Source organism: Pagrus major, chromosome 23, assembly GCF_040436345.1.
Source record: "Pagrus major chromosome 23, Pma_NU_1.0".
NCBI classification, from domain to species: Eukaryota; Metazoa; Chordata; class Actinopteri; order Spariformes; family Sparidae; genus Pagrus; species Pagrus major.
In genome coordinates, this window is record NC_133237.1 from 2169456 (window position 1) to 2739455 (window position 570000).

At 40.2% G+C, this 570000-nt stretch overlaps 28 protein-coding genes, 1 long non-coding RNA gene and 2 other non-coding genes across 48 annotated transcripts in view; 19 read left to right on the forward strand and 12 right to left on the reverse strand.

Moving 5' to 3' along the window:
- Positions 1-7626, forward strand: part of cog1 (component of oligomeric golgi complex 1) — a 14317-nt gene extending 6691 nt beyond the window's left edge. For 2 of the 5 annotated variants that reach the window (XM_073494122.1, XM_073494124.1), the window contains exons 9-15: positions 1432-1578; positions 1672-1833; positions 2322-2446; positions 3870-3978; positions 4151-4260; positions 5425-5506; positions 7400-7626. In XM_073494122.1, the coding sequence (XP_073350223.1) occupies positions 1432-1578; positions 1672-1833; positions 2322-2446; positions 3870-3978; positions 4151-4260; positions 5425-5506; positions 7400-7540 (876 nt within the window). In that variant the 3' untranslated portion in view covers positions 7541-7626. Of the gene's footprint in view, positions 1-1431; positions 1579-1671; positions 1834-2321; positions 2447-3869; positions 3979-4150; positions 4261-5424; positions 5507-5640; positions 5665-7399 lie in introns of all 5 variants that reach the window. The other 3 variants (XM_073494123.1, XM_073494125.1, XM_073494126.1) reach the window with 2 other exon arrangements.
- Positions 7627-10481: 2855 nt separating this feature from the next.
- On the reverse strand, positions 10482-29514 carry rgs9a (regulator of G protein signaling 9a). Its single transcript, XM_073494129.1, has 17 exons — positions 29446-29514; positions 26277-26364; positions 25089-25139; positions 24849-24955; positions 23287-23338; positions 22837-22895; positions 21021-21097; positions 19864-19945; positions 19291-19353; positions 16769-16798; positions 16503-16564; positions 16158-16271; positions 14423-14538; positions 13861-13948; positions 12798-12936; positions 12476-12558; positions 10482-10638 (listed from the first exon to the last, which is right to left on the reverse strand). The coding sequence occupies exons 1-17, from the start codon at positions 29512-29514 to the stop codon at positions 10482-10484; spliced, it is 1437 nt and encodes a 478-aa protein (XP_073350230.1).
- A 2771-nt stretch (positions 29515-32285) lies between these two features.
- On the forward strand, positions 32286-57659 carry gna13b (guanine nucleotide binding protein (G protein), alpha 13b). Its single transcript, XM_073493917.1, has 5 exons — positions 32286-32568; positions 41609-41838; positions 45290-45340; positions 47770-47970; positions 49841-57659. The coding sequence occupies exons 1-5, from the start codon at positions 32286-32288 to the stop codon at positions 50210-50212; spliced, it is 1137 nt and encodes a 378-aa protein (XP_073350018.1). The 3' UTR covers positions 50213-57659.
- Positions 57660-61285: 3626 nt separating this feature from the next.
- slc16a6b (solute carrier family 16 member 6b) lies at positions 61286-72786 on the reverse strand. The gene is made up of 6 exons (XM_073495354.1): positions 72480-72786; positions 67752-67999; positions 66163-66306; positions 65268-65396; positions 63039-63959; positions 61286-62952 (listed from the first exon to the last, which is right to left on the reverse strand). Exons 2-6 carry the CDS (start codon positions 67981-67983, stop codon positions 62678-62680), a joined length of 1701 nt encoding a protein of 566 aa, XP_073351455.1. The 5' UTR covers positions 67984-67999; positions 72480-72786; the 3' UTR covers positions 61286-62677.
- A 3897-nt stretch (positions 72787-76683) lies between these two features.
- wipi1 (WD repeat domain, phosphoinositide interacting 1) lies at positions 76684-102589 on the reverse strand. Of its 2 annotated transcripts, none has more exons than XM_073494119.1 (13): positions 102243-102589; positions 97644-97726; positions 94131-94297; positions 92586-92682; positions 90503-90600; positions 86847-86939; positions 85704-85774; positions 85243-85350; positions 83962-84126; positions 83655-83762; positions 82573-82709; positions 81974-82074; positions 76684-77505 (listed from the first exon to the last, which is right to left on the reverse strand). In XM_073494119.1, the coding sequence occupies exons 1-13, from the start codon at positions 102329-102331 to the stop codon at positions 77455-77457; spliced, it is 1368 nt and encodes a 455-aa protein (XP_073350220.1). In that variant the 5' UTR covers positions 102332-102589; the 3' UTR covers positions 76684-77454. The 2 variants fall into 2 exon arrangements, with proteins under 2 accessions (XP_073350220.1, XP_073350219.1); XM_073494118.1 differs by having other exon boundaries at positions 94131-94300.
- A 1452-nt stretch (positions 102590-104041) lies between these two features.
- On the reverse strand, positions 104042-113072 carry LOC141019694 (actin-related protein 2/3 complex subunit 1A-A). The gene is made up of 10 exons (XM_073494680.1): positions 113005-113072; positions 112074-112213; positions 111367-111471; positions 110733-110955; positions 110394-110501; positions 108821-109027; positions 108510-108585; positions 107685-107875; positions 106556-106646; positions 104042-104252 (listed from the first exon to the last, which is right to left on the reverse strand). Exons 2-10 carry the CDS (start codon positions 112135-112137, stop codon positions 104247-104249), a joined length of 1071 nt encoding a protein of 356 aa, XP_073350781.1. The 5' UTR covers positions 112138-112213; positions 113005-113072; the 3' UTR covers positions 104042-104246.
- A 1662-nt stretch (positions 113073-114734) lies between these two features.
- prkar1aa (protein kinase, cAMP-dependent, regulatory, type I, alpha (tissue specific extinguisher 1) a) lies at positions 114735-124232 on the forward strand. The gene is made up of 11 exons (XM_073494172.1): positions 114735-114801; positions 118138-118325; positions 119086-119253; positions 119690-119781; positions 119864-119925; positions 120013-120059; positions 120708-120866; positions 120984-121044; positions 121160-121281; positions 122597-122678; positions 122821-124232. The coding sequence occupies exons 2-11, from the start codon at positions 118152-118154 to the stop codon at positions 122991-122993; spliced, it is 1140 nt and encodes a 379-aa protein (XP_073350273.1). The 5' UTR covers positions 114735-114801; positions 118138-118151; the 3' UTR covers positions 122994-124232.
- A 6588-nt stretch (positions 124233-130820) lies between these two features.
- rac3a (Rac family small GTPase 3a) lies at positions 130821-140933 on the forward strand. The gene is made up of 6 exons (XM_073494228.1): positions 130821-130908; positions 132450-132521; positions 132776-132893; positions 133850-133912; positions 135716-135875; positions 139604-140933. The coding sequence occupies exons 1-6, from the start codon at positions 130874-130876 to the stop codon at positions 139732-139734; spliced, it is 579 nt and encodes a 192-aa protein (XP_073350329.1). The 5' UTR covers positions 130821-130873; the 3' UTR covers positions 139735-140933.
- A 5751-nt stretch (positions 140934-146684) lies between these two features.
- coil (coilin p80) lies at positions 146685-152296 on the reverse strand. Its single transcript, XM_073494529.1, has 7 exons — positions 152029-152296; positions 149986-150985; positions 149495-149584; positions 149184-149231; positions 148944-149013; positions 148544-148632; positions 146685-147129 (listed from the first exon to the last, which is right to left on the reverse strand). Exons 1-7 carry the CDS (start codon positions 152289-152291, stop codon positions 147082-147084), a joined length of 1608 nt encoding a protein of 535 aa, XP_073350630.1. The 5' UTR covers positions 152292-152296; the 3' UTR covers positions 146685-147081.
- Positions 152297-154116: 1820 nt separating this feature from the next.
- Positions 154117-164072, forward strand: scpep1 (serine carboxypeptidase 1). The gene is made up of 13 exons (XM_073494645.1): positions 154117-154223; positions 154455-154594; positions 155975-156064; positions 156291-156446; positions 157714-157788; positions 158233-158305; positions 159198-159235; positions 159343-159471; positions 159909-159993; positions 160150-160263; positions 160404-160541; positions 160660-160823; positions 163838-164072. The coding sequence occupies exons 1-13, from the start codon at positions 154169-154171 to the stop codon at positions 163898-163900; spliced, it is 1320 nt and encodes a 439-aa protein (XP_073350746.1). The 5' UTR covers positions 154117-154168; the 3' UTR covers positions 163901-164072.
- A 1593-nt stretch (positions 164073-165665) lies between these two features.
- engase (endo-beta-N-acetylglucosaminidase) lies at positions 165666-177755 on the reverse strand. The gene is made up of 14 exons (XM_073494644.1): positions 177554-177755; positions 177154-177233; positions 176824-177025; positions 174682-174830; positions 174352-174506; positions 173375-173523; positions 173078-173249; positions 172879-172982; positions 172625-172736; positions 169891-170078; positions 169582-169724; positions 168490-168589; positions 168287-168398; positions 165666-167925 (listed from the first exon to the last, which is right to left on the reverse strand). Exons 1-14 carry the CDS (start codon positions 177658-177660, stop codon positions 167527-167529), a joined length of 2172 nt encoding a protein of 723 aa, XP_073350745.1. The 5' UTR covers positions 177661-177755; the 3' UTR covers positions 165666-167526.
- Positions 177756-180456: 2701 nt separating this feature from the next.
- Positions 180457-201594, forward strand: csnk1da (casein kinase 1, delta a). The gene is made up of 9 exons (XM_073494647.1): positions 180457-180939; positions 190500-190610; positions 193218-193366; positions 193586-193814; positions 193900-194070; positions 194257-194405; positions 195218-195386; positions 195558-195670; positions 198732-201594. Exons 1-9 carry the CDS (start codon positions 180864-180866, stop codon positions 198780-198782), a joined length of 1218 nt encoding a protein of 405 aa, XP_073350748.1. The 5' UTR covers positions 180457-180863; the 3' UTR covers positions 198783-201594.
- Positions 201595-209420: 7826 nt separating this feature from the next.
- On the forward strand, positions 209421-213748 carry slc16a3a (solute carrier family 16 member 3a). 4 transcript variants are annotated; one of them, XM_073494822.1, is made up of 6 exons: positions 209421-209643; positions 210653-210796; positions 210969-211588; positions 211695-211875; positions 213336-213487; positions 213602-213748. In XM_073494822.1, exons 1-6 carry the CDS (start codon positions 209421-209423, stop codon positions 213746-213748), a joined length of 1467 nt encoding a protein of 488 aa, XP_073350923.1. The 4 variants fall into 4 exon arrangements, with proteins under 4 accessions (XP_073350923.1, XP_073350924.1, XP_073350922.1 ...); XM_073494823.1 differs by having other exon boundaries at positions 213632-213748; XM_073494821.1 differs by having other exon boundaries at positions 213336-213463; positions 213548-213748.
- A 6570-nt stretch (positions 213749-220318) lies between these two features.
- dus1l (dihydrouridine synthase 1-like (S. cerevisiae)) lies at positions 220319-229403 on the forward strand. The gene is made up of 14 exons (XM_073495336.1): positions 220319-220397; positions 221280-221521; positions 221710-221818; positions 221946-221996; positions 222168-222280; positions 222490-222572; positions 222796-222899; positions 223044-223191; positions 223988-224084; positions 225414-225502; positions 225780-225949; positions 226057-226094; positions 227123-227198; positions 227570-229403. The coding sequence occupies exons 2-14, from the start codon at positions 221285-221287 to the stop codon at positions 227734-227736; spliced, it is 1482 nt and encodes a 493-aa protein (XP_073351437.1). The 5' UTR covers positions 220319-220397; positions 221280-221284; the 3' UTR covers positions 227737-229403.
- A 1796-nt stretch (positions 229404-231199) lies between these two features.
- On the reverse strand, positions 231200-238949 carry LOC141019191 (tryptase-like). Its single transcript, XM_073494044.1, has 6 exons — positions 238896-238949; positions 237223-237307; positions 236232-236409; positions 234516-234793; positions 233020-233153; positions 231200-231542 (listed from the first exon to the last, which is right to left on the reverse strand). The coding sequence occupies exons 1-6, from the start codon at positions 238914-238916 to the stop codon at positions 231354-231356; spliced, it is 885 nt and encodes a 294-aa protein (XP_073350145.1). The 5' UTR covers positions 238917-238949; the 3' UTR covers positions 231200-231353.
- Positions 238732-259135, forward strand: cln3 (CLN3 lysosomal/endosomal transmembrane protein, battenin). The gene is made up of 15 exons (XM_073494043.1): positions 238732-238969; positions 239077-239113; positions 240340-240436; positions 240550-240633; positions 240868-240947; positions 241408-241493; positions 245575-245647; positions 246663-246806; positions 247147-247283; positions 253285-253337; positions 253423-253491; positions 253653-253708; positions 253810-253903; positions 255219-255359; positions 257106-259135. Exons 1-15 carry the CDS (start codon positions 238915-238917, stop codon positions 257220-257222), a joined length of 1323 nt encoding a protein of 440 aa, XP_073350144.1. The 5' UTR covers positions 238732-238914; the 3' UTR covers positions 257223-259135.
- Positions 259136-260566: 1431 nt separating this feature from the next.
- On the forward strand, positions 260567-268776 carry LOC141019235 (serine/threonine-protein phosphatase 4 catalytic subunit B). The gene is made up of 9 exons (XM_073494091.1): positions 260567-260811; positions 261448-261738; positions 263414-263465; positions 263556-263606; positions 265099-265200; positions 265394-265567; positions 265732-265858; positions 266074-266263; positions 267821-268776. The coding sequence occupies exons 2-9, from the start codon at positions 261629-261631 to the stop codon at positions 267948-267950; spliced, it is 936 nt and encodes a 311-aa protein (XP_073350192.1). The 5' UTR covers positions 260567-260811; positions 261448-261628; the 3' UTR covers positions 267951-268776.
- A 982-nt stretch (positions 268777-269758) lies between these two features.
- Positions 269759-281369, forward strand: aldh3b1 (aldehyde dehydrogenase 3 family, member B1). 2 transcript variants are annotated; one of them, XM_073494092.1, is made up of 10 exons: positions 269759-269829; positions 270857-271026; positions 272754-272864; positions 273631-273751; positions 276111-276196; positions 276307-276388; positions 277008-277400; positions 279052-279218; positions 279306-279405; positions 280598-281369. In XM_073494092.1, the coding sequence occupies exons 2-10, from the start codon at positions 270865-270867 to the stop codon at positions 280780-280782; spliced, it is 1407 nt and encodes a 468-aa protein (XP_073350193.1). In that variant the 5' UTR covers positions 269759-269829; positions 270857-270864; the 3' UTR covers positions 280783-281369. The 2 variants fall into 2 exon arrangements, with proteins under 2 accessions (XP_073350193.1, XP_073350194.1); XM_073494093.1 differs by lacking the exon at positions 269759-269829 and adding an exon at positions 269991-270073.
- Positions 281370-287563: 6194 nt separating this feature from the next.
- Positions 287564-316878, forward strand: rab11fip4a (RAB11 family interacting protein 4 (class II) a). 2 transcript variants are annotated; one of them, XM_073493734.1, is made up of 15 exons: positions 287564-287716; positions 299635-299722; positions 300567-300655; positions 304589-304752; positions 304956-305117; positions 307553-307687; positions 308344-308379; positions 308633-308741; positions 311317-311420; positions 311862-312002; positions 312738-312819; positions 313233-313370; positions 313448-313594; positions 315220-315363; positions 315489-316878. In XM_073493734.1, the coding sequence occupies exons 1-15, from the start codon at positions 287564-287566 to the stop codon at positions 315603-315605; spliced, it is 1809 nt and encodes a 602-aa protein (XP_073349835.1). In that variant the 3' UTR covers positions 315606-316878. The 2 variants fall into 2 exon arrangements, with proteins under 2 accessions (XP_073349835.1, XP_073349834.1); XM_073493733.1 differs by lacking the exons at positions 287564-287716; positions 299635-299722; positions 300567-300655 and adding an exon at positions 302347-302552.
- Positions 316879-321738: 4860 nt separating this feature from the next.
- LOC141019447 (NLR family CARD domain-containing protein 3-like) lies at positions 321739-326397 on the reverse strand. The gene is made up of 5 exons (XM_073494367.1): positions 324698-326397; positions 324427-324600; positions 324072-324245; positions 322430-322476; positions 321739-322277 (listed from the first exon to the last, which is right to left on the reverse strand). The coding sequence occupies exons 1-5, from the start codon at positions 326395-326397 to the stop codon at positions 321739-321741; spliced, it is 2634 nt and encodes an 877-aa protein (XP_073350468.1).
- A 5354-nt stretch (positions 326398-331751) lies between these two features.
- LOC141020081 (uncharacterized) lies at positions 331752-346947 on the forward strand. 5 transcript variants are annotated; one of them, XM_073495129.1, is made up of 7 exons: positions 331772-331953; positions 334227-334486; positions 334690-334936; positions 340848-340937; positions 342386-342595; positions 342679-342861; positions 345047-346947. In XM_073495129.1, exons 1-7 carry the CDS (start codon positions 331819-331821, stop codon positions 345212-345214), a joined length of 1293 nt encoding a protein of 430 aa, XP_073351230.1. In that variant the 5' UTR covers positions 331772-331818; the 3' UTR covers positions 345215-346947. The 5 variants fall into 5 exon arrangements, with proteins under 5 accessions (XP_073351234.1, XP_073351230.1, XP_073351232.1 ...); XM_073495131.1 differs by having other exon boundaries at positions 342679-342813; XM_073495130.1 differs by having other exon boundaries at positions 342682-342861.
- Positions 346948-350267: 3320 nt separating this feature from the next.
- On the forward strand, positions 350268-356803 carry LOC141018978 (uncharacterized). The gene is made up of 3 exons (XR_012180757.1): positions 350268-350411; positions 352895-352990; positions 356364-356803. It is a non-coding gene; the product is annotated as an uncharacterized lncRNA (long non-coding RNA).
- Positions 356804-362982: 6179 nt separating this feature from the next.
- Positions 362983-419822, forward strand: igf2bp1 (insulin-like growth factor 2 mRNA binding protein 1). Its single transcript, XM_073494733.1, has 15 exons — positions 362983-363207; positions 364365-364425; positions 404317-404365; positions 411082-411133; positions 413905-413968; positions 415272-415565; positions 416388-416522; positions 416673-416795; positions 417021-417156; positions 417241-417363; positions 417698-417814; positions 418216-418290; positions 418436-418567; positions 418766-418879; positions 419655-419822. The coding sequence occupies exons 1-15, from the start codon at positions 363033-363035 to the stop codon at positions 419820-419822; spliced, it is 1818 nt and encodes a 605-aa protein (XP_073350834.1). The 5' UTR covers positions 362983-363032.
- Positions 419823-431526: 11704 nt separating this feature from the next.
- LOC141018884 (uncharacterized) lies at positions 431527-443324 on the forward strand. Its single transcript, XM_073493622.1, has 13 exons — positions 431527-431655; positions 431774-431890; positions 431974-432087; positions 432171-432296; positions 432540-432618; positions 436416-436644; positions 436979-438785; positions 438897-439070; positions 440079-440252; positions 440901-441074; positions 441342-441515; positions 441606-441646; positions 442316-443324. The coding sequence occupies exons 1-13, from the start codon at positions 431573-431575 to the stop codon at positions 442885-442887; spliced, it is 3864 nt and encodes a 1287-aa protein (XP_073349723.1). The 5' UTR covers positions 431527-431572; the 3' UTR covers positions 442888-443324.
- A 1876-nt stretch (positions 443325-445200) lies between these two features.
- Positions 445201-446889, reverse strand: LOC141018888 (tripartite motif-containing protein 16-like). The gene has a single exon (XM_073493626.1). The coding sequence runs from the start codon at positions 446887-446889 to the stop codon at positions 445216-445218; it is 1674 nt and encodes a 557-aa protein (XP_073349727.1). The 3' UTR covers positions 445201-445215.
- Positions 446890-449556: 2667 nt separating this feature from the next.
- On the reverse strand, positions 449557-459058 carry LOC141018891 (proline-rich protein 15-like protein A). 2 transcript variants are annotated; one of them, XM_073493632.1, is made up of 3 exons: positions 458845-459058; positions 458559-458689; positions 449557-453051 (listed from the first exon to the last, which is right to left on the reverse strand). In XM_073493632.1, exon 3 carries the CDS (start codon positions 453020-453022, stop codon positions 452660-452662), a length of 363 nt encoding a protein of 120 aa, XP_073349733.1. In that variant the 5' UTR covers positions 453023-453051; positions 458559-458689; positions 458845-459058; the 3' UTR covers positions 449557-452659. The 2 variants fall into 2 exon arrangements, with proteins under 2 accessions (XP_073349733.1, XP_073349732.1); XM_073493631.1 differs by having other exon boundaries at positions 458559-459058.
- Positions 459059-526408: 67350 nt separating this feature from the next.
- trnak-cuu (transfer RNA lysine (anticodon CUU)) lies at positions 526409-526481 on the reverse strand. The gene has a single exon. It is a non-coding gene; the product is annotated as a tRNA-Lys (tRNA).
- A 572-nt stretch (positions 526482-527053) lies between these two features.
- Positions 527054-527126, forward strand: trnak-cuu (transfer RNA lysine (anticodon CUU)). The gene has a single exon. It is a non-coding gene; the product is annotated as a tRNA-Lys (tRNA).
- A 1429-nt stretch (positions 527127-528555) lies between these two features.
- On the reverse strand, positions 528556-550107 carry copz2 (COPI coat complex subunit zeta 2). Of its 2 annotated transcripts, XM_073493627.1 has the most exons (10): positions 550014-550107; positions 544081-544149; positions 542183-542267; positions 541132-541223; positions 538920-538975; positions 536804-536881; positions 536470-536521; positions 535512-535550; positions 533388-533420; positions 528556-529891 (listed from the first exon to the last, which is right to left on the reverse strand). In XM_073493627.1, the coding sequence occupies exons 1-10, from the start codon at positions 550029-550031 to the stop codon at positions 529844-529846; spliced, it is 570 nt and encodes a 189-aa protein (XP_073349728.1). In that variant the 5' UTR covers positions 550032-550107; the 3' UTR covers positions 528556-529843. The 2 variants fall into 2 exon arrangements, with proteins under 2 accessions (XP_073349728.1, XP_073349729.1); XM_073493628.1 differs by lacking the exon at positions 533388-533420.
- A 4866-nt stretch (positions 550108-554973) lies between these two features.
- Positions 554974-562461, forward strand: praf2 (PRA1 domain family, member 2). Its single transcript, XM_073493630.1, has 3 exons — positions 554974-555179; positions 556873-557090; positions 558333-562461. Exons 1-3 carry the CDS (start codon positions 555001-555003, stop codon positions 558470-558472), a joined length of 537 nt encoding a protein of 178 aa, XP_073349731.1. The 5' UTR covers positions 554974-555000; the 3' UTR covers positions 558473-562461.
- Positions 562462-566235: 3774 nt separating this feature from the next.
- The window catches only part of nfe2l1a (nfe2 like bZIP transcription factor 1a), a 19363-nt gene continuing 15598 nt past the window's right edge, over positions 566236-570000 (forward strand). Inside the window, exons 1-3 of one of the 2 annotated variants that reach the window (XM_073493624.1) lie at positions 566236-566316; positions 568384-568861; positions 569169-569360. In XM_073493624.1, coding sequence (XP_073349725.1) covers positions 568580-568861; positions 569169-569360 — 474 coding nt within the window. In that variant the 5' untranslated portion in view covers positions 566236-566316; positions 568384-568579. The remainder of the gene's footprint in view (positions 566317-568383; positions 568862-569168; positions 569361-570000) is intronic. The other variant, XM_073493625.1, reaches the window with a different exon arrangement.

The window sequence follows — 570000 nt, forward strand, 5'->3', positions numbered from 1 at the left end:
CCCAAACAGCATGAAACAATCTGTGGATCATATTTTAGTTGGTGAACAAAAGGCTGCCAGCTGTGATCTTGTCCTTACTGTCCAGTCTGCTGTTACTATTACCCCTGTTGCACTGGACAAAAAAAAACAAAACACTAACAGCTGCGAATATTTGTCTTTAAACTTCAGTGTGAGTGTGTACAATTAGCATTTATTCCCACCTCAGATGACTCTGCAGTAGTCATGGGCTTCTACCAGCTGTGTCCAAGTTAAGGCCGTTGGCTTGTTAATACTTTTCCATCCGTCTCTGTTCAAGCAGTGCTGGAATAACGTTCAGTCAGTGCTGACAATTTCACTGGCTTGTGTGACACTAACTGAGCCTTGCCAGCTGCCTAATCAGTGCTGTGCATGTGCAACTCTCAACAGAGATGAGAAAGAAGCAAGATGTCTCATTCTTTAGCCACTTCTGTTATCAGCTCCTGACAAAAACATTGTGTCTAATATTGTTTTAAGCCTAACAAGAAAAGGTTAAGGAAACGATTGGAACAGAGCATGGTTAGCTATGCAGCTGTTAAAGGGGCACTGTGTAGTTTTGCGGAATAAATTCAAACTCAGAATTTTAATATAAGTGAATAAACAAGCTGTTCTCAGAGGAAAATAAGGTCCCAGAACACTGTTTGAAGCTAGAAAGGTGGCAGGGTCCGCCACATATAAACAAAGTGAAACAGTATATATTGTGTTGTTCTTTAAGGTCAGTTTGTTTATTCACTTTATTCAGTCATGAAAACAAAGAGAGTTTGTTTATTTAGTTTGTTTAGGCAGAGAAAAAAATAGTCAATGAAGATCTTTCTCTTCTCATTAACATTTCTGCCCCAAAACTATGAAGTGCACCTTTAACCATTACAACTGGTTTCGTAAAAACAGCGTTTTTAATGTTAGTTATGGTATGTCCTGAGCTGATACAGCTCCAGGCATTGTTCCTCCTACTGTCAAAATAGTAAGGACTTGACAGGATGTACAGCTCTGGGTTTTCCAAAGAGTATAATCAGCCCCTCTTCTGTCTTCTGGCAGTTTGAATGACCTGTTGTGATGTCCTTGGATGGAAAGAGTTAGGCATGTCCTGTAAAGCTGATTGGTTAATTCACATGACCTGTGGTGTTCTCGCTTCATTTGAAAAAGTTGAGATTCTTCCATTTCGCTGTATCCACACACATCCACCCGAAAAAAAAACAGGCCCTCCTAGTTTCGAGTGTGCTCGTCCACGTCTTTGAAGGAAAATAAAGAAATTGTTTAAATACAAAAAAATTCCCCTTAATTTGCAATTAACAAAATAGCAGTGTAAGTTGTGTGTTATGTTCTGCTGCCCCTAAGTGGCCAAAAAAGAAAAAACAGTGAATGCAGCTTTAAATGCTGGATTGACCTGCCTAGTAATACTGTGTGCTGTTGTGACAGGTGCTGCTGGATAAGTTTGGCACAGTGCTGCATGCTGAGTCTGCTGGTGACATCTTAACGACAGCAACCAACTGGGAGGATCTGGAGATCCAAGAAGAAGCAGAGTCTGGGAGCAGCGTCACATCTAAGATCCGTCTTCCAGTCCAGGTCAGCTGCTGAACACAACCTCCAACACAGACAGGAAGCACCATGATTTCTCATTCCACCATTAATCTAATGTGAAACGTCTGTCTTCTGCAGCCATCTTGGTTTGTGCAGTCGCTTCTGTTCCAGCTGTGTGTGGAGGTGAACAGGGTGGGGGGCCACGCTCTGCCCCGGCCCACCCTGCAGGAGCTGCTGCAGGCCTGTCTGGCTCAGGCCCTGCAACACTACCACAGCCTCACACAGCAGGCCAGCAACAGGGTAACACACGCACACACACACACACACACACACACACACACACACACACACACACACACACACACACACACACACACACACAGTATTATGATCAAGGAAGTTAGGTATTTTAGGGTGTAAACCTTCTAACTCCATGTAGCAGGGTCATGGATGTAACATTTGTCTCTTTAGATCACTGACGGGACATTTAAAGCCTGGATGTGGGTACACTGGGATAATCTTGCTGATGAACACACTTTTGCATATCTGACATTGTGCTAGTCTGTTTTAAGAGACACTAAAGACAGTCAGGCTAGTTTGTGTCATCATGACTTTACAGCCTTTGTTGTTAATTTGTCCTCAGAGTCTGTAATCTCTGAAAGTCTTGGGGAGAGGCATTAAAAAGAGGACAGGAGAGGAAGGTGGACTATCTGTTCATTTAGGAGTATCAAAGTATGAACTTACTGAATTTCACTGCTTTGTTTTTACTCTCTTCCACCATCCTCCAGGAAGGTGTATTCCCCGTGACTCAGAACAGAGCCCTGCAGCTGCTGTTTGATCTTCGTTACCTCAACACCACACTGGGCAGCAGACTGGAGGAGGGCAAGAGCTCCCGGTCCCACCAAGACCCCAGGTAACATCCTCATTTACAAATTCATCACATGCAGCCTTTTCTGTGTGTTTGCGAGGGTAAATGACCAACCGGGCAAAGCAGGAAACTGCTCATGGTGCCATGAAAGCTCCAGGCCAAGTGCAACACACACTGTGTTCTACAGATCTTTAGAGGTCCAAAGTATTGGATCTGATCCAAAAAGGCACCATTGGAAACCCAACCAAACCCATATAAATGTTTTTTTCTTAATTAACACCCAGTCCATAATTAGACCTAATGTAAAGCCACAGACTCTAATTCTAAAAATGATTTGTTTACATGCTGCAGAGACTAATGTGTTGACTTACACAACAATATAACATTCTGTAGTCAACTGGGTTAGATATACAGATTAACCGTTTTAATATCTGTGAATCAAATCCAAAAAAATAAATGTCATTACAGCATGAATCTTTTACATTAGGGCTCCACTTACTTTCGTTACCGATTCATCTACAGATTATTTGCATGATTAATCGATTAATAGTTTAGTCCATAGAGTCTTAAAAAATTGTGAAAAAATTGCCCATCACACTTTGCAGAGCACAAAGTGATGTCTTTTGTCCAAAATCCCCCAAATCTTCATCTACTGTCATAAATGAAAATGAAAAGCAACAAATCCTCACATGTAAGAAGCTGGAACCAGAACATTTTTGCTTGAAAAATGACTGAAACTATTAATGGATTATCATTGTAGCTCTGTTTTACATAGGCATTTGCTTCTCCTGTGCAGGAATTAGTAGCTGCGAGACCAGTGGCAGTAGAACTAAACTCAACCCAATCCAATTACACTAAGCATAATTTGGACGTGGTCCAACTCAGTCCATGGGTCATGGGTCAGGTCTTAGGTCCTCTCTGCCTTGTCTGCTTGTTGAGTGAGCTGCATAATTTGCTTTGACAGATTTTTCACTCTGCTGTTGTTCTCAGCTGTGTTCCCTGACATACCAGGCTGACTGTCAGCCAATGGTGAACAAATGTCAGTGAGCGCCCGCGCCCCAAGTTTTTGCGGTGTGCCGCAACATTGGCACTAGTCGGACCTTGTCAACGGCTTTTTGGCCGACTGAGCTTCTTGAACCGACCGGTAAACCCATCAGTGAGACACAGAAAAAGAGAGAGAAATCTCATTGAGCCTGTTGCTGTTATATCTGAGATTTCATCTATTTAGTGCAGTTTCTTCTTATTTGAAAATGAGTTTGAGCAGATTCTGGCTGGAATTCCAGGAAAATATCTGATTTAAGCTCACACCTCACACACCTGATTTCCTAAAGTTATGTTGAATGATAGGAGTAAGCAGAAATGGGCAGTTTTAAAATGATATTGTAGCTGAAATGTAATCGAATTCTGCAACTTTTCATTCATATTTTTTTCCTGGCTCTGTGTTTATATTGTGCTGTGTGTCTTTCAGATTTCACGAGGTCTGTGATTGGCTGGAGAGCTTCATTGACCCGTTCGACCTGGACGTATTCACTCCTCCACTGAACTCCAACCTCAACCGTCTTTCCCAGAGGACCTCGGTACTTTCAGCCTCTTGCCTTTATCAAAACAGACACACGAACATTGAACCACCATTCACATTTGTCCTGAGATGAGCCGATGATGCCTCTATTCTCCAGATGTAACAGCAAACACAATACAGTATATAGGGCTGAAGAGTTGTTCAGAGGTTGATGTGAGCTTGTGTTTCAGGTGCTGCTCGGGCTGCTGACGGGCTCAGAGAAGCAGTTTGTGTCGCGGAGCAGCACAATGAACTCCCAGGAGCCTTACAACATCCTGCCACTGGCCAGCAGCCAGATCAGGTCAGATGTTTACACCAGCTTATAGTGACACAAGGGTACTCTGTTAAATATTAAGAACATCGGCATAATTAGCATAAACAAACCATACCTTTCCATCTGCTGGCCCCTCCATGTCATTCTACTACCAGAGAGGACATGGGAGGAGACCTGCTGTAGTCATTAGGGCTGGGTATTGTTTGAAATTTTTATGTACTGGTTCTCTTGGGGTTTCTAGTAACCCAGGACCTGACCTCTTTGTGAACTGTTCCAGCATTGTATCCAGTATCTGAGTCCTTTCAGATGCCTCACTGGATCCGTTTAGGTTTGGCCTTCATCATTTGCAAGGAACCAGGGTTCAACGTTAATGTTATTGTTCAGGGGTCAGAAATGTACCTGCCCAAAATCTACTTTTACTTTCCCCTATACAGATTGATTGTTTGTTTTAAGCAGTTCTCAAATAACAACTAAGACTTAAGTTAATTGTCATGTTTAATCTGAGTCACAACAAGTAAACATTGTGTCACAGATGGAAAGCACCAAACATTCCTGCACATTAAAAATGGTATGACAGTCCCTTTCCTTCCCCGAGAGATGGACTCAACATGTCTAAAATCCTAATGCTGTCCAGCTCACTTAGAAATGAGTTTTTTTCAGGTTCTAAATTGGTTCCGCCAATGTTGTGTGTCCACCTTGGAGCTGTGCTGATTGTAGAGATCTTCTGTGCTGCCGGGTTGAATATGTGTGTGAAGCATCCACTTTTAGAGTTTGAAGGTTTTTTTGCACCAGCATCATTATTTGAAGCATTGTAGTCCGCCACAAACTCAGTGGTTCGGCTGATATTGATCTTGATATAGATCTATTGATCTATAGTGATAACTTCCATTTCACCTGGAAAAAAAATAAGAGTCTGGACATTTGACTGGTTGGTGGAGGCATACAACGACAAGGTGGAAATTCTAGTTTCTATAAAATCTACTACAGATGTGTCCAGAACATTGACAGTACATGTGTACAGTAAATTTGCATTATAAGTAAATCAAATGTCTGAAATTGAGAAGTAGTAGGCTATACTTTGATTTAAATCTAAAATTGTCTGATCAAACAAATAAGTCCAGGAGCGTTTGAATCTGACCAAGGAACAGTATTTCAACCACATTCCCACCACGACCCTTGTGTCCTCTGCAGGTTCGGGCTGCTGCCTCTCAGCATGTCCAATGTGCGTAAATCTAAGTCGGCCTCCAGGAGCTCCGATGCTGCTCACCAACTGGTGAGTATCTGACGCTGATCTGTTTCACTTTTGTTCTTTCATATGTTGTCCACCACAGTGTGTCGTCATTTCTGTTTCATTGCTCTGTTCCATCCTGGGTTAATGTTTGTCTGTTACATCCTCTGCCTTCCCAGCGTTTTTGAGTGCGAGAAACCCAGGCAAGTTCATCAGTGTGGGTTTATCTTGTGTGCGTGTGTGTGTGTGTGTGTGTGTGTGTTTTGGTTGTATTGTCTGTAGTGCTTTGGTTTGCCTTTGGTGCACTTGCAGTGTGTACATTACGTTATTTATTGATGAAATGATTCTTGAGTCCGTTGAGCTGAAACCAAAGAATGCTGCTCTGCTCTCACTAACCTCCCACACACTGCTTGGACTCATAATGCAGCTCAGGGTCAGGCTATTGACGGGGGAATTTCAATGAATTTCAGCACAGCTACAGTGATTCTGGGGTATACTTACCTGTTTAAGTGAACCAATCCCACCTTGAGATTCACACATTATGACTGAAATTTGTGTTGGCAGAAATAAAAAAAGCAGATGTCTCAGTGGAGCTCAAGTTGGGATTTCTCCAAAATCAGTCCGCTTCCCTATCAAAGAAACACTCTGGGAAATAGTCTTGTTTACTGTTTGCTTTGGAGCTAGTAGATGCTGACTTTTTTTTTTTTTTTACTTAGGGCTGTGCATGGCCAACAGGTTAGCCTGAACATGTCTCATCTCTTACTTGGTGCACAGAGGTCAAATCTGTTCATGTTCTTTTACTTGACTCTTGATGAGACGGCACATTTCCAGGTGTTTCTAAATCATCAGACTGTTCAGTGGTGAGCCGAGAATGATCCAGGTTTCAAGGTTGCTAACACACACTACTATGTCTTGCTTGGGAAACGGTGTAGGTAGTCCCAAATTTAGAACAGCTTTAGAGCTGTTATACTATTTACATGTACTCTGTAGCTGTAGAACGTTTAGGCTCAATCCCATTTCCAGTTTTTACCCCTACCCCTAGTATCCGAATGCCCCCTTGCCCATTAGAACAGAGTTTACAGGGGTAGAGGTTAAAACTGTCAACACTTCAAGATGCCTGTACATCACCAGTTGTCCTCGATGACATGCATGGCACTACTGTCTGAGTGTTACTGTTTTCAAAATGCCCATCTCTACTAATGCAGAACAAGTTCCCCCAGACACTATTTTGCAGGAGCACTTTTGCTGCATCCTGGGTTTAACACCACCCATGACGACTGTGATTGGTTTAAAGAAATACAAACAAGCCAGAGCGTTTTTTTCCCCCTTACCTGAATGATAATTGGTGCAGCCAGACCTTTGTCTGCCACTAACACAGCACTATGGAGATGGGTCTATGGATACAGAGAACACATACATTTGACATGACTGACAGAGAGAAAACTTGTTCAAGGGCTTGTGAAATTCACACCTGATGGGTGGTCTTCATGATCTTTTTAGTGACTTTAAAGGTACAAAATAATGATGTCAGGCAACTTTAAAAAAAGTCTCCTCCGTTAAAATTAATGCCAAGCTTGTAAAGATGGTGGAGGATTATTCCTTTGCGCACAAAGGTGACTGGAAAAGTACTGCAGAGTGACACTCTAGTCTCCTTATACTCCTTATATCTTTCGGTGACCATGGTAGAGGCCTTTCTTATTCAGAACAAATCTTGTTTTTTGTTACTTTGCACCTGTCTGATGATATTTTTAACATCCTTTCCCTGAATACATTTTAAAAGCCCTTGAGTGACTGAAATGTCCAGACTCAAACAGATGGCAATCCAGGTCTTGATACTTTGTGATAGTCCTGCATCAGAGTTTGCATCTCTTAAGAAGTAGGGGGGCCAGGACAATCCACCAAAACCTCAGCAAACACAATGTTTTCTGCTTCCTCCAGCAGGCACCTCCATCCTCCACAGTAGACAGTGGGGACAGCTTCCGGCCAGGCAGCCTGTTCAGACAGCTCGCTGATCAGGACGAAGACACAGCCGCTCCTTCTCTATTCAAACTCAGTTGGCTGTCTGGCATGGCCAAATAACTCTTCATTGCTCCAGACTTTTTATTTGCCTTTGCAGAAACTTTGTAAAAATGACATGTATAGTAAATATAATTTTTGTCTTTTGAGGAATGTGTCCGGTGTGATTTTATTCACTTTACTTGATTAACTGATGATCTGACTAATGAGACTAAACAAAAGTGCTTGCATGGGAATGTGTTATTCATGAGTGCCAGTTGGCGAGCACTGTATTGTTAATGTGTTCATTGTAAAGATTCATGATACACCAATGCTTAAAACACAGATCATGGCTGAGTTATCTCTGGCTAAAGACCAAATATCTTCTTTGAGAACTTCTGATTTTACGTACAACATAAATATAAGTTAGTGGCATGGCTCTGTGGATAGATATGTTGTTCTGCTGGTTGGTGGGTTGATCCACCACTTAAGTCCACACTGAAATATCACAGCATTGACTGTGATCCCCTGACTGTTCTTCTAGTGCCACCATGAGATTTGGATTTTAGTTAAATGCCTCAACAGCTATCGGATGGATTATCTTTAAATTTGGTTGGCAAATGAATGTCCCAATCAGGATGATTATGATAACTTCATCCTCTTAACTTGTCATCCAGCACCATCATCCGTTCAAAATTGTAATTAGTCCAATTCCTCAGTTTATGATGAAACACCTGCAAAACTAATGACATCCCTGTCAGTCTCAGCTGGACACATATTAGAAGGCTAACACACTAGACTAAGACAGTGAACATGATGAGCATGATACCAGCTAAACATCAGCATGTTGCATTGTCCCTGTAAGCATGTTAATATGTTAACAATAGCATTTAGTTCAAAGCACTGCTGCTCCTAATCCTCACATAGCTGCTGGCATGGATGGCAGTTTTGTTGGTTCAGTGTGCTGCTAATTTGACTTCTTATACAGATGCTGAAGCCCTCACTGTTCATGGGCTTAAATACATCTTGAAACATGTAGCATTTATTTCTGAAGATGCTCACAACCAACTTTCCAAAGGAACAAATGATGAGAGATAGTTATAATGTCAAAGCCAATGCATGGTTAAAATCATATTAATATTGTGATTTAGTGTTTTCTTAAATCTAATAAGATAAATCTGGATACAGCAGCATCAGAGGCAGAGTCTCATTCATTCCTATGAGAGCAAAAAAAGTTTGACTTCTTGGGTTAAAAAGACCTGGATCTGCAGCATAGCCTTCACATTGTGGACCCCTTAAAGCAGTCGCACTAGAGACTTCCATCGGCTGACAGCTAACTTCTGGTTCAGAAGTGAGACATGATAACTGTTTTCACAGTACAGTCAACATATCTTTATGTGAAAGATTGGTGAAAATCCTAGTGTTTTGGAAATCTTAGTTTAACTTGGTGTAATTAGGTTTAGATTAATATGTCCTGTGTGAAGAAAATCATGTTAAATGTATGTAAAGGGACGGTATTATTAGTCATATGTACGTGTGAGAAATCTCCCAACATGTTTTATTCTTTAAAAAATCCCCATTTGAAAAGTCCCAGAAATAATGGGAGCAATGGTTGGATGAGACCAGGCCTGGGCATGCGCAGGCATGACACCATTAGGAAAGCCCCTCAAATCCCAGGCTAGAAAAGACACCAATAGAAAAACATCTCAGGAGTGTTTTAAGAAAAAAGCCAGAGACACAACAAGATTTCCAAGAGTATAAAACCAGGAGCCCTGAAAGCTCCAGTTCAGTCTGGTGCTGGGATCAGCTCCAGTTCATCGAGGTTGCTGTCTGAGAGAACACAATAAACGCTTTTGCAACAGACTCTGCACAACTCCAGTGGATTTCTTGAGCAAGAAGCAATTTTTGGAAAGGTGTTGGAGCAGGATCCAGATTGTTCTGGCCTATTTTCTGGTCTCCCACGACCCAACATTAATCAACATTATCAGTTTGATAAGCTGTGGTGGTGATTACCATCGTGTGACATCTCTGTAAAAAGAACATTAACAGAAACAATTGTTACTGTAAACCAACAGTCTAATATTACAATTACTCTTAAACATATTGCACACACATAAACACAATGATCTGAAGTCTGAAGTTTTATCGTGATCTCATTTATTAAATGTGGGTTTACATACTATACAAATCATCCAATGAGACATCATCTCTCTTTAACTTCAGTATACTGACACACTGTTCTGACTATGACTGGTTCAGTATTTTGCAGCATACAGACAATTTAGTGAAATTAAAGCTTAAATCTGATTAAACGTGTTTTGTAGAAAGCACCACACACAGCCACAAGTATTCTATTTTCATACACACTCAACAACACCAACCAGTGTCTCCAATGTACACAATAGTGAGATATCAGTATCTCTGTTACTTATATGATGTAATATACTTAAATAATAATATCTTTAATTTCAAGTAAGTGTCATGTTTGTATTTATAAATACATTTGATTTGTTGATACTAATTTATACATTAACATGATTGGTATAGAAATTCAACCTACTTGGAGCAGGTCACTGGAGGCATCAGTCTCTGTGGCATGTTATATGTGACTTCTGATATTTACAAACTAATTCTGACAATGCCTTTAACTGTGTATGTGTCCAAAAAATGAGAGAATGGACCAAACCTCTCTTACATAGAAGTGAGATACTGGTTTTGTTTCTGTTTGTAGTTGTTTGGTGGAATTTCCGACAAGAAATGTTACCAGTGTCTTCAAACACAGGCGTTTCCCAGGGGCCCCTTGACAGCTTGGGCCCCTAGGCCTGTCCCTATTTGGTCCGTTCAGTAATACCTCCATGACAAAAGCTGGGTTTTCCTCATTTGATAATTTGCTAACACAGAACAACATTTATTGGCATGACACTGAAGAGCAAATCCAATTCTTAAGTGTCCTTATGTGTATACACCCTAATAGAGGGATGGTTTCTGTGTTGGTACTGACATGTCGAACACTGCACACACATCTCTACTTATTCCTGTCTATTTTGCTCATCATGGCCTTGACATCAACAGGAGCGGAGGCGGCGGCCGCCTTGGCCTTCTCTTCCTCCTCCTGCTGCCAGAGGATGATGGGATGGATGCCCGGGCTTCGGTTCTGAGCATTTTGCTCCAGCTGGGCTGGACTAGGGTGGAGAACGAAACGTGATTGTTAAACCTCATGCTCAGACATGAAGTAAAGATTCATTTTGTCTCCAGGCCCTAATGCAAAGTTCCTATTGCTCCTCCAAACTATTTTCTGATATCCAGCCTTAGCCATAGAGACGTCTCTGAGATGTTTGCCTCCACACCACACCACACCACACCACACCACACCGGGAGGGATGAATGAAATCACATTGTTCATGTGGTGCTCACAACCTTATAATGACATCTAAAAAATATTTACACATGACCTAGAACAGTATTTATTAACCATTTACAAAGTTTCATAAATACCAGTTGTAACTTTACAATAAACAATTGTTTAATAAATGGTTTATAAAGCATTTCATCATTAGTTAGCAGTGAAATAACTATTAACTAAAGTTTAACAAACTCTAAATTTACCATTAATTAATTTACCAATAAAATGTTACCGTGTTTTCTCTTATTTTATCACTTGACTACAGTACTTTTTACTCCACTACATTTATTTGATAACTTTAGTCACTAGTTGCTCTGCAGATTGCGTGCTGCATTACAGCCAATCTCTTCTGCATTTTAGAGTATAACTTTAAATGAAAAGATTTTTTAACTTTAATCGAAATTAAGGAAATGATTTCAATAATTAGAAAAATGCCGAATATCAGATCCGATAATCGTATTTCAACAAGATATCTTTACTTTTACTCAAGATTGACTTTTGGGTACATTTTACAACACTTGAAAGGCAACAAATTCAACCTTTCAATCCAGAAGCACTGTGCATGTTACTGTCAATAATCCACACAGACTCTGTCAGCCTCTTTCTGGGCTGCAAATTCCATTGACATGTGATTGTATTTGGGAGCTTTTTTCTACAGTATAGCCCTCCAGTTACAGCTGAGACTTTCTTGTTTAACCTATCAGCATTCTTCCATTCATACTTCCTGTCTGACCTTATTAAAAGGTGCTGTAATGACCCTTTAAGTTACAATATCATGAATCTGTCATAAAACCCAACCAGTGACAGCAAAATAACATTTGTATACAAGAGTCAACCGTAGGGGAGAGATGTCATGGTGAGAAACAACGAGTACAATTATAGTCTGGTTTGAGTTACGTGTGAGCCAATGGGAGGTAGGGTCTGAGCTCCCATGAAAGCAATTAAAACATAAATCTTTCGAGGTTACTGATACATTACCAGCAACCATTTTTTAATCACAAATAGCCAAATGAATTTTTCAGTGTAATGAGTATTTTTTACATTAATGATATAAATAGGTTAAAAGAAACATGTTTTCCAGAGGACCACACCATATTCTCTCATATTCGCTGCATCACAGTAAAATTCTGTCTGTTTTTTGTGTTTAAAGTTCATCCAGTCTGTGTCTGTGTCTGAAGTGCATCTTCATCCCAGCAGTTGTGTGAACACACTGTTTCAACTGATTTCACCATTTACATCAGATTTGTTAAAGAATATAACATATTGATATATTCCCTTGAAAAAATTCTCAATTTTGAGACTTGTTGCATTAGGAGAAACTGTATAAACTCTGTGAAACACTCTACACTACACATTCCTAACTATTTATGCCTACCTGTTTATTCGGCAAATGTTATGCATGAAGATATTTCTTTCTTTGTTTAAAAACATTGTATCCATTTGTCCCAGTGATGTATGTAGGTGCGAGGTACATCACTGGGACTCTATCTCTCAGAACGCACCAGTTCCACTATTATCCGCTATAACTCCAACCCTGATTACCTTTTTGTACATGTACCGGGATGCCAAAATGAACAAACAATGAAGGTATGGCATGAATGAGTTAAGCCACCTACCTGAAGTTATGAGCCTCAGGGGCTATCGCCTTCTTCTGGATTTCTTTGTACACTGGTGACTTGAGGTAACGGAAGAAAGTATCCTGTAGCGAAATAAAACACAGATGACCTCAGTTTCACTACACAAAAGTACCTTTAATCTCAGTCTAAAAATGTGTATTTGTAGCACAGATTCACAAATTAATCATTAATCACTTACTGGTATAAATTAACCACCCTGTTAGATTAATTATAGACATTATCATCTACAGGGTTAGAAAATGGGACTTTCTTTCTTTCTGTCTTTCTTTCTTTTTATTTTTGCATTTCTAACAGTACACACCTTCTTCATGAGCAGGAAGACGTGTGTCTGGGCTGCTTCCAGCACGTAGCGGTGAGGATGCTCCAGGCCTTTCACTGTCAGACCCATTGTCCTGCCATCAATGTTGATCCAGCGGGGGGCACCGGGAGCCAGGAAGGTCCTGAACGCGCACGCACACACACACACACACACACACACACACACACACACACACACACACACACACACACACACACACACACACACACACAGAGAGAGAGACAGAGAGAGAGAGAGTCCAGATCAATATTACACTGCATGACTGGCATCCTATTTTCTCAATCAGCTTCTTACTATTAGGGATACGGTCTCATGTGATCGCACTAGTTTCAACCAAAGGTAAAGCAGTTTGGGTTATTTCACACATTTTTTTCTCTCTTTGTCTCACTAGATTATTGCACTTGTGGCTCTGTTGGGAAAAGGTAATCAACAGCTACTACCATGTACCAATCATAGTTCAGCAACGTTCAGCAAAGATTTTATTTACATCCTTTTTAAAGCCGAAATCTTCACTGTAGCTGCTAAGCTAAAAGTGTCAACACGTACCCTGTTGACAGTGGGTGCACAAAATAGACTGCATGTTAAGTGTATAAATGACGTCTTTCAATTAATTTATTTTTTTTTTCAGTTGTTTTTCAGTACCCAGCTACTTCAGTTGGTTTGGAGAAGGCTATGATGCTGTTTTGCTCCAGAAATATTTTGTGGACGTCAAGACTTCCTCCAACTTTCCACTGGAATGGTTGTGAGTAGATCATCACTGAATTTTCATTTTTGGGTGAACTGATCCTTGAAGCAGTGGCGAAACTCACTGTTCTTTAGTTTGTTCAAGCAGTGGTGTCTGACATATTTTGAAAGATGAGAGGACAAAAAGACCAGAACCAGTGTGTAAAAAAAAAAGCAAGAACATGCAAGCAAGAGCACAATCAGCATACAGTATGTATACAGAACATTTGTACACATGAGGCCTGTTTAACGTGGTATGTGACAATAGGATCCCCACATATATTCTCATACACAGATAAACAGTTCAGTTTATTTGTCTTACTTGAAGATGCTCTCAGCTTTTGTTGTCATGGAAGATGCCGTGCCCAATTTCAGCTCTTCAGCTGCCTCCCAAAAAGCCAAGTTTTCCCCTGAGGACACACGCGCGCACACACACACACACACACACACAAACATAATGTAATTCTGAAATGCTGCTCATATCTGATGTTTTGGATGGCAGATGGTATATCAAACACATTGTCCCAAGTGCTTAGCTTATTGACTTGGAAAAATTAATTTGTGTATCCAAATACATTTTTTTAATGCAAGCTGCATGTGCTGAGATCCTGTATTTGTACCTCATATACATATTGTGATATTGATCTCTAACGTGGTAGGAGCAACTTTATTACAATTTAAAATCTGCACTGCTAGCCCATTACCTGTACTATGAGAAAACAAAATAAAGTCTTGTACATATGTACTACTGCCTAAAACAGAGAGATGTTTCCACATAAAGTAATGGGGATGCTTGTGCTGAGAGCTGTAAACACGCACCATCCCTCAACACAAGAGATTCATGAACAACACAAAAATGCGTTTAATGACATTTTGCAACATACCGCTGAACTCTTTCTTGAGGAAGACCTTGAAGTCGTCTCGGCCTCGCAGGTCGCTCAGCAGCTCGAAAAAGCTGAAGGACCAGCGCTCTACTCGACTCTTAGTGGGAACATCAACTCTGGACACAAACATAAAAATCCACATTTTATTTGCACAATTAAATGCATACATTGGTTATGAATTGTACAGATGAAATAAACGGTTCACAGAAGTTTTTTTGTATTTTTTGTAAAGTCACACAGCAAAAACCTTTTTTTTTACCTGAACACCAACAGATTGGAAGACTTGTACTTTCATACAGAGGCCATATATGATTTGCATGTTTTCTCAGTAGACATTTCTATACACACTTGGTAGAGAAAAACTTTTAGATATTAAAAAAAGGGAAAGCGATCCAGGTTCAATGAGGATGAAAGCAATGGAAAAAGCTAAAAGTGGAGCTTAAGATGGTTTCTACTTTTTTCCTTTCTGTTGCCAAGGTAAAATGAGAACTTTCCCACTCTACTTTTAGATCAATTTGCAAAAAGCAAAGTTAACCCTCATAAAGTGCATAGTTAACTGCCAGTAAATGCATAATAAGGTAAAGTATGCATTGATCTTCTTAAAGCAACAAATAAAGCTTAAAGCTAACAGTGACATAATAGTTAAGTTAGTTAAACTCAATAAATGTTTGTAATGCTATTATAAGGAATTATATTTAAAAAAAACTCATAAGGCTTTTATTAATGTTCTTAAAGGTGTAAATAAAATATGGCCAAAAACATAGGGGGGCAGCATATCACCAGGGTAACCGAACACTGCTTCTCTAACCTATCCCTGTAGCTAGCTACTGTTTGCTAATTAGCTCTTGGCTCAGTCTATAGACTCTTAACAAGTTTCTCAAAGGTTGTCAAAAATGTCTTATAATCTAACAATAAATGTGTTAATGTTGCTATCATTAACACTCATACAGTCTTATTAACACATGAATGTTACTTATAGGACGTATAAGGGCCTTAACTAACACTTATTACAAAGACCTTAATATAAAGTGTTGCAGTTTTTGCGTTACTATGCAATAACTTTTTGCATTCCCCCTGATCCATAGAAACAGTTGGTATGTTAGAGAGAGAGAGCTATAATACAAATCCAGTTTAGACACTTTATGTGATGCATTTGTTGCTCATTACTGAAAGGCAGAGACAGTATACTGCCACTGGCTGCGACCACAGTAGCCGGAGCTGCTTTGTCAGGCCTGGCTATGGCTGCTGGTGTGGTTACTGCTATGATGCTATGGTTGTAGCTATGACAGATGTGTTATCACAGAACACAGGAGTTCAGGAATAGCTTCACCTGCCCAGCACAGTGATGTCACTCTACAGACACAAAAACAAAGCCATAATTACAGGAACTGCAGCGGCCAAGGCTATAGCCCCCACCAGCAGCTGTAACCAATAACACAGACCAGTCTTCCTCTGTGGGTCAGAGGGAACACTAAACATATTGCAAGGTAACACAAAATATTGTGAGGGACCACAACACTCCAGCATGCGCTACCTGTTTGTGCTTTTCAACTGAGCTCACAATGTAAAGTCAGTGGAGAGGTCTGAAGAGGCTCACACCATCAGTGCTGGTTTTACAGTGATCATACCAGTGTGTCATCATCAGTGTGATCATTTTTTGATTCAAATATGGATAGCTTTAAGTAAGTTGATGATGAAGCCCAAGAGGCAAACAGAGAAAATGCAGCAGTCTCACCTTCTCGTGTTCAGAGTCCAGTATGTGTCGTTGTCTGTTTGCCAGGGGTTGCTGGGTAGACTGGGAGCCAGGAACGGGTCGTGGTTTTTGAAGGTTGTGACGTACTTGACCAGTCTGCAGAACCACAACTATTATGAGACTGATGAAATCCACAGAGCCTCTATGTTGCTTTAGTGTTTCTACACTGTTTTAATTGATCACTGAATCCTGATAACTGAAAGATCCAACATGATAATCTAATTAAGAGAGCTGTACATCCACTAGTTTTTAGATAGTTTGAATGTTATTACAAAATGAAAAGTCATGATTACAAGAAAATGCTTCAAAGAAACCAGAGGAACTTACGCTCCAAGGGACACGCTAGATTTGACCTTTGACCTCATGATGGCTTGTTGATAGAAAATGTTCTGGGATACAAGAGGAATACAAACGAAAACGTTATCTTTTGTGAAATTGTAATTGAAATTTTGCAAAACTTTGATAAATGAAAGAATATCAAATTATCCACTTTCAAATCTGTAGACAGACATCTGCATGAGAAAATGTTTTCCTCACTGTCCATGTTTCCCAGCTCAATAAAGGTTACCACTTCGTTAAAAACTATGACATACCTGGCGTCTGTACTGGTCGAAGCTCATTTTCTAAGAGACAGGAAGATAAAAATGTTTGTTTCAATGGGAACACTTTGTTTGGCTCATATCACTTTGGAAAGCACAATGTATAAAGGGAAGTATCAGCAACATCCTGATGCTATCCATGTGCTTACACGTAGAGAAACAACCACTGTTAATACTACACAGAGAGGTTGAAAATAAAAAAAACAGCCAGTCCCTCCAGGGTAAAGGATACTTGATTTGGTAGTTTTTCTGTGATTATTGCAGCCAAAAATATATACATGAATACATTTGCAGCAGATTTTCACACATATTGACTCAGTGTTTTTATTATCCTGTGTAAGACACACCTAAAGCTTGTAACTGAATTATGTGTAAAGTGTAATTGAAATTGAAATAAACCTGGTATTGTAAAGGTGCATTTTAAACAGGAAAGTAGAATTTGTGAGCATTTTCCCCCACGTGACCAATTAGATTGAATTGCAAGCTTTTGAAAATAATGCACTGTCTCAATTACTTTACATTGTTACAGTGGCAAAATCACTATTTCCCAGAAAGGCTGTCTGAAGACTACATGGAACACATGTTTACATGAAGTTTACACACAAGAATGACAATCTGGGTAAAACACTGAATACTATGATACTACTCTTATCTTCATCAGTGCAAGAAAACCTGTTTGAAAAGAGAAAAAGACAGGACAAAGAAAAATGTAATAAATGAAACAACGTTGACATGTCATTTCCTGACTCCAAAACAAATCCACTTGTGCACAGGTGGGTGGAGTGGTGCTGCTGAGGCTGAAGTTATTCAAATTAGGCCATTTAATTTTTTAAGCCAAAAATGATCTCAGTTGACTGAAAGCTTAGCTGCTGAGCTTTGAACAAATGCAAGAAGACAAGCTCAAATCACTCCTGTTAACCAGTCAGTTTCAGAGTTGTTTTAAGATTCCACTGATAACTTTTAGAGCACTTCATGGCTCAGCTGAATTTCTGCTCCCCAGTGAGCCAGACTGCAGCCTGCTCAGGCAGGCCTCTGCTGGCTGTTCCTAAGTCCTGGTTCAAGACTGAAGTTCACAGAGCTTTAACAGTCAGAGCCCTCAGCTCTGGAACTCCCAACTCCCATAATCACTGATGTCTATAAAATCATTTCTCAAAACAAATGTTTTCAAAACAGCTTTTTTATTAATGCAACCACACTGTTTTCTTTGCAACATGTATTATCTGTTCTACTACTACTACTATTATTATTATTATTATCATTATTATTATTATTATCATTATTTAACATTGGTACATTATGATGTCCAGCAGGTGTCAGCTCAGTTTAAGGAAATTTAAACAATAAAACAATGTTCTGTGTCAGCAAACAGACTGAGTAAATTATAACTGAGAAGAAGAGAGCATTTCATGATTTCATGATCATGATTTCGTTATCACATCATGTGATCCTGCAAATCCAGCTGTCTCACAAGGTAAACTAATGTTTGCATTTGTTTTGAAAGCCAGGAAAAGAAAGAGGCAACATTTTTAATACTATTTAATACTCCTGTTCACAGGATGCATGATGATGAGTTTATTTATCTTTTTGTAGCTATGTAAGATTAATAAATATAATGTGATGATGGTGAAACAAAGAAAATGTTGTTTTAGTGCTCTGGCACCAGACTACAGAGCAGCTTCTTTCCTCAGCTGTGAGACTTAACCATAAAAAGAAGTTTAAACTTGATTACTTATCCAACGTGGATAAGTCAGAATCCGACCTGCTGACAGACATTTAGAATGACTAACTATGTAAAAAATAAGGTATTACTATTAAGTGATTGAATTGTTAAACCTTTTTAAGCTTTCTTGCATTTGATAAGTATCTTAAGTCACAATAGTGCTTCTTAGAAAGAGTAAGCAAGGTTTAATAAACGTCTTCCAAGGAAAGTGGACACAGTAGAAGTTGTTCAAACCTTAAACTGCAGAAGCAAGGTTCCACTATTTCACATATACTATGAACAATAAGCTTAGTGTTACCCTCAAACAGCAGCACAGGAATGTCATCAACAATTTTAGAAACATATCTCAGAGACATTTTTCCATCAGTTTATAAATTAATACCACAGGACGACTGAGCTTTTGTTGTGGAGGACATGTCAATGAGAGCAGTGTAATCAAAACGTTCATCATATTTATCTCAAATGTAATCCTGATAATAAATGTGAATTATGTGGATTTTGCCAATTCTACAAAGCTCAACCTCAAATTTTACCGGCTATTAATAATACAGCAAATAGTTTTTAAAATTCAGTTCAGCTAAATGGAAAGGAAAAGGAAAGGGGAGGGAAGAAGAGGAGAGAGCAAGTGAGGAAGGTTCTAGTCTCTAAGTGGATCTACAGCGATCAGTCCAGCAGTACTACTCTCTAAGCTCCAGTAAGTTTCTTAAAAGACCAGCTGACCTCAATCTCTCCACTCTGTGTGTGCGTGTGTGTGTGCGTGTGTGTGTGTGTGTGTGTGTGTGTACTGACCTGTTACCTCATCTGTGTTGGGATCCATCAGACGCTCTGGACCGCTGTCCAAAGCACTGTGAGTACGACGCTGGACACACACAGGACAGGTTCATAAGAAATACACATTAAGTATAACCACTGATCACATTTCTTCCTGGAAGATGATGGTTCACCACTATCCTTCCAGGTTTTAATAATGCATTGGACAGTTCTTGACCCAGTTTTAGTAGTTTCAGTAATCTGCTTAGGTGTTTTCGTTGCTTGATGCAGGCCAATAATTTGACCCTTCTGAAACAGAGTAACATATTTTCCATGACCACAGGATATGTCTTCTCACATGGTTGTTTAAGAAATGGGAAGCTCCTCACTGCATCAGTTAGGGTTTAATAACTTGTTGGCAACTGAAAAATATTAATCACTGCAGTAATTGGCTCTTACCTCATACCTATTTGCTTAGTTAAATCTACAACAGTGCTGGGATAACATGAGTCATCAGGATATAGTTGATGTGATGATGTGAATTTATTTGGATCACGGCCTTTTGTTCATCTCTCTCTGTATATACACATAAAACAAACACAATGTCACACACACTGACCGGTGGCCTGTTCACTATCCAGTAAGCCCTCTCCTGGCAGTCGAACACCACACGATCCGGCTTCTTCCTCTCCTTACCAGCCCTGACAAACACACACACACACACACACACACACACACACACACACAAAGGGGAAGTTAAAGTTGTGTTAAGAGGAGCAAATTAACCAAAATACAAGTACTCCCCCCCATTCTGATGCAGAGTTTCATAGTCCATAAAACATTTCTGGAGCTTCACAACCAAACAGAGCATGCAGCATTCTCCTAAACAACTGAAGTAGCTGGGAACTTGTTTTAAAACGTAAAAAAACAACCAATGTCCCCACAAAAAAATGGCTCCATGCAGCTCGTGCAGCATAATCGAAGTCTCCAGAGGCCCTGAGATCCCAAATTGATTCGAATGGACGTTATTTACACCCTAGCTGCTAAGGTAAAAGTGTTGGCACACCTTGTCTGAAGCAGGTGCACAAGCTTGAACATGCATACTGGGTTATGCTGGATGGAGCCATATGCTTTTTTCCAGTTGTTTTTTTAGCATTCTGAAACAAGTCCCTACCTACTTCAGTTGTTTAGGAGAATGCTGTAACGCTGTTTTGCTGTAAGGGGATGGGGATGAGGAGATAATGACTGAATTTTCATATTAGAGTGAATTGTTCCTTTAAAATGATTATACTGGTCTCCAAGTACAGGTAGGCTGTCAAAAATGTCTAACTTCTTAACCATATAATTCTAGGTAAATACATATTTACATATGTAAATAAGAAAATATACACGAGACTAAGAATCTGACCAAGTCTTTGGCGCCGACAAGTTTTACAAACCTATCTAGAGGGTATTGAGCCTCAATACTTTTTTGGCACCAACCAAAATCTGTCCACAGCACAGAGTCTCAAAATCTGTCAAGTACTGAGGGTTGGCATCAAACGTCTCATCAAATTTAATAAGCTTGTTAATTGTCCTGTTTGACTTTGCCAGTTTGAGACGATTTGATTTTGGGAAAGTTCTGTGCAAGGTTCTGCTCTTTACTTTATTGCATGCTAGCCCTATCTCTTCCTCTTTCTCTACGGTTCCTGTTAATCTTCTCTGTGAACTCTTAAATGAAGGTACCAAAATAAACTGTGCTGAGGTTAAATACCAAGCTGGAATGCTTTCACCTACTTGTACTGCTCAGTGGCTTGCATCACAATAAAGTCCCACTTGTGGTTCAGCCATTCATGGAGGTGGTTGTAATGCATCTGTTTAAAACACAAATACAGTGACAGCATGAAGCAGCGCTCTCTGTCTGTTCATGAAGAACCAAACAGATGTTACAGTGAGAAGAAACAGTGAAAAGAGACATGAGATGTTAGATTCTAGTAAAAACATTTAACCTTTAGCTTCATGTGAAAGTCATCGTTGTCCACTGCATTGTTTAAATATGTAAGAATAGCTACACATTAAAGGATTAAGGGATACTCGATTTTACACGTGAAGATCTGGAGTCATAAACAGCACTCAGTGCTATAAAACAGAGTAATGTCTTCTGTGGCTCTGTTCAGTTTTGTGAAGTCTGAAAAAATGACCCTGATGATGTCAGCATGTTTAGCTCAGAGACCATATATTTTACCAAAAGTCTCCATTGCAAACTAGGGACTGTGAGTTTAAAAATGTTTTTTTAAAAGTCTGACTCTTCTAAGTCCCCCAAATCACTGGAGTGCCCTCAGACTACATTTAGCAATTTAGGTTGAAATAATCACAGACTATTATTGCTTTTTGGTAAACACTTTTACCAAATAAATGGATTCATTTGCCTTTAGCTTTGATTGCGGCATGCATTTGCCGTGGCATCGTTTTGATAAGCTTATGCAATGTCACAACATTTTCTTTCCGTCCATTTTCTTTTCACCAAGCTCTTATATTGATGATGGGAGAGTTGGGTCCTGCATAAAGTCCTCTTCAGCACATCCCAAAGATTCTCAATGGGGTTTAAATCATTACAAATCACACAGTCGTGGCCAATCCATGTGTGAAAATGATGTCTCATGCTCCCTGAACCACTCTTTCACAATTTGAGCCCGATGAATCGTGGTACTGTTATCTTGGAACATGCCCGTGCCATCAGGGAAGAAAAAATCAATTGATGGAAAAACCTGGTCATTCAGTATATTCAGGTAGTCAGGTGACCTTGTTGACTGTTGATTTTTTACGATTTGATTTCACCAGATTTCTCCGATCACATTTCTTCCTGGAAGATGATGGTTCACCACTATCCTTCCAGGTTTTAATAATGCGTTGGATAGTTCTTAACCAAATTTTAGTAGTTACAGTAATCGCCTTAGTTGTTTTCAGGCCAATAATTCGACCTTCCTGAAACAGAGTAACCACAGGATATGTCTTCATATCAGATTGTGAGAAAAGAAATGGGAAGCTACTCACTGCATCAGTTTGGGTTAAATAACTTGTTGGCAGCTGAAAAATATTAATCACTGCAGTAATTGGCTCTTACCTCTTACTTATTTGCTTAGTTAAATCTATAACAGTGCTGGGATAACATGAGTCATCAGGTAATGCACAAACGTGTGGAGTCCATGCCAAAGGGGGACATATCAAATACCAAGATATTCTGAAATTCATGGACATTTTCAAAGATTCAACCTTTCACTTTTAACACTGTTAAGCTGTAATGAAAATTATAGTGTTACATTCTAAACAAATGCAAAATAGATGTATTATGAATAGTGGTCTCAGACTTTTAGACCCTGCTTTCTGTGATTCCGCTGGAATAATTATTACAACCTGTTTTTGGTCAAATGCTTGTTGTCACATTGAAGTCATGTCGCTATCCAAATTCAATATGTGTCAGACTCTTGAGCACTCTTGTCAGTACTGCTAAAAGCTTTGAACATAATGTAGAATGAAAGTAGCTCATGCACACACATACACTCACATTCAAACACAATTACTTTTATACTTTGAACTATGAACTACAACAAACCTGTTCATAGGGTTCTAGCATGCCTTTCTTGCGGATGTTCCTCTTTGCCAGGTAAATGGCTACAGTCAGAGCAAAATAAAATCATTACAAATCACACATCACACATGGTGCATTATTGCAAACAATTGTATAAGTGAACATCTGGGAAATCTGCTTGTTTGTAATCTTACAAGAAGTCAAAGAAAATTGATCAATTTCATATGAGTCCAGACAGGATGCAGAAAAAGATCTTTCAAAACTGATTAATGCGCATGTTTGGCTAGACTGGACCTTGTATTTAAGTGCCTTGGTAGTACGCAGTTTAACTAAAGGAGGGGAAAGTGTCTCTCATTCTAGTTTTGTCAAGCTTTGGGGATAAAAAAAGCATGTCCAATTTTTTAAAAACAATCAAAGTTGTTGACGCAACAGTCTGCAGGGTTCATCCTAAAAACGCTGACATACTGTACCCACCATAGTCAGAGTCTTCTGCAACCCATTTCTGTGTAGGCCAGAAGTATGGAGTCTGAAAAGGTTGAGATCGGAAAGACAGTATTAATTATTCAATTGTGTCTAAAGATGTATGAATGATAATGGCATTTTCACCCAACATCTGACAAAATGTTGCATACACACTCCATTTGCAAAAGACAACATAGTGTCAGGTTCTGGACATTCTGCCACATAAAGCTTCAGGCTCTGGTCACATTTGGGTTTTGTTACTTTCCTAATCTTCTGTTGAAGGGTCCTGCAGACCCAAGGTTCTCTTTATCAGCTAAAAAACACATGTAACGTTGTTTTAGCTTTATACTTGATGACTTACAGTATCCTGACTTTAGGAGACTTACCTATAAACATGATTTTGTTTAAGAAGTTCACTACAGAAAATTTCACATTACTTCTGTTTTTGAATCCAGAGACCCAGTTTAAAACTGGGCCTCCATATGCAGTAGCTTACCAGAGTAGCTTTATGTAACTGTCCATGCACAGCAGAGCATAATAAAAGTCAGTAACCAATGAAATAACGCGAGACTTTTTCACATTTGAATAAGCTGGTGGCAGACAATAAGTTTTCTCTGATGAAATCTCTCTTGCAGGAGTACCAAACCATCAGCACACCATGAGGTGTTGAGCCATGATCTTAGAGAGAATGAATGCAGTGAATGTGATTGGACATTATTGTCACAGTCTCTGACATGCCCATTTATAATATATGATAACGCATTCTTTTTGATCTCACTCTAATGTTTTGCTAACCATGACCAAGTGTTTTTTGTGCCTAAACGTAACCAGGGCTTAAGCACAGCGTTATCATACAGGAAATTGGGGAGAGAGGAGAGAGTGGGTGACATGAAGCAAATAGCGCAGGGTTGGAATCGAACCCAGACCACTGTGGTAAGGACACAGCAGCAGGGAGCTACTGGGCGCACCTATAGACTCCATGTTAACCAAAGACAGCCATCTTGGCTTGGTTGGACAATATTTCTTTGTCTAAAATTCAGTGACCATTTTAAAATGTTGAGACATGAATTGATTAAAAAAGCATTACTCTTGCCCCATTTAAAGTCACAGAAACAACTGAAAGGAAAAGTCTGAAATGTCAATAAGTTTTAATATCATCATCCACTATCAAAAACAAAAACATAAGAAAGGAGAGAATTTGAAATACTCCTGTCCCTGTCCCATTAAATATAACAATTAAAACTTCATCTCAAAAACCGATATCAGGTTGTTATAAACATCTGAATCATGTAATTTATTAGTATCTTACTTTGGAATAGGTCATGTCCTACAATACTGTTGTAATGGGAAATATATCACAAACTCCCTGATTTCATTATAGAAGACCACAGTGATCCAAAATGTCCTCCTAGTTCACATCAAAACATCAGCAGTGAGCTGCACAGGAACAGGTGATGCTGCTGTTTGAACAACATCAGTGAGGCTTTAGTGAAGAAAAATACTTCAAACTCTGTTTATTGAAAGTGCAACACTGATTCCAATTATAGGAAGCAAAGAAGAAGATTTAGTTTTACCTGGAAGCGGTAGAGGCTGGCGTCGTTGCACATGACCAGCTTCTTGTGGTTCTGCAGGGGGTAGATGTAGCCATAGGCTACTAACATGGTGCCAAAGGCCTGAGCCTCTGGAACACAGACATGGACAGAAAATGAATGGAGGAGACAGTAAACAACATGTGGATATATCAGCTTTTATATAACTGACATGTGAAAATGTCATGTTTTATTAAACAAATTTTTGATTTCATAGTATTGTACCTTCTGCAGTGGTCTTCATTTTGTTGGCGATCCATGCAATGATGTCATTACCTGTATGGAAACACACATTACAGCTGTAGCACCACACAGACAACACACATACAGTTAACGACTCCAGTCTCTGGAGGGCTGTGTATCAGTATTCTGCCAGTAAAAGTCAATTAATCCTTAAGTGCAAACATCAGGTCTTTAGAGACTCGAGACTAAATTACACTGTCTAAATCATTTTATTCATATAAGCCATAAATTCTAAGTGCTGTATCATAGGCAACTGGACGTGTTTCAGTTTCTTGAAGATGTTTCACCTCTCATCCAAGAGGCTTCTTCAGTTCTAACTACTGTAATTGTATTATTTCATTTGTAGCCATTATGTCATGGTGACCCATTACTAATTTTCCATAAGTAATGGGTCACTAATGACCCTCTGAGAGTCTCTGAGTCAAGTGTAATAATGTGTTTCCAGCAGTTTTCATTTAAAAGCAAAGTGAAATCACATCCAAAGTAAATTGCAGAGAAGATGGAGGGACAAAATAACAGGCAGTATCATCCAGGAGACATGACAACACAAACTATTAACTACAGGCAACAATCATTCTGGATGAATCACACTGCTTGGCTTCTGCTCTGACTGATCACATTGTTAACAGCAAGAGGTGCTTATACTCAGAGCACCAGTTCACATGAGGGGGTTGGGCCCATGTATCCATGCTGACCTTTACCTCGCCGGTCTTAGACCAGATTAAAAAGCTACTTTTGCTCCTAAAGGACTGTTCAGATCTCATCCAATTGTGGACTGCCTTATTTAGCCTGCGTTAGTAGCTTAGACAGCAAGGCGGCCTGTCAGTGTCACCTGTCTGTCTGTGCAGAGGGTTGTAAGTGCTGTACTTTGTCACGTGAATTTATTCTAGAGTTGTAATGCTCAATGCACTGTGATCTTTTGTCTTCAGTCTAGAAACTGAAGATAACATCTATCTACCTAATCTTGTCTCCACTGTGTGTTCCTCACTACATAGTAATTTAGACCCTGCACTGATTTTGTTTCTCCATAAAACTGATAGCATGTAAAATATTTACTTTTAAATGATATGATATATGAAATGATATAGGCCTATGAACTTTAAACAATTCAAGACTTTTAGGAACCCCCTCAGTCTTTTGTCAATGTGTGTATATGCGTCTGAGTCTCACCAGCGACAACATGTGGGATGGTAGTGACGTTGAGTTTCTGCTCAGATCCCTTGACCCCACTCTGCATCTCCACCACAATGGCCTCCAGCTGAAAGCAGAAGGACAGCAACATAGCCACTACATAAACACTAGTAAATTCATACTTTCTATCCGTTTCTTTATATATAAATCATTTCACAACATCAATCAGTCACTGGTGTTATAAGACCATTTGTGCAGGTAGGATGAATTAGGGGAATCTCAATTAGGCTTGGCTGTTAAACTATTACTTTATTTGATTACCTTCACTGTAATGTGATCAAAATGCCATGAAGCCATGACTATTTTCATTCAAATCTGACATATGAGTGATCATCAAGTTTTCAATGTATTGTGTATACAATCCCAAAATGTTCAATATCAAATAATTAAAAAAGACATTGTTGAGCACTTATAACCTTGGTAAGAAAGCTGCTATATATAATTATACATTTTAATATTAATAATACATTTTATTAAAAAATATATAGATAAATGTATGACTCAGCAATTTGTAAAATAATTGAGGAAATTGAAAATGAAATCTTAGTTCCTTTCTCATTTCCTAAAAACTGGATTTTATTGAATATCACTTTTATTTGATTATAGACATATTATTGAAAAATACCATTTTTCATAAGTCTGTTTTTATTTCATGCCAAGTTTTACTTTATAATGGCACTTTTCTTAATGATACATTTTTTGTCAATTCACTTTTCATGACAGCGGTTGTGTCATTGCACTTTGACCTTTCAGCCAACCCATCTCGTCACCCTGGTGTCTCTTAAAATAGCAAGCAACAACTGCTGCCAGATTTAGCCAGTTAGCTCCTGCTACAGTAACTAGAGCAACACCAATGCCAACATTATTCATAATCAAAAGACTTCTGCTGTGAAGAAACACAGTGCACAAACACAGTTAGTAAACATCTGTGGCCTATCTGAGCTAAGCGTAGCTTATCATACTGCCATCTACACTGTGTCTTTGCTTTGATGCTGTTCATGAGTGAGTTAGCAAGGTAGTTAAGTAAGGTGGATTTCCTGCCCTAAGTTAAGTACTATGTGCTGCGTTGTTAAACTAATATTTTTTTCACCTTAATCTGTGAATTGAGGATTTATTTCAACCAAACCAGAGATGATTGTGGAAAGACAAACTCAGGCTGTTTTGGTGAGTTTTATTTAGTTTATGTCGCGTTCAAATTAAGTCTGTTTAACGATGACTTAACGAGGCAATTTAGCTCATCTTAGTTCAGTAAAGGAGAGAAATTTTAATTCAGAAGGTGTCGACATTTCCAGATGTTTTTTGTGGCAACAAATCCAGGTGTTTTTTTGATTTTTTCAGAAGACCTGGAGACTTTTCCAGTGGTGAACAGAACAGGTAGGCTATTTTAAGCCAAACCATGATGTTTTCCTAATGGTAACCAAGTGGGTTTTGTGCCTTAACCTAACCACACCATAAGCACAGCATTGTGACGAGGGAAAAATAGACAATTGAGCCCAAACAGACGTGAAGTAGTAACATAAAGAAATGTTAAGTTTCAACTTATCTGTGTTTTAGCAGAAATGTACTAGCTAACATTTATTCTGGCTATTGGGATGCATTAAACACAATACCATTCCTAATACTATGCCTTATCAAAAGTTCCTGTCAATGTTTCTCAGTAAGTCAAAGGTCATGCGACTTCAAAAGTTTGTTTGAAACTTGAGGATACTTACTGTTGCATATATACACACCCATCTACCACCTCATCCTCCACACCTTAACACTACAGTGATGTCACACTACTTCCTGTATTCGCTCTCGATACGCAGAACACTTGCATATGAATGAATCAGGTCTTCCAAAAAAGCACTGGATTGAGAAAGAGCTGCTTTCTCATCCCCTCTGACAACATCTGATTACACTTAACTATCTTCTGAGTATTTCCATTTTTTGTGCAACTTAATACTTGTATCTCACTACAATCCAGTGTGAAAGATTGCTATCTTTACTATTTGACAGCAATAATTACAAGATACATTGGAGGTGAAGATTTCACATACAATACAAACATATGATCAGTTTCTTAAATATGATTCTTTGTTTAATTATGAGTGCAGGACTCTTATTTGTAATGGAGCAGATTTTTAAATCGTGCTATTGTTTCCTGCACTTCTGTCAGGTTTGTTTGGGGGTTTTTTCCAGTAAAAAACACCTATTTATCCCACCGCTGTGAGGCAGTTGTGGCACATGATTTACACGTTTTAACTCACCACTGACATTTGATAAACCCACTTTCACTTTACAAACAACATACATCCTGGACATGCTTCCTCAAAGGGTAAAGCCTCTCACTCAGTGACGTCAGTTATTTAGATTAAATTAACAATCTTATATCAGGTGCTACAGCATGCAGGTTGTCCATTATTGTAATGTTCGTGTTTTGACTGATCCTGTCAATGTGTTCAGGTCTTTGAGAAAGACATTGAGGTCATATGTGCTCTCAGTTTGGAGCAAAAGAGTCTACCAAAGGACACAAATCTAATGTATCTTTACCAAAATAGTTTTTGTTTAATTAATCTGTTCCACGTGTAATTTGTAATATTTTCTATCTGTCTGCTTTCTTTTGCAGTGTAATCAAATAACCTTTATATTTCTTTCTGTTATTGACTCATTCTTGTCCGTCTGCCCTTTTGTCTCAATTTGCCAGTGTGTTTGAAGTTAACATCTTCATCTGAGTAGCTACCAGATGAGGTCAGGATATGCTGCTGAACTGCTCAGTATATTTGGATGGCAGCAGGGCAGCAAAGCTAATTGGCTTTAAGGTGGAATTAGAGCTGATCTTTAACCAGCCCCTGCTCTTCTGAGGGCAAACAATTCATGTGTAAAACTCTCCTGTAACTGGAAAAAATAAAAAAATAGATCTATTTCCAGAAATGTATTGTTGCTCTTCATATTTTTTGAATGAAATAAAAGGAAACACCAGTGTAATCCAGAAATGTTAACTCTAATTAAACTTTAGAATAACTTCAACAATTAATATATCTGTAATGTTTAAAACTTGTCCACACTTCTAATTAAATTTAGGATAAAATATTACGAATAAAATGACATGAGTTTATACATTGAAGAACTAAATAAATCAATAATAGTGATGATGATATCCACCCACCTTTTTCAAGCAGTGCATACGGGGCTGATAATGTTGTCCCCGGTTTGGACGGGCTGTTCTTATGGTCATATTTGCAGATAGATGAAAACCAAATCAGATGTAAAAACAAAAAGAATAAAAATCCTTGTGTGAAATATTCCAGTTATAATATCGATAGTAGCTGACAGATAAGTGAGTGCATGCAGTGGACTTGAACACACTCCTCCTGTGTGGGGATTGTAAAACAGGATGGGAAGGATGGATTTGTCCACCAATCAGCTGTAAGAAGCCTGTGTTCTCATCCCACAGTTGCAGAGAAGCCTGTCTGGGGGGATTTGAAATTAACTTGTGTGAAGGCAGACTAATTGTCAGAGCTGGAACAGGTAGTTTAGCTGGCTTTATGACTGCTTTGATATATCAGAAGCAATTTGGGTAAAATAATAAAGTTAAAAAAGTAAAACAGTCATCAATCGACTCAACATTTTGGAAAATACGCTTGTTATATTCTGAGTCTTGCCCAGAGCTAGATGTTCAGATTGACACCGCTCTTATGTCTGTACGATATGAAGCTACAGTCAGAAGCGGACCAAAGACTGTAAAAAAGCCAGGCTCGGTCCTTAGGTAACAAAATCCCCCTACCAGCACCTCTAAAGCTCACTAATTAATGCAATTAATCTGCATTAAAAACACAAGTTGCAGTTTTAATTTGGGGTTATTGTAACTTCCAGAAGTCTACAGGAATCTGTAAAACTGTAAAACTTAAATTTGTAGTTTTTATAATTTTTGTACAATATAAACCAACAAGAATAAACTTGTCATACAATGTGAAAAATAACGTATGTAGTGAGCGTTAGAGCTGCTGGTAGGTGGATTTTGTTATCTTTGGATAGAGAGAGGCTAATTAGGCTAAATTTTCCTCAGTCTCCAGCCTTTATACTAAAAAAAGCTAACCAGCTGCCAGCTATAGCTTTGTAGGCCTATTTACTGTACAGACATGACAGTGGTAACCTATTAATCATCTAATTCTCCACAAGAAAGAGAGTAAGCATATTTCCCAAAATGTCAAACTGCATTTAATAATTTCCTTACTATTTTGTTAAAGCTGCTATATGTAAGAATAAGCTTGGCTATTTCTATTCTTAATGGCTGCATCAGGTCAGATTCCAATTTATCCCGGTAGGATAAGACTAAAATTAAAACTCTTTTCCTGACAGAGTGCTGAGGATGACTTGAGGAGTCTCACAACATGAGGAAAGAAGCTGCTCTGTAGTCTGGTGGTACAGCACTAAAACAAACTTTACTTTGTTTCACTATCATCATAGTACAGTTATTCATTTTACATATCCACAAATAGATACATTACCTCATCACCATGCATCCTGCAAACATCTGTGTTTAAAAAAGGGGGAAAAATGCATTGCCTCCTTCTTTCACTTGCTTTCAAACAAATGCACACCCTACCCAGATCAAGATCTTTATGACAAGAGGTGTTGGTGTTCATAGCTACTGTTTTTGCCCACAGGGGCCTCCGGAATCAAAACAAAAGTATAGTTCCTTATAGCTGCTTTAATTGAAATCTGTTTGCGCAGGAATTCTTGATACTGAGTGGTTGTTCTTAGCCCTGATGTCCACATAAGTGTTGCTGCGTTTCATGCAAAACCTTATTCATAAAACATCTGTGGATATAGAAATTGACCTCACGTTGTGGATTTGGGTAATGCAGGTGAAATGACATCAGCATTAGTTGCAATCTGATGTCACTTCAACTTTAATTTGGTTAGCCCTATATATTTCAACCTTCTGATGTAGGCCTATATGTTTAAAACATCTGCTGAGATTATGATAAATCACAATAGCTTAAATATGCCTTTCTAGTCATGATTCTGACAAACAAAGTCAGAATTTCATACGTGCTTAGAGCATCACTGAATTAAAACAAGCCCAGTGCCCAGGGGCCCCAGAACTCCAGGGGCCCCTAAAAATATTATGTCTCACACGGTTTATGCAAGTTAATGAATTAAATTTCTTCTAATATTAAAACCACAAAGTAAACCTGGGTCTAGGTAGCAGCCTAGCATTGGTCCTAACAGGTTCATCTGGCCGTGAAGTCATGAGCTACTATCCTAACTTTTTATCTAGGCTGTATATGCAGGCTATTTACCTTCATTATAGAGTCTAGTGCAGATGTTGTTACGGGAATGAATCTGTCTGACCCGCCCAAACATTGATGCATGGGCGCGTTCACGTACTTTGTCTTGTGCGCGCCTTGCCCGCCACTGTACCTCTCATTCGTGCTCCGTTCACGTGTATTGGAAAAACTGTCATTTTAATTGGGGGCACATAACGTAGCCTATGCTTTCTAACCATGCACGTGACAGACATAAAAAGGCTCATGTGAACCTCATTCGAAGTTTTCCATACATTCTGACATGCTAAACACACAATATTTTATGATAATTTTTAAATAGATAAATAAACAAAACATGAAATTTCCAGGAAGGGGTAGTCCTGATTTTTATTAATTCCTATAATTATATTGGGAGTTTAGACAGTGTGCTTTTTCACATGCTATGTACAAATGTGTACATTTTTTGTTTAGAGAAACGAATGTATTTTGTTCAAAAGTACATGCCCACTCACTTGTCAGTGGAATCTAGAGATTAATATTATTTTTGCCAAACCTTAGAATCTATTCAGTCTCAGTTCAGTATTAAAGGATTGGATTTCGATGGTTAACCTACAATAATGAAAGTTGAGGTGAAAGTTACATTTTAGTGGATTCCTACGACACATGAACGCAGCGGCGGACAGGGGTGAGCTCAGCCCTCCTCGCTGTCTGTATCGATGAAGTTGTTTCAAAGATGGCGGATTTCCTGCCGTCCCGCTCCGTCTTATCTGTATGTTTCCCTAACTGTCTCCTCACAAGCGGCGAGGTAGAACAGTTGCGGAAATCTAAAGAGATAGATAAGTGTATTAATCGAGATAAGACCTATGTGAAAAGGCTAGTAAAGATCTTGTTACTTGGAGCAGGCGAGAGCGGCAAGTCCACTTTCCTCAAGCAGATGCGCATTATCCATGGGCAGGACTTCGATCAGAAGGCCAAAGAAGAATTCAGAGCCATAATATTTAGTAATGTTATAAAAGGTAAGGCTTCACTGAGCACACATTGTTTTTCATATGTTGGAGCTGTCTTGTTTTGACCTCTTTATCGGCCACCGACTTTAGTGTGTAGAGGGTATCGTTATGGAGTGGGAAGTTGGTAGCCATGCTAGCTGCAGCTGAACCGATTGAGGGCACTTTTCTGTGCTCCACAAAGCTAGTGTGGTTAGCAGGGTGAGCGACCAAGAAACGCCCATGTTATTTGTGTTTGTCTTCACGGTGGGACTGAAGGGGACGGCGGTGCGTGCAGTGTGGTCGTGTGTGTTTATTCAGAGCTTCCAACAAATTATTAATTTTCTTTTTTATCAACATTAAGTCATACAGAACGTATACAATGGGTTGACAGTGTCCTAGTGTTTTCCCCATGGCTGCTGTTAGCGTCGAAGCATGCCACTCTGTCTTGTATGGAGAGAACATGACACCAAAATCCTTTGAAAAATGTGCCTGTTTACTGTAAACTTGCCTATCATCAAATACGACCATGGGCAGTAGTCCTTTCTAGCTGAACTACAACATGACTGAACACTGCGAACATCCTCGGAAAGTACACACTAGGACAAATTAAATCGCACCCTTTGTCAGTCTGGTACCAAATTTATATGAAGGGCCATGCATCCTCTTACAAGTGATGTTTTTCAAGATATTTGTCTGTGTTTGGGGCTGGCCAGTGATGAACTATAAAGAGTTACAGCTTTTTGAATGAAGATTGGTTTAAATTCAGTATTATGGCTTAGTGTATGAAAATGTGTGACCTTTTATGTTATAGTACAAATGGACAGGTTGTTTTAGCTGTCATTGAAGACTTACAGAATTACTTCACTGTGCAACTTTCTGTTCTTTATCAACATTTAACAGTCGGCTGTGTCAACAGACTTCATTAATGAGCCAGTGAAGTTGCATATTGCTTCAAGATGCTACCTTAACAACAGACATGTTGACTTTTTTTTTAAAACCCCATTGTGGAGGGAAACCCCATTGAGATAGTTGAGCTGTTGCCCTAAAGTGAGTCACAGACCACAGAGGATATCTAAGTAAACCTGCTTGGTGACTCAGATCAAGTAGGATGTTCTGCTGGGCAAACCTGATGATTTTGAATTTTGATGTTTCCCAATATTGAGCTGTATCACAGAAATTACTGTTGGCTTAATATATGTTGTCATGCAATTTTTTTTTTCTGTCACTGTCTTCCACTGCTTGGATGACTTGACAACACCAATTCTTCAGCAACACAGCAAACACCATTGCTTACTTTAGTTATGTGTGTGGTTGCTGCTGCTCAACCTGTTCACCCTGTAGGCAAAATGTCAAAAGTGTCTAAAATTTAGACTTACTCCCAGCTTCAAGTGGCCACTCGGCACAAAAGTATGTACAAAGTTGTCATTGCAGAAAAGCTTTACTTCGAAAATCAACTACAGGAAGTGTTGAGTTTGCATTATAACTTGCTGCAATGCTTGTTTTTGTGTTTTTGCTTATTTTTCAGTTAAAATGTATCTCCATATTTCAGGCAATTAAACAAAAAGCACTGTGGTGACCTTTGATTTGAAGTGGTTCATAGTATATTCTATATCAATAGATTCTAGCATTAGTTCAGTCCACTATAGATGCTGATATCTGTGACTAATGTCAGGTCCACATTAGGAATAATCTGCTGTTATCAAAATCATAGCTACAAACTTATTAGCTTTCTCTGAAATTTGCTGCGCTTTAAATTAGGCTTTTCCCCGTAGTTGGTGTTAGTTGTTGATGGTGTATACACGGATTACATTGCTTGCCCATCATCACTACTTGATCAGACAACAGACATTACAATTAAAAAGACAGTGTATGCTCAGTGCAGGAGCAGAGACGCAGCAGGTCAGGAGTCAGATCGCGAGAGTTGATCAAGAAAGATGATGGTGGAGGATTGTTGTCAAAGCAAAATGCTAAACCAGCTATTTTACAATTTTTTTAGATGTAAGCCATTAACATTAAAGGTTCAGTTTGTGAGATACTTGAATGTTGAGCCTCATTCTTAACACATCAAATACTGAAGCTGTGGCTTGGTGGGTGGGGCTGTTCCATTGCTCCAATACACTGTATAAAACTACTCTCTGACATATTTCAAACTGATCCGCTTTCCACAAATGCTGAAAATGTCTTGTTTTGTAGACACATTTTAGATGAAGATAGCAGTCACTGCTAAGCTCACTGAGAAACACTGTAGGTTTGAATTTTTAAACTCTAGAACTCAACTTTGAGGGAGTGCAGCACCTGGACAATCTACAGTTGGCACATGCTAGAGTTATCTTGTAATTCATCTTCAAAAGGCAAATGGTTGCAATCATGTTTTGATTTATTGACTCAATGATTACCTTTGAGAGACGAACGTGAAGTGTATTATTAACTTTCGTCACTGAGATACTTTGTAGCAGTAACAAATGTGACTTGCTAACCAACACATACTGCAGAAAAAAACTCAGTGCTCAGACTGTTTCTGCACCCGTTCAGCTGCCTGGACAGCAATGGCTTTTCCTGGAGACATGTCGTTATGAAAATACAACAGCACATTCTGCCTCTCCTCATTGTATTCTCATACAGGCAGAAGACTGTTAAATTTGCTTTTAAAATAATCTATTCATTAATGTGTAACCAAGTTAACTTTAAAAATAAAAAGACTGATGACCATCGTATCTGGTCTCGAAAAAATTGTGCCCCCTTTTTATTTTAGTTTAGGGATGCACGATATTTTTTAACTGATAACTTGCAACCGTTAACCAATCAATTTTTGGTTTACATTTTTGTATTTTAAAAAGTTCCATCTTTAGAAAACTTCCTGCAGTTTTCAAATGCCTGTTGAATAGGCACTAGTGTCAATGGTGGAACACTTGTCTTTTTTACCAAAGCAAGCTGCTGCTGCTTCGTATTCCTTTAATACACTTTCATAGTGACCGACTATTTTGGCTGTCACAGTTCCTCCTGACCGACCTGCTGTTGCTCTTCTTCGGAGCAGCTCTTTGCTGCCAGAGTGTCTCTGGGCTAGAAAGAGCAGACAGACTAGGTGTCTGAGGGGCGGGCTGCTCCTCCACAAGTAGCCCAGTGGCAAAAGCGCCTTGCCAAAACCAGATAAAATGTGTCCATGGTCGGTGCGGGTGGAGGGGCAGTCCGCCATGCATATACCCAGCCTGTCCGCTCTGCCTAGCCCAGAGATGGCTAAATGAGGATGGTTTGTTATGTTGGGAAAGTACAACTGGCAATCCGATGTATCACCACCACTGCTGGCTTTTTGTAATATGAACCACCTGCCACACAAATACAGACACAACCAGAAAATATTTTATTTATGTGCAGTGTGTCCCCTAGGATGAAGTTGTAGCAGCGGAGGTGTCACGTGCACAAATGTTTTTTTGTTTTTTTTGTACATTTGCAAAGTCTTTTCAACTCATTTGAAAAATCAAACCTGCAGGGGTGAAAATCTAATATCAACTCAATATCACAACTACATGAATTCCTGAATTGGACAGTAGAATTAATGATGTATCTCTGCTAACGAACCCCTGTCACCCTGCCAGCTAAGGAGAACTATATTGCTCCTGCAAACACTGCTAGTTGTGTTTACAGTAGGCATTTTTTCACTGGACAGCAAGCCGCCAATTTGGCTGTCCTTTTTGCGGCTAAGTCCGCGCATTTAGACAGAGCGCGGCATATTGGGTCTGTTTTGGTCTGCCAATATGACGCCTCGGAGGGTACACTTTTTGCCGCCTCCATTGCTATGTAAATCCAAGGCGTCAATGTGCCGGCAATTGTGTGACATGGGCGGAGGGGTCGATGATGTGTACTGTTGTGCGAGCCACAGCCGGGAGTTTTAAAAGCAGGAAACAGCTGATCACAGCAGTCAGTTCATCACTTCATCCGCGGACATCAAGATGAGCAACTGGAAAGCCGCTGAGATCCGGGAGATGCTAACCATCACAGCCGAGAGAATCGTCAATAACCAGATCACGGGGACTGTGAAAGATGGCATTTTGTATGAAAAGGTCGCCGAGGAGCTTAGCCGACATGGCTTTCGCCGGGAGAAGAAGCAGCGCAACTTCGTGCTTCACGTCACGTCACATGTTTACGCCTACCCCGTGCCGGCTTTTTTGAAAAGGAGGAGTATTACGCCTCCGTTTCACAAAGACAAGGTGGCAAATTGCAGCCTTTACCTGGCCGCAAATGTGGCACATTTTATATCTAAAAGGGGCTAGTGATATGCTGGGGATGGTGGAGAATGGGATGGGAGATGAAAGATATGGTGAATTCAGCTGCATTAAAACACAAAAGGCAGGAGGAGAGTGAAAGTTTAACAGGTTGTCCCTTCCCTCCATCAATTTGCCCCATACGTCTTATTATAAACTTGTTTTAACTCTGTTTTAAGCTCTGGGTGGGGTTGGTCTCAATTTTCCCTATTTATTCATCTGGGGGGAACTTGTTGGTGGAGATTACTCATCAAAGATATAGTTGTTCATTTTGGTAATGATAATAAATTAATGTAATCTATATTTACACTGGACAGTCACATTAACCATTCCCATTCAATTTTGAACATGTATTTTGAGTAAGCTGCAAGCTGGAAGTCTGTTGGTGGGAACAAAACAAATCCTCATTAAGTGTCATCAAGTTTATAGACTTTATGGGACTGAGTCAGTCTTGCAGTTTGACTTAGTTTTAAAATGTTGAGGGAGAGATCAGTGCAGAGTCACTCTGCTCCCATCATCTGTACCAGCCTGAGCTCAAAGCTGATTGGTTGTGCACAGTGTGATGTGAATAACAATAAGGCACACACTTACCAGAGAGAGGAGCTCTATTTGCACTTCCATGATGTCACTGAGGTTGTGGGGGGCAGTTAGACGTAAACCCCCTCTGAATGAGTGCAAACCAGGAAGTGTGATGTTTGAGGCTGGAAAAGCTTGCTCAGCTTCATTCACAGGGAAGTGACTGACGCTTGACGTGGTTAAACGTCAAAGGGAAACTGTTAGCGCCGTGTCATTTCAGTACAAGTGTAAAACTATTCAGAGTCGAGGGGAGTTTTGTTAACATGCAGGGGAAGCAGCAGTAGGATCTTTCTGTGACGCACTGTTGACATCATGGTGCCACATGTTGTTCTGTCTGTGTAGCAGAGGAGTTAAAAGAAGGAACAGGCTTTTCATTAGATGAAACCTTGATTTGCTATGCTGAGGTGAGATCATCCAGTATGATAAGAGGGAATAGAAACCCTGTGATTGATGCCACTGTTACAGGTGTCTGTTCCACGTGTGAGCATGTGAACACAAAAGACAAAACTTTTGCTGGTAAATGAGAAACTCTGCTTGAAGATGGAAAAAAGGCAGGTGGCAAGTGATTTAGCTTTAGAGACCTCTGCAGCATTGACTCTTCTGGCTTGTAGCTTTCAACCAGTATTTGGTGACTTTGGATCAAAATAGTACTTATGTAGTCTTGAAGTTGTCTGTTGACAATAATGATTGATGAGACAATCACCAATTTTCTGATGCTGTGTCAGTTTTTTATTGTTTGTTGTTGAGACATATCTATTTCTGAAATGTATAAAAAAAAATATTGTAATCCAGCCTTATTCTGCTCCTCCAGTGGCTATATATTGGTACCTTGCCACATTTGACAGCTGTCACTCAGGTCCCTCTGCAGTGAAGTCATGTTTTGAGAAGGGGACAGCTAAAGAGGCTGAAAACATGATAAACTTGAAAATAATAATTGGTAATCAGAATGAGCCACTCCACTTCTTGTTAGGGTGTACTGACATATTGCTCATTTGGATCAGTTGTTTCAAAGCTGAGCGTAGAGTGTGAAAACAGCAATCGTGGGCCGAGTTGTCCTTGCCGTTAGAATCAACTAAAGGAGTAATATATATAGTTTAATAAGAATAACGTTTTTATTTATTTTTACACCAAACCTTCCTTCCCCTCCGCAGCAGAGGAGCTAGAAGCATCCCTGCCCTTGGTTCCAGGTTCAGGTTCGGTAGTAGTAGGTTGGGTGAGGGAATTTGGAGTTGCAACGCCACACACTCAGTAGGGACACGAGAGAAGAGCAGTTACGGCTCAGGAGTGAAACGCATATAAGACTCATGCTTTGTGCCTTTCTTTTGCGGGGGGCAGGGGGTTGCGTTGAACCAATTCAATGGTAGGGGACACACTGCTGTGCTTGTTAAGTAAATGAAAGCTATTTAGTTTTGTATTACGTATATATATATATATATATATATATATATATATATATATATATATATATATATATATATATATATATATATATATATATATATATATATACACACACACACACATATTGGTTCACAACAGGAGTAGAAACTTAATGTTTTGACATTTAACAGGGCCCCAAACTAACTTCTCCATTGGTCACTCCAATGAAAATATAAAATGTAGAAGATAATCAGATATAACACTAAGCTTTTGCTCGGCTGCTGGATGATTAGTCCTGTCCTCACAATTTACTCTACTACACACCTCTGGCTATACAAGCCTATGAGCTACAGTCAATAGTCAGTATTAATCTATTGCTTTAAATCTTGTAGCCTGGTCCTGACTTGTAACTAAACGTTGTCTGAGAGACCAGATAATCTAGATAAAACCAGATAATCCAGATAACACTAGATAATCACTGTCTTGTTTTAAAATTATGAGCGCCCATGAGTGCCATCTTAACTATATATTGTCTGGTCTGTGTGGTTTAGGTTGATGCTGGAAAACGTGATAGTTATTTCGTGTGCCCACATGTGAACGCGTGTACATACGCAACATGGTCATCTTTCCCAGATATAGGCTTGTACTGCCTGGCTAGGTTAACAAGATGGACTGACTGAGAGTTAAAGACGCTGTGCTGAAGCAACGGCGCAAAACATTAATTAATGGGAAACACTGCATGTGAACAGCTTTGTAATCCAGCCTTGAACTGCAGTGTGTTTTTGGAGATTTATAAATCAATAGTAATTAATCCTCCACTGAATGTCTTGTGTAATTATTTAGCCATTTTTCCATCTTGAAAACTGTTTATATTGTTAGCATGGTAGTTAGTAGGGCTGGGCAATCTAATGATTATTATATGGTCATCATGGTATGACATTATATATTGTCTTAGATTTTGGATGTCGTTCTATGGTGATATGACAGAAGTCTTGCTGGTTTCAAAGGCTGCATTACAGTAAACTTTAGAGACACGCTGAAGCCACCTGTGTTTGTATGAGTCTGTATTTCGATTAGGCTTGTTCCGATGCTGTATTATGTACATACATTATACAGTATATGTCAAGTTTGACTGCTCATGTGTTGTCAAGTCCAAAGCAAAGCCAGGAAAGTGCATGAAAGCTGCATTTCTCACACCGCTTTTCCACCAAAATTAGCAAGTCTACACAGGTTTTTCACGTTTCACATCACAAATGCGCCAGAAATGGTAAAGTTGCTACCAGAAGTTGCCGGTTCGGTCAGTGATTTAGGTGCTTTCATAGCTGGGAAGTCGGCAGCTTTCACAGATATGAACAAGGCTCCGCCTCCAACACTGTGTCCAGTAATACGTACTCCAGTAAAACATCCTTGATAGACCACACCCCAAATTCCTTCCGTATTTATGTGCCACCACTGGATGTTGATAACGCGACATGACTTTGCGCGGCAAAATTTTACATGTTCACCCAGGTCTTACATTTAGATCAAAGCCGAGCCCACTGCACACAAAAGCCCGATCTTAGCAGGTTTAAGTGGGATTTCTGACTGGTGGAAAAGGGGTATCAGCAGAGGAACTAAAGATTTGTAGACAGACTCAATCCTTGAGCTGTCAGCACTCTCTCTCACACACACACACACACACACACACACACACACACACACACACACACACGCCCTGCAGACAGCTGGATTAACCCGCGTGTTGGGGACAGCCAAGGAACATAGCGCATTGTCAGAGCAGGCTTGTTTGAAGGGTTGAAGCAGAGTTCACAGTGCCGCAATGTAAACTCACAGTCTCAGCTCACTGCTCATCTCTGCAAACTGAACTGCCTGGGTCACACACAACTTCAACTGAAATGAGCTTTTTGTTGGGGTTGATCAGTATTTGACTAGATTTAAGGTGTGGTTTCAATGTTGGTGATACAGAAAGTTTATATTTTGATATCGGCATGGCTTTGTCTTTGAGAAAAAAGTGTTCAGTGTTCCTTCAACACACCTCAGGACAGAAAAGAAAGTTTCACACTACATTTAGATTATCAGTCAATGCAGGGGTTTACCTGGTTAACTGGTATCCATGAGGTGAGATCCTAATAAAAACAGGCTGAAAAGACTTGTGTGGATGCACATCAAGTACAAAATGAAAGAGCCTTTTCAAATTTAGCTGCATTGGTGGGAGCATTTTCTTTTGCCTCTATGCATATTTTTAGTCTTAAACCACTATTTTTTATTTATCAGGACTGATTATAATTGTCTATGATACTTTCACTGCACACAGGTATGATATCACTGTGTTCACCTGCTTTCTTCTACAGTGTCATTGTCTCTCTCCACCACCATATACAATGAATGTTCATCCCAATAATTGTTGCACATGCCTAAAGAAGGCTTATCTGCATTGTTGTTGTTAGTGGTGTGATTATTTTAGAATGCATTTTTATATGCATGTATTTCTTCCTTAATTTACTTACTGTATATATGCCCTTAGCAAGAAACATTATGTTTATGTATTCAATTTTTAATTCTCTCACATGACTACTGTGCTGTTGTCTAATTGCCAGGGTCATGAGAATTTTAGATTGAAAGGCATGTAAAATGTTTGGTCTCTGTGCATAAGAAGATAACTTTGTTTGCATGTGATGCTGCTATGTCCAGTTATTTGCTATAATTACACAGATTGTTGGTAATTTTACTCTCATGTTAATCAACCACCATCAGGATACCACTGAATCAGTATAATTCAGCATCATTTTGTAATGACAGAGCTTCTCCAGTGACATACAATACAATTCTGACATGTGTCTCTCTCCTACTTTTAGGTATTCGAGTGTTAGTGGATGCTCGAGAGAAGCTACACATCCCATGGGGCAAACCGTCCAACCAGCAGCACGGAGACACCATGATGGCTTTTGACACCCGGTCGGCAATGTCCCATGGTCACGGCATGGTGGAACATAAAGTTTTCCAGCACTACCTGCCATCCATCCGGGCCCTGTGGGCTGACGAGGGCATCCAGAATGCATATGACCGCCGGCGAGAGTTCCAGCTGGTGAGTGAGAGTGTTACTTGTTTGATATCTCCTAGGGCTACAGAATGAATTGAAACATTATCAAAATCATTATATGCCTAAGTGCAATATTTAAATCGCAGAAAATGCAGTTTTGATAAAGTTACAATGTGTGACCAAATGCGATTATAAGAAGTCCTGTAGTGCTGCAAAGATACCCTGGCCTACAAATCTTGGTCTCGAGATGTAAGAAAATGTGTTTGTCTGGTACAGACCCCAACAACTTTCACCATTTAATATTTTTTTTGTTTTAGTCGAAATGAAAATTATCATTCGTACTAATAGTTCAAGGATCATTTAATTGTCATTACACTACAACACAGGAATGTACAACAAAATGTAAGTTGTAGTTCCTTTATGCTACACAAGAAAAAAATATAGGGTGTAGAGGATGAGTTCAGGAGTCTCACAGCCTGAGGAAAGAAGCTGCTCTGTAGTCTGTTGCTATGACAGCGGATACTGCTGTATCTTTTGCCAGACAACAGCAGTGTGAACAGACTGTGGCTAACATACTATTTTTTTCCTTCCCAATACCGATTGCGATACCTGGGCTTTGGGTATTGGCTGATACCGAGTACCGATCTGATACCAGTGTGTGTTTTTAAAAAATAAAAAAACGAAGATTTTTTTTTTTCCTCAGCGGTTTATACTACTAACTCTGTATGGATGTGATATGATTGCTATCATTGTTGTATGGCCTGGCTCAGGTTAAACCTTGCAGAGAATGATTGCCATACAACATTCTTTTATTATCTATTTTGACAGTCGGTCATAACTGAAAAAGAACAAATAAAGAAATCTAGGAAAAGATAATTCATTTAAAAACTGTTAAAGTGCCGCTACTTTTTAAATAGAACAGTTTAAACCAGCAGTGCAACAGCAACTTAGGTAAATCTTGACAGTGATACTGTGTCCACCCAGTGTGCAGACTCAGCAAAGACATGGGACACACGTCGGAGGTCCAAATGTCAGTAGTAAAGCTGACTGCCTGCACGTCTTTCAGCCTACATAAAATGTGTTCCCTCACTGTCTCATAAAGTTTGGGGAGAGCAGTTTCGTCACACTCGTGCCCCCCTCCAAATTACAGCCTTGTATACTGAACATGTTGTCGTTTTACTGATGGGGTAATCCAGAGTAAAATATTGCCAGATAGCTGACATGTTGCTATAACACTCACCTGAAATCAACTTCTTCTTCGTCGCTCTAAAAACAGTAGTTGCCAGGGGCAGCACAGCGCAACTTCCTGTGTTGGCTTTTAGAGCAGCGAAGAAGAATTGTTTTCTGGTGTGTAACATTAAGCAGAGCTAACGGAGCTAACTGGGAAGTAGCAGGGTCCAGTTTCTAAATTACATTGTATTGGATCGGTACTGGCCAATACCTGCATTTTAGGCAGTATTGGCAGCATTCCCGATACTGGCATTGGAATTGGAATAACTCTACTCTTGATGTCTGGGAGTGCAGTCATGGTTGTTTAGTGTGAACAGGAGGGGGCTGAGCATACTGCCCTGGGGAGCTACGGAGTTGAGCAGTAAAGTAGAGGAAAAGAGTGAATCTGATCACAGTTGTAATATCTAAGAATAGTAATGGTGTTATGATTATTTTACCACATTATGTAGCCCTAATTTTGTCATATCTCTGACCCATGGATAATGTTTGGTCTTCAACTCCTGCTTCAATGTTTGGTGCATTGTTTGACAGCCATGAAGCTTATTTTGCCTCTATTTGCATGTGACTGTGGCATGTCCAGTGATCACTTGTGAGTGGGCTGAGGTGGCACTGAGTGTACAGAAGAGCATTGACAGTAACAGATAAAGGCTCCTCCTCACAGTTGATGGAGCAGAGCTGCAGCTGCAGAGTGCACACAGACAGACACATACAAGCTAATGAAGGGATGCTTCTCTCCCTGCTGTCTGTCTCTCTGCCTGCCCACACCCTTCCTTCCTCCATCTCTCCCTCACTGCTCTCCACAAGTTTAGATTGTAGTCTGATAGCGTCTTGCTCACAGGAAAATGATCTGTAACCGTCCTGCAGGGAAATTAGCTTGTGAAGCATCTGTTTGGAACAGCTCAGATTCTGTTAGCCTTTCCAATGTTATTCTTTTATAACAGATAATAACATGCTATGCTGTTGTTTAATAAGCCTTCCTATAGATTCCACTTCACCTACTGATGCTCTATGTTTCCTAAACAAACAAGTCATATTATGGTCTGTAGAGGGAAGACATTTGATGTCATCAAAGTCACTATGAATTCTTCCCCAACAAGAAAACACGCAATTGTCCGCATCTGTCAGCATGTATTTCACTAGGGTTGTCATCTGGAATGCCACTCTCAGGGTGCAGACCTTGACCAAGGCCAATATTCCCAAAACTATGTGTTTCTGAATTTTAGGTAGTGTCCCCTCAGAGTTGTCGTGAGGCAGGATTTCCTCATTAGAACCCCACTGTAGTCACTGCTAGCACTGTTTCCCATTGTTGCTCTGACCCACTGATCTCACTCAGCCGATCCCCATCCCTGCCTGGCGAGCATCTGACATACATGGGTGTCAGTTGTTGTCACCAGAGCTGAAATTTTTTGCCCTGTCTCATGATTAGTTTGGATGCTAGTTGACAGCACATGTGGCTTTGTTGTTTGATGTACCTCGATTGCCTAGCCCCCTTTGTTATGTTAAAGTTAATGTTGTTAACCCAAAATCAATCTTCTTAGTAGGGAACTCCTCTAAAATGGAGCCAGCAGCAATGTTGCTTTCACTTTCCACAACATTGCTTTTTAAAATGGTCAGTTGTTTATCTGTCAACATGTGGCAAATTCGTGATTTAACAATTTTTTATCACATGAACATATTAATTGTATTATCATGAAAAATGGCTAAATTTTTCTGTCTTAAAGCTTCTCAACTGTAAATGTTTTTACTCTTCTAATCTACAGTAAGATGATTATCTTTGGGTTTTGGAGTGCTGGTCAGAAAAAACAAGACATTCAAAGATGTCAAGATGGCCCCTTTACCAAACGATTAAGTAACTAATCAAGACAACTATACTTAAATTAATTGATAATGAAAAAGTAGATGTGACCCCAGTCTACAGACGAGCAGAAAAAATGTTGAGGTCTGATCAGGCTGCTGTTGGGTATCATAACAAACTTCACACCTGATTGTGACTGACAGGTGTCCAGCTGTACAGTATTTACTGTATCACAGCTCTGCACATTTAGAGCAGTCATAGTGAGTTTGTTTTCCCACTCAGTGATGGTGAGGAGGTGTTATCATATTGAAAAGGGACACTGATATAACTCACTTCCATATTGAGATGGAAGTGAGAGAGGGACATGTGAAATATGTTGACATAATATGTACAGGTATATCATATCATATGGCATTGTAGGGATATAACTCTGAATTCTGAGGAAAGTCATCATCTCTCTCTTTCTCTCAGGGGGAGTCAGTCAAGTATTTCCTGGACAATTTGGGAAAGCTCGGACAGTCGGTAAGTCCCACCCACACTGCAGAAGCTCCACCAATCACAGATTTCCAGCAGGCAGGATGGCAGATGGCAGATTGGTGTGATAGCACTCAGCTAGTTTGTTGAATACAGAAGTGAAACCGTTGTCTTCCTGTCCTCAGTCAGATCTCCACACTGGTTTGTTCCTGTGTACACTCACTATATTAAGCACTAAGCAAAGCAGAAGTTTCCCTGCTCACTCTGCATCATCCCCCACCCAGGTTCATATTGGCCAGTCAGAGCCTTTTCCAAGAAACAAGGGAGATATTTCTACACGGAGGAAACAATTGTCTGTCAATTTTTCGCCAGTTATCTATATTGCAATACACAGTTAGAAGTGTCTGGTCCAGTGCTACCTGACACACTCTTAAATGGCTTAGATGTGTCTGAAAATTGGTTTAAAAAAAAACTGAAGCCTAAAACATCAGAAATAAAACATTTACATTTACATTTACATTTAAGGTATTTAGCAGACACTTTTGTCCAAAGTGACTTACAATAAGTACATTTGTCACAAGAAAGAAACCACGACATATCACCGTCGATAAAGTAGAAAAGAAAAGAGAAACAATTTTCAAGAACAAGTGAGTCTTGAGTCTTTTGTGGAAGATGGCGAGTGATTCTGCTGTCCTGACATTGGTCGGGAGTTCATTCCACCACTGGGGCGCCAGAACAGAGAAGAGTCGCGACTTTGCTGAGTGGCCTTTGTTTGCTCTCAGCGATGGCGGTAAAAAATATACTTGAAGGACCAATTTTCAAAGATATGGCCAGATTTTAAGTTTAGTTTAGTTTAAAAGACTCAAAAAATACACATTATCAACAGAGTGTGAAGAAACAACAGTGTTGACGTTATGTCAAAGACGTCTGTTTACTGTGTTGAAGAGATGTCTACTGAATTTAGCATGCTAACAAGCTAGCTGCAGCCCATCCTCTTTCTTAATACCGCTGGACCAATAGATCCACCAGCTCCATGGCTAACTGAGCCATGAGCTAATTAGCTACAGCCAAGGATAGCTAGCAAATTGCATCAGCAGCCAGCAGTTGTTGGTTACTCTGCTGATATGCTGCCCCTATGTCTGTGGAGCAAAAAACAACCAATGATTTATCTAGTCAACTAGTTGTAGTTAGTTTAAGCAATTAGATGACTAGTTATTGCACATTTATAATATTCATTTAATCATTTAATTTGATATTTTTTGGGGGCATCAGAAAATGGTTTGGGTTCCAAGGCTGAGAAAGAATCTTATTAGTAACTCATTAATATGAAAAATGGTTATTTTGTCATCCATTTGTGTGTAGAACCCAAAATACTAACACACAGCTCATAGATGCTTTGGTACAATTACGATACGATTTGGTTGTTAAATGGTTTCAAATGGATCTTAGAGTGTATATAATATTATTTAAAAACAATGCTTAAAAATGTAATTGGTCTCAGTTTTGATTGTTTTCAATGTTTTAGTGTGCTTGATTTGACATCAGTTGACTAATCTAAGGATAAATTGTTGTTTAAACGTCAGGTAAATTGGTCATTAGGAAGGTCCCTAGTTGTTAGTGCTTCACAGTAGAAGTCACTAAGGAAACATTATTGGTATGTCCTCTCTGTACTGGATTTCCTACTTATGATGTTTCTGTAGCTGATGCTCTTTTCCTGTTGTGTATGAACGCAAGCTGTGTGTGCGTGTGTTTGAAAAAAGGTGGACCTTTGGGAAAATATCTGTTGTTTGTGTGAGCACACACACACACACACCAGCATGGTCTGTGTCAGCGATGAGTCATCACTTCTGGAATGTTATGAATTTCGATCTGGCGTAGTCGGAGCACAGTGACCCCCACACACAGTTAAACATGTTGGGGAATATTGTGACATCATGATTGGTTGAAGATGCACTTGCTTTATTTGCCCTGTTTTGATTGGCCTTATTATTGAAAGAAGAGTGAACCAGTCTCTCTCTCTCTCTCTCTCTCTCTCTCTCTCTCTCTCTCTCACTCACTCACTCACTCACTCACACACACACTCTCTCTCTCTCTCTCTCTCTCTCTCTCTCTCTCTCTCTCTCTCTCACTCTCACACACACACACACACACACACACACCAGTCCTGAAGCCCTACATTTGTTTATGCACTGTGGTATTTCAAGAATGCAGTGTTAAACAGGGATGTTCCCAAAGCAGTGGCGTGTGCACTGTTCTCATGAGGAACACAGAGATATGCATTACTTCCCTCTACTCTTCAAGTTTCACAGATTTTTGTGTGTGTTACAACGTGTCAAAATTAAAAATACTTTACTTAAAGTGTACCAATGCATCTTAAACTCATTAATATCACTGCACACTTTGATGTAGATCTTGGATAAAATCTGTAAATACCTGTCAATAATAATAATATGATTAACCTAATAATCTGCTTGCAGGACTACCTCCCCAGCCAACAGGACATCCTCTTAGCCAGAAAGCCAACTAAAGGCATCCACGAGTACGACTTTGAGATCAAGAATGTGCCCTTCAAGATGGTGGACGTGGGCGGTCAGCGCTCCGAGAGGCGGCGCTGGTTCGAATGCTTTGACTCAGTCACTTCCATCCTCTTTCTCGTCTCCTCTTCCGAATATGACCAGGTGGGTCAGCTGGAAGCCACACAGAGGCCATGCAGACACACATCTCATGAATGTCACAGAATTGACAATGGTGTATTCCACTCAAACATAACAAAATTTGTGGAATAAGATAATTGAAATCAAGGGCATAACATCACAGATCTAGAGAAAGTCAACATCATCTCACTTTAGTACTGTAGCAACCTCCCCAGGAACATTTATAAGAACTCAGGAGCCTTAACTGGAGTTCAACCAGAGGAAAAAGGATCCAACTTAAATGTGAAATATACAACATTCACTGCCACTAGATCTGCACTAGAGCGACCTGCACCTGAGACCTAAAAAAATGTGCATGTTGTTCACTCAATAAAATGTAACTGTCAAACTAGGCAGCGCCGATCAAATATGAATCAAGATTCTGTTAAAGCATAGCCTATGTATCGCCTCACATGTTTTCAGAAACATATGTTGGTGTACTGTTTAGCTGTAATATGAGAAAGTTTGTGACCCAGCTGCCATGTTGAAAATGGATGGACAAGGACAGGGAGGGACCTCACATGCGCTTACACTCATGCTTACATGCACTAACATGCATGCATGGCCACTCCGGCTACCAGAACTGAACAGAGAAGCTGAGATTATTGTTCAGGATGCCATTACTCCATCTTTACATAGCAAATTGTTGTTTGCTGCTATATTAATGTTCTAAATCTCATATATTTAACTTTTACATTCTGAAACAAAGCCATTGTGGTTTCTAAGGTACAGTGGAAAATGCAAGGAAACCCCCTGGTAAGAAAGCACCAGAAGGCTCTATAAAGTTTAAGTTGTGGAAAGCACCATATAAATCATTACCTTCACCGAGGAGGTTGTGTTTTGTGTTTTTCTCACTTTCTTAAACATTGTAAGATACAGCATTTTATCAACATGTTCATTCATTTCTCTTGTTGAAGGATAGGTTCACCATTTAAAGCCAAAGTATTTTTGACATTTTTGTTTCACTAGAAAAAATAGAGTCAGAACTGTGGGTTATAGTGATGTCAGTTAGATGGTTAGAGCTTTAAAATATTAAAACACAGTTCCAGAATTCAACCTATTTTGAGGCACTTCAAGCACATGGCCAGGTGAGCTGAAAGAACGTTCACTGAATGTGCTTTTTGCTGGACCGCTCAGCACCACTTGAGCCAGCATGGAGAGGAGAGGGTATGTGTAACGGTGATCTCGCCAAAAGACAAGGACATCCTCCTTGTGCAAGTGACTCTGCAGGTAATGCTGCTATGTCTTTCATTGTTCGTCCGCCCGCACACGTGATTATTTTCTTGTAAGCTGACCTAAACCTACCAGACCCAGGGGTCAGTTGGTGAGTGCATCACTACCGCCTAGGTATATAAATGGCCAGCCAAGTGTGTCTGGCAACCAATATTTTACTGATTATTATATTTTTTTTTACACGTCTGACACCGCCGTCAATTAACTAGTGGACAGTCTGCCCTGGCTCTACCCCTCCCATACTGGAAGAAAGTAACAGAAAGGCAAGGCAGTGTGTATGCATTAAGGGGGACAGTTAAAGGATCACTATGTAGGTGAACATTTTTGAAAACGATACTTGATTCAAGCAGTTGTCTTTCCAAGTTAAATTCCCTCTTTGGGTTTCCTTGTTTAGCTGCAGTGGGGGGATAGTAACAGAGAAAAGAGGGATTTACTTGATTTGTCTAACACGGACTACTAAAGCATCATATTAACTTTCTCTACATCTGTGAGAAGACAGTTTTGAAGTTGGTGAACAGCAATGTGCTTAGTACAGTTTAATGAACCTGCTGCTCATACCAGACATACACTGTCATAATCACCTTTGACCCCAGCACAGACATCTGTACTATCACACCTCCAGGTGCTGATGGAGGACCGGCAGACCAACCGGCTGAGCGAGTCCCTCAACATCTTTGAGACCATTGTCAACAACCGGGTTTTCAGCAACGTCTCCATCATCCTGTTCCTGAACAAGACGGACCTGCTGGAGGAGAAGGTGAAGCAAGTATCCATCAAAGACTACTTCCCCGAGTTCTCGGGTGATCCCACAAGCCTGGCGGATGTCCAACGCTTCCTGGTGGAATGCTTTCGCAAAAAGCGCCGCGAGCAGCAGCAGAAGCCACTGTACCACCACTTCACCACAGCCATCAACACTGAGAACATCCGGCTGGTGTTCCGCGATGTCAAGGACACCATCCTGCACGATAACCTCAAGCAGCTGATGCTGCAGTAAGAGGACTGACCAGGAGGAGGAGAAGGAGGAGGAAGAGGAGGAGGAGGAATGGATGGATGGATGGGTGGAGGCAGACAGAAAGTGGGTGACAAGGTGCCTTACCCCCCACCACAACCACCGCCAGCCTTTAAAGGGATCGGTTAGTGTCCCTCCACCCATGCATCCTCCTTCCTTGACTTTGACCCGCTCCTCACTTTTGAACTCTGACTGTGTTTTGAAGCCACCACTACTACCGCCATTCCCCCCACGCTTGCTCTCTACCTTATTGAGCTTGTTCACTGTGACTCGTAACAGCCACCTTTGGCTCAGAGCCCAACCACCCTCTTACCCTTGAAACCACTGTAAATGACCTCTAACCCCCACTCTCTGCCCCGTCCACACTGTGCAGTGGACCTCCTCGACATCTTTTATGGTATTTCCTCCCTATGTGTCGCTCTAATTCACATCTACACACTGTTTTTTTTCTATGCTGCTCTGACCACTGTTGCTAGGGTGGGAGAGGGGGAGGGGCTCATTTTAAATCGTTATTACTGAGTAGCTGTCAAAGCCGGCGATATCAGTGACTGCTGCCAGGTGTTGCCTTCCTTTTCACCACTGCTTTTATTTTGTGTCTGGTTTTACATCTGCTCTCCACTGGCGCTTAGTGATGACATCACTGGGCTGGAGTGGGGATTTCCTCTTAAGGCAGTGGAACAGGAAAGAACAGGGCTAACACACACACACACACACACACACACACACACAGATAGGAATTCCTGTTCCAAAGTCCACTTAATTCTAGCTTTCTAATCATTTTGCTTCTATTTCTAATATATGAATATACTGTATGTACCTATGCATTTTTCTTTAACTTATATTTTAGAGGGGTTTACACTTTTGTGGATTTGTGACTGCTGATGGACTCTGTTACAGTTAATTATAAAAGAGGCGGGGAAGCACAAACACACAGACCACTTGTAGAATTAAACACCGTGTTGCACTAGCTAGTGCAGGGTTTAGAGTTACACGTTGTATTAAGCTGTTTCTCAGGGCACATTGTGAACCACTTCTTTGTGATTTGAAGCCAACCAGAACTTCCACATAAGTCAAATGACAGATTCCATGGTGTCTTTTCCCTGTAAAACAAAGTCTGGCCATCTTTAACCAGGACCATATTTTATCATCGAGACCAACAAGACTTCATGACCCCATTTCCACTCGGTATTGACATGTGATTTGTATGTTCATGTGTTATCTGCAAATGACCTCTGCTGAGTCAGAGCATCTAGGAGGCCCTGACCAACCCTCGGAGGAAACACAGTTGGTGCTTGGATCCTCAGAGGAGTCCCACCTCCACAGACCACAAGCATGGTGTGTTGTCTCACACGGTCCAATTATGTGTGCAATGAATGTGTTCTCAAGATTCAGATAACCTAATACAGATACAGATCAAATGTTAAAGCAACATTATGCAAGAATTGGCCATTTTTACAACATTTACTTTTTTTTCTTATCTGACCTGCTCAGTCAATCCATGCTTTCCCCTTCTTGGCTCCCTCCGTTAATGTCCTTCATGGTGTTTTTGCCTCTGTTATGATGTCCGTAGATGCTGCTGACTCCATTTCTTTATCCATTTTGGCATCGTTCCCCACCAGCATTCACTGCTGGTTCCCTCCCGCTCTGGGCCTTAAAACATCCGGTCCTCTTGGTGGTTCAAAGCTCCTGTGTAGCGTTACAAACCATCCCGCTGGTACTCCAAGTGCCCAGTCTTGTCCAAGCCGAGTCAGCTAGCTGCATGGCTAACAGCAACTTCAATTATCAACTAGCGTTTACTTTGACAACAAATAAAGCTTTCTGTTCATCAGGCAGAGGTGGAGGAAGTACTCTGGTTTTTAACTTAAGTAAATTCACAGTGCATAAGTACTCGGTTTCAAGTAAAAGATCTGCGTTACAATAACAAGTAAATGTACAAAAGTATTAGCATCAAAACCATGACGTACCAAAAGAAAAAGTACTTATCGTGAAGCTTATTTTAATTACTTTATACACTGCTGGGTAGTTTAATGTGCATCATCATTTGTTAGTCAATTTATACTTTGCGTTAATCATTTCAATTTGCAAAGTAACCAAAGCTGTCAGACAAATGTAGTTGAGTTAAAAGTACAATACTTGCTTCTGAAATGTAATGAAGTAAAAGCAGAAAATAGCACAAAATGAAAATACTTAAGTATAGTACAAGTACCTCAAATTTGTACTGAGGTACAGTACCTGAGTAAATGTACTTGGTTACATTTCATTAATGCCATCAGGTAACTCCATAATTCAGAGAGAGTTAAGGCAGAGCAGTCGGAGGACATCAGAGAGAAAACCAGAAAACATTTTCTCCATAAAATATGATCCAGTGTGTGACGTAGTGAAGTGAAGCATTACTCACTTCTTGCAGGAAATCATACCCGCCTGCTGAAGTTACATAACGATGGAGCAGGCGTTTGGGACACAGAGCTAGAATGACATGCATCATTCTCCTCATTTTAAGTCGGTGTAGCTACCATCACAATGATTTTGAAGCTAGTTAAATAGTTCCATTATGTTGCTTTATTAACAAAGCCATGGAATCCTTTTGTTGTGTTTTTGTTATCATGCTTGCTCTACAGGGTAACACAAACTCAAGTGCTTGAGTCTGGTTCAGATGTGAAAAACAGAGTTCCTGTCGAGTTGGGGTCGGGCCTGGTTACTGCTCTCTTGGACAGAAAAATGGGGCAGCTTGTCTCTTCAACTTTGCTGAATCGATCGTACCAAAAAATAGTCAACATTAACAGAGATCCAGAATTTTCTAAAAATACCAGATGTGTCAGGCTGAATTTTGAGATAATGCCTATAAATGTAGCACAAGATGGAGCCTGAATAACTGTGTGTTGGGTTTGAAAATGTCCTCCAGTGGTACCCTCATGCAGCTTGTATGTGGGAACTGTTGGGACAGTCGACAGTGAAACAAAGCTCCTCAAGGGGAGACACTAGAGAAATGGTTAACTAACGTTAGCGAAACGCTTTGTAGAACTTTGATGAATGATGTGGTCCAGGTTGAAAATGGCCAAATTTATATGAAAGCCCTGTGGAAGCTCACATCCAAGCCTGTAGATTTCATCTATACCCATGAAACAAGGAAGCAGGAAAACTTTTTTCCTGCTTCCTCTCAGTACCACCAGAAGTGTATGCCACATACTTAATTATACGGCAAGTAATGAGGTGGCTCAGTCTTTGTTTTGCTGTGTCGGATCATTTTTATTTTCTCAAAGGTACCTGTTGATGCTGTCCGTCTCCCCCTTCCATGCATCCTCACTAAAAAAACAAAAGGGATAAAGCCAGCCTGTGTGTCACTAAAGAACCTAAGCAGTCATCGTAATTACAGGTTATGTACAGTTCTCATGTCCTCTGAACCCCTTTTTTAATGTCTAATGTATCAGTATGTATCCCTCCACCAACCTCGTTCTCCTTTCTAACAGCTGATGTAACTTCCCACACACATTTGTATGTATGACTGAGTGTTATTTTTTTATTTTATTTTCATGTTTATTTAAATCTAAAGGCCTGTCTTGAGGTGTTTCAGAGTCAGGCTCCCATTACTCATCTTCTTCCAGATCAGTGAACACCAAAGTCCTCCATGTACCCCAGCAGATAACTGGCTCCACTGGTCCATGCTAGCACTTCAGCATATGTTGAAAAATAATCATCAAGATGATCAAAATATATAACACATGAAGGTGGCCTCTTATTCAGCTGTTACAGTTGTATTGTTTTCAGTTTAAAGGTGCAATATGTAAGAATCTTAGTTTAAAAACATTCCAGATTTAACAAATGATCAACAGAATATGAAGAAATGACAGTTTTGGCATTATTTCAAAGACATCTATGTATTGCAGAGATATCTAGTGAAGTTAGCATGCTAACCCTGGGCCTGAAAAGCTCTTTCTCCCAGTGGTCCAAGGCTCCTGTGCACACGGTGTAAGCACCGACACTCCTCCTGTAGGCTGGTTAGCTGCACAGCTAACTTAGCCGACAAGCTAACAGTAGCTACAGTGATGGGTGTATAAACAGAATACAGTTGGCAGTAGTTAGCAGTTACTCTGGTGATATGCTGCCCCCACTTGTTGGGAGTATGAATTCATACAGTTGGCCGATTCTTACATATTGTGCCTTTAACAGAAAGGGCATAGTCTTGTGTTTGTATGGGAACACAGACATTCTACATACATTGGTATAGCTATCATTTTTTTTACCCTTGTCTCTGTAGTAAGGGTTATATTTGCTAATGGCAGCTAATCACTAAAAAAAGACTGAATAATAGCCTGTTTTAGCTTGAATTTGCCCCAGTTACCACACAAGTGACACTCCCTTACTCCTCATTTCACTGGACCCCTTTCGCTTTGGATTTTGGTCCCCTGTCTCAATTCTAACCAGTTGTGGTGCTGCAGCTGAAGGCAGAAAGCTGTTTGTCACCCAGCTCGCTTTACTGTAGAGTAGACTTCCTGCGGTTTTGATATTTCTGCAACAGTTGCGTTCAGTTTTGAATGAATTAAATTGACATCTTGAGAAACAAATCAGACCCTCAGAGTCCCTGATAGCTTGGTGAGTGTAGTACTTCATTTCCCCCAGACCAACAAGTAGCCTACTGTCACTGTTAGCATGGAGCAGTGAAGTCACATGGCTGATTTTGATGTGTGTGTGTTCCCAACTCTAAAAGAGGAAGATGACCAACAGGGCGGTCTACCAGAAACTCTGAATTCCTCAAACTGTACAGTGCCTCTGTCAGACTGTCTGCATCTGGATAAAGCAGCCTCTATGTGTTTGTGACAAACACAGTGCCCTGTCTGCTCAGACAGCCTAAAGCTAAAGCCCAGCAGAGAACTATCTGTCTAGATTCAGACTGTTGTGTCATGTAATCACTTCAAGCCAGAAGAAAGCCTGTTGTTGCACAGATACACACATCATGAAGTCACAGCAGAACGGGCCTGTACCCTGAGATGGCCTTTGTCCACGCTGAACAAACTTGGTTTTGATTATTAGAGCACAGACGGTATATTGTCACACAGGGGCATGAGCAGATGTTTGAGCGATGATGCCCCACATGCTGTCAGGGGCCTCATTTATAAAAATGTTTTTACTTTTATACTTGAACTTTATCTTAAGATCTTTTTTTCCGACAGTGTACTTAGGTTCGTTTTATGAATGATGCTGAGCATAAAAAAACTTTGCAGGTTCTAAGAATCCTATTTGTAACTTTAAACACCTGTACTCGATGAATGTCAAATCAACTTAAATTGACGACACATCTGCTTTGTGATTTCCCCTTATACAATGCAGCACAAATGAAGGTTTAGTCAGGAATAACCATGGACAAAAAGAGAAAATCTAGCTTTATTGAAGACAAGATTGGTGATGGTGAGATTAAAGCCAGGCAATGTATTATTGAATGGACTGAACACGCTCATGTCAATCACTTATGTCAAGTTTAAACTTTGCTTAAAGATAAAATCATATCCAGGTCAAAGCAAGGTTTTATAAATAACTACATTTAAATGCTTTTCAGTTTCAGTGTTACTTAAGAGCAAAGTTGATGGAATGTTTTATAAATGAGGCCCTGGGGCTCCACAGTCTGATGGGCTTTCATAGCTGACTTGGAGCCTGCAGCAAAAAGGAGCCACATCCTTCCAAAGCACTTTTTTAACCGTCATACAGAGAATGATAGGGGCTCAGTGGGGAAAAAAGAAGAAATCATGTGTGTGATTTAAATGAAGAAGCAATTTAGATTAGGAAAGAGGAAACATTCAACAGTCTAAGGCGACATCTCATGGCCGCCTTTAGCGAGTGGGGCTAGCTCAGGATGACACTCAGGTCCACACCAAATACCATCTTTTGACAGGGAGAAACTGCTGTCATGGGACCAGAGTCACACCTGAGCCAGCTCCAATCACTGACTAATATCATGTAAAACCACTAAAAGCTCCTAAGTGTTCATTTGTTATTTGTAGATAACTTTGTTTGAATCATTCTTAATTGATTAAACTCTGGGTTTTTAAATCTGAACCTCAGACCTGAGAACTTTTCAGAAGTCTTAAAGCTCAAACTGTTTATTTTAATGTGGCTCCAATTCTCTTGCTAAGACAAACCATGATGGCTCTGCTGTGACGCCAGTTAAAGGGTTCACTATGCTTCAGACAAGTTTGTGCCATGTCAAAAAGCAAAAGTCTGCTAAAACCCACACTGGAAGGTAGAATGAAAAGCCTTATTCAGACTTCATCACACTTCTTTTCATCTGGGAGACTTGACACCATGATTCATACAAACAGTGCACACTGTTGGACAGTCACTCGCTGAAAGCATTCACATTGTTGCACTTAGATATCCACACAAAGTGCCGGAAGTATTTGTGTGAAGAATGAAAAAAAGAGACCTCTGACATAAGTTCAAACTCCACCTACTTTCACACCTCTAAACACCTGACCAATCACTGCGGAGAGTGGAAATGATTGTCTCATTGTCTTCGGACAGTCCCCAACTGTGTTGGCTGCAGCCACTGTGGTCACTCTGGGAGTCGTATGTGTCCCGTTCTGTTGAACTGTGGTCCAGGCTGTGTGATGGGTGACACTCACTGTGCTGTATGTGAGTCAGTGCAGTCACATGTTCACCATCTGTCTTCCAGCACCCACATGGATTTGTCACCAGATCCCGGGGGTATGCCATCACGCCTGAGACGGGATGGTGATCCGTGTTTCTGATCTGGGAACAGGGAGAAACTGGTTTAAGCCAGGCCTCGTTTGATTTCTGCTTCCTGTTTTACTCGTGATGAACAGAGAGACTCTGCCTTTGACTTTGCCTTCTAACATTTCTGGTTTTGTACACTGCACCCTGTGTATGTTCTGTGAATCTGACATTACTTTCATGACTGTAACAGTATAAATCAAATATTCAGATAGAGTTTTTCTGGTTGAATATTGAGTGTTTGGTTGTAAATACCTGTGAGAGGAAACCAGTGTCACCTTACATAGTCTAAACTATGCAACAGCACTGCTCCACAGCCGTGACTTGATGTTATGTAGTGTTAGAAATAATCATGATGGGACTGACTAGTGATTCTCTTAATGCCAGTGTCTTATACAAATCTGTCTTTAATCAAGTCAGGAAATAATCTGCAAATGATCTGCCAAATATACTGATGTTTAGTGCCTCTTTTTCCAAGCTCTGCCTCGACTGTTCATTCATCGAACAAAAGTTTTATACTGTGTTTTAGGTTTTTTTAATGATGCCACACAAACAGATTGGTGTCCTGTGATACAAAGCATCTCTCCTCCCGGTTTTTTTTTTGTTTGTTTGTTTTTTTCAGATAGACAAGCTTTCAGTGTACAGTCTAACTTATGCTGTCTTACCTTCTACTCTCATAAATAAATCCAACTGTTTTTTAAAAAAGTCAGTGTGTGTGCTTTCATTGAAATCGCTGCTTTGCAGAGAGTCAAGTCATATTTTATTATAGCCCAATATCCCAAAGCACGCCTCAAATGCTTCCGAGTCAGTTTTCCTAACTTCCAATCTAATGCATCTATAGCATCTGCTTTGGAAAACATGGACGCCTGCAGCAAACAGATGTTTGACTGATAAGTGTGTGAACTTTACAAGCAACTACAGCTGATGACAGCTACTGATTTAACGGGTCAGCACACTTAAAAGAGTCGGGAGCAGCAGGCTTGTACTGTATCCCATGCTCACAACGACTTATCAAGCATGACTTAACTGAATGCAAATAAAAATGGCGACTACAAAGTTGTTGTTGCAGCACCTTTATAAAGAGTGATGAAAAGGTACCTGGTAATTGTTCAGTGTGTGCACCGCCATACTGCTGTGATGTCATCTGTTTTCATGTCTTCTTCTCTGTGTTTATTGGCAGATCACAAACCAGCTGCAATTGGAGTGTGCAGATGCTGCATTTGTTCAGACAAAAGAATCATGTCATCTAAATCAGTCTAGTGTATTCTCAGTAATGCTGGTCTCGGGACAGGAACTGTTCCCTCTGTATTTACATTATTGAGTGTATTCATATGCACACTAGTATTCTAAGTACGATCAGGTTGCACATGTAGACATATTGTGTCATGTAACACAATATCTCATTTTGTGATCATTCTCTCATTCTTCTCTCTCTCCCTGTTACAGGAGCGTCTGTGACTCAACCTACATTGTAGTTAGTCACTTTAACTGTTTAAATGTTATGACCATTCATTTCATGTTTGGTAACACAGATTATAAAGCGTCTTGTTTTCCATTATCAGTGAGTAGATGGAGAAGCGAAACTCCTAGGGCTGCATGATATGGTTAAATTATTGTGATTATTTTGACTGATACTGTGATTGCAATATGATTCATGATTAGTGGGAAAGATGTATTGTGGACAATTTTAATTTTCACAGGCAAAATATTTTTAAATCATGACGGTGTGACATTTATTGGTCTGTACCAAACAAACATGTTTTCCTACATCTGGAGAACAGGTTTTGTAGACCAGGGCATCTCTGCAGCACTACAGGACTTCATTAAAATGCTGTTTGTCACACAGTTTGCCTTTATTAAAAAAAAAAAAAGCCAAATTCTGTGATTTGGATATTGCACTTGTTACATATTGTGAATTCACAGACAGAAACCAAACTGTGTTCCTCAACAAGCACTAAAGTACATGTAGACAATGCTGGTTTAATCTGCTTTAAGAGCTGTAGTGTGTTTACACATGATGTTTCTGAAGCTTAAGTCTCTGAAGAGTTACATTAATTGTTTAAAAAATGTTTAAATGCACCAGGAGTGAGGAAGAAGAAAGGCTTTGGTTGTAGTCAGTAAATCCTTTGAATTGTTTTACAAATGCAACAAAAGTTGCCACTTCCCATTATCACGTAACTTGTTTTAGATGACCATAGTGGTTTGTGTCTGCCATCATGTGTCATGTTGTGTCAACTGTGACAAAATGAGCCCATTGTTTCAGATGCATCAGTGACATTATTAAGACAAATTAGTCTCTGAGTTTACTAGATGCCCATTCTCTGTTGCTCATGGAAAGACTGAGACACAACTGCTGTTCAGCCAGTAGAGAACACTGTTCTACTACTGTTAGTAGCATTGAATGAATGGCTGGGATGATTGTGTCAAATAGTTAAAGTCTCAAGGCGGAGTCATCAGGGTTATTTTCTCAGAATGCCACAGAAGGCATTACACAGCAGTTCCCATGACAGCTTAACTAACATTATGTGTAAAATTGGTGGAGTGCCCCTTTAAAGAACCAGTCCGTTAAGTTTGAGCTGACTGGGATTTCAACAAAATGTTTTTGATTTGTTGTTAGACACAACTCTTTTGGTTATGGTTGATCTTGGTGGGATCCCTCCTCATCACCCCTCCAATCTCTTAGCGACCTCCACATGGTTTCCATTTGCTTGTGGGACCCCAAGGTACTTGTAGCTCTCTACATCTGATATATATGTGTATATATATATTTATAGACAGTATATATATATCATATATCTGTATGCCTGAAGTGAGCGAGACTCACTGATTCACATCACCAGGATCTACGGCAATGATATCAGATGTCATTCGGACTAGATAAGTGTGGTCGGATGGTATCGAAGAGAGGAAAGAGGATCCAAAATGAAGGGGTTTAACTACCAGAAGGCAGCAGACGTAGACAGCTACAAGTACCTTGGGGTCCCTCAAGCAAATGAAATTTTCCCGATTTTCCCGTGGCTGGGAAAAGCTGGACTGAAAAAGACAGCACAGGCACTGATCATGGCAGCACAAGGCCAGGCGCTCAGCACAAGATCGATTAAGGCCAGGGTCTACCACACCAGAAATGACCCCAAATGTTGGCTGTGCAAAGATTTTCCTGAGACAATCCAGCACATAACAGGGGGTTGTAAGATGCAGGCAGGCAGGGCGCCATAACCAAGTTGCTGGCCCCTAGGTTAAAATGGGAGACACCTCCAAAGGTGGTGGAGAATGACCAGGCCAAGATCCTGTGGGACTTCCAGATGCAGACCAACAAACTGGTGATGGCTAACCAAACGGACATAGTTGTGGTGGACAAACATCCGAAGAAGGCAGTGGTGATAGATGTAGCAATCCCAAGTGACAGCAACATCCAGAAGAAGGAACACAAGAAGCTTGAGAAATACCAAGGGCTGAAAGAAGAGCTGGAGAAGATGTGGAGAGTGAATGCAACAGTGGTCCCTGTGGTGATTGGAGCACTTAGGACTGTGAAACCAAAACTGGGAGATTGGCTCCAGCAGATTCCAGGAACAACTTCAGAGATTCCTGTCCAGAAGAGTGCAGGCCTAGGAACAGCTGAGATACTGCCCTCAAGCTCCCAGGCCTCTGGTCGAAGACCCGAGCTTGGATGAGGGAGGAAGAACACAAGACCGCCTGCAGGGGTGAGTGTCATTTTTTACATCTCAGTTCACTCATGCACCACTGTAGTGCCTATATAGCCCTGCCTCCCCTAGAAGTAATTTTGAGTATTTTAATTTTTTTCTTTATTGATAGTGACAGCCTTGGAAAGACAGGAAACAGGGAGAGAGAGGGAGGATGACATGAAGCTAAGCGCCCAGGCTGGTATCAAACCCATGGGTAAGGACTCAGCCTCAGTATATGTCACATTCAACCATTCACACACACATTCATACACTGATGGCAGAGGCTGCCATGCAAGATCAGCTTGTCAATTTTTCCCTGTGGTATCGAACATGGTATTGAGTGTTAAATCTTTTTAAAGGTATTGCATCAAAGTTTCAGCATCGTGACAAATGAATGAATGAAATGAATGTATGTATGAGTCACTTTCCTAAATGTGATAAATTATTTGTATAAGTACTTATTTATGTAGTAGTTCAGATAACTGAAATGGTAAGTAAGAATTTAAAGAGTTATGTTAGCTGAATGAGAATTCCCTTCATCTGCCTAAAATCATGTTAGTCTCAAGTGTCAAAGTGACAGGGGAATAAACAGTTTGTTTATGGACATCAGCATCATCAGTTGAGAACTTGAACAACAGATACAAAACTGATCCAAGTTTGGAGGAGATTTTATTTAGAAAATACAAAATGAAAGAAGTACAGAACTCAAAAGGCAGGGACCTGCCCATGACGCAATTAAATAAAAAAAAAAAATGAAAAAGTTTTATTAAAAAGGGACATAAAATCATCGTATAAACAGTTTAAATAAAGGTGATACAGTGATTATTAAGGAAAGGTTGTCATGTTGTGGTGGGTGTGGAGACGATCTGAGGCTGCAGGAGGGGCTCTGGGAGGAGATACTTCCTGTCAAATCTGTCTTTCACACCTTTGCATACATATAAGTGTATATGACCATCTTTAGTCCCACACTTTCTTTAGTTAGCCATAGAAAGAAATCACTGTAAACCAGGCTCTTCTATTGCATCATGACTGCTTTTCAGTTTTGTTGCTTGTCACAAGGCCATTCTACAGTCTGTCAACAGGATCATGACAACATGGCAATAGATATACAGTCAAGACTTTTACCTAAAGCAGTACAGGATTGAGGAAGGGTAAGTTTCTGAGGTTCATGCAGAGTTAATCCCACAAACCCCGGTATCATAGAACACAGGCTCCATGTACAGAGACCATGCTGGAGCTCTTTCATTCATTCTAAAGGATCAGTGAACACTGCTGCAGTATTGCTTTAGTTTCCATAGTGCTCGAAATTAAATTCAATTACATGTGCATAAGACCATCAGACAGGAGACAAAGTGTATGTACAAACTGCAGCTTTAGCGGTAGTGAAACCATTCTCCATGCTTCAGATGTATACAGGTAGATTGTCTGCTGTTCCTTTAGCAAGGGTAGTTACATTTTTAAAGCCACGAGGTGTGTGTTTCACTCTTTAGACATTGCTGCAGAAGTGACTGTTACATGGTTGTTGAGTGTGACAAAACACAAGGTGCAGGTGTTCCACACGAGTGAACAAGCTGTTGAAAAGCTTCGATGCATGAGCCACTACCAACGAGCACATCACAGTCATGATGTCGCAGAGTCTCCAGGCAGATATCATGACTGTCTTATCAAACTGGTGCTCATGATGTTTCAGTATTCATGACAACAACACTTCTTTCCTGAGATAGAGGTAATCCAGCTGAAAATGAAATCAAACAATAACAAAGTACGTTTTTGTCCTCAGCAGATGGAACAGAAATCTGTGTAAATGTGTTAAATGGCGAAGGGGAGACATCATGTGCTCAGCATGGATGTGCCTTTGGGAGAGACTGCTACCTTTCCGGGTAGTAGTGAACTTCAAGCTTGTCAAAATGTGAGAGTGACACCTGAGATTTGGAACCAGCAGCAGCTGTGAAGACAGTCCTTCAGCCTCTCGCAGTGCATCTGTATTTGTTGTTGGGCCTGGTGGTGAGTCATTGGGTGTGAGGTGATGTCATGCTGTGGTATATTATATTACATTAACAGCATTTTCCTGTTCCACAGCCCGTCTCACTGGACTGTCATCCAAGTCCACCTCCAAAAAGTCTTGCTGGTCGTTGTCCTGAGAGATGTTCTCCTCCACGTTCTCTGTTCCCTTGCCTTTCTCTTTGTTTCTGCTTTGTCTTTGGCACATGCCGGACTTGGCAGGGCCAACCAGAGCCAGGCAGATGGCACTGAGGCCCATGCCCACCGCACAGGAGTAGAAGGCTGCACCATAGTTCTGTGTGACATCCACCAACACACCTGGAGGGACAGATGAGATAGCTGTTAGGATTTGCAGAGAGGTTCACTGATGAGTGAAAACAGAGATTAGTTATACAGTAAAGTACCTGCGAGTGGGGGCCCTGCAAGCCCAGCAAAGCTCTGGATGAAGACGTACACTCCCGCAGATGACGCCATCTTCTCGATGCCCACCACGTCCTCCTCAGCAAGCATGGGGAGGTGAGTGGAGCCTACGGTGCCCATGAAGTAGCCATAGAGGGCGCTGCACACCACAAGGCCCCAGAACTCCCATACGATAGTGAAGGCCACCAGCACCAGGCACAGCAGAACCACACAGGCCAACAGCACCAAGGTTTTCCTGCAGCGGACTTTGTTCAACACCATCCCAATAGACAAACGGCCAAAGATCTCAGCCACAGCCATCACAGAGAGCATGTAGGAGGCCATGCTGGGTTCCACTCCCCGGCTCTTGCTCAATTCGATGATGTAGAGCTGCGGGGCAAAGAAGCCCAGCGTGGCGAACAAGCCAAAGAGGGAATACCAGATGAAAGCACTGTCTTTAAGCACAGAGAAGTCCAGGAGTTTGGGGCTGCAGGGCTGGAGAGGACCCGCCTCTACCTTTGCTAGTTCGCCCTCATCCTTCTCCTCAACCGGGATGGGAGGTGTGGACAGTGACGGCTCCTGGCCCTCTATGTCCTGTGCTCCAAACTCCATTAGAGCCTTAGCTTCAGCTCCTGCAGTCCGGAGGTCTCCGTTTGAAGCAGAGAGGGAGACACCTGAGTCCTCAGAGCCCTGGGACGCTCCTGAGCTGATGGAAGTCTTGGTTTGTTCGTTCTCCAGCTTGTAAATGGCCTCCAGCTGCTTTAAAGACAGAGGCTCTCTATCTGATTCATTGTCCTCAATTACAGGCTTTGGCCTTATAATGACTGGACTAAGGAGAAGCCCACAGCCAATTACAGAAGCCTGTAAGATGCCAAAGACAACCAGACAGTAGCGCCAGCCGATGTGTCCCTTCAGTGTAGTGAAGGCTGTGGAGAGAGGACAGCTGAGGTCATTATTTTATACTGAAGGTCCACTTACTAGTTTTTTCTGCTTTTCAACCACATCTCACTGTCTCCCTCAGCAAATAGAGTCTGCTCTGTCATCATCATACCCACATTGGCCAGTAGTCACGACTACACAAAAATGAATACGCATACATAGTTTCTGATACATTAAAGCAGGTGTGGCACCACAGAGCTGCATTATGCAGATTACAGTGAAACAACCAATAAGTATAGACAATGCTAGCAAGATTAGCTGATTAATGCTCGACTCCTCACTCCATACAGTTCATCTTTAAAGGGGCGCACTGTAGTTTTGTTCTTTTGTTGAAGAACTTCAACCTTAGAATTTTAATATTTACAATATTAATGAGGTAGTAATACAAACTCAGCAATGTGTTTTTTTTTTCACAAGTGAATAAACAAGCTAATGCTAATGGTAACCCGACAGCATGATGCGCACACAGCAAAGATTATTTTTGCACTAAAAATGTGGAACAACCTGCTCGTTCTGTGGTTCAGCAAGGATTTACTGTTACACAGTGAAACAGAGCGCTGCTGTAGATAACAGCAGAGCAGAGAGGGAGAATGGGGAGGAGTGTCTGCTCTCATTAGCTGGAGCTCGTACCTGGTTTCATGACCTATCTGCGACTCAACCAGGTATTTAACCAGCTGGATATCCTGTGGACTTGGATTGGGTCTTTAAACAGTTCACACATGTTGTTATTGCTTCTTTTTGTAAGCAGCCTCCAAAGATCAGGGATAAAAATCTTGTTGTGTAAACTTGCCATAACCAATTCTACCATGTCTACCAACATCTGCTGATGTTATATTATCACATGACCAAACTTTGAAATGATAACCAAACCATCCCTATGACAACTGAGCAAACTCCATCCACCGACGAGATACGGTTGAACGCCCTGGAAAAAACTGGTAGGTGGAGCGTGAGTTACGACTTTAGTAATACTTCATAATCACCATTATTAATGAATGGTAAATTTATATTTAATCAAGCTTTAGTTAATAGTGTTAATGAACAATTAAATGCTTTATAAACCATTTATTAAGCAGTTGTACAGGTTTATTAACATTAGAAATAACTATTAATGTTTAAGTACTATAAAGGTACCATTTATTAATGATGGTTATTATCGTATAGCCTATATTACATAAGGCTTTCACAGTCAATATTATTATTATTCCCCATAATAGTTCCACTTCATAATGGCAGCAATAAGTAATTACTATGCTTATTTCTTAGCTAACTGTCCTCTGTTACTGAACACTCACCAGGAGCAAATGCACATATGGCAAAGGCTTCTCCGGACGAAGCAGCGGAGGTGACGAGGGCTCGTCGTCTGGAGAAGTACTGGGAGAGGATGGTGATGGTAGGGAGGAAGGTGAGGCAGTAGCCGAGGCCTGTAAACAAAGAAAACGGGGGACATGACAGCGACTGGCCCGCATGGTAGGAAAGCTGGCTAGGAGGGTGGGTCAAAATCAAGGTGTCAGGTGACTTCTTTGTCAAAGGTGGCAGGCTGTGTGAGATGATTCAGCTCTGTTACAGCTGCTGCTGAAAGACAAAATGCATGTAAAGACAAAAAAAGAGAGACAGGGGGAGAGAGAAGAAGGGAGCGTCAAGTTAGCTGTGGTCCATTTCAGGCAGGAGGCAGACATGGTAATCACAGTAGGAGAGCTACAAAAGTCATTCACAAATTTGTTCATCATTCAATCCATTATTTTCATTCAGTCAATTTATTCCATCCTCCTCAGCCTCCTGTTCCATCAATACTCATCTGAAAGGGAATTTAGTGTTTTTGGAAAAGGTTTGCTGCTTCAGTTTTTCGTGCTCTGGTTGTTCTGCCAGTCATTCCTAGAGAGTTAAGACAGTGGGGTAGACCTCACTGCATGTTGTTTAGAAGAGGTTCATCACCTCTCATTCAATGGACAGTTCTGGAAGAAATAGATTGGTTCACACTTTGTTGTTCACACTGCTAGGAATCCCTTTAGTTATTTCATTACAGGCTGTTAGACAAGACAAGCACATCTGCGGGAGCACACTGTAAATGGTATATTACAATGATACACAAAGACACACACAAACGGATACATCAGTAGATATTTACATACACATATAGATAGATGAGGAGTGGATGAGCTGATGGATACTGGCTAGTTTGAGAAGTACCTGAAACAATGCCGATGGTAATGTACATCTCCTTGATGGAGCTGGTGAAGGCGGAGGTGATGGTTCCCAGGCTGATGAGGAAGCCTCCCATCATCACCACTGGACGATGACCAAAGCGGTTGCTCAGCAAGGTGGACAGGGGGGCTGGGGTGAGGGTGGAAGATAGTACAGTCACTACAGTGTTGAACTCATCAGGTGTGTTATTACTGTGCAGACTGGATGCAGACATTAATATGTCTGCACTGGTGACTGTACATGTTTATGGATGATGCACAGTTATTGTAGGCAGTTTATTCATACTAAGATTGAGGATGATTAGTCCACGTTTTGCTGCTTTGCAACAAATGGGTAATAGTAAGTTTCAGGGCTGCAAGTAATGACTATTGTTATTATGGATTAATCTGCCAAACATTTTCACGAGGAATTGATTAATCATCGACTCGAAAAATTGTCATAACTTTCCAGAGTGATGTCCAACCAACAGCCATTTTGGTCATCAATTAAAGTAACATTACTGGGTGGCTGGATAAAACAAACACCATGAGGTCATCACTTTAGACTACAGAACACTGCAATGTAAATTTTCGGCAATTTCTCACATTTTATATTATTCATAATTTAACTGAGAAAATAATCAGCAGATTAAGCAGTAATGACAGTAATCCTTAGTTGTAGCCCTACAAGGACGTATTGCTATGTGTAATGATCTCTTCATTTCTGCTATCACAGTAAACTTTCAGTGTTTGCTGTCTGCCTGAAGATCTCTAATAATTGTCACATTATTCAGACTGATGACTCTGCTTATTGGACTTACATGGCATGCATACAATGCAAACATCATGAATTGCCAATAGGACAGAAATCTGTGCAGTATAACACTATTTACTCTTGCTTAATCTAATTTGGGTAGTTAATCAGATGTGCTTGTGTAAGGCTGCAGTGATACACCATTTCAGTTTTAATACTGTGGTATGGAAATTGAGGGTTAACATACCACTGGTATTTGCTTGGTTTTGAATTCTACCATATTACTGTTATTTAAAATGTATATATTTCAAGTTTATTTTCAACAATGTCTGTCTGGACATAATATTTTGTGAAATTATAATCAAGCATTTGTTCAACCAAAAAAACCTTGAGTTTTTATTCCTTTAAGGGCCATTGTTACTAATACTAATAATAATAATAATAATAATAATAATAATAACATAAACAACAACAATATAACAATAATAATAATAGTAATAACATAAACAAGAACAATAACAATAATGATAGTAATAACATAAACAACAACAATAACAACAATAATGATAATAATGATAATAATGTAATAACGTATACTCTGAAATTGTGATCTTTTCTGGGATGGTTATCGTACCATAAAAATCTCATACCGTTGCAACCCTATGCATGAGTGAAAGTTACTGCAATATACTTACTAATGCTTTGTAACAATATTTTCTGCTTTAATTTATCCTACAGTTGCTTTTACTGTTTGTTATGTAGACTCTGACATGAAATGCCTTTTGTTTTTGGTACACAAAGGTGGTACTGAGAGTGTACAGGGCAGGAAGAAAGTGACTGACCAGTGAAGGTAAAAATGAAGACACAGATGGAGATGACCCATGACACTCGGCTGTTGCTCTCCCCAAACTCCTCCATTATATCCTGAAGGAAGACACCAAGGCTCTTGATGGTCCCATAGGTGCAGACCTCCACCAAGAAGAAGGCCACAGCCACAACCCAGCCCCAGCCGCCATCAGGCACCTCTGGGTAAACATTTGGACCCAAACAATGATGGGACTTCAGCATCCTCATGGCTACAGCAGGTCACCTGGAGGGAGGCACAGAGATGACATCAGTGTGTTCATTGTTTTGTCCACTTGGGGGCAGAAGTACTCCGTCACAGACTGACAAACACAGACAAACACAGCTGCTGCTGCTGCTGCTGCTGCTGTAAACATAGCTGTCAGGAGCACTTAGACTGGACTAAACACTAAATGTGCTCTAAAAGCAAAACAATGAGCTAAACGAGGCTAAAAACGCCCTGATGGCTGCAATGTATGTGTCAATTCACTTCATTGTCTTTCATTGTTTTTTTCCATTTTGCATTTGATTCATTGTTAAATATTCTGTACATACTATGAACACTGCACCTCCTCAAGGACTAAACAGGACCTGGAACCATTAGTTGATAATTCAATCGGTCATTGATCGTCATTATTGAGACAAAAATTCCAAACATTTGGTAGTTTAAGCTTTTCCATCGTAAGGATTTGGTACTTTTATCTGTTTATATCACAGTAAACTGAAACTCTGAGTTTTGGACCTGTTAGTGAGACAAAACTAGACATCTGAAAACATCACCTTGGGCTCTGAAAGCTTGCAAGGGGCATTGTTTTTTCCAAATCTTGTCTGTCCTCCACTATGTTTGACTCGTTCATTGATGAAAATCATTAGTGCACATTGGAGATTTGATTGCTCGTGTACTAACATTTTTCAACTTCATTGGTGAATAATGGCAAAGTCCTCTTTTTGTGGAAGCTTTTAATCACTATTTTACCATGTGTGCAGATACAGTATACTGATGTGTTGGATCACATTGTATTGATATGTTCTTGTTGTAAATAATTCAATAATAGGGCTTGTTCTGGAACCCACACCAGTGTTTATCAGGTGAGGTCTATATATGGACCTTATTGGTCACATGCTGAGTAACTCATGGAGTTTTTGGAAGCATTAATTCAGTGTGCATGCACCTTTATCTGGATCAAAATGTGGACATGGAAATGTGATCAAGATGTTGCATATTGGTCTGAAATCTCAGTGATCAGTGTTCTCAACTTTAAAGGTCTCAGCATCAGATTTAGAATAATGTTTTCTCAAGGCTATGAAACTTCTCTAGAATTGGTCCACAACTGTCCTGTACTGCAATGGACACAGTACTCAATATTACACTAAACAATAGAATACTGTTACATGGTGGTGTTGCCACAATAAATCAAACAGGAGTGTTGGTGGTTCAAGTCATTTTTGTCCCACATGAAGATGTTCTCAGTCTGTTTTGAGCTGTCTGATTAGACAAAGGGCGATATGAAAAATTCATTTTAGATAAAATAAGATTATAGATAAAATAAGATAAGATTCATGATTTAACATGACATTTATCGCAATAATGCTTAAATCCAATATACTTTCACACATCAGATTGAACTTTTTTGTTGAAGACACAATGGGCAAGCAGAGCCTGTAGCCATGGTGACCGGTTTAGGATTTTGGACTCACTGGAAAGATGTGGCTCCCCCACGTGGCCATTCAAAATAAATCAGAAAATCAAACGGACTGTAAGTTATCGAGCTAGACAGCTTTTCAAAAGTCACTCATCCTGATATCCTGATGATGAAAATTCACCACAATTAACTTAACCTGAGTGTTTTTATCCCAATCCATGATAAAATCTTATATTGACACATTCTTAGTCTTGTTAGACTTTTGTTTCTGGCCACCTTTTCTTCCTCATTTCAGAATGTGCTCTGGACTGTGACATACAGTTTGTGTGACTGAGCAATGAGCAGTAAAAAGAGGAAACGTGTGTTCTCTAATGATTCAGCGTCCATGTAAATGAAAGGTGTGGTGAATGCGTAACGTGTTAAGTATTCAGAATGATTTCTCAAAATATTTTGAAACCCTTGACTCATTCCACTTCCACTAGGATCTAATGACTGTGTGGCTGTGAGAACATAGGTTATATCACTAAGACAACAGCAGCACAATGTAAGGCAGTGCTGATGTTTCATCATTGAAGGTGTGGCTGCTGTGTCAAGCTGAAAAGCCGCAGAGACACATAGCTGAGGCCACAGGACTGACGAGGAATGTCAAACTAAATCTGAAGTGCCACCCTGTGCCTACTCAGGCATTCAGCTTTGACTGATGTGGGTGTTGCAAAGTCCATATTGATTCTTTGAGACAATGTTTCATGTTTTGAACTATTTGAATACCAGATACAGTTACTTGTTACAGCAACAGTGCTGTGGATGTGCTTGTGTGTTGTCCTCTCCTCTCCAGGTTTGGCCCCCTTGCCCCTCCTGCCAGTAGTGAGTGATGGATCCCACCTGATCCCCCTCACCAATCTAGGACTGGGGCTTTTAAGCCTGACTCACACTGACGCTAGTGGCAGCAGTTGCTGCGTGTTAGTAGTTTCCTTGTACTCGTGTTGTGCACTGTGTGATCTGTTGATGCTATCTTCTTTGGAGAGAGGGCAGTGATCTTTAATTTTGAGTTTCCTCTAAAATATATTTTCACTTAAATATAAATAAATTATATTCTTTTGCTACAGGCTTTGTTTCCCTCATCTCTCTCGTCAGGTCATCTCTGAACTCCTCCGAACAAGAAAAAAACTTTCACCATGGGAATTCTCACTGAGTGAAAGTCACCAGCTGGGACCAGGAAGAACAACATGAGCTAATTAGACACACAAAATTACAAGGCTATAAGAGCCTAAAACACTTGGCTCTCCACACACAAACACCTGTGAGATCCCAAACACAATGTGTCAAGCTTTTATCTGATATTGTCTGATACTATTTCTCCTTTACCTCAGACTACTTGAACTTGTTTAGTGACATTTATGTCATGGCCCACAGACGTGTGCAGCTTATGCTACCCGCCTTAAAGGGGAAGAAATTCAAACTCAGAATTTTAATATTTACAAAATTAATGTGTTAATAACACAAACTCAGAAATATGTATTTTTCCGTAAGTGAATAAACAAGCTATTCTCAGATGGAAATAAGGTCCCAGAACACTGTTTGAAGCTAGAAAGATGGCAGGGTCCGCCACATATAAACAAAGTAAAACAGTATGAAATTGTGTTGTCCTTTAAGGTCAATTTGTTTATTCAGTCATGGAAACAAATAGGGTTTGATTATTTAGTTTGTTTAGTAGGGGTGGGCGGATCGATCCAAATATCGATAGTATCAATACCAAGGTGAGTATTGGTATCGGATCGATACTAGCGTGATGAGATCGATATTTTTGTTGTAGTTTCTCTTCTATAAGTTCAGCAAATCACTCGTATTTCTTCAGAGTTTGGTGGGCGCAGCATCTAGTCCTTATGCGCACAGTCCTCTCCACCTCTCTCACTCCGCTCACTCAGGTTCACTAGGCCCAGACCCCTGGCACAGAGACAGACGTCACTGACAGAGGCCTTTCAACAAAAACCTCAACAATATCCAGGTAGCAATTTCTAGAAGTGAAAGTTATTTCCAGCATTAATTACTGTTGTTTTTCAAAGTGTAATTGGTGGTCAGAGATGTAATTTTAGCAGAGTGATTAAACTATTATCATATATTCAGACAGTTGAAATAAATCTTAATTGTTTTACTGGAACTCAAAAATATATACTTATATTAAGATATATAGCCTACCTCAAACCTGAAGTATGAATATGGCAGAATATAATAACCATTTTGTGTATCTGTTGAAGGAACATTAGTATTCCTATTTAGGCTACATGCAGATTTTCAAGTGAAAAGTATCGGTATCGGCATCGGCAATACTGGCCCTGTAATTACTTGGTATCGGATCGATGCCAAAATTTGCAGTATCGCCCACCCCTATTGTTTAGGCATTAAAAAAAATCTGTCAGTGAAGATCTTTCTCTTCTCATTAACAGTTCTTCACCAAAACTACAGAGTGCACCTTTGAAATACTGCTTGACTCAGATTTCCAATGAAAAGATGTCACACTTTGCCAGAAACTGACATCATGGAACTGCCTCATTCCAAATTACCATTATGTAGGAATTCAAACTCAATAGGTTATATGAGAAGCTAGCAACGAGCACCATGGCTGGAACTTAAGGAGCCCAAAGACAAAATAAAGGAAACCCCTCTGTGAGGGAGGGCACACCGCAGTGCAGAGGAGGAGGGATGATGTCAGTGTACTGCAGCCCAGGAGTGTCCTACCCACCGACACAGGCAGCGGGACAGCCAGCACTAACAGCTACTTATCATGACTGCTGGGTTAACTCTGATCCCAGATCTTACTTCATACAGACATGAAGAGAGAACCCATATTTCTCACGGTGGACAATTTATCTGCGTGCCTGCCTTCCTGTCTGGCTAACAACTGGTTTATTCATGTGTCAGTAACATAATTAATCATTCAATATGTATTCTGGCTAACTGTCAGACACCACAGAATTAGCAGACGTTAGTTTTCATGTTACAAAGCGCAGCAGCTGACGCGGCCCCACATGAGCTCAGGCTGACAGCATCCTCCGGCTTGAGCCGCCAGGTTGACATCTGACTTACCGACAGCAGAGGTTGGAGAAGCCGCCTCCAGCAGTAGCAAAGCCGCTTTTATTAGCTCGTCTTTATTGCATTGTGGCTTTAATGTAATACAGGCCTATTGACGAGGCTGGAGGAAGCAACAATTTACGTAGAAAAGCTTTCTTTCTTTAAAATGTTAATATCCGAGCCACTTCCTGCTTCTGCTAAATGAACAAGCTGTCAGTAAAGCCGCTGTTGCGTCGTTCTATTTTCCTTCCATCACAGCCGGCTGCATCTTTTGTCTTCACTCAATTATTTCCTGTCTCTCCTGGCAGCTCTTTACCGGCTCAAGCCGGTATTCAAACGCGCGCAAATCCCGCGGCCTCATGAACGCGCAGGGGCGTCCCTCGTGAGTCTCTCTCTCTCTCTCTCTCTCTCTCTCTCCCTCTCTCTCTCTCTCCCTCTCTCTCTCCATCTCTCCGTCCCTCTCTCGCTCTTTCTCTCTCCCCTATCTCCCTCCCTGTCTCTTTCATTCTCTCTCCCTCTCTCCCTCTCTCGCTCTTTCTCTCTCCCCTATCTCTCTCTCTGTCTCTTTCATTCTCTCTCCCTCTCTCCCTCTCTCGCTCTTTCTCTCTCCCCTATCTCTCTCTCTGTCTCTTTCTTTCTCTTTCCCTCTCTCGCTCTTTCTCGCTCCCTCTCTCTCCCTCTCTCTGCCCCCTACCCCCCGCCCCCTCTCTGATGTTGCGTTTCCGTACAGATCGTAAAAACCGCGCCTGAATAGGCCTGTAACCTGTGTCAGCTGAGGTTTTTGCTTATAAAGAGTTGCTCCAAAAGGCTAAATATTTCTAATAATTTACACCAATAACTCCTCTGCCAAGTGAAAGCTGCTATGAATGCTGAATGATGTGAACACACAAAGCTACCGTTAACAACATTTTCACGCGAGCAGAAGTCTACTTTTACTCATTTTATCGTAGGACGTGAATGCAGCCACAGCGCGTCGCCGTCTTCTAGAAGCACATGTGTATACCGGGCGCGCGGCTGGGATGAACGGGTTTATTCCAGTCAAGAGGAAGCGTCCACCCTGAAGTGTCAGCGTGTGTGTGTGTGTGTGTGTGTGTGTGTGTGTGTGTGTGTGTGTGTGTGTGTGTGTGTGTGTGTGTCCTCTGAGAACAGGTTGTTTATTCACTTATGGAAAAAATACATATTTCTGAGTTTGAATTTCAACACACCTGTGCCTTTCCCGTACACAGCTACTAGAATGCAGATGGGCTGATTGTGAAAAGTTTTTCACATCTGCTCGTGAAAACTGTCATAAATAGTTTCTACAAACACAATGTTGATAACTCCCACCAACACCACAGAAAGCATTTAAAACAATCTAATTCTGTCAACTCGTGACTTGGCCTTAACAATGAAGCCAGGAATAATCTGTCTCTTTACTTACTCTGGCAGCAGAATACGTATTAATATATCGTAGATATTTAAAATGATGCGATCTCTGTGCCACACTTCCACACAGTACTGTGCTGTGGCCACAGAGCATGTAAAAGCACTCCCAGAGCAGTGTTCAAGAGTCAAACATCATGAGATGATTTAGGTGTCTCTTAGTTGAACTATTTATGTTCTTACATGAGTGGAATTTGACCAAAAATGTTAAATAATTTCATGAGCAAACTGCCTGACCCTTTCAGAATAAATACCCTGGATTTTGATGTCATTTTATGTTTGTGCATCTGTCATAATATTGACGAATGTCTTGATTAATTTAGCCAGTGAGGTTTGTATAATTTATAAATGACTCACCTGTCTCTCAGCTGAGCTGGGACTGATCCTTTGACTAATGTGGACTGTATAGACTGCCCTGACCTGGAGTAGGCTACTATTCACTTTGATAGGGGTGTGTCTAAGGGGTGGCCATACAAGGTCCAGCCCTGAAATCTGATTGGACTCCTGTTGCAACGTGAAAAATCAGGCATCATAATTAGTTATGGAGCATGTAAGAACTTGGGGAAAATGTTGACTGCATCTCCATCTGTCTTGCAGACAGTTTCTATAAAAATACCTTCATTTCCAAATGGGTGTCTGTTCATGGTAGCAATTTTCCATTAAAATCCAAGATGTAAAAATATTTTAATCAATCAATATTTGACAATCAACACTGGCATGCTGATGTCAGAACAAAAAAGCTGTATAGGATATAATTGTTTTACATGTGATAGTCATTGTAGAGAGGTGTTAACACTCCAAATGTTTTTATGTACTCTTGATTGTTACAAAACCAGTAAAAAAATTTTTTAAATAATATCTGGTCAGGTCTGCAGAAGTAGCATCACTTTTCTGCTATTTTTTTCCTTTTCATACACATTTGCTCCAGCAGCTTTCAATTTTTCATTCAAGAAGATTAGAAGACTACTGAGACGATATTTACAGACCCTGATATTCCACTAATAATCAGAATATGATGGACCCACATTGTATTTTTTTCAATAAAGTCTGAAAAAAAAACTTATATTTCTGGCAGATTAGACACTTCACAGTGGGTGGAACCACTGTAAACCATACAAATATTGAAGTCAGAATCTCTTATCAGAATTATTTCAATTGGATTGAAGACATATTAACTTTAGCTAATGACTTTTTTCTTTTATGCTCTTTTCTCCTAACTAAGGGGCAAGCCAAGTACCCCCTCATGAGGCTGAATCATAAAGTTTGTAAAATTACTGTTTGCTCTTCCTTGTATTGAGGTCACTGGGAGGCTCGGTGCCACACCATATCTTTGCTATCCTATTCAAGATGGCACTGACATGCCACCTGTTTGCTGTGTACTCACTGGTAATGATGTAACCAAAGTCCCAAGTCCAACATACAAGAGGTGTGTAATGGGCAAAAGAAATTTCAATGAAAGTCAGTCAGCATGTCAGTAACTGTCCTGACTGATAGGACAGTCAAATGAAAGATGTTTTCATGTTTGTCTGTCCACTCTCTACTACAGTGCCCCTTTTGAGTTCAAAATTACATTTTGACTATTTCCTCTCACTTCTTCAACTTAGATCCTGTTGACTCACAAGACCCAAGATTTTGTGATGGATTTGTTTCCTCACAGTGTCTTTTTTTAATCAGCTGTATATTTTGAGATCCCTGTAAAATCCAAAAATAAACTTTTTTGTATTACAATTGAGATGTCACTATATTAGATATTTACGTCAGTGATCTAGGTGAAAAAAAAAAAATCCTTGTACGCAATTGAAACTATGTGGTTTCTTACATTTGCCCATCAACACAGAGACCTGTGGTCCTTTCTTCTACCTTTTGGGTTTAACTGTCAAGAGATATTTTTCTATTGTTTGTCTTCTGCATTTCTTCTTCTTTTCTCTCCCCTGGGATCATATACCTTTCGTCCCTCAGCATTGTATTGTCCCTCTAGGTGTGATGTTACAGCTGGTTATAATGGTGTTGCTAACTACTGAGTTATGTAATGTTTGGAGCAACCAGAAGAAAGTGCTGATAAAAGAAATACATAGTGAAAAGACCAGCTACAGACCAGTAACTGGTAACAGTGATATTTGCTGTGTACAGTGGTCTTTTCAGGTTTGATTACACAATGGAGTCATGACGTTTGATGAAATAATAGTTTGCGGTTGAAAGCAAGAAGTAGAAATGAGAACATGTAAGCCATGGAAGTGTTGAGCTAATGGACTTTAGAGTGGTGGAAGTACTGCTGAAAGGATAAGAAGCCATAATCTTACAGCTACATACTCCAAACAGCTTAACAGTAAATAGGCCTACAGTGGCAACAGACTTGGCTTCACTGTAACAATGCTTTGGGATTGATGCCTTTGCTCAGGTTGCAAATTTCCATGTTAATAATTTGAAAAAACACAAAGGATCCCGCAACTAAACTCTACTCTCTACTAACTGGGATCACTCCACCCACACTCCACATCATTTTTGATTCGCCAATTACAGCTTATAACAATCAGAATATTGAATAGATCACTGAGTACTGACAGCTAAACAAACTTATGCAACATTATTATCTCCTATGAATACGCTTACTGGCTGTAAATGTTGTGAAATGTTGACCTGTGTTCAACTTGTAACTGACCTCTCATATACATATAGCTATAAACTCCCATAGCAACCTGTGTCAATCATTAAAAGCCTATCTATAAGCTTTTTATCAATGGCAAAATGAAAAACCGAAAATAAAATTAAACAAGACAAATTCTTTGCTTTGCATAGCTTCATTTTCACTCCACTTCATGGGTTTATTTCTCTGTTTCTTTCAGTTGTTTTGGTCTTGTGCAATTAGCAAAATACTTTGCTCTTTTACAAATGATAATAGGCACAAACAAACATACAGTACGTACACACCTCCTGGAATGTATCCAGGAGGCATACACAGAAATATTTAATACATGTCAATGCAGTAAAATACAATACAGAATAAAAATGAAAACAATACAATTCTTATCATGGACATAAACTAAGATATTAATGAGAAAAATAAAAATGTTGCTACAATAATGCAACTTAATAAAATATTTGTCAAGTAATAAAGCTATGAGATTGCGGTTATATTTCTGCTCCAGCATGCACCTCGGATTTTCACGAAACACTTCTTAAAGATAAACTCCCTGATTTTTTTTTTTTAGAAGTAGCCAACAGCATCTAGAAGGTCAGAAGTGTCCTCTCAGTTCACAGTGGATGTTTTGAAACTCAACAGTGAGCTCAGAGGAAGTTTAGAGGTACTACTGGTGCTGTGACAAAATCAGAAGTGTACCTTTAACACAATCATTATGTAACATGAGGACCAGATTGTGGTTCTCTGATATTACTACATGACATCTACTTCTTGCTCAGTGTTTTGTTTCCCACGTCAATTGAATGTTAATCGGTGTTACTTTCTCTGGAACTGAAAAAATAACTTGGCACCCTGAAAGACTTTTGTTTTGCTGTTCCTCTCACTTGCCAGTGCCTGTCTGTCTGTTAGTCCATCTGTCCTTCTACCCACTCATGAGCGCCTCGCCTGGCCACCTCCAGTCCCGTCGCGGCACCAATTAATCTATCAAAACACATGGATAGACCCGTTAGTTTCGCCTACAGGATTTGTCAAATACGTCCCAGTTTTTGGTACACAGTTAAAGGGAAATTCCGGTACAAAACACACAACTCAATCGATGGTTAGGCAGCAGCTTACTCTGCAAGCAAACATTGTCAGCTATAATGGCCAGTGAAATTTGAAAGCTTTAGAAGGCCATTGCTATTTTCCCCTATGCACATTTTTTGCCGTAATTGTCATTTTCTGAATCTCTAAACGATGGTGTTGAGAGTAAAGTTAGCAGGAGCCACAGGGGATATCTGATATAACTGTGTTGGTGTTGTTCCTGGAACATCAGGATCAACAAAGAAGCAACAACGCATTTGGTGCCAGCCGACATGGCTGGATGGGTTACGTATAGGACCCACTCCGGAGACCTGCATTCACATCCCATTTGTAACATTTAAAAATGTTTATTATTATTTTTATACGAAGTTCGCTTATTATTTTCCGTATCTTTTCAAGTTTTCTGTTGCAGTTTGGTTAGGTTTAGGGAGCAAATGTCAGTGTTTCCCACTGGATTTTGTGAGTCTATGGAGGGCTGACCTCAGACCGTCTTGGGGTCCTGGGAATGCTCCCCTGCAAGAAAATTTTGAACATTTTGAAGTTAAATTGCATTGTATTTAATTGGAATCACTCAAAGTAGTATTTGGTCAGGTTGAGGGAACCTTGGTTAGGTTTGGGGAACAAGGACACTTGGTTAGGTTTAGGAAACTAAAATATTTTGTTAGGTTTAGGGAAGGAAAACACTTGTTTAGTTTTAGGGAATACAAGTATTTTGTTAGGTTTAGGGAACAAGAACACTTGGTTAGGTTTAGGGAACTAAAATATTTCGTTAGGTTTAGGGAACAAGAACACTTGGTTAGGTTTAGGGAACAAACATATTTGGCTAGATTTAGGAAACAACTGTTTGGGTTAAAATAGACCCTTTGACAACTAAAACACATTTGACAGGATAACGTCTCCATTATGCTTATTCTTCCAGCCTTTTTACCCCAGAGTCGCAAAGCTATGACATCTCGACAACGTGATTGTTGCAATGATGTTCTGAAGCAACATTAATCATGATGTACGAGGAACAACACCAACCTGAAGATATCAGAACATGCGGGCCCAAAGACGGGAGGGCCACATTTATGAGAGCATAACCCAGGTTGAAAATACCGGAATTTCCCAGTAATACAAGGATATATAACCTGGTAAAGCCCACAGTATTCATTGGTAAGGTAAGGTATCAGGTAAGGTAGTTACCCAAGTGTTTAAAATGGCTGATAAATCTACATGATCACACAGGAGGCCTTTTCTTTCCTGCAGATGGCAAACAATCAGAGTGCTACATGACTGGAATTTCTACACAGCCTCAAAATGATGCCCTTTTCCTACATGGAATATGTAACATTGATGCCTTCATCTGTCTGTTAAAGTGTTTTTTGTCATTCAGACATAGGTGTCTCTTATGTAAATGCTCAATTAATGACAGTTGTGAGGGACACTTGCCTCCTTTACTCACATCATTTCTTTAATTGTGATTATTGTGTAATGCTTACTATAATACCAGTATAGAATTATTGTTCCCCCAAAAAATTAAAATCCATATTTTTCCCTCTTACCTGTAGTGCTATTTATCCATCTAGATTGTTTTGGTGTGAGTTTTGGATATATCGACCATAGAGATGTCTGCCTTCTCTCCAATATAATGGAACTAAATGGCACTCAGCCTGTGGTGCTCAAAGCACCAAAAAATACACTTAAGAGGAAAATGATGTATTTTTGATGTTGGGTTAAACTATCCCTTTAAGTATGGACGTCATTCTTTTTGCTCACATTCTGTATGTAAAACATTTTGCTGGATATTCATGAACACATTCATGCGGCTGAATGAAATTCAGATATATAGAGAAGGAGACTGCTGATCGGATTATTATTGTGGTTGTATGAGGTTGTCCTCAACAACTTAAAATTGGCTCATTCACAGTGTTTCCTGGTTTAATAACTGATTTTATTTTTCTTTGTACATAATTAGGTAAAATAACAAGTACTTTAAGTATGTACTACTTAAAGAAAACACAACAGGCATTTAATCTGTCTCTACATGTTTTACTTGTGCTGCTGAAGAGTTTGGGTCCTCTTTAAACAGTCTGTGGTAAATGGTCTTAAGTCCATTGTGCAACTGAATTTAGGGTGGTGAATAATCTGGGCCTAGTAAGCTGTACGGCACAAAGGGTCTCTTTAGCTATTTAGTCTTTTATTTAGTCCGGCACATCTTACTATCTGAATAATACGCCCATTAAATAGCAGGAAAAATAGTGTGCTGTTGACTTTAGACCAGCTTTTTGGTTTATCACTTTCTGCAGCCTAAATATAGCAATGCACCATCAATGCGCCAGACCACACCTCATTAAGACCAACCTGCCCAACCTGCCAACAGATGAGCGCAAGTTTTTACACAAAGTGGGTGCCAGGGGTGTGGAAATTTCTCGATGAGAAGATGCATTGCGATGCGGATGTGGAAGATTCTGCATCGATGCAGAGACAGAGCATAATCGAGAATCTGCAGCTTGAGTTGATTGTTGATTGTCCAGCCTCAGCTGGACAATAAAATTACGTTGCGATGTTGCTCCCATGCTTTGAATTGTGGGCGGACATTACGCTAACGTTACTTATGTAGGAGGGATGTAATATAATAATATTACTAAATATTATTATGTATATATATATATATATATATATATATATATATATATATATATATATATATATATATATATATATATATACATACACATATACATATATACATATACATATATACATATATATGTATATATATATATATATGTATATTTTTAAATTCTTTTTAAACGGACATCTTGGGACACATGTCGGACCTTACGAACTGGATGAGACCCACGCTGAGCATGACTTCTGCCTCACAACAATTACTTATCACCATTTTCAATTGCAGCTAACATCTGCAGCCATAAATAATAACAGCAAGCCCAGCTAATCAGCCAAGATCTGAGGAGGCGCTGTCAACTTTTGCTGTCCAACTCTGAGAGAGGTGTGTGCAGCAGAGTCAATAAATACCTTATCTTAAAGCTGCTATGAGAAAACAATATTTTGTAGATCACAACAAATGTGAAAGGCACTGCAGATAGATAATTGTCTTGTTTTTGTACTGTGGTACATATATTGAAAAGATGTAGCTTTTATTTTATAGACTGCTGTAGTCTGATTATTGGAAGGACTTTCTGAATAAAAGGGGAATTTAAATGATGAAAAAGTAGCCATGTGCAGTAATGGAGATCACTGAGAATGCCATACACTGAGATGCATCGAGAATCGTTTTGCATTCGAATCGTAGACGGCTGAATCGTAATCGAATCGTGAGGCCCACACCTCTAGTGGGCGCTGGACATGAAATGACACTTACACGTTGACACGTTGACACGTTGACACACAATGACACGTTATGCACCACTTTGCGTTGGGCATAAGTAAGGGCCCTTAATATTAACTTATTTTGAATATATTTTTTTGTTTTTCAAACACAGTTGTTCGCAGGATGCACAGTGATGAGATAATGTATCTATTGGTGGCTATGTAAGATTAATAACTGTAATATGATGATGGCGATGCAAAGTAAACTTTGCTTTAGTGCCGCACCACAGGGCTACAGAGCAGCTTCTTACCTCAGCACACTGCCATAAAAGGTAAATAAAAGGTAAATAAATATATGATTTATATGACCCATATAAACTGGACTCTGATCGGTGTCAGGCATTAAGAATAACTATATACAAATATCCAATCATCTCACTGATGGTCTGGTTTGCTTATGTAGGTCATATAGAGGCATCAGTAATAAACTGAGACTGTTTCATAACCAGTTAAAGATTACTTTTAGTACATTTAATCTGATGGGATTAGGCTCAGGCTTAAACCGTGTTGAAACTGAGTCAGAAATGTTACAGATCTGACCACTTCAGGTGACTTTTATGTAAAACTGACTCAGTTGCTTGTTCAGACACAATATCAAATTACCATCAGATCAATGTGAAGAGGTGCATGTCTGAATGAATCTTATTTGGGGTTGTGAATTTTATGGGTGTTGTTGTGTTGTCATCTCCTTTGAGTATTTGGTTGACTATTTAAATCAATGACATTAGACTACATATGAGAAACACCTTGATGTTCCTCCAATATGATCATCATGTCTAATGTGGATTACACCCAGACAGCTGTGTCCTCAGTTAAGTCCAAAGACTGGTATTTGATAATAATGTAATAATGTTGATACTGAGGGAAGTGGTCATCTTTTTTTAACTGTGCCAGAGAGTCAGTAAGCCTGCAATCTCAGTCTTTCTGTTAAATTAGACCTGTTGTAGGAGAAGCTAGCTATAGCTGACAGTTAGCACTTCTGGATGCTCACAGGAGGAAACTCGTTCTCGTCGTCCAGACACACAGGTCCTGCAGCGAACTCGTGTTCCGGGATGACTTCCCCCTTCTTTGCCCCACCATCTTCAGAGTAACCTGGGCAGAAACAGGTGAAGGAGGCCAACAAATGATTAGATTCTGATCTTTACTTTACACAAACAGACTTCGTGATCTCTTCAAACCATGTCCACTTTCATACCTCCACACACCTGGAAAATTCAGTAAGCTGTCACACGTAGCCCCCTACACCCAATTCCACTGTTGGAAAAGACAGTTGCTCACATGCTCTTGAGTGATTCAAGTAATGTTTTAATGAAGTAATTGTTTTTCACATTCATAAGTTCTACCATGTCACGTTTGTATTGCAATGAAGTCCGGTGAAGTCCACACCCCAAGTGGACTCTCTTGAAGTCTGCTGAAAGTCATCCTGAGGGCCCTTATGGACTGGATGAATTTGGACAGCCCTCAGCACTTGCAGACTTCCCGCAAATGTGCCCACAAAGTCTGTTCAGTCTGCAGGAGCGGTGAGGTCGGGACATTTGGATTCAGAAAAACCCTCCATGTTACACACAGATGGAGAACGTGTCTACTAACCAGTGAGGGTCGCAGTGACGGGACCAGAGGCTGGCAAGGCAGCGGTCGCAGCATAGGATGGACAAGCCTGTGGCCCTGTGACCTCTGACCCTTCTGACTCTGTTTCTTCACCCTGGTCATCATCAACCCCAAAAAGTCTAAGAGAGGAGGAGAAAGAGGAAAGCAGGAGGACAGGAGGAAAAACAGGAAATCAACTTTACACTTGCTGTTTGTTGTCTTGAGTTTTTCACACAGCTGTCAAACATTGTGAATTTTTGTGTTGAAGTCAAGTTTTTACAACACATCCTCTAACACATCATGATGTTCAGGCTCTACCCACAAGTGTTTAATGTAGATGTAAAACACCTTAAGCTGTGCTGGTTCCACAGACACTGTAAAGCAGGTATGGGGCCAATCAATCATGATTTCTTATTTTATTGGAAAGTAAAAAACTAGGCCTACTTCTATTCAACTAAAGATTCTGCTGTTTGGGCAAACAGAGCTTTGGATTTGTTCATGTATCTTTAAAAAGGCAGTATGTGTTGAAACCCCGCTTTATGAATGAACAGGTTGAATCAGACTGCAGGGCTTTCTCCTCCCTTCATCCTGTTAAACCTAATGCTCAACATCCACCCACCAGTGTCAGGACGGTTACTTTAAAAATGTATTCTGATACAGTGACTACTTACCTGTTTAAAAATTTAGTCAGCAACCTAATCCAAATATAACAATATCAAAGTAATGTAACCTGATTACTTTCCCTTACTTTTGGATACAAATGAAGCCTAGAAAAGAATTTTTAATAAAAATGCCTCCTTTAATCTTAATTGTGCATTCAGTTTCACTCGAGACCAGAGTGATGCTGTGTGAGACTTGTGAAGTGTTGTCATGTGTTCACATGTGCATGGTTACAGACTAGTATATCATTCTTTATTTTGAAATTGTAATCCTGTTAGAAAACCCCATCTTTACTAAATATTTTTTCTGTAACCGTAACTGAATACAGTTACCTTTCTTTTTGTATCCTCATCATGAAATTCAGTTGCATGTCTTCCTTTACTCCCCAAGCCTGCCTATCACTCTGAAGTCAACTGCAACCTCACCTGTGCTTGTGGGCCAACATGCACTCTCCTCCATCCAGTGGATCTATGTTATAGATGAACAGCTGGCCGTCTGCTGTGGCCACCAGCAGTCGTGGAAGCTTCTGGATCCTGAAAAATCACAATGAGTATCCATTTCATGTTTAGGAACAATCACAGCCATTCAACCCAGCCAAGAGAGGCTCAAACAGGTCAAAATCTCTCCTCTCCCTCAAGGTATTAAAACACAACTGTTTCAGTAAAGGATCCACTTACAAGAAGACATACACAGAATAAATGGGTGTAATGTAAAGAGCACAGAGATGCTCACATAGCCAGGGTGCAGACGTTCCTCTGGCCAGATGTGAGGAGGTGAACAGTGGCAAAGGCCCGGTCCTGGCTCATCATGCCCGATACCTGAGCAGGGAAGTAGCTGCTGGCTGCTGAGAACATCTTCCCCACGTAGGCTGTCCAGGTGGCAGCCTCATCCCCTCCACTAAAGACAGGGTCACAAGCATTCTTTAGAAAAGCCATTGGTGGTGTCAAATTACAGTTAATTATTTTTTTTATATCTGAATGTGCTCAAGAATTCACATAAATAAAAAAAAGTCAAATTAAAGTGTTTGAATCCTGTTACGAACTACCTTATTTTTTCTTCTTTCCGTCAGAGAGACAGGGGGCAGCATATCACCAGAGTAACCATCAACCGCTGCTCTTTGCTAGCTATTACAGACTCTTGTCTACCTGCCTGCTCCTTGTCGGATTTGTTTGCTTGATTGGACTGATTAACTGGTTTGAACCTTGCCTGTTTTCTTGAGACTCAGTAAACTGAACTTTCCTGCATCTGACTGTTTTTGTGTCGTGCTTTTGGGTTCAATTCTGCTATGTGCCTGACACAAACTGACACAAACAAACACAAAGACAGAAACTTGTATTAACTTGAACCGTGTACAGTTTATTTTCATGTTTAGTAAGGAAAACAGAGAGTTTTTAAAAGAGTATTTAATTTCTTGATATTTCGTGAGTTTATTTTGTTCATTTCTTACACTAAAAGCCAAGAAAGCTTGTAAACAAATGGCATAAATCTGCCAGCTGACACTACAGGGGCTAACCAGGCTGCTGAGGGTGCCACTCAGGCTTGCTTCCAATCTGGCCTGGTGGCCACTCACAGTTTAGCAGCAAAAAAATTCCTCTGCGGCCCAAAAAGCATTATAAACCACCATTATAAAAGAGACATCTGTAATCCATGGAGGTTTTATATTTGTAAAACTTCCAATAAACTGAGAAAAGCGTTGCATCTGGTATCTGATTCTTCTATATAAATCTACGTGGGCTAACGGACTACCGCCTCTTGTGGTACAAAACGGTTCATGTTAGTTCATTTTGGCCATATCTTACAAGTTGCTGAGAGTTTGAGAACCCCTGCTTTAGAACACGTTCATCCTACAACTTGATTTACACGGGTGGGTGTACAGGTCCTTGCAACACAGTTATATTATCTTGTTGTGTTTACATTGTGTGTGTGTGTGTGTGTGTGTGTGTGTGTGTGTGTGTGTGTGTGTGTGTGTGTGTGTGTGTGTGTGTGTGTGTGTGTGTGTGTGTGTGTGCGTACCTTGGTCCCACTTGCTCCAGTTTAAAGATATGCACCGTCTCTGTGTTGCTGGATGCACAGAGGAACTGGCCATCATGGCTGAAGGATAAAGAGCTTATATTGACGTACCTACAGACAGACATAAATAATAATAATCAATCATTTAAAGTGCACGATTAACTTGGACTATTAGTAGCCTATTAGCTGAAACCTCTGACTTCATCAGTCTAGTCTTGAGTATCTAAGCCAACACAGATTAAGTGTGACTGTAATAACTATAAATCAGTGATGTAATACATTCTCCAGTGAATTCATGTCAATGTTCCTGCAGAACAGCGCTGCAAGAATGACTCCATATTTATTTGATGCATCATTTGAATCATTTTCTAGGTTCTTTAGTGAGGTTTATATCATTAGCTGTGCTCACATGTTGGACACTGTCTATCCTTATGTTGCAGTGCAGATCTAATATGAACTCTGACCTCTTCATGCCTCTGCGGAACTCAAACAGACGCAGGCCCTCAGGAATGGAGAACACTCGGATGACGGTGCCCTGTAGAGACAACAGCCAGTGAGGTGCTAGCTTTACAATGGCTTACCACAGTGACATGTTTTCTAGCAAATGCTTCCTTGACATCCAAAAAAATAGATAAATAAATAATAAATGTTAGGAACTTGGTGGTGTAGAGCAGCTGTTCTTCCCTCCTGACGATCTTCAGCATCTGTCCATTTATAGTCTTTCATGTAATGTATACAAATCTAAAGCCCTGCTATCAGCATGTGAGACTACAACGCTCTTGTATCCAATAATAGAAAAGCTTTGACAGAAACAATGTACTGATGATTTTCTTATTACTAACAGAGCCATAGAAGTAGTTTGGCTAAAGGTGAAAAGTCTGACGTCAAGGTGACTAGAGGAAAGAAAGGATGAATTCACTTGGGAGCAAGAATGTGATGTGTGGTTGAGTTTGTGCACCCACTTCAGATGGGGTGCATGCTAATGCCTTTAGCCTGGCAGCTACATTGATGATTTCAGCCTAAATAAAAGAGTGAATAATATTTTGGGATCTCTGGACGTCTGGAGACTTGGATGACGCCACACAAGCTGTATGGTGCCATTTTATTTTATTGGGTTTTTTTCTGTGAAGCCCCATAAATGTTTTGTGGACTACACAACTTCACCTTACTTTCAAGCAGCATGGGGTGAGTAGATAATGACTGAATTTTCATTTTTGGGTGAACTGTTAAACTTTTAAAGATGGAGATGAATGAAAAAGTGCACGTTTCATGGTAATCTGCCTATTAGAATATGGAATTTCCCTGGTAAAGGTGAATGTAAGGCCTGGTGGAGGTGGCACTGGAGGAAAAGAATGAATCTTATGGGGAACTTGAAAATGCAGAGTAAACTGACTGGAGATTCAACCTTAGCTTTTGAACTCTCTTGCAATGGTTGAAAGTGCTGGTTCAAGAAAATCTATGGTCTGATGGTGCTGTAAAAGGAAAATGTTAAGAAGTCATCACAATAACAGGGAATCATCCTCTGAGGACCATGAACATCCATCACAGGAAGAGTTGGATGGACAGATGGTCTCTCTGGGACTAACTAAATGCACTGCATGTCGTACCCTCTCTGAGGCGCTGGCCAGTTTGGTGGCCGAGGAGTTGAAGGTGAGAGCTGCCAGAGGACTGTCATGAGCCGGGATCATGGTTACTGTGTTCTGAAACAAGGAAGAGGACAATACAGGACACAGGGAGAAAGAGTGTTAATCCACACTGATATAATGGTCGTGTCATTAAGACTAGCTGTGGTATATACATCACCATGAAGAGGAATCAAATTAAAACAAGGTGATCGAAAAAATCTAGAAGCTCTAAATATCCCAATAATTAACATATCTACAACAAGTATTGTGTTTGTTTTAAAGGCTGCTAATTTAAATCTTTTTTTTCTTATTCTAAGCAGTTTAAAAACTGAGTCATGACAAAGACAAGTAAAACTTGCTGTGCTGTGTGAAGCAACAGACTGGAGGGATGTGTTCTCTGTCTAGCTGAGTTCACATGAACTGCCAGCATGTGGCAGAGATCAGCTAATACATTTCCAGGAATGATAAGTAACCTGAGGTAGTCTGAATCCGAGTAAATCAAAAACATGACACGGTTTCACCTGGCAGTGGAGGAACAATAAGAGCTGGTTGCTGTGAGAAAACAACACACACTGGAACAGACTGAGAAATTTAACACTTCTGTATACAAAGAAAAGATTGTTATGAAAGATTAACCTTTCCTGGTATTGCATGTCCTACTCCATAGTATCACAGCTACTCAATGTCCAAATAAGTCCCTTCCCACCTGAGTCACATGTCTAGCTCAAAGATACCCTCCTTGGGATGTGCTCAGTAGTGCCACCAAATCTCTAATCCTCCTTCCAGCTCACTGATCCTGAAACCCTGAAACCACAGCATCAGTTCTTAAACATCTTACAAAATGGCATCATTCCCAAGAATAAAAAGGCTTCAGATTTAAAAAAAATATGTTGAAGTCTAAGGTGTAGTCCAAAAAGACAGCAGGGAAGGTGCCATCAGAGCTGCAGATAAACAAGTATGAGAAAACAGGAGGAGACAGGAGAAGTTGACCTGAGATAAAACTTCTTCAGAAAGTATCACACTGCGTCCCCATTTTCATTTATGTTTAGGTAACAAGTTCAGTTTCAGGTGTGAGACCTTCAATTTAAAAGTGTAAACAAGTGTTGAAAGAGTTTTGACCCACTGTTTTTCTATTTAAAAAGAGGAGAACAGTTTATTACAACCTTTTAAATTAAATAACTAGAACTCACCTACAACTTAACTCTTCCATAACGGCATACTGCATACGTCAGCAAGTGAGGATTTGGCTTTCTTAGGAAAATATCTATGTGTACACAATTATTGCAACTATTAGTGTGCAGAATTATTATGCAACTAAATGAAAAACGTTTCAAAAAAAAAAAAATCGGTGATCAATATATCCACCCTTCTTATCAATAACAGTCATACGCCTTCCATTCATGTTCTGTCAGTCTGTCAGTTTCTTGATCTGTTGACGATCTGTTGATGATCAACTGGTTGTGCAGCAGCAACCACAGCCTCCCAGACACTGTTCAGGGAGGTGTACTGTTGTCCTTCACTGTAAATCGACTGTTTAAGAAGGGACCGCAAGTTCTCAATAGGGTTTAGGTCAGGTTTCATCTTTAAGGCCTTCACTGGCTAGCCACGCAGTGGAGTACCTTCGATGCATGCGATGGAGCATTGTCCTGCATAAAAATCATGGTCTTCTTGAAAGATGCAGACTTTTTCCAGTACCACTGCTTGAAGAAAGTGTCTCCTAAAAACTGTCAGTAGGTTTGGGAGATGAGTTTGAGTCCATCTTCAACCTGAAAAGGTCCAACTAGCTCATCTTTAATAATACCAGCCCATACCAGTACCCCACCTCCACCTTGCTGGCGTCCGATTCGAAGTGGAGCTCTGTGCCCGTTACTGATCCAGCCAGGGGCCCATCCATCTGGTCCGTCAAGAGTCACTCTCATCTCATCAGTCCATAAAATCTGTCTTCAGATATTTCTTGGCCCAGCCTTGACGTTTCAACTTATGTGGTGGTCGGATTTCAGCCTTCCTTACCATGGCCATGTCTCTGAGCACTGAACACCTTGTACTTCTGGGCACTCCAGGTAGGTTGCAGTTCTGGAATATGACAGCACTGGAGGATAATGGGTTCCTGGTAGCTTCACGTTTCTCAAATCTTTGGCAGTTAATTTGCGTCTTTTTTTCTCAACACATTTCTTGCGACCCTGTTGACTATTTGCAACAAAACGTTTGATGGTTCTGTGATCATGCCCCAATATCTTAGCAATTTCAAGAGTGCTGCATCCCTCTGACAGAGTTTTTACGATGTTTGACTTTTCAGAGTCAGTTAAATCTCTTTTTTGGCCCATTTTGCCCAAGGAAAAGAAGCTGCGTAATAATTATGCACACCTTGATATAGGGTGTTGATCTCCTTAGGCCACACCCTCCCTCATTACACAAATCCACACCACCTGATATGCTTAAATCCAATAAGCATTCCAGTTTATACAGCTTGGAGTTGGAAAGTATGCATAATAATGATGATATGGTCAAAATACTGACTTGCCTAATAATTGTGCACACAGTGTATATGTAACCTATACATTAACCTTAATGTAAAAATGAACTGTATTATATGTGAAACGGCAAGTAAAACCAAACGATATTAAACCATATGTAAAACTACATGTTAATTATGTATAACATAATACGCAAAATTAAACTGCATGCAACTAAAAAACCAACATCTAAAACAATGTAAACCTATATAACTATATGTAACTATAAATACAATAAAATTGGTGAATGGAAAATGGAACAACTCAGATTATGATACTTCAACTCATCTCATCCCAAATGATACTGTGTCTCAATGAGTCAATGAGTACTTTTAACTGTTTTAATTGTTTGTTTTGATGAGATAAGTTTTAAGATAAGTTTGTCATTTTGGCTGCAACTAATGATTATTTTCATTGTTGATTTATCTTAATCAATTAGTTGTTTGGTTTAAAAAGGTAAATATATACATATATATATATTTACCTTTTTAGACCAAACAACTAATTTATATATTGTGTGTATTCTGTGTTTCCTAGAACCCAAGATGACCTCATCAAATGTCTTGTTTTGTCCACAACCCAGAGATATTCAGTTTACTGTCATAGATGAGTAAAGAAATCAGTAAGTATTCATACTTAAGAAGCCTGAATCAGAGAATTTTGACTATTTTTTTTTTTTAAATGTACTCAAAATGATGAATTGATTAGGTGGTTGCAGAGTAATTTAAAAGCTGACAGATAATCGATAAATTGATTAATCGTTGAAGCCGTAACGTGATTGTAACAATGTTTCTTCAAAATCTAAGATTGTTTTCGGATTGTGTTATAGCAAAAATATTTTGTGAAATAGTGTATGTTTGGAGCTTTTTTTTATGTCAGTACTGTGAAAGAGTGAGACACTATATTGGCATAAAAAGTAAAAAGTGTTATTTGTCTTGCCTTAAGACAATACCAAGAGAGTTTATTGATACATTATATGTATCGGATCCTACTGTATGTGCCAGGCTAACAGACACTTCAGATACATTAAACAATGTAACTGCAATAAAAGATGGAGCGAGGGAGAGAGAGGATGACAGATATTATATGCTATTTGACGTGTTCTGTAATGACCTGTTCTCTTACCAAACTGTTGGCATCATACACTATGATCTCCCCAATGGTGGCACTGCCGGGGTACGCCAGGTAGGAGTTGGAATGGTTGATAGAAAGAGCACAGAGACCTGCAAGAGGAGAGTAAGGAGAAAGAGTCAATTTTACCCTGAATAGTGGCTCATAGCACTGTCAGCCAGGAAACTCAACCATCAATTTATGGACAGGGGACTAAGACTGCTACACCACTCCAAACAAGTGAAACGTGAAGTTGGACTCAGGGATGGATTCATAATTTTACAGACAGGTTAGGGTTGTGAGTCTATATGATTATCAGGCTCCAAGTGAAAGAACACAAAAGTCATGTGGCTGATGAAATTCAACTTTAGTAAATCAAATCAAAATCAATTCTAATTTATTTATATAGCCCAAAATCACAATCACATTGCCTCAATGGGCTTTACAATCTGTACAGTGAACGACATCCTCTGTCCTTAGACCCTCATCAACCACTGGTGACGTACAATGAATGTTATGCTACACTTTGTTATTGGTTTGCCACTGCTGTTCTCTTTATAAATGGTACACCACTGCTGTTCTCTTTATAAATGGTACACCACTGCTGTTCTCTTTATAAATGGTACACCACTGCTGTTCTCTTTATAAATGGTACACCACTGCTGTTCTCTTTATAAATGGTACACCACTGCTGTTCTCTTTATAAATGGTACACCCCTGCTGTTCTCTTTATAAATGGTACACCACTGCTGTTCTGTTTATAAATGGTACACCACTGCTGTTCTCTTTATAAATGGTACACCACTGCTGTTCTCTTTATAAATGGTACACCCCTGCTTCTCTGTTTATAAATGGTACACCACTGCTGTTCTCTTTATAAATGGTACACCACTGCTGTTCTCTTTATAAATGGTACACCACTGCTGTTCTCTTTATAAATGGTACACCCCTGCTTCTCTGTTTATAAATGGTACACCACTGCTGTTCTCTTTATAAATGGTACACCACTGCTGTTCTCTTTATAAATGGTACACCACTGCTGTTCTCTTTATAAATGGTACACCCCTGCTTCTCTGTTTATAAATGGTACACCATTGCTGTTCTCTTTATAAATGGTACACCACTGCTGTTCTCTTTATAAATGGTACACCACTGCTGTTCTCTTTATAAATGGTACACCCCTGCTGTTCTCTTTATAAATGGTACACCCCTGCTGTTCTCTTTATAAATGGTACACCCCTGCTGTTCTCTTTATAAATGGTACACCACTGCTGTTCTCTTTATAAATGGTACACCCCTGCTGTTCTCTTTATAAATGTTACGCCACTGCTGCTTTCTTTATAAATGGTACGCCACTGCTTTTCTCTTTATAAATGGTACGCCACTGCTTCTCTGTTTATAAATGGAACGCCACTGCTTTTCTCTTTATAAATGGTCTGCCACTTCTGTTCTCATTATAAACGGTACGCCATCACTATATATTAGCCCTGTATGACCCCAGAAGTCATTTTCCACTGTAGGGTACAGCTCCACTCGACTTAACTCGCTTTAGGTATTGCAGGGATGGTGTTGTTGTTACATCTGCACTTTGTTAATTGACCGCAGCGGACTGCATTCTTTAAAAATCTGGGTTGAATGAATAAAAGATTGCTATTAAGGGTGGGACAAAATATCAATATGGCAATATATCACAACACTTACTATGGGAATACAATAATCAATACACTTGCACCATCTCAGTTTATGTCAAATTCTGTGAAACTGACATCACAATGCACTGAATAAATACATAATTCCTGCACTTTGCCTTTTAGGGTTTTTTTGTCTTCTTCAGTGGACAGATATTGTGATGTATTGTAATTCTGTGATTTCCCCAACCCCAAAGTTGCTATTGATGGTTGTAGCTTGGGAATAAAAAATGGCAGATGTCCTGTGTCGCTAAAATGACGACTGATACCAAAATGTGATACCAAAAAAAGTACCAGGTACAATTCACAATGGAGAAAGAAAAAAGAGCGAGTTGAGTCAGTTAACAAAAATATTAATTTTTGCTGGTTTAATACCAGCCATGTGTTAATGGCCAGTTCCCGTCTCTTACCTGAGGGGTTGGACGGAGTGTTGAGAAGAGTCTTGAGCAGCTTCATGTCTTTGATGTTGTGAATATAAATCGACTCTTCAAGGCACACCACAAGCCTCTGCAAGACACAAACATTACAGGTTATTATTATCTGATATAATGCAATCAGCATTGGCCTCTGTGGCTTACATCACAACCACACCTCAACTGTTCACAATCAATTCCATGAAAGAAACTCAAAGCTGCAGTTCCACTTGCTGCTCCCAGTGACATGAAACACTTGTTCACTTCATCAGAACATGCAGAGATCATATTTCTGTTAACAGGCTGCCTATTATGTCATGACAGTGAGCTTACAGGTCCTTTCAGTAACAAAGCACATTACCTCCTCACCTTCACCGTCCAATATGAGTGACATGAAACAGACTGTCCTGTAACCTATACATTTAGTTGGAAAAGCCAAAATTATGGAAAAAAGGAAAAAACGTTATATTGGTTGGCCGATATTATAGGCTGATATTGGTCAATCACAGATAATATCGCATCAGCTCCAACGTTGTGTGATATGCAGAGATATAAAAAAACGTAAAAGTTAAGTAAAATAATAATGCAGAAAAAGATGCTTGGGGTAATTCATAATTATTAAATTCTGAGTCAAGTTTACTGTTTCAGTGCACTGTAGTAGTTTTAGACAAAGTTAATTGTTAAACTGTAAAATATCCTGCTTCCTTTACATATCTTTGTCACAAGTGTTTGATGAGCACATTTGAGGGATCATTTCAAAACAGTGGATAGATACTCCCAAAAAGCATTTACAGATTAACTGATTTTGTTATAGCACTCAATAGTGCCATCACACCAGCAACAACAAGCTTTGGTTTCTTCTTGGTGGTCTCACAAAGTTAGGGTGGCCATCTTAAACAATAAAAGATTTAAAGCTATTAAACATTGAAGATCATTCTGAATTAGGGGCTGGAACTTGTCTCTCTGGGAGAGCAAACATACATAGGTGTCATTCAGAGATGTTGTCATAACTTCTTTAATATGATAATCGGCTATGACATGAGTATTTTACTTTTCTGTTTTTGAAACTACCTGCCAACAAGGAACCCATAAAAAAGGCAAGGGTCTTTACATCACTGGTGCCAGAGAAGTTTTCTGTCGCCACAGTTATCTTTATCTCACCTGTCTCAATTTCACAGGTTAACAATCTGGATGATAGCGGCATCTGTATTTTGGTGCGTTCTTATAATCTTTGCCAAGGAGGTTTTGTTTTCACCCGTGTTGGTTGGTTGGATTTACGTGAAACTTGGATGGAGGACAGGTCTCGGCCCAGAATAGACCCCATTAACTTTTGGACAGATCCAGGAATTTATTCTCACTTTCTTTAACATTGTGAGATGGGCGTTTCTCAACATTTAGTTTAATTTCTCAGGGAATAAGGCATTATTAAGGCAAAAAAGTCAGGTATATTTAGGTGGCTGGTATATATGAGTGAGTACTTCTTACTTGCTGCAGGTGCTGAATTATATGGATACACTGTTATACTTAAGCAGGGTGCCTCACCTGTCTGTTGAGCTTGACAGCCAGGATGTCGTTGGGGTAGCTGTAGTTGCAGATCTCCGTGCCCTTCTTGAAGTGGTAGATGTTCATGCGCTGTGGCATGTTGGTGCTCACCACGACTACCAGACTGCTAGAGAACAGACGCTCCACGATGTAGACATCTGGAGTCTCTGCTGGGGGAAAACAGGGAGCAGACAGAGAGGCAGAGACAGGGACAGCGCTTTAACCAGACTATGACTTACTGTACAGCCAAGAGGCAGATAAACCCTATTTGACCCTATTGTATATCAGCCGAGCAATATATTAGTCAGGCTCTACAGCTGATTTTGGTTTATTACAGATATATCAGTATATCAGGCAATAAGTAACACATAAACTCTTCAATCACAAGAAAACACATTTGCATTATCCAACATTAACCCAACAGATAGTCCCTTATTATTCCTATAATCATAATCATCTTAAATAATGAACCAGGCCATGATACAAATGTTCAACAAAGTTAAATTGTCACAGATAATCTTCCCAACACAATTTATTCCAGGTTATATCATACAGCACACCAGACTAGACCTGACGCTGCAGACTACAGACCAAACATGCCTGTTCTGAGGAAACTCCCTTCTTCTTCATTGCCGTGGGAGGCTGCTGTAAAAAGCCATGAGCACTGTGTAATTACAGCAAGCTCGGCCTCGTCTGAGAATACCAGTCACAAAAAACCCCAAATGAGCCATTGAGAGCTGTGATGTGGAGTGGCAGAATTGTTGAAGGTCTCATAGCTGAGCTAATCACTGCTTGTGTTTACATGCACAGAGAATTCCCTTCCTCACCCAGTTATTCATGGAGCCAACATGCATACATCATAATTATACTGAGTTTAGATTCTGGTGAGGTCATACTCTGATTTAGCAGAAACTGGGTAAAATGTCTGGTATATCTGGATAAAGGGACGGATCCGTGAAGTTTTCTCACTTTCTTTAACATTGTGAGGTAGGGATTATTTCAACATTTTCATTCATTTCTCAGGGAACAATGCATGGATCCTGATGCAAAAAGTCAGGCATAATTAGGTGGCTGGTATCTATGAGTGATTCTGATTCAGATCCTGATAAAAATCTGGAACTAGTGGATTTAAATATATTTTTTTTGATGTTGGATTAGGCTAGAATGAATTAAAGAGGACATTTGGGCCTTGGCAGAGGTATGCATAGTGCTACTCTAGTTAACCATGCTTCTGGCCTGGGTCATTCATGTTCCCCTCAAAATGAATTGTAATCATTTTGGTGATCCTCTGACTGGTCACCTAGTGCCATGATCGCATCAAAATTGTCATTTGTCCAATACAGCAAAGTCTAAGTGCTGTATCATAGGCAACTGGACGTGTTTCAATTTCTTGAAGACGTTTCACCGCTCATCCAAGAGACTTCTTCAGTTCTAACTAACTGGAGGGGAGTTGCAGGCTTTTAAACTCTGTGTGGGAGTGTCCTTACAGAGTCGTTAAGGACACGTGTGAGCTCTGAGTTTCAGAGTCATTAGGGCCAACCGGCCTTCATGTAGGTTGCTACGGCTAGGTGAGCCAGGTGTGAATGGTTGTTAAGCTGCCTGGGGAGGGAACTCAGTACTGCACTGTAGGTGGGTGATAAGTAATGACATAGATGGATTCTTTTACTCCTCTTTCAAACCATCTGTCTTCTCTGGCCAAGATGTTTTCATTGTTGTCCTCAAAGGAATGATATTTCTCCTTCAGATGTAAGTGGACAGCAGAGTCTTGACCTGAGGAGTTGGCCCTCCTCTGTTGTGCCATTCTTTTATGGAGAGGTTGTTTTGTCTCCCCAATGTACAAATCTGTGTAGTCCTGGCTGCACTGAACAGCATAAATTACATTACTCTGCTTGTGCCTGGGTGTTTTGTCCTCAGGATGGACAAGTTTCTGCCTCAGCGTTTTGGTAGGTTTGAAGTGAACCAGGATATGATGACATTACTTATCACCCACCTACAATGCAGTACTGAGCTCCCTCCCCAGACAGCTTAACAACCATTCACACCTGGCCTCACCTAGCCGTAGCAACCCACATGAAGGCCGGTTGGGCTAACGACCCACAAGTAGCCCTAACGACTCTGAAACTCAGAGCTCACACGTGTCCTTAACGACTCTGTAAGGACACTCCCACACAGAGTTTAAAAGCCTGCAACTCCCCTCCAGTTAGTTAGAACTGAAGAAGCCTCTTGTATGAGGATCTTAGTCATCCATGACCTGGATGACTGAATACCTTCATCAACATGTCTGATTAGCAAATCTTTGCCTGTAAACACATCAAACTAAGATGGTGAACACAGTGAATATTATACCTTCTAAAATCTTGTTATTGTAATAATGCTATGGTAAGCACTTAGCTTAGGCTGCTAGCATGGCTGTAGATGGATGGTTTACACAGTCAGAACAAAATGGTTTTTTTTTATTTAAAACTGTTAGTGTATTCTTAAAGCATATATGGACAAATTATGTGCATATAAGCATATAAGTACTGATTAAGAACATTATTTATCAAGACTGTAATGGACTGTAATGCCATAAATACTGTTGGATGGGAGAGACAGGACAGTATGATATGATGAGTGGTAGATATGGTTTGGCTGCTACATTCCACTCACTTTTATTGAAGTTAAAATAATAAGACAAAACACCCCTACATCCAACTCCCTTGCACTTTAATGCATAATTATAAACATGCTTACCGAATGCTCTTACATAGCTGGCTTTTACAGAACACTTTGAGATTTAAACACTCAGTTAAGTTTGTTTTTTTGTGGTTTTCTTTTGGCAGCTTTTAATGACACCTCTGTATCTTTTGACTCATCACTATATGGGTATAATTTGATTTCACTAAAACAATGTGACTCGGAGTGGTATCTTGTATTGTCATGGAGATCATTTATTTCCATTGCATTATCAGTTTGCTACACTTGTGTAGTCAAAGACTGAGGAGGAACAAACAGTTGGAAAGTTAACTCTTAACCTTAATAAGAGCTCAACCTGTGTATGAACAATAGACAGCTTATGTTCTGTGGGTAAGTGGAACCAGTGTTTGTCTGTCTTCCACAAACTCAGCGTTCCTTTTATGGAAAACCTGAGGAGACATGATGTGGCCTTAAGTGAGCTCATCCACAGCAGAGGGGTTAGTCCGGGACACATCAACCACAACAGCTCACAAGGTTTTCATCCTGTCTGGCACTAAAAAGAATGAAACTCAGTGATCCATCAGGGACACGAGGATGATTCTGGAGTCCCTGCTGCCATCATACAATGGGTAAGAAGGCAGATTACGAGATAAGCTCAGTGAACTGTCATTGTAACAGTGCCAGCATGGAATGGACCGTGTTGTATGATTAGCCAGTTTTCGAGAGAAATCATGAGCATGTGTTTAATAACTCTTACACTGAAATGTAATTTTTAACTACATGTGGATGGATGTTCAGCCCACACTGGTGCAACATGCAGTCAGAGCTCATACTGACCACTCTCATGGATACAGTCCAGTTTTTCCACCATGGTCAGAGAAAACAGCTTGTAGCCAGTCTTTGTTCCCAAGGCCAGTGACCTACAACACACACACACAATCACACACACACACACACACACACACACAAACAGTACATACCGTCAGTACAACTGGAAAGCATCCAACTTGAAATACAGCTTAAATTTGCCATCATATGATGGAAAGTAAATTTGGGTGACTTCACTTCGACATCACAGCATTGTTTTCCTAGGTCCTTCCTGCAGGGAGCCCCCTAGAGGTGAACAATGTCACTCATAAGAAGTGTGATCAGCTGAAGTTGAAGTCAAACAGCTCCCACAACAAATAAAAGTGGTTTGACAAAAAACAACCAACATTTTTTTCTGGGGCTTTCAACTTCATGTAACAGGCCTTCACGGATGGTTGAGTTCTTATCAAGTGCCCTAAGTATGGAATATCTTTCATGTGATCAGAGGTAATAAATAACTCTATCACACCCTGGGATGTAGTTAAAAGCTACACGTACATATGATAGACAGTTAAAGAGGCACTCCACAGTTGTTACACATTAGGTTCTGTTTACTGATGTAAAGGAGTACCACACAGCCTATGAGTTGTATAATGTCTTTTGTAGCTCCAGAGGAGCTTTGTTAAAGTATAAGTTCACCCAAAATATGAAATTCTATCATTATTTACTCACCCCCACGCTGATGGAAAGTCGGGGGAAATTTCTTTGGCTTCTTTGGCTTCTGGAGACTTAGCCAGACGAGCTGTATGGCGCTGTACGGAGTTATTTAAAAAAAGAAAATTCAATTGCTGTTTAACTTTTTTACAACAAGTCCCCATCTACTTTGGTTGTTAAGGAGAATGCTGCAACACTGTTTTGCTGTAAAGCTCCAGAAATGTTTGGTGGACTATGAAACTTCACCAGACTTTCCATCAGCAAGGGGTTGAGTCAAAAATAACTGAATTTTCACTTTTGGGAGAAGTTTTCACACACACCAAAACATCATCAAAGAACTAGTGACAATGAAGATTGACTTTTGCGTCTCCTCGTGTCACCTAAGTCTCTGCAAAAAAACTGTACTTGATCACACCACAAAGACTACAATCAACAGCCAACTGTGTGAGAGGAGATAACTCTTCATACCCCCAGGTGGCAGTAGTCCGTATTCGTCAGTCAAAAACTAACCAGAAGACTCAGATTTACAAACCGTTGCTATGATAAGGCATAACAACCACTCTCACTAATATAGCTACTTCTGTCGATAATAAAGTTGCAAATGACACTGGTAAAGAGGAGAATGTGGAGATTGGAGATGGGTCTGCAGGAGTAGTGTTTTTGGACCCTGACCCACAGAGGGACTGAAAGTCGGGATATCTCAGTCACTGGTGCACAGATTTTGACCATTCATTTGTTGATCTGTCCCTTCTGGGTCCCCTACCTTTATGACATTGCCAAATGAAATTGGTGGTGTACACCTTTAAGATTTGTTTTGTCAAACTACTGTTTCGAAGGCTTAAAATGAACTTTCAAACACAATCTGAAGTGGTGTTGAGCAGATAAAATAAAACATATTTCCAATCATTCATGTCAAGTGCTCTTCACTGTCTTTATGATCGGGGCTGATGTGTCCTTATGTGACCCTTATTCTAATAATGAAAAATACTTCAGTTATCTCTTTCCTTGACTCCAACCTGTCCACATAAGGTTTAAGGTCAAAGAACTGACAATGAAAGCATGTTAATGCCAGGGGTAAACAGCCTCTAAGAAAAGGATGTTCAGTGGTTTAGAATACATGACAAAAACCAGAAGAAATGGACTCTTCTTTAACGCTTCTCCTGTCTACTGACTGCCAAGTGCCTTACACTTGTCACATTCACTCACACATTCATATGCTGATGGCAGAGGCTTCAATGCAAGGTACCAGCCTGCTCATCAGGAGCGATTTGGGGTTCAGTATTTTGCTCAAGGGTACTTTGACATGCAACTGGGAGAGCCAGGGAATCAAACCAGTGACCTTCTGATTGCTGGACGATCAGCTCTACCTCCTGAGCCACAGATGCCCTCATAACATACATGTGATGTTTGTTAATACGTACCTGTTGTCATAGCCCTCAGGACCACTCATTAAATACTTTATATTAGTTATCTTGTCAAACACGCTAACCAACTTTCTGTCACTTCCCGTCTCATGTTAGCTTATATTTTGCCTAACACTGTATGTGCAGCTTCAACTAACACTGCAGTCCAGACAGACGGCTAAACCTGTTTGAGAGAGACATCAGTTCACTTTTACGCCAGTCAATTTTTTTTAATGGCCACCCGTGTCTTCATTCCCCTCCATGAGATCTGTACATTCCTGCTCTGTTTCATCCTGTTTCTGAGCAGGAGGAAACCTGCAGAACCCCTCAGAAATATACAGCACTACCAAACCGATTGTGTGGCATATGCAGCTTTCTCTCTGATCTTCTCCCTTTATGTAAATACGAGTTGATTGCAATTTAGGGTGCGGAAATGTGACATTATACCGCGGGAACAAGTAATTATCTCTGGAGACAAAGTGTAAAAACCATGAGTCTGCATTCTTCTGTTGTCTGAACACTGAAGCTTTGCACATACCCAGACATATACAACTGAGTACCAGCAAGCCTTTCCTTCACACTATAACGCTCTTATCTTGGAGTACTCAGCACTTAAATGTGTTATTGGCAGGTCTGTGCCTGACATCCTGTTTATTGTGCAATGAGTGGAGCGTACTATACATAAAGCTACCTTATGGACTGTATGTACATACTATTGCCTAACAAGGGGGGTGTGGCTTGACTGTCACGGGTTTGAATCCTGAGCAACTTTCTGAAGCAGACCGGTACTCAGCACTTGTTGTTCACAGTGAAATATTCTGTGAAATATGAATTGCTAGGGAACTTTTTCCCTTGGAGGGCAAAACTGAATCTTAATGTTGGGCCATAAGCTAAGAGCAGGCACCCATTGTAGTTTATTGTTATGGTGCAAAATGGTACTGGGATCCTTAAAGGAACAGTTCACCCAAAAATGGAAATGGATGGATCATTTACTCCTCCCCATGCCGATGGAAAATCTGGTAAGGTTTCGTACGGTGGCCGACTGGTGCAAATCACAACAGCAAGTCAGAAAACAACTTGCCATTGTGTTTTCTGACTTGCTGTTGTGTTTTCTGACTGGCTGTTGTGATTTGCACCTGCTGGCCACCGTAGTTTCGTACTCCACAAAACATTTCTGGAGCTTCACAGCAAACAGGGTTGCAGCATTCTCCTAAAAAAATGAAGCAGCTGGGGGCGGGAAAAAAAACCCATAATTGGCTCCACGCTCATCCAGCGTATTCCAAGTCTCCAGCAGCCCAAAGATTCCAAATTTATTTGAAAAGACATTATTTACACCCTCACCATGTGGTCGAGCTTGCCCACTTCAGACAGGATGCCCATTAAAGCTTTTAGCATAGCAACTACATGAAGATTTTGGCTTTTCGAAGGTTTTTTTTCTGTTGTTATTCTACATTTAAAAACAACCAAAGCTACTTCAGTTGCTGCAACACTGTTTTGCTGTGAAGCTCTTTTGACGCTGTTTTGTGGACACACAACTTTCCATCAGCATGGGGGTGAGGAGATAATGACTGAATCTTTTTTTTTTTCTTTTTTTCTGGGGAGTGAATCCTTTAATTGATTGACTTCCTGTGCAAAGTGTCACTGTGCCCAAGCTTGCTTAGATTATATAAAATAATAATTAATTAGAGATCCTTTTAACCTCACACAATAAAATTGTGTTTTAAAATTATTTTATCTTTTTTTAAATTCATTTTTAAATTTTGTTTAGCTAGAAATATCTGGCAGGCCAAATTGAATCTTATGACAGGCCAACTTTGGCATGCAGGCCCCATTTGGGCAGCCCTGCCCTAGAAACAACTGGTAGATACTACCATTGAGCAAGGCACTGAGAACACCCTACTGATCCAGTGGAACAAATGATACTGTGGTTACACTGGGCAGCTCCCAGGGGAGCTGTGACAATCTAAACCTAATTCCATAAAACCAGAGGACCCTAGTTTGGGTCTGGTTCAAAAATATTAGGCCTTGTTAACTCCAAGGGCATGGTTTGTATGTTGTCTGTTAGGTCCTACATTTCCCATAGTGCAACACCAACCCAACTGCAACCTGTTTATAGTTTGTAGTCTTAAAGTCAAAGTAACCCCAAGCACGTGACTATGACATCATCCATGTTATTTTCTCAAACTTTCTGAAGCTTCTCCTGATCCACAGAAGACATTATGGGCTACAGCTGCTTTGACTGGCTGAATGCTACTGCCCATCAGTAAACTGACGATATGTAAAATTGGTGGAGTGCCCCTTTAACTGTATGTTTGAGCATAAGGCAGGGTGTAGCATATATGGGAAAGAGCTGGCTCCATTAATCTGGCAACAACTGAATTACCTTCAAACACTGGCCTGTTTGAAATGTCTGAATTCATATGTTGAAGGCAGAGCCGTGTGCATGTGTCTAATTTCAGGGAGAAATCAACAGGATGAGTCTGGTCTGTCTTTGACTCATCTGTTTGCTTACGTGGAGTCTTGGTTGAAAGAGGCGCAGCCAAACCGGATCCCCGGTCCGCCCGGTCCGCCAGGCCCGTCTGCACCCTCTCCGCTCTCCATCCCGATTCCCAGCGACCTCCTTCCCTCCCTCCGCCCTGGATTGGAGGCCTGGGATCGGCTGCACCTCTTCGCTCGATGTCGGCGGCAGACGGCTCCAATTTGGGAGAAATGTGGACCGAGTGATGTGTAAAGTGAGCGCTCGAGGCAGAGCTAGCCGTTTTCTCGCTGGAAATTAATTTAAATTCCGTTTTAGTGCCGTTATTTTAGAGGACGGTTATCCGGAGCCTGGAGAAAAAGAAGGGGAAAAGAAGCAAAACAAGAACAGCTGACGGCGTTACGTCGCCTGTCCGCCTCTTCCAATTGGTTCGTAGTGAAACCATGTTGCCGTTGTTCGCTATTTTGATTGGTCAGGCGTGCAGGAGTGTGTTTGTTATTGGCTGTTAGGGTGGAGTTGGCTTTGTTTGTGTCCGTCCATTCATGTTATGTAGTCTAGTTAAATCCAAACAGTCTCTTCTGTGGCCAAACACTTTAAATAAAAAAAAGAAGAAAAAAGAAAGAAAGAATTTTCATGTATTTTGTTACCGTTAATGTACTAACTGTTTGCACATAGCTTAAATACAAATTCCATAACTTTTGTTTAATTAAATGTCAACTTACACAGCTGAATAGGAATTCAGTCCGGAGACTTGCAACGAACAGACGGCGGGGTAGCTTGAGGAGCGGCCTGATGCAGTACTAATTTTATACTTTAATTAAATTCAACGCAGTTTTAAGCCTAACTGAGTATGCCGAATTTATTAGAACATCCTATTCATCCCAGAAAATTCATTTCTCCCTGTTGTTCACATGCACTTATCAGCTCACTCAAGAAAATTAAACTTACTCAAACATTGTCAAGATAAAGCAACTGCTATGACCATATACCTTACCATATATATATATATATATATATATATATATATATATATATATATATATATATATATATATATATATATATATATATATATACATACATACATACATACATACATATATATATATGTATATATATATATATACCATACCATACCTTATAAGAATGTATTATGTCTGTCTTGAAGAAGTCGAGAGATCCCAAGTCCTGCTGTCCAATCTACAAATCCCCCTAACAACACTGTTGGGCTTTTCCCTGAAGAGGGCAGTAGCTACAGGAGTGAGCAGAAGTTACATCCCTAAAACCTTGTGACATCAAAATACTGCAACCCTCCTTTGACCCCTAGTCCAACCTTAAACCCTGGAGTTGTACACAGGCTACCACAACATGTGCTACAAGAAAATATTTACAAGGCGATCTATATTGGGGTTTTTTGTTAGTCTTGTATGTTGTTTTTGCAATAATTCATTACATTTCAGCTTATTAAGCTTTGTCTTCTTATATTATGACAAAACATAATTAAAAAATACAGAATTTTGCTTATGTCGTAACCATGATGACATCGTCAGGGTTATTTTCCCAGAATTTGGAAAACTCCTCCAGAGCTACGGAAGACATCATACATCAGTTTTCATAGGCTGAGTTCCATTAATAACCAGCAATGATGACAATGATGTGTTAGTTCAACGAACTAGCCCTTTAAGAAGAAGTAAACTAAAGCAGAAGAGGCAGCAGGTAATGACAAAAATAAAATAATAATCTACAGACAGACATCAAACATATGCAGTAAAGTATTTACAAATGAGAAGAACGTCAATACAGTGAATACACAGCATGGAAATATGAACAACATGTCACCACATTGTGTGGCCTGTAAATATCCTCTTTATTTATTTATTTGACAAATATCACAATGTGTTGATTGTTTTCCAGTTACTCAAAAGCACATCATATTTACGCACATGGCTTTACTGGCAGTTATATTCCACAGAGGAGTGGTTGATACAAGGATGTGTTGGCCGGTTCAGCTTCTGACACCTCAAGGACTGCTGTGGTGTCTCAGTGCTGTAGAATAAGAGGACAAACATGTTAGAATTGATTTCAGCAGATAGCAGTAGATTATGTACCTACAGTATATGTTTGTGTTGCAGCTGATAATAGATATTCAAGACTTAACATGTAATCAGTGCTCTCTTCAGAATGTTGTCATCATGAAAAAGCCTCAGTCATGGGTCTCTTGAATGGCATTATTCATAAAAGACATTTCACTACCATCACCCAAAAATAATTTTGATCTATAAGTGTGACTACTTGAATTCTGTTCATGTAAGTGACATAACCATTACTATGATAAGAACTTCATGACAAAATTGAAGGTATACTATTTGTGCTTACAATGTCAGTGTGTGTGAAAGCTTTATTCTTGACCTTGGAAACAGTAGTAACCAATATTACCAGTGCTAAATTACCTCAGCATATGTAAAAAGTTCGGAGCCACCTGTTACATTGACGTTTTCTGCTTTCCTTCAGCAATGGCTATTGTAATATGGATAAAAACTGTACGATTCAGATGCCAAATGTATTATTTACATTTGAAGTTCCTCAAACCTCCATTTTTCACCCCATTTGTTTTCCAGACCAGAAAAGTGTACATGACCCCACATCATTATTGAACAGTGCAATTGAGCTCTAAATATTTTGGGCCTGTTGCAGTCTCCTCAGTGCTTGGATTGAATAGGTTATAAACTGTGATTTGTCAGTCAATAGCAGACTTGTGACTCAAATCATTAGTCCAAGTCTCAAGCAAGTCCCAAGTAAATTTTTCTTTGGCAGGTAAAGTCGAGTCACAGGTTGTGTCAAGTCAAGTCGAGTCGAGTAGATAATTAGGCAAGTCAAGTCCCAAGATACTGCAGTATCCAGTCTGTATAAAGAGAAAAGACAAGGTATTAGGACTTGTCTAATAATGATATTATTGGCTAATTTATCAAAGCTCATAAAATGTGACAATGAATTGAATTTGTAGCATAATTGTTGATATTCATTGAAATAAATGTAATCAAACAAAAAACAAATTACTTTTTAAAAGCTTATTTACTTCTTGATTTCTTTACGTTCCAAAAAGAAAACATCCCCTCCCCATCACTTGTGAACAATGAAATTCTGACAGCAGGACAAAAAAAAAAAATAGACTGATGACGGATCTCTCTTTGTCTGACCAGACTCTTACAAAATGCAGAACTACAATCTGTAGATGATACAACACTCCTAAAATCCTCCAGATAATATGTTATAGTCAGGGTTGTTTAATAACCTGTGTGTGTGTGTGTGTGTGTGTGTGTGTGTGTGTGTGTGTGTGTGTGTGTGTGTGTGTGTGTGTGTGTGTGTGTGTGTGTGTGTGTGTGTATTCAGTTTCATTCAAGACCAGAGTGATGTTGTGTGAGACTCGTGAAGTGTTGTCATGTGTGCACATGTACGTGGTTACAGATTATTATATTATTCTTTATTCAAAAATTGTAATCCCCTTATTTTTACAGAATGTGTCAGTAATAACATCTTTTTTCCTGTAACTTTACAGAAATACAGTTGCCTTTTCTTTTTATCCTAATTACGTAATTCCGTTACATGTATGTATCCATTACTCCCTAATTGTGGTTATGGTCATCTGTCTGACTTTTGGCAGCATAAGCGTGGGGGGCTCTGGGTGCAGGCAGAAAGGAGAGAAGTTTATCTGCAATGTTTCCATTTAACCTACTGAACTATGCTGTCTCTTTCTGCACCTTCAGGTGTCACTCTGGATGAACCATTCTACAGCATTTTCTTCTCCATATACAAAACAATGCTTTTCTGAAAACCCTTCATACAAAATCTTCTACATCTACATTACATCTATTTGTAAAGAAGAGTTTCAACAACCGAAAAGCATGAAAGACCATTCCCAAAATATAGAGATGTCCTCTCAGCCATCGGACTGCACCGAATGAAGCTTCTGTGGCACGTGATTCCAAACTTTTCCACTTCAGTGGATCTGTGGCATTTTAGTTCAGTCTTAGTTCAAGGTCCATGGGCTTTTATCCTGATGTTTCAACTATATCTTATGGTCTTAATCAGCATGTGAATTTATGATAGTTGTCTCAGAGTTGAGTCAAGATATTTTGTCAAATTTTCTACTATATATCAAATGGCTAATTTCCAGTATCAAATTTGCAGAAAATCCACCTTCAGCAGTAGTAAATAACCTCCAATTAAACTACCATAAAGGGTCAATCATTAAAATGTGTGCACTAAAATACAATTGAATAATAATGTTTACAGTCAAGTTATACAATCACAGCTTCATGTTTGTATTAAAGACAGTTTGACACATGTACCTTAAAATCCCAGATCACCATGGCTCCATCCAGACCCACACTGCTGTACTTCTCCACTTTGGCTTTCTCCCCAGACACAACACACAGCTGTCTGCAGGACACAACACAACACACATAGCTAATCCAGTGCAGAACTGTGTATTGTTGAGCAACAACTATTAAAGGAAAAATTGGATAGCTTAGAGCACAATGTAGTGTGGCTGTAAATGCACAGACAGATGTTCACATGTTGCTACAGAGACAAAGAATTCCAATATGGCCACTAAAGGGACAATAGTCTTATGCTAGTGTAACCTATTTTATTGAGTGACTTGTACTATAATTGTCTGGATATATTAAAGTTCCACTTATAAGCTTTTACACAGTTGTATATCTGGGACTCTTATTTTTGAAAGGCAAAAGACCGGTGTTCTGTCTGTTATGCGCTGCACTTGTCATGTGAGCGGAATATTAAAGACTGACCCCACACATGTTCCCACAATGGAGCCTCTGTGTGGTTATTTCATATTTTCTGTAAAGTATATGCGCCCTCCATAACCTTCGGCTACACTAGTATATAGGCAGAAATATGCTGATAGATGTCCTCTTAAGAGAGAAGCTGTAACATTTAGGTATTGTGACAGTGGTTCACACAGTTTAACAAAGCAACAGCACAAGCAACAAAAAATCCTATACTTATATGTACTTATAAGTACATCCGGATTGCACAAATGTACAAACCTAAGAGTCCCTGACATTTTGTAGGATCATTGAGTCAGATTCTGTCAACACTACAGACGACATGAAAGCAGTCAGAGAACACATATCTCCAGTAAGGCCATACACTCCTGTAAAGCTATAATGCAATTCTGCTTTTAAACCAGATGGTTCAAGAGACATGAACTGAACCATACAGACCACCTGGTGGTGATATCCACATTCACAATGAATGTTTACACTTGATCTTCAGTCCATGGCCTTTTCACCGTGACAGTGGTGAGATTACAAGGGGAAAGTGGAGTGGCCTGCAACAAAGGTCTCTGACCGGACCTGAACCAGGAGCTTTGTGGTTTATGGTCAGTGCCTTAATCTCAGTCAAATCTCTATTAATCTCTAATATTCTTTTTAGAATAGGATCAGTGGCCCTTACGTGATGCTGTTTTGATGAAGGGTCTTCAGCTCAATGCTGTCGTCCTCAGAGGCCTTCTTGTCCAGGTTTTGGAAGAGTTGCATAGCTGAAAGACCACCCTTTGAGCTCTGCTTGGGGATGTCAAGCTTCTTCACAAACTCCAGAGCACCTGGACCCTTATAGGTGAACTGGTAGGGGCAACAGTCATGACCCTGACAGAAGAGAGAACAAGGATACAGTATAAGTAAAAAGAATTCTCGATGATGTGTAAACATCAACACTTCCCTCGGAATCTGAGATCTTGGTCCAGGTAAATTTCAGTCAGGTAAAAAGGCTACTAGCTGCACATCTATTTGAGCTAGGTAGCTAATGGCTGCTAGTAGCTACAGCTAAAGATAGCTACAGGAAGTCTATAGAGTGCTGCAGGGATGACGTATTTTTTGTAGGCTAAAAGTTAACTTCACGCAGATTCCCTGAACAAAACTTTCTTAAACTAAAACAATGCTAAAGCTCTGTAGAGTTGAGTGGAACTGCAGAGATGGTGATATTTCTCCTCAGGGTTCATCCACTGTGTACATCGTCATTTGATCCATTGTTCCATTGTTGGATTAAGGATTAGGATCATTGTAATTATCAATATTAATCAATGTATTATGCACATATGCATGTTTATACATATAAATAACTTTTACTACATACTATTTGTATGTGTGACTTTCACTATTACCAAAGTAATATTTTAAGATGATGTTATTACTTTTACTCAAGTGTGACTTTTGGGTACTTGATACAACACTGGTTGCTGAACACACTTATAAACACACAAAGAGACCAGGTGGTAATTACCGCAGCAACAATCTCAGTGGGGCTGACATAGAGCACACTCAGCAGCGGCAGACGGTCGAAAGTCAGTTGGGTTACCCTGGATGGACAGAGGTTAGAGAGGTGGTGGTGATATAATGTCAACAGACACCCACATAAAGAACATGAACTCATATGGAACAAAAGTTTTAGCTAGTGAAAAATGAAGAGAAAAAACAGAGGCATAGATGGAAAACACTTTTTTAACATTAAGTAGACACTTCATCACTTTCATATTAGCTGAATATTGATACTGATCATAATGATGGAATAAATGGCTCAGCAGCAGTACTCACTCCTTCCCCTGTGTGGCATCAGCCACGGTGATGCTGCTGTTGTGGGCCACCCAGGCCAGCTGGTCTCCACTGGGGGAGAAGGAGACGCTGTGCACCCAGCCTCCACAGTCTTTATGCTCCAGCAGCACCTCACCAAAAGGCATTTTGGCCCCCCAGGCAGTGGGTCCAGGCCTGTCCTCAATGTCCTTGATGTAGGCTGAGAACACCCTGAGAAGCACAGAGATCTGTTGTAGTTTGATGGCTCTGGGACCAAACATTGAATTGCTTGAAGTGCAGTTGGTCTTGCTGCTTAGACTGATATACTGATGTTGTTTAAATTGTTTGAAAAGGTCTTCAAATGTATCATAATTTCTATTCAATAATTCTGGACCTGCCTTTTCTGTCATAGTCTGATTATATTATTCATCTGGAGTGAGCAGTAACAAGTTACATTTACTTTGTTACATGAGTTGTACTTTTGTACTCAGAGTAGTTTTCATTCAGCATACTTTCATACTTAGTTAAGTTGATTTTTTGTGAAAAAATAATTACTTTTACTCTGTTACATTTGGATACATACACTTTGCTACTTTTATTTATTATTTCATGCATTTTTGCATATTCTGTTAAGAGTCAGCTGGTCCCAGGTCTGCTGGAGCTCTGTTATCCCACCACAGCCACACCTCCACATGACTGTTCAAAGCAGGATAACGGCTGAAGCTACAACAGGAGCATGGCTTTTAAATAGCGCTAAGTACTAATATTTACAGATGAATCAACAAGAATTTTGTTTCTTAAGTAACTCACTGCTCCAGTAACTTTTTCAGTGAGTAATTTTGTCCGAACTCAAGTAGTTATTTTGATGTCTATTTTGACTTCTACTTGAGTAATTGTTTTTGAAATGTACTTTTACTTAGTACCATAGTCCATCCACCTCACCCAATATCAGTGTTAATGTTGCTCTGTGTCTGAAGGGTTAGGATTAACCCCAGAATTTGAAGTTTATTAGATAAAAGCTGTAGGACAAGTACAATAAAGTACAACATGTGCAAATCGCAAAAAAATGAGCACTTAATTCAAAATGGTCGACCTCCTGTCAGGTTTAGGTCATGGTCACAAGAGACTTTTTTCTTGGTCTAGGCTTAATACACATGTCTACCAAATTTCATATATGTATGTGAAAGTAGTCCTAGAGGCTGTGTTTTAGGGGGCGCTACTGAGCCATTTTGCCACGCCTATGGCCAAAACCCACAAAATACGAACATTTCCACCACTTTTAAATTTTGTGCAAAGTTTGAGTCAGAAGTCAGAGTTTTTTAAAATGTTTAACCCCTCTTTTGGAGGAAATTTTATTAATGCCTTGAGTTCCAATAGGGCTTCAGTGCTTGGGCCCTAAATATGAACATATTCTGTCAGAAGTATCTGGGAGCCATCACACGTTAACAATTACACAGTGTGACAGCCCTAAACCCTTGTGGACTTACAGGGAATGTAACTCAAAGTCTGTGAGTTTTGGATTGTGGACATTATGATTGTGCCAAAGACTCCAGTTGGCATCCCTTCCTGTACTTCACAGTTTTACTAGTTGTCTCACCTGCATTGGAGGTCTGCAGATCCAGCTGCCAGGAGGATGTTGTTTGGATGCCAGGCCAGACTGAGGACTGTGGAGCGAACAGACTTCTTGATGTGCTTACTCAGCCACCTGAAACAGAGGGAGAGTGGTAAAATGCGCATTTGAATGTGCTCTGGAAGTATTGTGGTATCAGGTAAGAAGTAGGAGGTGCTTTGTGTCCAGACTGTGTTGTTTGACCTTTTTCAGACTTACAAACTGGACCGCTAATGAAGCAAATGATGTTGGCCTTCTGAACCAGACATCAGTTTAAGTCTTATGCATAAAACTGGAATAGTTCAGTTTTGATCATGCATTGCTCACCAGTCATTCTCCTCCTCAAAGTAGCAGACAGAGATGAGGCGAGCTCCACTGCCCAGGGCGAACTTGTTCTCCAGGGGAGACCACTTCACACAGGTGGCTGCACGGTTAATGCGTACCAGGACCAGGGTGGGCTTCCACACACCATCCTTCAGAGTCCACACGTAGGCGTTGCGGTCGGAGGCACATGTCACAATGCGGTTGGACTCTGGGGCCCAGTCAATGCCTGTGAGCATAATTATTTATTATTATTAATAAAAAAATTATTATTATTTTCAAGTGCCAAAGGATGGATGAATGGTGCAATGCTACACAAACTAGAATGGCACTCAGTAGAGCGCATACCTCCGCCAAGGCCCAACAGTCCCATTTAACTCAATGAAGCCTAATATCAAACTTAAGCTCACCTGATCTAGGATCAGCATCAAATTGAACTCACTCATAAATACCTGAGAAATTGACAAAAATGTTGAAAAACACCCTATTTGCAATGTTGAAGAAAGTGAGACAAAAATCCTGGGCCTGCTCCTTTATCCGGATCCACACCAAAATTTTCTTTGGATGTATTTTGTCAAACATGTCACATCTTGCCTCTGTTTCTGTTTAGATCACTGTTGGCTGATAGAGGTTAATGTACCTGTTATCCGTCCACTGTGCTCAGTCAGCTCATGAATCTTGACCCAGTCTTTGCCTTTCTTCTCATAGATGTTCACCGCATTGTTGTTAGGACTCACTGCAATCTCTGTATACAAATGTGTGCACAGAAGTTAGACAATGTAACCACTTCATAATAGTAATATAATAACACAGATATAAATATGAAGTCATCAAGTCATCAAATTCAGAGAGTTTCTTCATTTATGAATGTGCCCAGTACATGTCATGGCTACCAGTCTGTCACTATTTATATAGGAATACAAATGAACAGTATGCCTTGGGTCACTCCTACTGGAAATGGAGTTGAGCTGATGCAAAGTATGTAATAAAATAAAATAAATAAATGACCATTCACTGCAGTGATCAACACTAACTGTTATGTCAAGTACAAAAACAGCAGCAGACATCCTGCAGCTGAAGAGCAATCATTTCATTAGGCAGTGCTTTTTGAGTCCATTTCCTGTATTGATAATCAGATTCCCTGCGGTTCTCCTGGAAACATTAATGCAATTATGGGAGGGAGAAAATGTATCTGCATTGCAAGTGTGGTCCCACCCTGTATTGAATCCATACCATATGTTATGGAGAAAGAATACAGGAATGTGATCCAGGTCTATATCTGCACATATGTATGTTTTCCTGTATAGGGAAATGCAGCCAGGCTGGTATGTTTGTTGTTTCACCTACGAGTCCTATCTTTGTTCCAGGTGTGGCATGAGAGTGGTTCGAGGCCAAAACTGTAGAGGGACATGTCTGAACAGAGGAAGGAGCGGCTGCTGGAATGCTGCTGCTGTCAGGGCTGGTCTGCAGATGAGCTGCTGCAGGTCCTAGGATGAGATCAGGGAGGAGGACAGTGAAACACTGTAGAGAAACATGGTTTTAAAGACAAAGCGAAGCTAGTTTGCTGTATGTGGGTTGAAATGTTATCTGGAAATGAATTGTAAAGTTGGTATTAGACTTGCATACTTTTATTTAATCGTAAAATCCTTTATTAAGTCACCTTAACACCAGATTGGTGTTGAATACTTGGAAGTTTTGCCTAAATGCACATTAAGGGTAGACTTACAGTATGTGTGAATGAGTTCACTATCTACAACAACTCTGCCTTTCACTCATTGGTAGCTAAGTAATGATTGTGCGATAAGAGTACACCTTCATCAGGAGTGGCGCTAGCTGTGCAAACATACTTATACTGATACGTCTGTATTTTTCTCTGGCTTCTAATGCTAACCTGACCCTGACTGGAAGAAACAAACCTTGGATTCTGGAGTACACAGATTTCAGTTTGTTTTCTATGATCATCATAAGGCAAAGAAGAATTTAGTTCCTAACAGACTGAAATGTTTTTAGCCCAAGAAAATATTACTTAAGATATTTACATTTAAGTCTATTCCAAGCATTACTTTTGGTGCCACATTTATTGTCACCCTGCCTTTTCAAACAGACAAAAGCAGAGAGAATAACTGATGAGAAGCAACATCCCTTAGATAACACAGATTAGCATGTCTGGAATTCTATAATACTTTTCTTATTAGTCTTATGGACTGAAGGACAGCATATCATCTTTACCAGCTCATTCGATACGATCAAAACAATGAGAGCTGAGGTCTTTGCTTACCTTTGTGATTAGGATGAATTTGTGGTGGTGGTGAGAGGTGCAGGGCTGTATCCGTGGACTCTGGGCAGTCGACACGAATGGAGCTGTGCAGTCTTACTGGGTTAAGGAAGTGAAGGGAGTGAAAGAAAGGTGGGTGTGTCTGTTAATAGCTGTTGAGCAAGCACCTCCTCTGGAACAAGTTTGTTGTAATAAACCACAATCTCTAGTTGGCAATCACCATAAGGCTGGCAGTCACCAATATGTACATATGTACACAAAAATAACCCCCTAAGAGATATACAGCCTATAATTTTGCCTTTAAAGCTGTGTATCTCAGTAACTTATTTGAATTTCATTGATGTAGCTTCTGAATTTTGGTTATAGTTTAAAGAGTGGATTAGGAATGCAACAAACAATTATCAATTATTCCATCCATCCAGTCATTGTCATTCGCTTATCTTGTGCCCAATATAATCTTCCAGAGCCTAACGTGATGGATTCATATAGCTGTTTTTGTTTGACCAACAGTCAGTTTGTCTGATTTTGAAGGTGTAGGCTATTCTGTTAACAGAAGACATGCTGTGTGGCTGGTGTGGAAACTAAATAGCCCATATTCATATTATAAACAGCACACAATAAATAATTGTTATCTATATTAACATTGTAGTCATTTAAGTCAGCCTGTTGAGTTATCTAACAACACAAAAACTTGTAGAGAGTGGGATGTGAGGAGTGAGTGAGTATACATATCTGACAGATCAATAATATATAAAATATAAGAACTATGGTCCGTTATTTCTTTCCCTTGTGTTTCACTATTAATATATTCCCTGTATTAATGTAGTTTGAGAGGGATAGTTCTGCTCAGTTGATTCATAAAAAGAAACAACTTGATATGAATTTGATTCATGTAATACTTAAAAAATCGATCCAGAAGGTCGATCCATGAACAGACATCACAAATCGCATGTGTAGAGTTTTAATAGGCTGTGGTGTCATAATGAGCAACAACTGAAGACTGTGTACGGACTGATCAATGTGTCTGCATTTAAATCAATTGGACTGAGATGTAACAGGATGTTTCTGTGACTTCCTGTAAAGACTGAAGGCTACTGGGAAGTTGCTGAAAATGTTGAAAAAATGTTCCATGAAATATAGCAAATATGATGAAGAGCAGAATGAATTACATAGTAGGATATATGAACTAGGGCGGAGATGGAGTTTGGAAGGAATTTTAGTTATGAGTGACTAACTGAGGGAATGCTACAAGGCTATCATTATTTTTCTGAAAGATACAGATTTAAATTGTAAGGTATAATATACTTTATGTGTGTTAGTATGAATAAAACAAATTATATCTATATATATATATATATATATATATATATATATATATATATATATATATATATATATATATATATATATAGATACATATAGATATATATGTATATACATATAGATATATATATGTATATACATACACATATATATATATAATGTAAATGTAATGTAATGTAAATAAATAAATATAATGTATTTATTTATTTGGGGGGTACTATTAATCATTTACTTGTCGAATGTAACCTGAAGTGCATGAAGCTCTGAGGCTACACACTCCAGTACAGTAGGTGGCGGCATGAAGAAGAAGCAAAGGAAGAAGAAGAAGAAGAAGAAGGCTAATTTGATCGCAGTTTTTTGGCCCCGCCCCCTGCTGCCGCCTGGTCTCGTCCGCTATCCAGCTGAGGTGCAGTTCATCTGAATTCCGTTGGATTCAGCCGAAGAAAAACAAGCAGGACACACGTCATTTCATAGTTGGTGAGTGTTTTTGTGTAGTTTGCAATGTGAATACTTATTTGTCACATATTCATGGACACACTTGTTCATTTGTCATTTCTTTGTGTCAGTAAAGCTATGATTCTCGGAATTGTTTTGACACCGGACTGTGGATGGCTAACAGTTAGCTCGCTAAGCTAACATAATTTAGCTCAAGTGGTTGATATCCAAGATGGATGGAAGTTACTCATAAAACATCCTCAGGTTAAATAACAGTAACTTTTCATTGGGAACGTTTTGACGGACATTCGACGGGCGTCGGCTAAGTTACGTACCCTGATAGATGACAGTAATGGTTGCTAACTAAGAACTTAAAGCTAACTGTTAAATAAATAACATTTATATATTGAACGTTAACTTACTCAAATAGCTACTGTACTAAAATTCTATTTTGTAAACTAAATAATCAAACTGTATTGTTTTCACGACTGAATAAACACACTGACGTTAAAGGACAACACAGTTTATACTGTTTTACTTTGTTTATATGTGGCGGACCCTGCCACCTTTCTAGCTTCAAACAGTGTCCTGGGAAGTTATTTTCCTCTCAGAACAGCTTGTTTGTTCACTTATGGAAAAAATACAGATTTCTCAGTTTGTATTATTACCTAATTAATATTGAAAATATTTAAAGTTTAAATTTCTACTCCAAAACGACATGGTGTCCCTTTAATTAAGACTGCAGAGGTGTCTGTACAATGGACCTGTAGTGGGAAAGTACTGCACAGGTGATATTCTTTAAGAGACTGACATTGTTTACACCACTTGTGAGGCCCTGAATGATATTTGGGATAAATAACCTTGGTTCCTATATGGACATGGGTAAAGGAGTTATTTTTGGAGGAGTTTGTGTAGGTTGTTTTCTTGTTTCTTATGTTACCACCCCTTTGTCTAACCCTTGGCTTGGAGCCACAGAAGTTAATCGTGTCAAGAGTTATAATGCATGAACTACAGGTGTTTGTGTAAGTTTAAGTTGTGTGCATGTATAAAAGTAAACCCCAAGAAGGCCTTTCACGCATTTAGCCAGAGCATTTCATGTTGATGGCTGAGGCGTGCACTTGCAAGTGTTTGAATAAAGAAAAGACTACTCTCTCCTGCGGTCAGTCCTCTGTTTTTCAGAAATGACAAGTACCTAAACATTAGAACTAAAAGTAGCCCCCCCCCCCCCCCCCCTTTTCTTTGCTATTCTGCCAAGAAGACCAGCATCCCATAGTAGCCTCTTCACTGTTGTATCATGTTACCAGGTTAGACCGGCCACACTGGATGCAAGGGTCATGCTTCTCATGCGTGTGTCAAGCAAGGCTTCGTGCGGAGACTTGCCTATTTCTACCGCAACACATGCACGGTTCTGGGCAAATATAGACCTGAAAATGACCTGTAAACAATTGTATGGACATCATAGCAGCGTTTCACTGCAGTTTTAATGTCTGTAACTGTAGAATATGTCACAGACATTAAGAGAATACACACAACAGGTAGAGGGCAGTTTTTTTCCCTCCATCCCTCCCTCTCTTTCCCCCTCCTGCTTTCTCGCTCTGTCAGTGGGGGTTAAGGAAAATCACGTCATCATTTTTATTGATAATTATCAAAGGCAAACTCTATGTAAACAAATTGGGCAGGGACAAGCCGCGCTGCAGCAGCAATGCTGCCTGTGTGAACACAGAAGCAGCTCATCAACACATTCCCCACACAGTACACAGGCATCCAGTTTGACCAGCCAATTTTATTGCTTCTTTAATCAGCACAACAGTTTTCAGCTGTGCTGACATGACTGCACAAGGGTTCCTGAAGATCAGTTAGCCGTTTAACACAACAAAACTTGGATTAGCCATGTAAATATTCCATCATAATTAGCCATTTCTATCTTAAATAGTAATTTACCATATTAGAGAATTAATACAATCTAGACTGTATTTCTGACCAATTTAATGTTATTTCAATGGGAAAAAAAAACTTTGCTTTTCTTTCCAAAATAGCAAATTTCAAAGTGACGTTACATAAAATAGTTGAGCTGATTTTTTTTTTTTTTGTCATCATCCATTTATTCAATTATTATTCTTATTTTATCACCCAGGAGTAGTTGATGGTATCAGTTGTTAATGGTTCTGGTTTAAGGCATAAATCAAAGATTTCCATCATCCTCATATTGGGACATCTGTCTCATATGAAAAGCTAATTCAGAGAAGCTTTATAATCCTGTTGTGTGACGATTACCCATTAATCTGATAAGAAAACCAGCATGAAATCACAGAAACAAAGGTTGAAATGATGTTCTCTTCTGATATTAAGGGTAATAGAAAGTGAGAAAGAGCTGGTGCTTTGCCCTCTTTACACGTGGTATGCTATTTGTAACTCTCAATTGGTAAACTCCCATGTCTATAAGTAAAATTTGTATGTAAAATCATATGGAGGTGTGAATCTTCACTGGCCTCACAATTCGATTCGATTACGATTCAGCTGTCAATGATTCGAATGCAAAATGATTCTTGATGCATCTCAGTGTATGGCATCCTCATTGATCTCCATTACTGCACATGGCTACTTTTTCATCATTTAAATTCCCCTTTTATTCAGAAAGTCTGTCCAATTATTTGATTACAGCAGTCTACAAAATAAAAGCTTTTCAATATCTATACCTCAGTACATAAACATTACAAAAACAAACATGTATCTATCTGCAGTGCCTTTCACATTTGTTGTAATCTACAATAATATTGTTCTCACATAGCAGCTTTAAGATAAGGTATTTATTGACTCTGCTGCACACACCTCTCTCAGAGTTGGACAGCAAAAGTTGACAGTGCCTCCTCAGATCTTGGCTGATTAGCTGGGCTTGCTGTTATTATTTATGGCTGCAGATGTTAGCTTCAATTGAAAATGGCTGAAAACGTGATAAGTAATTGTTGTGAGGCAGAAGTCATGCTCAGCGTGGGTCTCGTCCAGTTCGTGCTTCCCAGCAAGCTCATAAGGTCCGACATGTGCCCCAAGATGTCCATTTAAAAAAGATACTTGGTGAGTTTTTATTATCACTCACAGATGATCTCTGTCTCCCTCCGACATCCCTCCTACATAAGTAACATTTGCCTAATGTGTGCCCACAATACAAAGCATGGGAGCAACATCAGGACGAAACTATATTGGGTTATCAACATTAGCTGCAGACTCTCAATTATGCTCTCTCTGCATCGATGCAATCTACCATGTCCACATCGCGATGCATCTTCTCAGCGAGAAATTTCCACACCTCTACTATCAATACAGAATAACAGAAGACAGCTTTCTGATTCATCAGTGTATTTCCCTCTCATCTCCTTCCAGGTCACAAGACAAAGATGGCATCAGGCAGTATGAGCAGTGAAGAGGAGCGGAGCCTTCGAGAGTGTGAGCAGTATGTCCAGAAGCACAACATCCAGCAGCTGCTAAAGGACTGCATCATCCAGCTGTGCATGGCCCGGCCAGACAGGCCCATGGCCTTCCTCAGGGAGTACTTTGAAAGACTGGAAAAGGTGGGTGCTGACACATGTAGCTGCAAAGTTTCTTTCTGAAGTCTGTGTTATGAGAAACTGTCTTAGATTACAAAGTCTGATTTGATTTAATTTTAATATACAAAATATCAAAACATTTTCATGCAAGTTTCAGTTCACCCAAAAATTAAATGAAAGTAGTCATTAACTACTCACTTTCATGCTGATGGAAAGTCAGATGAAGTTTCATTGTCCATAAAACATTTCTGGAGCTTCACAGCAAAGCAGCATTCTCCTAAACAACTGAAATAGATGGGGACTTGTTTTAAAACGTACAAAAACATAAAATGGCTCCAAAATGCTTGTCCGGTTTAATCCAACTTTCCAGAAGCCCCAAGATCCCAAATTGATTTGAAAGACGTTATTTACACCTTTGCATGCCTGAGTTTGTTTCTTCCCACCAATTTGGGATCTCTGGTCTTCAGGACACTTGGATTACGCTGGATGACCTGTATAGAGCCATTTTATGTTGTTTTGTTTTGTTTTACATTTTACATTTAAGTCCCCATCTACTGCAGTTGTTTAGGAGAATGTTGCATCGCTGTTTCGCTGTGTCTTGTGGACTTCAGAACTTTACCTGACTTTCCATCAGCATAGGGGTGAGGAGATAACGACTAAATTTGCATCTTTGGGTGAACTGTTCCTTTAAAGATCTTCCATGGAATTCAGATTTTGAGAAGTCATGCGGTCTATCATTCTTTGAGTGCCTCAGGTGTGGTTTTGTGTACCTGTTGCCCAGCAGGAGGAGACTCAGCAGGTGGCTTCCCAGCAGAAGTCTCGCTCGCGGTCAGACTCCCGTGATGAAGAAGTTTCTCCACCCATGAACCCTGTGGTGAGGGGTCGGAGCCGGAGAGGAGCCATCAGTGCTGAGGTGTACACTGAGGAAGATGCTGCCTCCTATGTCAGAAAGGTTGGTGGTGATAATTTGTTTACATTTCGCACGGCTTAATACTGTCTTAAAGCTGCACAAATCAATATTTTTACCTAAAACTGATAGACTGATAGGTTTATTTAATCACTTTATTCAGTCATGAAAACAAAGAGTTTGTTTATTTAATTTGTTTAGGCAGAAAGAAAACTGTCAATGAAGATCTTTCTCTTCTCGTTAACATTTCTTCACCCAAAAGTACAAAGTGCACCTTTTTAATACAAGGTCTGAATTCCCTCAGTATTTTCACTACTGTGCTGCAGTATCTGCCTGTCTCATGTGTCATTGTTGTGTAATAACAGAAAAGGGTCACTAAAGGACACAAGCCAGCCATTTGACTTCTTGATTCTTGCATATGGCTGTGTTAAAATCCACTGAAATGCACTAGAAGAATCTAAGCAATTTTTTTTCACCAAAGGTCATCCCCAAAGACTACAAGAGCATGGCTGCCCTGTCCAAAGCCATGGCAAAGAACGTACTGTTTGCCCACTTGGACGACAATGAGAGGAGGTAATGGCACCAATCAGTTTACTGTTTTAACCGTCTTTTCCAAAGCATTTCCAGCTTATCTGCTTATTTTCTTCCCCTTCAGTGACATTTTCGATGCAATGTTTTCTGTCAACTACATTGCTGGAGAAACAGTCATCCAACAAGGTGAGTTGTAACACCACATGGAGATTTTTGTGTTTTCCCTCTGTTCATTTGTTCATGGGACACCTGTTCCTCCTGCTCCTGTTCCAGGTGATGAGGGAGACAACTTCTATGTCATCGACCAGGGAGAGATGGATGTAAGATCTGTCTTATTTTTTTTTTCAGTTTGAACTCAAAATATCTGCCAGTGTTATTGAGTATTTGAAAAGTTGTATTTCTCTTTACTAGACTTTACTTTAGATGGGCTTCAGTGATGGAAACATTAAAGGATAACTAATGAGACAAAAACACAGAAATGACTGCTTACTAAAAAGTAGTATTTGCTCTCTGGAATTGTATTTCAGCTTTTTCTGCTGCCACCAAGTGGCCAAAAATATAAGTGCAGCTTTAACTTAAGCAGCAAAGAACATGGTCATTGTTTGCCCACTATCATTTTCCAGATATCCTGTGTAATGGAAATGGTCAGACCATGTAATTTCAGGTTTGAGGATATGTGAAATGAGTTCTTTGAAGTCAAATGATTAAATAGAACAACCTTAACTTTTTACATTTTGAATGATTTGTTACAGAATTGACTGAGGTAAATGGGGGAACAAATGTTTTCACTTAACTGGCAATAGCACAATCTTGCTGATACAGTACAGACTGGTATCAGACTCGGCCCTCGACCCAGTCTAGCAGCATTTCATCATATTGTAGCCATAACAGATTTGTTGTAAAACATTTGTCCCTGGCACGTCATTAGAAACCCGGTCAATCAGTTTCTGCTGTCTGTCTCCTTCTAGGTTTATGTGAACAATCAATTTGTGACCAGCATTGGTGAGGGAGGCAGTTTTGGGGAGCTGGCTCTGATCTATGGGACCCCTCGTGCAGCTACAGTCCGGGCCAAGGCCAACGTCAAGCTGTGGGGCATCGACAGAGAAAGCTACAGGAGAATACTGATGGTAAGCTGTGCAAAGCTGACCAAACAATTATGGGAAAATAATATGTTGCTGTAGAAATGTTTTTGACTGTACATCAACATTATGATCAGGTTCTCATATGACTATTATTGTTTTTAGGGGAGCACTCTGAGAAAGCGCAAGATGTATGAGGAGTTCCTCAGCAAGGTGTCCATTTTAGGTAAGAGCTTAAGTTCACTGATTGCTCTTTATCATTTTTACTAAAAAGCTGCCATGAACCTTATTCTATATATCCAGAGGAGTGTATGTGTTGACCGAGTGTTGCTCCTGAACAGAGTCTCTGGACAAGTGGGAGCGTCTGACAGTGGCTGACGCCTTGGAGACGGTGCAGTTTGAGGACGGCCAGAAAATAGTAGTGCAGGGGGAGCCTGGCGACGAGTTCTTCATCATCCTGGAGGTACATACCACCAGCAACAAACACCAGTCTACTCAAACTGGTTTCTATGGGACATTAGTTTTGGTGCAACATTCTATGGTGTGGTACCACTGTGAAACAAAAGACTACTGTCAGTTAAGCCCAGTGCTCTTGAAGTAGGTCTACATATCTGCATCAGTCGAACATACTGTAAATTTTTTAAGGCTCCTTGCAGAAAGCTTTTTCAGCTGAACAGTTGTTGTTGGTTCAATAAATCTCCCTGTGGGGTTGGTCCCTGTCCCTAAGTGTCCTTGCTGTAGCGAATGCAAATTAAATACCTTTGGCCTTATTTATAAAAAAGGTTACGATCAGTTTTGATCTTAAGTATGACTTAAGCAGAAAACAACGTATAAGTAGTTATTGATAAAACCATACTTTGACATAAAGATTATCTAATCTCTAAGCAAAGTCTAGACTTGATTTAAACTAATCCGTTTTATTTGTTGCTAAAACAAAACTACAAGGTTCAAACCTGCAGTGCAGGACTTTAACAACAAATGAACATCCATTACATTAAAGCCCTTGTCAAATGAGTTCACACCATGCTGATTAATTCGCTGCCAAATAAATGTCTGTATTTCACAGTATACCACAGCTTTTAAGTCTGGAGTCTGGCGACTTTCCCCTGCTGGCACATCAGTAGTTATGAATTTTATGTATGCCAGCAAAAAATTTGTCCTTGATAAAGGGGAAGCAACCATAGTAACAAAGCAGCATAATGGCGGAGCCTATGGGCCCTTATGGGTGAGTTTCTGTGGACATTTTTCCCTTCCGCCCCTTCGTCAGTGTCTTTTGCAACTTTTTATCAGACATGTTCTCAATTAGAAGTGGCTATATAAGCGAGAGTGGTGTGAGGAAATGCTGCATTATCATAGTCTATCTTTTTGACCAATTAAAAGGCAACATGAGGTGACGCAACAGTCAGCACTCATCGCTGCTAGTTCTTTGATGTCGGTTTCGTCTGTCTGTGCCCTCTAGACACTTAAGCATGTGTTTCTGTAATTACCTTCTATGGCAAAAGGGGAAAACAAAAGTACTGCACTGCAAGTTTAAACAGTTTAAATAAATGTAATATTTTGTGTCAAAATGTGCACATTATAATCTACAACAACTAAAGGCTGCTTCTTTCTTCTGAGTCAGTCATTCTTCCATTAACATAACAACAGTTACAATGGATATTTTCTGGAGAGGTATAATCCATTGTCCATAGTCCATCTGCATCTTGAATCTGGATTTTCTGAGAACTGCTGTTGATTTCTGGGATATGTAGTTCAAGATTTGTCTGTTGTATTGTCAGGGGACAGCAGTGGTGCTCCAGAGGCGGTCGGTGGACGAGGAGTTTGTGGAAGTCGGCAGACTCGGAACGTCAGATTACTTTGGTAAGTCAGGAAAACAATACTATGGCAGAAATCTACAGTACAGACACATTTTCATTGCGACAAGGTAGTTGCTGACATTTTCTTGCTGAAATGACTGTTGGCAGGACACCATCACATTGGTTGTCTTTCCTATGTCCCTCAGGTGAGATCGCCCTGCTGATGAACCGGCCCCGTGCTGCCACTGTTGTTGCATGCGGACCCCTCAAGTGTGTCAAACTGGACCGGCTGCGGTTTGAACGACTCCTGGGCCCCTGCTCTGATATCCTGAAGAGAAACATTGAGCAGTACAACAGCTTCGTTTCCCTCTCCGTCTGAGCTCGTCAGCAGCTAGCAGACTCTACTGCAGGGTTCACCAGCGCTTTATTTTCCTACTTCTACTCTCTTTTTCACATATATTAACACACCCACCTGACCCCCACAAGATCAAGTTCATACATCTATACGTTACTCCTCTTTTTTATTCTTATTTATTTTATTTTTCATAATGTACTCAGATAGGATTTGTGTTGTGTGAAGGAAAGACTTTTCAGAGTGTTTCTTCATCACCAAATAGCAGTTTAGCTTAAAGTGAAACTCTCGCCAAAATGCAACCTAGGCTTTTTTTGTGAAGGAACCCGAGTCAAACCTTCGTGTAAAAGCATAATTACGACGAAAAAGCCACTTTTAAGATTAACCGTATTTTCGTTTTCGGGTCAAAATCATTTTCAATTGCGTGCTAGGGGCAACATTACGGTAGCATCAAAATTGCTATTTTTAAAACACTAAGAAGACTCGACACAACATGAAACTTTGCTCATAGTCTCACCAGGGTGATACGTTGTTCCCCGAGTGCGACGCTTTAGGAGCTTTCCACCTTTACTCTCCCCCATGTTACGCCGCACTCAGGGATCGACACTTTGGCAGGACGGCGGTGAGTGGAGCAAGCTACTGCTAACGTGACTTGTTCAAAAACCTTCTTTTTAGTAAACTCTGTGTACACAAACAATGTTCTCAATGCTCGTGTTCATGTGTAGAGACCCTGGTGATACTAGGCGCAAAGTTTCATGTTGTGTCGAGTCTTCTTAGTGTTTTAAAAATTAATTTTGATGCTACCGTAATGTTGCCCCTAGCACGCAATTAAAAATTATTTTGACCCGAAAACGAAAATACGGTTAATCTTAAAAGTGGCTTTTTCATCGTAATTATGCTTTTACACGAAGGTTTGACTCGGGTTCCTTCACAAAAAAAGCCTAGGTTGCATTTTGCCGAGAGTTTCACTTTAAATGAAAAAGTGGTATATGTATGACCTACTGTGCATTCACACTGTGATCATTGTGAGTTCAGAAGTCACAAGTGCCAAGTAGATATACTGATCACAACAGGACATGTAAAGATGAGGTCAAGTCCATGCTTTTATAGAGCACTCTTTCAAACATGCTGATAAAAGTGAAAAACATTTAGGTCATTAAAATTACCGTATTTATATAAAATACACATATCACATTACATGATGTGGACAAATCATGAGGCACAATTTCATTCAATGTGTGAATGAAATGGTAATAAAAATGAGTCAAATTAAGACAGGATATGAATAATGTGAATAGAAGCAAGAAGCAATCTGAATTGGTAGCTCATTTGTTCCTTATCAATTTTTCAGTATTAAGTCACATATGTTGACAGTGTGAATGCTCATTAGTTTGTCTGGATGTCTTTAGTTCTTACAGAGATGCTGTGACAGAAGATTCCATGCTGACTGAGGAAGCTTTAAGTTTGTGAAGCAAGTACGCCAAAAGATTTATTTCTGTTTGCTGCTCTTTTCTATTTGTTTAGACGTTTTTAGCCATGCTAGCAACAAGTTTCCAGGAATGGCAGTGTTGCTCAGATCGTCCACCACTATGGTCCGGACTGAAATATTTACCACAAATTTGCCGTATAATTTGGTCATCCACCTTCTCCTCGGGGTGAAGGTTCAAGGTTAATTTATTTGTCGCTCTTCAATACAGGGTTGCATAACAAAAAAACACAGTTTGGGAAAGAAGCTGCTCTGTAGTCTGGTGGCATGGCAGCAGGGTGGACAGACTGTGGCTGGGGTGGGTGTTTAGTATCCTTTGGGCTCTGTGCAGACATCTCACTTAACCAATGTCACTGATGCTCTGTAGATGGGCACAAGTGATGTTCTGGGTGGTTCAAATCAGCTGCTGCAGGGCCTACCTGTCCCAGACTGTGCACGAACCATGCCAGAATTGTATTTTTTAATTGAATCTTGATACTCTCTTCAACTCTTCTTCTGGTGCCACAGTTTGTCTAAAACTTTGACCAAATTAATGAGCAAATACCTGCTTAACTTATGACATTCCCAATAGCCTCAGCTGTACTTAGTGGTAATTACCAAATGTTAGTATGCTAACGTGCTAAACTAAGATGGTAACCATCTGCTGATCATAAGCATATTATTATAGTCAATGTGACTATATTAGCATGCTGGTTTTAGCATTTAGTTAAAAGCACTGCTTTGCCCAAGTACAACCTCAGCTAGTGTGTCTGGGGTCTCTTGAGTCTAGTTTAATTTTTGGTTGATATTTTTTAAAATATTTTTGTCATGTTGTATTTTAAACCTTTCTTAAAGGATTGCCTGACACTGATATACATGGTTTTCCTGCATCTTGTCACACAGTTTGACAAAAGTACCAGTTATTACCACTTAATTGATGGAAGTGTAAATAATAATAATTACATATTCAGTAACATTTTCTCTTAGTGTTCCCTTTGGTCTTTAGATATAAATATATTTCTAGGTGAAATTCCCCTCATAATTAGCTAGAAGTGTTTGTTAAAGGATACTTAAAATGTCCAGGTAGTCCTTTTAACTCTGCTGACATGTGCTCTTCTGTCCTATTCACAGTATTGCTACAGATCTATAGATTAAGAGTAAATTACTATATTTTTGCACATTTTGTGATATGCAACACTATATAATCAAAGAGCAAATGTTTATATGTTGTTAAGATACTGTTTAGTGTATGCCTGATCTTGTCATGTAAAGGGAGCACAGGTCAGTACTAACAAAACAAAAACAAAGAAAACTCCTGTTAGCTGTTGGAAGAGCAGACTTTCTGCAGCAAATATTGAAGACACATTCATCACAACCAAGCTGGTGCCAAATATGATGCTGAGATTTTCCATATATTTTAAAGTCTTAAAAAGGAACACAGTTTTTTTTTTTTTTTTTTTGGGGGGGGGGGGTCTGAAGGGTTGTATTAGTCTTGGATACAAACAATGTGATGTTTTTTTTCTTTTTCTTAATTAGCCAATGAAAGGGACCTCAAAAGTGCTCATTGTTGATGTAACTGTCAAACACATTTTCTAAGAAAAACAGAAGACAAAGAGGACACTCATTGGTTCTGTGACCGTAAAAATTTTTTTAAATCCTGTACCGATAATCACACTGCTAAAAGGCCCTGACACACCGGGGACAAATAAACAACAGGAAAATGTGAAATACTCAATCTGTGAATATGTTACATCAGAACTATTCACGACGGCAGCGATACAAATTTCGCAATTGTAGGCTCCAATATGCCATTTTGTTACACAGATATATTATCACATTAAAATGAAACTTGCCGCAGACCAAGCAGCACTGGCAGAAAAACATCACCAGCTTACAGAACTCTGTCAAGGTCCCCAATGCAGCACTGACTGGCTCACTGACAGTTTGGTCCAATCAATTAAGATGTATCGATCCGTTAAAACACCAAGCTACCAACAAACTAACCGAGCGAAGCAGTAGAAGACCTGCTCGCATGCTCTGCAAAGTCAAATGACTGTTTTTATCAAAGTAGTCGGGCGGATTTGAAGAGAGTTTAGATGGATATAACAGCTTCAGTACCCGTCGATAAATCCCTCATACACTGTAAAGCAGTCTGTCTGTGCAAGGAGCGATCGAGGTCACTTATCCCAAGTCAAGTTTCTCACATTGTTTCTCAAATTTTGTGTTCTTTGTTATATAATAGAGTGACATGTCCATTTTGCCCCATATAATCAGTTGGAAAGCTTTAGAAAATGACTTTGTTCCGAAAACAAATGATATATATTGGCTGTGTTATATTTGTTTTCTGCTTGAAAGTACAAAAAAAACATTTCCCAAAAAATATATATACATGCAAATTAATAGCCCATAGTGTGCAAAGGCCATAACCCTTTAAGATATAACAACGTTCACAAGTGACTTGGCAGCAGAGACCAAGTACCACAGAAGACTTTATACAACTTGTTGTCTTCGGCTGAATAATGAGTAAAGCCCTCTTAATGTGTAAAATAGGTGGAGTGCCTCATTAATGAATCATCAGTTTGTAATCAAGTTATCATGTCCATCATGTCAGATAAATGAAAATGATTAAATGAGCACTTTTTGTACTAATACCAAAATACTTTTTTTTCAGATACTTACTGTCAGAAGCAGCAATTCTACAATATCCAAGTGCCGGAGTGTTCAAATGTTAAATGTTGTCTAAACAGCCACACGTGTATAGTCTTAAACTTTTCTTCAATCAGAAACCTGATCAGTAAAGAAGAGGATGAGGATTCAGTGCAAACTTTGGGTACTTGACAAATGAAGATGCACATTTTAGTTGGTATCAAAAAGGTATTGAGGTGCGATAGCCAGCCCCATCTACCAGTAAACACGTGTACAGGTGGGAAGGTTACAGTCCCTGCCTTATACTCTTATACTCTGATGCTTGTCACTTTGTCAGTTTTTCCGTTTTGTGTCACCTCCTCTCTTACATCTACGCGCACAGTATTTTCCTGCATTCATTCTATGCAGTCATTACTGTAGAAGACCTGCCAATTAGTTTTGGCCTTAACATTTATTTTCATTTATTTTCTAAACATTTAAAGCATTGCAGTTTGATGTTTTTGTTCTGAACACCAATAATCACAAATTATCACTGCCCTGTTATGTTTTTCAAAGATGTCTTAATTCACTAGTGTTGCACCCATTTGTCATAGAGTATGGTGTCTTTTTGCCTTGGTACTGTATTTTTCTCGTTTATCAACTGTATCTTATGACTTTTACAGTATTTCTGACTTACTAGATGGTCGAAAGCTAAATCAGCAAGCGCTAGTGTGAATATTTAGAGCTGAACTCAGAAACCTATGTTGTTGTTGATTTTCTGCCTTAGTTCTACAGCTCACTGTGCTCCATTCAGTCAGACCGTCAGTGTGGAAGCCTGCTGTGAGTCTCTCCAGAGGACCATTCTATTTGTGCCTTTCCTCAGATTGTGAGTGATTGTGCTTTAATGTTGGTGTGTTTTGGATTTCTCTCTAGGACATCCTTACAGCAATTCAAGCAATAAAGAGATCAGTGTTTTCATTGTGTGTCTTCCAAACTTTATTTTAGGAATGTGAGCCAATGAGCCAAAGTGCTTTCATTGACTTAACAAGCCCAGCACTTTGATACAGTAGGTGAACATATGCGCCTTGAAAATTGGTTTAAGATCTGCCAAAAAGACAGAAGAAAGAGAAGAAGTGGAACTCCAGTACAGCCATGCCATGTAGACTACAGAGCCAAACATGTTCACCGATGTGGACGTCTGTGACAGCACGATTGTGATCTGTAACACGTGTTCCACAAGGAGGGAATAAGTCTACATGTTTTACACCAAAAGACTGAAAAGAGCTATCGAATATTTAATTATCAATTTTTGCTCATTACATCTGAGCCTTTTCTTACCCTCAGGTGTGAATATACTGCAGGTTAAGAACTTATTTTTAAAATACAAAAATGTGAAATGATCTATTATTCTATTGGTATCAGCTGAAAAAAATCCACATTGTGCATTCCAGGCTTTTAATACCTTTATTAAGTTGTGCTACAGTAGGTAATATCCTTCGGTACACTTTTATGTAAATTCAGTGGTAGAAACTATATTTATTCAAATACATATAGTAGGTTTAGTGATACTTAACGTTTAAAACCTGCTTGTAGCTAGTTACTGAGAGCTAAAGAAGAACTTTCTGTTCTGACTTGAGTGGTGGATTTATGAAAAGCTCATGCAGCCCAGTTTTTCCTAAGATTTTAATTGAAAATATCCAGAATGTTCATTCTGGATGTCAAACTTTACTTGTGAATACCTGAACTTACAAGACCAGTACACATGAATGGCAAAAGTGGCGTAATTTGTCCTAGGAACAATGACATTGTGGATATCTGAAATGTTCTGCAATATATCTGCAATATACTGTATATCCAGTCCAGCTATAAATGTTAAAATTATCACATTACTTTTAAAGGTGCAATTTGTAAGATTTGGCCACCTGTCAATTTATACTCCAAACAAAGAGGGGGCAGAATATCACCAGAGTAACCACTAATTGCTGCTAACTATAGCTGCCGTTAGCTAGTAAGCTCTGTTAGCCATACAGCTAGAAGTCCAGATGGTGAGCTTGGAGTACCAGGGGAGTGTTGGTGCTTAGCTAGCACGCAAGCTTTGGACCGGAATAGGCTAGAGCTAGCTGGTTAACACGCTAACTTCAGTAGATACTGTATCTCTTCAACATAATACATAGACGTCATAACGCCAAAACTAACATCCCGCAGGCAAGGCAGCCCGCCTGTGATTTTTATCTGAATCGTTACATTGTACGCCACTGATGTCACGTTTCACGTCGAATGCACCTGAAACAGTTGTAACAGAAGAGGAAACAACAATAGACCCATTGTGAAAGAAGCGTCTGTAAAACGGTGGATAAATTCTTTTGAGCATCACAACCCCCGTGAAATGTTTCGTTTCACTGTCATAATTTGAGCCATTCGGTCCAATAACATTAGGAAAGTCTAGAAGAGCTGCACGATTAAATTATTTTATCTCCATTCAAGTTAGCCGGCTCGTTGGCAATCCAGGTATTTTCATACCCGGGAAGTCCAGCTTTATTGGCTTCAAAATACCACTGAGCAGCTTTCATAGGAATGAACGGGGCTCTGCCTCCAACACTGTGTGCAGTAATAAAACATCCTTGAATAGACCACATCCCAAATTCTGAGCCTGCCAAGGTGATAAAAACCTGTGTCTACTGCGGTCAATTTCTCTTAAAAGAAACGCAGATTTTTCACATTCCCATTGCACACAAAAGCCCGATCTTAGTGGGTTTAAGTGGGATTTTTGACCTGTGGAAAAGGGGTATAAATGTCTCCTTTGTTGGGTGTTAATGTAACTTACTGTAATGTTGATGGCCGACTGGGGCTGGAGGCAGTATGTAGGCCTACTCTACTTAATAAACATAACGTTAGAGACAAGAGAGGAGTAAAGAGAGGGGGGTAACTAAAGTCGGCCTGTAAAGACGGACTAGTGAGTTGATCAGTCTCTGTGTTCAGTGTGATGCCGTTTAATGTCACCGACAACCTCTCAGTCTCATTAAGACACTTGATGGCAACCGCTGCATCAATGCTTCATTACTAAATGGTGTGACATTTACTTATGTATTTTATCTCATGCATGTGGTAACCACAGACCTTATTTCAGAGGGTTTCAGACCATCTTAGACCTTGAGACCAGGGAACTGGATGTGTAAAAATGGTAACAGATTTCTGGGTTTCAGGACTACAAACTACACCACTGTATTAGCTTATGGCTAGTGCGCAGTAGCCTAAATCCGGTTGTCTGGGGCACATAAACACTGCAGGAGTAATGCGAATAAACAGAAATGATCCTGAGGTCAAACTCCCTCAGTTTTCAAGTTTATTCTGGTTGCTGACCTGGGTTTGAATATCGTTGGAAACATTTGGGATGGTGTAAGTACACAACTCAACAAAATAAAAACCAAAGGTCTAGTCTTTTGTAGACATTTTAATGCAGAATTATATCTTTAAATTACCATTCTGACACAATATTGACTGGGAGAAATGCTAAGTTTATCTCAAATGTAATTACAGGATTAATTAAATGTTAAGACTGCTTGCCATACTATCCCGGAACAAGGCGGGTGTTCATCATGAAGCAGCTCACGCGGCTAACTGGCCCTTTAAATACGTTCGTTCATCTCCGGAAGTGTTCGTGCACAGCCGGTGACGGGCTCCGTGTGCAGCTACAGCCCAGCAGCCGTGAGGAGCCGCCCACCTCTTACTACGGCTGAAGGCAGCGAAGGAAGCAGGTGGAGGAGCACCAGTAACCACTCTGTAAACTCTCCCTTCGGACAGCAGCCCTCCTCTCTCAATGCAGGCCATCAAATGCGTAGTCGTGGGCGATGGGTGAGAATTTGTTCGGTGTTTGTTGGTTTCGGAGTGCAAATGTTGTTCTCAGGAGTGTTGTTCGCAGCTGAGAGGGCAGTTGTTGCAGGAGGGGCTGGGACTGATGTGGGGGTTTATGAGTCGACATTCACTGAAAACACCGGGATCCGTTTCAGTCCTGATAGGAGTAAAATATATGGCCATGTGTTGTGAAATGAAATAGTGTAACGATAGTGATGAAAGGAAGGGCAGGTGGGCGGTGGATGGCACACTAATAAGCACCGGCATCCAGGTACATGTCAGACGCATCTTTCAGCTACTGATTTGGTTTCATTATTTTTCATATTTTTACTCAAACCCTCTGTATATAGATCATCTGTGTAGGTTATGTGTGCTTAACTCAGATAGAAGTGGACGCTGAGGCTGCTGCTGCCGGGGTGTCTTCTCTAATGATGTAATGTTGTCACACCTACACTCCAGTCAGAGATGCTTCACCAGATACACACACTCCCAGCCAGAGGGACTGCTGCAATGCAATATCTATTCTAGGCTATCTTCGTCTTTATTCATCTACCCAGAGTAGAAGAAGTATTCTTCTCATTCAGGATTTTGCAAAAAATGTTAAGCAAAGGATAGCAACAGAATGCACTTAAAATATGACAAGTCAAATGTTTCTCATGCAGAGTGTATAGGCTGCTTTGTATGCACAGTTTGTATAAAAAATCTTCATCTGCGAAGTAACTACATCTGACAGGATTAAAGGGGCACTCTGTAATTTTGGAGAAGAAATTCAAACTCAGAATTTTAATATTAACAATATTAATGAGGTAACAATACAAACTCAGAAATATGTATTTTTTCCATAAGTGAAAAAAAAAAAAGTTGTTCTCAGAGGAAAATAAGGTCCCAGAACACTGTTTGAAGCTAGAAAGGTGGCAGGGTCCGCCACATATAAACAAAGTAAAACTACAGTGACCCTTCAATCATTCCTCCATCTTCTTTCTCATTTTCCTTTTAAATGTCATTTTCATGATATCTTCATCTTTATGTGTTTGAATTCCCTTTGTGTTTGAAAGGTTGCACAGAGATAAACATGTCTCGCCTTATCTGCATATCCCAAATTTTAGCCAGTCATTATCAACAGAGTGCACTCTTCCTTTTCCTCGTCTCTGTCTTGGACTTGGCTTTTTATTCTATCCTCTGGGCCCCTGTGTGTGTAGCCTGATATACAGAAAAACGGAAGAAAAACGGAAAGCCAACAGTCAACAACATGGATCCTTCTGCTCTTAAGTTAAAAAAGGTGAAAGGTGATGAGGGTATAATCCAATTGGTTATTTTCCTTTAAGAAAATTATTGTAGCCCTCAGTAATCTCATACCAAGTATGAAGTCTGACTTTGCCTCAATTTAATCACTGTTTGATCACTGTTTCCAGTCTGGGCCAACCAACCAGTCAAAAATAGGGAACAGTACAGGGTCAGTGGATAACTGTTGTAACATTTCTGATTCAATTGTAGTGATCATGTATGTATTTCTGTTTGTTATTCTTCTCTGCTTTCTCTAGTGCTGTGGGTAAGACATGTCTGCTCATCAGCTACACCACAAATGCCTTTCCTGGAGAGTACATCCCCACTGTGTGAGTACAGCTGCACCTTAAACTACACTAATGCCAACAATATCATTGAAGGTGGTTAGTCAGAACTTAAGTCAGGTAGTTAGAACCAAAGAAGCCTCTTGGATGAGAGGTGAAACATCTTCAAGAAACTGAAACAAGTCCAGTTGCCTATGATACAGCACTTATAGAAATATCATTTAAATTGCACACTTTACTCTTTGGGAGAAAAAAAGCAAAACTACATATATGACTACATTGTCTCGTGTCTCTCTAAGCTTTGACAACTACTCAGCAAATGTGATGGTGGATGGGAAACCAGTCAATCTGGGCCTCTGGGATACAGCAGGACAGGAGGACTATGACAGGCTCCGCCCCCTGTCTTACCCTCAGACGGTAATGCATATTACACACACACACACACATACACAAACTCTTCACAGGACATTACATAGACTTTCATTAATTTCCTTGAGACTCACCCAAACCCTAACCATATCCATTACCTACTTATCTAACCCTAACCTAAACCTAAACCTAACCCCAAACTTAAACCAAGTCTTTAATCTAAAATGTAATGCTTTAATGTTATGGGGACTTGAGTTTTAGATTTATGTCCCTGAAGGTACACACACACACACACACACACACACACACACACACACACACACACACACACACACACACTCTCTCTCTCTCTCTCTCTCTCTCTCTCTCTCTCTTCCTCAGACTTCCATGTCTACAGTTACTATTTTGACTAATAGGTCTTTGCTTTCTTTTACTCTTTATCTGACTTTTGTATCCAGTTATTTTTACAATTAATAATAATAATAATTATTATTATTAATTATTATTAATAATAATAATAATAAATAAAACAAACTTTAGCGCAGACAAATGTTCTTTTATGTCGTACAAACATTTTTCTTCATTTATGCATCCTATGCATGTTAAAATCATTGAATCATGCTTAAAAAAAAGCTTGCAGAAAAATCAGATGTCTGCGTTGTGACTTGGACTGTTTTAAACGGAGTCTGATGTTTATAACGACTCCTGGGCAGTGGCTCTTACCACCAGGCTGTCTGCCAGTGATTGCAATGCATGTCAATAGGGCTGCTTCACAGGACAACGAGAGAGTTTCTGGTGAGTAGTCAGTTGGTGTCTCTGTAGCTGACATGGTGATACAGTTTCAACTCAAGCTGGTGATCCATCTGAACTGTGCCAGTATGAGTGGCCATAAGGGGGGCCCGTCTTTATGGGGGTCATAGGGGGGGTCCAAACATTTGCCCGGTATGCCTTTTCTGACAGTGAGCCCCTGTGAGTATGTGATTGTTTGTCCTCTGTCTGTGCAGGATGTGTTCCTGATATGCTTCTCCCTGGTGAGCCCGGCATCCTTTGAGAACGTCCGAGCCAAGGTACTGATCTGTCTCAGATCATTGTCACTGTCAAGCGCATGTTGTAATTACATATTAAGTAGTCTGTTGTAATTACATATTTAATAGTGTATGTTGTAATTACATATTAAATAGCGCATGTTGTAATTACATATCAAATAGAGTCTGTTGTGATTACATATTTAGTAGTCTGTTGTACATGTTAAGTGGTCTGTTGTAATTACATATTAAGTAGTTTATTGCAATTACAATTTGAGTAGTCTGTTGTAATTACATATTAAATAGAGTGTTGTAATTATATATTTAAACAGAGTATGTTGTAATTACATATTAGGTAATCTGTTGTAATAACATATTAAGTAGCCCATGTTGTAATTACTTATTAAGTAGTCTGTTGTACATGTTAAGTAGTCTGTTGTAATTACATATGTTGTAATTACATATTAAATAGAGTCTGTTGTAATTACATATTAAATTGCGCATGTTGTAACAACATATTAAGTAGTCTGTTGTAATTACATATCAAGTAGTCTGTTGTAATTACATACTAAAATAGAGTGTTGTAATTACATATTAAGTAGCGCATGTTGTAATTACATATTAAGTAGTCTGTTGTAATTACATATTAAGTAGTCTGTTGTAATTACATATTAAATAGCGCATGTTGTAACAATATATTAAGTAGTCTGTTGTAATTACATATTAAGTAGTCTGTTGTAGCAACATATTAAGTAGTCTATTGTAATTACATATTGAATAGAGTCTGTTGTAATTACATATTAAATAGCGCATGTTGTAACAACATATTAAGTAGTCTGTTGTAATTACATATTAAATAGAGCCTGTTGAAATTACATATTAAATAGAGCCTGTTGAAATTACATATCAAATAGAGTCTGTTGTAATTACATATTAAGTAGTCTGTTGTAATTACATATCAATAATTCTGTTGTAATTACATACTAAAATAGAGTGTTGTAATTACATATTAAGTAGCGCATGTTGTAACAACATATTAAGTAGTCAGTTGTAATTACATATTAAGTAGTCTGTTGTAATTACATATTAAATAGCGCATGTTGTAACAACATATTAAGTAGTCTGTTTTAATTACATATTAAGTAGTCAGTTGTAATTACATATTAAATAGTGCGTGTTGTAATTACATATCAAATAGAGTCTGTTGTAATTACATATTAAGTAGTCTGTTGTAATTACAAATATGGCAGTCTGTTGTAATTACATATTAAGTAGTCAGTTGTAATTACATATTAAATAGCGCTTGTTGTAATTACATATCAAATAGTCTGTTGTAATTACATATTAAGTAGTCTGTTGTAATTACATATCACATATGATGTAATTACATGTTAACTAGCTCATGTTGTAACGACATATTAAGTAGTCTGTTGTAATTACATATTAAGTAGCGCATGTTGTAATTACATATTAAGTAGTCTGTTGTAATTAAATATTACATATGTTGTGATTACATATTAATTAGATTCTATTGTAATTATATTTTTAAACAGAGCATGTTGTAATTACATATTGAGTAGTCAGTTGTAATTACATATTAAATAGCACATGTTGTAATTACATATTAAGTAGTCTGTTGTAATTACATATTAAGTAGTCAGTTTTAATTACATATTAAATAGTGCGTGTTGTAATTACATATTAACACTGCCACTTCACAGAGTTGGCACTTTTTTTAGCTCAAGTATGTTGAACTGTTGATGTCTACAGGCGTAGATATGTTTCTAATTTGTCACTGCATCTTTGCTTGCCATCGACGTTTGACTTCTTCGTCATTCTTTGCAGTGGTATCCAGAGGTTCGTCACCACTGCCCCAACACACCTATCATCTTGGTGGGCACCAAACTGGACCTGCGGGACGACAAGGACGCCATTGAACGGCTGAGAGACAAAAAGCTCTCTCCCATTACCTACCCGCAGGGCCTGGCCATGGCCAGGGAGATCGGTAAGTGTGTATGTGTGTTGACTGATGTTCTCAAGACACATGGGACTGTAAATGCAATGCCTCCAATGTAACTACACAATTTGAGTTATTATACATGTATGATGTATACTCTAAACTGAGACGAGGCACTTGAGAACATGCACAAAGTCACATTCTTTGGACTGTTACAGAAAATCTGACCTGAGTCCTTCAAAAAGAAATCCACTGACCAGCAGCATTAAACAACTTCAACAAGTCATCCACAGGCTTGTTTAGGCAACCGAAAGAGACAGGGAAGGTCTCATTTTTCACATCATGTAACAATTGGCTCACATATGCCCAATAAATAAGTAATGAATATATGTAAATGACTACAAATTGTTACATAGAGCCCCTTTAATGAAAACACTCTGCATGTTAAGAAGAGAAAGTGAGAGCAGCAGAGTGATATGGCATGACTCTGTTGTTGAATTAGTGCTGAATTTACTGTATCAAGAGGGCCTTTATCATTGGCTTCAAATAACTGCTTCAAGTCAATGTTTTTGAACCTAGTGAGGTCAGTTTTCTTTATATAGCCTGAAGTCACAAATAATATTGCCCTTAGTGGGCTTTACAGTTGTTCAATGAACAACACCCTCTGTCCTTAGACCCCTGCTAATAATGCAGATGTTATTAGAAACCAGCAGACCATTATTTACCATTGCCATTTGGGTTCAATTCATTCAGTTGTTTATTTTCCATTGATTTAGAGCCCCATTAGTTTTTACTAGAATAATCGCGACTCCTCCTGGAATCCATACAAAAAAATAAATATATCTTAAAAGAATAGTTCAGCGTTTTAGGAGAAGACCCAGCTGAGACAGTGAGTTACTGCAAAATTGTCATAGTTGCACTTTGGTTTTTGTACAGATTAAACAAAAAGATATAGAATAGAAATAGAAAACCTTTATTGTTATTGTACAGAACACAACAGAATGAGGAGCACTACTTCTGATCAGTGCAGTACAGGGAGACACAAATATAAATACAAAAATAAAAGTATAATATAAAAAGTATAAAAAGCCACAGTAATCTGGAATAAGTAAATAAATAATGAACACAATGAATATGAATTGTAGTATATGAATTATTAGACCAGAATTGCAGTATTGAGTGTACTTACTGCACAGAGATAACTGTGATGCACAGCATTAAAGTAGTAATATTAAAGAAAGGATTGCACAGAGTATGGGTTATTGCACAGTGTATTAAATCTATTGCACAATACGGATGTATGTATATTGCACGTAGATATGAAGTTACTGCTCAGTGGTAGACAGTTTTACACTCATGAGGGGTCATTCAGTGGTTGTTTGAGTTTATAGTGCATGTGGCCCAGGGAAAGAAACTGTTTTTTAGTCTGGTGGTCCATGCTTTGATGGTCCTGTGGCACCTGCCAGAGGCCAAGGATGGTGGCCAGGATGTGAGGACTCCTTAAGAATGTTATTGGCTCTGCTGAGGCAGGGGGAGATGGAGATGTCATCCAGTGAGGGCAAAGGGCAACGGATGATTTTTCTGAGCTGTGTTGTTGACCCTCTGAAGAGCTCTCTTCTGTGCTGCTGAGCAGCCAACGTACCAAACTGACACACACTCTCTATGGAGGAGCGGAGAAGTCCACCAGCAGCTTCTCTTCCTGTCTGTTTTTCCTGAACACTCTCAGGAAGCGTAGCCGTTGCAGTGCCTGCAACTGCAGTGCCTGCAACTGCAGTGGTGTTTGTTGGCTCCCAGGAACTAGAAAGTGAGAACCCTTTCCACACATTCCCTGTTGATGTAGTAGGGCAGAGTCTGCTTGGGACTTTCTGCAGTCAAGAATTAGTTCCTTGGTTTTCGTGGTGTTCAGTGTCAGGTTGTTTACCTCAATGAGAAATAAGATTTAACATTTAAATGTTGTATGTTAGTTGGTTATAAAGTGTATAAACCACAGAGAAAACCAGGCATGTAAATGCACAGGTGTTACAGACATTTTGATAAGTTGTGTGTCTGCAGGTTCAGCCATTACATGCTTATGCAGATGGCAAAGAGTGCCTGTTTTGACCTCTGTGAGGAAGCTTCATTCATTCCAAAGGTGTAGAGCCACAAGTTTAATTTATGTCAAATCTTTTACCCGAAACTCACCATGTTGGTACATTTTCAAAACAAATCCTCCATAACTCTGACATTAACTATAAGGCACTTAATCTTTTACTGATAGATTACCCAGGAAAAAGACTCCACACACTGTCCACTTTACTTGCAATTAAGTTTAATGACAACAACGTTTCAGTACTTCGGTACTTGACCTTCATCAGGTTATCTTACAAGACAATGGGGGAGGCTGTCTTAGGTAGGGTTGTGGACACCCCTCAAAATCCCATCAAACATACCTGGACCAACAAATCTACGCTACTAAATGAAAACATTTTTTTTTTTTTGAATATCATAACAGGAAATGTTCATATATCAATCAATGTGTGTATGTTCACAATATAAATTGTATAACAGCATAAATGTAATACAAAAGAAGGTAAGAGCTTAAAGGAATAGTTCACTCTAAAACAAAATTCAGTCATTATCGACTCACCCTCATGCTGATGAGAAGTCCGGTGTAGTTTCTTATTCCTCAAAGTGCAGCTGGAGACCCGCGGGGGTACCCTCCGGCAGGAATAATCCATATAATGAGCGTAAGTGGCGCCCGAGACGAAAAGGTCCATAAAACTACACAAAAACTTTGTAATATTCCTCCATACTGCTCGTCCGCTGCAATCCAAGTGTCCTGAAGTGGCGACATCCAGAGTTTACTTGAAACTACGTCATTTAGTACATTTTTCTAGCCTAAACAGTCACTATGCTATATCTGCCTGGAAGCACGCTCCGCGTTCACGTGAGTCTCCCTCACAGCCGATTGCACTACGGAAGCCACGCCGGACAAGATGAACGAGACTCGCGATAGATACACACCGGTATTTACTTCCTGCTTTGAGTTACCGAGCGACACACAAACGCAAGAGGGATCTGCCTGCACTACTGATTTGAAACTTTGACACTCACAGGAGCGTGCCTCCAGGCAGATATAGCATAGTGACTGTTTAGGCTAGAAAAATGTACTAAATGACGTAGTTTCAAGTAAACTCTGGATGTCGCCACTTCAGGACACTTGGATTGCAGCGGACGAGCAGTATGGAGGAATATTACAAAGTTTTTGTGTAGTTTTATGGACCTTTTCGTCTCGGGCGCCACTTACGCTCATTATATGGATTATTCCTGCCGGAGGGTACCCCCGCGGGTCTCCAGCTGCACTTTGAGGAATAAGAAACTACACCGGACTTCTCATCGGCATGAGGGTGAGTCGATAATGACTGAATTTCGTTCTAGAGTGAACTATTCCTTTAATGTGTCTTCAAGAGCCTGTCCTTGAACAAAAAGGACATAAAATTAGGCAAGTGTATATATATACATATATATATATATATATATATACATGTATACATACATACACATACCCACATACACAGATCTAGGCTATGAAGAAGCCGATTACGGCAAACTATAACTTGAAACAACCATATGACTGATATGTGCCTCATCCAAGTTTAAATAGAGAGAATGTAAAGTAACAACTGCAGCAAGATAAAACATAAATCTAAAAATATTCTTTAAAATAGCTGGTGGTATTGATGGATTTAAATACATGCAACACTTCCATGTCCATACTGTATGTCCTTGGTTGGCAGGTGCTGTCAAGTACCTGGAGTGCTCTGCGCTGACGCAGCGAGGACTGAAGACAGTCTTTGACGAGGCCATCCGAGCTGTCCTTTGCCCTCCGCCTGTCAAAAAAGGAGGCAGGAAATGCACAGTGTTCTGAGGAGGAGGAGACAGTAGATCAAGCCACCAGGATGCAATTCCTTTGGTCAGTCACACTGTATGGATGGAGTACAGCCAAGAGGGAACTTCTTTGAAACAATTCACTGTTTGTACAGCAGGAGTTGATCTTTACTGGTCTAAAGCAGGCTGAGGACTTCAGCTGGTGGGTTAAAGATAGCAAATTTCAGCCTACTTTTTTGGTAAAAAATTAATTCTGTGTGATGTCTGCCTTAAAACAGTGATAAACTTGTAATGTCTCTTAGACAAATGGAGAAATTGAATAAAGTCACTTACTCATCACGAGAAAGGGATTTTATTCATTTTCAGGTGGGTATGTAAAATTATTTTGCACTCGTGTTTAGCCTTGAAACCTGTAAATAAAACACCCAACGTACAAAACAAGGACACAGACCCAATATACATGTAATCCCTTGTGTACACCTACTTTTTACTTTTAATTTTTTTATATTTTTATGCAAGCAAGTTTTGATGATTTTGTTGAGATGACTTAATTTTGTAAGGGTCTTATCTTTGTTTTGTTTTATTGCAACAACCTGCACAATTTCAATAAGAAGTAACCTGAAAATGCCTGCGATTAGCAACATGCTAAGTTGAAAAAGTGGAGTTCTCAAACTTGCAGCTGGGGAGCCAGATCTACATTTTTTTTTTTTAAATGATTTTCAAATTTGGGCCACAAATGAATTTGAGATTTCTTTCCTTTGATTCGTTTGATTTTCTTGTAAGTAGGGTTGGTTATTGTTTGAAGTTTATTGATTCCATTCTGCTTATCGATTCCGGTTCTTAGCAGTTCCCAGTTTTGATTCTAAAACAGTGTCTTAACTGCATGTGAGCGTTCAATGCAGTACGATGTCAGGCGCTCACTGTCCACACTCAGTCTGTTAAATAAGCATTCTGATATGCACCATGTACCTATCAGCTGTGTGCTGGAGATCAGATTGGAGACTGACCACTCAAGTAAAAGAAGGGAAGTTTGCTAATGTCTGCTACGTTTGTACTTTTTAAGCAGAAAACACACTTTATACCGTGATGCCTAGATGTTTCTCTACTGGAAATGACAAACAACATAGCCAACAGCCAGTAGAGATGATGTGTTGTCTTACCAGAAACCTTCAGCTCCCTGGAAATCAGGTTTATAAATCCACTGTTCTTCATCCATGAGTAACAGGAATGAGAATTAGAAGCGGGGCTTAAAACAGCGCTGCGCTGCTGTGTCACCCACAGCCAATTAGGATATCAGTAAACAATTAAATAAAGCTGATTTTGTTGCTGACACCTGCTCACGCCGCATGCAGTTAGGGCATAGCATTATATTATTAAAACAAAAAAGGGGTCAAGATTAGATTAGATAAATGAATTTGCTCTGTCCTTCTAAGCATTTACTTTAATTGTCACTGTTTTATTAAATAATCCTAGTCTCAGCCTTTTAAACTAAACATTCACAAAGTAAATACATAAAATGAAATTGTATGACTTATATTGTATTTCTACACAATGATGGAAAAGATTTGAAGTGAAAAAACAGTGCTGGCCAAGAATCACACAGTTAAATAGTAATCAGATATAAATCCACTACAGCAAGAAAAACATCAGAATGAATGTCAGACTGAACCAAAGTGAATAGAGCCTGGCCCGATGCTGCACAGAAAACATGTCAGCAGATCAAATACTGTATGCTACTTAGGCTGTCACAGTTAGACAGAGCATGAAACAGCAGCCGAGGCTACACAAAATGTGACAAAGACAGCACGCTTTCCAAAACGAGCCGACTATTAACATGTATTCAAACCCACATTTGAAGATCATTCTGCCAGTTGTTGTTGAAAAGTTGTTGACACACACTCATCAAACACTGATTAGTCAGTTAGATTGACACCTTGCTGCCTTAAATGGTTGGCCCACGTTGATGTGCAACCTGACTTGCAACTAATTAGCTTCCCACATACATTGCACTTTGCCTTTTTTCTTATATAAAGTGAAGGCACACTTTTGAGCATTTGGCAGTGTCCATCTCTCACACTGTTGTTCCATTAGCTGGGCATGCTAGTATCTAAACAAAGTGACACGCTGCTGCGTTGATGCGTGACATAGACAGCTATTGGCGGATAGGCAAGGTCTTTGCAGAAATTGTATGTAGCCTTTGTTTGGTTAAAGCATTTAGGAACCAATAAGCAAAATCAAAAAAAATTTTTTTTTAAAAAGTTGCCAGATTCTTGAATCTTCATCTTGAATTTGGATTTCTAATATGGAACCAAATTTCTGTTCCCAACCCTGAGTAATAATGCTGCAAAATGGAGCATAAAAAAGGCACGTTTTGGTATTTTAAATCATTTATTATATGTATTTATTTCATATCTGATATGAAACCAGTTGTTAAGCTTTTATATGTTTACAGGTTATATTATCCTTAGGAACACGACTTTTACCATTTGAATCACTATTACGTGTGGTCCAGGGGTGCCCAGAGTGGAACTTGGAGATGGACCATGGGCTGAAAGCAAGTACCTATTGTATTTTTACTGATTAAGATGCAAAATGGTACTGTATGGAAGCTCTAAGAGGCAAGTGGGAAAAAAAATATCTGATGATGTGTTTTCAAAGTTTGTTCCAAGTTGTTTTGTCTGCTGTGTGTGTGGCTTGAGAACAGGATTTATCTTAATTCCTTTAAAAAATGTTCACTTGCCTCTCAGGGCTTTCGTAGTTCTAGGATCCCAAGTTCCTCTATTCGACTCACTTCCTGCATCACCCACTGTGCTCAGATTATGAAAAATAATTCATATTAATTAGGGATTATTAGGATTAGGGATACATATTTAATGAGATTTTTACCTCACAAAAAAATTAAGCATAAGCAGTGATGCATATTATAATGTTTTGACAGAAACATCAAACCTTATGACAGGCTACCTTTGGCCAGAACTGTGATTAGTTTCTGATCTGCTTTCAAAGCAGCCCAGCAGAACCCTAAATAACTAGCACAATTGAAAAAAAATTGCCTGTTTAAAACTTTATTGAAATGATAAGTGTGGTTTTATTCTACAGTTTTCTTCTTCAAGAAATCCAATGAAAAGACCAAAGCATTGTGTTAGCCTGTCTTTCATGACTTTGATCTTCCTTAATCAGTCTCTTGCCCTCAGCTCAAAGCCCATTGGTTCCTATTGAATATGTTAATCTTTAATAACGCCTCACAAATATATAGTTTTGTTTTTTTAAAAAGATCCTGTAGATCCGTAAAACAGCTGGATTCTCTAGTTTTTAAAAGTGCAATATCTAAGAACCCTCCACATGTGGGTGCGTTTTGACTGAGTGCAGTGAAAAATTTGAAAGAGACTTCATTTTTGGAGAAATGCAGCCCGACGTCGTGTTGCGGGGGCCAATCATGTAAACTGGCAATCAGACTTGCAGCATGAATGACTGAAATATAGTGTAGTGAAGCGTAGTGTATCATGTGTATTCACTCAGTTTGGCATTGTGCAACAGTTTAAACACTTTTTTCCAACAGTGGATGCTGATGATCACTGTAGGACCAGCGTGTTTAACATACTCTGGCAGAGGCATGACCAGAGATCAGAGGCAGAGCAGAACGGGTCAGTAGTGGGGCACGTTATTTAGCATTATGCTACAAAGGGAAGACACTTTCACCTGTGATCACTCGGTTTGGTCTTGTGCCCCAACACAGCAATGATCTGCCTCGCATCCTGGTTGTTTACTGTTATTTTTGATCTGTCCATGTGGACAAACAATCACTAGTAGGACCAGCATGCTTGTAGCATAACAACAGAGCAGCTTATCCTACAAACTGATTGGTGGGGGTTAGTAAAGTTCACAACACGTCACACACATGGGCCATGGAGAAACACTCCCACACTCCCATTTAGTGTTTACACCACTAGCACAGGAGCTTTCGACTGGGATGGGTAGCGGCTATTGCACCTTTAACAAAAGTAGCTCAAACATGAGGAAATCGTACATTTGTTAAGGACTACTTTCAGTGGCGGATTAATCCATTTGTCTTTATCTAGTGAGTATTAGAGGCAACAGGATGCTGTGTGTGGGACTGAGTCCAAGTGAGCCACAGACTGTGTTCATTGTAATGAAGGAATTTACCACCAAGTGGAACAATATGGCTCACTGAGTGTGTTTAGTAGTTTTTTAACAGCAGTGGAGCTCTATAGCACAGAGGAATGAGATATACAGTATATATAAGATACCATACACACACAACTTGTTAGTATTTTGGTCTTTTCATGGGATTTGTTCACTGTCTCAAACATGTTTATCCCAAAAAACACTTGTTTTCTTTTCTTTCCTGGGTCAATTAAACTGTTATGTCATAAGACCAGGGACACCTGTCATCCAAATGTTCCTGGATCAGTGACTAGTAACTTTGCTAACTCATCTTTTTCACTCAGCAACATGCCAATGTATCAGCATGACAAGCAGAGCCCAACTGGTCAGAATATTATAAAATATAAGTACCAGAATGCCTCTGTATCTTCTAGGATACCAGTTTATACACATAACCCACAGAGAGCACACTCACTCCTCAAATGTAGAATCTACCCACTGCTCCTTGAATGAAAAATGTTAACAATGTGCCGTTAGTTAAGTGTGTTTTATTGTTTTTTGTTTTGGGAACCATCTTGCCAAATGTGAAAAACAGGACCCAGACAAGACCCCCTTTAAAGGTTCCCAACAGGACAGTCAGTGAATGATTGTTTGGTTGTTTCAGTGTAATTTCATGTGAATATGTTTGAATGAATGAGACAGGCAGCAAAAAAAAGTTATGTAAGTGTGTGGGATTTTATATTTTATTGTTAATTACTTTTGATTCTATATTTTCCTATAATTTTTAATCAATCACAACAATGATGCATTAAAACACCTTAAGGGGATGGTTTGTTTTGAGTACCTGTTGAAATATTGCCAAAAACTGTCTCAGTGTACATACAAATGTATTAAATGTTTCAATTAACTGAAAGAAAATGCCATTTTCAGTTCTTTGTCTTTAATGAGGCACAGTAGCATGATCCCAATTAAAAGTTTATTTTCTAATTAACAGGTGGTACCGCTCAGAAAAGAAAAACATTTTAGAGAAAAGCTGTAGTATTTTGAGAATAATTTAAAAATATCATAGGTCATAATATCAGAAATCAGAATATTACCGACTAGAGGACAGTTTAACATATATCAAACCTCCATGGTCATAGTTGGCCTTGCCTGTAGTTGGAGGTGTCCTGTCAACAGTTTTACAGACATCTGTTGTATGATGGTGCTCAGTGGGGAAAATGTTTTTTGGGCTGCAGGGGAATTTTTGGCCACTGGGTAAAATGTAACAAAAGGCTGAGTGGCCACCTCCCATGCAGGTCTATCATAGAGTGCTGAAGTCACGCTCCTTCTGGTAGACCTCATGGCATCTTATTTTGGGAAAAAAACAACTGTACAGGAGTCGATAGGGAGAGAAAAATACCTTTTTGATTCGTTTGAGTTGTGTCATGAATCACACATATATTTGTCAATTAAAAAGATCATTTTCCAAGTCAATTGAGTTTCAGTTTGTCGTAATTAAAGTAAAATCTCATGTAGTTTTGTGTTAAACCACTCAGTGAACTACATCGTCTCACTCAACACGCGTCACCAGCATGGCCGCCAACCAGGCTCAGAAAAGCCTACTAAAACAATGAAGATCACAATAAATGTGTTCATACTGACCAGATTTATTGTGATTTTAGTTATGTAAAAGGAGAGTTGGTCAGTTCTGTGAGCTGCTAATATACAGGAGCAGCTCTACAATGTTTAAGTTACAGGTTTTGGTGAAACTTTAACGAGACAACTTCACTAACGCGACTGGTGGCTGTGTAGTCTTTATAATGACTGTTCACAGTCTGATATTTTATTAGTTTGATGACAAACTGAGACTTTCTCAATTTGAAAAATGATCTTTTAAATTGACAAACATGCCGCATGGCACAATTAAAACGGGATCAATAAATTATTTGTCTCTCTCCATTCACTACCATACATGTTTCTTCTGAAATAAGGTCCCACGGGGCAAACAGAAAGGGGCGTGACTTCGGCTCTCGATACACATCATGGTAAAGCTGCGTTAGTCTCATAATATTGTTACTTTTCCAGTGAAAATTACAACTTTATTTTCACGAGGACTTGTTATTTCTTTAAGTATTTCAACTTTATTCTGTGATTATTCTTCAATCACAGTGACACCTCTAAGCCATCAGGTGAGTGCATATTTATGATACTGTAAGCATGTTTTGGTATTATAAGGGACTTTCCAAGCTACTTCAGTGTCCTTCAGTGCCTAACTGGAAAACATTCATGGATATTCATATATCTCTCATCTGGGGTCATAAACTTGACATTTAAATATTCTTTCAGTTGATATGGTGTGCATGACTCCAAATGTATACTGTATAATGGCTGAAGCTGCAGCAGGAGGATGGCTTTCTTATCGCCATGTGCACAGTACCAGTGCACATGGCTGTAGTGTTTAGAAATTAGTGAGGTCCAGATGATTTTTTTTCTTAATCAAGCCTTTTTTTTTTAACAGAGCTTATATGTGTTACTGAACGCTCTTGTGTTAAATTCTAAAGTGGCAGTTTGATTTAACGACCACCACCTGCATGTTCTGTATCATCTCCTGCTGGTGTATTTATTTCACACGGTAAGTAACTTTAATTTTTCCACATTTTGATGTAGTAAGTCTAAATTTTGATATCATAATACTTACATAAAAAGATTTTTGAAATGACCTTTAGAAGAAATTTAAATACTTTGGACTTCACAGTATTTTAACCTCTTATCGCTGTTTTCTATTTTATGCACTCCATTACAATCATTTTTTTTCCCGTGGCAGAAATAAGTTTCCATAAAACCGTGGACATTTCCACACTGGAATAATGAAATAGACATCTACCCTGTCATCAAAGCAGGAGATGCAGTGTTTTATTAGAAAAAAACTGTTTATACAAGACTGATTACACATTATTGTACAAAACATAAAACCACAATGTCCCAGTTCTGGAAACAATCACTCATTTCACCTATACACATTAAAAACTAACTAACATTTTTCAATACTTATACCTGTAATTTGCTATGCAGCAGCTCTTCTCTGCCAAGTGATGACTTATTTAGGAGCACACAGAAGAGAAATCAACCATGATCACATGCCTGTCAAATTCAATGTCAGGAAGTCACTGCCTGTTTAACTTTGGCACTGGAGTACAAGTTGAAGGATCCTGAAGTAGAGTTCAATAGAGACCAGGCGGATCCATCTCACCAAACTGGGGGCATGATCCAAGTCACAGGTTTAAATGATCAGTCGTGGTTCCAACAGGGAGTCCCACCGTTCTGTCACCTATGTGAGGAAAGTGAAGACGTTACTTCAACTATGATTACGCTAAGATTTAAAACAACATCAGCATGACTATTACAGAGAACAATACCAAAAACAGAACCCAAATGACAACAACTGCTACTTTGTGCACATGCCGATGATTTTGTCCACCACTTTCTCCTGTTTGGATGAGTAACTGAAAAGAGGGGATCACTGAGTGAATGAGTTCACTCAAAGTACAGTGAGGGGGGCTAAAACCAGAAGCACCACTGTCATTCAATAAATAAGCTGTATTGATAAATAGAACATCTTTCATGGTTTACTTGTACAGATGACAATAGAAGGGAATGTAAAGTGAATAGCCGTCTTTCTTACAGTGAGTGTGATTTTGGTTCTGTCAACTTGAGCATTTGTTTTAAATACAGGCTCATTCCATGCCATATAAAAACTTTAATTTCACAGGACTCCAAATACTTTGTAAGTGAGGATTTTTTTAAATATGAAAGTCAACATTTCAGCATTAAATTGAGGTTGGAAGGAATTTATGCCATTGTGCCAGTACGACACCAAAAGCGACCGTTCCACTGACATGATGCTCTTAACCTGCAGACACAGCACAGTGTTAGGTTCATGGATTAACTGTTGTTCATCAAGAAATAGTTCCGGCACCTAACTTCTACTAAGGGGTGTATTATATACAGTATATATTTTCATCTCACTTTTCATCCAAGAAGGCAAATAAGCAGGGTTCCAGTTACTTGGGAGCCAATGGGTGCCCCATGAAAGCAATAAAATCTTACATCTGTCGGGGTCCCTAATACTTTAAAAAAAAAAAAATTTCAAAGTAATGAAATGAATAATTTTTACAATCATGCTAAAAAATAGGTTTAAAGAAACATGTTTTCCAGAAGAAGTACACACAATATTCTCTGAATGACACATTATGAAGTGTAGCCAGTAACAGTAATATCCCAGATAACTGTACAAATCACGTGATTTTAAGAGTTATTGCTTGAAATTTAACAAACTTTGTGAAACGGCTACGGCAAATTCTCAATCATAGGTGCCCTCTCGTAATTTGGCATCAAACATAATACGTTTCTTTCCTTGTAAAATGTGTCAGTTTGTCGCCTCATCGCTGTAAAAGCCTGTCTGTTTTTTGTGCGCATCCTGTCTGATTCCTAGGCTGAAGAGTGTCGTCCCTTCCAGCAGCTGTTTAAACACACTGTTTCAACTGATTTCACCATTTACACCCACTTTATTTTATAACTACTTTTTTATTTTACATCAACAAATTATTTACCAGACCCCCACACAGATCAGATTATACCTCCAACCCCGCAAATAAGCACATTGGCCAAAGCTGAACTTTCTCTTCAGGAAGTGCTGTTTATGAGTTTATTACTAAATAAATTAGCTATATCCTTGGACATACCCGTGAGCCCCTGGACACTGCGTACTCCACGCTCTCTGAGCCATCGGGGTTCTGATAGACCAGGTCAAACTTGCCAGGCTCTACAGGAGCTGATGGAGAAGAGGTGTGTTGTGAGTAATCACTAATGTTTGGAACATTCTGGAAAATACTGTACAATCTGCTTTAGTAAAATACATTTAAAAATGATTTCCTAACCTATGACATCCATTACCAGTATCCATAATACTGTACATTCATGGTCGACTTAGTGTTACTTTTAAATACCAGTGATTCAGACTCTGTCTGACTCTTAAAAGATATTTTTCTGCCAAAAAACGATCTTTAGCATCTTGATTTATCCACTCTGAAACAGGCATGTTAAAGGTTATACTGTATGTGTCAGTGGTGAAAAGGTCCTTACCTTGAAAGGCATTATGTAGTTGCAGCTCTATCTGTTTGCTGGTGTAGTCAAAGCTCACAATCTTTCCCTCCTAAAAGATACATCAACACGGTCAGTCAGTTGTGTAGTGATTCCAGTATGAACAAACATCCAAGACTTCATTATGACACTCCCTCCAAGGGCCTTCCCAGTAACATGAGAGCAATAGGCAGAGCTGTGACCAGCGCTTTGGATTACTGCAGCATGATTGACTGCACTCACCTTATAATCTGATACCTCTGGTGTATAGTTCTCAGTTAGCTCCAGCAACTGTGAACACACACAGATTTTTTTCAGCATTAAGACTTGGTCACACAGTCGACATTCATCCACAAATCTTTGTAAAACAATTGGGTCTAGTTGGTGAACTACTGTAGCCCTTGCTATCTGCTAACACACTTGCCAACTGGCAACATGCTAATGCTAGTCAGTCACAACTCAAACTTCTTTGTGTATTCTTTGCAGTGTGCCGTTTACTCTCCCCTGGCATTTTGTAAAAAGAAAGTTATTGAAGAGGGGAAAAGAAGACTTACCTTGAAGGCAATCGTCTGTCCCACCTGTGGAGGCGCAGCTAGCAGGGGCATAGAGCTGTAGTCCTTTTTGGGAGCACTTCCTGCTGCGTTCTACATACAGAGATATACAAGACAAAGATTATTAATGCCTTTTCATACACAGTATTTCAGGTAATGCATGTATACATTTACACAACAGGTGTATTTTTACTGCCACTAAGAAGATAATGTGACCGAGGCAAGACTAAACACATTCCCATTTCTTATTAATGTAGCTGACTGTTCGATAAACCCCTCCCCCAAACAGTGATTGTCCAGTCAAGTCATAGCTTTGCAACCGTAACCAGGCATGGCAGGCCCATTTAGCTTTGGATTTCTCCACATGACACAACAGGAGACACAGAGTACCTTGGCCTCAATGATACAATTAGTGTCAGGGATCAATTATTACAACCTTAAAAACTGAACTATTGTTATTGAAATCAAAGTTACAGTAACAATAAATGACACACCTGGAGGACCACCGACATGTTGGTCAGAGAATCAGTCTGGTAGGAAGGCTCCTTGGATTCATTATAGCTGAACTCAAAGCTGCCATTGTGCCCTCTGACGTCCCCTCTCCCTCTACCCCTTCCTCCAGGGCCACTGTGCCAGTTCTTGCCTCGGCCGAGGCCTCTCTGAGACAACTGATTTCCCACACCGCGGCCCAGCTGCTGGATCGGCCGGTGGATAACAAGCTCGATCTCCTCTTCACTGCTTGAGGTCCCGGGGTTCATGTTTTTGTCACCAGGAGGCACTTTGCTGGCAGCCTGTTCCTGTGCAAGGTGTTTGGCCTGTGGGACAGGAGGAGGAGCCTGCTGAGACTTTGAGTTATCACTTATTCTTCCTTTGGGGGTCGTGGAGGTTAAAGGTTTGTTTTTTGGTGGGGCTTTGACACTGTTAGCTTCATCAGAGGAGGAGGAGGAGGATTCTGAAGAGGATGATGAAGGAGGCTTTGGTTTTGTCTGGGTGGGTTTGGTGGTTGGAGGTGCCTTGGAAGCAGCAGGGGTGGATGCTTTCGGTGTTGGTTTTTGGGCAGCTGTTTTTTTAGGAGCTTCATCCTCCTCACTACTGCTACTACTGGAATCTGAAGAGGGGACATTCTTTGTTTTTGCTTGTGCCACTGGGGGCTTCTTGCTGCATTTAGCTGGCTCTTCTACCCTAACTGGGGTGTTTTTGGTAGAGGCAGCAGGTTTGGGGGTCACAGTAGGGCCACTTTTATCTGCCTTCTTTCTTTTCTTCTTCTCTGTGCACTTTACTTGTGACATCTTAGTCCTCTCATCACCTGCAGCCTGCTTGGCGTCCCTCTCCAGGCTCTCCTCGCTCCCTTTTTTCCTCTTCTTTTTCTTCCATTCCACATTTTCTCCTGCACCATTCTCCCCTGTGGGTCTCGATCTCTTTCTGCCCTTTTCACTTGCTGAGTCTGGATAGCTGCTGTTTCCATTCACCTGAGCCAGACAGTCCACCTTCACCCTGGGAAGCAAAGAGTGAAGATAAACAGCTCTGGAGGATTTGGAAACACATCTTTAAAAAGGCGCAATATGTACGAATTGGTCACCTGTCAAATTCATACTCCAAAGCAAATGGGGGCAGCATAGAACCCAACAGCCAACTGCTGGTAACTGTAGCTGTCGTTAGCTAGTTAGCTCAGTTAGCAGTAAAACTTGTGGTCTAGGGTTAAAGCTCCTAAAGCGTCGCACTTGGGGATTGACTCTTCTCAACTGGCAGGACGGTGGCGAGCGGAGCAAGCTACTGCTAGCATGAGTTGTTCAAAAGTTTCAGTTTCAAGCAAAGTTTCATGCTGTGTCGAGTCTTCTTAGTGTTTTAAAAATAGCGATTTTGATGCTACCGTAATGTTGCCCCTAGCACGCAATTGAAAATGATTTTGACCCAAAAACGAAAATACGGCAAATCTCAAAAGTGGCTTTTTCGTTGTAATTATGCTTTTACACAAAGGTTTGACTCGGGTTCCTTCACAAAAAAAGCCTAGGTTGCATTTTGGCGAGAATTTCACTTTAAATTGCTGTAGTGTAATTATTTGATGGACTACATCAGATTCATGTGCAGGGCTCGAGACTTACAGCGTCCTGTCCTGCTGAGGGCAATAAAAAAGGTGTCTGAGACGAACAGAGGTCTTCCCCAGGAAGACTATTTACACCCGCTTTTAAGCCAAAATCTTGATCTTAATCCCCTGACTTTCCATCAGCAAGGGGGGGAGGAGATGATGACTGGATTTTACTTTTTGGTTGAACTGTTCCTTTAATTCACTGGCTATGAAAACTGTAGAAGGAAAAGCTAGTAAGTGGACCTTGAGTTAAAAATTATTTGGGCAAAATTAAAAGTGATGATGATGATGATGATGATGACACAGAATCACAAAACTCCACGCCTGTCCTTGCGAGGGGCCCCTGAATCTTCAGGTGTCTGCTACAGATGACCTGAGAGCTGCCACATCACGTGACGTCATGACCGTGTAGCCAGCACTTTGTTGTGAGTGACACGAAAAGCACACGCACCTGACGCTGTCGTTGTCCCGCACCACAAAGATGCTCTCAGTGTGCGGCAGGTAGCAGTCCTCCATGAAGAGGCTCAGGATGCTCCCGCGGCTGAACTCAAACTTCTCTCTGATCACACTCTCCAGATCCGCCACCACGCGACATGCGTTCAAGTCCACGAGCAGCCAGCACATGCGGCAACCAATGACAGCCGGCGGCGGGTAGTCAAAGTATAAGCGCACGCGGATGAAGTTATTACTGTGAGCAGCCATGACACAGGACATACAGCTCGTGCGTTCCGCCGGCAACAACAGTGGTATTTCCGGTGGGGCTTTTCAGGATAAGAATGTCAAACTCCTCCTTCTCCTCCTCTTCCTCCTTCTTCTTCTTCCTCTTCTTCTTCTTCTTCGCAGTAGATTGGCAGACAAAAAACACAAAAACAAAAAAAAGAACGAAATCCTTTAAATTAGTCCTGTTTCCTTCATAAATAGTCTCAAACGTGTTTATGTTCCCTGTAATGTGTCTCCAATCAGACTTCCTACAGTGAAACTGACTTTAGCTCCTTTTAATGTTGATGCCAGTACCCAGCATGTTCGCAATCATTCCATCATTCGTCGTGAGTGATCATGATAAAAGCTTTGGAGTAGCTGAGTAAACTCAGTATATTAATATCTTATTGACGTTTTTGACATGCTCTGATGGCTTTGCCCTATGTGAAAGAGAGAACTAGACGACTTACAGAAAACGACTTTTGGAAAATAATCGGCCAATCAACAATAGTAAAGCCATTAGTTACAAATTATGGACTGTTTCAAGATATAGTCCACTTTGTACAATCCATCAGTGCTGCACTCTTTATAATGTATGCATTTACTGTAATCACGTATGTTGTGAATGTTGTAGGGTCTCTTTTTCTTACAAATAAAACAAAGTAATAATAATAATAATAATAATAATGATAATGATAATAATAATAACGTCAACGGTTTTGATTATTTCAGTATTTACATTATTTTGTTTTTTCGGGCTTTTCTTTTGAAGCGCCAACTTTCAACCGGATGTCTGGGTCACATGTGATCAGGGACGCTAAGGCTTTCACAACATTGCCCTCTGTTGGCGTGGAGGCAGTTATTACAAGCTGATACAGGTGTGGATCTCTTCTCTCACAGCTGGTTCCTTTCTCGGGGAGGACCACAGAAAAGGTAGAAAGGAATTATACAAAAATATGTCACTGCTAACTGATTTGCTCAGCAACAAATGTAAATAAGCAGATGTATCTCCGTCCCCTTTGAAAAAGATTTTTTATACATGGTTTACTGTAATAAGAGCAAAACAAGAGGCAGAAGCTGTGAACTCACATCTTTATTTTGACGGTCTTACATTGCCTCCAGAGGTCACGGGGCATCTGCCCCATCTGCCTGACCCCTGACATTACTGAAGCACTTACTTACATTAAAGAAGTATAGTCTACTGCATGTTCATTTTATCAAGTACACTTACGTACAGTTCAAGTATATTTCATAGTCTACTACTTTATGTAGTAAGTACAATAATATCAATGTACTAGTAGTATTCTTGCAAGTGTGCTACATCAACACTATTTCTGAGTAAATTGACCCATTTTTTAGTTTATAAAAGTACACTTCTGAGTATACTTTTATTTACAACTAGTAAACTTTTAATACACAACAATTTTACAATTAATATTTATTTTGTAATGCAACTGTACCATTAATGATGTGTAGGCTACTCTTTTCTGTATACTTGTCAAGTATACTTTTGTAAGCTTTAGCTTTGTATACCTCTGATAAGTATGTAAAAGTAAACTGAAATCATATTCTCTTAGTTTTAAAGAAGTATGCTAATATGTACTTGTATAAACTTCTTTTTTGCAGGGGCTGTGGCTTCATAACAACCACCCCCCACATGCCTATTAACATTTCTGTCAGCCTCCATTAGTTTAAACTTGATTTATTCTATGTATTTATCTGATTGTTTAAATCAAACTGCGATTTTTCCCTTTCATAATATTTCCCAGGTCGATTGTGAACCAGTGAGTGAACTGTGACACGTCGTTGGTCAGCTGACCGGCTGGTCATGTGACATCTTGTAGTCATAAACCCGCACAGAGCGGAGCCGTACGCGGTCACAAGCTTCAACAATGGCCCGGGCCCAGGTGTGCTGGTGTGTACTCCTCGCTGTTCTCGTCAGTACAGGTATGATTTATCATCTGTATTTAGAGCACTTAAATATTTTCCAGCCAGCGAGCAGGTTCGGTATCGTCTCATGCTTTGATTGAGCTGACTGCAAAACGAAAGTAACGATGACTTATTTACGCTGCTCATTTTAATAGCTACTTGTCGCTAATTGTGGCTTGATAATTTCGCAGAATTGCTCTGTAACTGAATACCAAGGTAATACAGCGGATGTATTTGAATCCTATGCAGGGCTCCCCAGTCCCCTGACGAGTAAAGAAGTGTGGAGCTATGTGGAAGTGAGAGACGGGGCCCACATGTTCTGGTGGCTGTATTATGCTGACAGCCCGGCTGCACAGTACGAGGACCTGCCTCTGGTCATGTGGCTGCAGGTAGGACACGACCAGCTCCACTCATCCCTGAAGCTCAGAGGTCCACACCAGTGCCTCTGTATGCTCTATCCGATGCACAGGCTCCATATACGGGGGCCATTAGTAAAACCGTCCTTTGTCTGTTAGTTTAATTCTTCTGAGTTTGCTTATCTTCCAGGATGCTCCATGCATTTTGTACAATCTATGAGCAGAGACTTACTTGTATGAGTTTGCAGTGAACCTGCCCTCTGTCTGTCTGTATTCCTGTAGCAGTTGTGTTGTTGTGTGGACCCACAGTTTAAAGAGAGGGCACTCCACCAGTGAACACATCAACATAACTTTATCATGAGTCACCAAGCAGCCTCATGTGTTCTGTGGCTCTGAAGGATCCTTGTTTCATAGAATGACCCTGGTCACATCTGAGCTGGGGCTTGGGGACAAATTTCTATGTCTACATTAAACATTACATTTTAAATTAATGAAGCTATTTCTGTTTGCCTGGCTTAAAAATGCATGAAATGTAGAGATTTTGTCGGCCATTAGGTCATCTCAGGTTCTGCTGCCTTGATTTTGACAGTTCCTCTTTTTTTTTGCTTCTTGTCACATGATTCCCCAACTTAATGGAAGTGCAATACTAAAATGCTATCCACCATAGAAGCTGTCAGAAAATTACCTTAAGTTGAGGACATATACAGAACCTGATGTCTCCTCCAGGCCACTAACATAATCAAGGACTCCTCTCACCCAGGAAACCCCCTCTTCTCTCTGCTGCCCTCTGGAAGGCGCTACATGTCTATGAAAACCTCCACCTCCAGACTTCAGAATAGTTTTTAACCATGTGCCATCAAAGATCTGAACTCTGCATGTATATATATATTATAAATTGCAATAATACGCTGCTGAATTTTATTCTATATTAAAATATATTCTTATTATTCTGATTTTATACTTTTGTGTGTTTGAGTCGTCTATCAATTTGCTGTGTACTGGTGTTTTTATTTTAATGACCACTGAGGAGTTGCACTGAAATTTAATTGTACCCTGTGCAATGACAATAAAGGGATTCTACTCAATTCTATAACAGTAAAGAAAATCGTTCGGTGGTGTGACTTTATGAGTAACAGCAGTGTTGCTTCTATTTTCAACTGAAGAGGAGGAACTGACTCATGAGGTGTTCTTACTTGAGGAGCCAACCCAGCAAGACTGAAACCAGCCACCTTTAGTTAAAGATTAGCTATAATATTGCTGTGTTTAATATTGTATTACAGAGTTTTCCATTGGACAGCTGACACTTAACCCCTGAAACATTATCTCATTCAATACATGAATGGCTTTTGCTTTATTAAATCGCGCCTCTTAATGTCAAGAACCTGATGAAGATGTTTGTCTATGTGTCTTTAGGGGGGACCAGGAGGTTCAGGGACTGGCTTTGGAAACTTTGAGGAGATTGGACCTCTGAACAGGGACCTAGAGCCCAGAAAGACCAGCTGGGTAAGATGGTTGCTCTTGAGGTTTTGAAGAGTAAAAATTGTAATAAGTTGTATTGATTGATTCTTGTCAAATAATTTCCTGCATTGTGTGTTGAAATCCTTTTAACGCACAGACTATTTGTTGTGTAACTGGAGCACAGTCTTGTATTAAAACAGCCTTTCAGTCTGTTGAAATGAAGGAACCTCAGGTTAACATGCTGATCTGTTGTGTGTGTTGTCTCTTTCAGGTCCAGGCAGCCAGTGTGTTATTTGTCGACAACCCTGTGGGCACTGGCTTCAGCTACACTGAGAGCACAGGCGGCTATGCTACCGATGTGGCCACGGTGGCCTCGGACATGCTGGTGCTGCTCGAACACTTCTTTACAGAGAGGGCCGAGTTCCAGGTATGCCAGCTGGATGCGAACAAAAGTCTGGTTTGCTTCACTGTAGCGTGATATAAGAACCAGGAGTCCCAAAGAATGACTTTACTGAATTCATGGGCATCTTAATGGTGTAAATTATTAGTGCCATTATTATCTGGTTTAACACACCTCGTGCGAGGTGCACGTGCCGTGAAAAGTGTAAAGACTCAGGAGTTTGTATGCTCCAAACATGCTGAATGTGTGTCCTAACTTTTCAGAATGTCCCCCCCCCCCCCCCCAACAGTTTGGGACACCTCTTTGTGGCCAACAATTAAATCACTATTCTAAGTATTAGTATCTAAGATGTATTGAGCTGTGGGGGAAAAAAAATCTTTTAAAATCAAACATGTTGAAGGGAATTTAGGGAAGTATTTTTTTGCGCAATATTAACTGATGCAGACGAACGCACATCCTGGCTAGGCTGCCTAAGCCAGCTTGCTCGGTTTAATGTATTAATCTTATTTTATTGTTATTTTTAGCAGGAAAAACAACAGAGTAATGGAAAATAGTACAGGCTTTGGGCTTGAGTCTTTAAAAAATATTTCCCAGCAGGTTTCTTGATGTCTTTTCACAGTGAGGACAATGAAAAAGTAGGAGCTAAACATTAAACAGGCGTCCAACATGACTAAAAAGTGAACACATAATAAAAACTGTACATCGTTTGACAGAAGATTATGGACAGGACAGGGCTGTAATATATCCAACTTGTTAGTTACCTTAACTAACAACCTGATCTCAGCCTATTAGCCGAGATGGTCAAGTAGCCACATTCCTCTATAAATGCTTTATCTTCTGGCTGTCCTTAATTACACTTACAGTTTCATGACTGAAACCCTGGCACTCTAATCATTTATAAAATTAAATAGTTTAATTAAATTATTAATTTAGAATTAAAAATGTGAAAGAAACAAATGAAGGAGTCGGTTGTTTTAGGAAAATGGTGTTGTGATACAGAAGGGACTTGTGGGTTATCCTCTGCATATGAAGACAATGCAGTGTCTTTGCTTAAACTGGTTCTCAATGTCAAACAAGCTCTTGGTAAGCATTCTTAAATTGAAGCTAGCTGAAGGCTGGCTCCACAGGGTCAGTGTTGACTGAAAAAAGTAATCGGAGCATCTCGGCACAGTTGCAAGCCACTAACTGGTTCTTATTCTTCTCAAAGACTCATTACATACCATACAGTGATCATATGCGGTAGATGTCATGCCAGTGATGAATTTAAAATGATAGATATTTAATCTTTTCTCAGAGCATCCCCTTCTACATCTTCTCTGAGTCGTATGGAGGGAAGATGGCAGCTGCCATCTCCTTGGAGCTCACCAAGGTGAGCTGACTGCTTTTTGAGTCGGACTTCTCTTTACAACATCCACTTCAGGTCCATGTGAGCTTACTGGAAAGTCCCACGCTGAAGAACTGTCATATGATGGATGAGTAGGCAAAAAAGCATGACAGTGAAATGGTTTGCTTGCAGTAGTAGAAGTAATAAACTTTTGTTATGGGTTGTAAAGATGTATAATATATTTCAGTTGTGTCAAAGTAGATTGGATTTACTTACTTGCATTTTCTACAGTATTTTTCCAGTCAACAGAAGTTGGTCTGTAAATTTGGTAAAAGGATGTAAAGCTCCAGAAGCTAATGTGGTATGGATGTTCGTTGTTCCTATTGAAAGATCTCTTAAGAAATTGGAGAATATAGACCTCTAATGACACAGTAAAAAAGCAAAAAGGTTAACAGTTTTTTTAATTCGGTGTGTCTCTTGTCTGTCCAGGCCGTAGCACAAGGGAAGGTGAAATGCAACTTTGCTGGTGTGGCTCTCGGGGACTCCTGGATTTCCCCACTGGGTCAGTATCTGTCAGTCTTTACACCTTCACCACAACCTTTGTGCAAGTCCAATCCAAATGTCAAACTTCACAAATTCCAAGTGTCTGCACACCCACTCGAATGCTGCACATTTAGATGTCGGAACTCTAAAATTCCATGTACAGTATATTGCATGGCAAAGCCTTCACATTTAGATTTTCAGTGATTTTAAGTGTGTCTCAAAAGCATCAACACAAGTTAGATTCACTGTAGATCTCTGTTGACTACCTTCCTACTAAATCGGTTATTTAGATTTATTCAGTGGAAATAACTGCAGCTTCTGTATGAGGTCTGTCTGTTTGATGCAGTCCAAGCAACAATCATTTCATTTTGAGGCCAGAAGGGCTGCAACTACCAATTATTTTTATTGAATAAAATGTCAGAAAATGGAGAACAAATGTCAATCAGTGTCAGTAATTTTTGTGAAGAAACTTGAAAATATTCCCATGTAAGGAGCTGGCATCAGAGAAATGTTTTTCTTTTTAACAACGGACTCAAACTGATTAGTCGACATCCAATCAATTGATCATTAATCGTTGCAACTCTAGAGGCCATGTGTTTTAGGAAACGTTCTGAGCTTGATGAATTATTTTTACGCCAAATTCCCAGATGGTGCTAACAATGATGAATATGTTAGAGTGGGTTCAATAAGGTGTGTGATAATTGCCCCTAGCAAAAGAAAATTAAAACATTTCTGTAGGGAGTTCAATGAACTCGGCGAGAGTGTATTGTGGATTCTACTTAAAAGAGCCACTACAGGTCAATACGTAAGTCATTACAGTGATCAGAGTCTGTAAAAAGGAGATGGCAGGGTTTATCTTGAAGTCTTTGCTGGAGAAATGACCCAACTGATCACTACTGCTTCATCCACAGACTCGGTCATGACGTGGGGACCGTACCTCTACAGTACTGTAAGTAATGGGCAAATGTTTCTTTGAACATGTCTGGTGAAAGTCAGATTCCGTTGTCCTGCTGGTCCGTTGAGTTTCCACCTGACTGTGGTTCCTCTGCCGTGCAGTCGCTGCTGGATGATCGCGGCCTGGCGGACGTCAGCAGCGCAGCGAAGGCGGTGAAGGAAGCCGTGGAGCAGCAGCAGTTTCAGAAAGCCACAGAGCTGTGGTCTGTGGCAGAGACGGTGATTGAGCAGGTTGGTACAGTACTGGAGGATCTGCAGGACAGGATACGGTTTGATGCCATCAGGTTCACTTGTACATACAGGAAGCTTATCGCAGTGTATATCAGTAAATGGTTGGCTTTGTTGTTACGACAGAGACTTCTGTATGTTTTGCCAGACAGCAGCAGAGTGAACAGACTGTGGTAGTGCACAAACCAGTTTTGTTTCCAGGGGAAACCACCTAATGAGACTTTTATATCTACAGAAGGAGCTGGTCTTCTTCCACTATGTTGCACCACTCTGCCACTACATTTTTGTTTTACATTTTGTATAAACTCTTCATAATTCACAAAACTAAGTCAAATTTATAACTGTGTATTAAAAATAAATGCAGAAATGTTTTGTGATATTGACAGTGGTGTTATTGGGATTATTTGGTTTGATGTAGTCGTGTTATGGTTTTCATTCAGAACACCAATGGAGTCAACTTCTACAACATCCTCACCCAGGAGCCGGATGAGAAACTCACCTCTTCAGCAGGAGAAGACTTCATCTGTAAGATGCTGTGCCAAGTGTTCACATCCACTCAGCAGTTTCTAAAAACAATAAGAACAGCTCGCTAGATTTGGTGACTGATTGAATGCATGTCTTCAGTACATATAGTACTTCTAACTGTATCTAATTTTCAGAGGTATACACTTTCCCCACCAGCTCTGCTGACTCGTCGCCATATTCGACCCCTTCAGAGACAATCACTAAGTGCGCTGATGAATGGACCAATCAGGAAGAAACTTGGCATCATCCCCCAGAACGTCACCTGGGGAGGTACTGTGTCTCGACAGTGGATTTTGTGTCCCTTCGTTTTGTTTTAGATTAACATACCTTCTCAACAAAGTATTTCTTGTCCTTTTTATAAATTGTTCCTCCTTTTTATTTATGATTCTCCCGTCTTCCTGTGTGTCCAGGCCAGGCAGAGGAGGTGTTCAGCTACATGGCAGGAGACTTTATGAGACCAGTGGTGGATATAGTCGACCAGCTTCTGACCGCTGGAGTGAATGTCATTGTCTACAACGGCCAGCTGGATCTCATAGTGGACACCATGGGTAACTTAATAAGGGCATTACCTTCTGTTCAGCTCCAGCAGCAGTGTTTGAACCCTTCCAGATATGGAATTCCTCTGGAAAAGAGCTGTGCCACATGAATCTATGCTCCTTGTCTCAGGTCAGGAACAGTGGGTGAATCGGCTGAAGTGGGATGGACTGCCTGGATTTCAAAATCTGACGTGGACTCACCTGGACGACCCAGCCTCTGCTGGCATTACTGGAGCTTTCTACAAGACTTACAAGAACTTTGCCTTCTATTGGATCCTCAAAGCTGGTCACATGGTAAGACATTGGCTGACCTTTAACAATTATGTACATATAAAGGTTTTTAATATGAGATGTATGGTTAGTACAGTTAAGGATTTCTCAACATTGACAATAAAAAAAATGGTGGATGGATCCATCGTGACGTCAGCCAGAGGTTTCTGAAGTGGGTGGTACTGGTCGGCTCAAGCATTGCCATCTTGGTAGTGCCTGACTCTGGCTGATCCAAAAATGGGCAAAGAGGTGGAGCGTGGGTGGAGCCTGGTTACTGAAAAACTAAGGCTCATAACCTAGCTTTGCAAGTTTAAATTGCATTATTCATGCTTGTTTGACCGCAAACTTTCATTCCATAAGTTTTTTCCATAAGTTTAAAAACCAAACTCTGGTATTTCTCCAGAAGCTCCAGGCTCTGCCCATGTCTGTCTGCTGCAGAACTCGCAGCTGTCTGGCAGTTAACAGGGTCACTCATGGATCCAAAACACCGGCATCTGCCCTTATGGCCCCGACACCTCAAACACAGCCCTAAATAGGGACTGGCTCACTTTTGGGGCCAGCCTCAAGTGGTTATTTGAGTAACTTCTGTTTTGTGCATTTCTGTCTTGGTTTCATTTGCAGCCCTGGAGGTTGTCAGTTGTTTATTACCTAAAATAAGTGTCTGTACTAAGTTGCCCACATATGATGGACATGGATCTTCATCCAGCATCAGTCAATTTAGGATGGCAAGCATTATGTAATGACAAAAGCATTTTGAATACATAATGATGGAGTGAACTAGAGAATACAAATTGATTCAAATACCATTGATTTAATCAGTGATCAGCTGATTTAGGAGTAAAAACTCTAAGACAGGAAATTAAGTCACGTTAGTTAAAGGTGCATTTTGTAAGAGCTGGACATCATTTTAGTTAAAACATTTAAAAATGAATCAACCCTATCAACAAAGTGTGACGATGTAACAGATCTGGTGTTGCATCCAAGATGCCTATGCCCACACTGTATTGCAGAGATATCCACTGCTTAGCAGCCAGGTATGGGCCAGCTTTTTTGTACTAAGTCCGTCTGGCCTGGGGGGCAATAGTGAGTCACTAGCCCCAGTCACACTGCCCTTTGAGTGCGGGAATCATGCACCGAGCAAAACTGTCCCCCCTCTCCGCATCTGAAACTTTCACACAGAGGACAAAGCGGAGAGGGGGGACAGTTTCGCTGCGGCACTGATCCGTCTCTGGAAGTGGTATTGGAGCCACAGCAGAGGCGAGCCGGCGTCTGTGAATGGATAAGACGGAGGTGCGGAGCCGGGGCGTGTCGATCTGATGGTGATCAATCTGACAGCTAAACAGATCCTTCACTAATCAAATAAATGAGAAATGACCCAAAGCAACGTTACAGGACCAAACAACAGTGATGTGGTAACTGGAAGTGTCTTTTGCAACTTGCATGAGGAAAAAAATACCGCAGTTATACGTGGAGAACACGTTGAAGAAAACATGGATGTCAGCGTCATGATGTGTACTGTCATGCCTCTTTTGGATCTGCAGCGCCGGTGTGCTGTATGAGTCGACACACCGATGCGGCTTTACGCAGGAGCTGCTTGGTTCAGTGTGAACAAGCGAATGCAGAGAATTGGCGAGCCGCAGAAGCTGCAGAAATAATGCAGCTCTGTGTGAAAAGGGCTACTGTGGCCTCTGTAGCCCAAGCCCCCAGGAGGAACGCCAGGCTCTGAAGCCAGTTTTCGTAGTGGCCAAACCATATAATTACATTGTCACGTGATGCACTGTGGCCCAAAAAGACTTTCCCATAAGCTAACATGGTAAAAGAAGGGTCTGTAAAATGGTGAATAAATTTTTTTTGAGCATCAAAACGATGAGTCATTTCACTATCATAATTTGAGCCATTTGGTCCAATAACATTTGGAAAGTCTAGATTAACACGATTAAATTATTTGATTCCTATTCAAGTTAGCCGGGCGCTATACTGGAAGTTAGCTGGCTCGGTCGGCAGAAGGCTCTAGTGTGCACGCTATGCGTTTTTGGCTTCATGCGCCACTGAGCACTCCAGTAGTTATAGGTCCATGCTCTAGCCTCTCAAATCTGTCCATTCTTGTAATAATATTTCCTGGCCTGAGGGGCCTTACTGAGTCACAGTACTGTAGCCTCTAGTGTGTCACAGGAGAGGATGAAGAAGTTGAGCTGGCCTTCTATCATCATCTCAAACAACAGCTCCTGAAGAGAGACCACGTCCGCAGCAGAGAGAAGAAGCAGGAGTACATTTTGTTGAGGCTTTCTAACACTGTACACTGTAATTCTGCACATCCCATGATAAAAAGGTTTGCACAAAACTGCAGCTTTGTGTCTAAAACATACACTTGCTATAGTATGTTATAGTTTTTATTGTAATTTTTGTATTCTATATTTCTATTCTTAAATGTTGCAGTAATTAGCCTTCATTTTTTTATGCACCAAACACCAAGGCAAATTCCTTCCTCCACTATTGCACTGATATTTTTGCACATTTTGTAAACTTCGTAATAAGTGGCAAAACATGAAAGGCTTTTTGTGGTGACAAGAACTGAAATGAAACATTCCAACCTGCTGGAAAGGCTTTTGTGCCCGCTTTACACAAATGTTGGTTGCAGTGGTTGTTTTGTATGCCTGCTTACACAGACCTGTGTTTGTTACACCAATAGAATGAGCTGTTCTCGGAATTTAGTGTCAGTGTATACCTCCAAAATGTTTATTTAGCACTTATTGTTTAACACAAGAATGAAACTGAGGAATGGTGAATATATGGGTAAATAAATACATCTATATATGTAACTATTTTGGTCCTTACAATTTTAACAACTTGCAACAATGAATTTGCAAATAAACAAATGAAATGTATAAGATGAATGACAAAAAGGGGTTTGAACTAAACATTGAGCAGTGGAGAACAATTCATTTGAAGCAGGTGACTGGAAATTATAATTGGGTCCTTTTTTTTTTTTTTTTAAGACTCCAAGTTGAAATTCAACACACCTTTCTCTGTCGTCACAGATTCCCTCAGACCAGGGGCCTATGGCCTTGCAGATGTTGAAGATGATCACCCAGCAGGCCTGATCCACTAACCCTGACGCCAGCTGGCTTGGCTCTGACAATCACTACAATCACATGACCTTTTATATTCCACTTCCTGCTAAACCAAATCAAGAATCTCAGTTCTCTTTGATTACAGCACTGACCTGTGTACACTTCAGCCAGAACAACAATAAAGACATTTCTTTTTTGTAAATGCTGTCCTGCCTTCTTCTTTGGTACAGTACGAACAGTTCCAAGATGCTTGTCATCACAAAACATGTACTGCACATAAGTGAGCTTCCTCCGAATCCTACTACATTTTGCTTTATTAACTGCCTTTACGATATGCTAGAGTTGAGGTTGACACTTGTGATTATCAATGAGATGGAGCCTACAGCCACACTGCATATACCAATGAGACCAACAGCCAATGAGATTCCCATCAGCCTCAGCTGTACTTAATGTTTAGAGCTACTTAGCTGATGTAAGAATGCTAGCATGCTAAACTAGGGGGGCGAACGTGATCAACATACCTGTTAACATTGTCACTGTGAGCCTTACAGAGCCGCTAGCATGGCTGTGGCCTTAGTCTGGTTACACTTAATCCCGTGAGGAACTTGTGCATGTACCAAATGTTGCACTAGTCCATTTGGTAAATATCAGGACATTGTATTGGATAAGTGGTGTGAGATGTAAGGTGAGCAGATCACCAAAGTCCTTAGGAGTCCTCCTCTGGGCAACCTGAATATCAGTAATATAACACATTTTACTCAAAACTTATGTCAACCTCATGGTGGAACCATGAGTCATCTGTTGACGATCTTCTTGTTATTTCAGTCAGGACCAAAGTGTCCTCAAGTAATTCCTCAGGTGTGGCTTGAAATGCTGCATGTACAATAAGCAAAAGTCATCCACAGATGAGTTAAACCAGAATGAAAGTTAAAATCCACTGAACTGCTCTTCACAACCTGTGTGCTCTGATAGTCACAGCAATTATAGCAACAACACACCAACATATGACAATTCTATGCATTTTTATACACTTTATTTGGTGAGGCCCTCAAGGGTAAGTGACATTTTCTTTTTTGTTCAAGTCTGATCTCTGGTGGGAAGAAAGTTTTGCCATAAGTTCCTTAAAATATTTTGTTGTTTTTTTTCATATGTGAAACAGCGGGGGTAAAAAACACTTTGTAGGGACATTTTTTTTCGTGGGTGGGAAAGAGTAAAGAAAAAAAAAAAGTTTGTTTTTGTAATACTCATTTCGACCACAAGAGGCTGAAATGCACAACTACACCCTGTCCTCAACAGGACACAAAGCATCCATGTTCTTCCAGGTGAGTTTAATTTCTCTCTGCACTCTAAACACACGATGCATCTGATATGTGTGAGCAGATTATGTAACATGACTGTCATGTCTTTCTTTGGTGTGTTATCCTTGGTGTTAATCTGCCATCAGTGTAACAACAGTTTTTTTTCTCCTGAAAATGAAGGAACTGTGTAATTATCCCGGCAAAGCTTTTTTTTCCCCCAACAGATCGCAGGTCATAAACACAGGAGAGAAAATAATTAGTCAGACTGAGAAAATGGATCACCAGAAAAAACAATTCCGTAGCTGACTGATCAACACAGACTTTTTAATATCAAAGGTACGTCAAATATAGGTTAATCGATCTAAATAAAGACTTGTTAACTTCACCCCATTTACCATGATGCACCTGGCTCGACTAAAGTTGACCTGAATTGTGTGAACTGGATGTGGACATGTGAAAACTGTTGTTGACTACAGAATGACTGAGGAGAACTGAAGTCCTGATGATCACACGTTGCAGTTTATTGTATTATAATAATGGCAGGGTAGCCGGGGCCAGGACATTATGAGAATTATCCTTCAGTCATACAGTTTTCTTGCTGTACTTTCTCCTGACATCAGACAACACAAAATGTACTCCAGTAATAAATCATGAACATTGTGGAAAATGTGACTTTGTGAAATGTTGTGTGACTTCATCTAATATTTTTGTTTTGCATACATATGACTAACATAGAGTTTATAAAGCATACTTGTGTATCAAAAAGGTTAATACCGCTTAAGAGATAAACCAAATACACATATAATGATTTGAATGAGAATGAATGATGTATAACTTCTATACTTACTACAGTAAATCTTCTATATCACATTTTTGTACTTTATAAGTAATCGCTGAATCAATTTAAATCTGCTCTGCTTTCACAGAAGAACAGCCAACATGAGTATTTCTCTGACCCCTGATACATACTGATATTGAAGCTTCCGTCAAGCACAAATGAAACATCCCTAAATATAAGCAAAATGCATTTAACGACGGTACGCAGCACACTGCTATCTCAACTGAAAGATAGACTAGAAACAAAAGACTCCATTGGATGGTTGAGAACCCTGAGATGTAATGAGTGCATTAGATCCACTGTGTGAATCTCATGCTCAGAACGTACATGGTAGCCCTGGATATACTTCATCTTACAATCTAGTTCCTAGTTAAGCATTCATCTGGTATATCATTCTTTAAAAGCAGAATAGGATCATTTTAATAAAGTTACATTTCCTAACGTGGAGAGGCACCTTTGGCAGTACAGATACTTTGGAATTTATATGCTTATTTGCTTTCTTGCCAAGAGTTAGATAAGAAGATCAAATGATAAAACTCTCAAGGTTGTGCAGTAAAGCTGAAGCTACAGCCAGCAGGTGTTTAGCTTAGCTTATCACAAATACTGGAAAAAGGCGAACAAAGTCTGCCTCTGTTTTTTTCAGTTATAAACTTGTCATGTCTAATCTGTTTAATCAAAACAAAACAGACTCCAACTGTAGTGCCAGCCATATCCTGGGGTTTCGTCATCGCCAGCATGTCGGGCCCCTATTTTCAGTTTTTATTCTAACCTGCAAACAACAATCTGCTGTCTGTAGCTTCATATTTACTGTACAAAAATTGGAGCCGTATCAGTATTCTCATCTAATTATTGATAAAGATGTGAATAATAGTTATTTCCCTAAACATCAATTGTCCTTTCAAGATATACTATGCAGGATTTCCCAAAAAACTGTATATATATTTATACAAAAGTAATCCCTCTCAATCATCCCTTATGACCCACTAGAAGTGTGTGTAATGTCTGTTTCTGCAGAGACCTCGCCTCACTTTACTGTTTTCAGGACGTTGCTGGGTTTGCCCAGTTGTCATTGAAATGGATCTGTAGACATTTGAGCTCTGTAGCTCTTTCATGCATATCCTTGATGAAAACCCTGCGTTGGATGAAAGCTCGAGAAAAAAAAAGACAGTGGATGTTGAGTTGGGATTGTTTTTAAATTTAGATTTAAATTTAGGATTGGTTAATGTAGGTGAAACAAAGCAAGGACGAATAATCCAGGCAGATTAGTGCTGCTTGCTCAACAGCCCCACTTCACCTTGCAAAACCAAAGTTTAGTGACAGTCAGAAATAAAAGTAGACATCCAATCAGTGGGGGTTAGTAGGTCATGCAGTCGACAGCTGTCACTGGGGCGTCTTTACAAATTTTGAGCCAAAAACAAATTATAGGCTATTAAAGCACTCCACAGTGGGAATGTTGATAATTACAGAGCCATGACTGTAGCACCATTAATTCAAGGGTCAAGGAGAAACATCCTGATAACTTATGTCAAGTCCTCTGTGTAGCTGAGGCTTCTTCTTCCCCAGTGGCTCTCAGGAACTGGGAAGCCCTCCCTGATCACCGGCTCCACAACGAGCTCCAGCAGCCCAGGTGGCTCCGGCACAGCCAGCTCCGTTACTCTAAAAAGATTTGAATACGCCCGGCCCACCAGAACCAGCTGACCTGGGGGGATTCGGGGATCAGGTCCTCTTAGCCGGCGCCAGTATACCCTGAAGTGCCCTACGAGTTTGGTCGGGTAGTCCCAGTGCAGAGTGGCATTGAGGTGCAGGCAGGGGGAAGTAGACTGTGGCGACGTACCAGCACCACGCAGCCACACCACGTCATAAATGCACAAGCCCTGGACCAGCTCAGGGGGAACCTGCAGACTGGATACATCCAAGAGCTTGTAGAGAGAGAGAGAAGAGGGGGGGGCAAGAAGGAATGAGAAGGGAGGAATACTCACGTACCTGGGTTTAACTTGCATTACATTTAGAAGAAAGGTGATAAACAGAGCTGGAAGTGTCAGTTCAGGAAGTAGTCCTGAAATAAGTGAGTGGCAGCTATAGTAAATAAACTAAAAGACAATGTCAATTAAAGTGTTGGTGTAAATGGTAGGCACCGAAAGCAGTTGAAGTAAATTGAGTATGAACACAGAAGGTTGTGGGAGTCGGAGGAGTTAAAGGAATCTAATGTTGTTCAAAAGGTGAGCAAGCTTTTATCTGGGTTTCTATCAATCTACAGTATAGACAACACAACTGTCTCACCATGATTTCTCCCACCCTGCAGCTGAAATTGGTGTCCTGAGGCTCTCCATCCCGCTGGATGCTGAAACAAACTTCTCTCAGAGCACAGCCACGGAGCTCCAACTGCGAACACCTGCACACAGTGACATGAAGGGTGTACAAAGGTCACAGATTAAGACAACTTTATAAAGAATTCCATCAACTGAGCTGTGAGAGGGCCTTACCTGACAGTCCAACCACCTGGATTCAAACCACCACACAGCTGAGAGAACTGGCTCACCAACTGGTGCCCCTCATCCAATGTGGCAGGAGACACACTGGTAACTGCAGAAACACATACAGGTAATGCCTGGTGATAACAGTTAACAACGAACCTTTACAACCGATGAGCATTGGGGTGCTGGTGGCAGGAAGAATCGATTCTACCAGAGGGCGAGCAATTAATGGGTTCCACCTAGATTTTTTACAGTTAGTTTTTACAGTACGGTATTTATTACTTTGACTTAAATATTTAGTTCAACCGTTTCTAATAAAATCAAAGATTCTTCATTTCTGGGGTGGAGCGTGGGGGGTGAGGGGTGATATTGGCCCAATAGTAAATACCAAATTAATCAACAATGGAAAAAATGGTTAGCTGCAACCCTCATCCCTGGTACATGAATCATTAAAGCTGAACACTGTTTACTGCACATAAAGCTACTCTTCAGACTTAACCATTACAAATATAAAATGCTTCTATCATGTTGTTTACAACACAGAGAATCTATGTTCAACAGCTCTTAACAGAATGTGTGTGAACTGGCTGTTAAGAGCCAATAAGTGTTAAAAGTAAAGAGCATTTGTGGGAGCACTCAAACCTGATCTTATAAGACTGATCATTGATGGGGGACGACAGTCATGAAAAGGTTTATGTGACAAGTTCTCCTAAATCACTCATATGTGCTGCAAAAAAAATCTGTTTCAGTGAGTGATTTTTGCAAAACAACTTCCATCAATCATGAACTGCTTTTAAAAATCAAAGCCAAGAGCTTTGTTTGTGCTTTTGTCACATTTACATTTGTGCTTCACAGTTCCAAGGGTGATAATCAAATATACCCCACCCACACACAATTATTACTCTTTAATTGATAATATCTTCAATTTGTATCTTTTTATACCTCAACTGTTGTTCTTAGTTAAATTGCAAGAACGTGTTAATATGACTACCTTACATGTAATAATAATAAAAGCTCTCAAGCTGGGATTGGCCCCAGTCCAACAACAACCCTGCAAAGGATAAGCGTGTATGAGTAATGGATGGATAGTGAGAAACTCACGATTGACGTCCCGGGCGTTTATGTGTGTGCAAAGACTGGCGTCTGTTGTCTTGAGCTCGAGGGAAACAGAGATCCCAGCAGAGGGCTTGTAGATGAGGGTCACCAGAGTCTTGGATGCCAGGGGAACATTGAGGGAGAAGACCCTGAGAGATACAGAACACACACAAAGAACCAGGTCAGTTGTCCAGGCCCTGGGTCATGAGGAGGACCTAAAAGGGTCCAAAGAAGGCCCTCTAACCCTAAAGATGAAATGTTGGAGGAGCCCTCTGACTTGAAAATCAAGCATGGGTGAACAGAAAACACACACACTTGGCACAAACTGGAGCTGTGTGTGTGGCAGGGATGAGTCCCTCCAGTAGCAGTGAGCAGCCTCCGTTCCAGGCGTCCTCTGGGCAGCCCCGGCTCCTCAGCCAGCCCTGGCCCTCCAGCTCCGTGTGGTAGTATGAGGGCTGGATCTCCTGGGCGGACAGGTTGAACCAGCCCCTCTCTGCCTCACGCTGCACACAGGCAGAACAAGATAGCAGGCACCAGACAAACAACAACTTCATCACATTTCTATTAAACAATGACAGAAGTACCACACAGCAGAGTTTTAACCAACATGGATGACAGGTGCTCATTAATCCATCTCCAAAGTAGAGCCTGACCAATAGATCACTTGGCTGATTTTATCGGTGAAATTGGTCTATCACAGATATATCAGTATTGGCGTACAAGTTGCACAATATATGGCGTTATGATTCTTTTTTCTGTAATATATCCTGCCTCCATTACATGTCTTTGTCACAGATGTTTGATAACCACATTTGATTTTCTGTATCAGCATCGGCCCCAAAAATCCAGCATTATTCAGGCTCTAGAAAAAAAGTGATGTAACATTGTTCTCTTTAATGTCGTTAAATGTTGAAATACTTTTTTTTTTTAAACATTGTTTTAACAGCTGTAGTAATGACTACTGAGTACCAATGGATCAGAATGTGAACCAATTGCAAGACGGTCTCAAGTTTCCTTCTCGCAACATCAATAAATTCACCATTAACTACTCAATTGAACTGTTTATGATGACATCAGCTTTAACGGCTGCCATGGCCAACACGAGGCGTTTTTACAAATGCTCCATTTCTGAAACTGTCCAACTATGCCAAGTTTCATGCTTTTATGAAAAAGTTAACACATCACCTCAAATTTGGCACATCCGACCTGGACTAAAGCAGAGACGTGTTATCAAGTCACGCCCTCCATCTGTATCTCCATCTTGTATCAAAGATTTAGCGAAACAAAAACAAGCTACATACAGGCCAAAGTGCTCGCTAAGATGGCACCTGTGAGCCAGTATTTTCTGCATGGTTTAATTCAGCCCTCTGGTCAGTTTAAGACATGGATTGTAGCAGCAGTCACATTGTTAGAATTTGCTCCTCACTTCTGGCAGAATTTGATGATTTGTTTTGGTCACCGAGGTTCTAAATTTACTGCATCTCATGATGTGATGCAGGACCACTGTTTGTGACAGATTTACTGTGTTTTCCACCCTTAGGCCTATTTTCGTGGCAGTGCAGCAACTAGCACAAGGAGTGCTCTGACAGTTTGGTATTTTCCTGACCATGAAACTGTTTTTGTCCATCTGTGTGGTATTTTGGTGTCCAGCACAGAGTGTACGGTGAACAGTTGGGAGGTTCATTGTTGCTATTTTGGTGTAAAACGGCTCTTTGCACTGAGGCGTCTGTTTCTGGTATACTGGCGCACATCTGATGATTTCATCAACAAGAGCAAACTAATACTTGGAGCAAATTAGCAACAATAACTGAATAATGTCTCAAATGTAAACAAAGTGTTTTCATCAAGCACTCCTAGACCGTTCAAATTGAGGACAGAAGTGCATGTTTGATGTGGATAAAGCAGGGACATTAATAAATCAGCCTGTATGGATCTATGAATGAGTATGAGTGATTCTAATACTGTTCTCCACAGCTCTTCCATACTGTATGAAAAGCTTCTCCTTCACTTCATTAAGTTCCTGCACACATCTGAAGGCAGCAGTGCCATAAAACCAATGTTTAGCTTCATTAACTCCCATGACACCAGCCAGCTGCAACAGACCCACTCACACCTCGACACACATCAGAGTGGTGTCTTCTGAGCAGGTATTCTGCTGTCTAAGAAGCGCATGTTGCGACCTGGAGTTTATTAATAGTTTGCTTTTTTTTTCCTTTCACAAAAGTGGCGCTTACGGTTTTATTCTAAAAATGCATTATGTTGCAAACCCTGCTGTTTCTTATCAATTACGATATGCCACTAGCAACATGAGATGTAGGATTATGATTATATATTTATTAGGGATGCTCCGATCAGGGTTTTTTGCCCCCGATACGAGTCCGAGTCCTTTGATTTTTGAGTATCTGCCGATACCGAGTCCCGATCCGATACTCTTATAATACATTTAAAAATTAAAAAGATCGAAGAAAACTATCCAAGGTGTCCCTTATTTTTTATTATATTTTACCACCCCTCGATATCCCAAATTTACATATCTGACAGTTTGCAACTGCATCGTTCTCGTCACTCACTTTAAAATACTTCCACACAGCAGACATGGTGCGCCACAACTCGCCACTCCGCTTCAAAACAAACTGGCGTGCTGGTCTTCTGCGCATGCGCATGTCGTAAACGGTGGTAGTAAATACTCATTTTATTTTTTTTATTTTGAATCACCAATAGCCCATATATCAACAATCTAATACAAATAATGACTAAATAAATATATATAAAACCGATCTCTGATCGGGTCGTAACGTCCGAGTCCCGATCGAGTCTTCAGTGGCGTGATCGGCCCCGATTTCCGAGTCACGTGATCGGATCGGTACAACCCTAATATTTATATATATCACATGACTATTATCACATAAACAACATCACCACACTAGTTATGATTATTTGTTCCTGATGACGACTCTCTCTAGTTTTATTTCTATAATCACTGAAGTGATTAACTCTTTAAAAAACCCACAGTATCTGCCTCTGGCTGCAGATCACCCTCCTGCAGTACCTGTCCTCTATTGTAGAAAGCCTTCCCGAACCCCTGGCAGAAGGAGGAGATGAAGGGGAGAGGTGAGGCTGGCCGATGGATGTACAGGTAGTCTGATAGCAGAGCCCAGAACCTGATGACAAGACAGGGTCTGTTTAAAACATCTCCGCCTCCATCTATTCATCTACTTCCACCAACATTTTTGTCTTCTGCTTTTGTAAGTTAATGGTGAATGCGAGTATGCACGTCAGTGGTAATTTTTGTGTTACTCTTACTTGTCCTGATGCTTGCAGAATTCACTCTTATCGTGGGTCTCGTACACCCAGCCTGGAGCAAAGATGGCAGTAGAGAAGTTGTGCTTCCGGATGATATCCAGAGCCTGCAGATGAGTCAAACTCAAGGTTAATACTGTCAATAATCTGAAAACGATTAACGCTTCTTCATAAACACACACCCTTCAGCCACAGTGTGTACCTTATTTGTCTCGAACATTCCTCCCACCACCTTGCCTCGGGCAAACACGTCCACCCCGATGTAGATGTCAGCCTTGCGGCCTTGAGCCCCACTGTAGTCCGTCATCCACTCCAGGCTCTGCTCAGTCCAGTTGTAGTTGGTGAATAAACCATCGCAAGCATCGAAAAACATCCTGTTATGGAGAGTTTGAGATGAAGTGTCGATGGGAACGTTTTTAGTGAACTGAAAAAATGTTCTACCACATTTTAATGGTGTTTTTCATTTTAAAGTCTGCAAACATAAAGGAAGCCTTTCTACCTGTTGGACTGGTTGAGTTCATTTTGCCATATTAGCTGTCCATTCTCAATCACACTGTCGTACCACAGGACCAGGCTGCTGGACACCCGCTCGTGCATCTGATCTGTCAGGTAGCGCAGGAACAAAGGTGTGTTCTTCACCGCAACCGCCTGCAAGCAGAGGACAGCACACACATTGCGTTTGTATTGAAGGACATTACATGCGTCAGTCAGCCAGGTAACAGTCAAGATGTCGAAGAGAAGGCCACTAAATTTGACATCCATTGTCTCCGGTTACATCTTTTACATATTACAGTTACATTTTTAACTGAGTTACATTGATTTAATAATCAAAACAATGACTTTCATATGGATGTCTCTATCCACCAGGAAAATGAAACAAGAGGCTGGAGCCCTGCTAGCAGCTCTGTGAGTCAGTACGCCATGTGTGCTCACAATGACAATGCTAACATACTTTGTTAAAGGGACAGTTCAACCCAAAATCAATATAACATATTTTTCCTCTTCTTTGTCTCCCCTCTTGGGCTCATCAAAACAACCTACATGGATAAATGGCACTACAGGTGGCAAAAAAGTGTTTTTGATTTGAAGGTGAACTGTCCCTTTAAGCAGGTGTAATGTTTACCATGTTCTCAATATTAGTTTAGCCAATGAGCATGCTAATATTTGATTATCATCAATAAACACTGTACGTATTTGATCATAAATCAGATAATAAATAATGAATATCAGTTCTACTACAGTGTGCCAGCAGTAGTAAACAACTGGCAGGAGCTTTGAAGCCAGATTAAAATCAAAACAATTATTTGTGCATGAAATTAAAGTCTGATTTAGAAAGTCATAATCATAACTAAGTGCCTCATTGTTTGGACTTACTTTATAGACACACTATTCTTAAACTATAATGTCTAAGCATGAGTAGCAAGTGTAAGCAATGAATCTTATCGTCGTGATGGCCAGTATGAAAGTATTACTCACACTCAGGGCGTTCTCTATGTTAATGAGCCAGCCATCGAAGCCATGAAAGTGGCTGATCTGGACTAGTTTATCAGCCACTGCCCGGTACGACTCCTCATCTTTCAGGAAGGCCTCACACACCGCAGCTCCATCAGTCCACTCTGTGATGAAAGTGCCTGGATAGGTGGCCAATCACAGCATGAGGGGGCAGACATGAGGACAGAAAACCTGATTAAGATAGAACTGATCAAATTATAAAACAGATTTCAAATCTGATCACTAAAATTGAAAATACTAATTCAGGATGACTAAACTGGACCTGCTTCTGTTATATTTTGCCTTTCTGCTCACCAAGAACGACGACTCCATGTTTATGTGCAGCATTGGTCCACACAGCAGGAGGAATAGTCACCAGCTTGTGTGCGAAGTAGTTGAAAATATCAATGTACTGCCAGTGGTAGAAGGCATATGGAGCCTCCGCCATTGTCCCCTGAATAAATCTTGATGACAGAAGAAAGCAAAACATGGTATTATAGTACATGAATGTGTCTGCCGGTATAAGATAAACCACATGGCAGCAGGACAGTCATTTCGAGTGAGAGTAATGGACTGCCACATGACTTTCAAAATGTTCTCTTTAACGTACCACAAGGAATTTTTAACAGGTTATCATACAGTCTCAATTAGTGATGTGCAACACCATGAATTTCTTTTCCAATCCAATACCAACAAAACCAGGCTGGTATCGTCAATACCAATACGATACTGATACTTTGTACAAAAGCTTAATAAATATTATTCAATAGTTTTAAGAATGCGGGGAACTCCTGCTGTTTGAACATCAGCACACAACCTGAAGTGTCGACAGATCACTTCCTACAGTCAGTGACGGCGATAAAGATGGCCAGTAGCTACAGTCTCTCTCTGTACCTGGTTAATAGCTGCCACTGCCAAAGGACTCTATGAATGAAGCACCGTTTTTCTCCTCTTCTTTAGACCGCTACTGTATAACGTCTTCATATTTTTTTATTGTGATGAAATCTCAGATGCTTAACAAGGTATCAGTCCACACATGACTGTGTTTGTGGTCAGCCTCATCATCAATGTCCTGTCACTGTATCCCTGTTTATGATAAATACACATTTGCTGCAAATTATTGAGTTTAAAGATATCGATATTTTAATATGAGAATCAATCCTAGAACGGAAACGTTTGAGATTGGATGTTCTGATATTTCTGTATCTCTCTACACACCACTAGTTTCAATTTAATAATGGTGCCTCTACATGAACTACATATGCAAACAAGGCCATCGGCCAGATGACTGACTATTTCTCTATAGTTATTATTAGTTATTCTTAATGCCCATCATCAGGTCGGATTCCGTCTTATCCGGATTAGATAAGTCATAAAAAATCTTTTGTGGTGGAGTGCTGAGGATGAATTGAGAAGTCCAGTGCGACTGAGGAACGAAGCTGTTCTGTATGTATGGCACTAATGCAAAGTTTGCTTTGTTTCACCATCATCATATTACAGTTACTAATCTTAATAATACATTACCTCATTACCATGCATCCTGCAAAAAGCTGTGTTCAAAAAAGACAAATAGTACAAAAAATATGTTGTGTCCCTCTTTCACTCAACTCACTCAACAAATGCATGTGCAGCCACATCAAGATCTTTACAACAGGAGGCGGTGGCGCTCATACCACTTTGGTCCATAGACCAGGCTGCTTTAAAGTGATAGTTGGGCTCTTTTGATGTGGGGTTGTATGAGGTACTTATACCTAATCAGTGTGTTACCTGCGGTAGATGACCGTCAGCTCTCAGGAAGACGTATTTTAGCCACCTAAAAGAAGGCCCACCTAAAAAGATATATATATACATATATATATATATATATATATATATATATATATATATATATATATATATATATACATATATATATATCTGTTTAAGTGTACGCTATTTGTTGAACATTTTTGGCGCTTTACATTGCCGTCAGACAGCCGTTTCTTTTGGGACGACAATCCCTCAAGCTGTGTCTGCTGCGCACTGTACACTCATACAACCCCACATCAAAAGACCAGAAGTATCCCTTTAAGTACAATCGAAATTTGTGGGTGGTCCAGTCTTCTAGTATGAGTCATGTACAGATAGCCTGGCCTCTTGCCTCTAGCGGTATAGTGAGATTGTCCTCATGCACAAAGCCAGATCCATAAAGAAATAGTTTTCCTAGTTTGATGTCAGAGAACTTGACTGGCCTGTACAGAACTCTGACCTCAACCCCATCCAACACCTTTGGGATGAAGTGGAACACAATAGGCCAGACCTTCTGATCATCAGCAGTGTTGGACTTCACTGATGCTCTTGTGTCTGAATGGGAGCAGCCAGGTTTCAACATCTGATGGAAAAACTGGATCCAGAGAAGTGGACTCCAATATGGTTTAGATTTTTTAATTGGTTTTAGAGCTAAATATACACCCATACCGGTCATCTAGGTAGCCTCCCATCATGTCATGAGACACCAGGGTCCGCCGTGGACAGCTGGCCAGAGAAGGCTCCCGAGGTTCCAGAGGGACTGCCGCCACGTTGAAAGGGTTTGCCTTGCTTCGTTTCCACGACAACAACTCCTCCAAAGTTTGAAGAGCACAGCTGATTGGTTCAGTGGTGTCGGGATCATAATGTTTGGCTGAGAAGCAGAGGACAGGAAATGTTATGCATAAAGTGGCAGGTGAAGGTTCATGTGGTTTGATGTCCAGACACAAACTGCAGCGCAGATGGTTTCAAACTGCCTTGCAGGTAATACAATCCCCTGACCTGGTAGAGGTGAGGACTCATATTGGATGACTTCATGGATACTGCCTGAATCCACTGGTTGATCCAAACAAGACTCCAGCCTAGTCAAAGAACAAGGTGACGAGGTGAGATTCATGAATGTGGTTGAACATCGATTAAAACCCCAGTCTCTTTATTAGTAAAACAACTGCAGAACTGAGAGCGTATAACAACGTGAGAAACCCATGAGCAAATAAATATCACCAACACAATTTTAGCCTATGTATTTGGCAACTTTCTATTTGGTAAAATCAGTTCTACTGAACTATTCGTTCAAGTAGCAGTAAGTTAATTCACTAACTAGCTGTAATTGGAGTTTAAGCAACTAGCAACTTGCAAGATGAAGGTAAGATAATGGGAGTAAGTGAGAGGCACTCAGTACCGGCTGGCTTCAGTCCTGTCCCTCTTCACGCCGACACTAACATTGTCCTCTCCGTCCTCTCGTCTCCTTCGGAGAGGATTCTTGTTTCCATCCACATTCAATGCCATTTCATTTAATTTTAGTGAGAAACCATGGAGGAAACAAACTGTACGAAGAACGAGGAAACAGAGAGGGTTGCTGCGGCACCAATGACAGCAACTTCCGACGCCGGTCCTCCACAATAAAAGCGTCATTTTCTTCAATTTAAATGGCAACAAACTAAAGTAGCACAAAATGTATTTAGCATGTCATTGTAACTTTTACTACAAAAAAATAGATATTAGCGTGTATGTGTTACTTGACGTATTGTGCCCGCTTTTACAGAAAGTGTCGTGGATCAAGTAGAGTTTTTACCATATTACATAACTGCTGTGATAGGCCCAGGCCTGTAGTTAAATGGAGTAAACTCGAATTAGCAACATGGTTGATTTTTATTGTTGATATTTGGACGGATCTGTGCAGTCAGTTGTCCATGAAAGGGTGCTCAGAGGCCAGTTGGACAAAGGAACCGATCTCTGCTTATTGTGCAACACCAGACGCCTTTACTTCGAGGAGATTAGTCCCCAGCAGGAAATACAGGGACAATAACATGGGGCTCTGAGAGAGGAAGCCAAAGATGGCGGCCGTAAATGATACTCACATGCATGGCCAGTAGTGCTGTATGCTTGATATGTTGTGTTTAAATGTAACGCTCTTGACTTATTGCTTTCTTCCGGTTTAAATGACCAAATTACCACCAATAGGCATATAGCCTATTGGGCTTAAATGTTGTAGGCTATATAGAATAAAAACATATACATATAAAACTATGGTATAACAGTCTGCAAGGCTGGAATACAAAATAAATAAATAAATATACACCCATATATCAGACTGTGAGGAATGGCCCTTTAAAACCCCCACCAGCCCAGAATAAATCAATGCACAAAAAAGGCAATTTTGTGAAGAAAGTTTAAGGGTAGTTTAGTTTGAAAAGTGCTCTGGAAACATTTAACATTTCTCATATGTTATTTGAAGAATTTAAATCAATATAAACAACAAAATCAAAATCTTTTAAAATTTTAAGTTTTGTTTTAGAGAGGTTATATCAGAGACTTTGAAGCACTGACCAGGTTTGAAGTGTCAGTTAAGGAAAAGACTGAAAGGAGTTGAAGTGCTAGTGATGAAAGCAGCTGGTTAATTGTGACAATGAGCGGAAGATAAACAAGAAACAGCTGAACTGGTAGCTGAAGTGTAATTACTGAAGGCAGCTGAGTAATGTAAAATACAAAATGTGGAAGTGCTGACAGCCAAGAAAAATGATTCCTTTGAGGACAACAATGTAAACATCTTGGCCAGAGAAGACAGATGGTTTGAAAGAGGAGTAAAAGAATCCATCTATGTCAAACTGGAACAACCATCTTTGAACAGAGGAGGTGGACTACGACATTACTTATCACCCACCTACAATGCAGTACTGAGTTCCCTTTCCAGACAGCTAAACAACCATTCACACCTGGGCTCACCTAGCCCTAGCGACCCACATGAAGGCCGGTTGGGTCAACGACCCACAAGTGGCCCTAACGACTCTGAAACTCAGATCTCGCACGTGTCCTTAACGCCTCTGTAAGGACACTCCCACACAGAGTTTAAAAGCCTGCAACTCCCCTCCAGTTAGTTAGAACTGAAGAAGCCTCTTGGATGAGAAGTGAAACGTCTTCAAGAAACTGAAACACGTCCAGTTGCCTACGATAAAGCACTTAGAATTACCATGACCTGGATGACTGAGAACCTTCATCAACACAATTTCATACTGTTCTACTTTGTTTATATGTGGCGGACCCTGCCACATTTCTAGCTTCAAACAGTGTTCTGGGATCTTATTTTCCTCTCAGAACAGCTTCTTTATTCAGTTATGGAAAAAATACATATTTCAGAGTTTGTATTATAACCTCATTAAAATTGTAAATATTAAAATTCTGAGTTTGAATTTATTCTCCAAAACTACTTAATGCCCATTTAAGCAGATTCTTATTGAAATTTTAGAATGGCTTTATTTTCACTTCTTTGATATGTTTGTCCATGATGTTTGTTTTGATATCTTTGGGGAGGCATTTTTTAAGTTAAGGGGAGAGTCTATTGAAAATATGGACATGCCTGGGTTTTGCTATTTTATAAAATGAAATAAAAGATTCAGCGCCGCTCCCCACCCAAATTTGTATATTTTTTCTTAATGCAGTGGTTGTCAAACTGGGGGAAGGGCCCCCCTGTGAGGGCATAGAGCCACTGCAGGGTGGGCATGGATGACCAGGGGAAAAATATGAAGTGAATCTATGTTGAATTAATATGATTTATGGAGGGGAAATAAACAAACATGAGTTTACTGTTGCAATCGTGTGTGTGTGAATGGGGGATGGGAGGCTGCTGACCACAGGAAGGACCCAATCAATCAAGCGGCCACTGCCTACAATGGAAGCCTGTGAGTATGTGAAAATGCAATTTGAATTATTACATTTCCATTTTTACTCAAAAAACAAGCACACATTATAAGTGTGTACATTATAACTTTAATAAAGCCCCCCGTTGGGCTTCTATATATAAGTATGTGGAAAAGTATAATGCTATTGTGGAATTACATGTTTCATTTCCAAGTTTGAACATTATGATTTCTAATAAAGTCCCCTACAGGCTTCCATAATGGTATCCTCTGATATGAAGGCTTATCCTCGCTCTTATCATCAGCGTTTTTCAGGTTCAGTTGCTCATTTCTCACAAACGGAACCTAGGCGTGTTACCGGTAATGGTATGTGTTGGCAGCTCTTTACTGAAAAGCTCTCTGTCAGTGTCCTCCGTCATCGGCCAGCAGGGAAGTGATGTCAGACACATTGAGCCGATCACTGAACGGCATCCTAACAGAGCAGAGACAGCAAGAGGAAGAAGGGCTGAGCTCTGACCATAACCTCCTTAAAATCCATCTTCATCCGTGGAGAATTAACGCGTATCCTTCTCAAAAACAGCGAGAGCATAAAGTACAACCTTCAAGCTTTCTAACGAGCTGCGTATTGGCGCAGTATGAGGTTATTAGTATTTTAAAACAAGTGGTGAAAGATTGTGAGAGCTGACTTCATCCGGAGACGACGTACAGAAGACACAATTCATCGGTCGAAGAGGCTTTAATGCGTTGGGAAATTAGCCTGTTCTGCTTTTAAACAGATTTTGGCTTTAAACCTGAACATTTTTTTGGATATTTCGGAGCTAGCGAGCCTGCTTGCTAGCCGACCACAGATTGATCATGGAGTTGAGAGTGGGAAACCGATATAGACTGGGCAGGAAAATTGGCAGTGGATCATTTGGAGACATCTATCTGGGTAAGTAAAGGAACAAATCTCACCGTCTTGTTTCCATTCGTTTCCATTTAGCTTAACCTGGTACATGGAGCTGCGAGAGTTTGCCAGTTGGTTGTCTTTCCGGGGTTTCCATTCCGAGCTGATCGTCCATCAGCTGTTCAGTGTTTCGTGTTAGCAACATTAGCTCCTAAGCTAGTCTCTGTAGCAAAGAAGCTATTAGCAAGACGTCTGTTAGCTTGTAATAATGGGTAGTAAACTATGTAACGATATTTGCCCAATATAGCTACACGACCAGGGGAACATTTGGCCTGTCATGATGTAAAATGACTTTTCAAACGAACCGTGTTGACCACAATAATGGATACTGACGCCTGTAGTGAAGCTAAACCCTTTATCACCAACTGGCTAACCTAGCTAATATGAGTTTACTGTCTGCCTTTACACTCCTAACAGCAGTATCGTTATTTCGTTAACAGTATAGCTGAACAGGCCACAGACTCTACTGTTAAGTCCCTGAAGTGGTAAATGACATGTAACTTACTGTCTGGTGCTGAATAGCCTCCTCTAAATACAGCAGGCCCGTTCAGTTTCCTCCTCTGTTCCTATTAAGAGATTAACCAGGAGGCCAGCTTCATCACTGCTTCTTGAAGAGGACTGTTGCCCTGAGAGGTTTATACAGTTTAATTTGACATCAACTTGAATTTCTTCTGAAAGCCACCACATTATTAAATGTATTGCCATTGTAGTAGTTTGGGTTCTTGAGACTACATTTGTTCAAACAAGGCTCCCTGGCCTATTGAGTATCAGCTGAGGTGTCTTTGACATGAAAATGGCTCATAAATCCTGCAGCTTGAATGCTTGAGGGGACGTGTTCATATATTACTTTAATTTGCAAAGCACCAAGGGCCATGGCCTATTGATTGGGTAGTTTTTTGTATTAATCAATCGGATGTATTGGCTCTCATGGAAAGTAAAGGTTGAAGACGTGTACATCAGATGTGCTGATTAAATTTGATTCACTACTCAAGCAGAGTGAATTTGCTGTTTTCATTAGTGGTTGGAAGTGAGAAGTTCATAGAGATGGTGCATAATTACTGACCTCTGAGCATCTGAGGTACAAACAAGGGAGACTGTGGATAAAAGAAAATGTAAATATGCAAAACTTATTGAGCAATCTCATTAGAATATTTGCTGAATGTATTAAACACCAGGCACATCTTCCTGACGTTGACTTCTGTCACCTACATTGTTATACATCCTCTGGCGGCCATGTTGGAGGTCCACATCTCTTGACAGCAGTGTTTGAGAACAGCTGATCACATTTCTAAGCTTAAGACTTGGTCATCTGTACAACAATAGAGAGGAGACATTGTTAATTCATGAAGGGTTTGTACTGGTTGTGGACTGATCACTTCATCACAGACTTTTAATGAACCCAAAGAAGAAAAATAACCTGCCTGATAAGACTCACTCACAGTATGATTTAAGTATGAAACAGTGTAATAGTGCTGATAAGGGCTGGGCCATATGGTCTGATTACGCAATATTTTGAGGCTATAGTGCGGCACACAATATATCTCCTATAAAGCTTCATAAATACAAGGACTGGGCGACAAAATCAAATCTAATATTGCAGGGATGATTATTAGTACTCTAACTAAATATTGCAACAGATTTTTAATAAATGATTATCAGTAATGTGGATATAATGACTAAGTGGGTAAAGGCGAGCATAAGAACAAGTAGAGCAGTCTGTAAGTTCAGAAAATGTCATCACATTACTGTAATGCAGCCATTAAAACCAGGAAAAGACGACACTTGTGACATATCACGATAACAATATGATACCAATACGTTAAACTGTAGATATTCACTGTCTGATTTTAATTTGTTTTCTTAAAACAGAGTAATTAAAAGAATGTATTATTATTATTATTATTATTATTATTATTATTAATAATAATATTAATATTAGTGTAATATATCTGTAGTCAAGAAACATCACAACCCTGCTGAGGTAGAACTCATTAAATGCATTTGTAGATAATGTCGTAAATGAGACATACTCATTTCATATCTTGATTGACATTTTGTCAGATAGTTGTGCCTCTCATCCTGCGCCCTACAATTCCACTGGATGAATTTGAAAATGGTCAGTAATTATGTAAAGAATACTTATTTGTTATTGCCGGGGCTCAACCTTTAAGTTTGCTCTGTAAGACATTGTCTTGCATACATGAGTTTAATGCTTCTATCAAACTGTAGTTCCCCATAAAGTCTGAGAGGAAGTGTTTGTAATGGTTTTACTTCCTGATGTTTGAAGAGCAGCCTTTGCCCACAGGCTGTTCTGTAGGCAGTCTTCCTGGTTTGTGTTGTTTGTGAGATTCCAGCTTCACACCCACCATGTTTTTTTGCCTGAAGGAAACACATTGACACTGTTGGAAATACAATAAATGTAAAAATATTCTGTCCTAAGATCGGGTCAGTGTGGGTATTTTATGAGTGGTACAATAGTAAATGGTTTACTTGGCTGAGCTCTGCACAGCAACCTTGACATTCAGCTGCTTTCCCACCTAAATCTGTATAAAGAAATCAAACCCTGTTTTAAAGCATCAGCTGAGTTATTCGAGGCTAAATGCATCTCAGACATTAGCGTCTGGACACAGATGAAACTTGTATTGTTCTGCATGCGATGGCACCCAAGCCAACCCTTTGAGTCTTCCTACGAACTCAATGTTTGATGCATTAGTCAGATGCGGTCTGTTTTCCATGACCTGTTGATTGGACTGATAGCGAGAGCTGCCAGCAGCTTACGTATTCACTTCTCTCCCTCCCCCCTAAATGGCTGCTGACTAATGTGATGTAACATTGTTCATCAGCCAGAACAGTGTGTGGTTCTTTACCGTCAAAGCACCCGACCTACCCTTCTGTTCAAGTGTATTTTGAACTCATAGTAAGCACTATTTTTACATTCAACATACCAAAGTAATGAAATCTCAAAGGAGACATGGCAGAGAATGAAAATTCAAGTTTGACAGTGGACTGTACCAATACCTGATATTAGACATGCCTTTATTTCACAGCAAGTCCCACAGTAATGCTCCCACACAGTGTGTGAACGTTTCAATAACGCTGACAATGCGTGAGCAGCCTGGTGTGCCGGGGATGTCTGGGTGGTGGATTCCACTTGTATTTGCACGTGAGGCTGTTTGTTTTTTGGCAGGACGAGGGGATGAGGTCAGCTCTTGGTATGAAGCCTTGTTTTCTATGTGCTGGACTGTTAACTGCTCAGAACTGGTGGAATATTTTGTGATCTTTGAGAGGTTTGTCATGACAAAATAATCACTCATTCTTAAAGTGTGCGTGAAGCTGTTAGTGGAGTGGCTGAGTCAAGTTGTTGTGTTCCTGTTATGTCATGTGGCTGGTGATATGCATATTTGGTTCAAGTTGAAACAAGCAACAGCAAGCCAGTTGCTGTGTTTGTCATCGTACAAACTCGCTGAACTGGATTTTCTCTGCATTTGTCTAAAACAAAACGACACCATTGAGTTTGTCTTTGGAACATCACCGTGTTTTAGCTCAGTATGTTCACTCTGAATTTTGATGGAGACTGAGGCTGTGTTTACAAGTACATTGACACCACTTAAAAAAAACTTTTTATGGCTGGGTCTCTACCCTCAACGTCTGCTTTGATTCTTAATCTTGTTTACTTATTCTGTAATCAGATCATTCTTTAATTACATTTTTTAAATTGATGAGTTACATGCTAGTTTCAGCTAAGGGGAAAATTATAATTTTATAGTAGGGATTGACTGATGTTTTTTTCGGGGCCAATACTGATACCAATTATTAGTAATCAGGGAGACCAATAACTAACGATATTTGTAACAGATATACGTTTGTTGTAAAAAATAAGAATCTTTGTGTCAAAATTTAGAATTACTGGTAGAAAGTATAAGTAGAATTTACTCAAGTACTGCACATAAGTACAATTTTGAGGTACTTGAGTATATCCATTTCTTCAACTTTATACTTCCACTCCACTATATTTATTTGATTACATTATTTACTAGTTACTTTGTCAGACTGAGATTATTTAGTGTCGATGGGTTATTATTCATACTGTGTAACCAATCAGATAGTGTTGTGGGCGGATCAATGAGTGAGACCACAGACAGTAGTGACAACAAAGAATCCTAGATCAAAACTAAACTGTTTTGAGAAAAGAAACACAGATATAGATTATCAGAAAAAGGCTGAATACCAGCCCCGATAATCAGTCTATCCCTGTTCTGAAGCTCACTTATGAATATAATGTACGTTTGTATGTTTATATATTTATGACTTGAAGTTAATTGATTTTCAAATTTTGGAAAACGCAAAACCACAGTCAGACAGTGGAAAGACAATAGAAAAAGTATAGAAAAAATGACTAACTACAAAAATAAATAAATAAAATAGTTGTTTTTTTTAAAAATTCAATTTAGTACATTTTCAGTCGGACTAACATGTTTACGTGGACTTTAAAAGTCTGGTTTCAGTTGGACTAATATGATAGTTTGACCTTTTCTAACATCGTGTAAACGTAGTGTAATGTCACTTCATCTATAATAATAAAATGAACTTTGAAAGTCCAATCTCACCTTATTATAAACTCTGCAGTTTGCAGCCACTTGCAGAGCCCATGCCGAGGAAAACAGTGTAGTGACGTGATACAGCACTTCTTCATTCGTCTGTTACCTGTTTGACTAGCATTTTGTAACAGATACTTAGCTATCATTGTAAACTGAAATGGTTCCAGCAGTGTATGCAAAAAGGGATGGTCCACTTACATAAGCAAAGCTAACAGTGAGGTTAGAGCTTTGTTAGAGCTTAGAACAACATTAACAGAACTTCAGACATGCTTAGACTGAGTGCTGGTGGTGATTCAAACTGATGACGCATTCAGGTGCTGATTTTCTGCTTTGTGGTTTTATTGTGTGAAAAGATATGGTGTTTATAGTGGTTATGATGACGTCAACTCAGACTCTGAAACTTTTGAGTTGAGAAATCTTGTCTTTTAAAAAAAATGTATTCCCTCTTTCTGCAGTTGTACAGCAAAGACTATATTCAATGCAATATTTTCTTTTCTCTCTGAGTGTGCAATTCAGAGTTACATCCCAGGAATGCGCCATTAACACACCCTATGGTAATAGGCTGGGTTTGATGTGGTTCTTTCCCTGAACCACAGGCCACACAGCTCAGAGGACGAGTTTACTCTGCAAATTTTAACATAATCTGAACAACATGTGTTGTCTGATTGTTCTCACCTCCCACAGTATGCTGCAACAGTATTTGAGAAAGGGGATTGTTAGAATTCTGTGACTGGTCTCACTGCTCCTACATCACAACATTCTTACTGTGTTTCCTGTTTCTGTGCTGTGAATTTCTAAGTGACACTTCAGAATGTCATAAATGAGAGCTTGTCTTCTGTGTTCAGGTTTTGTCTGTGATGATTAACATGCCTGAGTGGCAGAGGTTGTATTTAATTATAAGCAACAAAAAGGTTTTATTCTTTTAAGTTTGTTCATGCTGTGTGAAGAATACATTCTTAACTGAATTAATCCACACACCATGGGACAGTTGGTGTCTTGGTGAATGTCATCAGATTTTAGCATATTAAACATTTGCCACTTAGGCCACATGTAAATTTGTCAGTGTCTCGTACCTGGATTCAAGCTTTAGATGATGAGACACTTTGACTAACTGTTACACATGTTGGCCAGATCACAAATCAAATTTCAATCCGTCTTTGTTTTCCTGGTTACATCAGGGTCGGCCCTCCTCCAGTCCAGAAGAGGTAACGCAACTGAAGCTGTTTGCTAACTGCCAAAAGTACAAAAATAACAACTTCTGCACTTTCTGCAGTTGAGTTAGATCAATAATCATTTAGCTAGCATTAGCTACCAACTGTCCATAAGGTAACACAAGCACAAGGATGAATCGTATTTAAGAACTGTGAGCAAGACCAATTGCCTTCGTGGCTCTAAGTCACGCAACTCCCAGCTGCATACGGAACATTCAGTGGTTGAAGTGATCATGGATTAGATAAACACGACAGCAGCTCAGTGAGTCTTTAACCTGATATTATTTGTAGAACTTACTGAAACAGTTTCCTCTTTTTGCTTTAATGAGACAGAGAACAGTGGCTATTGTCAGTGTCATTTAAGTTCCTGTTACTACATGGACAAAGAGGACAGGCCATGGATGTATTACGAAAATCCGTCCGTGAGTGACTATTTCCACAGACTGCTGACTGAAGTAGTTAAAGACTGAAAGATATACAACGTTACGCTTCAGATTAAAAAAAATCACAGACGGGCTGCCTTGCCTGTGGGAAGTGGGAATGGGCTCAGTTACCGATCTGTAGCGGGTTGACCCACATATAAAAACAAAACGGTGTAGAGCTGCTAATTTTGGTGGAAAGCAGCATTATATAGACTGATAGATTTAAACCGTTTCCGCATCTAGCTACAATGCATCTCAGACCACCCCAATCGGATTTCAATCTATCTTGAATTCCTCATGGATGCATTCGCGCTTTTTTTTCAAGATCACGTAACTACCTGAGCTGCCTGAAGAGTCTCAGTTCAAAAGGTTTACCTCCGTTACCGTTTGATAACCAGTGTGGAGTAACTTGTCTGAACATGTTTCAGCAGCTGCACAGCCCAGGATAAAAACACACTTACACCACATGTGCACACTATATCACAAACGACACGCATGCACACACACAACCCCTCCTCTCTGAGAAGATCAGCGGGGGGGCAGGGGGCTGCATTCCCGACAAAAATCTGTCCGGGCAAAGCACATTCCTATGATGCAATAAAGCAGACAACACTCTGAAAAGTGTTGTTAAGACTGGAAAAAGCCTTTGTTGTTGTTTTCACTGTTACTGATTAATTGATGAACTGATTGATTAAATCTCCTAGAGCACAAAGCAATGAACAACAAGTCAGCAAAAACAACGGTTAGTTACGTGTCTCGTGTGTTTCAAAGTGTTGTGCTGAAACTAAAATTGAGAATAGTCCCTCGACACACAGTCTGTGTTAAATCTACGACCGAACAACATCCTTTAAATATAATTATGAATCTCTCTCAGTAATTATAGGGAACATTGTGAAATCAAATAAAGAAAGCAAAACTACAAGTGACATGGACAGCAAAGTTCCTTGATGAATAACTTCAACAAAATTTTCAATGTAAATTTGTCTGTTGATCGACACAAACTCTAAAGTTAAACAGGAACTTTGCCCATTTTCAACCAACATTGTAGTGATCTACAATGCTGGTAGCTTATGCAACTGAGCAGTGGTACACCCAGAGCGCCCTGCTCTTCTACTGGCAAAAGTAGACAACAACAATCCACAATCCTATTTTCAATGTGTGTTTGTCTCACAAATTTTTTCAAAAACACAATTTAGTGTACTGTTAAGATTTAACACCATTGTGTTTGTTACTAGCTGACCGCCAAACTGTTTCCTATTTCAAAATGGACTCCGAGCCAAAACCAAGCACCGTCCAACTTGCAGTACGTTGCATCCATCCTTCCAGTGGGAAATACATCTTTAAGGTTATTAAAATAATAAATTGGCATTGACATCATACACTTTAAAACTTAAAAAACTTGGACTCTTGGTTAGACAAAAAAGGAAAATTGAATAGATCACGTGGGCTTTATTTTTTTTTTTTACTATTTTCTGATGTTTTCTAGATTCATAATAAATGCTTAAGTGTATGTTTAGATTTTTGCACAGAAAACAAAAAAGGTCTTGTAATTGCCCATAAAAGTTCCCACTCTTAATTGATTCCCAGTTTTACCATTTAAAATAATAATCATGATCCCTGTTTAGCAACTTTAATTTAATTTTGGAATGCTGCTATCCATCCAACCTGAGCAATCCACTGATCAGCAGTAGGGACAGAGGGTAATTTCCATATATTGGTTTACGCCCCACTACCTTCCCCTCTGCCCTCCCTGATTCTTTGAAGGTGAATGGAATTTTTTTGTTTTTGATTTGGGTGAACTGACCCTTTTAAAGTCACTCCCCAGACTGATTTGGATATGGATTTGGATGGCGAGCTAAAGGCTGATCAATGGCATTTAATTTAGTTGCATAGTTGTTATGCAGCTGACCTGCCTTGTGCCAGCTTGAGCCATTGTTTTCCTACATCACAAAACGTGGCAGCAGCATCCTGCTTGTAATGCTACACAGTCACGTCTTTAGCATTATTTAAACAGTTCTTGTGAGGAAGATGTACAATTAATCAGCTTTAAATTGAGTCATGGCCCAGTTGTGTGCCTCGCCCTGTTGAGTGCTGCTCAGCCCACCCAGATGACATCATAGAGGGAAATCAATGATACTCCACTGGTGCTGCTGTTAGCCAATTCGATTAAATGCCGCCTGTATGGGACCGTGTGCGGTGTGTGTGTGTGAGTGAAATGGGATTATGTAACCTGGTGTCGGGTTGCTGTGTATACGGGGAGGGAACTGGAGCCCATGACCATATTTAGGAAGAAGGCAGCTGAAGCACTGGTTTGTCAGATCACACAGAGCACCCACAGATAGAAAGTTCCTCAAATCTTCTTAAAGGAGTTACCCTTAAACGTAATGATAGCTGTGAGAAATTTAAACTACGCCTGCAAGTAGATACATGAAAGAAGAGCGGGGTACATGCAGTGCATATTGTTGGCTTCTCTTCCATTTTGGCTGGCTTCGCTGTGTTAACGAGCGCTGATATGTCCAGCAGGCCTTCTCCACTTTAATCACCAACCACATGAGTGATTTATATTTTATTCTGTCACCAGCAGCTAAAGTACTCGCTACATACAGTGCATTCAGAAATTATTCAGACCCCATCACATTTTGTTATGTTGCAGCCTAATGCTAAAATCATTTAAATTATTTTGTTCCCCCATCAATCTACAATCAAAACACCATAATGATAAAGCAGAAACGGAATTTCAGAAATCTTGCAAATTTATTAAAAAGGAAAAACATTGATATAAATATTTAGACCTTTTGCTGTGACAAATTTAGCTGAGGTGCCTCCCATTCTCTTGATAGATCGTTGAGATGTTCTCCACCTTGACTGGAGTCCACCTGAGCTAAATTCAATTGATTGGATATGATTTGGAAAGGCACACGTGTATATAAGGTGTCACAGCTGACAATGCATATCGGAGCAAAAACCAACCCATGAGGTCGGGGGGGAAGGGCCTTGGCAAGAGAGGTGACCAAGGCCCTGAGATCAGTAACTTGTTGAGGCTATCTTTTTATAATCTTAATATCTAATTCGCATTATAGCACCATTGGACTCAAACATGATATAAAGACATGTTTGGACTTTGACTTTATTCCCCTTTGACTTGTCCGGACTCTATGCTCTAGATTCAACACTGTTCATAGTTCAGTGCCTTTTTGAATATACTCTGGTAAACTTCTGGTAGATCAACCTACTATGCTACATTCTTAGAGCAAAATAATGTGATGTGTTTCCATGTAGCTAACCTCTCCATCTGTCTCTGTTTGTCTGTCTAGGTACTGATATCTCAGTTGGAGAGGAGGTAGCCATCAAGTTGGAATGTGTGAAGACCAAACACCCGCAGCTCCACATAGAGAGCAAAATCTACAAGATGATGCAGGGTGGAGGTACTGTATAACCCCTAACACACCATGCACACACACACACACACATATCCTGTCACTTTTTTTTTCTTGCAGCATGAATGACTGAAACTAGTGTAGTGTTACATCATGTGTCATGTGTATTCACTCAGTTTGGCATTGTACACCTGTTAGGAACACTCTTATTAAAATCCATGGATGCTGAAGATCACTGTAGGGCTGGCATGCTTAACCTACTCTTGCACAGTCATGACCGCAGACCAGAGGCAGAGCAGAATGGGTCAGTAGCGGGGCACGTTATTTAGCATGGCTAAATGCTACAGACGGGGCACAAACGGACATGTCTGTGTAACGTCATGTTTCACTTGTGATCACTCGGTTTGTTTTGGTGCCTCAGTTTAAAACGCACAGTAATGATCTGCCTCACATCCTGGTTGTTAACTGTTATTTTTAATCCGTCAATGAGGACAAACGATCACTGTAGGACCAGCATGCTAGAAGCATAACAACATAGCAGCTTCTCCTTTTGGCAAAGTAATCAGCAGGGGTTCCCAACACATCACACACACAGACCATGGAGTGACACTCCAACACTGCTGCGCAAACTTGCGGCGTTTTGCTGCACCATGTTATTTGGTCTGAATGTTGCCATAATCTGAGGGGATCAGTAGGATTTGCCTTATGGTGACCATGAATGTCTGTACAAAATGTCCTGGCAGTCCAAATTGTAGTTGTGGTCAATCTAACGACAAACTGACCTTGTTCAAAGCATTGCTAAAAAACATCACACAGAAACACATTTCTTTGGATTTGAATGACACCAGTGTAGATGCACTGGCACTGTGACACAAGAACTTCCCCATCAGAGTTGAGTATGTCAGTTTTGTGCCAGCTCTAAACATGCACACAAGTTTTAAGCTTGGGAGAAGAGGGAAAGAACCTGAGTCACACCGAGTTGGCGTGAACGGGGAGTTTACAGGGCTGTTGGGTATTTTTAAATGTTCTGCCAGCTCAGTAGTTTGTACCACATGTTGAAAAAGACCAACAACTGTATTCTCTAATCACACTCAGCCCTTACTGCTGAGGTGGCCACTGAAACCCCTGAGACATGTTTCAGCTTAGTTTTCAAACTAGTTTTCCTTCACTGGCTAATGAATACACTCTGATCTCAGTAATTCTGTTCATCTAGCCAAATGTCGACTGAACTTAGCACACACAGCACAGGAGACAGTTTGTCTCTGTAAGCACAACTCTGCACACGCATGCATTTGTATTTTTGTTCCAGCAGTGGGGATTTGTTGGGGCACAGTGGCTGACCCAGACTGTGGGATGTATTTGCGTTTGTATGTATATAAATAGCTGATGCAGAGTGTGCTGCTAGGTGCTGAGCAGCAGCATTTTGTTGCTGTCTGCCTGTAGAAGGAAATGCCAGATGGCCTCTTCGCCCTGGCAACGTCAGCCAATTACCAGCTACTACTAAACCAGCTGGCCCCTGCCTTAACACTCCTCCTGTGTGTCAGGGCATGGACACCATGTACATGATCAGGCCTTTCAGAGTTTAGCCATTTCTACCCACAATGCCTAGCCTCAAGCATCGAATTGGACTTTGCATACGTTTGCTTGTAAGCATTATGAATAATGCTCAAAATAAAGGCATCTGTGTAAAAAAGAGCTGTATGTATCATATTGACCAAGCTGCTGAATAATATTTTGTTATAATATAACAATATTTTATGGCAACTCCACTGATGGTTCCTTTCTAAAATGTTAACTTTATCCTCCTAACTCATTTAAGATTTTTATGATTAATAACCTCAATCAACATAACTATTAATCAAGGGGGAATGATCTTCAGTAAGCTTCCTTCTGTAACAAACGGAAGAATAATCATGGACACAATGACTGATGGGCTGTCTTTATCACATCACATTAGGGTTGCAATTACGGATTGGTTTATCAAGTAACCTGTCTATTATTTACTTGATTAATGGTAGAGTCCAAGGTGACCTCTTCAGAAGTCTTGATTTGTCTGACCAACAGTAAAATAAAAGTCATAGATATGCCGTTTACAATAATACGAAGGAGCATTTTTTGCCGAGATGGAACCAGCATGTTTTCGCATTTTTGTTTGACAAATGACCATCACTTAACCAATCATAAAAGTAGTTGCCTAGTTGTTAATTTTCTTCAGATTGTCTATGCAATTAATCAACTAATAGTTTGAGCTCACCTCTGCGAATTTTTCATGATCGTTGATGTGATGCAACTGTGACACATCACCTGCCATTGTCTGATTTGGGTATATTGAAGTCCTTATTTGTCAACACTATGGGGTTTCAGCAGTGAGCACTAAAGAGTCATACTTACACTTTGGTCAAAGTTTCTATGAGTGTCTTAAAAAAAGACCTAAGAAGAATGTTTAGAGCAGGATACACAAGATAAGGACCATTCTTCAGAGCATTTATCAGTGGGCCAGGTAGTAAGTCATGAAACACATTTATCTTACAAAGAGTTGATCATCCAAATGATAGGAACTGAGTGTGGGTGACCACAGTAAATGAATGATTAACAATGAATAAATAATACTAATGTAACCTTTTCTGTCCTTTTCTGTTCCCTCCTTTTCTCCAGTGGGTATTCCGACGATCAAGTGGTGTGGGGCTGAGGGCGACTACAATGTGATGGTGATGGAGTTGTTGGGGCCCAGTCTGGAGGATCTGTTCAACTTCTGCTCTCGGAAATTCAGCCTCAAGACAGTCCTGCTGCTGGCTGACCAGATGGTGAGAGCCAGAGAGGAAGAGAAACAAAGGGGAAGGGGCGGGTGCAAACTGGACATTTTTTACTTTTTAGTACTCCTTTAACAGTAGGAAAAACATGTCATTCTGCATTGCAGTAACACAAAACACCACCACACAGTGCTGGATTGATCCCAATTGGATCTAAAGCGTGACTTGAATCCAAATTGATTTATCCTCTCAAACTCTCCCCTCCCCCCTTAGATCAGCCGCATTGAATACATCCACTCCAAGAACTTCATCCACAGAGACGTGAAGCCAGACAATTTCCTGATGGGGCTGGGCAAGAAGGGCAACCTGGTCTACATAATCGACTTCGGCCTGGCCAAGAAATACCGCGACGCCCGCACACACCAGCACATCCCCTACCGCGAGAACAAGAACCTGACTGGCACTGCCCGCTACGCCTCCATAAACACACATCTGGGCATTGGTAAGACTATAAAACCCTGCCTTATGTTATGAACGGATTAAACCACCTGGCTGCTGATCTGACATTGTCCTCTGTGTGTCTACAGAACAGTCCAGACGTGACGACTTGGAGTCGCTGGGCTATGTCCTCATGTATTTCAACCTGGGCTCTCTTCCCTGGCAAGGCCTCAAAGCCGCCACCAAGAGGCAGAAGTACGAACGCATCAGTGAGAAGAAAATGTCCACTCCCATTGAAGTCCTGTGCAAAGGCTACCCATGTATGTTTCACTGCTCCCTCCCATCTTTTATTTGTTCTGTGTAGTATGTAACTCAACAGTCATAACGTTTTATATATACTACTTTTCATATCGACAAGGAAGTCTGTGTGATTGTATTATCTTTGCCATAAAGTTGCAGTGTAGGCCATGTGTGAGTGAACTTTCCCGTCTTTCCCGTCTCCACAGCGGAGTTTGCCACCTACCTGAATTTCTGCCGCTCTCTGCGGTTCGATGACAAGCCTGATTACTCGTACCTCCGCCAGCTCTTCAGGAACCTCTTCCACAGACAGGGCTTCTCCTACGACTATGTCTTCGACTGGAACATGCTCAAATTTGTAAGTTTTATTGTCACATTGAGGGGATTAACTTCATTCTTTGTCATCACCAAAGTCAGTCCCTGCTCCCACAGTCCTTACAGCTGATAGGGTACATTCTGAAGTAGGCATGGGATGATATGAAAATGTAATCATAGTCGTGATAATCCTGGCCAAAATAATTGTGATTCATGATATTATCCCAATTAACATCAAGTATGCTTAAAACTTTTGGCACAAATACATACTGGAATCACTTTACCTTACATTCAAACTAAACAAAAACAAATGAACTCAACTCGAGTCAAAAATTTCCAAGAGCCGGAAGACTAATACTTTACAACCGAAACAACAAGATTCTTGTGTGACAAAATAATCTCAACTCAAAGGTCCACTTACTAGCTTTTTCTGAGCATGAGGTGTTGTCATCAAGTAGAGTACTGCCCACTGAAATGTGTATAATTACAGTAACACTAGATCTAATATCTATAAGATCTGTACATACAAGAACACTACACAGAAGCACTTTTTGTACACGGTTGACTGCCCAATTACAAACACAAATGTTACCTTAAGCCAAACTAATTTGGCCAAAATAACAAGTTGTATTTCCAAAAACTGATATTTTATGTCAAATGCTATGTATCCCAAAATAGACCATATGGCTTGTTGTCTGGTAGCCTTCACATCTCCAAAAACATGACAGCCAATTTTCATGAAAATCAACCCACACATCTAAACTCTAAATAAACCCTCTCATAGATTGATTTGCCAGAGAAAAAAATAACAGTTGTGTGTGTCTGTCTGTCTGTCTGTCTGTGTCTGTCTGTCAGGGTGCCAACAGGGCCGTGGAGGATGCAGAAAGGGAGCGTCGGGAGCGGGAGGAGAGGCTGAGGCACAGCAGGAACCCCGGGGCCAGGGGTATGGCCTCAGCCTCAGGAAGAGCCAGGGCAGCTCAGGATGTGGCAGCCCCCTCACCACTCAACCCCGCTGCACACACAGGTCAGCACACACTCTCACACACACACTTTTAAAAGGAATAGAGAAGCTGAATTGAATGGTCATTAGCTTTTAAAGTGATTCAGTGCTGGTATTGATTTCAGCTTAGGACTCTCTCGGCTTTGCCATCCATTGACTTCATCATTTGACTTCTTGTACCTTTCCATCTTTCAGGTTTGGAGAAGGAGAGGAAGGTGAGCATGCGTCTTCATCGTGGGGCACCTGTCAACATCTCCTCCTCAGACCTGACGGGACGCCAGGATACGTCTCGCATGTCCACCTCACAGGTAACTCACACACACATGCACAAAGACACAAACTGTGCTTGGTTATGTAATGTCTAGGGGTGTAACAATTCACCGATATGAATCAGAAATCAGTTTTCAAAGTTTAAGATACGACTACACTGATACACGGACCTCTGGATCGATCTAAATTTACTGCGAACCGGTCGATGGCCCGATTTTAAAGTTAATGAATCAGTTGCTTGCAGCTGCTATGCTGCTACTTCCTCACAGCGTCTTCAAACTCTTTTAAAAGTTCAAAGGTCAGCGCTAGATACGTCACAAGGTTAGCGTAGCATTGCCTGCCAGGTAAAAACAAAAGCAACATGTTCGACAATGGCAACAAGATTTTCAATGCACCGTCATATCTAAAATCAAAAGTTTGGAAGAGATTTGGATTTTATAAGAAGGATGGAAAGTTGGACAAAAAGCAGGCCGGTTGTAAGCTCTGTAGAAAAGTGTCTAAGTACAGTATTAGCACAACAGATTAGCGTTCACCTGGTGAGACGGCATGGTGAAACCTGTGTAGACAACAAGGATGCTAGTAAAGCTAGCACTAGCACAGACTAGACACAGAGAGTAAACACTTTTTCCAGCCACAATTTAGCCACAACTGGGCGAGGTCTTAGGTAATCACGGCATCTATAGCCCGTTTTATTGCTAAGGACTTAAGACCTGTCTGCTTTTGAACGTGTTGCTATCATTAGCTGTATTCTGTGACTGCTGGTCTTCCCTGGTCTTTTATGAAATATCTATTTGAAGGTAAGCAATGCCACTTTTACAAAATTGGCTTCCTCTAATTTATAATAGAAAATGAATGTCTACATGAAACAAAGAATTGGATTGGATCGTACCAAAACCAGATCAAATCGAATCGTGTGAAATCGTTCCATAATAAAAAGAATCATCCCTGAATCATATTGTAGCCCGTGTATCTAGATAAGTATCAGATCAAGGGAGAGATGCTTACCCCTAGTAATGTCCTTAATTAGGTCTGATGTACCAAACTACGTATGAGCTGTAGGGCAGGAGAAGATGTACAGGAATTGAAAAAGAAAGAAGGGAGGACTTTGCATTGTAAATATTATGAAATATATAAACCATACATCATAACGGAACACACGTTGTGCATCAGTACATACAGATCTGCTTCAGGACAAAGCACTTCCCTTTTCACTTGTTCCAAATGTTAGTTTGTTCCCCTTTTTGCATTTTACATTGAAAATGAATCACTGACATGAAGCAACAAATTAGCAGCTATAGTTTGGTAACAGCAGAGCTTAGTGAGACAGACTAATGAGAACAGTTGAGATATGAGGGTGAATAAGCATTTATCTTCTTTTGGATGTAGTTTAAGAGCATCTCCTACCATCCTGCTGGCAGTGTGGGTCAGTACAGAGCAGCTGAGCTCCTCCCAACAGCTCTAAAGTCTTCATTATGTCCTTTGTTCTTTTCTTTGTTATAGACCTAGTGCTCCCCCAAGAGGTCAAAGAGTGTAACAGCCAAAGTCTAAAAATGATTGTTTACTGCAACCAACAGCAGTGGTGCTACAAACGACTTAAGGAGCAAGACGTTGACTTAATGTCTAGTTTTGTTTGGCATGTGTTCATGTGCTTTCAATTAGTGTCAGCCTGAAACCATAATGGGCCTTTTTTTGTTGTTTTCTGTTGTTATAATTATGAATCATGTTCAGATAGATGGATTTAATTCTCTGCTGATGTGGAGTTTAAATCCCAGCCCTTTTTTATTTATTTTAAGCAGTGTTAGTGCCGTGTTTAGGTTCTCATTAAAAGACCTGGTTAAAGTGCTCGTTCTACTGAGACAATATTTAATTTCAGTTTTGGCAGAACTGCACAGTCTGGAGTGCTTTCAGCTCACAGTTTTCATAAGGATGATATTTTCACTTGAAACCTCACAGTTTAAAGACAGTTTAAAAACAGTTTAACTCTGAATAATTTTGAAGATTTTGAGGCCCTAATAAAAAACGTTTGATTTCATTTTTTAAAATGTAATCATTTGAAGGCATTTTTGCCTTTTAATAGTTCGACATTATAGTAAAAAAGGAAACCCAGTAAGATACTTGACTGAACACGCCCTTCACATATGTGGTACCTGCACTCAAACCCAAACTCAGCCCTGTGCCTGCACAGTTACATAACATGACTTCGTGGGTGTGGAGTGCAAACCAAAATCATGTATTTTTCCACAGTCTGTACTTGAGTCTGAAGTCCATGTCATGTGACTCGAGTCCACACCTCTGGTTGATATTGTAAGAGAGTGACGGTGTGAATCATTTAACTCAAAGCAGCAGATTTAAAGGAGAAGTCTGTGTTTTTTATATTTACATGTTTAGGTGTGTAAATGATTTATATTTAGTCGGTCTAATAGATCACCTCAGCTGGCAACCACGACACGACCAACCACGATCCTTTTGAGCAGCTCCGACCATCAAAGTTGCATCCTCTTGAAATGCCTGTTTTGACCACTGACAGGCTGAGGTTGTTATTCTGTGTCTGACTACGTTAGGGAAGTGATTGGTACAGAGACCTTTTTCCTCAATAATAAGATTCAACACAAGTCTCATTTAAGGAAAGTCGCTCTTCAATATTCAGTCATGAGTTTGGAAATACATTCTTGCTGGTAGTTCCTCTATGTAAACTCCAAACTCCTCTCTCCAACTGTCATCTTCCTGCAACAACTCACCTCTCACAAGATTTCAGAGTTTCACTTCTCCTTGAACGATACTTGTGTTTCAAACAGAATGAATCTTATTATTTAAGGTTTCGATCTGTACGAATTGTTTCTTTAATGTTATCAGACACAGCCTCAGCCTGTCAGTGGTAAAAACACAACTTTATTATGAATTATGTTGCAGCCATTGCAGCCGTGGCCTGGCAGCCAGCCTGGACGGTGCACTATGAATCATTTACTGACCAAAGCATGTACTGTAAATATTTTATCGTAAATATTCCCCATTAATGTTAAGTTATATGCTCTTTGCTGTTAGTTTGTATGGATTATGTTAATGATGTCATCTTTTTTTTTTTTCTTGGGTCATCTCCAGGCTCTGTCCCGGGTCACACCTAGCGGCCTCCAGTCTGCAGCACCACGGTGAAACTCTACCATCCACCTGTGCACCATGGAGGCCTCAACATGCACCACCTGCAACACACACACTAACACACACACACACACACACATACACACACACCCACACATACAGGACTCTTAATTGACACAGAGGACTACCAACCATTGCACAAGAGTCTGGCTGCACTCTTGTTCACTCGACAGAGGAAGAAGTGCACCACCCAGAGTGTGTGTGTTTGTGTGTGAGAGAGATGGGCAGGTGGAGTACAGTCTGGTTGTCTTCACCACCTTGGCAAAGTAGCAGCCTCAGCCTCCCTTCTTGTCACATGGAAGATGTGGAAACACTACCTTCCTCCTCCTTACTGTTGATGAAGCCATGGATTCACTTTTCTCTGGCATCTTTTTTTTTTGTAATTAACTTTGATTTTACTTTTTGTTCTTTTAGCATTAAAACATCTATTACACCAGCTCCACTGGTCAGACTTCTCAAGGGTTTGGAAATAGAGAATGACGAGTCTGTTAGCTGTTGAAAGTAGTGTGCAGGACTTTTTTAATTATGGAAGCAGGAAGACACGTGATCCATCTTGGCAGTGTGAAAGGACAGTGCCTAAACTCTGTTTTGTGTCCTGAGAGGGTCCTTAAATCCCTTTTTGTAGGTGTTTTAGGTTAAATGTAAAATAGATAGGGGGATTACCCCCTTGTTTTAAAAATGGGACAAGGGGTTTTGATGTTCTATTTTTAAAGGTGATCCCACAGTATGAGTTTGGGTTCCCTTTCTTTTTTTCATTTCTTTTGGTCCTCCTCAGGTGCGTTGGAACCAGGACGTACATCCAAAAACACGCAGCACATTCTCTTTCTGTCTTCAGGTTGTGACTGCAGTGTGCTGCTTGGGAAAGCTGTGAATGAAACAGGAGGTCGATCTGTCCACATTGAATGGATGAGTTGTTTTTTTTAACCCGGTGCATAGTGATGTGGTTTTGTGTGTGTGTTTGTGTGGTTCTGTCGTAGGCTTATGCAGGCTCAAATGGGTGGGGATGAACATTGTTTAGGTTTTTAACTCCTTTGTCTCCTAAACCTCACTCTACACCATTTAACCGTCTGCTTCCATTTCGGGCCAACATGCAGTTTGCATTTTTCAAGCATACCTTTGGCCATTTTCTATTTAGACCTTAAACGCTCATTTTCTGTCTTAGACTTGTTACCCGCCTGTCAGGATGTGCCTGTCCAGCACTATCCCAGTAGACGGCACAATGAAAATCAACCTCACAGGTGCTAAAGTAATGTCCTTTCCAATGTAATGAAACTAGTTGGAGTTAAGTTTTCCCCATGTACATCGCACTACCTGATGGTTTCAGTCAGCCAGCCTGTCACAAATAAGGAACTGCTAAGTCCATGACAGAGTTAAACTCTACAATGGAGGTGTAATAATGGTTATTTTTGTCCATTTGCAGGATTATATTTGAGAAATGCATCATAGTTAGCAAGACAAACGCAGTACACTGTAACTTCCAAGCCCATTCCAGTTCATTAAATATTGAGAATGCGCCATTACACAACATTTTAGTTCGTGATTGTTAACAATTAAACTATGTATGTACACTTTAGTAAAGCCAGTCAGTTTAGATGAGATGTCTTCGATGTCTGACACTCAAATGCATATCATATTTACACCAAATTTACACATCGTAGAACTGGGTGATGTTCACAGTGTAATATGGCAATGGATGATGACATTGTTCTGTCACAAACTCCCAAGTACTCCAGCCTTACGGCAAGTATGAGAGGACATACTACTTTCTTGTGCTCTTCGGTGGGGGCCAGTAGACGATAGCAGTCTACTGGCCCAACCCTAATCAGTTGAGTTACTACTTAGCTTGTCAAAGTAGTTGTAGAACATCTTCTGTTGCTCTGGAAAAGCTTTAAAAAAACAGTTAAAGTTAGAGGAACAACCGGACAACCAAACATCATCAGACTTAATGAAACCAATTTAGGACAAGACAGATGAGCGTTGAGAGTCCAGATAGAAAATGGACCGGTGTGCTTTAACATCAGGATTAATGCAAGTGAGGAGGTTTTGGAGAGCTCTGGACGGAGTGTGTTCCTAAGACAAGATCACAGCTGAGTCCCAACAGAACGGTACTGGAGCTGCTCAGACTCACGTGGCTTTCAGTGACTTGTGACCTTCCGTCAAGAGGAGACTGGATCTGAGCAGTCGGCCGAGCTGACTGATGAATCCTGCAGATTTTGAACTAGAAAATTCTCTATGTGGTAGACTGCTTACGAGGTATTGTAGGCCATATTCTGTAGATAAAGGGGGTAGGGGTTGTAGTGGTAATTTGTACATGTCTGTTCTGTTGTTGTGTATAGGATGTGCCTACTCTGTCTGCCACATCCGCAGGAGCCGCTGTATGGTTTCAGATGATGACGACAGTGTATGGAGGGACTGGGAATGCCTCACTTCATTGGAGTTCCTGCTAAGACAGTTTCTTTTAATTAAATATACTTCACCTGTGGGCTTGAAAAACAAAAAAAGTGATGGATTAAATTGTTTGTCTCACTGATGATGGCTATGATAAATGCAAGTACACTTTACATGGGAGAATAGTTTCAGTGTGTCACGTCTGCTTCTCGGTTATTTCTTATTTTGTCACCTCTTGTCAAGTTTGGCTTTTAACTACAGTGGAGATGGTTGCTCATGTCCCACAATGCATCTCTTACTGTGGATTCATGGGAAGTCTTTCTTTTCCACTCCTACCTTAAGACTTTTGCTCCTCATTTGTAATGCCACTGTATTTGTGTATTTTAAAATTGTGTAAATAAATTAATAAGTACTTGTATCTGTTGCTTTTTATTTACTGGATGGGCTGAAATGAAAAGTTGTGACTGCATTGATATTGTTAGTTTGGGTTTGCATATTATGTTCTTGAGATTTGCTAGAAATCATCCTCTGGGGACCATAAATATCCATACCTGAATTTACAATACCATTCTTTGGACCTGGACCTGTGTATACAGTGTTGTATGAGTAAAAGTAAATGTTGCATACATTTACAATGCACCACTTGGGCTTTGCAGCAGCATGCAATCTGCAAAGTAATTATTAACTGAAGTTATGAAATACATTTTAGTAAAAGTACATTTTCCTCCAAAATGTATTGAAGTGGAAGTATAACGTAGCAGAAAATGGGAACACTCAAGTACAAATACCTCAAAATTTAACTTAAGTACAGTACTTGAGTAAATGTACCATATTATCATTGTTAGGCCCAGAGCTAGCAAGTTCATTGAACATTAGTTTTAATTTGTCCTATACTTGTTGACAGTTTAGGCTTCAGATTAGCCTGTTGACATTCCCATCATCCTTAGCTGTCCTTTTCTTGTAGAGCTAATTAGCAACAGTTTGTATGCTAACATTTAAACTATTTGATGGCAGAGTTTTGTGTGTGCAAATTTGATGTATGATTGACAGCTGCTAGATGAGTGCATAGGCAGCTATTTGCTAACATATTCACCAAGACAACTTAAAATGTTATAACAGATTATCATATGTAGGTGTTGTGTTTTAATCATGTTCTGCTGCCCCACAAGTTAACAAAAAATAATAATTGAATGCAGCTTTAAAGCAGATGAAGGTGTCAGTGGTATGATGCAATGTCATACAGTCTCAACTATGGAAAGCAGTACTTCAAAGATTGGCACTAAATGATTTTATATTTCTATTTTAATTTCTTTTTGTATGTATTCAAAATCAAGGCCTTGGCTAGCTCACATTTAATATTTAATAGCAACCACACACTACAATCAACTTTTGGGATGTCTAGTGCTGGAATAAAATTGCTCATTACTGACATAATGACATAGTCTGACCACTAAGTGGTGCTGTGGGACAACCAGAGCACGTGCCGGCTGTTCAGGACAGTTATACAACAGGTCATGCTGCTCCTCCCTGCAGTATGTGCAGCGACAAATGATCCCAGGATAAGAATAACATCCACAGTGAAAACAAACAAACCAATAAGAGAGAGAACACAAAGCACATTGGGAAAAAGAGTTGATTTTATCATGAACATGCCTGGGTGTTTTTTAATGCAGTCAAATGTGAGCATCCATTTTTTACACAAGGTATCTAGAGTATTGTTCCAGAGAGAAATGCTTGTGTAAGAGGCTGTCGAGGTGAGCAGAGTGTGTAAGTGAGCTACAAAACATGCACAAGCACACATGCTACCTGCCCAGGGGGAGTGTGAGCATCAGCAAACCAGTCAGTTCCCCGCAGCAACAGCACAGTGGTTCATTTATTCCATGATCAGTAACCCTCTGTCAGTCAGAGCATCACAGGAGAGAGCAGCACACCTCCAGGTGTCTCAATGCGGCTTCTGGTTAATGCCAGTACACTAAAAGTGCATCACATTACACACATTGGATGAAGTGAGATGTCTGCACAGAGCCCAAAGGATACCAAAAGACAACACCCACCCTGCTGCCATACCACCCGACTACTGAGCAGCTTCTTTCCCAAGCTTTGAGACTCCTGAACTCATCAACACTCCACTGTAATTTAAAAAACAACTTTTTTTATGTAGCAAAAAGAGACTTAAAAAAGGGAAATTTGTTTTACAACCCTGGTTTAACCTTTAACCCTTAAGTTTCATTACGGGAAGGTACAAGGTACAAGGTTAGGGTTAGGTTATTCATTCCTCATTATACAACACAGGGTTGCATCACACAATGAAAGTTTGTAAACTCCTTCATACTACACAAATATATACAAACATATATACAGTTATTAATATAGAAATATACATAAACACATAGTGCATCTTTTGAATCCGCGTCAGGGTGAATGTAAACAGCAGCAACTAGATGGTGATGATAATGTGGTCGGCATCTTCATATCGTGTGTCAGCACCAAGCATCGATGTTATAAACACAAAGTCCACCTCTCTTCATCCAGCTGTAATCCTGTTCTCAGTCCGCCTGTCAAGTGCAACAACTTGATCCCAGATGCTGTGGTGGGGACTGGTCTCTGTGGACACAACAGTCTCTGATATCACGTTGTTTGTCCAGCCTGAGTCCCATTTTGTCCATTTCCTTTTCCTTTGACCAGACATCAACTAGCAGCAGCCTTAAACCAAATTGGATTAGCATGGCTCTTAGTCTGAGTCTCTTCCTCCATGGGGCGGTCCAAACGGTCAGGTTGGGTGGTCAAAGGACGCTGTGGGCCATGATGGTCTCAAAGTCTGCTGCTCTTAATCCAAAACACCTGCTTTCTTCTCCAATGATGATGACAGTATTTCTGCAATGGGCAGAACATGTTTCAGTAACAAAGCTGAAAACAATGATGGGCAAGACAACACAAATGTAGTATAATTCTGAGGAGCTACCGGACATAGCAACCGAAATACAACCAACTGTAGGGACTTTAAGTCCGACCACTCTTTTTAAAACCTGCCTGTTGAAAGTCTCTCAAGTTTATGACTGTCCAAAACTAAGTTGCAGGAGAACCACTTAATATTAACACATTATTGTTCAAAATATTCAAAAGTTAAACAAAATTAACAACAGAATATTAAGAAATAACAGGTTTGACATTCTGTCAAAGACATCTTGTCCTCCCCGGGTCTGAAAAGCTTCTCCGTCCAGTGGTCGGGTGCAGTTTAACTGTAAAACACTTCCAGAGTGCTCCGAGCTCCCAGTCCGGGTGTATATACATATCTATGATAGGAACACAGGCTAACTGAGCTATCTAGCTAACGGTTAGCGGTGACTCTGGTGATGTGCCGCCCACTATTTGTTTGGAGTATGAATTCAATGGGTGGCCAATTTTTTTTATATAAAGCAACAAGAGGTGGTCTGACGCTTTAGGTTGGCAGCTTGGATCGGATGTCAACCTAAAGCATCAGTATTTGCCGATCAAGTGACAATCAACAATCAACTTTCTTCACCAGCAATTTACAATTTGTTGATTTAAGAAAAAACAAACAAACAAACAAACAAAACACAAATGCTCTTTACTGAAGTTGAAAATGTTGTTTTTTAATGATATGCATTGAAAATTAAAGAGCCATTACACCTTATACAGAGCAGTTGGGATCTTCAGTCTTATTACTACAGCCCACAGTTATGAGCTAAATGACGACACTGATAGAAGAGATAAAAGATGGTGCCAGCCAGTCCCAGTCTCCCCCACACTGTTAATAACGCAAGAGGCCAGAAATAGCAGAGCGGGCGGTGTTCTCATTGGTCACTGCTGAGTGAGGACTGTGACATGGAGGCATTAGGACCCAGCCAGCAGGATGAGGGCTCCCCCCTTGCTGTCGGTCTGCAGGCAGACGTGCGGAGGGAAACGCGGCTCCGGTGCTGAGGAGAGAGGCTAGAGGAGGGACGGCTCAGCAGCATCACCCGGTAAGAGACTCAACAGTTTGTCACGACCTGTATTCTCACATCACGAGCGATACAATTATATCTCACCTCTTGTCTACTAAAACAATTCAGTGTGTGGCCGGTCTGTCACTGCCACATGAATATTAATAGCCACGTTTGTATATCCTGAATGTCCGTCATATGGTGTGATTTGTCATTTGTGATGCTCGGTGTCCCACGTGATGCCAGCCGCCCATGTCGTGACATCTCGTGACGTGAGGAGCTCGTGCAGGTTAGGTTGTGTCGGCTCCTCTGATGTCAGTGGCATGTTGTGTGGAGTGACGTGCTTCAGCTCGAGCAAGTCTGAAGCCTTTCACATTTATCAATGTTAAACTCAATACTCAAGAGTGATTGAACAGAAAAAGAAAAGTAGGAATAAGTTTAAAAAAACATGTTCACACCATAGACGTATCATACCACTGCATACCATACCATAGCTGTGGTGTGAAGGAACTTGCGACGTATTTCTGATTATTAAGATCCTTTTCTTAAAGGAACAGTTCACCCAAACATCCTCCATGCTGATGGAAAGTCAGGTGAACTTTGTAAGTCCTCAAAACATTTCTGGAGCTTCACAGCAAAACAGCATTGCATCATTCTCCTAAACAACTGAAGTAGCTGGGGACTTGTTTTAAAATGGAAAAACGTAAAATAAATAAATAAATATAAACTAAAATAGCTACAGGTCAAGTGGCCATACCATGTAATGACAACCTCACGTGATGCACACTGGCCCCAAAAATACCTTTTCCCATAGATTGATTAATTGATCCATTCAGTCCAATAACATTCGTACAGTGTAGAAGGGCAGCACCATTAAATTGTTTCATTCCCATTCAAGTTAGCGGAGGTTGAGAGTACAAGTTAGCCACTGGGCCAGTGATAGTCTCTAGTGAGCACGCTCTATGAGCCTCAGTGTGGAAGCTATGCTGAAGATCCAGGTCATTTTACACACAGGAAGTCAAACTTATGGCTTCATGCACCACTGAGCAGCTTTCATAGGAATGAACGGGGCTCCACTTCCAATGCTGTGTCCAGATTTCCGTTATTACATCCACGGTCTGGTGTATCCAGGTCTCTGCGAGCCCTACAGGTTATTTACATCCTCGACGTGCGGTCGAGCTGTGCACTAATGTTTTTAACCTAGCAACTCCAGTGAAGATTTAATCTTTAAAAAGTATGTAAATAATATATTTTAAAATCAATTTGGGATTTCTGGCTCGATTCATTAAGTGTAATCAGTGAAAAAAAAAAAGATTAAGAAGAAAATCAAGTTTCTTACACGTTTTGCTGTTATATTCCTAGTATATAGGTCACGTGGCTGATAACATCTCAATAACTTTCACAGCTGTTCCATTGAAGAAAATGCCACAACAAACCCCCAAATTTGAATATTTCTTTATTAAAAAAAGGTACTTTATACTGACAGGGAAATAATTAATAATAGCAGATTTTTTTTTTTTTGAATATGTTGAATCTTCCTCGGTCCCGCTCAAGCTCTAAAGAAGCACTCTTGGTTTTTGTCAATGCACCTAATCATGTCCTCTAACTTCCAGGTCACTGTTGTGTTGGTGTTGTAAAATTCAGTAGTGAAATTTCTTTTTAAATGTCATCAATGAGCTGGAGGACATTTGAGCTGAATCAGTTTGATTTTCAGCACAGGGTGCAACATCAAGACTTCAATATTCAAGGGGACTCGGAGGACATTTTCATGAAAGCTGATATTACAGTCCAACAATATTCCCAGCAATGAATTCAGTGTATTTTTCAGAGCTGTGCATGACAGTGTAATAATGCAGCATATTTCCCTGGAGACTGTCTGAAACAGTGGCTCTGGTGGTCAATAGTTTGTTTAGGTGGGCCCCGTCACATTCCCGTCTGTGTGAGCCTTGAAATGATCATGTTACCAGGAGACACTGGATTGCTGGTTGTTTGGCCTGAGCCCAGCCTGCATTTTTACCCTCTCAGCTCGTTCCTTCAGCTCTTCAACAGGTTGTAAATTAGTGGATGGAGCCACTAGCCGTTTCCTCACTGTCCAAACAGTAGCTGATTGTCTTTACTGCTTTGATTTGTAGAAATCTAGGGAGAGGAAGAGAAGTGTCTCCTGGGACTTTTAGGATACTAACAAATGCATCCTGGCCACCATCCTGTTCATGCTCTGCACACATACACACACACACACACACACACACACGTCATTGGCTGAAGTATAATGTGTGGTAGTTAAAGTAATGTCTGGCTCCACAGACCCAGTGGAACATAAATCAAACACTGTATTAGTAAGTTACACTTGCTGGTGACTGCTGGCTTGTAAATACTTTACTGGCTCGATGTGAGGAGGGAAAATACTAAAATCAACTGCTAAGGAGCGAGTGTTTGAATTAGATAATATCTCTGATATGACCATTTTCATGAATTATTTTGTTAATAGTTTAGTTTTTCTGGTGATTGAATTGAGTTTACAGTGCAGTCCACGTGTTAGGATGATCACACAAGAGACAGTGACAGTGTTAGGGCTGACTTTCAGCTTTAATTTAAGGATTCTTACAGGTGCATTACATGAACCACATAGTAATTGTATCCCTTATTAAAAAAATACTCTGCTAATTGTATGAGAACATTGATGTAAAAGATTAAACAAGCTAGAATGAAGTTGTCTTGTTGGATAACCGGTCTCAAATACTTGCCGGTCGATGACTGCCTGAATTCTTTAACCCACAGATGTGCAGCTGCTGATGCTCTGAGAGCCGTGCGCTGCAGCCATCTTCACTTCCTGCTTGATTCACTGAGGGTGGGGTGGGGAACGGGCCTGCCTTCAGTTTGGTATCTTTAGCCGTAAAACACACGATAGGTTGCACTGAGGTCAGGTGTCAGACTGAACATCCTACCGTGTGGCCTTGAAAACACCTTGATTGGCTCATCTGTTTAATATCATTTTCCCACTGTACTGTGCTGGAACAGTTAAAGTTGAGTGAAAAGTTAAAGTAGTGAGTGTCATGTAGTGATGTCTTGATTCTAGTAACTAACTAGTAAAACTGAGGTTGCAGCTAGAAAGTAAAGCATTATACTGCCGCTCTAACAGATTATTTCCTGTAAAACTCAGTCTGATCTTATATTTTTCATACTAGGAATAGCTACAGTAGCTCTACTCTGCAATACAAGAACGATGCTTATTTATTTTCATGACTTGTACGTATGAATCAGGATGCTGACTTTATGACTGAGGACATGTTATCTTTAGTCTCAATCTTAGTTATCTACGTCCTGTAAGGTGGTCCAACAGAACATCTCAGGCCTCTGGAGGTGGCCACTGACTGATACCTGCAGCACAGAGATCTGAAGTCACAGCCCTTCCGGTGGACCACCATGTGACCTTATTTCAGAAAAAAAATGGGGAGAGACCAATAAATGTTTTGATCCCGTTTGAATTGTACCATGAATCACACATATAATGTTTGTGAATTTAAAAAGATCATTTTCCAAGTCACGGAAGTTGCCGTTTGTCGGAATTACATTAAAATCTTTGGTGTTGAAGTAGTGAACTACATCGTCTCACTCAACTCTCCATGCTCCCAGTCCGGCCAGACTCAGCAGTAAATAGGACTGCTAGCTACACAGCTAACTGAGCTAACTAGCTAATGGCAGTTACAGGTAACATCCGTTGATGGTTACTTTGGTGACATGCTGCCCCCTATTCATTTGGAGCATGAATTTGACAGGTTAGGGTTAGAGGGTTTTAAAACACAAGGGTTTAAAAACATAAACTATTTTTGAATGTGCATGACATTCACAGAAAAAGAACAAAACAGAACAATATTTTTTAAAATGGAGTGTTGATGATGAGTTCAGCATCCTCACGGTCTGGTGATGAAGCTGCTCTGTAGTCTGGTGGTATGACAGCGGATACTTCTGTACATATTGCACTTTCAAGGGGCCGAAACAGCAAAAGTGTCAAATGCTGCTTAGCTCTAATGGAGCTAAAGCTTTAAGAGTTTCTGGTAGTTCAACTTGATGATAATTATATCACAGTTAATTTAAAAATGGTATTGTAATGTTTATGTTACACATGTTCAGTTTGGCTAAGTATGTTAAATATGGGAGCAGTCTAAATGCTGGTGGCCTTTAGTCATGGTGCAGCATTAAATGGGACGTACAGTGAAAGTCGATCCAACTGCTTGTTGTCATTTTCATTTTTCCTCCAGCCTCTCTGTCTGCCCCTTTTCAAAAACAGCCCCAGAGCATCATGGGAGGTGTGGCGGTGGACGTGGGTGCAGGAGGGGTGAAGGCTCCAGATGGAGGGTGGGGCTGGGCGGTGCTGGCAGGCTGTTTTGTCATCACTGGCTTCTCCTACGCTTTCCCTAAAGCAGTCAGTGTCTTTTTCAAAGAGCTGATCCGGGAGTTTGGGGTGGGATACAGCGACACTGCCTGGATCTCCTCTATACTGCTGGCCATGCTCTATGGCACAGGTAGGCTGCAGATCGTACAGTACATACAGTGTAACACGTACAGCAGGTTGAAACAAGAAACAGCTGAATGTTTTAATGCAGCCTTGCATAATTACCTTCTTTATGAAGCAACTGTAAAACATCAACAACATGGTGATTATGTTATGGTCTGCATCTTCATAACTAATGTTTAATAAATGTCTGGAAAGTTTTTATATGAGAATATGTCACTCTGAATGACATGAACTTCTGTTTCTATGCTTGTTTTGTTCATGGTTTTTATCTGTCTCATCATAATTCTGAGTGTATTCATTCACTTTACTGATTTTAAACTTTAAATAACTTTTACTATTTTAACAAGTGTGAGGAATATGCAAACAGCAAATCAAAACATTGTCCATGGCTGCTGTGGATGTGCTCTGCCAATATTAAAGGATTAATTAGACATGTTTGGAAATACACTTATTCCCTTTTTGCAGCTGTTAGTGGTTACTATAGAGACAGGTAAAACCATCTGTTCATCAGGAAACTCAACTGTAAATCAACAAGGGCTCAGGCAGAGCAGCTGGAGGACATTAGAGGGAAAACCAGACAACATCGTCTCCATAAAATATGATTCAGTTTCATCCAAATCAGTGAATAAAGTTATAAATGATTTTTGTACAGTGATGAGTGAAACACTGCGCTCCAGCGCCGTCTTTCTGACATGAAGTCTGTGCTCTGTGCCACTCGCTCACCGTTTAAAGTTGAAGATTGATTGATGGTAGACGGCATTGGTGCTGGTTTAAAAGCAGAGTGGTACAGCACTGTTGGGCCCTGGTGGAGGTATGCTCTCTACTGAGTGCCATTCTAGTTCTCTGAAGGACATTTCAACATGCTTAAAGAAACAACAGTTGAACTGCAAAAACGCTTGTTTGCTGCCTGACCATGAGTCAGATGGAAAGATATCAACATCTCTAAAGCTGTCTTGTGTTCATGCTCCAGGCCACTCAGAAACACTGCCTGACTCAGTGTGTTACTTTTTATCCAGGTCCTCTGTGCAGCGTGCTGGTTAACCGCTTCGGATGTCGTCCAGTGATGATGGTGGGCGGCCTCTTTGCCTCTCTGGGAATGATCCTGGCCTCCTTCTCCACCAGCATCATCCACATCTACCTCTCTGCTGGAGTCGTTACAGGTCTGACTGTCTGCTCAGAGTTTCACACCTTCCAGTAGATTATTGTTAAGATGGTAAACCTTGGGTGATTGGGGATTTGCACCAAAAAAATAGATCTGGTGTTTGATGGTTAAATGTATGCCTAAATAAAGAAAGCATAAGAATGTAAGCAGTTCTGTTTCCTCTGCTGCAGGTTTGGGGTTAGCCCTGAACTTCCAACCATCTCTAATTATGCTCAACCGCTACTTCAGTGAGAAGCGTCCTCTGGCCAATGGGCTATCAGCAGCAGGAAGCCCTGTGGCCTTGTGCTGCCTGTCACCACTGGGCCAGGTCCTCCAGTACCAGTACGGATGGAGGGGGGGCTTCCTTATCTTGGGTGGCATTCTACTCAACTGTTGTGTGTGTGCGGCCCTCATGAAACCTTTGGTGCCCCCCAAGGCCCTTAAGGCTGCGGACCTGGAGCAGGACAAAGAAGAAGGAACAGAGGGGGCAGAGAAGAAGAAGCAGCCCAAAGCCAAACTGTTGGACTTCTCTGTGTTTAAAGACTGTGGGTTTCTCATCTACACAGTGGCGGCGTCCATCATGGTGCTGGGCCTGTTTGTGCCTCCTGTGTTTGTTGTGAGCTATGCGAAGGAGCTTGGGAATGAGGACACCAAATCAGCTCTGCTGCTCACTATCCTGGGCTTCATTGACATTTTTGCACGGCCCACGTGCGGTGTGATCGCCGGACTGAAATGGGTGCGGCCTCGTTGTGTCTACCTCTTCAGCTTTGCTTTGATCTTCAATGGAACCACTGACCTCATCGGATCACAGGTGAGTGATTGTGTGCTCATTAGGAACTGGGATGAAAAGTGTAGTCTCCTGATGTGAAACCTTGGTTTTGCTCTTCCTTTGCAATGAATTTCACACTTGTTCTCAGGCCAAGGACTATGCATCGCTAGTGGTCTTCTGCATCTTCTTTGGGGTCTCCTATGGTATGGTGGGTGCGCTGCAGTTCGAGGTTCTCATGACAATAGTTGGTACTGAGAAGTTCTCCAGTGCCATTGGCCTGGTCCTGCTCATGGAGGCCATTTGTGTGCTGGTGGGGCCTCCTGGTGCAGGTCAGTAATCACAGAAACTACAACATGAACATGCAATTTCTTGCTTTTAATATTGTTGTGGCACAGGTAGAACTAGAGACATGAGTTGTTGTTACATGTAGGGACTTCGTTAACTACAAGTCTTAAAGCTATACCAGCTACTAACAGCCCACATCATGTCATTTAAGTTTACATGTAAGAGCAGACAGAAACTAAACCAACATTTTTCAGAGATGAAGGTTCATATTAGTTAAGATCCACCTTGTGACACCAAAAGTCAATGTCGACTTACTATTTTCAGTTTTTTGACACAGTTTGGTTAGGTTTAGGCAACACAACAACAAACTACTCAGTTAGGTTTAGGAAAAGGTCATGGTTTGGGTTAAAATAGACTACACTTCTAGCATGCCTCATGGTCTCAATCTCAAGTGGACAGAACTCATCTCATCTCACTCATCTGGGGACAGAGGACATCACAGATATTGCAATGCGAAGCGTTTGTAAAGCGCGTTCTGTCGGGAGGTTTCTAGGTGTCTGCTGGCACCAGAAAGAGAGAGGGGAGAAGCATTACACAAGTTACATGACCACTGTCACAAGCCTTAATTAACCAAGCTCAGAACAAATGAGTCTACAGGTCCATAAGCCAACAGCAGAGCTCAACGGTCAAACACCACTAAAGGGTTCATTTTTTATTTTATATTTTTAAAGGGCAGTGACCATTAAGAAGGCAGTTTAACAGAGCAATAACACATTTTGACAAAATGTATCTAGAAATGTGCCATTGCATCATCTGACTGATTTTGATAGAGCATGTCGCAAATGTAGGCTACTGTGACTTTACTGAATCAATATGACATGTTCTTCTGAATTATCTATCCCCGGGTGCACAGAACAGCTTTGGGGCAAATGAAGTCAACAAGGATGTAGCTAGGTACTGCAGCCAGCCGACATTCATGAGCCAGCCTGTCACACGTTAGCAAGAAAACGCAAAGCCAATCCTTCAGCATTACTGGTTTAGGGAGGCAGGACTAGTAGAGAACAAGATCTGTTAACTGTTTGTGTAGCAAATTATTGCCGGGGACAATTTATTACTCACTGGATATTGGTGGGGACATGTCCCTAGCGTCCCTACCCAATCCTCCGTCCATGGTAATATTAATACTGAATGTATCTGTAGTTACTTTTACTTGTACCTTTGATACATAAGTACATTTATTGCCAGAAAATTACTTTTGATACTGAAGTACATTTAATATCTGCTATATCTGACTTTCACTCAGGAACTACTTGTATGGGTGACGTTTACTTTGACAAAGTATGACTTTTGGGTACTTATTTGATACGTTTAAGTACGTAGGTTTATTTGATCATCAGCTTTTTTTGATAGAGGACAAAAAAACAAAAAAATATGTATGTAAACTAGTGTTCATTTCCATTTTATCCTCTCATCTGTGTCTCTGTTTCTCTGTCCTCTGCCTCAGGCCGACTTCTTGACGCCACCAAGAACTACATGTATGTCTTCCTGCTGGCAGGAAGTGAGGTGGTCCTCTCAGCTGTGGTCCTGGCTACTTGTAACTTCCTGTTTATCAGAAAGAAATCATCAACTCCAGCAGACAAGCTTGAAAATATCGCAGTGACTGACGAGGCCAAGACAGACGTGGCCATCAAACCTGCAGAGATGCACGACGAGGAGGAGAAAGGAGCAAGAGAGGAGCAAGAGAAAGAGAAGAAGGAGATGATAAAGGAGTTTAAAGAGGAGAGGGGGACAGACAAAGAGAAAGTAGGGGAGGTCAGGCCAGAGAGTTTAACAGTGGACTCGCAGGAAGTGGAACGGTTCTTGAAAGAGCCACAACAAAATGGTGACATGGCCACCAGTCCTGAAACATGCCTGTGAGCAGGATGGAGAGCGCTGGATGAGATTATGAGGCATTCCGTTTTTTTCAAATAACCCTAGAGCAGGATGAAGTGTACTTCAGAGTGTTCTGATGAGCAACGCATTGGATTGATGTGCCGTCCTCATCATTCAGTGTTCATTCCAGGTGTTTGTGTGTATCATTTGCGGGGGCTTGGGTGGGAGGGATGATAGGTGTCACTGCCGTATGGGATAATAGCAATGTTTTGTCACTGGATGTTTTAAAACGTGGTGGTTCATAGTATCTAATAGAAGAAATCAGTTACTCCTCACTGCCTTGTCTATAGAGTTTATAACAAAACTCAAAGGCTTAATTTTGATGTAGTCACCAGCATTAAAGGTAAAGGATGATTGTGATGATATTCTATATTCTTAGTGTCAACAAATCCCATGAAAACATCCTGAGTACAGGTACAAACCACTTTTAGTCATCTAGTTCCGAATCTAAAAGGCCGAACAAACAGACTAATCAACAGCTTCCTTCCACAAGCTGTTAGATTACTGAACTGCTGATCTGAAGCATGCGCACTACTGCACTTTATGAGCCTTAGTCATAGTTTTAGTTTTAAATTATTATAGTAATATATTGTGTGTATTTATTGTGTTCGTGTTATGGGATCCCGGAGAAACGCAATCTCATTTTTGCTGCACTACTTTTGTAGGTACAGCTTAATGACAATGACGCTTTGATTGATTGATTGATTGATTGATAGTGTAATAAGTGTGTTGTTCCTGTCAAATAAACACTAAATAAAAATATAAACCAACAATCAGTTTATCCCACTAAAGGCCTGGTCGCCAGTTAAAGGTGCAGTTTGCCCAAAAAGTTACATTCAGTCAACATTTCCAACAAATATATTCTTGATAACAGGTGGTTATATTGTGGTAGGCAAACTGGGTTTCATCATAACAATAGTTTGTATATATCTGAGTCTCTGATTTCCCTTTAGAATGACAAATACCGACTACCGGCACCTGGTAGTATGAAGAGTAATTTCCTCTCATGGACGTGCAGAACGTACGAGCTAGTTGGCCGTCGATTGTAGTCTTTGTGGTGTGTTCAAGTGCAGCTGTTTGGCTGAGACACAGGATATGTGATATAGCCTACTGTATCTTATTCTTTAGTGCCACATAGCTCTATATTTGTGAAGCCATTTAAAAGACTTACCTCTGCAGTAGGAACCAATGGGCTCAGGGCTGAGAGCAAGTACTGAGAGATGGACTAACACATTGCAAGTCTTTTCATTGGATTTGTTGGCAGTAAAGAAATATAGAATCGGGCCAGACTTCTCCTTTAAAAACAAAAGGCTGTTTTTTTCTTTCGACGTGTTATGAAGAGTCACAGAGCTCAACTGTGTAAGTAGGAACGCCTTTGCTTAAATTGGTTAATGTTTGCTGTGAAACAGCTTGAAAGGCTCATTCTCCCCTGACCACCTGGTGTCATCACAGTGTAAGTATCCTCTCTTATGGTCTGTGCTGTCACAGGTGAGGCGGGTTAGATGTTGAAGTGAGAAGTCCTCTGTGTCGTGTCAGTATTAAATGGTTGCTACATGCATGGGGTGTTAATGTTGCAGTTGCTTGAAGATTGTCCTTGGTCTTGTGGTAGCGGTGTGATTCCCTCTTGGATTTTAAGCAGAGCTCAAAAATTCCCCACATCTTTGTTATGTTCTTCATCACTGTGTTCCATGAGATATTTACAGTCTTTGAGAGTCACCTTCACTTGACAGACTTTGCCTTTGAGGAGCATTCACATGTACGCCTGTGACCACGGTTAACTGTTGACATCAAGCTTATGTGAGTTATCAATTTGCATTTTCCCCCCAAAAAGCATGAAGTTCACGTCATGGTCTAAGAGTTGCCCAAGATAAAGATCATGTAGTGGAGAGGCAGACACAGCACGTGTTGACAGACATGGCTTACCGTTAGAGCGGCAAAAAACAGACTTTGAGGAAATTTCACTAAACTGACTATTAGATGACTCTCGTGTGGCCTTCATGCTTTGTATTGTCTGTACTGTTTGTGTGTGTGTATCAGTGAACGAGAATATTAAAGGAAAATTTAGTTTATTTACAACTTTGCTCGTGTTTAGTTTCATAGACGTTGCTGTTTAAAATGTAATCAGAGCCAACACATGGTGGAATGATGAGTGAACATAAACGGAAGATCGAGGTTTTAAAATAACTGTTTTTCCCTTCAAGTAAGTCATAATCTATTCTATTAGCAATGCATCAAGTTTTGGTGGGCTGTCCTGATACCAGGTGCCCTGTAGCATACTGTACTTGTGTCCTTAAACATTAGGCATGTTCAAGGCTGCACTAATACATATTTTCATATTATTAATGGAGCCATGCTTGTACTGACAAATCCACAGAAAATGACCATCCAAAGCTGTTATTCACTTCCGCTTGAGCATCTTTCAGCTCATTGTTTTGCTTTCAGGGCCCACATCTGAACTGTTTCGGTTCACTCTCACAGCCCTCATCATTAGAGGAGCAGCAGCAGGCAGGACAAAAGCTCTGATAAGCACACAGACAGACAAGGGCCCTTTTTACAAAGATGTCATCATGTCTTTCATCCTGCATTTTCCAAACAATGGCATAACATGGAAATCAGCTGTCCGTGTTGTATGGTAGTTGATGTTATCCTCTGCTCAAATGGTCAGGAGCGCCTGGACCTGGAATGTTTACAGACATTTTCAGTTGCTGCTCTTCTTTTAAAAGTCTTATGAGCTGCTAGCTGCTTTTAAACTCCACAGCTGTGAGGCACACACACATAATGAGCTGCCTTGCCGGCTTACCCTTTTGACACATACATGTTAGTTTGGCCCTGTTACTACCTCTGCTGCTGGCTCAGAGGAGGAGCAACAATGACATCCGACTTTGTACCTTATTTACAGAACAAAGAGGCACAAAAAACCTGCCTTGAACCAAGCCCCCATGAACAATCGAAGCCAATTTAACACTGACACAGCTACAAAGGTGTGTATCACGTGATGCACTCTGCCCCAAAAGGACATTTAACCATTAGCCTACATTGTGAAAGACGCAGCTGTAAAAGATTTACATCATTAAATGGTTATATTCCCATTCAAGTTAGTGTAATACTACGCTACGCCGTGCTTCTATTGACCACACATGGATGTAATAAGGAAAATCTGGACACAGCACAGCTCAGTGGTGCATGAAGCCATAAGTTTGACTTCCTGTGTGTAAAATGACCTGGATCTTCAGCATAGCTTCCACACTGAGGCTTATAGAGTGTGCTCACTAGAGACTATCACTGGCCCAGCAGCTAACTTCTGCTCTCACCCTCCGCTAACTTGAATTAACTTAATGGTGCTGCCCTTCTAAACTGTACAAATGTTATTGGACTGAATGGATCAAATTGTGATAGTAAAAGTCATTTTGGGTGGTTTCGCTCAGAAAATGTATCCAGCAATTTACAGATGCTTCCTTCACAATGTACTGATAGTCACTGGTCTTTTTGGGCCGGTGTGCATCAGGTGACGTGGTCATTACATGGTTGAGTGGCTTTGTCAAATTGGCTTCTGATTGGCACTGATCCTGGGGGTTTGGTTGTACAATGTGGAAGATTTACACCCAGGAAGTCAAACTTTTTGACTTGTTACCTCCTTTCGACCAAAGTGGTTCCAGTGCCGCTGCGGAGCCAGTGCCTTCTCTGGTACCAGTTCTTTGTGTTTCGACAGCCAGAACTGGCTCCCAGCCAGTAAACCCGGTTTCAGAGTGGCACCAAAAGCTGTCATAGGAATGAATGGGACTTTGCCTCTGATGCTCCAGATTTCCCTTAATACATCCATGCCTGGAACAGGCTGTGTAGAAGCAGCTACAGTTAGCCACCAGCTGGCGAAAATAACGGAGTATTTAGCAGCTAAAGAGACAAATATTTCTCCCGGGAGCTTGTGGTAACCAAACCAGAGGTAAAAGAAGGGTACATATTTTACTTTCATTCCTTGGGAGGCCATACAAAACTCCACATGAATGCTAATGCTCTGCGCTGTGTCTACTAGATATGATAATAGTCAAGTGTTTGCCAACATATTTGACACATCACATTATATGGTGATAATGTATTAATGTTGTGTGTCCGGCTGATTCCACTGTCTGCAAGTGGCACAAAAATAAATACATAATTAATCCTTTAAGTGTTAAAGGAATTCTCCATCCTGACACTGGAGCACGCAGTGGTTTCAGCAGTGGTTTCTAAGCTCAGATCATCAAGTTCATCTCGTTCAGAGACTTTAAGTGACAGCTTGAAAAGAATGAAGGAGACATAATTTCTGTCTCGCTGCTCCATGACATGTTATTTTGATCATGCACATTGACCTTTTCTATTTCTTCCTTACACTGTCCTCAGAGAGCATGTAATGAAGTAAGAATGAGAAGGGAAGACGTCATTTGGTCTGTTAATTCAATAGACTCATTACAGTACAGGCACACATTATTTATTTGTTTCTTAGAACACACACTGTTGTCGGTTGCAGGGAAACAGCACAGAATATAACACAACAGCTGGGTGACTGATGCATCGATCCGTATCCATGGTGATGGAGGATTTCTACAGTGAGTGAGATTTGATGTGACGTCTCACTCTGCTGAGGAAAGGGACTCTTCATTTATCAGAGAAGCTAGTCAGCAGGACAATCTGCAAGATCAATGGTGTGATTCTTTTACAATCCACCACCAATATCTGTTAGATAAAACATTTATTTTGTTTTTAAATAATTTTTTATCCTTCTATATGCAGTTCATAAAATATTATTTTTGGTATGTTATTTTCAGAAGTTTGAGAATATATTATTCAAAATGTAAGACAGTGTATTTTGCTGAATACCATGCTCTTCTCTATATTCATTTCTTGTTCTCTTATAAAAGCGTGGCTCACTGTGATTTGTGTGTGTCTATGTGTGATAAAACTGCAGCTGAACAGTCAAACAGTGGTTCCGAGTTGAATCTGACATTCAAAGAGAAAACCTCACATCTGAGCCTCATCTACAAACCATGCAGCTGCTTTAAAAAATGGGTCTACACCCCTGTTAAGTCACTTTCTCTCACTTTGTTACTGATATCACTTGAAACACACTGAAGCCATTTGCTTTCTTTTTTTTTTTTTTTTACAAAATTCTGTGTCCATTGTGAAGAAAAACAAATATATTCTGAAGGAGGACAACATGCAGCCAATTGCTTTATTGTCTTGAGTGTAAACATGTCACAATGTGTTTTGTATCATTACTTACTTTATAAAGTCATCACAGGAGCATGTGAGTCATGTTGCTGTCAGGCAGTAGATGATGGTGAGACAAACACGGAGCCAACACAGCCTTATATTATACAATGTGTTAACTGATGGATCCACGACGCCCACAGTCAAGCAACTTATCTCAACCACTTCTTTGTCAAAGATGTAAGAGTAATAACTTTTGAAGCACATTGTGTTGTTCATAAACTGCCAGTTATCAACAGTGGTGGTGTAATTGGTGTAATTAAATACTCAAGAACTGTAATCAACTGCAGTTTGGAAGTAATCCATATTTAGCCTGAGCGTTTCCATGTGCTGCTGAAATTAAGATTTTAAACATTCATGTATTGTTACAGATTAAAGTGGCCAACAGTCAGTGTTGTAAAAAGTACACAACACTCATACCTCAGTAGAAGTAAATATTACTTCAAAAAGTGACCTGTCTGATATCAGATGAACTGATGTTTTCTGGCAATAAGTATCAAAAGTAAAATGTTACAGATATTAACATGTATGTATACTGCATACTGTATACTGTATACTGCATACTGCATATTACATATTGCATACTGTATACTGTATACTGCATACTGCATACTGCATATTGCATACTGTATACTGGATACTGCATGCTGTATACTGTATACTGCATACTGTATGCAGTATGCAGTATACTTTATACTAGGAGTAGATTATGGGCCAGGCCACTTTTAGGATCCAATATTCAGCATTTTTCTGAGTGTCGGAATAATTTATTTATCCAATAGCTGATGAAATTACTTAATTTTAAAATGTGCTCCTTACTGGCTCTGATGCAGCATGCCAGTATTCTGTTGGCTAGTTATCAAACTTATCAAACACATGTAGCAAAGTAAATGTATAATATTTGCCTCTAAATGTCGTCAAGTGGGAGTATGAAGTAGCAGAAACCTAAAGTACTTGAATAAAGCACAAATACCCCACACGTGCTGAAGTAGGCTGACAGTACTTGAGTAAAAACTTAGCTACATTCCATCATTGCCAGTTGTATATTAAGTAGCTCCACTAGAACAACTGCAACAGTAAATTGCTGCCACATTAGCTTTAATAATCCAATAATATGACATAAGATGTGTGTGCATGTTAAATCCTGACACATTTACATGGTTGAAGGTTTGAATTCTTCTTTTCCACCACTTCTCTCCTGCGCTGCGTACAACACAACAGAAGAGGGCGCCAATACAGCACATTAGATAGATTCAGGCCATTATTACCAACAGAAGAAGAATCCACAGGAAACGCTTCCCACCGGTGACATTTCGTTGCTGCACACATTTGGAAAGTGCTGCGCCAGGAGTACTCATTACTACTCAATACTCATCTCATTGTATTACAGGTGAAACAACTGACTAAATATACATATCATTTCGAGTACAGTTAGTACATGAGCAGAGCAGCGCATGGTGCTCCCAGAGAAACAGAGCTGTGATACACCTTCTGTCAGACTGGTTGTAGTTGTGTGCTGCGGCGCTGCATCATGTCAGCGGACTGCAGTTAGCTTCGCTAGCTACATCACAGTACAGCACAGACACAGCTGACTAGTTAGCGGTAAATGTTAACGACTAATCAGGCAGAGAGATAGAGTTCAAATCGGAAACACTCGTAAGCGACAAACATTGAATTGTCTAGTTTATTCTTGCTTGCAAATGAAAAGTTGGCTGAGCTTGCAATGTAGCTAGTTAAGCTACAGTATTTTAGGTGTGTAATTAGTTCCAGTTTGGACTTTTGCTTTAAGTCCTCGACAGCTTTAGAATCTAAGTTTAGTCTGTACACGAATAAGTGGCTTAAATTTCTCAGTTAAAAATACTATTATTACTTCAGTATTTAACTGGTAGCCACTTCCCAGTAACTTTCTGTAATGTCACATGGGGGCAGTTCATGTGTTCACTGCTGGGTTCACACCTACTTAGTAGACACTAAGATGATATGTTGTCCAGACACACAGAACAGGATGACAACATAGTCTGCAACTAATCAAACTATTACAAGCTGTAACTTGAAAGTGTTCAGAACCCGGTGAAAAACAGGCCCAAAGATAAAAGATCATTGAATGTAACATTACAGCAGCTTATGATAAGGTTGGAAAGAGAGCCAAACTCCACAAGAAATTCCTTACCTTTTAGTGTCGGGGAACATCCTCAGTCTCAGAAGGGTCTTTGGTTGTTAAAGGTTGTTAATCTCTCACACTTTATTTGATGGAAACCCTTTCTTTATTCAGCTGTGATGGCCAAGCTCCAGGGCTTTGAGTTCTGGAGGAGGACCCTGAAAGAAGCACGCTTTGTGGTGGCTCCCATGGTGGACCAGAGCGAGCTGGCCTGGCGCCTGCTGAGCCGCCGGCATGGTGCTCAGCTGTGCTACACCCCCATGCTGCATGCTCAGGTGTTTGTTCGTGATGCCAACTACAGGAGGGAGAACCTTTACAATGAGGTGTGTGAAGAGGACAGACCTCTCATCACACAGGTGAGGATCCACACAGGCAGACTCATCCACAGACTGTTAATGAGGCCAGACTGTAGTAATGCTGGAAGTTCACCAGCATGTCTGTTATCTTGTGCAGTCACAAGGCAAGTTATGTGAATTCACACCGTACATTAGAATTATTCCACACGTAGTGTGTGTATCACAGTGTTGCATTCCCTGTGTGTCAGTTTTGTGCCAATGATCCAGAGGTGTTCATTCAGGCGGCTCTGCTGGCCCAGGACTACTGTGATGCTATCGACCTCAACCTGGGCTGTCCGCAGATGATTGCTAAGAGAGGTACGCACACTTCTTTGAGAAATGAACCCTGACTTTGGTAGCTCACAGTGTTTGTATTAAAAAAGAAACTGACCTTGCAGACGGCCAAGTGAAAAGAAACTAACCTGCCTTGATGCTTGTTTCTAAGGGCACTATGGAGTTTTCCTACAAGACGAATGGGAGCTGTTAGAGAAAATGAGTAAGTTTAATTTATTGTACAACCTACAGATAAAAAAAATTACATTTCTTGCATCAGTGTATTGCCACTTGATCCCAGTTGTTTGCCTAATGTTTCATTCTGATGTTTAAGCAACATAATCACAGTAGAACCGTCTCAAACACAATCAAAATTTCCCCTCTTGTTTTACAGTCAGGTTAGCCAATGAAAAGCTCTCTGTGCCCATCACGTGTAAGATCCGTGTGTTCAAGGAGATGGAAAAGACAATCCGCTATGCCCAGATGCTGGAGAAAGCTGGATGTCAGGTATGATCACATTGATTTAATTTCAGAATCCACTGCTTCTCGGCTGAGCTGAAACAGAGATTGATCCATTCATTGAAATAATGTAAAATGTTAAGCTATTTTTAAGTTCAGAGTATGTATTTATATTTATCCCTAAACTCTGCCTTTAATGCAGTTTTGGGAAACACTTCAAAAGATCTTGAATTTGGTTTTGTCCCATCTCTCCTCAGCTGTTAACGGTACACGGCAGAACCAAAGACCAGAAAGGAGCCATGACAGGCATCGCCAGCTGGGAGCACATCAAGGCAGTACGGTGAGCTACAGGCACTGTGTTTTAATCCTTCACACACACTGCATGTTATATTCAACATAAACAATTGTCCAGCTTTTCCAATGGTCTCAATTAATAATTACAGCTCCTTTATCCTTTATTTTTGATAATAAAACAAAATCAAAAGACTCATAATGCTCAACATTCACCTCATCCTGGAACACAACATATTTTCATCAACTGTTTGTCTTGTGTTTTGCTACAGGAAGGCAGTAAATATTCCAGTGTTTGCAAATGGCAACATTCAGCACCTGAGTGATGTGGAGCGCTGCATTCAGGAGACGGGAGTGCAGGGAGTTATGAGTGCAGGTTAAGAAGACAGTGTCTCATTTTGTTTTTGTTAATTACATTCATTTCTCCTTGGTTTTAAAAGATTATATATGAAGTGCATTCCTGCTCAGGATATGCATTGTCTTGAAACTGAATTCTGTGTGCTTTTTGTATTGTTTTCAGAGGGGAACCTCCACAACCCTGCACTGTTTGAGGGATGCAGCCCCCCAGTGTGGGAGATGGCTGAGGAATATCTAGAGGTGGTGAAGCAACATCCCCCTTGCACCCTGTCATATGTACGAGCCCACCTCTTCAAGCTCTGGCACCACACGTATGTCCCCCTCTGTGTGTGTGTGTGTGTGTGTGTGTGTGTGTGTGTGTGTGTGTGTGTAAACATAAACAATGAATAGAAGACAAAATGTCTTGTTTCTCAATAAAAGCCATCCAACTAATTCAGCAGTTGAGTGCTTTGAACGTAAAATAGCAGCAGTTGGAAGTGTTGGGTTAGCATGAGAAATACGTTAATCCAGCTGTGACACAGGTTCAGGAGAGTGAACAGTGAGGCTGATGTAACTGAGATGAAATTTCTGGATTACATGCTGCAGCGTTTCCTGTAAATCCCTTGTGTGTTTGTGTGTGAAGACAGTTTCAATCCAGCAAGGAAATGGGGACTCTGCCACTAGTGTTAAAATCTACTGTATGTAAAATTAATGACAGTCTCACAATGGTATTGCAGTATTTTTTTATCGCAGTATCACAAAATACGGTGTATCGTTAGATCCCTACTCTTAATTTACAATGCTCACTGTGTAACGCAGGGACCAGTATTCACTCCATACAAAGACAGTATGTGCTGCTGTGAATGCATAAATTTCTAGTCCTTGAATATCATCTCAACTCCACTTTTTAAAAAGGAATATTCATATTCACACAATCTACATCAATATGGAGTTATCCTGTGATACATGCTATAGTTGTGTCTATTCAGAAAACATTTCTGATCAATATAAATGTGGAGATAGTTTAATGTGGAATGTCTTGTCACTCAGATTATACATCATGTAATGTAGCTGTGTAGTAGCTGCACCTCTTGACCCTTGCAGCTGTGTGTGTGTGTCTGTCTGTAGGCTACAGATTCACCAGGACCTGAGGGAGGACTTGGCCAAGGTGAAGAACCTTGCGGGTTTGGCCGATGTCAGCAAACAGCTGAGGCTGCGCTGTCAGGTAACAACAAACAGCAGAAGCAAAGATGCACCAGTGTCAATAACATGTTGTCTTATTTCATAAATTGAGTGTAAATGGTAAAATCAGTGTAAACAGTGTGTTCACACAGCTGCTAAATGTTGGCAGGTAAGACACACTTTAGACACAGAAGCAGACAGGCTGCCACAAACTGACACTTTTTACAAGGAAACAAACAACTTCATGTTTTGATTTAATGCTGAATTTACAAGAAGGCACCAATGATTTAGAATTTGTCGGAGCCGTTTCAAGTTTGTTACGTTTCTCCTCAATCAACAACTCTTAAAATCAGATGATTTGTAAAGGGAGTCTGGTGATATTGTGGTTACTAGTTCAATGGTTGGATCAGTTGAAACAGACAGTGTGTTCACAAACAGCTGCTGCCAACATTGGCAGGTTCAGAGAGCCCAAACATGTCATTTACATTACAGTGAAGCACACAGAGATCAGACAGAGTGTGATCCATTCTGCCTGTTGTTGTGGCTTCTTCATCATGTTTCACAGAGGACGTCAGTTGAGTAGGCGGTCCTTCAGTGTGGTCCAGGACACGTGTGTACACACTGCTAAAAGAATGTGGTCACATGTGGCCCAGACCAACTCTGAACGTGGTCTGAGTGATCGGATCTCAAATGTGTCCTCAAATCTTCTTGATGACCTTTCACACCTGTACTTGAGTTGTCCACTTGTGATCATGTCTCTCAGGACGCATGCTGATACCAAGTCTGAACAGCATATTTGTTATCCTTGCTAACTTGACTAACAGTAGTCATACTGTGGGAAGCTAATCCGTTCCAGCTGAGTTGAGTTTGGTAGCACTAGTGCCAGCCTGGATTCATGTGACCCTTGTTGGGAACTTCATGGTGCCTGCAGAGTCTTCTGAAGAGAGCTCTCTGGTATCTTTAAAAACCAGGAAGAGGTAGAGTTATTGTAATATTGTTCTTTCCACTCACTGGAGCATATTCTTTTACTGTATATCTTACATTAACATGCATTATTCCCTTATACAAATAAATTATCTGGATGCAGACTGCATGTCAATACCAGGTGGAAATTAGGTATTGGACCATCTGTTCAACACATGACAAACACATTAGATCCTCTAGATGGCGGTGTCCACTAAAATCCTTTAGCTCCAGTGAGTCAGAGTGACACCAAGCCATTTAATGAGTGTAACTGGGACCAGGCATGGGTGTGTTGATGGTGGACAAAATATACTTACTTAAACATGCAGACTGGAGTACTTGCAGGATGAAGGAGACCTGCTGTAGACAGTCCTCTGTACCAGTAGCTGTACTGTATGTGTGTGTACAGGAGGAGATAGCCAAAGGAAAGGATGTGGAAGAGAAGGAGAGCGGCCTGCCGTTCCCCCACTGGATCTGCCAGCCATATGTCAGACCAGCGTGAGTCACAACCTCTGTTGTTTTTCTCTCTAATCTTTCCACTGAGATATTTTCAGATCACTCTCATACATCGATACAGTAAATGTCAACTCCACAGCAAGGTCATCTACGATCTTGGATAGTGAGGTCTAATGGAGAGATGCGTCACAGCATGCAGGAAAAATAAACTGCCACACGGTATTTCTTAGCCGAGTACCCAATAACTGAACTGTGATTGACACCAGTGAAGATGGAAACAATTCCCTCACGTAGTAATGTTACTGACTATGCCTTGCAGGCCAAAGGAGCCAGTTGCTAACGGTAACAGCCAGGGTTCAGAGGTGAAGAAGACAGTGTGTCAGAAGAGGGCACTGGAGGACTCAGACGGAACAGCCGACACACTCTCCAAAAACAAGCAGAAGAAGAGATCCCGAAACCCCAACAAGAACTTCTGTCCCGAGCAGAAACGTGAGTCCAGCCGGTCACTTTCAGCTCAAACTGCAGACTTCTTCCTTTGAAACATTCAAGTAGAGAACTACTGAGATCTCACGGTGCCCCTCATCTTTCTCCCACAGCCAAGTACATCAAGTGTGAACAGTGTGGGAACCCAAAGGTAATTGATTTAAGATTTATTAACGGTGACTGAAGAACCCAAATAGTGTTGATGCACACATACAGTCATGATGAAAAGTTTACATACACTCAAAAAGAACATATCATGTCAGTCTTCAGTTCCAGTGATTTCTACAACTCACATTTTTCTGTGATGGAATAAGTGGAACACAAACTCTTGGCCATCCTGATGAGTTTTCTCTCAGCAGCAGGTGATAGTTTGTGTTTTCTGATCGTGGCAGTGACACAACTGTGCCATGCATGTTATACTTACCAACAGTTGTTTGCACAGTTGATCTTGGGACCTGTAACTGCTTTAAAATGGCTCCAAGTGACTTTCCTGACGTGTTCAAATCAATAATGCGTTCTGTCAGATCAATGCTGAACTCCTTAGACTTACTGACTTAGACAACCCATTGTAGTGTTTGTGGCTGAGTCCAATGGGTGTATCAAACAAGCCCTATTAAAATGGGCCAGAAAAGTCACCAGCTGTTATCAATCACTGTTGATATCATCTGCTGTTGTCATCAGTCAGAAGAAGTTAAGAAGTCATGCTACAAAGAACATTTGATTCACACAACTTTCTATAATCACCAAAATTGATTCAAGTTACTGTATGTATATTTTTGATCCAGCAGATTTGGTCACATTTTCAGAAGACCTATAATAAATTCATTACTGAACTAAACTTCATGAATGTTTTTTGTGACAAAGTAGTTTGTGTTCCACTCATTCCAGCACAGAAAAGGGAGAGGTGTAGAAGTCATTGGAACTGAAGACTGCCATGATATAGATACTCTTTACAAATGGATGGAAACTTTTGACCGTGACTGTTGGCGTCAGTCAGTTCTCATCACTGATCCCCACTAACTCAAGCAGATGTCGATGTAAAACCAATGAAAATAGGAAGCTGTAATGAGACTTTTGTCAAATAAAGTCATAGAAATCAAATAGTTCCATTGCAGATGATCTTCACAGGAAATTCTGTTTGTTGCTTTCTGCTTCGTTCAACTTTATTTTTCTCTGCAGGGAAATAAATGTGTCTTCAACCTGTGTCGAGGCTGCTGTAAGAAGAAGGCCTACAAGGAGGTGGCAGACTGTCCAAGTCAGTACACACACACATTTTTTTTACAGAATTATGTGTACATCCAGGCTATAAATCACTCATAGAGATCAAGAGATTTCACTTTTAGTGCTGGTTTTACCTCATTTTCAGGGTGTCTCAGTCCAGTTGTTTAATCATCACCACTGTTTGATTGACACCCGGAGACAAACTGAATGAAACAGGCAAACTTAGGGTTGACATAGCAGAGTCCATTTGAACTGAAACAAACAGGCTAGATGTGACAGCATGCTAAGTAAGCAGTTTGAGACTTTACCTGGAGTGTGCTTTGTTATATTTTGCAGACTTAATCAGTTAACTGAAAAAGGAACAAATCAATACTGAAAATAACCTGTATGTCCTTTGGTTGACAGGCCACGGGCTGAGGTTTAAGACCAAGGCAGAGAAACAGAAAGCCGAGCAAGACGAGAAGAAGGAGGACTCTGCGACAGAGACAGAGAAGAGCAGCAGCTCTCCTCAGCCTCTCCTAGATCCAAGAACAGAGCTGCAGGAACAATCCAAGACACAGCTGCCGCGATGAGCACGACTATGGCTGTTTCTACATGCACACACCATACTCTCATCATCTTTGAGTGTTTACACAACATTTCAGTCACAACATGTTCATCACAGCTGTTGTGTGGTTGATTTATTTTGGCTGGCCTGTTTATTCTGGCAGCTGAGAGATACAATTAGAGCCTTCAGGTTAAAGTTAGTGTGTGCATGTAGAGGTGGCCAATGATCAGTCAGGACATACAGCTGCTAAGTAACCTCCAGGAGGAGACTGATGGTGGAGCGTGGATGGACTCTGATCAGCAGACCAAATCCATAAAGTAACAGTTTTCAGGATGATGATTGGCTCGTCAGTTTTCTTTCTTTTTTCCCCCCCCTTCTTTTTTTTTTTCTCTGTCGGGACAAAAGTGGAAGTTTTTCTAACTCCATCATCTTATATTTTTAAGACAAAGATTTTATGAGGAGTTTGTACATTATTTTATGCAAAGTTGTTACTGAGCCACCAAAGTAAAAAGATCCAGTAACTTCCAGATTCATGGAGCAAATAGCTCGTCCTTACAGGCTTTATTTCTGTCATTTAAGGTCAAGAATGTGGTTGCATTTTAACTCTTAAGTTAACCTATTTATTTCGGGTAAAGGTTTGCCTTGTGTATGTGCCTTTTTAATGAGAAGTACCACTGCCTATCCAGATATGAACTTGAGCTCATGAGGGAGAAAAAAAGGGTAAAAGGTATCACATTGGTGCTCCATCTGCTCTTGTCTAAGACTTGCTCAGTGACAACACAGTCCAACAGAAATGTATTTGAAGGTGCTACCTGTATAATTGTGAATACAGTGTACAAAGAAACACTGTGACATTTTGGGAAAGATGGTTTTTCGTCACTTATTTGACTTGACGTTATTTCGTCAGGTAAATAAGAAGCCATTTATCAAATTCATCTCTGGAAGCGTTTAGTCCAGCTAAGCACAAAGATTAGAAGGTAGCCTAACTTCAACAAAAGACAAAAAACAGCAGACATCTTGTGACACAGATGACCGTTGGCTGTGCTGATGATTAGGACGCTTGAGACAACATGTATACAAGAACAAAAATGCTGTGGAGACTTTTCTTTTGGTTTTTGATAGAAGAGAGTCTTCCTACGAAGATCGCTGAAAAATGTCCATTTTCTCAACTGAATTCAAAGACGGGTAACTGATGTTAATCCTCTCATCTGACTTAAAGCCCCTGCAAACATTTTTTAAAAACATTTATTCACAAGTATTAAGTGTTCTTGACAAAATGAGCAACAATCATGTTTGTAAGAAAATTCTCTTTAGGTATAATTTATCCCAAACACTCTTACTGTGTGGGTGTGATCTGATCAGATGTGAATGAAGACGCCAACAACTGTCATCAGATACCTATGTAGATGTTGATAATCCTGATTGGTGCACAGATGTAGATGAAGTCAGCTTTTTATATTGTCTCTCCGCCTACATTACACCAGTGAAAAGAGCACTGACATACATGAATACAGAAATGTCTTGTGTAATAACCTTTAACTTGTCCAGCTGTGGCAGAAACTTCAGAGGATATGTTTTCAGGTGCTTTAAAGTAAATCAAACCCCAAAATGTTGGCTTTATCGATAAATTGTTGTTAACAAAGTTAAACATTTTTACTGAAGAATACATCTGGTAGCCCTTACCAACCTTCATACATTGTCTTGTTTTTATTGATGACAAATACAGAAGACACAAGCCTGGATTTTTCACTTCATTCAAGTTGGTTTAACATTTCTCCTTCAATGAGGCCTTCGGCTCAATCCTGCCAAAGTGCAGGATCAGCAGCTGGATCATGACAAAACCCCTTTAGGATGAGGTGAGGTGGGCCATCTCACCTGAAACAAAGGCCACATCATAAACAATTAATTTAGAATGATCCGATATCATGTATTTAAGGAGTGTTAAGAAAAAGTCAAATGTGTGTGACGTAGGTTACCACCTCAGCTGCTTTTTTCCCAGTGCGGCTATGAATTCATTTTCATTATGTCAGCTCCTTTTTGTAGAGGCACTACTAGAGCGATCTGATCATGCTTTTCAGAACAAAACATGTTCAAGAAGAACATGTTAGCATGCTGCAGTTTGTGAATATATGATTTTCATAGCAATTAGTAAAATGGCCATTAAAGTAAAATTTGATATGGAAAAATTTAACAGTAAAATAAATCTACATTTTTTGTTTTGGGTACGAAACAGAAACCCTTATAACCTAATTACCTAAAGAACATACACAGAACTCTCCATGACTTTATTTCAAATTAAGAGCATGTGTGTATCTTTGTGTATGTCCAAAGACTAAAGATAGCGAAGTGACTAGCATGCAACACAAGGAATATGATCTCAATTGAAAAACTAAAAAAAAGAAAGCTAAAACTAATGAATACATAGTTAAATAACACTGACAATTCAATTCAATTCAATTTTGTGAACTCATTGCAACTGTGTCCACTTTGAATGGTTTTTAATAACCTCCAGTTTAACATCAATTCATGATAACACATTTGGAACACAGCTCTTTGCTCGACTGACTGGCTGTGATGTTTTCACCATTTCACCAAGCATTAATAAATTACACAGATATTAAACTGCTCCACCAAAACATTTTTGTCAGTGTGGTGAACTTACCTCTGGAGAAAAGCAAGTATTGGCAGCAGTCTGGTTAAACATCAGTAGCATGCAAGGCTGCGAGTTTCGTATTCTCACGCATAGCAGAGCCTTTATGTTGAACATGTACTTTCATTGTTTGATTTATCTAAATGTGGAAGTCATGCTGTATAAGCGTATTCAAAGTGCAGCTTTTTAAAAAATGACACACTGACAGCCAGACTAAAAAAACAAACAACTAAACTGAAAAAATAAAATGAACACAGAGAAGTCGTTCCTGTCATGTCTCTGGATGGATGAATGGTGGACAGCCAGCAGCACTCACCGACTTCCCTGCCAGTGTGCCCACAACATCAGCGGCCAAAGCCTGCATTTCAAACTGAAGCCAAGGAGTGTGAAAGACATGGCTGTTTACCAGGCAGTCAGAATAGAAGGAGGTACTACTGAGTTGCATTGTGTTGAATGGAGGATCCAACATTTTTGGAACTTAATCCATGCTAAAGACCAAAAGTCAGGGCATCTTGGCCTCTGCTAATTTGGCCCCAAACTTTGTATAAGTACACAACTAAATAATTGGAGCACCCTTTGAATGCAACTTTTAATTTGCCTGTAGTAGACCCACAAACCACACAAAATGCCAATTTCTACATAATGATGGCTGCATTGGATTCTTAAGGTGATGGGAGAGGCAAGGACACTTGCGTGACAGGAAGGCCTAGTGTGTATATTCTGTGTTTATGAATGATGATGTCGGTTCTTGAAACATGTGGTCTCTCTAATAATAGAATGACATGCAGTTGTGCCTGTGCTGACCGAGATTTTTTTCAAAAGATGGAGTGACTAAAACTGATGCTTCAAAGCTTTTATTGCAAAGGATTACGTTGAACAAACCAGAGTACATGTTAAACCAGCATAAAGGAAACATGGACTGATAGTTCAGCTATAGAGAGTAAGGCAGGTTGGAAGGTGAGTAGACTGGACAGCTTTAGCTTCTTGGAAGTTTAGACCTCAGCAGAGGTTTCCTCGCCGCGGGGGATGTTGTCATTGATGAAGCTCAGATACTGGGACACCTTGGCGTAGATGCTAGGCTGGCCTGCGAGACCACAGCCGTTGGGACTCCCATAACTCAAAATGCCCACCTGCTTGAGACCACTGGCTCCAAGACACATCAGCGGGCCACCGTTATCCCCCTTTGGAAGCACAAAAAACACACACACACTCATTCCGTAAATCTTTACACTTTGTGTAACATTTTATTTTTACAGGTCTGGAAATGCCATGGTGTGTGAAATATAACCACCCAACATATCCAAACACTCTTTGAAATTACTCCTGAATTACTAACAGTTTCCTCAACATGTATTTAAAAATCATCACAGCATATTTTCCAACAAGCAGTTAATAAATAGCTGTAATATATTTCCAGAAAAAACTTCCAACTGATTTCTGCTAAACAACTGATCATGACATTTTAATTTCTAGTTTCTAGAAATTGTGGTCACAAATCATATGAAGAGTGACATTTAACTTGAGTGGTTTAAAGACATTATTAGGCCTTAGTAGGCAATTAAGGAATTCAATGGTTAAAATGGGAAATTAGTCACTAAATTGTTGATTATAAAGTTGTATCTGTGGGTAATTAGTACCAGTAGATTCTTGGGCAAACAGTTGCACTGATCTGTTGAAATTATACAAATTGGTGAAAAGATAAAATAAAACTAAATTGTTGTGGGCACATTTCAAAGAAGATTTTGCTCAGTAATTACCGCCGACTTACCATTAAATTTGCAGACCTGTAAAATGAAGTGTCAGCACACTTTGCATTGTTCCTTGCTTATTTCAACTTTTGAGTTGACACAGTACATAACTATGGTAGTTTTGGATGAGATTGTCAATGGTTGGTCATTTTAGTACTCAAGTACTCAGATCCTGAAGCAAAAGTACAAAAGTATCAGCAAAGTATCAGCAGAATGTTTTCAAAGTGTAACAGTGCTCATTCTGTGGTCCTGTAACCTGGAATTTTTGAATTATAAAACAGGCCTTGTTGTTATGTACATACTGTGAAAGCGCCCGTTCCACTTAAAAATGTTCACAGCCTGTACTCAGAGACTGTGCCTCCAAATGGCAAAGCCTGTAATTGCTCACCAATCAGAGCAGAGCAGGGGGACCTTAAAGAGACAGGAGCTAATATCGGAGAGCCAGACAGAGGAAGAATAGAGGTGCTGCAGCAGCAGACAGTATGAGAATATTAATGTGTTTTCTGATCATTAAGACAAGGAGACAATTAAAAAAAAAAACATTTTTACCTGGAAAATGAGCATTATATGGGACCTTTAATACTGTTATTGTTGTAAAATTATGCTACTAAAGGTGGAGCTGATTTTAAAGCTGAAGTAAGTGATTTTTTAAAATGAATTAAAATAAGCATTAAAAAGCTCTATACTCAAACAGTAATCTGGTAAGATTGATGGTCGGTAACCCATGTCTCTCCTCCCCCTACTCATGTAGTAAAAGTGTAAAGACATTTTCTGGTATCCCTGCCCACTTTATCCAATCAGGACAGAGGACAGAAGAGCAGGATCCTCCTGTTTGTAGGCCAGTGCCTCCCAACCAAGGGGTCATGTGCCCCTCAAAGATAACTAAATTTAGATTTCACTTTCAACTCACTTTGCAGCCATCTTTCCCTCTAGCCCCTGCACACAGCATGTCATCAGTCAGCTCAGGATACGTTGCCTTGCACTCATTCTGAGGGACGATGGGAATCTTCAGCTCCTGAAGGGTTTCGGGATCCGGCAGTGGAACTGCATCGACACAGACACACAGAATGAGTGCAAAGGACGAGGTGGTATGTTTATCTGCATGTAGATTAGCGACCAGCATTAGTTCTGAATTTATGGCTGGAAGTCTTTGAGTTTAATGGAACACACTAAGATCATCTCGTTGGTAAACCAAGCCTTGTGCGAAGCGACCATATCATCTTGTGGAACTACTGTAAATTTGACAGATTGATAAGAGGAGTGATACCAAGTCTGTCTGTACAGTAAAAATGAGGCTAAACCACCAGCTGGTTAGCTTAGCTTAGCACAAAGACTGGAAACAGGGGTAAACAAGTGGCCTGGTTGTGTCCAAAGTTAACAAAATTACCCTGCAGCATCTCTGTGACTAATGAACACATTATGGGTTGTTTGCACCCCTCCAGTCTAGCTGTCCTGCTGTTCCTTAACTGTGATGTTTGAGCTTCACTGTGCAGAATGAGCTTGTTTTCCACATTTACCTGTTGAAGGGGGAAGTTTCCTCTGTGATGAAAACATCAGTGTATTCATAGTAACTAGATTTTTCAATGTGATGTCATTTAAAGAATTTGTAATGAGGTACTGTGAATGATCCCACATAAGCACTTTTTAGCCCAGTGGCAGGTGGCCTTTATTTTGGGCTTATATCACAGACACACCTTCATTACTAATTTCCACTGTTACCTAGTCTGTGCAAACTTGCAAAACCTCAAATGCACTCAGGGGTCTAATTTTATACTGATCAAAATATATATATTTGTATGTATAGTCTTTGTAGGTATTTATTTAGTTAACTAAATATACTTAGTTACTATACTTAGTTAGTTTGCTCCCTTCTGTATGGTGTTATTTCACGTAAAGTGAAGCCCAATTTCAAGGTGATTTTCTTTTGAGGTGTTAATTGCTTGTTAATGTATATCAACAGCAATAACATTAACAAAAAAGAAATCCTGAGCAGCAGAGTGGTGAATCTGACTCTGTTGTTGTACTGATGCAATTAGTGCTGTGGGAGTGTACGATATACCACATCTAGCAGTGTGTGAGCAGTTGTAGTAGGCTACAGGTAATTCCACTTTCCATAGTGTTTTTTTTCTTCAGTCTTTATTTCGTTTGTGCAGGCCACGCCTCTGGCTGTTTGCTGAATACCAGCTTTGATATGAGAATTTAGTTATAAGCAGGTGTTGATTTCCATAACTATCTCCCTGAAAGAACATTTAAATACATTTGTGGAGAATATGATTAAAAAACCTAATTCAACAAATTAATTAATTAAAATATCTAATTCAACAAATGCATGGATATGTGTATGTGTTTTCATTTGTCATTTTACAGTGTGCACACATTATAGACTACTTCATGTGTAGAACTTACCATTATCCTCAATGTACCCCCAGCCGGCGATCCAACACTCAGATGATGAATCGAAGATGTCGTTGGCGCTGGGCAGATTCACATTTTTGACCTCTGCCCAGGATTCTATCTTTGTCTTCAGCTTCACCAGGGCGATGTCGTTCTTATAGGTACCACCCGAGGAGTAGTAGCCAGGGTGAGTAATGATTTGGCTTATGCCCTTGTAACGGCCACGATACGTTTTAAGGTTGTATGAGCCGACCCAAGCCATTGATCGGTCCTTATTAGGCCGACGCTGTCTGGCAACACAAACACACTCATATAAGTTTTTTCCTGCATTTACACATGACACATTACTACACATTAGTATTCTAACATGGGAGGTCGAGTGGGACATCAGTTAAAGACAGATGTTTCAGCATAAAAGCACATAAGCTTTGCCATGTTTTGCTATTTGACTGGAGAGAACCAATATAGATTTTTAAATGTTGAATTCTTGACTCAGTACTACTTGTTATTACCAGATGTCAAACGCTAGCCAAGCTCCAAACAGCAGACAGACACAGCTGGAGACCAGCTGGTGAAGGTAGTGAAAGTACTCCTCTCTAATGCTACTCTGAGTATTAGTTACTTTTTGATGTTTAATGATTATCAATAGCAGGCGTTCAATCGAGGAGCTTTCTGTTGCTCCAAATCTTCAGTCTTAAATTACTACAGCTCTTGCTCTGCTCTGCTCAGAGTTCATGCTCACCTCTCCAGACCTTTTGGGGGGTTTTGTCGGTATGTCAGGGTTTTCATTGGCCCATACTGCAACATTTGATACAGCTGACCAAGCATTGGCTTGGCACATTGGGTACAGTTTCAGAATGCTTTTAGTCCTATCTCTCTAAAAGGACATTCTGTGTGGCGATTGGTGATTTAAGATCCTCCACCGACCATTTCTTTAATGAAGTACCAAGGTTCAGTGCTCGATCCTTTATTATTCTCCATTTATATGCTACTTCTATGTCAAATATTTTGTAGGCACAACATTATTATTATTGATATTATGAATTAAACTGTGTTCACTGGTTCATCATTTATCTTTTATTTTCCGCTGTTTTTAAAGCACTTATAATTGCTCAAAAAAGTATCTCTATCTTTAATATATATGAAAGGCACTAATGTCCTACCACTTCAAGAGAAAAAACTATTCACCACAAAGCTGTAAATATATATATATAATGTTATAAGAAATATGGTGAAATGTGGTTGGCCGGGGTGAATTATTGCATTTGAATTGCATTACTTGCCTTTTTGTTTGGTTCTGGTGGGCTCCATTAAAGGCAGTAAAGTGGACATTTTCCAAATTCATGGCACCTTGCAAATCCTATAGCTGTACTTCAAATACTTTAAGTTATGATTTTTTCTTTTTAAGTTTGGCTTTTTCACTGGTTTAGGTTGACATTTGTCCTGAACATCCCAGAGACCTTAAGGGAAACTTGGAAACACGTATTCATTGAAGTAGTTGTTGCTGAATGGTTACAGTAATCAAATTAATAACAGGAAGCGAATTTGTTACAAGAATGAAAAATCTGTCATTTTCAAAAATTGTCCACTAGTTTTTACTTTAGATATTAATGTAGTTCTGTCACATCTAGAAGTTATTTGGTTCTACTAAATATAGCTTCAGAGCTGAAAAACACACTTATTGGGTGAGTTGGTACGGAATAAGCCTATAATTCTGAGAGCACTTACTCATCCCAGCAGCTGGCAGAAGTCAGCACCCACTGCTGGTTGAGGACAGTGCCGCCGCAGCGCCACTTGTTGGCTTTATCACGTGATGTGATGTTGAGATGGACCATCCACCGCCACTTGCTCTCGTCAGCGTTCCTCCCCCCGATGATAGAGCTCCTCACCTCAGCCCCAAGGAAACCTAAAAAAGCAATAAGGAAACTTAATTAGGCTGTGTTAAAGGTACCCTGTGGAGGCTCTGGAACAGAGTGGGTCCATGTTTTGGTTGTCTTGTGCATGCATGCTTCATGTTTGATGGACAGACATGAGAGTGGAATCCTTGTTATCATCATTAAACTTTTGGTATAAAAAGAAAATAAGTGCATTTCCCAAACGCCCAACTCCTTTTTTAAATTCATCTTATAGGTCAGAACTTGACAGATCTGAGGGTTAGGGTTCAGGTCACGTCATAGTAAATGGTGTACGACATGTTTTTTGTATTCATTTGACTGGAAAGGAAAACTTAGATAAATAGTTTTTAACAATAATTTACAACAATTTGAGAAAGTTTTGCACTGAGGGCAAACTTGAATACCGACAGAGTGGAGGTCAAAGCAGCCACACCAGCTACTGTCAACAGCAAGGAGATGAGGAGGGAGAGAAAGTCCCCCGACTCCCTTAAAGAATCAATCACTTTTGTGAGTTGTTGAATTAGGAGAAACTTTATAAACTTTGTAAAAATGTCCAACTCCATTTTTAATCTATCTGCATTTTTAATCTCAGTGATTAATATTGGATATCCACTCATTAACATTGGTTGAAAGAAAATAAAAGAAGGAAACTTAAAAGAACTTCCAATAAAAATTATTTATAATCACAGAACAAATGAGATTCTACTGTAATACTTGGTAAATTACCCTCCATCGAGTACAGATACATCAAAATATCCATCTTAATACTAGTATACCATTCTCAAGACAATATTACAACCAGTCAACATTTTTGTCTTCCTCACCTCCGATGTTGTGCATCAGCACCAGCACAGCGAGGAGCTTGCAGAAAGCCATGGCAGTGACGAGGTCAAGCAGTGGCTCTGCAGACTGTGAGGGAGCAGCTACAGGTTTATATACACAGCTGGAGAGATGAAACTCTTATCAGCACTATAACCCCTCCTTTTCCTCTCACACTATATGTGGAAAAGTACATTTACTCAAGTACTGTGAAGTACAGATCTATGATATTGGTACTATTTCAGAGAGAGAGTTACACTTTTAACTCAATGCAACTCAGAGTTGTACTACTTTAATTAATCAGTATTGCTATAAATCCACAACGTATTTGTTGGAGCTCTGCTTTTGTTTGATTATTCTAGATGTTTTCTTTTATTTAGAGTTTGATAGCATTTTCTTTTTCCACTTATTTGTTTTGTCTGTTTATTTCCTTGTTTAGCATGATTAGTTGTGTCTAGTTAGTATTTTGTTTTGTTTGGGTATATCATTTGGGTAACACTGTGGGCAAACACAGGTTATATAAGTTGGAGGGTAGGCCCACCCAGGATGCACCTCAGCCTCTGGATTTTACCAAAGCAGGGGAGGCATGCAGGATTGTTTTTTGGAAAAATAAACCATGAAAACCAAGGGAACTTTGAATGGACATTGAACTTATTTTGCCTGCGTACAATTTAAGCCCATGGTGCAGCAGAGACCTTTTGATTTGTATTCTGAAGTTTGATTTAAAGTTTGGTTTGGGTTTTTTGACTAGCTACTTAAATATGATCCATTGCCAAAGTGTGAAAAAGTCCAGACTGAATATTCTGGTCTAAAGTAACAGCAAAATAATCTTTTGCTGTTACCTGCCAATGCAAAGTATTTTAATGTAAAGGATGTATGAATTCTAAGAACATAACCTCTAAGTACAGGAGCTAATGACCGCCTGTCCTGACCTCAGGAATAATGCAAGAAATGATTATTATTGTTGTATATCATTAATATTTTGTCTATCTGATGTTCAGATTCAAAATAAATCCCATAAGTTATTCATTCAACATTCATTAGTAGTACGTATACACTTAATAAAATGTTTATTATGTAGTAGAATGTAGTTTTAACAAATGTATGGACATTTCAAAGTTACTATTTTTGTAACACACATGTATAACTCCTCATTTGAAGTATCTAATGACGTACAAAATAGTACAACATAGCTGTATGATCACACACACGAACAGATCTTTACAGTGTGTTATAAAGCATTAATCAAATCATCACCATAAAGTGTTTATGGTTGGGTCACAGTTTCTTTAAGGCCAACTGCAGTAAAGCCAGAAAGGATTAATGACTGTAACATATTGTCTTGTCTGTTATATAAAACAATAGTGTAAATGATATAAGAATAATAAACAAGAAAAACCGAGCGAGCTAAATTTGTATCTTCAATGAAAAGCGTCCCCGAAGAGGAACCTTCATATTTGGTTTTGGTTTCGTGGGAGTCTATTTGTATGAAGCACCGTGTTTCACATGACGTCGTCAAACTTTAAAAAATGATCAGAAACTAGCCGAAGCTCTATGAAGCACCTTAGCGCTGAGTCTCTATTTGTGTTTGTTGAGGCTGGTTAGCATGTAGCTACGGTGTCTCCGGCTGTGTCAGCGGCTCGAGCTGTTAGCGGTACGTCCCTCATACACGACTTACCCGGGACGCGTCTGTAAACATGGAGCGGACAGCCAGCGTCAACGCAGACCCTGTACACCCCTCTGACAGGAATGGTGGGTCTGTCGTCTGTCAGCAGTGTGTTTCACTTGACTGCTGTATATTAAACCACACATTGTTGTTACGTGGGTTGCTGAACGTGTTGTCTGTCTGTTATTTACAGGTTATTGCACGCAGTGGCGCAACTGGACTGGATTTTGGTGAGGACCCGCTGTTTTAGACAAGCTGAAAACTTAACGATAGTTCTCAAAAACATGGCTGATACACAGCAAAAAACAAATACTACTCAAACTGATGCCAACAGTTTTCATTACTGCATCTGAAGTGTAATATAGAGTAAGGTTAGCCCAGTATTAAATAGACTGAAACGAATGCCTAATGTCAAACCTAATAAAGGCCACAGCTTCCTTTTAGCAGACAAATGGAAGGAACAGAAACCTTCCGTCTCATGTGATTCATGTCACTAATGAAACTCCTGACATCTGAAATTATTAGAGAGGGAAAAAGCCTTTCAGATGATTTCCAACTTAATATCATGGAAAAGAAATACAAAACAATAAAAGACAGGAAAAGTTATGATGTTTATAAGTCACAAATTGTTGATGCAGGGGCTAACCAGTGCTACATGAAATGATGTAGCAATCAAACAAATAAGTATAATAATTGTAATACTTTTTCAACACCTTCTGAAGCGAGTCAGTATAATCAAGTGTCGAAAACTGCCGATATTGTATTCTAACCCTTTGTTACCTATATTTTTGTCATATATTTTCTCATCTAAATTCCATTTTTTAATTACTTTTGTATTTAGGGAAAGTTCTTGTAAAGACAAGACTAAACTCTTTATGGAATCAGTGATAGACTGATACACCCCAAGTGTGTGAAGGAGCGGTATCACAGGTCCTTCCTTCCTGCTGCTGTGAGACTGTACAACCAGCACTGCTCCCAGTAGACCTCACATGTGCACTATGCCATAAAAACTCTACACATATCCCATATACATTTTGGTTTGCACTAACTGGACAATTTTTAATACCCATAATTATTATTTGTAAATAAAAATACACTGCCCACACTGTTTATAATTACACTGTTCATATTGTAAATGTTATGTATATACGAGTCAATTCTATTTCTTATCTTCTTATTATATTGTTTATTTTTTACTTTTTATTATTGTTTATTGTAATTACTGTCTTTTGGCTGATGTGACAAAGAAATTTCCCCATTTGCGGGACAAATGAAGGAATTCTGATTCTGATTCTGATTCTGAATAAGACGATTAGCATGTTCGAGTCAGATCTGCAGTTCTTTTGGTGTCTTCTCAAAGACAAGCCTGTCAACCAGTGGCTCGGTTGTCAGTTATTGATACATCTGTATCTGCTGACCCTGTGATATCTATCCCCTCTTCTGATCACCGCCTCAGGCTCCTTGGATTGTGCAACAACTTTGCCTATGTGGTAATGCTGAGCGCCGCCCATGACATCCTAAAAAAACAAGAGTCAGGAAACACCACAGCATCTGTAAGAAGTGAAATTCAGATTAAATATTGAGATTAATAAATATTTTAAAGCTATAAAGTCTGTATAGATGTACAGCTGTAAACCTATTGACCCATTCCCTTTCTTCCATCTAGGCTTCGGCCACACTGGCCTTGGATTTCCAAGGAGGGAACAGTAGCAACAGTAGCCGCTATGACTGCAACCCTGTTTCTACTGCGGTAAATAGACATTCACTACAAAACACAGGATAACCTATATCAGTATGATGATAGAGAATTACTAGCTTCTCACTCTTGGGTTTTGTGATCACAACACAAGAAAAAAAAAAATTTAATCAGTTAAAACTGCTTTGGGCAAACATCTACTTTTCCTTCAGCACTTGCACATCATGTTTGAAATGTAAACAATGTAACAAATGTAAATAAAAGAAGACACCGCTCATTTCTTCTCAGGCTGTGCTGTTAGCTGACATCCTCCCAACGCTCGTCATCAAGCTGTCTGCTCCGTTTGTCATCCACAAACTGCCTTATGGGTAAGACAGTAGTTATCACTCTTAAACCTGTTCAATAAAAAAACAACAACTTTGAAACTTCTTTTTTTTTAAATATATAAATGTATTCAACACAGTCTGGTGCAAGGCCATGTAGTGCCTTATAAACTACTAAAATAATGTTGAAATAATTAATTAACTTTCCAGGTGCTTCCATCTTGCTGTTTTTGTATTGCTTTTAAGCTACCCTAAATGCAATGCAACCGTTCTGTGGTACTGGTGACAGTTAATGTTTCTGTGTGGCTAAATGTTTCCATCTCCAGGTAAACCTTTATTTAAGAAACTGTTCAGTTTCATGGATGGTAGTTTATAAAGTGGAGCCATTACTGTGCAAGTATGCTTATTGTTGTGCTGGCTGTTGAAATACAGCTCCTTTAATGTTTTTGTGATACATGAATATTGTACTGTATTGTACATTTCCTGCCTTATTCCTGTTTTTCAGTTTCAGAGTCTTGTTCTGTGCGGCCATGGCAGCTACAAGTTTCTTGCTTGTGTCCTTCTCCTCAGCTGTGTGGATGAGCATTCTAGGTAAAGACACCTTTCTTTACAGAGCTATGATTCATTTGAATCAAAAGTTGTTTTCAGACCAAATGGTTCTTGAATTTGCACCTCCAAAATGAATGCTGAGAGGATGTAAGCAGGCCGGTGGTTAGTAGAACAACGTCACCTCTGCAACAACAACAACAATATGGAGGACTGTTTATACTCCTGGACTTCACGATTGGCCCATCTGTCTCTGTTTATTTCTATTCTTTTAAGGCTGGTACTATGAGCTGTTGTTTACATGGATAACGTTTTACACTGATGTACTATTATTCATAAGGACGTAATAAGGGTCTGAAATTAGCACCCGCCAAGTGACAAATGCGGGTGGATTTTCTGTTTGGCGAACACTGAGGGCTCCCGCCATGCTGGCCGGTAAATGTCTGTAAAAACTGAACTGAGAATCTTGACAGCGGTTTGGTGAAATTACGGCATGCTGGTTCTGTTCTCTACTGTCTGTGACAGAGTTTGACAGACACACACAACCTTGGACTTGCATGTTCACTGGTGAGAAAAGAACTGAGAAACTGGGCATGCTTCAACATAGAAACGGATAACATTGTGATGGTTATTGCAACACTTATTGTGACTTTTTGAGCAGAACTCTGCAGAAGACCCTGCTAGGAATGGAAAGAATTGTCAGTTATCACAATGGCTGAGATGGCCCGTGTTGGGAAGCTTGAAAATGAGTGCATGGCTCAAGTTGTTTGGGATGACATTAAGTTCTCATATCTTGGCATTGAATCTTTTGCCGCGGTGTAATTTCCTGTTGACTTATCTTAATGTGGTTAGAGCTGTTAGAATTCTCTATCACGATACTAAGACTGCTCACAGAACTGATATGTAAGTTCAAGTTAAGTGTGTTTACAAAGACTTAATTTAACACAGAAGTCTGTATCAAAGGACTTGAAGAGAAGGAGGCAAAATAATCTAACTAAGTAATCAGTTATGCAACAGAGAATACTAAGGTCATCTTCCTCCTTCTCAATTGTGGCAATTAAGGACAACATCATCACCTTCCTCACAGGCTCACTGAGGACACAAACCCTGCAGCAGGCGCAATGACCCTGTGAGCCCAGGCCCCTGCTAGGGCTAGGACAGGGCCTCTAGCAGCACATGTGTGCCCCTATTGGCTCTCCTGATGCTGCTACTTTCTGTACACTGTATATAAAAAACAATGATCGGTGAGTCCGAAATCTCAATTTACTTCTTCTTGTAGAGTGAACTATCACTCTTACTATGTTGATTAAAGATAGAAGTGACTGAGGGATTTTGGACGATGAGTCTGAATAAATATAAATGTTGCGGGGTGACGTTCATCTGTAAATTTGCTGATGCTCTGAGTAAAGACCTTACCACTTATAGATTTAATATGTAAGATTTCTGCATTAAAATGTCAAAAAAGCAGACCTTTGTTGTGTACTTAGAGTATCCCAAATGTTTCCAAGCAGGGCTCCAGACTCACTGTGACCATGTAGTCGCATTTTGAGACATTTTTGGAGGCAATGGGCTTCACGCAAGAAGCGATGTACGAACAAATTTTCTCTTATTTTTGTTTGTATCCACGATTTTTCTTATTTTGTTAGTATAGGGATTCCCCAGTGTTTTTTTAATTTTGCTTTTCTCTTTGATGATAGAAAATTGTAAGAGTGGTCGAGAGCTTTCTTACCAAGAAAAGAGAAAAACGTCATGTTTACACAGTCCACAGGCTTATCAGCCTATATGTTTCAGAGGAATTTTAGTGATTGGATTGTTTAATTCGTGGTTAAAAATACTATTGGTCAATTGATCTTAATTAAGACTATAAAAACCCTGGGATGATCGCGTGCGTTCAGCAGCTGAATCATGGCTTACCTACTGCTACTAGATGCTTTGGCAAACCAGGCCTTACGCAGAGATCGCACAGATTTGTTTGATGAGACAGATGAATGGCTGCTGATTCCTCTCCAGATCCATTCCCATTCTTCTGTATCACGTCCAAATAATATGAGATGCAAACTGCCACCGTCTGAATGTCCTGGCCCGTTGGCCAGGGGGAGCACACGACTCCTTTGTGCCGCAGAATAGTTCGGTGGGGATGCGTCTGGCTCAAGGGGCTGGTGGAGATGGGTGGATTCTAAAAACCACCATCCATTTTAACTTTTTTAAAACTCAATTTTATAAAAATGTAACATAGATGAACAAAAGGTTATGCCCTCACTCCATGGCTGATGGCCCCCCTGGCAAATCCCTCGACCAGACAGGAGCGCTCTTACAACCACCACCACGCACCCGCTCCGTGGTGGAGCGCACAGCTGAAGTGCTGGAGGCCAGGTGGATGTGGCCTGAAACTGTGTTTCTGACATTCCTGTAACACCAGTGCTGACGCTGTGGAAGATCACATGTTAACGTTGTTTTATTTGATTTAACAATACCTCAAGTTCACTGCTGCTGACATTCTTCTTCTTCTTACTACCCTTTTATGGTGGCATCGCTCCAATGGCTGTGCCAGTGTCAGCTATTTGCACACGGCACCACACCTGCCCTTATATGGTGTTCAGTGGGCATTACCTATGCTAATTACAAACAATCGGCCACGCGCCTCCAATTTATGATCAAGTGGGATTCATCATTCAGCACACTAGAGCAGGTTTGGATGGTAAAATGTTTGGTGCGTCTGGAGTTGACTTCTCTTATTTTTTCTCTTGACAAAAAACTAATAGAAAATACAAGAGAAATTTAAGAGGATATTGCACCAGGAGCAATATATTATTATTATTATTATTATTATTATTATTATTATTATTATTATTATATTGCATACAACCAGAATCTTTTGTTGCATATTGTTCACAAGACAATGGCTGTTGGGGGCCTGGAAACGCAAACTTTTGAAAGGTGGTTCCAGAGCATAATCTTTTAAAAACGCCACCTTAACTGTCATCGTGTAAACACATTCAATATGCAATTCCTGTGAAAACTTGGTCATTGTTACAGTTCAGTCCAAATGGACATCGTTGGCATAATGAGAGCAGGATTAATCAGGTCATAAACAAACTGAAGTCAAATTAAAATAGAAATTGCTCAAACTGAAAACCTGTAAAGATGAAAGTGTGAATGGTAATAGAATTAAGACAAAGGAAACATGAAATGTGGAACTCAGAATGGGGAATAGTTAAATGTAAATGTGTTAAGTAAATCAAGAGGAAATAATCTGTACCTCTCAGCAATACATGTTTTTAGGCTATAGCTTTCTTAATAAAGAGTCAAATATATAAAAAGAAATCTATGAATGTAATTTGTGAATGTACAGTATAAACAACTGAACTCAAAGGAATATTCTGATGTTTTTTTGCACATGATATTACATATTCAGGAATTCATATTGTAAACTCTACCACTGACTGCCAACTGGTCACAGTTTCACAGTTTTGAACAAGTCTTGTTGCTGCTCTGTCTGCAAGAGGATCATTTTCACAATGTTGTCATATGGAAATGAAACTTTTTTAAAAGGCAAAGGAAAATTTTCCCTTTTTAGCAAAACTGTTGTTGTGTAAATGAGACCAGAGTCACATCAGGTAGATTTTCATCAGCAGTGATGGTTGTTTAACAGTGTGTTCACTACCAAATTTCAAATTTTCTCCTTGCATTACTCACATGATTGTGACCACGGGCTCTTTTATGTTTATTCACGTTACTCCCGTGAGCGTTCATTAGCCCTTAACATCAGATTACTTTACTGTGCATTAGCCGTAAGCTAGTGAGCAATGGCATACACCAAGGGTGTGTGTGTCAGTGTGATTGAATGCAGGTGAACATCTCACTAAGCTCAGCAATCACCAGAGACTCTGGTTCTTTGTGTCTACTGATGCCAATGATCTATGAGGGACATATAAATAATTCAGATATTACTTGACAGCTAGATTGATTACACAGTTTCCAACACACCAGAAAGAGAAAGAGTGGTATTCAGAGTACATACTTCCCTTAGTCCCCCTGTGATTATTACTTTTCTGTTATTCATGACCATTCCTGTCTTTCCCCACCTGCCTCACTGAGATGAGCCTCTCTATGACTGTGTTTCCAGGGGTGATCTTTGCCAGTATCAGCTCTGGACTCGGAGAACTGTCCTTCCTGTCTCTCACCGTCTTCTTCAGCAGGTAAACACTTATTCCTTCTCTTTCTCTTTTTCCAACCTCATGTAACTTTCTTTAACTATAAATTAAGATGAGATGACAAGATTAAAATTGAACTTCACCTAAAGTGTAAGGTATATTGTTTATTATGTTAATAGCAAAGGGCTCGAACAAGGGGACATTATACAATACTGCATATATTATGCTGTTTCAAAAACCTTTTCAAAATTGAGGACATGTTGTTAAAAGACAACTTGTTGTTACATCATTTACTTCAAATTGTACTTGTACCATTTATAACCAAGGATTTTAATTTGACATCCTGCTGTCCAGACAAGGTTTCATTATTGTCTCATGATTACATGTATGGAAGCCTAATTCTGCCTGGACCGAGAAAAATAAATAGATTACATTTTAGGAAATATTAATTATACAAATATGTATATGCTGTATTGTATATTCATCATAAATCAAAAAACAAGTAATACTAAGACAAATTATGAGATAGTAAGTTTAAATTACCCAAAACAAACAAAATACAGATTTCACCACTTCTCCTTCTGGAAAAAGGCTTGGCTTCTTGTGAGCAGAGGCTGTTTTGAAATTAGTTCTTTTTGGAAACTTAATTTCAGAATTGTGCTAGATATAGAAATGTTTTTGGCACTCAGAGTTTCCTTTAATGAACCTTCAAGCAAGAAGCTTCAAAACAGTCCTGACAGACATGAATCTTGATATAAACTTGAAATCTATTTATATGTTTTAAGAACATTAATATGGTAGAATTCAGTATCATAGATCAGCAAATGTGCATGGTATGATAACTGTCAATGTTCATGCCACAGTATGACACGGGTACCACTGCAACAGAGCCATTAATAATGTAGCTGTAGCTGCTGATGGCCTCACAAAAACCGTGTGTCTGTGTGTATCTCTCATGCTTATGCGTATTTTGCAGTATATCTGTCATGAAATACACCATGATGCGTCTTATAAAGACATTTAGTTTGGATTGCAAGCACTTGTTTCCCTCTTACCTCAGGGATGTACTGGGAGGTTGGGGCTCAGGTACTGGTGGCGCTGGTGTTGGTGGAGCCCTCCTCTACTCAGGCCTCACCCAAGTCGGCCTGTCACCCCAGATTACACTTCTCATCATGTTGGTTGTCCCGTTTACTATGTTGATTAGGTAAGTGTGGATGTACTTTGTATTATTGTTATCAGTCATTCAGTGTTTGGAAGCACTGTCCACCTTCTGAGTCTCATTTTCTTAATTTACAATATGATTAAATCCAACAGGAATGAACACTCTTCTCTGTAATTCACTAAATTCTGTAATTGTATAACAGTACGACTATGATATTTGGATTCCACAATAAATTAAAACTGATTGGCTTTCGGTCCTTATATGTGCCCTTCATATGTCTTGGCTTTCTTCTCTGTTCATTCCTTCGCTTGGTTTAGTCACAATACTAATGAAACCATTCTTCCTGGTTCTTATTTTTTGTTCATCCCAACGTCACCATCAGCTACTTCCTCCTGCTGGTTCCTCCACTCTCATTACCTCAGTGGAAAATCAGGGAGACCGAATATGCAGCTGTGGACTCAGATGAGAGACAGCAGTTGTTGGACGGATCAGAAGAAGAGCAGGATAAATCAACCCCAGGTACATGTCGCACACTAACCCACACTGCATTCATTGTTTTAATAAAATCTAATGTTATTAAAATGCAGAGAAACAATCCAGTTAAAGTAGAACTTTTAGAAATGCACCGATGTATGGTTAGTCGCTTGGTGAGCAGGCTTATTTAATAGCAGTTTAACATTAGCTGCAGTTGTGCAATACATCATGTGCAACACATGAAAGACCACAGAACAGTGCATTGCCTTAATCTAATGAGGTGGTAATCTGATAAGTTTGTTAGTTTTGTTTCGGAGAAAAAGTTTGATCTTAACTGTAGTTTAGTTTCATTCTCTATATATGCACTTCACACCTTAAATGAGTCATTACATTAGCAACGTGACTTCTTGGAAATGTTTAATCATTTTTTAGATCAGATAACCACAGTGGCCCCAGTTAGGATATCTTGTTTTGGTTAGAGGAAGTCGCGTGTCTATCAGGCATGTACGTACGCCTGCACTGGAAGTGATAACATAATCATGTTTCAATCATGGTTTTGTTTGGGGAAACAGATGTGATCAAGTTTAATATGATGGACACTGTTACACAATTAGCAGTAGAGCATAACATTAGTTCATATTTATTATATTTGATATTTACACTTTGTAGTGAGTAAACAAGGTGGCTCTGCTTAAAGTAGGGATGAAAAATTCATTGAAATATTATCGAAATCACAATTTGGCCAAGTGCAATATCCAAATCGCAGGAGCTACAAGTTCTTGATAAAGATAAAATGTGTCACAAAACCATTCTAAATGAAGCATATTTTCCAGATGTAAGGGAGCACGCTTGTTTGGAACAGACCCCAGCAAAACCCACATCAACACAATTTTTATGGGATTTTTTTGTGAATGGGAAAAGAAAAAAATGACCGTTGTTCCCGTTGATACACGGTAATCTTTCACCGATTACATTAGGAGAGTTGACAGACAGGACGATAGTAGGGTTTTGTTGTCAAAGTGAAGAGCAGAAGTGCTTGGCAATATTTGAGATTCAAACTCAATGCAAACGTGATAACGTTAATGAGGGAAAAGCAGTTGTTAGCTCACTGATAAGTCGGAGTTGTGTGGCCTGTCACCCGCAGCTCTTCATCTATCAGCCCCTTCTTGTTCCATTACTCCTACAGACTGAATAAAACATCTCCTTGACATATTTAACATTGAGCTGCTGTCTACAAATGCCAATAAATGAACATTGCTTTGCTCTGTAGACACATTTTTAATAAATGATAGCAGGGCTAAACTCACTGAACTGTTTTTGTTCTGCTGAAAAACATCTAGCTCTGCTCTGCCTGGTTTGTGTGGCCTGGTTGATCATGCAATCCTACTAAACACACTCAGAAACTGGATTGGCCTATGTGGGGCTGCTCTTCACTGTTTTTCATCCTACTTATCAGCCAGAGTATTCAGGGTCACTATGGACAACTGCACTTCCTTTACTGCTCTGATGTCATGTGGTGTCCCACAGGGCTCAGACCTTGGTCCGATTTTGTTTAGTTTGTATTTGTTGCGCCTTGGCCATGTTATTCCCCATTTTATTTCTGTATCTTACCATTGCTATGCTGATGATTCTCAGATATATGTTTCGTTCAACCCTGAAAACCACAATAACCTTGAGTCCTCCAACTTCCTCCAGCTGAGCACAGACAAGACTGAAGTACTTGTTATTGGTACAAATCATTAATTTCTAATTCAGTCACCCCTCACCTTGGACCACTAACAACAAACAAAACAGTCAGCTAGAAACCTGGGTGTTGTTTTCAATCACCATCTCAACTTCAATCAACACATTAACCGTCTAGTTAGAACTTGTTATTTACAAATCAGAAATATTGTCAAGGTCATACCAGTGCTACCCAGAAACATAGTTGAACAACTCATCCACACCCTCATTTTCTCCTGTCTAGATAACTGTAACTCATTATTCACTTGTCTAAACAACACAGCAGTTGCCCGCCTACAGTTAGTACAAAATACAGCAGCCAGACTCCTCACTAACACTCGACGCAGAGAACACATCACCCCAGTCCTGGCTGAATTACACTGGTTACCAATCCATTACAGAATTCAATTCAAAATTTTACTGATTACTTTTTTAAGCCCTAAATGATCTCACGCCACTTTACATTTCAGAACTACTCACCCCTTATTCTGCTCCAAGACTCCTCAGATCAGAGAACCAAATCCTGCTAACAGTACCATGGCCCAGACTGTTGCTTTTATGGTTCTCCCTCCAACACTGTGGAACAAACTCCCACTAAATACCAGAGCAGCTGAGTCAGTGCAACAATTTAAAAAGCTTTTAAAAAAAACACACCTGTACAGACAAGCATTTGCATAATATATTTTCAAAGTCTTAATCTTGCTATTTAGTCTTATCTCGGTGTTTTATATTTCTTGTTTACTGCTCTTTGCACCAGTATTGTATTTTGTGTAGCATCTGATTGCATTTTATTTGCTTAATTTTTCCTTCTTGTACTGTACGGTATTATATTCTGTAAAGCACCTTGTAACTTTGGCTTTGAAAGGTGCTATAGAAATAATGTTTATTATTAGTGTTATTATTATTATTGTTATGAGCTATTTGCTAACCTTTCAGCTGGGGAGAGCCGTGACGGTGAATCAAAACAGCTCCTGGCTAGAAAATAGAAACTTTGGGCTGAAAGAAACTCACACTCTCTGTAGTGCTGAGAACAACTGCAGTTTATGATAATTCTCTGTGGGTGTTAAATACAAGTCCAAGACCACCCAATCCCCACCGCCAAAGCAAGCCAGTATTAGACGTTCCTCTCTGATTTACTAATACTTGACAGAGACATAATTTTCCTCATTTAAATGAATTGATAACTATTTTGGGGATACACTTGTGTGCTTTATTTCTAAGAATGAGATGAGAAGATTGACATTAATCTTGTGTGTGTTAACTCGGTAGAAGAAGTCAGTACATAGTAAGAGTAGCTTGGCACAAAGACTGGAAACAAATAGCCTGACTCTGCCAAATGTGAAAAAATGCACAAACCAACTCCTCTAACGCTTAATGAAAACAACAAGTTAGGGTTTTACAGTGTGATTCATGCTGAATACATGCTGGTAATTTATTGATGAACAGCTTTCTGAAGCTTATCATCACAGTAAGCTTTATGCCTGTGTAGAGACTCACGGATCGTATCCAGCAACCTGATATGTAGAGATGCTGAACAAAGGTCTTGGGCATATGGGCATCGGGCAAATGTCAGTAAAGAGATACACCCCCTAAAAAGGTTGATTTTCCTTGTAGCATATGAAAAATAATTCTTTGTAAGATGTTTGAACGTAGATGTATTTATATTGAACTTGAGACAAACTCATGTTAGCTGTAACCAGAAATGACATCAGTCCAAAGAACAAAACTCATTTGTGTTTACCAATCTGTCAGCTGCATGATGCTTATTGCTGGGGATGGGACGAGATATCGACACAGCAATATATCCTATCAATTCATCTTGCAATATTGAGACTCTGTTGCCAAATATCTGTATTATTATTAAAACATGCAGGTGCCCTAAACTGATTCCCCAGACAGTTTCACTTACCAGAGTCACTGCCTCATGACTCTGTGGTTGTGAAGCATTGTTGTATCCTTACTTTAAACATTTTCCCTTTCATTTTTTGGTTCTCTTTTTGCCAGTTTATGGCTATTTTACATTGGAAAGATGACGCGCATATGGACATATTACAGGCAGTGTGTGTGATAAAGAGGCACTGAGATAAGGCTATCGGTGATGTTGACAGGTACACGTCCTGTGTGTCTGATGCATTAAAATCCAAAAGGATGCAGTGAACTCACTGTCCACGCATCCAGGGGACACATCATATTTTGTCCCTGATAATGATGCATTGTGAACAGCAAATCCATATTAAAATAATTATAAAAGGAAACTTGCCTTCAAGACAGAATAAAAAAATCCTCCTGTCACTTTTTCTGACCATCTGCACACTGTGTGCATATCTCAATCATCATGATATTTTCTGCTGCAACAAGACCAGTCCCTGACACACAGATTTCAACTATCAAAGCTACAAACTTGGTATGGGTGAATAAACTCACTGGTTCGCTGCCAACAATAATCAGCTCTGATTGATTCTGTATTCTGTCGTGACAATGATGACGGATGATGTTGTACTGTTCAGGACACGTGCCGTGTTGAAACCGTAGAAATAAACCAATGTTTAGTGTATTTGAATGTTGTAGACAAGTTTATCAGGATGATGTGATGGGGCTGTACCCGACTCAGGATTTTATCAGTCAAATCAGATTTCTCTGTTAAATAAAAAGATTCAGCTATTCTTCCTTTTTTCAGTTCAGTGACACTCTCAACTTCTTTATCAGCCTACATCAGTATGTTTTACCTTTTCCTGTGACAGTTTCATGAAGCAGCTGAAAAGGTTTTTATTTAGACAGGCTTTTAGTAAGAATACCTGTTCCTCTTATTTTTTCTCTTATCTGGTTTTACTTCCTTGTTGGTTTATGTGTCTCTGCCCTCATCCGTTCTATTGTTGCTGTTATTTTAACCACTCAACCTTGTGCTGTTTGTCATTGCTGTTTTTCTCCCATATATTGCTTTTACTTGAGTTTTTTATTATTGTGAAGCACATAGTGATTTTACATCTGTGAAAGATGCTATACAAATCAACTTTACCCACTTACTCTGACAAAATCAGTCTTCGACTGACAGCTCATCGACTTTCAGAGGGCGGCCATAGCCTTATAGCCTTATAGCCATAACCAGTGTTTTGTGTTCAGATTTGGGATTTCATTTGTTTTTTATGTGGTTCATTTTCAGATACATTTTCAACATACATGAATATAACTATTATTGTAACCATAAAACACCAGACACAAGTTTAACACTACAATTTGTCAGAAACCACAGCTTTTATTGGGGACCCACCGAATTTCCCTGTGACCCCCTCATGTGACCACCTGAAGGTCCTGTGGGACTCGCTATATTGAAAACCATCACTGCTTTATGCACTTTTTATCCATTGTTTCATCTCAGTTCATGTGGAATTCTGTGAAGCTGACATCATAGTGTGGTAAAAAAATACAAATTCCTGCACTTTGCCATTTAAGGGGTTCAGTTGGATGGATATCGTGATGATTGTCTTGCAATGTATTAATTATTGAGGAATCGCTGTATCGTGATACGGTCATTGTGGGCAACATATCTAACATATCCACCCAAAAATGAGATGGTCAAATGTAATGTGTACCCAGCTTTCTCTAGATGTGGTGCTGGTGAAAAGAATGCATCTCTTGAGGAGACAGTATTGGATTTGACCTTTTTACCTTTGAGTGTGAATTTATCTACATCGATCAGCCACAACCTTAAAACCACCTCCTGAATATTGTGCTGGTTTCTCTTGTGCAGCCAAAACAGTTCTGACCTGTTGAGGCATGGTCATAAGACCTCTGAAGGTGTCCTGTGGGTTTAGGGGGGGCCTCCATGTCGCACAGATGTCGGATTGGTTTGGGGTCTGGGGACTTTGAACGCCCGGTCGACACCTTGAGCTCTTTGTCATGTCCCTCGAGCTCTTCCTGTGCAGTTTTTGTGGTGTGGCAGGGTGCACTGTCCTACTAGGGGACCACCGCCATCGGGGAGTGCCATTGGCATGAGGGGTTGTACTTGACAACAGTGTTTGAGTGGGTGGTTCCACATGAATGCCCCTATATGTCAGCCCTGTGATGAACTGCATAGGATAAGCTGTTAAGGACAATGAATGGTTGGTGGAGTGACTGGACCTGCAGAGCTACTGCAGAGTTACTGTGACTTTACTGCTTCTCCACAATAAAGCACTCCATTTGTCATAAGATGCACAGACAGATTAAAAGTTGAATTCCTATCCCACTGCAGCACTCTGTTGATTTGAATAAAGTATCATTTTAAAGTTGTGCTGTTTGTTGTTGAATAACACAACAGGCCATGTTCTCTTCCTGTGTGTTACAGAGGAAAGGCCCCTTGGACCTCTCACCTTCACAGAGAAGCTGCACATCATCAAAGTAAGTACTAGAAGGTACTTTTCTCTTTACCTCAGACTTGAGTGTTTCAGTATGTGTCTGGTTACACTGTTGATGCTGTGTGCAGGGCTTGCTGGGGTTTGTGTTTCCCCTGGGACTGGTGTACTTTGCTGAGTACTTCATCAATCAGGGCATGGTAAGTTCTCTGGTGCCATCTGGCCTCACATTCATATCACTACATGGTGTTAAGTCAAATCCAGCTTCCCTCTGGTGTAGGTAGGTATGAGATCCAATGTAACACACTGAGAGATATAATTGTGATAATTTTGATAATAATGTAGATTTTTTCTTTTCCAGATGGAACTTCTGTATTTCCCCAACTTTTTCCTGTCCCATGCAGAGCAGTATCGCTGGTCAGTTAACTTCACTAGAATGTTATACTGAAGGAACAATTTATTTAAATGATCAAGGGCGTAGACTTGAATTTGGTTGTTAATTGTGTGTGTGCGCTCAGGTACCAGACGCTGTACCAGGTTGGTGTGTTGGTGTCTCGATCCTCCCTGTGCTGTGTGAAGATCAGGAAACTGTGGGCTCTCTCTTCGCTGCAGGTGAGAAACGGTTGAGTATAAAGTAAAAATCAGCAGAACATATTTACAAAAAGTTAAACACCAACATTTTTAGTTGGATATTAATTTTTGTTCGGCATGTGGCAACTAGATAAGGTCAAAGTTAACAGCTTAGTAGGTGCAGTAATTATCTACAGGTTATTGGGTAAATGTACATTATATGTGTTGCTTGACTATAATTTAGGCACAGCTAGCTTACTGGTACCCTACAGCTGCACATCCAAACACTTCTCCTTCGTGTAACACAGACAATCAACTGACGTTTCAGTTGCAAAGATCTTTTATTGATTTGTTTGGAGAAGTGGTTTACTTGGGATAGATTTGAGAACCCAAACTTACAACAAACAACAAACAGCAAAACAAAACTGAATTTCCATCTTTTGTTTGTTGTTGAATCACTGAAGGCTGGTATTTGTTGTTAAACTCTGCAATCTTTATTTCAGGTGAATATTATTTGAACTGGTCTAACCCTAACTGGTAAAAAGCCACCAGGATAAAATCAAACTGCTGTTGTAAAATGCCCCTATCTTTTGAAATAAGAGTTTGAAATCTAAATGACAGTTGTCAGGACATAAAACCAATGATCCATTGATCTTTACAATTTTAGATGTGATAGTCCAACAATGGCATAGCTGTCAGCGCTGAAAATTTGTTTTATATAGAAAATCAAATTGAATCGTGACCTTGAAATCAGTTTGTTGGTTGGTTTGTTTGTCAGCAGGATTATACAAAAACTACTGAACAGATTTCCACCAAACTTCCCAGAATAGACCTCATTAACCTTTGGTGCAGATCCAGTTAAAGGGACAGATCTGGGAATGTTTTCTCAATTTCTTTAACATTGTGAGATTGGGTGTTTTTCAACAATGTCATTATTTCATTTCATCTTGAATCTTGGCTGGTATCTGTGAGTGACTACAAAAAGGAGATTGTTGGGCCTCGGCAAAGGTGTGCGCTCTACTAAGTGCCATTCCAGTTTTAATTTTGTCGATTTTGTAAATTTTGTTTCTAAGAACCACACTGACCTATCCTCATCGCCAACTGTGCAACCCAAGCTGTCAATAAAAAAGTCAGAACAGTTATCAAATCAATATTGTGAAGTGATGTACACCCAGTGGTAAATGTCAGCTCTGTACCAGTTTAAACCAGAATATTGCCCCCTTATCATCAAAACAAAGGTATAGTGATGGAAACCACAGACAGCAGTACAGATACAATTGAAAGTTTGTGTCTTGTGTGGACGTGCTGATTGCCAGGCTCTCTGTTCTCCCTCTCCCCTCCTCTCTGCCCTCCACAGGTGGTGAATGCAGTGCTGCTCCTGTTCGCAGTGCGTTATCAGTTCCTGCCCAATGCCTGGCTGGTGTTTACTATTGTCCTCTATGAGGGTCTGCTAGGTGGAGCTGCTTATGTCAACACCTTCTACTTCATCAGCAAGGAGGTCAGGTCAACTTTCCATCAGTTGCTTGTTATAAAAGTACTATAAAGTCTTTTGTGGATCCAGAGGAAACTGCATGGAATCTGGTAAACTGCCTCCAGTGATGTCACCCAGTGGGTACATTGTGTTGTGGGTAATGTAGGCACCAGGTTTTGAACAAAAAAGAAGAATGTGTGGAATATAAAAGGTGATACATCACATGTGCGGTAGTACTCCCCAGCACCTGTAAACGCACTGTAATGTGGAAAATTGGTGGAGTTACTTCAGTGTGAACCTGTTGCCATGACACAATATATATAATATACATTTTTACAACAGTTACTGCATCTACAGGGTGGTGTCAAATGCACCATGCTGTTGCTCTCAGGCATTTTTTTTTACAAAAACAGTTTTGTATTTTTTCTAACTGCTTCAAGTAGTCTATGGTGAGAGACAAATACATTTTGATCCCGTTTGAATTGTTCACACATGATGTTTGTGAAAAGATAATTTTGACAAGATAATTTTTAACATCAACATGGCCGTCACAGCAGGTATTAAAAAAAGATGAAAATCCCAATAAGTCTGCTCATATTGACAACTGCAGTTATGTGAAAGGAGAGTTGGTCAGTTCTGTGAGCTGCTAATATACAGGAGCAGCTCTACAATGCGTTTTGCTGAGCATTCAACGACACGACGTCACTAACAAGACTGTTGTAGTCTTTATAATTATGTACTGTACTTTTCCTATACTCAGTTAGTTTTATGACAGACTGCAACTTTCTCGAGTTTAAATTCACAAACGTGTGCGATTTATGACACAATTCAAACAGAATCATAAAATTATTTGTCAAATAGCCATAAGTATTTGTTCTGAAGTAAGGTCCCATGGTGGTCCAGTGGAAGAGGAGGGAATTCGCCTCTCTGCCTATTTTGTTACACTAAAAACATTAGTGGAAATGTACATTGTGTTAGGACTAAAATGTTTTTACAAACATAATCTCACTCACAACTGTATCTACACCTCTAGTGTCAGTTTGTCAAGTTAGCAATAATAACGTAATTGCAACATCTGGTCAGACTTTGAAAGTAAAGCTTGCTGCTGACAAACATTTAACATATTATGATTTTCGATAAGTTATGAATGTTGTGAAGTGCTTTGGTTAGGTTTAGGCATGAAAAGATCATGCTTTGACTTCATTACACGTGTTCAATACCATCAGGTAAGTTACCTCACTTTAACGTTGACACTTTGTCAGAACCCTGTTCAGCTGGGGACAAATCCTGTGTATTACCCATCCAACCATCCTGAACCCCCACCAACCCGGATTCTGACTTCTCGGGCTCTTTTTACAACTACACTACAGGGGCGCCTCCAGAACAGATTCTTGAGGAGTAACAATAGAGCCATAGTTAGAAGCCTAGGGCCACTGGCCAGGCTGCTGTAGTACACCTTTGGAGTGAGAATGGGCAGTTTTTTTCAGGGCATTTATTAGGGACTGACCTTGATTACTAATTGTTCTTTCATCTTATGCTTTATGTGCAGTTTCTGTCAATGGATCAAATGTTTTATTATTTAGGCCGTAGTGGGTTGAGTCTATTATATTAAAAGATGATACTAATTTTAAAAAAATAATAACATAAATATAACAAATATATAATATAATATAATAAATATTAACATAAAGCAGAATAGTCACCTTGTATACTCATTCATTGCCTTCATCATCATCATTCTACATGAAATGACGCCTGTCTTCTCGCCCACAGACTGAAGACAGACAGAGGGAGTTTGCCATGGCTGCTGCCAGTGTAGGAGACAGTCTGGGCATAGCTCTGGCTGGACTCGCTGCTTTCCCTGTGCACAGATACTTCTGCTCCCTTTGACCCAGCCCACACACTGACCGGCGGGATGAATAAGCAAGACGTGGGTGTGTTCCATTTGAGGGATGTTTTTTTAAAACCAAAATGAGACCAACTGACAAAAGCAGACTATACTCCTACATAAAAATACTGACTCTACATACTTTACTGAATGAAGCTTTACCACCACTTAGCCTTCTCTTACCTACCTTTTCACCACCTTCCACTGCTTTTTGGGATACATATGCAGGACTATGCTGTGAGCATTATGATAACAGCCTGTGATGCCACGATACGAGTGGTTTCAACCAGGAGGGCATGGTTATAGCTTCCCTCACTTCATTTTTGGGTTTATGTTGTTTGCACAAACTGCTTTAACAGCCTGCTGCCTGTGGAGAAGTAGAGTATGCTGTCATGTAAGTGCAGAAACAATAGCTTGTTTTGCAGAGCAATATCAGTGTTGCACTCTGCTTGATGAAAAATACCACTGTGTCTTTTAGCTGCTTCACGAGAAGCACCTTTCCATGGTTCTGTAGTGAAAAACTTTTGTGAAGAAGTGAAATGTCAGGAAATGTGCAGTTTACGCCGATGGTGTCTGTAGGTTAGCAGAATGAAGTAATGCAGTATGAACAACACACATCTCCAAGAAACAAAGCATGTGACGTTATCAAAATATTAGTTTTTTTCATTACATTGACAGTTTATTTTAGCAGAGTTTAGTTTATTGACATGAATTGTTTCTAAATGATGGGACAGTGTAGAGCATCTCATTGTCAAAAATAACACCTGCTGTATCTTTGCCTGGTCATATAGTTTGAAGAGCTGTTGTTAATAGACAGTAAATGTTGAGTCTGACTTGACCAAAAAACTGACTACACTCACTCATTATCTTTTTTATGTTAATGAAGTCTTAAGAATGGAAAGTGTTGAAGGATAAGTTAGCTCAAAAATGATAATTCAGTCATCATCTCATCAACGTAAAATGGTACAATAAAATGACAGAAAGTAAGAACCTTAGGTGACAACACAAGTTGTGTGAGGTTAATTAGACATTTTTATTCATATTTACCACTCACAGTGTGAGATACTTCATTTTTGTTTTGCCATTGTTACATTATAATGTCGTGTCCCCAATATTGGCACACAACTGAGGAGTCCAACCATTGAGTACTGCCTGTTGCACCAACATTTTAACATTTTTGTTTGACTTAACACAGATAAAGAAATAGTAATAGTTATTTCTTTGACTCTACTTAGACAAATCACATCCAGAAGATTTAAGCGCCCCCAATAGATTCAATTGTTTTATGGTTTCTTCTGTGTTCTGAGAGCCAGGTTGAAAAAAGCTATTGCTTGACCAACTAATGAACTATATTGTTGCTTTTGTTTTGCTTCTCATTAACTGGTGCTCTTAAAACTGGCCCTGATGAAGTGAGGAAAAATGCCTTTTAATCTAAGTTTCTACTTAAGATAGCAATGGTCTTTTTTATGTGGATTTACGTGTTTGATTTTATATATAGTAACAATCTGGGAAACGGGACAATATTTAGAATATTAAGAATATTTTTGAATTTATATGAAATTAATGAAAGGGTGTCACAACAAAAGACAAAGGCAACATTTTATGGTATGCCTGTCACCATTGCTAACATCACCAGGACATGTAATCTGTGTTGTGCACTCTTGGAAGTTTTTGTTTTGCTCAAATTCTGATTTTTTGCTCCAAAAATCCGTTTTCCTGCTATCTTAAAGCAACCCCTGTTTTTTCTTAAACATGTCACACACACAAACCAATGTGCACATTCCTACTGAATGTTACTGTCAACATTTGATTATTATGCTGCTACTGTTGAATATTCATAATTTTGCCACAACTTCTACAATTTTTTGTCCAAGACAGATCTCCCTCAGGACAAATAAATGAATCTTGATCTTGATCTTGAACTTACTGATTGTGTTGCTTGTGCTTGTTTCATCAAAATGCATTAATCTCCAAAGGTTTTAGATTTGGTTACAGAAAGCATTAATGTGGGTAACTGTCATGTAAAATAAAACTATAAATAAATTATGCAGTGCATTTCTAAAATGTGTTCTGTGTGATAAAGTTTTGCCCGTGGGATGCTATGATTGTACTGTGATTATTATTGGACAAAGGATTCTTGATCATGCAGGACCATCTGTTAATGAGTCACCACAACACAACATATCTACCTGCCACCTTTGAATTACTATATCTTAGGTTTGTTTCATTCAAAAACATTTGAGGGCGTAAGAGCTGCTACTAATGACTTTTTATTAACGATTAATCTTATGATTATTTTCTCAATTACTGGACTCATTATTTGAATCGTAAAAAGGGAACAAAATGGTGAAATATGCCCATTACAGTTTTATAAAGCCCAAGGTGACGACTTCATATCGCTTGTTTTGTTCGACCAACAATTTAGGGTCTGAACCCAGAGCCGTACTTCTTTCTAGTAGGAAAATAAGTGATAAATCAACCATCAGAATTGCTGAGTCATTTTCTGTTTATTGACTAATTGAGTGATCAACTACATACAATCTAATAAATTGATAGTTGAGCCACAGTTTGTTAAATAATGTCATTGTACAGCTACAATTTAACATTTGAGTTTGAGGAATTTCTCTCTCTCTGTCAGACATACAGGCGCAGTTATTATATGCAGATTCTTAAATCAAACAATAAACAGGGCTGCTGACCGGGGCTGGAACACCAGGTCATTTGTCATGAGAGAGGCCAAAAGACCCCTCTAACCCTAAAGATAATATGCAGGGTAGATTATCTTGTTCCAGGCACAAGCAAGACTATCGATGGCCCTAATTATAAATACTAACTTTTTCCCAGTTATTAATTTATTCGCTAATATATTGTTGTCACAAAATATAAAGAGTGGCATTGAACTTGAGTGGTAAACGAGACACAATATCATTAGGCCATTTAAGGAATGAAACCTTTAAAATGAGAAATTCTTGATTATGAAGATGTATTTAACAGTAATTAACAGTTTATGGTGGCCAATATGTATTTTAAAAAATGACAGAAGTAGAAACCAGATGGAAATGAAGCTGCACAGACTCACCTCCGCTCAGTGTCCTGCTGAGGGGAAGTTAGACACAAACTAGAAATTAAAATGTCATGATCAGCAGAGTTTAGCAGAAACCAGCTGGAAGTTTCCTGGAAATGTATATGTGTATGTAAACTCACACAGTGAAGGTCGAAAGATAGCAAGATGCTATTTTTGACTGGATGGTGACTTCAGTTTTCATTTTTACTTTCATATCATTTATTTTCGAACTTTCTAGCGTCCGTCCTTTCTTCACATTTAATGAACATCTAACTTTTGCTCACACTGAACAAGTGGAGCGCTACACTGTGGCTGCAGGACGCCTCCTCTCAGCGCACTCCAATGCGCGTTCCCTAAACCGGAAGTTCCAGGCAAGTCGTTAGCGTTCATGAGCACGGCAGGAGTGAACCGGCAAAGACGATACCGGGGGAAGACGAGGAGCCGGTGGACGGTGGAAGACCACACAATCCACGGAATGAAACATAGTGCTACTTGTCTCTCAAGCTTCTGCTGTTACCCACTTGACGGTAATTAATCTAACGTACGTTTCGTCGAATCAGCGGCGTTATGTGAATCGGTTCGATAGCGACTTGCTAGCATTAGCTAGCTTGCTCACGAAGTTAGCCTAGAAGCGCTAACCAGTGTTGGTGCCCCGACAGCCGTAGTTAGCCAGCTAACATACAGCTTTTCGCCAGCTAACCTAAATACGTTTCTTCAGACAATCATTACAATAGGCATGTGCATCTGTTCGATTCCAGTTGGCAGACATTAGCGTAAACCTTCAGGAAAAGAATCCCAAACAAAATGGTCGGCTAAGTTATCAAAGAATCAGTTGCTCGCTGACGTCGTTAGCAGTGATGTAAGCTAACGTGCTAATGTTAGCTTACTGTTTAGCTACGCCCATAGGCCCTTAAATTCCTTGACGAATAAATAATGCTTGCTACATTTTTCATCTGTACTCTGAGCATATAAAAAAGTAATATGATGTGAGTGTTTCAATGTTTTTATTAGATTCTCGTTATCTCTTAGTTACGAAGCAGTTTGAGGAAATAGGCCCAAGTTATCAAGCAACAAACGTTGAACATGTTTGTCTGGATACGTGAATGTTGTTTCGCTTTAATTCAGGTTTGTTGTTTAATTGCGTCAACGCATTTCCCCCACAGTTCCTTATTCTGCACATCCACATACCAAGAGCCTGAAGTGTTGAAGGGCCCAGTCTAAATCCGAGGAAGGGGGTCGTTGTGACTGTCCGCTCCATTGCCTGGGAAAGAGAGTCTGTTATTTCAGTGTGCCCGGTGTGACAGAAGAGGAGTGTGTGACCATAGTGTGTGAGCAGCTCTCCCTATGTGTGTCACAATGGGGGACATCAGTGACCTGGACCGACAGATAGAGCAGCTCAGACGCTGTGAGCTCATTAAGGAAAATGAAGTGAAAGCACTGTGTGCCAAAGCCAGGTAATGGATCAACTTGTACAGACACAGTGAACAGATGTTGGTGATGTTGAATATATACAGGATTCAGCAGACTTTTTGATTAATGCCATGTATCAAGTGACCTGGGTAGCAGGGGCCACACTCGACACAAATTGATGCAAAGATTTCGAATAAGTAAGTCGTGTCCTACTTGCATACTACATTCAAATCTTGAACATAATTATTAATTATCAGCTGTAACGGTATATCATGGCTGTAACTTTGGTATGTCACTGCCATACCACACCATGTCACAGCTCCCCACAGTTTGGGTGCAACACCACTGTGGTAAATACAAATCCCAGGCGTGTAACAGTTTATCAGACGTAGCGTGGGTGCTAACTACAAACTAAACTCATGACATCAGAACAATGTGATGTGTTGAAAACTTGTATGTTGAAGTAAATAAGTATGTAACGCTGTGATCCTACCCTCTCACTGAAGTTACATAGAGCAGAAACAAGAGACAGAGACACCATTCACCCTGTTACAACACACTGCACCATCAACATGACTCTGAAGCTGATATTATAAGGTGAAATGGATGGCGTTCTTAGGATAAGTGTGTAATATAATATTGGGAACCAGCACTGTACTTAGCTAATTAGCTCACTATAACAACTATATCTTTTATAGCTTGTTTTAATACCCCTTTAAGTTGTCAACATTTGGGTGACAATTACTTATTTTCATTATAGATTAATCTGTTGGTTTCCCACAATTAATAATCTAGTCTATATAATGTAAAAAAATTTTTAAAAAAACCTCATCAAAATGTCTGAGAGGCCAAAGTAACATCTTGAAATTGCTTCTTTTGTCCAACCAACGCTCCAAAACTAAAAGACTAATTAATTATCAAAAATTACAAAGAACAACATAAAAATCCTCCAATTTAATAAGACGGAATCAGAAAATGTTTGACATTTTTGCTTGAAAAATGACTACATTTTAAAACAGCTGGCAACTAATTTTCTTTCAGCTAATCGATTTATTGGCTAATCATTGCAGCTCTATTACAAACAGGAAGTTGACAACATTCAGTGTATTTTACAAGATACGTGTTTATACAAAATACTAGAGACAAAAGCTATGCTGCTGACCATCATCTTTTAATACAGAGGCAAAGAATAAATAACTGTTTATAGATTTTGATCATGTACTTGAATTGTGAACTCTTGGCTGTTGCAGTATTTAGGAAATATAGGTTGAGAACTGATTATTGGTAGGCAGTGTTAATCAAGTCACTTAAATGGGATGATGCTTACTGATAAATGATATATCCATATGCTTTAATGGTTTGTATTAGTCTAAAGATGCACAGAAACCTCAAAATTGACTTCATTATGTAGGCGTTAACCTACATTACAAATAGTCAATAGGCTGTTGTAATATCAGCCATTACGGGTGTCCCTCTTGTGTGTACTGGATTGAAACGGAAGAGACACCAGAAATAAAAACTATGTCCTCAGCTTGGTGGCATACAGATACATTCTCCCTCTGTTCAACACCACTGTACAATAGGGGGCATTGCTCTGTAACTGAAAGTAGTTACAAACTAGATTTCCTGTCTGACCAGCTGCTAATCTTTTGAACACATCAACAGAAAATCTGACATGAACATGAAGCATAATTAAATTTATGTTGTGTGTATTTTCAGAGAGATTCTGGTTGAAGAAAGCAACGTTCAGAGAGTAGACTCTCCTGTCACAGTAAGTAACATTTTCTATTAGAGCCCTACTGATATATTGGTCAGTCTGTGGCCTATGATAATAATGTCTTGTCTTTCTCTTTTCTCATAGGTGTGTGGAGATATACACGGTCAGTTCTATGACTTGAAAGAGCTGTTTAGAGTAAGTTTCAATCTTTTCTTACACATTGCTCATTATAGACCGAGTTGTTGCATTTTTATTTGTCGGGTGTGTTGTATTTTGAAGTTGATTGGTGGTGCTGGACACGAGCGTAATATTCTGATTCTACATTGCTGAACACAAGTCCTAAAGGATATTTCTGTGTGTGTTTTGTTCCTACTTTTCAAGCATTATCTATCATGATAATTGTGATTAAAGCAATATTGGAAGGCTTGCAGGAAGTAGCATTTTGTGCAGTATTGCGCCCCTACAGTTTCAGATTGCAATTCACCTATATACCACTGTCGTAAAGTTAAAGGGTTATGCACGTGCATTTGTCTTGATTAAAATACATTTCTTATGATAAAAACTAGAAAATAAACAACTTTGCTTACACAGCCAAACATCAAGCAAGTGCAACAACAGAAGTCACAGCAAGCCAGCTAATATTACTTATTAGTCCAACAGCAGGAAGGCCAAGCTTGGCATCCGTCTGCAGCTTTATATTTTCCCCAAAGCTGAAGCCAAAGACTAAAAGTCAGATTGAGATTTACTCTTGCCTCTGTTTTTTTTTTTTTTTGGTAATATGGCATAGCCAGACCTATCTCCATAGCGCTGTGTCAGCAACATAGAAAGGGCTGGCTCCACCAAATGTCATTGTGCTTTAAGGAAAAAAATGTTCTGGCTTGTTTTTATTTCTTCAAACCAATCACAATTGTCTTGGATGGAGCTAAAGCCAGGATGCAATGAGGGTTCCCCCTGCAAGTGTCAGGGTCAATTGGTTTTGCAGTGGGGAGGCGAGCTTTGCAATAAAAAACATACATCTTCACAAAAGAAAAGGTCACAGCTGTAAGCTTGTTAAGGTTCATACTGTTAGCGACCAAGCTAGTGTTAAGAGTAACTTGCCTTTTTCAGCATGTATGTTGCTAGCTTGCAGGTTGTTGTTGTTTCCTGTATGGATTTGAAGCTGTTATCTGAAGGTAGAATAGTTTCATAATGTTGCTTTAAAATGTTGTCCTTGAGTTCACTGCAGAGGGTATTATGATGTCTGGTTACCATCGGCACTGCCGTGAAATGCACATACAGGTCCAAAAAGTGATTATACTCCCACTGTAATGCAGACATGCTAACTGCAGTTGCACTGTTGAATTTTGATAGACCGTTAAATATGTCAGTGGAATTGTTTACCCTGTTTGCTGCATTTCTGCTGAGCCTTAATCAAATCGAAGTGGCGATGTTGTTCTTTTTGGTTCAGAAGTCTTTGGGATTTTTTTGTCGTGTGTGTACCCACATCTCTTTGACAATTTGGAATTAGGTGAGGATACGTTTTTGTTTCACTCTGGAGCTTGCAGGTCATGGCACCTAGTCGTTGTGCCTGTTTCAGGTCCTATCTGACTGAAAATCTTAGGGACATTGTTTGTAATGTTGATGTATTTGCATAAAAATCCCAGTATACCACTATTAAACAACTTGTTTTAATCTTTCCACATGACAGGTTGGTGGCGATGTCCCAGAGACAAATTATCTCTTCATGGGTGACTTTGTGGACAGAGGCTTCTACAGTGTGGAGACCTTCCTCCTGCTGCTAGCTCTCAAGGTACACATGGTTTATCCTTTTTTCTCAGAGGTGGAAGTGTTGCACTTTGAAAAGAGATCAGATCTCTTTACCTGTACTGCAGGTTTTGTAATTAGATTCTCACATTGTTTTTGCTGCGCTGTCAACTTAATATTCTTTTTTCTTGGGTTTATGAAATCCCTGATCCCGTGTTTACGTCTGCGGTTCTCCTTAGGTGCGTTATCCAGACAGGATAACCTTGATTCGGGGAAACCATGAGTCCCGGCAAATCACCCAGGTCTACGGCTTCTACGACGAGTGCTTACGCAAGTATGGCTCAGTCACCGTCTGGAGATACTGCACTGAGATATTCGACTACTTGTCCCTCTCTGCTATCATTGATGGAAAGGTGAGATACATTGTCCAGTATTTCCTTTCAATGTCAATGACAATGAAACTTCATGCAGTAAAAATCCCCTGAGGCTTGACAGTTTAGCCGGTTGAGTGACTTCTCAGTTTATGATATGACATCATGTGAGATGTATCAGATGCATTCCTCTCTCTGTCTTTCAGATCTTCTGTGTGCATGGTGGCTTGTCTCCATCAATCCAAACACTGGACCAGATCCGGACCATTGACAGAAAACAGGAAGTGCCCCATGATGGGCCAATGTGTGACCTTCTGTGGTCAGATCCTGAAGGTATACAGGCGTCCTGTCAAGTCATTTAAACATTGCATTAGTCTGTATGCTTATGAATGTTTAAATAAATGGTATTTAGCAAGATAAAAGGAAAACTGGCAGTAGTGGTAGGATTTTATTTGGATAGACAATAATAGTGTTTAAAGTTTACAATTGTCTCTCTCAAACATTGATGCCATGGCAGCTTTTCACCTGACTCATCTTTCCTCCCATAGACACCACAGGTTGGGGAGTGAGTCCTAGAGGTGCTGGCTACTTGTTTGGGAGCGACGTCGTAGCCCAGTTCAACGCTGCCAACGACATCCACATGATCTGTCGAGCACACCAACTGGTCATGGAGGGCTACAAGTGGCACTTCAATGAGACAGTTCTCACTGTGTGGTCAGCACCCAACTACTGCTACAGGTGGGTAGATAAAGTAAAACTCATAGACCCTGTTTGACTGGACATAATATCAATGGCAAGAATGTCTTATGGGGACCTCAAATTACTGGTCACCTTGTTGCATACTCTAGTCCTGCTTGGACCGTGGCTGATTCTGAAACCGCAGCAAAGGCCACGACGCCATTATACCACTTAGGCGCACCACTTTTGGGACACTGACAGTGACGGTAACAAAACATTAGCGGCACGTAGCACCAACAGGGAAGCAGAGCATTGTACTGCTAAACAGCACCAACAACAAGATGTATTTTAGCCACCTAAAAGAAGACACACCTAAGAATATATACATCTGTTTAAGTGTACGCTATATTTTGAACATTTTTGGCGCTTAACATTTTTGTCAGACAGTCCTCTCCTTTGGGACTACATTCTCCTAACCATAAAGATCTGTATTTCTACGTATTTCTTTTTTTACGTGTGCCTTCTTTTAGGTGGCTAAGTACATCCTGCTATCAGTGCTGTTTAGCGGTACAATGCTCTGCTTCCCTGTCAGTACTACGCACTGCTTCTCCACACAGGGGGAGAGCTGTCGGTCATCTACTGCACATAATACACTGACTAGGGATAAGTACCTCATACAACCCCACATCAAAAGATGATCACTTCAAAATTAGATGTGAGGTGTCCTTTAGGTTTCTTCTTGGGGTAAGCAAAGAAGCAAAAAGCAAAGATTACGTTAATAAACAACTTTTTAGATGGCCTTGTTGGGTATGTTTTTGTTATACCCTTTTTCCACAGGTCAAAATCCCACTTTAACCCTCAAAGATCGGGCTTTTGTGTGCAATGGGAATGTGTATATTCTTTGATCTAAAGACCCGGCTGAACACGCTAAATTCCTCTGCGTGAAGTGATTCTGCTTTCTCAGCATCCTCTGGTGGTGCTTAAATAAGGAAGGAATTTGGTCTGTGGTCTGTTTAAGGATGTTTTATTACTGGACACAGTGTTGGAGGTGGAGCCCTGTTCGTTCCTATGAAAGCTGCTCAGTGGTGGCTAACTTGAATGGGGATAAAATAATTTAATCGTGTGGTTCTTCTAGACTTTCCAAATGTTATTGGACCGAATGGCTCAAATTATGATAGTGACACGAGTCATTTCACGGGGGTTGTGATGCTCAAAAGAATTTGCCCACCGTTTAACAGACGCGTCTTTCACAATGGGTCTATTGTTGTTTTCTCTTCCGTTACAACGGTTTCAGGTGCATTCGTGACGTGATATCAGTGACGCACAACTTAACGTTTCAGATAAAAATCACAGTCTTGCCTGCGGGAAGTGGTAATTGGGTCAATATGCCATTTTTAGCAGGTGTACTTGCTAAAACAAACCTGTGTAACCTGCTATTATGGTGGAAAAGCGGCACTAAACTAAAAATCCTGCATGTCATCCCAAACTTGATTAGGTTAGGATTTCAGACTTGGGGAAGTTTGTACTGAGGCCCCTGATCTAGAAAACAGCCATGCTTTGATCTTTAAAGTTTTCTGAATGTCCTAACCATTTCTTTTTCTCTTTCCGGACAATCAGATGTGGCAATGTGGCGGCCATCTTGGAGCTGGATGAGCATCTACAGCGGGAGTTTATCATATTTGAGGCAGCACCACAAGAGACCAGAGGTATCCCCTCCAAGAAGCCAGTAGCCGACTATTTCCTGTGAAGTCTTTGAGCGGGCAGCCATAATGTGTCAAAATCTCCAGTTCCATCTCTCACAAGCCACCCTCCATCCTGCTGCTGGACAGTTCTGTCAGACTGAACTCAGAGCAGTTAGACAGAAAACCTGCCAAACCCTGCGAAGCTTCTTACAGCTTCAGCCTGATGAGCTGGATTTTTGCCACACTGCCCAAGCCTGACAGAGCAGTCGCTGTGAAAGGTGTAGGGGGCGAGGTGGATACTGGGCACATGACTGTTGTCACTTCTCCTTGGCTGTAGAAGATGGCCATTTTCTTTCTCCCCTCAGCCTCCTTCCATTTCAGTCTGTTCTCCTTTCTCATTCTCTGTAGATACGACACTGTCACTCTCCGACTTTACCTCCACCGCTCTTGTAGTATGTTTTTCATGACAAACATTGTCATTTAGTTTTAGAAGTATTGGAAGGAGTTAAATCTTTTTTTTTCCAGTAATATGCAGATGAGGAATTTTCACAAGCTCGTCATTTAAGGAATTCCTTCAACGCATACGTTGTCTTTGTTTTTGATTTTTGTATAATTGTTGCTGCCATTATTAAATGCGAAATGACCTGTTTCCCCAGCCCTCTTTGCTCTTATGTTTCTGTTTTAACCTTCATCTGTCATGTGTGTCACTATTTAACATACCCAGTGCTGCTGCTTAGCACCATCACAAACAAATACCGGAAATGTAATGACTGGCCAACAGGAGTCACTATATTCACCATTGTTTGCTCTCTTAATTCCTTTTAATCTACAAATCTCTGTAGGTCTGTCATTTTTGATATTGTGAGAATAAAGTTTTTGTATCAATGCTGATTTATTTTCAGGTGTGGTTTACTGACAGGCATACTGACCATAGTTATATATCCATGCTTTTTGACGTAACTGGTTGTCAGTAGCTCAGTAGGAAGAGTCACATTTAAAGGATAAGTTCTCCCAAGAATGGAAATTCAGTTCAGTCATCTCCTCCCCCCATTCTGATGGAAAGTCACAAGTTTCACAGCAAAACAGCGCTGCAGCATTCTCCTAAACTGAAGTGTCGCCCAACCTAAACTACTGCAGATAAAACCGTTGCTACATTTTTCATGCGATCATTTCTGAAAATCATTGTACCATGATATGAACATTGCTGCCAATCTGATGGTGTGTTGTCACCAAGACTTCCTACACTGATCATTTAACTGTTTAACTGTCTGTTTATCCGGGATTTCTGTTTGTATGAACAGTTAGTCCATTAGTCACACTCCAACCATTTATGTCATCATGTGATTAATGTGGGTTCAGATTTTGCTATTATGTCGCAATCTTAGAGAGGAGGCATCCATCATGTCTCACTGAGGGAAATCACCCTGTGTGTCTCAAATGTAAAACATAAAATTGCACAGTACAATTATGTGTGGGATTATTAAGACTGTAGACATACTAACATCACTGTTGATGTGCAGCCGAGCAATGCATTTGTTCATGAAGAAGACAAGGGAAAATACTGTGGCTAAAGAAAGGTTTGAAGGGTAAACTCAAAAGGAAAAAATATGTTTGTGTCAGGTGTGTGTCAGGTGTGTCCCTGCGCTTATCAAGACAGACTGAAGTAATGTGGGTCAGACGGGGGCGCAGCTGCCTGGTGCCAACTGCACTACCTGTTCACATACGTAACGTGCCAGTCTGTCCCGCCTGACAAGTTTCAGGGCTAGTAAAAAAAAAAAAAAAAAAGTTTCAGGGCTAGTTTTTCAGGTTCGACCGCCCCCTCCCATTCAGCTCAAACTGAACCGGTAGGAAGAAAAAGGATAACACCCGGAAACACAAGCGCAGTCTGTCTTCAGCGTTTCTTCGGCACAGGGGCAGCGGGGCCGACGACACCCAGACTAACAGGTAGGCTGAGCACGGCAGCAGCTCTTCTGGATGTAGCTACACGTCTCCTGCTGTTCAAACGCTGGTTCCCGGATGAATTCCACGGCGTAAAAAGGGGTCGTAGAAAACTCCCATCAACTGCACTGAGTTGTGAGATTAACCTCAGTCGACGAGCCCTGAAAAATCGGGATTTCACATGACACGGAGGTTTTGTTGGTCTCACTCGTTTTTTGGACACATTTAGCAACGTTAAAGTTACAAAAGAGTATGTAAAAATGATGCTTGTCAGTTCATCTGTATATTTAAAAACGTGCCCGTTGTTTAAGTACACTACGGTGTGATGAGTGGCATGGCCACTGACAGCGGTTTGCGAACCTCCATTGGGAAATTTCACAATTTACAATCGTTTGCTTTTCCACAAAATGGATCGGGAGAACAATACGTAATTACTTCTGATAAAACACGATGAACTTCTGGTGAATTCGGCGCACACAGTTTTTGAAAGAAGTTTTCTCTCCGTTGCGAAATATTGCGAATGTATGCTTTGTTTTCACTTCACTTTTTCAATGGAAACTTCCACAGACCTGCTTGGTTTTTGTGTATTAATATGAATAGCGAACATTTTTTCCTACATGACTCCACTCGGGGCTCTGCCATCCTTTCTTTCTGCTGAGTCATGGGACAGGCTTATCTGCTCTGATTACGGGGTGTCACATCAATGGCCTGCACAAACATGCAGCATCCTGTATGTCACAGTGCTCACAGGCTTCAACGGCATAAGATCCTCAGCACTGCGAGGCTGCCAAGAGATCTGCCACAGGTTATCTATTAATTGCCTTGGGGAAATGTTTACAACGGAATAATACATCTGCACAGTTAATATATGCAACAGTATATTTAATTAATTATAAAACTGATATATATCACAAGTGTTTGTAAGGAACACTGTCAGACTTAAGTGCTGAAATGAAAGTTCAGCACTGACTTGTGATAATCATATATTTAAAAAAAGCTGAGACTTGTTTGTGTGTGTTTGTGTGTGTTCCAGGTGAAAGCATGGACACCCAGAGTCAGGTTGTGGACAGGTTGCGTGCAGCGTTCAGGGCAGGTACCACCATGCCAGAGCAGTTTCGCCGAACTCAGCTGACCAAGCTTATGTCCATGGTCAAAGATAACGAGCAGCTGATTTTAGATGCACTGCACAAAGACCTTGCAAAGGTACAAGACTGCTCATGTGACACACACACACTACTTCAACACAGACAGCACATAATTACAGAAACGAAGCAGAAGGGCTGACATCCTGATGTTAACTGTTTTACACAGCTGTTCTCACTGGTTGTAGCTGCTCTGATGGAGGTGAAATTAAACACTTTATAAAGCCTCTAACTGAAGTGTGTGAGAGTAAAAGCTGCTTAACATTTTCCTTTAAAGGTGCAGTATGTAAGAATTGGCTACCTGTTGAATTCATTCTCAAGGCAGATAGGAGCAGCATATCTCCAGAGTGAAGGCCTGTGCACACTGAGACAATACACCCTCACATTGTGTCCATCACGATTACGTCCATCATGATTACACACTGGCTGCCACACGTTGGGAGACAAAGGAAAAAGTGAACTTGATTTTCAGCATTTTTTGTTTTTCACATTCTTTTCTGATGTGATGTGTGTGTGTGTGTGTGTGTGTGTGTTTGGGTTTTCAACAAAAAATCTTACAAATTGCACCTTTTTAAAATTGGAGTTGTTCCAATTCTGATGCCAGTATCAGAAATGCTGCCAATACGGCCTAAAATGCAGGTTTCGGTATCGGCTAATTCCTAGTTAGCTTGGTTAGCTCTGCTTAAGGTTACACACCGGAAATCAATTCTTCTTCGCTGCTCTAAAAGCCAACACAGGAAGTTGCGCTGTGCTGCCCCTGGCAACTACTGTTTTTAGAGCGACGAAGAAGAAGTTGATTTCAGGTGAGTGTTATAGCAACATGTCAGCTATTTGGCAATATTTTACTCTGGATTACCCCATCAGTAAAACGACAACATGTCCAGTATGCAAGGCTGGAGGGGGGCACGAGTGTGACAAAACTGCTCTCCCCAAACTCCCCAAACAGACAGTGAGGGAACACATTTCATGTATGCTGAAAGACGTGCAGGCAGTCAGCTTTACTACTGACATTTGGACCTCCGACGTGTGTCCCATGTCTTTGCTGAGTCTGCACACTGGGTGGACACAGTATCACTGTCAAGATTTACCTAAGTTGCTGTTGCCCTACTGGTTTAAACTGTTCTATTTAAAAAGTAGCAGCACTTTAAGAGTTTTTAAAGGAATTATCTATTCCTAGATTTCTTTATTTGTTCTTTTTCAGTTATGACCGACTGTCAAAATAGATAATAAAAGAATGTTGTATGGCAATCATTCTCTGCAAGGTTTAACCTGAGCCAGGCTATACAACAATGATAGCAATCATATCACATCCATACAGGGTTAGTAGTATAAACAGCTGTTAAAAGAAAAAAAAATCTACTTCTTCCTCTTAAACACACACTGGTATTGGATCGGTACTCGGTATCGGCTGATACCCAAAGCCCAGGTATCGGGAAGGAAAAATGGTATCGGAACATCTCTATTTAAAATGCATCATGATGTTTTATTTTCACTCCTCCTACTATTTCACTTATTTTATTAAGCCTAATTCTGTTATTTATTTGATTGTTTCTCCAATTATGATATTTGATATTTGAGGGAGATTCACACACATAACATAAAAAATATAAAATATTTTTTCCAATGATTATTATCTGATTTGCACATTTTAGGTGCAATAAAAGCACACACACAAGGTTGCATGAACACATGCAGGGTGTTTGGAGCACAGTGTATATGCAATTTGTTTGTCTGCTACAGTTCAGTAAACGCTAACTTCCCCTTCTTATTGCTGTCCTCACACATCAGCCAAAATTTGAGGCCGTCCTGTCCGAGGTTGATATAGTGATCAATGAACTGCACTACGCCATCGATAACCTATCCAGCTGGCTGAAGCCCGAGTATGTCAGCAAAAACCTGGTAGGTTGACAATGATTTATTAATGCTGGACATATTTTATATACATTACAGGACTCAACGATGATTTTACTTTGATTATCATGATTATTTAATCAAAATCAGTGAATCAGTTTGTAGACTATTTTTCAATATAATGAAAAGTGTCTTATGAGCAAACCTCAAAGTGATGTTTTTAAGGTATTTTGTCTGGCCAACAGAGTACAAAATAGATATTAGAAAAAACATTTAAGGGTTGAGTATAGCTCCTTATGATGAGTCAACTGTACTTGCTTTTACAGATGTTTAATATTTTTATCTTTTGGGGGATTTTCAGCTAAAGGCTCAGACACACCTGGGCAGAGCCTGTAACTGTAATACCATGAATTGACCCATTTAGTGCAGTTTGTCCTATTTTTCTCCTCCCCCTCTTCACCAGTGCCGTTTGCATCTTTTTATCAGACATATTCTTGATCTGAAGTGTCCTCCAGTTTCCCTTTTTGAATGATGAATACAGACTACCACCACCTCGTGGTATGGAGAGTCATTTCCTCTCACACAGATACAGAGCGTTTGAGCTAGTTGGCTGTCAGCTGTAGTCTTTCAGTGTGTTCAAGTGCAGCTTTTTTGTGGAGACACGGGCACCATGAGGCGACACGTCAGTCGCCCTTGTCGCAGTTTGATGTCGGTTTGGTGTGTCTGGGCCTTTAGACCTTATGTGTGCTTACATTGTATTTACAAAACACTTGTATTGCTGTGTAATTTATTTTATTTATTTGTCCATTTCCAGGCCACAAAGCTAGATGACTGTTTTGTACAGAGGCAACCATTAGGAGTTGTGTTAATCATCGGGCCGTGGAACTATCCTGTGCAACTCATTCTCATACCCTTGGTTGCAGCCATTGCCGCAGGTATCATCCTCACCCATATAACAAGAATATACACAAAAGCTGCATTGTTACTGACACTCTATTAAGAAACCCACAGAGAGTAAATGACCAACTTTGCAGTGCCCTTCAGCTCAGTCACAACAGGAAGCCTTTCTCCCCCTCATAATCTAAAATAAACCCCTTGTACACCACCTGCCACCAAAAAGCAGACAAACAATACTAGACACTTGATGGAAAAGTAAAGGGAGATGGTGAAGTCCCGAACAGAGCTAAGAAGAGTGACTATCTTGCATTCATCAAGTGGACAGAAACGACTACAATGGAATGATAATGCTGTTATTTGTATTCTGGTTGTTTAAACAGGTACATGTGTGCTAACATCTTAGCGCTGATAACTTTCACTGCCATTACTTAGTGAATGTAGCTCCAAACCTGCGATAATAATTTTGACGACAACTGAAACAGTCTGTAATAACTATCAATTCAGGGAATTGTGATCTGTCTTCACATGTCTTGCATTCACAAGCTGTCTTCTCAAACCTAAAAGATGAATGATAAGTCATGGAATGTATGATAACTGCTGACAACAGCTAACAGCTTTGAATTGTCTTCAATGTATGCACCTTATTCACCTAGACAAATTCCTTGTTGGTGTAAAATCCTTCTTGGCAATAAATCTGTTTCTGATTCTGATTCTGAATCAGCAGCTCCATTTGAGGCAAGAAGAATTCACTTAAAGCAGCATTATGTAACTTTTCACCTTATAATATCAGCTTCAGAGTCATGTTGATGGTGCAGTGTGTTGTAACGGTGAATGGTGTCTCTGTCTCTTGTTTCTACACTATGTAACTTCAGTGAGAGGGTAGGATCACAGCGTTACATACTTGTGGGGAAAGTTTACATCAACTTGTAAAGAACATGTATATCATGTCAGTCTTGAGTTCCAGTAATTTCTACAGCTGTCATGTTTCTGTGATGGAATGAGTGGAACACAAACTACTTTGTCACACCAAACATTCATGAAGTTTGGTTCAGTAATGAATTTATTAGAGGTATTTTGAAAATGTGACCAAATCTGCTGGATCAAAAATATACATACAGTAATTCTAATATTTGGTTAAATGTCTCTTGGCCATTTTCACCTCAGTTAGGTGCTTTTGATAGCCATCCACAAGCTTCTGGTAGTCCTCTGGCTGAATTTTTAACAACTCCTCTTGACAGAAACAGTGAAATTCAACTAAAGTTGATGGCTTCCTGGCACGGACTGTTTCTTCAGCACAGTCCACATGTTCTCAATCTTCTGCTGATGATTTTAGGTTTTCCTGAAGAATTTGGAGATAATCCTCCTTCTTCATTATTCCATTTACTTTCTTTAGAGCACCAGATCCACTGGCAGCAAAACAGCCCCACAGCATAATACTACCAGCATCATGCTGGACAGTAGGTATGTTTTTTTTTTTAGTTTTTTTTTTTAGTTAAAGGCCTCCCCTTCTCTCCTCCAAACATATTGCTGCTCATTGTGGCCAAACAACTCAGTTTCTGTTTTATCTGACCACAGAGTTGTTCATGTAATCAGCAGCAAACTTCAGTCAAGCTTTAAGGTGCTTGGGAGCAAGGGCTTCTCTTGTACAGCAGCCTCTCAGCTCATGTTGATGTAAAACACACTTGACTGTGGACACTGACACCTGTCTTCCAGCAGCTTCTAATTCATTGCAGACTTGCTTTTTGGTGGTTTTTGGTTGACTCTTGACCACCCTGACCAGTTTTCTCTCAGCAGCAGGTGATAGTTTGTGTTTTCTGATCGTAGCAGTGACGCAACTGTGCCATGCACGTTATACTTACCAACAGTTGTTTGCACAGTTGATCTTGGAACCTGTAACTGCTTTAAAATGGCTCCAAGTGACTTTCCTGATGTGTTCAAATCAATAATGCGTTCTGTCAGATCAATGCTGAACTCCTTAGACTTACTGACTTAGACTACCCATTGTAGTGTTTGTGGCTGAGTCCAATGGGTGTATCAAACAAGCCTTATTAAAATGGGTCATTCTCACAACTTTCTATAATCAACAAAATTGATTCAAGTTACTGTATGTATATTTTTGATCCAGCAGATTTGGTCACATTTTCCGAAGACCTATAATAAATTCATTACTGAACTAAACTTCATGAACGTTTTTTGTGACAAAGTAATCACACAAAGTGCCAATTCTACATAATGTTGCTTTAAACTCTGTTTGGCTTTAATTTAGCCAGGCTGTTTAAACCTTATTACGAGTATTCTTCGTAAATGTGGCCCTCATGACAAAGTGAGGTCAGATAACTAACCTCAATCAGTCACTGCCATCTGAACTGATTGGATGATGTTGTTATCCCTGACAAGGAAACTGTGCACTCATCAAACCTTCAGAGGTCAGCGCTGCCACGGACAGTCTGATAGCAGAGCTCATCCCCAAATATTTGTCTCAGGTAAATCAACCATTGGGTTTAAAAAGTTGTCATTTTCCTAATTTTTTGTTTATACACACACTCACAGTGACTGACACACACACTAAGATGAGACTTATTGTCTGTGGCAGGACTGTTATGCAGTTGTCCATGGTGGAGCAGATGAGACCAAGGCACTTCTGCAGAACCGCTTTGACCACATCTTGTACACAGGTAAAAGCTCACAGTATTTCACAATATTTCAGTTGTAGATATATGTATTTTGTCCCTCTCAGTGGTCACACGACCATAATATAGTTTAAAAACAAATTATCAGAATTGATACAGCAGAACAGAGATATCACCTTTTTATTCCATACATTCTACTTCCTGTTCAAAATCTGGAGCCGACACTACCCACAATACAACTTAGAGTGACATCACTGGAGGCACTTTATCAGATGACATGCAGCCTCCTCTGGAGCCACTACATGCTTTATACTTCTGTTTCCACACATGCAGTAGAACTCCCCACCACTTGTAAACACACTGCAATGTGTAAAATTGGTGGAGTTACCCTTTAAATCTTCACATACTTAATTGACACCAACTTCAGACAGCATCCTATTAATAAAGTATTATGCATCTTTCAAGATGTTATAAGATTTAAATAAGTGATACCTTGAAACACAGATGCTGATGTTGTCAGCTTATCATCCATCCAACACTTCGGTCCATAGCAAGACACCTTGACTACTACCAACCAGATTGTTAAAAACATAGAAACCATGTTCATGCTCAGCAGAGGATCATCCTCTTCACTCTGACACTGACCTTCAGCTGTGTCTTTTAGGTTCTCAGACTGTGGCACGCAGCATCCTGCAGGCGGCCTCAATCCACTTGACCCCAGTAACCTTGGAGCTGGGTGGCAAGTGTCCCTGCATCATTTACGGAAAGATTGACATCACAGTCGCTGCTCGCCGCTTGGCGTGGGCCAAGTTTTTTAACGCTGGCCAGAGCTGCGTGGCACCGGACTATGTGCTGTGCTCACCGGCCAACCGGGACGCCCTGCTGCCGGCACTGCGCAAGATCCTGGAGGATTTCTACGGCAAGGACCCTCAGACCTGTCCGGACTTCTCCCGCATCGTGTCGCCCCGACACTGGACTCGACTGATGGAACTACTCGGGAGGTCCAGTGGAAAGGTTGTTTTGGGAGGAGAGAGCAGCCAGGAGGACAAGTACATCGGTGGGCTTCAGATGCAGTCAGTGCTGATAAATTGAACGAGATTCCTCTGTCAGAAAGAGAACAGATTACAGATCAATTACGAAGTTCCCTTACAAGATCTGCCCCACTCAGGAGATTCAGAGAAATGCCCCGTAATAAGACTGTATGTTCGTTTTTCTCAGATCAGGTTGAAATGTAGCATGGACAAGGGAGAGGAGGGCAAATCAGTACACTGGCATTCAAGTCAGTTGATGTTACTTTAATTGAACTCCAGCCACAGTAGCTGCAAGGCACAATTCTAGTGGTGAATGCTATAATATAATACAACAGCACAAGTAGAGAAGATACATAAAGTCATATAGCTGACTCGGTATCATTGTTTACATGCCAATATTTACCTCAAGTTTGCCAACATCTGCAAATATTCGCCTCCATAAGCTGCTGGTGAACAGAGGAAGTGAGCACCCTGAGTGGGTTGAATTTAGCAAAGTTATGTTGTATTGCTAAATGGTTTTAGCTTCTCTTTTTTTCAAGAGGCACCAGACAACTTTTCAACTTTCCCCCCTCCTAGCGTTTCCCTGTGGTATTACTGTTGGTGCGTTAGCAATATGGCTACTACTAGCAGCCATCTAATAGCCGCAGCCATCTCAGTAGGGATGGACGGATCAGTACTGCAGTATGGATACTTTGGTCAATATTTTGATAGTCACAAGCTAAGCATTTGGCATGGATTTCTTCAAAGAAACTTGGATACTAAAATTATATAAATACAAACGTTGCAAACAACTCACAGTGTCAAGAAAGGAACTATTCTCACCCCTGTTATCCTTACAAAGCAGGAAAATACAACCGCGCACCTTCTGAATTCCCTCTTAAAGTTTCTCTCTCTTACATGACAAACTTTATTGCCTCAGATGTGAAAAAATTTCTGCTCTTGACGCTGTTTTCACCTGCTGCTGATGCTCAACTCTTAGCTTGTTTGGAGTGACCCTGAAATTGTGGCATATTTTACATTTCCATGTGACTATTTTCACAGTTATTAGCATAAACTTTGACTTAATTGCACTCATATTTGCTTTCGAGTCAATTCATTATTATTTTTATTTTTTTCTGTACTATTTTGGAATATTTTTTGTCCTTTCCGTGGCTTTATTGACGGGATAGCTTGAGAGATGACAGGAAATGGGATGAGAGGGAGGGGGGATGACATGCAGCGAACGGCCACAGGTTGGACTCGACCCCTGGGCCGCTGCAGCGAGGACGAGGCCTCTGTACATGGGTCGTGCACTCTACTGAGCTACTGGGGTGCCCCATCAATTTATTATTAATAGTTTATCAATATAAGTTGTATTAGTGATAATAAATATTTACTTACAATTCAACCATAAACCAAAGCACATATTTCAGGGGTTTTAACCATCATCAGGTGGACACTGCATGCCATGGAGCATAATTAATTTAACTTAAGTATTACAACAATTCTAATGTTTATTAACCTAGATTTGATGGAATTGTATTTGTATTAGGAAAGGGACAAGGTTATATTCTATGAGAGCTATATCTGATCCAAAACATAGGTTTACATACATTTTATGAAGAAGTTTCTGCATCATCCACATAGTGTCTGTTAGCAGTAATACATACTCTGATGTTTTCTGACGTTTCTCCTCAGCTCCCACGGTGATGGTGGATGTGGCTGAAGACGATGCACTCATGCAGGAGGAGATTTTTGGCCCCATTCTGCCCATCCTCACTGTTGAATCTTTGGAGAAAGGCATCGAATTCATCAACCGCCAAGAGAAGCCACTGGCCCTCTATGCTTTCTCTGACGAGTCCTCTGTAAGAAAACAGATCTGCACCTCCCACATCATACCTGTAAACGTATCCTCTTATATTTAACATCAGGTTGTGCTTCCCCTCCTGAAGGTAGTGAACACAGTGCTGGAAAATACCAGCAGTGGCGGATTCTGCTCTAATGACGGTATACTCCACATGACCCTGCCAAGCCTGCCCTTTGGAGGTGTAGGTAGGTTTGTTTTTTGGCAGCATGGCTGTACCAGTCTGCCTGCTTCTGTGTCTAAAGTGCCTCTTACCTGCCAACATTTAGCAGCTGTTTGAACACACTGTTTCAACTGATTTCACCATTTACACTCAATTTATGAAAGTCCTGTTTAATAAAGCCACGAGAGGCTAAAAAAACAACAAATAAAACAAATACAGTAAGCAGTAACCAATATAGGCTGCCTGTTTGTCACGGTGGAGAAAGTCCCCAGACTTCCTGAAAAGTTGCTCAGTTTTGTCAGTTGTTGAGTAAGGACACATTGCGACAAACTGCAACATTTTATTATTTGGGCATTCTTAGGAATTTGTCATGTTTTACGTGAAGCTGGTAAAAAAAAGTTGAAGGTGTTTCTTTAACTGATGACACACTTGAGTATCGATCACAGCAGCGACTGTAAATCCTCTTCCTCCCTGCGGTGAATAGCCACTAACAAAGTTCCACTAACTCAGTTATTTACACGTTTCATTTCCTTTAACTTCTTCACAGTAAAATAATTCATTTTTATTACTTATTTGAAAGCTTTTACTATGAACAGCTAAACCAACAGCAGTAATTTCACACAACTCCTGAAACAGATGAAAGTGAGGGCCACAGAGATTCAGTTAGAAGAGAGCACTGGGAGCTGGCCGGTGTGCCCCACTCTGGAGAACACAACTCTGCACAGTTTAACTGCTGATTAAAAGGCATATCGGCGTGGCACAGTTTGACTTGGTGCAGCCAAAATTGCAACTTTAAAAGCTTCAAAAGGCATGAAAAAAGTCAACGGTGGTAATTTTTCAACTTCATCCATACGCAAATGTGAGTTGGACTATTTCAGGAAACCTAATTGGCCCACGGATTAAATGAGTATTCACTTTGTTTAAGGATGTTTCTTTCTTATAGAATTATAAACTGTCTTGCGACTGAACTGTAGAGTTTTTTTTGGGTGAAAACACATTTATCTATTGTGCTGTAGTGCAACAGAATAATTCAAATCTAGAGTGAAATCACATCAGATCCTCTGAGTGGCCCTTACAAGTCATTTGTAGCCTGATGCATATTATGTAGAAAGTCTGGATACTGCAAAAGGTACGGTACCTGTACTGTACGTTTTGCCTCTCTGACATTGTATGCATGTTTTTCTGAATGGGTTTTTGGGTTTGATCACTCCTGCCAGGGTTCAGCGGTTGGGGCAGTTACCACGGGCGCTGGGGCTTTGAGGCGTTCAGCCACCGGCGGGCTGTCATGCTGCGCGGCTGGGCTCTGGAGAGACTCAACGGTCTGCGCTACCCACCTTACACAGAGAATAAACTGAGCTGGCTGCGCTGGAGCGCCTCGCCAAAGAGTTGCTCACTAATGTGATGACAGTAGGTGTGTGTGTGTGTGTGTGTGTGTGAGAGAGTGTGTGAGCGCGCGCATGTGTGCGCGCACGCGCGCAGATAGTGGAGCTTTTTTTATACTGTATGTATGAATGTGAATGATGATGATTTATCTGGAAACAGCATTAATAACTCTCTTAAACTTAATCTTACTCTCTTATAACTTTAATCTCTTGGGAAGGTTGTTTGTCCACTTGTATATTCACACACTTTATAACACTTAATAATTATGATAATGTATTGTATCCTAACTACTTTTAGGTCCATGCTTCACTTTCAGAGCACATGTATTCTGGCTAGCAGAAGGGAAATTACAGACAACACAGCCTCTAAACTGGCTCAGATACTAAATGTCAGGATCCCACCACCTGCTTGTTTTTATCCTCTTACAGTGAAATCTTTATTTTGGTGATGATTGTGTTTCATTGTAATTAATAACATCATTTGATCATTATTGTAAATGTGTTGTATTGTTTTGATTGTTTTCTCATGGTGACAGAGGAGATAAAGTAGTGTTCTGGGCTGTGTTTTAATACTTTTATTGAAAATAAATTTGAACTTTTATAAACATTTATTTGAGAGCTGTTATTCTTCAAGAAAGGCATGCAGTTGTTATTTGTCCCCATTTGAGGCCTCACCGAGCACATTCTACCACGGAACAGTTATATGACAGTTTGCAAAGTATGTCATGCTCAGTCATTCACCTGTTGAACTGGAAACTTTGTCGGAAAGGAGGGGGGGAAATCAGCTTCAATAACACGACAAACAGAAATGTAACAAGGGTAACCTGTTCAACTACTGTGTGGCTATGCATTGATCAACCAAACAGTACATGTCAACTGCAAGTGAATCACAGCACCCCAAGTAAAGTGGGAACAAATCTCAATATCTACATTCATGGCAGTTGTCAAAACCTCTGAGGATAAGACGTAGCAGGTCAGTTTACCAGTCAACAGCACTCATATGCTGGAGTAATGATTGATTTGATGTGTGTCAATGAGTTTGTGGTGATTTGAGTAAAGAAATGAATGAAACATGCAGAAATGTAAAAGCATAAATCAGGAGCCAAAGGTCACTATAACCTTTGACCTCATCCAGTCTCATCACAACTTTTCATTGATGAGATATAAATGTGGGGGAACAGCTGTCTTCTTTCACTTTGTTATGCAACACCAAACTAAAACACTTATACAGATGTGGAACCAAGTGTGCAGCACGGAGGCAGACGTGTCTTCAGCGGCGACCAGCAGGTGCAGAGGCCCTGAGGGGCCGGGCAGGACACTTTTTTTTTTACAGGTAAGAGAGAAAAAAACAAACTGATGAGGTGAGTGCTGCACTGGATAAATACAGATAAAAAGGATTTGTTTTATTTTCTGATGATCCATTTATAAGTCTGACAGTCTACATTTAATCTCTCCTGTGTTTATGACTTAAGAACTGGTGAAAAAAGGTTTTGCCAGGATAATCATTCAAATTTCCTTTGAAGTTTCTTCCATCTGTGAAACCAAGTGAAAAGTTTTTTTTAAGTGTTTGTTGTAATTCTCATTTCAGCCACAAGTTATGTGACGTCACTGTCATGTCTTCCTTTTGGCTAGGAATACATTATAATCTGTGCGGATCTGCCGTCAGCGTGGCGGGTAGAATATGTGCAGGTCAGATCAGGCTGTACCATTTCATGGCATAGTTTGTTGTTTTTCAAATTCTGATAGATGAGCCTTTTCATGTTCCTTCCTACTTTATAGTTGTAATAGTTTCTATCACCTGCAGCACTACTTTAGTGTTTTCTTATGTTTTATGTTCAAAATGCCAATTTAACCCCAGCAGTTCTAGTGGCAGGCTCCAGCCAGTCATTATACACATGATCAAACACACATCATTCCCCTTTCCAGGTGCCGTCCTCACAATAAGGCTTAATGGTAACCTGTGAGTTAAGTGAATTTGTATATGTGCTCAGGAGACTATATGTCTAAGTCAATGGTATAATTTCATACATGAATTGATAGCTTTACTAGATCAGACTTAGAAAATCAAATGAATTTCATGAAAGTAATATATCAAAAAATAAAATATCATGATACTGGCCTTAGAGGATGATGATGATGAGGATGACAGAATTAAAAGGAAAGATAGTGTAAATGGCGTATGTACTGCTTGCTGTGGGACGAACAAACTTAAGCTGTCAGCATCAGACTGGCCAGGCTGAAGAGCCTCTTCATGGGTGCACGAGACAATGTTGCAGTGTTGAGTTTCACGGACATCAGGAGAGGCCAGGCAATTGTTTCACAAGCATGCATGGAAAGGCACGTTTGATCATTTTTTTCTGTCTGGCCATTATGCAGATCAATACACTGTATAGACGTTACAGCCCTATGATGGAATATGTTTTTTGGTTTAAGGTTTTTTTTTTTAAAGTAATATTTCTAAATGTGAGGAGAAATTATGCCTCCATATATTAATGTAGTAGTGCTATAGGAAAGCATTTAAAATGTGACTATTACAGTGTGAAACTCCTACATTTGTATGATTAAATGGCCAATCTCCAGTTCAAGGCTTAAAAAAGGGGATTAATTCATTAAAAAGATGAAATTAAGTATGTTTGCACTCAAGACCATTGGTTCAATATATCCATCTACTGTTTGTACTCTGAAGCTGGTTCAGCAGTGCTCCAGGAACCCAGATCCAGCGACCAGGGGCCACATCTTTGAGGCAGCTTTCTATGGTGGAAGAAAGCTGAAGCTTCAGAAGAGCTCTCATGTGATGAACGAGCAGGTGTCACGGAGCTGTAGCAGGCAACACACACTTACCACTGCCAGTCAGTGATGCACCCTCAATATGAACATGAGGCCTTGTACCCAGACTGTGGCGAAAGGAAAGACTCAGGTTATCATGGGAACGAACGGGCGTATTTATAAAGGTTGTGACCTACCTTTAAACAGTAATAATCTACTGCCCCTACTTGTGTGCAAACCTCTGGCTGTGAAAAGTAAAGCCAACTGTCCTCCCACCCATTCCTAACAAAGTCCAGCCAAATTCTGCCAACACCTCAGCATCAAAGAAGCTGGAAATACCCAGTCCACCCAGCCAAAATATATTTCTTTGTCAAATCTTATCGGCAGTGAGTTTTCCTCACGTCTTTTTCTGACATCCCCTGTCACCATCATTCTCCTTACACTCCCACTGCCCACACTTTTGCCTGCACCTCCTCTTCTCTCCCCTCCCAGCCAACATATCCATGTGGGCCTCATTTGGGTTAGAATGTGAACTGCAAATATGGGTCCCAAGGGGGCTAATCACAGGTTCCATGGTGGCCCCACCTGTTTTCCCATGTAGGCTTTAAGTATGGGCATTTGCAGTTCACATTTAACTCATATGGGGCCTGCATGGACATGTTGGCTGGGTATTATTTCCTTTCTCTATGACACTGTGGGGCACTAATATTGCCTCACAGTCAGGTTCTGGTTCAGGTTCAGGTGGACTTAGCATGTTCATCCCCATGTGTGGCTGGGTTTACTCTGGGTTCTCCAGTTTCTCCCACTTGTTAGGTGTACCCTAAAAAAAAGATTGCCTCACATCTTTTACCAAATTCCCTTTCAGCATATCCTCTCTCCACACTCTCTGCCTTCATTTCCCTCTTATTCCTCTATTTCCCTTCTCTCGGACAGTATTCTTCAGTCCTCGGGGACCCCCTGCCTTGCATGTTTTAGAGGGTTCCCTGCTCCAACACACCTGATTTAAATGAATGGGTCGATGTCAGGTTTCAGCAGAACTTCATGATGAGCTGATCATTTGAATCCAGTGTTTTGGGGCAGGGGAACATCTGCAGGGCAGGGAAGGATTGAGGAACCCTCCTTTAGGACACCATGGGGCCACTAAATTTGCCTCACAGTCAAGTTCCAGTTCAGGCCAGACCTGTCTGTGTGGAGTTAGCATGTTCATCCCCATGTGTAGTTGGGTTTACTCCAGGTGCTCTGGTTTCTCCCACTTGTTAGGTGTAACCTAAAAAAATGTTTGGTTAAGTTAGGTTAATATGTAATGTTAGATTAAGTTAAAAGACAATAGTAACAAAGTAAAACAAAATATTAAAAATAAATTAATTTAAAATAAAAATAAATATGTCATATGGACTTGCCTTTTCATTGAACACAAACTAGGCTGTATTACATCACACACATGTGGGACTTTGGGCTGTTGAATACAGGTTGGGCACATCAATCTGCTGCGATGCCTTAAGTTGGTCACTTCTAAAGTTAGGGACTATTTGAGTGGAGGACATTCTCAGGTAGAGATCTACAGGACCACCGGAGTCATATCTTTTTTTTTTTTCAAAAGCAGAAAACTACATTTATCTGAAATGTATAGCTTTTTTTATTTTTCTTTCTGCCTTCACGGTTGAAAGATATTTAAATATATTTAATATAAATATTGTATTTAGAAACTGTATCAAAGTTCATTTGGAAAGCTAAATAAAGCATTTACAAAATATCTATCACTGTCAAGATGTAGCTATTTTAGTTTCAAAAAGAAATCCATAGTATTTGAAAATCTGAAAAATCCGAATTTGACATTTTCACTTGGCATCTTGCAAACAAAGGGCTTGAACTGATATGTTTCTATTTGAATTAATGTAGCTGTCTGAACAGCCTGCATTACTGCTTACATTTAGCTTGCACTATGTGCACATGAACACAACAGGGCCAGTTTGAGGCAGACATATATTAGGAGGCAGTCAGAAATGTGAAGGGGACATTGTGGGTGCACATAATGTGCATTTTTTTGGGGTGTGTTTTACAGACACTTTTTGGGGACTATCTTTTGCCTGTAACAGTGTTTTCTCTATGGAACTGGTTTGTTAGCACTGTGTCCAACACCCAACCTGGAGGAACAGCTGATTGCACTTTATCAGGCCTCTATTCTTCGACCTGTCCAACTTGGTTACACCACCAGGAGACTAAGCTCCTGCTGGTGTAGCTCTTGGGGTCACTGAGGCACGCAAACCCCCTGACCACGACATGGTTGTAATCCCTCATGGGGAAAACTGAAAAATAAAATAAGATAAAAATTCCTTCATCCAGATTTTGACATTTTTCATTGGATGAGCCTACTTCTCAAATAAAATGAAAACCTAACAGTAAGACTTCTCACCATAGCCAATATTTACAAAACTAGACTTTAGCATCGCTGCTACTGCTATCACTACAGGCTGGAGCAGCAGCAGCAGCAGAAAAACGGATGCATCCCACGGTATCAAGTGTTCGTCTTGATGTAAGTCATTAGTAGCTGCACAATATTCACAAACAAACTGAGAGTGGAGAGTGAGTGAACTTTCTAAAAGTCACGTGATTATATCCTTAAAATAGTGTGAAACGATAGTGATGACTGTTGGAGCAGAATTAGGGGCTAGGCAGGGCTTCAGGTAGGGGTCTGTCAGACACAAGTCATTTCTCCTCAGTCTGTTTTGTGCAGCGGACTCTGACCCTCCACTCTGACAGGCACACATTGGGAGAAGAGGAGGCAGTGGGTGTGGGCGACTTTGAAACATACATCAAAAGGTACTGCTTGGTAGGGACATCTGTGCTATGTCTTTTGGAAACAATTCGCAAAACGGATTTTGCAAAATTTGTGAAAAACACATTAAAAAATGCGTTTTCAAAACACAATTGGAAGTCGTCAACCCCGATATTCATATTTTAGCAATAGCAGTTATACAACCAGGTGTTTAGGAGCCATTTCCCTCAAGACATTTTCCATTCAAAATAATAAGAAATCCACCCACATGAGCCAAGACAGACAGACAGACAGACAGACAGACAGACAGACAGACAGACACACACAGTGTATTTTCTATTGCTTATCCATACACATGACTGATGACACACACACACACACACACACACACACACACACACACACACACACACAAACATTAGAGCAAGCATTATAGCAAGTACAACAGTCTGGTAAGTTCAGAAAATGACATCACTTTACTGTAATGCAGCCTTTAAAACCAGGTTTAAGACCAAATATAGTCTCATATCACAATAACGACGTAATATCGATATACTCCCCATGCAGATCTATAATGCTAATATTACACTGATCATACCGCACCAAGAAAGGCTGATTTGGGAAAAACCCCTGACTGTACCAAGTTGAGTGAAGGTATGTTTCATTGCTTATAAAGAAACTTTTCATTTCTTTACGAGGTAAATTCATTGCCGTTTTTTTTAAACACAAGGGTTTAAAAGGTAAAACTCTGTTTGAGTCTTTTGTGCTAAATCTATTTTATGAAATGGAGTGTTGAGGATGAGTTCAGGAGTCTCACTGGAGTCAGGAGTCTCATTATTTTGGCAGCAATGGGCTTCCATATTGTTTTACACATTAATGTCGCTACATGGTTTTCGGTGCAGTTGTAGTGGACAGACAGCTTTGAGAAATAGCCTAAAGGCCATATTAGACCGTGGAGGCAGCTGCTCAGTATCACATTTTATTTTGGTGGAAGGCAGGGGTGGTAACACACCTGGATTATTAATCAGCAGCTGTCTTGTGACGCAATGCCTCGTGCCCAACTCGTGCATCATCGCCCTTTTCCGTAACTCGCGCCTCTTGAACAGGCGGTGCTGCTGCGTACGTCACAGCAGCAGCAGCAGCAGCAGTCGGTACGGCGGAGCTGAGGGCGGGAGCGATGATGGTGACCGTCAAGCCGATTCTTTAACAGCCAGTTTGATTGGGAAAATACATCTTCCGCCGACGAAGCCAGCTCTACAATGGACGGACATGTTTTCCCCGACCAAGAGCAGCTCTTGCAGTTTCTGAGGAGGCTGAAGGAGGTTTTCGACGTGTGTGACGAGGATGCTGACGGCTTCATCCGGGTGGAGCACTTGGTGGATCTCGGTCTTCAGTTCGGTCAAGGAGAGGAGGTGAGTAACGAATGGGCAACTATGGACACATAGCTCCTCCACAGGCGTAGGCCTGTTCTGTATGTGACAAGCTGTGCTATCCAACCAGCAGTCTGACAAGGCTATTTAGTAACAAGTGGCGACTGGTAGATCTCATGAGCCCGTGACAACAACAGACAGACTACCTGTCCTACGTTTTAATGTCACAGGTGTGCTAGAGGTGCTAGCATTTAGTGCCTCATTACCTAACCATTAGCTAGCAGCATCTTTACTGGACTGGTATGCTGCTACAGTATACGACAGATGACTGCAAGCTGTCATGTTTGATACCTCTGTTTGTCTCATGATATGTGTTGAGGCTTTGCCGTGTGAAAACAGCTCGCTAACGCTAAATAGACGCCTTTATGGGCCATTCTACAGAATTGGTACAAAGTCAGACTTGGAAACATCTTGAAATGAATGTGTTTTTGTATGTATGTAAATTGTATAATATCTAAGGCCCTACTTCTAGCCTGGTAATTGCCCCCCCGAAAAAATAAAATAAAATTGTCACTACTGAAACTACTACTAACAATAGTATATAATCTATTAAAAACGCTTAAATTGACCTATTGATTAAGATTTTGTTTACATATAAATATATATTTTTAAATTTCATTTCATTGCATTTTGAATCCCAGCTTTCATTGTAAAAGCATAAAGTTGATCATACTGATTGATTTGTTTTAATATATATCAAACCAAACACTATAATAACATCTTAGTTGATAACTCAATATACTGTATTTTTGAAAAAACATCCCATGTGTCCGTCAAGACAGCACATTTTCATAGTGACATACAGTAGGTTTTGGTTGTGACCATAGTATTCTGTTAGCAATTGCTGAATTAGACTGTCGACAGTTTGTTAATGGAAATGACTTAATAACTCATAAAATCTGCACATAAGCTTATACCATAGGACATATTTTGGAATACATTTTGAACAAATAATCCTGGTTTTGGCATTAACTTCCTATATTCCTGTTATAAAAGCCATCTCTGGCTTGTGTTTTGCAGTGTTTAAAGGTTAAGAAAATGTTTACACTCTTTCACTTAATAAAATGCTCTTGGTCTTTTCCCAGTCTGCACCAATTTGGCGGTGTACTGACCAAATTTTTCTTGTGATATCAAACTGTATTTAGGACATCTACAGTACAGGTTAAACATTAGTGGTGAATATGAGTTTTTTTGTCTTGCCTCCTCATAATCTAAAAGGATAATACTGTTAATACAGTGGTATATCAGTTTTATGTCTCAAGTTGTATTAGGCCATTGTGGGGAATTTTTTTAAATCAGTAAACAAGACTGTACTGTTTAGGCTGTTTAGTTTTACACAATTTGATCAAAAGAAAGAAAACAAAAACTTTCTCTTTCCTGACAGTGAAGCTTTGCAATGACATTTTAAGAGTTATAGGACGGCCTTAATCTGTGTTCTCATTGGTTCGTCATAATTCGATCAGACCCATGCAATGAGGTGAAGAGACTTCAGATATCTGTCTGTATATTCAATCATGTGACCATATGGGCTGGTTAAGCAGCAGCCATTAAATCAATACAGTACTTGGATGTACTTGTAAAACCTTACATTGCTGAAATGTGTGTAACCCTGCCCTTGTAGTTCTTCTTTTAGGGCAATGGTTACCAATAGAGGTCGACCAATACAGTTGTGGATAAAAGTTTCCATACACTTGTGAAGAACATATATGTCATGGCAGTCTTGAGTTCCAGTGACAGCTCTCATTTTTCTGTGATGGAATGAGTGGAACACATACTATTTTTTCACAACAAACATTCATGAAGTTTGGTTCAGTAATGAATTTATTATAGGTCTTCTGAAAATGTGAAAAAATCTGCTGGATCAAAAATACACATACAGTAATTTTAATATTTGGTAAAATGTCTCTTGGCCATTTTCACCTCAGTTAGCGGCTTTTGATAGCGATCCACAAGCGTCTGGTAGTCCTCTGGCTGAATACATTTTAACCACTCCTACCACCTTCTTGACAAAATTGTTGAAGTTTAACTACATTTGTTGGCTTCCTGGCACAGACTTGTTTCGTCAGCACAGTCCACGTGTTCTTGATGAGGTTCAAGTCAGGACTTTGGGAAGACCATTCCAAAACCTCAATTCTAGCCTGATTTAGCCATTCCTTTACCACTTATGATGTGTGTTTGGGATCATTGTCCTGTTGAACCACCCATCTGCACCCAAGACCCAATCTTCTGCTGATGATTTGAGGTTTTCCTGAAGAATTTGGAGATAATCCTCCTTCTTCATTATTCCATTTACTTTCTTTTGTGGATGGAAACTTTTGACTGCGACTGTTTCTTTTTTTGGTTGTCAAGGAGGCCAATAACCAATATTTGTAACTGATATGCATTTACAGTAAGTACGAAAATGTTTGTGTCAAAATTTAGAGTTTGACATACCACAAACTCCAACACAAAGCTTAGCTGAAATACCTGTACTCGAGTAAATGTACTTGGCATTCATCAAACATAATAAATAACATGAGTTGTATTTCAGTCTCATGTTTTTCAGGCACAGAGTCACACAACAGCGCTGGAAGTGGCTGGTAAATAAAATACAGACAGAGATAGAGGCTATATACTGCCTGGCTAGGTCAACAAGAGAGACAAACAGACCAAAGAGAGACTGACTACAAGCACATCAACTTAATGATTACGTAGACACCACAAGTTTACCTGAAAACATAGGTGTAGTGCTAGTATAATCTGGTTGAAAGTTAAAATATTAAAGTGCTAAAACTACTTAGTTTTATGGTATGTTTTGAACAAAGGTACACCAATACAGGGACCTCTGGATCGTTCTAAATGTACAGTGAACCGGTTGATGGGCCAATTTTAAAGGTGTGAATCGGTTGAGTGAAACTGCTATGCTGCTTCTTTCTCACAGTGTCATCAAACTCTTGTAAAAGTTCAAAGGTCAGCACAACACTCTGGCACAGAAATGTTAGCATAGCAGGAAACAAAACCAACATGTCCGTCAATGGCAACAAGATTTACAATGCACCGTCAAATCTAAAATCAAAAGTTTGGAAGAGATTTGGATTTTAAGGACGGAAAGTTTGAAAAAAAGCAGGCCGGTTGTAAGCTCTGTAGAAAAGTGTTTAAGTACAGTAGTAGCACAACAAATTAGCGTTCGCCTGGCGAGATGGCATGGTGAAACCTGTGCAGACAACGAAGATGCTAGCTAGAGCTAAAGCTAGCACTAGCAAGAACACGCAAGACAAAGACACAGAGAACACTTTTTCCAGCTACAACTCGGTGAAGTCTAACGTTATCATGGCATCCATAGCCCATTTTATTAAGGACATGCTGGTAGTACTACACACTGTTAACTGATTTTATACACAGATTTTTACTAGGAAGCAGGTGATACAGACAGTCAGGGACATCCAGTTCCAGAGAGGTCCAATGCAGACAGATACAGTTCAGAGAGACACTGCTCATGGAGATCCAGGATAGTTGTTCCTCAGATCCAGGATGAGACAACAATAGTAAGAAAAATATGTATGAGTTCTCGGTCTGGAGGGCTGACTGTCGCGGTGACTTGCCTCCTTGTCCACAGGACGGTTTTTCCATTATGTCTGCCAGCCTGGCTCTACTTGGTTTGACTGGGTGTGGCAGCCCAGCGCGGCAGGGATTTTGCATTTCCACCACAACTGGGCTACCTGCTTGAAGGTGTGTCTTAAACCAATGACGTGCTTGTCCCAATCCCCACAATACTGTTGAAGAATCACCGCAAACAAAGTAGCTCCACTAATTTAGTTCCAAACAAGTTTCATTTCCTATAACTTCTTCACAATAAAATCCCCCCGTCATTCAGTAATTTAAAGGTTTTATTATGAAGCAGCAATACAAGAAACGTTGTTTTCATCAGCAGTGACTAAACATGACTCTTGAAACAGCTGAAAGTGATCACGACAAAACAGTAAAACACAACAGATGTTCAAATCAAATCTCCCTATCTGACTGCTCAGTTTTTCACTAAAGAATAAACAGCATTCTGTGGAGCAGAATACATTTTTTTTGCGTATTTCCTATCTTGGTCATCATCCTGTGTTGCCCTTTAATTAATCTTGCGTAGGCTTCTGGACCACTGATGATTTGGATTTTAAGTGTCTGTCCAGAGGAAGTGCTGTTCTCCAGGCTCCACAGCAGCGTGAGACTGTACTCATGTTGTGGCTGCAAGCTAAATAGCCTTGCTATATTTCCAAGTTGCTATGCTCACCTTTGACTAGTGCCATTTTGTGATCTTTAGCATGAGCAGTACAAATGCCATGACACTGGAGCTGGGGCATGCTCTCATTTTAGATTCTCAACGCTAAGTACACTAAGTCAAATGTGCTCATGGTTCATGTTGAGTGCAGTGAGGTGGGATGTTGAGGGCTCAGATTAGCTCCAAAGGAACTCCAGAGATGTAAATATTGTATTTGATGTACCCTGCGACAGTCAATGGCAGCCTCAGGTTCAGCACCATGGAAAACGCTCTGCCAGTCCCCGGTTGAGGAACCACCAGCAGTACCGGGGCAGCGGTTTAATATTCACCTCCTAAGTCCTTTCTTAACCACTTCTCTTAACCCTGATGGAACACGTCATGAGGTCCAAGAAAGGAGAATTCAAAAGGATTTAGGAAAAGGACTGCTGTGCAGAGAATCTGACTGCACTAGACTAAGTAATTGAATAATGTGACGCTGGATGTTATTGACGTGGGTCTGCTGTTGTGAAACTACGTTCTGAAGATGAACTACAAAAAGTGCATCTTTGATTATTTGCCCCATACGTTCTTATTGTGCTGTTTCATTGAGGCTATATGAACATGACAGCCAGGTGAAAAATACTTTTTCATTAAGGGTACTGAGGGGCTGCAGCAACACCTTAAATGAGGTGAACATTATTAAAACCATCAACTGATTTAAAAAAGTGTTCAGACTCGTAGCAAAAAAGAGAGGGATGTGGACGAATGGATGAAGGAGCATAAGATAGAATGTCGACGTGATATAAAAACTTTGATCATAAAGATTAATGTAAGACTACAATTTTGTGTTTTTCAGTGAACTGTATGAATATACATCAGACTGTCCACAGTGACGACAGACTGATATAGTGTTATATACGCATTAAACATCTGTCTCCTCACTGTGCTGCAGTATTAAACTATATTAAACATCTGTATCCTCACTGTGCTGCAGTATTAAACTATATTAAACATCTGTATCCTCACTGTGCTGCAGTATTAAACTATATTAACATCTGTATCCTCACTGTGCTGCAGTATTATAAACTATATTAACATCTGTATCCTCACTGTGCTGCAGTATTAAACTATATTAAACATCTGTATCCTCACTGTGCTGCAGTATTACAAACTATATTAACATCTGTATCCTCACTGCGCTGCAGTATTATAAACTATATTAACATCTGTATCCCACTGTGCTGCAGTATTATAAACTATATTAAACATCTATCCTCACTGTGCTGCAGTATTAAACTATATTATACGTCTGTATCCTCACTGTGCAGCAGTATTATAAACTATATTAACATCTGTATCCTCACTGTGCAGCAGTATTATAAACTATATTAACATCTGTATCCTCACTGTGCTGCAGTATTATAAACTATTAACATCTGTATCCTCACTGTGCTGCAGTATTATAAACTATATTAACATCTGTATCATCACTGTGCTGCAGTATTAAACTATATTAACATCTGTATCCTCACTGTGCTGCAGTATTAAACTATATTAACATCTGTATCATCACTGTGCTGCAGTATTAAACTATATTAACATCCGTATCCTCACTGCGCTGCAGTATTATAAACTATATTAAACATCTGTATCCTCACTGTGCTGCAGTATTATAAACTATATTAAACATCTGTATACTCACTGTGCTGCAGTATTATAAACTATATTAACATCTGTATCCTCACTGCACTGCAGTATTATAAACTATATTAACATCTGTATCCTCACTGTGCTGCAGTATTATAAACTATTAACATCTGTATCCTCACTGTGCTGCAGTATTATAAACTATATTAACATCTGTATACTCACTGTGCTGCAGTATTATAAACTATATTAACATCTGTATCCTCACTGCGCTGCAGTATTATAAACTATATTAACATCTGTATCCTCACTGTGCTGCAGTGTTATAAACTACATTAACATCTGTATCCTCACTGCACTGCAATATTATAAACTATTAACATCTGTATCCTCACTGTGCTGCAGTATTAAACTATATTAACAACTGTATCCTCACTGCGCTGCAGTATTACAAACTATATTAAACATCTGTATCCTCACTGCGCTGCAGTATTATAAACTATATAAACATCTGTATTCTCACTGCGCTGCAGTATTATAAACTATATAAACATCTGTATCCTCACTGCGCTGCAGTATTATAAACTATATAAACATCTGTATCCTCACTGTGCTGCAGTATTATAAACTATATAAACATCTGTATCCTCACTGTGCTGCAGTATTATAAACTATATTAAACATCTTTATCCTCACTGTGCTGCAGTATTAAACTATATTAAACATCTGTATCCTCACTGTGCTGCAGTATTAAACTATATTAACATCTGTATCCTCACTGTGCTGCAGTATTATAAACTATATTAAACATCTGTATCCTCACTGTTATGCAGTATTACAAACTATATTAAACATCTGTATCCTCACTGCGCTGCAGTATTTTTAAACTATATAAACATCTGTATCCTCACCGTGCTGCAGTATTATAAACTATATAAACATCTGTATCCTCACTGTGCTGCAGTATTAAACTATATTAAACATCTGTATCCTCACTGCGCTGCAGTATTATAAACTATATAAACATCTGTATCCTCACCGTGCTGCAGTATTATAAACTATATAAACATCTGTATCCTCACTGTGCTGCAGTATTATAAACTATATTAACATCTGTATACTCACTGTGCTGCAGTATTATAAACTACATTAACATCTGTATCCTCACTGTGCTGCAGTATTATAAACTATATTAACATCTGTATCCTCACTGTGCTGCAGTATTATGAACTATATAAACATCTGTATGTATGATGAACACATTTAAGAACCTTGAAATGTGAATTGATTGTTCTTCAGGCTGTTCAGGCTGATACAGGCTGGATGTGTAGTGTGCAAAGTTGATTGTTTGTTTTTGTTGTAAGTGTTGCTGCTGCTGCATGGAATTTTGGGACAGAATAATCTCTTTTCCTTTGTTAAAGGATGGTCCAACGTTCTCTAAGCTAAAGGAGATGCGCAAGGAGGCCTTGAAGCACTTTTCCTTTGAATTTAGGGAATTAAGACTTACCTTGACTGCATCCTAACCACTTTGGGTCATTTCACTCGGTTAGGAACAGTCCACAGCAAAAAACACTGTAAACAATATCTGTCAAAATAATTGCAATACGATTTTTTTTATCACACCCTAGCTTTAAATATTTACCTGTTTGCAACTGCATTAGCGCACTAAATTTTATAAATCTATCTAAATTGACCTATATTCATCCGAAGCAGGTTTTTGAGCTTTTACCCAGCTAAAAAAAAAAAATAAAAGCAGTGGCTGTCTGGAAGAACTGGAAATGAATTTTAAAACATTCGGTAGTTATGGGAAGTGATGAGCAATAACGTTTAGTATGTTGTAGCATAACTTTTGTTCATTAGCTTAAAATACAGGTTTCAGGTGAAGGATAGGTTCCCTCCTTTACATTCAAGAAGAATACCAGCCAGTTCCTCAGCCTCTTGTTCTACCTGCGTTTGAATAGCTGTTTGGTCACATTAGGTTATTTGGAGACTGCAGTTTTAAAACATGTGCAAGGAAGAGAAATGAATCAAACATAGTGGTGAGATGGGAGTCAGTAGTAGACGCGGCAGGTTAAAGTATCCCAGATAAATGACAGTGAGAGCAGATTTTCCTCTAAGCTGTCATGGCGGCTGAGCACCCTGAACACATCACTAAAAATAACTCAGTCATACTAAGAGGAAGCTACTACTCCATCTTCCTCCTCCCTTCTCGCGGCTCCTCTCATCTCTGTGTTCTTTGTCACCATGGCAACGAGAGCTTCACAAGGAGTCTGTGTGCAGATTGGTTGGTTCTTAAGTAATGAAATGACCAGCCTAGCTAAAAACAGCCTATGAGATGGTGCCGTATTTACATTTGTTTCATTTGGAAAACAACATGCTCTCCAGTGACACATCCAGAAACATCAGTTCACTGCAGGAGAGTCAGATTACTGCATACAGTATGAAATAATGTCTTTATTCCTTGTGTTTCAACCACACTGCTGCTCCTTTACTACACGCATGCACACCAACACTCTAGGGATTATAACAGTGCAAATGCATTATTTATAAAAGAACATTTAATGGATTCTATACCACATACTGTTTGTTATTTCTGTATCTGTTCACTATCCCTACAGGGGAATTGTTTTTTGTGCTCTATAACATCATTTGGGTCTTGTTTTCCTGAAAGGACCAAACCAAACCATGTTGTGCTCATATTAATTGTACCAAATTTGACACAGCACTTCCTTGGGTCCTCAGCAGCAAACCTGCCAAGTGCAGCCAAGTCAGTCATAGTTGGGGGTGCTAAGAGGTTGATCTATAGAATGACATCATAGTAAATGGTGCGTGACAATAATGTTTTTTTGTATTAAGTTGAATGGCCAGGATGACATGTATCTAATCGTTTTAACAAAAATTTACAACAATTTTAGAGGTTTTGCACTACAGCAGACGGCAAACTTGGAACACCAACACATTATAGGTCGAAGCAGCCACATAAACTACAGCAACAACAGCAAGGAGATGAAGAGGGAGAGAAAGTCCCCATACTCCTTCATAAAATCGCTCAATTTTGTGAGTTGAGGAGTTAAGAGAAACTTTATAACCTTTGTGAAGCGCTGTTTCTGACAAATTCTGAATTACTTAACAGCCTTCAAGCTGTAGTGTGGAATGCTTATTTTAGCACATGCATTAGATTATAAGTCAACTGTGCAATATCTCTTAATAATTAAAACAGATGGTAGTAGAACAGTGGTTTGTAATGTAATATAAAGAATATCTGGTTTTATCTAAATTCAAATGTAAAGAATATTTTTTTCTGTTGTAGGAATATCATATAAAAAACAAGTTGTGACCTCTGTGTAAGAGCTTCAGATAATGTTTTCATTAGAGATTAGCTGACACTGGTTTCTGCCTGTCTGACATTAACAAGTCTGTATTGTAGGTGTTTGATGTTAAATTGATGACACAGAGTGGTATTAGGTCTAGGCACAGCATGTTGACATTTGCATTTAAGCTTGTGTGATTTATGTGACACTGAGCTCTGGGATGTGAGACTGTGTGTGTGTGTGAGAGATAACATTTGTCAGTCAGCATGTGGCTCTGCAGATGCTGGCGTAGTTTCACAGTACACTCGAGTAGAGTACACTCGACTCTAATAGGTCATTTTGATGTATTTATCCAGACTCATCAAAGCTGATCCAGCATCAAAGCCTGTGTTCACAACACCTGCTCTCAGTACAAGTGTCAGGGTCGGAGCCATAGTCTTCTCATGTGTGACTGTTAAGTTATTTCAACCAAAGGAAATGTTTCATCAGCGGAGTGTGAGGAGTAGTTGATGAAGGGGCAGAAATTAGCTGCTTTGAGGCGAAGCTGAATGCACTGTCAACAGTGCTCAGTGCACTGATGACATCTTATTTTATGACACCACTGAATGTTAAGTGCTCAAACAAAATACCTGACTGTGCATGTATACCAACAGATTAGTGAGTTAGTGTCACAAGAAACCCAAGAAACCCATTCAGTGAACTACAAAAATGAGACATTGTACTGGGAATCTTCATTTTACATGTAGCAGTAGACTGCAGTCCTTTATAAGAACTGAAAAGGGCATTGGGCATAAGACTATCAACTAGATGAGCATGAAAGGTCATTCTTGACCTTGTGATGCAACAATTCTAGATTTTGACGGTACAGTTAAAGTCTGAGGGTCACAGTTAAGCAGGACCCAAACGCAAGACAGCACAGCAGGCAGGTTGAAAAAAAACAATTGATGCACACACACAAAGGCAGGCGCCAACCAGAGCAAAAACTCAACAAACAAAAATGTACAAATCAGGATGATGCAAAGAACACAGGCAGCAAATGCAGGTAAGAAACGAGGCACAAAACACTTGGGTTGTAGAACAGATGTGAAAACGCAGACGAACCAACAAGGACTGAGGATAAACACCAAGTTAAATACACTGGTGCTAGTTAATAAAATGAAACACAGGTGAACAGGAAAAATGGCAGGAGAAAACGAAACGACGAAGTTTAAAACATGCCACATGAGAAGGATCCTTCAACATAAAACAGGAAATAACTAACTCAAAACCCTAACACTGAGGAAAAATCCTTTTTTCTCTGTTTCACAATTGCAGTGCATTCATTTATTTCACTTTGGATGTGTAAAGAGGTTTTTATTGCATGTGTTTTTTTGTGCTTATTTAACAGTTGCTGTCTTTTGAAACTGCAATAATATGGTAACCAAAGAATATAGTACAAAATAATCAAGAGAAATAAATAAAGTCAAGTCAAAGTGCAGTTTTAGTGAAAATGAAATAAATACATTGAAATAATCGCTCAGCAGCTTGAGTGGATTACACGCTATTTCGATGAGTGTTAATTTATAAACGGTGCAAAGCTCCTTTTCCTGCTTTTTTCCACTGGCATACTGTAAATTACACTGAAAGCCCAACTCTTGCTACTTTCTTGACTGTATTGTTATTAATTCCCTACCACTCTGAGCTACATTAGGAAGCCTGCCACTAAAGATTTTGACGTTGGTGTATTACCTCAGCTTGAGCATGTGTAGCTGGATGGTTGTCTTGAAGTTGTTGCCGTTAATTTGAGGTGTTGGACCATCAGCATCAACATTTCTTTGGCAAGTTTGGATATTCATCTTCTTGAGCAACACCCCGGTTGTTCTTTGTGTTTTCAAAATGGTCCCATACTGACAACTTCAGGCGTTTTTTTGGCAGAACCAAAGCTTCAGTGTTGGGTCCCTCGGCCAAGTAGCTCTCCTCAAACACTAATGCTGGGATCTGGTGGTAGCATGGATAATTTTGCTTACCTGAACTCGTTGCTGCTTTGCATTTTAAGCTGGTGCACAAGCTTACACACAAGACATTTTGAACCGCAGTTAATAGTGAAATCGGTTGATGAATGAATGTTGATAATTATCATACATTATTGTGTGCATTTGCTTATATACAATATTGAATTCTACTGAACTAGTGATAAATGAATATTTCAGGTTTAAATCAAGTGTCATCTTTCAGGGCATAATATTTTATGAAATTATAATAAAGTGAAAAAGAAAGAAACCCTTCTGTTGTCATTGTGTTAAGGGTCATTGTATTGATGATAATACTTAAAAGAATCGTGTAATACCGTGAAACCATGATCATTTCTGAGACAGTAATCGTACCTTGAAAATCTCATGCCATTCCAACCCATCTTCGTCTGTTGGTGCTATTTGGTTTTATGCCTCTCTGTACTCATCATCTTCTCTCATCACATTAAATCATTCAGCTAACATTGTAGTCCACAAAGCCACATCACTCATGTTTGAAAGTCCAAACTCAGTTTAGAATGATGGGCCTATTTAATATACAGCAGGGCTGTACTCAGACGGGTGAACCAATACTTCATGCCCGTGCTCAACTAGTTTTGTTTTTCAGTTGAGGGTCTTGAGATAGAGGGAGCCACACCGTGTCCATATTGTAAAGATCTCTGAGGAAAACTGGTAATATGTAACTTGACGGACTTCTGTCTCCCACAGGTGAAGAAGTTGACCAGATACCTGGATCCTAAGGCTCATGGGAAGATCAACTTCAAAGACTTTTGTCATGGAGTATTCGCCATCAAAGGTAGGAAATGTGTGGTATATGTAGATGTACACATAGAGGTTTAGCAGAGAATTAGCTGAATACTGCATTTTATCATGCCATTCCTCTCCCTAAATACAATGTGTAGTGAGCTTTAGAGGTGCTGTAGCTGAATCTTGTTACCTTTGGACAGAGCCAAGCCAGCGGTCTCCCCCCATATCCAGTCTTTATGCTAAACTAAACTAACTGGTTGCTGGCTATTGCATTCTATGAGAGTGGTGTCAGTCTTCTCATTTAATGCTGCATTCCATTGCAAGTTGGAAATCGGTATTTCTGGGTGTGTATTCCCGACTTCCATTCTATAAGCATCCCAGTGCATCTGCTTGGGAAAACATGGATCTGCAAACTTCACAGTAACTACAGCAGCTGATTTAATAGTTGATGGCACTTTAAAAAAGACAGGAGGAGTCACTCCTAACACATACTGTCAAAGACTTCTATTGAGAACAGATGAACTCAATGAAAGTGAAAATGACAACTACAAAGTTGTATTTACTGCACGTTTGACAAACAAACACTATATGAAGTAAGGAGTGATGAAGAGGTTAAAAGTATTTTTTCACTATGTGCACAGCCATACTGCTGTGATGTCTGCCGAGTTTCTGACTTGGAATTCCGACTTGGATGACCGTTCCATTGCACTTTTCCTGGGGTCGTTTTCTTTCGAGTGCAGCATAACTCTTGGCAAAAAAGTTAATCAGTGTTTTGCCCCAAAATGTCAAACTATTCCTCAGACTGAGGATAATCTTCATCTCATCTTCAAACACTACAACCTTCTGTCTTTCTTTTCTTCCTTTTTCCTTCCTTCCTGCCCTCCTCTTGCTAGGCTGTGAGGAGATACTAAAGATGCCTGTGGGTCCTCGCAGTGTAACCTCCAACCATCCGTCTGTCACTGACAATGGTTACATATATCAGGTACAATCTATATTCACTCCATATTTAACATACAAATAAAGGTTAAGTTTGACTTCAAGGGTAAGTATGTCATAATGTCCATCCATATACAATTAGAATTTCTGCCACTAACTGGGTTTCCATCCAAAAGTATCGAATTTAAGAGCGGATTTTGTGAAAATGCGCAAAAAGCAAATGCGAATTTATGCCTGTTTCCATTCATTATTGTTTTGCGATTATTGGGAGAGGAGGAGTGCGCCGTGAGATTACATCATTAGAGAGCGTGAATGTATCCATGACAACAGTTGACACTCAGCTGACAGTTGACACTCAGCTGACACTCAACATCATGGACAATTTACTGGTGAACCTGTCGGCTCTTGGGAGAACATTAGCTACAATTTTGTCAGCGTTCACAGCCTACAAAACCCTCCTAAAGAGGAGAAGGAAAAGAAGATTTTTAATGTTACGAGTGCTGTCGGAGTTTGCTGGAGGGAGACCGCGTCGTTCTCCATTTGTTTGGGAACGTCACCGGGCGAAGGACTTTTGGGACGTCGTACCATGACGTCACATCCGGGTTAGTCATGATTTATTCGCAAAACCTGTTTCCATAACAAAAAGTCGCATTTTCCTTTTATCGATACGCTGACAAATCCACCGCCTCCAAGCCTAAAAACTTTTTTGCGAATTTACTGCCTTTTTTCGAACTTCTGGCGTTTCCATCCAAGTATTTATTCGCAGTTTTTGAAAATGCGAATAAGAAAAGGTGGATGGAAACGCAACTACTGCGGGTTAACAGTTAAAACAATAACAAAAGACAGAGTTTGATGACTTTGTGAACTAGTGTGGGATCATGGGAATTGTCTATATTGTACAGAACATGTAGCAAACAACAACAAATAATTGTGCTCCAGGATACAAAGCAATACAAAGTACAGTGGTTAGCTAGCTAGGTTGCAGACTTCCTCACTCTCTGACATATCATCTGGTGTAACCCCCAATGCCCAGAAGTTGCAGCAACTAAAGGGGATAAAGGGATTTGATGCCATCGACAGGCAATCAAATGAAACACATTTGAAAAAATGACAGATTTCTCTGGTTTGACCATTATTGGAAACAATGGGATGATGTACAAACACAACTCAACAGATTATGTAACAACAGTCTAGTCGTTTGTAGGCATTTTAATGGGGACATGTTACATATTGTGCTTTTATGAGAGCGGGTTGCGGTGAAAGCAAGCTAAGCAAGGTATTCCAGATGTCCTTCTCCCCAGCAGAGAGCTAGAATTTGGAATCACCATGAGTATTTCTATTTTGTATCATACCTTATTCTTCATAATTTTTTTTCCCTGGAGGAGCTAAAGTTACGTAGAGACAGAAAATAACAACTCGCTTGATATACCGCTCTATTTTTGCTTATTTCAATTTTTGTCTTTACTTCAGTATTTATTTATTTTTGTCATCCCTAACATTATATCTATGTGACTCTTTTCTGTGATAATGCAATATATCATAAATGACTCTATATTCCATTGCATGACTGCTTATGTCTGCAAGAGATCAGCCCAGCTGAACAGTTGCTTAGCAACGAGAAGAGAGAGAGAGAGACCAGATGAGCGAGTGAGAGACAGAGAGAGAGAGAGAGAGAGAGAGATGGAGGTGTGGCTTTGTTTCGGCTGTATCAGTGTGTTTTCAAATGAATGACTGAGCTGCAGTGATACATGTGTGTGAGAGATGCTGATGTTCGAGCTTCCAATACACTGAGCCTTTAAGCTTCAGGAATACAGTGGATTTAGGTCCTACCTCTGCCATAAAGGATACCATATGTTTTTTTGGATGAAACTCACACACTCACACAATGCTGTGACTGGTGGCTTGGGACTGGAGAGGAGACACGTGGCATGCGCACTTGATTGGTAAGGTGTGTGCATGCGGGTGTGCATGTGTGTGTCTTGGTTCATGGTTTTAGAGTGATAGAGTCTTGGCAGTAAAAAGCAGTATTTTGAAGATTAAACTGCTAAAGCTCCTGTTCACTCATGGTCCACCCACACAGGTGTTTTCACCTAGTCTGGCTAATTAGACCTATTCTCAGGAGTTTCTGTGTGTGCACAGGCTGAGCTTGATTGACATCTTCCTCAATCTGCTGTAAGCAATGTTGCACCTGTTGGGGCAGGACAGCTTCTACCTTTATCCTTCTCATTGGTGTTTTGAGTGAATCTGCTGAATAAAAAAAGGGGCTTTTGGTGGAGCTGTGGTGAGAATTAAAACTGAACATTTTTGTTGTCTCTGGCAGCCCTTTGTACAAAAGATGGCATTTTATTGCCATACTGTAGAGAGCATCGCCTTTCCCCAGGCTGTGAGAGCCCTCAGTTCATCCTCAGCACTCAGCAATAAAAAATAGTTTTAGTTTTATGACTGATCAGACATACCATCAGAAATACTTATTATTTGTTTGAAACCTTTGGCATTTTTGTTAAGCAGCTCTGACTCTACCTACGCCCCCTTTTAAAATGAACACAGACTTTGCTAAAGGGAGTTACTTACAACTCATAGCAGTGTAATGCAAGCCTTAAAACTGCATATACATCATGGAAGAAGTTGGCACAAAAAAAACCATAGAAGTGTAAACACAAATGTCACTAAGCAGCACATGATTGAGTTTCAAATATATTGAATTGTAAATGGGGAGTGAACACCAAACCCTACAATTCATTGAACTATTAAGTAAAGGACTGATTCTTTACTTAACTTAATTTTGAAGCTCTTAGGGTAGTGTTTAGTGCCATCAACTTCACTTGCATCAGTTATGTTTCATTGTAGTCAGCATTAGAGAAAACACCCCTGAAAGAACTTATTCTCAAAGAGGGCAGCGCAGTTCATCTAAATCTTCAAATATTGTGATCAGAATCCCAATATGGACAGGTGCAATATTCAATTCATTCATTCATTGATATATTTCCACTCAATGTAAAAAGAGCATTAAAAATGAACATTTTGATTCAAGAATGATCATTCCTGATCTGCCAAATTAATAGCACTATGATTTTTTTTAAATCATCATGCAGCCCTACTCTCAGCTTACTTTAAAAATCCTCATTTATGCATTTCATTGTCATAGATCAAAATCTCCTCTTCACCACAGACAAAAACATGTGTATAATTGATGAATGAAAGCTACACAGAGGTCCCTAAGAGACTATACCATGTCTGCTGGAATGTGTGGATATATATGTGTGCACCCATTTACAAAAAAAAAATTTAAAACAACAACAACACTTCTAAGTACAAACGAGAGGACATAATCTGTTTTGTCATTGCAGATGAAGATGTGTATATGTGTTCATGTGTGTGAGACACCTCAGCTGGGTGGAGCCAGACAGACAAGTGCATAATTAATAACACACAGATCTGGGGCATGCTACATCCCACTCCGTTTCTGATAAACCAACCCAGGAGACCATCTCCAGGTCAAATGCTAGACATGTACTGTCAGTCTCCAATTTTACGACAGAGTGTGAGTTGTCCCTTTATTCTCCACAAGAAATAAGAAAATTATGGTGGAGTGTTGAGGATGAGTTTGAGTGTCACAGCCTGCGGAAAAAAGCTGCTCTGTCCCTGCAAGTTTCAAGGTAACAATTTGTACCAGTTTACATGCATTTATAACTTTTTATTGGCTGTATTCGAGTGGATTGTAATATGAAAAGTGAGACCTTCCCTGTCCTCTCTGTTACCTATACAAGTCTGTGGATGTTTAATGCTGCTGGACTGTGGATTTCTTTGTGAAGGAATCAGGTCAGATTTCCACAACAGTCAAAAGGATGTGACTTTATGCACGTTTTCGAGTGCCTCATCTCAGAGCCTCTCTCTGCTCCGCTAACAGAAAGCAACAGTAGCTAAAGTTAGTTTTGAAATTAGTTGTCCAATTAATGTTTATTTTGTTTTTTGTGTGTAGAACGGTGAGGCCAAACTGGGCCCTCCCATTATCATGTGTACACGGTCCTACCCAGAATGCAGTGTGTATGGTGAGGGTTGTGGTGCTGACGGGGAATGTGACATGGACAGCAGCACTGAAAATGGCAACAGCTCCGACTCTTTGGACCCAACACAACATGATGGGTGAGTCTCAACAATATCTGAGGATGTCCTTTATTATGTCTCTGTGAGTGTCAGGAGGAGCTATATGGTGTTTGTATCTGTATCACTTGTTGAAAATGAAAATTAAAGATGCTCTGATTCGAGTGTGGTGTTTTATCTGATAATTGAAGAAATCAGGTTTGTTCTTAACCACCCTTTCTGCCCTTCCTGCTTTCCAACCCTAGCCGCCTGATTGGCTCCGCGGCTGCGTCTGTCATCTCTGGTGAAGAGCAGTTTGAGGACTACGGTGAGGGGGAGGATGTGGATTTTATTCCCAGCAGTCCTTGTCCTGAAGAGGACACCAGAACAAATGGCTTCTCAGACTTGGGATCCTCCCTTCCCTCCAGGTTTGTGCTCCGGCTAGAAGCTCATGCCCTGAATCTCATATTTTTCAAGAAGTATCAGGATGGTCCCTTTTTGTCGTTTTCTTTGGCAGACATTTTGACTTGTCGTAGAAGGAAAGTGCTGTATCCATGTTACATACTACTTTCTAATTATAAGCAAGTTTAAGTATATAGTATTTTGAGACTAGATAGAAATTCATAAAAATGTAATCATTCTCAAAAAAGTCATGACAGTGTCCACAAGTATCCTGGGTACTGTAGGTAACCAGAGAGGTTACTGGGGAAACGATTATGGGTGATACGTTGGGTACTTGGTGGAACTAGCAGAAGTAACAAAGTATCATAATAACTGACACACCTGCGACACTTGCAAGGCTTTGGAAGCATTAGCTAAGTGGGCCAAGCAATAACAATAGTGCTACTAGTATTCACTCAATAAAGTTGTGAGCCTAGCTCTTCATGAATCTGTGCCAATTGCTCTAAGAAAGAGGATTATCATCCTGTTGCCATCGAAAATGCGAGTTCCGGTTCAAGTGACAGGGAGAAGCATCCTTAATTTGTGCAAGGTATCATGGGAGATAGGAGTCAGGTGGATACTGAGGCTGTGTCCCAATTCAGGGGCTGCATCCTTGAAGGACGCAGCCTTTGCGGCCTTCGAAGGCGAGTCCTTGGGAGAGACCTTCAAAGGCCGCGTCAACCGTTGTTAAATGGGACGGTCTAGCCTTCGAAGCATTTCCTGGTTGCATCACCAGATGTTCCCGCCCCTTACCCTTACATCACGATAACTGCTGCCCAGGCCCGCGAAAGTGACGATCTACACCACTTGATGTCGCCATTTTCTTTCTTTCTTTCTTTCTTCTTTTTCGGGCGTGCAAAGGATCTTGGGATATAGGAGGCCACGAAGTATAGTAGCGGTGTGTCCTCCAAAAACAGGGAAAAGAAGGCTGCATTTGTGGGGTGCATTTGGAGGAGCCTTCGAATTGGGACAGCCTTCACCCGGCGTTGTGACGTAATTGGCCTTCAAATGCGTCCTTCGAAGGATGCAGCCCCTGAATTGGGACACAGCCTGTATGTTGCTTGAGTTTTGAGTTTGGTGTTTAGTAATGCTATTGTCCCAAGGTGCAGTACTCAAAGGGAATGGAAGATCTGCTCACATATTATTATACAAAAACACCAAAGGGTCAGTCAAGTTCATACTTGTGTTCTTTGGGAGTTAAAACTCCAAAGAGCAGGAAGATGCAGCATATTTAAGACCTTTTTCATAGAAAAACTATCTGACATGTGACAGTAGGTAAGTATATCACTTTTCCACCAAAAATTAACGAGTCCACACATGTTTTTTAAACGTGGGTATACCCGCTAGAAATCGCCTATTGACCCCATCTCCCACTTCAAGGCAGCCCCTCTGTGATTTTTATCTGAAGCGTTACGTTGTACGTCACTGATGTCACGTCACTGATGTCACGTTTCACGTCACGAATGCACCTGAAACAGTTGTAACAGAAGAGAAAACAACAACAGACCCAAGCGTCTGTAAAACGGTGGATAAATTATTTTGAGCGTCACAACCCCCGCGAATTATAATTTGAGCCATTCGGTTCAATAACATTTGGAAAGTCTAGAAGAGCCGCGTGATTAAATTATTTTATCCTCATTCAGGTTAGGGCACTAAAATGGAAGGTAGCTGGCTCGGTCGGCCATCCAGGTATTTTCATAGCCGGGAATTCAAGTTTTTTTTGCTTCAAAAGACCACTGAACAGCTCACCCAGGTCTTATGTTTAGATCAAAGCCGAGCCGAGGTGATAAAAGCCTGTGTCTGCTGCAGAGTCAAATGGGGTGTAAATACCGAGTTTACACATTCCCATTGCACACAAAATCCTGATCTTAGTGGGTTTAAGTGGGATTTTTGACCAGTGGATGTAGTACTGGTGTAAATAATAAAATGAATGATGGCTGAATTCATTTCTAGGGTCCTGGTGTTATTACTCATGTTGGCTCTACTATGATAAGTCACAGTAGGCTGAAATGAGTCAGGCCTGAGCAGAATGGATCAGCAGCAACAATGACTTTTTAGATTCTTATGGAGACCTCATTAGGTATGTCTCCATCCACCTGTTTTTATGCAAATTAAAAAATGTCTGCCATGAAAATGGCCAAAGAATTCCCCTGTTGAATTGTGTCACAGCCACTGGGATATGTTCAAAGTATGGCAAAATGAACTGCAGTGCAAGTTTTTTGTAGTGTGTTGTCATTTGCTCAAACAATAACAAAAAAAAGAATGAAAAAATTGTCCTAAATCTGCATAGCACCTGTCATGCTGTGACATTTGCTGTCCAAAAAAAATGTATTTAATATCTATGGTACTGCCATCTTTTAATATTTTTAACATGTCTATTTCCGTTGTATGCTGTACATTGATTAATGTTTTGTAATTGCAGTGCTGGACAGACTCCTCAGAAGATGCGGCAGCTGTATAACAGTGAGCTGCTAGACATTTACTGTTCTCAGTGCTGCAAGAAAGTTAATCTACTCAATGACCTGGAGGCTCGGCTTCGAAACCTCAAGGCCAACAGGTATAACACACACACACACACACACACACACACACACACACACACACACACACACTAATAAAGGCTGAGTGGGAGCGAACATTTTTGGGTGGTAGACAGACTAGTACAGCGTAGAGAAGACAGAGTGATTTAATCTGCTGCCTCAGCATCACCCCCATATAACAGTCATCTGATACACATAAGCCTTCTACCCAAACCCCACCCACTTATTCATTCTTGGCACCAGACGCTGCACCCACATCAAAGGGTGAGCCTGAGTTGTTGCTATAGCAACTGTATCCCAATGTGGTGGGGTGGTAGGTTGCAAGTTTTGTGTGTCTCTGTGTGTGAGATGCAATGTAATGCAGCAACAAAGAAGACAGTTTGAGAGAAAATCAGTGAGTGCTCATGCTGTATGTAATAGGATCAGAGCCAAACAGTTCAACTTTGATTCGATATGTTTATTATTATTAATATTTATTTTTCTCCTGATTCAATCTTTGATGCTTAGGTTGTGACCAGATAACAGTGTACTAGCAGTAGCAATAACAGCATAGTTGTTGTAGTAGCAAGTATGTAGTAGGAACAGTAGTTGTCTTTTTAAAAACAGAGAATGGGAAGCTGTGTTACTGTTACTGAGTGTGAGTGTGTGACTCAGAGTTTCTCTCTTGTTTCAGCCCCAATAGAAAGATTTCCAGCACTGCATTTGGACGGTGAGTGACCTGACCTTCCAACTAATGACCCTTTAAATGAAATGAGTCTGCATTTGCATAGAAAGAGGGGACCCAGACAATCACTTGTAACAGATCACACTGATGGGTTCAGCTTTCAGCAGGGTGATAAATACAGTCCTTTAATGAAAGGGCAGATTCAAAAGCTGGCTCACTCTGAATATGATCATCATGGTGTAGAATTGGTAATAATGTCCGTGCTGCTGGTTTCTAATCTGTGCTCTTTGCCCTGCAGTCAGCTGTTCCAGGCCAACCACAGTGTGTTTGGCTCCAGTCAGGGCAGCAGCACAGAGGATCTGTTCACAGACAGCATCGACTCCTGCGACCTCGACATCACAGAGAAAGTACGAACACACACTCACACAAAAATACAGGCCGCTATTTTACATTTTAGATAAAAGTCAGTTGAAATTATTTGCCCATTTATTGTGGTCTGTTTGTTTTAAATCCAACTTTATTGGGTTCACCTGCCAAGTAGGTAACAATGGTAGCAGTGGGTAGGACGCCTCTTTGGTTTCCAGTAAGGCTTGAGTTCCTTTGATACATGGACTCAATAATCCTGCAGGTCAGTACTGACTTGATTCCATCACAGGGTTCATTTTCAGTTACAGTATGTAACCATGTACCATTGGAGTAAACGGAAGTCAGTGTTATGTTGCTGGATTCTTAGCTTAACGGTGTTTTTAACATGGTTGAGTATCCTGCTGGAGGTGTCCGTTTGAACGAGGAGTGTGACCATGAATGCACGCTTCTGTCATGTGACAACGCTTAAGTACATTTTAGTAATTTAATATTTTAGTATTAGAGATCAAATTTAGTATTTATCGCTCCTTGACTGTTTTTATTAATCTTAAAATGTTTTAGCTACAACAAAGAAAACAAGTAAAACTTAATGTTTTTCCAGGTCAATTATTTTAGCAACCAAGGACTTTATACACATACATTAAAGCAGAAATAGACACCTTTTCAATCATCCCCCTGTGGTTTTACTGCTCCCTGTGGTATTACTGTTGGCGCTGCTTTTGCAAAGACAGCATTGGCAACATGGCTACTGTCCAAAACAAAAAACAACCATAAGAATCCCAATTTGACCATGATACCGTGATCTCAGTGCTAAGGCAGGGATATACCAAATTTTGCAATACCGCGATAAAAAGCTGTCACAATACCATTGTGGGACTCTGACAGTATCTGCTAACCTATCACGTGGTTATTGTGCTCGTAAAGCTCATGGATCTAACAACAGAAATCAGTATAAATGCATTTTACTATCTCATGTCATTCTATTGTTCTGTTTAAACAGCAGAGGGCGCACTCATACTGCTCAAGAAGACAGACTGTTTGACTTTGCCTCTGATTGGTTGGCTTCATTGGTTTCATTCTCTACACTTCACTCGAACTGTTAGCTCACACAGAAGCTCCGTTGATGTCTGTTTAGGGCGTTTTTTGAGCTGTAGTAACACTCCGACCTCTTCACACTGACACGCTGAGCTCGGCTTTTCTCTGGGCCTTCTGCCACTCCTGTTGGGGTCACTCATCCTCATAGGCACAGTAGGTGGAGCGAACAAGCTGGCTGTCTGCAGGGCGGGCTGCTGCTGGGCTGCCCCGCTGTTGCTCGACCACCCGGCTTCTCTTCTTCACCTAACGAGCCCAAAGACACTGCAGCTGTGACGTTGGTGTGCTTATTGGCGGGGAAACTACGGTTCAAAATCTGCTGCACCTGCTCAGCCGCTGGCTTTTTGCTTTTACAATCCAACCATGAGAAAAACACAATGTTAACCCATTAGCACCCTAAAACCACTGAACTGGAAATAATAATTTGTCAGTTAAGCTGATTGGTGGGACCCGTGGCTGACTACAATCTTCTCCGCTGTCCTCCTGTGTCACTTTTTTAATATTGTGATAAATATCGTATCGTGGACTATTTATCGTGATGATACGATACCGTGAGTTGTTGGTTTGCTTACATCACTACTTGGTTGTATTAATAAGTAGGCAGGTTTTGTTTGTCTAATAAAAACAATGCCGGTTTTGAACCATCTCAAGTCCCGGTGGTACGAGGAAACGCATATCAGCTTAGGAACAGACTTTGTTACAACACTGGAGCGCAGAGCTGGCCCAAGGCTTTATGGGGCCCGAAGCAGAATTTGATGCTAAGCGAACCACCCACCTCAGCACCGCCAATATTAACTACATATTGTCCATGCTCCATGTTTGTCCATTGTATATCTAACACAAGTTTCAAATATTTTAATATGAAAAGTACAGAACAGTGAACTACAAAAGAATTGTTTCTTACAGAAAAATTATAAATGTTAAGGATGTTTAAATGTAAAAAAAATGAAATACAACAATATAAAATAAATTAAATGGAAAATAAAATAATGACATAAAATGAACTGGGTGAAATGGAACTTGTGCAGAAATGGTTAAACCAGTAGTATGGATTTGTCAGCCCATTAAAAAACTGACAAAATATGTTGTTCTTCTTTTGTATGATTACCACTGATATAAGATATCACACAAACAAAAGATCTATATTTATCAACCTGTAATGTGACATTTCTACTGCCATGACACTGTGACATCAGTATTTACTTCATACATTAAAGCAAAAAGGTTTCTATTGCCACTTTAAATAAGTGACATAAAAGTCTTATAGGGTGTGTGTTGTGTTGCCTGTTTGTTTTAATCTGACTCTGCAGAGACTGACAAAAACTGGTGACCTTGTCTCCTCAGTCTTTGAGGGGAAATGCTGACATGCTGCACACCACACATGTGTACTGTCATGTTTAAGGCAGTTGAAGTGTACATTGAGTTGCAGCTCTATGATTTACTGTAAGGAAGAAAATTGCCAATCTCTGATACAAAGTATACATTTGTGGTAGGATGAGCTAAAAGCCTGGTTGTGTCCCCCAGGTCAGTTACCTGGAGAAGAAGGTGACAGAGTTAGAAAGCGACAGTCTAGCCAACGGTGACCTCAAATCCAAACTCAAACAGGAGAACACACAACTTGTACACAGGTAGGAAAACACACATACTGAATCTGAAAATTGAGTCATTAATTTGTTTATGTTGACCAAATATGTCTTCCAAAAAATAACACTTGATATTCTGTTTTTTTACATTTCATGTGAGAAATGTCTGAATAGCACATTATGCCTGTATTTGAATTGATCTTAATTAAAATCCTTTTTCACATCAGCATAAAGTATGCATACATGTATGTGAATCTATCACAATACAGTGTTTCATCTGTGATTTCACCTTAAACTTTCAGATCATTTAACTGCTGTGAAATTGTGTTCCTCACAGATAGTTATGTATCTCTCTTTTTGTAGTATTCTTATAAGATCTAATGGTTTGCTCTGTAGGTTTCAATCTGACGTTAGGTTTGTTGCCACCATGTTAAATATTACATGATTTCAGTGCATGTAATGTTACTTTGTTTGCCTGCATCCCAGGGTGCATGAGTTGGAGGAGCAGGTGAAAGATGCAGAGGCGAGGGCAGACCAGAGTCTGGAGGAGGAGACGAAGAGGCACCGGGAGGCTTACAGCAAGATGGAGAGGGAAAGAAACCTCGAGATAGACCTGCTCTGTAACAGGTAAACAATAACAAAACAATATGAAGTGAAACCCTGAAAGATTCTGTTGCTGGCTTTGGTTCTGGCTCCAGGACTCTGTTCAGACCTGTTATAACCATCTGTCCTGAGTGATCTGATCACAAGTGCACAGCAGGTGTAAATGGCCCTGAGAGGCATTGAGGACACATTTGAGATCCAATCACTGAGACCATGTTCAGAGCTGCAAGTTCAATGTGACCACATTGTATTAGCAGTGTGTACACACGTGTCCTGGACCACACTGAAGGACCGCCTACTTAACTGACGTCCTCTGTGAAACATGATGAAGAAACCACAACAACAGGCAGAATGGATCACACTCTGTCTGATCTCTGTGTGCTTCACTGTAATGTAAATGACATGTTTGGACTCTCTGAACCTGCCAATGTTGGCAGCAGCTGTTTGTGAACACACTGTCTGTTTCAACTGATCCAACCATTGAACTAGTAACCACAATATCACCAGACTCCCTTTACAAATCATCTGATTTTAAGAGTTGTTGATTGAGGAGAAACGTAACAAACTTGAAACAGCTCCGACAAATTCTAAATCATTGGTGCCTTCTTGTAAATTCAGCATTAAATCAAAACATGAAGTTGTTTATTTGTTTCCTTGTAAAAAGTGTCAGTTTGTGGCAGCCTGTCTGCTTCTGTGTCTAAAGTGCGTCTTACCTGCCAACATTTAGCAGCTTGTGTGTGTGTGTGTGTGTGTTCACAGGGTGCAGCAGTTGGAAGATGAGAATGGAGAGATGAAGTTAAATGTGTGCAGACTCAAGTCTCAGACTGAGAAACTGGACCAGGTGAGTTTGATTTACTGAAAGGTTTATTACAACTTGGGTTTTCTGTTTTTTTTGTAGTTTGATCATAATTCCTATGAATAATCTAAGAGATCTGTAAATGCACTGTTGTTGCTACAAAGATGATGGAAAAAACATGTGTAGTCAATTGGACTGGTCCCAGAGGTTACTCAAACTTATTCTGAAGAGAATGTGAAAGTTATACACAAATTGTCCGCTGTGAACATTCATCACAGTTCACAGACAGACTTGTTCTGGCCATGTTGCTGTGTTCCCAGGCCTCCCATTACTTTGGTGAGCACAGTGCTATTATAAGTAATAAAATGCTAGCCCAAAACTACAAAAATCAAACTCATAATAAACTAGCATTATTTTTTTACTCTGTATGATTGGTTGTTTTCCTCTTTCCTCTGCAGGAGAAGCAGAAGATGACAGACAAGCTGGAGGACACTAGTCTAAGGCTGAAAGATGAGATGGACCTATACAGGAAGATAATGGACAAGCTCTGGCATAACCGCCATGAGTTTCAGAAAGAAAAAGAGTCCATGCAGGAGGTGAGATACTCCAGATAACAGAGACATTAGGTGGAGAATATTCAGAATTTGATCTGATCTAAGCTTTTTCTCTGCAGCTGATCGATGACCTCCGCCGGGAGCTGGAGTATCTGCAGTGCTTTAAGCTGGAGATGGAGCATCCAGGAAAGGGCAAGGGGCTGTCCGAGTTCAACGCCAGGACCAGAGAGAGTGAAATGGAACATGAAGTCAAGAGACTGAAACAGGTGCACACACACTCATCCTTGTTGTTCTATCCTGTAGGCTTGTCATATTGTACTGGGTGCTTCAGTTCACAATCCACACCAAGACTGCACAATAAACATGGAACATATACACTTGAGATTGAGTCTGTTAGAGTTGGACAATAGATTGGCAACGATGTTAATGCCCGGTATTGGATTATCATACACACCATTCATACTGGCCAAAAAACCCACTTACACACACTAACATCCAGCTTTTGTGTGCAATATGAATGTAAGTTATTGGGATTTACTCCCGGGTCGATTGACTCTGCAGTAGTGGTAAATGGTTAATGGACTTGCATCTCTTTCATTTAAAGCTGTGGTCAGTTTGTCAGTGATCTAGAAGTTGCAACAAATAATCATACATGTTGTCAGACCAACAAAGCAGTTTCAGTGTAAGCTATTACTGTATATTTGACAAATCACTGATACTATATGGTAGCGAGAGTCAGTTATCACAGATGCAAGTGCTAATTGGGTTTATGGAAACCTTGCAGACTGTAGGAAACACTATTTATGTTAACAACAAAATATGACTTGCTTTTGTTTTCTTGTGGAATAAATGAACCTTTGTAAGACAAAAGCAAGAAAACACACAGTCATTCCCTTTTTAAAACCGGAAAAAAAGTTTTACCTTTTTCTTGGTTTGATGAAATAATAGAATAAACGGATGATACACAAACCCTTCATGAGTCAGAAACTGGGCAACAACATGAATGTTCAAGCTCTTTTTTTCTGTATTTGCAGCATGTTTGTTGAATGCTGAAGATGTGTCGTCAAATTGATGATGTGTATGTGTTTTCTCAAGTTGAAGTGCGTTGAGCTCTCAGGACCACTTTTATTTCCACCTGTTTCAAGCCTTTATGCCAAGCTAAGCTAACCAACTGCTGGCTGTAGCCTTTAGTTACTGTACATACACAGGAGTGGTATTGATCTTCTCATTAACTTTGGCAAGTAAGCCAACAAGTGTATTTCCCTATACTTTTAAAAAGATTTTCTAAGATGCTGAATTAAAGTTGGGATGCACTGATTGTGAAATTCTGGGCCGATACCAATGTTTAAAGTAATAATTCAGCTGGTAGCGAATGTCCATATCAGTGTTTTGATGTTGTTATTTATTCCCCCTTGTGTGAGTAAAACAAAGCATTCTTCATTCTGAAAAAATCAGCCGCTTTAAAGACAATTGACTCTTCATTACACTGTCTATAAAATAACGCAAATATGATCATGCAAATTTATGAAACAACCTTTAATAAAACCTTCACAATAATGTAAAATGAAAATAATAAATGTTTTTAAATCAACTGCTTCATAAGTAGCCCGTTATACATCTCATTGAGTGCGTAAGTCAATAGGAAGAATTTTGAGCCAATAACTCATGAATGTGCCAGCCCAAAATTGATGCACACAGCAGATAAACATCAGCCACTGGTATCGGTCAAAGTCATCTTATTTGCTGACAGGCCGATAGCAGTCAACAAGGTGAATATTTGCCGATAAATTGGTGCATCGGTGAAAAGCCAGTGTGTGTTGGTCCCACTACAACTGTAGAGTTTCATCCAGACACCCCTCTGACAGGGACTATTGTGTTTTTCTTTCCCTAGGAGAACCACAAGCTCCGGGATCAGAACGACGACCTGAACGCTCAGATTCTCAGTCTGAGTTTGTATGAGGCTAAGAACCTGTTTTCTTGTCAAACCAAAGCTCAGTGCCTGGCAGCTGAGATTGACAATGCATCAAGAGATGAAGTAAGTCTGTTGCTGGTGGATAGGTGTAATGCTGACATTTGAAATGACCGCTCATCTGATGCGTTTCTTGCTCTCACTCTCACTCACTCTCTCACTCACTGTCTCTCTTTGTCTCTCTCTCTCAGCTGGTCGACGCTTTGAAGGAGCAGGAGGAGATCAACCTGCGTCTGAGGCAGTACATGGACAAAATCATTCTGGCCATTCTTGACCATAACCCCTCCATCCTGGAGATCAAGAGTTAAACTCCATGCATACACACATATTTGTAACACTGTAGTTGTGGAGATCTTCCATTTCCTGACTATTAGCTTGTACCTTAAAGTTACAATCCGTAAGATTTCAGTCCTGGTTGACTTGGTGACACGTGTGGTTACTGTGGCATCAGCTAGTGCAGTTTAACACTACAGGTCCCTGATTCCTGAGGGCAGCAAGCATTCTTTGAGTAGCCATGTTGTCAGAAATACAACAGAAGAGCAGATGGTGTGTCTGTTTACAGTACAGCCAAACAAACTGATTTCTTGCTTACGGTGTGAGTAGTTACTTACTTGAAATTGATCACTTGCTGTCAGAAAATGCACCAAATGACTGTCTTGATGTGAATAAACAAAATTAGAGATAACCCACATTTTCTGACATCTATACAGTAACAGTTGCTCCGTGTTCTGCAAGTTGAGTGCTTTAATTTAAACTAGCAACATGAGGAAATGCTGGGATAGCATTAGCATCTTATTACAGCTGTGATATGGCATTAGAGTGACAGTAAATGGGCTCATATCAATTAGATTAAATTACAAACTGTAATACTGGATTACATGCTACATTGTTTCCTGTGTATTCCTTGTGCATGTGAAGAAAATTTAAATCCAACGCTTGAATGGCGGACCCTGCCACAAACAACAAAAACTGCTTTACTATATAGAGGTCATTAAGAATTGAAATACATTAAAGGTCCCATATTATTCTCATTATTAGGTTCATACTTTTATTTTAGGTACTAGAAAATTTTCAAAAAACACATTATTTTTCTCATGATGTCCACTGCTGCGGCACCTCTATTCACCCTCTGACTGAATGCGCTGGTATAGCTGCTATATAATCAAGAAGACAGAGAAATCTCACTTTCTATAATATGGAACCTTTAAAGAGCTGTTGCTGAAAAAAGGTCTGGCCATAAATGGAATAAAAAACTGGGTTTGATTCAGTGCAAATCTTAAGGATTATAACTTTAAACTTGAGCCTAAATCATGAATGTTGTCACTACTTATGACTGAAACTGTTGCTCACAAATGTAATTACTCTGACACACACACACACACACGTACCTGTGTATATCTACACTCCCACAGCAGACGATCTTCATATGCACTACAATTGCACATTTATTAATGATCTGTGAATCGCTGTCAAACACCTGTGCCATGTTGAATCTGTCCACCAGTGTTTTGTAATTGTATACTTGAAACTACTGAAATGTGGAGACTGGAAAAGTTCACTTTATTTCTTGTAGTCACAGTACCAATTGTTAAATACAGCTCTACAGTTATTGATTTTAACTGGGCTGTCAGTCATCAGAGGTCCAGACTAACACAGAGGTGAGATTCAAGGAGTGGAGGACATAAAACAACCAGTGATCAGTTAAAGGGCCATACCAGTGTTTTGCATGTTTCCAAAGCAGTCCATAATGTCTCGAACTTTGAACATGTGTTTACCTATCTTCCAGGCAACCGCTTTCATTTCATGGCGGTAAGAAAATCAATTTGCAGAGACTTGAAATTGGTTTGAGTTCAGTATTTCTGTCATCTACATGTCTGTTTTATTGTTGTCAAAGTCATAATGTTGTGTGCCAAAGCTAAGCAGACTTTTCAAACCAATCTGCCATTATATTAATGCAAGTTGATTTTCATACTGTGTGGGAATGAATGGAAACCAGTGGAAGCATTAAAAGTGGAGAAACACTTAGACACATAGTTCAACATTTGGGGAATTTGGCTTGGTTCAGTCTCATGGCTGTGTGTTAAGTACAGAACAGGATTAGTTTAGCTTATCTTAGTATAATGCCTGAAAGCAAGAGGGAACAGCTTGCCTGGCTTTAAGTTAAAAAAACTCCTCTAAAGCACACTAATGAACATATCTGGTTTGTTTAATCTGTACTCAAGCAGAAATATAGAAGTATAAGTTCACTACAAGTAGTTTGATGGAGTCCTGTTTTTGAATTCTTTCTTTAAAGATTTAGAAACAAATGATCAATAGTAGTCAAAAATAAAGTATTTGTGTACATTTAATAAATGTCTACAAAATGCATAAACACTGGCATGGGCCCTTTAGGTGACACACACGCAAGTTCTCTGTTTTTAGCTTCTACCTAACCCTTTAATTTGGCTGTGTCAACACAGCTGAATGCCTACATGATTAATATATGCTGTATGCTACACCAAATCTATTTTTAGTAGTAGTCAAAATGTTAATGTCAGTATATGTGTCATTGAGGCTTTGCGGGACAGTTCAGTGATGCGTTAAAAGCCTTTAACCAGGATGACCACTTGCGTTAAAGGTATTTAAAGGTGTCAGGAGCCAATATTATGTGCCAAATCTTTTCAAACATTTCACTGTTTCCATTTCCAGATCCACAATTTAGTAAAGAAAAAGGTCATAGTTGAAGGGCATCAAACTCGTCATACAGAGTTGGGTGGCTCAGTTTCCGCAGATTCTTGGCTCTATAGTAAACTGTGACCACTAGTAGTGCTATGGAGCAATGTCTCGTTTGTACTGCACATGCACACAAGCATTTTTATCTTTTATTTATTTCATGCTGTTAGATTCACACACTGTTATGCTGATCAACAGTTTGTGGCCGTGATGTGCCATCACACATAAAGGACAGAGGCCGTGAGGAAGACTACAAGCTAGCAAACATGGATGAAAACAAATGTTTGCAATTGTTTTATGGGGAAGAAAATGCGCTAAAGTTTTGTTAGGTCTGAGAGATCCATACATGTTCTCTTGAGTACCCTCAACAGAACTTTGTTTACACGAAAACTACCCAGGCCACCTTAAGTAGCCTCTTGGAAACACAGAAATATCAGAAATTGGGTTTTACTGATGAATGAATTCTGATTATTTCCAAATGGGTTTTACAAAAATTACCTATAAGCAACCACTGATTTAAAATGGGGAAACTCAGTTGATTTCTACGCTGCCTTCAGTGTCTTTGGAAACCACTTTATTACATGTATGATGTTAATCAGTCTCTCTTCAAATAATTTAACCTAAATATTTGGTCACACATAAACGAACACACCACAAAGGTATTCCACAGGTCTGTCACAGGACAAGAGCAGTATTGAGCTGCTATAGTGAGCACTATATTAAGTTACAAATGAAAGTTTTGCTTCATTGCACAAATTGTTCACATGGTGATATTTTCATAGTTGTTCTTTGACATGTTTTGTGCATTTGCATACGAGGTATGAAAAATATTATTTAAGCAGTCCAGCTATGATTTTGTCATTATTGCCATTGTAAGTGAGCTTTTTTATTGACCTTTTACTTTATGACACAGTATTTGTGATTTCATACACTGTAAATGTTGTACAGAATCTAGTTACTATTCATGTGCAAGTCATTCCACTTATTTAAACAGACTCTTTGAGAGTTTTGACACAAAACTAGAAAATATCTGTTGTAGAATATATTATGAACTCAATAATATATAGCACACTTAAGTGTCATAGCCAAAGTGTTTACCTGGAGAAATAATATTCAACACGAAGACATAATAGTTTGTCACAACTCACGTGTTCACTTTTGATTTCTTTTACGTGTGTTGCACATGGAATTATGAGTGACCATGTCATACAAACTAGATGTGTAAATAAAATCCATTAGCTTTGGCATGACACAGTTGGCTCTGGTTGTATGTTGTCTCTCCAGCAGGACTCAAGAGACACCTGACAGTAGGTGTCATCTACGTCATCTCCCCCCCCCCCCAAAAAAAGTGAATAAACAAGCCCTGCCACCTTTCTAGCTTCAAAGTAAAACAGTATATTGCATTGTCAGTAATTGCGTTGTCCTCTAAGGTCAGTTTGATTATTCAGTCATGAAAACATAGACAGTTTGTTTATTTAGTTTGTTTAGTTAAAAAAAAAAATCAGTCAATGAGTGCTCCTTTAATGATCTGAAAAGTAGCTTGTACAAGGACATTTTGATTAACAAATGAAAACCCTTTGCCATTTATTAGGTATGTAGTGACCATTAATCATCCTTTTCCCCATATTTCAAAGCTACTGTTGGTAGGTAAAACATTAGATAAAGTATCTTAAAAATCAGTTCTAGAATGTAACTAAGTACTATGTATGTTATGCTACTTTATATTTCAACTCCACCAGATTTTGGAGGCAAATACTGTACTTTATACTCCACTAAGTTTATTTGATAAGTTTAGTTACTAGTTACTTTGCAGATTACTTGTTAGCTAATGCCTGAGACTATGATGCATGTGTAACTTTTTTGGAAGTCTACTGGAGCATTTACCAAAAAGTGCCCCACATTACCTCAATTCACACTAACATCATTTAAATAAGAATAAAGAGAGCTCCAAAACAAGCACAGGCTGTTTCACCATCAAATCTACAGGTGGATGAATTTCGATATATTTCTTTCTCCTTGTAGAAGTTGGCCTGTTGTGTGATTTGGTGGCCCCCAAAGTTTCTGAGTGCTACACCACTGTGATAATTGCAAATCCCAGGTGTGACAGTTTGTTCAGACATAATGTGGGTGCTGACTGTGTGTGTGTGTGTGTGTTCATGTGTGCATGTGTGTGTGTCTGTACAGTGCGGTTGTAAATGACCTGGGTACCCTTATCTAACCCTTTGTTCCTAAAAGTAGCCTAGTGTAGTCTGTAATTCATGGCCAGTTTAACCTGTTGTAGTCTGAATGTGACAATCCTTCATTACCTTCCATGTATTCCCAGGATAGTGTGGGAGTTTAAGGCTATATTAACCTCTCAAATACCAGTGGCATTACAGACATGGAACATTTTTTCGAATCGACATCAGGTCAGTAGTCCAGCCTCTCTACATTAACCGCAAGGGTGCCACCAAATCAACAAATGACCATAGTCAGTCCATTTTCACATATAAACAAATATGACAAGGAGGATGCTGTTTGGTAACTTCATAAACACCATGGCTGGCTCTTTCTATATAGGCGTCTGTTCTAAAGCAACATGCAAAAAAAAGCATACTAACCTCTTAAGCTGTTACCATGTTCAGCTAGCTTTGCCCTCAAATTATCGGTCAGTTTCTTAACTGAACATTGACTGTATGTCATTCATTGAACTTTCTGTAAAAGACTGTATCTTTTAATGACTAATTCTGTTTAGGGGATGCCAGGACCATAGAACGTCTCACTGGTGTTGTGCATTTAAACACAAGGATCCAAGAGCTGTTATACCCTTTATTGAGTTCAGAATGGTTGATCACATGGATGATGGGATAATTTCTGTGCAAAACCAAACAAAGATCTATATATTGTTATACATGCCATAACTAAGTTACACAAAAAGTGCATTAGAATAAAAGGTAGCTTATATTATTAATGCATCCTCTGGTTGTAGGTTCTTTCAAGCCACATTAATCAAAACCATAAAGGTAATACATGATAACATAATACACAACAATTTTAAATCTAAATATACACCAAATGCTTTACTTACAGGTTTAAGCTTCTCACAGGTAAGTATGATAGGCATCAAACAACTCTAAATAATATGTTGTGCCTCTTTGTCTCCCTCCACTATTGTGTTGTTGTAGTTATTCTCTCTGGCAACTTAAATAGAAAAAAATCTCCAAATTTAATGAGGAAAAGTCATCATGACAGTCAGCCCTCCTGACCCGCAGAAAAGAGCATCCCTCTCCAGGAGTGAGAGCCAGACAGGGTCTGCTATTTACTGATGGTGATTATGTGGTGTCATTTGGAGCAAAAAACTCCTCTTTGTCACTTTCCACGATGGATGGTGAGTCCGGATCTCAATCACAACACATTATAACACCATCCATTTGATTATAAACAGTTTTGCTGAGACATTTTAGATTTACAGGGGGAAACATGCCAGAGACCCCCCACAGAACTCGGCGTTATGATGTGATGCCTCTTTTGGTTGTTGTATGAAATGACACACTGGAGCTGCTTTATGGCGGCGCTGCTTGGTTCAGTGTGAACAACAAAAGTGGTGTAGAGGCGAGCCTTCAATGTGGAATCTCTGTCTGAAAAGGGCTTCAGTCTCACAGGCTTCAGATTTTTCACACTTTCCATTCAGCAATTGTCTCTGTTAAGCTGTGTGTGTTTCTTCACTGCTCACTTGCACTCTACCTCGTGCTATATCTGACACAGAGAAACTGATGATTCACACTTTGACTCAAATCCAAATGCAGGATAGAGAGGTTCAGTGAACGTGGTGTTGAAGGTGTGGAGGTGGATCAGTGTGTCAGAGGAGACTCTGTTGAAGGACAGAGTGCCAGCCGGCCAGTCCAGATACACTCCTACTCTGCCACAGTCAAAGGAGGACTGGATGGGTGTGACTACTCTCCTGTTTTTGTGACAGGCAGAGAACTTACTATCACAACATAACAGACTCCAGGACTTGTCATTCTGTCCGATCCAGCAGTCGTCATCCTGCCCTTTTCTTTCGATTGCTTTGTAAGCCACTCCGATATTAACCCCCCCTTTCCACTCCACCTCCCAGTAACAGCGGCCAGTCAAACCTTCTCTACACAGAACCTGCTTCCAGTGGTGAAATCTCTCTGGATGCTCAGGGTATGGCAGCTCCTCCAACACCTCTGTCACCTTTCTGTTGTCCTCAGACAGAGAGAGATTACAGTTTACAGTGTTTGGGTCCAGTGTGAGTTCACAGGCATCTGACGGGGAGAGTAAGACAACCAAAACATCATTTTAAACCTGTTACATTTCTAAATGATTCATATATTAACAGTTTCACAAACACTTCTACATTATATTATATCAGCGAGAATGGAATTAAATGGTGCTAAATCGTGATAAACACACTTACACTTCCTCTGACCCAACTTCAACCTCTTCACTCCACCATTTTCCACACTGGGGATGAGAAATACAAATCAAATCAGCATATTATCATTTATAAGTAATGATAAGATTTTTCATGCATCACATATATCCACAAAAATACGTTAACAACATTGTCTCCTTAAACCACAACCCCATCACAATCATGTAAAGGGCATGTGAGACCTTGCTAGTAATGTTATTGTCTCGTGTATGATTGGTTTGACAGGGTTAGTAAGAAGGAGATCAGTGTACTGGGACACATTCCTGGAGCCAGGCCTTAAGGATGTACATTTAGTTCGGTTTGCACTTGTTGCAGATATGAAAACTTGGTTGTTTCTTGAGTACCAAACTGCTGTCAGGAAATTCAGCTCTCTTTGGAGAAAGTGCAGTGCTGAAGAAGGCTCCACCTCTGCGGGGCTTCAATGCTAATCTTAGCAAGGACTGGAGCATCTGAAAGCACATGACTGATTGGATCCAGAGTAGTGAGCTGTTGTTGCATGTGTGCTAGTTAAAGGTGTAATTTGCAAGAGATGGCCAGAATTCAAAGGCTGAAATTATTTCACATCTTACTCTGTGAATTCAGGATTTATTTGGACCAAACAAAGAGTGTTTTGGTGAGTTTTATGTTTATGTATTTTGATTTATGATGAGTTACGGAGGCAGTTAAGCTTGTCTTAATTTGGTAGAAGAGAGAAACTTGAATTCAGACAGGGTGAGATTGTATGTTTTGTTTTAGCAAAAATATTTCCTTTCCTGACATTTTGTGAGTTTATTTGTTGACTTATTAGAACAAGTGACGAACTTGCTGCTCACAATTTGAGTAGCTGAAAACCAAGGGAACTTTCAGTCTATCGCCTCTTGAGGTACAAAAACCATCACAAGGAAATCCATTTACATGTCTTCAGAAGACACAGGTATAGCTTCCTGAATTTAAGACTCTTCGTCTTTGTTCTTCGGGCACAAGAGCAAGTGTGATTGTGCTGATTGTGGCAATTCCATTGAAGTTGGTCAATTCTCAAGAGCTATGGTGTGCAGTCAATTCATAGTTGCCATTGTGGCATTCAAAGAACCTGCTGGAGAACTCTGGCAATGAGAGAGACTCAAGCTCAAGAAGGTGGCGACTCAGAGAAGTACTGGCAAACCAAAAGGACTGCAGTTAGTTTTAAGTGAGTGCGTGGGTAAGGGAGGAGATTGGAGAAGCTCGAGACAATGAAATCAGATGTCTGGGACACCTGTACATCGTTGATATTCTGGAACAAGACATGAAGCTGCATCTGTGGTTGGGTTTCATTGGGAACACTTTTGTTCTTTTGGCTTCATTGAACCATACCTTTTGATGTCTGAGACCAACGCCTAGTAGAAAGCCTTCGGTAGTGACTGAAAGATTAAGCAACCTTGATTGGTTTCCATGCATGGTCTCATTGCTCCATTGAATTTAAATAAGCCAGTTTAGGTGGTTTGGGTGCCTAAAATGGATGTCTCTCTCTCTAGGTAACACTGACAGGAGGGAGACCTGAAAGTAAAACATGTTGGAGATATCTCTCCCTTCTAGCCTTGAGGATTCCCTAAAAGAAGCATGAGAAAGTTACGAGGGAAAACGCTGATGATCACCGTCATTGCCTTACCTCAGAGTAGTCAGTTGTAAGCGAGTATCCTCCCGGACAACTGAGAGCAGCTTGACCCCTGAGTCTCCTGGATGGTTGTAGCTCAGGTCAAGCTTTCTCAAATGGGAGGGGTTAGAGCTTAGAGCTAAGGCCAGGGCAGCACACCCTTCCTCTGTGACCAGACAGCCTGATAGTCTGCCAACACATTGAGAAAGCAAGCGAATAGAAATACATTATTGGGTTTTGTTTCACTGAACCCTAAGGAGTTACTGAAACCCAGCTCAAAATGTAGATCAGTGTATGGGTTGTAAACGTTCTTGAGACAGGATAGGTGGTAATGCAAACTGTTATTAAATGTAGATTAAAGGATATTGACCTCAGAGTTTCCAGTCTACAGTGTGGACTTCCTAGTCCAGCAGAGAGAAGCTTCACTCCTGAATCCCTCAGATTGTTGTTACTCAGGTCCATCTCTCTCAGACTGGAGGACTGGGAGCTAAGAACTGATGCCAGAGCTTCACAGCTTCTCTCTGACAAGTTACAGCCATTTAGCCTGAAAAATAAATAACAAATTTATCTTTTAGCGTAACCTCTGTATGTTGAATGTCTAGTTTAATATTTATACTTAATTTGGTTAGTAGTGCTCCTACATAGCTATTTTGGAGACTTGGATCACTGGCAGCAGCCTCAGGAGACCTTCCTCTGAAGCAGAGTAGTTCCTTAAGTCAAACACTTCCAGGTTTTTTTCTGATGACAGTAAGATGAAGACCAGGGCTGACCACTGAGCAGGAGAGAGTTTGTCTGTGGAAAGACTTCTTGAATTTAAGTACTTTTGGATCTCCTCCACTAGAGAATGATCATTCAGCTCATTCAGACAGTGGAACAGGTTGATGCATCTCTCTGGAGATGGACTCTCGCTGATCTTTTCCTTGATGTGCTGCACTGTCTCATGGTTGGCATATGGGACCCATCCTGTCTGTTTCAATAGACCTTGTAGAAGATTCTGATTGGTCTCCAGGGAGAGACCCAGGAGAAAGCGCAAGAACAAGTCAAGGTGTCCATTCGGACTTTGTAAGGCCTTGTCCACAGCAGTCTGCAGGATTGTTTTTTCCTTTGTTCTGAATGTCAGTAACCTAGGCCACCACTTGGCTTTTGAGTGTGGTTCTGACAGTAGGTTGACACCAGTGTTGGTGAATGTCACAAAGACATACAGAGCAGCCAGAAACTCTTGAATACTCAAATGGACAAAACAGAACACCTTGTCCCGGTACAGCCCACACTCCTCTTTAAAGATCTCCGTGAACACTCCTGAGTAGACTGAGGCTGCCCTGATATCGATGCCACATGCTTTCAGGTCTGATTCATAGAAGATCAAGTTGCCTTTCTGCAGCTGTTCGAAAGCCAGTTTTCCCAGAGACATGATGATGTTGCAGGTCTGGGTGTTCCAGAGTGGATCTGTCTCTGCTCCTCCAAGATACTTGACATTCCCTACCTTGGACTGAACCACCAGGAAATGGATGTACATCTTAGTTAGGGTCTTGGGTAACTCTCCATTTTCATCTGCTCTCAACACATGGTCCAGAACTGTAGCAGTGATCCAGCAGAAGACTGGGATGTGGCACATGATGTGGAGGCTTTGTGATGTCTTGATGTGGGCGAAGATTCTGCTGGCCTCCTCCTCCTCTCTGAATCTCTTCTTGAAGTACTCTTTCTTTTGGATATCGGTGAACCCTCTCACTTCCGTCACCATGTCAACGCACTCAGGAGGGATCTGATTGGCTGCTGCAGGTCGTGTGGTTATCCAGAGGCTAGCAGAGGGGAGCAGTTTTCCTGTGATGAGGTTTGTCAGCAGCACATCCACTGTGGTTGGCTTTGTAACATCAGTCAGGATGTCATTGTTGTGGAAGTCCAGAGGAAGTCGACACTCATCCAGACCATCAAAGATGAACACAACCTTGTAATCGTCAAAGCTGCATATTTCTGCTTCCTTGGTCTCAGGAAAGAAGAGATGCAGAAGCTCCACCAAGCTGTAGGTTTTCCCACTCAGCAGATTCAGCTCTCTGAAAGTGAATGGAAATGTGAAGTGTATGTCGTGGTTGGCTTTGTCTTCAGCCCAGTCCAGACTGAACTTATGTGTCAAGACTGTTTTCCCAATGCCAGCGACTCCCTTTGTCATCACCGTTCTGATTGGTTGATGATCTCTGCCAGGTAAGGGTTTGAAGATGTCTTCACACTTGATCATAGATTCTGGTCTTGATGGTTTCCTGGATGTGGTTTCAATCTGTCTGATCTCATGTTCATTATTGACTTCTCCACCCTGTCCCTCTGTGATGTCGAGCTGTGTATACATGTCATTAAGAAGTGTGGGCTTTCCTGCTTTAGCAATTCCCTCGAAAAAACACTGGAACTCCCCTTTCAGGTTAGATTTGAGTTTTTGTTGGCATAAAGGAACAACAGCTTCTAAAAGAAGAAGCAGAAAAAATGTGGTTAGCAATACAGAACCACTTTAACAAATGTTGGGCTCAGAAAGTATTAATGGATTTGACTGACAAATGAAATTGAATGAATTGAATCTCACTGCTTTTCTTGCTGAGACTCCACGCTTCTCTGCCTCTCACTGGCTAGTACTCATTGCCCTCGACTTAGCATTATATCAAAATGTCAGGTTGTACAATACTCGGTTCCTGACTAAATTCCTGCAAAGCTAATAGCTCACTAGTCGTAAGTGAGCCTGGTGCTGTTACTCTTTGATGATGGTGACCATTGGTAAAAAATACCTGCTAAACATTAGCATGTTGACATTGCCATTATTAGTCCAGCATTTTTTAACCATAGTTGGGACAGTCAAGGTTCAAGCCAACTTAGATCAGTTCCCACAGAAGGCTGGCCAAGTGTTTGTGGTCAAACCGGTGGTTCAGACCAATCAGTGTCCTGTGAGGAACTACTGGCAGCTACAGTACGGGTGCAGTTTAGATTTGATAACCAGCGACTGTTAGTTTGAAAACAATAATGGCGGCTGCTGAAGAAGTAAGCATTGATGCTGCTAGCAGCAGTTATATCAGAACTGGAGAGTTAATTTAATTAACATATTAGCAAAGAGCGACACTAAAAGCTTTTCCTCAATGAAAATCATGTTTTTCACTTCAAATTTGATTTACCATCTGGCTCCACTGGTGCTCACGCTCTCCAACTGTTGATCTGATTAGTTGAAGTTAGCTCTTGATGGACAGATGGTTCATCCAATCACCTGCCAAGTATTTTTTGAAAGTGGCTGCCCTTTTCCAAACAGTTTCCAATCAAAATTTCCCAGATGGTTCTGTGGAACAACCCACCTGGCACGTCAGGTTACAGCTGAACCTCATTTCACTGGTTTCTCAGTTAATGCAAATGTAGAGTTACTTTGCAATGATTGGGAGAACTATTTTTGGTGGAGCCAGTAACAATTTGTTGTCATTTACTGTGCCACCTAACGAGATTAAGGGATTATAGGTTTCACTGGCTGCTGTATCTAAGAAATGCCACAAAGTACGTATTTTTTTTCCATTCCTCTTAACATCATTTTAAGCCTCTTACTGCTCTGCAGAGAGTCGGCCAGATCCTTCAACTTCATTTCCTTCAGGAAGTGTAGTGTGATATTCAGAAAGGCCCATCTGCTCCTCCTCCTCTGCTCCTCCTCCTCACTGTCCATTATGTTTTCCTTTTTCTTCTGACCCTCTGAAGGTTCAGTGTAATGTGGATTGAGAACCCTTTGAAACATCTTCAGCTCTTTCTTCACAAACATGACAATGTTCTCTTCAAGCAGCTGCAACATAATAACATGGGAATAAATATCACAACATCACATCCAAGTTGCCTTTCAAAAAGTTTAGCATATGTTAATGTGTGGCATTTTATTTCTCATTGTAGTAACATTTACCAACCCTAAATGTGGACTCCAGATCTGTTTGATCCTTCTGGACAGGATCACTAGTGGTAGCCTCTGATCCCTCTTGTTGGATACTGAAAACACAATGTACAAAGACGTGCAATGACACACACAGAACACATAAAAATGCATGAAACACAATTTTGCACTGATTTCAAAGTTTTATGTTGCACCATTTTTTACTGTAACACAAAGGGTCATGGAAGTAGATTTTGTATACTAACATTTTTGCATTGCACCACAACACCTTTACTAGCCTATCAATAACAAATCAATACAGTGATATTTTAATATTTAAAAGTACTTACATATTTTCAAATGCATGTTGTTGATCTTTAAAATCAATCAGGCCACCTATTGAATGATCACTCATGAACACACAGCTGGGTGAGACTGGCCTCTCATCCTGGGTGCTGATTGACAGAAGAGAGGAGGGTGAGAAACTTACAATCACACCAGTTTTATTCCTCAAGTCTGATAACAACAAACCTCTCAGTGTCTTATTATTTTATTGTCCGTAATAAATTTGTACCTTTATTTCGCTGATGAAAGTGATAAAGGCTGGTGTAGGACCAGCAGAGTGTGAGGAAAGTAAATGAATAACTCTCTGTTGTCTTTAACTAACTAATGTCTAGCACTTTTGGCTGCGCCAAGTCAAACTGAGCTGAACACTGTGATGTTGATTACACTTACCTTATCTTTTCTGAAGAATGGTGTTGATCTTTAAAATCAATCAGGCCTCCTATTGAATGCTCACTCTGCTTGGACGCACAGCTGGGTTCAGGTGAATCTGGCCTCACATGCTGAATGCTGGTTGACAGAGAGAGGATTAGCACCGGGGTGGGGGCTAACATGGTGGTTGGACCGGTATAATTTCTCATGAACTAATTGTGAAAACAACAAACCATTCAGTATTTTATTATGAGTTGTACATTTTTATCTTTTGCCACCAGGGAGATAACAATGAGGATGAAGCATGACCAGCAGAATGTGAGGTAAGTAAATAAGTACCTGTCTTTTTCAAAACTACAAGCAAACGTTCATTATAAAAGAAATCAGTACCCGTAGCTTCACATGAATTCTAGATGACTAACACAATGCATCTGGAAGCAGCAGTGTTGAAAAACTTGCATCCTTTTTCATGATCTAGATATCACTTTGTTCGCTTATGAAAAACATACCTCTTTTTCAAAGCTTCATGACTGCCTTTAAAATCAATCAGGCCTCCTATTGAATGGCCACTCTGCTTGGACACACAGCTGGGTTCAGGTGAATCTGGTCTCTCCTGCTGCATCCTGAAAAAACAGATGCAGAATTATTATTAAAGTTGGAAAAAACGTTTCAATCCTGAGTAGCTGTTACTGTGCTGCTTCTTTTACAACAGAAACATTCTCACCGCACCAAGCCTCTGTAAGGCATTTTTCTACATTAAATGTTAAATCCTCTTTCAGCCGTCCAACTATATTGTCTGTACATTTCATTTTCAGTCTTAATGCTGTATCTAAGTCTTCACTTGGAATACAGTTCTGGTGCAGAATTACAGAATCCTTAATTTGTTGGCCTTGAAAGTAGTTAAAATCAAATGTATACATATCAAATGTATTATCTCTAAAAATACTCAAACCAGCATATTAAATATCCACAGTCTGGAAACTTTCAAATATTTGTGGAATGTAATCTCATCCAAGGTAGCTGAACCCCACAAATTCCCAGAAAACCTACAGAGGAAATGACTTCATTGATCTTAACTGATGAGTTAGTAGAGGTTCTGAGACCTGCTGCATTTAAAGACACAGCAGCTCAGCTCTGAATTGTTAATGTCTTCATTCAATTTTCACTTTAATATGTAACTGTTAGGTTTTTCCAGAAAACTGCTGGATCCAACCAATCTCACAGGACACATTTATTAAAAGACTGCAGCCAATCAGGAAAGGAGCCTGTGTGTGTGTGTGTGTGTGTGTGTGTGTGTGTGTACTCTTAGTGTTTACAAGCTCAGTGATATTGAGTCCACATTGGTAAGAGCCTCCTGTCCTCAGTTGGTATGTAGAGCTGCCAAATGTTTACTTTCTTATAATTCATTCAAGAATGTTATGTGTCTTTCTTTTGCTTACCACCAAGGGGCGCTCTTTATCTAAATAAATGACCATATAATGCAAACACACACTCCAGACTCCAGTACAGGTACAATTAATCATTATTGTTTATTCTGTCAATACACTTTTGATGGATATATGGACAAGATTCATCAAACTATAAAACTCAGTAAACTATAAGAATAAACTATCAACTGTGACATAGCTTAGGTATCAAAGTACAAAACCCATTGAAGCATATCAGAGTCCAGAGATCACATATCAGATCGATTTATGAGGCATCTATCAAAAGTTAAAATGTAACTGATAAGAGAAGTCTCGAAGCTATAAAATCTTTAAAAGAAAAAAGAAAATTGCATGATTCTATTGTGAACAGCACGTAAACATACCACCACACAAATGTTTTTATTGATTTTATCATGATTTTCCATCCATGCTTATTAATTAATTAAGAATTACTCAAAAAAGTTGGTGTTATTAATAATATAACATGTTGAACACAGTACCTTTCCATGTTGAAATGACCTTGCTCCTGAGACAAAAGGGGGAAATAAATGGCAGACAAATAATATGATAAAGAGAGAGACTAATCATTAATAAACTATAAGAAATTAAAATAATAAAATAATGGGACATAAATGGTCAATACTTTAATCTTTAAGAGATCTGAGAAATTAATGATGAAATAAGATTTTCACTGTGTATAGGTCAACAGACCAATACACAAAATGTGAGTATTTATGGGAGCGAAATAAAGAAATAAAGCCCAAACATTAAAGACACAAAAACAATTGTCCAAACAGCAGAGTTGCACTTACCTAAATTGTTCCCATGACTGTTTGAAGCAGCAGCAGGTCTCATGTGTCTTCACCAATCGAAAGTGTTATGTTATTAGGCTGGACTGAATAAAGGGCGTACTGTATTCTCATGAGCTTTGTATCAAAGTCTAACCAGTCGCAGAGAACACCAATCAGATGGCACAGGTTTATTATAGTGACATTTAATCCTTATCACTACAATGAAGAGCAGCCTGGGAAAGATGTACAGCTGGTGAACATCTTCAGAGACCAACATCAACCACCAAAAGTTTGCTTTAATAGCTTTTCTAGAAGTTTTTTTTTTCAACTTTGTGTTTATTGGGCAAAATTAGACACATGTACATTTTGGTTATTATAGTATTTCTTTGGAATTATTTTAAATCCGAATCTGTATAGTTTCCCCTTATTTTCCTGTCCCTCTCCTCTGAATATGTTGTGAGTTACCTACACCTCCCCTATATTTGTTTCAAGTGTAATTTAAAAAAAGAAAAAAATGGCTCCATACAGCTCGCCTGCTGTGTAAACTCTGAGATCCAGAATTGTTTTTTGTTTTTTTTAAATAAGTGAAGGCCAACTATCATCATAGTTAATCCAACAGAACTGAATTTATGTATGTGCTATTTAGAACTTCAAACACTGTCCTGTTTTACAAATTATTTTGCATCATTATCTCATTCATAGCATTAACACTTTTACTAAAAAAAATTGTAGAAAAACAAAAAATACCCGTAAACTGCATAACTCATACGTCCGCCACAATCTGTGTTGTCTCACTCCAGTCCAGCAGGCGGCAGTAATGCCTCGTATGCTTCGATATGTCAGCCGCCAAAACGCTCATTTCACAGAAGAAATATTTTTCTTTTCGGAAGAAGATCCCCACAAAGCGGCCCTATTTCTTTTCAACCAGAAAAAGTCGAAGAATCCGAAAACCCACGATGTACGCCAGGACAAATACCGGCAGCACACATGGAGACTTTCAGGACAGAAATGGAGTGAATTATGTGACATCGACAGAGTCTTTCGGCCACTGCTCGCAATTGTTCTGGAAAAAGGATCCGAACGACTCCGGAGTAAGAAAGCCAGCTGCCACCAGCGTTAGCTAGCGAGCCCAGCCAACCAATGGCTATAACAAACAGCTAATGGGGCCACATTGTATGGACTAAGCATTTGACAAAGTATATATTTTTAAACAGGGTTGTTAGTTGAGTGTGGAGTTGAACGTATTTTAGCAGCACTGTGTGCACTGAAGCTGCAAGTTATGTCACAGAACAGCTTCGTTAGCTTCCTGCTATCGCACCAATCGTCATGCTGAGCGGCTCATGGCCTAGTCTGACTCTTAGCCTCCGAGCTAAATAGCTTGTAATTATTATGTCTTGTATTTTGTATATATTTTGCTCCCAAACAGTTTAAGTGCAATTGAGGGTGTATCCCGAGCATTATTGTAGCGATTTGTTGTCTGGAGATACTGAGTGGTGAGGAAATTTCATTTAAATCTAGCCAAGCATCACCGAGCTAATGCTAACATCAGACAACACCGAGTCCGGCTGGCTAACAGAGCCCGTGCAAAACAAGGCAGCGCTGAAAAGCAGCGGGTTTGTTTTGGGCAGAGCTGTGTAGAAAACAGCACTTTGAAAGGTTTCTTCCACAGTGGTGAATGATACTGCAGTAATTTGAGCAGTTATAGCAGCAGTGTATGCTCATGGCCTGCAATATTGTTAGCGAACAGCGCAAAGTAAACACGACCAGGCTGTCCCACAGGAAACGGGAGCGGAAGACGCCCCGCGGAGGACTTTGAAAGACCTCTTTGTGATGCCAGACTGTACGGTTCATTCATGGTCGCTCTCAGCCGGCAGATTATATGTACAGCCCACACAGACACCCACACATTAATATATATGTTTAAACGTGTTTCTACATCTGAAGGTGGGCTTTCACTGTCATACACATGCAGGTTAAATCAACAGTTAATTACACTGAGTGTGTGGATTTCTTAACTTGGGTTGTTGAATTTCCTAATAATTTGATTTGTTTATGTTATTCCCAGACCTGTGTTATCATTTAGGGGGTTGGCAGCACTTTCCGGGTCTCACTCACCTGATGTTTGTCCTCTGTCTCTGTGAGCCATATCAATTCTGCCTCTACCAAAAATATATTCAGTTTAGATTGTCCCTGTCAGTGAGGTGTGTTTATTAATTAGGTTATAGTTGGTTAGATTGGATCAGTGTACCTAATTAAGTGGCCAGGGAATCTATGTGCTGTCAGAGTGATTATCACATCTTAATTTTTTTGTGTACTGCTGCATTTGTTTTCTTAGGTTAAACTGAGCACACAGTCGGCATAGTAAACAAACGTATACAGTGAAATGGTGCCATCCCATGAAGAACATTTGTGAGAGAATATATTCATCTGCAGACATGTCAAAGCTGGGCAGGGAGAGGTTAGTGTTTGCACACTGGACTCAGGGTGGTGTAATTTAGTTCTGCGTGTAAAGCTTAAGGCTTCGGCTGCGGTTGGTTATGTTCAGGTGTCATTTTTGAATTTCTTTCTGTATGATTGGGCAAATCATCTGGTTTCATATTGCAAGTTGATACTGGATGCCCACGGAAAGGAGCAAAAAAAGAGACTTGAGTGTAGCCAATGTGTAAGGTTAGCCTGGCTAGCCAACAGTCAGCACTGGATTAATGTGAATCAATGCAGCTTTGGGTCTCACATTTCGCAGCACCCGTCAGGTGTGGTTAGATTGGGTCTTCAGTACTCTGCTACGGGCCAGGTTTGCAGTAAGTTTTAGGCCAATATAGCTCCTAATGTGGACACAGTTGCTGTCAGTGATGAGCTGTCTTTTTCTCACATTTCCATATTGTTTTCACCTGACATTTCTTCGAAAGAAAATCCATGTCGGACAGTGCAGTGACAGTGCTTTCTTTAGAACAAGGTGCAACACTGTTCTATGGCTTGCCAGTGTAAAGCCATATCTTAAGTTTTAGGTAAACTTTTATCAACACAAGTCTACCCATTAAAGCAAGGCTCTATAAAATAATTTGGCCTTATCATTTATGGTACCTATCTGAACACATGCCTCATAGTTTGTCATGTATGCACTCATTTGCAAATGTGTCATTGCCACCCAGTGTGTCTACTGTGAGCAGAATCCTTATACTGAAACCTTCATCCTATCTAAATGGGATAAGACAAAATATCATAAATGCCATACCATGTTGAAAAACAAAAACTCAGTTAACAGGAAAACAATGAAATCATTAGTAATGAAACATTGACACATAGACTTATCGATATATGCATGTTGTAATACACTGCTTTAATGTATTCCTCTCCTCTGTGACAGCCGAGTTCGACCATCAGCTGGTGTGACCAGCTCCCTTCGTCCTCAGCAGCACTCTCCAGTTCCAGTCTCTCTTCAGCATCACTCTCCAGCTCCAGTCTGTCCTTGGAGTCCCGAGCGCCGGCGCCAGCACCGGCAACGGCGGCATCCGACGACATGGAGTCAGATGAGAGGCCGTACGTCTGCGACATGTGCACCTGCGCCTACAAGCATGCCAGCTCTCTGCTCAACCACAAGCTCACCCACAAGACTGGAGACTTCAGGTACACACTCAGGATTCTTTTTACATCGATTATTATTAAGATTAATGAACCCGTTTTCAGGTGATGTCAGTAAAGATGCCAAAATATTGTAGAATAAGACACAGAGCTTCTACCAACTCACTCTTTCTTCAGTGGTATCAGGTGAAGGTCACTTATCCCTGTTCACCTCTAACTTCCACACGAATTCTGTCTCCAAATCTCAGGTGTGACTTTTGTAGCAAGCCCTACACCAACTACATGTCCCTGCGTAACCATATGCGAATCCACGGTCAGAAGCGCTACATGTGCGACCTTTGCGGGAAGGCCTTCCGTTTAGCCCGGTACCTCCGCAACCACCAGAGGATCCATGATGATGGGCCCAACCGCTTCGACTGTCCCTCCTGCTGTAAGAGCTACAGGACCATGCTGGAGCTGGCACAGCACCGCTGCACTGCAGCTACAACCAACCAGGTGGGTCAGAGTGAGATAGTGCTGGGAGTAGAGTGGATGGTGCCTAGGGTGGTGGGTGTTGGGCCGCATTAATATTTGCTAATTTAACAATTCTGTAAGGGTCATTTGCAGCAAAAAATGTGAGCGTTTGAATGGAATGTAATGAGTTCTTGATGACAATGAAAATCTTTGTAAACAGGTTACAAATATATAGTTACTTTTTTTTTAAGGGCTCAGTAGTTTCCTAAAACAGCTGGTCACTGTGGTTTTATCAAATTAACTTTAAAAGGGGGGAAAAGGGAAAAGGCATTTTTATGGACTGTTTTCAGCTGCACATTAATACACACACAGAAGAATATCCCCAGACATGAATAAATATTACGCAGGTTTAAAACAATCCCAAGACTGTTTGAAATGACACACAGTTACATTGATTGTTATGATAGGAGCTGTAAAACTCCTCCGACAAACTTCCCAGCTGTCCAGTGTTTACATAATGGGACACTTTACAGCATTGACTTACTTTGCTCCAGGGGTGTCCGATACTTTAATTTACCTAATTGTTGATTAAATGTGTGTCAGACATATTGAAATACAGCTGTTGAAGGGCTGCAACCAACAATTGTTATCAGTGATAACTCATCTGTCAATTTCTGTCTCAATTATTTGATTTGTTAAGTTTATAAAATGTCAGAAATTGGTCAAATATTTTTGCTCAGTTTTTCCTTAAGCTTAAGTTGACGTCTTCAAATGTTTTGTTTTGTCCACAACCCAAAGATATTCAGTGAACTGTCATGGAAGAGGAAAGAAACCAGAAAATATTCATATTTAAGAGGCTGGGATCAAATAATTGACAGATGTTTTTCTTAAACAGTCACTGAGAGCCATTCATCGATTATCAGAATAATTGCTGAATAATTTAATTGTTGACAACTAAACGACAATATTGTGCACCTCTATCAGGGACTCCCCACCGAGGCTGTCAGACAGCCTAGATGACAAGCTGCAGGAGCTCATTAAGTCAGTTCAGTGCTGTATTAAATGCCTCTTGTATTTCTTGTCATTTTACCTTATTTTCTTAATAAGTAAACTGTTCATTACCAATTTATGGGTGTTGGGTGACCAAAAGCAAAATTAACACAAACTAACATCCCTAGTCCTGATTTAAAACTGTTAAGTCACATTGCACACAGACACTTCTTTCCACCTGCTAGGAGGAGGGCTTAATACCTGCTACATTTGCCTACCAGTTCGCCTCCATTCATGGAAGCACCCGCACACCAGCAGGGGCCCTTTATTAGGAAGGATCTTGTGATTTTAAATTCAGTGCTATTGTTAGTGTGAACCCCCAATAAAAGTTGTGGCTCCACTCAACCCTCATGTTGCATTCGCTAAAAATGCCCCGCTTTGGACATATTTTTAATCGCAGCTCTTCTTTAATCATTTAATGAATGAGATGTGGTTATTTAGTGCTACACAACAGCACTGTCCCCCTCCTGCACCTGCTATAGGGCTTTACTTTCTCACTATGTAGCACACCATGTCGGACACGTTGTTGTTTTAAAAGAGGAGGTGGGGGGCGGTGTGCTATACCCTGCAGGAGGCAGAGCACTTGTGCAGTGACCTCTTGAGTGGCAGTAAAGAAGGATGCAGCAGCCGCATTTTAAACTTTAATGCTCAGGTTAATATTAGACTGCTCTGCTCCTGCAGCAGTCTGCTCACCTGGTCTGTTCTATCAGCTTGGCTCTGTGCTGCCATTTAACGTTAGAGACTGTGTAGAGTTTGACTGACTAAAGACCAATCATAGAAAGAATTGGAAGACGCAGAAATTCACGGAAAAAGACTTCTGTCCGACCAAGTTTGTTAAAATGACTGCGGAGGAGGAGTTTCAAACCAAGCTGACAAGATTTGTTTCATTGTATTTGTTTCTGTCAAATACAATTCACTGTGGGCTGTGATAAGAAACGGGCTCTGTTGCGCTGTGACCACAGGTAAAAACATAATCTCGTTGGTGAGGGTAATTAACGTCTTAATTGTTGGTGTCTTTGGTAAATTGCTCAGTCATTTTTTAGAAACCTTCATCTCTGGGGGGAAAAAAGCATTTACATTCATACCCAAGCCCCATTGAAAGAACATAATAGAAAGAAATAATTTACTAAAGTTTGGCATCTAATGTTAACAGCTTCACTGTAAAAATGCAGTATAATATTATCATTAATATTATAGTTCTTATAAAGGAACTTCAGTTGAACTTGACTTTCAAATTCTATATACTAAAAAACACTATTAATACCACTAAAGTAGCACTATAATGACATTGGGGATGTACAATATGGATTTTTTTCAACCGATAATTACCTGCCCCTAGAACCGATAACAAAACATTTTTTAACATTTATGTATTTTAAAAAGTTCCAAACGTGTCGTTTATCTCCACTCGAGGGTAAAAAGGGGTATTTTTGTGTTGGGCATTTAATACAATTGATGGGTCAAGGCATTTATTTCAAAAGTGCAAAATGGTCTATAAAAGTATGTTTGTTTGATGTTTTTCAGTGTGTTTTACTAGAAAAAATAAATGAACAATTGATGAGTCAGAACTGTTCTTTGTTTTGTGGGTAATAGTGATGTCAGTTAGATGCTTTGGAATATTAAATCATTCATCTTTATAGTCTATATGTCCGTGGAAAAACTTCAACCATAGTGTTTCCCACAGAATCAGACTTTAATTGTGGCGGTGGCTGTCCAGCTGGGGTGCCGTAGAGCATGCGCCCTCAAGACTTCCGCCGACCGAGTCAGCTAACTTCCGGTTTAGCGTTGAGCTAATTTAGATGGGGATAAAATGTAATTGGTCGACTCTTCTAGACTCTCCAAATTTTATTGGACCGACTTGCCCACATTTTGACAGTAAAACAAGTCATTTCGCAGGGGTTGTGAGGTTTTTATTACCGTTTTACAGATGCGTCGTTCACAATGTTAGCTTACAGAAAAAAGTCCCCAGAGCATCACATGATGATGTTATTACACGGCTTGGCCACGACAAAAACTGGCTTCAAGACCTGGGGCTCTTTCTGGGGACTTGATCTTGACGATGAGGCCAGCCGTCTTCTTTGCAGAGGAAGTTATATACAACATCATGCTATTCACTGACGGGTGTGCTGTCTTGAGTGAGTGAGAACGGGACGCGCAGCTCCAAAACTAGAAAATCAATATGTGGCAGCCAATGTTGATATTGTGGTGGACCGCCACAAATAAATTAATGTGTGGGAAACACCGGACCATCATCGTAGGAACACGTCTGCAGAGTAGCGGCAGTTCAGGAGAGATCGCCTGGGTTCCAATCCAAATTTGACATTAGCTGGCGAAATCCTCGCCATGGAAAAGGGGCTGGTCGTCAAGTGCAACAAATGCCATGATTTTGTCTGTAATTGTTTGGCCTTTGGGTTATCTTAAGACAACGTCCTGCAGCTTTGTGCAGGCAAAGCTAGCTGCAACTGCTTCGTATTTCTTAAGTACACTTTCGTGCCGATGACGGCTTTTTAATTGACTTATAAGATTTGATGTGTTAAAACATATATTTGAATGTCCATATGGGCGACGACATCTTTGAACTGCTAGCGTGCTGTACATGTTGTCATTCTACTCCCCCCCCCCCCCCCCCCCCCCCTTCTTTGTCGCCACCAACTGTATTGGGGGAATTATCGGCTATAATTTCATCGGAATAATAAATAATGAAAAATAAAACAACACTAATAAGAAGCATCACACTTGTTAATCACGCTCTTCCTGATAATACTGATAATTCCCATTTATATGATCTCATCCAAATGGTCTTAATCAAGTCACAAAGTAGGAGTTTTGGGTGTCTCTAGTTCCAGAAGTAAAATCCCATTCCTTCTAAGGCCTTGGTTCCAGAAAACTGTGGTTTGCTCTTCCCAGGTTCGGGGTGAGTTGCTGCTCCAAGCAAAGGAGTTTAAGTATCTTGGGGTCTTGTTCACGAGTGACGACAGGAAAAATAATGCAGCGTGAGATGGACAGGTGGTTTGGTGAGGCATCTAATGCAGGTGTTGTACCAGACTATTGTGGTGAAGAGGGAGCTTAGCCGGAAGGAAAGTTTCGGATTTACCTGTCGAATATGCATTCCAACCCTCACCTATGGTCATGAGCTCTGGATAGTGAGTGAAACAATAAGATTGCAGATACAAGCAGCTGAAATTAGCTTTCTCTGTAACCAGTTAAACAATCTGCAGCTTCAAGCAACGTTCTGTTTCTGTTTTGTCTGGAAAGGATAGATTGAAAATCATTTTTATGCTACTTGAAATAAGGACAGTGGGGCCCCTCTCCCCCTCTCTTTGCCCTGAACACCTGTTGTTGTACTATGTAACTTGGGTGTGCTGCTACGATCTCCTACTAGAAGTGTGTTTCCAGTACTATGTCACACTACATCATATTTTGTGGAGAAAATGTTCTCTAGTTCTCCCTCTGACGTCTGCCAGTTGTTCTGCCTCAACTCTCTGTGATTAAGAGTTTTCTTCTAGATAAATAGTTTTACTGTTTTCTAAAGTAACCACTAACCGCTGCTAGCTGTAGCTGCTGATAGCTAGTTGGCTTGGCTATCTGTACCGGAAGTTCAGAGAATGGGAGGATGGTTGGTATTTACACAGCTATCACAGGAGCTTTGGACTGCTGGGAAAAGGAAGTTTTCGGGTCTGGAGTGAGGAATGGGCACCAGAACTGGAGCCGGGTGAGAACTGGGCTCAGCACCCTCTATGGAAATCATGACAGAGGGGAAGAGACCGAAGATGACGTTGGCGGAGGAAGCTAGGAGGGGAACAAGAGTGACCTAGCAAGAGGCTGGACAAGAGTAAATCTCAAACTGGCTTTTAGTTGTTGACGACGGCTTCACTAAATTAAAGGCTGCAGACAAAGTCTGAGCTAGAATTGTTGCTGTTGGACTAGTGAGTAATATTATCTGGCTTGTTCAGTCTTGTGTCACTTACTTGATTTTTGGCTTTTTTATCGTAGTTTTTGACTCCCTCATTTTTGATGATTAGTCCTGTAACAACGAATGCTGCCCATATTTATGACAGTGGTGTATATGTGAAATGCAGTCAGAACCTGTAGGGGTCCCACATGACAAAAAAGACCAATTCTTACATAATGTTACTTCTGTTTTATTCACTTGTATTCTGCTTTAATTTTGAGTTCACCGATCTGAATTGGCTTCTTGTCCCTAGCGCCTGTGACTCATTGGTATTGTAGTATTTAGCCCTCCACCACCCCAAACTGACGGACAGAACCTGATTTCTCAGAAACGAAGTCTGAATAATTCAAACTGGTGGCCGTGACAGAAACCTATAGAATTGTTCCATTTTGTGAAGGTTGTGTTTTCTATGTCAAGTAACATTGAGGATTCCATCAAAAGAAACATTTAAAGGAACTGCACCAATAGCTGACAGCAACACTGTTGGTCCGCTTGTGTGTCAACAGGAAAACCTTTAGATAATTGATGTAACATTTAATAATGGAATTAACATTATCAAGGTTTATGTGGCAGGCCTGGTAAAATCTGTGTGCCACAGATGCCTTATGTGGGAGAAACACTGTGTGTGTGGGTGTGGGTGTGTGTGTGTGTGTGTGTGTGTGTGTGTGGCAAGGCATATTTTGCATTATTTGTTTGAAGTGTGTGCATGTAACATTAAAGCACATTTTTCTTGACCCTCTGTCTTCTCTGTTTGCCCGCCCTCCTGTAGAGAAAGCATGCTAAGCAGTTAGGGTTAGACCAGGGTTAGGCTAAGTTTAGGGAAAGACTCAGGGTTTAGACGTCAGGGAATTAATATAATTCAGTGAATTTCCCTCGCAAGTATAGTAATCCAAATTTATGTGTGTGTGTGTGTGTGTGTGTCTGTGTGTGTGTGGGGGGTTGGTTCATAAGAACCGGTTCAACTGCCCGTCCTGCTTTAAGAGCTACCGAACCATGCTGGACCTGGCCCAGCACCGCTGCAGCGCCGCGGCCAAAAACCAGGTTGGTGTGAGCGTGAGTGAGCATGTGTGTGTATGTTGTGTGTGCGCAGCAGTGTCAGCAGATTGAACTGTAGCTGTGAGGAAGGGCCAACTTGTACAGGAGCTTTAGATGTGATGGTCAGGAACAAACTGGTACACTTCTGATTTAAAGGCGTCATGTGGCTTTGACAATAATGAGTGTTTTCCCTTGGCGCCGTCCTGTGTCTCAGTGTTACTGCACTGGTGGCAGTGTTTACTTGATTTTAACATAAAAGCAAATGTGAACTATTGATGGCTGTCACAGCAGGTGTCTGACCATTACATTTGAAACTCGTGCACAACAAAAACATAATTCTGACTACCAGTATTAAGGCTGGTACACCAACTGTGGTAAGTGGGCAACGAGACCATAGACACCCCCCCAACAACTACATATGTAATATTGAGGCCCCATCTTGAACAGGGGCCCTGAGTAGTGTTATGTGGTTTATCATTTAAGCATATCCTCTTTACCTGGTGCAAGCTAACAAAAACTAACTAATTACTAACTGACTGTAACTGTCTCTACTGTGAACAGATCCCCTCCATCCACAATTCCAGTGCAAGTGACGAGGGACAAAATCCTCTGTAAAAATACTTTCCATAGTTGTATTGAACCAGTTTACCAATTCCATAGAGCTTGTAAACTGGATTTGTTTCAAACCTGATTACACTTATTTTACATATCACATTACCTTGGCAGGGAATCTGACATCATTTTACTGTAATGCAGGAAAAAAACAATACTCATGTCATATCACTATACAACAATATCTAAAATCTAAGACCACATATAGTCTTATATCAGGTTAACCGTATAATATTAATATATTGCCAAACCCTAGTAAAATATAAACATAACAGATATGAATGATGGTCAGAACTATGAAGGTAAGACCGAGGTTGTAAAAGAAAAAGCAGACTTAGAGGAAGGATGAGGCAAAATTAGGTTCAATTAACATCTATGTCAGCAAAAACACTAAGTTGTCTGGGTTAGAGTATGAGTTGATAAGGCAAGTGTCTTCTATAGTTGTAATGGTTCCAGAAGATAGATGTAGAATTATGTGGATGGTTGGTAGAATTATTGTGTGAGTGTCTGTGTGTGTGTGTATGTGTGTACAACTTGACCACTCCATCTCCTCACATGAATAGGTGTAAATAGGGATAGGGTAGTGAAGGGTAATTAGTCTGTCAGACACAGTTGATTTTGCCTGAATGGCACAAGAGGCTTGAAGATCTGATTCACAGTTCATCACATTCATCCGTCACCTCTCCTCCACTCTATCTTCTCTCAGTCTGGTCACAACTATGTGCATTACTGGCATGCATGTTACACAAACAATGTGCATGAAGATAGATATGATTTACAAAATCCCTCTTCCTCCTGTATTTCTCTGTCCACCTCCTGCTGTCCTCCATCCTCCCATCCAGTCTGGTGGACGTCGTTCCAATTTCGCCAATACTCCTCGTCGTCAGCAGCAACAGCAGCAGCAACAGCAGCAACAACAGCAGAACAGTGCTAACTCCATGATGCAGCAGCATGGAGGACACGGCCAGCAGGAACCCCTGCCCTCCCACTGCGTCTCCCCCATGTCCCAGGGTGCTGGTGTGAGCAGCCAGTCTGTGCCTGACCCCCACCAGGTAAGGAGCAGAGCTAACGCTGGGGAATCAATAGCACTGAGCTCTGAGTGCGTGTGTGTGTGTTGAGCCTCTGTGTTTCCCAGCAGGGCCGTCCCAGCTCGGTGTCCTCCCAGAGCAGCCAGCAGAGCATGAGGAGCTCGTCCTCCAACAAACACGTGTCATCCTCCAGCGCCACCCCGTCCTCCTCCTACTCCCTGCTCCAGCCCCTGGTGCCTGAGGTAAAGGAGATGAGCTCGGGATACACTAGGCTGAGCGCCAACCCCATGGTAGGAGAGAGAACCTCCACTCACCCGCCGTCTGCGTCTGCTGGCTAGCTGCCTTCTCCCTGTCTGGCTACTAACATCAGGAGAGAGGGACTCGTATTTAGAGGCTTTCCGTGTCCACCGGGAGCCTCTGCTCACAGCTCACGTCTGTCCTCTTGCCTGTGGAGGGCACACATAACTGTTTTGAGCTGCCGTATGTAGAGACGCCTGGTGGACACAGTCGTAGCTCTCTTCTCAAATCTTTTGGGTTTTAGTCCGCTGTTTTCATTGAAACTATTCTTGGGGCCCAGAATGGAAAGGGCTTTCTACAACATCACAGATATGTATTAGATTAGTGCTCTGACACATAAACATCCATCTTATGTGGTAGCTAGACAAGCAATACTGACACATACTGTCTGATAACTAGTACTAGTATGCTATAGTAAACAATGATTGAAATCCCTTTGTTTAGACCCTTTAAGAACATCACAGCAGGATTGTAACATTTTTAAAGACCCCCTTGGTAGTTGCAGGTAAAATATTAAGTAGAATACTGAATAAATATTTGTTATTGGCACAGTTAAACCCTGGTTAAACAGTGGGTGGTACTTTACTTTGTTCATCAAGAAAAGCGTGTGTCCAGAGCTCAAGTGCTAATGGGCCCATTTGACCCCCAGTCTCACTCTAACTCTGGGTGCAGTATCAGCCTGATGGTAGCCCCACTAGATTCAATAGGAATGATAAGTGGCTTTTAGAGCAGTTTGAGGTTGATGCCTTCCCCGAACAGTGCAAAATCAAGCAAATCAAACCAGCTGACTAAAATCTATTCTTTAACTTTGCTCTGAACTGTGGATCCTCTCTGGTGGTCAAACACTACTAACTTGGGGCTGTGCTGCTAACTTAGTCCTGTCTTTCAAGCTTTGACACTAATCATTCACTCACCTTTGTGTTGCAAATGATGTTGTTGCTGCTGCTGCACATCAATCATATACTGATAATGCTGAAACTGTTATTCATAATGCCCTCTCTGGTTAAACAGACAAGATGCATCATGTTTAATATATGAGGCTGTAGATATACTTGCTTTTTAACCCTGAGTTCACAGACTCAACTGATTTGTGTTGTGAACGTAGGTGTTCACATACTTGCTGTACTGTACTATACTGTAGGATGCCACTAGATAGCACACATTAGCTTGTTGTCCCTGCTGCTGCTGACATGCTAACTGACTCCTGACTCTGCCAAATCCCCACACCTGCCCTACACTGACCCTACCATTTGTGTGTGTGTTGCATCTTACGGACACATAGCATTAATTTCTGACGATGTGCACAACCAACACTCCAAATGACCAGGGATACGTGAGACAGCCACCATATGTACATGAACGTGTTGTTACAAGCAAGTTTATTTTTGGCTTAAATTGAATTCTTTAAAGCTCAACGTCAGCAGGTCCAAAAAGTGCTTTAATCAAAGTCTGATGTTATCTTCAGTCATCTCAAAGGTCTGGTATGCTGATAAATGAAACTAGGGTTCACGTGATATTGTCCACGTTAGACTATTTATGTGAAGAATCTGCAGATTCCAAGTCACACAATACGTGTAATGTGTGAAATTCGACTACACTAATTCATGCTACTAATTTAATTTAACAATGAAATAGGTTTGTGTGAAAGAAAGCTTTTCTTTCTTTTCAGGGCAAGAAAAATAACAGTAAATCTGTATACATAATGCGTAACTGGTTCTTTGACGGGGACACTAGCCAAGTGGTTAGAGGAAAGACATCATTATTACATATCTTAGTAAATAAAATTCATGAACTGCTGCCACTATTTGTGGACTTACAACTGCAGATACCGAGCACACACAGATTTGGGTCCTCATCAAGAGAATTAAAAGCGGTGTAGCTCAGATGTGTGCAGCCCTTCTCTCCACCTTCTCCTAGTTCCTGTCTGTCTCTCACTCGAAACTACACCTTCATTGTTGCTTTCTGCATTGTTGCTCTTGGTTTTGTTTTATATTTTCCCAACTCTTCCTTTCACTCACCCATTGAACTTCACCAGTGCATCGGTCTGAGAAGTCACTACGCTGACACTGATTCTTGTCCTTTCTTTTTCTCCCCCCTTTCTCTCCCTTCCCAATCTTTTTCTTCTTTTTCTCTTCTCTGCCTTTCTCTCTCTCTGGCTCCCTCTCTTCTCCTTTGCAGCCGAAGCACCAGGACACTTTCTCTCTGGCCTCCCAGCGGCCCCTCACCACCATCAACCCCATCGGCCACTCCCTCCATCCGAACGGAGCTCCCACGCTCAAGCCTTCCCCCGTGCCACGCACCATCCAGGCCATGCCCTGGGAGCAGCGCTCCCTCTACAATCAATGAGACCCCAGGAACCAGCTGCCCCCCTTTTCGTCGCGTCCACCACCACCCCCTCACACCCACCTCCTCCTCCTCTCCACCTCTTTCGGACCCAGCATCAAGGAGGGAGGAGTTGGGACGGCCCTCCACCGCCTCACCCCTCCTTTGGAACGTTGTGTTTGGGAGCGGGGACAGGCACATTGAGAACTAGTTGAGATTGATTACTGAGTAGTTAGGTTTAAAAAATGTGTTGCCTTGACCCTCATGTATGATCTATGCCATGTACTGGATATAAGTTAAATTGTCTGTCCTCTCACTAAGAATTTATCTTCCCATCCTCCTCTCCTGCTCTAGTTATGAAAATATCTATCCTTCCCATTATGAATAGTGTCTCTCCCCACCCTTCCCCTCTTTTCCATATGTTAAATGAAACAAAAGGCTAATTTTATCAAGAGTGTGTTCCAAACCCTGACAGACAAGGGATTCCAGGGCACTAAGTTGTCCAAGTAAATGTGACAAAATTTCCCCTTCAGTCTGATATGTTTTTCAACATAAAACCCAACTTCTTTTGTGAAATGAGGCTTCTGGAAAGGAGAAGTGGAAACATAAACTTTATTTCTTCTTCTTTTTTTCTTTCGTACCCCTTCAACGTGCTCCAGAATGAAGGTTGTGTATATTGTGCGTTAGGATGTGTCATGACTATTTCAAAAAGCCGTTTTTGTTCTCTGACGTTACAGCACCCACACCTCTCATCTCTGAGCATCAGCAGCAAGGACCACGACAGAAACAACTTATTGTTCTGCCAACCATTTTGACATGTACGTGCCAGTTTGGCCTCTGTGTTTTGAAGACTGAAGCCCTGCTGTTGAAAAGGACCTCAGTGTTCCCCAGCCACAGCTACCAACAGGGACAGTTTGGTGCAGTTACCTTCTTTTAACACACAACTGAAAGCTCACTTTTTTCTAAACTTGCATCTGACTGATGGCTTGTTGTTATTGTAGTTTTAATAATCTCTTGGCTGGGAATCAAATCTAGAAGATAACAGTTCAAGTCTCCATCCCTTTTGTTCAGAACTGACTGTTAACATGTTTGTTCCTTTCACTTTGAAGCACTTTAAGACAAGTGCTGTATAATTATTACTGTCTGTCCCACCCACTATCTAGAGCTGTGTCGGCTGTAAAGATGTAACATTGCCTTACATCAACCTCTCATCACGACTCACTCACATGATCACCAGTGACTTAGCAGCAGTACTGGGCCGGTTCGAGCCCATAACACGGCTGCGTCTGGAAGCTACAGTGGCCAAAATACAGTATGTGTGCAGCTCTGGACCCCTCACCCACACCTCGGCTCCAACACACCCTCCAGTGTTGCTTTTCCTGTAGAACACGTCATGCCTACGTCTCACTGCTCCCAGGATGGATTTAGATAACACCTACCTGCAGGGTGTTTCAATAAGCAGCCAGCCACAGTTGGCCGGGTAACTCCCAAATAAACACATAAAAGATGAAGTGAATTTTGTAATTTTGACGAATAACAGTTTAACCATGGATCCAGTTTGTAGTTCTGTTACGTTATCTCGCTAACATGGTGTTCATTGAAATACCCACAATTCTACTGACATTGTATTATCTCTTTTTAAAGTTGTTTCTATTTTTATTCATGACGTTTTCATCGTTGCTTTCTCTCTCCTTGTAAAGTGTCTTTGAGTATTTAGAAAAGTGCTATACAAATAAAATGTTTTATTATTATCACCATCAGTGCTGCTCTTCTTATGTAGAAGGTGAGATGATTGCTGGTACCTGCCAATATTCTCTAGTACCTCCACCAGTGAGGTTATATTTTCTCTGTCGTTTGTTGGTTGGTTGGTTTGTCAGCAGGATTATGCAAAAAACGACTGAACACATTACCACAGAACTTGGATGGAGGATGGAGGACGGGTCTCAGCCAAGAACCATTAACTTTTGGTGTGGATTTCTCTAATGCTGTGAAATGGAGTTTTTTTTTTAAATATTTTGGTTAATTTCTCATGGAATAATGCATGGATCTTAATGAAAGAAATCAGGTGTTTTAAGGTGGCTTTTATCCACAGATCCTAGATTTGGTGAGTTTAAATTATGGTTAAGCCATTAGGGGTGGTTTAAAATTTAGAGTGATTACAGGGCTATCAGGTTTGATATTGGATTAGTCTTGATTGAATTAAAGGGGACAGGTATACACTACTGCTATTCTAATCTTTTGATATTTTTTGAGAACAAAAATGATGCATGTCTAGATTTGACATAAAATGGACTTTATCAGTCAGCTGGTTTTTTGAAAGATGAGTGAACCATCAGGCTCAGTTTTAAAGCCAACATTAAGTACTCCAAATAGGCTAATGTAAAGTGTACATGCCTAGTTCTGAGTAAATTTCATCTGCCGATTAAGACTGCATGATTCAGGCAAAACCATCAGAACAAATGAGGAAATGAACATTTAGGTCTAACCCCAAATGTAGTGATTTTATATTCTTTTCACCAGTGGTCAACCTTGTTAAAAAATAGCCACCAGAGGGCGACATGTCCATTTACTTAATTTGGAATAGCCTGAGTAGACATTGAGTCCGAAAAAAGATGTGCTGATAATAAAAAAATCATTCAGACTTTACAGCACTGGTGATTCTGTACAGACAGATAGTTGAGAACTTATGCTGTTGATACAAACTCTGAGTATATTAACCTTTCAATCAGATAACACTTGACCTTTCGAAGCACAGGCAACCATCAGGAGACAAATCCATCGATTCTTGCAGGTGCTGGGTAAGATTGTGTACACGGCACGCACACACACACACACACACACACACACACACACACACACACACACACACACACACACACACACACACACTCAAAGCCCTCAGAGCAAATAAGTTCCTAATTATTCTTTTATTTACATATAAATAAAAATGTGTGTTGTCACCCAGTCCAAGTTAGTATTTAGTAGCTGAACCTTTAGCAGCAGTTTCCATCGTTCTTTCCAAATGTGTGGAAAGTCAGGTCAAGTCTCAGTATTCAAGCAATATTCACTCACATGATGAATAATGAATTTATGACTTGCTTGGGGCACTCACTCTGTCTCCTCCTCTGAAAGATAGGCTACATTTAAACTTTTCTCCTTGAGCTTCATCCAAGGTGTTAATGCCCAGTTGTGTATCTGTTTCAGTTTGCTTGTTGCCAAAAACCCACCGTGTGTCTGAATCTCATCTTCATTGGTCAGTAATATCCTAATGTGTGGGAGCCAATTGTCTTTAAAGGGAAAAGCGGAATTTAGGATTGACTGCTGCAAATGTGGACCACACCCCACATCTGGGTATTCACAATGATTGTTTTTAAAAAGTTGATGAATTAAACGTAATGAGTAACATCAAATGTTAAACCAGGACAGTGACATCCTGTCCTCTGGCTGATAGGTGTACTTAAAAAAAACTTTTTATGTTATTTTATTTAATTATTTTAAAAAGTTAAAAAACTTCAGCAGGCTACTTGGATTAGAGACTTGAGTGGTTTAAATCAAAGTATTCGATCCTATTGATTAGTATCATAACTGCTGTTGGGCTCCTTCGATCATGATTATGACCTGAAGTTATTAATATGGACTGACACGTGTTTGTGTTTCATGTGTCACCCTACAGTCAACATGTGTCAACATGTGTCGTCCATTTAGTCCTTCCCTGTCCATATATTCCATCAGAGTGCGCGCACGCGGCGGGAACGCGCATTATAATTCAGCCCTTACAGAGATGAATGAGCCGACACGCGCGCCGTTATCAGGCCGATTACAGGCTTTGAAGTTTTCCGCCGCGCGGGCCGCGGGTGCGGATCGCAGTGAATTAATATCCACCTGCCGGTGGGCGGAGCGTTGCTTCAGGATCGATGCCGGTTATTGATGAAAAATCATTCACCTTTTCGATAGCCAGGCTCGGGTTCGGCCTCCCAGGGCCTCTGCGGATCCAGCCCGGTGTTGACAGCCGGCGGCGGTGTCGCTGGCACGAGCCGGCCGGCCCGCTGTCAGCGACCTCTGACGCTTATAATCTGCATAATAAATGCGCCAATTAATAGCAGCTGTGTGATTGGTTGTGTCCAGCCGGAAACGCTATTTTCTTTAAACAAGAGGCCTTGTTTCCCGTTAGACCACAGCAGGCCTGTTAAATCCACATGCGCCTGTATACATCAATTATAAAATGAGCGTTTTGATATTAATTTTGATATTAAACACATAATGCAGGGAAGAACGAGGAGGGACATGACAGCCGAGGAGGATCGCTTCAAAGTTAAGCACTGTCATAAGAAGATTTAATTAATTAATAAGATTTTTAAAAATCACATTTTTCTCAAACTAAAAGTCGTACTTTTATTACTATGACTGGATCATTGTCGCGCCTCAGTCGGCCTCTCGGCTCAAGGCCCCGGCCTCCCCAACACTACAGGACCGCAGGCTCGGCTGTAGTGACCCGGCTCGGCCGCTTGGTGGCGGTAGTTGCCCGGACTGGAAGAGAGAAGGGCATTTATCTAACTTTACTGTCAGCTGTTTGACTTTACAGCCACTTTACCAGGGACCAGGACGGACGGCCTGTGTGCTGCTAGGCGCCTTTAACAAAAGCTGAAGTCCAGTTCAAACGAACTGATAGAACATGTCAAAAGTAAAGCTAAAGGTAGCTAAGCTACTGTGATGAAACCTTGTTGGATCAGTGTGTTGGCTCAGGTGTCCTCAGCCTGCAGCTTCCACAGGAACAAGCAGTGTCTCTCTCCACCGTCTCTGCTTCCCCCGGGCTGTTGGCCACTTCTTTTCTTTCTTTCTTAAATTAAGTGCTAAATATTGTCTTTCAATTTCCAATCGTTTTCATTCTGTCCAAACAGACTCCGTAAGAAAACCCTCTCTGTGTTTACAACCCAACAAACGCTGTTGTCGTTCATCAGATGTTGACGTCGTTCTAACCTTTTCATTCCTCACTAGCAGCTGATATCCTGTCTCATTTTACACATTTAAAGCCTGAACATGGACATTGTCCCCTGTCATCAGGGCTTTATTTGTGTTCCTGCACACAGCGGGGCCTCTCAGAAGACCCCCCCTCCTCTCTCTCCATTTTGTGAGCTGTGTAGCAGCACTGGTCTTCACTGGTCTTCTCGCTGTCCGCCACATGAGGGATATTGGACTATTACTTTAATCGAGCCAGTGGCCGGTGAGTCCGATGCACAAATGGTTAAACTCCCTGAAATAATGTGTGTTTTTCCTCCTGTCGAAGCGGCTGTAATGAAACAGTGTGACCGGGACCGGGACCGGGCTGCACGACGGGATCAGAACTGCGCGGATCCAAAATGTGTAAAGATCATTAGAAATAGAGACTGAATAGAGACACTTAGCAGGGGTTTTGTGAGCAGGTTTGCTCACTTGGTGTGCAGGACGTGTGATTTTTGACTGATGTGAAGCAGCTCACGGTTTATTCATTGTTAAAATGTCGGGTCGCAGCTTCAGTTTCCTCTCAGTGAGCTCCTCCGGATCACTCCTCAAAGATCACCAACGTGTCTGCATGAAGTCACCCCCTGGAACCACTTCACTTCACTTCACATGCAGCTTCTCTCACCAACTCTCATTTTCCTGTCCTCCAACTCGTGGTCGGGCATGTTTACGTTGTAATGTTGCTGCATCGTGTCGGGTCCGTCTCAGCTGAATAAAAACGCCCTCACTGAGACACTCATCTCATTCGATAAGTCTTTAATTCGTTTCGATGTTGTCCACGTGCGCTCCTCAACTGGAGCTTCTGATTCGATGACATTCGTCTTCACTCTTTATTTCATCTGTAAAATGATTGTGTGGACAGCAGTGCGTCAGCTCGTATGAAATGTTTCAGCTCTGACTTTTTGAAGGACTCTGATTAAAAAGCGTTACTCTACATGAAAGCCCTTCTCTAGAAACGTTATCAATGTGTCCTGTAATGACACAGGGAAACACTGCGGTGATTGAACGTCTGGAACGTGAGCACAGTTTGATCAGTGAGCTCTTCTCAGTGTGAACATGTGTCGCTGTGTTTCACCTCACACAGATGTTTTAACTTTGCAACTGAAGAAACCTCTTCTCTGTCACTGCACACAACAAACTGAATATGTCACAGCAACTGTGACTGATAGATTTCAGTGGAAAGTAACTAAGTACATGTACTCTAGTACTTAACTTTTGTGCCAATTAGCACTTGTATTTCAGTTCATAGGGAGATATTGTAATATTTACGCGTGAATTTGACAGACACAGTCAGTAGTTACTTTGCAGGTTAAGATTCGACATTGAAAATATGGTGAAGTAAACTGCTATTATACATATATATGTGTATATATATATATATATATATATATATATATATATATATATACATATATATATATATATACACATATATATATATATTAATGAGTCAGTGATAATAATCCATAAAGACTCACAGGGGCCAATTCTCTGCACACTAACTCTGAGAACATTTTTCTGAAGTTACTTTTGTACTTTTTCTTCAGTTACATTATTCAGTGGACGACACTGTGGGATTTTTGACTCACACTGAAGTGACAGATGAGAAAACGTTCCTCACTGCTGGTTTCAGGAAACACATTTATACACATTTATGTCCTCCAGGCCTTTCTAAACACACTCACCAGCATATACATGAAGCATACAATGAAGTCATAAATACAGGATTTTTCAGTCCTCTGCAGGGTCACACACTGAAACATGAATGACTTTATCTGTCAAGTGAGGCTGCTCCACTCAGTCTCTGTGAGCACATCCTGTTTCCGTCAGTGCAGGAAGTGGAGCAGAAACAAGGTATTTGATTGTATTTTGATTGAGAGTGTTGCTGTTAACGTTCAACCTCTGTGGCTGAATTAAAGTGGTTTGATACCATGCTGTTAAATATTGTGAACTCAGATGTTTGCAGTATTCAGCCTCAATTCTTTCGGCAGAATTTCAAAACTTTCATGTTTCTGCATTATTCAATTTGTGTGATGAAACATTCTGCATGACCTTCAAATCATTTTATTCACATTTCCCTACAGTCCATTCAAACATATTTAGTATTTTTTATAAACTTAAGTGGATTTTTGCTGTGGATTAGAACAATTTCGGCCTCCAGTCTTGAGTGTTTGGATCTTCCAAATGAAAAACAGGTTTGTTGTTTTTTGAGGCTGCAGTGATGATTGAAACCCTCAGACCAAACTTGGGCCTGTGGAGTAAATGATGTGACAATTTTCGAAGAAAGCGCAAATTCCTTCTGAGCATGATATGTACCAATATAGCAAACTCCAGTTTGTGATGAAAACTTCTAAATTAAACATTTAGGCTTTATTCTAGTAAAAATAAATGTTATTTATTTTTAAATTTTTTTTTTTTTTTACCATTTTGAAAGCATTAAAGTTCATTCTTGAACTTGAAATCTCAGTTTCACAAAATCTTTCCCAACTTAAGATCCACTTACTGACTTTTTGCCAGCCTTTAATGATTTGACTCTTTTCTTTAAAAGCAAACACCACATACATTTTTCTCTTAAACATTATTCACAACAAACTGCCCATTCAACCTTTGTCACCTCTGTATAGCTGCAAGAGAGCGGAAAAAAGTTAAGAGAAAAAGAAAAGAAAAAAAAAGTGGAACGTTAATGAACACTCTCCCATTCTTTAGCCACAACTGTCCAAGTTCCCACTGAGCAAGGCACCTCAGTCCGATGGATGATGCGGCCTCACGGATCTGTCTCCTGCAGTGAACTCAAAGAAAAAGGTCAGTGGCCCTCTCCTGTATGATTAAATATGGGATCCCTCTCCAGTCCAATGTGTTTTCCTTCAGTGTGATGTTTGAGCATCACTCTGCAGAATGATGGGTTTGTTTTCACACGTTCTCCGTGCTCACCTTAACTCTTGGATGTACCAGCAGGATTTTATGGCACCACACTAGTCTGAAACCAATCATGGCCCAGCATGCTACTTAAGAAGTGTTCTGTTGAAACCTCCAGGTCACACATACTGAAAATGGACTTTTCAGTGAAGAAGGAGAAATCTTGTGTTCAGCAGTTAAACTTTTGAAATTTACACAATTTGCATATTCACACATTCTGGATTTTTCTATTAAGGTAAAAGAACAGATGTGATTTTAATCATTTTTAATAATAATAAGACAATTATCACTATCAATTATTCAAAGAAGAGTAACTTTATGTCTTAAAGCGTGGCTGGAGGGGCTCTTCAAAAAGTGCTTCAAGCCAATGAATGCAGTGAATGAAGTTGAAGTTTCTGACAGGCTTTAAACATATGAGGGCTATCATTTTAACAGGAAAGGGTAGGTGACAAACAGATGAATTCCTGGTCTTTATCACTGCTCAAAAGTCCAGGCTTCTTAAGGCGTATCAGGTGTATGTAGAGAAAGTAAACATAAGAAACACTGCTCTAAATCCAGGGAACGATCAGTTCATGACACAGTGGGACAAGAGCAGCACTACAGACAACTGAAGCTGCTGCTGCTCCTGTGGCCATACATTCACTTTTCTTTCATATTTTCACACTTTTCCGTTTTCTCATATTTTCTGTTTTTCACACTTTGCTTTTTAATAAGTAATAAATAGACCTTGTTTTCAATATGGAGCACTTTCTCTATGTTTTTTAATAATGTGCTGACAATGAGTTCACTGTTATCCAGGGACAGTGTTTTATTTCACCCTGTCTGTATTTTATGCTCTGTGTCATCCTCGTTGTTCAGTTCTGTTCTTGTATATGTTAGTTAAATGAAGCAGGTTAATTACATTTTTTTTAGTAAAACAAAGAGAGAGTGAGGCCTTGTACGGGGCTTGATTGATCATCACTCAAATACAACAGCTGTACTAAGCCAATATGAGAAGTAATCATTTAATGTATTTTGTCTTACATGATTTCTTAATTATTTGTGTTTAAAGGTTAAGCAATGAGTAGGGGCTTATTTAAACATGCTGCCAGAAGTTTGAAAGTTTTCTGTACATTTCTCTTTCAACACTTTAAGGTGTCAAATCATGGCTGAGTTATCCCTTAAAACTCATGGGATTGTCAAAGTGCTCGTTATACTTAAAGTTAGTTAAACTCAAGTGAATTTGATTCATATATCGAATAAGAAAATAATTTAAGATCATCTTAAATGTGATTTCTATAATCTCAGAGGGCTTCAAAGAAAGGTAATGAGGCAGAGAGCTTTGTGTTGTAGCTTTTATATTCACTGTTCTTATTTGTCCCTCTCTTGAAGACACTGCTCAACTCGTAACAAAGGTTAACTTGCCAGGACACACCATCTATGGAGAGCGGAAAACCTTAAGTTTAACTCAAAGTCCACTTATTTACTTTTTCATGGCCATGTAGTTGAACAAATTACTGAGAAGCCTTTTTTCAAAGCTCTAGAAAACCAAGTAATAAGAGATTGAGTTAAAATTTCTCATCAAGTTCAGAAGTTAATGAGACAGTCTTACCATAAGAGCTATTTACTGTTCTGAATCCTTCAATCATATCACATGGTCTTCATCAGCACATGCCCAGTTGTCACTGAAAGATTTTTGAAATGCAATTTTTACTGTGAACCTGTGAGCCTTGACTTCTTGTTGTCTCCACCTGCAGATAAAGATCATGTGACATGATTGAAAACTCCAGAACCACTATTGGAGTAGACGGTTTAGCGCTCTTGAAAAGAGATGTTCTTATGATTTATCATTTAAAGCCATTTTAATACATGGCGTTAATCAAAACACCTTTTTTGAGCTGTAAAGAAGAAAATACCAGTTGATAAAATGTAATTGAAATAACTGATTTGTTGTCAACTATAAAAATAACTGCCAACTATTTTGATAATCGATGAATCGTTTTGAGTCATTTTTTGAAAATCAATGTCCAAAATGTTCTGATTTCTGCTTCTCAAATGTGAATATTTTCTGGTGTCTTTCCTCTACTATGTCTGAAAACACAAAATAAAAATAACATTTTGCATCATTTTCTGACAATTCGTGGACCAAACACTTAATAGATTAATTGAGAAAACAATCGATGGATTAATCGATAAATGAAACAACAGTCAGCATCACAGGAAACCAACACTAGGTTGTACATCTGAAGTCATGTTATAAAGGGTCACCAGGGGGAAGACATGATAAGGAGACAAGGTAAAATGGACAGGAGTAACATATATGAACTAACAATGTGTTTCTGCACGCTGATGGCGGATCTCATTAGTCCAGCAGCAGATATCCTCTGTCTGTTCTTGTTGGAGCAGATATGCATGAAAAGTATCTGTATACATGCAACAAAGATATATGAGCAGCAGACAGGAAGTGTTCACATGTGGCATGCAAGTTGTGACACTTCATACTAACCAGCATTAATAAATGGTACATTTATAGTTAATTAAACTGGAGCAATAGTTATTTCATTGTTAACTAATGATTAAATGCTTTTTAAAGCATTTATTAAACAGTTGCAAAGGTTTATAAATGTCAGTTGACTATCCATATTGTTTTTTTTAGATGAACTACTCAGTATTTATTAACCAGTTACATTAGTTTTAACTTTTAGTTTTAACAGTTGCCTTAAAAATGGATGCTTTATAAATAAACAGTCAAATAATTAATGTTTAATTAACTATAAATGTACCTTTTATTAATGATGATTATTATAAAGTGTTTCTGTTCTCTTGTAACATTTGAGACATCATTAGAGGAGGTTCTGTGGAGATCAAGAGGATGTTCATTAAGGGGAATACGTCTGCTATGGAGAGCAAATCAATGAAAGTGTTGAGTCTGGATGTATAAATGAAACTATTACCTGTAATCTGCCCAATTCACATTACACTTCATTAAAAGAATGCAGCAGAAAGCACACATTTCAAAATCATACATGCAATATATAAGCCAATCTGTGCAATTAGTTCAATTGGGACTCGGCACTCCAAAATCCATTCTATAGTCTGAATCATATATAGAAAATAGAAATCTACTGTCAAATGTTGTTGTTCAGTTATGGATAAATGATGCCTGGATCTCATTATTATCTCTCTGACTATGTGACTTTTTCCTGTCTCAGCAGCCTCATCGTTACAGCACAGGCCATCTAATGAGGACTCCTTCTCTCCGTCTTGTTTGTTTCTGCAGGAAGGCACTGAAGTTACATGAGATGTTTTCTACCTGCAGGCTCTGGAAGAGGAACACCGGGCTTAAGAATGCCACAGAGAGAAAATCTGAATAGAGATTTGTCATGTAGTTAAAGCATTAAGGTACTCTTAAATGTTAAGCTCCTTTGAGCCTGTATAAACAGCGGTTGTGCAATTTTCTGAATGATCTGTCATGGCTCTTCTTGGTTCTTGTCATTGTGAGATGATAGCTTATAAAAGAGCTGTTCTGATTTCAGTTGACACTTCGACCTCTAAATCCATCTCACCACTATAAACTGTGTTGCTTCATTTAGACTCGCTTTTTGCTTCTATTATTGCCTCACTTAACACTTCAAGCCCCATCATCAACTGAAAAATACTCCTCATTCAACAGGCATGTGATGCTGACACTTCTGTCACTTTTATTTTTGTCAACTTTAAAAATGCCTCACAAATATACATTTTCTTTTTTTTCTTTAATTTCCTGTTCTTTTAATTAAACGTTACTCAAACAGGAGGAAGTTGTGCATTTGTTGGGACTATTTTCAGTAGTGAATTAATCCACATCTGGCACTATAGTGAGTGTTTGGGGCAGCAGGACGGTGTGTGTTCATGGTAATGAGGAAGATGTCCCCCACTGCAACAGTGTGGCTCACTGATGTGTTTTAATAGTATGTGGACAAGAAAATGTATACAGGGATTTTACACACACACACACGCACACGCACACACACACACACACAGAGAGAGAGAGAGAGAGAGAGAGAGAGAGAGAGATACATTCAGTGCTGGTTTTGGTCTTTTCAAGGGATTTGGTGACAGTAAGGAAATCATGAAGTATCGCCAGGCTTATACTTAGAGTAGATGTAAATGTTAAACTCTTCAGAGACAGATATGTGTTCTCTGCGTAGTCTGATTCTTCTAATCTTGCAATGAAAAATTTCACATAACTGGAATGCTTTGAATGGCTTTTGAGCTTACAATTTCTCTGATGGCTCAGCTCTGTGAGAAATGAACATGTGATTTGATTATGTTGCTTAACTGGCAGTCGGGAGAATACATTCAGGATGGTTAATGGCCACCAGCAAACATACAAATATCCATAATATTTCCAGGTGTGCTTTACTGGCCTTTTTGTCAAATAGCCATTATTTGGAGTGTAATTCTGTCTTGAATATCTAATTGGGTGGCATGCTCACTGTTTATTGTCTCTTTCACAATAAAAGCTGTACACCAAGGAAGGCATTAGCTGGAAGGCATTTGCACTCAAATAATATATATATATATATTTTTAAAAAAAATATATTTTACTTTTTGAAAGCATTTCTTTGGTTTGCAGCACCAAGAGTGCAGGTCATTCAGTCATAGAACGGCATAATTACCTCATCATACACAACTGTGAAGATGCAACAAAGTCATTTTAAGTAATATTACATGCAACACCATGACGTAAGGAGCATGAACTCATTTGCATTTCCTGAGGCTGTTGGTCTCCTCCCTCTGCATTCCCGCCCAATTCAACCTGTTTCTCTGCAGCCTTTGACCTATACACCCCTCCCCCAAAACACACACTCACACAGAAACACACACAAAAGGAAAGGCTGTTGACACGGTCTTATGATGCCATTGATGGTGATGTTAAGGAAGAGCATAAGTAAAAAAATAAATAAATTAAAAAAAATTAAAAAAGAGTCATCTCCTGATTTGAGGAAGAATTTATGTGCAGTGGTCAAATACTGTGCTTCAGTGCCGATCTGAGGTACTTCACTACATCAATGTATCGGCCAATGAACACAAATGTCTTTTATTGTTCAAAGCCATATAATAGAGGCAGTGAGGCACCAGTGCGCTGAAACAATAAACTTACTGTGAATTTAATAATTAAAAAAATATCCCAAGCATCCTCTACATTATAATCTCTATAATCTGGTAAAAGAAAAGAAAGAGTTTCCATACTGGTGCATATGGGACACCAAATACACAGATCCCCCAAACAGTATGAAATTATGTTGTCCTTTAAGGTCAGTTTGTTTATTCACTTTATTTAGGCAGAAAAAAAAAATCAGCCAATGAAGATCTCTCTCTTCACATTAACATTTCTACCCCAAAACTACAGAGTGCTCCTTTAACATTTTATTATGATGAGTGAATATCTTTGGAGTTTTTAAGACATTTTGAGACTTCAACTTTTTTCCACAGTTTTCTGATTGTTACAGAATAAACTATTACTTTATATGGCAGATTGATCACAACCATCCTCATTAATAATAATCGACTTAATATAATAGTACAACACTCACAGTGGCCCATTGCTCTGCATTAAAAGTGCTTTACTTTTATTCATTTAAAGAGGTCATATTATGCTAATTTTCAGGTTCATACTTTTATTTGGGGGTCCTAGTAGAATAGGTTTACATACTTTAATTTTCAAAAACACATGATTTTTGTCTGTGGTGCATTACTGCAGCCTCCCTTTTCACACTGTGTCTTGAACGAAAGTTTTAGCTACAGAGTGAGACATCTGATCGCTGTTCAATCTTTGGTGAGAGTTGCACATGTGCATTACTTAATGGGCAAGGTGTAGCCAATCAGAGGCTGAATATGGCGTCATGCCGAGCAAGGTAGTGTGATGTAAAATAACGCCACTATAGCAGTAGCAACTGTAAATCTGCTGACTGACTGGAGTCTATATATTTTATAATAAATATGAATACGTATATTTATATATAACGCTTGTTACATAGGGACTACTTAAGTTACGGAAGTAAAGGCTTGACTCCAAACCATGCGTTTCAGGCAGAGCAGGAGCAGTGTTTTCTGTGAGAGAGAGTAACTCCCTTTGGTGTGGACTTTGGGCTTTTTCACTTTGCAGACCTTTTACATGCACAAAAATAAAGTAAAAGATCTAAATATGTGCTCCACCATGTACATGTGCATTATGACTGGTCTCTTTTCTGAACATGTAATTGAGTCGTATTCAGCCAGTACACATCTTAATGAAGTCTTTGAGGAAAAACTGTCATTTGAATTTAAAAAATGAAGCATTTCCTTTTCAGCCAATGTAAGAGAAGATACGACAACATCATTTGTGATACATCTATAGATCATAATCAACAAAGAAAGGGAGGAACAGAAAGAGACGACAGACAGGTTTTTCTGGGACAGGTGCTTTTGTTGGAGGTTGAAGGAAAGAGGAATTAATAGGTGCCAAAAGAGGAGGAGGGAGGTGGGAAGTGAGGGAGGAGGGAAACTATGATGAAACCTCTCAGGAGGAGCTGATTTGTTTGAGATCACAGCACATGGACAGTGACTCTGAGTGGTCAGGGACAGTCAGTCTGTCAGCAGTCACTTCACACTCAAGAAAACAACACTTTTCATTCTCTGTTTGTCTCTATGGGAAACTTGCTGTGCTGAAAGAACAACAGTGTCACAAGTTTCATCTTATACAATATACATAATCTTGATAAGTAATGATAAATAATGTTCATGAGTCTCACAGAGAAGCTTGATTTGTTTCTCAGTGCAGAAAACTTTTAGACTTTTAGAGCTCTGGTTTCAACCAAGGCGTCCCACCAGTGGTCTTAGAATATTTACTGCACTTTGCAATAGGGAAACTAGCACCGGTTTAACATTATCACTAGAAAGCATATGAATCAATTTAATGATCAACAGAGACCAATGTTATAATCATAGGGGACATGTAGGAACCCTTTGTAAAAACAATGAGTCTGAAAAATCACATTTTATGGGGTAAAGAATTTATTAAAAAAAAACAAAAGTAGCACATGTACAATCTAGACAAACTTCATCTAATGGAGGTCAATTAGGTATAATTTCAAACTTTCACACAAGTCCACATTTATAGTTTTTGCACTGCAAGTATGTGTTTTCAAAATTCATATTGACAACTCCTGTTTTTAGTTTGCAATCTCAGTCCGTTTAATGAAACATATTTTATCAGTTTTTTTCTACATCACAAACTCCTTTTGTTGCAGAAGCCTCAAAATATGTTGCAACCTATGTGGTTATTTGACCCCTGGAAGCTCTAGCCTGTGACCTCACCAGTTCCCCTGTGACCAGTGTGTGTGTGTTCAGAGCGACAGAGAGGAGTGGAGGGGGGATACTGCCATGCAATGGACATTTCAGTTTAATGTATAGCAGGACTGTATTAAGGCTTTACCAGAAAATGATCATAATCTGTAGCTGGCATTACTGCGTAATTACAGTATTCCTACATGCAGTCTTCTTATTCTTCTCTCCATACTACTCCTCAGGCTGTTTCATCTAATATACTGCCATAACTAAGTTATGTCACACCTAGGGTTTTAATATTAGATATGATCATTAATATAAGATTAATATATGGTATGGTAAAATGTTTACTCCATTTATTAATGTTATTCTATGTCCCAAAACAAGCTAGAGTTATATGCTTTCAGGGCTAATATATGGGCCAATACAGACATTCTTATGAAGGTAAATGTAAAAATCAAGGGCTACTTGGCGAATATGTTGAGAATAGGAGTTTTGTTGACAGGTCTAATGCACACAAACCAAATAAAGTCACACCAGTTTCGCCCTGTGTGCAGATGAAAAAAAATGCTATGCTGTATAATGAAATTCTCTCGTTTGTAGCCTACGTGTCACTCATATCGAGGCAAGTGTTACCGTCAAACCAGTTTGAGGGTTTGGATTCATTTTGTGCGCAGGAGCCATTTTCTAACCAGGCGAGCGCAGGAGAGTGCCACGTCGCCTCCGGGCGTCTACATTATGGCTATAAAGTCTAAAATGGTGTCTCACATAGAGGGAACAGTCCTTTTAAATCAAATTCCACACTTGTCGAATTTTTTTTACCAACACATGAAGGCGTCATATAGGCACACAGTGTACGCACAGAGCACCATCATGAGCTGCAGCCACACTGTGGATGTGTGTGGGGGAGAGGCAGGCCTGTGCGCCTCCATTTTGAAAAAGTCTCCATCCACGCAGAGGGGCGCGCGGTGTGTGTGGTGCTGTAGCCAGGCGACTGCGCCATTCTGCCGTCTCCTCTGCGCCCCCACGCACAGAAATGTGAGAAAATGGGTGAGACAGAAACTAACACGGCTGCCAGAGTGGGGCGGACACAGCTAACTTTACTTTTCAACTCAGGTGTAGCCTGTTGGAAGCCACGACGTTACTGAGCAGGTACGACCACAACAGTTGAATGAAGTGCCTCAAAAGCAGAGGGCGGTGCAGGTTAACTGGGAGCTGCAGGGACCCCCGCCTTGCTACAGCTGCGTAGGCTCTGCCGTTGCTCCACTGTGTCGCCGCCATATCTGACACATTGTTTCGGTTGACGTGGATGTGGGTGAAGGCTCGGTGTGTCACAGTGAGGGAGAGGGTTTCCGCAGGTTCCAGTAGCAGCGGCCCCTGAGACAAAACTGGGGCCCTGAACCTTTTGTTCCCCTGCTCCAAACAGCCTGGGGTTCACCATAGGTCATTTATGTAACATCATGACGACTAACTTCTTTACCACGCATCATATTCGCCCAGAGGGTGGGAGCAGCGGAGAGGTGGGGGTGCTCGGCTATAGAATTAGCAGGCGGTGCCTTCATATTTAAATGTGGACTTTCTTCCCCCATCCGGGCCTTCAGCTACTACAGACACGGCTGTGGGCCGAAGTGAGTTTTGGCATAAAACCAGTTCGACGCCTAAAAAAAAAAAAATCGCTCGGCCTTAGCTTTTAGCCACCATGACTGCACTGTGGAGGAAGCCATGTCTCGCTATATAGCCTAATCTTTGCCCGCACGAGCAGGAGCGCATTAAGCGCATGTGTGGCCACGTCGTGTTGCATAAAAGCCCCAGTGCAGCACACAAAGTGCACCGTGCACAAGTACAGTAGACTGGAGCGAGCACAGCACTACACAACCAGTGGTCTCTGCCTGTGTGCCCATGCGCGCGCCCATGTAGACTACACACGCGCTCATCTGGTGAATACCCTAGGATAAGAAGGGGATGCCCCCCCCTTCCTCCTCTCTCTAACCTACTCCAAATACACCACGTGGTTTCCTCTTTGCAAACAAAAAAGAAAAAAAACGCGAATTGGAGTCGGCGGAGGGGCGGCGTCACCCCTCTGCCGGCAGCAGGCGGATCGGTGAAAGAGGGGAAGGGTAGAAAACTAGAGAGAGAGGCGGAGAGAGAGGAAAACATTTTTCCCGATCTGATCCCGCCATAGTTTTTCCCACTCTTCCACCACAGACCCATCACCAAATCCATCCAGTACAACCCACCTCCTCCACAGTGCGATAGAGAGGCTATAGGCTGCTGCTTTATTCGTCTGCTGGGGCCGGGCTGCAAGTCAAGGGATTCATTTCTCCTCCTGCTCCACTTATTCAACTGGATTTACAGCTAAATTCAACGCTACCATCTGGTTTTACACTTCTTAAATCTCATTTTTTTTATTTTACTTTCCTAACGAGAATTTACATTTCTTCCGTTCTGTATTCCTTTAAACATATTTTTGAGAGATTCTTGCCCTCTAGCGTGATTTCCACTTTCAGTTAGTGTGGCAGTATCTTGTTGCGCTATTAGCAGATTCAGGAGAGAAACTTTTTTTCGCTGGCTTAAATTTTAGTAATTCCGGGCTTTGTTTTTTTTTTCGTTTTTTGGACTTGGAAAAACAATTTCCACCATGCACAAGCTATACATTGGGAATCTAAGCGACAACGTGACTGCCGAGGACTTAGGAAAAACCTTTGACGACCACAAGATCCCATACTCCGGACAGTTTCTAATGAAAACCGGCTATGCGTTTGTGGATTGTCCGGACGATCAGTGGGCCATGAAGGCTATCGAGACGTTTTCTGGTGAGTTAAGGTGGACTACTGACCGCCAAACACCCCCTCCACCTTTAGTTTCATTCATTCTAAAGAGAAGCGGTACACACAGCCACGGCTGCATGCCCACCTTCGGCGGTGTACCCAGTTTCACGGTCCGTCCACCTCCGAGGCTACTACATGTACAAACCGGATAAAAATACATTCACACAATTATTTTATTGATGCCGTACGCCCTGGGGAGCCATTCAACTTTTGCAGGGGGAGGGACACACGTAGTAGGCTATAAAAACGTAGCCTTAAGCTATACCGTAGAGCCTGAGCCCATGGCGAACGTACAGCACTCCCCCTCCATAATATTTAACAAGTTATTAATACAATCACTAGAAATCCAGTGATGATTGAGGCGTGTGCGTTTCGGGCTAATACGTGTATGTGAGTGCATTCTGATGTGTAGCACGCCTAGCTTTGGATTGAGTACTCTCCTGTGATATAGCATGAAGCCTCGCTGCTCCCCTCCCCCTTTAAGCCGGCACTCCACTATGACAAAGATATATAAAAATACACCTTACCCTGTGCACTTACCAAAACAGGCCTCACACCAACACGAATCCAAAATTATCGTGGAGTAGCACCATTAACGTTAAGGCTCGATTCACTCCCGGCGTCAGGGCTTTGTAGCATATTTCTCATGATTTCCTACATGTAACGTGAGGAGGCAAGGTCGCCATGCCTGTCAGCTCCCTCTGCTTCTTCTTCTACATTAAACCTCACGGAACAGCCGGAGTCCAGAGACAGCTCTGTTATACACACTGGCAATGTTTTAAAAGACACACCAGCAGTCCCAGAGAAAACCATAATAACCGCTTGGTTGTCATTGTGCATCTGTGATGTTCAAGTAGCTCATTATGGGACAGAAGTGACGTGCCTGCACAATCCACTTGCCCTGTTACTTTTCAGCCTTGTTTTGGGCCCTCTGAACCGGTCCCCCTCTCACCTGCGGCTCTGCTCGGACTTAGTTCTTTCCTAAGCTGCAGGTTTACAAAAGTTAGCTGTGAGGAGTCCTCTACTTTAGCTATGTACCATGAATACTCCATATTCCCTCATAGGCCTGCAGCAGCTAGTAAACAGTTAGCATGTAGCCCCAGTGTGTTCTGAATCCTCGTCTCTTCTTTGTATTTTTTCAGGTAAAGTGGAACTTCAGGGGAAACGTATTGAAGTCGAGCACTCCGTCCCCAAGAAGCAAAGGTACTGAACAGTATTGAGCTCTGTAGCTGTCCCCCCTCCCCCTTCTCTCTGAAGCCCCTTTCATGTGTTGCATCACCTTGTCCAGGCCTTTCTTTCATCAAATTACAACTGAACACAATTATTTCTCTGCTTAATTTGCAGTAAGTGCTGCTTTGAAATGTGCCCGTGTGCACGCCTTGTGTTAAAAGCCCCCTGCAGCCTGCGTTGAGAGCAGTCGTAGCTAGTTTGGTTGTGCTTTTTGGTGTGGCTGTGTGGAGCCTCAACTTTGTCGGCCATTGCTGTGAAACTGAACTGGTGACAGCTAGCTGAAGCTGCCTGCCGTGCTGTGTGAAGCATTCTGGGCTTTCTCTTCAATTGAAAGTGCTGCTGCTGTTTGGTTGAGTGAAGTCAGTAAACAGGTAGAGATACATTCTTTGCAAAGTCATCAGCTCGTCCTACAGCCCAACAGGCTGCAGGGCAGCCTCTAATCCATCTACACTTTTTACTTATTTAACACGGTTTTGAAGGAAACTGGGAAATATGCATTTAATAAATGTGTGTTACTTGTGGTAGTTTCGTGGTCACATTTGCAACTTTTTAAACTGCGTGTTTGGAATTCATAGCCCATTAATTGCGTATACACATTATTTCCACGCATGTAGATTTATTGGACTAATTTAGTCTACTCTCTCTCTCTCTCTCTCTCTCTCTCTCTCTCTCTCTCCTCTGTGTGTGTGTGTGTGTGTGTGTGTGTGTGTGTGTACATATTTAGATCACATTCATCTCTAGCCGAAAATAATAATTTAAAAAAATATATTCTTCATTGAAGGAATCACGTTAAATACTCTCAATAATAATAATAATGATAATAATAATATGAATAATATTTTTTTGGCTTGAAAAATACCTCCAGCCAAAATGTAAATGTTTAAGTTTATTTGATTAAACAGAGTCCTAATTGTTTCAAAATGTTGAATAAATTCAGCATAAATGTTCTGTTAAATTTTATTCATTTCTTGTAAATACTCAGCAGTGTATTTTGAGTTTATATGGATAATAATTGTAATTTAAAAAAAATATTATATTGAGCTCTCATGCCTTTGTAGCCAGCTGTGAAACAGGTAATAGATAAAATAGGACAGTGGTGTAAATATCAGCGCATTAAAAATCCATTTGGTTTGTCGTCATTCCAAAGAATTTTAATTGACAAAATGAACCTGTAGCTTCGACTTGAACATTTGCTAGGTCATAAACTGGGGTCCAGTGTAGATCAGCTGCTCTATGCTGGGAGCCTGACTTGACCTGCTTTTACAAGTATTATGGAACTCTATAGATCATCATTCATGCCTGTAACCTTTGGCACAGATACGCGGTGAGCAGTGAGCACAGTCCTCCATGTTCCGCCATTTGGCCACACGTGTGCGTAATATGTGTTTCCCATGATCAGACAGAATAGTGAACGGAGATAACATCCTGTGGCTTCATCGTTGACTTAAAATAAACTGTGATATTTATTGCAATCAGTATTCATCGCATTTTATGTGAATGTGGCGAGATATTTGAATTTGACCTGGTTTGTGGCGCGCGCCCTGCGCCATGAGAGGAAGCCATGAAGAAGTGTTACAACATGGCTGTAACGCAGGAATACCTGCAGTGTGTGGTTTCTGTAGGTGGCTGGTGTTAGACAGTGAGGCTGGGTGTCAGTTATTATCAGACTACAGAAGCAGGTCACTCGCCCTGCACAGAAAACCAACATGGCAGCAGGCTGTAATTTCTTCTAATCTCCCAGCGGGTCGGTAAATTATTCTGATGGCGCTGTGTTTGTCCGAAAAGTGTCCCACGCCTTCTCTGCGATAACCTTGAAGAGCCATAATGATAAAGATGATTTGTGAGAAGGGGCCACCGTGAGCGAGCTGAGGCCTTCCGTGGCTCCACAACACGTGGTGCGTCCACGCAGAGAGGAGTCACTCCACGTCAGGCAGTGAGGGCAAAATGGCGAAGCTCTGAATGAAACAGGATAACTGTACAGGCTGCTCTGTTAACTCTGTGTAGTTCCGGGTCTCCCCAGCGCCCGGCTCACCCTGTAGCAGCACAACTGGCCTACTCCATTTGTGTGTGTGTGTGTACTTGTGTGTTTCAGGATACAAACGGACGCAGCAGGAGTGGGTTCATATCACGCAAACCAATTTTTGGAAGCCCCATCTTAAAATGGCCGTTCATATAGTCAGTCAGCGAGAGCCCAATTATCTAAATTATGTCTGAAATTATCGTGCTTAAATATTGATGTCAAACATCTGCTGAGCTACAGTATCTACATGTGTCAGGTTCATTTATTAAATTATTATGTAAATGTTTAAAATGTCTCAGCTGTGAAACAACAGTAGGCGAGTTTCGGATTTATTAATGAAAGTGTGAGCAAACAGACGATGTGTTTTTTGACGCTGTGTGCTTTTAGACTAAGAAACCTAATAATTGTGAGTATTTATTGTCTCTACGCTTCTTAACGAGCTCCTGCGTCACATCATGTGAATGGTTTCCTCTTAATGTGACCGTAGTCTCGTCACAGTCATGTTAGCAGGTGTATTGCTGCTGCTGTGTGTGCGTGGCGGGTGGCGCGTTGCCTTCATGAACTCACTATATTCCTGGTATTTGTTTAAAAGACATTATTCATGTTATATGGTCACATAAACGCCACATAGTTGCTCTGATGCCTTTTTTTCTGATGTGGAACCTCAATGGAGGTGTGTGTCGGTGTGGGAGGGGTCGGCTATTCACTGGGAACAAACCCCTGTGTTGGAGGGGGGAGGGGGCAGTGCTGTAACGGGAAGTTCTAAGGTTCAATTCCTTCTTTCTCTGCTATAAGTGTTTGTGTGGAGCCCCTCACAGTCTACAGGGGGCGCCGCCCATGGCTGCTCCCTGACCCCTGGCCATATTGCGACATGTACGCTTTGTGTGCGTGTGTGTGTGTGTGTGTGTGTGTGTGTATCAAAAAAAATGTCCGCTGTAAGATGGAGATGGAAGGGTTTTACATTTCAGAGTCAGTCGTAATATTCATCATGAAGTTGATTGAAATGTGTGTCAGGCTGAGGTCAGCAAGAGTGGTAGAGGGGGAGAGGGGAGAGCTGGGAGAGCTGGGAGGGGTGCAGGAGTCGGGGGACTGAATTGTGTGTGAGGGTGGGTGGGGGTGGGGGAGTTGTTCAGAGAGGGAACATCCTCTCTGGAGAGAAAAATGTATAGAATGCCTGGAGTGAGTGAGTGAGTGTAAAGCAAACCTACAACAGCAGAGACGCCTAGCAAAAATCATTAAAAGCCTCTGCAGCTTAAGAATATGAATGACAGAAGGGGCAGACAAACAGAGCTTCCTGCAAACTGTCCGTCTGATGAGAGTGTGCACTTTTTTAATTTAATATAAATGTGAAAATGCTGTCCAGTCAGTTGCAGTTACAAAGCATATAAAGTACCCTCTATTTGAATTTTTTTAATATGCTTGGTTAGAGTTGGTGTGCCAAAGTATTTAGTGTAAATGTGGCACAACATACACTGACTGAAAAAATATTTCATTAAAAATCGTTTTATATCCCATTATACATTTACAGAGTTTTCATTAGAGTCTATTTGCTTTTGCTTTTTTATTTCCACAGTGATGCATGTTTGAATATGCACACACTCTGCACTGTGGTCTCAGTATGTGTGTGTACTGCTAAGCTAGTGGTTCTTTGAGAACAGGTATTTACAGCAGAGTTTAGGAATTGAAAATGGCAAGGTTTGACCTATGACATCAAACACAGTAATTATTATTATACCGTTTGATTATAAAACTGAACACTTGTGAAAATGGGGCTCGGGTGTCCACAGTATGTGCACTTTGCTCATCAATGTAACATCTTATTTTGTTGTCTGTGTTTCCAGCTGAGCTGTTGTTGATATGATTTCCCCACTGGGCAGATGGACTGATGATGATAAGATAAATCAATGTCTTTTTTTATAGAAACAAATCAGTTACAAGGATGTTCCCTGACTGTTGCTGTTACACATTATAGCTTCAGGCCTATTAACAATGCCTGAAAACTAGAGTTTTCTTGTTGAACTTATAAACCTCTTCATATGTACCGGTGCTTGTGGCCTGATTCATAATGGCTGCCCCTGTATAGAGACAATGAAAACAATAGCAGAAAGCACCTGGTCATTAGCTGGACTGAGCAGCGTTCAGGTAGCCCAGATTAGTTGAAATCTGTTTTGGGCCCTTTTTAACATGTCTACACACCTAATTAACTTTATCTGCATGATTCATCACATTCATGACTTTTTATAATTATTTATAAACATCATTTTGAACCACCAATGACATGTTTCAGTAGTGCGCTATAGAAACGAATGCATTGCTTGTGTTTGGTGTCTCAGAGACTTCAGACCCGCTTTAAATGTTCTGTGATAGGCGTTGATACTGTTTGCACTGCAGTGCCCGCCCCAATCTGTTGGATTGGAGTTTCATAACACTGGAAGTCTGACACTTAATATCACAGCAAATCATACTGTGAATCTCGGCCAAAAAAGAAAAAAAAAAAAGTCTATTAGTTCAAACATATATCACGTAGTGTGTAAAAGATTACATTTTTCCTTATTTCTTGTAATGGCAACGCTTTTTGGTCATTTCTGTTATTCGCCTTCATCAAATATGCAGTTAAGTTTGTGTTTAAGTGTTGCTTCAATACTTGTTTGACTTTATGACACCAGAAGTATTTTAAGAAAAAGAAAGTTGGTTTTGCAATTATTATAATTATTTCAACACAATGCAATGGGATCTGTGGGACCTGTCTCCCCAAAACACAATGCTTAGGCAAGTAGTACTATTAATTATGTTTTGCATGAACAGAAACCAGAAATGACGCTGTGTTTTGAACACAGAATACATTTCAGATACATTGTTGTGCAATGATGTGATTGAAGCCAAGGTAATTATTTTGTGGCTTGATTTTTGCTCATGACAGATTGGAATATATTTTTGAATGATAAACTGTACAAAAGTGTGAAGTATACCTCTGCTTCCATGTGCATACAGTCATCTCTGTGTGTGTCCATGTTTGGTTTATAGAATAAAGACACGTCTCTCCCTCTCTCTGTCTCTCTCTCTCATTTTTGCTGTAAAACAGTACAAGGATTATTAGCAAATCATCTTTCCTTCTCCTGATTCATTAGCGCTAACTTTTAGGCAGCCAGAGCTCTTCTTGTCTTCAGTTTGGATTTCACTGTTTGGATCAATTCCTCAACTCCACCTTCACCATGAGTGTACTGGCATTGAAGCCAAATAGGAGCTGATAAATATAAAGTAAATCTAAGATACCTGAGTATCACTATGCTCACACCAGGTAAACAGGACTGTGTGTGTGTGTGAGACAGAATCCGATATATGCCCTCATAATGTGTGGATGAAAAGACGGTTCTTTTTCTTCCCCTCCCACCTACCAATCCATCAATCAATCAGTCGATCAATCAATCAAAGATCATCACACACCGAAGTAATGCCACTTGGTTTAGTGAGTCATTCCTTCTGTCCTCCCTCCATCATCTCCAGCCCATTAATCCCATAGATGTAGACAACATTTCCACATCATCTCAGTGCTCTTCTCTTCTACATCATTTTAGTTTTCTAACTATGAAATTGGCAGATATTCCTGTTTTTTTCTGTGTAATCAGAAGTAACTTTTAAGCTTCTGTGGAATTACTAACAGACAGAATGAAAATTATTTGGTCCTTTGGAGCTTTGTGTTGTGTACTAGTGGAGCTATAACATTTGAGGCATATCAACATGGTTCAACAGGATCCTTCTTGATTTTTATTATTTTGTGTTTTTGTATTATGAGTGTGCTTTGATGAAGCTAAATGGAAAACAAAAAGTAACATGGAGGACAGATGAAGAACCTCATACGCTAACAAGATATGGCAATCTCTATTGTAATTGATATTATAAACAGTATACTGTTTCTGATTTTTCCAGCAATTTAGTACATTAATTGACTTTATGTGTAACTTGCACTGAATGAAATATTTAAACCTAAGATGTAATTTTACAGTTACACCATCACAGCAAATGGCCGCATCTTGATACTGTGGACCTCATTTTATAGTAAAATAGTTTCCTATTTTTGGGATCTACAAAATCCTTTCTTCCTCTGCAATAATAATGAAAGAAAAGCAAGTTGAGAGTGTTAAAACAGAGATCAGCTGTGAGTAATCCACAGTTGACCATTAACATCATGCTTTTGTTGTTTTCTACAAGTCAACCAGAAACTTTTGTTTTAGACCGCTGACGTCAGTGTTGCACCTGCAGATCAGTCTGGCAATAAGTAATTAACTGAAAAGCTGTGTTCACAACTCATACGCCATCATATGATGTGTAGCTGTTCATTTTGTGATAACGCCAAGCCACCACACCAGTGCTTCCCAACCTTTTTAGCTTTTATAATATAGCAGTATCTGCTTTTGCACTGTCATCTTAGATTGTGGACGTAGTGAGGCAGAGTGATTTTTTATCCTCACCGGATGGTTTCATTTGAAGGATTTCCAGAGGCTCCCAAAGAGGTCAAAGTGCTTAACATATCATGAGAAAATTAAAAGTGCGAGGCAAGTCTGAAAAAAATTATTTTTGTTGAAGACAAATATTTTTCTTATATCTTATCCCTTTGATCACCCTACAACACCCTCTGATTTATCTCAGGACTCTCTGGGAGGTCCATAACAATACACACTTATTTTATATATACATATAATATGATAATAACATTTTATGTCTGGATGGTTTCAGATAGAGCTAGGGAATAAAACTAGAGCAGGCTTTGAACAGGTTGGGGTCATGTAGAAGCTGAGTGTCACTGCAAGATGTAAGATCTTTCTGTATTTTAGTAGCAGCTAAACATTCACATCACAAGTATAAACGACTGGCATAGAAGTCAGAAAATGACCAAATCCTGATTTCTTACACCTGGCCCCCCACGTCCGACATGAATTAATAATAAGACATGCTTCTGCCGTACAGATACAGATGGTAGCTTTGCTGTACTTTATTCATTCCACTTTGTGTGTATGCAAATGCGCAGCAAGTCGAAGTCAAGAAATGCCTCTAAATGAGCATTTATTGTCCCAACAAATGCTGCAGGAAGTGTCTTTTTGTCCAAATCACGATCAGTATCTCTGGGTTGTCTTTCTCATGATTCACAACTGGTGGCTTCACTTACCTGCAACCCCAGTTTAAAAACCTTAGTTGACTGGAGTGGCAGTTATTCAATCATCTGTGAAAGCAACAAGTAAACACACCAGTGATGCACTGCCATGCTGTTTTGTTAACATGCTCATTTGGTGCATTATACTGCCCCTCATTCTTCTTTCGGTTCATTTGCATGCCATCCTCGCTGACTTCCATTCACTCTTGCTCCTGTGTGATGGAGACTGTTGCTCCTGTGTTGTTTTGGAGCAGGAAGGTCAGAGTGGTCTGCACCCTCGGAGCTGGTGGGCATTCAGTGTGTTGCTCAAGGACACTTCAGCAGTGTAAATGCTTAAACGCTGGTTGTAGAGCCATAGAGTCCTGAATAATCTCATGTAGCATATGAGTCAAACCTCAACAGCCTTGCCAGATTTGAACCACAGTATGTCTGCTGCTATTAGAGACAGTGTTGAGAGTGACAGTATAAATATCAGTTTCAGATGATGTCCAGGATTGTCCATAGTTGCCATTTGCATGATTTCATGACATCATTGTATCTTATTAATGTTTACTCTCTCCGAATGTGTTTGAACATACACTTTGACTGCAACATCAGGCTGACTCTCATATCGCCGTATGTGCAGGAGGCATTTCTTCAGTTTCAATCGGTGGCCAAAGAAACCAGATTTTCTGTGTAATTTGTTCCAACTCGACTGAAATGAACCAGTCAGCAGTTTAGATGTATGTTTGTCTTGTCACTTAAAGGAATTGGTCTGCAGCCATGTTGTAAGAATCACTTACACAAAAAAAATCACAGTGTTTAGAGTTGGTCTTCTTAGTTTTTGTCCTCTGAATCAGACTCTTTCTCAACACTTTTACTTGGCAGCTGTTTTTGTCCTCTTTCCTATTTTTCTTCATATTTCAGTTTGTATTTTGTGGCCTTTTTGCATCTATTATGTTCTGTTCTGCAGCTGTGTTCTTTATTTCCCTTTCTGTGCATTATGTAAAGTGTGTTGCAACTTTAAATGCACTCAAAATGTGCCATGCCTGTGAGGAACTGTGTGTGTGTGTGTGTGTGTGTGTGTGTAGCTGGAGCATTCACACAGCAGCACACAGAGAGAAAGGCTCAGAGAAGTAGCAGCACGCCATGGCTAGTCTTCCTCTCCTCTCCTCTCCTCTCTCATGGCTGGTGAGGAGGAGGAGGGGACGGTGGGCGGAGGGAGCAAGGGGGGTGCGACCAATCGTCTGGCAGCATCACCTGCGAGCATCGAGGGAGGCGGCTGCTCGGCGCAGACACGAGAGGAGCCATAAGTCCTCCCTCCCTGCCCGCTTCTCTTAGCCACACGCATGCTCTGACTTTATCCTTCTCTTTCTCTCTTGTTTTCCCTCCCTTTCTCTCTCCCTCCCTTGGCATGTTGCCATGTTCTCTGCACCATTCCAGCGTTTTTGCAAGGGAGCCGAGAACGAGCAGTAGAAAGAAAGAAAGGCAGGCAGACGGACAGATGAGGGGATCCAGTGAGACTGAAACATAGATGCATGTGTTTTAAATTTGACGTCAGCTGAACTGCATTTCTCGAGCATCTTGGACAAACTGTTTTTCAGCGATAGCTGAGCTGTAATCTGATTAGACAGCCTGCTGCTCCTCTACATGTTTGTCTAGTGGCATGTCTGTGGTCAGTCACTGTATTCTGTGGTTTAGTTTTGTGTCCTGTATTTGCATTAAACCATCAGTTGTCTCAGTTGTGAGATTCAGTGAAAAGGACAGAGTGGATTGTTTCTTTCCAGCTGTGCTTTTCAGCTCCCACAGAACATCTTTGTTTTTCCACTGCAAACTGGCCAGTTTGTGCACAGAGAAGTGGCGCAATCAGCTCAAAGAATAGTTTTCGATATTCTGAAGTCAGTCTTAATAACTCTCGAGTTATGGACCGCTCTGTCTATACTGTTTGTGAAGCGATCCCCTCCTTCCTAGCAAAACTACACTGCAAGAAATATGGGACAGAATTCACAGTCTCTGTCCTGTGCAGAAGGACTTTATAAAGTTGAGCTGAATAAAGCAGTCTGAGTTTGTCGAATCAAGAGAGTATCTTCATCCTGTGTGCACGTTTACTGCCAGTATTGTTTCCAGGCAGTCAGGAAGTAAGCCTCTGTCATGGCTCAGCCAGGACACACAGTCTGTGAAAACACAAAGAGGGACTTTGATCTTAAACAGACTATAACTTGACAAAACATTCCCTGCTTCTCAAGTGAGGATTCAATGGGTTTTTTTGTCACTAATGATAGTAGGATGATTGTTTTTGGGGGATAGAGTGTTGGATAAATTAAAAAAGTTATTTTACTACATCATCATGGGCTGTGGGAAACTGTAGCCAGCAGACAAATAATTTATCGCGAAAATAATCAACAGATTAATAGTTAATACATGTAATTATTGGCTGCAGCCCTAATCGTACTGGCTTTAATAAAAGTTAATATTTACTTACTTGACTAAAAATAGTTCTTCTACTTTCCTGGTTAGTTGATGCAACTTTATGCCTCTACTCCACCTCATTTCAGAGGGAAATCTAAAACACATCATAATCTTACAGAACAATGACACATTGTTAGCTACCCCACAGAGGTTATTTTTTTTTGCCTGTGTCTGTTTGTTGGTCGCTTGGTTTGTCAGCAGGATTACACAAAAACTACTGAACTGGTTTCCATGAAACTTGGATGGAGGATGGGTCTCAGTCCAGAATAGATACCATTTACTTTTGGTGCAGATCCAGACAAAGGGATGGGTCCAGGAATTTTTTCTCACTTTCTCTAACATTGCCAGATAGGGAGTTTTTTGACATTATTATTAATTGTAATGCAAGGATCTTGATGAAAAAAATCAGGTGTATTACACTGGATGGTATCTATGAGTATTTGATGCAGAGCTGCATAAAAATCAGGATCAAGCGGATTTAAAATGTTTTAACTGATACTGGATTAGGCTTGATTGCATTAAAAGGGACTGGTGGGCCCTGGCGGAGGTATGCGCACTACCGAGAACCATTCTAGTTATAGATGAAAATGCCCAACATTGTAGTTAGCTAGCAAGTAGCTAGTTAAAATTTGCTCCACCAGCAGCTTTACAATGTAACTCCTCTTAATAATCAATAATAATGAGACTCACACTAATGATAACAATAAACACAACAACAACATTAATAAAACTCTTAAAGGGGCCAGTCTTAAGTACATTTTGTTGCTCATACTTATATACTTTAATTCAAGTAAAGAAATGAATGCAGGTCTTTCTGTAATGGAGTATTTTTAGAATTTGACTGAACTGTGGAGGGTATTTTTGCACAGAATAGACAGTGTGGAGTCGTGTCAGCATTGGATTGGCTTTGAACAGGAGCAGCGGTTCAGCAAATCTGAGCCATAAAATGCTTTTGTTTCCTATGTTTATCTTGTTGGATTTGATTTTAGTTACATCATTTGTGATGGTCACTGCAGTGGCTCTTTGTCTTTCATGTGCTGTCCGCAATGACCTGTCGGATTTGTGTCTCTTTTATTTGTCACTGTGCATGGACAACCACACTAGTTTCCCCTCTGGGGATGATTGAAGTTATCTAATCGAATCTAAAATGCATTTTTCTATTAACAAATGTCTGTTTTGCTGTATCTACTTCCGGGCAACATTAAGCGTCAGTGCAGAGAGGAGTGTTGCGTTCGTATAGGACAAGGAAAAGAAGGAATGACTGTGGATATGTTGTGTAGTGATGGTGTTTTACTTCTTAGTCTGGATTTTCTGGACCGTCTCAAACTGGAAGTCAGTGTTGACACTTTTATTCTTTCTGCATTAGAAAGTCTAAAAACGACTAGACGTTGTCTAGTTGTTTACTTACATTATCCCAGATGTTTCCAACAATGTTCAAACCAGAGAAAGTTTAGTCAGAGAGTGAGGAAGGAAATCGGCAAAGGAGACTAAACGAAATGTAACGTTTCTTATGTCTTTTTGTTTTATTTTAATTGAGAGTACCCCATGTCTGAGAGAAAAACATTGATGATGTCATCAGGTTTGGACTACATGTTTATGACACACAGCCTGTGTTACAAACCGAAGGCGTAGAGCTCAAATGATTTAGAGTTAACCATGGAAGGTTTACTAAAAGACACTGTCATGTTGCATTATGGGAAATGTAGGATCCAGTGGTTTTGGAGCTTGACCCATGCCAAGGCCTAACATTGAGGAAATCGCCACCTCAGCTGCTTCAATTTGAGTTCGCCAACTTAAAGAGAATCCTTTTATAAACCATTTTTTTAGCAGTTGTTTATTGCAAAGTGTCAACTGCTATTTTTATAAACCTTTACAGTTGCTTAGTAAATGGTTTATAAAGCATTTATTGTTTTTTAACAGTGAAATAACTATTAATCATTATTATTAGTAGTATTGGTTAACCATTCATTAATGATGGTTAGTATAAAGTGTTTAAAATGTTTACATTTGCATTTTCTTTTACAGATTAACCTAAACATTGGTAGTTAGCATAAGAAAAATTGCAGATGGTTAAACCTAATCACAGAAAAATCAGAAGGAAGAATGTGATTAGAAAGGCTCATGGTCCAGAAGCCACAATAAGACAGGAAGAGGGTGTGAAAATGTTGAGAGAAATGACAACATTGAGGAGAAAGTGAAGGAGAGTGGATAGAGGAGACACATAGAGGCCTTATGTAGGTGAAGGGGTAAGTGAGTCCTGTCTCTTTAAGAAGACCCTCTAACCCTCCTCCCCCTCCTCCTCCTCCTACCCCTCCCCCCCCTTCCCCCCTCTCCTCCTCCTCCGCCCCATCTTTCTGATTGTTTCTTCTCTCTGGTTCAAACCATCTGTCCTCTCTCTCCCTCCATCTCTTACTCTCCCTCTGTGTCTCCTGCTCTTGTTTTTTCACCCTCATTCTGGCCGTCTCTTGCTCTTTCGCTCTCTAAAAATAAATTGGGCACACATACATACACACACACGCATGCACACGCACACACACACATCTGGGTGCATGCATGCCACACCGTCACATACATGAGGAGCGATGAGCAGTGAAGGGGAAGAAGGAAAGACCAAGAAATGAAGAGAGAAAGAAAGAGAGGAGGAGGAGGGAGGGTTGTAGGGGGGTTGGGGCCCCAGGGGTTGGGTCTGCATGGTGGATGGGGCCCCTTGTGTATATGTGTGTGTATCTCTCTCTCTCTCTCTCTCTCTGTGTGTATGTTAAGAAAATGAGCATGTACATGAGAGAGAGCCGCCCTGCGGCATATAGTCATGTTACCCAAAGACACTGGAAGGTGTGCTTTTTTGTGCACAATTAAGAGTTTTTAATGAATGAAGGTTTTTTTTGGTCAACCCTGGATTTCAAAGATTGCCTTTCCTTTAATTAATCACCAAATGTCTAATACTTCTATACCATACCCTTATTAGAGTAGGAGTAAATCGATAGAGAAAAATCTTCAGTGTTTGCGTTTATTCTGTGTTCATATTTTCAGTTCAGGCTCAAATATCTGAAATCAGTCTCCTCTTCTTGAACAATAGGTTGTTTCTGTAACTATTGAAACCTTTCAAATAAAAAGCTCAAAATCCTCGAAATGAATTAGGTAAAATTTTTCTTTCAAAATATAAATTCTGGGATTTAAGGTAAAATTGTGACTAATCAATCTGCATCAAGTTTGATCACACCACATCTTCAGTGTAAATTGCATATTTTCTTCCAAGTCTTGAAATACCTAAATGCACATTATAATGTCCCCATGGGTTTACCTCTTATCAGCTCTCAGTTTGAAAAGACTTAATGATACATTATCTTCCATGTAAATTAATATTATTTTATATGTAGAAGAATTATTTAACAAATCCTGTTAAGAAATCCTGCATGAATGTCATTAGTCAAATATGTTCAGGAAAGCATGGATACATGCTTTTACCCTTCAAACACTGCATTTATGACATGACTGTCAGTCTTTTCACTGTTGCGCTGATTATGTCAGAATGACTTGTGGTCTCGGTGGATGTCTTTAGAAATTCCCATGTGTACAATAACATGATTTATATTAATAGTATTGAAAATGGTGTGGGCTCCAACTTTTTATTTTGTTTAATTAAAGGATGCCATTAACAACTGAAAACAAAATAATTTCATCTGAACTTAATCCTAAAAATATTGATCTAATACTGATGCAGGTATCCGTTAGCATGTTTGTTAAGAAGACCTGCTGGTCCTGTTGAAATTGGACTGTCACCTTTCACACACAGCAAAACCAAAATGACCTGCGAAAGAAACTGTTAATGCAAAAATCAATTTGAATAAAATTAATTTTATGGTTTCCCGTCTGTCCTTACAAAAAACATGAGGAAAAAGCAGTATAAAACCTGACTGATAATTTAATATTTGATAATGCACCAACACTGACAAACCAGTTATCCATTTAACCCACTGACATCGCTCATTAATTCCGGTAGCATGAATATCTCATGGTCATGCAGAGGCACTGTTGTAAAAAACACACATTTTGAAGAGGTCTGGCTTCAAGGACTGAGTCTTACCTTCCTTGACAGTGAATGTGAGCATTAAACCTGATACCTTTACCGTTATAGTGCTGTCTCCCTGTTTGACTTTTCATTACAGAAAAAAAATTGTACAAAGAGTGCAAGAGATTTTTGCTAGTAGCTTAAAAATCACAGAAACATTTAACCTTGTTAGCTTTAATGCTAAAAAAGGGGTTAGCAACCTTTTGTCCTATCATTCACTCTAATCTAGAGTACATTAGCAACATGAGTATGTTTTTTTGCTGGAAATAACAAATCAAACCAAAGGCTTTATCTGCAAAACGTTAATGTTTTTCATTTTTCTTCACTTCATATTTATAGAGTGGTTAGGTTTTGGCATTTAACTGGTAGGAGTCCCTGGTGCCGCAATAAGGACATGATCCCTCACTGGCTTCCCAATGTTTGAAATCTAGATATTAAACAATTGTAACGAAAGTCAACTTAAGACTTTTTGCTCTGAAAGCATTTTAGTAAATAGTTATTGTGCATAATCGTGTTTTAGTTGACAGAGTTTGGGTAAGAAACAGGGACATGCCAAGGGCATGATCCCTCACTGGCTTCCCGACCACCAACATGTTGGAATTTTTAAATATTTAAAATTGTGCCAAAAGTCAACTAGCAATTTTTAGCTCTAAATTCATTCAGTAAATGTAAATAGTGATTTTGAATACATGTATGTCAGAAGAGCTGGGTTTAGATAGAAACAAAGACACTCACTGGCTTCACAACTACAACCATGTTTGGACTTTTAAATATTTAAAATTGTAACAAAGGCAATGGTAACACTTTTCACTGACTTTTTTGCAAATAGTAATTGTGTATAATCATACTTTAAGAGATCATATTTAGGTAAGAAATGGGACACGATTCCTCACTGGTTCCCTACCAGCAATCTCCTAATTTTGACATTTTTGAAATTAAAATGAAAGTCAACTTGTGGTTTGCAGTCAATTTCAGCTGCAAACAGATACTTTTCTTACCACTCTATTATTGTCATATTACTTTTTTTTCACAAAATACATCCAGTAAATGTTATTTATTTCTGTGCAGCCTTGTAATCTAGGAGAGATGGTTTTGGTGAGAAATGAGCAGGGAGGAACCAGGCAAAAGTATAAACCAATTGGATATCAGTTAGGAAGGGCAAGCAGTTTGATTGGATTGCACCCATGGAGGGGCGGGATTGTTGTAAAATCCCTGATGCTCTCATTGGCTGGAGTTTCATTTCACACTACAGGTACAGCAAGCTTTAAGGAGGATGAAAAAGGAGATTTAAAGGGAAATAATCGTTCGTTCATTGTGATGGAGGCTTGGTAAATATTCTAACTAAATAAGATGGTAGATGTTTATTTCATGGCAGCTGTCAGATTCTGCTTCCAGTCATTTTCTTGTCTTTGTTGGAAGTTTCAGCTAAAAATCAAAACCCTGAATCAGAGGCCTTTTCATCTTCTGGAATCTGTTTACACAGAAGACATTTAGAAAACTTAAGCTCAGGAGCTACACAAACATAATTCCAATCATTACATTTGTCATGAACACTGAGTAGAAATATAAAGAAAAAATGATTATTTTAGCTGGCATAAATGTCGAGAGACTAGGCAGACATCTTCACGAACCAGATTTAGCAGAATGAAGAAGGAATTTTTCTTTTTTTGATATTCTTCACTTTTTTTGCAAGTTTTAATGGCCTTCTGGTCATGAGACTCATTCATCACATCCCTCACAGCGAGCATGATTAGTTCAAGTCAGAAAAAGACCAGAGTACATACAGAGAGAAGTTGATAATTTTTTGTCTCTGAAAATTGAAAATTCACATCAGTTAAAGAGTCATGTTTTAAATTAAACAAAAGCAACAGCAGACCATCATTTCTAAATGCAATCTTATGTGTAGTTTCATATCATCTAAAAAAACATTATTGAAGACAGGACTAGTTCAGTCAAAATACATTTTTGAATTTATACATAAATAGTTCATATTCCTGCTCAAACATTTAGATTTTTTATTAATTTGGAGGAATGTGTTGTTCATGTTTCTTTGTCCTGTTGTAAAACAAGAGAGCTATCAGAAACAACCAAAAGTACCACTCCTCTTCAAAATAATTAAATTAATAACACCTACTTTGTCCATTAAATGTGGAATTGCAGTATTCATGTAGCCTACTTTAACTTCACTTCCTTTCTGTTTATGGAAGTAAATCTGAGTTGAATTTGTTGAGACATTTTTCTTCAGCTCCTTCACGGGCCTGTTGTATTCACACAACCGGAGAACACTTTTAACACTTTACTATACTTTACCTCTTTTAATCAATCTTTCTGGACTTAAGTGGACAACGAAACCATGCAGAAATGTATTTACTTTCAAATAATTGTTAAACTTGTTTCTAATCCCTTTTAAATAAACTGATTTGTGGTTGTTGAAAAATGGAATTCTCATTTGTCTCCAATACAGTTTTCATTCTTTCTTCCTTTGTTTGACCTTTCACCCTCTACCTCTCCCCCAGTCAGACCACCACAACATGGTCCTACATTAGGATTCTGTGTGTGTGTGTGTGTGTGTGTGTGTGTGTGTGTGCACCTTGGACCCAAATTCTTGACATTTTTTCAGCAGTAATGAGAAAGAAACTGGAGATTAAGGAGCCTATAGAGAATGCATGCTTCTGATTCGCCAGGAGGCTTACCACACTGACCTCTGATTGGCTGGGAGGGGTTCTATAGTTGCTCTTTCCATATAGAACTTCCTGCCCCGTCCTCTTCCTGGTTGCTGTGTGTGAGCAGTTAACTGTCAGCCTTCCAGCAGTTTGTCTGTTTGACCCAGACTGTCTTTGTTTATTTTGCCTCTTGCAGTCTTGATCTCTTGAGTTCCATGAATGTATCAGTTCCTCCCTTCATTACCGATGAAATCAACATGATTCAGAAATAACACCAAAGCAACCAAAAAATACTTTCAGAAGTGTTTTTTCTGTGAATGCCTCTAACAAAAAGACCCGATGTTTACTTTTGCATTGACTTTAATTTGAACACGTTGCCTCTTTAAGTGTCAGTTTTTAGCCGACAATCAGCTTTTCTCCAAACAACTGAACTCCTCCCTCCTCCCTGCTCATCTTGCATTAACCTGCTAACCAGGGACATTTGTAGTGTCATTTCACTAAAAGTGAAGTCAGTAAAGGTTACGTGTAACATAAACTAAAGAAGAGGTTTGTGTGGGTTTTGTTAAGCAATAACTGTTTGAGTTTGTATTTTGTGGATGCTTCCTTATTTGAAATACATTTCTTATGATGGAGGCTGGTATTGGAATTAATGAAACAATGAACCCTTGGGTTTCAAAAAACACACACAGATATACCCATAAATAAATAGGATTCAATAAAACACAAATAATTAAATATATTAATATAAAATCTACATACATTTATTTTAACGTACCAAATAACACATCATAATGAAATTGATCTTCATGCCTTCCATAAGTCTATCAAAAGATATGTTAACTACATTTCTGTATCATTAACACACTTTTTATTCATCTTATAGAGGTAACCCTGTATTTACATGTCTAACCACTAATAAAATGAAATGGATGAGTACAGTTTTAAAAAACAAAAATCAATCATTGCCTCAACGACACTGCTGTGTAAATGACTGATGGTCAATTGCAGCGCCACCTGCAGATCAAAATGTAAATTTAAGGGGTACAACATTGAGCATTTAGCATTGGAATTTCCTTAAGTTAGGGGACGCCTGGGGCGTTACCATTCTCCAAATTCACTATTCAATTTGACTTTTGATTGTAAAGTCACGATTAGATTCAATTTTCGATTTAAACTAGGCCATTGTTAGACTATAAAATCTAGATCTGTAACAATCAACAGCTCATTATTTGCATGCCCTGATAAGTGTCATTTTCATTTTCATGTTCTATAAAGATAGAGGCTACATGATATCAAGTCTGATATAACCACCATAATTTGTACAGGGGAATGTACCACACTAAGGATATATCACATTTAAATAATTCATTTAAAAGTTAATAGTATTTCACCAGTCAATCAGGAACAAATTATTAAGCACAAACAGAGTCACAAGATGGCAGATGGGTACTCTATAACAGCAGTTTGAGTTTCTTCACCTGCAAAACCCTCCAGGATTAGTTTCCAGCACACGCGACAAGTGCTTCTGTTTTTCTCTGGAAACGTGCCAGATGCACACTTGTAGGTGAGGGTGGAGACGATAAAAAAATATTTAGAATCACTGATCCTGCTTTTCATTTCAATACTTGAAATTGAATGCTCATTTTGATCGAGTTTTGATTTAGAATTGAAATTGTGACACCCCTAGGGTAGCATGGTCCAAAGAGACTGATATGTCCTGACTTGTAGTCCCTAGTGTGGGTCAAACTGTAAAAATGCTATATCCTACTTCCCATAATGCAACTCAATGGGATGTTTTCTTCAGATCCTAATTGCCATAATAAAGGTCCATGTCTGTTTCAGGTATCTGTGCTTTACTTGAGTATTTATTTTTCTGACCACTTTTGTGTTTCCCTCTCTACATCTGAACACAAATATCTGAACTTCTCCTCCTCACATTTTCAAAACAGGCTCGTTACTTTACTTTGATGCATTTGAGGGGAATTATGGATTATTTTTATTTGGCGTCATCGCACGCCACCTTCCCAACATCACAAGACTGATTTCAACCTATCAGTGCACATCACGCACGGCAGACGTAGCGAGACGTAACGACGTAAGATGGAAACAGACAGAGAGGGAGACTGGAATGTGGAGAAAAGGCTCGTAGTAACAAAGGCAGCATGGATGACATCAGCTTCAGATAGCTCTGAACAGACATGGCCTTCAGAAAGATACTTTTTACTTTGATACTCTGAGTTTTTGTCGTCAAGAATCACATTTAAGAAATACACAATGAAATGTAACATTACTAATATTCTGAAAGGAAGTAGTCATAAAGAGAAACGTGAAATCGACATTTCCATCCTGCTCTGTCTGCAGGAGCTGTCAGTCTGTGAAATAAAGTATATTTAGTTGCTTTGAAGCTTGAAAATCCATTCTCAGTGATGACTGTGATTACAGAGCTCCTACAGGACATAAAGACATCTATTTATTTTTATTGAAAATATGCAGCTTCTTGTTCCCCGTGCGTTCTTACTGGGTCACATGTTGTGGCGATCTCCTGCCTGACGGCTAAAATGGTTTAGCACTGAAGGATCATGGGTCTTTAAAATTGCAATTGAATATGTTTTGTGAGAGGTTTATAAAACGGCAATATTATCTATCAATAAACAGAGAGTAACCAAAATGATTTGCTATAATTGTATTTTCTTATCAAAACCCTGCCTCAATCTGAGAGGTCTCCTCAGTATTGACACATTTTGACTGTTTGCTCATTGCTTTGATCTGAAAGAATATGGAATATATGTCTCACAAGAGATGTCCACATGTTGTTCTTTACTCTGTGACTGGCAGCTAACACTGAACATGTTTTAGTAAAGATTAGCAGGAGATCTTAGACTGTGGTTCAGTGCTGAATAACAGTAATATATGTTTCAGTTTGAAAGGTGAGAATGGGAATAGCAGGCGTAGTTGAATGGATGTTGTGTATGTTTTAAAGAGGTACAACATCTATTTTACTATTGTTTTTCCATAAAGTTGGGGAATGTGTAAGCGAATTTAAAAAAACAAAACAAACATACAATGTTTGTTGGTTGAATGTCTGGTTCCTTCAGTACATTATGATGAAGTATCCTTGGGCTGCAGATCACTCCCAACTTGCATATGTAGAGTACAAAATATCTTTGGACAAAATAATACTCAAACAGCTGTAAAGTAGCGGGAGGTAACTTGTGTCCTTGCTCAACAAAATGCTTTGAGAGTCTGGATGCTCTATATTTAGACACAGAATGATGTGTTTTTTTAAGTCCAAAATGGACGTGTAGCGTCTTGGGCTCTGTGTTTTTCAGATGACTCACTGACTCAAGTCTGGCTACTCTAACACGCTTCACCATGTCTGTCTGTCTGTCTGTCTGTCTGTCTGCGCCTCGTCTCCGCTGCTGAGGGTCTGCATGAGCACAAGGTTCATCAGCTTGAGATTTACAAAAAGGAAGAGGAGAGCAAGATCTGTTTTCCACTCAGAACATTTATTTTGTTTAGATGTTTGAGTAAAGATGGAATCTGTGGTTAGATGTATCTGTAAAGCCTTCATGCTGTACACAATGACAGCATGTAATATGTTTGCACAGACTCCATAAAACACTGATTAAAACTTTGAATTTGTGGCTCTGTTTAGGAGTCAGGGCTTTTGCAGCAACATGTATGTAAGGAGAAGTGGATGAGGAAAGTTGAGTGAAAATGGGATGATGGTGTTTACCTTTTGTGGGCTGCTCATTTTGAAATGCAGCATATGCCTCAGTCCTCAGGGGTGTGTTCAGCACATTTTGCACAAATTTGTCTTTTTAAACAAAAATGCCTTAACAACAGAAAAAAATATTTTCATATTCCTACCTTGCTTGGCAAACAACAGAACTGTGCTTCCTGTCTATTGACTGGTTGGTTACCCCTGTTTGGGTCCCTCCTGCTTTCTGTAAACCCTGTATTCTATATTATATTTTTTAGAAAACAGCCCAAGTCCCTATTTAGTTGTTCTGATTTACATATTTTCTGGAGCCCAAATGCTACAGAACCTGTTGAGGCGAACACTAACTCGTGTATTGAGAAGATGATCAAGTCACCTTTTTAAAAACATCACAGTTAAAGTTAAAAGGCTGAGATATCCTAATTTTTTGTTCCTAGTTTGGTTCAAACTGGATCCTACAGTTGACATAATGCAACTCCATGGTGTCTTTTTTTTTTTTACACACACACTGCCTAGAAATGTCACTGTCTTTTAAAGTCCACCCCCAAGTTCACAACATGTGCTTTTTGTTAAAAATGTTCAAATGTGAAGCCCGAGCTGAAATGTTTAGTATTTTCTCAAACTTCACAGAACCCTTTGCGAGCCTCCAATATACAACTGCTGGATGAGTAGTACTTCTGGTGTAACATTGATGGAGTACCATCTTAATGATTATACTTTGAGCAGTTATTTATATTAACCTTTAAAACTGGTGCCCACTGAGAGGATGACAGGAAGCATAAAAAGGTGTCCACTTAAATGAATTGTTGTTGTCATATTTAGGCCCGCACTACAAAGAGTTTCCAGATAAATCCACTGTGGGCTGTTTTTGAAAAACATGTAGCCAATGAAGTGTTCACAGAGGGCCGAAAGATGTGTATTCCCTGTTTTTCCTACAAATACGAAGTTGAATTCATAAGCAATAAAATGCATGGTTTCTCAGTTCAAAATACTGCTGCTATATTCAGATAACGTGGCCACATCCTTGGTCTGGTGTGACCAGCAGCTTAAGGTGGCTAATGTTGGCAAGGTTTAGATATGTTTTGCAGTATATAAGATAAATTACTGATTTAGTCAGTGGGTCCCCTCATATACAGCCGGGTGCATGGTACAATTAAGCATTTAACGTCCAATCGTGCTCTGTGGCCTGAATACACACACTGAGCAGGCCCAGTTGATTATGATTTTGTATCAAGATGGCAGGAGGAGAAGATCTACTTGACTTTGAAAGAAGGTTCATTGGGGGGGCACAGATAGCAGGAGATCCAGTCACACAGACTGCTCAACTGGCTCATGTTTCAGTAGGAACCGTGAGTAAATTTGCATTTGCATCTATGGGAAATGCGCTTGTGCATTAGTGGGATATGTAAGGAAAAACAGACGAGCAGCTCTTCCTCAGGTGACTGAAAACATCAGTGTAGGACATGATCAGACTGCAAACGATTACAAAGAGAGGTATATTACAGTAAGGTTACAGTGCATAAACCCCTCATTACAAAGATGAATGCACATTTGAGAGTCAAGTGGTACAACAACCATAGGCACACAGAGATGTGGAAAAAAGCTCTGTTATGTTGTAGGGGCATTTTGCCCCATCCACAGGGCATGAGGGCTCACTGAATGTTTCCTGAATATGAAAATGATGTGAATCATATGCTATGGCTTTCGCAGTCACTAGATCTCAACCCAACTGAACACCTATGGGATAATTTGGACTGACATGTTCGGCAGCGCTCTTGTAGAGTGATTCATCACCAGTGTGTATTCAAACACCTTACCAAGACACTTTATGTTGCTTTTTTCTGTAATTTGTCACCCGTCCATACATCCCAATGTGTGTCAGTTTCTTTAATGACATGGCAGGCGGTAAAACAAAGTGTGTTACTGTTTTACCTATTGTTGTCTTTCTCTCAGCTTTCTTCCTCATTCTCTTTCTCTTCCTACACTGGGATTCTCAAAGAGTTAAAATGGAGGCTCTGCCTGCTGGTCACATGTCTGACACACAGGCATGTGCTACAGCCATGCGCACACATACACACATGCACACACTCGCGCACACATGCAGACATGTATGAGCTGCAGTGAGAGGAAGTGAAGGGAAAAAGAGCGAAGAAGATGGGGTGAGACACAGAGAGAGAGGAGTCCCCTCCCCCAGCGCTGTAATGGATTATACCTCCCCTTTCCTCCCACTCACACTCCCTCCCTCCCCCTCTCTCCAAAGTGGGTGTGTGCAAGCCGGGGGTGTGCCATATCACATCCACTGCACTCACTCACGTGGTTCTGGAGGTCTGTATGTGTGTGGAGGGAGGTGTCGCAGTAGTTGTACATTGTGATGCTGAGTGGGAGCCTTCGAGAAAACACTGTTTGTGTGTGTGTGACAGTTTGATGGTCTCACTTAGCTGAAAATGAAAGGACTTGTTCTAACAGTAGGATTCATTATTCTGGGAGGGAAAGAAACAAACACCACCTACTCTGACAAGATGATTGACAGCTACCACAAATGTATTTTTAGGCCCCTGAGGAACTAAAGTCCCCCACTGGCAAACTGACAGCATATTTACTGATTAAATCCTGTTTTTTTACAACTATTGTATAATTAAACTAAAGGAATGACTTTAATTTCGGGCCAACATGTTCGGATAAGCCATGATTTTAATAAATTGATGTGTATATGTGAGGTAATAGTCTGTGTATTGGAACTGAGCTGGCAGGGAAACAGAGTAGAGCACCAGTCGAGATAATGGCCCAATTTTGTAGAAGAAAGGTGAAAGCCACCCTCAGTTTAGATGCTGCCGCCCTCGCTCTTCTCATCCTCTCAGACCCACTTGCAGCTGAAAATAGTATTTCCTGTCACAGGTTTTATACGTTGTGGATGATGAAAAATTCACGTGTGCAATTGTTAATTTGTTTTTGTTTTTTGTTTTTCTTTGTTTCCTACTTTTTTTTTGTCTCTGCTCTCGTACAAAGTGAAAGATGAGAGAAATGTTGTACAACATGGCTTTGCGAAGAGCTCCAAGAGGCCCGCAAACAAACAAATAATAAATGTGAGCTTTACTTTTTATTTATTGTAGTGAATGTAGTTGTTAATGAAGGAGGCTCTGTTGAACAGATGTTGCACAAGTTCAATTATTTTCTATTGCTTTTAATTAGTTTAATTGTAATATTTGTTTTTATGATTCAAAGATTGATTTGAAAAACACCAATAGTGATTTTTTTGTTACAGACTTGTTACTTATTTGTGTTCTCATGTTACTTTTTCCATTCACCACACTCTACTGGTGTCACAGGACTAAGCATCAGAAGCTACAGCCAATGTACAACTTCAGCTTTTAGAAATTACTCGTCATTCATAGAATGTTGAAATAAGTGAAAAAAAATTGTCCCATGTTATTTGAGTAAGCATTTTCAGTCAGTGGCACAATTTGGCTAAATCTGTACAGCAGATACAAACGCAGTAAGTATCTTACCAATGAATGCACAATCAGGTTAATACATAAAATGTGAAAAAAAAGCAAAATGTTCTAAATGTAATTTAAACTTTATTCAAAGTCCTCCACCATTTAGAAATGATGCAGAGTTTGTTTTCACTCATGTTCTGCAGGGGGAAAATTTACGAACAAGCATTATTTAAACAACATGCTGTGCCATTTCAACTAGTTAACAAGCCAGTCATGGTCCAGTATGCACCTTACACAAGTGTGAGGTGGTAATTTGAACCCTCCTGTGCACATACACCAGGATGGATTTTTTAAAGCAAAAAAAATGACAATGGTATCTAGGTTTTAGAATGTGTTTAACTACGTCTGACAACATTTTAGTTGAGAAGAAAAACATCAGACACCAATTATTATTCAGTATTTTTATATGTCTTAAAATGTGTATGGACTGGAGCCTTCATTTTATACATATTTTCATTGTTAACATAATATGTACAAAATGTCAGAAATAAAAGCAAATTATAAACTTTTCAAGAAATACTTGTGTGCAAAGGAAAAAATAAACCAATTTAAGACAAATGACCAAAAGAAAAATCAGATGTGAAAAGAGTAATAAAAATATAATGTAAAGCAAAGCTACAAAAAATGAGCTAATTTAGATTCTTAAAAATGTTGCAACTATTGAGCAAACTCATCCACTGAGAAAAAACAGTCAAAGGCTCCGAAAAAAAGCCAAGAGGCGGACTTGAAGTTCAGATTGTTTTGAGGCAATTTATATGATGACACAACACACTGTATTTACAGTGACACCAGGGAGAAGCCACCCAAAATCTCCCAGAAAGGTTTGGACTGACCCTTTATATGATTTCAACAATGTGTGAAAAGGCAAACAGGGACATTGCTCTACTAAACGATTCTGATGCTGCTGTACATTGTTATGTTGTTATTACAGTAGCAGTACAGCAGTAATTGTGCTGTAGTAGTTGTAGTATTTAGCTGGATATTTTGGATGCATCTTATCTATTTCCTCTGCCCTGCGTAGGTAAATGAACAGAGGATGACTTTCCTTCAAAATGAAAATTTCTATTGCAGTATTTGTTTCCCCAAAATGAGCTTTTCCTCAGTAACACTGCAGTAAGTCAGTTTGCTGAAGTCACATCATTAGAGCAGAGTCGAGAGGAGCACAGTGACTCAGTTGGCCCTCTGCTGTTCAAAGCAGCAAACCAGGGAATGAAATCCAAGGAGGCGAGGCTGCTGTGTGTGTGTGTGTGTGTGTGTGTGTGTGTGTGGTAGAGACGGGCCCCTTTCCTTGCTGCTTTCCTATAGGCTGCCATTGGTCCCGCCCTGTTCCTCACCAATTCAAAACAAAGTCGAGGCTGACGTCACACACACACACACACACACACACACACACACACAGGCTCTCATTTAGACAAAGCAGGAACTCCCTCCTTCCCTCTCGTCTTCCTCCTTCTCCCCCATTTTGTTTTTTGAGAGGGGCGCTCGGAGGCCGGGCCCCTGTCCGCTTCCATCCACTTAGTCCTGGAGCTGCACCTTCTTCTGCTGTGTTGCTTTGACACAAGCACATTGTCTCGTCTATGAAGAAATGACTGTGTTGCTATTAAGAAGTGAATGGCAGGAGTGTACTTTTAATCATTAACATCTGTTTAGAGCGATCTTCTAAATGATCAATCAAGATGATAATATTTCATAATTAATAATTTTCAACCAGCAGAAAACCCTGAAAGAATTTATTGTAGATTAATTAGTTAGAAAATTAGACTTTGTGGGTTCAGCTTATGATTGCAAATTAATTTGTTCAATAAAGATCAATTATTTGTCAGTACTGAAACATTTTACACTAGGCGGAATCTGTCTGACACTATAGAATTGGTAGGATTAGTAATGTTATCTTGATAACGAAAAGTTTCTAATCATTACACTGTTTCACTAAGATAAGGGTGGTATATTACAGAGAAGTAAGACCCAGATCAATTAGTAAACGGTACATGTAAAAGATTAAATGACTGGCCATAAAAATGAAGTCAAAAACTTCATCAAATGTCATTTTGATTTCTCACTCCAAACCACAAAACATGTTTTGTTCATATTTTCTGAAATCAAAGTACAAACCTCAATTCAGTAGCTCTGACCCCCTCACAGGGGGTAAAGTCAGCTGATATGTTAAAAATAAATTGTGCAGAGAAATTATCTGTTTTTCTTCACTCTTTTCTGAGTTTCCTGCTGCATCTTAAACATAAAAACAGGATGAGTGGGTTTCTGAGACTCTCTTAAGCTTTTTAACTGGTTTAACAGATACATTTTAAGGTAAAAATTAAAATAATTATAAAGTAAAAAATTATATACATCTATCAATGTAACCCATGTACTTTAAGATTTTATAAAACTGAAAATACTTTTCTCTTAGTAAAGGTGTAAATTCTTCATTAAAATGATTAAAATGTGTTCAGTTATTCCTACAAGTTTGTCTGAGAACGTGGCAGAAAATCATAAATGAGACTTTTTAATGAATATTCGTTTATTTTGTAAATATTGAATCATTTCACCTTTAAATACTTTCCATACGTGCCCTCAAATTACCTAAATGGCCCTTATACATTATCTAAAATCTATCAATTAAGACAAACTTATTCACATTTAAACAGGAAAATAATATCTGAAGAACTTCCTTCAAAATGTCCATCAGAAAACTCAGAAAATAAAGTTTAGTACAGTGTCCTGAACATTTCATCATTTGTTGAACTTTTTGTATTTCTTGATTGGGTGTCTTATTGTTTGATGATAGTGAGGAGACCAAACACTCAAAATGTACCAAAAAAACCGTTTTGAAATAAATCTTAAATAATTTATCTAAAATTGAATAACTTGTTTTCTGACCATAAAGGGTGAGCAGTAATACCATTGTAATAATGATGGAGCAGCATTCAGATTCACTGGACAGTTTTAGTTTAGTTTTAGTCTCGAATTATATGTTTTTGTTATATTAACTTATTATTTATATTTGTTTTTATCCTCAGGCTTATCTGTGAGATATCTCCATAGTGTTTTAACCTGCTGTCTTGCAAAATTTCCTTACTTTGTTTCAAAAAGATTCTTCTGAAAAATTATGTATAATAAGATTACAAATAAATGGCATGTTGGCTAAATACTATTCATCCATTTTGGGAGTCAAAATCATTGTTAACGCCTCAGTGTTCTTCTAAACAAAATGAATGAATGTTTCCTTTTTCTAAAATGTGTTAATCACGTGGTCACACTTTCTTTTAGGGAACAATCTAATTGAAATGATGAATTTAGATGTTGACAGAATCAGTCGTTCGTGCAGCAGGGTGTGGCCTGTCTCCCTTACTACTCCCTGACCTTCAGGCCATACTGTTCACCTTGCTGCTTTAATTAAGAAAGAAGTTTGGACTCATTTCAAGGACAAACGCCTTTTATCACCTATCCTCACAGAATTTATTCCTAAGCCTTCCCTCTCATTAAGCACATCACATGATAAGCTACACGCTGTCTGCCATTGTTATGAAGTTAATAAAATGAACCTAATATGCACGGCTCTGCCTAATTAAAACCAGTGTCAGCACACTGCTGTTGGTTCATTCAGCTTTATGTGCTCTTTATGAAGCTGAGGTTCAGCAGTGTGTTTGGAAACATCTCTGATCTGTTAAAGACAGATGAGCAGTCTTCACAGCTGACCTGAGAACGGCTCTTCATTGTTTTAATCTCTTTTTAACCGACGTCGGTTTCAGGGCTCTGCCACATCACAGCTCTGTCGGCTGAGCCTGCAAACTGGAAACAAATGTCGTCTCCTCCAACAGCTTCATTGAGCTGGTCGCGCTGAGTGCTACACCCTGAGTGTTCATATAGGAATCTATGGAAACCTTTACCTGTCGGTACAGCGAGCGCCGCTAGAGACGATCCGACAGCCCGACACTTCTCTCAAAGCAGAGAGGAACTCTTCTGTTCTTCCCTCTGCGCTGCCTCACTACAGCACAAACCCCCCATGCTGTATTTCAGGCGTGAGCATTCATGGCACACATTCTATAGTATAACCTCCCTCCCTCCCTCCCTCGCGGAGGCTGTGCGCAGCGGCCAGCCCCTCCCATCATCCCTCGCGCCGCTGTAGTAACTCGTGAGTAGTTTGTACACTTTGTGAATGGAGGGACGCGCTCGTGCTCATCCGCTCTCCTCCACACATGCAGCGCGCGGGGAGGAAAGCAGGCGGTGTGCGCGCAAGATAAAATGTCCGTTTCCAGACGATTAAAGAGACTTTTCTGTGTGGACTGTAATAAAACCTGAACACAGACTGTACCTGAACACAGAATGTATCTGAACGGCTTCAGACTGAGAGATTAAAAACGACGCGCGTGTCTGTGCGCGCACACGGAGGGAGGTGTGTCCCTGCACGGCGAATAGTGGACTAGCTACAGCTGACTTTAATACTATCCAGCAATTGTGTAGCTCATTAGAGTAATTATAGCAATGTAGCATATATATAAATATATTTATATGATATGATATTATTAATCCGGTCTATCTGCTCCTCTGTCCCACTGCCAAGCCGGTCTGGTGGCAGCTGTGAGATGAAGCAGATGGCTCGGGTGAAGGCATTGTGCAGTTGCACTGGCTGAGACGACCCACAGCCCAACACCCGCCTGTATGATCCCATGTTCATGTGCTGTGGTCGCCCTCCTCCCCCTCCTCTTCTTTCTCCTCCTCTTCCTCCTCCTCGTCTTCCTCCTCCTCCTATGTGCTCTGTTCTGGTGAATTATCCGCTGTCATGTGACTGCACACTCATTGTAGTAAATGGGCGTTGGTCAAGATGGCCGCCCACTTGCCTTCACATGTATGTTATGTGTGTGAGGGAGAGAGAGATGGCGTATACTGAATCAGAAATTCTGGCTTTGTGCGGGAACAGTGTGGATATATGCAAACAGTCCTCAAACAGAAAACCTCTAATCGGAACCATCCCTCCTCCTCCAGCTCTCCTATCGAGCTTTATCGGCGTTCAGTTTGTCAATCACTGTTACAGAATTATGAATGAGGAAGATGTGCGGCTGTTTGAGACTACAACGGCATTTAAACCAGTAGTCGGCCTCAGCCAGGGGCCTGAACCCTCCGCCTTCACTAGTGGTCTCTGAGGCAGACCGCACACTCACATTCCCTCTTAGATCCTGGACGCTCTGTACTGCAGTTAAATTAAATCTACTGTAACTGTAATTATGACATTTTTAAGTTGACTTTAGAAATTTAAAGTTCACGCTCGGACTGAACGCAGTGGCACCAAAACATAAACCTTCATGTTACGGGTGAATGGTGAGGGACCCTCTCCATCTAGGCTTTAAATAAGAAAACAAGCACAGAGTCATTGCCCTCGTGCGGGCCTGCTGTTCCCCCGCCCAGCACTGTGCCCGTAACGTGAAATGGCTATAGGCATCACAAAATGGCGAGTAGGGAGGGAGGAGGCGCAACACAGCTGGGGGAAGAGCTGGTGAAGGTGTGGAGCACCTCACCAGCAGCGCACTCACAGCTAATGGACTTCAACGAAGACGGGGGGAGCATACCATGGAATAAAAGCCCACAGTCCAGTATTTCTCAGCGTTTTAACTGTAATTCAGTCAACTTATCACGGCGGAGGGTTCGACATCTGCACAAGTCCACATAGGCTACGACATGCACGCACAGACCCGCTCCTCATAATGTAGCCTATAGTCTACCAGTCTGTGGCTCCTCTCCGCTAATAATATCACAAAACGAGCCGTGAGCTGGACGCTGCGTGTATTTAATATTTTAAATGTAGAAAGTGTGTGTGAATACAGCACGGCCGGCTGATGCAGTTCCACCTCCTCAAAATGGAGATCCTCGCCTCTCTAAAATGGAGGCCCGGCGCACGAGCTGCAGGCGGGGTCAGAGTGGAGAACAGAGCCTGAACTTTGGCCCGTACCGCTGCACCCCTCCTCTCTTTTACCCCAAATGAATTCCAGAACTGAGGCCTCCCTCGCCAACACGTCGCCCACAACATGATACATTGTAACTGCTCCTATGTCGCATTTTCTTTTGTAGCCCACAGCAGGAGGATGAAGTGTTTTTTAGCCTAGATGGACACAAACCGACATTTTATGAGTGAGTAGTTTAATATATATGTATGTAATATATATGTGTCCGCCTGTGTTTGTTGCTACAAGAGTGTGCATTCTTCTATATCAGCAGACAGTATTTATATGTCACACTATGTAACGTCTCGTCATGTAACTGTGGTAGTAGCATCAACAATAATAACCATCAGTCTATGAAGGATTATAATCATAATAATATTGAAAATGATGAACAAATCAACCTATGCACATATTGCGTAATAGAAATGCTATTTAGGCTGAGCTTTTTTCAACCATATTCTTTTTTTATGATACTGAGCCTGAGTAAATTCAGTATCATAAAGGGGAGGTATTGCAGTAATAATAAGTTCGTTAAAGTACAGAAAACATAGGGGAAAAGATATTCAGGATACACGCACACACACACACGCACACACACACTGCACACTCAGCCACACACATAAATATAGTATACTTGAGTGCCTCTGCAGAGAGCATGGAGCTGTCAGTCCTCTCCACAATGCTCATGGTGGCATCATTCTTAAAATTTGATTGGCAAGATTCACAATCTAAGTAGGGTTCGGCAGACCAATGAGATTGCAGCAAGTGAGTGAGATGACCTTTCCCCTATAAATGTAAACCAATCAGGAAGCAAGGACTGCTATGATGGGGCATCTCTCCCTCTGTGTCTGTTTTATTCCACACTCATGCAGAATATTAAGAAAAGCTGTAACATTCCTTTTATGAAGCTGGATTAGTTTAATGCTTGTGGTAATGTGATGGTTATGTGGACTGATTTGAAGAGAAGACACAGGTGCTGAGCTGACTGAGTAATGCTTTCATTCACTTCAGAAATTGCCATCCAAAGGATGTAGCAGAGCTCTGATTGGCTGATTGGGGAGTGGTATATGGTCACACAGGTCAGCATGTGGGTATTTTGTGTGTGACATTAGTTGTCAGACATCACTCGCCAATAGAGACCAATGCAGCAGTTGTCTTTTCCTGTGATTCAGTGCGGATTTGCCCTTTTAAATACAAACTTGCTTTTTTCCCAACGTCTTTTTCACACTTGTGCAATCGCACATATTTACAGCCCTTTACCCTGTCAGTCATTGACTGACGAGCTGCGCACAGGTTAGCCAGCATGGAATCTGTCCCGCTGCATCAGTGCCTTCTCCTCCCTTGCACTTCCTCCTCTCCCTCACCCCTGATCCCACCACCCCCTCTTGTTTTCTACCTCTCTCCCTCCTTCCTCCTCCTGCCCCTACTGTCTATTTAAAGCTCTCATACAGTGTTACATCAACTGGAATTTTCCCTCCAGCCTTCAGCACCAGGGGAGGGCTTTGAGGAGAGTCTCCGGGAGAGGGACTGGAGGGGAGTTAGGAATGGAGGAAAGGAAAATGGAGAGATGCAGAAAGGGGTAAGAAGACAGGCAATAGGAGGAGGCAATGGAGTCAATGTTACAGAGATGAGAGTGATGAGACGCAGTTGGACACAGTTTACATTTCTTGCTAGTGCAGAAATTCAAAACAATTGTTGGAACTATTGCTTGGAAAACTGTGATGGATGCTTTCAGTTCATATGAATGTGCAAAGACTAAAAAGAAAACATGTTTCCTCTAACTTCTATGAGTATTCACGAGGGGGCGCAACACGATCATCAAATAAAAAGAGAACCAACACCCTCCTGTGCCTCTCGGTGGTGTGTTGTGGTTACATCCAGGTTTTCTTCTAAACGTGGATGAAAAGTGACTCGATGATAAACAAGGCGTTTTGATACATGTCCTCCCTCTCTATCATCTGTAGTAGAATCAAATGGAGGCGGTTCTTTACCTGACCTCAACTCTCTCCTCTGCACCAATAATAATTCATGCAGTATCTAATTTACTTGCTGCAACGGCTAGTTCTGCAGCACAGACGCCACAGTGATGATGCTGGCGATGGCTGGAAGGGTCAGTGGGTGGAGCTATGAAGGTATTCAGAGAAGATGGGTTGATGGGATTGGATGAAAGGAATTTGGCTGGTAAAGAGGTTAGTGTGCACGCTAGATGATTTTGTTTGGTTGCCTCAACCCACTCGTTCCTCACCATTAGCAATAAAAAATTCATCTGTGATTTTATGCTGGCTAGATAGCTCTTATAAAATATTAACCCCCTGCACTTCTGTGCTCCTCTAGCCTGCAGCAGCCGTTTGCTTTATATTAGGGGACATTTGAGAGCAAGCTGTGCAGTAGGGGTTTTGTAATGGTAGCAGCTAATGTCTACACTGGACACCTCGGCCTTGATATGCGTTTCATGTGCCTTTAATGTGACAGTAGTTAGAGAGCAGTAAAAACCTCCAGACATACAATTATCTTGTTACTTCCTCTTCAAGGGGCAGTTATCACCATGTTGCTGTAGTTCTGAGGGTTTCTCTCAACCATCTAATGCCAAAATTAGCTCATGCACGTGAGTTTATGAAATTAACGTAAACCTGCTAAACATAGGCAATTTGCTCCTTTTCCACTGCCAGTAGACTTTTTTGCTTTTCCATTTTTTTCTGGGGTGTGTCATATTTGATGTCACAAAGTCGCGAAAAACACAGGGGACTGTAGAAAGCAGCAGATCATATACCTCATCAGACTGCATCCAGAAGATGATAAACTTGTTTTAAGGAGTCTTAATTAATAGCATTCTGAACAAGAAACATTGTTTTTTCTCTGGAGACATCTCAGTTCTTTCTCATATCTGTTGCAAGGTGCACATTCACAGGCCAGTGTCTTTTACTTCAGTCTCTCTTTCAAGCTCGATGCCGACTGAGCGATGTTTGAGTACTGCTGAAAAAGTTTGCATGTCAAGTAGCATCTTTTTTAAGTTAAACGCATGTCACAGCATTGCACTGGAAATGGTAGCGTGTCCACCTGAATGTCATGTTTTCTTCACTGCAGAATGGAACTGGAGCTAATGAGTCCCCATCACTACTGGGATTGATGCTGATTGTACGCATTCACATTAAAGATAAAAGCCAGGTGTTAGTGAGTTGTGTGTCCAGTGTCATGCAGGTGAATAAGTGTATTTCCCAAAATGTAGAGTTGTTGAACTAAGAAGAACTTCTGATCTGTGGTCAGTTATTGGCGGTAGACAGTCATCATGGGTGATCTTCCTGATTCAAATCATTTTGCTCATTTCAGTTAAAAGATTCATCCTCACCAACTACTGTATGTGATCTCGTCATTGTTTTTTCATTGGATTCAGCTTCATTGCTCACATTTGATTGTAGGGAAACTGCAGCTAAACAATAAAATGTATGTTTGTGCTGGGCCTTTCTATTGAGTAGGATTGTGGTGACCATTTGATATCTTGAGAACAGACTTCTAAACATTGTTTCTTGGCAAACCAAAAGTGTTTAAAGTTTTTTGTGGTAACCAGGTTCATGTGCCTGACCTTCAGTATGGTGCATTACATAACTCAAGCGGTCGTTTGCGTCACTACCAACCTCCAAATGTGTCTTCACTGATCAGATATGTGTTATTGGATATATACATTTCCCTATTGATCCAGACTTACTGATCATGTCATGCCCTGATAATAAACATGCAGCTTTAAACTGTGACGGATAGGGTCAACATTGACAGAAGAAGGTTGTCTTGAAATTCTGCAGAGCCATGCCGGAGATGCCTTAAACCACGCAGTGTTCTTTCACTTTGTTTATTGAGTCTGTTGTGCTGAATTGTTCAGTGCAGACCGGAGGCACTGTGGTTTATCAAGCTGCTTGTTGGCGAGGTCACTTGAGACCCTTGCAGACGGCAGCTAATGCTCGGTGCAGTGAAACTGTGGATAAAAGGCTTTGCGATGTATCGATGAGCACTTGTGTAGCTGTCAGTTGGAACTGTTTGTTTCCCGTTTACTGGGAGTGTTTGTCCCAGTGTCAGAGAGTCAGCCATGTCCAGCTGCATCATCTCGACGTCTGTTTGACTTAATGTGCAGCCTGTTATCTGGAGGCTTCAAGTGAACACAATGTGTTTGATTTGACACAGCAGATTCTTACTGTATTTGACAATAATGCAATAATGAATAACGCCATTGACTGATTTTTTTTCTACCTAAACAAACTAAATAAACAAGCTCTCTTTGCTTTCATGACTGAATACACTGAATAAACAAACTGACCTTAAAGAACAACACAATTTATACTGTTTTACTTTGTTTATATGTGGCGGACCCTGCCACCTTTCTAGCTTCAAACAGTGTTCTGGGACCTTATTTTCCTCTGAGAACAGCTTGTTTATTCACTTATAGAAAAAATACATATTTCTGAGTTTGTATTATTACCACATTAATATTGTAAATAATAAAATTCTGAGTTTGAATTTCTTTTCCAAAACTACAGAGTGCCCCTTTAAGTGAAAACAATGAAAAGATCCATTGTTAAAATTCTCTCCCACTTAAACGCATCCATCCTTCTTTTCCTTGTTAGCTAGAGCTTTATAAATATGTGACATCAGTATGTTTACATATTTAACTGATTTAGCACACTGAAAGAGTAGTCAACACCTGCCATCTGGGTTGCATACACTGGAAAAAGTGTCAGTCAAACCCATCAGACATGCCTTTTCCTGGCATTAAAAGTTTCCATTGGGAGTGCTGAGATACTGATGTCACACACACACACACACACATTATCTCTTGGTTTCATATTCCTTTTTTCATCCCCGACTTTGGACGTCATTAGACTGTGTGGCTTCGAATGGCTTCATGCCCTCGTTACTGTGAGTGTTATTATATGAATGTGTCTGTGTGTGTTGGCCCACTAGACTGCTGGGAACAGTTTGCAGTGACTTCTCAGCTCGTAATCTGTCTCTGTCTGACTCTCACATTTAATCAGTTTGAAACAAGCACTACCATATCGTAACACACACATGATTTCCCAGAAACATTCATGTTGGTGTTGTACTCATCAAGCTACACAACACTGAATGGATGAATGCAGATGTTTATAGGAGAGCCAGTAAACCACAGCAAACAGTTGTTTGCCTTTCTGTGCATTCATAGAGGGCGACATGATCACTGAGTCACCCAAGGTCCATTCGTGGCCTACAGTGCTGAGTGAACAGCAATAATACACTTTTCATTGTCATTAGTCATAACAACAATAGATCTAAACAAATATATATTGTGTTGCTGTCCAATGAAATTAGAGATTTACTAAAAAGTTTAAATGAAACTGAAGAATTGAGTGTTCATTTATATAGGTTTAAAAACGTTTAAATTTCGGCAAACCACATATATGTTGAAACTTCACATTCCTTTAGGGTAATTTCTCAATTTTAACACTGTGCACTGGTTGGGTTTAGGCATACAAATCACTTGCGTTGGGATAGGAAAGGGTCGTGTTTTGAGTTAAAATACCTGCTGTTGTTGCTACAAATACAGCTGGAAAATGTGCCGACGTTTCCTCAAAAATATCTAATGGTTTCACGCTCACTGATGTTGAAACAGTGTTTTGAACAGTGGTATCTGGCTTGGCAGCCATCTCACCGAGCTGTAATGCCACTGCCATCCCCACCATCTCCCAACATGAAAGTCAGCTCATATACAAGTAATGTGAGCGTGACATGACACATTGTGTAGAAATGTCAATATGGAACATACGACCAGAACAAATTTCAATGTATGGTTTGCATTAATGTAAAAAGCCTACATTTTATTCCACTGGGATGCAAAAAAGCCAGCTCAGCTGTGATGTGAACACAATAACCGGGTGAACACACTAATTTACTAATTTATTAGGCGCGATGGCCTGATGTGTGTTGAAGTTAAGGCTGTTGACCTGTTGATGTCTTTCCAGCCGTCTCTGTCAAGCAGCTTGAACATCGTTCAGTCGGTGCTGAGTTTGAAAGAGAGACTGAAGTTAAAGATGTTAAAAAATTAACTGCTGTTTGTGGCTACTGTGTGGTCTGAGCCTGTCAGCTGTCTGATCACTACTGAGCATGTGCAACTCATCAGAGATTAGAAAGAAGTGAGATGTCCCACTCTTAAGTAACCTCTGTCACGGAATGAACAACGTGTCTAATTCAGAATGTTATTGATTTAGACTTTTTTAAAGAAGCTGAACATCTCCTGGATATATTCTGATGAGGTATATGATCTGCTGCTTGCTATTGCTCCCTCTTTTTCCAACGTGTTTGTGATGAAGAATGGGACACATGAGGGGAAAAAACAGAAAGGCAAACTTGTCAGCAGGCAATGTGAACAGGATTTATTGCTGATTAACGCAAATTTACCTCTGTTTAAAAAACCTGCCTATACACACTGATTTTGGTGTAAAAGTGGTAATCGCCAGAATAAATGTTAGTTATGTGGGAACTGTGGTCTCTTGCTTGGCAGCTGTCACACTGCTACCATCCCCTTCTTTCTCGCTACATGAAATCCAGCTCATATACATGTAATGTGAACGTGACATGGCACATACTGTTGAGATGTTGTACGATGCGTATGAAAATTTAAGGTATCTGTGGTTTGCTGTAACGTACAATGCCAATGTTTTTTTCTGGCGACTGAGCACTTTGGTTGAAAGATACTGACGCCTTAAGACTTTATTGCCTGACCAATTACACCTGAACGCGGTTGGTAAAAAACAACACATCATCACCAGCAGCATGAATGCCCTGTTAATACCATCAAAATAGCTGAGCATGGGAAGGTTAGGTCCTCATTCGTTGGGTGTCACTGTGCAACAATCTGTGTCTTTTGTCAGTTACAGGTGCTGTTGCAATTAGTCTTGCAGTTGCACCAAGCCTGGAGGTGTAATCAGCAATTAGCTCCATATCACTGTGTCAGTGTAGTGATGAGTGTGTATCACTGCAGATCATTAGGTAAAGGAGCAACTCTCATCAGAGTTGGAACCTGTAAGTGTGGTCCTTACAGTGGACATGACTAAATTTAGGGAAAGGTATGGATTTCGAAGGAAACAGAATGATAAAGTCTAAAGAGCTGAACGGAAAGTATGTTGATGATGATTTCACTCTTAAAAGATAATACTGATTTATATATTGTTGAATTTTGTGGCTGTGAAAGTGTAGGACAAGGCCCTCACACACACTGACACACCTCGCTGTGGTCCCAGGGGCCCCTCTGTCTGGTCTGAAGGGCTCTAACCCTTGGCCTCTGACCCCTCCTCGAAGCAAAGCCTTTCTCTCCTCTCCTCCACCTCCTCCTTGAGGACCACACTCTTTTCATTCTCTTGGCTTCTTTTCTTTCTTCTGCTCTTTCTCGCTGGTCCTTTGTTCTGCTGGAGGCTGAAGCTGAGCATGGATTTAATGCCTTCACAGCTGAGGGAACCTCAACAGCTCCAGTTTTTACGTTCGACTTAAGACATTTTCAAGCTTCATTGACAATCTGTTCCATCTTTGCATATCAACAATGAGTCGTGGATGAGGGTCTCAGAGCAGATTTTGTTCTTGTTTCAGCAGTGCAAATTTATTTGAAATGGAACATTTTGACAGTTACGTTATTCACTTACAATTTTGTTCAGCTATATTGCCATTTTCTCAGGTATATGTACAATCAAAATATGGAATTCAACATTGATAGTCAATGTTGAGTCATTATATGTTAATGATACACCTGATGTTAATAATATGTGTTCATTGCTTCATGGTAATACAATGACATGTCAGGGCTTTTGGAATTAAAAAGTGGAAAATTATGATTTGAAGTGTTCATTTAACATTTAGCTCAGGTTGACAGAGGGTGGGAGACCCAACATGGCAGGTCGCCCCCATGTTAGTAAAAGGCAATGATAGTTTAAATGAAAAAAAGATAACACACGAGTGAACAAGCGCGTAAGCAAATGTGAAGCATGTTGTTTTGTCGTCCATCCGCCCGCCCATCCATCTTCTTTGCCCGCCCATTCCTAACCTGTTGCCATGGTTTCAGCCAATAGGGTAGGCCATTGGTTGGCAGGAGGCGACGGTAGGGGTCAAACAAGTTCACTGTTGGTGGCTTGATGGGGGTTGGGATGTGTGTGTGGGGGGTGGACTGGGGCATTGGAGAGGATAATGGGGAGTTGATGTGTTGATAAGGTGGAATTTTGCATTTGTGTGAGTGTCGGGGGTCATGAAGGTTTTGATGTGTAAGGTGGAAGTTATGCTCGTGGAGGTGTGGTGAACAGGTTTGTTTTTATATGGGTTTGGCAGGTTGTGGGGTGGAGCTGGTGATTATAGCTGAGTATTGATCGAGGATCAAAGGGCTTTGCCATTTTTTGCGTGGGGGATGTCAGGTATTTTGGATGCACAAAAGACTATTCATCTGTGCTGGAACCTCCTGGGGGTTAGGGTGGGGTTTAGCATGTGAGGTAGAGGTGGGGGTTGGTTGTTGTTGGGGTTTAGGGCCATTGATGCCTAGTTGGGTGGGTGCGGGGTTGGATAAGGAGCGGTAAAGATGGTAATGGGTGGTAAAAATGGGTTTCACATTTCTACATTTCAATACAAGCAGCGTCAGTAAGAGGGCCAATGGTCAAAGGTGCAGCACCAATGCAACAGATGTACAAATTGTTCTGTGAAGGGATGGCTTTCAACTGGACTCATTGTCCAGTTCTTGAGAATAATTTAGTTGCAACCCTTTTCCAAGAACCTAGATGTATTTCTCCTTGAGTTTTATTTTTTTTGTGGGATTTGCATTCAGTAAAATAATTTAGATTTGTCCACTAGAGATTAAAAAGTTGGAATAAATGCTATGAAATGTGAACGCATCCTTTTTTTTCTGTGTAACGATTTACCAAACGGGAAGTTACAAAGACAATGCTCAAGAATTTGATTGAAAAGCAGAATTAATGATAAAGCCACAATTGAACATATCCTAGTATGAGTATGAGAGTTCTCAAGAAATCACAAGAAGCGAAACTCAACAAGCTACCAGAAACCAAAGGAATTCTTTGTGTTCCTAATGTATTGAATGCTAAAGGGGGAGGAGGGTAATGACTGTGGATGTCCATGTGTAACTATTATGGACAAGACGCAGCCAAGAAAACACATGTGGTTTCAGTGATAACAGACCTGCTCACAAAAAAACTCCAAAACTGATACCAACATGCTTAGTGGCAAAAATACAGGATTAAGATGCACACGCTCACATACACGACTGCCACCCTTCTATTCAGCGGACTACCCATCCCCCTCTGTGTGAGTGGGTGGTTGAGCAGGAAGCTGTCCCACTACTTGCTGTTGATTCAGTGGTTTTCTCCAACAACTGGGGCTCAAGCCCCATAATGGTAGACTACAACAGTCGGGGATGTAGGTTGAGGGGTGTTGGGGAAGTTTTGGTACCCTCCTGCCCCCCACCTGCCTGCAGAGATGTTTTGGTATTAATGTCAGAATCAGGATCCATACAGCAGCTAAGAACAAGACGTTTCTAGCAGTTAATCTGGGTTCAGAGAGATAGTAGTACAGATGGTGTAGAGGATACCAGGACCACATGGTAACCGCACCGCAATGAACCAAGACATACAGTATCTCCCCAAGAAAGACAGAACCCCAATCCAATTTTGGAATGTCTATGCAGTGGTTAGTCTTAATTGTTACTTCTTCTTTGATTTTGGTTTGGTCTGGGCCTCAGCTTTTCATCGGGTGGCTGACAAAGAAAAGTCACACCAACATTAAAAACAACATTTCAGAGACATTTTAACGATGTTTTACGCGGCATAATGGTGTGGTTGAACAGTGAGGTCACCGTTCACACAGTCAACTGTTGCTCCATACACAATAGGTCAAATGTGGTTGGACTTGTGGTCAGCACCCTGTGTCATACACAGGGCTTGTGTGTAAGTTGAACCTGTCAGAGCTAATGGATGGAGTGAGGGGATGGGGTTGATTTCGTGTTAGTATCAAAGGAAGTCACTTCAAAAAGACTCTCCCAATCTCCACCTGTTTGTCTCTCAAGACACGTTCTGGCTTCATTCAGTGGCCTCTTCTTCCTTTCACTTGCTTTCATCTCTGAACCCTCAGCCTAACACAGTCAGCAGAGTGTTAGACCTGTAATCAGTGTTCCGTTTCAACACACCCACATAGTATTTCTCATGTGCACTGTGCTTGCATGCTGTGTTACTGGATTATTTACATGGCTTTATTTCTTTTTTATTACTCAAAAAGTTTGAGACCCTTCTCTTTCTGTTTGCAGAACTTTTTAACTCGCTAATATCCTCTCTGCCTTCTTCTTCTCTCCACAGGACCAGGAAACTGCAGATCAGAAACATTCCACCTCACCTGCAGTGGGAGGTTAGTTCCTATTTCCTCTGTTATTTTTCTTGCTGGGATCATTTAGGGCGCACTCACACTAGGCAATGCGTATCGTGCCCAAGCACATTTGACCCCCTAAGTCAAGTTTGTTTGACTAGTGTGAGAGATATGTACCATCCTCAAGCATGGTACACTTTACACCTACACCTGCACTTTACACTTTCTTGGCCCTGGCACGGTTGGAAGAGGTGTGCTTTGGCATGGTATGATTGCTCATGCACAAGCACAAGTATGGGTGCGCATCGTGGACATGAAGTATAATAATACGTATTACACCGCCTCGCATAATCAAGAAAATCCAGGAATGTAAGAGGGCGTCTATGACCAAAATGACTCCAAAGCCACAAAGTCAGTAAAGTTATGGTCATGTTCTCTGTGATGTTCTCCATTGTGCTGCGACCACGCTACGACGTGATGAAGTATGTACAAGAGGTAACCATGCTCAGGCCCAGTAGCGGCCGGAGCAATGTGAGTGCAGGCCAGCAGGGGACTGGGGAGGAGGGACTATCGTGTTTTGGCATGGTACATAAGGACTGGTGTGAGTGTGCCCTACAGTCTGCTACTGTGACTTTACACTGCCAGCAACCACATCACATTCCTTCCACTCACAACACGGTCTTTGAACACTTTGTGAAATTAGGTGCTTTTGTTGTATGCATGTAATTTTCTGAGAAAACCAAACCACAACACTCAGACAAGCATCTGTGATTACAATCAGCTAAAAAGGCTCCAAACAGGCATTCTGACTTCTGTCCTTCCCATAGCCAGCTCACTGACATTTTCCTCAATAACATTTTGAGTTGAACAAAGTGCAGTAAGACAGATTTCCACTGAAGAAACAGAATTGGTTTTCTTCTTTAATTTAAGCTCTGATTCTTATCTTTAAGACACAGACATTTGAGAAGGTCTTTTTCTAACAGTGTACTACCTAAAAAGAAACAAAAAAACTCTCCCCACATATCCTTACTCAGTGTTTTAAATGCACCAATGGCCTTTGTGGCCAACTAATCCAAATCTTCCAATCAGAACAAAACATTGTAGAGGGATCAACAAAAGTGCTCGTTTGAAACAGCCTGTCTCCAGCCATGTGGCTATGGCTACACTGTGTTTCCAAATCAAACAAGCAGAAACGCAAGCAGATACTTTCATCTCCCAAAAAAACAATTACCATATTTGTAAACGTGAAACCACTGGATAGTTTCTTCCTAACCCTAACTTAACTGTTTTTTGTATTTGTGCCGAAGCCTAAGCCTGTGTCGTAAGCACAGTGTTGTCAGAACATAAAATTGAAAATTTAACCTAAAGATACACACAGTTACAACATAAAGAAATGTAACATTCACTTATCTGTGTTTTGCAGAAACATACATGGCCAATATTTATTCTGGCGATTAGGTTGCATTTTGGATAACAATTTGGGAATTTTGCTCCCAAGTGGCCAGTATACACTATACGCCAGTACTATATACTATACTATGACATTTGTGACAACACTTTGCTTATTCTCTGGTTGGGTTTAGGCACAAAAGCACTAAGTTAGGATTAGGAAAAGATCATGTTTTGTCTTAAAATACCTGGTTTTGTTGTCACAAACACAGTTGGAGATGTCCCGACATCTCATCAAATATATCCAGTGGTTTCACACTTACAAATGTTGAAACTGCTGTCACTGGCTCGGCAGCCTTCTCACCTAGCTGTCACCATCCCCTCCATCTCCTGACAAGTCAGCTCATATTCATGTAATGTGATGTGACAAGTACTGTAGAAATGTTGAAATGATTTGTGTGAAAAAATGAAAATCTTTGGCACAAATGTAACATGCCATTGTTTTATTCTGCCGACTGTCCGGACTTGCCATATGATAGAATCACTTTACAAATCCTCTCCCTTCACATCTTTTTGACGTTGAATTAAGAGTTTGTCTGCTCAACACTTTTTGTAACTTTCCAACACTGTCAATATGACTTTCACAGCCACGTCATGTAGGGTTTAGTAAGCTGTGTGGCGGTGAGAAAGCAGGGTTTCAACTTCTCTTGACATAATTACAATTCTTCCAGAAGCTAAGGATGTTCTTTTGGAGTGAACACATTTGTTGTTGATTTGTTTGAAAAGAACTGTAATTGGAGTCTTAGTTCCACTCAAGACACTAAAGAACAAAACAGTTGTGTAAGTTCTGACAGTCAGACTTCAGATGTTCAAGTGCCAGTCAATATCTGTCTTTGTGAAGCGGAGGGAGAGGAATAATGTACGCAATAAAAGCCTTACCGTGTCTGACTTGCAGCATAAAGCAAGAGTCATAGCAGCATCCGTATCAGTATTAATGGCCAGAAGTGTGAGATTTACATGAGTCATCTGGTCAAAGAAATCATAACAATGGCCGCCACACACACCTGCGTTGGACATTGTTTCTCTCGTTGGAGGAAGGTATGCTAGCTGCCCCGCCCACTCTGAGAATCTTGCTCAGTGTCTCTGGTACTGAAAGGTTTGGAGTAAAGCTTGTAATACCAGCCATGCTGACCCTGCTGCCAACATGTACACTACTTGAGTGGTTTATGTGTGGTGTTTGTTGGTCATATTTGCCTTTGCCTCAGCGGGCTAGCAGTGAATCATGGGCCACACATCTCTGTGTAGATATATATGATGGCTCCAACCAAAAAGCAAATACTTTGAGTTGAAACTGCAGGTTGCAGTGCAGGGAGATGAATCCAATGGGAGCCCAGTGATTAGAATTGAACACTAACTAATAGTCATGTATTGATCTACTTATGGGCAGCACTAACCTATTGATTGTTAGTCCATAATTGCTTCAGTTACGTCGACACTTCAGCTGGATGTCTACCAAGTACCAAGTACAGAAAGATTTACCAACCACAGGAAGCTGATGTGCAGGGTGAACTGGATGTACAAGGAATCTGATCATTGACTTGTGTGTGCATGAACTGCTGTAGAGAACAGCATGAAGATCTGAGCCTGCAGACAGGCCCCTGTGCACACTGCACAGCACTATTTACTTAGCAGCATCATGCACAGAATAAACAGCACTGGAGATGTGGCAGCAGAGTAAGGCCAGCAGGTTTGACTCTCATAAGCAAGTGAATACCTAGTAGTGACAATAAACCACTTCTGAATGAAGAGGACATTTTATGAAGGGTATCATGATTCTCCAAATCCAAGATTTAATTAGACTTTCAATTTTAAGATTATGATTTGATTTAACCACTTTTTCCCCAGCACTGACAGTTATGCCATTATTAGTCTATCTGGATAGGTATTGTAAAAATAAAAAAACATCCCATTGGTTTCACGCCTTGACAACTGTCAAACTGCAGTTTCAAGATTCCAGACTTAAAAAAAAAAGTACCATTCTTCAGTGACTCAACATAAAAAACAACTAAAAAAGTCAACAATGTTACAATGTTGGGTTTCTGAAATCTGTCCCAAGTTAACCATCTTTCTCCAAACAAATCCATAAAGGATCTCTGAAAAAGAAAATATCTCTGATACTGTTGGACTGGTACCAGTCAGTTGACAGTCGTGCACACATTGAAGTGTCTGGAAGTTGCAGCTACAGGCGACCAGTGAGCCAGCTGTGTTGTCTTTGAAGTGATGGTTTTCTGTCAGAAGCGCACATTGCAGGGGTGGAGAGAAATTGATAAGCTCATTTCAATCGATTTTTGATTTAGAAAGAAAATATAGCAATTTATAGCAAGAAACAACTTACTTTTACTTTTTCTAACTTAAATTTAGTTTGTATCTAACAAGCATTATCACACACGCACACACACACACACACACACACAAATTAGAGTCCAAACCTGTACTTTTTAAAGACCTCATTGTTGACAAACATTTCATAAAATTTTTATTATCTACTGTCTAATATTCTGATTTTAGACTTTAAGAACTGTGATCAAAGTTCAAAGCAGTCCATCACAAAGTTTTAATAACGTAGCCTAAATTAAATTAAAAATATGTTTTTGTCTTTCTTTTTTTTTTTTTAACCAAGATTCAATGAATTCCCAACTGATCCAGAAAAACTGTGAAGCTGTGTGGCAGACACAGACAACAAGGTTATAACTATTTGAATATAATAATATAAATTAAAGGTTACTCCAGGACCATAAATAGATTACTGACAAATTTTGGAAAGCACCATTAAATACTGTTAAAGTGCTCTGAACAAACACATGCCATATTTAAACAAACAAAACAATAAAAAATAAACATAATCATTATTTTCTTGGATAAAGAATGAACAGGAAATCTCTGGGTGTGTGTATGCGTATGTGCACCGTTATTGTTTTTTGTGAGGGTGTGGCACACTGCCTGCCTCCTTTTGGCAAGCAAGTGTCTGTGGCAGTGGCTCTCTTTCTCTCTCTCTCTCTCTCTCTCTCTGTGTGTGTGTGTGTGTGTGTGATTTGAATATGTGCCAGATCATCTCCCTCTCTTCCTTGTCTCCACCGCTGTGATCGTGCCATGTGTGTCCACACGAGGGCGACGTCTCTCCGCAAAACTGACTGAAACGTTTCATTTACATGCTGCTGAACATTAATGAGGGTCAGATGTCTCAGCAGCATCCAGAGAATTAATACAGCATCATGTAAGACAGAGGTGCTGAGCATGAGGAGGGGTATAGGAAACATTCATTACTCCAAAATAAAAGCATCTGAAGTTAAGTAGAGGAAGCAAAGACTGTAATGTGCGAGATATATATGCATATATATGTATATACGTGTGTGTTATTTAGAATTAGGTACAATATTGCATGTTAGGAAAAACAAAGAAATATCAGACTGTTCTTTGATTTGTCTTTATATATATTTGTCTTTATATATACAAAATACAGTCTTAATGGAACTGTAAAGTATTCCTTGTGTTTACATCTGATACAAACTGGTGACCTTTATGTTATCATGTCTTCTATTGTGAGTATTGAGAAAATGTTAGCAATATCTTCTTTAAAGTTGGAATCATCCTGTCAGAAACAGTTAGATTTGGAACATAGTTACAGATAAAACTAAAAAGAGCTTCACTTTTACTTTGACTTTTAAATTTAAAAGCTCATTTCGAAGACCCTTGATGTTGCTGTTCAAAATATCAGTCATCATGATGAATAATATGTGTCTGAAATAATAGTTTCACCAGACTATTTGCAGTTGATGCCACTGTGATGCTAAATACTTGTATAAACTATTCTCTGATGTACCAACTGCAGATATATTTCCGCCTCCAGTTTAGCTTTCCTTTGTTTCCTTTTCAGCCAATTTCCTCTTACAATCACATTTTAAAGAATGAATAATGGATCAGATTTCTCTGATTGGCTGTTCTGATCTGATCACACATGTTATTAATTATGTGATCACTTGAGAGCTGCTTTTGAATTTTTTTTCTCCCACTTTACTGTAAGTCACTTCATATACGTGTCTTATTGCTTGAACTTAGCAAAGAACATCCCTCTGTTGGCTCTTTATGCTTCACTCTGAAGTGTCATTCTTTTATGATCTTTGATCAGCAGCAGCAAAATTACTGCAGTTAAAGGCAAAATATTTTTAATCAACTCTAAATGGACCAAACTATGTGCACCTCAAAGGGGATAGAGAATATTGTTTTTAGACACAAGAAATCGTCAGGTAAAGGAGATGACTGGTTGCTCTTTATTCAATACAATGTAGATAAAATTTGGTCGGGTGCTCTTGGAAAAAGAGTACTTCAAAAAACAGGCACTTAAACCAATCCAAGTATAAGAAAATGGATCAAACGAGCAAGGAGATATTTAAAAGCCTTTATTATAGTGTCTAAATCATCGAAGTCATACAAAAAGGGAACATGTGCCAGATTGCCTCTGGTTTAAAGCAGCACTATGGTGAAGAAATGTTAATGAGAAGAGAAAGATCTTCTTTGGCTGATTTTTTTTCTGCCTAAACAAACTAAATAAACAAACTCTCTTTGTTTCCATGACTGAATAAACTGAATAAACAAACTGACCTTAAAGGACAACACAATTTATACTGTTTTACTTTGTTTATATGTGGCGGACCCTGCCACCTTTCTAGCTTCAAACAGTGTTCTGGGACCTTATTTTCCTCTGAGAACAGCTTGTTTATTCACTTATGGAAAAACTTTTTTTTTTTCTGAGTTTATGTTATTACCACATTCATATTGTAAATATTAGAATTCTGAGTTAGAATTCATCCTCTAAAACTATATAGTGCCCCTTTAAGTAATAAAAAAATAGTCCGTCAGTGATCGACGTTAATCAGCAAAATGTTGAATGTTTCTTGAGGGCCCTCCCATGCTTTGGCCCCTGGTATTTCATTTCATCGTGATGCCCTCTGTCCATCCAGTCCCAATTATCTGACATCAGATGAGTCAAAGAAAGTTATAATTATAATACAATATATTGTACTCATGACTGGTATTATCAAGTAGTGTATTTATATTTTCTTCTTAATGCGGATATAATTACAGAGACATCTCTTCTGTAATGATGATGAAAAAAAGATACATTTGGAATTCATTGTGGAAGTGTTTCCACATGTACCACACTGAAATACATTAAAAGACAATTAATTCAGTTATAATGCTAAATGTGTCTTTTTTTAGGCTCGGGTGCATTCTGAAATGTGTTGTCTTTTTCACATGAACTGACGGTGTTCTTTCCTTTCTGTTCCTCTCTGTCTGTCTGTCTGTCTCAGGTGCTGGATGGTCTGTTGGCCCAGTGTGGGACCGTCGAGAACTGTGAACAAGGTATGATGTTTTCTTTGCATTAAAACTTAAAGCTAACTCAAGGGTGGTCCGTCCATGCAGTATTGTGGTCACATGTGGTACTTTGCACTTTACATTTCTGACCCTGACAGCAGCTGATTTAACATTTGATATCAAAACCTACACCTGCAGTCATGAGCTTTACAGCCTTTTACAGCTTCTCAACTGGGTTGCCGCAGGCCCTTGAAATCCTTGCAAGTATGTGAATTTAAAAGGGGGGAATCAAGGCCTTGAAAGTTTTAGAAAATAGATATAGGTCGACATAAGTCACTGAAAGTGATTGAATTTATATTTTTTGTGCAATAATAGTTCGATATTTTTTTACTTACAAATATAATACAGACACAAATATAGATGTATTTTCAGTCACAACAAAAAATGAAAATGAAGAGGAATGTAGTAAAATCTGACTAGAAGACATTCAAACACCTTATTTAGTTGAAATAGTAGAAACAGTGATAGATAATGGTATGATTCATTACTGGAGTTCTTTGTCCACTGTGGTGGACATTTATGTATCTCCTTCCAAATAATCGAAAAATAAGTTGTCTTTGAGTAAAAACAAACAATGGAAAAAATTATGACTTTATGATAATTTACCATCTATGCATGGAAGGATTAATTAATGTCTGTGAACTTCTCAGTGTGCTAACAGTAATTAACATGGATCCATGGCTCATACTATGCCATGTTTGGTCACTGAATCTGAGGGAATTGGGCCTGGAAAGTCATTGGAACATCCTTGAATTTGATGTTTAAGAGGATAGGAACCATTTGAAGAGGCGTCAGGACACACCTTTCTTATAAAATTGGTGCCATCAGAAATGCATTGTAGATAAAATTAACTGAATGAAGTTTGGTTTCATTCCAGAAGTCTGCTTTAAATTAATAGTTGATGTTTTAGTTTTACTTCCATTTTTACCTTAATGTTAACATCCTAATTAATCTATGCAAATATGTCTTAAACTTGTGACTTTTCAGAAATACTGTTATTGGTTTCCTTGCTAACTGTAAGATGAGAAGGTCAGTACAGTAACAGGCTCCAGCCATTAGCTGCATGGCTGAGCTTAGTGTAAAGTCTAGTGTCCTCTGCCAGTTTACCTCGGATATATAGATTCATTAAAGCACCTACACTTTTTGTACTTTCTGACATCAGAAAGTGTTTTGTTCAGTGATTTGGCCAGCCAACAGTCTGGCTATTAACCTTTCAGTCTTTCAATTGTTTGAATACAGTATTAAATTGAGTGTCTTTCCATTGTTTTATGTGTGTAAATGAATTTTTGTGTGTACTTGTGTTCAATTTGAAGTATAAATAAGCATTCTAATTTGAATTGAATTGAAAAATCACATTTGGAGAAGTAAAAGCTCTCGTCTCACTCCTCCAAAGAATTTAATGACAAAGCTGAGCTTTGGGCCTCGAAACTGACATCAGGGCAAAAATGTCAATTTACATTGATCTAGAAACATGTAGTCATCAATCATACTCATGGCCTGAGTAATACCATAATTAATAATCAAATACACTTTAATGTACTGTATGTGTGTGTCTTAAATGTACAGAGAAATAGCCTCGCTTATGGAAGTAATTTCTGTCTGCTAGAAGGGTTTGACTTACTGTTTATTGAGCTCTGAGTTCACTCTGATGTGGTCGATGCATCCTTTCTTGTGCAGAGAAGTTTTCCTGCCAACGATCATGGTGACAACAATATTTTAAACTTTTTTTTTTAAGATTTAATTTATATTTTCTATATAGGATGTACACTTCAACGTAAACAAAACAAAGCCCCATAATCTTAATGACAAATGAAGACAAAGAAAACAAAAATAACAGACGACAGCACACATTTATACAATACATCAAACTAACAAGCTCAACTCAGCCTCAGTATGTCATACCTGATTGACATAAATGAGATATATTAAATAGAAATAAACATACACATACATCATATATAACTTTAATACCATTTTTCTCTATTGTGTACCCACATCTTTTGTTCTATCAACAAGTTAAACTAGGTACAAGACGATCCTTTAGATTCTGACCTCTCTATAATTTTTGCTCTGCGTGGTGGTTTTGCCTTTCTGTCCTACACAGGATGAAAAAATAGTGTAAAACAAACCATAACCAAAATTCATCGAGCCAAGTTACAGTAGAAGGCCATGTGACACCAGAATTCAATTTAATGACAATCAATGTGAGGATTAGGGTTGCAGTGATTTACTGGTTTCAGTGTATACTGTGGTATGAAACCTGATGGTTATCATACCATGTACACTTGCTGATTTGTGGTATTGAAATCTAACACATTTAGTGGTGTAAAGAAAATAAATCAAGTTTCATTTCAATCTGACATAATATTTTGGGAAATTACATTAAGTGTTTGTTCAACCAAAAAAAACTTCTATTTTCATTAATTTAGGGGTCTCTGTAACTGATGATAATAATAGTTTTAATTGTGTAATACCGTATACTGTGATTCAGTGATATATTCTGAGATGGTTATTGTACTGTAAAAAGTCTCACATAATTCCAGCCTTAGTGAAGATGAAGTTTCTTTCTCCAGCTGCCTGATTTGGTACATCTCGAGCTTTCATTCAATTCTTGTACGTGAGCAAAGACTTCAGAACAATCCAAATCTTTTTTGACCCATTGATAAAGCAAATTATGCTGTATCTATTAATAATATTTGTTTATTAATCTAATATTTATTCATGTATTTAAGAGTCTCTCTTTTTCCTCTTTCTCTCAGTGAACACAGACAGTGAGACTGCTGTGGTAAACGTCACATATGCATCCCGGGAGCATGCCAGGCAGTAAGTTCCTCCATCCTCCTTTAATCTCTCGTTGACTCGCTCGGTATCTTTCACACAATCCCTTTCTGTACTCTTGTCTCTCTGAAAGGTGCCAGTTTCACAGTTTATTTTCTTTTTTTTACAGTCTTTTTTGTAAGATAAAAATACTTCAGTGTGTCACAGATATTGTTTAGATCAGAGGTGCTGAAACTCAATCTTCATGTTGGGCCATGGGCCAAAAAAAAACACCTATTGTATTGTTAAGATGTCAAATGGTACGTGGATGCCAAGTTATTTTAATTAACTGACTTCCTGCACAAAGTGTCACTCTGCCCGCTGTCCTCAAATTATGAAGAATAAATCATCATAATGGATCCTACATATTTAAAGTTTACCTCACAAAAAATAAAATGGCATAAACAGAAACTAATATTCTATTTTTTTTCTGAAGTCAGTTTTATTTTTTACTTTTCCACGATAAACATTTGACAGGTGAAATTGAACCTTATGGTGGACCAACTGCAGCCTGCAGGCACCATTGTAGGCAGCCCTGGTATAAAGTATTTAACTGAAGTTTCAATGTAGACAAGTATATCAATAAAAAGATAGTGACTTTTTCTGTCATTTGTATGTGTATATGTACGCTCCACTTGTGACATCTAGTGGTCACTGACAGGTACTGAATATAATGTGTTCAGTACACTGAAGGTAAAGAGATGAGATTATTTAGGAATTATCTAACAAATTCAGAATTTATTTTTGTTGAATAGTTTAATGTTTAACAATCCATTTCCCCTTTAAAGTAGCTGCTGTGTAAATGTTGTGGAGAGAATTTAATAATTGCTTTGGAAGATTAGTGCACTAGTGGTAGTATAAAGTATCATTATTTAAGACGGGAAAGTGCAGATGAATAAAACACATGGACATTTTTAATCTGTAGTCCCTTCAGACATTACATTCAGAAAAGTATTTATTATTCAAAAAATAACATTGTACAGCTGATAAGATGTTGTTTTAGATAATAAAGTGGAAACAGTCCAGCAGTGTCACTATTTCTATATATTCCTCTCACTTCACTTCCATTTAATGTGTTCACCAATTTGTATCTTTCTGTAATTGCCATTGTTGCTACTGTTAGTTTGTATATATAAGTATGTATTCTACTTATTACTATAACTGTAATCACTGCTTTGACTATAACTTAACAAAAAAAGCATCAAAATGCAGACTAAAAATGTTTGAATGATATCAGTGGAAGTTATTAGGATGCCACATGTATACATGCCAAATGCAGTACATGACCCTCTGTCCGTGTCCCTCTCAGAGCCATCCAGAAGCTGAATGGTTACCAGTTTGAGAACAATGCCCTGCGTGTCTCCTACATCCCTGATGAGAACTCTGAGCTGGAGGGAGGCCAGAGGGGGTCCGAATATGGCCGTCGACCTGGCTATGGCCCCCGAGGAGGGCCCCGCGGTGGTTCCCCGAGCTCTGGGATGCCCGCCAAAGCTCAGCACGTAGACATCCCTCTGAGACTGCTCGTACCCACACAGTACGTCGGCGCCATCATTGGCAAGGAGGGAGCCACCATTCGCAACATCACCAAGCAAACGGCGAGCAAGTGAGTGCCCACTTTATTTGTGTTTAACACGGACAGGAATGATGTCCACAGTGTGTTCCTTTTGTGTATATGTTATTTATTTCTGAATTAAATCAAACCAAATCAATTTTATTTATATAGCCCAAATCCCAATCACATTGCCTCAGTGGGCTTTACAATATGTACAGTGCAAAAAAAGATGGAAGAAACCTCAGGAAGAGACACAGTGGAGGGATCCCTCTCCCTGGACGGACACACATGCAGTAGATGTTGCGTGTACAGAACAGAACAACAAAATCACAGTACAGATTTCATTGACAGAATATCTGATACAAGTAGATTCTATGAAATATACTAAATTATATATAAAACATATTAAATTATATAAAATGAGGATTTGTGTGTAATTTTCACTCGCATATTTAAAGACACACACTCAGACTGTTTATTATTACAGAGTGATATCACAAATATCTAAATCAAAATGCCTCGTTCTGCAAAACAGGAACTGAAGTTTACCGGCACTCACATACACATACACAAGAGAGTGACTTCAATATTATTCCTAAATAACACATGCCTGAGACATTCAGTTCTCTTACACACAATGCTCAATCCAGTGAACAAGCCTCGACACAGTTCCTACATCAAATTAAAGCACATTTAAATGTTATTTGCTTCAGCTTTGCTTTCTTTGAACTGCCAATTGAAGTCTCTTAATTTGCAGATTTATGCATATTGGCTACTCTACTAAAGTGTTGGACCATGTTACCATGGTAACTCAGGAAGTACTGAACCTTGGTTACTTGATAAAGGGATTCTGATCTTTTTCTTTTGCTGCAGGATTGACGTGCATCGCAAAGAGAACGCAGGTGCCGCTGAGAAGCCGATCAGCATCCACTCCACCCCTGAGGGCTGCTCGGCTGCTTGCCGCATGATCCTGGACATCATGCAGCAGGAGGCTAAAGACACCAAGACGTAGGTGTTCAACAACAGGCCAACGTGTTGTATTCAGACGAGGCCGCATAACATAATTCTGCACAGTTACTCTATATAGAAGGGAAATATTTGGAATATTTGTTTGTTGATAAAAATATTCAATTCAAAACTGGTGGTTTCCGTCTGCAGTGCTGATGAAGTTCCTCTCAAGATTCTGGCTCACAATAACTTTGTTGGACGCCTGATTGGGAAGGAGGGGCGCAACCTGAAAAAAGTTGAACAAGACACAGACACCAAGATCACCATCTCACCGTAAGACAGACACACACACACACATACACACACACACACACACACACACACACACAGTAAGTCTCAAAAACCTCATTCAACTTTGTGAATTAGGGTTATAAGGGAATTCTCATGGATGATAAGTCCAATTATGGGATAGAAAAATATATACATAAAACCAAACAAATAAACAGATCACTGATCGACTGTATGTATCAGTAACCAGTCCCTTTCTAATGTGCACAGTCTTCAGGACCTGACACTGTACAATCCAGAGAGAACCATCACAGTCAAAGGCCCGATTGAAGCTTGCTGCCTAGCTGAGGTGGAGGTCATGAAGAAGGTCAGAGAGGCCTACGAGAACGACATCGCTGCTATGAATGTGAGTCATCATCCACACACACACACACACACACACATGCTCACTTGTAAACCAATTTCTAACCTGCAGCCGTCTTCTCTCCAGCAACAGACCCACCTGATCCCTGGGCTCAACCTGGGTGCTCTAGGCCTCTTCCCCTCCTCCTCCAACATGCCCCCACCCCCGCCTGGAAACTCCACCTCTGGTGCTCCCTATGGTTGCTTTGGGGTAAGAACACCTGCTCTATAGATTTCTTGAGATAGACGTCAATAAAAACCACCTTTTTAATACATTGCTTTTGTCCTTTGAAACCGAGTAACTCCACTTTTGCTGCCAGGTGTTTCCGTCATTTGAAGATGTGGTTTGAGAAAATTCTGAAGTAGGCAAAAAATCTTTAAAAAGCCTCTGACACACAGGGAAACTAAAATGAAGGTTGCTTTTATCAAATGAGTAGGAGTACTGATGGAACTGAAGATTATGGTGCCCACTGTTTCTTTTTCCTTATTAGTGTTGGTCCCATAATGTATGTATATAATGACATTTTTGCTCTGTGTGTGTTCAGGCTCCAGAGCAGGAGACAGTCCATGTATACATCCCAGCACAGGCAGTGGGAGCCATCATTGGAAAGAAGGGGCAGCACATCAAACAGCTGAGCCGCTTCGCTGGGGCCTCCATCAAGGTGTGTACTTAATTATCAGACATGCTACATGTTGAATAGGGAAACATATTACAGTCATTTCTACAGGGAATTGTAAAATAAAGCTTTTGTGACACCTACTTTTATACTTAATGTTTGATTTACTCACTGATGAATCACGCAGTTGAAAATGTGAAATTTTAATCTTCTAAGGCAGCAAAGAAGCAAATACAACATTATCCACAGGTCTCTTACAATTAACATAAATATGGTGTGAAGTAGGGTTGGTTTAGTAATTATACATATTTCATTAGACTACTAGTAATATGAAAAGTACAATAATATGTTTTAGTTGTAGAACACATGACTTCATTGTGTCTCTCCACTTGTGTAACCAAACCTACACTCTTGAAGATCAGTGATGTATGTCTCCTCTCCTCCAGATTGCCCCAGCTGAAGCTCCAGACTCTAAAATGAGGATGGTGATTGTGACAGGACCCCCTGAGGCCCAGTTTAAGGTAAACACTAACAAGATATTGCCAGCTGATAAATACTAACTCATTAATTTAGCAAGGGATCTTAAATGGTACCTGATTGGAATAACAAACTGCTGTTAAGATGATATTAAAATTGATTATCAATGTCTTTGTCTGCCCCCTGCAGGCTCAGGGTAGAATTTATGGCAAACTGAAGGAGGAAAACTTCTTTGGACCAAAGGAGGAGGTCAAACTGGAGACTCACATCAAGATGGCCGCTGCTGCTGCAGGAAGGGTCATTGGCAAGGGGGGCAAGACGGTAAGCCACCTGAACCCTTCCCTTTGGTCCCTTCACGTATTGCATGTATTGGTAGCCACAGCAGGATTTCTGATCACTGGAGTGTCTTTAACATTCAACTCTCAACTTTGTATACTAACTTCCTTTGCTGTCAAACCTACAGTGTTCTGCCATAAGATAGTTACTTCCTCCTGAAGTAACCAAAATGTGTGTCTCCAGGTGAATGAGCTGCAGAACCTGACAGCAGCTGAAGTGGTGGTCCCCAGGGAACAGACACCCGATGAAAATGACCAGGTCATCGTCAAGATCAATGGACATTTCTACGCCAGCCAGGTACTCCTGTTGTTGCCTCAATAGGCATGCTCTATAACTTTGTCAATTTAAGAGCATGTAACTCTCATAACAGGAGTTACCCCTTTTTTTTCCTTTCTAAATCATATTCATATCCCATGAAAACGTACTACCACTTTTACTTCTTTACTACTACTACTACTACTACTACTTCTTTTAGAAGAATACCTATGAATTAATATTATTGTCAAAATCTTCTTAAATTTCCTGCATAAGCCAATGTTACCACTTCTTACTAGCATTGAAATGCTGACATAAATAATAACACTAACAATTATAATAATTGGCTTTTGACAGGTACTTCTTTGTGGTTCTTCATAGCCTAATTTCTTTGTCTACAGAACTGAGTTGTGGTCGATTCTGGGTCCATTCTTTTTTTACATGCTTTCCCTTCACCATATAATTATTAGGCATGGAGTATCATTGTATTTTATGCAGATGATACTCAATTGTATATTCCTTTCAGCCTTACTTATATTATTTTCTCCAACTTAAACTTGCAATAATATGTCAATACACCACTAATACATAAAGTTGAAATGACAAATGGTCTGGTTTGGTCTCAATCACCTGCTGAGAAAAATATTTGTCACTTAAACTGCTACTGTGAGTTCCACTATGTTCACCAGACCTGTCTACAATTTGGTACTGGCACTTGGTACTAATGCTGATAACAGGTGTATTTTTATTCAGAGATTGTTACTACTGCAGCTTTCAATTTGATACAAACCATTCTCCTCTCTCCTCTGTCCTCCAGTTGGCTCAGAGGAAGATCCGGGACATCCTGACCCAGGTCAAACAGCCACAGAAAGGTGGGATGGGCATGGGCTCGGGCTCTGGCTCTGGCTCAAACCCCCAGGGCTTCACAGAGATGGGCAGCCCTACACAAGGACTGACTCAGGATCAACAGCCACGCAGGAAGTGAGGGTCCCCGCAACCTCCTCACATGCCGTGGGCCCCCCCCACCTGACGGACAGACACATGCACGGACGGTTAGACAGACGAACGGACGGACACAGGAGAGCGACACACGGACCCAGCGATAGACAGGGAGAGATATAAAGAGGGAGGGAGTACGCCCGATAGCCAGAGAGAAAGATCAGAGTTTAGAGAGAAAGAGAGGAGATGAATAAAATCAAAAAGATGAAATGAATTAAAAAAAGAGGATAACGATAAAAAGAAACTTGAGAACAGAAACCAGATGCCAGGCCAGAAGAGAGACTGATTGAGGATGGAGGGATGAAGGAAAGGAGGGATGGAGAGAGGGAGGGGCGGTGTCCTCCCAGTGTGCCTTGGTAGTGCTGCAGCCATGTCCTCTTCTGCTGCAGCTGTAACAGATCCAGATCAGGCAGGTTTAAACAATATGACCGACATTACTCTCCTTGTTAGAATGGAGCCTTTATGCTGTTGTTTTCACCTGTCCACATGGGTTCAGATGTACAGCAGAGGGGAGAGGCTGGCTGAACAAATCTTTGTTTCCTGAGACACACTAGCAGGGGCCCGTTTGTTCCTCTGTCGCCCTCTACGCACCTCTCCAACCATCTGCAGTCAGTCCTATATTTTAAGGGTGGTTTTTTTAAACATAGAGATATATGTATAGAAATGTTTTATTCAGAGCTATTATTGATAGAATGCAGTGAGGCGGAGCCGGGAGAGGGAGCAGGGAAACTGCTGCAGTGGCACAGGGGGTAGGTCACAGGTCTGGCATTAGCCCCACCCACTGCTAACCTCCTAGCCAATGAAAGTCTAGCAGAGGGGCCGCAGATGTTAACACTGCTCTTTAAAGACCTCTCCGAATAGCGGAGGGATAAGAAGAAAAAAAAGGAGAAAATGAGGTTGTAAATATATAATCTTCATGTAAATGTTAAGAAGTGCTGCGTCTGGCCGCCTTGCCTTTCTCTAAAGGGGTCTTCTGTATATTTCCCAGTCCCTTGTCTATGATATGTAGCATAATGTAGCCTACAACGAGGCCAGGGGCTGGGGAGGCACTGAGCACCCCCTTCCACGTTTTGCCGTGTGGCGGAAGGCGCAGCAAGAGACAGTAAGGGGAGCGGAGGTCGCAGCGGGTCCTGCAGTTCTATTGCAGCGGCTTAGCTAACACATGCTAAACCTTTATAAAACAACTTTATAAAAATAGCCAGTAGCTATGCTAGGTGGCTAGCGGCCCGCAACCTAAACGGCATATTTTATATATATTATATATATATGATATGTGAGTTAGCCCGGCCCCTCGGGTGAATGTATTGAAGGCAGCGAGGACAGGTCAGGTGTGAAGATTTGCTACACCTGTATGAATTAGTCCTGCAATGACAGACAGACAAGGTGTGTCTGAGACTTTCTGCTCATTGCCTTCCTCCAGCGCTGGATATTCAAGGCCAGTCTTGGATAGGATGGCTTTCTCCTCAGAGACCATCCCGGCATTAAAGCCATCCTTGTTCATTTGGACCAACATGGCCTCTAATGCTTGTATTAATAAAAAAAAAATGTTTAAGACTGGCCTTGGCTGAGCGCGGGAACCAAACAGGCGAAGTCTTCCAAAGTTCCTTGCCTCGAGCTCAGAGAGGGTAAAATCAGTCTGAAGGGGAGCGGCTTCCTCGTTCTCTCTCCCAATCTGCCAAAGGCCTGTCGGCGGAGCCTCCAGACCCTGCCTGCGTATGATAATGAGGGGCGGGGTCTACGTCTGGACGCTCTTGCCAAGATTAGATCAGATTAGAGAAGAAATGAAAAAGAAAAAACCTACCTCAGGGTAAAGTTACCTCAGTATTACTAACTTTTTTTTTTGCTTGCTGGTGTTTTATATAAGAAGAAAAAAAAAGAAAATAAGAGCTGATAGTCCTGAATATTTTTTATTTTTTTAATGAAAAAATATTTTTTTTTAGGTATTGTCTTGTTGCTTTGGTTATTTTTTTCTGTTTTTTTTTTTTGGTGTGATGATGGTTGAATGAGCTCAGGATGACGAGGAGGCTGTGTTTTTTCCCAAAGCAGAGAGAGATGAAATGCTGGTCTAGAGAGGAAATGGGTTGAGTGCCATTTTGCCTTTTTTAGGTGAGGAAACATGCTCTCTGTCTTCCTGAAGTGTGATTGGAACAGCCGTTGTCTAAAACGGAGCATTGGTCTACGGGGAGTGGTGTTAACACGAGGGGGGGTTCCTGAAGTGCACACGGTGACCCAACACACCATTGGGTGCTCCTTTTACTGAGCTCATGTCATCAGAGAGGTGATACTAATGATTCTCACACAGACCCATCTATCTCCACCTCAGGCTGCAATTATGTCACTGCGACTACCCATTCTCTTTGCTAGTGCCCCACCTTGTGCCCTGAAGGACCTCCCTCTCCTGCCTTATTGTGATGACATCATCATGAAGCGCCAAACATTATAAGAGGGCTTTAAGTGTTCAAGAAGTTAAGTTTCTCACCCACAAAGAAGACACATGAGTGAGTGAGCTTCAGCCACTTTCCACCCAGTGTTTCTTTGCCTTTCTCACCTGGAGGTTGGGAACTTGTCAGATCAGAGTTGTGTTGAACACAGCAGTAGAGGTCCATCTACAGTGTAACTGTGCATGGAGACAGAAGAGAGCATTCTACCTACACACAAGCCTGAACTAGCTCTGACTTCTCTGAATGTGAATATTTATTACCTGTGCACTGACCACGACACCTCAGATGCTCCCTGTTGGCTACATGTGCGCTTGGTGTGTGTGTGTGTGTATGTGTGTGAGAGAGAGAGAGGGAGAGAGAAAGTGAATGTGGATGTGTGCGTGTGTGTGCGTTTGTGTTAACTGGTTTTAAATGTTCATTTTTGTCGGGGATATGGTTGGGTGAAACTTTAGAAAAAGCAGAAAAAAGTAGGACGAGAACCTATGGCCCTCCGTCTGCGTTCCAACTGGCAGCGGAGGGAGAAATCCAAGAACCTTTGAAAAAATGGGAGCAAAAGAGAAAAGCAAGAGAGTTTAAAAACAACGAAACACAGCCGAGTAATGGATTTAAACCTGTACATAAGATGTTAAAAAAGGTGATCACAATACTTTTGTATTTTTGGAGAAAAAAAGCATAAAAAATCAGATTGGGAAAAGCCGTGTAGACAGGAAAGATTGCTCCAAGCCAAGTCACTGAAGGACACTGCCAGATAACTCACAATCTTTTTAATGTCTTACCTGCACTCGGCGACATACACCGCCAGTCGTCATCAGCAACACCACCAGCTCACCATCAAACAGGGAAAAGTCTATTCTATTGTGTCTATGCTTCCATTTTTGTCCAGAGAGGGTAACTTCACAGATCAACACGATTGTCCTGTGTTAAGTTTCCACCTCTTTCCAAACCATAGAGCTCTGTTCACAACCACCAAGACACGCTATTTAGGATTCATTATTCAGCCTGCAGCCATTTGGATTGGTTAGGATTCATTTCTCTTATTTTGTTTTTGGTTATATTAAGTTTTGACAATACAGCAAGCTTTATTTGGACATGACATCTGGGACGTACTGTTGCACTAATTGATGAAATATGTCGACAACGTCAAACTATCAAAAGGACTGAGAACGTCCTGTAACACCTGATGCAATTCTTTAAAGAAAGAAAGGTGGAGAGGGAAGGGAAGAGGAGAAGGAAGGACGGGAGGAGGCAAGGAAAGAGGATGAGTTAGGGATGAGGTGTTGAAAAAACCCTCTCCCTCCACCTTTTTTCTTGTTGTTCCCTCTGTGGTCCTTCCACAAAAGAATTTCAAACTTTCTCCTTGTTGGTTTTTGACCTTTCTGTACTCCAGGAGAAGAGTGAGATGTTTTTATTTCCTTTTATTAAAAAAATAATTTCATTTTTGGGAGCGGGCGGGAACATAAGGGTCCCTCGCCCTCTCTTGCGCTGGTCTCCATCGTGTTCGTTTTGCTCACTTCTGTTCAAGACCTTTTGATTCTCTTACTTTAACAAACTTTGTCTTTTTTTCTTTACTTTTTTTTTTTACAATCGATTTTTTGACTCTTTTTGGAAAATGAAAAATAGTTTAATTTGATCACGTTTTGTTCTTTTGTTTTTCGAATGCACAAATCTATTAACAAAACAGCTACTAAATACAATGAACTACTAACATGTAGCTCAGTACATGACAGTAACTGTGCCAAACACACAGGAGGTGGCTCAGTCCAAAATGCAGTATAGAGCCATTTTGAGCAAATAACCTGTAATACTGGATGAATAGGAAAGGTCTTAAGATAACTTCAGTAGTATTCAGAGAGAAGATTAGTACGTTCAGATGGTGATATCTCATCTTGGAACTGAACTCTTCTCACTTTGTTTTTGTATGTACAGTAGAGATAATACATTTTCTGGTTGCTGTGTCTGAGACACACACCATGTATACTACTTCTGCTCTGTGGCAGTAAGAACGGCTCACACAAATCTAAGCCTGCATCCTGACTGGGACAGAAATCATTAGGGCTTTGTGGTGTGTCATCAGATCCGGATTATTTCTGGGCCCCAAAGTGAACCCTCTGTCCTTTTTTATGCAAGTTGAGTGATGTACTGATAAGTTGTATCAGTTAGGACAGAGTTTGGCAGTGTGAGGTGCCACACAGTGTAAAAAATAATCATTATAGTTGCCACACGCTAAAATGTAAGCATCAAACTTTTGTTGTCACAAGCTCATTCCAAAACTTTTTAAAGGTCAATACCAGTGTATGTTTTATCCCATTCTCTATAAATTACAGCTGAGCATTTTCTAAAACATCACATACCATGTATGTCCAAACCTGACGCCATATTTAGGATAGTTTCCATTCATTTCACAAGGCTTTAGCATGAAAATTAAAGTTAGATCATGTGTCACAGTGAACATGGCTGGATTAACCTGTTTGGGGGCCTTGAGCAAAAATTTGCTCAAGGCCCCTTCCGATGGTGTTATCATACTTGATCAACTTGTTGATATAAATTACTTAAAATATTTACACATAAATGGGCTCTGTGGAACTGCTGTGTTGTGTTGGAAGCCAGTCGTTAGTTTATGTTATCAAACTCTATTTCTAAATCAACATTAGCTAGCTATTGCTAAATGTCCACTGCATTCACTCGCAGGCAGTGCACAGTTTATGAGAGCTGTTAAACTGGGCAGTAGTCCATACAGCATGCTTTAGAAAATGCTCAGCACTAATGTCAAATATGTGCAGTAAACTCACTGGTGTTGTCCTTCTTTTTTAAAAGATTGGAAGCTTGTAAATTCAGAGTTTTGAGTAAACTATCTTGCCCAACTTCTTGTTTGTGGCAGCAGAGTACAGCTTTGCTTTCTCAACCTTACAACATGTAGCTCAGCCCTGACAGACAGAAAAAAGACAGACAGACAGACAGACAGACAGACTCCAAGCTCTTGCGAGGACAGTTTGCAATAAAACGACGCAAACTCCTCCCTGTTGTTAACCCCACCCCCCGTCCCTGAGCAGAGATGGGTTCCAAGTCTCGACAAATTTTGAAGCAAAACTCAGCAGAGGGACACCATGTCGAGACGAAACAAACAAACCTCTTGACACATAACTAGGAACGCTACCTCAAAACTTAAGCAAACTCAGCCAGAAGATTGTTTCTTTTATTTTCTTTGAAGACAAACAGACAAGAGCAAATAGTCGGTCAGTCGGTCGGACAGACACACAGACATACAGGACGGACAGTCTATGTTATAGTCACAGTTTTGTTTTTGTTTTTGTTTTTCCACTTCAACTTTAATTTATTTTTCAGTTTTTGAAATTTTACCTCTCCAGCTTAGAGATGGGACTGTAAAAATAAATGAGTAAATAAGAAAAACGACAAAAAAGACAAAAAAACCCAATATGGACACATTGTGGTGCGGGGTGGCGTGGGCAGGCGGGACGAGGGTTTTCTTCATGTGTCGGGTGGAATATTGGGTAACCTGATTGGTCCATGTACGGCCCAGTCATAACGAGGTGATATCTTTGTTCTGGGAACAGTTTCTATTTTACAACTTAACTGTTCAAAGCTGCTTCTGGTCACTCACTTCGAATCAGAACTTGACACCTCAACTTTTTTAACCTGCGTCTGACCGTTAAAATTACCCACAATCCTCATTCAGCTCTGCCCTGCTGCTCCACTTCCCCTCCCTGTGATTTCACCTCCTGAATCAAGGGGCACGACACCTGTAACCATGTAATTGTTTTGTTGATCTACCTCTTGGGAAAAAAATAGGTAAATGGTAATTTTTTTTTGAAAAAGGACACAAAAATAACAAAAATAACAAAAAAAAGTTGCTCGAAAGAAATATAGGTAAATGAATAACTGGGTAGCGGCATCTCCATATACTGTAGTGGATAGTTTATTAAAGGAAAAAACTTTTACTTCTTCCAAAGATGATTTTGTTTTCTTTCTCCATTCATAGTTACTTTTCAGGATTTTGAAATTGAATAATGATCTTAAAGGGGGAGACAAAAACTTACCACCTGTTTTAATTTTCTTCTTTATAAAAACCCAACATAAATGAGATTTCTTTATCCAATTTGCATTTTCTTTTGTTCATTTCATTAAACTTACACTTTTTTTTAACTTCAGAATTACTCGTCATGTTTTATTTTGGTTGACTTCTAATTTTTTTCTCTCTTTTTTTATGACAGCAGATTGTATCTCTTGTGTTTGGGTGCATTTAGCATTTTTCTTTCTCTCTGTGAAAAGCCTACATTAATTAGAGCGCCCTGCGAGGACCTTCTACACTGATCGATGATCTATTTTCACTTCTAATAAGTCGTTTGAAAAAGCAAAAGGACCTGTTGTTTTAGCTGACTGTGTAGCTGCAGGTGGAAGGAGGAAGGCCCTGCATCATTTCTGTCCTTCTCGTGCCGCTCTGAGCTGGAGAAAAACAAGTCTAATCTGATCTGGACTCAGCCTCCTAAACTGAAAATAATTGATCGTGCAGCCATGACAAGACTGTTTGCTCACGGCCCAGCTGCTGAGATGAGCGTGAGAAGGTTTGAGGCTTCCTCCTTCCACCAGATGGCGCCTTTGGTCTTTACAGTATATGGACTTTCACCCTCTGCCTGCCTGATTCCTTTAGTCCTCATCAACACTTGTTTTAAACTCCTTGTAAACAAAACAGAGCATAGATATGAATGTGTTATTAAAAGATAAGAAAACGGACCCTCTCGCCTCCTTGTGGTCTTTGCTTCATTATTCACACATTAATCTATGATGTGTTTGAAAGCCTGTGTAGCTCATGATCCCACCCAGGAAAAACAATGGGATCATATTTTGCCAGTTGTTGATTTGGGTAACAAGATTTTTTTTTTTTAAACTTATCATGTAGTTGTTGTTATTATGAGCCTCTACCAGTTGACATGTCCATTGCATTTACAGTGAACTTACTTGAACTTTAATCAAACTTCTACTCTACTTATTTGGCCGTTAACAATGAAATGCTTTATAAGCTATTTATTAAGCAACTGTAAAGGTTAATAAACATCAGCTGCAACTTTGAAATAAACAGTTGCTTTATAAATGGTTATTAAAGCATTCACTGTTTGTTCAATCAAATAACTGTTAACTAAAATTGCCATTTATTAATGATGGTTATTTAAGGGGTTTTAAGTTTTATTATAAATGTTGCCAATGAAATTGCATTTAAACATGAAACATGTTAAAGAGATAACTAATGGTCATATTAAGATAAGAAGTGTTCATATATAATCATATATAATACAGTTCAGTCTGTCTAAAACTGAGTATTTCCTATTTACATCAGCCTGACTGTAGTTATTTCAGTTTGATTTCATTACCTCACCATTACCCACTTATTAGCTGACTGTTGTTTATCAAATCATATTATAACATCTAATTCTTGGTAACATAATAATGATACGGTCATATAAAAAATATACAATGGCATAACCTGAGATTTATTGTACTGACAACAGTTTATCATAGAAAACGTTGTATTTCATTAACGTGCTGGCGATAGCTGCGGCTGGAGGCATTATGTTTTCAGGTTGTCTGTCTCATTCTTGTGAGTGTGATATCTCAGGAACGCCTGAAGGAATTTCTACAAAGTTGGCACAAACGCCCACTTGGATTCAAGGATGAATTGATTAGATTTCAAGGGTCAAAGGTCACTGTGACCTCACAAAACATGCTTTTGGCAACAATTCAAGAAGTCATATGTTAAAGCAAGGCCATGCACAGCCTTAAAATATATAGTTAGTTTTATAGTCAGTGTGAAACCTACCAGGGGGTTCAATACGAGATAAAAGGGTGGCTTTGACCCGGGCAGGAGAGCGGTCATCCACCAATCGAAAGGTTGGTGGTTAGATTCCCAGCCCCTGCAGTCTACAAGTGTCCTTGGGCAAGATACTGAACCCCATATTGCCCCCGGTGGCTCTTCCATCGGTGTGTGTGAGTGTGTGTGGATGGTTAGCCTCTCATACCAGTGTGTGAATGTGTGTGAATGAGTGAAAGCAAGACATAAGCAAGAGGGTGAAGGATTAGTGGATCTGCTGCTTGATGTCGGCCTCCAAGGGACCCTGAGAACAGGTGCAACCGTCTCACAAGATGTCAGACTTCAGCAGACAGAGAGGCTGCTTTTTGTTTCTGTGTATAAAGTGAGTTTGTGTGAAGATCGGAGAAGTGCCTCAACACTCCATGTTTGCAAACCAAAAGGGAGAGAAGCAGTGAGAGGGTGTTGCTCCTTCTGTCCACCAGATGGCACTGTTGCACCTAACAAACTAATACTGTATAGCCCTGTTGTGTTTATTCCTTAATTCAAAGCACTGTGGCAGATTTATTCTTAACGGAAAATAAATTCAATCAGATTGTTTGAATAGATTATCACAATATTGCAAGCAATATGTCATAACACACCATATGCTGTGCCAATATGCACCAAGGTTACATATTAATTTTAATTTTTTAACTTTATAGACAGCATAAGAAACCAAGATTAAAGGAAAAGGAAGTATCAGTATGAACAAACAATTTCAATATACAGTCCACTGCAGTATTTCAAATGATGTAAAGCTGACACACAGTATATCTAACAGCTTTATTTATGCTGTCATCTTTATGACAGCTGCGCTTTGTTTGAGTCAACAAAAAGCATTCAGATCATTGTAGGAGATGACATGTGGCTTCTTTCTTCTCTTTGTGTTTCCACTTATCATTTACATGAACCACAAAGAACATTACAAAATTTCAAAATGTACAACCACGTGCTTCCTGCTGCACTGACTCACAATCAACTTCCCTCTCTCTAAAACTTTTGAAGTAGCTTTAGAAACTCAATGTGAAATTTTACACTATCAAATAAAATATGATATGATCTGGACAACATTTCCACAGGTTAGTTTAGCCTCATGGATTCTTTATGGAGGGGCAGGAGAATTTGTAATGCTAAAGGACCTTATACTCCTTATACTAATAACATTTCTTACAACAGCATTAAGGAGGAGGACATCTTGTGAAACATCTTCAGCATGATTCAGCAATTCAATGTAAGAAAAATAAATCAGTGAACACTTTATGAGAGGATACAAGTTAACAGAGGAGACTAAATGAAACACTTCAGAATGAGGTATTCTTACATTTGAATACATTTTGCAGATGATACTCCTGTTATTCATCTTTAATTTTAAATGGTGACTGAGGATTTTTTCATAATGGAATACAGTGTGATGTGCCTGTTGTATGTGTTAAGTGTGGTGTACAATTGGAAGATTGATTTCCAGGTTTCGTTTTGTTGTGTGTTATTTCCACTGTGGTCTGTTTTGCTGACGTAAGAGGGAAATGAAACCGGTGCCCATTCTCTGCACACTTCTCTTTGTGCTTGATAAGTGACTGCCTTGATCAAACCAAGACAAACAGACCGACAAGGTAAGTCTTGTGAAAATGTCTTGTCTCTTATATATGTTTTCCTATTTTATTTGTTCTGTTTTATTCTCTATTGTTCATACGTGTCTGGTTTACCTTGATGCATATATTTTGTTCATTTATTCCCTTTTTGCCTCTGCCACATTTGTATTGTTTATCATCAGTTTTATCTCTTCTTTATGCATACTCTGATTTACTTAACAGTAGTTTGCTGTAGTTGATGATTTCATGTTGTTGCTGTAGTGCTGTTAAAACGTCTTATGAGTCTAAAAATATGTGAACTCTGTGGCTGTATAAGTTGAAAATATGGATATCCTAATATATCAGTTGGTGTTAGCTTAGTATGGTTTATAAGTATGCCCCAATTCTCACTCTGTAAGCAATAAAGGTCTTTCCACCAATATGCCTTACATGTCTGTGTGCTGAGGCTTCTGCTGAGTTCACTGTGGTTGACACAGTTAATGTGCTCCACTTGTAGACACTGGGTGGAGCTCACAGATTGGTTGAGGACATACTAGCTTGATGGATACCGTGGCTTGTCAGAAAGAAACTTGATACATTAACTCAGTTGCATATATGTTGTAAGAAACCCTGCATATAGTTGTGTAGTTTTGTACTGATCTGAACGAAACAGCTCAAACTAGTCAGAGATTGCGCTGCACCTTCACATCGCAGCAGTGAACACTAACGCTCCTGTTTACAGATGAAGAGCAATAATACTTTCAGTGCTTACTTTTTGAAAAGCTAAACAAAATAAATACACAGTCAGTAATTGTTATCGTTCCAACTGAACTGAATTAAAAGATAATCATGGACATTCAGCAAAGTGAGCAAGTAGTCAGGAAATGGATGTAACTAAATGCACTTCCTTCACAATTATGCTGAATCAATGTCTGTGATGATACCTGGAGACTCACTATTATCGTTGCCACTAGAGGATTATTATAATAATTATAAATCATGCAAAATATCTTTGTCATGTTAAAAATCTGTGTTCCCAAACAGTCCTATAGTTGCAGGTATGCGTTACATAATATGGATTATGATGTAATCAGTCATACATGTAATCAGATACAGCCTGCATCTTTGTATGGATGTAAACAGCCACAACAGCCACAACATTTAAAGGACTGACAACTGAAGTAAATAACTGTGATAATCTCATTTCAATCAAATATTCTGTGGGGAAACCTTGGGTCCTGGCATTCATGTGGATGCAAGTACCACCTTCCCAAACACTGTTGCAGACCAAGAACACCCATCATGGCAACAGCTCTCCTTGATGGCAGTGCCCCCACAGCAGGGCAATCAACACCACAAAAACTGCTCAGGATTGGCCTGAGGAGAGACCTAGGCATTGACCTGGCCTCCAAATTACCCAGATCTCGATTGAGCATCCATGGGACGTGCCAGAACATGTCTGACCAATGGAGGCCACACCTCCCTACCCACAGGACTCAAAGGATCAGCCGCAAATGCATCAATGCGTCCATCCCTGTAATAGTTTTATCTCTGTGGTGCATGTTAAGTTGCATCCAGGACCCAACATTTTCAGGCAGGACATTAAATTCACTTCACCAGTCAGTGGATTTAATATTGTGGCTGATGGGTGTATACACATACACTCTAACATACCAATATAGAAATGTACCCTTCTCCAGAGTTCATCAAAAAGAGTCTTGACAGAGTGTTTTACAAAATTTCATGTAATTTTATTTCACTGAAACACACAATGTATACTGTGTTTTGCATTTATACTCACAGGACTGATTACGACTACCTTGTTGCGATGAATCAGGCCAGTGTGCTGCTGTAAAAAGTGTACGATATGGATCCGTCCGAGGAGACAGAGGTTGTTGCCCTGCCTTCTAAAGTCTCTGTGGAACATGGCAGCCAGACCAAAGCTAAGAAGTGAGATGATGATTTTTGACTTTTAGGGCTGTTTTACATTTCAGAGATGATATGTGAAATCATTAAACCTTACCATTAATTGGATTAACAAAAAAGAACCTCTGTTTTTCCGTCAAAGCCCAGTCCAGCGGAAGAGACCAGATTCCCCTGAACCCAGTTGTGTGTCTCTGAAGAGTGACCACTCCAAGGCTGAACCTTTAACCTTTAAACATGAGAGTCACTCTACAGAGCAGAGGTAAAAAACTATTAAATATGTGAATATTACACTAGGTAAACATAATCAGAACAATCCAACATTCCTGTCTGTATTTCTATCAGAGTACAGAAGGAGAGACCAGACTCCCCTGAGCCCAGCTGTGTGTCCCTGAAGAGTGACCACTCCAAGGCTGAACCTTTAACCTTTAAACATGAAAGTCACTCTACAGAGCGAAGGTAAAAATCTATTAAATATGTGAATATTACACTAGGTAAACACAATCAGAACAATCCAACAATCCTGTCTGTATTTCTATCAGAGTACAGAAGGAGAGACCAGACTCCCCTGAGCCCAGCTGTGTGTCCCTGAAGAGTGAACGCTCTATGAAGTTGCCTCTCGTCTTCAAACTGCGGCGCTACTCTACTGGACAAAAGCAAGACATGACGTTAGATGAGCTGATGTTTATTCTTAATGTGGCAGCTGAGTTTCTCCTTATAAAGCATCATCAATCTACTCTCACGGCAGCATTTTCACAATGTGTTTAGTTCACCCACACTACGGTGTGTGGGTGTGTGTCACATTGAGGACAAATATTGGAGTTAAATCAGGTTCTTATGGGAAGCTTGTGACTTTGGGATGTGTGTTTATATCCGGAGATAAATGTCTATTTCACTATTATTCTCCACAGAATACGCAAGAAGACATCAGAGGTCACCACTGGTCAGTCAGACGAGCACAGGGAAGCAGAACTGGCCTCCATATTTATGGTGTGTAAATTGTCTAAATAATTTTGCCGACCTTTGCCACCCTCTTCACACACACACACACATATGTATATATATATATATATATGTATATATTTATTATATATATATTTACTTCCGACTGAGGAACAAGAACAGGAGTCAAGTAAAAAGTCAAGTAAAGTTCCTCAAAACCAAAAGTCAAAGGGGTAGTCCAAAGGAAGCCTGGTGGCAGACACTGAAGCCCTCTGGAAGCCCATCAGGAGGCCAGCGATGAAGGCAGAAGCCTCTGGAGGATGGCTGGGAGGCTGGGAACCACAGGGGGATGTCGGCCGGGCTGCCAACGGAGAAACCGGAGCTGGAGTCAGCCCGACTGCTGACAGACAAACACTGGCAGAGGTCAGCCGGGCTGCCATTAGAGAACCACTGGCTGGTGTCTGCTGGGAGACTGACTAGGAACCATTGACTGGCATCGGCTGGGACGCCGAGGGGAACCACTGGCTGGCATCGGCCGGGCCGCCGACCGAGGAGCATGAACAAGGGTTGGCCGGGCCACCGACTTAAGAGCAGGAACAGGTCTTGGCTCAGTTGCCGATGGGGAACCACAGTCTGATGTTGGCCGGGCACCCGACTGGAAATCAGAATCTGATGTCAGCTGAGAACCAGCTGATGTTGATCAGGTCACCGATCGAGGAACAAGAACAGGAGTCAAGTAAAAAGTCAAGTAAAGTTCCTCTTGAAACAGGGCGTCCCCTGGGTTCATGACTGTAACGGGCTGTGTACGGACCCAACTGCAGCACACGGGAAACCAGGTGTAGTTGATATGCAGTTTTAATGACCAGATTGATCAGGAATAAGGCAAGACTAATATAATTACAGCAATGTCTCTTTGCAAAGTCCCTGGTGGAGCCGCTGTTAAAGCAGGCTGATTCAGGCAGGGAATCTGCTAAGTGTGTAGTAGCATTAGTGCAAACACACTTACAGTTCAGCACAACGAAGGCTACAGTACTAGACTGAAGAAGGCAGATGGATATTCATAGTGGGTAGCAACAGGAAGTCACAGGTAGGCTGACTGGAAAACTCACTCTGTATCGTGGTGGTGGAAAGGCTTTGCCACGCACAGGCAAAGCAGTATCCAAAGAAGCAGCTGAAACTTTCAAAGCCGGGGTCAGAAGGCAGTTGAGTTTACCAGGGATCAGACGAGAAGGGTTGGTCAGAGGCAGGCATGGTTGGCAGCAGGGAATCAGGAGAGAAGTGCTGGAACAAGAATAACTGTAACATGAAGAAAACTTTAAAACATCTTTTATCTGAGTCACGTCAGATAGATTTTTATCAGCAATGATGGTTGTTTAATGCTGTGTTCTCTCGCGCAAGTTTGACCATGAGTTTGTACTTAACTGAACATTAGTCCCAAGCTAGGTAGCAATGGAAGGCACCAAGGATGTGTATTTGTGTGTGTGATTGAATTCAGGTCACCCTCTCACTGATCTCAGCAGCACCAATGACTTTGGGCATCTCCCTTCCTTACCCCCTCTCATTTGGATAAAGAGACCCCTAGTGGTAGAAATTACACATTATGTGTTTAACGAAATATTTGAGTTTTCACAGTGAAATTCTCTGAAATGTTCCCCTGCTAGTCGCTGTCTATCAGTCACTTGGTGCTGAGCAGTGGGTGTATAGAGTTTTCAATGTTTAGATCTTTCTTACTGAAAACAGCTGCCTGCTGCAGCTGGAAACAGGATTGACGAGAGCAGTAAGACAGTAAAGTTGCAGTCCATAAAACTAAAACAATCTGTAAAGCTGCAGGAAACTGCAGAAATAATTCTCTGTGGGTTTGTCACAACAAATGGCCCCTTTCACAGCACATTTGTGTCTGACTCAAAAAACTACCCCATCACTCTTGTGAGAACAGTCAAGTACAACACTCTGAATTCCTTGGAGCAGAGACCATATTCACTTAAAGAGGTCATATAATGCTTTTGGGGTTTTTGCCTTTCCTTTATTGTGTTATGAAGCATTTTTGTGCATTTTTATATGCAAAGTGAAAAAGCCCAAAATCGACCTTGTGCATGGCAAGCATAAACAAACCTCCTTGAGCAGAAATGGATGAAGAAATTGCTCTTCTGAGTGGCAAGTTAAGCTCCAAAGCCCTGCCAGATAGTTCTTTCGACAAGAGCAAAGTTATCTGCATTCACTGTCGATGTGAACTGAGTTGCCACTGGAGTATGCCCAGTCTCAAATACCACTTGCTGGCCAAGCACACAGCTGATGCAGCGAGCCCTCCCCCTCGTCAAAGGCAGATCACGGAGGATAGTTTGCAGCGGAGACGCCTGGACAACTCTACATGGGACAAACTTTCAACAGCGATAGCTAAATGGGTGGCTGCGGCTTGCAGGCCGATTAACATTGTTTAGTTAACCTTTACAAGTGTAAAGTTGGACACTACATTGTGTTAGTATTACTAAGGAATGTTACATTCAGGGCAATATGCCCATCTGTTGTTGCTTGTTGGGCTTGAGTTTGCCATATTATGCTTTCAGTATATTTTTTGAGCATGCAGTACCTTTGAGGTTATTCTGGAGAATATTCTGGACAGTATTTGTCATTGTTTTGGATTGTTACAATAATAATAATAAACATACATTTGCATAAAGCAAGCATATCTGTCCACTCCCATGTTGATAAGAATATTAAAAACTTGAAAAAAGGTACATTTAGAACAGGAAAAAAAATGTACGATTACTTTGTGAATAATCACAAATTAATTATGGACAATCATGTGATTAAATATTTTAATCGATTGACAGCCCTAGTTTTTATATATTTATGATAAAATATATACACTCCAGTCAGTCAGCAGACATACAGCTGTAGCGGTGTTATTTTGGATCACACTACCTTGCTCGGCATGACCCGCCCTACTCTGCCTCTGATTGGCTACATCCTGCCTGTTAAGTTATGCCCATGTGAAACACTCACCAAAGACTGAACAGAGGCACGATGTCTCACTCCGTAGCTAAAACAAGACACAGTGTGAAAAGGGATGCTGCAGCAATGCACCATATGAGAAAAATAATGTTTTGTTTTTTTTTCTACTAGGACCCCCAAATAAAAGTATGCATAATATGACCTCTTTAACTGTTTTTTTGTGTTGAGACCACAGGGAGGCGCAGAAGACACAGAGTTCTTGGGGAGACAACAGATAGGGAGTTGGATGTAAGCCGAATGAGGCCATGATGGCAGGCTTTTAGGAAAAAGTGCTTTGACTTTAGACATCACATCCTCATCAAGTCGATTGCCAGTGACTCCCCACACAGCATGACTGTTTGCAGTGTTCCAGCTACAGGCATACCAGGGTTTCGTCATACAGTTGGAGTTTATTTCAGGAAGAGATTATGGTTTAGGTTAAAACAAATACATGACTTATATACGTATATTACTTACCTAACTTAAGTTGTGTTATGCTCATGACGTAAGTTAACTACCTTATTAATTTAGAATAACTCACGGTTGACTTTTGACACGATGGCAGTCTCCTGCACGAAAGTCATGTGCTTGTTTGAACCTTCAATCCACCCCAAAGTCTCCTTATGCAGACTTTATTGCTTTTTGTATTACATAACCTGACCTCCTTCTTTGCAGCCATAATAACTATCACAGCTACTAGAGGTAGTCGCCTAACAATAAATGTAAATATGGGTCATAACAAACTGCTGTAACAGTCTAACCTACAGGTTGTAAGACTACATAAGCAGCAAACTAAGGTCTTAACTTTGCCCATTAATTCCACTTGTAATTTCATATTTTTCATTTTATTCCAGCATCTAGAGGAGAAGATAATCACTTTTGTGAAGACTGAGCTCAAGAAGTTCCAGGGAGTTCTTTGTCCAAATTACACAGAGTGCTGGGAGGGACAGAAGAATGATGAGGAGGTGATGGACGGTGGGGAGGGACAACAGAAGAAAAGCAGCAGACGGGCACTTTTGAAGATCACGCTGAACTTCTTGAGGAGAATGAAGCAGGAGGAGCTGGCTGACTCTCTACAGAGCAGTACGTTTTTTGTATAGGTTGAACACAAAAGAATGGGAAAATAGATTAAAAAATATGAAATGTTTAAATTTCCAAACTGGTATAGATGTAGACTTTCCGGGTTGGTCAACTGTAGATCCTGAGTAATGAGCACAATCTTAATGGGTAATCTGATTCAGGTGTGATTGTAAATGGTTCAGCACAAAGGTTTGTATGAAAAGTAAACACCCCCACTTGCATATGCAAAACATTTATGCAAACCACAGGTGAGCTGAATCCCAGAGTTAGTGGATGCTGTATTGTTTTACTCCAAAATGACTGTATTGCTCATTAAATTTGTTGTTTTTCTGTGTAGGAACTCTTGCTGTTGTGTGCCAAAATAAGCTCAAAAGTAATCTGAAGGGGAGGTTCCAGTGTTTGTTTGAGGGAATTGCTAAAGCAGGAAACCCAACACTTCTGAATGAGATTTACACTGAGCTCTACATCACAGAGGGAGGGAGCAGAGGGGTCAGTCATGGAAATGGGACCGGACAGCTTAAAACAACATCCAAGACACCATCAAGACCAGAAACTATGATCAAATGTGAAGACATCTTCAAACCTTTACCTGGCAGAGATCATCAACCAATCAGAACCGTGATGACAAAGGGTGAGGCTGGCATTGGGAAAACAGTCTTAACACATAAGTTCAGTCTGGACTGGGCTGAAGACAAAGCCAACCACGACATAAAGTTCACATTTCCGTTCACTTTCAGAGAGCTGAATCTGCTGAGTGGGAAAACCTACAGCTTGGTGGAGCTTCTGCATCTCTTCTTTCCTGAGACCAAGGAAGCAGAAATATGCAGCTTTGACGATTACAAGGTTGTGTTCATCTTTGATGGTCTGGATGAGTGTCGACTTCCTCTGGACTTCCACAACAATGACATCCTGACTGATGTTACAAAGCCAACCACAGTGGATGTGCTGCTGACAAACCTCATCACAGGAAAACTGCTCCCCTCTGCTCGCCTCTGGATAACCACACGACCTGCAGCAGCCAATCAGATCCCTCCTGAGTGCGTTGACATGGTGACGGAAGTGAGAGGGTTCACCGATATCCAAAAGAAAGAGTACTTCAAGAAGAGATTCAGAGAGGAGGAGGAGGCCAGCAGAATCTTCGCCCACATCAAGACATCACAAAGCCTCCACATCATGTGCCACATCCCAGTCTTCTGCTGGATCACTGCTACAGTTCTGGAAGGTATAATGGGATCACAAACAAAAGAAGAGTTGCCGAAGACTCTGACTCAGATGTATATTCACTTCCTGGTGGTTCAGTCCAAGGTAGGAAATGTCAAGTATCTTGGAGGAGCAGAGACAGACCCGCCCTGGAACACCCAGACCTGCAACATCATCATTTCTCTGGGAAAACTGGCTTTCGAGCAGCTGCAGAAAGGCAACTTGATCTTCTATGAATCAGACCTGAAAGCATGTGGCATCGATATCAGGGCAGCCTCAGTCTACTCAGGAGTGTTCACGCAGATCTTTAAAGACGAGTGTGGGCTGTACCAGGACAAGGTGTTCTGTTTTTCCCATTTGAGTATTCAGGAGTTTCTGGCTGCTCTGTATGTCTTTGTGACATTCACCAACACTGGTGTCAACCTACTGTCAGAACCACGCTCAAAAGCCAAGTGGTCTCCACGGTTGACAGACAGCTCTAAGTTAAATCCGCTCTACCAAAGTGCTGTGGACAAGACCATACAGAGTCCAAATGGACACCTGGACATGTTTCTGCGCTTCCTTCTGGGTCTCTCACTTGATACCAATCAGGCCCTCTTACAAGAACTGCTGATACCATCAGGAAGGCGCTTGCAGAACTACCAGGAAACAGTCAAATACATCAAGAAGAAGATAAGGAAGAATCCATCTCCAGAGAGATGCATCAACCTGTTCCACTGTCTGAATGAGCTGAATGATCATTCTCTGGTGGAGGAGATACAAAAGTACTTAAGTTCAGGAAGACTTTCCACAGACAAACTCTCTCCTGCTCAGTGGTCAGCCCTGGTCTTCATCTTACTGTCATCCGAGGAAGACCTGGAAGTGTTTGACTTGAGGAAATACTCTGCTTCAGAGGAAGGTCTCCTGAGGCTGCAGCAAGTGGTCAAAGCTTCAAGAAGATCCTGGTAGGTTCACTGATAATATGGCAGATTAGTTGTATTAAATGTTATAATTTTGTGATAAAATATATGTATTTTCATTTTTTTCTTCTTTTTTCTGTCACTGTGCAACCTCAGCCTGCGAGACTGTAAGCTGTCAGAGAAAAGCTGTGAAGCTCTGGCCTGTGTTCTTGAGTCCAAGTCTTCCCGTTTAAGAGAGCTGGACCTGAGTAACAATGACCTGCAAGACTCTGGAGTAAAGCTGCTGTTTGCTGGAGTGCAGAGTCCACACTGTAGACTGGAAACTCTACGGTCAGTAGTCATGAACCAATTTAATACATGATCAGTGAAGCAGATCTTTTGGGTTTAGGCATTCACAGTTTTGTCTTTTCACAGATGTGTCTGTCTCAGCCCGGTATTACTCATATTGGACAATTCCACAGGTCAAAAATAATGTCCAGCACCAGTGTTCAGTGCCAACAGCTACAGAAAGTTGTTACTTTATACTTTACTTTTTGTAGTGATGCAAAAAGTAAGGGGGTGGAGGTTGGGATGGTGAATAGGCATGGCAACCATGCATTGGGAGCACTTGATGTGCATTGTCATGCTCAGAGATACTTTGACATTTGGACAGGAGGAGCAGGGGATCAAACAGTCAACTCAGCAATTAGAGGCCAAGTTAGCTCTACTTGTTGACCTACAGGCACTTTTATGTGGGTGACTCATTTTTGACATCCCATTGAATGGAACCTTCAACAAAATATGTGGGAATGTAAAGCAATTTATGTGTATTAATCACTCTTTTTGCTAATGCATAAACAAATTGTATTGAAACTTAATTTTTTAAAAACATTTTCCTTACTCTGTTGCCTATAACAACCTGTGGACTGATTTCTATGTAGGTCTAAAGGACTTGGGATGAATTTTCAGAGAAAATCCAATGGATGTGACGTTTATGTGTGCTCCTTAGTGCCTTGCCTGCATCTCTTATGCTCACTTACAGTGCTAACAGTGTGCCACACTAACAAACAGACCAGCCGTGGGAGTCTGGATGAAATAGCTAACATCCACTCAAAAAACAGTATTTGGATAAGCTAGTTAGCTAGCAAATTGTTGGTGTTAGCAAACAAGCTAATGTTCAATGATTCTAACTTCAGCTTAAACCACAATATCACGTTTTGCAGTAATGTTAGCTTTGACTTTGGATTCTGTGTTGCAGTGGGTCATTTGTTGACCACCACGCAGCATAGCAAAGTTTAAGCTATGCGGCTAAAAAATCATTGCTTACTTACTATATTTGATATGTATTTTTCTTGTCAGGTTGAGTGGCTGTAACTTGTCAGAGGGAAGCTGCAAAGCTTTGGCCTCAATCCTCAGCTCCCAGATCTTCAGTCTGAGAGAGCTTGACCTGAGTAAAAATGACCTGCAGAATTCAGGAGTGAAGCTGCTCTCTGTTGGAGTGCAGAGTCCACACTGTAGACTGGACACTTTATGGTCAGTATTCATGAATCAATTTAATACATGACCAGTAAAGCAGATCTTCTGGGCAATCACAGTTTTGCTTTTTCACAGATTTGTTTGAGTTAGCCCAGAATCACAAATAAAGTTTATATTGGACGTTTATACAAGTCACAATATATGTTCAGTGCCAAAACAGAAAATAGTGTGCCTTTTGTAGGAATGTCTCATCACAACACACACACACACACACACACACACACACACACACACACACACACACACACACACACACAAACACACACACACACACACACCAATGGTGGCAAATTGGAGTTCATTGTGGTCAAAGACACTTGGACATGTTGAGAGGAGGAGCAGGAGATCATCAAACTGTCTACTCTGAGATTAGCGAATGACCTACTTTATCTGCTGAGCTGCAGGCACTAAACCTTAAGCATGCTGTGGTTGCCATACATGGTTAGGCTACTATAGAATTAATTTTATTCACAAATTTGCCACTAAACATTATACACAGTTTTGCTGAATGGTCCAATACTGATATTTTCGTCAAGTGATGCTGGTTGGTTGGCTTGTTTTCCAGAGGACAAAGCCTCCAGTAAATACCTGAAGATATATAACTGTATTGTGTCTCCTATGTCTGATTAATATTTTGCTCATCAGGTTAAGTGGCTGTAACTTGTCAGAGAGAAGCTCTGAAGCACTGGCTGCAATCCTCAGCTCCCAGCCCTCCAGTCTAAGAGAGCTGGACCTGAGTAACAATGACCTGCAGGATTCAGGAGTGAGGGTACTGTCTGCCGCCCTATCCAGTCCACACTGTAGACTGAAAACTCTACGGTCAGTATTAATGAGCCAGTTCATTACATTTTGACAGCTGTGTAGGCATTCACAGTTTTTTTTTTTATGTTTGACAGATTTTGTCCAGTGCTTGCTTGCCCTCTGTGTAGCCATGAAGCAAATGTTGCCAAGATTTTTTAAATCCAAATCTGATCTCCAAGTCAGTTGTTTGTATTGGAGCAAATATGTCCTATACCAGTATCATATTATCTCAAATGATGTCATGTAAACCATATATGTATGTGTCTTTACTACATACACGCATAGGTTGTCAGGCTGTCAGGTCACAGAGGAAGGCTGTGCCTCTCTGGCCTCAGCTCTGAGCTCCAACCCCTCCCATCTGAAAGAGCTGGACCTGAGCTACAATCATCCAGGAGACTCAGGAGTGAAGCTGCTTTCTGCCAGACTTGAGGATCCACAGTGCAGACTGGACACTCTCAGGTTGGTTATGCTAGTGTGCAGCTCATTTAGGATGTGTATTTCCCTCTCTGTATTTTTTCCTCATTAATTCCTGTGTCACTTCTGCCTCAGTGTTGACCATGGTGGAAGGCATCGCTTAAAACCCTTCATGCGTAAGTTTAGCTTTTCTGATGTATTCTTGTATTCAATTTTAATTTCAATTATAGTAGTCTTTAGTGCCATGACATTTCACTTGTGTTACCAAATCACAATTACAATGTTAAAATAAGGAAGGAAATTTACAAAAAAATGTGTGAATAACAGTAAATGTATATGAAAGTATATATGTCATAAATTTGTCAGATATGTTATTATTAACTAATATAGATATACAACAGCCTAGCTGCCAAGAGTTAATAACATCATGCTTACTAACCAATTATAAAAATCAATGCCAAATATGTTGAAGTTGGATGGCATTTGTTAAAGAACTTAGAAGAAACCTGTTTAGGTGATAATGGATTTGATCTGTATTGATTTGACTCCATGCCTCACAGATTTATAAACCTAAACATTATTAATGGCCACATTCAGTCCAAAAGCATCCCATTCAGTTAAATCACATTCCACATTTTGAGATATCCTGCTAAAAATTAGATAAACAATGACAACCACAACCTTATGTAGGTCATGTAGAGGTATCTGTATTAAATCAAGACTGTTTCATAATCAGTTATGTACCGTGTAGTAAGTTTTATCATCAACTAATTAATTAACCAAAGAATTAACGAGAACATGTCAAGCTAAAATCTGTCTGTGTTGTGTCTTATTCTCTCCATCAGATGCCTGTGAAGTCAAGCTGGACCCAAACACAGCAAACAGATACCTCTGTCTGTCTGAGGACAACAGAAAGGTCACAGAAATGAAAGAGGAGCAGCCTTACCCCGACCATCCAGACAGATTTCACCACTGGAAGCAGGTTCTCTGTAGGGAAGGTCTGAGTGAGAGCTGTTACTGGGAGGTGGAGTGGAAAGGATGGGTGAATGTAGGGATGACATACAGAGGAATCAAAAGGAAAGGAGAGCATGACAATTGTTGTCTTGGTGAGAACGACATGTCCTGGGGTCTCTTCTGCTCTGGGACTGGTTACTCAGCCTGTCACAATAAGAGAACAACAGACATCCGACGTATCCCCTCCTCCTTTGACTGTGGCAGATTAGGAGTGTACCTGGACTGGCCTGCTGGCACTCTGTCCTTCTACAGAGTCTCCTCTGACGCACTGATCCACCTCCACACCTTCAACACCACATTCACTGAACCTCTCTATCCTGCATTTAGGTTCAAGTTAAAATATGTGTCTGGTTCTTCAGTGTCTCTGTGTCAGTTTGAAGGGGGAGAATCACCTCCAGTGTAGAGAAGGACTTACACCGTTTCTTAAACTGAAAGCTCAACACACACACAGTGCCAGAAATGTTTGGCTACTAATTGCTTACCTTTCACCTACTGTTTCCACAACCAGAGAGCCTGGCCCTGCACGTTGCATATGTAATGTGAGGATGTTTGGTGTTGTGTTTCTCTGACCGAGGATGACCTGGGGGAAATAAATCTGACTCACCTTTAGCGGTATTATTTATCTTTTTTTTAAAATCTTTTTTTGGTGGCTAATATTAACTACTTTACGTATAGATGAGTCATAAAGTCAGCAAACTAACTAAGAAATCACAGAAATGTCTATTTGTGCTACTGTTGTGTAACTGTTTAGCATGACAAAGATGTTCATTTCAATGAGGATTCAAAGGTTTCGGGATTAAGATGCTGACTGTGAACCACAACCACAATATGACTCTGTCTGGGGACCTTAGTTGCATGTTGTTCATCTCTTTCTTCTGTTGCTGTCTAATAAAGGCATTAAACAAAAAAATATGCATTTTCGGTGTCTCCGCTGTAACCTTTAGTCAATTCATTGATGAGTTAATTGACATAGAGTTAATCGACAACTATTTCTATAATGAAGATATGAGTTTCTGTGATTTTTCAAGAGAAAATGCGTTCCTTCATCGCCAGGATTTACAGTTCTATATATTTGCAAACTGAATATCAGTGGGTTTTGGACTATTGATTGGAATACAAAGGACATTTGGAGACATCACCATTTGTTCTGGTAAAATGTGATGGGACCTGTTTTTTTTCTGATCGTAAAAATAATTGGGAGATTAATCGATAATGAAAATCATCTTTAGTTGCAGTCCTTATTTTTGCGCATTTTTATAGACTGAACAACTAATTGATTAATTAAGAAAAAAATCTTTGAATGAATCCATTATGAAAACAATCATTTTGCATTTGCAGCCCTAATAATAATAATAACAACAACAACTATACTTTCATACGAATGGGCAAATGTTATTTTCCATCAGTGGATTATTTCAAACAAAATTAAATCTAAAATTAGGACAATACATATTATACTATAATTATTAATACAAGACTGTGAGCAATTGATTAATGAATTAAAAATAACCTTCAATAATTAATATTTCCTTTCTGTGAATATTGGAGCCAGCTAACATGTTACTGGAGGTCATGGTGATGACGTATTGAGCTGCTCCTATAAAAGCCAGAGGCCACGATTCTAATTTCATTCTGCACCTGAGTTCTGACAGGAGCCGGAAGTGGAACTCTTCACCTGTGAGACCAAGTGCTGCACTGTTGACCAGTGAAAACTGTGAATCAATAAAAACAAAGTGAACTGTGGACATCTTCAGGAACCAGCGGTTGAAGTGTCCTCCACTGGGTTTCGCCATGAGAAATACCTGCAGAGCAAAGGCTTCTGCCGTGTGCTCGATGAACACTGTGGTAAAACATCATAGAGCACATAAGTCCTCCATAAAGTGATTTATGTCAAGTAAAGAATTAGAATATATGACATAAGGGTGGAAAATGTATGATTGTTAGTGGAGTGATTGAGAAAAGCATCAGTTTTGAGGGCCCATCGCGTTAACATTGAAAGTATAGGCAAAAGATCGGGACCATTTTTTAGAACATGCTAAAAGTTTATTTTGCTTTATTTTTGAGTATTTGGCACGCGCCATGGAGACGCTGTCAGATATTAGAACTGTCCAGCTGCTGAGGTCAAGGGGAGATTGTCAACTCAAAATGATCAACTCAGACATTCAACATTTTTCTGAGAAACTTCAGACTTCAGCAAACAACTTCAGCAAACAAACTCTCATATTAGTTTGACATGTTCTCCGTCAGCTCTGTATGAAACCCTGAATGAAGACGAGAAAAAAAAAATACTTTGTTCATATTTGTTTATTCATGATTTAAAGCTTCAGTTTGTTCACACGTCCCATCAGTAAAGTCTGTTAAACCACTCTTGTTCAATGATTTCATGAACAGATTCACTTCATTCACACAATCAGTTTGTTGGAGCAGAATCTCAGCTGTGTACAAGCAAATAACGAAGCATCTCCTTACTGATTATGATCATGTAAACTGAACTCTGATCATGAGCAGTGAGCGTCTCCATGGCTGAACAGACACAGGAAGGAGCGCCGCCTGAAGAAAGTCAAACATTTACTGAACAACAAGACGTCAAGGTACCTCCCATAATGTTTGATTGGCAGGTGATCTGTGTGCAGTGAAGAAATGCCACAACAATCAGCTCTCAGCAACAATGATGGAAACAAAACAAGTTTGAAGAAATGAAACAGAATTTAACCTACTGTTCCTGAAATGACTATTTGAGTTTACAAAACTCAGCAGAGTCAGAAAACAAGTAAAACCGAAGTCCAGCATAGAGAGGCTGAGTGAATGTGGTCTGGACTCTGTGGAGGAGAGTCATGGTTTCAGAGACGCTGTAGAAGGACAGAATACCTGCACGGTGATCCAGGTACACTCCAACTCTGGAGGACCGAGGACCTGAGACGGGAGTTTGGACATAGTGGTACCAAAAGTTATAACTGTTTGTGTCACAATATAACATCCAAGATTTGTCATTGTATCCAAATCCAGATTCGTCAGAGTCCCCTGCTCTGCTGATATTCTTGTATGCAACTGCTACACGGACTCCTCTCCCTCTCCACTCCACCTCCCAGTAACAACGTCCAGTCAGACTCTCTCTACTCAGGACCTGCTCCCACCCAATGAATCTGTCTGGGTGACTAGAATAAGACTGTTGTTGTCTCATGTATGTTGCTTTTCTGTTCCCCTCAGATAATAACAGATGTCTGTATGCTGTGCTTGGATCCAGTGTGATGTCACATGAATATTTTAAGAAGGCAGCTCTGGTCATGTTCTCTGGTTGTGACAGTAAAACATCCACTTGAGTCTCTGTCAGTGAGATGTTTGTCCATGTCTCTCTCAGGATGTCCTGTAGTTTGTCTCTGACCTCTGACACAGCTGCTGTCACATCCTCAAAGTACTTCAGAGGACGGATATTGATGCTGGACGAGTGTGTAGACTCACTGAGTGCTGACAGTGAGGGGTAGTTGTGTAGAAACTGGTTGTGATCCTCTGTGTGTGAGAGCTTCTTCAGCTCAGCGTCTTTCCTCTTCAGCTCAGTGATCTCCTGCTCCAGCTTCTCCTGAAGCTCTTTGACTCGACTCACTTCAGTTTCCTGCTGGGATCTGACCTGCTGCTTCACATCAGAGCGTCTTTTCTCCATGAGACGGATCAGCTCGGTGAAGATCTTCTCACTGTGCTCCGCTGCTTCATCAGCAGAGCCATTGATGGCCTCCACCTCCTGTTGAAGCACCTTCACATCTTCCTCTCTGTCCTGGATTCTCTGCTGGATGTTTTGTCGACTCCCCTCCAGCTCTCTCTGCCTCTCAGTCCTCTCTGCTGCAGCTGACACTGTGTCGTGGCCTTTATGTTCGTCCACAGAGCAGAGATAACAGATACACTGCTGATCAGTACGGCAGAACATCTTCATCACCTCATCATGACGAGAGCAGCTGTTAACATGGAGCTTCTTGGAGGGCTCCACCAGCTTGTGTTTTTCATAGGCAGGGATTTCAAAGTGAGGCTGGAGGTGTTTCTCGCAGAAAGAAACCAGACAGACCAGACAGGACTTGAGGGCTTTCAGTTTCCTCCCACTGCAGACATCACAGGCCACATCTTCAGGTCCAGCATAGCAGTGATCAGCAGGAGCAGCTTGGAGTCCAGTCTTCTTCAGCTCCTCCACTAAAACTGCTAACATGGTGTTTTTCAGCAGCTCAGGCCTCGGTGTGAAGCTCTTCCTGCACTGAGGGCAGCTGTGGATCCTCTTCTCATCCTCTGTGTCCCAGTGGTCTGTAATACAGTTCTTGCAGTAGCTGTGTCCACAGGGAGTAGTCACCGGATCCTTCAGTAGATCCAAACAGATCGGACAAGAGAAAGTCTCTTGGTCCAGCTGAACTCCTCTCTGCGCCATTTCACCCCTCAGTGACGACTGTCTGATTTTCACTTCCTGATAACTGAAACTAGTCTGAGCTCTGATCTGAACAGCATGTGTGTGCGCAGTGAATGAGGCCTGTCAGCTCAGTTACACCCAACCACAAACTGTAGTTTGCTGTGTGGTTCTAAACCTGTGACTCACTCCAGGACTAGGAGCCGCTCTGTGAATCTGAACTTTATTTCCTCTTTTACAACGAAGCCTCAGTTAAAACCTGCTCCACATTTGAAAACATCAAAGTTTTTAGTTGTAAAATATTTTTTGGCTCCTCAGGATTTGCTGATATTTCTCTAACTCTTCCTCTGATTCTGTTCACTTTTCTTATCCTGGGTAAAATCAGCTGGCTGACTGTAGGGAGTTATCAAACTAAACGCTCATAAAGATTCAAGCTGCTGTATAATAGTTTTCTCACACAGTTAATGATTTACTTTGAAGCATTTGTGACTCATTCTGAGCCAAAGCAGCATTTCAAGCTTCAGATGTGTTGAAACAAAAATCATTAGACAAGTTATTAGTTAACTGTGAATCCAGAATGACCAGAATGAACCAGATCAGCTGCTTCTGCTGTTCATCTGTGGATTCATATGAATCAGTGTATCTGTACAATTGACACACTTTGGTTTGTTTTTTGTATTTGATTATTAGTTTTAGTTTTTTCAAACCGTGACGTCACCTGTTGGTTTGAGGACGACCATTTTGAAGCCTTTTGGCATCACGGCCATCGCCGTCTTGATGATGATAAACTCATCAGGAAACTGTTTACTGAGCTCATAAATCAAGACAGTAGTGGCATTTTCTCATAAGCTTACATACAATCAGACTTCTGTTTGAAACCAGTGGAGTCGCCCCCTGCAGGTCGTTAGACAGAATGCAGATTTGAGACACTTCTACATTGGCTTCATTCTTCAGACCCTGAAGCTCCGTCCATATTTTATACAGTCAATGTTTTTCACGACTCAGACTTTTTAAAAATATTTTTATTATCACCTTAAAGTTATTAAAGCTTTACAGCAGAGGTGTCATGAACATTCAAGTTAGTGGAGCACGTGTCCTACCAGATTGATATCTGAATGTTTTGTTATATTATATTTTATAACTCTGTGTTTTACTCATAATATAAAACGATCCTGACTACATGTTATAAAATAATATTTCTTCTCATTATGTCAGACAGGGTTGGGAGGGTTACCTTAATAATATAGTTGCTAATATTTGCTAGTTACCTAATCCAAGTATCTTTATAATAAATCTTCTTACCATTCCTGGAAATGTATGCAAAATTATCCTAAATGTCTATCCCAGTCTAGCACAAAGTAAATTCAAAGGTTTTGGGCTGTTTTGAACGGTTATAAGCTGCTTCTTTTTCCAAATAGACAGAAACACTGTAAGTGTAACTGTCTATTTGAATGGAATATTTATTTTTTCTTGCCTACATTTTTTAATACAAAAATAATCCTGCAGATGAGCTGGAAGCACCCCTATTAGCTGGAAAACACAATGGGTCCACATCAAATAGTCTAACATGGTCCAAGTTTAAATTTGATAATAATATCACTGAAAATAAACACTTTTTTCTGAGGAAATATTCAGGCAACCCGCCCCCCCCCCCCCCCCCCCCCCCCCCCGCCATATTGTGACCTCTAAATGCCCCAGGAGCAAAAACTCATTATTGTTCTTTATTTTCTTATTCAGACTAACTTTGTGCATAACAACTTGTTTTATTTGCCACTTGTACACTGGTCTGTACTGCCCTCTAGTGGAATTTCTTAGTACAAGATTGTGAAAACAAATAAGCATAATTTATTTTATATGGTTTTATATATGTGTGACATACGTAAGCCCTGAGGGGCAAGTGAGAAATTCTTTTGTTTTTGTAGTGCTCCATTTTCTTGTCCCTCAGGGCTTCGGTAGTGACAAATCTCCAGGTACCATGTATGCAAACATAATGTTGGGCAGAGGCCCCGCTCCAGAGATAAAGGTTGCAGGTTAGAACTGGGATTCAGACCCACACCTCCAGAGGAGCCTGCAACCTGAAGTCAGCTCCTTAGACTACTAGACTGTTTCTGATTCAATCCAACAATTTAAAAGACTAAGAATTCTGATGTGATAGCAGAGTGACTGAAATGTTACTGCTTTTAAAACAAGATGGAATTTGTCATGGGATTCAATTCTTTGTTGATCTTGAGAGTTTATCACTGAAGTTTTCAACACTAACATACTGATAGATTATAGTTAATGTCCACTAAGTATAACAATGGTTTCACTTTGCTTCAAAGCTACGTTTCAGTGAAAGTGAAACCTCTCATTTTCAGATTTCTGAGTAATGTTGTTCTGTGCCTTCAGTAAACTGTTTAAGATGAAATGTTATTATATAATTAATTTTAGTATCTGGCACTTGAGCTCTGTATTCATCCAACCACCAGAGGGCATCATGTCACCAAACGGTACCACATGTTTTGAAGGCAGGTGTTGGGATCTCGATGGGGTTTTTAGATGGAGTGAAGACGCCCCCTTGTGGTTTGAACTGACCACATCACCTCTGTGCAGATAAAATAGTTATAAACAGTTAATAAATACTATTAATTCTCACTGATAACTGTTACACTCTGCACAGATTTAAGTCTAAAAGATGATTGCAACAAATAATTATAGTCAGACATGATTTATTCATACAAAAAATATTCTAAAACATAGAAATGTACAGCAGGATTGACATGTCAAGCTGAAATGATGAAAGCAACTGTGGGAGCTCTTTAGCATTGTAGAATGATATCAACATTTATTCATTAATTTCAAAACACAGTAGTGTTAAAGTGACAGATCTATTGATTGGGTGATGAGTGCGATCCAGGTGTTGAAAGAGAGACTGACATCTATGAAGAAAACAAGCCTTGGAGCTGCACTTTAACACAAAAACAGCAGAGCAGTGTTTGAAGGAACAGTGTGAATGTGTTGAATGTGAGGTTTCTTAGAAAAATGCTGCCATCTACTGGGTTTAACTGTTAACAACATGTGCACGCTGGCTGTTAAATATGGTTATATTTTAGGCATGTCATGTGTTTGCCTTCTACTGCAAATCCATGCAGTATAGAGGGTGTGTAGATATACGTACATATTACTACATTCCTGCTGATATGTTAATTTGAGCCAAACTAGGCTCCATAGAAGTAGGCATTGTTAAAACTCACTGACCTGATTAACGAAAGGTAAACCATTCCAGCGTATATGTCAGAGTGACAGGGTGTCACTCTACTTATTTTGAAAGGTATGGCAAAGTGAAATATCAATATTCAACCCAGACAAAGTTTTTTAGATGTAAAAGATAAAAAATGTTGTTGAAAATGTTTTAAAAAACATTTTTTTAAGACCTATAACTGCATGAGACATGGTTGGATAAAAATGCTATGTGATCTTGGTGTAAAAATGAGCTGCTAGGCACCTATTAACCCCTCTTTCCTCTTGCTCATCGTACAGTATGTACAGTTTTTCTATGCAACAATACTACCTTGCTCCAGGATTGCTGTGTGGCAGTTTGACTAAAGCCTAGTTAATTTAGAAACATGCAAAAAAACAAAAAACAAAACAAATAATGAAGGTCTTAAAACTATATTTTGACACAGGGACCCTCTTCAAGACATCAAGATCAGATAATAAAGGACCCTCCAGTCGATGTTGAGCTGTAGTGTTACAGCTAAATACATTTTCGGCTGAATTACCACAAAATAGCTGACACGCACTAAGCCTGGAGCTTTCACTGGGGAGCTTGAAGTCAGAGTTTCGGATCAGTTACTTAATAATCCAGCCTTGCTTTCAGATCAGCTAATGTCTTAGATGCAGTCAGCGTCTCTTTGTTCAGGTCCAGTCATAAAGAGATATTTATCTGGGTGCCTTCACAAAACAATGGGTCCCAGAAGCGTGGTAACATAGTGACTACTTGTAGGCAAACTACTGCTAGCCAGCTAACTGCTGACACAGTAGGTACCCAGAATACACTAGCACTAGTGAGTCACTAGCCTGTCTCCTCTAGTGGCCTCTAGTTATTAAGGCAACAAAGGACGAAGTAAGGAGACGTAGTATAAAGAGCAACAAGTCTGCATAGGGAGGAGGTCAGGGAGGGAGGGAGGGAGGGAGGGATGGATGGGTCGAACAAGCACAGGACTTTCACTCAGGAGACCACTGTTTGGGGTCTGTGAGAAAGTGCTGTTAATGGTGACCTTTTAACGTAAGCTAGGTATGTTACGTCATACATTCATAACTAAAGTTGGATAAGTAACGGGTATTTTAAGCCAAACCACAATGTTTTCCTAAACCTAACCAAGTAGTTTTAGTGCCTAAACCTAACCAAACTGAGCATGCAACGAGTGTTTGATATGGCAGTCGCATGTTGGCTGCAACAGTCATGTTGTGTTGGGAACCATAATATACAGTATATCTCATTTTGGGACCAGGGTCGTTCTCTCCCTGCTGACATTGTGTGCAGGAGAATGAACATACCACTTACCAAATCTGTCTACTTACCAAAGAAAGAGTTTTAATGAATATGACAAAAAGCTCTCCTGCATAACAAACTTGTTAATGGCTAGCTAGCTTGACTTCACACAGTTTATCCAAATATCATGTTTGTACCATTTCCTGTCTCTTAACTTTCCACTGCATTGGAGTATGAGGAGAATTTCAGTGGTAGATATCTCAAAATCTCAGCAAAAGGACAATATATCACGAGGGGTTAGTGAAAGAATATCTTCCAGTGTGATGATCTGACCTTTTAAGAAATAAATCTAGGACCAGGTGCTCAAATTTAGTCATTTGAGGGAGTGTTTCTAGCTGGTAATGTGCTCATTCAAAAATGATTTAATGACACACAGAAAAATGACTTTCCTTCACATGGAATTCATCACAGAGACAAAATACATTGACAAGAAACACATTATCGCACATTTACCACACATATGAATCGACCAATCTGATTGGTGTAAGGTAACAAAATATATACCTGAATCTTTCTTTCAATTTCAAATCTAGAGTCAAGAGAGGTTACCTGCAACCGTTGTGATTATCTTCACACATTTTCGCAGTATCATGTTGTTGTCTTCAGTGTGACTTTTTCAAAATAATAAAACTTTTTTGGATCCTGACCCTCAGTTTGAGTGTACATCACTGCCACAGTGTCACATGAGACCCAAAGGTCCAGTCAGAGTGGCTTTCCTCCACACTGGTTGGTATACTATTTAGATCATCCACTCAGTAACGGAAAGGTCACTGGTTTGATCCCAGTGCATCTGGACAATAGTTTGGAGTAGTTGTTGAAGATCTCGTTGAAGAGGATGGGACAACCCGTGTTGTCATATTTACAGAAGGCTGATGAAGCAGCAAACACCACAGCTGAAACTAGATCTCCAAGATGCAGTTCCTCTAGTGGCCACTGGATGCTTCTTGTAATTGAACTGAATGGGAAAAACCTCAAACTACTCTATAAAATATAAACTAGTCATTTTTTCCAAAGGTCTGATGAGTGTCTCAGTGGTAATTATGAACAACATCCTGCAAAGAAGATATTAAGGCTCTGGGCTTTCACATATTTGGATATTAGGGCTCCAACAGCTAACAATGAAGGCAGACCCAACCCAAACACCAAATTTTATACTCTCCCGATATATGGATCTGTGATTGAATCTTTATCTGTTTGTGTATCTACTGTACATATTTAGGTGTATTCATTTCAATTCATTTTTAATATTTGTGTGTCCTGTCACTTTCCAGCCCTCTGGTTCTCATCCCTTGTGGGGTCACCTCCTGGAAACATCTCAGGGTTCTCCGCCAGAGTTGCTCGCACTTTCTTCTTCTCCTTAAACCTCCCAGAGTGAGACACCTTTACGTGGCGCCCCTTACTGGCTGTTGTTTTATCTACGATCCTCTCCAGCCGGGCGTCCAGCTGAGAGTTGTGCACCATGTCCTCTGGGTGGGCGGCAGCTCCAGTTGCTGCGCCGGACCCGTGCTGGCTAGTGGTGGCGTTGGAAACAAACTCTGCAGGGATTTCATACAGAACCTTGGGTTGGGATTTCTTTCTCCTCAAGAAAGTCAGCTTCCACCAGCCTTGAGACGGCTCTGCCATGATGGATGATTGGTGGGATGGATGAAGAGCTGAGGAGATGGTTTGAGAAAAATTGGAAGATTGTTAAACTGTTGGGATTAAAAAAAAAGAATCATCTGCACACCAACACTGTCTGTATGTACAGTAGGTGCACCTGTGTGTGTGTGTGTGTCTTAGCACCTATCCATTCACCCATGACATTGTTAATTTTTCAGTGTAATTCAATAGTCTCCATATGCTGTGGATGCACACATGGTCAGGTTACTGTGTGTGTGTGTGTGTGTGTCAGTCATCAGAGTGCATTTGTGTGTGTTGAGGGACAGAGAGAACATACAGAAGGTCAGATGGATATATATGAGTGTTAGTGAGCTCATATTTTACAGAGCTGACCTTTTATGACTGTTAATTCAGCTTCTGAGAGGTGATAGAAACAGACATGTTATCATCTAATACTGTCATCCTGAGGGATAACAATGAATGCACAGCAACAGCAGATTCCACTGTACGGCCACATATATCAGGACACCTGACACTGCAGCTATATGTGATAGCGTATCATATAATGGCGACATCATGTTTATTAATGTGCTGCTAGAACATCTGCTCTGCTAGTTCCAGTCTTTCCACCAGTTGAACCTGGTTGCAGGGATTTGCTCCCATTCAGACACAAGAGCATCAGTGAGGTCAAACACTGATGTCTGGCTGACTGACAGTGTTTCAGTTCATCCCAATCGTGTTGGATGGGGTTGAGGATGGGGTTAAGGTCAGGGCTATGGGCAAGTTCTTCCACACAAAACTGGGAAAACCTTGACATTAAGGAGTTGGATTTGTACATGGAATCAGGAACGGGACAAATGCAAACTGTTGACACAAAGTTTGAAGAAAAGTTTTGTCTAAAATTCAGTGAATCTCTTCTGCCTCCAAAAATACACTGACAACCCAATAGTCAACATATTTTAAAAAATGGGGTACTTAGATAAAATGTTTGCCATTGCTCTAACTCTACAGCGTCTTAGAGCAATGGCTACTCCAATAAGATGAGAAAGTGAGCATGTTCACATGAATTGACAATGCAAGGCAGTGCAGGGTGTTAGCATGGGAACCATGCTGAGATATTATGATTTTGCCTGGTAACAAATAGTTATAGAATATTAATTTCATAAATTCATAACTTGTCATTTTTATAGTTTGGTTTTAAACAAATGAGCTATAACAAGCACATTTTTGAGCTTTGGTTGTGCTGGACGCTGGACTTTCATATCGGTCTGTTTGTTGCTCTGTCCACCACTTTAGTCAAGACTGAATTATTACAACGACTTTGACACTTCCTGTGGCACCACCAGCAGGTCAAAGCATTTATTTATTTGAAGTATCTCAACACCCATGAGATGGATAATGACCTCCACTTTGTGTTTTGTGCAAATGTTAGCATGCTAACACCATTAACTAAGATGGTTAACATGGGAAACATTATACCTGCTATCAGCATTGGACATGTTGACATTGTAACTGTGAGTATGTTAGCATACTGATGTTAGCATTTAGCTCAAGGCACCACCTGGTCTAAATGCAGCCTCATACCTGTACAACTGCTAGCGTGGCTTTAGACTGTTTGTTGTGTGTAACTTTTGTCAGAACTACACAAAAAAAAAACATAGACAAAAACTATCCAAAATGATGCATTGGGATGTGATACTGTATACTTTATAGGACACCACACCATGTGTATTTAGGTCCCTGACATGTTTACTACTAGGCTTCTGACATCATAAGCAACCAACAACAAGAAAATTAAGAGTCAAAATGGCGGAAATGATCCACCAGCAGTGAGATATGACCTCTGTTAGATCATGTTGCACTTTGGTTAACTGTTTGGGATTTAAAAGGTAACTATCCCAGCTGGCATGCAAACTGACGGCAGGTCAGCTCCTGATTGCCTTGTGGCCCCAGGGCAAGTTTTTATGGCAGCTGAGCAAACAGAAACTAAACCACATTGTTTTTATTGTTTCTTTTCTTCTCTCTCTTTCACTCTCACCCTCCCTCTTTAGCTATTTCATGAAGATGTGATACGCTCAGATAACTGATTATTGTTTGGCTCCCTTTGTCCCTTTTCATGTAGATTCTATACAACTTTGATGTGACGGCGAGTATCGACTTCCTAGATGCTGTGTTTGACTGCCTCTCGGTGGGAGGGAGTGTGGGGGAGCAGCCATTTCGCTGCCTGTGGTGCAGAACACATTCCAAATGGCACACTGAAGAGCATTTTGAATATACACATTTTTAAGATTCAATGTACCTTTTATGGTGTAATGTGGGCTTTGTGCACCCGCAGAGTCATGAGGCTATAAAGTGTCAGGATGGCAGAATACTCCCATGTCGTTTTTTCATGTTGTGACTGTGAATCTCTCATGAGTAGTCAACTTCAACAACATTTTATCATTTAACATTACATTAGTCTTCAGCATGGCCAAAGTAGACAGTCGGACCTGACTGCACCATTTTCTGTGCAGCAGGCTGACATCTCTGTGGGACTGAAATATTGTACAGACAGTGATGGTCCTCAGAGGATCAAACCTACTGATGTTGGTGACCTTCTGAATTCTCAGGCACCACCTTCTGGTCAACTTTCACTTTGTCTGATACTTTGTTTATTGCTTTGGCAAAAAACCTACACAGCTAATAGCTACAATTCCCATGAGCCTCAGCTTTACTTTGTGTTTTGTGCTATTTGCTCATTTAATGTTAGCATGCTAACATGCTAAACTATGGTGTAGAACTTGGTAATAATGATACCTGTTGAAAATCAGCATGTTGACATCGTCCCTGTGAGCATATTCTAAGTTCAAAATACAGCCTCAAAGAGCTGCTAGCATGCTGTAGACTCATGTCAATATGTTGCTAACTCAGATCTACTTTAAATGTCACTTATTGGTCTGTTTACTGTCTGAGATATTCTGAAAGTTAAAGTTAAAGTTAAATAAAAAATAAAACACTAGCTTGGCATTACAGGATGTTCTCTGAAAAGAGCTAAAAGAGCCAGATGGTTAAATCAGGAAACACAGCGGATTTAATGACCTGGAGCTTTTATCATACTAATATTGCATAAATGTAAACATTTTGAGTGAAATTCAGTGGATTATAATTATAATCGTTTCATTGTAGCATTCGGAAAGTGTGAAAACTGAGGCAGTTGTACTTTAAAGGAACAGTTCACCCAAAAAATGAAGTCATTATCTCCTCCCTCCATGCTGATGGAGAGTTAGGTGAAGGTTCGTGGTCCACAAAACCTTTCTAGAGCTTCACAGCAAAACAGCGTAGCAGCATTCTCCTAATCAACTGAAGTAGCTGGAGACTTGTTGGTCTGGGTGTAGTCACTTTGTCACCAACCACCATGTTTACTGTGTGTGTGTGTGTGTGTGTGTGTACGAGAGAGAGAGAGAGAGAGAGAGAGATCAAACATGGGAGGGAGTGTTCAAAGGTTGTTAGGCTGGCAGGCAGGAGAATACTGGACCAAACGTGTTGCACCTACTGAATTATTATAACATAGGCCAACTGTGTCCACTCATGTTTGACATTCAGTGTGATGTGCAACAGCAGTAAACATGAGAACGGACATGCATGGTGAGGATCAGAGCTATTAACCCTAACCCACCCTCCAGCAAATCCCTGCCATCCATGAAAACCAAACATATTACAATCACAGCCAGCTGCTTGAATACATGCTTTTTATTCAGTGATGAAACACTGTCCTTTCTCCTGCCACTTGCTCTGTGGTACTGCGACAAGATTATAACCTTTAGGATTTGCCACTTGGAAAGCCTGCCATAAAATAATTTGCATATGCAATTTCAACACTGATAAAATGAAACATTTGCCTTTAGAGAAAAGTTAATGCCCCAATCTTATAAGACTAAACCTGTGAAGTCCTGCTAATGCACTGTGGAGGGCGCTGCAGTAAGAAAGTGTTGGACAGTATAAAGCAGAAACTTGTTTTTATCAGCGCTCAGATACACAATCACTGTTGCTATGTGAGTACAGGCGTAGTCCCAGCAGAAAGTGGCACACTTAAATTTATCTGTAAGAAATATTTGGCTCTATAACTTGGTGACGTAGTGAATACTACCTGCGTAAGCTGATGGTCTACTGTAGCCGGTAAGTTAACAGCTTGCACCCAGTCAGTCTTAACAGCTTCTTTCTATTCCCTGTATGTGGCTGTTTATTGTACGTCATTTCACTCAATAAAACCTTTTTATTCAAGAGAGAAAAAAGTTCTTGCTAACTGACTGTTAGTAAGCTGTTTACTGATTTTAATTCATGAATATCAGCACATATCAGACAACATACAGTATATGTCGATGCTGTTATATCTGTGATCGACCAATATCAGCTGATAATATTGGCCAACCGGTATATCAGTCAGGCTCTACAAAAATGGAAGCAAATACACTTTACCGTTTCAAGTGAAACTTCTAATAGTGATACTGATTTAGCTGCTTTCCCTGTCTTAAATGTGTGATTATGATCATATTAAAGGTCATGACTATCAATAGAAGAAGAAGAAGAAAATCCCAATGAATTTTTCAGACAGAATGATGATACTGGACTGAAATATATCCAGCAAATGTAATGTAATGTGATCGATATTTTGCCTAGTATGAAAATGACTGAAGGACTGATTAACCATCAACCCAGGACTCCTGTTGTAAGTGGCCCAAAAGCCAGTTTTTACTGAGTTGCAATTGGCTGGTTTGTGTTACAAGGCAATGTGGGAAATTATCAAAAGTTAAGGAAACAATTTCATAGTAATTCATAAAAATCCCATCAAATAAACATAACTAGTTTATAATAATTGTAATTAGTAACTTGTTATATTCTGTGTTTCATCCGTTCCTGTTTAATCATCCATGCCCTCAGGGAGGCCAGAGACAATGGTGATTCTTTCAGCTGTGATCTGGGAGACAATGGATGTGGCTGCTAATCAGAAACTAAGCAAGCACGCAACCTGAAGTGATAGTAAATATTGGCCTGAGTGAGGCAGTAGAACAAAAAGAACTCAGACCATTACGGGCCACTGCATCAACAACATAGGATCAAAAAGCTGACCACAGAAGAAACTCATCAGTCAGGGCACCAGAGAGCTCACCTGTTTTATTCTCTAGAGTACATGCCCGGCTGCCATTCGCTGTCCCAAATACCATTATTATCATTTTAAATCAAGGATTGTAGGAAAAAACTGAAGTATAATAAATGACTTTGTAACTGTTCATGCCTCAGATTGATTTAAAAAACGTCTAATCTTATTTTTTTGTAAAATCTTAGGTTAATTAAGTTCTTTATTTTTTAACCTACTGAAATCAACTAAAAAGTTGAGGGGAAAAATGGTAATTTGGTGGAACACACACACACACACACACGCACACACAATGCATTAATCTCAGCCTTGTGAGTGCGTGTGTGTAAAATGACAATGCTCAAGTACAAGCGTTGACATGTAAATATTATATTTAAGAGCAGTACTCAAGTATAGTAAATGATCTTTAAAATGCTATAAACTCACCTGTTTGAAACAGATGTTGTCTCTTTCCAGCTGTGGTTGACTTCAGTGGGTTTCAGGATCAGTTTCAAGCCAACTTGAGCAATAAAAGTGCATTCAACTTTCTTGTCGTCTCGTTGACCTCTGTTATACCTCTGTCAGAGACGGGAAATGTGTTTACATGCTAAAGTAGCACATGGAGAGGTCTCTGCTTACCTGGGGCTGGTTAATAATATGCTGTCGGAGCAAAGTGACTGGAGAACGGAAAAGTCAAAGTCAGAGGTTCAAATTCAGAGACTGAAAGTCTCACCTGACAGTTTTTATTCCCTGTGTCTTCACAGAGAAGAGTCCATAATCCATTGTCTTCATCCAAAACAAGACTGAAACCAGACGTGAAGTGAAGTTACATCTGGTACTTTTACAGGTGCAAAAATATGAAACTGTATGGTTTGTCGTTCATTGTGGTACATCCTCACAACTCCACATTTCCTCCTTTTGTCCTCTCCACATCCACTCCTCTGTCTGTCTTCCACTAGGTGCTGAGTTACAGGTGCTGTGTTTGACCCCTCCCACTGACAACAAACACACACACACACACACACACACACACACACACACACACACACACACACACGCAGCTGTGTGGCTGCAAGTTGCAATTGGTATTTGGACAGATTATAATCCGAAGCTATTAATATATATATGTGTGTGTATATATATATATACATATATATATATGTATATATATTAATATATTAATAGTCATTGCTAACAAGCTAACATGAGTGCTAACATGCACTCTAATAACTTTTTTTTTAAGATTATCAGTAAATGAAGCATTTTGATGATTTCAGCAGTCATGTCAATACATTAACTAGGTTATCTTACTTATTACGTTAATGACATCAGAGCAAGCATAACAGAGCAGATTATTTTATCAGTCTCTCTACTCTTGACATGTTTGCACCTTAAGTTTGATTTATTACTGTGCTTTGATCCGACACAACAGACGTCACACTGTGCACCATATGCAAAGGCTCAATTTGCTGCAGGAAGTTTTGTTTTCATGCTGACTCAGCCAAAGTTACCTGTTACTATTGAACTGTTGGTGAATGACCTCTTAAAGTGGCTGGCATCTGGTTGTGAATGTGTTCAGGGTGGTTTGTAGAGGTGTCATTTGCCAAGGTGCTGGCATTGTTAGCAGACACTCAGACTGAAAACAGTCCTGCGTTAAAGCATGCAGGGGCTGTGTTGGTGGAGGCACGTTGCTTCAGATACTGGCTAGATAATCTGGTCCAGGAAGTGCAGTTGGAGCAACAGATGAATGCATTTAAAGGCTTGTCAAACGCCTAAACACTGCACAATGATTGTATTGCTTACAGACAATCCCAACCTAAACAACAGAAGTTGTGCACCTTATTAATTCCTTGAAGGCAGCGCATGTACTATGTGTGGCCTGGCTTCTCCTTAGAAGTTATTTCTCTTTATATATATCTTAAAGCAGTTTTGCTACACTATCTGTTTAGATGCTAAACTGCATTTTGTTGGACTGGTACTAAGTGTGTGCAATGACAATAAAGTTGAATCGTAAAGCAGCATTCGTGTACAAAGTAGTCCACTAGGAATGTGTGCTTGCACCAATGTGATTGACTTTGCCAGATGACCCTGGGTTGTTTTGCCAGAGCATCTTTATAGACTGTTAGAAAACAAGAAACTTTTGATTGGTTATGAAACAGCTTCATTCATATAATTTATTTCAGATCCCTCTACATGGCTATTTCTGTTTAGTTATTATAGTTATGATAAATGCCTGTGTGATTCCAACTTATCCACGTTGGATAAGTCATGAAATGAAAACTATTTTTCATGGCAGAGTTTTGAGGATGAATTGAGGAGCCTGAGGAAAGACGCTGCTTACATAGCCACAAATAGATTTGTACCCTGTTACCTGTGTAACTGTGTTAACAAAGGAAAAATAGTATTCAGTAATGATATTTGCCTCTTTCTTTCACTGGTTTTTTAAAACAAATGCACAAACTAGCCAGATTAAGATGTTCAACACAGGAGGTGATGGTGCTCATACCACTGACTGTTCCCTTTCATTGTTACATTGTTACAGAGCCACACGACTTCATTACAAGGAGGTTAGGGTGGATGGATCAACAAAGTGTGAGGCTTCGACCCAGGAGACTACACGTAATACTGGTTTCTCTTAAACATGACCAGGATACTATCTAAACTTAACAAAGTAGTTTTCAAAACTAAAAAAGGGGTCTTGGTGCCTAAACCTAACTGAACCTTAATTACAGGGGTGGTAGTCATAAATACATAGTGCTCATACAAATCATATCTGTATTCCTGTTTTGTGTCAGTTTGTGAAGGCTTTGACAAACCACCTCGTCCTGCACAAGGATTCTATGCATTTTCACAACTTTGTTACAATGGCTTTGAGTTCTTCAATCCGACCTGAACCTGTTGGTTCAGGTCGGATTTTTACTGGTCTTGTGCGATAAAGTTATGATGTTGTGATTATAAAAGGGTTTTATCAGCAGCGCAGCAGTTTGGGAATGACTGCTGGTTGACATGTGAGTGTTTATGGGCTGCCATTTGATAACTATTTCATACAGTTTCAGTTTTCTGTCAGCAGAAACAGAAACATCTGTAAATGAGAACACATCTGCATTACAACACAGTCAAGCTGATGAGAGGCTGGAACTGAACAGAGATAGTCACGAGCAGGTCTCTAACCTTCTCTGTGATCACACATATTAAACATGCTATAGCCCACCATATAGCCCAGCATCAGATGACACTGTGACCATGAACCAGTGATTTGTTACAGTTTTGTTGTTTGAAAAGAGGGAGAACTAGAGAATGTTGAGGTGTTTCACAGTGGACACAGGTCTCTTTAAGAATGACCTGGAAACAATGATGTGGACACAAATTGCTTTAACATGAATGCAGCTTTTTAAAATTTAGATGGCTTGATGTAAACATAGTCCCAGGTCAGTTTTACCTCTATCTATTACCTTACCTGCATGCCTAATTTTAATATTAACCTCAAACACAAGTGTTAACCCTAAGATTTAACTGTCAATGCTATCAACATTCCATTGGGATTTTAAAACCACGTCACATTCAGGCACTCACATGTCCCACAAAACCATGTACCATGTATGGTATTGATAGGTGCTATAGAAATAAAGTTTATTATTATTATTATTATTATTATCATCGTGGAGTATCAGAAACAGCATATCGTAAAACTCGACAGCACATTTTTTGGTTTCACATTGATCATCCTTCGCTGGGATTTTCCAGCTGTAAATGAATGACTGTGCTGCTGAATAAACTGCCCTCTGCACTGTATGTATTCATATCTGCTGTGACTGCTGCACAAAGTAGGACACGAGTTAATGAGTAACCAAGTTATAGTCATTAGCATGTTCACAAAAACTACACACACACAGTCTGTGGCTTCATGTCTTTTGGGTGTTGAATTTTATGCACTGTTTTTACCAACAGTATAACTCAAAGTTGAGTCTCTTGTGTCAAAGACTTCTGACATTTGCATTTATGACTTATTTTCATTCAGAGACTATAAGTGTAGGGTTGACACATCTGCTTCAAACACAGAAGGGTTCAAAACCTTGGGGACCACAACTTTACTGTGCACTCTAACATTAGTGGGAGGCTGCAAAGGAGGAACTGATTCAAGAAATCATTGACATCATAAGCCTGCAGACTCTTGGTGCTGCAGGTCATGTGATTACCAGCCAGTGCTCTAAAGGCTCACTCCCTACAAGTCACCACAGAATGTAAACAAATGTGTGATAGCTACTATACTGTTGCTATCACAAGTACTTCTGAGTGGAAATTTGATTTTATTTTTATGATAACAAAATGCAATGACCATGTGAAAACAATGTGCTGCTCGTAGTGAGACAGAGAATTATCACCAGGACCTGCAGCTCCCTGGCTTCATAGTGAGTTTCAGCTCGTTGTTCAGCTGTCCTGATGTGACTTTATTGTTTTGGTTCACCCTCATGGCTCTCATTGCTTGTTTTTGGCAGCAGCAGGCAGCTTTTTCCAGTCTCTAAAAACTCACTACACCAAACAGCAGACAGACACGGTCAGAGACGCTGGTGAATACAGCCACACTTTAGCTACGACATTTAGTAGCTAAAGTGTTATTTGTTCACATTCCATTGATCATTTAAGTCAGTTTTTAAAATTTTTTCAACTAAAATTCTTATATATTGCACCTTTAAAAGGCCAGAGTCTTCATGTTATAAGGAGTCAACACTGACCTCAAATGATGCAACCATAAGATCTCTGCTGGTAGATCATAAAGACAGGATCGCCCCCAAGAGGAAGGTGTATGACATCATCATGACATCTCATTCAACCACAAGGAGCTTACTGAAGACTGAATGAACCCCAGGAACAAACAACATCAGCTGGCTGTAAACATCAGGTCAAATTGCAAACAGCATCCACTGGGATGGGGTCAAAGATCATCAATTGTTCATGTTATGTTTGTCGGGATATTCAGTAAGTAGAGTATATGACATCAATAATACTGAATATAACTACAATCATAAAAATTGACGGCAGTATCTTTAACCTCAGTGATGTGCCATAGCTGCAGGTGAAGCTGATGAACACGCTGATAGAAAATGTGTCAGTTTCTGTCAGCAGTGCTTCATGCAAATCAGGAACAATAGCACTGCTGTGATCCTAATCCACACGTCCTCATCTCTTTATCACTGTGGTGTGGCCATGAAACTCTTTTTCATGAGAGAGAACAGGCTGCTCTTTGCTCTTTGTCTTTGATTTCCTGTATTAAAATAAGGTTGGTAAAGGTTGCACAGATGTGCACAAGATATCCCCACAAAGGAACACGCAATCACAGATAGTGTATCACGCATACTGACAACTGCTGGAGCAAATGTATTAATAAGAGCAGTTTATTTAAGATATCTGGAATAAATAGACCTATTGTTATTTAATGAGTCAGTTTCGCAGTAAAAGTGTTTCTAACCTCAAGTGCATCACCTGAGGGAAACACTGTATCGCTCACAGTACGAGACCCCCATCTCTGCTGCAAACTACACACCACACCATTCAAATCTCTATTCATAACAACCCAACTTCCTCTGATAATACTGACACATGGAGACAGAAAGAGACAGCTTGAAAGGCTTGAGGATGTGAAGGAAGGAATGAAAAAGAAAGAAAGAAAGAAAGAAAGAAAGAAAGAAAGAAAGAAAGAAAGAAAGAAAGAAAGAAAGAAAGGAAAAGCTTGTATCGTGAGTTTTGGTCAAGCATCACCATCTTGTGGTGAATTTGGGGAAATGCATCCCTGCCACCACAGACACAACTGATCCAAAAATTGTATACACACACACAAGCACACAAAAAAAATACAGTGTGGACAGGACACACCAGTTACCATTAGCTTTCTTTACTAGCCTCACAAGTGTACCTCCTCAAGGCCATTTTAAGTGTGGAACCTGCATGAATTACTGACAGATTTTCTCAGTTTTTCTCATGTTGAATCAATGTATATGAATTAAATAACAACATAAATACATAAATGCACAAGGTCAATGTATGAGTCGGCATTACTTTAATCTAATTTATTCACATTGACTTAACAGCATGAAACAAATCTTTGCATAAAATGTGACTATTTTTTGAGTGTAAAATGGGAAGATGCCCACAGAATGCCAGTAAAGATCATGGCTGCCATTTATTAAAGTCTAAAAATGTGAATGTGAAAATGAACATTTGCATATACCTAGTTTTACAAACTACGTTTCTCCAGGGGTAGAAATGTAGTTTGTTCAAACTACTGCCAGGCTGAACTACATGTAGTTTTAAAAGCTACGCTTGCAAAGTAGCTTCCCCAACACTGGAAGTTACATAGAGCAGAAACAAGAGACAGAGACACCATTCACCCTGTTACAACACACTGCACCATCAACATGACTCTGAAGCTGATATTATAAGGTGAAATAGTTACATAATGTTGCTTTAAAGCAGCTATAATCAACACTTTTATGTTAACAGCAGATCACATGAGTACTTGCAGGGTTGGGAGGGTTACAAAATATATTCTGATACAGTTACTAATTACCTGTTTTAAAAAGTAGTCAGTAATGTAATCCAATTATCACAGTATTCAAGTAATGTTACTTTATTACTTTCCGTTATTTTTGGACTACCTCTAGAGAAAAGAAATATCACTAAAATGACTATTATTTCATCTTAATAACGAGTGTGTTTGGTTTCACTCAGAGCAGAGTGATGAAGTGTTGTCATGCGGTCACATTTTTTTTCCTGTAACTTTACTGGAATATAGTTGCCTTCTTTTGAATTCTAATTGTGTAATCACCGGTGCCATCTACAGAGCATCAGTGACATCAGTGAGATGTCTGCACAGCGACCAAAACTTACTGAAAGACAACACCCACCCAGCCACAGTCTGTCCACCCTGCTGCCATCTGACAACAGATACCACCACACTACAGAGCAGCTTCTGTCCCCAGACTGTGAGACTGCTGAACTCATCATCAATACTCCATGTTATAAAATAGATTTAGAAGGATTCAAAGGACTCAAACATTTTTCGTTTTTTAAACCCTTGTGATTTAGAAAATGACAATACATTTACCTTGTACCTGTGTGCTGATACTCCCCAGCCTGAGTAGTTGTATGTGGAGGCATTGCTAGTAGTGACAAACTCACAGAGAATTATCACCAGACTCTGCAATTACCCTCAGATTGACCAACAATGACAGTGTCTTTCAGCTAATTATCAAGGTTGTGTCATTTGCAGCAAATCAGACTGTTTAGCTGTCTGCTGGTGGAAAAGCTGGACAGTAAAACGGTAAACATCAGTGCTCTTTGCAGCCGTACAGAGCTGCTATGGCTGTGGACTTAATCTTGTTTAATCATGGATAAAAAAAACATATTGAATATAAAATATAAAAACAACTCCAAACAGTACAGGTTTTATACATTATGCTGCCATCTAGTGTTCAGTGCAGAATCTTCGCCCTGCTGCATGCTACATGATATAACAGATCCACTTTGGAGATTCTCTGGCATCAAACACAAATTTGATTCAAGAACACATGTCCTCCATCTCTTCTCCTCCTCCCTCCTTTCCTTAGCTGCATCTCTCTCTCTCTCTCTCTCTCTCTCTCTCTCTCTCTATTCCTCAAGCTCCCCCCCTCATATTTCTCCATTAGGCAGGATTTTTAACCACCTCTTGTATCTCCTATTAAAGAAAGTTCTGCATCGTTTACCACGACTGGCTATCAGTCACTGTCACAGAGCTACAGCCCTCACACACACACACACACACACACACACACACACACACACACACACACACACACACACACACACACACACACACACACACACACACACAGACCATACATGCTTTCATGCATACTCATGCCTAGATAGATATAGATACACAAACAAATGAGTACAACACAGGTACCCACAATACTTAGCTAGAAACACACACACACACACACACACACACACACACACACACACACACACACACACACACACACACAAAGGGCATGCGGCATGCAAGGATCCATTTGTCACCGTGGTAACGCCTGGCTGTGTCGGAGGAGAGAGGGGATGGATGGATGCTAATGGAAAGGTGGAGAAAGGAGAGAACAGGGGTAAGAATGAAGGGAAGTGTGGAATGATGAAGAAGAGAGAGAGGAATAAAGAATGACGGGGTAAAGAAAGAAGAAACTAAGAGACAAAGAGTGAGAGTCAGAGGAGCAGTAAGGAGGGGAGGGTCATGGGGTTAAGGATGGAGGTGTGGAAACAGGGAAGGAGAAAGGGAGAGAGGGAGGAATGGGAGGAGGAGAGAGAAGGTATCATTAGTCCTCTTTAGCTTCCATTATGAAGATTAAAGTGAAGACTGCCTGTTCGGCTTAACCCTTTCCACCCCGTCTGTGTTGGACTGAGAGATCCCTGCTCGCTTCAAGCAGGTTGGAAAGATGCTCAGAACGCCTCAGGTCAAACAAATCTGACCTTGTAAAAAAGAGATGTTCCAAAAAGTAATGTAGCTGTATAACTGCATACAACTCACAGTGACAAAGAGATGTAAATTCACTTTGGGTCGGAACAACTGAAGCCAAGATGTGTCCATGTGAGTTGAGAATGTTAAAATGAACCCTCATCCCAGTGATTTTGAGTCCATTCTCTTTCCTTTTAATCTTGATTTGTGAAATTACATGAATTTGAGGAAAAGGAAAGAAAGAAACTTATTCCTGGTAAGATTTGAGACCAATCACAATTGGAACACAAACAGGACAAATGTTAAATGTAGAGGGGACATAAGGGTTCAGATAATGGGTAAAACCATTTAAATGGTCTTCAACTTGCGATTTGAGGCAATGTATTGAGGGGATCATATGAGGCCAGAGTAGATAATTATGGTGGAATATAATGCATAAAGGTAAATAAATACAATCTTAAAAATCATTTAATCTTATTTGTTACTTAACATTTATTGGTACAAGCTATTTTTTTGCACAATTAATTATGCATTAAAAAAGTGATGGGGACAAAATTTCAAAAACTATGTTTGGTATGTCCCCAGTATAAATGACACCTATGCACAGGCACATAAAAGGTCACTGCACAATAGTGCTGGTTTAATGATGTGTTATTTAGTCTAGGTGATTAAACTAAGCCTCATGGCTGAACCAACTATGAACAGGCCATCACATTTGCTAAATGCCTTGGTTGCTAACACAAGAAAGGATGCAAGCTGTACTTAAAATCCAGGTGAGCTCAGCTAACTTTGCTGCAGTGTCACTCACTTGACAGCATAGTCGGGCCTACCCACGCTGGTCCTCCTCTTGTCTTAACAGCTGTGGCTTGTGTTAGATTAACAAATACACACAGATAGAATCTAAAAAAACAAGATACAACTGAATGAGTTGCAGCAGCACGCCACACTCTATTTACACCTCTTTCCTCTCTGGCGTCTGCCCTCTGGCAGGCTCATATCAGGTGTAAGATCCACCTTCTTGAGTCTGGCGACCACTACCACTGAACAGTTGGTTGTTTGGGGCGAATCCTAAGTCAGCATGCTGATCGTTGCTAAATATATTGCTGCAGGGATCATGTGTTATTGTAGGCTTATCTGGAAGTTGGCATCACACAGGTTCCCTTTTTTAAAAAGCCTATGGGATTTTTTTTATTGAGTTTTCTGATGATTGCAATATAAGTTCTGTTGCAAACACAAGTTTATGATCCATACAGGTTTTGTTCAGCAAGATAATCTTCACAGATGAACACCACTTTTGTGATTTTTGAGGCGTAAATCAAATCTCTAGAAGTAAAAAGCTAAAGTTAGAGTTAGAATAGTTTGTAAAGACGGACTAGTGAGTGGATGAGTCTCCGTGTTCGCTGTGATGACGCTTGGTAGCAACCGCCGTTTTTAACACACGTAAGCGCTTATTAACTCAAATGTGGGGTATTTACTGATGTATTTTATGTTGTAGAACAAAATGTGAAAATCTCTTAAGCTTGAGAGACTTTGACATGGGTGAACAGGAAGTGCAAAAATGCTTCCAGGTTTTAGGACTCATTCCTGCAGCACTCTGTTAGCTGTAAGCTAACAAAGCTGTTTTACAGGTATTGGGTTATAAACTCAGGTATTGACGAATTGAAATTCTGACCTGAAACTGGGGCCAGATGAAAAGTCACATGGTCACCAAAATGATTTCAGTTCATATTAAAGACACCATGAATGTAGGAGCCAAATAGTTGACAATCAATCCAGCAGTTGTGGAGACATTTCACTCAAAAACCACAAATGTCAACCTCATGGTGACCCTGGAGGAAAAATCAAAGAATCGCTAAAATCATTAGGCATTTACATCCTCTGGGGATAATAAGAGTCTGTATCAAATGTAAAGGTAATATGTCCAGTTTCTGTTGATATGTTTTTGTCTGGACCAAAGTGGTGGTTCAACCACAGACCTGCCATTATCATCCATAGAGCCACACCACCTGTGTGGCTCAAAGATGTTGAGTGGCTGCTGTCATCTCATTGTCACGAAATACAGATCCATGGTTTTCTACACATAGCTTTATGTTTGTTTTGACAATACAAGAATCCCAGAAGCCTGTTCTCTTTGCATTGCACAGAAGTTAGTGTAGCTGTAAAAAATACAGCCCACATTGTTTTGTGTAGACATTTTAATTGTATTACTGTATACAAATTAATACTGAAAGTTATTGATGTGGTATTTTATAATTTGGTTATTATATTCAAGTACAGTGGCAACCAAAACACATGCGTCATATTTGTGTCTTTAGACAGACACAACCAGGAGCTACACTGCTGTGTGTCTTCTGATACGCTGTTTTGGCTCTCTTCTGGAGTGTCTCCTCTAGAGGGCGCTGTTGAGGTGATTAATTGAAGTTCCACAATGCAGATGTTGGTTTTGTAGTACTCATGCCCTGGCATTTGTCACTCACTGCTCACTGATTAACAGTCACCATAGGGTTGAGATAACCATCATCCAAAAACCCCATGAATATCTCGTCCTTGTGGGGGATAACATGATCAAGAAAAGAACAAGAACATAAGAGGAGAGAGGTGTCCTTACAGCTCACACTGACATTGTGAGCTGCACAACTGTTCATTTGTCCATCTGTTTCATCTGACGCTGTAACTGCTATTGTGATGTATTGTTCCTGTGATCTGTTTTCAAGCCTCTCGTTCATTATCATCAAGTCACCATCCACAGCATCCTCTTTCTATTCGCCGTGCTGTTTCAGGGTCACTAGTTAGAACTTAGAAGACATACTGTATCATGTAAATTAACAAAGTTAATTTTATTCTTGACATTGTTTTTCAGTTTTTAAATGTAACATTCAAATGTCATTTTCAATGCTTTAAGCAGCACAAAATGATAATCACATCTTCATTGTTTCATCTCCAGAACACATATATGCAAACATTTCTGATGAAAAAATAATAATGTTAAAAAATGAAAAGTTAGTCATGATAAAAATGTTGAATTATGAATAGAAAGTATGAGATAAAAAAAATTAAATTTAGATTTACTCAATCATTAGATTAAAAAGTCAAAATCTGGCTAAGGAAGAAAGAAAATATGAGATGTAAGTCTGAGATGTGACAGTGATATTCCACAGTTATAATAATTTACTTCACTAGGTGTTCAGTGTTCAATAAAAAGTATTTATTCATAATCATTTGGATAAATTATGTAAAATATATAAATGAATGATTTGAACAATTTGTGAACAGAAGAACAGAAATTATTAAAATTCAACAGATTTTTATGAAATCATCATTAACTTTTTATGAGTTATGTTCGAAATTATTCTAATGTCATTACATTATTTTTTTAAATGATCTCAAAAGATTGTATTTCATATTCAGATTTTTTTCCATTGACACACCATGGTGGTGTCGTCGCCCTCTCAACTCTCAGCCACTTTTCATCACTTTGCCCCGGTCTCTCTTAATTGAGCAAACTCAGCAACTGCTACCATCTTGCCAGTTAGCAATGCTAATGGTATTTTTAATCAATAACTGGACCAAGGGTGCCCAAACTTTTTCCCTGGGAGGGCCAAAACTGAAACTTAATGGTGGGCCATATGCCAAAAGCAAACCCCTTTTGTATTGTATTATTTTGTTAAGTTGCAAAATGGTTCTAAGACTCAAAGTTTCCATATTTGACTGATTTTCTGCTCAAAGTGTAACTCTGCCCACTCCATGCTCAGATTATGAAAAAATAATTAACAATTAAGCATCATACATATTTCAAAAGTACTGTGCAGCTCTTCTAGACTTTCCAACTCTTATTGGACCGAATGGCTCAAATTAGGACAGTGAAATGAGTCATTTTGCAGGGGTTGTGACGCTCAAAAGAATTGATCCATTTTACAGACGCTTCTTTCACAATGGGTCTATCGTTGTTTTCTTTTCTGTTACAACTGTTTCTGGCGCATTCATGATGTTAAACAAAACATCAACGTAACGCTTCACAGACAGGCTGCCTTTCCTGCTGGAAGTGGGAATGGGGTCAATAGGAGATTTTTTGCGGGTTGACCAGCGTTTAAAAAACCTGTGTAGACCCACTAATTTTAGTGGAAAAGCAGTACTAGAAACATCTAGTAGGCCAAATGACCTTATGGTGAGCCCACTTTGGCCCATGGGCCCCACTTTGGACAGCCCTGAACCAGAGGCTGCTGCTCTAAATAAACACAGTACACAACCACAGTAACTAAAGCTCTTTAGCTTTAAAACCTTAAAGGGATGGGTCAGATTTTTTTGAATTGGGCTTGTATGAGGAACTTATCCATAGTCAGTGTGTTACGTACAGTAGATGGCGGTCAGCACACCCCCAGTTTGAAGAAGCAGACATGAGTACTGGCGTAGAAAGCTAAGCAATCCACTGCTGTAGACAAGACAGCAGCAACATAGATTTTAGTCACCTTTAAAAAAAAGTCCAATATCTCTTTAATTGTACGATATATTTAGAATATTTTCACTGCTGTCAGACAGCTCTATGTGGTAACTTCTACATTTAAAAGACCACATCTTATTTTACTCGGATCAGCTTTATATAGAACTGGCATGATCGATATGTTCAATACACAGAGGCTAGCGTACCACACATGCTGCAAGGCAGAAGGATATACGCACCAGCCCCTGGAGAAGAAAGTAAACGTTTTTCCAACACAGCACCTCTTCAGCAACAGCTACCCCTAGTGGACGCATGGATGTTGTCATCAACTCATTTTGATGATGCTCACATTACAACACTTACACACAACTGCAGAACTTATTGCTATGCATGCTGCACACTTCATTATTGCAGATCTATTTGGGTCCGAGTTTTGACAGCTTATGGAAGAGACAACTAATTCAAGAAAATAAAAATGAGTGATTATGACGAAATAAGGAAAAGCAGCTCACTGTGGAGACAACAGTGACAGTGCACTGTCAACACTGGAGTGCTGCATGTACTTAATCATATTCCTATTCGGTAGTATGGATACAAAACAAACTGTTGAGATTAAAATGTATAATTTGCTTATGGGGTGAGATCCAGGCCATTGTTGCCTCATTTGACCACACATTATGCTTTATTAGTACAGACACACCTACACATACACACTCACACACACACACACACACACACACACACACACACACACACACACACACACACACACACACACACACACACACACACACACACACACAATATCTTAAGGATGTGTAGCAGATTGAGATTTAAATCTCTTTCTGTCTCTCATGCATGCACACACAAGCACCAGCATGCATACATAAAATCATGTGTACTCAATCGTGCACACACACACACAGACACACACGCACACACACACACACACACACACACACACTTGAAGTCCACCCACTCTTCATGTAAATCAAATCTCTGTTGGCTGCCCAGCTTTGTCTTTGTAACATTATGCAAATGACCAGTTAATAAATGCTGGCTAATGAATTAATTACATGCTATCTGACACACACACACACACGAACACACACACACACACACACACACACACACACACACACACACACACACACACACACACACACACACACACACCTGATGTGATCTGCATAACAATAGACCAGCTCTGGCTCAGTGTTACTCCTCATTTATCTAATTTGATAAAATGTTGTTGTTGTTTTATTGTGCTTTTAACACTTACCATATGTATATATGTATATATATATATATATATATATATATATATATATATATACATATATATATATACACACACACATATATATACAGATAAATATATATATGTGTGTGTGTGTGTGTATGTGTGTGTGTGTGTGTGTGTATTTATATATATATGTATATGTATTATAAAGGATAGTTGGAAGGATAGTTTTCTTTTCATAAAAGTCTTAGCAACCAAAGTGTCTGAAAAAACACAGCTGTGCCTCCAAAGCACTCTCTAAGGCTCCAGGCTGAGCTCCCTGACGATTTAATAGATTACAGTTGGTGCAAAATCATTTTGAAAGAGCCAGTTGGTAAACTAGTACATACATACTTTTATGGGACAGATGCTGCTCTTTTTGTTGTAATCACCTCTGCCAAAGAGGTTCTGTTTTAACCTGTGCCCCATTGTCAGTTGGTTGGTTGGTTTGTCAGCAGGATCACATAAAAACTACTGAATAGATTTCCGCTAAACTTGGATGGAGGATGGGTCTCAGCCCAGAAGAGACCTCATTAACTTTTGGTGCGGCTCCAGATAAAGGGACGGATCCAAGAATTTATTCTCACTTTCTTTAACATTGTAAGATTTTTTCAACATTTTCATTAATTTCTCAGGGAATAAAAATAGATTTTTTAAAATTAGGTGTATTTAGGTTGCTGGTATATGAGTGAGTAAATAAATAAAAAAAAAAAAAATCTACTATAAACAGCTGAGGTCATGATTCCATCTCATTGTTTTGTTGTCCTGTGGTTGGCTGTTACAGATCTGCTGAGCTTGAATTATGGGTAAGCAGTTGTGGCTGGTTTTAAGTTCAGACAGATACAGGGCTATTGGGTTTGATACTGGATTAGGCTTGATTGAATTAAAGGTGACTGTTGGGCCTAAACAGAGGTATACACTCTACTGAGTGCCATTGTAGTTGAATTTTGTTTTTCCCAGCATGTGACATTGACTTTTGTACTGAGCTGCAAGTCGGTAAGAGACATTTGAATAATGACGTTTGAAAGATGGAACTGCAACTGAAAAAAACAAACAAAAAAAAAACAACAAAAAACAAAAACAACCTACTTCTTTTATTATCATTAATAACAATGTTCCTGTTAGGAAATTAAACCAGAATTTAGGGCAAGTGTGTTAATTTAAGCGCTTAATAAAATAACCTTTCAGCTTGATATGGATATTAAAGGTCAAAGGTCAGAGTGGCTGACACAAAGACTGATCATAGAGCAGGGAGAGGACAGGAAACACATTAGGATAAATGCACAGGAGGACTACAAAGGCTGTTTCTGTGTCTGTGGTCTCTCTTGCAGAAGCACACTGTCAGTGAAACTGTATGGCAAAACATAGAAAATTACCACCATGAATTATTATGGTAATGGAGACTGCCTCAGGCTATATCACGTAGGAATACATTTATGTAGTTTGTCTGGGCAACAGTATGGTTCAGGTCAATGTGTGTGAGCGCCTGTGTGTGTGTGTGTGTGTGTGTGTGTGTGCGCGTGTGCTTGTTCCTAATGAATGCGATTTTTCATGCTTTCATGTTATGGTGCAAGTCAGTGTGTTGTGTATTGTCAAAAATAATTAACCCCTTTGTGCCTAGTCTTTCATGTATTTTATTTTTAATTTGATGCATCTGAAATGCAAAGGACAGAACCTTTTCCAGAAAAACTTTATTTACTTGTTACACATGATGTTAAATCTTCATTTCACATGCTGACACAAGATAATTTAATGAATACTGCAGTTAAAAAAGATTTTTCTAGTTGCTACATTATATAAGTTAATGATTTATGATCATGAGTTTGTTGATAAATATTGATACATCCCAGTATATACTGTTTATAAGGGTAAACAATTTTTTACATGTGTCTTTTGTCTGATTCTTTGTAAATACTTGTTATCTTTGATACAAAGTCAATAGGCCTGTATGGAAGGTTATAGGATACTATAATAAAATGATTATGTTACATTTTCACAATAACTTGAAAATGAAAATGTATATCCATATTGCCATTATAATTCACCACACATTTATGTGTTATTTGAATAAAAATGGAAATGAAAATGCAATAATCAAATAAAATAAAATTTAAACTAACATTTAAAAAATAAAAATAGTATTTGACATTTTATTTTCCTAACCTACAGTGGACAATACTGATCTTTGAATAATCGTGGAATAGTTCCCAGTTATGATCGAATAGCATTTTTGCATGAAATGGCTCTGTAGGCCACTCTTAATCTCTGTTTACAGTTAGAATGAGTCTACATTAGCCAGTACTAGTACTTCCACCAAATTGTCTGTACTCAAGTTGCATTGTGGATAATGTAGGTGCCAGGTTGTGACAATGTTGACTTTATGCTGATAACGTCCATAAAAGATGACAAGCAGATTATTCAAAATATATTATTAATGAAATATATATTTGCCAACATATTGGGTGAAAAAACTGACAAAGTGCAAATCCTCTGGTGTAGTGATCCTTTGTGGAGACTTAAACTTAATAACCTGCATTTTTGCACTAGAAAGTTAGCAGCAGAGCTTAATGTCAAATGAAACTTTGCGCCAAAGATGACCTCATAAATGTGTTGCTGTGTTCCTAACTTTCAGAAATATAAAGTAGGCTGAGTGAATCAATCACGACTGTGAGTTTTTACCTATGCATGTATATAATATCTGCTTGGAACAACAATGTGTGTCTGACAGCATCATTTCCATATTAAAACCCTAAAAGACACATCAGTAAGTGTGGTCTGTGACATGTAGTCGGCAGTTGTGAGTCTGGTTAAATGTACTGTCAAATTCTCAGAAACAACACTGGAGATGGCTTATGGTCGTGAAATGAACATTTAATTAACTTCCAACAGCTTTGGTGAACATTCCTGCAGTCAGCACGCTAAACTGCACCTACTCAAAACTTACAACATCCGTGGCATTGTGTTGTGTAACAAAACTGCACTTTTTAAAGTGGCCTTTTAGAGTGACCAGTCCAAAGCACACCTGTGCACTAATCATATTGTTTAATCAGCATCTTGATATGCCACACCTGTCAGGTGGATGGATTATCTTGGCAAAGGAGAAGTGGTCACTGACACAGATTTAGAAAAATCTTGTCTCAAAATCTGACAGAAATAATCCTTTTGTGTTCATAAAAAGGTCTTAAATATTTCACTTTAACTCGTGGACAATTGGTGCAAAAACAAAAGTTAATATTTTTAAATTGTGTGTGAATTGTAAATAATGTCCCCAAGTAACAATTGTGGTAAAAAGTGTTGACTGTTTAACTTTTGGAGATGAGATTACCCAGAAATTAGAGACCATGTTACAGTTTAAAATATTGTTTCCATATGTAGTGTTTAATTTCATCTACTTGTGATTTTCAGTCTCACTATTTCACCCTAGTGCATGCTGGTAGCCCACTGGGACTGGCCAATCAGGAAGCAGGAGGGCCATGGGCATTTCCTGTCAGCAATCAGCGCCATTCAGGTGTGATGGATGGATATGACACACACACATACACACACACACACACACACCTACACACACAAACGCATGTACAAACACACACACACGCGCACACACACACACACACACACACACACACACACACACACACACACGCATATATATAGCTTCACTAGTTTTTCATAAATCTTTATGGAACACAAACACACACCTGTGAAGCACTTAAAACACACACACTTTGTCAACGTGCTGTGCAGAGTGGTTGAAGTTAAACAGTGCTTGGTGTGTGACACCACCATCCATTACCTGAAAACAGGAGTGCATGTGCCAAAACCTGACATTGCACAGACCCTCTGTGTGTGTGTGTGTGTGTGTGTGGGTGTGCGTGGGTCATATGAGTAGTAACATTTTATTTTTGTCAATTCACCTCACTTGCTCTCACTCTCACTCCTTCGGTCCACCTTTCTCCCTCCCACTCTCCATCACACTCTTTCATCCCTTTCTTTGTTTCGACATGATTATTGATTTTCCCCTCACAGTGTGTCTGTACCTTCCCTCTCTGTCAGTGTAAAACATATTCTACTTTGATTGAATTGATAACAAATTTTGGAATTGGGCAAAACGAGAACCAGTTCTTTGATACTAAGACAACAGCTAGAGTCATTTTTACACCTATTTTCCTACTTAACAGAACGACGAGCTTAGTCGTCTCGTTAACTCATCATGAAAACACTTTACATAAAATAAAACTCACCAAAACAGTGTTGGTTTGTCTTTCCATAATCACTTCTGTATTCACCAAGATGTGAAAATATTCCGGCTACACGCCATTTTCACCTGTCTTTAAACTGGCATCTGATGGTCTCAGAGGCTGTGGTCAGACCCAGTCTGGTTTCTGAGCTACTTGCTAACAGCAGCTAGTCGCTACAGCCAAAGAGAGCTACAGCTATGAGTAAGGTGGGGTTTTTTCAGGCAGTCAGGAGTACTTGGCTCTCTTTGCCTCTTTCTTTTCTTCAAGCATTTTCAGCACTTTTCAGCACAAACACTGGTGTGTTTGGTAGTATAAGACTTCACCGGGAGTGCTGGAATGGGTAGCCTTCCCCGTTCAACCATTTTCAATAAACATGAGGATCCTGCTCTCTGTGCGTTCACGAGCAGACAGGACTACCTCTTTATGGAGTTCTCTCTCCTGATTGGATAAAGTGGGCAGGGATACCAGAAAATGTCTCTTTTACTGCATGAGCATTAGAAGGAAAGACATGTGTTACTGACCAAACACCCTTTAACAGAGATCACAGTTGGAATATAGAGCTGTTTAATGCTATTTTAATAAGAAGATAACACTTTCAGCAGCTTTAATATGAGGATATAAATTATGAACAGTCATTGATTGGACAGTTTAGGTGATGTCATCCTGGATCACTGCATGTCATGAACCCACAGAGTGAAATCTAAGTCTGGTGGCTTACATCAAATTGGTCTCCATAGCTGCCAACTATAAAATTAGGGAGATTTTCAGGGATATCAGCAAATGGCCACACTCCTGCCACCGTACAACCCCACACATAGATTAATAGAATTAATACAAGGAGGTGAAAGTAAAATTCATTTTAAAATTATAGCTCACAGTAAAATAAATGTAAAAACATACAAAATGAACAAAAAAAAAAAAGGATCTGTTTAAAATCTACATCACATAAAGGAAGGTCTGACATCAAGTGGAGTGAAATTTGAAAGCATGTATCTTTAGCGTGTGTTTCTTAGTACCTGCTTGATGCTTCTTGGGCCACAAACTGAGCGCACAGATGGCTTTAGTGAGTTTAGTTAGGAGGGACGCACGTCAAGCAGAGTCATTTGTACATTTTCACCTCTGCCCCTTGGTTGGGTTGCCAGATACCACGACACAAATCCAACCCAGAAACTGAGACACACCTATTTGATTTGTATCACTCTTCAACTGGAGATTAACTGGAGAAATGATCAATCAGCAGTGCAGTTGGAGAAAGTGTTAATAATCAAACTTGACAAAGCTAAGAACAGCCCATAAGTCATAATATATCATAATAAGTGAACTGTTTGTCAGAAAGCTCTATTTTGAAAGGATGTAGCATATTTTGTATTATTGCTAACTTGACTGTGAAGCCCTTCAAGTGCAAAGCTGGCACTAGAGGAGTAGGTAGAGTGTCATAGCTTGAAGCTTAAAGCAACTGACCAAGCTGCTGGATTTGACGTATTGGAAGTGAGAACAGTTACTATGTTAACGTTTTAACAGACTTAATGAGCTCCCAAAGCAGTTTTCCTGCATTTGCGTATTGACACACGTCTAACCGGACAACGTTTTATAAATATGTCTATTATTCATACAGACTGATCATGAGATCTTCCTGAACAGTTAAGCACCAGCAGATGGATTTATTAGCAGTTTAGCTTCGACTTCTTAAACCATACCGGCCTGTGGTTGGTCCGTTTGCTTTCAGACCACAAATGAACCTCAGACCCTCTCACAGCAGTCTGCATGTTGGTTTGTTCTGCTGCTGGTTTCTAGTGCCAAAACACTAGTTTTGTGAATACTTACTTACAATAGCAATTCAAATTATAATAATATACACTATTCAATTTGAGTTGGAGTTTATGATTTTAAAAAATGTGATCTGAAAATCTGACTTCAATCTTTCAAAAATAAAAACCATCAACCCTTTACACAAAAGTGACATTTCAGTATTTAGCTGCATGTTTCTGCCATTGCAGTTGAAAGAAAAGCTAGTGTAAAAATGATTAAAAGTCTGACTTCCGTGTGACATATAGATCATTTAAAAGGGTGACACCCGACGAATATAGCTACTTATTCATCCTGCCCATGTGCTGTATTTGAAAGCACAATATTTTAACTTGAATTATGAACTTAAGGTAATTAATTCCTTTTAATTAATATCTTTTGCACTCGTAAATATATTTTTGAGAAACATGTCTTCACCGGCTGTGTGTGTATGATTACCAATTAAAGAAAACAGTGAGTGATCGTGCCAGTGTGGAGTGCAGATAACACCAACCTCATGTTTCTCCCTCAGCTACCATTAATATGAAACTCTGATAATGAAATTATATTTAAATTGTACCTGCATGTTTAAAATCTCCTTTCTTTGTGGAGATGAAGGTGGTGTCGGGGTGTGTGTGGGGAGGGGGGTGGTCGAGGCTGTTAACTCTGCGAGCTGCTGAATGAAACGGTGTGGGGAGTCGGTGTGCGCAGATAAAGCCCTGCTCATGTATCAGCCTGCTCACCTGTCTGCAGCCAGACCGCTGTAATGGATAGACACGAGCTGCAACCATCACTCATACTCACACTGGCTGCTTCTATGTGTGTGTGTGTGTGTGTGTGTGTGTGTGTTAGAGAAAGAGACACAGTGTGTGTGTGTGTGTTTTGTGTATTTGGTGGTGGTGGGAGTGATTATATGTCTGCATGGGTGCATGACAGAGAGAGACAGAGACAGAGTGTGTAGCTGTGTGTGTATTTGTGTGTGTGTGTGTGTGTGTGTGTGTGGTTATTTGTGTAATTCCAGTCTGTGTTTCTGTCATTTTGATTGATACTTCTAACACTGACATCATTTTAGTAGAAGAGTAACTCTCCCTCTCTTTCATTCTTTCCCTCTCTTTCTCTGTGTTAGTGTGTGTGTGTGTGTGTGTGCGTGTGTGTGCGTGCGTGCGTGCGTGTGTGTGTGTGTGTAGGAGGAGGAAGGGGTTATGGGAAAGGGTCATCGGTGGGAACTGATGTGACGGACAGCTGGCAGGACACATAGGGGGCTGGAGCAGTGAGGGGTGATGCAGTGCTGTCAATCCAAAACAGCAAACAAAAAAAGAAGTTTGGGCTTTTAATGTGGAGTCAAATCACTTTTACTTAACCATGTTTAACCGTGTGTCATTGAGAGGAAAAATCTCTTTCATAAGGAAGAACTGGTATATGACAATGCATCAGTAAGGGCCCTCTCTGGTTGGGTTCTGGCACTTTAGCTGGGTTTTGCTTTTCTCAAGTGTAACTTATAGAGAAATGTCTCTTTTCTTTCTGACTGTGCCAACTGTATGTGTGGGCGTCATGTGCTGCAAGTAAATACACCATGTCCAGCCCAGGATCAGCCCAGGTAAGGTGGACCTCAAGACCACTGTGTGCCTACAGGAATTGCTGAACATTTATGTCACATCCCTATGAGGGCAATTTGCCGACTTTGAGCACCTGCCCAGGCTGTCACAGGTGTGACAGAGACTGACCAGTACGAGAGTCACTGCATGAATGAAAGAAAAAGCCTTCAATGACGAGGCAGTCAACGGTGAAGTCAGTCTCGCCAGGAGTAAAAAGTTTGAAGTTTTGAAATTCACTGTGATTATTGACAGTTTGCTCTCAGGACTGGACAAACAGCTGGATGCATGGACAGGCATACATGGTCGCTTTGGTATTCAAAGGGGGCCTACGAGCTTCAGTGCGCAGGGGCTCCTGAGGTATTAATCCAGCCTTGGCTATCTGCCTAGGCATAATGAAGAGCTACAATAAATCATTACAGCCCGGTAACATTTGAAAAAAAAATAAAAATGAATCCTTTTCCCCCAGTAGGTATTCAGGTATTTTAGAATGTTTATAATGCACCTCCCATTATAAGTCAATGGCTATTTTATACTCAAAAACAGTGTCCTCTTATTAAAAGGGGCAGGTGGCTCAACCCTAAATTGTTTCTCTTCCCAAACACCTCTAGATAGACTCCTCTGAGTGGGACCTCTCACCAGCACATGCTTCCACACAGGCCAGTCAGCAGAGGCACGGCTGACAATACAGCTGAAGGCGCTTGCTTTCATTCAGGCCTGTGAGCTAAGTTCTGTCCATTTCTATTGTCAGTGACCAAATTGTTTAAATTGTCATTGATTTATTGTTGGCCAACTATGTATTTCTTTGCTGGTGTTGTGGTCTAATCAAACAATTAAAAGCACGACTAAAACATTGTCTGGAGCCCTCTTTCCTGTTGTCTCTGCTAGCCTGCAGTGACTACATGTCGAAGCAAACTGTATGTTGGATGTTGTGGTACCAACAAGTTACAATGTTTAAGTGCTACAGCTTTGTCTGTATTTCTCACACTTTATTTTAATTAGGCTGCTTGGTTGTCTTCAAACTGAAATACTGTCACATTTGAAGGGCACATTAAATGTAGAGCTTAAGTGTAATGAACATCTTGGGTAACAATATAAATGAGAAGTGAAGCCTGGGATATTTGTCCATCTACCTCAAATCCACCTCTGAGGTGGGATCCAAATGATCCTGGATTTTGGCATCGAATTGATCCAGATCACTGCCTTAAAGTTCAAAATACCCAAAAGCAGCATTTAATCTGGATTAAAGGTAGGATTGGTTTACCAAATCTGAATCTGAATCTTCAGGATCAGAAATCTTTGGATCTGCTTTGACATACCCGATTTTTGGATCAGATCAGAATTGAATCCAGTCCAACAATATAATCCTATGAGATCGTTTTGAAACATTTGGCAGATCACCAAAGCCTTGTCCACAACTCCCTTTGAATATTGTATTTTTATTGAATATTGCCTGGAGTTACAGCAATACTAAATCACTGTGCTGTGCTTTTATGCATGATGCATTTGTTTCTCCAAGGCTTTCCATTTGCAAAAAAGACACAAAAGAAAACATCACAGAAAGGCTGGGTAAACTGGAGCATGCTGTACACCCTTTAATTTTTTCACCTTACCTGCTCTGTGATAATAAATGCTGAAAAATGTAAATGGTTGCCTCCTTTTTACCACCTGGGGCTGCTGTTGAATGAAATGGCCTGATGGATAAACAATTCAGATAAATACATCCTGCATATATTACAGTATATGTATAGCATATAAACACAAAAACAATGCAGACAGAGCTTCCTTGTTTCAAACCAGATGCCCACGTCTTCCTTTTCAAACAACAGGGATCGTTGCCATGCCGACCCATGGGACCTGACCTTACCAGAGGTGAAAGGTCAGCCTCCCAGCCTGCTGCTGTTGCCACAGTGATGAACGGCATCCTGAAAAGTGTGTGCATGTGTATGTGAGAGATACAGGAGAGAGAATATTTATGCGTCTGCCAGAACCTCTGCACATTTGTGTGTGCATGCATGTGTGTGTGTGATTGCCACTACATAGATTCAAGAGAGAGATGATGAGCAATGAAGAGAGATAAAGAATCCTATTGTGTGTGTGGCAGTGTGAGTGACTGACTTTGTTCTTCATTAGTCACAATCTGGCACAGAACTCTGATAATTTCATTTGCAATATTATAATCTGATTAGTGGACAGCAGCAGGTCCTGTGTGTCAATGGGCCACACACAAAGCAACGACTTCCACACACACTGAACACACACACAGACCAGCAGAGGCTTCCTGTATCCATTTCTCCAGGGGGTCAATTTGCAGCAGGCCAACAGAATGACATCACAAGGGGAGGTCAAAGGTGATGACAGCGAGGTAGTAGTGCAGTGTGTGTTGTACAGAAGGGCACGACAGAGGAGTGATTCAGCCTTAGTAAGACAGAAATCTTGATGTAAAAACTCCTTTAAACCAATGTTCAGATTTTTGTGTTTAAATTAATGAGTTTGAACAGATAGACTCAAATATTCACGATCTTTAAAATGCAGTGGTAGATGTTGCCAGGTCTGTTTATACTCTGATTACCCTGATTTCCCCCGCTGACCAGTGGTGTGGGACAAATTTGTGAGGAAGCCAAATAAGTCAGACAGATCCTTTGAAGCACGAGGAATGGTGGGATGCATTGCCTGCTACTTTTCAGACAAAAGTATCAGTGTCAGTGCACAGTGTTGCAGCAGAACAAACAATAGGATTACTTTAAACATCAGAATCATATTATGTACATGAAAAAGAAATACATATATGCATGACTTACACACATAGATTAAAGTCTGCAAGTCAAGCATATATATATGCTCTTAGACAGCATACCATTTGTTTGTCACATATCCTACTTGAAGTAAAGACTTGTGCAAAAGATTTCAATTTAATGTCATTTTTGTCAAATGTTCAAAAGAAGGAAGGACCGCGTGACTTTATGCACATTCTTGACCACCTCGTCTCAGTGCCTCTTTCCGCTCCGCTAACAGAGAGCGACAGTAGCTAACGTTAGTTTAGAAATGGCGTCTGCTAACATAAACTAACAATCAGCTTCAAGAACAACACAGAAATTCCACAGAGCCACTTTAATGCTCACTATTTATGACTAAGTGACATCCTCCAAGGTTCAAAATGAAAGTTTTTACAATATCATTTCAAACATCTTGTCAATTACAGACTTCAACAGGACAGCGTTTTGTGGTTTACAATTAATGTCTTTACAATGTCTTTCTTTGACGCAAGCAGTGAACACAATACATTATTACTGTGTTAAGTTTATATGGCAAACATGTTAGCAAACAGATGCGTAATGACTGGGACACATTGCCTACCTCTTGCTGGGTGTGACGTTACCTGTTGTGGCTTGAACACATGTGGGTCCAGACAGGAAGTGCTGCTGCTTTTGCGCTGCTACTGCCAGCCCTATCTAGCTAGCACTTTCTTTCTACATGGAGTTGTGATAATGATCAATAAGGATGCTTTTCACCTTTATATAGGGTTGTAAAGATTCACAGACCTGATCGCAAATCCGTTTTTAACGTTTGAGATACGAGATTTGCGAGCCCTGTATCGATTTAAATGTACTATGAATCTGACAATGTTAATAATCTGTTGACTGAGGCTTAGTTTAGCTGCTAATTCTGCACAGTCTCTCCAAATCTTGTTTAAGGTTAAAGTTCCTGTGTTTTTTTACGATAGCGTCGAAAAATGTTGCCTCTTTCTGTTTTGATTCACATCTTGCTCCACAATTTGGTGCACTGTATATGTCGATGCAATCCATGCCCCTTACTTACTTAACTGAACTGGGCATAACTGCCAAAACACCATGGAGGACAGCCTGGTCCTTGCTGTATCCAGTTAAGAAGGAAGTCATACAGTGGAGCGGCATAGTGCATCGGCTCAATTTTCAAAATAAAACACGTGTGGTGCCATCTCGGGCTCTAGCTCACAACTAAAATATTAACAATAAACACACTTAAAACAGAAAAATAACTAAATGATTTAACTATGGAGCCTACTCAACCACAGTAGAAGAACAAAAAATTAAGGAGAAATTATGAAATAAACACAATCTGAGCAAGTCAACAACATCAGATAGGCATGACACTCTGCTTGTGAAACGTTCTCAGTGGGATATGAAGTTGCGGAGGACGGAAGAAAACGCCTCTGTTACCTGGCACATGCCATTCCCAGTGGCTTATCTGGACACTCTAAGGCTGTCTGAACAGCATGCACTTGCTGATGCTTCGATCACATGCTGGGAGAGACTCACTTCCCACATACTCACATACACAGGTTACCCACTTGTCAGACAGCATAGGCTTAGACATTTTTGCCAACATTCTGGGACCATAATATCTGGCTGAAACATTACCACCTTATTACCATAACACCTGAACGTGTTAACGGGAAAAAAACTCTCATTGTGCCCTTTTCTGGTGTCAGCGGCATCTTAATTTAAGGAACTCTGACCCCAGATTCCACTGGGCACCTCTGTGTCGCATTCCAGCCACTAAACTGCTGCCAGAGCTCGTGGTCGCACCAGATGCAGCAAAAAATTACGAAACAATAACGGAACAAAACTCTGTTGTACACGCAAGGTCACAGACACTTGCTTGGTAGAATCAAGCCGTACAGTTATCAGTTGTAAAGATGTGGGTGTTGAAAAATTGTGTAAAATAAATTGTTGTTGTTCTGCTTCCACCATTATCTATTAAATTGAAAACAACAACAAAAGAAAAATGCACATCAAACTTCGTCATGACCTCATACAAACTGAAATCTCATCATCACTCATTTATAGCAACAGCTATTTTGTATATCAAGCTGCCTACATGCATTGTGGGAGCAGGATGAATGTTTATAGTGATATGTGTATTGTACCTGTGGTGTGCGTGTGTGTATACTGTATGTGAGTGTGCAGTCAGCAGGAGAGGTGGAAAACATCAGTTGCCTCTGCAGAGATACACAGTGGGCTTGTTCACTAAGAAAATAGATATCATTAGCTAGCTGCTGCACACACACACACACACACACAAAATAGATATCATTAGCTGGCTGTTTAGTATTCATACCCATCCACTCTACCTCTCCTGCACACACACGTCGAGGCAGAAATTAGCCAGCAGCACCTGACACTCCATCATGATGTCACAGCGGGATTTGGGTGTGTGGGTGTCCATCTGTGTGTGTGTTTGTGTGTGGGTGTGTGTGCATGTGTGTGTATATGTGTGTGCATACCACATTAGAGGCTAGGAGGAATAAAAAGCCTCCAGCCATTAGCTACCTAACACACCCTCTGAATCCTGGAGGGAGAGACCAAGAAAGAGAGAGACGCAGAAAGAGGTTGAATAGACATTTACAGAGAATAGTTAGACGTACAGCGTAGAGTGGGGATATTAAAATACTTGTAGAACCCGACGGAAGTGTTGACCATGTCTGAGACAATGGTTATTTTTTTTGAGGTACTGGTATCTGTACCAAATTTCATTGTAATCCATGCTATTTATTTGTCATGATAGGTCACCCAAACCAAAAATCAACCTGGTAGAAAAGTCAGGTGATCACCAAAGTCATCAAGACCTTGAATGTCTGTACCAATTTTTATGGCAATCTATGCAACAGTTTGGGGGATATTTTACACAACTACAACAAAATGTCAACCTTACAGTAATGCTAAAGATAATGTCGGTGGACATAGGTCATTAGGATCCATCCTCTGTGGGCCCTGACACTATGTACCTAATTTTATGCCAGTCCATCAGGCAGTTGTTTAGGTATTTCACTCTACAAATGGTAGTCCAACCTTCTGACTGACCTTGCCTTCCTCCAAAAAACATTTTGTATATGCATAAATGGTTGACTTTGTGTATATGCCATGGCAGTGCTTCCTAACTTACAATTCTATTATGTTTACCTTACGTATTCATGTTTACAATTTCACATTTGATAGCACATGTCAAATGTGTTGAGTACAGTGCCAGCCTGGGGCAAGCCAACTAATCCCTCATTCAGACTGTAACCAAGACATGGGCCAAACCGGTGTTGGAGGTCTATTTGAAGGGGTTAACGTGCATCAACCGACCCTCCTTTATGAATGTCTACCTGAACAGGGAAGGACACAGGTTGGACGCTGCCTTGTTGTTACCAGGAATGGAACTAGCCTTGTTACCAAAGATAGAAATTCGATGATACTGCTGTCTAAATAATGTTTAACGACCAACATGGTCGAGAGAGATAGATGTGAGCACTGAAACATTAAAGATCGAGACGGAGGGAGTGTGCAGATGTAACCCCCCCTGCACCTGTTACTTTAAGATAGTGTTGAATATCTAAGTATGAGACAGGGGTTTGACCTCTGATCTAGATTCACTGAGGAGATTGGCTTAAACTGACTTGTCTGACCATTAAAATAGACCTGTAACATCCACCCCAAATAACACCCATGACAACGGACTGGAGATTTTAGGGAGATATATTGAACCAATAAACATCCTAAGGTCACAGTATCTCAGAATGCAAAACAACAGTAACCTTGTTACTCTTTTCACCAAATCAGGTAAGTAACAACAGAAATGGTACGTATTACAACACTCTTAATAATTATATTAAAATCACACAAGTAGATTTACAAAACCTTGCCACACAATGTCTCTTTTTCCCCGAAATTGAGTTCAAAAAATGTAGCACTCACACTTAATTGTGCTTTCATCTGTAGTTTCGGTTTCCGTCATTCTGTCAAATGAACTGTCATCTGTCAGGGGGCCGTCAAATGTTTGTGCTCTCTCGGGTTTGTTTATATTTGCGTGGTACACCATGATGTATGTGACATATCTTCTGCTGCGCAGAGGATTGTGGGTCAAAATAGCCAGAAAAGCACGCTGACTTGCATACGGCAAAAATGCGCCCGGATGTAGTAGGACATCATAGTAAATTTGCATACTGCATTTCTTCTTATTGGGACATACTAAACATTTTCTGGCATACTAAATAGTATGGTAGTGTGGGTAATGGAACACAGGGATTCTCTCATTTCTGGCACCAGTTTGCCAGGTCCTCTCACCACTACTTCCTCCGAAACAAGCTCTATCCCTCTCTACTGCTTCAAGATTCATCTGCCACATGTGGATCATCTGCATGTCACCACTGCACGAACCACCCCCCTCAAAAATAAAAAAAAATAAAAAAATCAAGCCAAACTCCTCCCTTCACTCGCCTTTCCTCCACTACTCCATCACCAGACATTATTCCAAAGGCCACAAGCTTTGTTGCCTCCATACCCTTACCCCAAGGCATGGACAAAAAGATAGGCTAGTGCTGCAGTTAGGAGGTCGATCCATCTGCAGTAACTTCAACGGATCCAGCTGCAGCATGCCTCAGTGCAACTTCCTTTATGTGTGCGCCTTCTGTGGCTGTGGCCACTCTCGACGTGCCTATTTCCACAACCTATAATTAACCATGGCCCAGCACTGGGTTAGGGTTAGATTTGATCATCACATAAATCTTCCTATTAACAACTTCTCCTTACCTACCTGCTGCACAAACAGCAACCGCTCCTTCTTCTCGGTCACCTGAACATTGCCATGCACATAATTCCTCAAGGTTGGTCAGACTTTCATCACCTGCTGTCACTGGATCTGCATACCATCACTTGCTACACAGTCGCCCTCAACAGCTCATCCAAAGCTGAAACGTGCCCCTAGAAACGCCTTTTCGCAAACTGGAACGGCATCACCTTCTTCTATGAAGATCAACCGTCTAACCCACACAACATTCAGCTCTTCACTGGTGCTGCCCCTTCTGCCGGTTTTGGGATTTCTACAGCCAGTGGTAGTTCTAAGCCACATGGGCACCTGGCTTCTTGAGTTCTTTTCAAAAACCTCTTCAACATCTTCGGCAGTTTTTGAAATCATCCCCCATCATAATCAACCTTCTCCTGCGGAGATACAAATGGTAAAAAAAATCCATTCCTGTTCACTTCGGTAACGTCCACTCCCAATCTCTTGTCCCGCCCTTTCAATACCCTACGATCTAGCCTCCTACCTCGCCATCTACCCCATACTCCAGAATCGACATTCCCATCGGCCTTCTTTGGTTTCCTTTAGTGCTCAGATTTCACCACATCATCTGCTAAATTCAAACCTCATCTCCATCCCTCCGTGTCTGACCTTCACTGCATCTCAAAAAGACTGCCTGGTCTACACACTTGATCAACACAAAACCAACCAAACATGCAATCCAAATCCTGTAATGTACTTCAAACTAGACAGGCACCTAAGCCCATACAAGTCGCTCGCACATCATATGCAACTCAGAAAATCTCGAAATACTTCTCCTTCCAACCTGTCGGTCATCACATAATCTGGTGAAGTGGCTACCCGATCCTAGTTTCTTTCCCAACTTAGGCAGGTTTTAACCTTGTCCGGGATTTCCCACAGCTTATTCTCGGCCACTCCTTCTGTATTGGAGCAGCCTTGATGGCCTCCAGTCGAAAGGTCCCAGAACACATGATTAAAGCAAACCAACGCTACATCTGCTCCCATTTCCAAGAACAAGGCCCAGTCTTATCTCTGTCTTTGAGGGAGCTTTTTGGGGGTCTACCAGCCCAGGAGCTGCTGTTGATCCCTAATGAAGACTTCCCCACCTCCGCTCAACACTTAATCAACATCACACTCGCGCTCAATTGCCTTCTTCAACATCATAGTCATATCCCATTTTCAAGAAACTATCATGTACATCTCATTGATGGTGTGGTCCTTGCTCGTGAAATGTATAACAACTAAAAGAACATCTCACAATGCATGAATTTGTGTGTGAAACTCCATCCCTACTGGTCTTAATTCAGAATTGAAGAAGACAAATTGGTCAAAAGACAGAAGAAATTGGTAAGATCAAGAGAAAAACACTTACTGATATTGAGAACATGTAGCCCCTGCCTGATCCGACCTGAAGCTGCCCATAAGTGAACTATTGATCTATGTGTTTTGTATTGACATCTGTTTAATCAATGATTCTTCTCTTCAAAACTGTCCAAATGGAGAGGAGAAATTAACATGGAAGTGGAAAACTAATGACATAAATGTATTAGTAACTATATTGTAAATCAGAGCGAGGGAAGGGGAGAGGCACTGAGAAATGGGAAAGAAATCGACGGGTTGTGAAAAGACCATTGATGCCTCCAAAAATAAATGGCATTAATGTATTCGTAACAATATTACATATCACACAGACAGGGCAAAGAAGGGTAAAATAGAGAAAGACACTTAGAGCAATGCAGAGAAGGGATGCCCTTTAATAAATGGCCTAACATAAATGTATTAGTATGGCCTAACATAAGTGCATTGCATAACAGAGGAGGCAGGGAGAAAAATGACAACAAATGTATTTAAACATACATTATATGGCTAAAGGTATGTAGACAACAGATCATAACATCTGTATGTGATAGGTTCACAATTTAAACAAATTCCATTTTTATATTTATAAACACATTTACTTTGTCTTGTACTGGTTTCTTATCAAATGTAGCCCAGTTTCATTCACATTTATTTTATTTCCATTCTATTACTTTTATAGTATGTCTCCATTTTATGCCTTGATTAAATCTTTTATTCTGATCTTATGTACTTAAAATCAGACAGACAGGGAAATTGCAGAAAGAGTCAATGTTTATTAGTGCCTTGCCAAACAAGTAGAATATATTCATGCACTGTATTAGACAGCGACCAGTCTCCAACTGAAACAACAACAACACAAGTTGCTTATCAAAGCCCTCCTAAATGTCCCATTGGAACTCTGAAATGACATTTATTTAAGGAACTACTTGAGCTACTAGATTGTGATTGGGGTTAAGAAACCAACATCGACTGCTGGAAGGCGACAGGATGACATCAGTTGTCGCTTTTAAGTCATAGACCAAACAGCCATTGCTGTTGCATTCATTGTGAGGTCAGTCTCCACTAACAACTCACTGAATGTAAGAAGGTATTAGACAGACATGTTGACATAAAGAGGAAACAAGGAAAACAGCTACAACAGTAGGGCCAACACCCATAATATATGGCATCAATGTATATCTACAGAGACAGACAAAGTTTTACAGAAACTAAGGTAAAAAAAAAGAAGAAAGGAAAGTGAGAGAAAAATCGACAGCTGGGCGGACTATTGATGTCTTGTCAGACAAATGGCATAACAGTATTGGTAACAATATTAGCATTTTACCCTCTTGTCATTGCTAATAGGGCTGGATTGATGCTATGTGGGCAGGTATTGACCCACAAGCCCCATACTTCTGTTCTCTTAATTACATGACGAGTGTATAACAATTAGTATTTCACATTTACATTATACACTACTCAAAATTTGTTAGAGATATTGGGATATTTTGGTGTTCCACTTGATTTTAATTTGAAATATTTGAGTTATTTAACTGGGGCAGTGATCCAGAGCATCTTACAGTGTAAAGACCCCATGTTCCCACTTCTACAAAAGACAAAGGATCAGATTGAGATGAGCCTGAATTGAGTCAAGTTATGTTTTATTCATATAGCTCAAAATTACAAATTTGCTTCCATGGGCTTTACAATATTGACATTTCTACAATACGTATCATAACACAATTATAATACATTCATATGAGCTGACTTTCATGTCGGGAGGCAGGAAGGCTGCAAAGGCAAGGCATTTAAACATTCCTGTCAAACCACTGTATATTTTCATCTCCACCCATTTGTGGCAACAAAACCAGGGTTAAGCCACGACATGATCTTTTCCTAACTCTGTTTCATACGTATGTGTTGGCTTGGCTTGACTCAAATTGACTTAGTAGCCCAGAAATTTACATTTCCATCACATCAGGCATACCTGCGTGAAGATGAGTCCTTCACTGATGACAGGCTTGTCTTGACTATTGGTCAACAGAGCGGTTTAAAATACTGTTTCTCCCCACTGTATTATTGAAGATAGCCACTAACAAAGCTCTGCTAATTCAGTGATGAACATTTTTAATTTCCTAAAGATCCTTTACAATAAAAGTCCTTAGTTATTTAGCTATTTATAAGGTTTTACTATAAAGAAAAAAAATAAGGAAATGTCGGGTTTTCACTGAACAGATGAACTTCTATACATGTCTTTCTCAGGTTTTTTTGCACAGACATGAGTTTAGTATCACAACACAGACTTGTTTGGGGAGAAGAAGGGCAGGAAAGAAACTCTGCGCCACTCCAGAGAAGGTCCATCTCAGGCGCTGCTTGGCTCTATTCAATGGTATAAAATTAGTAGTGGAAATGCAAATCAGTGCGGCACAGTTCGACCTTGAGAAGGCCCCACCTGTCACCTAGAAATTCATTTGTATATAAATTGTTTTTGTAATTATGTTGTTAGTACAACTACATTTATATGCTGCGCCACAGTCACAGGGAGAAGGTAGTTGGAGGGGGTGGTGGATATACAAAGTGACACCTAAAGGTTAGGTGAAATGTAAACAAAAGGCATCTGAACTAATGACCAATAGTTCAAGTATTATGTATTATGGCATCATCTATTTATCTATCCATCCATCCATCCATCCATCCATCCACCCATCCATCCATATCTGCGTGTTTGCAGCTGAAGGAGATCAAACCGACGTGACAGGGACAAAAAACGGGTTGAAAACAGGACAGGAGAAAGGAGGAGGGAGTGAGCGCCCCACGGGAGACATGAGGCTTTTTGTTTGTCCTGCCTGTCCAGTGTGTGACCATTTACACACACACTGACACACAAGACATGTGGAAACAAAGATACACAGAAACATTATGCACTCAGATTTGCATACATAAGCTTGCAAAACATAGTTACAATCGCACACGATACACACACAGAAACACACACACACACACACACACACACACACACACAAATAAAAAGGACACCAACATGTGCATGCAGAGATACACACACAGACTCAGTATGAACTCAGAGAGTGTGCATGTGAGTGTGTGTAGAGTTGGCACAGCTGCAGCTCTGGGTGGGGGGTCTGAAAATGTACTGCCTCAGGGTAAAGACTCTGGTGCTGTGTGTGTGTGTGTGTGTGTGTGTGTGTGTGTGTGTGTGTGTGTGTGTGTGTGTGTGTGTGTGTATTGGTGTTCCTGTACATGTTTGAAATGCGTAACACAGTACTGTGCGCATGTACGTGTGTGTGTGTGTGTGTCTGTGTGTGTATGGGGGTCTTGACCCCCATCAGTCTCACTCAGGACTCACTTAACAGCACCAGAGGGGGCCTCCAGCAACACAAGCTCCAGGGGTGGGACAAGTGTGTGTGTGTGTGTGTGTGTGTGTGTGTGTGATGGGGGGTTGAAGTGACACTCACCACAATCTTTTTGTGATGCTGTGCTGAGCAAGCAGCGGACATAAACACAAACACACCCAATGCATTGCTGCCTTACACTTTATATTGAAGATTCTTTGGCAATGGTCTGAAGCTCAAAGAATTTGTATTTTACTACAGATTTGTTTTCATCAAATTTGTGGAAATTTGCAGCTTTTCATGCAGCTTTTCACATCTTTAAGGCAGGCTCTGAGGCCTGGAGCCCTGTAGGATCCCAGATTGACACATGACCACCATATTCTGTTTCAGTTGAAGACATGGTTAAAACCTAAAATGATTATATTTAAGAACTCTGTGGATAGCTACAGTACTTGCAGTGGTGAAGTGCTAACTGGGAGGACCTGGTTAAATTCACAGTACTATGGGTTGACTCAGATGCAGACTAAAGACAGAAACTGGAATTATGCTTCTGTAAAAATATACAGTGCATTCAGAAAGTATTCAGACCCCTTCACTTTTTTCACATTTTGTTATGTTGCAGCCTTATGTTAAATCGTTTAAATTATTTTTCCCCCCCATCAATCTTGACTCGATACACCATAGTGACAAGGCGGAAACAGAATTTTAGAAATGTTTGCAAATGTATTATAAAGGAAAAACTAGAATATCACATTGACATAAGTATTCAGCCCCTTTACCCAGTGTTGCAGTGATAGTTGTCCTTCTAGAAAGTTTCTCTCATCTCCACACAGGATCTCTGGAGCTCCGCCAGAGTGACCATTGGATCACCTCTCTTACCAAGGCCCTTCTCCCCTGATTGCTCAGTTTGGCCAGGCGGCCAGCAAGAATCCTGGTTGTTCCAAACTTCTTCCATTTAAGAATGATGGAGGCCACTGTGCTCTCAGGGATTGTCAATGCAGCCTCAACACAGTCCTGTCTCTGAGCTCTGCAGGCAGTTCCTTCGACCTCATGGTCTGATATGCATTGTCAGCTGTGACAATTTATATAGACGTGTGTGTGCCTCTCCAAACATGCCCAATCAGTTGAATTTACCACAGGTGGACTCCAGTCAAGGTGGAGAAACATGTCAAAGATGATTAAGAGAAATGGGAGGCACCTGAGCTAAATTTCAAGTGTCATAGCAAAGGGTCTGAATACTTATGTCAATGTGATATCTCAACCTGTTCACCTGCCTGCTCTCATCATCTTCAAATCCCCTTTTTGTGTAAATAAACCTTCAAACTCAACTCCAGTTTTCGTGTCTCTGCTTCTGGGTCCGCCAGCTACAAAACCCAGCAGTTTCTGCTTTGTCCTTATGGTGTATTGAGTGTAGATTGATGAGGGGAAAAAATGTATTTAAACGATTTTAACATAAGGCTGCAACATAACAAAATGTGAAAAAAGTGAAGGGGTCTGAATACTTTCTGAATGCACTGTACATAAATGTCTTCACTAGGGGTGTAACTGTACATTAATTCATTTCTAGATGTCATGGTACAGACTCCATGGTTCGATGCATGCATATACATCATACGAAGAATACATCTGACTCAGGGTGAGAGAATAACCTTTCTGATCCACACTTTATTCCAGAAGGTGCCGTTAATGATGGTGGTAATTTCCCAACAGCTGTGTATAATTACAAAAGAAGCAAATGAAAAATTGGACATTGGACATTATCAGATAATCTATCAAAATGCTGACATGGGCTTTCCCTATGGCTGCCACACCCCACAGCCACGTTTTTAACATGTTTGATTGCCTTTTAACCTTTTTGTTTTTAAGTTTTCCATTTCTGTGCAACTGCACTGTTTTGGTGGCTATGTGTTTGGACTGCAAACTCACCTACTCACAATTACAGGATGATATCCACCGCCTGAGTCAGAGCTCCAGCAGAGGGATGAGCTGATTGAAGGGTATATCGCTGTGGCTGCTGCCCAGTCAAAACATATTTCAGCTCTACGTTCGCGGACACCTCCAATGCTATAATGGACCTGGACACCACGACACCGCCAAAGTCCGACCCAATACCACACTACCTACATTATCCAGGGGTTAATACTAAAACCAAACCCAGTTGCCCGGTCCACGGCTCCACTTCATACAGGACCAACTCAAAGACCAAACCCTCCTGGACGGAGGTGGTATGCCTTGACTGCAGGAGAGGATCAGCTGAGGTTTTACTCAAGCCAGTAACTCTCTCAAACCACTACTAAATCCTGCTGAATGAGGCTCTGGTCCATGGCTATGATGCCCCTGTTGTGTCTACCCCACCCAGCTGTGACCCTGCGGTGGCTCCTCCTGTTGCCGCTGTGCCCTCTCAATGGAGCAACTTCCCCTCCAGGACTGAGGCAGTCTGCAGCATCTCCTCACCCCGTCCCCCTGAGGAAGGCACCGAACATCCACTCTCCAGCCCAGGCTGTCCATACATACCCTCTCCTTGTAGCCTCTCCCCCCTCACCAGGTATATAAGCTTTGTGAACACAATCACATGTTGCGTTACCGGAGCAATGGTCTCTGATTTCCTGGATCAACTTATGGATGTACTGCCCTCAATCCCAACCTCCGTCCAACGTGTGGTAGTACATCGTAGGACTAACGATACGAGCTATCAGAAAAGTTAGGGTACCAAAAGTTATTTTAACGTGCTCTTTGAGGTCTTAAAGAACACTGGAAAGTCAGTTTTTATTTCAGGCCCAACCCCATTCCTTGGAAGCGGAGCAGGCCGTTTTAGCAGACTCTTCAACCTTCACACCTCATAGACAATTTTAACTTGTTTTGGGAAGTAGCTCTCTATTCAGAAGAGATGGCATGCATCCCAATAAATGGGTTAACCAAATGTTATGCACAAATTTGCACCATGTGCTGCAGACTCACTCATGTGATTGACTGTTTACATATCTCTCACATGTGCACAAGCACACAACCTGGCCACACCCCTCTTCCCGCTTCCTCTTCCTGTACCTCTATGGCACACCCCCATCTCACTGTTTCCCATGAGGACTCGCCTTTCAGGCACCCTCTATCAATCTCTAGATGCTCTTCCTCACCATCTTCCCCATTGACCACATGCCTCATGAGCTTCTATTGTCATGGACCTCATTGGTTGTTTGATTTGAGTGTCTGATTCCTGTAAGAGGGACTGTGGTACAAGTAAAATGCTGAACAATATGTTGCTCAGTAAATTAAATCCACCCAGTAAGTCAATATTTTCAGACTGCAGATCATTTCTTTCACATTCCTGGCTGTTCAAATTATTGGCCGACAAATCCTCTTGTATACCTGCAAAATTCTACTCCTCCTCGAAGTCATGCTAGCTCCCCCTTGTGTATAAGAAGACTAGTCTCTGATTAGAAACAGGCAACATAGAGTTTTACTAACCCGCGCAACCCTTACAAATCTGGTATCTATTCCCTGTCAACCACCACCTATAGGCCCTGTAACTAACCCCATGAAATTAACTCTGCTAAATTAGATCTCTAGCTATTCTTAATCAATGATCTTATTACAAACCATAAAACATACCTTATGCTCTTAACTGAAAAATGGCTACACATGAATAGCAAAGTGACACTTATAGAGGCATGTCCAGTGGATTGTAACTCCAATCAGTCAGTTAGACAGCAAAAGAGAGGAGGTGGAGTCACCACAACTTGCTCAAATCAGTTTAAATGTACCAAGACAGACCCGGGTAAGTTTTCACGTTTTGAATATCTTGTCCTTGTGCTCAAGGCAGAACAATCAGTGCTAATTTTAACATCATACATGCCTCCAAAACAGTTATCTCCCTTTCTCCCAGAATTCTCCCAGCTAGCTGCACTCATCACCAAAATTGAGAGAATAATTTTAAACAGATTTTAACATTTACAATAACAATACTGGTGACACTAAGGCTGGAATTTATGAATTTACTTGAAAACTTTGAACTTATTCAATATAACAAAGAGGCCACTCACCAGAATGGAAATATCCTTGATTAGGTTGTGTCAGAGGGTTAATTATAGACAATGTTTCAGTGTCTCATGTACACATCGCTGATCATTATTGTCTGTTTTTTGAAAGCATCCTATTCCTAACTAGGATCAGAGACGAGTGTTTTGCTAAGAAACGATACCTAGATGCTAAAGCAGAATATCAGTTTGCTAAGCTTGTGAGTTCACTTGGTCCATGTGATTCAAACTGATCTCGATGAATTGGTCACTGCTTTTAATAGACTAAATAACACATTGGACAAAGTTGCACCACTCCATGGATAAACAGTACAATACACGAGCTTAAGAGATCATCAGCAATAAATAAATGGATGAGCAACTACTTAAAAGAGATAGAAGTTCCTAGTTGGAATTAGTTGGCCCCAAATCCAAAAGGGATGAGCTCTTCAAAACAACCAAAAAACTGACCCTCATTATCAAATCTGAAGTTAGTTAGAAATTAGAAGTCTAGGTGCTGTCTTAGACTCTTACACTAAGTTTTATACCTCACATAAACAAAGTCACAAAGGTAGTATTCTTCCACCTCAGACACATTGCCAAGGTACAACCCTTCCTGACACAGGAATATGCAGAGAAATCCATTCATGCCTTCATTTCAAGTAGATTAGACTACTGTAATGTACTGCTGACTGGTCTTCCTAAAATTCTATTGAGAGGTTACAACTCATCCAAAACTTTGCTGCTAGACTGCTAACAAAAACAAAGAGGAGAGAACACATCAATCCAGTCCTAGGTGGGTTGGCATTTTTGCTGATACCCCAGAAAATATCCTTTTTTCACAGCATAATGTTAGCAGGTATTTGTGTGGATGTGATAAAATTAGCAGGGTTTGAATTTTTCTCTCAAGCTCTTCTTTTTCATTCTTTAAACAACCACTTCTGTTACTTTCCATGTGTACAAATTATTGAAACGCTATAAATCCCTTCTAGGGAGGAGTGACCAAAAGTGGATGCTATTATCCTCATGTTTGATTGAAGGCCCAACCCCACTCCACACTACATACATTTCAAATTTGGACCCCTCACCCCTCCCTTTCCATAGACATAGGCGAACACCAGAAACTATGGTGGCCCTCACCGACAAGCAACTAATTTAGTAAATATGGACTTGTTCACAACAGCATCGAGTATTTCTACTAATTCAAGTGATGAAGTAAAGATGTATTTAGTTATTTAGTCTATAAAACTATAGGCTATAACGCAAAAAAAAAGTTTATATTTCACACTAAGTCATTACTTTGACTGTCTTTGGCACACTCCCAGCCCTATATATCTTAGTTATCGCTCCATGTTTTGTCTCACTGCAACAGACGAGGAATAAATCTAAATAAATCTTGCTAAGACTACATTACCACCAGCTCTCTGAGAGGCAGACTGAGGCTACGGTGTACTAATATTTAACTTTATTTGAACAGCATTTCTTTTCAGTGAAACTAATGTCCTGTACTGCTGATAAACATTTTACATCATCTAGATTTTGTACCAGTAGCAGCGGAGGGAAATACTTTGGTTGGTTGTAATCTTTCACGTTACTGTGACATGTCCAGCAGAAAGCAGGACACCTGGGCGTCAGTCTGCAAACATTTCTCTATCATCAGAGATTTCCTCCAGTTTTTAATCTTGTTTAGCGTCTTGGAGTGTCTGTTTCTTTGACAATGATTCGGGCTCCTGTTTCTTGTACAAAATAAGTATGATCATCCATCATTCATCAGATTGTGGTTTCAAACTTCTCACAATACAGATTGTTTAGCAGGAAACAGCAACCACTCGCTCTTCTACTTCTTCATCTTCCAACCGCTCCAGTTCCAGTGGCCATGTGGAACGCGAAAGGCCATCACTAGTGCCAGGTTAGTCTGTTCTGGGCTGCTGTAGAAAAATGGTGGTGCAACATGGCAACCTCCATGAACGGAGACCCGCTCCCTATGTAGATATAAACTGCTCATTGTAAGGTAATGAAAACACAATGACTCTTATTTTCAGGTTATTATACACGACATAAAACATACTTATCAATATTATATTATATTCCAAGTCTGTTCTGCTAGATGACACTACATACCTTTAAAGGAAAAATGATGATTTGCAGTGACCCCACCCTCTGAGGGGATGAGTAGAGGCCAAACCATGTCAGCAAAATCCCCCCCACAGAAAAACAGAGCCACCGTTTGTTATGTTTCTCCACTCGTTTATTCAAGTTCGTCCTTAAATTATCATTTCTGCGTATTAAATGATGCAACCACTGAAGCTCCACCATTGCTACCCCCCTCTACTTCTGCGATTGCGGCTCCAATCACAACTACTACGACGGCGACTGCCACTACTTCCCACTGCTGCTCATACTTTACAAAAGTAAAGTTGGTTTAGCTCTGGGTTCAGTTTCTCAGACATTCTTCAGCCTGGTTTCCATCCAGGCTCCACTGCTTACAGTACGTGCGGTAATGTAATATTTCTCATTAACCAGGCAAAATAAGTCAAACAGACAGCACTGAAACACAATGTAGGCTCTGTGTGAGTGTGTGTGTGAGTGTGTGTGTTTGTGCTGTGCTGGATGAGTGGGTGTGTTCCAACAAGACAGGATATTTATTAATTTGGGAATAATTGATTATCGGCTTGTAACTTTTATTACTTGGTTTAAGGAGGTGTGTGTGTGTGTGTGTGTGTATGTGTGTGTGTGTGCCACAAAGCTGTGCAAAGTAAAAAAGTTCCTTTATTTATTGATTTTACCTATGAAACCCCTGATGATTGTAGCACATAAGATTTCTTCTATTTGCTTTCATGCTTCAGTGACCTATGACCTCCTGTGATTGTTTTCTTGGAATATTGGTGATTGATCCATTTCTCATGTTGACCTCAGTGGCAGTCTCTGTGGGTGAGTGAGAAATTATGAGAATGTAAAGTGTGAAATTTCCATCACGAGGCCCTGCGGTGTCTTAAGGAAAAGAAAACACAGCAATGCAATAAAGAATGTGAGAAAGAAACACTTCAGCACTCAGTCGGACACCCCTAAAGCATGAAAAAACAGTGCTTGGAGTTTAAAAATACCTTTTACGCTTCATTGAGAGGATGGATGCTGTTTTCAAATGACCTCACCTTTGGCTAGTTTCCCATCAAAACTAGCCACTGCCACACATACCCTGTTCATACCTGAGGACACAAGGAAGTTTCAATCAAAGTGCCTCACAACACACTTTCTTTTATACACATAAATGCATCTTCACTGGGCAGATCCCAAATTCTGGTTGGAATGCGTCTTGGTTTTCCCAGACGACACACAAATCAGTGTCAACATAGCTCCAGTCCAGTCCAGATGGTGATGGTAATGCACCTCAAGTTGTTTGGTGACTGCCCAAAACACCCGGAAAATAAAATGTACATTTTAGCAGTTCAATTACAACAATTAGCACTCGGTAATAACAGCCTGTTACCAATAAACAAACACAATCACATCTTTGGACTACGAGCAAGACAGAAGTTTAATGGTGTTCATGAGCTCACACACTGCTCCCTCCCTCTCTCTCTCTCACACACACACACACACACACACGCACACGCACACGCACACGCACACGCACACGCACACACACACACACACACACACACACACACACACACATTTAATGGTCAAACAGATCAGGGATCTCACAGATTGGTGTGCCAGCTGTATAATTGTCTTTATGTTGTGAAATACAACTTATATCTGTGCATTTCAGTTGCATTGCAGCTGCCTCTATCACAAGCGTAAATAAGTGAAAATAAGTGACTACTAACTAATGAAATTGGGAGGACTAAAGATTGTGTCTTGTGGGAATACCATTACACCTTTTAAATCAGGCTTGGATGCATTTCAAACCTCCTTCTGATCTGGTTTAAGAAATCAAATTTCAATCAGTTTTGAAAGTCTTTTGAATAGGTGGGTTGGCATTTTTGCTGATACCCCAGAAAATATCATTTTTTCACAGCAAATGTTAGCAGGTATTTGTGTGGATGTGATAAAATAAGCAGGGTTTGATTTTTTTTTCTCAAGCTCTTCTTTTTCATTCTATAAACAACCACTTCTGTTACTTGTACAAATGATTGAAACGCTATAAATCCCTTCCAGGGAGGAGTGACCAAAAGTGGATGCTGTTATCCTCATGTTCGATTGAATAATAAACCCTCTTTGCCAGGCTCAACCATTACAGTTACAGTCAGTGCTGCCTGCTTATTCAGCTCCACACTGGTGCAACCCCTTTGCCCACATTAGGATTGGTGGACAGTCCAAGAACTGATGTAGAGTGTGGCGTGTCATAAACTTAAAATGTTGCTTCAGATGGAATTAAGTGACATCACACACACACACACACACACACACACACACACACACACACACACACACACACACACACACACACACACACACACACACACACCACATAGTCATTCTGATAATGTTTTGTTGTATATACACTGGAAAATGACAACTATAACTGAAACTGTCAGCTTGCAGCCTAGCATGACTTGAGTTCTCAGTGTGTGTGTTGATGTATATAATTAAAACACAACACTGATGACACAACTAACAACGTGTGCATTAATGACATGACTGGTTAGCACATTTATTATATTACATAAATATATAATTACACTTTTAGACTGGAAGCACAGAGTGTCTATCTGATGCACTTTCTTTTCTTACTTTTCTTTTTCATTTGTTGTCTTTGTCAATGTTTAGTTGATGGAAATGTATGTAATTTGACTTTTAGCTCTTGGTACACCAGATAAGTTTGCATGCAGTTTACTTGCTGGTAGGATGGAAGCAGCTGCTGATTTTCAACATGTTTGTTGGACCAGGACACTCAGTCGCCCCCTCGTCGCCCCCTGCTTAACCCCTGCTCTCCAGACAGACCTAGTACTCCAAATTACATTTACTCCACAGCAGCAACTCAATTTATCCCAGCATTTGGAGAGTGTGTAGCTGTTTGTTGATGGAAATGTGTAGGTTTGTGTTACAGTAGGTTTGTATGTTACTGTATCTGCTCATATCTCTGTGTTTGTGTGTGTTTGAACATTTTTATAAATCTGTGTGAGAGAAACAGAGCGAGAAAGAGCAAATGTGTGTGTGTGTGTGTTTGTGTGTGTGTGTGTGTGTGTGTGAGAGAGAGAGAGAGAGAGAGGGAGCAAGAGCAGGGGAAGAGTTAGGGAGACAGGCAGCACGGCGCCACCACTACAAGATCCCCGTGATCAGTGAGGCCCCGCTGCATGTGTTCCTGCTCTAACTTAATAAGGACAGCCCATTGGGAGGTGTGTGTGTGTGTGTATGTGTGTGTGTGTGTGTGTGTGTGTGTGTGTGTGTATGCAGTGTCTGCTCCAAAACAAGCCAAATGGAGAACACAAATGGTTATTCAATAGATAAATACTCCAATAAATATTCCAACATGTCAAATAAAATGTAACATTGTTAATTCTTCATTTATATAAAAGGCTTGTAATCCTTTAAAATTATCATCATTAATAAATGTGAAATTTATAGTTAGGCCGAATCAAACATCAGTTAATAGTTAATTCACTGTTAACAAATAATAAACTGCTTTATAAAGCATTTATTAAACAATTGTGAAGGTTTATAAACATCAGTTGGCATCCAGATAATGTTTATAGATGAACTACACAGTATTTATTAACCATTTACATCAGTTGTAACTTTACAGTAAACAATTGCTTAATAAATGGTTTATAAAACATTTCATTGTTAACAGTCATAACTGTTAGCTAAAGTTTAATTAACATTAATTTCATTAATTAAAATTTTAGCAAAAAGCTCATCATTTAACAAGCCAGTAATCCAGATCCTCTCCGCTCACTTTACAGAGGCCAAAATCAAACATAAAAGCAGGAGTATGGAATTGTTTAAAAGCAAAAGTAATTTTAAAAAATGAATAAAGTCACTTCTGGAAATCTCTGACTAGCTTAACCTATATACAACCATTCGTGTTCATACAGACTGACACAAATTGTGTTAACAACTAATAACAACCACATACATGTATACAAAAAAAAAAAAAATACCACTATTTTATTATGTAATCTTGAATTGACATCTTATTAGTTTTGAGAGCTAGAACATATTCCATCTTTTACTGCCAGTTGTGGTTGTTACCATCTGGTCAAACATCATTTACCTTCTGGTTATACGACAGTGACGGCTTTAATCAACCAAAAGCATTTTTTCCCTTGATGTGTGACAACTATAGTACTAATTCCCTATAATGCTGGTGATAATGGAAGTGAAGCAGTTTTATTCATTGTAAGTCACTTTAATCAAAAGCAGATCACATGGACTGTAATATTTTTTACTACTTGTTTGATTTTGATTTTTGTCTTAAGTAGACAATGGAACACCAAAGTATGGTTTAAACTCCCAACTGCCATGTCATTTGCATGTGACTTCATCATTTTAAGTGTTAACTGTTAAAAGTAAGTACTTCTGACATAAATGTTTTAATATCATCAGTAATTTGACAAAACAAAAAAAATACTACTGGTCCTGCTGCATGGTTTTCACAGAAGTTTCTGCTGCATCTCGTGGTCCTCATTCTACTACAATTATACTACTCTGGGAAATACTTGGTATGAACTGTCAGTCAAATTTTCTAAACTACAGTATTTTTTTCTAAAATCTAGAATGAACTTTCATTCTCATGTAATTAAGTGGCACAATTAATTCAAAATGAATTGTTGATTAAAAAATGATTGTGTCAATAAACAGTTAGTTCACTGTTATTATTTTCTACATAACAATAATAATAATTACCTAATTACTTTAATGAGTGAAAAAATATATCATATATTTATGCCATAATATAGGAACTTCTTAATTTGTTAAATGATTAAATGGCAAATCACCATCTGTTTTCTGTAGTTAATTAACTGTTTACTGTTACTATTAAATTACTATTTTACTATAAATTACTATTAAATCAGAATTGTGTCCATATTTATTAAAGCACTGTTAATTAAATTCCAACTCCATAATTAACTGCCTGTATCACTATATGTCTTTTACAACTGATGTATATATTGACTCTATAGATTTATAATGATGCTACTATCATTTCACAAGTCATTTATTTTTTCTATGTGTTATTAGGAATTGTAATTCACTTTACATGAGTCAAAAATTAACTTAAAATTTTGATGTCATTCATTTACAGGTTTAGCAGGTTGGCTTCAGTGGGGATCAAACATGTGGTGTTTCAGAGTCAGGACAGCTTTATAACCAAAACAGCAGTGTTGTTACTTAATCATTGTGTGTGTGTGTGTGTGTGTGTGTGTGTGTGTGTGTGTGTGTTGAGACATATGATGCACACTCACTATTCAAATATCCACTCGCTTGTTCTTACACCATCATGTGCATTCACACACACACACACACACACACACACACACACACACACACACACAATGAAAGAGAGAGAGTTACTGATGTTGGATTGACATGTGCGACTGAAAAACCTGACAAGCTCAATAACAAAAGAATCCACCCCCCCACCTCCCTCTGTCTCTTTGTGCCTCCGAGGTCGAACAAACTCCGCCCACCCTCTTGCTCGATCAGACCTCTTCACTGCCATTGGTTAATCGGCCCCTTTTCTGCAACTTTATTGGTTAGCTGCATCTCTCTCTCTCTCACTCTTTCTCTCTGCCTCTCTCTCTCTCTCTCTCTGTCTCTCTGTCCACCCCTTTCTCTCTTGCTCTCTCTCTATGTTTCTGTCCAATCATTGTCTTGGCTATCAATCAGCTCTGACAGAATGTGGGGCCCACATGAAAGGACGAGAGAGAGAGGGGAGAGCATCAACAGCTGTTAACCTCTCTCTCTCTCTCCCTCTCCCTCTCTCTCTCTCTCTCTCTCTCTTTGTGTTTTTTTTTTTTTCTTCAGAGAGAAGCTGGAGTGATGGCGGGGTGGGCATTAATCAAACTAACCCCCTGGAACGGCCTCACCCCCCGACACACACACACACACATACACATGCATAGTCACATGCACATTGGAGTTCAGTACGCTCCTACATATAAAGGTGACCACAAGCACAAGAACACACACATGCACACAGAAACTATTTGTGTGTAAATACACACATAACAGACAGTGAGTTTGCCTGCAGATGCTCTCTCTCTCTCTCTCTCTCTCTCTCTCTCTCTCTCTCTGGCTCTGAGCTCAGCTGGTGGTCGAGGTGTATTCAATTCCCTGTAGAGAGGAGGGCAGCTGGCAGAGCTCTGTTAGTGTGATGTGTGTGTGTGTTTCTGTGTGCATGTGTGTGTGTCAGGGGACATGGACCCATTGGGGTCTGGTCTGGCTAGGTACCACCTGACACACACACATACACAGATAGATAAATGTGACACTAAAATGACGCGTGGAGCCGTGAAAGTGATGCACTGTGGGGGCCATGTTTCCCCGCTGCGCACAGCATTGTGCGATGGGGGGGAACAAAAACAAGAAGGGCAAAAAAAGAGACAGAGAAAGAGGAAGACAGAGAAAGAAACTGGAGAGAAGTGAAATGAAACAACCTGAATCGACACAGTGAAGGATATTATAAATATGTCTTCTTTTCACTGTCACAGGTAAGGTGGCATTACACCATCTGGCAGCCGTTTTGGAGACCTTCTGCCTCTGAGTAACAAAGGCTGCAAGTAGTTGATTGTTGGCCTCAAATGCAACTCATTACTGTGTTTTCATGCAAATTTCAGTGTGTAGTATGTTTCATCGTGTTCAAACTAATGAGGACATTGTTGCTAATCAACTGACAATAAAAATGGACTCTGTAAAGATGTGTTCAGACTAAATACCAAGAAATGTTTGACCACTGGAACATTAAAAGCCAATGTACCAAGTATGCAGGCATTGCCTGCAGCTAGCTAAACATAAATATTGACTGTGTGTGTGTGTGTGTGTGTGTGTGTGTGTTGACATTGAATACTCTGACTCTCCCTTTTCCTCTTCTTTTGTAATATTTAAAGTACAAAGCCTCCTCAACTGCTCACAGACTCATCGGAGCCACCCCGATAATATCAAACATGTTTGATATTTACGATTTAGAATCAGGATGATAACATCAGTACTTACTCCGAGCTGGTACACAACGACCAATGACAGAGGCATCCCGGAGCAGCTGATGGTGCTGCCAAGTAACATTGTAGCCCTTAAGGCTAAGGTTAGCAAGCATACTACTGTTGGCAGAAATTTAGTATCTCACCTCCAGTTCTTGCTGAAGAATAGAAATACTGTTTTGACGGCGTCTCCCCACTCATCCAGACTCATTTAACCTTCTGCTTTTGTTTTTTTTCTCGCCATAGGAAGCGGTTGCACCATGCTAATCTCCATTTTGTTTACCTCTGTTTCCCTCTCACATGATCTCATGGGGAGCCCAGCTTCAGTCTGCACAACCATGATGCCAGAGTGCTGAAGCCACAGCCCCGCTGCTGCACAGAGTTGTGTTCACTGTTCATTCAAATGTATTAATATTGAACATGTTGCATGTTCAAATTGGACCAAATTGGACACTGCACTTGCTTGGTTCCTCAGCAACAAACCTGCCATGTGAGAAGATCAGATGAACGGTTCTCGAGATATGCAAACAACATACAGACAGAGAGAGATTCCTTGCTCTATAGTTAGATGGAATCTTGGATGACACTAAGTGAATAAATGAAATATACTTCAAAGACAATTTTTTGATGATATTGTGTCGTGGGTGACAACGTGTTGACAGACAAATGTCAGTGTTCTGGCACAAGAGTTGATCCTGAGATATGTACCAAGTGTTTTGTTGTATTAGTGCATTTTGGATGTTAGAACTGTGTGAAGCTGAAAAGAGAACTCAGTATAGAGACATGTGATTAAAAAAACTGTAATATCATCAGTCCGAATTTCATGACAGCCACAGTCTGCTGGTGGTCACTGCAGAAAAACTAAACAGGAAAAGAACACAAACACACAGGAACCTTATCAGTTCGCAGGATGTGAGGAGATAATTATTGCCAACTTGGTGGTCACACACACACACACACACACACACACACACACACACACACACACACACACACACACACACACACACACACACACACACACAGACAGACTTATCAGCCCTGATAGTGACATGTTAATGGATTAGCTTCATGTAATGCTGACAATGATGGGGTGGTGTGGGTGTGTATTTGACAGACTGACTTTGTGTTTATGTGTGTGTGTGTGTGTGTGTGTGTGATAAGCAGATTCAAAGGACATATTGATTCTTTACCACCGCACAATTGCCCTAGCATCCATTTGAGCCTTGTGTTCATCTGTGTGTTCCTCAAAAGGAGAAATCGATCTATTTTGTAAAGGAGCATGAAACATTTGCCTTTCACTTACTGTAGTGGCTTGGAAGATATTTGTTGTTGCAGCATTCAAGGAAGGAGGAACAGTTTTGGTTCCTAAAACTAACCAGCCAGCAACCATTTCACAACATTCCAACGGTCCAAAACTCTAAATATTTGAAATGTTTGTCAGCAAGCTTTATTTTTAAAGGGTAACTGGACTATTTGAAGAGTTGGGTGTGAGATCATATTGGTACCCAATATGTAGACCTACTTTACAACACAGTGACATATAGACCTTAGGGCCCAGACCCACCAAACTGACATGAAAGAAAGAAGTAGTGATGGAGGATAACTGTTGCGTCACCGTACATCAAATGTGTCTCTTCTTAAAACCTGCACATTAATAACCGTAAAAACCACAGTTGACATTCAACTCGCTCATATGTTCTGCACCTATGTTCTTGAGAGGCAATAACTCTCCATTAGTAGTCTATATTTGTCATTCAAAAAGGGAGTCTGAAATATTCAGGACTGAAATAATGCAGCAGCTTAGTTAGTGGATTTAAGCTTCAAATTATAATGCTGTAACTACCCCTCTAGTGGCAGTTTTACACGTGAAGGGCTCATCAAGTTAGCAATAGATTGGTGTAGTGATGACATACAGTGCCTATAAAAAGTATTCTGTGTGGATAGGTCTCAATCAGTCCTGCACATCTGGACACTGCAATTTCACTCCATTCTTCTTTGCAGAACTGCTCAGGCTCTGTCAGGTTGCACGGTGATTGTGTGTTTGTGGTGTTGTGCAGTGTTATGTGTCCACCAAATATAGCGTTAGTCTGATGGCCAAAAAGCTCCATTTTGGTCTCATCAGACCAAAAGACCAAAGAATCATCACTTCTAATCAGGAATATTTGTAAGAAAAGTTGCAAATGGCAGAGGTGAAAAATCAGGAGAAACCACATTTAATGAGTCATGGATCATGGATAATCATGGATATTACAGCAACAGGCTCATGGGAGTTTCCTGTTTTTTTCCCCTTTCTCTTCTCTTGCATTGATTCACTCAGATGAACAGCCAATCAGAGTGATTTCTTTCAATGATGGGCTCCACCGATTTTTCTACATGCTCAATCGTCGCTGCCGACAAGGGTCAACTTATTTACAGTCTGTCTCCTTTGCATGTTTGTTGCTGAGAGTTGATTGTTGTTCTTCACTGCACAGAGATCACCTCACCATCAAACATTATGGGTGGTACTTTTACATCTCACTGGTAGTTCTGTAAATGTTTATGTCTCTTTAAGTGCCACTCCTTCCTGTTTCCGTTTTGCCATGGAGGCTATCACTGCTTATGATCATTTTTGTTGATGAACCGGCATTTTTCTGCATGAAAATGAAACATAGCAAGTTCAATCTGGAAGACTGACTATCTTAATGTGCATTCTTTATTTAGAATCTCTCTCCCTCTCTTTTCCTGTTTCCAACTCAATCAGTCGACTGTGGTATAACTCTTTCAGTTAAACTTCAGATTTTGCCACAATATCCATGAGCCAATCAACTTGTTGGTGTGGAAGTTTTAAAACTGTTCCTCTATCTGCTGCTGTCATTTGTCATTTCAGTCAGACTAATGCGACTCAGTCGCCTCCAGTCCTCATAGCATTCAGCACCCAGGGGTCCTTGCCCTGAGCTCATCACAAGTCCTGCTCCACATTACATCCACCTAGACCTTCAGCATTGTTTCGCCACCACCAGCGTCTAGGGCTTATTCCATACAACCCATGGCATCACTAAGATGACTCCTCATATCATTGGATGATTAAGTTGTTGTTAGCTTATCCTTTATTTATGTAGTCTGTACTCAATACCTTATCTTCCTTCAAAATTATAGCTTTGTTGCTCAGTACTGTAGGTCCTACTGTAGTCATTATTATGAGGATAGAGTACCGGTTAGTAAAACGTAAGTTAAAAGGCCTCAGATTGTTAAATTCTTCCTCCCTAACTTCACATCTTGTCCCTTGTACCTACATAGACACTGTACATACATTTCTGGTTCACTGTGTCTTTGGAAGGAGTATGCTGTATGTTGTGGACCATGATCTAAGTGTCACCAAAACTAAAGTTCTCCCAATGTTTGAGATAAATCCACATGTGCAACCCCGAACAATTATCAGGCTCTGCCTTGCAACAGAGTCAACAACTGACAGTTCATATGACCAGACAGAATTGAAACAGACAATAAAGTATGGTATGGTCGACAAAAAACAGTATTTTGACATTATGTTTAACAAGATTAGCCTCCTATCCAACCATGTCATTGTCCCTGAATCAATATCAAGATTTTCACGAACAAATAGTTCATGTGTAATGTGGCTGCAGCCTGAAGTAGTGAGTTGAACAGCAAATGGGATGTGAGATGATCGCTTGTGATACAAAGTATCAGTGTAGGCTGCTTCTTGCAGCTTACTTGTCAGGCACTATCCTGTGGTGTTCAGAGGATGACCCACTGAAGAACTACAACTAGTCACATAAATAAGATATTCAGACTTTTTTCCATTTAATTTATTTCCAACATCAAGGCGTGTGCAGCCAGCTGATGACAATACCACTCATTTTAGTTAAAGGCTATAGTGCATCAATTTAGAACGTTGAACAGACAGTTTCACTGGAGCTACTTAGTTATAGGTGTCCATAAATCAGGAATTATTTGACACCTTGCAGCCAATCAAGTATACACCCAGACCATGGTATAATAATCAATTAATTCTTCCTATTTTTATTTTTGCCTTTTAAATTTTAACAGGATAGTTTTGGGGCAGTCACACCGACTCCTCTGGCCTTGTGTTGCATACTGCAGGAGAGCTTGTTAACCACCTATCAAATCTGTAGTCAGCTCTCCTCACCCACACAAACACTGCTAGACAAACACACTCTGACAGGATATGGTCTTAAACACACACAAAGTGAGGGAGTTCTGTCATTTCTGTTTGTAGACACACCCACATATATAATAGTTATATATACACAAACGCAGTACAGACAGACAGAAGGCCGCCAGTTTAATTAGCTGTTAATTCCCAGAATGCAGCCCGATTTGGGAGAGTCCTCCTTAGAGAACAGTCTACGTCTCTGCTCCTCCAGCGGTGTGTGTGCTCTGCTTATGTTGGATTTAATGAGTCTGAGGCTGACAGTAGCATCGTCCCTTTAGACACTGTACAGATTAAGCCTGACTTTAACTCTAAATTGGTACAAATGTTGACCAGTCCCCACCTTAATCGGGCCCCAGCCCTCGGAAGAGTGTCCAGCTGAGGGAGTTCTGCCATGACTTAGAGTCGTTCATACTTGGGGAGTAACCAACCCCAGGGGGAGAGACTACACCTCATTTTCACAACCACATCAGACTGCAATGATTTTTTTGTCATCTAGGATGGTTTTGGATAGAGTGAAGGAGTATTCATTTGGCATATGCTCACTTTCAGACCGCTCTCACGTCAGTTTAAGCCTCCCTCCTTATACTGACCCTTCCTCTAGCCACTGGAGAATGAACCCCTCTTCATTGAGAACCCCTACATTCACTAACAAATTATAGAACAGTGGAATGCTTTTACTGTTGTGCTTGCAGAGACGCACTGAGAAGCTGGACGGGATTTCCCGTCACTGGAGCTGCTGACACACATGCACCTGCAGCATGTTGACAATCAGCTCCTGCTGATAAGCCCTGGTCTTCACGCTACCTGCTGCCAGATGATTCTGTCAGTCCGACGTGGTACATGGCTCCAGCTAAACTCGCTTTATAGAGCTTCTACTTGTGTTTTCTTGCTTTCTCTCAGATCTAATATTTCTTTGTTCTGCCTCCAGTGATCACCTGCATTCCCAGCTACCAGTGGCTCTGCTTCCAGTACCCAGCTCTCCGCACCTCTGCAGCCAACAACCTTGTCCTGCGCTCACCTGAGTCCCCACACGCCATGCAATCCACCAGCACCACCGTGAGCAACCTCTCCTTCTCCTTCCACCTCTCTGACGGAGTCTCCAGCCTGAGTATCTCTCCACCTTCACCTGCATTTACCTGTGTGGCAAGGAGTGGAGTTTTTAAAGCTAAATTAGGGGGGTAAATAGAGATAACTAAGGAGGGAAGGAAACTAACTTGGGGACCAACACCACCACCTGGGGACTTGCAACCCAGGATATGAAAACCATAATAAACCAGGATGCAAATCAATACATAAGAGCACAGGTTCGAGACTGATGAGGCAGAAACAGTAGATAAATAAAGCAAATATTTTTATTAAACAAACAATTTTTAAAAAAGTCAACTATAACATAACTAAAACTCTAATGACTATAACAGAAAACTAAAATCAGTTGGCTGGGGCCTCAGTGGGAGGCAGACTACTGGGAAAGTGCCCCTTCTCACTAGTCTGGGCTGCAACACTACAGAAACTACAGACAACACATGCACTAAAAGTGCCCCAGTGCCTACTTGCATGCAACAGGAGTGAGGTTCTCACTACGGTGCCTCGCCTCCCACCTGATGACACCCAGGCCGCACTGGAAATCAAAGAAAAAAAACAAAAAGAAACTTCCTAACAAAAGCAAAGCAGAACAGCAACAGGCGAGCCTAAAACACAAAAAGGCCCATGTTAGTGGAGGGGAAAAAACAACTTTAAATCAACCAGAAACAAAAATGGGGACCCTACTCACTACCTTCAGCAGGCAACCACCACCAGGGACCAGCAAGAGGCTGAACTGAGCCAGCTGAGGCCTTTTATACTGCACCTGGGCAGGGGGAGGAGCTAAGGGAGGAGCCTTTGCTGGACTACCTGGGTTGCGTTCACAACCTTCACTGAGGTTCACTACACCTGCATAACTTTTATTGAAGTTAAATAAACATCCTTGTACTCTACTCCCTGCCTCATTGTCCACTTTTGGGTCCTACCATACACTACACGTTGTAACACCACAGCTCAAAAAAAGGTTGCTATGAAAGAGCAACTTGACCTAGAGTGTACAATGGGGAAGCTGGAACTACAACTTAAAAGTACACCTCCTAGAAAATTGTCTAAAAATTGGAGGCTGCCTGCTCATCCTTAAAGGAACTTGGGGCAGGATTTGTGAAAATAAAAAAATATAAAAACATGCATTTTAAGTTTTTTAATGCTCATGGGTGATGAAGCGTTCAAAACCAAAAAGAATGAGCCCACCCGCGTATCTCTCCATTGCCTTGAACGGGCTGCGTGCTGCATAATGTACTGCAATTCGTGGTCCAAATTTCCCGCGCAGTCTTGCGGACGTGACGTCCGATGATGCTGAATGCGCATCCTTTGATACGGGAAGAAGACAAGCGCGGTGGACCCAAACTAGTGTTTGGGTAGTAATGGATTCTGCTACGGCCAGCAAACGACCCTCCACCACACAAAGTCCACTAAAAAGTCATACTAAGAAGAAAACGAAGGTTTTATCAGCGGCATGTCGTGAGTCGAAACAAAATTATGACCAAAGCCGGGCTGGCACCCGAATAAACATCGGATACGCGTTCGGCTCATGGAGGCAGCTTAAACTTGAATTGGGACTGAAAACAGATGCTGACATGGCTCATTTCCTAGTAACCAGGTAAGAGAACATTACAGGTCATGTTTAGAGCTTGATTTGAAAATCATATGAGATCACCAAGGACTCAGAGTCACCTAACGTGCAAAGTAGCGTTAGCTGCAAACATGTGACTTGGTCCACCGCTGTGTAACACTGAATAGTTACAGACTGCGCATTTTAGATTAGCCGCTTACACACAGCAATCCCGTATCAGAGACGATATTTCTGTCCCCCAATATGCCGTCTTTGCTTTCGCCTGTGCCTTTCAGACCATAACGGTAAATCGCCGCGCTTGTGTGTCACTACACACAGCGAACCGGCTTCCCGGCTGCTTCGTGTGTGTAGGGGATAAGGCATCAGCTGCACTGCTGTGAAGAGTTCATGCGCGCTCCCTTGCCGGCTTGGCTGATGGCTGCAGTTACCCTAACTGTCGGAACGGCCGTCATGTCACTATTGAGTCTTATTTCTTGATCCTGCCCTAAGTTCCTTTAAATCAGCTATTAACTAGAAAGGCAGAAACCACCATCTTCTTAGCCAAACATAGACTCTATGAGTCAGGAAATAAACCTGGCCAACTGTTAGCAAGGTTGGCACGAGGCAGAATCAAGGCAAATATAATATCTTCACTGTTTGATGTCAATCAGGTTCAGCACTATAAAACCGAGGACATCAACAGTATTATGATGCAAACAAGCAATCAAGCAATGGCCATCAACAATGGCAAACAATCATCGCCTTTCCCATTATGTAGGGGTACGAGGCAGGGCTGCCCTCTAGGTCCCCTGCTCTTTGCACTAGCGCTTGAGCTGAGACCGTTAGGCATCACCAAGATGTGCATGGAATGAAAGTCGGGGGAGCAGGTCACAAAATCACACTTTATGCGGATGACATCTTGTTGCTTTTAACAAAACCTGAAATATCAATAATGGCTACTGTAAGTTCAGTTCCTTCTCAGGCTACAAAATTAATTTTAACAAATCAGAAGCTATGCCATTAGGTGATCTTACAGGCCAGCCTCTACCTACCAGCTGCCCTTTTAAATGATTTTCCACAGGCTTCACCTACCTTGGGTTAAGAGTTACACCAGAACTGAAGGAACTATGGAAGCTTAATTTTTCTCCAGTAGCAACTAAAATAAAAAATGATTTAGTGGTCTATCCCTGGCCCAGGAGAAAATACCTGAGCTACAGTTAATCCACCGTTCAGGTCTCCTCACAACCTCAGACCTTGGCAGGACCAGATCTTCACTAGCGCTTCCTGCGTGCATGAAGACGAACTGCCGATGTCTCACTCTGAGTCAGACTTGGAAGCTGAACTAAACTGAACTGACTGATCTTCTATTTTTGGTTATTTCTTGCTGAATTCCTAAAAGGTGGTTTTATGTTGAACTCTTGACTCTTTGTTTTGGGTGAATATCATTCTGACTTTGCTTTGATTTGTTTGAACTTGCCTGAAAAGGACATTTTTTGTTAGTTGATTTTGTTTACTGTACAAATGCAATGATTTATTCAACTATATCTTCTTTGTTGTTCTGATTATGTGTTTGCCTCCTGTCTGGTGGTTCAGATTTACAAAATGGGTCCAGAACATTGTGGAGCATTGGTTCATGTATCCATGTGGGGGATTGACCTTTAAAGAAAAATCTCAAACGTTAAATTGTCACAGGACGCTCTGGCTGGCACCCCTAAATCATATATAGGCAATCCACTATAATATGGCATGGCAAGAGGCCAAAACAGAAAATGAAAATATTGCAGTTGCCCTCTGACATGGGAGGTTTGTCCCTTTCAGATATATATATTTTTTACAACTGGTCATGTCATTCTCACTTCCTATTGGAATGGTTACATGCTCATGTTGAATCAAGGCCCTGTCTAGATTCCTGGTCGTCTCTGCCCTCCTCATTATAGAGCTTCGTCGTGAGTGATGGAAAAAAGTTTCCTTGTGACATCAAGAATAATCCAATTGTATACATCACAATAAGAGTGTGGCAAGAAATCTGGGTAGAGGAAGTTGTACCTCTCTCTCAGCCCCCCTCATAAGGAATCAGGATTTTCCCCCAGGTCTCCTTCCAAATACTTCTGACCTTTGGCACAATAATGGAGTACATTTTATTGGAGACTTGTACTGTGATAGCACACTAATGATTTTCCAATAGCTACAGTCAGAATTCAGTATCCCCAAAAACACTTGGTTTTCTTCAGAGCTTTCATTTGGAAGGTCTAAGTGTTTGCCCCCTTTAGATCCAGATATATATACAATGATGTTGAGAGGTTCTTGATGGCCTGAAAAGCTACCACCAACTTTATTTCCACCTTCTATGCACTATTATACTCTCACACCACAGGTGACATCACAAAAGATTTTGGGCCATAATTTCTCAAGAACTGGGTGGCATCTTCAGGGTAAGAAATAAGGGAGACCCAGGCCTTTTTATTCTTGGTCTCCCTTAAAGCAGGTCACTCTGACCCATTTACAGTTTAAACTATGTTACAAATTATTAATATTGGCCAGAAAATGTATTTTGATTACCTGCATCACAGATAAACCTCCTACTGCCACATTGTGGTACAGGGAGATATTTAGGGTCCTCTCTCCCATGAAAGAATCAGTGCCGTTCTGAATGGCAATGAGAGGTTTTTTACTGAAATGTGGTCTCCTCTGCTTGACGACATGCCTGGGGAACTGACTCAGTTGGTGCTGAGGGGCCAATGCTCCTTACAATGGCCACACTCATTCAAAAGTTGTCTCTCTCTCTTTTACCTTGTTGCTTAATTATTGCATGTCTTAACTCAACTTCATGTACCACTATACTGCTGTGAAATGGTAAAGTTGACGTGAACATTATATGCGGCGATACTCATCAATACTGTGTCTCTGTATGTATCTAGTACAATGTAAAGGGAACTTATGTGTGTAATTTCAGGTTGAGGGACAGCTTTGGTTGACTAGGAGATTTCTCTGCAGGGAATGGATGGATGGCGCTCTTATTTGTTTACGGTTATTTTATTCTTATTTCATTTGTGGATTATAAATATGATGGTGAAATGTGAACCATTTTCAGTCAAGTTGCACACATTACTCTGAAAAGAAAAATAATGCAAGTACTCATCAGTTACACCAATTTAACTCTCAAATGGTGAGAAAATGCAGGGAAAGTCTAGAACTTTTACTGTTTCCAACATGATAGAGTTTTGTAGAGACAGGTAGACAGGAAGTCATGTGGCCAGTCCACACAGTGAAAAACACAGAGTCACCCCTGCCTGTGTCCTTTTTTTTTTTACACACATTCACATTCATACCAGAATTAAGACACACACACACACACACACACACACACACTTTTCACATGACTTTTAATAATGGTGTCAACAGAAGCCATGGTGACAGTGATGGATGGGGGTGGGACCTACAGAGGCCAATGGAATGACCTCTCCACCAATGGGAAGCCATCCAAGTGACCTTTGGACCAATCACAGCACTTCCAGGTCAAATGTGACCAGAGGGCGAGCACCAAGACAATCGGTCCATCTGGGAATGAATGGATGGAGAAGAAAATGGAGAGAGAGAGAGACAGAGACAGAGACAGAGACAGACATATAGACAGAGACAGAGAGAGCTGAGAGAGTGTTCATCCTGATCATTATTTATATATTTGTTTGCAAAACACCAGTGGTGCCATTGCTGAGGCTTTAGACTAACTTTACTGATAACACAAATTCAACTGAATCAATTCTGAATGCCTTAATGTGAACACAAACTGTATCTACTGTTTCGGTTTAGCTTCCCTGTTCAACAAACACAAACTTTTACAAACTGTCTGAGTACTATGGCTTTACAGATTAATATCCTATTTACTTACCTTCTCAAGAAATAAGGCTTAGAAACACAGACATTTGTAAATGCCTTAACACATAAGTTACCTTTAGTAACCAAATAGTCACAGGAACAAAGGACCCCGAGGACCTACAATCAGTGTCGGAACAATTTCTGCATTGTGATTTGTGCTTCACCTCTCAAGCGACATTGATCAGGAAAAATTAGACCCATAAACAGAAGAGTTTGTTTGAGACACAAGTTTTGCAAGTAAAATAGTAGCTCATCTGTCTAATCTGTTCCAGCTCCTATTTTTTTTCCCACTGCACTTTTGGACAAACAGATTTTCTAATGCTGTCTTAAGGCTTGTGTTTTAAAACCAGTTAGCTGATAACAGTAGCTTCTTGCTTAGCAGAACGAAATTTTATCTGGGCTGATTGAAATGGTCGTAACTTTTCACAATTCAAGTTGAATTCTCCATGCATATCCATGGGAGGGTATTTACCAGACTGCTTGTAACTGAGGACTCACTGAGTCATGCTAACTGTTAAGGCTTGATGCCCCCGAGCAAGGCACTTCGACTCCAAACTGCTCACCAGTGACGAGTTGTGGATGGCTGCTAAAACGAACATATCTGTGTGTCTGTGTTGGTGGGAAAATGAGTTTCAGCACACAGCCATGTGTTAAACATTACAACCAATCAGAGGGGGTGATACGCACACACATACAGATTAAGTAGGCAAATCACGGCACGTGAACTGCAGCACAGTCAAAGTGATGGATAGATGCCGGCCGGGACTTCTTTCCTGCTTCCCATTCCACACCAGGCATATGGAAACAACACACACACACACACACACACACACACACGCACGCACACACACACACACACACACACACACACACACACACACACACACACACACACACACGTCTGTTTATTTATGGCCAGTGTCAAGTGTCTGAGATTGATTATAAATGAACACTGGCTCATGATTAGCTTGAACATGATGGTTTGTGCGTGTGTGTATGTGTGTGTGTGTGTGTGTGATATATGTCTCTCAAAGAGTTGTAGGTTAATGATTGGCTCTAGCACTATGTTTATGTCGGGAATAACGACTTTCTGTGGTAAATGCGTGTGTGTGTGTGTGTGTGTGTGTCCGTGCAAGCGAGTGTAATATGACATAAGAAGAGATGCAGACCTCAGCCTTTAACAAGTGGTTGCAATTAGCTGTATTTTGGTCATAAATTTCACAAACACACACAGACACACACATAGAAGTGCACACATGGCAGAAGTCAATCAGCCTGTCTCACACACATATGCAGAGATTTTTCAATTACATCGTCAAGAGCCACCGTCATCGCTATAATCATCATCATCATCATCATTTGAACCTGCTCAGGTTACTGTTTGTGTTTCTCTGTAGTTAGTTTATAATATTCGTATGTATCAAAAGAAGTTATTAATTTAGAATCTGTAACTTTGTCAGTCGGTTGTAAATAAAATTATTATTGTTCATTGCACATCATCATCATTATCATCATCAAGCTTTCATTTTATCAAGATTACATGTTGCATATGTGAATACAGATGGACAAATTGTGCAGCTCTGCACAGCAGAATCCACAGTGTGAAGTCAGACATCATAGCATGTAGCTTGGACAGAGGATTGGTGTGTAACTGGATTTTTACCATGCAGAATAACGACGAACAACAAATTAGCAGCTATTGTCATTAAATAAATATTTCAAGATTTGGGGGAAAACACTTTGTTCCTGGGAGTGGGATGAGAAGATTGTAATCAGTCTGTGTGCTAAAGAGCTGTAATATTCTATATTTTTTGTCTTGTCAACTTGGTCTCTGTATCTTATTTTGTTTCAGTCCTACATACACCTTGCTGTCGTGAGCTCACTCGAGCAACAAATACACAATTTCCCTTCTGTTTGAGAAATACAGTGGCCAGCTGTTTTTGGAAGAATTTGGGAGAACTAATTTTTTTAAATCATAATCAGAAATCAGAAATCATGATCCATTTTTAAAGCAACACATCCGCATACCTAAATGACTGAATAGGCTGATTCATTGGTAGTGATTCTCGACACAACACGACTGCTGCAGCGTACCAATGAGAACATTTACATGACAACAATAATCCAATAACTGGGAATAATAATGATAATAATCTGATTTGACATGTTTACATGCACTTTAGTAATGCGATAATGGAAAAAAACAGGTTTACATGATTCAGTCAATTAGTTGGACTTCTTTCAAAGTACATGACATAAAACTGTAACTGTAATGTTCTCCTTCTGCGTGTTAGGCATATGAGCAGAAAACACATCCGCTTGCGTTTTAACAACATCCGGTTTCTTTTATGTTTTTACGCATGCGCAGATGTAAAAGAACGAAAGAAGCCGGATTAACGGTATAAATGCCCTGAATAAAACGGAATATTGGGCAAAAAACTTGGTGTGTTCATCCGATTTCTCATAATCCAATAACTGCTTTTATCCGATAAAGCATATTGTATTATGCTGAATAAACTTAAATAATCTGTTAAATCACGTAATGATCGGTTTATTAGTGTGCATGTAAACACTCACTCTTGAGGGATTTTTTTAGGCAAGAAAACTGCTTGGTGTTGTTGAGGAAAATATTGTGGTTTGGGTTAAAATAGCTATGTTACATCTGTAACTCCAGTTACCGGCATACCTACAGTACGTTACATAGCTACATGACTGCAGTTATCTCACTCCATGTGCCTAAACCTGATCAACCCAACCAACAAAGGCAACCAATCAGAGGCTAAGTAGGGGTGGCTCTTACAGCAAGAGAGGCAGTAAGCAGTAAGTACAGAGCTAGAGTCAGGAGTGATTAGCTTAGCTTAGCATTAAGACAGGTCGTATGTTGTATCTAAATTCGTTTCACTTACTTGTCTCCATACGTTTTCCCTCACACTGAGATAAATGTTTTTTCTGTTGCTAATTGTGGTGGCATGTTTTTCTGTGCAAAAACAGTCATTCAAAAGTGTCTGTATGTGGTTCCAGAGCATTTTCTTGATGTACAACAGTTTTGCTCCTGACTAATTTTCACCAAGAAATAATTCCAGCCTGTAACTTTCCCAAAAGCCTTTTTTTATATATATATTTCTGTATATATATATGTGTATGTATAAAACAAATTAGAAATATATTACAAAGAAAAGGCTCAATTTTAAATGACAGTTTAACATTTGAGGTTGTAATTGAAGAGGCAGTCAAAATACTGAAATTTGAAAGAAAAAATTAATTGCAGTTAAAGTCTAAGTGCTGAGTGAAATGTGTGGAAGTGTTGTAAAGAGTTGAAAAGCACTGAATTATCAGTTAGCGGGCTGGTGATAAATTGAGCTGGAAGTGTCACTTGAAGTGGAAATTTTGAAAAAATCAGAATCCGTTTAGGCGCGTGAACTGACAGACAACAACACTTTAAGTGTTGGCTAAAGTGTCGGCACTTAAAGTAATGTGTGTATGAAGGTTTGGAAGAACTGAATATTTTTCGTTGATATTCAAGGGTTACGCCCCTGAGAAAAATCTTCTCAGTGTCCAAATGTGATTGTTTTAAGGATTTGAAATTTCATTTGACAATAAATAGATGAAAGCAGTTGAAATGTCTGTTGGTGAGAAAGTAGGGTAAGTGTGCACTGTAAGCAGTTGAAGTATAACATTCAAGTGTCAATTTACATCAACTTGAAGCAGCTGGAAGTCTTCGTTTTTGTTACCATGTCCAGTCTGTGCTGCTCAGCAACAACAGTGCATGCACACATGTAGACACACACCAGACTTAACTGCGAGGTGGTGGAGGCGGCTCCCACACACTCCACCCAGCTGCCATCACATGTCAGTCAAAGTCTGCCATGACCAATCAGAGAGGCCTGTCACTCCCCCTTTGTCCTGGACAGCCTTTGGTCATTTTAGACAGACAGCCATTCACACGACTGTGTGTGTTTGTGTGTGTGTGTGTGTGTTTGTGTGTGTGTGTGTCTGAATGTGTGTGAAAAATTTAAATGTGTGTGAATGCCACTGTGTGTGACAATAACTACTGCGTGCTTGTCTGTTAGTGTGCGTGTATGTGTGTGTGTGTGTGTGTGTGTGTGTGTGTGTATGTGTGAGCGTGTGTTTGTGTGTGAGTGTGTGTGTGACAGAGATTAGTCAACATTTGATCAAAGCTGGCGCCACTGTTGTCTCAACATCTCAACACATAGCAACATCATGGTAACAACATTGCAATGATGAATTTTACCAATTTTCCATAAACCACTCCCCCTCTGTTAACACACACACACACACACACACACACACACACACACACACACACACACACACACACACACACACACACACACACACTCACTGACCAAAGGTTATATATTATGTTGGTTTGGACATTCAGTTTTACTCCTTTACTTGCATTCGTTTCATTTCAGTTTCATGTAAGCTGCCATTACATTGCTGGGCAGAATGAGGAACTTCAAAAATGTAACAGTCTCTCCTGCCACTGCACTGAGAATGATCTTTTTTGTTTAGGTGAAACAAATCAAGTAAAAAAGGGTCCAAATAGCGAGGTCGACATCCTCAAACATCATCAGGGTTACTTTAGAAGTCTCACCCAGAGCCATGTTAGGACAATATACAGCTTTTTAGTAGTGAGTACTGCTCTGTATGTCCCATGTAGTAAACTGAGGTTTTCTTTACTGTTGTAGTTTTCTTGTCAGGCCCAATGCAGATTAACAACAGTTAAAAAAAAAGAAAGAAAGAAAAACCTGTACATGAGCAAGTGAACATCGGGCCTTTAAGAGAATATGTAAAAACTGGAATGTAAAGTTGTCAGATAGTACTCACTTCTAAGGTTTGTACCATGTCCACTGTGGCAACAAAATATCCCATATGATGTCATCAAGGTCATGAGTTGCACATCTGGACCTCTGCTGCTTTGATTTGATCATTTGTTGACCATCTCTTCAAGATTTCAAAATACACTATTCATTTAGTTTACATTTTACAACACAAAATTGTATGATCAAACTCCATTTTAGTTCCCTATGCCACTCACAAAAAACAAAAACTATCCAAACGAATTAATAAATAATCAAGTCATAAAAAAATAAACTTTTCATGGTGACCTGTTAAGGAAGAAATGAGGAAGTCTCACAGCCTGAGGAAAGAAGCTGCTCTGTAGTTCAGTGCTCTGGCAGCAGGGTGAACAGACTGTGGCTGGGCTCGGTGTTGTATTTTAGTATCCTTTTGATAGGTAGCAATGGTGGCACCCATGGTACCTGGTCCAGACTCTTGTGAGTAAAAACATTTTATGAAAGTAAGATTCTAAACGACTTGATTACTGAGCCCAGTGCAGTTTGATTACAGAAAGATTATCAGCAAACACAAACAGCAATTTGCTGTTTAGTTGAACAATAAATATCTTTATATTAACATTATATTACTAATGGCTGAAATGTAACATACTTTACTGTTGCCTGTGTCTATTGGCCTGTGCTATGCCATGTTGTTTTGTTGTGTGTACTGGACATACAGTCACACTGTATACACCCTGTTATACACCCTCCTGTACACTATTATTGAGACACACACTGAAGGGTGACTGCTGTCCCAGGATGTAGACTGGCTTTTTGCATCACCTAGTGGTTAAAAGTATGAAGTGCATGAATGACATAAAAAAAAAACAACCCAAAAAACACAGTTACTTCACTTTTCATCAACCATGTAAACAATTAATATTGTAAATTATCAGTAGTAAAGATTTTGGAATCTGTATATTGACTACATAGAGTAAATAAATGATGTTACTAGCAATTAAGCGGCGAATGAAAGCTTTTAATTTATTTTAACTGAGCAAATTACAAAATGTGGCATTGAATAACTGTTCAAAGTGCGATTTCATTTGCAAGCAAACAAAAATCTTTCAGTTTTGATGCTTTTAGTACGAATGAACTATAAACAACAGAGCAAAGAAAGAAATGACCTCAGAATCCATTTCCACACACAAGTTTTATCAAATCTTAAATTTGGACTCAGGCAATGGGATTCATGACTGTAGTTTTTTGCTTATGTCAACGCTAAACACTTATTTTTTAACTTACAGGAAAAATATCAGTTGGAGCTAAAGAGATTCAGTTTTGTAGGACATAAAAAGTCAGAGCTGAGTTCATCTCAAGCCCTACTGTGCTTTCAGGCTTTAACACCAACCTCCCCTCCCTCTCCCCTATTTTCACTAACTTGTCTCTATATGTTTACCCTCACACTGAGATAAATGGTTTTTCTGTTGCTAATTGCGGTGGCGTGTTTTTCTGTTGGCTGGTTTTGTGTTTCTCCAATCAGAGCTCTGAGATCCTGTATGGAACCCGTTTGTTTTTTCAAGTACAGGGGTATCATTTATAGTGTGTGTGTGTGTGTGTGTGTGTGTGTGTGAGTGAGTGTATGTGTGTGGGTGTGTGACCCATTTTTTGCTGTCTCGTGGGTCTAAAATGTCACACCAAGTGCAACACATTCTAAAGAATTATGACTATTTTCTAGACCGTGTACATGAGTTCAGAACTACACTTACATTTAGTCAGTCATGGAAACAAAGAAAGTTTGATTATTTAGTTTGCAGGAAAAAAAATCAATCAAGATTTTTCTTCTCTGATTACATTTTTTCCCCAAAAACACATAGTGCACCTTTAAGCTAGATGTAAGGGGTCAAGGTAAAAATAAAGTTTAAGTTTCACAGTGTAGAGTTATGCGCAGTATGGTGATGCACAGTATGGTGTGTAAGCTGTCTGAGGCCAAGGAGTGTCATGTGTATGCACATGGGAAGGTGATTCATCTTGAAGAACACAGATGATCTTCCACCAGATGGTGGCATAAGAGGCCCTTGGGTCGCTCCAGCTAGGACCAGGTTATATTTATTTAGTTATTACTTATTTCAAAAGGAGGTGTGCAGCCCAGCAGTACAAAGGCCATGTGTTGTGTCTCTCCTTCAACTGCTGAATGAGGATTGATGGGAGTCTGGCGATGAGGCCCAATTTTGGGCCGCTTGGGCCCACCGGCAGGGCTGGATCACTAATATCTACACTGCTCAAAAAAATTAATGGAACACTTTAAACACACATCAGATCTTGATGAACTGAAGTTGAATGAAGTTGAAAATCTTTACTGATGGTCATACAGTTTAGCTCCCAGCATATTGTGACTCCTTCAACCCCAAATTTATTACTATTCATAGTCTTTCAGATGCTACTTCAAACAAATTCAAGCCAGCAATTCATTAGCGTAAGGTTTTCAACAAATTATGAACAATTTCTCATCTTCCATTAACTACTGATGTCACTCAACTTTTAAAGCCAGCATTGGTGTTTAGGGGTCACTGAAGTTTAAGGTTTTGTTGTATTCTTGGCATCAAATAAGATCAAGAGATTTGCTGAAGTTGCTGTTGTTTAAAGAGGTTGTTTGAGATTCTTTTAGAGAGAAAAGTTGGACAACTTTGGAAATGCACTTATTTGCTTTGTTGCTAATCAAGAGTTTCTCGATTAGAAAGCAAATTAGCATTTTCCCCAAAAATGTTGGACTGTTACTTTAAGGAGGTTTTTTAGTGGGTACTTCTGGGAGTCTGTAGGGGTTTTCTTGGATTCTATGGGGATCTCTGGGGGTTTCTGAAGGCCATGGCTGTTGGCTGTTGTTTGCAGTGACTCTTCTGCTGTCACTTGGCTCCTTATGGTGTTGGAGGCTTGCCGTTTTGAAGGTACTAATTAATTTTTGCAGCCAGGCCTCCAGCTGGAGCCTGCTATAGAAAAATAACTTAATTACATTTCCACATCAAATTAAAGGTGACGGTTTGCAGGCAGAACATTTGGCCGTGCAGAGACAAGCCTAATGGAAAGCTGAAACGTCACCTAGACACTGTAATGTTACACCGTTGCTTTAGGAATAAAGCTTATGTCATGCTACAAGACATTACAATATTACAGCAACAGAGACAGAACAATCACTCACAAGAGTTCATAAAGCATTTAGTCAGCCCTGATCCCAAACTGTTGTCTAATGTTACCTTGACTCATTGGCCCTTAATGGCCAGAACATTGAGTCATGCAGAAAGAGGCCAAATGAAAATTGAAAAGATCATCTAAATAAATCGTGACTGTGGATGGAGTCCTATAACTATATAACTATAAGCTATAGTTTTATATAATAGCAAGGAAATATTTGAATTATTTTTCACCATTTTTCACCTAAAATCATACAAACAGCAAGCAGCCAGTACTGTAATTCAATCACTTTATTTATGCTCCACCAAAATAATGACTGTCTTTGTTTAAAAGCTGTAGATTGTAGATTGTAGATAGTACACACACACACACCCTGCACACACCACTATGCCTCTCTCTCTCTCTCTCTCTCTCTCTCTCTCTCTCTCTCTCTCTCTCTCTCTCCCCCTGTGTGTGCGGTGTCTCTTTATCCTTTTCATCCCTCCCACTTTCTCTCTCTCTTTCACATTCTCTATGCCACTCTCTCCTCCATGTTCCTGTTTTTTTCTCTCTCTCTCTTTCCTCTCATCCAACCCACACTCAGTGACATCACAACTTAATTACCCAATCACCAGTTTGCCAATCTGTCACTGTCAAAGTCCTGACCAATCTGCCGCTGTATTATAATTCTTCCCAGCCAATGGCAGTGAGTGTGGCTCTGCTTGTGCAGTATATAAACCAGGCAAACAACATAAACCAGGCATTCTAACACACATGGGGACAGAGGGAATATATGCTGCTAACTTTATGCCATGCACAAATAAAGGAAAGCACTGTCTCTATCCTGTTGGAGTGAAACAAAATTCAGAGCTCATCAACAGTAAGTGCAAGTACATGTGAAAGAGCAACAAACACGCCTGAGTCCCACCCATGACATTTGATTGACAGGTGGTCTCTGGGACAGGAAGGGCAAGAGAAGGATAAAGTAGAGGCACAAAAAGAGTGAAAGGAAATGTACACTTTTCAAATCACATCCTTTTCTCCGCTGTGGTAATGACTCTTAAACACACACACACACACACACACACACACACACACACACACACACACACACACACACACACTCTCTCACACACTTGTCAGCACTGGATGCCAAATCAAACAGGGTGAGTCATTTTAAACATGACACGCCAGCTGACCTATGAAAAGCAGAGGTCCCCGTCTGTATACATTCACCTGCTCTGATGGAAACCAGACCAGCTGAGACATATGATGGTGATTATGATGATGAGCTATTTCTTTCTGTTGAGTCAGCACCAAGGCAAGAGCCAATCATTACACTACAGCCCTCCCACCCCTTCCAATTTTCTTTCTGAGCGTGTATTTTCCATTTTACTGTATTTCTGTAGGACTGTCTGTCATCATAGTATTGGTTGAGATGTGCTCTATAGAACCCGGGTACAACGAGAGGATTCCCGGTGAACACCTTGAGACATTTATATATATGTTTTTAAGTATTCTTGTTTGTTTTAGAAATCAGACTCTTAAATAGATTTAATGTTGTTTTTATGACACCAATCAAGAGAGCAAAGAGTGAGATCAGATCTCTACAAAGTGATCTAAACTGTTTTTATATATGAAATACAAAATAAATATTTGCAAGAGTAATTAGACAAAACTCAACCATAACTGTTGATTAAGTCACATTATCAGTTCAGTGAGGATCACCTGAGTGTAGTTAAAATGTTCCTGATAATTCTAGTGTAACTATAGTTGAATATGTACTACAAATACGGCCATATCTGTGGTATAAATACAGCTGTATCTGTGGTATAAATACAGCTGTATCTGTAGTATAAATACAGCTGTATCTGTGGTATAAATACAACGGTATATATGAGATACTGTAGTAATGGCTGGGTGTTTCACCAGAGGAAGGTTATTTCATCATTATTGTTAAATAATAAACAAATAAAGTTGACACATCATTGTAATGTGGTACAGCCTGTTGTGACCAGCAATACAATAATTAAGATGATGTTGACTGTACTCTTCAAATTACTATTTGCTATGATAGCTTTTCGACACCAGAGGGAGACATGAAAGCCTCCCTCCTCAATTCTGCAAAAATCAAATCTATCTATCTATCTATCTATCTATCTATCTATCTATCTATCTATCTATCTATCTATCTATCTATCTGTAGGACAGAAGGATGATGGGTTGTGTATTTTCATGCTGAAAAAGAAAGGAGAGGCTGTTACACTGGTTTCCAGCAGTGTAATGCAGATACTATGATGCATCCATTACCTACATGACTCAATGTCCTATAGTCAAACAGCTTCATATTAAATCCACTTTTACAGCACAATCGTGTGCTAGTTGTAGATTTACTGACCTTTAATCAAAAGCCTTCGCCCAACGTGGGGCTCGAACCCACGACCCTGAGATTAAGAGTCTCATGCTCTACCGACTGAGCTAGCCGGGCGTGGACAGTGCCATCTGGTGGTCAAATACATTTCTCAAGGTGCTTTCTGTGGTATTTGTTTAATATAGAGAGAATACGACCTGTACAATATCAAACAAACAATGGCTCACAACTTCGCTTGTCATGGTCATTGTCATTGCAGTTGAAGTGCAGCAGTAACTAAAAACATGAATGCCTTCCTACCATCAGTCAATGAAATGTAGCTTTACACAGTGCGTCAGTTTTTAAAAAGTCAGCCTGATCACATGTAGTTTAACCCGTCCTGCACTGGCTCTGCGCCGTTTCCAAACTATTTTTGACTCACTCTTGGATGGATGGATATGAATTGACAGAATATAAATGGAGGACTCATTGGAGAGCAGAAGGACAGCTTGAGATGAGTGTGTGGACTGCAGGGAAACAAACTCGGGCTCTTGTACTGAACACGTTTATTTTCACCATTTTCTTTAAACAAGCAAAGTTGTGAGCCATTGTTTGTTTGATATTGTACAGGTCGTATTCTCTCTATCTACCCTAAATCCCACAGAAAGCATCCTGAGACATGTATTTGACCACCAGGTGGCACTGTGCACGCCCGGCTAGCTCAGTCGGTAGAGCATGAGACTCTTAATCTCAGGGTCGTGGGTTCGAGCCCCACGTTGGGCGAAGACTTTTGATTCCCGACAGTGGATGATGAGATTGGACTTTGAACAGACGTTCCTGAGCCAAGTATGCATATGTTGCCTGACAAATATGTATTCAGTGTTGGGCAAGTTATTTTAAAAAAATGCAATATATCAAATATTACTCGTTACCTTAATTTTAAAGTAGTTAATTATGTTACAATATTACTGTCTGCCTAGAGTAATATATTACTTTACACTACATTACACTACTTTTTAGTTACTTTCAACAAAATGCCCAAATAACCTGTATAGAACAATGAAGTAGTTGAGATGTTTTTAAATAGGCCTAAATGAATGTCCTTGGACACAGGGATGAGCAGGCAGACAGAGGATCACAGTCTGATGTATTATGAGATAGGAATAAATATTTTTAATTGTAGGCTTAGTCATATGAAACACAACAGACCTATACCTTCTATAATGTAGCCTTTAATGACATGACAAGACAAAAATCTCTTTTTCTGTCTTTTTATTTTAGTCCACAGAACAGGGAATGCATGGACATATGTGATTCAAGAATGTAAATTAAAGTGTGCTCGGAGGATCAGACTTCATCATTAGGCTCATTTCAGCCACACAGAGACTGAACAAAGAACTTATAGCTCAGCTGTATTAAACACACAGAGCCTATATTAATATGGTCATGTTGGTGTGGAGGGGTTCTGAAAAAAACAGCAATAAACTCTTCCCTCCGGTCGGTAACGTGGATTGTAACGCGTTACGTGACATAACTGTGGTAAAATATTACTGGAATATTATTAGTAACGCGTTATATTACTCTGTTAAAGACTCGCTAAAAGAAATAGGCGCGCGCGTGCACACACACACACACACACACAGGCGTATGTGTATATAAGCATATATTTATATGTAGATGTCAGCAATAAAGACTTTGTTGTAAAACAATTTTAACTGTGACTAAAGATGTACCTTTTCTTTATGATAATAATTGTTTATAGAATGATTTAAAAGTGTTAGTAATAAATAAGCTGAAGCCTCTGCTGTTTAAACCATTTCTCTCTCATTGATTTCATGCACTTCGGGACGCTTTGTGATCCCTTGTGAGAGCGTGAGGCAGCTGACCAATCACATTATTCGGAAATAAAACCAGAACGAATCATTGGCTGGGCAGTACAGGCACGTGGGCCATGACGTCGCTTGTTTTCTACCAATAGGATCCCTAACCACACCCACGGCTCCAGGTTTCATTTATATAGCTCATGAATATTCATTAGGGTCGTCGATTTGAATCCTGATTGGATCTTAGACGCACAGAAGGCATGTGAATTCTACTGCTGACATTATGACTGTTTAATCAAGTTTGACCAAAAACTAAATTCACAAGTTTTGTCTGAGAATCAAATGAAAAAATAAGCACAAAAATGATGAATAAATTCAGGAGTAAGACATTTTGTATCCAGGACAAATATACAGTTTTATTATCAGCCTCACAAATGGACAGAGAAAATGCCCTATATCAGACAAAATGGCAGTTTGTTTCACAACTTCCAAATGTAAACAAAATAAGTAATTTGTCTTTGGCTTTTTTCATCTATTCAGCTAAGAAAATATTTCATTTCTATTAACATATGTAACTCTCAGAAAATAGGCTTTATTCTTTTTAACTCTGGCCACAAAATCATGAGCTGTGTTCCATTTTCTCTAAGGTCCCTCTGATTCTAAAGAGAAAGTTTATGTGCAGATATTCATTTTCCTTCATCAGGGAATTCCATTTTAAGGGTAAATGTGTTTTGCTGACAGTGAAACAGTAACATATTACCTCTAACACACAGTGCTCACATTAGTTTAGTGTCACAAAGCTTCAATGCGTTCTCTTACAGGCTCATAAGCTTTACAAAACACATTTATGGCGTTTACGGAGCACAAAACAACAAACTTTATCAAACTGAACTGTTCAGTGCACAATTGATGCCAGAGCCTTGCTAAGTGACATTGTTGAAATCATTTATCTTGAGTGACACTCAGCTTTTGACTGTGAATTTGCAGATATCTGCTGCAGTAGTGTGTCTGTGTGTGTTTGATCTTATTTTCCAGATCATCCTAAGATTGATATGATTGTTTAGGTAAAATACCGTCCCTACTTACTCACACACATTTAACAGGACACACCACTGAAAAAGATTTTTCTAGAATTACTAGCCTATGTAACATTTTGGGAGAAGAGGTCTTCATGTATAAAACATTATCATTTTAACATTGTTCACACCAACAGTTTGCTTAACAGCAAAACAACAAATATATCCTACTCTGCTCTCAGCGAATGAGTGGAAGATCCTGCTCCACCAAAATAAAAGTAACAGATCATTGATTGCTAATCAGGTTTCCAGTATTTTCATTGATCAGTTTAGTACCTTTCCAGTCTCATACAGAAGAGACTGGAGTGGCACTTTTCCTTTCATTTTCTGGTGTCACTTGGCCAGATCAATGATATCTCTATATGAATGTGGACTACCGTCACTCTCAAAGCAAATAAATTAATTACATGTCAAACACAATGTAACAAAATGCCATCACACATAGAAACAAAATCCTATTCCTGGCTAGTTAATTGCTATATAAAGCAGCCCATTTCCCAACAGGCTTGTGCCGGCCTTCCCTTTAGTGTGTTACTATAAAAAATAGCTTTGGGACTAGAAACAACTCTCTCTTGAGAATTCTACTTTTGTCTGGTCCAAGTCATTTCAGTATGGACCATTTGATCTGCTCCTTGGCCGACTGCAGAACCTGGAAAACATAAAGGAAGAGCACAAAAACATATGGAATATGATGCAGCATGATGTAATGAAGTAGAGACAGGCAATCCAGAATAAGTCAAAACATTAAAAATACATAAACTCAATAAATATGTAAAATAATAAAGTTAAATATAATCTAGAGAAGACTTTCTTGAAGACATTGCATGTATGTATAAACAGTATACAGCTCAATAAGGTCTATAGTGCATGATTAACTGTAAATAGTCTGTACTGTACAGAGCTGAGTTATGCTATGGGACTGAATAGGCCTACACCATAAGTTTTAATGCCTCACATAACTCATAATAACTCAGGGACTGTGCATGTCACCTTATGTACAGTAGGTGTGTCACAGTGAATGGAGTTTCTACTGTATCCAGGCACTGTGTTGTTTATATATATATATATTCATATATATAGATATACAAATAATTCTGTTAAATATACAATGGTACTCAGTGGGACTCATAGAAGATCTTGGTATTACCTCATTAGCTGCACATATCATCACTATTATACACTATACACTATATATACACTATAGCACTATAGTCTCTATTCATTATACAATTAACTAATAAAAACCTGTTTTTTGTTTTTGCACAATTTCATGCTCAGCTCAACTGATGGAAAAACAGAAATATGTTTTTTTCTGTTATATTAATTTTGACGATACAACTCCATGTTTGGAGTCACTGAAGTCATTTTCTGTTTAAATCCATCAAGAACTTGTACACAGCTGCAGTACCGACTTTCAACCACTAGAGGTCAGACTGAGCACATGAACAGGAAACAGGGACACTATGTGGAGCTTCATGCCACCAGTTGAAGGAATTTAACAAACCAAGTCACCAGAATAAGTCACCAGAATAAATGTTGGCAGTGTACGTTTCTGTAGATGCAACTTTAATTTTCTTTAGCTTCAGTTTTATATTTTATGTTGTGACAATGCTGTGCCTATGCTCTGGTTAGGTTTAGGCAAACAAACCACTTGGTTAGGGTTAAAAAAACATCATGTTCTGCCTTAAAATACCTGGTTTTGTCGCCACAAACACAGCTGTAAAATGTCCCGAGGTCTCCTTAAAAAAATCCAGTGGTAACACTGGCTTGGCAGCCTTCTTGTCTACCTCTAACTCCACCACCACCCCCCTCACCTCCAAACATAAAAGTCAGGTCATAAACATGTAATGTGAGCGTGATATGACACGTTTTGTATGGTTTGCATGACATACAAATGTGAACCTCCAGTGGTTTACAGATAGGTTAACTGCCAACATTTGATACTGGTGACTAGACTGAGCTCAGCAGTGATAAGAATTATTAGATCTATCACTAGTTGTTCCATTATCAGACAAAGAAAATATTTCACTTTTGTAAAATACCATAAAACACAGGACTGCATCTGCTGTGAGTAATTACTATTGAGATACAACATATATTCGGGGGATGGGACCCTCTCTCTCTCTCTTTCTGTGATCATTACTAAGTTTACACTGTTTGTGTATCCCTCAATCCCTCAACCTCGATCAAGACTTTGTGCCAGCACTGAGGCTGTTGTTCCTCATTTTAACAGCAGGGGGCACATGGAGCTCAAGTAATATTCACTGCAGAAGTGGGATCCTGGGGAATGCAGTCATATCAGGCCCATACAGCGTTCTACTGATGCTTTTATGTGTATGTTTGAATTTAATAAGTATTGTGCAGATCTGTGTAATGTCACACTACTGTAAACTGCACTTTACACTGCAGTATCAGAACTGTTAACTCTGTGAGCCATTTAGTTTGAAGGTAAACTTTTGCTCTTTCTCAAAATAAAAGACCCAGGGCTTGAACTTGCAGTTCACGCTGAGATACGAGTGACTAAGCGGCATTGATCAACACCAGTGGTGCGATGTTACTAAGCAGATTTAGTTGTACTTTCTTTGAGTATTTTTGATTTTATCCTACCTTCTACGTCTCCTCCACTACCATGAAAGAACAATTATACTTTGTACTCCACTATCTGACAGCTTTAAAGTAGTTTTATAGATTAAAAGGGGCACTATGTAGTTTTGGAGAAGGAATTCAAACTCAGAATTTTGATATGTACAATATTAATGAGGTATTATTACCTCATTAACATTATAAATATAAAAAAATCAGAAATATTAATTTTTTCCTTAAGTGAATAAACAAGCTGTTGTCAGAGGAAAATAAGGTCCCAGAACACTGTTTGAAGCTAGAAAGGTGGCAGGGTCCGCCACATATAAACAAAGTAAACTGTGTTGTCCTTAAGATCCGTCTGTTTATTCAGTCATGAAAACAAAGAGTTTGTTTGGGCATTAATAAATCAGCCAGTGAAGATATTTCTCTTCTCATCAACATTTCTTCACCAAAAACTACAGTGCTCCTTTAACATTTCACATTCAAAACCAACAATATGATTCACTCAAAACATATAATGCAGTGTAAAAACTAAGTGTTAAAAACAAATCCATTTTTCTGCAGTATGAGTACTTTTACTACTGAGACTTGAAACAGTTCTGCTCATAATACTTACATACTTCCCATAAACTGACATTCAGGTTACAGTTTGGGTTTTATTGCAGGATTTACCTTGTACCGTAGTATTTTGCATTGTTGCTACTTTTACTTAAGTTAAAAGTTCTGAATATTAACTCCACCTCTGATCAACAAACCTCCACTGTGTCTTAGTCACAGGTGTAATGTTCCTGTTCTGTCCATCTAGTTCTCCCTCTGGCTCCTGACCATCATTTTTCCTTGCTGACAAGGTCTAATAATGTGCTTTCATATTTAATTTCACTTTCATTAATGTACTTTCATATTTGCCACTGTGTGAACTCATCCATATTATAAACCCTGTTTGTCTGTAAGGCAGTGCCTCTTTCTAGGATGGGTGACATTCAAGGGTACTTATGTCGCCTGGGAGGATGCACAGCCTTCAAGATTTAAACCAGGTCACAAAGGACTTTTGTTCTCAGTTCACAGATTACATTAAAGACTGTGTCCACACACTGGATAACATGAACATTTATTACTCCACATGTGATGTTTTGGGCTCAGATGCAGACACACACCGTACAAGTCCCTGTTCAGAGGGGACACCTGACAGATCATGTGACTAATGAATAATATGATGTGTTTTTTATTTACCTGATGATCTTCTTATGGTGTATTTAGGTTGTACAGATACAGCAAATATTTCTTATATTTGTAGGGTTTAGAATTTGAATGCATTTCCTGTATTATTGTAGTCACATGACCTGTCAGGTGACATGTATACCAACATAGATGTGGAAAAAAGTGCAATTCCAAATCCACACCTGACCTTTACGAATGTCAAGAACATTTGACATACAGTGTCAGTCCAGTATTGACTTAATAATGTCATCGTAGAGTGCAATCCCAGTGTGTGGTGTGCAGTAACACAATGTAATGAGCTTTGTAGTGCAGTGTAGAGTTGTTAGAAATTAGTAGAGACTTACGTTAGTGGTGAGAGCCAGTTTCTCTGTTATGTGCTGTCAGGGTTAAAGCAACAGATAAAGAACCGCTTAGAGCATGAGTACACACACACACACACACACACTTCTACAAGCAAGCCCAGAGACATGTCCATGCACATGTTCATTCCTGCACACAAGCAGGAAGACATAAGAGCAGCTAAAGACAGAAGAATGCATATCAGGAAACACTCAATAAAGGAAATGACTGCTATAAAAAACTCTGAAATAATGATGGAATGACGGAATGCTACTAAAACAGATCTGATCAGCAACACAGTTTTGTATGCTTCCAGTTCTTAGAGAGCTTCAGTGCTTTAGAGGAAGTTAATCCAACTATCCATTTATTTATCCATCAATCCATTCATTCACAGTTGAGCCTATTAGTGCTGTCCGGTGCTTTGGAAATAAAGTCAAGCTGGCTGCTACCTTAGCATGCACGGTGAGCTAAAGCGTTAGAATGCAGGCTTGTGAATTTGCAGACAGATGTCAAACTGCTACCAATCACTCTGTCAGAGAACAATCAGCTTTCTGCCATGAGGTCAGTGTGTTTCTCTGATTAAAGATAACCTGCGGGAGCTGAACTCGGTTACACTAGAAGCTAATGGTATCAGAGAGAAGCAGCTGAAAGACTCACATGTTAATAACATGCAGTGCAAGCAGCCAGCATGTCTAAGTATCATGTGTATGTATAATCTGCATACATATCTGTGAATTTAATTTTCTAATGCAGTAAAACAATTTAGTTTGTTCCATTTCTGCTTTTGTCTTTTAACTTCCAGTCCACATCGCAAGCAATACCAAACACATTTCTCTGATCTGATCAGGACACACGACCTTCTCAGAATTGTGAAGGTCATGTGGCTGGACACTACATGGGATGGGGACACTTATTTGGTTTCTTGCTGAGAGTTAGATGAGAAGATTGTTACCATTCTCAGATTGGTGTACAGTATAAATGTAGCTGGAGCTAATAGCCAGTTAGCTTAGCTCAACACAAAGACTGGAAACAGGGGGGAACTGTTAGCCTGGCTCTGTCCAAAAGTTTTAGCTCACTACTTTGGACAAAACCCCCTTCTGCTTGTGAAACCACGAGTTGTTGTTTTATCATTGACCGTTTAAATGCCACTTCTGGGTCTGAAAAGTAAAGCCAATGCAGAAGGGCCTTAAACCTGCACTTTTTTTCTAAAAGCCAGTAGGTGGGGACACCACACAGCAGCGGGGTGCTATCTTCTTATTCAAGAAGATCTGGTCTGGTGTTATTAGTCTGGCTAGTTATTGATTAAGGTCACACATTACAGTGTGTTCACCGGTGTTGGGGTGTTCTACTACATGTGTGAAAACAGTAGTATAAAGCCTGAAGTGGCTCCAGAGGAAGCTGCATGTCAACTGATAAATTGCCTCAAGTGATGTCACTCTGTGGTTAAGTTGCATTGTGGGTAATGTAGGCTCCAGGTTTTGAACAGGAAGCGCGTGGAATCAAAAGGTGATCTCTCTGTTCTGCTGTATCAATTCTGATCATTTTCTGTCCGTAATGAGTCCAACAGTGTTAGAGGAGAGTAATGTTAGACCAGTGGACTGCTTTGCAAAACCTGGAGCCTACATTACCCACAATGCAACTTAGCCACTGAGTGACATCACTGGACGATATTCATTAGATTACATGCAGCTTCATCTACTTTTTTCACACATGCAGTAGTATTCCCCTCAACCTGTAAACACACTTTGTTTTGGTGGAGTTACCCTTTAAAGAAAGTCTCTCCTTCTCCTCTCGGTCAGTTTTTAACATTGTATGTTATTTCGTTACTTTTCTTTTAGACTTATGTCTGCTGACGTGCCTGTGTAAGGTGATCACAAACTGCAAATGTCCAACAATGCAACACATTCCCCACTTTTGCCACAGACAACAAGCTAAAAGACAAAATATTACAGCTGACATTGTTCCCGGGAAACATACGGTGCATTAATCATTGTTCTCTACAATATGTGTGGCCCAATTTGTGTGTGTGCATTTGTGTATCTGCATGCATGTGTATGTGGACTTATTTTTTGAGCATTTTGATGCACATATGTACACCTTGGTCAGTATTGTGTGTATGGGTGTGTTACCTGGGCCACGCTCTGTTCAGATAATGGGTTTTCATCCGCCTGTAAAACAAAAACGTCATCATTCTGTGTACGAGACAAAATACGTTTCACATGCAACACGCTTCATACACACACACACACACACATATTACAAAAGCAGGACACTGCAAACACCATTAGATCTTTAGGAACTTCATGACATACTGTGGATCAGTGACATTCAAAGCGTGTTGGTTAACAGCTCAGCCAATCACAACCCATATTAGACTTTATAGCCATGCTAGTTGTGGGTTCTAGGGTCACTGGTCTGTCAGTCAGTCCACCACTTTGATCCAAATTGAAACGTCTCAACAGCTATCTGAGGAATTGTCCTGATATTTTGCATTTTGACTTTGGTGATCCTCTGACCTTTCCTTAAGTGACACTAGCAGGTTAAAGCTTTAAAATGTAAAAAGAAAATGTCAGCCTTATTCTCACTCACTCTGTTAGTCTGCATGCTCTCTCACCATGGATTACCTCATCCCTCCTTCATCCCCTCACTGTCCTTAGCTCTCTCTCTCATTCATTCATTCATTCTGTCTCTCAACTATCTTTATCCTCCTCTCTCCCTCTCCCTCACCCTCTTGTCTGTCTGTCTGTCTGGTTGTCTACAGCAGCTGGCTCTTGTCTGTTTGTCCCTCTAGGTTACCAGTGATGTAATCAAACAGGACGAAGCCATAGGCTGGCTCTGACATTAGCTGACACCAATCAGAAGAAGAGAGACAGGAAGAGGGGGAGAAAGAAAGGTAAAGCAGGTAAGACTAGGCAAGAAGCTGATGAGGAAAGCTGTGGGAGGCTACAGTCTGAGTATGAACAGGCCAAACAGCTGATCTGATTTATTTAGAATGTCACATATTTTTTACTTTTGATTTTCCAATGATTCAGATCAATAAATTAATTGATAGGATTGGCATTTGGGAATGATAGACAGTCATTTTACCTTGTAGTTGACCTTCTGTAGCACCTGCTGGGGGTCACTCTCCAGAATCACCCTGGCAACAGGATAAAGCACCCAGTCAGGGCTACAGCACCGGCACCACTGGGAGTATTTATGACATTATTCTCTGACCTATTATAGACTGAACAATTATTTAAAAAATTCTATAACATATTAATCAACATTAAGATTAATGTTAATCTAGCTCATCTGTAAGCTAGTTTGAATCTACAGACCACTGATGCAAGGTTTTTACAATGTGTTTGAACTGCAGTTGATTCTTTGTAGTTCTTTGATCTCAACCTCTAAGTAGCTGCAAACTCTATTTCTCTCTCACCCTCCATCAATGATTTCATCCACAATCAGGAACACTCCTTCCATGTTGTCCAGTAAACACCTACGCTCCACATTTTTCCTGCAGAAAGAACACAACAGTTAGCCCCATCCAGTCCAAAATACTTGTGACCCTCTCGAATACCATATACTGTACACTTTCAACATTTTTGATTATTCTCCCCAAAACACAATTTCCAGCCTGTCCTCAAAAAAATATATAGGTCGACTGTGAAAGCAGCTTATTACAGCCCACAGTTACGTTTCTTGTTAGGCGCCAACCTCTAGTGGCTGTAGTAGTAATTAGGAGGAAGTCAGGCGAAGCAGAGTCAAGAGCGACAGGTCTGTATAGGGAGGAGCGTGGGGTGGATGGTCGGGTGAAATAAGCACAGAACCTTTATCTAGTAGACTGCTGTTAGTGTCCAGTGTCAGACCAAAAGTCAATTCAGAGTCATTTTAACTTGTTAATGTAGTTACACTATGTCACGTACAAACTGTAACTTAAACTTGCAATAGACAACTCTTTTGCTTTGACATTAATCATTCTGAAGTAAATACTGATGTCACAGTGTGATATCTGTCCATAGAAAAAAGACATTATCAGTGTGTAGAGTGGTTCCCTATAAACCTCACTCTCACCATGCTAGTCAGGCTGCCACCGGGCTAGTTTTGTCTATTTCCGCTTTAAGTTAGGTACGTAACGTATACACGTTTGTAACTTAAGTTACTCATTTTAACTCAAACCACAATGTTTTCCTCAACATAACCATGTAGTTTTCTCTAAACTTAACCAAACTGCAACCGTACGATGAATGTCCGTCATCCCTGTCACTGATACGTTGCAGTTGTTACGTTGTTTTAGGAACAGTGACATACGTTGTTCTGGGAGTCACTGGCATTGATTTAGCGGAACATTTGTACATTTTGGGGGACAGTTATTGGCTTCTTGTCCTGAATTAGATGAGAGGAGCCAGGACATGGTTAGCTTAGCATAAAGACTTGAAGCAGAGGGAAAAAGCTAGCCTGGCCAGCCCTACGGAACAGAAAGACATGAGAGTGGTTTAAATCTGTTCTCTCCTATCGCACTCTCAGATAGAAAAGGACGAATTCCTAAAATGTCAAACTGTCCATTTAATATCACAGTCCATTCATCATGTCCTCCATGGAATAAAAAATATTTTTTGAGATTCTAATTTAACAGGTCTAATTAGCGGGACACACCTACATGTAATGCCCTTTAATTAATCAAGGAGTATGGTTTAGACCTGCTCAACTTGGAAAGTGTCATGAGATGACTTTTGTTGTAAACCGGCGCTTTACAAATAAAGATTGATTGATTGATACATGGAAAACATTTATTATGAAAGTGAATGAGGAGATTATTCAACAGCTTCGACTTCACACTGTCACACTGAAATCTAGACATTTACATACTGCACCGTGCAAACCTAATATCATTCATACTGTATAATGATATAATCTCTTCATGTCTCTGTCGCTCACACTCTGCATTACTACTGCATCGGTTCCCATAGCAACCACATCAGCTGCTGTTTGGCTGTTAATGTTGCAGTCAACAGTGAGGGATCCTGGTGTGCGACGCACACATACACACAGACGGCTATGCAAACTAAGCTCGGTGCTTTCGAAAATGTTGAATAAACATCTAAAAATGAGGACGAGGTGTCATTGTGTCGTCATTCAGCTGCCTTGTTTGTCAAACATAATTTCTCTAATTATATCATGATTGTGTTCCAGGTAGAACATACACACTGCTACAGAGACTCATTATCTCCCTGAGAGGCTCTGGAGGAAGGATGGCAGCGTGAGTGTGGAGATTACCACTGATGGTGCTGAGGCTACGTGCATGAGAATGCTTTAATATCATGATAGCGTGTGCATGGAGAACTGTCACTCCAGCAACATAACTGAAGCTGTCAGACACCAAAGAGCATTTTTCATCTAGAAGCACTCTGGAAAGCAAGATTGGCAATTTCTGTGAACAGGCTGTCCTATTTTTTGTCCTTTGTTGTACTTGTCAGATGCAAAATATCAGGAATGTATCAGCTAAGTAGTTTAATCACTCATAACTTTTGTTAAGACCCGATGAAAGCACGTACCTGAGGATCTGACTGAGGGACTCAAACAGGCAGTTCAGCACTGACATCAGCATCAGCTAGAGAGAAACAGAGACAAGAGAACAATTTTGAGTTAATAGTGCTTGATTTTAAAGGTGTAACACTCAGTTTATTTATGGCCATGTGGGTGCAAAGCTGAAGAGCAACCTAAAAGAAACTTCCTATAAACACATCCAGACAGACCCAGCAAAACATCTGCATTCATTAGGAGTCACGTGTGTCTCTCCTTTCAGCTCTACTTTGGTCTCCACCAACTCCTGATGGAAATATCTGTATATACAATAATAATAATAATAATAATAATAATAATAATAATAATAATGATAATGATATATTAATGGTGCCTTTTTAGTTGCTAATTGCTCCAATATGTTTACCAGCTAAGCTCAACAGCTGTGCCTGTCTGCTGTGTGTGCTGTGCAGGTGTGTATCAGAGTTTTTAGGTGAAAACAGCTACATTTAAAAATTTGGTGATGGTGAAGCTGCTAAGGAGTGTTTTTGCATCAAGTCTAGAGAAGACTGAGCACTTTCCTCTACTTAAAGTCACATTTTCAATCCCCTTAATCTCATGCAGGAAGAACTCGATCTCTTACGGCTCACACTGGGGAAATCTGGAATAATGACACCTTTAAGATTCTCAGGCAGCCTTTCGATTGCCTTTGGCTGTATAAATGCTACCTGTACAAAGCCCCTTAATTAATCCTTAATTTACCCCGAAAACACACAAAGCCCCTTCATCTAAATCAGGCAGTCTTCCATGGCAAAGAGAGATTCTAAAAGGTGACATCTAAACCACAGAAAAACTGAATTTAAAAAAGAACGTAATCACCAAATTGAGTTGATTTTAAGGGGTTCATTACTTTGCCCTTAATTTAGACATTAATTTAAAATACTTACGCATTATTTACCAATTTGTGGTGTAATTAAGGTCGTAACTTTACTGTAGGTTACAGGTGAAAATAATGTTATTCCAAGGCGTTCTTATTCTGTATTCAGGTATTTAATAGGTTCAGGGATAAATAACTATAAATTAAAGGTTTTCTGCCTCGATCATGGATGTTCTTTTTAACACCTAAAAACTCCTCAAATATTAAAAAATTAAATCTTAGGTACACCTTAATTTGGACCTTTGTTTTAAAAGGAAAAGTTCACCCAAAAATGATAATCCAGTCATTATCTCCTCCCCCCATGCTGATGGAAAGTTGCTTCACAGCAAACCAGCATTGCAGCATTCTCCTAAACAACTGAAGTAGCTGCAGACTTGTTTTAAAATCTTAAACGATGAAAAACAAACAAAAAGAAAACATTTATTGGCTCCATACAGCTCTCTGCAGTATCATTGTGTCCAGAAGCCAAGAGATCCAAAATGGAAGATTGCAGCATTTAAAAGGGTGTAAATGAGGTTTTTTAAAATCAATCTGGGATCTTAGAGGTTCTGGAAACATAGCCCCAGCTACTTCAGTACTTTAGGAGAATTAGGGCTGCACAATGTATCGCTCCAACATCGACATTGCAATGTGCACGTGCACTGTAACATCGCAGGACATGCAATGTCAAGTTAGGCAAATAAACTCAGCTCTCTCACATTTGGGCTGTATTTTCTTTGGCCCAATCAAACTGAACGTTAAGATTACAACACCTGATAAATGTTAAAAATGTTGCCACTCAGTAGTTTTTCTGCCACTCAGTGGTTGTAACCATGTGGATTTCTGGCTACTGCGACATCACATGCCTAGTCTCTATTGAGCTATTCAAGTTATCTGGTGAACGTTTCTCTATCGCAATATAATCGCAGAAAACCAAAATATTGCAATATTAGGTTTTTTTAAATATCGTGCAGCCCTGAGGAGAACGCTGCAACGCTGTTGGGGGAGGAGAGTATGACAAAACTTTCCTAATTTGGTGAATTTATCCTTTACACTAGTGGCTTTTATGCAGAACTCATACATTTGGTCAATTTTAAGGTTTTTTTAATCCTTAAAATTGTTTAATCCACCACTGAGAATCATCCAACAAATAAATTTCTGACAGTTTTAGTTTCTCTGAAAACTACAGTGACCATCTGTTTTAGGAAATTGCTGAGCCTTTTGTAAAAATTCTCCAGATGAGCATGATCCCTCCAACGCTTGTGAAAGTGCCTAAAATCATATTAATTTCCTTTTTTTATTTAAAAAAATATTTAAATTCAGCCAACCTCGTTCTCCTGAGCACTTCCCACCACGTAGAAGAAGAGATCTATACTGCTCTTATAGACAATGGTCATGCCCTCCAGAAAAGCTATCTCATCTGCAGAGAAAAGAAGGGGAGAGGGGTGAGCTGGGGATATAAAGCTCTTCAACAACAGAATCCAAAAGTATATTTAACAACAGCCGATTAAAATATGTTTATTCAGGGAGGCTAAGGAAGGAAAGGAAAAAAATATGGAAAAGCAAATGAGCAGAAAAGAGAAAAAGATCTTAAAAAGACAGATAGAGAGAGGGATGAATGAGGAAGGAAAAAGGAAGCTAAGAAAGAGAAGAGTCAACAGAGAAGAACAAGGAGGTGGGTAAAGAAAGGAAAAGCAATATGATAGGAGAGAAGAAAAAGAAAAAAGAAGATGGAAACTTTACAGAGAGGGATGAAGGAGATGAGGAAAAAGAAAGTGAGCAGAAGTTGTAAAATGAGGATGGAGAGAGAGAAGTAAGAGAGAGAATCAGAGGGAGTGAGGGGATGCTTTAAGGAAGGGAAGGGCATTACAAAGGGAGGATGAGGTGGGAGGGAGGGAGGGAGGGAGGGAGGGAGGGAGAGGGGATATAGCATGACATAGGAGAAGAAAGAGAAGAAAGAAGGGGAGAAAAGGAGGAATGAAGGAGGAGTTTTGAACAAAAGGAGGAATACACTGGTTGGGTGGTAACACAGAACGGGGGCAGAGACTCAGGTGTCAGCTGTGTGAAACTTCTACTTGTACTGAACATTACATTCACTCTGCAGCGCCACAAAGTGTTCATAATGTTCCTCTGAACAGAGACATAAATGTACTGTTGGTTTAAAAGTTAGTTGAGAATCCAAAAGTCACACTAACACAGAGCTGGCATGATTTGGCTCCATCAAAGAAACTAAAAAACGCCTTAGGCTGCTATCACATACGAGTAGACAGTGAATGTGTAACAGATGACACTGGAGACGTGTATAAGTGATGGGTACAATACACAGGGAGGGTCACATCCAGCAGACACAAGAACAGAAACAAACACAGAGGAACTCACTGTCTGCTTTGTGTGTCTTGTTGAAGACATTCTTCTCAAAGTTCTTCTGCTCCTTCATGGAGGGGTAGAGCTCAGGGTCATAGTACTGGAACAGACACAGGCAGTACATCAGGGCTGCAACTATCCATTATTTTCATTGACAATTATTATTTTTCCTTGATTCTTTGATCAGTTGTTTGGTCTATAAAAAGTCAGAAAATCGCTCAGTGTTTCCCGAAACCCAAGATGACGTACTCAAATGTCTTGTTTAGTCCACAACTCAAAGATATTCAGTCTACTGTCATAGAGGAGGAAAGAAACCAGGAAATATTCACACTTAAAAGGCTGTCAAACCAATTAATTGATAGTTGGTGATTAATTTAATAATTAAATAATTTAATAGATCGATTAATTGTTGCATGAATCAGTGAAAGACATTTTGCACAAACCTTGCTTGGTAAATGGTTTCTTTTCCCTTCTGTCTATTCTGTTAACATATAAGACCGCTATCAGTCTCACTAGCCCTTTTCAGACACAGCTACAGCGCTACATTGAAGGCTCGCCTCTACACCGCCTTAGTTTGATCACATTGAACCAAGCAGAGAGCTGCTCCAGTGGGTCATTTCATACAGCATGCTGGTGCTACAGAACCAAAAGAGTTGTGACGGTACACATCATGACGTTGAGATCTGTGTGTTTTTTTAATGTGTTTCCACCTGTAAATCCAAACATCTATCCACCAACTGTTTACAATCATATGGATGCTGTTGTAATGTGTTGTGATTGAGATCCTGACCCATCATGCATCGTAGAAAGTGACAAAGTTTTTTGCTCTAAATGACATCACATAATCAGTAAATAGCGGACCTTGTCTGGCTTTCACTCCTGCAGAGGGATGCTCTTTTTCGGGAGTAAGTTCACTGAATTCTCGGTCTGGAGGGCTGACTGTCGCAGTGACTTGTCCTCATTAAATTTGGTGATTTTTTTCTATATAATTGCCAGAGACAGTAACTACAACAACACAATAGTGGAAGGCGACAAAGACATGGTGAGTTAAGGTTTTTTGCTCTGAATCGCGTCACATAACCATTCAACTGCGGGAGCTGCCTGGCTCTGCTGCCGGGGACAGACGCCGTTTTTCATCTTTTCCACCTACAAATTCTGCATTTCTTTTCTCTTATAAGATGCTGAAGACACTACCTGCTACCACATTACTGTCGTTTTGTCCTGTAACGTTGCTTTGTGGGTTGAAGTGTGGGACATTTCTCTTTTATTTGATGAGTCAAGGATCTGTTTAGTTGATGGTGAGGAGGAATAATGGCGCAATATTCCCGCCTTGAAAAGGCAGTGTGACTGGGCAACTGTTTGCTGAATTTAAGGGAGCTCTACCAATATTACACATTCATGTCTGTTTAAGGGCAGTTGGGGAGTACTGCTGTGAATAAAGATTTATAAAGGGAGCTGCGTAAAGTCTGATAAAGAGCTTCAAATATTGTCACTTGAGTCAGCATCATTATGGCTGAAGAACACAAGAATGAAAAAAATCTGTGGGAATGGAGCACGAAAGCAGTAGACTTACCATCTGCTCAAGAGAACATTAGCCACTGGTAGCATAACATGCCTGAATTACCAACCAAACTGTTGCCCACTGAGTTGCATTGCGGGTAATGTAGGCGCCAGGTTTTGACAAGGAAGTAGGACCCATGGAATAAAAAATACTGTATCTCTGGTTCTGTTGTATCAGTTTTGATCCTTTTTTAAAAAAAAACTGTCCATCATGAGTGTGACAATGTTTTCAAAGTACAATACACAATGTGTTTTATATACTGTGGATGGTCTGCAGTATGAGCATTAAGACGTCGGTGATTTGAAGCTAAAGGGCTATATGTAACATCACAGGTATGGTCCTTTCACCTTACCTTGGACAGCAGTCTGTTGCCATCATTGTCAAGTATGAAAACAGCTTTCACTGTGTAGAGGGAAGGTTCCTGCAACAATAAACAGAAAGACGCTCTTGAATATTTTAGCTTTGCTGAGTCACCTCGAGGGAAACTTCATAATACCACAGCTACAGTCAAAGACACTCATCCCTCATCTGTCCAGTGTGTTGTATCGACCTTTCTTATCCAAATAATGACTGCGTTTCCAACAAAACCCTGCTTTACATTCTCTCTGGTGCACACTTTCACACACACCCAGTCCAACCACTGTATACATTTGACCCCAGGCTGCATTTACAGTTTGTTTGATCTCTGCAGAGTTTCATTCTGTTTCATCCAGGCTGGTGGAGAACTTTATTTTACAGATGTGGAAATGACCAAAAACACTGTCCGTCCTCCTGCACAGACTTCACTTATTCTTCCATCCATCCATTCTTTTGTCCCTGCGAAGAGTTTTCAGACCCGGGACAAAGTTCTGTTATGCACTGACTAGCATAGATTCACAGTCAGAGTGTATCACAGAACTTAGACCAGGACCTTAGAACATCCAGTGTCCAGTATTGGGAGGAGGAAGGAAGTGTGTTTGGATCAACCATCCATTGTTCCATCCTTAAAACGTGTGAAGTGTGAAAATGCTAACTGCTAGCTCTCCAGGTTACAGGACTCATTTCTGCACCATTCTACACACGCTGATATGAAAACTTAAGCTTGGGGTCATTTTGAAATGTCATAAAATTGTTCAACTTGTGGTAGTTTTTATTCATAATCATTTTTATTTATTCATTTTCAGTGCACTGTTTTTTTTCTGCATAATATCAGTATTGGCATTGGTCCCAAAAATCCAGGGACTGTCAGGCTCTAAGCTGATTGATCTGCACTTTTCAAAGTTTTGACATGTGGGCCCCTTTTTTGTTTGCTCTCATGCACACACAAGGACATACATGCACGCAAGCGAGCCTATTGGCAATGTAATATACTTTGCGGCCTCCTGCTTCATGCTATCTGCTGACCCACAGTTGGTGGCCGTGGCACAGCATCATAGGCAGCGGTGAAGAGAAATTCAAGCTAGCAAGCATGGATGTAAACACTGCATGACTTATAATTGCAAAAAGCTGACTTTGCTAATGTTGTGTGATGAAAGAAATGCACTCCACAAGTTTGTCAGACCTTTAAATCATGCAACACTGACTGTAAATATAACTTATTAATTTATAACTGTTGGTGAATGAGAAAACTCCACAGAGGTCATAACTGACACATACTGACGTACCCTCACATTTACATGATCATGCATTTCAATCTAGTCTCATGTCCGATATGTCGACCATATTCCATACATCCTGTTTTACTTTTCACTCTTAATAGTGTGTATAATAGCATGGTTTTTGTCAGTTGGGCCAGTTGTGCAACAGTTAGTGATATCTAACTTTAGTGACACATAGATCTGCACTTTGTAAACACTCCCTGGACGCTAACAGCTGGTGCAACCGGCTGCTGATCCCTGGCTCTGCCCTGTCTTCGGGGAGCAGCTCTTTACATAACATGATTGATGATGATGAACACACCTAGCCACGGAAACGACTTCCTTGAGATCGACAGCTTAATGGCTTTAATATAAATATAAAACCATATTTTAAACATCAGATAATTGAGAGGGCATTGCCCATTGTTAGAAGGTACGTGTTCTCTACACAGTGAAATGATTATAATAACTGATAATCATTTCATTAAATATAATGTAGTGCACATGTCCAACAACAGCCTCAGTCTCAATTAAAGTCACTCTGGATCAGCATGAAAGCTAAATGCCTCAAATGAAAAAATGGCTGTTAGGCTGAAACATAATGATTTTTTCTGGCGTGCTTGTTTAGAAGTAGGTCATGGAGTCAGACAAAACCAAAGGACCAATTTAGAAGTCTGGAGATGGTTTGCTAAAAACACCATCAAAGCCTCTTACAGTCTGAATTACTTTATGATTTTTACCACATTATGGAGACAATACACCAACAGGACATTTAGTTGATGCTGTGAGAGAGAGAGTGACAAACAGAAGCTTGGACCTGTTTCAGTGTTTCTAACAATGACAGTTGAAAATATCACATGTTGCAAAAAATAAAAGCCTTTCAGATCAACATTATGAAAACCAAACCAGATTACTAACAGTTCTTCTATTTTATCTTCTTTAAAACTAATTCAAGTCTAAATTTGGCACAGGCTTGAATGCAATGAAGAATACAACTAACCAATTTATGGCGCAAAACAGGAAGAAGCATCATTCTCACAGAGGGAATGGGGCACGACAAATGTCTTAAATGAGTTTGAGAATTATACTTTGTTTTCAGAAGTTAAATATGTAGCTAAATGTAATTTTCTGTTTGTTTTTTTAACAAATTGAGCAGACAAGATACAAACTACTGAGCTTTAGAAGTAGTGGTGCTGGTGGATTCTGTTCCCTTTGGAAAGAGTCAGGCTAAATGTTTCCACTCTTTATGCTAAGTGAAGCTGACTACTGTCTTAAATTCACTGGACAGATATGAGAGCGGTATCGGTCTTCTCATCTAACTCTCGGCAAAAAGTCAATAAATGTATTTCCCAAAATGTCAAACTACTGCTTTAATTTCGACAAACACTTCCTTTGCCACTTGATGCTAAATTTCTACTAGAGTAGTTTATTTTAATGTAAAATACAAGGACTAAAGGTGATTCATTCTGTGGCTCAACAGTTTTTCTGTGTTTGATTGGTCCTCCTGGATGGATTTTGTGAAAAACATGCAAATGAAAACAGTGTTTCGTACCAGATGACATGGAAAACACGAAAAACAGGAGAATCCTCACATCTGGGTCAAATCCAAATCTAGTAGGTGGATAAATGTGTTGCTCATTACACCGAGCACCACATGTGATGTGAGGTTTAAGATTTAAATAAACATTATTAACATATTTTATTCTCATTTTCAATTTTCTTGCTTCTGGATTGTTCGTGTACGACATCACTTTCTTTGTTTTATATTTTTCATTTCATTTCTTTTTTGTTTTGTGATTGATCACATTTTCTTTTCTTTTTTTGTTCGGGGGAGGTGTTTTTTTTCATTGTTTATTACTATGTCACTTTGCTTGTTGTCACTCACAGATGACATTTTGATTAAACAGCTGCCTGCAGCTTTAGCCACTGGCCTTTAAGAGTGGACATCTGTTGCTTAATGTCATCTCTGTGAGAGCTGCATATAATGAGATGCTTATGGAAATGTTCTGTCCCTGAGTACAAACCTTTTTATTTATAATCCACTGATAATGTCATTGATCTGAAGTCTGCAAAAAATAACCCCTTATGATGTCATGAGGATTATCTCGGCTTGAGCTGGAAAATAAAAATTACAAAAGAAATCCTACATAATAAAATTAAATCATTTTTTTCACTTCAAGAAACAAATGAAGCCTCTGAGTGTCTTTATGGAAAATGTAGTATTCTGTACTTTTTGTGCTATACTCCGGGAGTCTATCTCAGCTTCAAACATACAGATTTTTACTTGTAATGGTATATTTCTAAGCAATCAAAAAGCATCATGGATTACTTTCCATTCTGATGTAAATGACACCTGTAGAGAGACACAGAAAGGGGAGAGTGGGAAGGAGAGAGGAAAAAGACAGCAGGCAGATAGAAGTGAGGAGAGAGCTGAGAGCAGCAAAGCAGAACAAGGAAAGAGAGAATTTGAGACACATACGCCTGAATGTGAAAGAGACTGAGAGAGAGCAGTGGTGGAAGAAGGACTCAAATCTTTTACTTTATTAAAATAATGTTTAATGTAATTAAATGTAATGTAATATTTAAATGATGTAAAAATACTCCATGACATATAAAAGTCCAGTAGTGTTGGTCGAAACAAACACAAAAGTATCAAAGTATCAAAAGTAGTAGCACTTGTTAGTGTGCATATAACAGGCCTTAATCTATAATCACGTATCATATTTATAAGATGGTCATAAGGTTTGTATGTAAAAAAATGTTTTGTTAAGTAACAAGTTACTACAGTTTTCAGATGAATGTTGTGGAGGAAAACATAAGTATTTCTCTCTTAAACTTAGTGGACAAGAAGTAACATCATGGACATTCTCAAGCAGTGTACTTAAACAGAGGCGCCGCTGAGCCCCGCTTCCAATTGTGCCGAGCGGCCACTCACCATATTGTAAAAAAAACTTTTTGGGCGTATGCACCAGGCAGCAATTCTCACAGGACCGAATGGACACTATCTTTGGATTCATTATCAGAAGTGCTGAGGATAAATTGAGGAGTCTCACAGCCTGAGGAACGATGCTGCTCTGTAGTCTGGTGGTACGGCACTATCTTTTGTCCAGAGGGGCCGCCAGAATCGACAATAAATTAAAGTTCCTCGTAGTAGCTTTAAAGGTGCAATATGAAAACATTTGAATGCATCAACAGAATGTGAAAAAATAACAGTTTTGACGTTATTACAGGCTGTGTATTGTATTGCAGAAATATCCACTGAAATTAGCGTGCTAACCAAAGCTCCTGTGCTAGCCGTGTAAATACCAACACTCCTCTGGTTCCCAAGCTCCCAGTCTGCTAGCTAGCTGCACAGCTAACACAACTAACTAGCTATCGGCATCTATAGTTAGCAGCAGTTAGCAATTACTCTAGTGATACGCTGCCCCCTGTTTGTTTTGAGTATGAATTTGACAGGTGGCCAATTCTCACATATTACACCTTTAAAGACAATATCTTAATCAGATTTGTCTTTGTTTATTGTTGTTTGTCTTCTTGTAATATCTCTAAGTGAGTTCCTCTAAGTACCATCAAGTCAAACACATGTTCCTTCAAACTGTGCAGTACTTGAGTAAAATCACATAGTAATGTTACCTTCCACCATTAATGTTGGGTAGTTTTATTATCTATAACAAAGTGACACATTACAATATTTCCCACTCGTAGAAGTACTCAAGTAAAGTGCTTTAAGTACAGTGCTTGATTAAATGTATTTAGTTACTTTGTAGCACTGAGAAAGAGTGAGATAGAAATAATGAGACACTGACAGAGAGAGCTGGAGTTAATGTGAGGAAAGAGAGACAGAGAATAAAGAGTGGGGGAGAGGGAGAGGGAGAGGCTGAATGAACGGTGAGCAAGGCAAAAGAGAGAGAGAGAGGGATAGAGAGAGTGAGAGAGAGAGAGTGGGAGAGAGAGAGAGAGAGAGAGAGAACGGTGGACGTGGCACTACTCTGCTCTACACGTCAACCGATCCGCGCACATATGCTCAACACAAGCAGACATTTAAACACACGGACGTGCTTTGGTCTCAGCACACACTCACACACACACACACACACGCACGCACACACACTTCTTCTCCTGCCGTGTGATATAGACAGGATTGTGTCTGTACAAGTGATCCTGCAGAACCTGAAGCTTTGCCTCACACACTCCTGTCCTGTTGCGCTCTGCACCGGGCTCACTGTGGATAAGTGGATAACAGCTGTGGCTCAACCGGTCTATTGTAATGGAGTTAACTTAACACCCTGATAAGTTGTCGCTCTGTAACGAGCACACACAGTCGGGACTATTTTTACACGCTTAGAAGGAAAAAACTGTGGCTTTTTAAACGCGCAGTCGGCGTGTGAGACCCTGAGCTCGGATCGGGCCTGCGCGTCCACAATCATGACGGCCACAGTCCGGATCTCACTCACACTCATGAAATGAAGAAGAATTACAGCCCGTTTCACATTTATGAACAATCCGCAGCCAAGCCCCCCTCCTCCCTCCTCCTGCCCCCTCCACCACCGAAACTGCCATAATGCAACAAATGTCCCGAGCTGATATCAAACACTACATAAACTGTCGCGCACACGGCACCAAACGGACCGTGTCGGTCCACGAGCCGCTGGACGGCGGAGAGGCTTACCAGAGACGTGGAGTCCATCGCTGCCGCCGCCGCCGTGCTCGCTCGGTGTGTTGACGTGGACAGCTCTGAGCTGTCACACCGAGATCACTGCTGCTTTTTTTTTTTTTTTTTTTTTTTACGGAGCCGCCCGGGCGCGCTCCCGCTCCGCAGCATTCAAGCGGACAGCCACAGGAGTCTACAGCAGAGCGCGCTCCCGACACCCCTCCTCCTCTGCTTCTCTGCCCTTTCACAATAAAAGTCTTTGTGCTCCGCCAGAGGCTGGGATTTACAGTTTAGCAAGGTCTTTGTGCTGTATACAGTACAGTCTCAGACCGCTAGTCCAAATACTTCTACTTTGCATTTGTCTTCCAATCTAACCCAATTATTTTTTATTACCAATCATAATATCTTAAAGCAACATAATGTAACTTTTTCACATTAAACTACCAGCTTCAGAGTCATGTTGGTGGTACAGTGTGTTGTAACAGGGTGAATGGTGTCTCTGTCACTTGTTTCTGCTCTATGTAACTTCAGTGAGAGGGTAGGATCACAGCGTTACATACATGTTTACTTCAACATACAAGTGTTCAACACATCACAATGTTCTGATGTCATGAGTTTAGTTTATAGTTAGCACCTACATTATGTTTGATACCCTTTTTCCACTGGTCAAAAATCCCACTTAAACCTGCTAAGATCAGGCTTTTGTGTGCAGTGGGAATGTGTAAACTGCATTTACACCCAGGTCAACTGACTCTGCAGACACAGGTTTTTATCACCTTGGCTGGTTTTGATCTAAACATGAGAACCCGGTGAACACGCTAAATTCCATATTATCAACATCAGGTGGTGGCACATAAATAAGGAAGGAATTTGGGATGTGGTCTATTCAAAGATGTTTTATTACTAGACACTGTGTTGGAGGTGGAGCTGGACTTCCCAGCTATGAAATACCTGGACTGCCGACTGAGCCGGCTAACTTCCGGTCTAATGCCCAGCTAACCTAAATGGGGATAAAATAATTTAATAGTGTGGCTCCTTTAGACTTTCCAAATGTTATTGGAACGAATGGCTCAAATTATGACAGTGAAACGAGTCATTCGTAACGTGAAACGTAACGTCAGACAGTGACACACAATGTAACATATAAGATAAAAATCACAGAGGGGCTGCCTTACCTGCGGGAAGTGGGAATGGGGTCAATAGGGGATTTTTAGTGGGTGTACCCACATTTAAAAAACCTGTGTAGACCCACTAATTTTGGTGGAAATGCTGCATGATAAACTGTTCCACACCTGGGATTTGTTTTTACCACAGCGGTGAAACTGAAGCTGTGGGGGTGCAACTTCACACCAAATTCCAATTTCTATCTAATGTTGCTTTAACAATTTGATTAGTTGAATCTTTGAAAAATGACCATGAATTTCAGAACATTTTAGTATTTGGTATGTCCCACTTTTGTTTTAATGAGAGCATGCACTGAGCTGGCATGGACTCCACAAGTTTGTGCAAAATCAAATGACTCATGTTAAGTATATATAGCCCAAACTGACATATCACATTGCCTCAGTGGGCTTTAAAATGTGTACAGTGAACATCAATGAATGAGACTCTTGATTGGAGTGAGGAAAACAAAGAAAAAAACTGGCAGCAGGAGGAAAATGGAAGAAATCTCATGAAGAGCCACAGAGGAGGGATCCTTCTCCTAGACAGACACACATGCAATAGATGTACAGCATCTGTACAGTAATGTGCAGAACAGGTACAATGTATTAGTTGAATTTATTTAGCAACACTGAGTTTTAAAAAACAAAACTACGTGTGAGTCCTTTCTGCTACATTCACAGAAAAAAAAATCTATTTTATAACATGGGGTGTTGATGATGAGTTCAGGAGTCTCATAGCCTGGGGACAGAAGCTGCTCCGTAGTCTGGTGTTATGACAGCAGATACCTCTGTATCTGTTGTCAGATGGCAGCAGGGTGAACAGACTGTGGCTGGGGTGGGTGTTGTCTTTTAGTAACCTTCGGGGCACTGTGCTGCTGGAAAACTGGTTCTTAGCATTCATGTGGAAACCACTTGACACGACCCACACATCAAAATGCCGGTGCAGTTTCTAAACCACTTCTCAGGAGGGAAACAACGACAAACACTTGAGGTGGACTAAGAAATACCAGAATTTCACAGTGATGATAAAGTCCTATACTGATGAATCCCAGTGATAGATTAGTGTCAGTAACAGAAGGGTTACAGACGAACAGGAGACAGAATGATACCACCGAACTGCACAGAACTGACTCCACCCTGACTGAGGAGAAGCACCACTCCATTCTTCAGAGACATACTCCACCCTCTGGTTTGATCTTTGTGGAGAAGGATTCACACTGCAGCAGGATAATGAGCCCAAACACCTCAAAGCTTTCACACAACTACTGAAGACCAAAGAAGACCAAGGAGTCCTGACTGCTCTGGACTCTCCTCCACAGTCACCTGACCTCAACCCCATTCAACATGTATGGCAGCACTTGAAGACTGAGAAAGCCAAGCAGGTTTTACGCTAACTTGTGGAGTCCATGCAGCTCGAGTACACACTGTCATTTAAGCCAAAGGGGGGTCAAAGCAAATACATAGCCTTATAGATATTCTGACATTCATAGACATTTTTCAAAGATTCAAGTTTTCACTCAAGCAGTCCAACTGATTCTATTACTTGTAAAGAAAAAAATAGTTTTGCCTTCAGAAAAAAGAAAAGAAAAATAGAAATATCTTGACTGGTGGTCTCAGACTCCCACTGTGTATCCAACCCTGATATGTCTCATTATTATTACCCTTAAAAACACATCAGTGACCCGCACTAGCGCACTGAGCAAAATCTTCACATCAAGACTTGTTGCTACAGACATGGCCACTTCAAAACGCCTTGGAAAAGCTTGTTGGGCTAAAGAGCATGGTGCACCCTTGGAGCGGGACTGCATGTTCAACCAGGTGACCAAGTGTTACAACTAGAAAAAGCATTGCAACTCAATGCCTTGCACTGAAAAATTTTGAATATTTTAACTTTTAAAAAATGAAAAAATGCAAAGCTTGGTGCAAGAGAGGAGCGCACGCCGGGTGCACAATGTAATAAGCTTCTTGCGATGGGCACAGTAGTTTACTTTTGACTCAATCCCACATACACCTGCCGTAAATTCTTACTTTCACATATTAATCCACCACTGAAATAGTTTGAGTAGTGTTTGCTAGAAATGACAGTGACCACCTGTTTAAGGAAATCCCAGAGTCACTTTTGCAAAATAAAATGTATATCTGTGAGGCGTTTTCAAAGACTCATGCCACAGACAGGTTAGGGCAGTCAGGGGTATTATAACAGAACATAACAATAACATCAGCCATGTCCTTTCAATAAAATATAAGGCTGGTAGCATGCAAATACTCTCTGGTGTACTGGGGGGCACCTCTACTATGGGTTCAGGTTTTGTTCAGGTTTACGACAGTACTTGTACTGCGATTAAGAAAGTTCAAGGTCACAGCAGAGTGGCATTTGAGCAGACCAGAGGGGATTTTTGGCCAAACAGAGAGCGACCTTTTGTGACGTGGGCAAAAGGCTCATTTGAGGACACTTTGCTGTGATATTAGACATGCAGTCCTGCTTAAAGGGATGTTTCTGCAATTCATTGCTCTCCCGTAAAGTTGGGGGACTTGCATGATGTGTTAAAAAAGAATGATCAGCATTAGGATGTCCCGACGTTGACATCACTCTCACACCTCTAGTTTGGTTCATTGGGTTGTGACCAAGGATAAAAAAGATACAGATACCTTGTTAACTTGTTGTTCGGCCCGGTTCATGACACTGACACTGACATTAAACAATCAAACTAAGAGGAGTAAACATGAGGTTATACAGACTGACATGTAACTCATTGACTGGACAGCTTTCACACCAGCCTCAATTAGACTTTCATACAAACGTTCTATTGGAATATTTGAAGTCTCAAACTGAATCCGAGATAACCCTGATGACAGATAACCCCGGTGTGACAGTAACTACAGGCATGTGTCCTGTGTGTGTGCAGCGAATTGACATGGTTGTTCAACATTGTATTGAGCTGTACTCCTGAACTCCTATGATTAACTCGTGATCATGAGTAAACAATGGGCTCAAGGCTGTAGGTTGTACATTTTAGAAATACTGAGGTTCTGAATTTAAGTCCACAATCCCCCAGAAAAATGCAACTAAAAAACATTTGTTAAGTCTCAATCCTTTTATTATTTGGATTGTTTCAAGGCATTTTCTTTATCATTAAACTGTCCAGTTTTATTCTCTGTACATTTTATTTCTCGACGTGTCTCCTGCAAAACAAAAAGGTATTTTCCAAACATTAACTATGCGTAAGCTGAGAAAAACTATTTTAGCATTGTGACTGCATCTGCAGATAGTCCAGTCAGATTCTAAATGGATTGTTCAGACAAAGACATATGAGAATTTTCTCAACTGTAAACACAGATCAACCTTTATTTATTGAGCTAAAACTAGTCAAACTGTGTCTGAAAGAAATACTGGAGTCAGCCTGTAATACCCATCAATGTAGAAAACAAATACAGAGGACGTGACCTCAGTCTTCTGACTGGCAGCTCCAGCCATGAGTAGGCTGTAGAGAAAATACTGCAAAGACCAGTCTGTCCTTTATAATAACACTCAAAATGAAATAACATAGAAAAACATAAGACTGGACTGTATGATGTTCCCTTCTGCTGTCTCATTGTCAGGACAAGAACATCTAACTGACTTCAGATGAATGAAAGCCGCCAAATTACACTAATGAGTAATATCAACAATTAATGCTTCAGACACTTCAGTAATGTTCCTCCACCGAAAGCGCGTTCTCGATGCACGGGCACGCGCCTCGACACAAGTTGAACGAGCGACGGACACACCTCCCCGATGCCTCCTCCCCCCTTTGATCCCGCGTTGCATGCTGGGAAGTCCAGTTTATTATCGTTTAGGAAAGATGGCAGACGTGCAGCCGCCACCCCTCCGGAGCCTGGATGATTTTCTCCTGAGCTCGGCCCGCTTCGCCGTGCCCGACGTGCGCGACCTGGACCGCTGGAACAACCGCATCATCAACAACCTGCTGTACTACCAGAGCAATTACTTCCTGTCCGCACTGGGCCTCCTGCTCATGGTGGGGTAAGTCTCATTATTCTGACGTGGCCCCCCTCAATCGTCCCTCCCATAGCGAACATACTGGGATGTGGAGTAAACACTGAACTTCTCTTTGGCTTCAGCACTTCATCACAGTGTCTTTGCAGCAGACAGAGATAGTCTCCATCATGACACAGCCTGGGGTGCACACACACACGCAGTAACAGATGAGAACACACTAGTTTGAATGAACTGATGAAGGTGACGTCTCCACACCTCTCTGTCTGTCCCCCCCTTCTGCTTTCTCTCTGATAAGAACAAACTGCTGCTCTTCATCGTCTGCCTCCATGACTGGAGGCTGTCAGTTAAAGGGAGTGACCACAAATCAGTTCTGTTACATCCTCTACCTCAGATTAAAGGATGTGACATAATCGATCTGAGGTCACTTCAAAATGTAATGTTTGCAATTCTACCTCTACAAACCAGAACACCAACTTTATCTTTATCCAGCTACTTTCCACAGAAATGTATTTTTAAAAATGTGTTATTTCTTTACAGACACAGGCCTGAAACACACACACACACACACACACACACACACACATGCATTAAGGGCATATCGGCAGTGCTCAGACACCTCTCCAGCTACCAGCCCACACTCTATACAGACTGGTCCCAGCAGGTCTTGAACCGGCAACCCTCCGGTCCCTGTGCAGCTACTGCTGTCCCTAAACAACATTTAGAGTAATCCACAGAGCCACCTGTAGGTCCAGTGTTTAGGAGGATCTATTGGCAGAAATGGAATATCATTTTCATAATGATGTGTTTATTTTTCCATAATCACCTGAAACTAAGAATCGTTGTGTTTTCGTTACCTTAGGATGAGCCTTTGATATCTACAGAGGGAGCAGGTCCTCTTCCACAGTCCACCATGTTGCACTGCCATGTTTCTACAGTAGCCCAGAACAGACAAACCTTAGGGAAGGGTCAGGCGAGGGGTATTCAGTTGGTTACAATCTGCATCCTCAGCGCTAGATGGCACTAAATTCTACACACTGGACCGCGAAGGTTGCTCCACACAGTGAACTTAACAGTAAAAGGTTTTTCACCAAGCGTGAAGAAAATGACATCCTTATTCAGTTTGGTGGCAGAAGCAATAGTCAGCCTTTATTGCAGTTTCACAGGAATCAAGCAACCTCACTTTCGGACAAAACTGGTTTTATACTGTATTTTTGTCTTGCCAAAAATCCCATGAAAAGACCAGAGCAGTGTCCAAAATCATGTCCTGCTTCCTAAACGCCTCACAAATGAACAGTTTCATTTTTAAAGGCCACTGTTCAGCGCGGTTGCTATGGTTCTAGGGTGGGGCGCTCTGCATGTGAATGTATGTGTGAGTGAATGTAGTAGCCTTCACATGTAGCTGCTCAAACTTCAGACAGAAAACAGTCACTGTGGAGCAGCTGGGGCAGTGTTTCATGGGAGAACCAGTGCGATTGTAACAACACTTTTCCCCTCAAACTAAGGTGTGCTATGGAAATGTAAATTCACACATAATGCAATTATTTATACTTAGTAAAATCGACCGGAGAAACTTTATGTTTGAACTTCATGAGAACAACTGATAATATGTAGCGTGAAGTTTGAGCTTGCAGATTAACCCATCTTTGAAGTGTCTACAGCTGTGGTTTTTGTATTCCCAACACTTCCTGTGTGTCGCTAAATATCTGTTTTCTCTCAGGTACTTTCAGCCCTTCCAGTTGTTTGTCGGGGCGGTGGTGGTCACCTTGTTGTTCGTGGGCTTTGTCTGGGCTGCGGAGAATCAAGCTCCCATTCGCCGTTTCCGCAGAAACCACCCAGCAATCGCCTTGTTTGCCATTCTTTTGGCCAGTTACCTCTTCATATCAGTGCTGGGAGGTGTGGCTGTGTTCCTGTTCGGGATAGCCTTCCCTATACTGAGTGAGACAAGAAAACACACACACACACACACACACACACACACACACACACACACACACACACACTCAAAAGCATAACATTAAGGATACCTACTTGCCTGAAGACACTAGTCCAGTTAGGCTACCTAGGCTAACATTTTGTGCATGAAATACAAATTAGAGACGGGTGGAAGCACGTAAAGATTTTTGCATTTATTGGCATGAAATACAATTTGTGAAAATTGAAAATGAAATTTTATTTTTGTAAGCAGAATTTAATGTTGTGAATCCTAGACGGAATTTAACATGCTGCAAGCTGCTTTTGCATTCTGTGCCAAAATAAGGCACACGTTTTTGTGTATACTTAAAATGCAGTAATAGCCAAAGTTTGGCATCTGTCCAGCTGTGTCTACAGATATGTATTTGCATGCACAACATTTGCATTAATGGCAAATTAAAACCGGAGCAGGTCAAATAACAGGGAGCGTCTTACTAAAATATGATGACATACGCTGCTCAAAGAAATTAAGGGAACACTTCATCGTCACAATGTAAGTCAGTGTAGGTCAGTGTAGGTCAGTGTCACTCTCGTTCCCCTGACCTAAATCCAATTGAGCACGTACGGGAGGTCATGTATCGGTGCGTCCGACGCCACCAGGTACAGCCACAGACTGTCCAGGAGCTCACTGATGCCCTGATTCAGGTCTGGGAGGAGATCCCCCAGGGCACCATCTGCCAACTCATCAGAAGCATGCCCGGGCGTTGTCGGGAATGCATACAGGCACACGAGGGCCATACACACTACTGAGTCACATAATGAGTTGCTCTGATAAAATTCACGCAACTCAGATAAGCCTGTGACTTAAATAGTTTTACTTTGATTTTCGGTGTGATTTTGAATCCAGTGGGTTGGTGATTTTGGTTTTCATTGACCGTTGTTACATCATTTGGTTCTCAACAGATTATACAATATACATTAGTGAAGATTTTCGATTGAATAATTCGTTCATCAAGATCTGATGTGTGATTAAAGTGTTTCCTTAATATTTTTGAGCAGTGTATATTAAATAAAGGCCTCTCTCTAATGTAAACTTGTTTTAAGATTGCTTCTCTGCAGTTGTGATGTATCACAGCCTGGACAGTATTTAAGGATTTGCGGTAATTTGAGACAGAATGTCTGCTTAGTAAACCTGAATGAATCTTTAGGACTCAACTAGCCAGCGTTTTATTCCTTCTTCCCTGTGTGTCTGTCACTCCTTCACAGTGGTTCTGGTCCATGCATCGGTGAGGCTGCGCAGCCTGAAGAACAAGCTAGAGAACAAACTGGAGAGCATTGGTCTGAAGAGGACACCCATGGGACTGCTCTTAGAGGCTCTGGGACAGGAACAGGAGGCTGGATCCTAGAAAGAAAGAGGAGGATGAGGTGTGCAGGGTGGGGGAAGGTTTGGGTACCATCTGATGAAATTGCAATGAGAAATGAATGTAAGGTGGGTGTGAAGATTGGTGAAGGAGAGGAGAAACATAGGAGAAGCAGAGAATTACTGCAGGGCAAGAGGAAGGACAAAGAAATCTGAAGAACAAAGAGTCTGGAACAAAACAGGGGGTTTAGTTTGTTGTAAAAAGAGCTAATTGGAAGTCTACAGTGAAGGAAGGGTCTAATTCTGTGGTCCAATAGAAAAAGGACAGATGACATTTTTAGGGATTCGTTGTAATCAACAAAGGATCAAAGCATCCCTGGTCTGTTTTGCCAAACTTTGCACTTTAAGCACATTTTTTTGTTTCCTTGATTTTGACATGATACAATTCTGTCTTTGCACTACATTCTGTACGTATGCAGTGTCATAGCTATATGGGTCCGTGTATGTACACACTGACTGTTTAGGTTTTGGTGTGTGCGCTGCCTACGTCCCTTATCTTAACATTGATCTGTGCTGCATCTTAACGTCTACAGAGCTACGTCAATAACGTCACAAGTATGAAATTAAAGGTTTAATATTTTGAGAATAAAGTTGTAATTTTACAAGAAAAAGTGACATGTGCTGTGCTGCAGCTGATCCTTCAAAACTGTCCAGGTATGGACTCGCACTTCCTGTAACTGGTTTCTTCCAGTATCCTTTCCATCAGCACTTTGAGAATGAAGCTGTAATCCAGAGAAGAACCTACAACTTCAGGCTCATGTTAAAACTAACTGACTTTATTGTAAAGATATTTACTTTTGATAAAATTACAACTTTATTGCCTTAATTTTACGACTTTTTCTTGTAACTGTGTATTAGAAAAGAGAATATAATTTTTTTCAGAAAATAACAACAAACAAATGATGTTATGGCTTTTTCCTGTAAAATTACAACTGTGTTTTTTGAAATAATCTACTTTTTCGCAATTAAGACGCTACGCTCAAAACTTTTTCTCACCTCACAGTGGTTCTTATTCTTCATCGTCCAGAGCCATGTGATTTATTTTCTTCCTGCTAAATGACCCCTTCAGGGTCACAGTCCACAATGGTGGAAGACCAAAGTATTGATGCTGTGCTGTAGAAGTGGTGGTTGAAATGAAGTAAAATCCTGTTCCATTGACGAGTTCGGATGGATATATTGAGCTGAGCAGTTGGTGGTGATAGCACAGGCAGGACCAGAATCATAACACTGCTGTGATGTTCAGGTCGAGTGACCTGCATTATCTGACTTCAGATGAATTCCCTTTTTCTTTTAGTGTTTATAATGTTTTGTGTCGTGTTGAAAAGTGACTTAAATGATGTGAAGTTGGAAGGTAAGATGAGGGTTTATATGAAGTTTAGTACAAATCTGATTAGCGCCTTCAATCCAAGACTATTTGTTGAGCATGTTATAGTTGGTGAAGGAACAACAGGAGCAGAAGTGACATGAAGGAAACAAATCCTCTGCTTTCAACGAATCATTTTAGTAACCACATTACTCAGCCTGTATTTATCCAGAATAAAAGGCTTCACTCACAGAGCTGCCCATTACAGTCCTCCACTGCTGGTCAGTGGGAGTTGCCCAGTCTCCCAGTGCTGGCAACTGGGAGAAGCCCTACTGGAGCAAATGAATAACTTTGAATTTACCCATAATTCTTTTATAACTTTGTTACCACGAATAACCACGAGCCAATAAAGTTTGTTTGTCACTGTGCCAACACTTGTGGTGACTGTAGTTTCCAAGTCTCTCCTTGTAATTTGCTCTTTCTAGCCATGCTAGGTTCAGGGACAGCATTGTCGGCCGGACGTTCTATCTCTTTGGTCCAGGCTAAAATACAGTTATTGGATGGACTGCGAGATCTATAGGGGCCCATGGGAACATGTCTATATTGAATGTAGTGATCCCCTGACGTGTCCTCTAGCGCCACCATCAGGTCAAAGTTCTCAATCATCCAACAAAATATCTTGACATCTACTAGAGGGACTGCAACAACTTTTCATTTCCACACAGATCTCTTTCTGCCCAATATTTTAGTTTATTTTGGAGCTCTGGTTTTGTCTTGGATTTCTACTAAAGCTGCTCTAACTCAGCAATTCGTTTTCACTGTACTGCTATTGGATCAAAGGACAGTTCACCCAAAAATTAAAATTCAATCATCATCTTCCCCCATGCAGATGGAAAGTAAGGTGAAGTTTCGTAGTCCACAAAACATTTCTGGAGATTGACAGCAAAACAGCCTTACAGCAAGTTAAGTTGTGTCAAGCTGATGACATTTAACCCAATGGTCTATGATTTATGGGAAATGTTGTTCTCTAAAGGCCTCTAAAACTGGAATATTAACAAGATTAAAAGATTTTCTTAAATAACTGCCCTTATCTAGACATATTTACTGACTCATATGACATATTTTGAAGGAAGTTTTCTTACTTCTGGGACAGAATCCAGAAGTTCCGGTTTCACTTTGGCTCACTAGGGTTTCCTTCAAAGCTGATGACATTTTCATCAAGTGTCAGCTGTTCTTTGTGTTCCTTATGTTTAATGCAAGCAAATGCTGGCCTGCTAACCTGCTAAACCAAGATGATGTACACGCTGAATACGAGTTGCTAAAAATCAGCATGTTAGCATCCTGACATTAGCATTCAGCTTAGTGTTGTCGCTGGAGAATCCTAGGCCCTGATCACACAGAGACTCGTCACATTGAAAAACGCCCTGTAAAGCTTGTTCTGGGCAAAGCTGCGTGATGTGCCTGTAGAGCGGAGGGGAGTGCAGCTCTGTGCCTTGCATATATATTTCAACTTTTAAAAAACGCTAGAAAAATGCTAATGTGCGGTGCCTGGCGTCTGATCCTCTCATCAGACGCCAGGCACGCCATACCACAGGAAAACAATGGTTTTGCAGGCGATGCATCTCTAGCAACATGTCTCGGTGTGATCTGCGTATTTGGTGGTTATTATTCACTTAGTGTCTGAAAAGCCCACATTTGCCACCAACTAAACCAGTATTGTTAATGGGATTTTAAACCCTCAAATCTGTTCCATAAACCCGAACACATTAAACCATTTTAATGTTCACACAAGACAGGTTGTATTATACAGTCCACAGTTAATTTCCTGCTTTGTAGACCTGATGTAGGACAGCTGCTCTTTGAAGAATGATAAAAAAAACACTCCTGCATTGTTCTTGATGAGATGAGGACATTTTGAAAACACTACTATGAAGGAAGAGGTTTTATAGCAAATCATTTTGTACAAGAAATCTGTGTTAAGGTATTTGACAAACTGAAAGCTATTTTATTGTCTACTAGCTGTCTATTGTGGTGACTGCATTGTATTGCTTTGTTGAAACTGTATATAAAGACATGAGGAACATGTAGAACATGTTCTAAACATCTGTAGGTGGTGACCAACATCTACATCCTGTATTTAAGAAACGGTTTCCTTTTGAATGAGCGTAATTTCTTGGATGGTTTCATGTATTCTTCCTGTTTTTTAGACTCAAACATGCCTTTCTGTCCGAAGTGTTAAGATGCAGATGATGCTTTTGTTTCCATATGTGCACTTCTTTTATTAATCATATTGTTGATGACCCGATGTACTTAAACAGAGCCACGTCACAGTGGCAGGGACCATGGCTGTTATAGGGTTTGATGTGACCGTTCTGTTACAGGGCTCACTGCCAGTGCAGCATGCCGCATGAGTGGTCTGTGTCAGCACTGCGTTGGCGAACACAAGTCAGGAAAAACACTTAAATCTCTCCTTTTATAACTCTTGGTATTTACTGAATTACGAAAATGTGTGAATGCTTTTACTGGTGATCTCTCTGCATGTTGCTTTCCATTCAGCTAAATGTTTGAATTTTGATTCACCACCAACATGTCTTTGATTCTTTTGCCAAAAGCTTTTAATTACATTTATTTAAAATATTTTTTTCCTAAATAAAAATAATGCTATACTTCAATGTGTATGGACTCCATCTAGATAGGTAATTAGCCTTGCAACTAGCTAAAGTCAAAACGCAACAACTACACATTTAGCAAACTCAAAATATGTACTCCAAATCCTCCTTCTTGAAGTCTAACTATATTAAAAGAAAAACAATTTCCAGGAAACCAGCTTGTAAAGTTTGCATAATGTTCTGTCACATGCAAATAGCCAGCTAGACAGCTAGTTTACTTCTTTACATTTCCCTAACTTAAATGTAGCCTAAATTAAGAATATTACCTTCCACTATGTTGTGCCTACTCATTATTTACTATCATACAAAATAACATGTTAATATTTTATAATCAAAAACTGACACTTCTACAATCCCAAAGCATCAATTTTTGATGAGTTGGGAATGAGACTCAAAAATCAACATTTCTTACAAATAGCACCTTTAAGAGACAATGAAGAAAACAGGTAACAGTTTTAGCAGACCTGAGGTATAGACCTTTTCATAGCAGACATTTTGACTTGTCAAAGCAGGAAAAGCACAGGTGGAATTGATAATGTTAATGATGGCTGCAATCCATTTGGCTCTGGTGTTGTGCACGCTCATTCACTGACATGGCTCACTAGAAGAATTAATAGAATGGAGCCATCGTTAACATTTTTGTTCACACCTGTGCGTTTCCTGCTTTGACAAGTTAAAATGTCTGCTGTGAACAGGGTCCTCAGGAAGCTTGTTCCGTGGGTGGGGAGCAGAGACACTAAAAGTTGCTCACCTTGAGCCCTGGAACACTGAGAAATCTTTCCCAGTTGACCAGGAGGGTCTGGATCATCTGTATTGTACTAGTAAATCAGAGATTTACTCGGGCGCAAGACCCTTTTGTGCTTTATATGTAATAAGATTTTAAAGTCTGTCCTTTGAGACACAGGAAGCCAGTGCAGTGATTTAAGGACTGGTCTAATAGGACTCTGACAGCACCATTCTGGACGAGCTGCAGCTGTCAAGTTTGTTTTGTATTTTTTTTAAGACAAAAATCCTTTAATTCTTTTTTATGACGATAGTAGGCTGATTTTGTAATTGTTGCAATGCAGGTCAGAGTCCGTGACCACAGGAAGATTTCTGTCTTGATATGAGGCATAAACTGGGACCAGAGCAATTTGTTTAAACTGTAGATTAATTTATAGGCTATTGATTTCAATTTAAACCGCAATAGTGGGCGGCCAGACATTCTGCTCTGTCTACACTACTGATGTTATATAAGTGGTGGCTGGAGTTCAGATTGAGGTGACACAGGCCACATGATGACACCTGAGCCCATTCCTGTCATTGCTTGCTGGAACAGGCTGCAGAGTTTACTACCTCAACAGCAGGTGGTGCTCTCTCTCAGGCACACACATCTCTTAACAGGTAGGCTGTCAGTACTGCATTTGTGTTCTTTCTTCTTTTACAACAGCAAGTCCCAATGGGATCATTAGTTGATTAGAATCTGACTTTTGACTAAGTCAGAATAAAGGAACATCTAATCAAAATATTACTACTACTGTACTACCTACTAAGTCAAAATTAAGAGATACAGTATGTCAAAATTATCAAATAGTAAGTCTCAACTCACAAAGCCTTAGACTTACCAAGTCGCCTCCAGATTTCTGGTAATGTTGTTCAGCTGAGTCAGACACACTTGTTGAGATACTCTGCTAGGAAGAAAATGTTCATACCCTTTAACATACGTCAGGAGTGGCTGAGATTGATAATCGAATACACAGGAAATAAAAGTATGCAATGTGGATTGTGTGGATCCTAAGTAAGGACTCAAGGTATAGAATGTCTGCAGTCAAGCACTGGAATACTTCAGCCTGGTATGAACTGGGAGAGACTCTTTGTGCACCGGAAGATGATGACAACATATACTTTCTGATTACTGTAGTAATGTGTTTGTAAACCTTCACTCTCAAAAAAATAAACTGAAATCCTGTTTTTAATGTAATCACCAAACCTCTATCCTTAATTATTCCCACTGTTGCTTCCATGAGTGATGAAATTGGAAAATAAATAATAAAGACAACAGAAACATATTTATTTACAAGTGGTTAATTCAAGTCTGTATTACTCAACCAAACCATGACCCTCGGGTACATGGGTTGTGCGAGCTGTGCCTCTGCCAATAAGCTGCACTTGAACATACAGCAAAGTCTACAGCTGATGACCAACTAGCTCGTATGTTCTGCTTCTGTGTGAGAGGTAATAACTCTCCATGCCATCATGTAGTTTGTATTTGTCATTCAAAAAGGGAAACTAATCAGTGTTCTTGACTCTTACTAGCATGGCCGTCTCTTATCTAGAATATGTCTGATAAAAAGTAGTACATGGCCCTGAAGAGATGGAGAGGAAAAACAAGGAAACACAGCACAGCGCCAGGCTCATGGGGCTTTCCCTTTCTTTTTCCACTTCTCTTCCTGTGATTTGTTTAGCTGAACAGCCAATCAGAGTGATTACTGTCATCAAAAATCGGCCAAAAAAACACTGACCACACTATACCACAAGCTAGCTTTAGTACAGGGCCTTGGGTCAGGTATCAAATTAACTTTTCTCTCCTTGGTTCTGTACAACTTCTGTACAAAGTTATATTTAAAAAACAGTGCAGTTTATTTTTTTATGGTTAAAAACTATATCAGTTGTTCTCACTTCAGCATGCAAGAGCAGAGTGAACTCAGACAGCCTGTTCTCACTACCAACGTGTCAAACACAGCAGCCTGGTCAGTGGGCCACACTTCTAAGTTTGAAGCTGTAGTTTCCCTCCAGCGTCGCTTCTAGAAGAGTGAGCAGAGCATCACAGGTTGGAGCTGAAGGTCACTGACCAAACTGCATTGCTCCAGAACATTAAATAACACATGCATCTGTTGGATTTTTTTTAGATAGCGCGCATCTGAAGTGAGTGCACGAGTTGGACCATGCACCAAAGGGTGTGACCTCTTTTCAAATCAATTTGTGGTCTGGACTGACACTCTTTAACTTTTTTACACCAGACGAGCATGTTTGAAGCCATTTTATGATTTAGATTTATTTTTTTTGAGATCTCAAATTGATTTGAAATGACCCAAGTGAAGATTTCAGCTTACAAACGAGTGTAAGTAACATTTTTTCAAACCCGTCTGGGATCTCAGGGCTTGGATGACGTTGGACGAGCTGTATGGAGTCATTTTTTTTGGGGTGGGGGGTTGTTTTTTACGTTCCCAGCTGCTTCAGTTGTGTAGGAGAATGATGTAACGCTGTGAACCTCCAGAAATGTTTTGTGGACTACGAAACTTCACCTGACTTTCCCTCAGCATGGGGGAGATAATGACTGGATTTTACTTTTTGGGTGAACTGTTCCTTTAAGTCGTATTTTGAGCGCATGGATTTCACTTGTAATGGAGTATCTGTGGTACTGGTACTTTATGTCAGCAACACTTCCACCACGTCAAACATGTTGTAGTTCAATAAAGGAGTCACACACACACACACACACACACACAACACAACACACAACACATAACACACACACACACACACACACACACACACACACAACACAACACACAACACATAACACACACACACACACACACACACACACACACACACACACACACACACACACACACACACACACACACACACAACACAACACACAACACATAACACACACATATTCAGTGGGTGTTCCCAGGGAGGAGTTTTCATACGTCATCACGTGGCGTCTCTTTATAAAGGTCCCACCCTCAAACAGCGCTGTCAGAATAGAAAGTAAAGCCGGGACAGAGTGTGACAGTGAGACAGGGACTGAGACACTGAGACAGAGACGGAGACACTGTGACACACTGCTGAGCTGTCTGGTACAATCTGGTAAGACACGCTCCTCTCATATTCTCACATTATTCTTAAAAACACCCGTCAAATCAGAAGCGATCTCATAGTTTGAATCACTCTGACGTTCCTGTTATGTTCCTATTGTGTTCCTATAATGTTGTTCTCCCGCGAGTTGTCAGTGACTGTCAGCGGAGGTGTGTGTTGGAAGGATTTTCAGAACGTGGCGTGATACTGTCGGTCCTGACAGTGTGATCCGTGAGCTCAGTGTCAGAGTGATGAAAACATTGTGCAACCTGTTGCTCCGGCTGATCTCCAGATAGACGATCCCATGCAGAGAGGGAAACAACAGGAGGCAGGCAGGAACGACAGAGCGTCAGTCAGACCGGACACTCTTTTCTAACGGAAGTGCGAGGCATGGTGGAATGTAACTGATTACATAGTAATCATAGTACGGAGTACTTTCACTTGTGATACTTTAATACTTAAGACACATTGCAACACAGTACATAGACAGCTTAATATCAAAACTGCCATTTCTTCACCATCACATGAACATTTTTGTTAATATTTAAACCTTTTAAACTAAAGTGATCACACACTGCCCCTCTTAGAGTTGAACAAGCCATTTGGCTAAATTTCTTGTCATAGGTGCTTTGTTGCTAAAGGCATTAGAGCCTGAGCGATATTTAGCGAAGTTTACAGTTACAGTGCACAGATACTATCGTGGACGACAGAGGTTATTGTAAAACTGTAAATGCCTGCCTCTGTTACATACATGTCTTTGTCACAAGTGCTTGACAGCCACATTTTAGGGATAATACACCAGACAGTGTTACCATGAGCCAATACTAAGCCTAAAATGTCCTCTAGACTGCACAGTACAAGATTATACTTGACTACATCATGTATTCAATGATACACTGAACTATAGAAATGTAAGTATACTGTGTTATATATAGCCCTGGGTCTTGAGGTGGTGCTGAAAAGTTTTAGTCAGCTGTTCCACTGCAGCCTCTGTAAACAGGTTACCATTGCATAAAAGGTAAACACCGTGTCTTCTAGGAGTCAGGAGACAGGGAGAGGGGTTTTCCAGGCGAACACTGGCAGTTACATCATGTGGAGGCAGTGAGGCAGTGCGTGGCAGGCAGGTGGTTACCAAACCCTTTCTAGAAGTAGGTCGAAGTTTCTGGGAGTGGTAATTCAGGCCGGCTCTGCCCTGCCTGTGTGTCTGTGTTCCTTATCGCCTCATACAAACTGTCAAACCTCTCAACTGCTGCCCCTCAGCAGGTCAGGCCGCACTGACAATGGAAGATTGGTGTTGATAACTGCAGTGTCGTTATTGTTATCAATAGTGTAGTGCTGTCAAAAGTATTGTGCTGTAGAAGTAGGGGGGACTGGGGCCAAGTGTAACAAGGGGCAATTTAAAAATAACCCTTTCATGTTGTTTTTGTAGTTTTGACTACCATTCATTTGATATCTTTGTCAATACTTAAAGGAGCAATATGTAAGAATTAGAGTTTGAAACATTCAAAAATTAAATAAATTCATCAACAAAATGTGAAGCAATATCAGTTTTGACATCATGGCAAAGACATCCAAGTATTGTGTTGCAGAGATGTCTACTGACTTTAGCATTTTAACTAGCTCGTCCCCAGCCACTTTGTACGTCAAGAAGTGACAGCTCAATAGTAAACAACACCGACACTCGCCCTGTGCCCACAGTCAGCTGCACAGCTAGCAAGCTAACTAGCCAAAGGCAGCTACAGTAAGCAGCAGTTAGTGGTTACTCTGGGGATAATGCTGCCTACTTGTTTGGAGCATGAATTTAACCTTTAAAAGATACATATTTTTATATTTGCATAATTTTGCCTATATGATTAATTATATAGTTTTAATAAAACTAAAGTGAAACAAATTGTGTTTTATTTCCTAATTTTAATAGAGAAAATTTATTGGATTAATTGAGCAAACAGTTGTCAGATTATAATGAAAATAATAGCCCTATACTTAAATCACAAATTTTATTTTCCAATAAGGAAATATAATATTTGGCCTGTGTAGTCAGTCTTCTGCTCTGAAGTAACCTGCTCTCTTAATTCACAGGAAGAAACGTCTGTGAAGTTTCCACAATCAGCCCAGAAGAAAGAAGACTAACAGAGCAGCTGGGCACAGTGCCTTGTCTTGATCTTCTAGGGACTTTTCACTTTTCCCAAGGACACTTCAACAGAAGAGACACTCATTGGGGTGGTGACTGAGCTGAGCCTGGACCCTTTGCACGTCGTCTGACGTATCAAAGACCATGCTGTACCTAAAGAAATACTTCACAGAGGGCCTTATCCAGATGGCCATCCTGCTCAGCCTGTGTGGAGTGAGGGTTGATGTGGGACTGGAACCCTACCTGCCTCCCTCCTGGCACGACATGATCCTGGGTCCCACCTCGGCACTGACCCAGACGCAGTTCCACAACCTCCGCAACCGCCTGGAGGACGGTCACGGCCTGCATCCCAAGAACATGGACCTGGATGGGTTCTTCACCACACGGAGGCTGCTGGGCTGGGTCCACTCTCTGGACAGACTACAGGTAGGAAATCATGTCCATCTCCATATCTGTCTATATGGTCAGAGGGAATGGAGTTATAATTTATTAAGATTAGACACTACTCTTCTTGGGGCCTCCACTTATTAATCTATTACTGGATGTTCTTTAAGAACTCTAAAACTTTTGCTTAAAGTTGTTATAGGTTCCAAATTTCAAAATGTCTTACACCACATCTTTGACTCAAACAAATGTAATAAGCATTTGATAGGAATGCCACTAAGTACAAACTCCTGAAGATCATGAGGAACAATGTGTTAAATGTTGAAATGTCTCATACTTCTTTCCATAGGTTCCTCATGCAGAGCTGGAGGCATGGCTGGTCCAGCGTGAGCCCGATGCTCTCCCTGTGGGATTTCCAGACCAGACCTCCACATTGGTGAGAGGAACTGATGGGGTAGAGAGAGACCGAATTACCCCGTCTGTGGAATCCAGAGCTGTATTTGGTACCATGCAGGAAGACGAGGAGGAGGAGGACAAAGAGGTACGCATGTTTAATTCGCACTGCAATTAAGAACATGTAGGACTGGTGTTTCAGCTTGTTCTTGAGTAGCATCAGAAGAGGGGACCTTGATGAAGAACCTCCACCTTTTAGCCAAGATTGAAACTATCTGATACTTCCTGCTATATCTTCCGAATAGGAACCTTTCATTTTTATAGTGAAACTTTGGTGTATGTAGCATATTTTTGGGAAACAAAGCTAAAGTCTACCTGCCAAATGTCACACACCAGTGTTAGTATGAAAGGGTTGTCACAGATCCAGCAGCCAATGGCAACAATGCCAATATAGTTTTGGCTTTCATGAGAAAAAATATACTCGTATGCAGAAATAGTTGTGTTATTAAATTAGTAGGTCAGAGATCTCTTCAGAGTTCAGGTTCAAGGGTTGATATTGTTATGTTTCGTTCAGATCAGCAATCTCTGTTGACCTTTGTCCATACTATAACCCCGTGAGACCTACAGCAAAATCCCTCGGCTATGTACAGTCCTACAGGTGTTGTTTTTGAGTTAAAGAAAGTGTTTCTAGCCAGTGGGCCTCAAGGCTTGGGTACGCTTGAAACAAACTAGTTTGTACTTCATGTTGTCGGACCATGTCTGAAGGCAGAAGTGTTTATAACTGTTAT

Excerpts from the sequence above, each read along its gene's own strand:
- coil (XM_073494529.1), bottom strand. The coding sequence starts at position 152,291 with ATGTCCTGTGTCATGGCTGCTCACAGTAATAACTTCATCCGCGTGCGC. Across the intron at positions 149,585-149,985 it reads ACATGTCGGTGGTCCTCCAG|AACGCAGCAGGAAGTGCTCC; the intron begins GTGTGTCATTTA and ends CTCTGTATGTAG. Across the intron at positions 149,014-149,183 it reads CAGAGGTATCAGATTATAAG|GAGGGAAAGATTGTGAGCTT; the intron begins GTGAGTGCAGTC and ends TGTATCTTTTAG.
- slc16a3a (XM_073494820.1), top strand. The coding sequence starts at position 209,421 with ATGGGAGGTGTGGCGGTGGACGTGGGTGCAGGAGGGGTGAAGGCTCCA. Across the intron at positions 211,589-211,694 it reads CTGACCTCATCGGATCACAG|GCCAAGGACTATGCATCGCT; the intron begins GTGAGTGATTGT and ends ACTTGTTCTCAG. Across the intron at positions 211,876-213,335 it reads GGTGGGGCCTCCTGGTGCAG|GCCGACTTCTTGACGCCACC; the intron begins GTCAGTAATCAC and ends CCTCTGCCTCAG.
- aldh3b1 (XM_073494092.1), top strand. The coding sequence starts at position 270,865 with ATGGACACCCAGAGTCAGGTTGTGGACAGGTTGCGTGCAGCGTTCAGG. Across the intron at positions 276,197-276,306 it reads TCCCCAAATATTTGTCTCAG|GACTGTTATGCAGTTGTCCA; the intron begins GTAAATCAACCA and ends TGTCTGTGGCAG. Across the intron at positions 279,406-280,597 it reads CCTGCCCTTTGGAGGTGTAG|GGTTCAGCGGTTGGGGCAGT; the intron begins GTAGGTTTGTTT and ends CACTCCTGCCAG.
- LOC141018884 (XM_073493622.1), top strand. The coding sequence starts at position 431,573 with ATGGATCCGTCCGAGGAGACAGAGGTTGTTGCCCTGCCTTCTAAAGTC. Across the intron at positions 432,088-432,170 it reads AGTCACTCTACAGAGCGAAG|AGTACAGAAGGAGAGACCAG; the intron begins GTAAAAATCTAT and ends TATTTCTATCAG. Across the intron at positions 438,786-438,896 it reads AAAGCTTCAAGAAGATCCTG|CCTGCGAGACTGTAAGCTGT; the intron begins GTAGGTTCACTG and ends GTGCAACCTCAG.
- rab11fip4a (XM_073493734.1), top strand. The coding sequence starts at position 287,564 with ATGGACGGACATGTTTTCCCCGACCAAGAGCAGCTCTTGCAGTTTCTG. Across the intron at positions 308,742-311,316 it reads ACCTCGACATCACAGAGAAA|GTCAGTTACCTGGAGAAGAA; the intron begins GTACGAACACAC and ends TGTGTCCCCCAG. Across the intron at positions 313,371-313,447 it reads AAAAAGAGTCCATGCAGGAG|CTGATCGATGACCTCCGCCG; the intron begins GTGAGATACTCC and ends TTTTCTCTGCAG.
- LOC141018888 (XM_073493626.1), bottom strand. The coding sequence starts at position 446,889 with ATGGCGCAGAGAGGAGTTCAGCTGGACCAAGAGACTTTCTCTTGTCCG.
- praf2 (XM_073493630.1), top strand. The coding sequence starts at position 555,001 with ATGGCAGACGTGCAGCCGCCACCCCTCCGGAGCCTGGATGATTTTCTC. Across the intron at positions 555,180-556,872 it reads GGCCTCCTGCTCATGGTGGG|GTACTTTCAGCCCTTCCAGT; the intron begins GTAAGTCTCATT and ends GTTTTCTCTCAG. Across the intron at positions 557,091-558,332 it reads GATAGCCTTCCCTATACTGA|TGGTTCTGGTCCATGCATCG; the intron begins GTGAGACAAGAA and ends ACTCCTTCACAG.
- engase (XM_073494644.1), bottom strand. The coding sequence starts at position 177,660 with ATGGCATTGAATGTGGATGGAAACAAGAATCCTCTCCGAAGGAGACGA. Across the intron at positions 177,234-177,553 it reads GACAGGACTGAAGCCAGCCG|GCTGGAGTCTTGTTTGGATC; the intron begins GTACTGAGTGCC and ends TTCTTTGACTAG. Across the intron at positions 169,725-169,890 it reads ACAGCTCCAGTTTGTGCCAA|GGTCTTCTCCCTCAATGTTC; the intron begins GTGTGTGTGTTT and ends TGTATCTCTCAG.
- csnk1da (XM_073494647.1), top strand. The coding sequence starts at position 180,864 with ATGGAGTTGAGAGTGGGAAACCGATATAGACTGGGCAGGAAAATTGGC. Across the intron at positions 190,611-193,217 it reads CAAGATGATGCAGGGTGGAG|TGGGTATTCCGACGATCAAG; the intron begins GTACTGTATAAC and ends CCTTTTCTCCAG. Across the intron at positions 194,071-194,256 it reads CCTGTGCAAAGGCTACCCAT|CGGAGTTTGCCACCTACCTG; the intron begins GTATGTTTCACT and ends CCGTCTCCACAG.
- rgs9a (XM_073494129.1), bottom strand. The coding sequence starts at position 29,514 with ATGACCATAAGAACAGCCCGTCCAAACCGGGGACAACATTATCAGCCC. Across the intron at positions 22,896-23,286 it reads TGCAGAAGACTCTGACTATG|CCATTTACCTGGCAAAGAGG; the intron begins GTGGGTACAGTA and ends CTCTGACTGTAG. Across the intron at positions 14,539-16,157 it reads TGGACTCTGAACACGAGAAG|AGTTGATGTTCCCACTAAGA; the intron begins GTGAGACTGCTG and ends GTTTGTGTCCAG.
- prkar1aa (XM_073494172.1), top strand. The coding sequence starts at position 118,152 with ATGGCATCAGGCAGTATGAGCAGTGAAGAGGAGCGGAGCCTTCGAGAG. Across the intron at positions 119,926-120,012 it reads AGAAACAGTCATCCAACAAG|GTGATGAGGGAGACAACTTC; the intron begins GTGAGTTGTAAC and ends CTCCTGTTCCAG. Across the intron at positions 120,867-120,983 it reads GCTACAGGAGAATACTGATG|GGGAGCACTCTGAGAAAGCG; the intron begins GTAAGCTGTGCA and ends TATTGTTTTTAG.
- LOC141019235 (XM_073494091.1), top strand. The coding sequence starts at position 261,629 with ATGTGTGTCACAATGGGGGACATCAGTGACCTGGACCGACAGATAGAG. Across the intron at positions 265,568-265,731 it reads CTGCTATCATTGATGGAAAG|ATCTTCTGTGTGCATGGTGG; the intron begins GTGAGATACATT and ends TCTGTCTTTCAG. Across the intron at positions 265,859-266,073 it reads TCTGTGGTCAGATCCTGAAG|ACACCACAGGTTGGGGAGTG; the intron begins GTATACAGGCGT and ends TTCCTCCCATAG.
- rac3a (XM_073494228.1), top strand. The coding sequence starts at position 130,874 with ATGCAGGCCATCAAATGCGTAGTCGTGGGCGATGG. Across the intron at positions 130,909-132,449 it reads TGCGTAGTCGTGGGCGATGG|TGCTGTGGGTAAGACATGTC; the intron begins GTGAGAATTTGT and ends TGCTTTCTCTAG. Across the intron at positions 132,522-132,775 it reads GGAGAGTACATCCCCACTGT|CTTTGACAACTACTCAGCAA; the intron begins GTGAGTACAGCT and ends TGTCTCTCTAAG.
- scpep1 (XM_073494645.1), top strand. The coding sequence starts at position 154,169 with ATGGCCCGGGCCCAGGTGTGCTGGTGTGTACTCCTCGCTGTTCTCGTC. Across the intron at positions 156,065-156,290 it reads AGCCCAGAAAGACCAGCTGG|GTCCAGGCAGCCAGTGTGTT; the intron begins GTAAGATGGTTG and ends TGTCTCTTTCAG. Across the intron at positions 160,824-163,837 it reads TCCTCAAAGCTGGTCACATG|ATTCCCTCAGACCAGGGGCC; the intron begins GTAAGACATTGG and ends CTGTCGTCACAG.
- LOC141020081 (XM_073495129.1), top strand. The coding sequence starts at position 331,819 with ATGTACGCCAGGACAAATACCGGCAGCACACATGGAGACTTTCAGGAC. Across the intron at positions 331,954-334,226 it reads AGGATCCGAACGACTCCGGA|CCGAGTTCGACCATCAGCTG; the intron begins GTAAGAAAGCCA and ends CCTCTGTGACAG. Across the intron at positions 340,938-342,385 it reads GCGCCGCGGCCAAAAACCAG|TCTGGTGGACGTCGTTCCAA; the intron begins GTTGGTGTGAGC and ends CCTCCCATCCAG.
- LOC141018891 (XM_073493632.1), bottom strand. The coding sequence starts at position 453,022 with ATGGCAGAGCCGTCTCAAGGCTGGTGGAAGCTGACTTTCTTGAGGAGA.
- gna13b (XM_073493917.1), top strand. The coding sequence starts at position 32,286 with ATGGCGGATTTCCTGCCGTCCCGCTCCGTCTTATCTGTATGTTTCCCT. Across the intron at positions 32,569-41,608 it reads ATTTAGTAATGTTATAAAAG|GTATTCGAGTGTTAGTGGAT; the intron begins GTAAGGCTTCAC and ends TCCTACTTTTAG. Across the intron at positions 41,839-45,289 it reads GCCGGCGAGAGTTCCAGCTG|GGGGAGTCAGTCAAGTATTT; the intron begins GTGAGTGAGAGT and ends TCTTTCTCTCAG.
- igf2bp1 (XM_073494733.1), top strand. The coding sequence starts at position 363,033 with ATGCACAAGCTATACATTGGGAATCTAAGCGACAACGTGACTGCCGAG. Across the intron at positions 415,566-416,387 it reads ACCAAGCAAACGGCGAGCAA|GATTGACGTGCATCGCAAAG; the intron begins GTGAGTGCCCAC and ends CTTTTGCTGCAG. Across the intron at positions 417,157-417,240 it reads ACGACATCGCTGCTATGAAT|CAACAGACCCACCTGATCCC; the intron begins GTGAGTCATCAT and ends TCTTCTCTCCAG.
- wipi1 (XM_073494118.1), bottom strand. The coding sequence starts at position 102,331 with ATGGAGAGCGGAGAGGGTGCAGACGGGCCTGGCGGACCGGGCGGACCG. Across the intron at positions 94,301-97,643 it reads GGACTGTATCCATGAGAGTG|CAGAGACTCCAGATGTCTAC; the intron begins GTCAGTATGAGC and ends GTTTTCCCCCAG. Across the intron at positions 92,683-94,130 it reads CTGTCAAGCTCAACAGACAG|AGGCTTGTGGTGTGCCTTGA; the intron begins GTGAGGCACCCT and ends TGTGTCTTGCAG.
- LOC141019447 (XM_073494367.1), bottom strand. The coding sequence starts at position 326,397 with ATGTATACACAGCTCGACATCACAGAGGGACAGGGTGGAGAAGTCAAT. Across the intron at positions 324,246-324,426 it reads TGTAGACTGGAAACTCTGAG|ACTATCAGGCTGTCTGGTCA; the intron begins GTCAATATCCTT and ends ATGTGTTGGCAG. Across the intron at positions 322,278-322,429 it reads GAAGTTGGGTCAGAGGAAGT|ATGCCTGTGAACTCACACTG; the intron begins GTAAGTGTGTTT and ends TCTCCCCGTCAG.
- cln3 (XM_073494043.1), top strand. The coding sequence starts at position 238,915 with ATGGAGCGGACAGCCAGCGTCAACGCAGACCCTGTACACCCCTCTGAC. Across the intron at positions 240,437-240,549 it reads CAGGAAACACCACAGCATCT|GCTTCGGCCACACTGGCCTT; the intron begins GTAAGAAGTGAA and ends TCTTCCATCTAG. Across the intron at positions 241,494-245,574 it reads TGTGTGGATGAGCATTCTAG|GGGTGATCTTTGCCAGTATC; the intron begins GTAAAGACACCT and ends CTGTGTTTCCAG.
- copz2 (XM_073493627.1), bottom strand. Across the intron at positions 542,268-544,080 it reads GCAACAGACTGCTGTCCAAG|TACTATGACCCTGAGCTCTA; the intron begins GTAAGGTGAAAG and ends TGTCTGTTCCAG. Across the intron at positions 536,882-538,919 it reads TCCCTCAGTCAGATCCTCAG|GAAAAATGTGGAGCGTAGGT; the intron begins GTACGTGCTTTC and ends TTCTTTCTGCAG.
- LOC141019191 (XM_073494044.1), bottom strand. The coding sequence starts at position 238,916 with ATGTTTACAGACGCGTCCCGG. Across the intron at positions 233,154-234,515 it reads GGGGTACATTGAGGATAATG|TTCCACTGCCGGATCCCGAA; the intron begins GTAAGTTCTACA and ends GTGTCGATGCAG. Across the intron at positions 231,543-233,019 it reads GAGGGAAAGATGGCTGCAAA|GGGGATAACGGTGGCCCGCT; the intron begins GTGAGTTGAAAG and ends GTGCTTCCAAAG.
- slc16a6b (XM_073495354.1), bottom strand. The coding sequence starts at position 67,983 with ATGAGGATGCTGAAGTCCCATCATTGTTTGGGTCCAAATGTTTACCCA. Across the intron at positions 63,960-65,267 it reads CATATGTGCATTTGCTCCTG|CCTTCACTACACTGAAGGGA; the intron begins GTGAGTGTTCAG and ends CTCTCTCCACAG. Across the intron at positions 62,953-63,038 it reads TGCAGGGCCCCCACTCGCAG|GTGTGTTGGTGGATGTCACA; the intron begins GTACTTTACTGT and ends CTGTCCCTCCAG.
- dus1l (XM_073495336.1), top strand. The coding sequence starts at position 221,285 with ATGGCCAAGCTCCAGGGCTTTGAGTTCTGGAGGAGGACCCTGAAAGAA. Across the intron at positions 221,522-221,709 it reads ACAGACCTCTCATCACACAG|TTTTGTGCCAATGATCCAGA; the intron begins GTGAGGATCCAC and ends CCTGTGTGTCAG. Across the intron at positions 225,950-226,056 it reads CTTCTGTCCCGAGCAGAAAC|CCAAGTACATCAAGTGTGAA; the intron begins GTGAGTCCAGCC and ends TTTCTCCCACAG.
- LOC141019694 (XM_073494680.1), bottom strand. The coding sequence starts at position 112,137 with ATGTCCCTCTACAGTTTTGGCCTCGAACCACTCTCATGCCACACCTGG. Across the intron at positions 108,586-108,820 it reads GATGCCACACAGGGGAAGGA|GGTAACCCAACTGACTTTCG; the intron begins GTGAGTACTGCT and ends CTGTCCATCCAG. Across the intron at positions 106,647-107,684 it reads CTTCATCAAAACAGCATCAC|ACAGCTGTGTGTTGTGTCTG; the intron begins GTAAGGGCCACT and ends TGTGTCCTGCAG.